The sequence below is a fragment of the Chroicocephalus ridibundus genome, chromosome 19 (genome assembly GCF_963924245.1).
Source record: "Chroicocephalus ridibundus chromosome 19, bChrRid1.1, whole genome shotgun sequence".
Classification (NCBI taxonomy): domain Eukaryota; kingdom Metazoa; phylum Chordata; class Aves; order Charadriiformes; family Laridae; genus Chroicocephalus; species Chroicocephalus ridibundus.
Window position 1 is genome coordinate 1576465 of NC_086302.1, and position 574872 is coordinate 2151336.

The following is a 574872-nucleotide window of genomic DNA, read 5'->3' on the forward strand; positions in this document are numbered from 1 at the left end:
CATCCCAGGCTGCCAAGCATGGAGCATCCCACGAGTGAGCATCCCAAAGCATGGGGAGTGGAGTGTCCCGGGAGCAAGCCGCCCAAACCACACGGTATCAAGCATCTCTGGAGGGAGCATCTCCAGAGCGAGTGTCCCTGGCCACCGCACATGGAGTATCCCAGGCACGAGCTTCCCAAGCCAGCCAGCATCAGCCCTCCCAGAGAGCACCCCAGGCCGGGGCATCCCCCTTCCTCTCCTTTCCTCTAGGTCCAGGAATTGCTGGAGGCACCGAGGTTTAGAGGGACACCAAATACCTACAGAGACTTCACGTTTCTTGGGAAGGGCAGGGCACATCCTCGTCCTCCAGTTCCCGGGCCAGAAGCCCAGTGGAGCCCATTCCCCCCGGGGTCCCTGCTGCAGGCACAGCCTGCCCCCACCCATTCCTCTCCATCCTCTACAAATCCGCTTTGAGAGGGGCTCCAAGTGTGTTTCCCAGCCAACACCCACAGCTTATTCCCACTGACAGATGAGGAAACTGAGGCACGCTGCTGGGAATCCCCTTTCTGAGCAGGTGGGGGGTCAGGGGTGCCCCGTCCCACACTTTCCGCACCTCTGCAGAAGCCGGGTCCCCCCCACCCCCCGCGGGTGCCTGGGGCCTGTGCTCCTGGGGAGGAAAACAAGTCAAAGGCTTTGCTCAGTGAATTATTTAACGTGGCGGTTGGAGATCCTGGCACCGGCGCAGGCCCTTGTGAGCACTGCGGTATGTGGTAGGTCTCGGGAAACACACTCAATAAATAGACAATTTTATTTACTCAGGCACGGGGGAAATGGTGCTGGTGAAACCCACCCCAGGAGCCAGACTGTAACCCCTCCTCCGAAAACGCGTCTCCATCCTGCCGCCACGCAAACTCCACGGCAGCGAGATGGGGACGAGAGCCACGTCCGTGGAGGCTGAAATCCCATAAATCCCAACCAAATTCTCCCCTGGGGGTGGGTGGCGTCTCCTCCGCGCTCCTCTCCGGCCCTGCCCCCTGCCGCCCCCTCCGAAGGTGGGCCAGAGCCCCTGGGCGCGGGGTGCCCCCAGCTCGTCTCGCCCCCCCGGCAGACACTCCCCGCAGCCGAGCCGCCGCGGCGGGAGCACCCTGACCTTCATCCCACCGTTTGGTTCAGCGTATTCCCCTCGGCCGCGAGGTTTAGGTTTCACCTGGAGATTGATTAAAGCCTCCGGGCTGGGGCCGGCGGGGGGGGCAGCGTTAAGGTGACCTGGAAAGGACTTGGGCCATGGTAGGCGCTCGCTGGAGAGGAGTCGGGGGAGTTGGGAGTTGTTTTATTCCTGCTGCTGGGTGGGGAATATCCAGGCTGATGTCCCGGGCTCGCCAGGGAAGCCTGGGCAGAGCTGTGTTTGTAAGTGAAGAAGAACTGCTGATTTTTTTTTTAAACAAAGACGTCACTTCTCTAAATTGTTTGCTGGAGTCGGCAAGCCGCTAATAAATTAGGGGAGAAAGTGAACTGCCACCACCCACCAGCCGCCTTCTCCGTTACTGTCACTTTCTGGCCTCCGGCACTTTTACTTTTGCTTTCCAGCCCCCGAGCAGCCCCCGGCAGCCGAGGGAACTCCGCAGGGCTGCGGGGCCCGCCACGCCGCTGGCTGCCGGCGGGGCTGAGCCCGGGGGGGGTAACAGGGACACAGAGCTGGGGCTGGGCTGGGGCGGTGGGTCCCATCCGCACCCTGTCACTGCCCGGACCCCGGGAACCTCCATCGATCCTGGGGCTGGGAGGTTTTGGGAAGGAGCCAGGGACTCTGGATCAACACGGTACTGACCCATCCATGGGAACCGGCGGAGGTTTTGGGAAGCCGTCCTGGGTCCTGCCGGCTTTGCCCCCCTCCTGCCCGGCCGTGGGGGTCCCCCAGAGCCGTTCGTGTCCCCCGGCCCAGATGGAAGTTTAAAGCGGATTTCCGAGGCCGGGAGATGGCGAGCGGGGAGGCCTGCGTGCTCGGAGCTTGATGCCCTCTTGGGATTGCAGCTCGAGTTCCTGGCACGGCCGGGAGGCCGGGATTTGCATCTACAGGATTTCCAGTAAGTTTTGCAGCCCTGGTATGCAGCGGCGCGGCTGGGGCTGGGCAGGGAGGCCGGCGGAACCGGGGGGGAGCCGGGATTCCTCACCCGGGCACGGGGACCGGAGCGATGTCCCAGCCTGGCTCCCTGGATGGGGGGATGCTGGGGAGCCCCGGGCAGAGCTGGGGGTGGGGGGAGAAGCAACGAGCCCCCTCTGTGCGAGGGAGCCCGGTTTGGTGCTCAGTGGCCGGGACAGGCAGAGCCGGGGGCAGGTGGGCTCAGGGGACCCGGGGCTGGCGTTGCCCCGGGAGCTGGGCGAGCACCGGGGACAGCCAGCAGCGGTGCCGGGGGGAGCGGGGAGGGCTGCGGAGCACCTGCATCTGCAGAAGGCTTGGCCTCGGCCCAGGGCAATTAGCTCCTGGCGTGGGTGCGAGCACACGCTCTGACAAACGAGCGGCTGGGACGCCCCGGCATCGCCTCGGGGGGTTCCCTCCCTCCCTCCCGCCGCCGGTGTGGGACGGGGAACCCCCCGGGGCGGGGGCCGCGGGGCCGCTCTGCGGGGTCCCGGCGCTGCTGCGGGGCCGTGTCAGCGCTCGCCCACCCCGACCCCAAGCTCGGAGCAACGCCAGCACCGCTGGGAGCTGCGGCGGGTCCCACGGGAGGAGCAGGGATGCTTCCACCCCGCTCTGCCGCGATGCCACTGCACAGGGAGTGGGATGGGGCAGGGACTCGGCTCCTTTTCCCAGCTCCGACGGCAAGGAAGGAAGAACGGACAAGGACTTCAAGCGAGCTTTGCACCCCCAGGCGCCCTGGCGTTGGCTCGGCAGACGCTTCACAACCAAATCCCTCCAGAGGCGTTGGGTCCCTGCGAAGGTGGAGGGGAGTCCCGCAGCGACGGCAGCGAAGAGCCAGCACCGCTCCCCGGGGAAAGACGATTTGCCAGCACTGGCTGCAGGGGGTGAACCCAGAGCCCGCCCCGCACAGCTTCACCCCAGTCCTTTTCCCTCCATGCCCGGTGGCTCCCGCACCCCGTGGTCCTCATCCCCACGGTGGCCGCGTGACCTTCATCACGGCGAGTTTTTCCTTGGAAGAGGGTGGCTGGATGCGGCCGCCCCAGGGAAGGGCAGCCGTCAGCAGCAAAACCCACAGTAAACCGAGCGCCCCGGTTCCCAACCGCCACCGGCCAGCGCTCGCCCGCGCGGGGGTTGTGCTTCGCTCATCACCCCGGGGAGAGGTGGAAATTAAAACCTCTCCTTGGGGGAAAAACGCTGCTTCCTAATCAGCTTTCGTCCCCCGGGTTCTGGGAGGTGCGATTAGCTCTGCCGCCTTCACACAGCGTCACCCGCCGCACTTGCTGAGCCACCGACAGAGGGTCCGGCGTCCCTGCCCGCGGGTGCCGTGACTCCCCCCGTCCCTGTCCTCGGGTGCCACGACTCCCCCAGTCCCTGTCCTCGGGTGCCACGACTCCCCCAGCCTCTTGGGGATGGCGCCTTCCCTTCTGCATCACCCCAGGCCGCTCGATTTGTCACCAGGCTGCCTCGGGAGAGCGAATGAAGGCGCGCGCCCTGGTATGGAAGCTTTGGCTCGTGATAATGCCTGAGGTTTACAGTACCTGTGGCAGACAAACGATGTCAGCTCTCTTCAAAATGCCTTTCCTGTTGGAGTCAGCCAGGGCACTCCTCTGGGAGCGCAGACCAAGTCTTATCTCCATGATTAGCTAAATATGAACACCATCAGCTTCAGTATCGACATCGGTTAAGTCCCCACACTCCTGGATGAGAGCAGATTTTTGGTGACCATTGGGATGACACTGAGCATCTCAAAACCAGCATCCCCTCCAACCAGAGGCAGAGGCTTTCGCTGGAAACTACCCTTCTTTCCATTCCCATACTTCATTCCCATTTTCTGTCCTTTAGGCAATTTATTCCCATTCAAATTTAAACTATTTCAAGCAAACCGAAGTGCTTTGGGTAAAGAGCTTTCCTTCGGAAGAGCCTCGCTCGCTCCCTCTGCCAGCGGCTGATAAGGCATCGCGCTGCCTGCTCCGGCTGCCCCTTCCCGGAGCCGCACGTCTCGCTCCGGCTTTACAAGCCGATTCCCTGGCGCGAGCCAAAAGGACGCTCTGCCAACCCATCGCTTCTCGCCTTGCTGCCGAGGGCCGGTGAGGAGCACCACTCTGGCCACAGCACCGTTGCTGCGGTGGCATCAGGCTGCCGGGGCCCAAGGGCAGCTTGGACCGGAGGACCAGGCTACTGGGGACCAGAGCCACTGGCCACCCGCTGGTCCCTGGCTCCAGGGCACCCCCGAGCCAGCCCCGCTCCCCCAGCCCTTCCCAGGCAGCAGCCACCCACGGGTGACCTCTCGTGGCCGGTCCCCACACACGGAGCTTTCATACAAGGTCTTTTTTCCCCCCAAATTCTTCTTCTCCGTGCTCCTCCAGGGCAGATCCCTGGCTCTGCCCGCACAAGGCTGCGGTACCGGAGGGCTGATGCTCAGGAAGGTGCCGGGGCTTCGTGGCTCCGGTGCTGCTGCTGCAGTGCGCCGCTGGCTCCCAGGCATCACAGAATTGGAAAAAATTTAAAAAAAAAAAAATAAAAATAAGAAAATTGACATTTAGAAAGCCCAGGAGGTGCAGGTAATGCAGCAAGCTCCCTGGCCCGACTGGAACAACCTGGCCCAGATTCCGTAGTTTGCACCAGCCAAATGCTGAGGTGGAGTTTTCCTCCCCGGCAGCAGCTGCCCCCCGCGGTTCCCACGCCGGCAGGGCAAGGCAGGCGCCCGCACCGTGCCAGGGGGGCTCCTCATCCTGCACCGCCGGGCTGGGCACCGCTGGGAAAAGCGCTGGCAGGGGCTACAACAGCCCACACCTGGGCTACGCGCCACGTGTGGGAGCAGCCAGACTCTCCTCAGTGCGAAATCGCGGCAAACTGGGTGCTTCTGGTAGTGAAAAAGAAGTGGCAGCGGGGGCACCGTCCCCAGAGCTGTCCCCCGGCTCTGCCAAGTGCTGCCCAAAGCCACGGAGCCTCTCCTGGAAAAAGCGCCAACTGTGCCCGGCTGCTCGACGGTGGACGCGCAAAGGTCCTCCGTTACAAACCCGCACCCCTCTTCCAGCTCAGACCTAAACTCTGCCAAACGCCCCCGGGATCCCTGCGGCACGTTCAATCAAACCTGCCCCAAACTCCTCCCTGCGGCTCCGGCTGGGTCCTGGGCTCAGGAGCTGCAGGGAGAGGTGGCACAGCCTTGGTACCCGCGGCTGAAGGAGTCCCCGTAGGACGCCCTGGGGTGGCAGGCACCCCCAGCCCCCCGTGTCGCCACTCCGGTCACTCACGCCCTCGTCCCACCCCTTCTCCAGGCCACCCTTAAACCCTGGCGCTGGTTTCACTAGCTGGGCTGTAACGGTTTTCAGGGATTCAGGATGCTCTTCGCTCGGCAGGTCGAGACTGGGCATCGGATCTCAAAGAAAGCACACACATTATCTTACAAAGGAAATTTATTTCATTTTTATGAAGCTTATATTACATGCATCGACTGAAGCTAGTACAACAGTTAACAGCAGGGCTGGGGTTTGTCCAGATTTCCATTAGTGTTTCTGGAATAAGCCAGGCCAAATTAAAGAATCTTTTGCCCTTAGAAAATACAGTCATCATACAAGGAATGGGGTTTTTCTTTTGTTTTGTTTTCACTTTAATTACTCCTCCCCTACTCCCTACCCTCGAGCGCATATAGCCAATGCTCCGGCTCACCAAAAAAGGAGGCAGGAGAGGAAAATCTAACACACACACACGCACTCCCCCCACCCCATACACCCCAACAAACCACTGAGATGGGAGGACCGAATCTAGCTCTATTCAGAGAAAAACTACCAACAGAATACCAGGAATAAAGCTCTTAAGCAAACCAGATGCAGTACCCTTTAATAATTTCACTAGATAAAAACGTTTTACACGTTGTTCAATGAGATGCTACAAATTCCTGTTGATTAGTTCTCTTTTGGTTTCATGGGTCTGAACAAGGGGCTGAATACACCGAAATATTGAATTCTAAAAATAAAAATATTGCGTTCTTGTCAGTGTCTGCTGGATATTCTCTCATACCCACCAGAGGAAGGTGTACAGTGCACCGGAGATTGCGGCCTACTATAGGCTTCCTATCAAGTACAGATACACAGAAGCAGATGCGTTCGTCAGGCCGGGCCGGTCTGGCACAGGTCGTGCTGGTACGCGTTTGTTCCCGCGCAGAGAGAAGACTGGCTGCAACGGCCCCCTTCAGTCCCCTGTCACCTGCGTGGCTTGGCCGTCCGAGGTTTGGTTGGTGGACTGAATGAACATGGGCTGGGTGATGTCCTGGCCCGCCGGCATGGTCACTTGCTGGATCTGATAAAGTTGCTGGCAGAGACGGAAGCGGGGGAAAGAAAGGACCGTCAGTTCTCACCCCACCCCGCACCAGCTCCCTCCGGGCACAACGCTGGGTGTTAACCCCACAAGGTCAGCGGTGGTGGTAACAGCAGCTCTCAGGTCCAAGTAAAATCTGTTCCCCCCGCCCCCCCCCAAAAAAAACAGACCACAAATTGCCGCTAGACATTTGCTGCTAAATCATAACAAAGTAATTCCGTGAATTTCTGATGCCCAGACTGAGTCCGGGCGACTTATGGAACGGACAATAGCTAGAGTCTAGGACCTTTATTCCTAAACTGGCTAGGATTAAAATGGATCCCACCCAGAGTGCAAGGGACTGCGTTAATTGGGAGCAAAGGCAGCAGAACATGAAGAATCCACCTGAATTAAGACCGGCACCACATCCGCTTATCCTGCTCCCGGTTAGGGCTCGCTAGCAGCAGCAGCGTCTTCGTCGGGAGGAGCGGATGCAGGCTGCAGGACGGTCTCTCTAGCCCTTGACTTCAAAGGGACGTAGCACCAACCGAGTCCCAGGTCTTACCTGTCCGTCTGTGAACTGGCTGAACTGCTGCTGTCCTTGCTGGACTTCTGTCTGCGTTATCTGCAAGGGTAAGGGAAGGACGATCACTGACAGCGCTTCGGAGAGGGTCAGAACCCCGCTAACAATACTCTGCTGCTGCCTTTCAAGAGCTTTTAGACTCTTTCCAACTTCATTACCCCACCACGTGGTAAGACAGGGCTTACGCCGCCGGCCCGCAGTCATGCTGGTGCTAACCACAAGTCAAGAACAAAGGACATGGGATTCAGCTGTTCCAAACCAAACACAAGCATGTCCTCCCTGACTTCCATGAGGAGAACGCTGCCTCCAGGACGACAGAAAAGCAGCAGCCTTCCTATCCTCTGAAGGCAGAGAAGAATCCCTTAGCGACCGGTCTCAACAAGAACATGAGACAACCTGCCGGCAGCAACGCTGGTCCTGATGGTCCACCTCTGCAACAGCTTCCCTGCGAGGCTGCACGGCTGCTCCTCCCTCACCCAGCCAGAAGGAGCAGAAGTAAAGAGAAGGCTGATGAACCGAGGTTTTACCTGCAGTCAGCTCAGAAGCAGCAGGAGCTTTATACAGCGAGACACAGACACACACACACATGCATGCACCTTTCCCGTCCAGGTAAAGGAGGCTTCCGCTATGCTCCTTGCTTTATTATTCTGATGAAAGTAACAGGAAGAAAAGAAAGGCAGGAATCCTAGCCCAAGAGTTGGTAATTTCGACTGGAATTTGCAGTTTCAGGAGCTAGGGAACAACACTTTACCAGTTAAAGCCCTGCTGTTAGAGTGCCTACCTGCTGTGCATTGGTTGCAAGCGTCTGGATCTGCCCCTGGACTACCTGGGTGCCTGACACGGGTTGGGCTAAGCGGATATACTGCAGCTGGCCAGCATTCAACTGAACCTGGAGACAAGCGGAGGGGGCAGGGAAAGAAAATTAAACAGATAACTGTGTAACCTGAAACACACAAACTTGCCGTCTTGTTTCCACAACAGAAGCCTGAGTAACAGAGGACACCGGGAAGCTTCAGTTGATTAACGGTTTAGATGAGTAACTACCACAGACCCTGCCGAAGCAAGAACGAAGTCCACAGAACTCCTGCAGGTTCTCGAAGTAAAACCCTGAGGAAGCACAACGTTACTACTTCCTCCAGAACGGGAGTGGGCAGTTAGTAGCTAAAGCGTATTAATTGCTAAATTTCAGAGCGCTTTGAGAACGCTTGTTTTTCTTTTGGGTCAGGAGAATCGAGTTACTACTTCGACGTATCATTTCGCACGAAGAAGATTGTTATGAGCTGGCTGCACACAATGGCGCTCCTATTATACCCTGCCAAAAAAATATAAGGGAACGTATGGGAAATTTTCACATAAAGACAGCCAAGATGGCAAACCCCAGGAATACCGCAAGGTAACACGTGGAAGCTTTTAACGCAACTCTGCAGCGCCGACACCCACCTGGCAAAGGCCAATACCTTCCGTGTCAACACTTGGTGTGCTACATTCAAACGCAAATTTATTTCCTACAGTCCCTGATCTTGCAGGGTTAGATGCTGGGGGGGTGCGGGATATGAAATCAGTCTCATCATGGTAACCCCAAGTCTCATCTTGCATTTTGCGCGATAGAAACAGCTAATACTACTAAACACACATCCGAGAAGCAATAAAAAGGTCACAGTATGATTAATACTACTGCTGGATTTTTCATTTAATGTTACTTAATTTTAGAACATTTAGATTCACAGTCTTAAGGTTAATTAAATACAAAATATGTTTTCAGTTTTTTTTTTTTTCTTTTTAAAAAGGGGAAAGAAGGACATACGAAATACCTGAGAACTGCTCAGCGACAAAGGCTCAAGTGCCTAGAACATGGTCTTGGCATCTACATAAACGCCGCTGACTTCACCAGCTGTGTCTAAAAGCTCCAATATTATTTCAAGAGCAAAAAAACTCCACGTGAGCATAAATGTTTCAATAGAGAATTTGTTTCTGCACCAAGGCCTGCCCGCAGATCATGTTTTCCACACTGGGGGCTCCTGCATAGATTTTAGCCACGCTATTAACTGAATGGGTGGAAGCGATGTAAAAACAGCGCTCTTCCAGAAATGAGGGTAAACGCCAAAGAACCCGCCCAAGAGGTCCAGCTAAGATATAGATTATATTTAATACAAGATTAATGCAGACAAACAAATGGTTACTGTTTAATTGACGTGTACACTTCCAGGTTTTTCTCAGGTTTTAAAAAATACAAGCCACCTTTCCTCAGGCAACCCATGGTCCTAAACGGTAAGCGGCAGTAGGGAAGCGCAGAGGAGCGGGAGCAGGTGGAAAAGCAGCAGACAACATCAGAAAGGTTCTCTCAACGCTCCTGCAATGGCCAGAGGCAGCGCCAGTTTTACGAGCGCGTTTTAAAGTGTCACGTTTGTGTTCTGAAAGATTCTTTGCTGAACCCGAGCAGATCCCAGAGCGAAAGGGAACTATCAGAAGAGAGCGCTAACTACATCAAAAGAGAAAGGAAACTCAATGGAAAAATAATAAAAGCACAGCGGAAAGGGCAGAACAGACATCAGCGCTGAAGAGACGAAGGGCTGTAATTCTGTGAAACCAAAGACAAACTGCTTCCCAGGGTAGGGCACTAAGGAGCTCTCGCAGCGAGTGCGGCTCCGTGTTCTCTTTCACTTCGCGTGCTGGAAGCGAGCAAGGGGAGAGATGCTTCCTTCAGCACGAACCGTGGCTCTTCAACACGCCGTGGTTAAGCAGAATCCTCTTAATTACAGTCAAAACAGTACCTCTGCTAGATACAGAGGTGCGAATTGTGACTATTTCATCAAAGCACTGCTCCTAAGTTGCTCTGTTTTGCAGTCTTGAAATTGCCATAGACCCAAGTGCTCCCAAAGACAAAGACTCTGGCACTTCCAGTTTCCGTCTCACATCTGCACCATAAGAAGCTTCCGAGGAGCAGTCACAGCTTCCTCGTCTTAGGTGCTCCCGGACAAGAGGAAGGTAGAACCATATGCCTGGCCAAAACCAGACACTAGTGAAAAAGCCTGCTAAAACCCAGGGCCACTTACAACAGGATCCAGCTATGTGGAGAACAGGACTTTCTGCAGAAGGTTATGGCCCCCTCACAGCTACTTTATACAGAATTCTTTCTCCTAGCAGGTCTCCCAGCTCCCTTCTGGTAGGGAGTTACAGCATTCACTGGAAACAACTGGTAAAAAAAAGTATGAGCCATTTTTTATTGCTGAACCAGAGGAGGCTGCTGCAGCGTTCGGTACCGTTGTAACGGATTCACTGAGGCTGGCGGTGGAGATCTCCTTCCCAAATGCTTTGAAGAACAAGTATCTTGGAGAGACTTTCATAAGGAAAGCAAGGGGAAAAACGAAAACAAAAAAAGAATGTAAAAGAGAAGTAGTAGAGAACACAGAGAAGAAAAAAGGTTGTCTGTAGTAAACCACTGTATTTGGCAAGCGATTCAGTTCCTTTCTGTTCCTTTCTGACCAACACCTGAAGCCAAGCGGTAGGAATCGGCTGAAGACTTAAGAGATGAAAAGAATTTGGAAGTGAACTGGAAGAATCTGGCCACCCCCACAATCTAAACCTTTTTCAAGATGTTATGGCAAAGCACGAGCACCTGCCAGATGTACGGAGGGAAGCTTAGCAAATCTCGAAAAGCAAAACTTGTGTGAAAGATCAGTTTTGCCACAGCTGTGGGTACACTTCTTAGTAACAGAAATGAAAGATGAAGTGAAGTGCTTGTCCTGGTCACTTGCTCTGACCTTTGGGCTGCTGGTTAAGTACACAGAACTGGACAGATTTTTTTTATTTTCTGTAAGAGGTGTGAAATTTTCCAGATGGGAACCAACAGACCCGGCTTTGTTGTGATTACAAGTTACAGAGACGGGGGGGAAAATGTGACTTTTTTTTGACCCACGTGTTTACCTAGGACACAGGCCAGAATGTCACTGCTGGGTACTCAAAACCCCATTCTTAAGGCCACAGCAGGTCTGATGTGAAAAGTGAGGAGATATCTTCTGGTTCTGCAAAGCCATTCCTCCAACCAGCTCAAAGTCCTTTGTAGAAATATTTCTTATAACATAAAAGTTTATTAATAACTCACAGATGGCACCTTTCCCGCTCAGTCTGCCAGGTCGTGACTTCAGATTGCAGAGGCAGAGCCAAGTAAAGGCAAAAGAAGTTAATTATGCTTGATTGAAACCACGCTGTAGTAAAGAACTAAGGTTTATCCAGGAAATATTTTAGTTATTGCTTCCTAATCGTAACTATTTCACTCGGGGGATAAGCGTGGGGCTGGGCACTGAGTCTACACTAGATGGGTTAGATTTATCTCCCCCTTCATGTCACACCTGGTTATTTTTCCTGTCTAAGTGCAGGAAACACACCACTCCATCCGAACTTCCTCTTGCAGTTAAAAAAGCGTACATATACAGTCTCATGCCAGAACACCAGCGGACAGTTTGCTCACTGTTACACGCTTCCGCTGGCCAAGTCTTACCGGGATTTGCTGGATTTCTCCTGTATTGGTGATGATCTGCTGCATGACTTGCATGGTCTGCCCAGTTCCGCTCTGAGCCTGCTGGGTCTGTCCTTGCGGCTGGGCCTGCACTATCTGTACCTGCTGGCCTTCTCCAACCTGCATCGTCACGGGGGTGGTCTGCATTCAGAACGGGGATAAGGACCAAGCAAGGACTGAACACAGGTGAAACGGCCACAAGATACAAAGACTGCAAGTGACAGACTGCTTCCTAGACCCGCTGTTCCTTGTTGATGCTTAAATAGCAGGAAGGGAACCCAGAACCTAGATGACCCTTGTTATTCAGATATTTGAACAGCTGGTCGTGACCAGAAAACACATTTCTATCTCGGTATTGACTGTTCTGAGCAGCGAGAACAGGATACTGCAACACATTGCACTTACACACGGGCAAGCCAAGGGTTTCGCGGGCTCCACTGCCTGCGAAGCCCCTGGCCGCTGCTCGTGGCTCACCTGCCCTTGCTGAGGCTGGGCGATGATGATCTGTCCCGGCTGGATGGTGGTCGTGGACGTGGTGGTCTGCTGTCCTTGCTGCTGTCCCTGAACCTGCACCGCAGCAGGCTGCTGAGCAAGCGTGAAATAATACTGTACGGGCTCAGCCGGGGTCACAGCCTGACGCACCTCCTCCTGCGGCACAGCGGAACGACAGGTAAATGGCAGGGAACGGATCAACACCCAAACACCCCGACCATGGCTGAAGCATCCCCCCCATAAGCATGCTCCATGGGAAAGTATCTTTAGTACCTCCCTCGTAACAGTTGAACTAAGTAAATCTGAAATGATATATCGAAACGGGTTTCCTCATTTATTCAGCTATATGGAAATCAAAAACATTTCCAATACCCTGCGTATAATAACGTGGTCACAATTTCATTATGAGAAGCAAATGAGTAAAATTACCATAGTTGAAAACCACAAAAGTCTTCAGTAAGTTCCATCATCGCCTGTTATCTTAACACAGAATGAATTGCAAATGCACCAGGAAGACTTACAGAGCCTCATCTGTCAACAAAACCCTCTTCTTAGCCTACATGTCCAACACAAATCTCAATCTAGCTCCGATGTTAGACGCCTGGGAATAAAAGTCACTGACTTGATGTATACTGTCGTGCCTTTATTTATTTATTTAAATCCAGCTTTTCCAGAATTGTAACAACTTCTTGTACCGTGGCTTAACAGCCTGATTCTGCTGGTCGCAGGAACATCTCAGCAGCGTGGAGAAACAAAAGGCTCTGCTCTAACTCACTTTCAGAAGGAACAAGCTGTCTTGTTTTAGCTGAGCATGTCTTTAGGAGAGAAAAGCCCCGTACGATTAACAACGTTTTAGGCAAAGAAGTAGATTTTCAGAGATTACGTTAAGTGGCAAGCCGTTAACACTCGAGAATCAATATTTCTAAGCTCCCCAGAGGAGCAGGTGGATGTTACACCTTACGGAAGATGCAGCTCGCCAGATGTTCACTCCATGGCAGAAGGCGTAAACAATCCTCTCCCAGCCACCTCGAGTTCACAGCTGAGAGTGTAGGATGTTTACACGCGCTACAACATGGTGAATTCCCCCTCACACAGGTCTGCGTGATTCCCCCACGTTAAACGAGGGTTGCTCATGGGTTACCTTCAGTGTATCCGACTGGACAGGAAAAGAAAGGTTCACATTAAACCAGATGGGCACCAGGCCTGAGTAAGAGAGCCCTTTTGCTCAGATGCTAGTCTCTCAGAGGGACGGCAACTAAAGAGCAGACTTACTATTGGGAGGTTTCTCAAAAGCCTACCAGGAAATTACCCCCAAAGATTAAGCTGTTCACGGCTGGCTGTAATCAAGGAGTGACTTCTACGCCTGGCTCTCAGGGCAAACACTGGCACTATCCCACGCTACTGCAAACCACTGCAATCAAACACTTGCAATACTGCCTACACATGCTAATTTGCTGATTATTCCTACTGGCTTCATCAAATCCTTTGGGGGAGGGATTAATAACAAATTTAAAATACATATATACTCAACAGGACAGGTCTCCGCTTAACCATAAAAGCACACACACAGAAGACCTGCAGCTGTTTCTGTGAAGCCCGGTCCTTAGCCGTGTTGTTTCTAGAGCACTCCAATCTAGCTGAATCCTGAAACAACTACGGCAACCGAGTACTTCTGTACGTATCCATTCCAGGCTAAGCTGCTTTTGCTACAGGCAAAAATGGCTTTAAATTTAAATCTGCTTGAACTACGTTATATCGCACCGTTTGCCATCTTTTATTTTCAAGCCACAGCTTTAGTTACCAGAGCAACACAACAGTCGCGGTTTCACTCCCAGCTCTTCCACGTAACCAACACTAACCTGTCAAACAGTCCTTTCCGTGGTAGAGATAAAATACAGATTGCACCCCCAGCCAGAAAGTGCAGGCTGTCAGCCTATAGGCAGCTGCTTTTCGACGCTGTTGAATCAAAGGAGTATTTTCCACTGCAAAGTCCTAACCCACATTGTTATTGGGCAGCTATTTCTCCATTAATCTTCCCGCGCCACAAGCAGTACTTCTGGTGACTCAGCAGTGTTCGCAGGCAGTGGATGTATCAGCGAGAGACAGATCTCTAAAGCCTGTTTCAGTCCAAAACCCGACAGGGTTTCACTGCTGATGCTGTGCGACCCAAAAGACACAGCTCTGGGGTGATGTATCATCAAGACACACCACCCCAGCAACCTATATGCATCTAACACCCTACTAAAATACCGCAGACACTCATTTGATTATAGAACTGGAATGTTCTGTAATCAGAACATTCTGATGCCAATCAAAAAGCTCCAGCAAGGAAAAGATACGGGCAACGTTCTCCCTCCCAAACATGGAATACTTCTAAAAATAGTGCTACGAAGTAGAATAACTGAATGAGGCACCTAGAAGAACGGAATTTGCAATGCCAGAATTAACCTGGGTTACTTCAGGCTGCAGCCAACTCGTTTCGGCTTATCAGGCTGAACCAACTGAAACGCGGGCTTTCTTCCCCCCAGCTGGGCAAAGCACCGAGAGCGGCTGCGCAACCTCCTCCTTTGTCTTTTTATTTAATATTGAACTAGTGATCTTTGGACAAATCATCTCTGCTGCACTGCTGCGGGGATAAAGCAGGGAGCTCAGGGAAGGGATGGAAGGAGCCGTGCCGCGCTCCCAGGTGTGATGCTCACCGTGCGTACAGGATACAGAGTTCCCAGCACACCTGTAAGGAAGCCTTGGGATGCTGCTAATTTTAACCGTAGCAGACTGCAGCAGTAGGAATGGACTCTCCGGCACATACTGTGACACTTAAAGGTATTTTCCTCATTGACTAGAAAGTTATGCTGCTTCTGGAAATCAGGATGAGAGGTTAAACTGAACACAGGACATCTGAAAGGACGAAGCCTGTATTTCCTCCCTTTGGCTATCGCTTCCGTAGCACCACGAGGGCTTTGCATGTTTTCCAGACTTATATTGAAATATGAAAAAAACCACCCCAACATGTCAAAGAAAAACTTCCAAGTAAAACACTTGCCAGAAAGATGTTTTAAAGTATGCCAGCCTCTCCAGTTGCACTCACCAGAGAAGCTATTTTAATGCTTAATCCATGTTGGATTTTTTCAAAGGCTAACCCACTGCAAACCCTCAAAAGTATCGGGAAAAAAAAAACCAAACCAGCTGAAGGAATTGTTGTAAATCATTATAAACTACTGAAAAAATTTACTGTTCAAGAGAACAAATTGGTCCAGCTGAGTCCTGGGCAATGATTCCAGGAGTTGCTGAAGAAGGTGCAGCAGTGTCCAAGCGGAGTTGTTCCCTAGAAGAAGCCTATTGATGGTAGCTCAGCCACGTTATCTACTTGTAACGAAGAGAGATAAGCAATTACCGAACCGGTGAAAAGCAAAGACCAAAGCTTTGGACAGCAAAACATCGAGCTTTTACGTGGAAGAGAGAAATTAGTCTACCAGGAGCTGGATCTGTTTCTTCGTGCGTTTGAAGCGGCAAGACTGAGCTTCAGCCACACCTCATGGCGTCTTCAGCCCCGTTTCACACACGGAGGGAAACAAGCGGTTTGTAAAACACAAGCAGCCTGTTAAGTTTGAAAGATGTTGTGCTCAGAGGACCGCAGCAGCCTGCTGCTGTAAACATCCGACTGAAAGCTCCGTCTAACACCTTACAGCTTCCAGTCAAGGATGTTTACAGTAGCAATGACTGCCCCAAAGGACGCAGGAGGTGGTACAAGCAAAGAAGGCGGTTTCTCCCGTCACAAGTCAAAGGATGCAGACGCAGCACATTTTTTAAAGTTAAATTTTTAGCATTGGCCGCTTTTGGTATCAGAGCTATTTAGCAATGTCTTTATCACTGAAGTAAATCCGCAAGTCAGACTGCTGTAAATCTCCCCTCAAGCCCCATTTCCATTAAAAAAATAAATTTAAGAACCTGAAAATCACTGTAAATAAACATGCAAAAGAGAGAGGCACAAATCTCATGTGTAAGTCTGATTCTGTATTGCTTCAATCAACTTTATTTTAATTAGGGACCGAAATCACACCAAGGAAAGGACAGACGATAAGGCAATCATTTTTATGTCTTACCTGCCGCTTCGGAGGCTTCAGTTCATCCCTTGGAACAATATCGATGAGAAAGTCAAATTGATCAAACTTTGTAATTGCCATGGCAATGTCATTCCTCTACAACAACAAAAAGAGAAAACCGTTCTTCAGCTTTAGAAGTCTGTTTTGCCACTGGATAAATAAAGTTCGAGCTTTTCAACTGAGTCAAGCAAGGATGTCTTTTCCAGATCCCAAGTGCTCAAGCCGGGTGCCAACCCCACTGCCTCGTGCCGTGTGAGGCCTCCAAGACGCGTGATAAGGTGCGTGATAAGGTGCGTGATAAGGTGCTTATCAAACTCAGGCTTCTACGGTCACCTGCGCACCCACCCGGCCTCATCAGCCTTTCCACAACGGTACCGCTGTAACACGCCGCAGAGGGCTCATGACGATCACCATAGGCTTTTAGCACATTTAAAAAAATGAAATTCTTCTAAAAAAACAACAACAAAAAAATAAAAATCCCAAAGCTATCTGAAAACAAGCTTTGCAGAAAGGTGAGGATCCTCCGTGTATTAGTAGCAACGTATGCAGAATCTATGAGTTGGGGATGGGATAAAAAAAAAAAAAAAAAGAAAAAAAAAGTATCACAGGATCTTATTCAGGGCAGGGGAATCCCAAGAGATCCTGAGAGAACAAGCTTCAGCATGTGGAAGGGCAAAACAATTAAAAGAAAGCACAAAGATTAAAACATATACTCAGCAAACTGGCCAAACATGTAACAGAAAATGGATGTGCAAGAGCCAACGAGCTTCTAAGAAAAACTGGCAAGGTATCCGCTCAAAATGGCTTATAACTTTACTTTTATACCTTGCCTGAAAAAGAAATCCAAAGAACAGCATTACGTCAAAGCAGTAAAAACCTGAATAAAGAGTTACCCAGCAGTAAGTCATCACTGAAATGTATTTGCTTAAGATCCGAAACAAGATAAAAAAGCTGAATTTCTTTAAAAAAAAAGAAAAAAAAAAAAAGTACTCTCTAATTTTAGAATCCTTGCAAGCCATCTTAAAGAGCAGGGCTAATTCAAGAAGTTATTCAAAGCCTCATTCTCATTAGCTGAAGATAAATTTGTAAAGCATATATATGAACAAGATTTGCGACAAAGATGCCTACGCTGCCGAATGAGTAGGTAAAATCTACCAGACCATCAGTCCTCTCATTTCAGGCTAGTTGACGCTTCTAAACCTTACACCGTCTTGGCATTTAATTGCCCAACAAGGATCACGTAGAAAGCACGAGGGAGACAATTAGCAGGCTGAATACGTTATAAAAGTATCTTCACCGGGAAGAAAACTTTTACTGGACAGAGGTATCTGGTATTTCATTCTCTCTGCTGAGGACTGGGTTCAATCCATTCTCCTCAGGAATGGACTTCCATAACTCAACCCTCTCCACTGGAAATTTCCCCCCCGAATACTCGCTGAGCCGAGCCTGCGTTTCTGCAGCTGCTCCGGGACGGCAGCTGCCGGGGAAGGCACGGCACTCAGAAATAAAACCCAAGTCAATTCAAGGTCTTATACGTTAGGATCAGGATTTAAGTGGGATTCTGAAATAAACGGACCCATCCGAGCTTGAAAACTGTTACCAGGACATGCCCGAGTCAGCACTTGTGCTTATGAAGCGTCTTATTCATGGAATTTATAGCAAATACATCCTTCTCCCAGTAACTGCATTAAAACCTGGGTGAAGCGAGTAGCATCACGCAATTCAGCGGGGACCGAGTGGCTGGGTGCCCACCCAATTTAGCAGCTTTGGCGTGCAGTCAGACGGGTCTCCCTGCCCCTACAGCAATCTCTGCGCCCGCGTACAGGAGAGCGGACATCACGGTCCTTACCGCCACAGTCTCCCACCTCTGATCTGAGCGCCTGAACTGACGGTCATCATCATTTCAAGTAGTTCTGGTCAACACATGAGACTAGAAGTCAGTGCCATTTTTTTCCCCCCCCATAAAAAGACCCTGAAGAGTTACAGCTTGCTCTTGAATCGCTGAGCGACTACAATCGAGGGCCTCTCAACCCAGAAGAAACAGTAATCTGTTCTGGAGGAGGGTATTTTCGTTTTCATCTCTACACATTTATCGACACAAACTGCCACCTACAAGCTTACATTAGAACTACGACTCAGAACCAAATCAGCTGGAAGTTGAACAGCTACAGCTATCCTGAGTGCTCCAGCAGGTGACAATTAGCCGACAGCTGCAGCTTTGGGGTTTTATTTGTTTTTTTTTTTTTTTTTTTTTTTTTGGGGTGGGGGGGTGGGTTGTGTTTTGTTTTTTTGAAAACAAATGAAGAAAAAAAAAAGCATTTCAGTCGCCCAGTTCCACTGCGCGTTGTGCTTTGTACACAGGTTTGTAGAGATAAACACAGGTACTAAAGTTACTGTCTACAAAACATGCCTTATATTATGGAAACAGAGTTGGAAACAGTTTCTGAAGCAGCTGAAGGCCAGGTAGGAGCAGCTCCGTTACCTGCAGAGTCCTGCGCTTGTTGTCTTCTGTGTGTATCCAGGCTCGCAAAGTCAATTCTGTTATGAATATCTGAGCTGCCTTGGCGAACAACACGGGAGCTTCTGCACTGATCATCTGCAATCAGATTTACGATTTATTTTTTTTTTTAAGTTTTACCATTAGTATTCTAATACTGCAAAGCTGTAGTCAGAGCAACTTTATCACGTTAGTCGAATCTGAGTGGCTGCATTGTTTAACAGTGAAGTTGAGGGAATTTCCACATCATCCCTGGGTGTGACAGTCCAAAGAGCTACCAGCCTCAAGTTAAACACAGCGTTACGAGTATTGCGCATCTAAAACCTGTCTCGAAAGTCTGTTGCCTCCACGACTAGTCAGGTGTCAACTCCATGCTCCATGGATTATGGCGGGCCAGTAAACGGCACCAGGGCACATCCATCTCCAGGGTGTCAACCAGCAGCTTCTCCCGGCAGCGCCCTGGCACGCGCAGAAACCATTTGGAAACTGAAGGGGACAGGGTGAGGGCTCGTTTTAAAAACCTGGCGCTTACTTTATCGTTGTAACATTTATATAATTTGAAATGAATGCTGAAATTGCAAAGGAGGTTTGGAGGCCTGAGAAAGACTCTGCCTCACCAAATTCCTTTTCCTTAAAAAGTATCTAGCTCAAGTTTTACTCAAATTAAGCAGTTTGACTATTAGCCGGCTTGGCATTAATGCTTACTAGTACAGCCTTCTCCTTGTTAAATAACGTTCCAGGAAGGCCAGAGACTTCCCTCCCGCCCTTAAATCTCACCTTCCCCTTCATCAGCAAAAAAAAAAAAAAAAATCGGCACTCACTCGGTTCAGCCACTGAACCGGGAGCCCAGAGGGCTGGGGTCGCTCCCCTGCCAGGCTGGATGAACCGCTGCCTTGTGTGGGAAGACAACACACACCTTTTTCAGGATCTCATTTAGCTGTGAAAAGTTGTCCTAACAGAAAGACGGTGTCACATTGAGAAAAAGAAGAAAGTGCAAGCCCTTCTCTTTCCTCTTAGGGGTTAAGTGTCTGACAGTTTTCCGCCTTAAAAAAGCAGGAGGACTGGAGCAGCGCAGGAGTCAAACCTGACAGGTGATTCCCTTCTCTTTCCTCTTATGTCACTAAGTTTTCATCAGCCAACTCATGTATTACCATCATCATCAAGGGGTCAGCTCAAACACCGCCATCAAACCCACGTTTATCTACCTCAATTATTACTTATTTCTTCCATAAAACTCAAAATAACGTAGCACCCTTTGAAGTGACATCGCTCTTCATACTCAACACTCTAGAGATTTGTGAAAGGCAGAGCAGAGAGAAACAAGGAGGGAACACGAGAAAAGGCAATTAAGCCCTAGAAAAAACCCCCAGGAAATACAGAATTAGAGAGTACACTGGTATTTACCAGAAGGCAGCAAAACTGCAAAAGTCTTCAGCAAAGATCCCAAATGATTTTGCTTTCCCAGCTCAGTTTAATTATACAAGGCCAGCTAATATTGCATTCAAGGCAACTGTTGAAACGTGCTTTAAAAATAAACAATGATAATAATAAGTAATGAATTGCAAGGAATTATAACTACAATATCCACCAAAAGGATCATCAACACTTAAGAAAACCCCCGTGAGCGTACCTTCACGTCTTCATCTAGTTTCATTATCTTCTTAATACGAGCCAGAGGGAGTTCTTGAACTCTGAAGTCTTTCTGCAGAGAGATTCAATTTGAGAGAGTCTTTACTGATACTTAACTGCAAACAAAGGTAAGACAAGAAACGTTAGAAGTCACTATTGTCTGGAACTAAACTGGCTAAAATTCCATTTAGAAAAATAACTTATTTTCTTTGAGGTATGGCAGCTTCTCCTCAGGCCCGAGAATTCCAGTGGGCTTTTCTGTATTTTATTCCGGTAGAATTCTACTTGAATCTTCCATCAGACACTTGTATCTACTACTTCACCTCAAAGTGGAAGGCATTCTGCAGAACAGAACGTTTCTGACGGTACACATTTCTGCATCTATTTATATTTGCAGGGACTAATTCAATTAGCTGTTTTGGGATCCAGAAACCATTGGAATTTACAAAAAGTCACAAGAGAAAATGAAGGCAAACGAGCCATGGGGGGCCACAGGATGAAACCTTCTTTGCTTTATTTGTACTTCCCTGTTGCCCGATACCGATTTTGGTGTTAGAAACCTCGCGAGAATCTCGTTCAAAAAAAAATAATCTCTTCTATGATGGATTTCACTATTTTCCAGCAAAGAGAACTGATGACTCAAAATGATGAAATGATGGTTTAGGGGAGAGCGAGCGAGCGCTGTCACCCGGCCTGAGCAGAGCCTCACCACCACCAGCGGTCTCCCTTCTCCGAGGGTAGAAAGAGGAATAAAAAAAAAATATAAATCCAAAATGTGTTGCTACCAGGAGCCTCTTAAAAAGGGAAAAAAGCTGAGGCTACGTCCCATTGCATTAGGAATGCAGAATCCCTACCCACAAAGGGCTGCTAAAAAAAAAAAAGTCTTCCCTTCTTCACAAAAATGTCATAAAAAAAAAAATAAAATCAAAGGAACCTCATTTCTCTAGGGATGAAGGCGCTGCAAGACATTTTAGTGAAACAAAAGGGGGGAAAAAAAGCTGAAAATGCTATTTTCTGTTGAAGGAAAATACGGAAGTTGTGCCTGGTCCAGCCAGCGCTCCAGCAGGGGGCATTTTATTTAATTCGTATATAAAAATTTTATGTCTATTTATATACATTATTTTATATGCGCATATACTTTAAAGCGCTCCATGCCCTCATTCTGTAGAGAAACATGAATGAGGTGCTCCTGGTGCTCCTAGTAATGTGCTGCAGAGGAGAGCGGATCTGGAGGAGCGCCGAGGGCTGCCGCGTCCCGCTGCAGAAGGAAGGGTCAGTTTGGAAGGGTTTGGGCAGTGGGAGAAGGGGGCAGGCAGGGCTGGGACCCGGGCCTGAACACACGATGAGCTCAGGGTGACATTTCCAACCAGTAACTGCCACACAAACAAGTTACAGGGTTGCTAGGGCATGAAAAAATATCCCAAAGGTGTTTTTTGAGTTTGTTTTTATTTGAGGGTTTGTTGTTTTTTTTTTTTTTTTTTTTTTTTAAAAAGCTCATTCCTTTTTAAAGAGCCTCCTGAGCTTTGAGTAAGGCTCAAAGGAAGTTGAGGACAAAATTTCTAATTTGTGAAACCCCTAACAGTCTTAAGTATCTTAACTGCTATGAACAGCAGAACTGCAAGTAGACACGCATAGGTACAGCTATTAAAATCTTTAGAGAAGAGACAGTGGGAGAAATTACCAAAAATTAAAGCTCCTTTATTCCTTTAAGGCAGACAGGCAAACGTCACATAAATCAAAATTAATACGCAAGAAGCATGGTGAAGGGAAGCATGACCACTACTGGCTACTACCCAGCAGAACAAACTTTAGACACCAATTCTTCATCTTTTCTTTTTTCCAAATTAGGTCTCAATGTTTTCACAGGCCTCTTCTCGCTCCGTGTGGAGCTCAAACGCGAGTTCCAGCCTAGTCCTGCTCCCTGTTCCTCCCAGAAAGGGAGACCTTTCTGTTATCCAGGGCAGAGTGCGAGGAGCTCTGCTTCGTTCTTCTAAAGCAGCTCCCTTGGTGTTTTCACCCTGAATTTTAGCTACTGGTGGCATGTGGCAAACCCACCAGAGCAGGCAGAGCGCGCCCTGGAAAGTGGGCAACCAAAGCAGGCTTTCCACCAAACAGCGGCTCTGGCCTCCGCTATGGATACTTACGTCCGCATCCACGGGAGCGCTTCCAGTAAGATGCACAATTCAGTTTCAGGATTTGATTACGCAGGAGACAACCGCACGGGAATGTTTTGCGGGTATCCCTATCCCTTTCCCTTTCCAACCCCCTTCACTGTCCTCAGTTAAATTTTCAATGACTTACTAGCTTGCAATGCAATAAATAGATTCATACGAAGTTAAAAATTAAGCTGCCCATACTTGATAAGCCGCAGAATAAACCCCTTTCATGTGGAGATGAAGACAAACTACAGCTCTTGAACACAAGAATTCACTGCGCTGAAAGAGGAAAGTAATTAGTTCTGGTTATGCATACAAATTTCTACATCTGTTTCTTTAATCAACTATCTGCACGCAGGCTGAAAAAGCAGCTTATCTTCATGCTACTGGGTTGGGGTTTTCACTTTGAACAGCCCGTCTTTGACTGGAGCTCCTTTGTTTTCGGGTACATTAAAAGCACAGGAGTGTGCTTTCAGGACCACTGTATCACAGTCATCCATCAATCTCTCTTGAAAAGCCATTTTTATTATATGCCCTTGTTCTCAGGCACATCTCTTTTGGGGATGGAAAAAAATAGAAGCTACTTAGTCCAATTCTTATTCTCAGCCTATACAGGATTTTTTTAATCAAATGCCTTTAAATTAATAAAGCATGTGATAATGATGCACTTGGCATTCAAGTGATTTTCAAAACTTCAGGCTTGTCGAAGGAGACGGTTCTGAAAGAGGGCATAATAGTCCTATACAGAAGACTAAAGCCAAAAATTCATTCACAAAATTGTAACTGTTTGCCAATAGCCAGGTGTTGGAACGATGAAGGGGGAAGAGACTAAGTCCCGTTTTGAACAGTGACATCTCCCAGGGTGTACTGATGTGGCTTGTCCTTTGGTGCGGGTAAGGGTTTCCTCACACGCTGCTCACACATTTTGTATTTCAGAATTGGAACAGCAGTTAAACAGCCCACATAGTACAACGTGAGGTATATTCTCAAATCCCTCAATCTTCTGTTAACTAAAAGAGCTTGTGGCAGCTACACTTATACCTGTAGCTATTTTAAAATCGCATCCCTTTCCCCCCCAAACAGAAGACAGTTCCTCTGCCATTCTCTAGAAAGCAGCCACGGTCATCATTTCACCTGTTAAAAGAACCTTTGAGTCAACTTTGTCCTCTTGTTTAGTCCAGAAAGAGCTGAAGGTGTGACTATTATATCTCACTGTGCTATGAATCAGCCGCGTTCAATTTATATCTCAAGTTTTGGCAGTTGTAGCCAACAGTCCAAAGCCTGGCTGAATGATTATTTATCAGCTCTTAAGGCCACCTTGCAGGCTGTAAACAGCCGACTCTACTGGATCTCATAAGCAGCAGGAATTTGTTCAAGCTGAGGTTTATCTTGCCAGCAGACGTTACCAGGCACTTTCCACTGTCAGTTCTTCAGAAATAACACAGCCCACGAGGACACTCACCACCGTGAGATTGCGTATCTCCTCCATGACTCGCGGCCAGAAGGACTGGAGGCTTTGCTGGGCATCGCTGTTGCTAGCTGTGCCGAAGCCACCATCCGTGGACATTCTGGTAGCTGGGAGAAACAAGAAGCGTTAGCAACGAGGGAGGCAGGAGTCAGAGGCCCCCAGTGGTTCCAAGTCCCAGGGCTACAGGAAGGGGCCAGCCTGGCTAATCGCTCTAGGAGACTGCCAAAGTAAGATATGCCAGCCCAGGTCTCACTGCAACACCGTACGGATACTCACAGCCTCTGGAATAGTTATTTAAAGTTTTATTTATTTTTCCAAAGATTGAAAAAGAACATTAAAACAAAATAGTCTCGTTATTCCCCTATTAGGGCCCTGCCTTTACACCAGGAGTTAGAGTGAAACCGATGCTCGGTCACAGCTCACACTCCAGTGCGCGCCTATTATAAAAATCATTTTTTCTCTTGCTTTTCACAGCCAACAACAGCACAGGATACGGCAAGCAAACCCTCCTCAAGTTGAAACCAGAATGTCAATGTAAGTCCGATATTATTTCTAAAAAGTGTTCTGAAACAGTTGCTTCTGTGCCTGTGAGAGGTGTCAGCTTTTGTGGCTCTACACTATTTTTAAAATACCTCTTCTCCTTGGGTATAATCAACAGGAGAAATTAACAGCCTGGATAATGCAGAACGTCAAATGCAGAAAGTAACATTTAAAATTCAAATCTTTTAATTGAAACAATTTTTTAAAAAGCCCCATGCCTGCCATTTAGTATTCTGCAACTGCAGGATGTTAAGCAAGTCTGGCTATTATTAAATTTATACTGGATGTTGCCTGTGCTTTCATTAAGAGTTGTATCTTTGCAAACGGCTTTATTTCCAGTATGCACCAGTAGTTAGTCATCAGCAACTTTATGGGGAAGACGAAAGGACAGTAACTGGTTCAGACCTTCCCCTGGGAGCACGCTGCGCTGCAGTGAGGATGGGGAAGAGGTCAGGACACACGGCCTGGGTCAACCTCGTCCCCGGGTGACCGGGACGGTGCCAGCCCGCGTGGCACTGCCCAGGCACATTTCAAGTTCCAGCTGACACAATTCTGTTCCCCCCCATAAACTCCTGGATCAAGTCCTGCCTTTTTGCCAGGGAACTCTTAGGACAGCTCCAGTTAATATTAAAACGAACTCAGATGCGCAACTTGGGAATCCCTTGGAACGCCACGACCAGCCTTGCTGGCTTCCCCTGTGCGACCGGAGCGCGTGGCTCCGGCAGGATTCCCAGCAGGATGGCAGCCTGGAAGGACGGGGGAGACGTGCCAAAAACCCACGCACACGTAGGACCTGCCAAGACGCGGACTGAGCAGGACAGGACACGGTGCTTCCCAGGTACCAAAAACACCTCGGCAAGTTCCCGAAGAGTCACCGCGCACTTCTCAAGCGAGCGGAGCAGAGGAAGCCAGCGAGTTACTGACGTTAAATGCTCTCGGGGTCACCCAGGGCAGCTTTGAAGTTTCCATGAGTGATACACACACACCGCGTCCAAACAATCACTCCCCGTGTCTCTCCTAACTTACAGCAAGAAAGAAAGAAAGGGTGCTCCATTTTCTATAGGGAGAGATCTCAAGATACTCTCAGATCCTTGTGTGTCGCCATGTCATGGAAAAAGACACAAGAGTAGATTTAGCTCTGACATAAACAGCCACAATCCCCGTCCGCTTTTGATCCGCCACGCAAAGGTCTATGTCAGTCCTTCCTCAAGCCGAAGGGAAGCACAGTACCGCTGTACAACACACCAGAACACCCATGGGAGGCAGCTGCCAACTGCCAGCAATTTCAAAACCTACTATTCCGAAGCAATGATGATACATAAAATCTTATTAATAGATCAAAGAGATGAACGTCAGACAATTAGTTCGTTACCTCCTGCAGCCTACACTTTCCACGGCAGACTCTGTGAACAGTTGTATTTTCCTTTCGTCAACCCGAGCAGGGGACACGGGAGGCGTGGGAAGAGCCGAGGGGGATTCTGACAGGGGGTGACAAAGAGGAGGGCAGAAGATCGTACTTTCAGTCTCAACGCAAATGTTCAAGACAGGAAGAATTCCTGGTAAGGAACCTGTGGAAATAGGTGACTGGCAACTTGATGACTCTTCAACAACTATTTGCACTATAATACCATCTGCCTACCAACTAAGATATTTCAAGTATTTATAAGAAAATACAGAGAGATAAATATTCTAATGAGAGTGTTAAATTGGCAATTGATTCTCCCCCGCTTGATGTGCATTGTCAAACGTAGACAAAAAAATAGTTTAGGCGCATAAATGAAAGCTCATCCTTGAGATCTGCTGTGTGCTGGCAATATTTCAACACCAACACCAGGCAGGGTCTCTTCTGCAACCGGAGATGCAATTCATCCGGAAGACAAGCCAAATCACTTCTCAAGGCTTTATTTTAAAACACAAATTACTTGCACTCAAGCGACTTAAGTGCTGTACTGGAATATAATGCTCTACATAACCCTAAGAAAACAACAGGTTAAAAAAAAAAAAAAAGTAAAAAGCTAATGGAGCGAAGAGGAAGAAAATTCCTCCACCACCACCGCCGCCGCTTTACCCCCTGCCGCACGCAAAAGCGAATTTCTTGCATTAAATATATGCCTCTGGTATTCATCCAGATTTCAGGAAGAGCTAGAAATGGTTTACTCCAGTTATCTATAATTTAAAAAGTCCTGTCGATGAATACAAAAAAACTCCTCTCTTCAAGGTAAACGCAGGACTGATTTCAGAATGCAAAATGAAGAGCCTGACGCTCGACCCAAGGGACAATTGCTACTTTAAGTGACTGTTTGGGATAATGGTTAGGAAATTGAGTTAGAGTAGAAACAAGAGCCACCAATAGGCTAATTTTTGGAAAAACTCACGGAATGAAATCACTATAAACTCCAAAATAAAAGCCTGAGCAGGTTAAAAGTGCTCAGAACATTACTACAGTAATTTCTTCCCCTTCCAGCGGGGATACAGAAGCGGGGCTGAAGGTGCCTGCAAGCATCAGAGGAGGGCGGTAAGGAAAAGAGAAAGACCCACACCGGCACGCAAACCCACAGCGTTGGCTCTGCGAGACAAACGTCACTAATGAAACCATTCCTGCGCAATTAGGTGAGTTCCTTCACCCAAGGGGAACCTGTGTCCTCTTCTCTTAAGAACGCCTCCTCTCAGGACTAGCGCCAAGCCAGAAACATACCAAAGCACACAACAGAAGATAAGCCCACCAAAGCCAACGGGGAGGCGGCTCCTCTGATTTCACGGTATCAGCGTCTCAACCTGTTTGTCTTTTTTGATAGGCAGGTTGCAGGGAAATTTTTAGACCTTCATTATACTTCACCTTTCCTCCTCTAAAGATTTCCTCCAGAAGCTCGTGCAGAAGGGGAGAGGTGCCCTGAGGATCCCCACGCTCCTCGCATGGCGGGGTACGGTCTCTCCAAAGTTTTAAGAGTAAACTGGTGGCTCCAACGCCATCTTGCTGCTGAATAACAGAAGTTAAAGTTCATCTCCCGTATCACCTGGTTGCCACAAAGCGTAACCGCAGCCAGAGAGAACTCGCTGATTCCAGCCACGCTGCGTCTCCGCACAGAAGCTGGGCAAGCACCTTGCAAGCTTGACACGCTTTTGCTCTGGCACAATACTTAATTTAATGAAAGGCGGCATCTCCCCAGCGCGCCTGAAGCAAACGGGACACTGCGACGACCTCGGACGAGCGAAACCACCAGCGTGAGTCCCAGGAGCCTGCAGCCTGAAAACCAGGCTAGCGGAGATGCTCTCGCAGAAGAATCTAGATGAGGAGGGTCAGGCACACAAAGCACACTAAGTCACAATGCGAACGCATTACTGAATTAGATATAAGCAAGGAAACAACCACTCCCCCCCCAAAAAAAAAACCCACAGCAAGAAATAAGGGTGTAAGAAGAGGAGAGACTGCGATACACCTGCTTCACAACAGCCAGCCCAGTCCACGCAGCCTGGAAGACGCTCCATGAAGGCAAACGTTTTGTTTCCAGACTAAGGGAAAAAGAAACCTCAGCCAAAAAGCTGAGGTCTGCGCATAAAATGCCTGGAGGTGATTACGGAGCAGATTAGCAAGCACATCCCGAGAGCTACGACATCAACACTTTGCAATTAGAGCTTTTCTGCTCACCGGAGCAGAACACCTTTTACAAACATTACAACTTACAAAATCCTGTGGCAGCTGACAGATACTTAAGAGCTTCACTTCAGAGGAGCACGAAGCAAGCACAAAGACACCTCCAGTGTCTGTCCTTCAGTTTTTTTGTTGCTGTTGCTTGTTTGTTTTTAAGTTTAGTTTGTTTGTTTTTTAACCAGATGCTAGTTTGTGCTCTGTCTTGAACGCGGAGGGACGGGGAAGCAGGCAAACGGAGCTGTCAGCCTGGATGCCTACAATCTGCACGCTTGAGCAAGAGCCTGCTATTGAAAACACGAGCTACAGTATAACCACAAATAAAACCAAGATCTCTGATCTTGCAATTCCACCTGGAGCAGGAACCCAGAGCTTTTCAGCTGGAAAACCAACCGCCAGGAACATCCCACCAGACTCAGGGCGTTCCTGGGCATCACCGGTGCCGCTGCCCAAGTCAGCTTGGGAAGGGGAAGCGGAGGACAACGTCCCCGGCCGGCGAGGGTCACCTCACAGCTTCCGACGTGCGCGCTTTTAAGCTACTCCCAAGCTGGCCTTGACTAAGAATTCAACCAAACAAAGGCAGCTGGGTGGAGAGCAGATCTAAATGAAGTTTATCCAAATATCCGCAGGAATATGCAAAGGGCGAATGCCAGAGGGAAGTGCTGAAAAGCCTCGAGGCCCTTGATGAAGGTGGTTTTAACCCGGCAATATCAGCAGGTACCGCAGCCCCTGGTGACAGCACGCGGCAGGCTCTTTGCATGCGGCACACTCGGATTCCCACGACTCGCGTTATGGGAAAGAGCCGGTTTTACACAGCGTCGTATTACAGGGCGATAGAAGCATGTTCCATCCAAACGTCTTAAAAAGACGGCTAAATCTGAAGTAAGATGAAGGCTAAAAAGAAATTAGACAGAAGCGGAGGCAAATGTTTTGCCTCAACCTCCTTAGTGTCTAGCTACAGATGAGGATAACACACAAATATTTCTGAAAACTGACACTGCAAAAACAAATTCCCCTTGCCAGACCCACCACCACCCAAAGACAGATTTAACACCTCCACGTCGACAGTGGTTAGAAGACACCCCACCACCCCCCAAAAACCCCCTCCTCACACAACTCCTCTTATGATGCTGTTGGTTTTACAACATCCACTATGGCACAAAACTCCCAAGTTAATTACTAGGAAGTATTGTTACAGAAAAGGAGTAAACAAGCAATGCAGGGGGTTGTTGGGGTTTTCTTTTGGTTTTGTTTTTTGGGTTTTTTGTTTGTTTGTTTTTAAATGAAACATCCCCTTTACTACCAAAGAACAAAACCCAATGCCAGAGACCTAGCAAAAACTCTGGAAGTCTGAAGAATTAAAAATAGATCCATACAGCTGAAAAGTGAGTATTTGGAATAAATACCAATCCCGGCATTCTGTGATGCTTCCAGTCTGACGCCCTAACTCTCAGAACTGTGGCGTTCTGTTTTGGGAGCCCGTCCTGTGATTTGAAAGTGAAATGTGCAGCGCCACACTTGCCTATCTAAAGAACGAGCTCTGCGCAGCAATAAGCGCCAGACACCTGATCCTGCCAGAATCAGAAGGAACAATCTAGCAACCAAGAACTCGTTTCACAAGAAGAATAAATACGGTTTTATGTGAATTTAGTAACGCATTTCTTTAAACGCGAGCAAAGGAGGAGTCACCGAGGCAGGAGAGCAAGCCACGTACCAGCAGCCTTCGCGAGCCGCTGCTCTCCCTGCTTCCGTAGGAGCAGTTTGCGGTGCTGTCTGGAGGGAGCGGCAGAATATCAAATGCAGAACATACACCGAGTTTGAAACGCACGACGACAACAATCTCTGGCCTCAGCAGCAATCGCAATGGTTGAATCTGTCTGCGCTGCAGCCCAGCAGCACGTGTTTTGCATGACATTATGCCCTAAGCTACCCTATTTTAAAACAAACCTTTGTGAAGTTATGGTCATGGTCCAAAATTGCTTCTACAGAGGTATCATACCTTGATTCACTGTGCTTTTTCTCTGCTTCAAGACCTACTCAAGTCAACAGATCTTTTCAGCTGAGTCTCCTCTCATGAAATAAGATCAAATTTATTTCCATTACAGTTCCAAACTGCGTGTTGACTAGACGGAGGCCAAGCAGCACAAGAGCACCAGCACAGCTGGAAACACCAAGGTGTGGGAACCACAGCCAAAAATTACTTCTACTTGCTTTTGGGGGTGGCAGTGGTGGTGTAAAGATAGTTCTTAATTGTGTTTGAGATCAATGGTTTCTTCTTCTACCTTAACATTCAGGCCTTGTCTGCTCAATTATGTAAATTTCTTACACCAAGCATGCAATTCCAAAACTTGAGTCATGTCGGCAGTTACGTTGGCACTGCAAACGGACAGCTATTTCTTCCAAACCGGTGCCATGGATTTTGTGTTGTGTCCGCTTTCCGCACCTCCTGTCCATCCCAGCTCTCGCTCTGATGAGGGAAGTGGTAAGAGCTATTCAGAATGGCCGAGGGAACTCACCCGACTCCTGACACACCACCGAGAGAGCACGTGAGGGTGGTCTCCACATGGCCACCGGGAATACAGCCTCAGACAGGCACATGACGAGTGTACCATCCTCTACCGAAGGTTTCCCAGCTACGGAACAAGGCACCCCAGTTACAAGTCCCATCAAAACCATACACAAACCCCACCTCCACGGCACACTTCTGACCTGATGATGAATCGGCAGCTGCCACCAGTGGCAAGAGCTGAACAAACCAAGTCTGAAATCATGCTACAGAAGTCTAAAAAAATAAGACGTTGCCACAGCATGGCACAAAGCACTGTGGCAGACAGACGAACCACCAAAAAGATTTGTGCCTGGCCCTGCCGAAGCAAGAGGAAAGACACAAGCTGTAGCACGCAAGGCTCCGGTGTTACGACACAGGAGCCTTTGGCCCCTGATGTTTTGAACGATTCCATGAGAAAAACCAGTGAACGTGCGCCCTGGGAACAGGGCTTGGAGAGAGCCAGGCTGGCACGTGCTCCCATCGCCAGACGTGCCAAACGCCTTCCGAGAGGAGGAGTCACTTCAACGTACGCATCCCAGTGAGACCCACTCCCAGTTCTGGTATGTCAACGGGAGAGCGCAGAAAAGGCTTTGCCTGTAAAACGTTACCTGACCAAGCACCAGGGGAGGAGGGGGAACACCACCTTTAAAGAGATTTATAGAATGCTTTTTTGGACACAAGACCAGCTTTGAACAAAACCCAATACTCCACATCATAACAAAAAGGAAGCAGGAACACTATAAAGATGAAACCTAACTGCCTATATAATCTATAGCATTACATATACAGCACAATAATTTCAGCACATCACAGCAGTAAGGATGCTGTTATTATTAAAGCATAAAAACTTCTATGATCACACACAGGCAACAAATTGTGAATAAAGTTACAGCTAAAGCATGGGCCAAAACCAGAAGTCTTAGTCTAAAGTTTAACACTAGATTTATTTATCGAAAAGATATGGGAACTCTCTTCCATTTCCATAAAATAGTGCTATAAAATCTAAGGCAATCTTTCAGGTAGTGGAAAAAAGGTGAAGATCACAAACTTAGGAAAGTCTGAAATTCTGCTTTTGATGAAAACATAACCTTTCAACTTCTTCAAAGTAATTTCAAGAGGCTTTCAGTAAAGCCAACATAATTCAAAACACAAGCGCTTCCTTCCAATGTGCTATTATAAGAAACTTTTGCAATTTCTCAGTTTTATTTTTATCCGTCCCCCCTTGCGGTATTACATACACACAATCCTCCAAGCGTATAGCTGGCAACAGAAGTGGTTGAGTCCAGCTGATGGGAGAATCATTCGAGGCTGCTGGATACGGTGCGTATTTGCAGATTTCTCTTGTTCGATAAAACTAAAATTGCACATCATGGTCAGGCTAGTTAAATGCTGCACTAAATTACCTGCGGAGGATACTGAGTACTTATTGCTAAAGGGTTTTAAGACAAGGTTACAAAATGGTGTTTAAGTTGAGTTGATCTTGCCTTAGGGCAGAAAAAATAAACAAGATGACCTCTTCAGGTGCCTTCTAGCCTTCTTTCTATAAATATTTAGCAGCACATTATTCGATCTTCAAAGCACTGTTTGAACATTAGCTCCCTAATAGCTCTAATGCATTACTTCTGTTTTCATTCACACGAGGTACTGCATTTGATTTAAGCCCAAGTCAGCTGCAAAGTCGGAGAGAGGGATCCGGATTACTGCTTCCAACAGCGGACAACTCGATAAACCAGCAAACTTTGGTTTCAGCAGCCAGCAGGGCCAAATCTGCCTTGCACGCCTCCCGTCACTGATCCGCTGCTAAGAGCATTGCGGCCCATGTTCTGCTGGCTCACACGCACAGCCGTGCCTCCTGCTCTCCCTCTCTCCACCCCAGTACCTACGGCAGGAATTCTGCTCCTCCCTTCTCCCACGCCGCACAGGGTGGCTCGGTTTGGGCACGCTGGGTTAGAGCTGCCTCTCCAGTACCCACTCAAGAGGCAGAGAGCAAGCAGCAGCGCTGATCCCGGCTCCTCAGGAGGGGAGGCAGCAGGGCCAGAGTAACCACCCCGACTCCATTCATGCAAAGCAGAAATTGGCCAGATAACCTTCCCGATACCGACTTTGGTATGAAGTTACAGCCCCGATGTTGCAGAGGGCGGCATCAAACTGCGAGCAAACCAGTACCTTTCACTGGGCGCTGAGTGGCAATGGCCTCGCAGGGAGGCGCGTACTGGGAAGCTCAGCAGGAACGAGAACCCGAGTCTCCAAAGCTGCTTCAGCTGCCCAGGGGATGAGAATATCCTGTAGCACAGACAACGTGCAGCAAAGGCATTTTACTGAACACACACACGAGCACACAGAGAAACCATGCTGAGTTTCGTACCTGAATACAGAAGACAGAGTGACCTAGCAGCGAAAGGCAATTGCTAGCGCAGACAATGGTACGCTGCAGTCTCAGGCAGGCCACTGTCAGCTGGCTTTACTCCTTCAGGAGAAAAAAACACCAGGAATAACGCCTACTTTTACAGAAGCATTGAGTTTCTATTCGCTACATACCTACCAGCGCTGCTGAAAAGTCCTCTGCCCAGCAGCAATCCACATCAGTTTGTGCCGAGAAAGACCGAGGACACGCACAGACTGTGCCTAACGCTGGGCAGGGGTTTGGGAGCGCCCAGAAGTACCCCGGAGGCTGGTATCGGAAACCCCCCAGGAGCACGGCGTGGCACCAGAGACCGCGCTACAGAATCCAGAAGCGACCTCCCCACGGTGCAGCACCAAGTCAAAAATGAGGCTGCAAATATTAGAGCACCACAAGAAAACAGCACAGGAACAGCTTGGGGTTTTTTTCTTAAAAAGGTAAAGCAAACAAACTAATCTGAGTTGCCGTTTGTACTGGTTATTTTACTCTCTTTTCTTCTTTAAATGAAAGAGCACAAGGGTCACACTTGATATTTGGTGTTTCAACAGTTAAACATTATTAAATAGTGGCTCTTTGCAGTGCAATTTTGGCAGGCAAGCACTCAGGGTAAGTAGAGGAAGAAAATTCCCAGACAAACAACAACAAGTGTCTAAGATGAATGGTGCTGCCTCTCCAGCTCCTACATTAAACACCCGGCAGATATGGAAAAGCTCTTTCAAGTAAAGTGGGTTCAAGTTAGTCAAGTCTACTTCACACGATAAAACAGTTGGCACATACCAAAACAATACTGCATATTGTGTATTTCACCATATAAACTTTAATCTCAACCGATTTAGCATAAAATTGATGTTATGTATTGCAGCTTTATAGATTTAAAAGAAATTACAAGCTACACACCTCACAATGCATTTCCCAGTCCTGGTATATGTGTGTTTTACTCACTTTCCTTAAACAGCAGCCTCAATGAGGATAACAAGGGGAAAAAAAAAAAAAAAAGTGATACCAAACTCACCTTCACAAAATTACCTGGTCTCATTCTTGGAGAGCTGTGTGCTTGCGCTTTTATAGAAAAATCAATCTCATGAGAAACATTAATGCAGTGCCTTGCTCTCAGAGGCAGGAGGCGTCTCACCCAGACTTGTACCATATGGGAACGAAATTTCACAACTGGAGAGACATCAGCTACTCACAAAACAAAAGCACTTGTCACATACCCTGAACGTATACAATACACACAGCATATGGGATATTAATAAGCCAAGCTTGAAAGCTGACAAAAATATTTTCAGGCCCATAGGCACTATTTTGGCATCAACAAGCGGCAGTGTTAACCAAGTGACTGGCTTCATTTATTCAGAAAGTGCTTCAAATATTTCAAAACCCAACGACGGTTTCCAGCTTTGGTGGTATCTATTTGGGATTTGTCAACACCCAGGCACCCGTGGCAGGGACCACCTCGGGCTGCTGTCCCCAACAGCTCACACAAGCACGAGGGGTTTGCCAGAGGGGGCTGAGCGGCACTTGGGGCAGTTTGCCCATTTCTTGTATTTTGTATGTTAGGCAGCAGCAGGTCTCATCACGCAACACACACGCTCGCTGCTCCGGAGCACAAGCAAAATGCCTGTTAAGACAGTACGGATTAAACACACACTCAGCTTGGGGCATTATTACTATTTTTTTAAATGTTAGTCCTTAATATTTTAAATTATTGATAAATAATTCTGCATTAAATCAAGAGTTTCTATATACAAAGTCCTACGTGTGCCCACACATTTTCTCATCCTTCTGATAGCCACACGACTTAACTGGCTGAAAAAGCTAAATTGGGTGCTCGCTATCACCCTCCTGGTGCGAGCGGGACCCAGGCAGCAGCTGGCGCAGACAGCCCTCATATGATCCTGCGCTACCACCCAGACGCTGCAGCACATTTAGGGCAAAGTTAGGTTTTAATTTTAATGCAGCCTGAAGTGTTGCGTGTTCTTTTGCTCTTCTGCTGCATTTTTAGGCTCAACCACCACCGTGCTGCTCGAGAGGGAGGAGAGGAAGGCAGAAAGAGCGGTTCAAACCACAGCAGGACAGCAGCAGACACAACCTAGAAAACCGTGAATGATAAATACGAGTTACTCACAAGAACTTGTGATGGTTTTAAAGCAGAGTGAAAGGCTGTACCAGACTACAGCTGGGCATGTCTTCGTCAAACTTTGGTTTTCTGGGTAAAAAAGTAGAATAAATGTATTCCTTTTAGGGGCCTGCAGGGTTATTTTTCTATAGGGATTATTCTAATATTCAACGTTCCTATTATTTTCTTTTCTAAGTTAAATTATCAAATGGCATCTTGCAAAAGTTAAAAATAATTATTTTCATAGAAACAACCACAAACCCTTTGCCTCTTGAGATCGGCAGATCTTAAATGAAGCACAACCTGCACTGCTCAACAGGCTGACAGGATGGTCCCATCAGGCCTCTCCCTTTTTAAATTTTTTTTTAATTATTTTTTAAAAATGATCCTATATTATAGACATGCAAATCTTGACCTTCTGGGTCACCTTCATTGAATGAAAAAAGACAACTGAAAGTGACCCAATAGCAGAGCAAGTTTTAAACAGACAATGGAAAAAAAATCCCCCCAGTAAGATCGCAGCATGTAGAAAATCTTATGTTTTTGAGAACAAATCAAAAACCCAACTTCCTGTAACTCCTGGGAAGCTTTGGCAGGTATCCTGAAGTTTGATCTTGCTGTCAGTGCCCCTTGTAACAGCTGCTACTTTTTTTGACCCTCTGAAACATAAGGTAAGCTGCCATCTTTATCAAAACGTATTAGTTTAAGAGTTTAAGTTAGCAACCATACAAATTTAATTTGGCTGGCAGACCGCTAAGCCCTGAAATTAAGAAACCGCTTCATGTGCCCACACTATTAAAATACAGATGTCACGCTACATTATATAAATGCAAGATACTAGTCCGATTAAAAAAATAAAAAAAAAACCAAAAAAACCAAAAACCCACAACCGAACTCAAATACAAACACTGGCTTGAAAGGTGACCTCCTGCGGGCATCCACCACCATCACACGCATCCTCCTCGCCACTGAGCTGCTCAGCCCAGGGACAGCAATTTCCCACAAAAAACTTGTCCTTTACACCTTCACTACGTGCGCTGCCAGTTAAGTTAGTATAAAAAACAAGGATGGAAAAGTCCCTTAAACAAAAAGATGAGCCTGCTTTCTGAGCCCGCATCTCCAGCGGGTAAAACCACTAGGAAAGCCCAGGGGACCTTTGGGGCACAGAGACACGACAAACTTCACTGAACGGCATAAAATGGGACCCAAGGACCTTCCTTTCCCTTATGGTGCTGCAAGAAAAAGTCAGGAACCGGTGACATTTATTAATAAATCCCTTTACAGTGCTACCAAAAGCTTTAGGTTTTTCCTGCTGCTCTTGACCTAGAAAGATCAAGCAGCACCTATGCGCACACAGCTACAACCTCCTGCAAGCTTCAGCAATGAAATATGACAAACATTGGGCGTAACGAAGCCCTCTGCAGCACTTCTTATTTCATCTTAGGTAGCTGCACATTCCCTCACCTTCTGCCACCCCACAAAAGCAGGGAGCGGCTGAATATATCCTAATTTCAAGGCAAAAAAAAAATAAAATCTTAAAACGTCTCCTTTTTGCTTAAAGATGCTAACAATGACCTTCACGCTCACAGTAAATCCCCCGACTCTGGCCAACAGCCTGCTACAGAAGTTACTGCTATTCCACTAACATAGCGGAGCAGCCACCATTATTGATAGATGACTTACGGTGACGTTTCTCATTCTGCCCCTTTCTCGGATCGAAACTAGTATGACACGCCAGATGCCGCAGAAAGTTGAATAAGCTTTCCCTGAGACAAGGTGATGCTATTCACCAGTCTGAATTTAAATTAAAATACCCAAAGTAACACTTGAAGGCTGTAACAATTCAAAGACCGTTCAGGTTGAAGTTCAACCCAAGACGCAGTCCTTTGTTAGCAGCTGACACCGAGGAGCAGATCAGGTTCCTGTGTCAGGGCCCGCTTTTCTAGCATCCCTACAAAAAATAAGTTGCACAATGTAATTACCTCTGATTTTCAAAACAGTACTTTTAAGGTCAACAATTAGCAATCGGCCGGGGGGAAAAAAAAAAAAAAAAAGATAAGAGCAGGACTGAGAACACTCGAGCCGTGTCACCCAGTTCACCCCCGAGAAGGCAAGGCCGGTAGCGGGAACATTTAGCATCTCTCTCGGTAGGAGTGGAGGAGAAGGAATGTCTGCAATGTGATTTGACTCCTCGCTGAAAACTAACTTTAATTCCAACCGACAAACTATTCTCCGTGTCCTCGCTGCCCTCAGCCATCGGGGGCAGCTTCATTTCTCAACTTTGATTCTTTTTTTTTTGCCGTCCAAAGTGCTGTAAACAAACTTTGTCCTTCATTCTAGAAACTCGGGGCCGTGGTATTTCAAGGTCACCGGTGGTAGCAAAGGAAGGCCTAGCTCCAGCAACTTTAGCTGCTGCACCGCTCTGCCGGCGGGAGCCGTGCCGGAGCCCAGCCTGGCCCGAGTTGGGGTGACACCGGCATGGCCGGGAAAGCCCTTTACGCTGGAAAACTTCTAAGCCAAGACGCACTCTCACCCCGTTCCTCCGCCTGTCACCGCCGGGCTGCAGGGCTCCCGTGACCTTCAGTGCTTATTTGCGAATAAAAAAGGAAAACAAAGGGCTGCTTATGCTCCTCAGGAGTTCGGCTGGCGGTTCGGGGGTGACGGGGGCTCCGTGGCCCCCACCCCCGCCCCCCAGGAACCGTGTTTTCCATGGGTGCCCGCGGGCCAGCTCCCGGCCAGCCGGGCAGCCCCCCTCAAGGGCAGCCGGGGCAGCCCCCCCCCGGCGCTCGGCGGCTGCCCGGGGACGGGGAGCGGGGCAGACGCGCTGCCATTTTGCGTGTGGCCCCTCCGGTTACCGGGCCCGGGGAGGCCCCCCGCCCCAGGGCGCGGCCCCGCGGTGCCCCCAGCCCTCCCCGCCGCCCCAGGGAGCTCAGCCCAGGGCCCCAACCGTTCCCCCCCCCCCCCCCGCGGTGTTCCCTCCCCGCCGCACAAGGCCGGGACACCCCGAGGCCGGGTGGGCAGCCCCCCGCCACCGAGGCCTGTTCCCCCATCATCGAACCGGGCCGCGGCCGCTTCACCGCCATCAACTTACCGGGCCGCGGCAGGCCCTGCCCCGCCGGTCGGGGGAACGGCGGCGGCCCCCGGGCCTCCCCGCCATCCCTTTGTCTTTGAGCTGACCCCTGTCTGCCGGGACTCCGCGTCCCCGCCGGACCGGGCCGCCGGCCCCTTTAACAGCGGACGCTCAACCTACCCTGCTGCGCCCGGCGGGGCAGCGCCTATTGGCTGTACGCCGCCGGGGGGGCGGGGCGAGCCCCCGCGCGCCCATTGGCTGCCGGTAGGTAGCCAATGGGCGCGCGGGGGCTCGCCCCGCCCCCGGCGGCGCAACCTAACGGTCTACTTCCGGTTTTAAAGTTACCTTGAGAGGATTTCCAGTTACGTTCCAAAATACAAATTACTGCTAGAAAATAACGATTTTAGAGAGAGCGGCAGAGGGAAAAAACAGAACAAAACCAAACCATACTACAAAGCACTAGTCCGGCAGATTAAATTAGTTTGGGTCAGAGAGCGAGGAGAGATTGATTTCAAAATGGATCTTCCTAGTGATTTATTAAATATAGTGGGTTAAAACGCGTCTTAAAAATAATAGTATTTAGAAATGCTTTATTCTCTCCCTGTGTCATTCCTCAGATAAAAGCAAGGGCCTCCGAGCTCAGCTGAGGACAAGCACAGGTCAGCTGGAGCGGCCTAGTCCAAAACCATCCCCTAATTTACAGATTTATGGAAAAAGCCTCGTGACGTCGCCAGGGGCGACCGCAGCAAACAAGGGGTGGTGACCCAGGAGCTCTGTTTTATGTAGGACGAGAGGGGAAGTCAACCCCACGCTCACAGGCTGTTTGCTCGGCATTGCAAGTTGAGGCTTTCCTTCACTTGCCTGCACTCAGACAGCTATCCAAACAAGGAGTATTTATTCCTAAGTACGTGGAGAATACTTTCCTCAACGAGTGTCTCAAAAGGCGACATGAAGAGTCACATTCCAGAACAAGTAGCCAGCATTATTGTTTCTTCTTCTGTGAGCAAAAGCCTGCCAGAGCTCCGGGCTCTGGACCCGGGCATGGCTCAGGCAACACGGAGCGTGAGCTGGCCCTGCCACCACCCCTCAGCCCTCACCCCCCAACACCCAACGCTGCGGCCATAGAACGAACTGACCCCACTAAAATCCAGCCCAGCCAAAAAGAATTCGCTTTTGCCTATACTGCTTTTAACATACAGCGCTTCACCGCTCACTGCGAGGCATTTTTTCCACTTTCTCGGCTCAGCCCAGGCAGACCACGTTTATGTGCAGGTATTTCCACAGCTCTCAGCGCCCCCGGGTTTCCAGCACAGATTAAACAGCCCCTCGGGGGATTTACCGGAGACCCACAACTCATCTCCCACCGCTTCACCTCGCGTTCCGCCCCGCTTCCCCCGGGTGCGGGGGCAGCCCTAGAGCAGCCCCCTTAAGGCTTGTGGAGCAAAAAACCCTCGAGATCGGTAAAATACGGCACCACCAGCATGTGAAACCCGACTCTCCCGTAGCAAATCCCCTTGTCGGGGCCCGGCAGACAGGGCCTGCCGCCGCCGGGGCCTGCCTGGGAAGGCCCCGGGAAGGCCCCCGCGCCCTGCCCTGCCCTGTTCACCGGCGGACTGGCGGCGCCTGCCCCGGGCGCTGCCCTCGGGTCCCGGCGCCCCGCCGGCCCTGGGCCCGCACAGGCCTCGCTCCGTCCCGCCGGGGCCCGGCCGCCGCCCCTCCCCCACCCCCGCGGCCGCGCGGGGAAGCGGTTCGGTTTCCTGTCCTCTCCCCGGTCCGCTCCCCCGGCAGCCAACCAGCGCGCAGCTCCCTTCGCCCGCCTCCTCCGGCGAGGGCCAATCAGCGAGCGCGGTGCGTCTCAGCCAATGGGAGCAAAGCTGGAGAACGGAGGGGGGGACCCCTCGGGCCGCCCCCGCCCCGCGCCCCCTCACGGGCCGCCCAACGGCCCCCCGCCACGGCCTGCCGCCCGCCCCCCGCGCACTCACCGGGCCGGCCGGCGCCGCGACCTCCGCCTCCTCCTCCCGGCGCCCGCGCTGCCTCCGGCCCGACCGGCGGGAGGCGGGAAGGAGGGGGAGGGAAGGGGGGGGCGACCGGAGCAGAGCGAGCGCCCAGCGGCCGAGAAACAAGATGGCGGCAGATCCGTGAGGCGGTGGTGCGGAGGCCCCGCCCCTTTCCCCCCGAGGCCCGCGGCACTGCGCAGGCGCATGACCCGGGGCTGTTCTCGCGAGAGCTGCGCTGGGGAGAGGCGGGCAGGGATGCGCCATGAGCCCGGGCTGGGGGGGATCCACCGGGCCGCGGGGCTCCAAAACCGCGACACCCGGGCCTCGGTGTGAGGGATTCCGGGTCCCAACCGTCTCTCGAGGGGGAGCCAAGCCCCTGGGTGCACCAGGGCCTGGCCCAGGCTGGCTCCGGCTTAGGCCCGCCCAGGACTGGGTTCCAGCAGGGCCTAGGCCTTAGGCTGATGTGGGCTGGCGGGGGCCCGGGCCTCTGCGTGAGGGGCCCCCGCTGCCGGCCGTGCTTCGAAGGGGAGCCAAGCTCCTGGGTGCAGCAGGTCGTCCCCAGCCCGGGCCTTCCCGGGCTTGCCTAGGCATTAGGCTGAGGTGGGGTGGTCCCCTGGGCACAGAGCCTCCTGCTCCACTGGTGCCCTCTTGCCTGAGGCTTTGGATGAAGCCGTCGCTGAGTGTCTTCCCAGGTCCTGGCTCTCCCCTGCCTGGCAGCAGGGGAATTGTAGCCCGAGGGTCCTCCAAGCACCCTGCTGCTGGGGCTGGCAGCTAGAGCTCTGTGTCCCTCAGCCAGCCAAACCACGGTGGAGGAGTTCTTCCTGTGTTACCTTCTTATCTCGCCCAGGGAGGTTTCCAGCCCTGCCTGTCACGGCACTGAGAGCTGTCCAAGTTAAACCTCAGTGTGCTGTCTGACACTCCTCACACAGGCCCCTGATCTATCATCGCAGGGTAACGTTCTGCTACTATCCTGCCCGAGCTGGAGCCAATTCAAGCAAAAGTCTGTGCGCCAGTTCAGCCAGCTATCTCATTTCCCAGGGACTGTTTTTCTGGCTCGGGGACATGTTATACTGAAGCGTGACTCATGCTGCTTCAGTATTTTTCCCATGAAAAAGTGCATCCTGAAAAGTAACTCCCATCTTTGCTTCCTTACTGTCTTTCTGGTGCCCAAATTGTTTGCATCCAATTTACAACTAGAGAGGGGATTTGCCTGTCTGGTGCTTTAAATGTCATTTGAGATGGGAAAGGAAAGTCAGGTCCTGCGTGGCTGCTGCCCTTCCCCTCACCCTTTCCATGGAGTTCACAAAATTGGTGACGTCTACTGGTGAAGCTTCTTGTGCGGCATTTCGCTGCATGGTCTCTGCGCCCTGCACAGGAGAGGAGAATGTCCCTCCTGCAAACACAGAGGGTTCGGATCTGTGGTTTCTGTTGTGTGACATTTACCCAAATGCAGGAAACGGGACAAATTTCTGCATACGCTGCGGTTTCAGAGCTCGGCTGCCCTGAGCGCTACATGTTGGCACTGAAGTGGAAGAGATCTTGCCGCAAATTCCTGCAGTTTTATTGAAAGTCTCGCAACTTCATGATCTCAGAGCACTTGCAAGGCAGCCAAGAGAAATAAAAGTCATGCTAGTTGTTTCTTTTTTAAAATTAATTCTCACAGTTTCTAAGCTAGCCTCCTTTTGTTGTAACGTTTGAGGGTGATGATATGCAATGCTATAGGGCTCCTCTTCAAAACGACACATTTATAAATCAATTAGCCGGCACTGCTGCTGACTTTGCTGTCGGGCACAGCTGTCAAACCAACCAGCTGTTTTTCCTGCTGGGGACCAGGCCCCACTCGAGGGGTTTCTGCATAATACCCTGCTCCTCCTCCTGCCGAATCCTTTTGTGTGGCGTTGCGCTGCGCCCGTGATGCTCCGTTTCCTCCCCACCTGCTCTCCCGGCGGCAATGGATGCATTGTCTGGAGCCGCTCAGCTTCCCCAAGAAGGATCGCAGCCATCTGCAAACACAGAGGTCTCTGTGTCAGCCTGCCCGAAACGTGGAGCAGCCAAGAAAAACAAGGAAAAAAAAAAAAAAAAAAAAGAAGAAAAAGCAAGCGCTTTTCCACTCTCTGCTTTATTTGTGCTTGCATAAATTTGTTTGTGGTTTGTTGAGTTCGCACTTAACCAGCATCTGCTCCCTGCTCGGCAGATTCCCTCCCGCGCCAGCAGTGGGACCCCGAGGAGCTGTGCTGCACTGACGGCACCCTGGGGGCAGGTTGGGGAAGGGCTGAATTTGTTTGACGCTTAAGAAAATGGGTTATTTGAGCAGAGGTGACATGCCTGGCCCTTCTCAGCTCGGTCCCCTCCCATCCCCCGGGACTCCCATTACAGCACTGAGTCCTCTGGACTCATCCCACATAAGCTGTTGCTTTGGGGCAATTATCCCCAAGCAAAGCAAAGTATAGAAAAGCAAAACCTGGGCATAAGTTATATATGGACACGGACACGCTGCCTTGTAGATTTGGGGGAAAACAAAAGGCTATTTTAAGGCCAGATTTTGGGGCCCGTTAGCCCTGCAGGCTGTGTCACATCTCCGTTCACACCTGATACCAGGCTCCAAACCTGGCTCTTGCCCAGCTTGCAAGTGCCACGTCCCACCTGGGACATCTCCCAGTTGGGAACCATCTATATGATATTTAAGTATATTTAATATGGGTATTTAACATATATCAATATGCCTGTACGCATACACACGTTTCTGGAGGCCCCGTAGAAAGCTTGTCTTCTGCCTTCAAAGACAAACCCAGAAGGATAATGTGAGACAGGAGAGATGATGGTTTGGGTGTTGCCAAAGGATCCCTTGGGAGACCAAAAGGCCGAAGGACAATCTCGTGGCAGCCCTGGTGCTGTGGGTCACCGGCAGCGTTTGTTCTGGGGTAGTTTGAGGTCTGAACCGGGCTCCCAGAACGGCACGGTGCTTTTACCTTCTCCGCCACAGACAGGAGCCCCCAACCAACCATCGTGTTCTCCCCAGTTCTCCCAGTCCTCCATCCCCAGGACAGAGACAACAGAAGTCATTAAAACCCCCCAGAATTATGGAATCTAGAAACCTTAAGAGCTGCAGAAGAGCCACTTGGAGCTGACACTGAGCCCAGCTCTAACCGGGAGACCCCATTTGCAGCTCCCAGCTCAGCGCTGGGATTCGGTCCAGCGTGTTTGGTCCCGCTGCAGGACAGCGGGTTTCCCAGTGCCTGCAGCATCCCGAGGAGAAGCAGATGGTGTGCTAGTGCCTCTTTGCCTGGCTGGTGCCCAGCACAGATCAACCACACTGGCTTTCCCAGTAGGATACTGGTGAGCCCACGTGACCCGGTTGCTCCCTGCAGAACGGCAAAAGGAGGTTTTACAGCATCTCCGCGTAGCTCCTTCTCCTGCGAGAAGTGGGACACGGCGCAGGAGCGGGAGCACAGGCTGCAGAGCTGACGCAGCACCGACAGTCTCCCCGAGCACCGGCAGCAACCTGCTCCCCCCCGGGGGCGAGGGCTCCAGCGGTGCCAAGGGGACAAACCCCTCTGCCCACCCGGGGCCCTCCCCACAGCCCAGCGCTCTGGAGGGGGCCTGGGGCAGCATTGGTCTGGAAAACACTGCAAAACACGCTGGGTTTACCCAGTCCCAGCATAAACCATCCTCTCCCCATAACCCTTCACGAGGAGCAGCTCTCCCTCCCCGACGCCCAGCCCCAGCGCAGCCCCCTGGAATTTCTGCCCCTTCTTTGTGTTTCCTGTTGCCCTCTACATCCACCTCTTGCCAGGACAAGCAGCGGCCGCGCCAGGGGCGGATCTCTGCCCTGCAGAGGCAGGGTAAAGGCAGCATGTGGCACTCGGAATCCCGGGGGTCGATCCATGCAGGGCCACCACGTTTTGGGCTGCCTACGATGGCAGGGCTCGCAAAGCCTCTTCCGCGCTTCCCGTTAACTCACAGCCAGCACACTCGTCCCCCTGTGCCACACGCTGCCGATGGCCCCTGCAATACCACAAAGCCGAGCCCCGCGAATCCTCTTACCTGGGTTTTACCGGAGTAATCGCATTAAACCACCCCCTTTTTGCCGGCACAAAACCAAAACGTAAAGGAGAAGGTGGTGAGGAGCCAACAAACCGGAGAGCTGAGCTCCTTAACGAATTAAGAGACATTAAAAGATGGGAGAGCCCCGATGGGATCCCAGCGCAAGACCAAGTCTGGGGCTTTTGTCCATCCCGCTCCGGAGAAGCGCTTCCCAGGGCTGCGGGGGCTGTCGGTGCCGCACACCCCTGGCCCTGAGTGCGTCTCTCCCGGAGGGAGGTCGCCAAGGGATCCCGGAGCAACCCGCACGGGGAAGCAGAAAACCAGAGTCAGTCAGAAACTTTCCTGCCAATGGAACTGAAAATGTTGTCATTATTATTTTATTATTGCCGTGAAACTTCATGTTTTATCATTAAAATATGGACGTTGAAAAAAACCCAAAATGTTGGGAGGAGAGGCTTTTCACCACCGAGTCACGTGTTACCACTATCTCTCCCTCCGAAACAATATGTTCCCAGGACTGACGCTTTCCCCACAAAGCTGGAAGTTTTCTTTGATGAAATAGCCTTCCTTACCGAGATATTTTCAGCCAGTTTTTCTAAATATTACTCATAAAGGCCCCCTCCAGACAACCTCTCTCCCTCCCTGAGTTTGTTTATATGCTTTGAATTCTGTTAGGAAACCATCTCCCTACTTCAGCGATGTTTTATCCAAGTTTCCATATTTAGTTCTTTCAGCTATTCCTGCTCCTTAACTAGCTTTCCCGTGCACGACACCAGGACCCGATCGCATCCTGGCTCTCCCGAGCGTCCCCTTCCCCTCCAGCAGCCACCCCATCCTCCCTGCTCCGACCCACCCGGGGGCTGCGGTCCCAAATCACCCCCCAGGCCCTCACACCAATCCGGAGGCTTTGCCCACGAGGGCCGGGTGGTTCCCCACAGCCCAGGGAGCCTGTGGCAGCCCCGGGACCCCCGGCATGGCGAGGATGGAGAGCCCACCCTCTGGAAAAGTCAAACCCGGCGTAATTTTAGGGAGGGACAGAGTTAAAGTTGGCGAAGGAGGGTTTCCTCCTGGCACGTGGCTCCATGTCAGCCGCGGTGTGCAGCCTGCAGAGGAAACGCAGGGAAAGCACTGGAGGAATTTACCACGAGTAAAAAGAGACACTGCTTAGAGAGAAATTAGCGTCGGTATTCAGGGAGCCAAGGTGAGTCCAAGGGCAGCACGGGAACCGGGGCTGCTTCTCCGCTCAAACTTTCTCCTTTGGAAGGAAGTAGGGCACAAGAAGTGCCCCCTCGGTCCCCGTCCCCCCAGGAGGGCCACGCTCGCTCTCTGGCAGCAGCCGAAAGGCTGGGAGCACGAGGAGACAGCGGGGATCGGAGCCGGGAGGTTTATGTGTTCCCGAAGGAGCAGGCACCGCGGCCACCCAGGAGGAGCAGGGACCGGCTGGCAGCACTTCAGGTCTGGCTGGAGGCTCCCGTGGGCAACACTGGGGGGCTGGCTGATGGGCGTGGGGTCTGGCTGGTGACTCTTGGGGCCTGGGTGGCAACTCTTGGGGTCTGGGTGGCAACTCTTGGGGTCTGGCTGGTGGGACAAGGGTCAGGTTGGCAGCTCTTGGGGTCCAGTTGATGGGTATAGGGTCTGGCTGGTGACTCTCGGGGTTTGGCTGGCAGGTGTAGAGTCCTGCTGGTGGATTTTGGGGTCCAGTCGATGGGTGTAGAGTCTGCCTGGTGACTCTCGGGGTCTGGCTGGCAGGCGTTGTGCCTGGTTGATGGGTGTAGGATCCAGCTGGAGGCTCTTGGGGTCCAGCTGGCATGGGCAGAGTCCTGCTGGTGGATTCTGGGGTCCAACTGATGGGTGTAGGGTCCAACTGGTAACTCTTGGGGTTTGACTGGCATGTGTAGGGTCCTGCTTGAGGCTCTTGGGGTCTGGTTGGTGGGTGTAGAGTCTGGCTGGTGACTCTTGGGGTCTGGCTGGCAGGTGTAGTGTGTGGTTGATGGGCGTAGGGTCCAGCTGGAGGCTCTCGGGGTCCGGCTGGCAGGAGGAGGGTGCAGCCAGCAGCCCTTAGGATCCGACTGATGGGCGCAGGGTCCAGCCGGTGGCTTTTGGGGCGCAGCCGGCAGCTCCCGGCACGCTGCTGCGGGGAGCAGGACGCAGCTGGCAGCTTTCGGGGGGCGCCGTGCAGCCCCGGGTCGGACCCTCGGGGGGGACGCCGGCCCCCCTCGGCGGCAGCCCGGTCCGTCGGGGCCGGGCGCGGGGCTCCCCCGCCCGCCGCTCCCAGCAGCCCGCCGGGGCCGAGGGGAGGAGCGGGCACGGGCGGCGGCGGCGGCGGCGGCAGCGGCGGTGAGTGCCCGCGGCGGCGGCGCGGGGTGGGGCGCTGCCGGGCGAGCGGGACGGCCACCGCCTCGGTCCCCGCGGCCACCGGCGGGGAGCGGGGCCGCACCTGCCTCGGAGCATCCCCCGCCGGCGGCCGGGGTTGGGGAGGGGCGGTGATTTTGGGGGATGCCCGTCGCGGATGCGGTGCCGGGGAGGAGCGGGACGGGCGCTGCGGCAGCCCCGGGAGGGTAGAGGGGAGAAGGGGGGTCCCGACCCGCGGTGGGACAGCCCCGGTGCTCCTCCCGCACCCCACGGCTGCCAACGAGGTGTGCCTGGCACCCCTAAAACATGCTCCAGGCTCCGTGCGGAGACGTCGTACCCCAAAAACATCGCTGCACCGAAAGCGTGGGGGCTGTGGCCGCGCTCTCCCCGTGCCCGAGGGCTCCCCGGCTGGGCGCCGCTGGGGCCGGTTTACCGGAGCCCTCCCCGGCTCAGGGCGGCGGGCAGCGTTTCCCAGCTAGCGGCTCGGGAACAGGAGCGCTTTTCCGTGCCATCCATCATCCCCGCTGAAAGCCCGTTGACGTCAACCCCATCCCGTGCACGACGGTCCCGCCACCGGGGAAATGGGGGTTAGGGACTGGGGAAAGCAGTGGGTCCTGCCTGGGGAGGGCTTTGCCTCGGGGCCTCACCCTCCCACCGAGCAGCCCGCGTAACGCCAGCACTCACCTCTTCCCGGCGTCTCCAGCCTGCGCTTCGTACATTGATTTGACTCTGCTCGGTCCGGAGAGCTTGTTCTGCCCTCCATGGCGTTTTGGGCAGGTGCTGTGGCTGGTTCTGTAGGGAAATCCATTAAAGAACTGGTGAGGAGGAGTGAAACGATGGCCCGGGACGGGCAGAGGCCCCTGCGTTGCCCCTGCTAACTCTATACCGGGGTTTCAGTAAGTGGGGAGAAGTCCGAGGGCAGTGCGGGCATCGCTTACCCCCCGCCGCAGGGAAGCACCTGAATGGGCATGGGCCTGCCTGGCCACCGCATCCGCTGTGCTGCTGCGGAGCGATGGCTGCTCTGCACCTCCAAATGGGCCCCCCCAGAGCCAGGGCCACCGCCTGGGTGCTCATACTGAGCTGCAGAGTTGTCCCGGCAGGAGGTGGTGGCCATGCCAGGCTCTGTGGTGGCCGGTGCCCACTCCGAGGGGTCTGGGAAGTGTCAGCAGGGGTCTTTCGAGGCTGAGCAAAACAATTAGCCCTGGGCTGAATTGCACCACTTGGCGCGCAGGGAGCATCCCGTGGGGCTGGGCTGCTGATTTCATTAGTGCGCTGAGAGCAAGAGCCTGCGATCCCCTCGGGCCGGCAGCGCAGCACAGACCCGTCGGCTTCGCTGCCAGGCACCACAGCCTGCGGACGTCCCTCGCCACCGGACAAGGGGCCGCCTGCCCGAGCCAGCCCTGGCACGGCCGGCTGCGTGGCACGGCCCCTTCCCCGAGCAGTGGAGCGGCTGCTCCCGCTCCTCTCCCCTCCAGCCCCAATTTAGACGCGTGCTGGTTTCTTTCTACATCAACACCTCTCAAAAGCCAGCCCTTCTGCTGCGCTCACGCGGCTCTCTCGAGGAGCCACGCACCTTCTCCAACATCCCTTTGCCAGGGCAAACTCTTGCCGCCTCCCACGTCCCAGCGCTCCTGGGCTCTCGCTTTGTCCCCATTTCAGCCCCGTCATCGCGGCACCGGTCGCAGTAGCCTTTGTGGGACACGGACACCGATGAGATGGCGGTGTCTTCGTCTGCCCCTTGCACATCAAACTGGGAGGCAAATCCCCACCGGCTTCCCCCGACACCCCAGGTCCATCCTCCCACAGCTTCTGCTGCCCCTCAAGCTCAGCCCCTGCGGATCGGGCCCGTGGTGGGCTCACGCCTGCTCTCGCTGCGCTGCAGCCCCCTGGGAAGCATCAGCACATTGAGGCGAGATGCAGTCTAAGGTTATGAAAACGCCTAATTCTCCTGCTTATTAAAACCCAAGCCGTGCGGCACCATCTCCTTGCATCCATTTCAATGCACTTAAAATGTTTTGTCACAGCATCTCAAATAGCAGGGAAACAGGCTCATTTAGTAATTATTTTAAAGCGATTTAGTGTGGGATTGACAGCCCTGCTGACACGCCGCGCTCGCTGCCTGCCGGGTTCAGGGGCTCCCCTGAATGTGATGCTGTGTCCGACTGTGGAGGGATCACGGTGGGACCCTCCCTGGGGTCCTCATCCTCCCCACAGACGAAGCGGCTCCCGGAGCTGGAGGTCTCTCAGCCTGAAAATAACGAATTGCGCCTATTTTAGTTGCTGGGCGGTGGAGTGATGCGGGAGCATTTGCCCTTCGCCCCAGGCACACTTGTGTGTTGCCGTCTCCCCAGCCGAGGCACCCGTGCTCCAGAGAGCAGCGTCTCACCGACGGCAGCACCTCGCCGGGAGCAGCCGCTCCAGCGCCTCGTCGGCCCGTCCTCCCGCTCTGCCGGGGCCGCGGGTGCCGGTGCCGGCCCAGGAGAGCTGCCCTGGCTCCTCTTGCCAGGTCGGGCACCGACCACGATGGGCATTTGCCGCAGGCAGTGCCAGGCTCCCACCATCTCCTGGCATCGCTCCGGCTCACAGAAGCCTTCCTACGGCAAGCAAGATTTGTGCTGATCCCATAAGAAGCTTTGCTGTAATAGTGCAGCCTTAGCATTTAAAAAGCAACTTTTTCTGCAAACAGGCTGCCTCACCCCCCGGCTCCCGCTGAGCCAGCTGGGACCTGCGGGCTGGACGTGGCCGGGCAGGGTGGATTGGACCCAGTCAAACAGGGTCTGGGCTGCTGGCACCGGGCTGTCACGGGGCCATGCTCACCGATCTGCTGCTGGACACGGAGCTGGGGGGGCCGCAGGGAGCGTGGGTCGGTTTGGTCACCCGTCCTGGAGCTGCAGAGCTGGTGGCTTGGTGCCGGGGAGCCCAACACGGGGCCGCGGCGTTGGGCATCTCTGCGGTGAGCAGGGGAGCGACCGGGGCAGAAGATGGTGAGATTTGAGCCCGAGGGCACTTCACAGCTCTTGCCCCGCGTGGGATACAGAGCCCTGGAAAGACAAAGCGATATTTGTAAGGCAGAAGGAGGAGGGAAAGAGGGGGCTGTTGGGTGCTGGCCACCAGTGGAAGGAAATCGGACGTTCTCTGCCAGAAGAGGAGCGCTGGTAGGAGCAGCAGAAAGCCAGAGCTGATAGCAGTCCTTCCCCTGGAGGAAGCAGCTCCATGAAATATTGATGGGATTCACACACACAGGCGAGCGGTGTGAGCTGCATTGCAGAGCTCGGAGCCATGCAGCCGGGAAGGCAGCGGCTGCTGGGTAACGGGAAAAGCTCCTTCCCACAGCCCCTCCGTGCCGGTGGAGGTTAGTACTGGCCCCAGCGCCGTCGTGGCGGTACAAGCCCTCTGCCCAAGCACCGGCAAGGGGCTGTTGGGGTCTGGGTGCCGGTGACCCCATCCCCGATCCATCCTGGGGCCACCAAAGGGCCTGGGCTGCTTTCTTCTGTCCCTGCTGCCTCCCCATGGACGTGGCCCAGTTGTCAGGGCCGCCTGGCTGCAGCATCACGCTACTCAAGGCGGCTGCCGGCAGCGGCCACATGCCCGCTCCTGTGTCCCCAGCGAGGTCTGGCTCCGTCTTGAGCTGCCCATCATGGCCAAAACCAGCCCCGGGGTGCAGCCAACACAGGGACCATGAGATTTGCCCTGCCTGGTCCAGGCAGCACGTCTGCGGGATGCGAGCCGTCAGGGATGCCCCGGTGCTTGCCGCAGTGCCGTGAGCCCTCGCCACCAGACAGCTAGCCCAGCAGGCCGGGCGCAGCGGGAGCCGGCCGTCCCCCAGCCACAGCCCTGCCGGGTGGCATTTGCTCCTCTGATTCTTTTATGTTGCCTAGGAAACGGCGGGATTCAGCAAAGATCTGATTTAACCGAGTGGCAGACGTCACGCAGGGACACGGGGGAAAGGGACAGCGTGGTCAGGGCACTGGCCCTGGGCTCCCGGCTTCTCGGAGGGGGTTTAGCCCGAGATCAGGCCACCAGACAGGGGAAGACATGGGCTCCCACGTCCTTCCCCCCCACCCAGTGAAGGATGGCAGCGAGGTGGGTGCAGGAAGATGCCGTGTTCCTGCCTGTCCCTCCTGGAGATACTCGGTTCCCGGTCCTGGTGCTCCCAGACGGATCCCGTCTGCCAGGAGCACTGATTCCGCTGGAGCTGCGGCCCCCAGCCTGGCTGGAGATGGACACGTGCTCCCTGAGTGGGGATGGCAAGGAGCTCACCATGGCCGAGGCGTGTGTGGGAACAGCCGGGACCAGGGAAGGTTCACCCTCCGGCACAGGACAGCGGGTTCTTGTGTGTCAGTGCTGCGCTGGAGACGCCACGCAGGGCTGTGGCTCCCGTTACCTCTCGCTCGGGCTCCCAGCGGAGTCTGTCCCCACGCACAGGACACGGAGGAGAGCGCCTGGAGCAGGAAGGCTGTTCAGACCCGATCCACCCCCGGCCTTCAGGAATACCATCCCACCGCTCATCCCAAAAGAGATGCGATGCATTGCGTGGGTCGCTGGAAGAGCTGCTCTCCATGAAACCACCTCTCAGCCCTTGGGGACGTCCCCAGGCTGCAGCATTGGCCGCTGCCACCACCATCCCATCGGCAGGTCCGTGCAGGGACCGAGCTCTTCCCCCACACCACGACCATCGGCACTTCCCATCCTGGTGGAAAGCCTCCTGGTGCCACAGACAGACCAGGCTGCGCGGTCGCCTTCTCAGCAAAGCCCCGTGTGCCGGCACTGCCAACGCAAGCGGCTCCTGATGCTGCTCTCCCATCCCATCCCATCCCTCCCGGAGGCAGCGCCAGCACCCGACAGCAGCTCTGGTAGTTTCCCCTCCTGCTCCCACCCAAGCACAGGGTGAGATTTTGGAGAATCATCCGTCCTGGAGCGACCCAGCCAGAGCATGCCACAGAGTTTGCCCCATGGCTCTCCTCCTCTCCTTCTTCCTGCCAGGCACAGGGTTGCCAAACCTTCCTCGGACAACAGCCAGGCCTTTTCCAGGTGCCCGGGCTGGAGCACCCTCGGGTGGGAGCTGCTCCGGGGGGGATCCCTGAGCACAGCCCTGGCACGGCCCCATCCCAACTTCTCCCCTCTAAACTCCATGTCTCCCACAAACGGAGCACATTCGGACCCATCCTTTAATTTCAATGTTCCTGTTTCCCATGGAGATTGCGCGGGAGGATTAATGCCGTGCCTGCCGCACGCTTCAGCCGGAATATAACCTGGATAACCTGCCTGGGCAATGGGACGCGCAGCTCCAGGAGCCGGAGTTACTTGCAAGTTCTCAGCTCATGTGCACTGAGTTGTGCCTCTTGCTGGGCAATTGAATTTGTATGAGCAACTGTCTATCAAACCTGAAGCAATTAATTAGAATTAAGTACTTTTAGGGGAAATAAGCCCTTGCCTTACTTCCCAACAGAAGGAGGAGCAGGTGCTCGTGCGCTGCGCTGCCGCGGCTCACCCTGAGCGTGGCGTGCCCTGCTCAGGACTGGCGGCAGCAGCTCTTTACGAGCTTTGGGTTTGGTTTTATTTTTCCCCCCAAAGTGCAGATTTTAGGGCCTACCTGCTCCAGGTGTCGGCAGCATTTCAGTGTTCTCCCTGCGGGCGGGGGGCTGCAGGGGCAGCTGGGGGCAGGAGGACCCGCCGCCCTGTTGCTGGGGCTTTCCAACCCCGTCTCTCCCTGGGGACGGTCACCCTGGGGGCTTTGAGGGAGCAGAAACCCCCCAAAATCCCTCTGCCAGCTTCCCTGCTGAGGCAGCATCCCAGCCAGCCCCGCTTACTGCTGGGTGCTCATTTATCACCTCCCTCCTCCTCCTCCTCCTCTCCCCGCCCGCCCCCAGGGACCCTTCCCCACCTGTGTGGGGACACCACGGGCTCCTCCCTCCTTCCCCACGGCCTTTGCCAAAGCACCCAACTTCCCCCATCGATGCTTTGCCCCCCGTTTCTATCTCAGTGGGGTGTTTGGGGCCAGGGCTCCCTCTCAGCCCCGTTCCTCGCCCCTCGCAGCCCCTGACACCGTGTGGGCAGTGGGATGTGCCGGCAGCGGGGCCGTACAGCTCTGATGGCCCCCCGGGGTCACCTGTGAGCCCCCAACCTTGCTCCCCACTTTTCCCAGCTCCGTCACCCCCCCGCCAGGTCCGTGACACCCGGCTGGGGGGGGGACCCAGCGGGGTGACCGGGCACCCGGAGCCTGGCCCAGGGGTGCCCCCAACCCCACCGAGGCGCATCCCGCTCCGCTGGACCGCTCTGCCCCTGCTCGGGGCTGGGAGGAGAACTGGGTCAGCCTTGTAACCATGGAGATGCTGAAGGAGATGCTGAAGCAGCGCCGGCACAGCCCCGCTCTCCAGAACCCTTTAAAGATTAACCAGCCCCGTCACCCTCCGTCTCCAGCCGGGGATGGGGCTGGGGGGCTGAGCCTCCTCGGCAGGGGGAGCGGGGCGGCTGCTGCCCAGTCCTCCTCCACCTGCGCAGGGCGGTAAGATGCCTCCGTCTCCTCTTTAACTTGGGGGTGCCGGTGCGGGGAGGGCTCGGCCCCGGCAGCCTCGCCGCAGCGGCGATGGGAATGCAACAGGGAGCCCGTTTTCCTGCCGGTCGTGCTCGTCTGCGCCTTGTGCATCGGTGCCGGGCGCTGGCTGCGTGTCCGCCCCGCAGCGGAGCAGCCGGGGGGATGCTACAGCCATGACACCTCTCCCGGCTGCTCAGCCGGTGCCCGGTGGCTCCCTGCATCCCACAGCCATCCCGGTCCGTGGGGGAACGGGGCCTGGCTCACTGGAGAAGGACGGTGCGTGGCGGCGGTAAGGGCTGGCGGGGGCTGCGGGAGCTGCCCCCCACTCCGGCGGCTCGGGGATGTGCTTCCATGGCAGGGAAGCAGGGGGCTTGCGTGCGATCCAGCCGCTGCTGGAGCATCGCGGTGGTTTGTTCTGAGAATGCCGGTGTTTTGCCAATATAGAGGACAAATAAAATCTGGAGCGGGGGTGAAGGGAAGCGTGGTGCCGATCTCTGCGTCCCCCCACCCGCTGCTGGGGACGGGGAGCTGGGGGAGAGGCAGCATCAGGGCTGCCTGTGCCGGCTGGGCATGCTGTGGCGGTGGCCGGGCATGCTGTGGCGGTGGCCAGGGATGCTGTGGTGGTGGCCGGGCATGCTGTGGCGGTGGCCGAGGATGCCGTGGTGGTGGCCAGGGATGCTGTGGCGGTGGCCAAGGGTGGCTCGGCGATGACACCCACAGGCTCTGGAGCTCTTGGTGCTCGGGCTCCGGCTGGGCTCCACTCAGCAGCGAGCACTGGGCACCCCGTGATCCCCCTGTCTGTCACCCGCTCCCCGCAGAGGCCAGAGGCAGATTGGGAAAAGAGATAGGGGGTAAAATTATGGGCAGGATAAAGAAAATCCTTCCCTTGGGCTGAGGAGCCTGCGCTCCCCGTCCTTTGCAGTGGATTATCCCCGTGTGTGTTGCATTGGGAATGATCCCATTAGCGCTGTGCTCTCCTGATCTAATTTGCCTCCACCAGAGCCTGGTGCTCTCCTGGCGGCTGAAGCGCCGAGCGGGGAAAACAGCAGCGGGAGCCTGTTGTGTGTTCCTGGCGGGGGAAATTACGGGGCTGGGTTGTGCCAGAGCCCTTCTCGCCCGTGAAGCCGCCGGGAGAGGCCTGAGCCGGGCGCTGCAGCCGGCTGAGCCCCTGCAGAGGGACGGCACTTGTTTTGGCACGGTCTCGCGGCAGGTTTGCAGGTGGGGAAACTGAGGCATGGGGTCGGGAAGCTGAGGACGCACTGAGGCTGCGGTTGGGATCCATTCCTTGCGGCATGCTGAGAAACCCCAGCCCTTGTGAGCGGCCACAGCGGGTTTAGAGCCTGGAGAGTGGCGGGCGGCGTTGGAAAACGCTCATCCCAAAGGTCCCGGGGGTAGCGGCTCAGCCCCGACTCCTCCTCGAGGAGACGCTGAGCGTAGGGCAAGCGCTGCTGGCTGCTCTCGCCCATCTCGGCTTGGCGCGATGGCCGGCTCCGGAGCTGGTGCTCACCCCACACCGACGGCTTTATCCAAGGGCTCGAACCCTCCTGTGGGGGGCTCGGCAGCAAAGGCAGGACCCTCCATGGGATGTACACAAGGGGAAGCATGTGCTGCGGTCGTGGTGCACCCCCAAATCTTGCCGAACGCAAGCGGCTGTGCCGAGGTCCCGCTCGGGAACGAGCAGGGCTGGGGTGAAAGCGGTGGGACACGGCTACGCACTCACCCGGGCAGAGCAGGGGCGGGGGGAAACACCAGCCAGACGGGAAACGGGGGGCGGCTGCTGCTCTCTGGGGCTCATTAATGATATTAATGACTAATCGCCCACTTGCCCCTGTTCACATCCCTTCTGCAATTGATAAATCAGCGGTGCTGGAGCCCAGCCTGCGGCTCCCATCGGGTCTCAGCCCAGCCCTGCCCTGCGAAGCTCCTTCCCCCGAGGGCAGTGGGCAGCAGAAGCCCCCGCCGTGCCCCACTGCCCGTCCCCAGCCAGAACTCGTCCTCGACGCTTGCAGCCGTCACTCTCTCTCTCGAAAGAGAAATATTTTTCCAGGCGTTGCCTCCATCCATTATCATAAAGTGGCTTCACTTGGCCTGGAGTTAATAATTCACCTTTCCTTGGAAGATGGATGCTCCCATCCCGCTGGAGTTTAAATATTCATGGGGAAGGGAAGGGAGCCACCGCTGCGCCGCGTGGGAGGTCTGGCAGCCGCGTCGCAGCCTCTGCCGCCGGCGAACGCCCCACACCCTGGCACCCCCAGAACCCTCAGTGGGGTCCCTCCAGGCTCCGGCGGCTGCCGGGGCTCCACGGTGGAGCCGGGTGGCAGGTGGCCATGTCAGGGCACAGCGGGGGTGCTGCAGCCGCCGTGAGGAGGAGGAGGAGACGCGTGGGAGGAACTTTGCTGGTTGCAATGTTGGATACCTTCAGCGGAGGTGGACGGGGCTGTCCCCAAGCCTCAGCGTCACCTCCTGCTCCTGAGCCTGGGGGTTGGTGACGCACCGAGCCCTCTGCCCACCGGTGGCTCCCTCCCGGCCACCATGGGCTGTCCGGGTCCCATGGGACAAGGCTGGTGGGTCCGCCCCATGCAGGGGGGTCCTGCACCCCTTCCCTCGCCAGCCCCGGGTGGGTAACGTTGGCGCTGGTGGGTTGTGCCACCTGAATGCCATGGCTTTGGGGGATCATCCATCCCCGTGTGGCTGCTCCGGGTGGGAGCATGGTGACGTGGCCAGTGCCACCGCCCAGCGTTGCTGGCCTTGACGCATCCCCTGGCTTTTCCACCCCCCTTCCCCCGCCAGCTGATCCCACCCAGCAGAGCCGGGGCCGGCGAGCAGGCGAGCGAGCGGCTGACCATGTTCAACGGGGATGCCAGCTCCTCGGCGGCCAGGAGCGTCGTCCGCAGCTCCAGCATCAGCGGCGAGATGTACAACATCGAGAGGAGCGCGCGGGGCAGTGCCGACTCCGTCACCATCACCGCCAGCAAGAAGCGACGCTCCAGCCTGGGCGCCAAGATGGTGGCCATCGTGGGGCTGTCCCAGTGGAGCAAGAGCACGCTGCAGCTCAACCAGACCGGTGAGACCCCCCCCCCCCCGCATCCCCACATCCCCCCCGGCACCCCCAGAGCCCTCCCTTTGCTTTTAGGAGAGGGGCAGGCTCCCGGCTGCCCACAGCGGTGCTCGAGCCGCATGTGTTTGATGGAAACACCTAAAAAAGCCCAACACAACCCCACCCAGCACTTCTCCAGGTGTCAAATCCATCGGCAAACCTGAGGTGGGGACGTTGCTGGAGCTCTGCTAGTGCGGGGGGGGGATGGATCTGGGCTCCGTGTCCCCCCCCCCAGTAATGGCCAGTCCCGGCTGCGGGCAGGGAGGGAGCTCGGAGAAAGGACTTGTCAAACGCTCCGGCTCTGGGAAATATTTAAATGCTTAAAATAGCTTTTTAAAGGGTGGGGGAAGCAAAAAAGCTCATTTTAGTGCAGACTTTCTCTCTAGTTATCGCTTTTTTATTCTGGTTCTTGTTGGCATTTCATGATTCGGGAGATGTTCTATAAAGGGAGGAGTTAATTGGGAGCCCCGCACATCCCAGGTGTTTCTGAAGGGCTATAATTATCCCCAGGAGCCAGGTGAGAGGTGCCGGAGCAGGGCAGAGCCACACCTGGGGACGGCGGGACCGGGACCCTTGGGGCTACGGGTGCCCAGGGGAGCAGCGCCTGCGCCGGGGGGGCTGCCAGGGCCAGGCAAATGCTTCCATGGGGGGGGCCCAGAGTGAGCAGGACAAACCTGGCTCCCCCAGGAGCAGCCGCGGCGCTGTGCTGACACATGCATGGTCACGCAGCGGGTGCGGGGCTGCCGGCAATGCCAGGGATGCCGGCAATGCCAGGGATGCCGGCAATGCCAGGGCTGCCGGCGGTGCCAGGGATGGATGCTGGGTCCACGCTCCTCCTTCTGCCATCTGCCGCCACTGGGGACATGTGGCAGCAGGGACGGTGTGACCGCGTGGAGAAAGGGAGACTTTGCTCATCAGCCCGTGTTGGGGCTGTTACTGTTTGCGGCACCCGGGGGGGGCCGTGGGACACCCGTCCCCTGCGGCACGGGGACGTCGTCACGTGTCGACGGGGCTCTGGGGATTTTGGAGGCCGGGAGGTGGCTCTGCAGCAGTTGCTGGGATGGTGTCAGCACACGTGAGCTGAGTCTGGCAGGTCTCAGCACACGGGGGAGGTGACTGCGGTGCGGGGGGGCTCTCAGCCACGCAAAGGCACGATGGCGAGGGCTGTGGGGAGAGATGGGGCTGGGACACAGGGGGTGCGGGCAGCCCGTGGCTCTCCAGCAGGGTGTGAGTGGCACCGGGACACGTGCCTGCGCGGCATCCTGCAGGGTTTCATCCCCAGGGATGAAATCCGAATCACTAAATCACGCTGAGTAACGTACCAAAAGTGGGGAGCAGCACGTGGGGAGGCTCCGGCCGTGCCCGGCATCCCGGTTTGTCCGTCTGGTTTGACGCCCATCCCGCAGGAGGGTGCGGGGGCAGCCAGCACTTCCCGGGCTCACCCCCTGTCTCGGCTTCCAGAGGGTGGCCCCAAAAAGCTGCGCAGCAACATCCGGAGGAGCACGGAGACCGGCATCGCGGTGGAGATGAGGACCAGGGTCACCCGACAAGGCAGCCGGGAGTCCACCGACGGCAGCACCAACAGCAACAGCTCCGACGGCACGTAAGGCACCGCGCGGGGGGGCCGGGAGCTGGGGCTGGGCATCCCCCCCGTGCTGCCGGGGGCTCTCACTTCAGCCCGATGCTCCACAGAAGCCCTTTGCCCTCCCCGGCGCAGGTTCATCTTCCCCACGACCCGGCTGGGCGCCGAGAGCCAGTTCAGCGATTTCCTCGACGGGCTGGGGCCGGGCCAGCTGGTGGGACGGCAAACGCTGGCCACCCCGCCGATGGGTGAGTGCCGGCCGCGGGGGGGTCCCTGCCCGGGCAGGGGGTGCCGGTGCCATCTCCCGCCCCGCGGAGCGAGGGTTGGGGTTGCGTTTTGGCTGGTGCGGGGCTGGGCAGGGCAGAAGAATGCTCCAGCGAGAGGGAAGGGGCTGCCCGGGGGGGAAGCGGCCGTGTGCTGCTCCATGGGGCACTGGCTCCGGGGGCCAGGCTTGATCCCGGCAGCATCCCATGCCAAGCACATGCCGGGGGGGTGCATGGCTTGCAGGAGCCCTGGCCTTCCCCGCTGCTCCCGCTGCCGGCTCCGCACCGGGAGGGAACATCACGCAGGGCTCTGGGCAGGACACCCCCCGGGGGAAGCAGCAGCTCTGCCTTTTCCCGAGGCCTCTCCTCTGCAGCAGCTCCTCCGAGCATCCCGCCGCAGAGGGGACCCAACTAAACCGCCTTTTGTTCCGTTTTTCCCTTTTAAATCCAAAATGGCTACGGAAAGTCCCCCCATGAATTTGAATTTCCAGACAGCAGCAGCGTGTCCCTGGCTGCTCCCAGGACACACCGAGGTGTCTGCCCCGTGTTCTGCTGCGGGGCCGGAGCTGCCGGCAATGGGGAGAGCTGCCCCGGGGGGGACACACCAGGGTCCCGTGTCCTGCCCCCTCCGTCCCCACGGCACAGGGACCTGGTCCTGCTGGCCCCGCATAAACCCCCGGGAGGGTGGGAGGGAAGGGAAGGGGGGCAGTTGGACCCCTCTGGGTTTGCCCACCTCCCCCATGAGGGGACACGTCCGGCTTCCCTTGGGACAAGGTCCCACAGTGCCGAATCCCTACAGCATCAGCCGGTTCCTGGCGCAGCCCCCGGTGCTGTCCCCTGACTTGCTGTTGAAATGCCGAGTGTGTTTTGAGACCATCCAGGTTCATCACGCTCCTATTAAACCCCGCTGGGACGTCAGCTCACCCCTTCCCCGTCCCCATTGTCCCCCCGCCCCGGGGCCACAAGGCAGCGAGCGACGGGGACCCGCCAGCCAAGGGACGTACGTACGTACGGGCAGGACAGCGTAAGTGGGAGAACAACTTCACCCCGAGATCCAGAGGTGCCCGGCCACGTTTCCTCCCGCAGACGCCCCTCCGCAGGGAGCGGGGAAGGACCCCAGTGAAGCACCGGGGAGATGGGGGCTGGTGGGTGCTGGCCCCCGGGGGGTGCTCGGCCACCGACCCCTCCTGGTCTCGCCTCCCCCCCCCGGCTGAGGGCATCGCCCGGCCAAGGCACCTCCCCGGTTAATCCCAGACCCTTTTCCCATCACGAGGGAAAAAACGCCGCCAACGAGGTTGCCGAGGGATGGAGCCGGTGGGGAGGGTGGGGAGTGGGGGGCTCTCACCTCTCTCTTTGCTGCTCACATCTAAGCGTCTTCACATCAGCTCGGCTTTGTCCTTCCTCTAAATTCAGGATAAGTCACGCTCCGGCGGCGGGATGCTCGGGGCGCTTGAGCGCTGGGTGCTGAGGAGGGGGCGCAGGCGGTGGCAGGGGGGGAAGGGGCTGCCGGGCCCCAGAGACGACAGCTCCCGCCGGCTTTTCGGCAGCACCAAACGGGAGAGCTGGGGGGGACGCGGGGCTGCGGCTGTCCCCGGTGGGAGGTGGCCATCGGGAAGGTGCTGAGCGCGTCTCGTCCCCCCGCCCCAGGCGATGTCCACGTCGGCATGGCTGACCGGAACGGGCAGCTGGAGGTGGAGGTGATCCAGGCCAGGGGGCTCATCCCGAAGATGGGCTCCAAGTCCATCCCTGGTAGGTGGCTGGGGAGGGAGGGGGTCGGAGGGGGAGTGCTGGGGACGGGCGCTGTGCTGGGACCGTCGCAGGAGCCAGCTCCGAGTCAGCGTTTCTCACCCGTTTTCCAACGCAGCCACCTACGTGAAGGTTTACCTGTTGGAGAACGGCGTCTGCCTGGCCAAGAAGAAGACCAAGGTGGTGAAGAAAACCTGTGACCCGTCCTACCAGCAGCCTCTGCTCTTCGAGGAGAGTCCCCAGGGCAAAGTCCTGCAGGTGACGCGCGCCCCGCACAGATTCTGGGGGACAGGGCGGGATCAGGGGAGCGAGGACAGGGCATAGAAACGCAGTGTCCTCACTGCTGTCCTTCAGACTGTAGCCTCCCTGTCCTCATCACGGCCAGCCACGCTGAATTTGCCGAGTTTCCCCCCAAAACTCCCACCTGGCGAGCGGGGCAGCTCCTCCAACGCCTTCTCTGCCCCGCAGGTGATCGTCTGGGGAGATTACGGGCGCATGGACCACAAGTGCTTCATGGGGATGGCCCAGATCGTCTTGGAGGAGCTGGATCTCTCCAGCGTGGTCGCGGGCTGGTACAAACTCTTCCCCACCTCCTCCCTGGCCGACTCCAGCATCGGGCCCCTGACGCGCCGCCTCTCCCAGTCCTCCCTGGAGAGCTCCACCAGCCCCTCCTGCCCGTAGGCACAGCTCGGTGGGAGAGGCCGGGAGGCGAAAGGAGACGTCCTGACCTACCAAAACTGTTAGTGGAGAGCTGTAAATATCCCGTCTTTTTTTTTTTTCTTCCTTTTTTTCCTTTTTTTTTTTTTTTTTAAATCTCCTTCCCGAAACAAACCCGCTCCCCCCCGAGCACGTGTCCCGGCACGCAGAGGGGGATGCTGCAGAGGGAGCGAGGACCGTGTGTTTTGAGGCAGGGGAAGGAGAAGCAAACCCCCCCCACACACCCCGGAGGGCTGCGACGCCGACCGCCCCCGAGACTGTTACCGCACCTCGTCCCGCCGGGAAGGAATGGAAGCGACACGTTTCTCTCCCGACCACCCGGCGAGAGCATCTCGGTCCGATTCATTCAGCGCCGCTGCCGAGCAGCGCCTCGACGAGGTTTCTGTTCCTCCGATTCCATTTCCTTGCCTCCGAGGAAAAGGTAGCTTTGCAAAGGAAAAAAAAAAAACAAAACTCAGAAAAAAAATCCAACTCAGCACTATTATTTTTTTTCCCCCCCAAGGAATGTAGCATCTTCTATTATGTAGCTTTGCCACGTGCTAACAACACACTCACTCTCTGCAATATCTAAGAGACTCCGGATGGACCGGAAACATCTGCCAGTCACTTCCCGTTTGTTCGTTTTCCAACACAAATCCCGCCACACTGAGCAAGCACTTCTGGTGGCCATTTTTCTTTTTTATTTAACTTTTTTTTTTTTTCGGTAGCATGTAGCCTGTGACCAGTGACATTGCCAAAGCGCGAGAGGACAGAAAAAGGTGCACTCGCCTCCCCTGAGCACGCGCTGGTCTCAGCCTCCTGTGTCACCACTGGCCCTGGGCTTGCGCAGCCAAAGCAAGACCCGGAATATAAACTCTGTGATGCCTCACGTGGAAGTTGGAGTCAGGAGAAGGTGACACGACCCAGCAGGAAAACCGCGATGCTGGTGGATCGTCTGGCTCCCGGCCCCTTCCTCCCGCGAGGGCCAGCTCGGGGTCCGGGATGCTCTCCGTGGATCAGGGATGTTCTCCTCGGATCCGGGATGCTCTCCTGGGGCCCGGGATGTTCTCCTCGGCTCCAGGCTGCTCCCCTCAATACTTGAATTCCAAGTAGGAGCCGAGGGTTGGCCGGCCCCGCGGCAGGACACACCTTTCTCCAACTCTCGACTTGTTGGTACGCTACAGGGGAACATCTCAACAGCATCTTCTGCTGATCTGGAATTGGGGTGACTGAGAGGTTACGAACAAAGGACTAAATGCTTTGACTTTATTATCAGGATGAGTGTTTTGGGTTTTTTGTTTGTATGTTTTGTTTGTTTTTAAAGCAGCATTTTGGTTCCCCCCCGAGGGACCAGTTCTTGTAGCAAAACCAAGAATTATGGAAGCTTTTTTTGAAGGTGCCTAATGAAATTTGCTGAAAATACTCAGGGGAGACACCACTAGAAACTCTGGTTTCTTCATAAAATATACTTAACACAATGACTGTCCTGAAGGATCAGTTTCCAAAAGAGAGAAAAAAAACAAACAACCAACACACCAAAAGATGAGCAGTCGTGAGACTGGAAGAGGATGAGAGGTGAATGGGGAATTGTCACCGAGCAGACAGCTCTGACCTTCAGTCTCTAACACAGATCAACCCACAGCACAGTTGGGATTTTTTACAGTTATTTCTTGGCAAAGCAGAGAATTCCACAATGCACAGAGCACAACAAACCAACCTGTGGTTCTCCTGGTGACGCCGGGAACGATGAACCAGCTCGAAGCTGTTGCCAGAACGGAACAAGAGCAAACCCGCAGGAACAGCCCGTTGCAGTGAAGCTCTTCCCTCCACAACCCCCAAAACGGGGGTCAGCGAAACTCCGCTGCTCGGCGGCTGGTTTACCCGACACCGCGAGGATTTTAGTGACATCGTGTCAAGGAATTTCAGCTGCTATGGTGGATTTTGGAACTTCACAAGTCAAAAAAAATCACTGTAGACCTCTGAGAAGAGAGCGAGCTGGATGCTGCTGACCCAGGGATGGAGAGGGGTCTGCCCAAGACCCCGGTACCTGCCTCCTCAAGGATTAAATCCTCGTTTCCCAGAGCGGGAAGCGCTCGTTCGAGCGACACGCGCTGGTTTCTGAGCTCGTGCTGAATGTCAGTGTGCAGGACGGCGGGACGCACGGACAGCCGCAGGCGGTTTGGGGAAGCAAACGCGGTGCCCTGACTGCCGGGACGGGGATAAACAACGGGCTGAACACGACGTTCCTTCCCAGCACGGAGCAGTTAGATGAGGCCAGCGACGCCTGCATGAGGCTAAACTTTCTCTGCCCTGGCGTGCTGGAATTTTGAATACACGTGAGGGAAGGCATCTTAAGAGGAAAAGCTTTCTGCTCCTTCAAGCTAACATTATTTGCTTTTGCTTTACAAACTCTATTTCAACGGGAAAAGGAAAAATCTGCCTGTGGCAGGACAATAAACCATGTCCACGGGGAACGGAACAGCAGCGTGGGCAGAGCTCTGCGGGTGTTTTCTGCACACTGGTGCGGAGACAGCATCCCACCCCCTTCCAGCACGGAGCCGGCTGGCTGTGCGGCTCTCCAGGGAGGCGCAGAGCTTTCCCAGTCCCTCTCTCCACGCGCAACACAAGGCTTTTCTGGAGCTGGAGAACCGATGCGGACGCCGAGCAGCAGCAGCCCCGGGGCAGCCGGACCCACAGCAGCAGATGCCTCAGGTCCAGCAAAAGGCTCGCTGGTTCCGCACCCCGTGAAAACCTGCCCTTGCCGGCCCATGGAAAATCCAGGGAAAAGACCCGCCACAGCTGGAAGGCACACCTGGGTACTCCAGGGAACACGGAAAACCCAAGTACTTTGGCTTATTTATCATCATCGATAGACTGAGGGTGCATCGGAGGAGAACAGCGCAGCTCACGCCAGAACAAACTGCACCCCAGTTCTTTCCCAGTGGGGTACTCTCGTCTGCTGGGTGCGGGGGGAACGATTCCTCCTGCTCAATGAGAGACCGGCAAGGTGGAGCCACCGCGCCAGTGACTGCCAGTGACCGTCACTCACTAGACAAACCGAGATCCATCAAAACCTTAACGTCTTCACTGTCAGCAACACGCGTCCTGTCCCCCCGGGGGGCTGGGACTCACTTCTCCAGGGAAGCATCTGGGTCAGGACCCACCTTACGCCAGTGTGGAAAAACCAAAATGGGAGGAGAGATGGAAACGTGCCACGTTCACATCGCGGCATCAGCTCCTTCGCGTCTCTGAGCGCCGGGGACCACGTGCCAGATGCTTTCCCTCCTCCAACAACAAGAACAAAGAGGCCAAGACACCCAGTTGCTTTCTACACCCAGAAAAACCACAAGCTTCTGGACTCCAGGTTTTTGTCTGGGGGAATGTTATATTGCAAAGGGCATTTCTTTTTTTTTTTAACATACTATATGATTTGCCAAAGGTGGCTGCGCCGCCTAGGTATTATGCACTGTTATTTCCTCCCTTTCTTCCACCTTCCATCAGGAAATTCAAACCATTTGAATTTCCAGATATTTTCCCCTAGAAAGAATAATTAAGTCTTAAATGGAATTAAACTTGCAGCCCGTTTCCTACCCAGCAGCAAGTGAGCACCCAGTAGCACCCACCTGAGACACAGAAGACCTTACCATAGCCCGGCCAACAGTAGATGCTGGTGTCGGAATCAAGGCACCCTACTTGAGTAACAAGGGTGGATTTTGCCAAAATAGCCTGGAAGTTATACTTAAACATCCCCTAAACTCTAGTAAAAAAATAAAAGTCTTGGCCCCGCAGCAAAGCACAGAAAGCACTAGATGATTTCGTGCCCAGGCCTAAGTTATCCCTGGGTTTTTGACAAGCCTGGAATGGGCTTTATTTGCCAAAGTTGAGTGACTGAAAATTTTCTAGGCTGCCAGAAGATGGGCCAGGCCTCTGGGCTCAATCAGAAATTAGCTCCTGTTTCATCTACGTCATAGAACGGGAGAGGATGCTTAGACAGAGTTTTCCGGAGCTCAGGTGAGACACAGAACCAGTCACCTGGCCAGCAGTCACAAAACTAAACCTATCAAGTGGCTTTGGAAAATGGCACAGAACCACTGAGACGGTGGGAAATATTCCCTCCACGACCACCTTTTCCAGCTCCTAAAACCTTTTCTCCAGAAGCGGTTACAGATGTAGCTCTCAATAGCAAATACGAGACCAGGGACTGGCAGAGGAGCGGGATGGGGGTTCCCTTTGCTGGGAATCCCGTCTGTTCACCATCTCACGCGCCCGCTCCAGCAGCGACGAGACGTGAACCACCAAGCCTGTATTTGTAGGTGTTTGCCCACGTCGGTGCACGTGAGGAGTTAACGCATTTGAATACCCGTGCTCGTTTAAGTGAGCTTGCAAATACTCAGCAGCAGCGAGTACAATACAAGGGTCTTTACTGATATAAGGCCATTTATAAACACATCAGCGGTGATGTTTTTCCAGGCGTAAAGAGTCTACCTTCTGTTTTCTTCCAGTTGACTCAGACACTTCTTCCCAGATTGATGTGAAACACTTGGACAACGCACATCTGTAAACTTCCTTAGGGGTGTGCGTTTGGTTACTGATTTGGAAAATAACTGCATTTTAAAGGTCAAGGAACAGTGTTCAGGCACCGTTCTTCTTGATGGCTGAACTCAAAGTCTAAATGTGTTTTGCATCACAGATGGAAAAAGATATGAAGAGCTCTCTCCCTTTTCCTTTGGGTTTTCATGCCTCCGGACAGATCCGTAGAATTACCTTCAGGAAGGGCAAGGTTGGCAGCCCGCGATGTGCCGAAGGCGTGACGGCCCGCCCTGGTGTTTCTCTAGCAAAGCTGTTTCAACTGGAAGTCTTCCTTCTACTCCGCGGCCGCAGGCACAGAGAACACCCCAACCCTTGGCTGGTTGTTAGAGGTGCAGGAGTTACGTGTAGGAGCTAAAAAGAAGGTTGAAAGGCTGCAGAAAAGATTTCCTATGGAAAAAAAGCCAGCCTCTGCAGCAAGCAGGGTTGGAATGGGCGGGGTACAGACGTGCTACGCGTAACGCAGCTGAAGTCCCACAAAACAGACTCAGTGACCCGATGTGACAGTCACACTCACCTTAACCGAGCTGGTCCGTATTTGGGGAAGATGTAGGTTTTAAAAGTAGACTTAGAAAAAATGTACAGTAAAGGGCCTAAGTGTTTGTCTTGCTGTCCGAATAACCGCCGCACTGTTTGACCCCCATCATCTGCCTCGGGCACAGACACCAGGACGGCGCACGGGAGCACCCAGGGATCCCGGAGAAAGCAGCTCGGTTGGCAGCTGCCCCCGGGACCCAGGAGCTGGAGTGTGACCACTGGGCCTGTCTGAGCTCCGATTATCGGTATACCTCATTTATTATTTTTTTTTTTCCCCTTCTTTTTCTCTCTCTTTTTTCTTTTTTTTTTTTTTTTTTTTTAAGAACCAGAGCTTAGCGCGCTCTATCACATTCAGGTTATTTTTCCGTTGTACCTGTGCAATGAAGAGCAATGCCACGGGGTGTGCATTGACCACCTGCTGCCAGCCCCACCTCTGCTTCGTTTAGCACTTGCACTATTGATCGCCGAGCGAAAGGGCACGGGAAGCAAGAGGCCAGTGCGCTTCCCTGCAGGGAGGGATGGTTCGGCTGGACAGTAGGTACTGCCCTGGTAAAAAGGGTGTAGATAAAAGCGGTCCAAAGGCTGCCCCTTAGCCCGGCACAGGCGGGTTTTTGCAGTCCTGCTCCCCTAAAAAGTCCTCCCCTCCCACCGAGGAGGCGAGCATCGCGGGTGCGATGGGCCGAGGACGGTGCTGCTGCTCTCGGAGGGGCACTAAGCCCTCGCTAAAGCTTTTGTCTGTCCCGCGGCTGGAGCGAGGGAGCCTCGGCAGCGGACAGAAAGGGCGTCCCTCCAGCGGGACGACGGGCATTGAATATCAATCCCATTTCCAAACAGGATCGCTGTCCGTATATATTCACTAGATCCCCGTACTCGCTAAGAAAAGGGACCTTTGCCCTAACGCTTGCAGTGAAGCGACACTTGATGCCAGAGAGCCTCCGGACGGAGCAGCACCCCCGCCTTGTCCCCAGCTGGCCAGGGACCCTGGCAGCGGATGCCTCTTGAATGTTAGCACTTTGAAGTTGGTGGCCTTGTTTTCTTAAAAGGGCTTGATCTTTTCATGCAGTTAAAAGTAAATAATCGTCCCCATCATGTTGTCCTACTCCCCACCTCAAAATTAAGCGATGAACAAGCACCTGGACCGTTTAAGACATTGTCCAGGACTCAAGAATCTGTCATTAATCTCAGAAGTTTATACCTCAAATATAAAAACATATACATCCGTCTTAGTGACAACACTTGGTAAAGTAGCAGCTCCAAGTCTGAACTGAACTGTGTCCTTGAATTTGCTTACTAATGGCACCAGGAGAAAAAACCAAACCCACGTACGCACACAGAGAAAAGCACCAACTCATTTTTCGGAAGCAACCAAACTGAAGCATTCATCCTATCAAAAAATTCAGAATTTATATTCCCAAAGATGACACATGAGGAATTTTACCTATACCTTACAAGTCTTTAAATACAGCCCATGCCTTTTAAACTGCGTTAGTCCCCCCAGAAGTACGAGGGGCCAGAATACGAGCACACACTGGCACAGAAAATGCACATAAAGGGTCCAAGGCTATTAAAGGTATGAGGCAGTGAGAGATGCACCCAGAACAGCCCAGCCAGCCGTTTCTAACCATCGCCTTTTCCTCCCGGTAGCTGCTTTGGAAGGCTCAGATGAGCATCTTGACGGGTGCATCATACAAAAGCGATACGGCCACGCAAGGACACAGAAGTCTAGGCTACTTCCCATTTTCCATCCTTAAGTCCCCAACAAGTTGCATTGGGAAGAATTTCCTAAAGCAAGGGTCCCATTAGTCTGGGAAATCGTCAGAACTCCATTAGCCACAAGTTAATTGCTACTCTGAGCTTAGCCTCCAATCCCTAGTGAAGGAAGGCAGCAGACATCTCGCCCTTTGGGTGGCACTCACCAACCCCACGTCTTTCCCTGGGCACCCGTTACCTATGGAATTGGGTGCAGAACTCATCCAGGACTGACGTGCTCCCCCGGGGTAGCTCTGTACTTTTGGAAGCCGGGACGTAATCGCAGTAGTGAACAGATTCGGCTGCCTTCACTAGCCCACTCGTATTTTGTGATAAACTTTGCTTTGATGACAGATTCGTAAGCGTAACAACTCCCCCTTAAAATAAATGCCGCAGAGGGGGGAACTAGGGGGTCCTCTGAGCCCCAGTTCCATGTTCAAGACAAGGGGATGGGCTTGTGATGGATACTTGAGAATGGTGATAGATTTAAAAAAAAGCAAATGGCAGTTTTATACCTGTGTTATGTAACGTTTTATATGTGCGTGTGGTCTTTCTTAATGTAAAACTCTTGTATTTTTGTGGTTTATATGCAGCAGGACTGATGGCTGTGAGGGTGCACGCTATTTTGTAAAATACTCTTAGCCAGTTTTCCCAAGGAGGAAAAAACTGAAGTCTTCACACTTTCATTGGCTCGTACCTGCATGTACAGTATCGGGGCAGCAAGTGAAGATGATTAAAGCCAGCTTGAAAACTTTTTTCTGTGCTTGGAGTTGAGCTTCTCAAAGCATCCATCCCAAACCCACGTGTGTAGCTGAAAAAAAAGCCAGCTCCCTCCCCCAGCTGATACGCTGGGGTGGAGGGGAAGAGGAAGAAACCCTCTTTTTTTCCTGAAAAGAGCAGGTTTTGACTTGAGGAAAGAAATACCATAATTAATATGCAAGCAGAGTACCATCAAGTCAAGGCACACACAATTAGCTGAGCTCTCCCCCCTGCAGCTGCACATGGCCAGCCACAAGCCCAAGGGAGACCGGCCTTCATCTCTCTTCTTTAGGCGACTCCCAAACCCCCCCAGCCTCCCATAGTCTCGCTGTTTCCACTTTTAAAAAGCTTAAAATTTACCTTTTGAACAGGCCGTGGCCAGGTTTTGTTGAACATTGGTGTAAAGCTGCAGTCCTGATAATTCGAGTTCTCCCTGCAGCCACCGCTGCAGGAATGCTGCGTTCACCCCCACCCCCAAGCTGTGAGTCTCTCTTGTATATAAAAGTGTCAACTGACCTGATTCTGCCTCTGCTGAGCCTGGTTCTTTGCACGCTGACGGTCCTTAGCTTTCAGGCAAACACTGTTCTCGCCTGACACTTGCTACAAAGCAGATGGAGTCGGTCCGATTTGGATGAAAGGCTCCAAATCCCCACACACCTGAAGTGAACAACTCGCGCCAGTTAAACAGCGTTCAACACAATCTGTTACGCTCTTTAAAAACAAGATAAGTCAGTTGAGGTTTCACTGCAATATTTTATTTGGGAATTTACATATACACAGGATAAAGCAGACCACAGAAGTCTGACTTCTTGCTCACGCTGATGAGTTCAAGCAGTTGTGTTCTATTGAAGATGAGAAAAGAAATCTGACCCACCCACTTTCTACGCCTAGATTAAAATGTCAAAAGCTAGCCGGGAAAGGGTACCAGGATTACACAGGAACAACAACAAAAAAATATATGAAAAAAGTATAAATTAGGATGTCGTAGTAATTTTAAAAGTGTAAGAAAACTTGCAGTGGGCTCTCAGCCCTTGATAAGTTAACTCTCAGTTAGATTGTTAAAAGTTAAATACATCAATACCACGTATTAGACAGAAAAGCCACTCTGAAGTGCAAGTTTCACATTCCAAACAGCTTGCCCCCACACTGCGCGAGAATCCTGCTTGCTCACGGGGGGAGGGAGAGGGGTCTTCAAAATGACTTTGGTTCCAATGAGGGTTGGCGAGCCAAGCACAGCAAGGCCTCAGCTCCGGAGAACTCCACTCAAGGGAAGAGGTAGCAAGGCTTGCTTGCCCCTGGGCGTGGGTTAAAATCCAGTTCCTCAGCACCAAACAACATTTCCACCCCTCTGGTAACCAAAACCCCTACTAATACTAGATTTTAAGTGGTTCTTAAAAGGGCGGACATTACAGGCCTGTGTTAAGTACAGATTTCCCAAGTTCCTCAGTCCCACCTCTGCTCAGATGCCCAGCAGGGCGTTAAGTGCTACCCAGACGCATCGGTGGGGGTTTGTGCAAGGAGGGGATCCACCCCAGAAGTGTGTGCATTGACTGTGCTAAATACAGGGGAGCTCATGTTCTGGTCACTGAGGTTTCACCGTGTCTGACAGTGAAAAGGCAGAGATGGGTCTCAGTTATGGAAAGAGGCTCAGGCTGGGCAGCCAGCCGGAAAGAAAAAACCCTGAATGTCTCATGGAGCAGTTTTGAAGAACAGAACAGAAGGCAAGAATGGTCACAACGCAAGGGATCATTTCCACATCTGAGTGCTGAGGGACTGATTGCTTCCCTGGGCACCTCCGCCACCCATTGACTGTCCATAGCCCATCATGCCATTAGCTCCATAGAAGTTCATCCCAGCCATCTGCTGGGTCATCTGCAAAGGGGAGAGGAGAGAAGTCAAGGCTATGTCAAGGAGACTGCCAGCCCACAGCAGTCAAAGGTAAAACTCTTGCTCCCCAACACATTACAGGCTTAAGCCAGTTCTTTTAAAGAGTTATGGTGAACAGAAGTCACCGGCTTCTCGGGCGTGTGCCCACCTAGCAAGCTGAGGAATTTTTCATTTTAGCTGCTGTCGCCCTGATGTTTGTTCTCCACCAAGCACTGAGGCCTCTGAACAAGTTACTCCTTTGTGATCCCTCAGTTTGCCTGAGGTGTCAGCAGACCTCACCCAACCCCAGGCGCCAGGCCATAAAAGCACTGAAGTTTTCAGGTACGGGGCTAGATTTAATTGTGTGTGCTTCCCCTGCCCTCCATCCACCTTTGGGTCAGCAGAAGATCACGCCTCACCTGAGCAATGTTCCACTGAAGCTGCTGCGCTGGCTGCACGCCATAGACGGGCTGGGGAACCGCTGCCATGCCAGCTACGTAGCCAGCCTGCTGCGCAGCCATCATCCCGTTGGGGACACCAATGACAGCTGCCTGCACATTACCCACATATCCAGCTGGTATGGCCATGGGAGTCACCATCCCCGCAGCTCCAGGCTGGGCCATCATTCCCACTGATGGGGCCATCATGCCTCCCATCATGCTGCTGGAGGGGGCTACTCCCGGGAAGCTTGTATATGCTGCTGCAGGATACGCCATCTGAGCCGGGGCCATGAACATTGCTCCTGGAAAACGGCAGAGAAGCCATGAAGAGAAGAACTGCTGCACTCGTTGTCAGGGAATGAAACGCTGACCTTCAGATCAGAGACTATCACAACATGCACTTGGCCATGACATCCAGACTAAGCTGCTCATCATGCTACTCACCAGTTCTCCAGAAGGACCACCTGCATTCCCACATCTTTGCTTGTCAGCTGTCAGGACACCCCACCCACTCCGGATTAGCGTACTGCTGTTCCACAGCTCTATTCTGAGATCCATTACCTTGCGCGGGCAGCTGAGGTGTTTGAGAGCCGTACAAGGAGAGGATGGAGTCTTTAGAGAGCTGCTTCTTCCCCACTTCCTCCCCTTTTCCTCCTGGCTCAGGGAAGAGATTCAGGTTTTCGGGAACAGAACCAGCGCTTCCAGATGTCGGCATAGAGCCAGTGACCTGAGACAGAGACAGCACAAGTGCACCAGCTGCATCCAGCACTGGGGGAAGACACATCTCATTCAAGCATCTAACTGGGCTTTGCCAAGCACCGACGTTCCCGACTTACCTTCCTGCAGTCGGAGTTTGATCCCACTGATGCAAAAAGATCGAGATCCTTCTCCAAGCTGCTAGGCCTGCCGTTTGTAACGGTGGCTGTCACAGGAGCATCTGGGGGAGACAAAGCTGCGTGAACACCCACCGCAGGTGGCCGCAGGCTGGGGGGCAGCCTCCTTGCCAATTGAGCAGGTTGCCCATATGCCGCTCAACCCAGTGACCTGACCTGTAACCTACTTCAGCCAGCGCACATTGCCAGCTCTTCGCTCGTCCTTCTGGTGCCAAGAAGGAATTGGCTCAGGACCGAGGAAGCGCACTGCGCCATGTCTGTCCTGTTAACCTGGGACCAGCCAGGAGCCACATGGTGTCTGGAGACCACTAGAGCCGCTCCTGGAACACTACCGGCACAACCGCTGCACCCCCACAAAGGGAAACATAAGGAAAACTGCCTCTGCTGCAGCACTGAGCACTGTGCTTGAGTTGCACTGGAGTAGTTTAAGCAAAACACTCCAGTATTCCTACCAGTTGTTGTTCACCGACATGGAAAATAAGTACTAAAAGCTCGTCAGATTCCCAAGACCAAAGATGGTGCACAGGGTCACTGTAACAAGCGCAGTAAGGCTGGAAAGGCTCTCACCAAGTCCTAGCAAGTCCATCACTGGTTCAGTAGATTTAGGAGAACTTTTTCTAGACTGCTGTGTTTCTTCTTTCTTTTGAGGCTAGGGAAAAAGAACACCAAAAGTCCTGTTCAAATTTTGGGTTTACTCTGATACATTAGAGGCTTTAATGAGACATTAACCCTTAAAATCCCTTTTTCCAGTGGGCATAAGTGCTCCCAAAGCAAAGGGAATTTCAGAGCGAGTATTACATAGTTGTTTTATTGTCCCATTACTTTGGGACCCACTGCTAAATTTAAGCATACTCTAAACTAGGAAACAAGTAGCCGCTCAAGCTGGAAAGCTAAGCGGGGAGTAGCTGGATTCCAATCTGCTCTGCATTGCGAGGCAGAACACGTCTGCTTAGTATCTAGATGAGCAGTAAAAACAAGCCACTACCATTAGCGTGACTCAGTGCACCCACTGCTATGACTGAGGCCAGAAAAAATGCCTCCACATCAAGCTGGACTGCTCTGTTCTGCTTGAGAGAAGTGTTTGCAACTGATCCATGACCATGCCTTTCGGTCTTACCATTTTCACCTTCTCAAAGATGATAGGTTCCAGTTTTCTTTCTGATACTGGCTCATTACTCCTTTTCCATTTGTCATCCTTTTCTTTCTGTAAGGAAAAAAATACAGACATGAGGGTCAAAACTCATGCCATCATACCAAGAGAGAGTTCATACAGAGCTTTAAGTAAAGCTGCTACTAATCTAAAAAGCCTCAAAGAAACAGCTAAAGACTATATTTGAAGCTAGTCCTGCCAAATTTGTGGAAGGGGTTGGACAAGATGGCCTTCAAAGCTCCCCTCCAACTTAAATTCTTTCTACAGAATGACTGAGCGCAATCAGCCTTGGAGAGAGATCAGTCACTAATACAGGAAACATTTAAAGTGCCTGTTTTCATGGAGCCACTGCTTACTCATGAGACAGGCATACACTTATATCTTAACGTGCACTCAAGCTCCTGTAGAAGTGATTAGAAACTAACCCTAAACGCGTTGATGTCAATACTTCGGTCCATGTATTTCTTCTTTTCGTATTTATCCCGAATGAAGCTCTCCACGGCTCTGCAAGCAGCTTGTTAAAGACAAACGATTCAAGAATAGAAGACTTACGTAGTATTATTTGACACGTGGATACAAGGTACAGGCTGTAACTAAACTAATGACTGTTTAAAGAGTATTTCCAGCAGGAACTTTCTTAAAATAATTTACTGTTGGATCCAACTACTTTACCTGCTCAATTTTAGCCCTGGGGTTATTCCAAGCATGATGGTGCTATAAAAGGTATATTAAATCAGGGCTTAAATTCCCAGCGTATTTTCTTCACTGACGTATATTTACTCCAACCATCACTTAAGAGCATACACGTCATTAGCACAAATCACACGGAGGTCAGAGAAATGGATCCTGCACATTCAGAAGCATCTCAGCCACCAGCTTAAGACAGAATTGATGGCAGAGGTGCTCCTGCCTGTCTTTAGGTTTACATCACTATACTCCTGTTGCACTCTGCATCCAGAAACCCTCCCGTACGATTCCAGTTACAGCTTAATTTTTCAGAAGTGTTAAACCTTTTTATCTGTCTCCACTGAGACTTCTAAACGCTCAGTGCTTTTGAAAGTGACCCCTCCTATTTGCCCCAGACTCTAACACGCATCTCATGCAATAGCTTCAGGTCGTAACATTCGTGTTCCGGTTCTCCACCCTCAGAGCTCAGAAGGGATCTTTTTAGCTCTCTTCCGCTTCCTTCCGTAAGCGAGCAGCCCGCGGGTGAAGCAATGCTCAGGGGGTGCCTAGCTAGGAACTCATTCTCACAGCTGACGCCCAGGCACACGAAGTTAAGCCTCCTATGCAAGGAGTGCAGCTACAAAGCGACAAGATGAAAAGGCTCCATGTTTCCCCAGCAGCAAAGGAAGAAAGGATGCTGATCTGTCTGAGGTCGCCTGAAGTTCTCTGGCAGGTAGGCTTCATAAAGACGATTTGCTTTTCCGTTTCCCATCTCTTGCATGCACTGCAATTCAAAAGAATCCTTGAACCCTTTGTTTCACAGGCATTAAAGCTCTTATACATACTAGCATGACTGACTACAAGCAAAAGCCTCTCTGTGTGGACCAGAAGGCACGTGTAGACTTTTGAAGTCTGTTCTGTACCTGGAAGCCACTCCTCAGGCTTTTGGTGCAAGCCTACTAGCTGGGAATCCCTGATGCAGTTGCTATGATCCCCCCTCGCACAATTAGCCAACCCTAAGCACCACAGCACAATATGTATTCAAAGACAAGAAAAATATCACATTAGCAGCCTAAAGTCACTCTGGAAGTTGAGAATTTGTCTTCTGGGAACCTCAAGGAGAGGAGGTGGGCAGCAGCTCCAGACACCAGCAGCCTTTGGCAGTTTACAGAAGCTTGCAGCGTTTGTCTTCACCCTCTGATGTTTGCTGAGCCTGAAATCATGACATTTTCCCTCCCAATCTAATCTCACTTGGTATCTTCTTCCTGCTTCACTTCCCACGTCTTTGGCCTATTCAGACTTTGTTTATCGCCCAGCTTACCCATCCCCGCCAACAGAACGCCACTGTTCGTGTTTCACTCATTACCTGTATCTGTTCTTGTGTCCACTGGTCGAGATTGACAGATTTTACCCTGGATATATGAACTCCCAGGTTCCTGTGGATCCCAGCACAACGAATACAGATGAATACACCGATATTCCAGGACGCCCATCGTGGCCCTGCAAAGAGACACAAGTGTTTCACACCAGCACGTCAAGCTGTAGTTGCCTTTAGCAACTGAGAAACTGTACCAAGTGAACTGGGACCGAGGCGTTTACATTTTCATCCAGATTAGAAACTGCGTTAGACATCAGCAGGACATTTGAAGATTGTCTCCCAATGCTTATACTCAGAGCTAGTATTTTACTGACTCCCTCTTCCGTTTTGAGGGCTCTACACAACTCTAAGGGGAGGAGGGAAGAAAACAGGCATTCAGACCACCCAAGGCACTACAAAACCCCAATTTCTTCTTGCTTAAACTGATGCAACAGTCATGTCAGTGTAAGTCTGTGTTCCTGCTTTAGCAATGGAGAACTTTTCTCAGGTAACCCTACTGCAGTGGGATCAGCTCCAGAATATTCACTACTGCTCTCGGAAAGGCAGTATAAAATAGCCAGCGTCTGACAGACAGACTGTATCATCAAGTCTTCTGAGAGGCTCATGCAGGGAGCTACGGCTGAGGCAGGAGAGCAGGACAAAGCCCAGTACGCTGGCCACCAAAAAGCCACAGAGCCAGGGGCAGGACCCCGGGTTGCAATCCTGGCAGGAGGCTGATGATCAGTTCACTCCGCAGTTTCTACAGCTCTCATCAGATTCGTGGTTTGCATGCGGCTTTCAGACAGGCAGGAGAGCTCCAAGGGGCAGAAGGGAGATCATGCCAGGGGAAAAAAAACCACAAGGGAAAGATTGACAAGCTTAGTTTTACTCACTGCAAACAGTTCTCTGAAGGAAACCCAGCAATGCATCACCCGGGGGAGGGCAGAGGACCACAGGCACTCCCACCCCTCCCAGCCAGGGCCAGCAGACCCTGGCCATCGAAACCCTCAGTCCCGCCGAAGGAATACCAGCTTCGGAAGTAGTTCTCTGCAGTGCAAGACAAGCAGGTTTTCAAACTAAATCATCTGGCTGGAGCTGCCAGCCAGCCACACAGTCACTGCGGCCAGCTTCCATCCTGGGCTGGATGTCACCATCCACAGGTAACCGGCCAAACAGCCACAGCAAAGCCACATCCTGAATGAGGGACCCAATAAACTGTACCAGCACTTTTTATAGGGATTGCAGGCATTATTGCAGATGAAGAGTTATTCTGCCTTTTCTTGCCATAGTTAAAATAGCAAGCATCAAAGCTAATGAGACTGAGGTGGGAGGGGGAAGAGGGGGAAAGTGTAATTTCAGAGCCCTAAAAAAGCAGCACTGTATTTGACTCTCCTGGATGTGCTAGATGGCTGTTAACAGTTTAATTCCTATTTAGCGGAAAAGCCTAGAGTATCCTGAGGGATTTGGTGCTGCTGAGTGCAATCAACGGCTCATGGTCCCTTCCAGGGCAAAGGCGTGCAACCTCTAACTCACCCCCAGTACCTATTCCAGCTAACTCAGGTTATGATTAAAAAAAATAATCTCTTAAGGCTTCTGGCCTGGCCTGCCATTGCTTTCTGCTTTTTCAGAGAATCATACCCAATTAATGAAGCTGATGAAAGTCACTTCCCAGCAGCTTAGGCACAGCTCTCGGCGAAGACCTGAGCAGAAGCACACTCCTGCCTATACCTCAGTTCCTTTGTTGTACTTACCAAAACAGGACCGAATGCAGCAAAGCGGGGGCCCATACTTTTAGCAGCACCTAAGTATGCCAGGCACAAAATAAGGCATGGAAATAAAAGGCTTCTTCAATGTTACACCTGTAGCACGCCAAGGTGAAGCCAGGAACCCTGATGCTTCATTTGATTTATTTGTGGAGCTCTCTCCCAGATACACACTGAAAGCTATAACGTGAGACCGCCGTCAGGATTAAGCATGAGATTCAAGGTTAGATTTAAACTCTAGATATATTTAGCCTTTATAGGACTAAAAGGATTAATAGTCAGCTAGATACTACATCAGGGCTGTAGTAATCAGCTCACCGGTTTGTCACATGTGCTCGCTCGAGCCACTGCATCCTCCTACCCCGCGATGCCACACGAGAGGATGATTCAGTGGTACAGCCTGTTATGCCCACCCTGCCTTCGCCCTACTTCATTTGTGATGCAGGATCTGAAATAGCAAGGGCTGAGTACAGGAATAACAGCTGACGGTTGCTGCAACTTGTAGGTCCCAGCTCTGGAAGACCCTAGTACTGGAAGAGCTTCATTGTGCCAGTGACTGTCTTAAAGAAATAAATATGTAGGCTTTCAGAAATCCTCCTAGCAGCTAGCATTTGGCTTGGTGATAAACACCTATTATACAACCAGGGGTAGTTCTCTTTACTGATGCTTATTTCAGCCAGGGTTTAGGCCTACCTGCAGTGCCAATAAATGCCATAAGGCTTTAGGTGTACCGACTAGAGGAAATACCAGAAGTACGGGGCTGTGAGGTCATTTTTGCCTGAAGCCAGGAGGAAGAGGGTGAACCCAGAAGTTCAGCAGTCTGCTCTGACACGGCGGTGACTCCAGAGCCACAGGAGCAGGATGTTTGGGTGGTTCTCTGGAAATGCTGCCCAAAGTCTGCAGCCAGCTCTGTGGTTCTGCACGGCGTGTCAACTTGAACTCTAGATCCGAGGGCCCCAGGCTTTTGGAGATAACCAGCAATTTCTTTAGCCTAGTTACACAGCCCTGTATTCTAGCAACACTGTGATTTAAAAAAAAAAAAAAGAGAGGAACAAGGTAACAGCTACATCCCTCGAGAGTGGAAAAGTTACTTTAAGATAAGCAGCTGCGGAAGAGACCCCCTTGCCTCAACGGCAGCTGAGCCCTCAAAGGCTGACACGGGAGGGCTCGGAAAACGGGGAAAGAAGAGCCAGGGCCGAGCGGAGCAGCAGCCTGTTGGCAGCACTGTCAGGGAAGTGAAGTGTGTCCCGCTGAATCAAACTCCAAATAACTCCATGCTCATTAAAATTATCATTTTTACCATTTCACTTCTTATAAAGCACTTAGTTCTGTGGGCAAGGGGGGGATGGGGTTTGATGGAAATGTAAACAAGCTCCCCACTTCCCTCTTTTCAGGCCACGGTGACGGAGCTTGCGCTAGAAATCACACGGGGGAAGTGCCCATAAATATCTGGCTGGGGAGAACATTGTACAGTCATTTCCCCTCAATTTCACATGCCATTTTCAAGGTGACTGACTTGCAGAAAGCTCCAGGTGGTATTTACAGACACAAGTTTGGTCACATGCTGCAGCATCTAACTTCCCAAAAACTAAACCGAGCTGAAGACTGCACAGAAGCTCCAGCGACGGAGCATTGGCAGAAGTGGTAAAACACCTTAGTAGAAGTTAGGGCACAATTTTTTCAGAGAAAAAATGTTTTTATGTCGGAAAGTCACTTTAGAGAACAACACAGCAGCGTTTATCGGCATTGCCAGCGCCGCCATGGAGCGCTATCATCCCTCGCAGCCTCTGCGCACACCCCGACACTCACCACTAATTGCTCGCGCGAGGGCAGGGCACGCCACGGGGAGCACTTCACCCGCCGGGTTCAGTCAATCCCGGACACTTAAGATGCCAAAGGTTTTAGGACAAGGCTAAGAGAAACACTTAGCTTGTTAAACCACTAGAAAGAAACATGAAAGAAATTGGTCCTCGCATGAATACTCCCGCTAATGCTATAAAAATAGTTCCCCCGAGGCTGGCATCCTCGCAGCCACCAGATGGCTTCAGAGCTTACGGCCCAAATGAAAACTCGTTCCCATATGCAGCGCTGGGAGTTTGCTGCAATGACAACCAGTATCAGACACGCAAGCCTGATGCTGCAGTCACTTTTGTTTCAGCATTACGGCTCATTCTAACAGCTATGGGAAGCAAGTTACTTGGCACCAACTCGGGCTGGGCATTGCTCGTTCCGTTCTGATTAAGCCTGCCATGCCCCTGTACATCACCTCATACGTGCACAAATCCTTCCTGGAGAAGGCCAACCATCTGCAGGTGAACACGAGATTAAAAAAAAAAGTCAGTTTTGAGTAAGAGTCAAAGCTTATTTAAGAGCCCAGCTATACGCTCAGTTCTGGCACAATATTAAGGCCAGCTCAGACCACCTCGGGACATACTCCTCGCCTGGCAGTGGTTGCAGGAAGATCTCAAGCTTAAAAGCATCTCCTGCTCAGTCAGTTTTCATTTTAGAAAGCTGCACTGAATACTCGAGTGCATTGCTAAGCGAGGATGCGTCCCCACCTAGGAGACTAGAGAGCTACGTGCGAGCAACTCGGGTGCCTGGCCGGTGCTTCCGTGAGACAGTATCACCACCTGTTTTCTACCCCAGCCTGTCCAAATAAACCCCGCATCCCAAGCTGGTCATACCAGCTTAAGTTAGAATCATTAATGCCTACAAGGACTGCCTGAATGATCCGCCCTTACTGAAGAGGTTCTCGGTTCCCTCTAAAATCCCAGCGCAGCCTGGCTAGTCCCCATCATGTCTTAGTCACTTGCTGAAAGCTCACACCCTTGAGTGGTTTTAATCAAGGAATCCCAAGGGGATTCACTCCTCACCCTTTATTCAGGCATTAGATTTTGGCTCAAGCTACCCATGCAGGTTTCTTTGGTAATAACCCTCCAGAAGGCGTTTAAAAATAAAACAGAAGTTGGCTGCAAAGCCATCGCTCTTTTGAGAAGGGGGGGGGGGGGGTCAGGAAAAAAATAGATGCTTTCATAGGCAGGAAGGAGAGAACATCGCTATTCAAAGCCTAATGAAATATTCTTAGTGCAAACAATCATTCGACTCGCGGGCTCCCTGCCTGCAAGCGCTCCAGCAAAAGCCCAGCTGTAGCAGGGAGAAGCGCCTGCCCAGCCCATTGATCCCAGTTAACACTGCTGCGTGTGTTGGGCTACGGCGGCGTACAACCAGCCCCTCTCAGCGCTCCCAGGGGAGGTGGATGTGGGAAATTCGCCTGGGAGTGGGATAATCCCTGCGAGATGACAGTCACATCCTCTCGGACAAGCCTTCACCAGTACTTGGAAATTTCTCATCGAGACAAAGTTGAAAAGCCCTACTTTTTTGCAGAGCCAAATGAGGAAACAGCCAAGTATCCAAGAGCTTCCTCTGACTTGTGGTTTCGTTATTCTGGAAAGGGATTGCTTAATGACTTACTGAAATTCATTCCGCTCATAGAAAAGCTATGACAAAGGCTGTCTTACAAAACAACTTCCTCTGCTCTTTACTGTAGATGTCTGTTCTACAGTCAAGTGTTCAGATTAGTTTGGGGAAACAAGGTAAACTCCGCAAGTGGGTAAAAAGCACGGTTAAACTTGACTTCAAGATCTCTAAATTACGCTATTTAATTATTAACACAGCCTAGTTAGTTACTGGCCTGAGCGTGCATCCTGATGCAGGGTTCATGGACCTATCTGAGATTTGTGAAGGCTGACACCTGCCGTACCTCCAGGTTTCGTACCAGATAAGCTATTTGTGTAGTTTTTGGGAAGCCATTGGAACCCAGTGAAACAGGGATGCTAAAGCCAAAAACTCTGTACCAAGGGAGGTTGGTAGGGATATATATCTACTCAAGCAGTTTAGTAGTTCAAAAATTCAACTTTATGCCATCATTTTAAAGAGGAAAGGGCTGTTTTCAGGGTTTTTCTTCATCTTGTTTTTTTTTTTTCCAGTAGAAGATTGCTGCAGTAGTTATAGGCTTTAACCACTCTTTGCAGGAAAAAGGAAGAGCCAGAGGCATCTAAGGAGGCTGAGAATATTGCTTCCAACAACAGCTTGGAGTTTGCCTTAAAAATCTTCTTGGTTGTATTAGCAGCAACCAGTATACTCGCTCCTTCCCCAAACCATGGTGTTGGCTACAGGTACCTTACTGGCCAAGTCAGATCAAACTGACTGGTGCCGGCTCTGTTTCCTCTCAGGAACAGGCTTTGAATCTTCTACAGTTTACCAGAAACACATAATATTTGAGTGCCCGGTGGCCTTGAACGCAGCCACACAGCAGCACTTGATCTAGCTTTGCGTAGCAGTGAGCTTGCAGAAGCAGCCTTCAGTGCTCATCTTATCATCGTTACCATCTTGTTCTTTGAACACGTGCTGTGATGATACAAATGCAGATGGAGCAAGGTGGAGGAAATTAAAATCGATGCTGTGAACAGCAGGGCAGGTCCTTCCTGTTGTTCAAGAAAGTGATGTTTATTACTTCAGTAAATAAACACGAAAGCAACAATTTCAAGCAGGTGCTATAATAAGAATCCATGCAAGAGGACTGGTTAACATTACCAATACTGATGACCACAATGCCTAAAAATAGATAAATTCGGCCAAGTTCCATGATGCATGTATTCCTGCATAGCAAGAGTCCCAGCAGCTAGATGCTCAATATCAGAGATCAGGATTTCATAGTGTTCCAGCGACGAGATAACAGATGTCCAAGCACTAGATTTTAGCCAAAACTACACATGAGTCAGTCCTAGAAGTTGCTAGGGTAAAGGCAACAGATTTCAAGGAGGCCTGAATTTCCATGAAATGCAAAAAAACTAGGTAAACACCATCCCTATGCCCAACCCGCACATAGAGCAGCAGGATGGAAACTCACACTATCACTACCATTTCACCCCACCAAAATTCAACTTAGAATTTCTCCACCAAACTCCTTACAAGACATCTGCTCACCCAGCTTTAATTCCTCACTGCATTTTGGAAATATTTAGACCCTATCTTCCAATCTCAATTGAGTTGTGGAGAGAAGTAGAAGTCACTAAGTCCTTAAAATAGCTCCTAACAGAGGAGGGGTCTGAGCTCCTGGGCCACTTTCTGCTTGGTTGACAATCCCTTCGATATCTAGAGCTAGACATGAACTACTTTTCACTGTCAAAGTTACCAAAAAGGACTTGACATTCATAAGGAAAGGGCATAACCTGGCCAGTAAGGAATGGCATGTTTTGCCAAAAATAGAGGTAAGCAGTTTAACGAGGCACTGAAGGTCCAATGATAGCACAGGTAACCAGCTTTGCAGTCAGAGGAAGCTTTGCTCTAAGAGAGTTTCTCTTAAAAACTCAAACTTTTCCTGTCCTAGATTTCCCAGGACACACAAAGTAATCACTATTCTGGATCAACCTGGAGGAGACCAAAGCTATTCTTGATTCTCTAGTTGGTTTTGATAACCTACTTGCATTTTGCAAGATGAATTACCTTTAAACGGCAGAGGCATTTTCTGAAGAGGCTGGCACACAAGTTCCTGAGCATGTTTGAAACCTTATGTAATTCATCTGGCAGTTACTATAGGAACAAACTTTTACTAGAAGTTACAGCTATGCTCTGAGAATCACACGGCATTTTTTGGACCCTTGATGTACACCCTCTGCTATACAGCCACTCACCACGCAGGCTCTCCGTGTCCCAGGTGGGTCTGTACAGCTGGTAGAGAAGAACAAGGCTGTTCGAGCTGACATGGTTTGCCGAGATGCCCTCCGCTTGGAGGATTATCTTTGTTATCTATTTCTGGCAGATGTAGAGACACGTACATCCCTGTATGACTCAGAGCTCTGCGCATCTTTTCTTAAAGGGTATCTTCCTACAACTCTCCTAAGCACAAACCAATTCCAGAGCAAGTCCCCACTGGAAAGGCTGATGCTTTTTTTCCTTGCTTGGTGGCTGGAATGGGAAGTTAAAACTTCCTTCGAGCAGGTGTACGTAGGGCCAGGCTCACAGCTGGACAGAGCTGCGCTCCTCCCAGCCAGTCGTACACCATGGCGGTGCTGCTCAGACAAAGATCACTGTGGGATAAAGCCAGTCTCACAAAGTTAATTTCTGAACACTTATTTGCACTCGCTTGAAATTAATGCCACCTTGTGCACAAGGCTATTCCTTCCAGAGCTGACTTTAGAAGAGAAGGACAGTTAGAAGCAGAAGAGAAAACGTAGTGCTCATTAAGATAACTGCAGATATTGTGACTGCAGCTCAGAATCAAAGTGAGTACACAAGCACATACGCACCCCCTCCGGTAAGCTTCCATTACATAAGACTGAGCTTTCTCCTAATACAAGATTTTCTAAGGCATGCTGAGAAGCTTTAGTGCTACCACTTTGGTTTTTGAAGCCCACTGCAGGCAAACAGTACGCACCACTACCCACTGCTCAGCTTTCCCATAATGATCATTTCTTCATCTCATGCAGTTGTTCCAGGCAGCTATTTAAAAAGTTACTCTTCATATTGCTTTTACTGAAAAGGAAATTCAGCTGCGATTCAATAGTCTGCTGATGGAGGAGTTGAGTCACAACGGATTTTCATTGAATATTAGCAACATGTTTTATATTAATACTAGTTTGGCTGGACTGAACCAGCTGTAATAAGCCAACTCCCCCATTCCACTGGAAGTCATCGTTCCTTAACTGCACCTACTCTAACCCCAAGCTTTTTATCCTGCTCTTCCTGCTTCCCACCCAGTATTTAACCACCTCTTAACAGGTATTTTCAAAGTTCTACCCCTCTTTCAGAAAAGACTGCTGGACGAATTAGATCTGGGCTTGTGTTGGGGATCAAGTAGTTTCCCATCTAAGCACTAAAGTTACAAGAAGGGGTTGATTTCGGCATGGAACCCACAGTTCTCACGAGACAAAGGACGAAGGGAAGAATCAGACAAACCAGGAGGAGCACAGGGCAACCTTAACTGATGGACAGAGCAGTCCTCGCTGGTGCTCCCTGTGGAGGAACCTGCCGTTCCGACGTCAACGAAACTGGATCCAAGGAGCCTGTTGGATAGATAGGACTGGAAGAGCAGAGGGGAAGAGTTTGGGAGGAGGAGAGAATCAAATAGAATTAGCTGTATGTTACACAAGTTGAGTACAGAGCTTCAGAGTCAGAAATGCAGAGAACCCCGTCAATGCAAGTGTTACTCAACACAAGGCATCTTCCATTTATTGGAAGGCATCTGAACCCTTAGGTCAAGCCCAGCTTGCACAGATTACACCACATCCCTCCTTCATCTACGTTGCAATTGCAGCCTCCAGACTCATTCTGATGCTCAGCAGCGTATCTTCTGACAGACACTCAATACGGTCAGGCTGCTCCACAGTCGTGTTATCTTACACACACACAAAACCACGACAGCAACACAGCTGCCCTCAGAAGGCCCTCTGCCATGAAGAATGCACTGGTAGAAGAGATCCCGATCTCACTCATCAACAGCTGCTCTTTTAAGGCGTTTTGTTCAAGTGATTCATACAGCAACGGCCTTCAAAAAGAGGATTATGATAATTCACCACTCCAGCTTTTAGCCAAGACAGCCGCGACCACCTCAGCTACACTGGGCAGTCCCGAGGGGAGAGCTGCATGGCTGCAGGTGGAGCAGTGCTGCGAGGACTCCACACCGGAGTGTTGCTTTTGATCATTGATATTAGTATCGTGACAGCATTCAGAGCTGCACGTGAAAACCACTGAGTAACCTTCGATAGCACTTGCAAGCGGAAATCCGCTGTTCTGTTTGTGCCTGACACTGCTAGATTATGTCCTGAAAGGCTGCCACTGAGCTGCCGAGTCCTGTTCTGATCAGGTAGTGAAGAGACCCCTCTCACACACACGTGAGTTTTCACTCCTAAGCCCCACTGCCAGAAAGCCACGCTCTGCTTTGGCGCAGGAGGTACTACTCACTGCCTGTCCACCCGCCTTTGCTCAGATCACCCCGTTTACCCATGGTTACTTTGGACAGAAAGTTTGCAATGCAAAGAGGAAGAAGAAGGCGCGAGATCTCGCCCAGCTTCCTCCAAAACAAGAGCCTCTAACCACAGCAGTGTTTATTGTTGCAGAAGCAAAAACCACCCTGAGCTCTCTTTCCTGGTTTCCTTGTCTTTTTTTCCCCCCTCCAACCCCTTATACCCAGGACATTAATGGCTTGCCTAGGCAAGCCATCAGACTCATGCTTCTGCATTTTTCCTTTCAGGCTCATCTGTGTAGCTCTTACAGAAAAGTTATGCAGAGAAACCACGTGAAGCCATCGTTGTCTTCAACAGCTTGTTGGAAGAAAAGCCTTGGGAAGGGTGATGGGCCCTGCTGAAGTCACTTGAATCCCAGACATAGGGGGGGAAGGAGAGTATATGGGAGAAACTAGTTTCCCCTCCTTATCACACTTAAAGACGCAAGTTGGACTAGGAACCACTTGTATGCACTGCCTGATGGAAAGCAAGTAATAAGAACATCACAGAAGATGATCTTCTCTCTAAGCAATCACTTTGATGAGGGCACAAGAGATGGAAGATGCCCAACTGTTCACCAGCACGGCACAGCAAACAGTGTGCTTGCTATACTGGTCCCAGAGCACCGGGCCCAACCAGTAGCCAGCATCAGAGAGCTGATGTTGCTGAAAACCAGACTTTTACCCCAAGGCTGTGAGTTTCGGCAGAGCACAAAACCAAGTGGGCACATACTAGCACTGCAGCTCACACTAACAGGTACTGAGATCTCGTTTAGTTCTGTGTATAGAAGTGGAAAAAATACAGTAATGAAACCCGGCAAGTAGTTAGGTCATTGGGAACAGGCATAATGGAAGTGTGGGTGGCAACTGAACAGTCTCTGCCTATGTGTCATGGTAGCTTTGAAACGCTCCGATCAAGCAGCAAACCACTACAAAATTCAGTAACTTCAGCATAAAAACAGATGGTCAAAAGCCAGTGTTTTATTGTAAAAGTATTTTGCTAGGTGCTGTATGAGCCGCTAGGCTCTCACTCTGCCCTCAGTTTTGTTGAAACTCATGCAAAAATCCTTATGATCTTGAACATGAGCTGCCAAAGGAGGGAGCTGGCGTAAGGAACATCACCTGCCACCACCAATCAGTGGTTGGTGACCAGATTTCAGCTGTGACCTTGGCACAGCTGAATAAGAACAATATACTTGTGTATATTTTATTATTCTTAATGTATCTCAACTAGTGTAGCTAGACTAGCCGTTGGGTAAAACCAGAGCAAGTCAGCTGTACAGCAAAGCGGCTTTTCTTTCAGGTAGCACTGGAAATGCTGAGGGAAGCCATCTGGAGGTAGCAAATACCACGTGGCCGCTCATTAGCACACACTTGCACAGAGTTTTAGTTATTAAGAAGCCATATATCAAATGAAATGTGCTCTTTACTCTGCACTAGTGCACCTGGGGTTCACATCCATACGCAAAGCAGAACATTGCAGTTACTTTCAGCAGCGGTAAGGACATCGGGCCTGCCTTGCCATCGCTGCAAACCAGCACCAGTGCCATGCTGGGAGAACACCACATCAAGCGCCAATAACCGAAACGCAGCCCAATACAATGCTTTGACTTGCACCAACTCCCAGTCAGACACCTGGCTGGAGAACTCACTGCATCTACACCTCCTGTGGCCACGATCTCCATATGTTGCCCTCAGGAATGAGATTTCACATGTCCATGAATCTCATTAGTATAGTGGATAATTATTTTGCCAGATAACTCTGTACAAGAGACACCTAACTCTTCATGACTGATGCAACCTACCTGTCTGCCCAGACACAAGCAGCTTCCAGCTTTAGTGACTGAACTGTACGCTTTGATTTTTATACATAATTAACTGGAATACTGCATTCCCAGGATGTACTATGAAGGAGAAGCTAGTCACATCAAACCAAGTAACCTGGAACTGTTATGAGAATTTGCTTCTGTGTTGTGTACACTACTGTCTCATGCCTCAAAACACAAGATAAGACAGCTATTTTTGCCCTTGGCGCTGGCACTAGGTGCCAAGAGATAAGGGATTTGCAAGCGAGAGGAACATTCTGCTCTCTGCCAACACCACCATGTTCAACCTACATGGTCAACCAAAGCCAGGTGTGAAACACATCTCAAAACACACCATCTCCAAGATAAGACAGGTTGTTACAACGCGGTTATGAGGCTTTAGGGGTCCTCTCAGAGCAGCACTGAAAACAAACCTTAATAGCAAGATTTTTTTATGTTGTTCAGCGGTGCTCTCTGCAGTTTTTAGAGGTCATACTGAGGTCACTACGTCTCCCACTTACAGATGGACATAGAAAGACAGCCCCTACTTCCTTTGCTGCAACAATTGGCAAACAAGCCTCAAGTTCAGATCTCCAAATCATTACAACAGCTCATTAAAATAGGATTTTAGGTAGGCATGGGCATAACCTCAACCCTTTTGCTACAGGAAAGCGAAGCATTTCACAGTAGCTAACTACAGAAAGGCACCTGCATCACCACTGAACAAGTAACAGTTGCTTTAGTCATTTGTCTTCTAGAATTCAGACATTTACATCCGGCTTCCTCTCTACCCCATTCCACTCCTTTCTAAGAAAAATAAGGAACACAACATGCCTTGAAATCAATATTAAGTGGAAAAGGAAGCACAGGACTAAATATGAAATTCCTTCAGTGGTATTTGGCTCCAGGGCTAGGTTACAATTCCTTCCTTTTCCTTACACGCTGCACTTCGAGTACTGCTCCTATCTGATGCCTAAGGATGATCTGCTGCTCACGTTACAGCTCTGATTTACAGGATATTACTCCTCAGCTGGAATGCCCTCCAAAATTACGCAACACCAGCTTTCCAGGCTCCTCCTAGTGCAAGACTTCTCCAGAAGAGCAGTTCCCACAGGCGATTAAGTGTTTTCACACTGACATTTGAGGTCAAGCCCCAGCGTACTCCAAGAGCCGATGAGTTTCCATAAGCCGATCTCCGGGGGTTTCCTACTCAAGAGCTGCAGAAGCTGGGTTACAGAGGCTGCAGGAGGAGGTCTTCTGACAGGAGCACCGCCAGCCCAGACTGCCACCACCACCAAGGAATTAAATTCTGCTGAAGCCAAATTTTGTGGGATTTTTTCCCATTTTTTTCAAGCACCAACTAAACCAACAGGGAAACCACCTACAAACCCTCAAACCGCCCCCGCCCGGCAGCGGCACCGCTAGCCCTGCCCGCGGCCGGAGCTCTCCCTGCCCGCTCACGGGGGACGCTGGAGCGCAGAGCTGCGCCCCCCACTCCCGTCCCGGGCCCAGCCGGGCCTGTCCTCCCGGAGGAGTCGTCCCTCCTCCCACCGCTGCGGCGGCCCCCGGGGAGAGGGGACATCGTAGGACCCCCGAGAGCCCACTGTCAGCAAGCGGCGGGGGGGCAGCGCCCCGCCACACGCCGGCACCGAGAGGGGGACAACCGCGCCGGCCCGCTCCCCCCAAGGCCCCGCCGCCCCCTCAACCGGCGCGGCCCGCGGGGAGGCCGCCGGTACCTTTGGCTTGGCAGTCGGCGCAGTACTTGTTCTCCTCCTCCACCAGCAGGCTGGCCAGCACCGCCTGGTACCGGTCCACGTCGCGGACCGACTTGCCCGTCATGGCGCGGCCGGCGCAGCCCGCCCGCGGGTCACGGCGCCGCCGTCCCGGGCACCCGCCGCTTCCTGCTTCCGGCCGGCGGCGGGGGCGGGGCCACCAGGGGGAGGAGCCAATAGGTGGCCGTGCGCGGGCTTTAAGGCCTTCCCCCGGCCGCTCCCCCTAAGCCGTTGATTCGCTGCGGCGCGGCCAGCGCCCGCGGGAGCCAATCGGAGGAGGCGGGGCGGTGGCGGGGGAGGCATGAATGGGCAGGGTCACGTGACGGGCTGGGCCGGGGGCGTGGGGCCGCGGGGGGGGGCTGCGAGGGGGCGGGGCTGGACGGGGCTGCGGGGACTGAGGGGTTTGGGGGGCTGGCTGGGGGTTTTGAGGGGGCTGCGGGGCTTGGAGGGGCTGGGTGGGGGTCTTGGGGAGGCTGAGCGGCTTGGGGGGGCCTGCGTGGGGGATTGGGGGGGGCTGGCTTGGGGTTTGGGGCGGCTGCGGGGCTTGGAGGGGCTGGATGGAGGGTTTGGGGGGGCTTGGGGGGGATGGGGGCTTTGGGGCGGCCTAGATGGGGGGCGTCTGGGGGGCTTGGAGGAGCTGATTGGGTGATTTGGGGGCCTGGCCGGGGGTTTGAGGGGCTGGGGGGCTTAGCAGGGCTGGCTGGGTGATTTGGGGGGCTGGCTGGGGGTGGGGGGATGCTGGCTGGGGGGCTGGCTATGGGATAGAGGTGGGGCAGTGGGGTGTGAGGTGCTGGCTGGGCGTTTGGGGGGACTGGGGTGTCTGGAGTGGCTGGATGGGGGCTTTGGGGGATGTGGCGGGGGGTGCAGGGGTGCTGGCTGGCGGGCTTAGGGGGGCTAGCTGTGGGATGGAGGGAGGGCTGTGGGGTGCAGGGGGCTGGTGGGGGGTTTGGGGATCAGCAGTGGGGAGGAGGGGGAGGTCAGCGCCTCCGTCCCTGCCCAGGCCAGGCTCTGCCCCAGGTCTCTGCCCCACAGAGGCATGCGTGGATTGGGGCTGCCCCACAGCTCTCCTGTAGCAGCCCATGGGGCCCTGTGGGTCCCAGCTCCTCCTAACCCTGTTTCTGACGCTGTCACGGCGGTTTGGGACACGGTTGTGCCCGGTGCCGGGTCACTGTGGGCCCGATCCTCCCACAGCTCCTCAGGGAGGGGGACGCCAAGGGCAGTGGGGCAGACCCTGCAAGCACATACCCCCAGGTGCATGGGGGGACTGCTGGTCAAAACCACATGCTCCAGTTGTATCCCACAGTAAAATCAGTGGGGGAGAAAAAGACCGAGTCTTTTAAAGAAGATGGAGATCGTAAACCAAACCCCGGTATTCCCATACCGAGATACTGGGGGGAGGATTTGAGAAACGGCATTATGTGAAAAGCTGCAATCATCAAATGAGCAACGGCATCAAAAGGAGAAAAAAAATATGTCGCTATGTAGTAACCTGAGAGATACTTGAAATTACATAATTCTCCCAAAAGTGACACTGGCGTCCCAGAAAGGTGCTGGGCTTGGTGGCGGCGCGGGGGCACGTCTGCCTGGGGCACAAGCAGAAATATCCCAGCGGCTCCGTGAATGGTGAGGATCCAAATTTAGATGCTCTGAAAACAAGGTGCTCTCAGCCTCAGCCTGGAGCCAAAAGGATTTTTGCCTCAAAACACCAAGGTTTTGGTGGAAGTGTTTCCCCGCTGCTGCTGAGGCTCGGAGGAGCCGGGGCGGGGGGCAGGACCCTGTTGGTATTCCCAACGCTGGGCTGGGATGTGGGGAGAAAGAACCGGAGAGGAGACAGGAGCCCTGATGGGGCACCACCAGTCCAGACTGGTCCATTTGCTGGGACAGCCCTGTGCCCGCTAGCACGGATGGAAATCCGTGATCCCTGACCTGCGCTGAGCGCAGGCAGCAGCTCCTGGGGGGCTGCTGAGCCCCCCCGCTATGGATGAATCAGCCTGCAGCGGCTCGCTGCGGAGCCTTCGAGCCCTCCGTGAGGAGGAGGAAGAAATCACCAAGATGAATCATCCCCATGTTCCCTGGGAGCCGGGGGGTGGCGAGTTTAGGGGGCGGCTGCCAGCGAAGGCAGGAGCTGGGCCTGGGGGGGTGATGAGTGGGGTGTCCGTCCCCCCACGGAGGTGGACCTCATGCCTTGCCAGGGCCATGGGGAGCTGCTGGTGCCCCCCCGGCACGGCCCCCCTTCCCCTCCCAGTTTCACGCTGGGGCCACGGGGGTATTCACAGGGGTGCGCTGGGACCCGCAGCGGGTGGCTGCCCTGCCTGGGGCTGTCTGGGGCCTCACGGGGCAGGAATTGGGTCAGACATGTCAGAAATCCCCCAGCACCCTCCCCGGGGTGGCAGGAACCGGCTCCCTGTGCTGCCCCATCACAGGGGCAGCCCCGGCTGGCACGATGCCCGATGGCGCTGGCACCGGGATGGGGACGTGCCAGGGGACACCCCGGCAGAGCCCCACTCCCGAGGGTGTCCGCGCAGATGTCCTGGCCGGGGTCTCACCGTGCAGCTCCAGCAGCTCCCCCCCCCGCCACCTCCAGCGCATCCCCCTCCTCTCCCAGCCCCTTGCCTGCACTAAGGCCCCTCTGTGCCACTCCTGTCGAATCCTCTGCCACCCTTGTCCTGTCAAATCCTCCATCACCCTGCAGCCCAAAATAGCCACGGGCTCACCTGAGTGGGGGGGCGGGGGGCCAGGGCTGCCCGCCTGCCTTCCTCCCGCTGCTCCATATTAATGAGCCCCCTCCTCCTCCTCCTCCTCCTCCTCCGGTGTCCGGCTGTGCAGTCTGGGCTCCTGCCGTACCTGAGCGCAGCGAGACGAGGCCCTCGCCATGGCCGGCTGCTCCCCCAGCCCCCAGCTCTGGCTCTTGCTCCACGTCGCCTGCCTCTGCCTGGCCCAGATCGTAAGTCCTCGGCTTGGTCCCCCTCGGCTCGGTCCCCCTCGGCTCCGGGCTGGGATGGGGGACGGAGAGGGGACGGAGAGGGGACAGTATCCATCTCCCCCATTGCAGACGCTTGCTCGCGGTGCTGAGCGCCCCTGGGACTTGCTGCTTATTTTTCCATCACCTTTTCCTCGCTTTTCCCAGGAATGCTCCACTGGGGGTGGTGGGAGCAGCCCCCAGCAGGGACCCACAGCCCTGACCCACCGGGAACCTCTTCGTGCCGAAAGCTGCCTCCAGCCGCCCAGAACGGGGACAGGGCTGGGCTGCACGCCCGGGCGTTTGGGACTTGTTAGCTAAAGTGTAGTTTTATTTTCCCCTTGGGGCAGCAATGGGGGCTCTCTGCCGTTTCCCTCCCCAGCAACTGCCAGATCTTCTGCCTCCTGTCATCTGGGAAGACAATTATTTGCTTCTGCTCTGCTGGGAGGTGCTGCGGAGCTGGGCTGAGGAGGGCTGAGGGGGGCTCGGACCACCCCAGGGCTGCCCCGGGGGGGTCTTGCCGAGGGGCAGTAGGGAGGGACAGCAGCGGTGGAGGTGCTGGGGGCCGGGGGTCCCGGGGGGCTTGCTGGACTCACCCCGGGGCAGGAGAAAACGCGTGGGAGAGAAGTGAAGGGAAGGTGTCCCTCTGCTCCGCGGGGCGAGCAGGGCAGGCAGTGCTCCTCCTGTGATCCCACCCGGAAAGAGAGAAAACTCTCCCTGCCCTGCAACCACAAAAATCAGATTTTTATAACAGATTTGGGAAAAATCTTCCCTTGTGGCTCCTGAGCTGCCTGCCGGCACAGAAAGCCTAAATGCGGAGAGCTGGGGGGGCAGCTGCCTTCCGAAACCAGCCCCCCCCGGGCTGCCCGTGGGCTTGTGGTGGCAGGGTCCGGGCAGGGGAGCGGGCTCCGGCCGGAGCGAGGGGGATGTGGGAGCTCCTGGAACAAGGAACCATTTGGAAATGGTTCGGGCAGGACAAAGGTGCCATTCACGGATGCTCCCAGGGACGGGTGCTCCCACCCCGACTGTGGGATTTGCTTCCAAGGCGAAGCCGGAGTTCTCCTGACCAGCAACACCTCTCATCCTTATATATTTCACTTTAAAATAAACAAGCCTGGCAGGACGGAGGAGCCGCAGGCGTGCAGCCTGTCTGGTTTTCATTTCCAGGAACACCGGGGCTTCGGTCTCGGGGCCCGGAGTCTCTTCCCCCCCGACACTCCATTGGGATAACGGAGATTTCTTTGCAAAGTTGCTCCTGTGGAGCACTGCGCAAACCCCCGCGCGGGGCCAGGCGGCTCGGGAGCCCCCCTGCTGCCGCTCAATGGGGCTTTTGTGCGGTGCCGCGGCAGGCAGCCAGCCCCGCGCGGGGACGGTGGCTCTCAGGGGGGCTGGGGGGTCCCCATTTCACACTGAGCCTTCGGGCACCTAAATCCTGCCGGCGCACTCAGAAATCCCAGTGCTGGGCTTGCACCCCGAGCCGCCAGGGGCCTTTGCAAGCGCTGCCGTCACCCCACGGAGACCCGGCTCCTTCGGGGCAGGACTCCGCGGGCACTGGGGCAGGAGGGGAGCGCGATGGGATAGAAACCAGGCGGGACATGGGGAGCTGGTTGTGCCGCTGTGGGGGAAAATTCCAGGATTTCTCCATCCATGCCCTTGCCAGGGGGCACAGGCCAGGCAGCAGGGAACCCGTAGGGAGGGACAGAGCCGTGGGGCGCTCGCTCCATCCCAGCTCTCTGGCGACGGGTCCCCAGCACATGCCGGTGGCGAGCGCTGCACCCTGGGCTCCCTCTGACCCCCAGCATCTCCTGGGGTCCGGTTGCTCCTTCCTGATGTGGGTCCCATCCCTTTCTCCCCTTAGCGAGGGCCGCCGGGAGAGCCCGGCCCGCGAGGTCCCCCCGGTCCCCCAGGAGTGCCGGGAGCGGATGGCATTGACGTGAGTACGGCACAGCCGGGAACCTGCACAGGCTGGAGGGAGGGAGGGAGGGAGGGAGGGGACCTGCAGCACAAAGAGGGACTTTGTTTAGGGGCAGAGGCTCGGTGGAGGGCAGGGGGGTGCTGATTCCGAGCGATTCCCGCACTGCTCTGCTCTTGGGCTGGGGAGAAGGAGGGCCACAGCTCCTGCACCGTGGCTGCATCCACCTCCCCAGGACAGCAGCCCGTGGCCTCCTGACCTTCCTGGGAAACGGGGCCTGAAATGCTTTTTTGGGGACCAGAGCGGCAGGGAGGTTTCGGTGCTGGGTGCTCGGGGCATCCCCGTCCAGGCAGCGGAGGATGCTCAGGGGGTCGAGTGCAGGGATCATCCCGGGATGCCCAGGGAGGAGGGGGACTCGGGGGGGCCGGCGGGGAGCAGGACACCCAGGTCGGGTGCCCGCAGAATGGCAACGTGGCCGAGGGCTGTGGCAAGCAGCCGAGGGCTCCCTGAACAGAGGGGAGATCTGTGAGCCAGCAGAAAGCACCCTTTCTCCCAGCCTTGCCCCCGCTCCCCCCTGCCCCAGGCTGTTATTTTAGTGCTATTTATACCCGGAACAGCCGCAGCCCTCCCACAGCCCCAGCACAGCCCTCTCACCTCAGCCCCGGCCCCATCCTGACCCGGCCGCTGTGCTGGGGGATCCAGCATCTCACTCCGGCTGGGGGAGGTCAATGGGAGACACCGGTCCTGAGCCCCCTGCGCTGCTGGACCTGGCTCCGTGGGGTGACAGACCCCTTTTTATAACTTTCTTCTCTTTCCCCAGGGTGACAAAGGCTCTGCCGGAGCCCCTGGGTCCCCGGTGAGTACAGCTGCCTGCCCCCAGCTCACCAACAGTCTCACCCCTTCCAGAGGAGCTCCTTTCAATCTGCCCCCATGCTGCTTCTCTTTTGAAGGGTGCCAAGGGCGAGCCCGGAGCTCCCGGTCCGGACGGACCCCCAGGGAAGGCGGGCATCGATGTGAGTACCGACCCCTTGCCGTCCCTCCCCACAGCATCCCTGGCCACAGCCCCCGGGTCACAGCAGGGTCTCAGCAAACTCCTCTCCCCCCCCGGTGCAGAAAGTGCCCAAATCCCTCCCTGCGGGAGCTGAAAGCACCGTTTAAGTCCCATCAGAAAACGCAGGCAGAGGTTGGGCAGAGCTGCTGCCACCCCCCTCCCCCTGCACTGGCCCCAGCAGCGCATCCCTGCTCTACACAGCGTGGGAGTCGGGCCGGGAGAGCCAGGGCACAGCACCGACATCCCGCGACGTGAAAAGGCTTTTCCTTGTCCTTTTCCTCAGCTGCTGCCCCGAGCCCTGGTTCAGCTCTCGTTTCCTCCAGCATAAATCTGGAGCAATCCCTTGCCCCCCCCGGCACCACCCCCTTGGCACCCACATGAGTGGCAGCGGTGACTTTCCCCACTGTCCCCTCGCCGGCAGAAGCACAGCCAGGGCAGAGGTGGAAGCCAGAGCTACCTCCTTGTCCTGCCGTGATGCCGCGATGAATGAATGGAATAACTGTCGTTACAAGCACGCATTGCGCATCCAGGCGAATCTGCCTGCAAAAGAGTTTGGCTCCTTTGAACACGGACGCCGCGGGCATGAGGTGCTCCCCTCCTGTGGCGTCCAGATCAGCCCGTGGGTGAAGCACAAGCCATCAGCTGTGGGGATCCAAACCCCGGCACAAGGACTTGGGGACGGGGGAGCCAGGGAGCGACTCTGAGTTGATATAACCGGGATCATGGATGGTCCAAGCTCCCCACGTGCCTGTGCCGGGGCAGCCATGCTGGATATGCCCTGTGGGCGAGGGTCCCTGCCGAGCCCCGCCGTGGGGTCTCGGAGCTCACGGGGGCCGTGGAGCATCGCCGTGAGGCTCCCCGTGCCATCGGGGCTTGGCTGCAGGGACCAGCTGCATCTCCAGGTTTGCTGCGTGACGTGCACAGGGGTGACAAGCACAAATTCCCCAGTGATCACCCTCGACCCCTCATGGTGGAAAAAGCCCCAGCAAAAACGCCTGGCTGGAGAGCAGAAGCGCTGGCAATAACCTCCCACCATCTCTCCTCTTGCAGGGCTCGACGGGAGCGAAAGGGGAGCCGGGGCCCATTGGCGGGCCAGGAATTAAAGTGAGTGAGGGGCTGCTCACTGCGGGCTCCCACCTTCCCTCCCTGGAGCCAGTGGGGTGGCCAGGCTGGAACCAGCCCCATCGCCCCGGGGGGATGCACGGATGCAGGAACTGGGTGATGGAGTATTTGGCAACAAGGGGGCACTGAGGCTGGGTCCAGGGAGGGGCGAATTCTAGGCTTGGTGGGGCCAGACTCTCCCATTTTGGCTCCTGACTTTCCCCTTCTCCCGGCAGGGCCAGCCCGGACTCCCAGGGCCGCCAGGGCTCCCCGTGAGTATCTGCCTCTCCCATGGGCACTGGTGATGCACGTGCTCCCGACTCCGGCACCCACTCCCTGAGCACCCACGAGTGGGGTGGGAGCAGAGCAGCCCCCCCCAGCTGCATCCTTGGTGGTGGCGTGGGCATTGCCCCGCTCGGGGCAGGGATGCTGGTGGTTTCAGGGGGGTATCGGAGAATTCGGACCAATTTTTTCTTTCTTTTTGTTGCAGGGCCCTTCCCTGCCAGGACCACCCGTAAGTGCTGGGCTCGTGGGGCTGTGGGCAGCCAAGGACCCTGCTCGGGGTTGTGTTTGAAGAGCTGAAATCCCAGCACCCCCAAAGAGGGGGTCTCAGGGCTTGACCTCTCTCACTCCGTGAATGTCTCTCTTCTCCTTAAGGGGCTTCCAGGCCAGGTTGGGCTTCCCGGAGAGATTGGAGCGCTGGGACCCAAGGTGAGGGGTCGGGGGGGATGTGGGAAAACCTTCCCTCCTTACCCCAGCATCTGCTTCTCCGCACTTTCGGGGCCCCTGGGGTAAACACGGATGACCCTGTAATATGGGCGAGCGGGGTCCTACGGCAGGGACGGAGAGGTGACAGACTCCGTGCCTGCAGCCAAGTCCCCCAGCACCATCCGTCCCCTCCCAGCTCGTGGCTGGGGGATGCCCGAGTTCCCGCTGTGACCGTCTGGGTCTCTGATGCCTCGTCACCCCTCTCCATCCCGGGTGGAGGGTGGTACCTGCCACCTCCCCACCCCTGAATCTCCTTTCCTGGGGTTGTTCTTTCCTAGGGCGACCCTGGACCCGACGGCCCGCGGGGTCCCCCAGGCCCTCCAGGGAAACCCGTGAGTATCCCCCCAGTTATTGGCATTTTCTGCAGGCAGGAAAAAGCCCCCCAGCCCAGGGTTTGGGGCCGGGACTCGGGCTCTGGCACAGACCTCCCAGCCCGTGCCTTGCCTCCCTCCCTCCCAGGCGTGACATTCACCCCTCCCGTAAAAGAGTGCTGATATTAAACAGTGCATGCTGATGGTCTCCTTCCCCCCAGGGCCCCCCAGGACACATCCAAGGAGTGGAAGGCAGCGCCGATTTCTTGGTGAGAGCTGCCATTGCCTTGTCCCTTCAGCCGGCCTTTGCAGGGCAGCGGCAGCTGGAAGAGCGAGTGCTGCCCTGGCCTGAAATACAGGCACCAGCGTAATCTGGTACCCGGGGGCTGGCAGAGCGGGGAGGAGCAGGGTCCCCAGCCAAAACCATGCTGTCAGCGGTGGCTCCCCTGCGTCACCGCACAGCCCTGCGTGGCGCGGGAACCCATCCTTCCCAGCACGGCTTCTCCGCAGCCGCTGGGTCCTTTCTCAACTCAACCTGTGCTGCTTCTTCCCCACCAGTGCCCCACCAGCTGCCCGCCAGGTCCCAAGGGCCCCCAGGGACTGCAGGGACTGAAGGTAAGGGAGCCCTGGAGCTGCCAGGGAGCGAGCAGGGACTGTCACCTTCATCACGCTTTGCCTGGGCGAAGGAGCCTGGACAGGTTTGGAGCGATGTGGAGCTCCGGAGCTGCCCTCTTCCCCTGGGAGCACAGGGCCATGCACACTCAGAGAGCCCTGGGGGCAAAGGCGCTGTGGGAGAGGCCCCCCATGGCTCCTCCTGCCAGCCCCTTGCTGGGGGGTGAGACCCCATGTCGAAGCCCCAGCCCCAGCCATGGCTCCCCAGCTCCTCCGCTGCAAAGCCCAGAGGGTTACAACCAGCATCCCCACCGCACGCCCTCGGGGCTGCGGGATGCTGAGCCCACCGTGTCACCAGTGGGATGCTGAGCCCACCATGTCACCAGTGAGCACCCCAGGGTGGGACATTGCGGGCAGGGTGACTGTTGGTGACGTGGCCATCAGGACGCTGCCTTGACCCCGCTGCTCTGCCCAGGGATGCTCACCATCTTCCTCTTCACCCGTAGGGACACAGAGGCCGCCCTGGCGCCCTCGGGGAGCCTGGCAGGCAGGGCAGGCAGGTGAGTGACCCCCCCCAGCAGCTTCCCAGCGGGAGCCAGGCTCCCCAGCCCCCTGCCTCGGGGGAACTGGGGCTGGACTGAGGGCAGGGGGCTCTGGGGAGAGAAAGGGGTAAGGAAGGGAAGAGGTTGGAGAGGGAGGAGGGAGACCCAGGGCTGGGAGGTGGAGGGTGGGCAGGGTGGTCTTCCCATGGTGGCTCTCTGGGGGACAATGACCTGTCCCCATCCCCTGCTGGGTCCCCGCTGAGGGGGTCTCATGTCCCCAGGGCAGTTTGTGTCCCCACTCCACCCCAGCACTCACCTCTCTCCTCTCCATCCCTCCCCAGGGACCCAAGGGTGACGTTGGTGCCTCCGGAGAACAAGGTGTCCCGGGCCCTCCGGTAACGTATTCACTTCTCTTTGCTGCTCTGCGCCCGGGTGCCCCAGGGGCTGGGGGTGGCCGGTTTGTGCTTGGCCCCAGACAACGCGGATGGGACACCAGTGTGTCCCTGCTCCCGGGGACCCACCACTGGGACCGGGGTGAAGCCTTCGTCCCATCATCTCCCTCCTCCCAGCCCCAGAGCTGCCACCAGGAAGGTGGCAAAGCCGTATCCCTATGGAGACCTCCACGGTCAGCGCTGGCCTGGGCACCTCAGTCGTTAGCGCACGTTAATGAGGCTAACTCACTGGCTGAGGACAAATGGCTCATGTACACTGACACCCCCCCCTTACCCCACCTGAACGGGGGTGCGGTGCCCAGCTCGCTGTGGGGATGCGGGGATTAAAGCTGTTTGAGCTCGCCGAGCACTTTGAAGATGAAAAGCAATTAAGGGGCTGAACCCTTCAGTCCGGGAAAGGGCAAAACTGCTTTGAAGCCAAGAGCTTTGGCGGGGGAGCAGCACCAGTTTGGGCCCGTTGCTGTTATTGAACCGACAACTGGAAAGGCGCCCGGTGGGGGGGCTGCAGAATTAGGAGCCAGTGGTGGGACTGAAACACCTCGCGTTTGGCAAAACTGGCTGATTTCCAGTACTGGTTTTTGCTTTAATTGCGGCTTCCCCCTGGGCTGCTCCTGGGGCCGTTTCCAGCTAAATGGGCTGTTGTTTCCTTCCCCGCAGGGACCGCAGGGCCTGAGGGGTTACCCTGGGATGGCGGGACCCAAGGGCGAGACGGTAAGTGCCGGTGAGATGCGGGGGGGGGGGCTGTGCCTGGCTCCAGGGTCAGGGGGACCAGCTCCCATGGCGACGCTTCCCGGGCTGGAGGCTGCATCCCAGGAGCATCGCTAACGCGGCTGTTTGGCATCTCGGGGAGCTGGAGACTGCCTCTTCCTAATGGGGTCAGACCTGGCTGTGGGCTGAGGTTGGGATGGGAGGAATTGACCCCCCCCATGCTCTCTTTACAGGGTCCTACTGGTTACAAGGGGATGGTTGGGACCATCGGAGCGGCCGGGCAGCCGGTGAGTGCCCTCCCTCATCCCTGGGGGCTGCGGGGCAGGCGGGGTACCCCGCACTTCACTGCTCAGCCCCCCGTCTTTCTCCCCTCCAGGGCAGGGAAGGCCCCAAGGGACCACCTGGGGGCCCCGGTGAGAAGGGAGATGTGGTAGGTAACGCACCCCGGCGGCAAGGGCAGCGCCGTGCCCTGCGCGATGCCAATGCCCCCTTTCCCCAGGTCCCCTGCACCGAGAGGGCGGCTGAAATAACCTTTTCTCTCCCCTGCTCCAGGGTGGCCGTGGCATCAGGGGCCCCCAAGGAGACATCGGTCCCAAGGGGGAGAATGTAAGTACAGCCAGCAGCACCCGTGCCCACATCCAGGGCTGAGCCCCTTGCAAGGAGTAGGCATCTCTGTCCCTCTCTGCCCTTTCGGGGCCACCCTGCATCCTTGCACCCTGGCTCAGCGCAGGGCTGGAGCTTTCCTTTCCCTTCCCAGCTCTTTTTTGCCCCCACCACGAGCCTTTCAGACCCTCTCTGAGGTGTCAGACCAAGTGACTCTCCTTTTGCAGGGTCTCCCAGGCATCGATGGCAAGGATGGCACCCCGGGTATCCCAGGCGTGAAGGTGAGCTGCTGCGGGGGGGGCGCCGCCAGGGGCACGGGCACACGCTGTTCCTTGCACCAGTGCTTGCTGGAAATAACGGGGATGGCAAGTGGCATAAGGTCCCGGCCCCTTACATGGCATCTCTTGACTAGTGGAGTGTGGCTGTCCCCATGGGGTCAAGGCCAGTGGCCCCCTTTGGCCGGGCGTCCCTTGTCCCACCCCATTTCTGCACCTTTCTCCCCCATGCAGTAGCATCCTCTCTGTCCCCTGCAGGGTGCTGTGGGACAGGCTGGCCACCCAGGAACGCCAGGACACCGGGGACAAGCTGTGAGTACAGGCTTGGGACCCCTCCGGCTGTGGGGAACCCCATTACCCGTGGGGTGGCACCGCCACGCGCGAGCTGTGCAGGACCAGCGCCCAGCAGGGATGCTGCCTCCGGGCATGGGGCACGGGGCAGGCTCGCTGCCTCTGGTGCTACGCGTGCGTTTTGATCCCGGCTTTGTTTCCGCAGGGCTTGCCGGGCCAGCCGGGAAGCAAAGGTGGTCCAGGAGACAAGGTGGGTCTGGGGCTGCCGGGGCCGGGGTCACCCCTCTGAGCACCCACCCCCCGGCCCCGCTCACCCCGCACAGTGCCGCAGCAGCCTCCACGCTCCGTCCCTGAGCCTGCAGCCTTGTCCCCATCCTGTCCCCTCCTCCGTCCTTGCTGTCCTGAACTGTTTCTCTCTTCCTCCATTTGCAGGGCGAAGTGGGGGCTCGGGGCCACCCCGGTGTCACTGGTGCCCCAGGGCAGATCGTAAGTACAGAGACGTCACCATGTTCCTCCCGGGCACAGCCTGGGGGTTTCTCTCTCTCTCTCTCTGTTTTTTTCCTATTTGCTGGCAAACAGAAAGCAGAGTTGGACACTTCACCCCCCCAACCCTCCTCTTCCCGCTGCCCCCCAGCAGCTTCCTCATGGGGAAGCTCCTGTGGCCACTTCTCCAGCCCTCACCCAGCACCTCCTTGGCCACCTGGTTCAGTGGCAGCCCTTCGCGGGGCTGCAGGGGACAAGGACAGGGCCACGCATCCCTCGGGGAAGGTTGAAAGGCAGATGATGGCACGTGAATGCAACACAGGCAGGTTTTTTCCCCCCCTTTTAGGGTGAGCCTGGACCTCGGGGTGAGCAGGGACCGCAGGGTGTCCCTGGGATGAAGGTGAGTCGGGGGCACCGTGGGGTTGGTGGCGGTGCCAGGAGCTGCCCCTGACTCTGTTCCCTTCCCGCATCTCCGCAGGGCGACCGGGGCGAGCGCGGCCTCGTGGGCCCCCCCGGTGAGCAGGGGAAAGCGGTGAGTCGCAGCCATAGCCCGGCTGGGAAACGGGCATCGCCTCGGGGATGCTCAGCCCGGGGGGCTCGGGAGGGATGGGGACAGCAGGGCACGGCTGGCACCGCTGCACGGACCCCTCGGCTTTGATCACGGCCCGGGGGGGGGGTCACACACCCTGTCCCGCTGTGCCTGGCTGCCGGGGTGAGGGATTAGCCGAAGGGGCAAATAGCGCAGGGATTAGCAGGCCTGGGGCCACGCTGGTTTTGCAGCCCCAGCCGGGAGAGGAATTTCCTCCCCTCTTGGAGGCTTTCCCAGGATGGAAAACGGCCAAAAAATTACCCTTTTCCCTCTGGCTTCCTGGGGGACAGGACCCTGTCCCTGGCGAAGCTCCCCTCTGCATGGCTGTTGGGGGTTGGACCAGATGACCTTTAAGGGTCCCTTCCAGCCCAAACTGTTCTACGATTCTGTGATCCTTTTCTGCCCCGTGCCCGCCCAGAGGCTGCCTGGGATGCTGTGGGGCAGCCTGAGCCGCCGGAGGGGACGGGGAGCTGCCCGTGCATCTTGTTGCCTTGGGGAGGACGCTCCAATGCGAGGGGAGGGTTTTCTCACCGCCGCTTCTCACTCATTTTTCTCTTTTTCCCATGTTACCTTGATTTCCAGGGGCCGAAGGGCGAGCAGGGTCCGCCGGGGATCCCAGGACCCCAGGGCTTGCCGGGAGTCAAAGGAGACAAGGTGACCGCTCCGGCTGCAGGGGCCGGGCTGCTCCGGGGTCTGGCTTAGGGATGCTGGGCTGAGCTGGGCTGACCCCCCCTCTCCTTTCTCCAGGGCTCCCCAGGGAAAACCGGCCCCAAAGGCAGTATTGTGAGTACATCGCCCTCTCGCCCGGGCTGGGGGACCGGAGGGGAACCGCTGACACCCATGTTTAACAGGGCTGGCACCCACCCGCACCAGGCGCTTTCTCTGTTAAAGCCCCCGGCATCGCGGTCGAGCCAGGGGGGGAAAGTGCCTGCGGAGGAGGTGGGTGCTGGCTGCGAAGGGCCACCTTTCTCATTGCCTTTCCTCTAGGGAGACCCGGGCGTCCACGGCCTCGCGGGGCTGAAGGGAGAGAAGGTGGGTCCCCTCTGACGGGTTCTGGGGTGGGATGGGGGGGGACAGGGGCTGGATGTGGGTCCCTGCCCGTGCTGGCGTCTCCTATGCTGCACAGCCCTGGGCACTGCGGCATTGCAGCCCAGCACAGCCGCGGTACGCCCTGGGGGGGTACAATGCCTCCCGCCAGCTCCATCTCTAAATTCCCACTGTCCCCCCATTGCATTTCTTGTGTCCTCTGTCCCCAGGGTGAATCGGGTGAGCCGGGGCCAAAGGGACAGGTGAGTGACCGGGGGTTTGGGAGCGAGGGGTCCCCTCACCTTCTCACTGGGTGCCTCTGTGGGACCCTCACGGAGGCGACCGCCCTGACGAAGGCAGTGGTGCTCCACGGAGCTGGTGCGTGCTGCGTGTGGCCTGAAACGGTGTCTTCACTGGAGATGGGCTTCAGCCACCACATTCAGCCCTGGGTTCGGGTTCAGCCCTGGGTTTGGGTTTGAGCCCTGGCTGCAGTGGCCGGTACTGGAGGTCCTGGAGGTCTCGGGGTGCAGCCCCTGTGCTCAGGATGGGGCCGAGCCCCCCCGCTCCTCACGCTGCTCTCCATCCCCACCACAGCAAGGCATCCAGGGTGAGCTCGGCTTCCCCGGGCCCTCGGGGGACGCAGGCGCACCCGGCGTGCGGGGCTACCCGGGACCCCCCGGCCCACGAGGACTCGTCGGGGAGCGCGGCGTGCCGGGGATGCCCGGCCAGCGGGGCGTAGCGGTGAGTACCCCCCCCAGTGCCCCACATCCCCCTCTCACCTCCTGCACCCCCCAGGTGGTGCCATGGGGGCTGTTGCCTTCAGCTTGTTCAGATCCGCGGGTCGCTGTCTCCGACCTTTTCTCACCGAGCAGTTTTTGGAAACGGGTGCTGTTCGGCCCCGGAGCTGCCGGTGCTCGCCCACGAGCTCTCCAGGAGGGCTGAGCTGGGATCCCACCTTTCTAGAAAAGAGGAATTCTATATTTCTCCCTGTTCTAGCAACAGCAGCAGGTTTAGCTCCAGCCCGTACCTTTACAGCCTGCCCAGGGGCAGAATTTTTCCATATAAGCCTCATTTTATCCTTGCAAAATGGAGGTGCAGAAAGTCACTGCAGTGAGCAGGCTGCACGGCGTGAGCTGAGGCGGGGGCACTTGTACTGGGACCGAAGGGAAAGCGCAGAGGGCTGGGAAGGCAGCATCAGGTGCAGGGAGGTGCCTCTGGACCGGGGGGTCGGGATGGGACCGGTGCTGCGGGTGCAGATGGGGATGGAAGGAACGATCTCTACAGCTTGTCCCTCTTCTCACCGCTGGCAGGGCCGGGACGCTGGGGACCAGCACATCGTCGACGTGGTCCTGAAGATGCTGCAAGGTGAGGGGACGAGCGGGGCACCACCGGCCGGGTGGCTGCCGCCGCATCCCGTCCCACACCGGCCCCTCTCTGCCCTACAGAGCAGCTGGCGGAGGTAGCGGTCAGTGCCAAGAGAGCAGCCCTGGGTGGAGTCGGTGCCATGGGACCCCCAGGACCCCCCGGTCCCCCAGGGCCGCCCGGTGAGCAGGGTCCGCACGGACCCATGGGACCTCGAGGTGTCCCTGGCATCCTGGGTGCTGCCGGGCAGATCGGCAACATAGGACCTAAAGGTAGGTGGTGGGTGGCCATACCCACACCGTGAGGGCAGAAATCCTCCTCGGGGCTGGCCCTGCCTCCTCCTGCCACACGTGTCCCCAGCCTGGGTCCCTGAGCAGGGGCAGCCCCCTCCCCTCCCCTGCAGGTCCCTCTTTCTGGCTGTGGCTCCAGCGTGTCCTTCCCCCCCCGTTTCTTTCCCCGCAGGGAAGCGAGGGGAGAAGGGCGAGCGGGGAGAAGCTGGCCGTGGCCACCCTGGCATGCCGGGCCCCCCGGGGATCCCAGGTAAGCCCCTCTCCCCCGGCACGGACAGGGCAGGCAGCAGTGGGTCCCCGCAGCCCCCACGCCCCCTTGGCAAGCCCAGCAGTGGCTTGAGACCCCCTGGCCCATCCCCACAAACCTGCACGGGTTCATCCCGTGAACCTCCAACCTGTAGCACCCTTTGCTGCCTCCTGAGCCTGCAGCTCTGCCGGCCGCTCTCCCGGCCCCTCGCTGCTGCTCGCTTGCCACATTACTCTGCACGAACGTCCCCATCCTCACCAGCAGCGCTTCCCATACCCCGGCCCCTGCTCTGCTCCGGCAGAGGCTGGGCTCGGCACCTGCAAATGCAGCTGATGGCCACGTTCCCGTTGCAGGTCTCCCCGGCATCCCCGGCCACGCGCTCGATGGCAAAGCCGGGGAGCGGGGCCTGCCGGGCTCCCCGGGAGAGGCTGGCCGGCCGGGATTGCCGGGTCCCGCTGGCCTGCCGGGATTTTGCGAGCCGGCCGCCTGCCTGGGAGCCTCGGCATATGCCGCCGCACGCCTGACCGAGCCGGGAGCCGTCAAGGGACCCGTCTACTGAGGTGGCACCGGCACCGTGGCAGAGCCACCGGCAAATCCACGCCGGGGCTGGCAGCAAAGAGACCAGAAAACTGCAAATCCGCAGGGAGCGACCTCTGCCCGTCCCGGCGGCGGGAGGGCGCTGGGCTCGGGCAGCTGCCGGAGGGGAAACGCAGCCTCGGGAATTTAATTTGGTGTCGGTGCCACCCGCCTCCCACAGCCCAGGGGATGGTGAAGGATAAAGAGAGGTCGCCCCAGGTCCTGTCCTCGTTACTGGGGTTCGTTACCTGCCCCCTTCTGCCCTTCCTCCGCTCCCTGTGCCCCTTCCCAAAGAAATAAATTGTCTTTTATACAAACCCGCTCTGTTATGTCCTGCTTGGTGCTCAATTGGCTCATTGCCAATTTCTTTTTTGTCCTTTTTTTTTTTTTTGTAAAACAAAAAACAAACAAAAATTGTGGTTTGATTATTTAAGAGACTTGACAGATCCAGCCTTTTTCACTGCTGGGCACTCACAGAGCTGTAAATCTTTGTAAAATAGGATTATTTTATAACTATGAATAGTAAAACACCAATTTTTTTTTTTAAAATGGACAATAAAAATGAGACGGATTGTTAACGAACTGAAACAATGTGTTGATTTCTTTGAATCAAACAAGACTATATCTGGTGGGGGGTGTTATTTGAAGGCTGAAGTTAGTTTTTCTGTTGTATTTCGAGGTTTTTTTAGCGGGTATCTCAATTGCTCATTCCTGACCTTGTGGAAAATTCCAGCCTCTCAATAAGTTTTTTAGGCAAGAGCTCCTGCTTTTTTCCCCTCTTGCACCACTACAAACACACAGAGGAATTTGCCGCCCTGAGCCCCTCATGCCGGAGACCGAAGAAATTTGCCAGAACCACATCGGGCACCTTCAACTAAGGCCGAGTCCCCCCGCGTCCCCTCGCGATCAAATGGGCTGGAAAACTATTAGCAGCACCGCCAAGGGTATTGATCTCTTAATAGTTAAAAAGGCGGCCTGAGGCTCTAACGGCATCCGCAGGTGTCTCTCATTATTGCCATCGACAGCAGAAAGGATTAAAGCTGTGCAGTGGGAGCAATGGGGCTTCGCTTTGTAAGATAAATAAAAATCAATTTTTGTTTATTAGCAAAGCATGTTCGGCTTGGCAGGGTAACAAATCCCAGGGAGAGGGGATGAGAAAGGCTGGCCGGGTCTCTCCTGCGGCACAGAGCATCGCTGCCCCCGGCCGAGGGGACCATGGCAAACGGCAGCCACAACGGGGCTGTGACGGGACGGGGCTTCCGCTGGAGGGACTAATTCCAGCAACGACCAGACCCAAGCCCCGGCAAACCCAGCACCGCGTGCTCTTCCCTCCCCAGCCACACTCCCCGTGTAGCACAGCGTTTTCCCATGCGGATCCTTATCTCCCCCCGCATCCCCAGACTCTTCAAAAGCGCCCTGTGCTCCTTCTCCATTTCAATTACCTTCTCTGTGCCCTTTGCAACCGGCTGCCTCCTCACTTACCGCGCAATCAGCTAACTTTAAGGGGATTGTCTTTTATTTAAAAAAAAAAAAAAAAAAGGAAGTGAATTGCAAATGTTTTATTTGCAAGTTGGAATTTAATCAAGGAATTAAGAAGGCTGCATATTAATTAGGGGCCAGACTCTAGTTGTTTCCAATGAGCGGCAAACGCGCTCCAAATCTGCCTCTTCATCAGAGGCCTCATAAATATTCATCCAATAAATAGCAGATTGGATGCCATTACAGAGACAAGAGAGATTGAAACCCAAGTATCTGTGGAAATGAAACGGCTGGAAAGCGTCCAATCTCTGCCCCAAATAATAACAGATCATTACTAGGAGGAGGTGGAGAAATAGCCTCCTTGAGCACTCGTCTCCATTCCCGGACAAATGGGGAGATTCATCCCGATTCGGGGGCGGAATTCAGGTTACCGACCCCCTTCGGGGACAGCCCGGGGCTGGGCTTGCCCCGGGCTCCAGCTGTGCAGCACATCTGGGGCCGCCTCCCGGCTCCGCGGCGCAGATAATCCGCTTTCCCCTTGTGCCCACGAGAGGGCGCTCCCCGCCCGCCGAATCCCCTGCTCCCGGGAGCCCGCGCTCGGGCGGCGCATCCGGCCCGTGTCCGCGGCTGGGGCTCGCCGCTGGGCTCCCCCCCTCCAGGCACGGGGCTGAGCTCTCCCTTCGCTTTGGCGGGGGGGGGGGGGGGGAAGGGTGAACCCCTCCCCGCTCAGCCCCTTCCCGGCGCCGGGACGCAGGCAGCAGAGCTGGGACGCGCTGGGAGAAGGGAAGGGGGATCACCCACAGCATGGTGCGGGTCGGAAGGGACCTTAAAGGTCATCCCGTTCCACCCCCTGCCCTGGGCAGGGACACCTCCCACCAGCCCAGGCTGCTCCAAGCCCCGTCCAACCTGGCCTTGAACCCCTCCAGGGATGGGGCATTGACAACTTCCCTGGGCAACCTGGGCCAGTGGCCCACCACCCTCACCGTGAAGGATTTCTCCCTGATATCCAACCTGAATCCAAACCTTTCAGTTTGAGGCCATTACCCCGTGTCCTGTCATTACACTCCCTGATAAAGAGTCCCTCCCCATCCTTCCCGTAGGCCCCCTTTAGGGATGCAGACGTTTGCTGCAGGGGCCTCGGTACGAGGAGGACCAGAGGGATGGGGGCTGAGCTGTGGTCCTGGGGCAGGGAGAGGCCTCGTCCGAGCGGGACAAAGGGCTGCCGGAGGCAGGAAAGCTGCCGCTGGGTCTGCGGAAGGTGCTGGGCTGCCTGGGAGGATGCAGGGTCCTTTCCAAGGCCAGCAGCTCCTCACACCCACGCACGTCCCCCGGCAGGGCTGGCCGGGATGGGATGGAGCAACACTGGTCTCGCTGACCCTGCTGCTGTTCGGAGCCACACACAGCCTCCCGAAAGCTGCTAATTGCGGCGGCGGCTGAGCTCTCCCTTAGCAAGAGGCAGCTTTGACCTTCAGCGGGCAACTGTGCTCGCCAGCCGCATCCCAGGAGATGCCGCAGGGCAGGCACGGCTGCAGCCGGCGCCTGGCAGCCTCACGGGTCGGAGGCTGGCAAGGCCAGTGTCGGAGAAGATTAGGAAGATCAGGTTTTTAATTAAAGTGCCAAGGAAGCAGCTGTCTGGAGCTCTTGCTCTTCTCTCTCCCACCTGCTGATGCCGGAATTTGACATCATGGAATCTCCATGGGGAGCCAGCCCAGGTCCTTGTCACCTCTCCTGTCCCACCAGTCACAGGCAAAGGGGCTTGGGGCTTTCGGGCTGTGCCACTCCTGTCACACACAGCGGCCCAGAGCAGCCCCATCTAACCACCGGCCCCAGTACAAACAGCAGGGGCTGGGCCATGGCCAGTCATGACTTCTTTTCAAAGCAAAAATATGTGGAATCTTTAAAAATTATTTCCAAGGGTTTAAGAACCTGCTCCCAAGCTTGTCCCTGCAGCTACAAAACCTCCAGAAACATGACGGTGTGGAGTCAGGCACCAGCACATGGCTTTCGTGTGATGCGGAAGGCAAAAGGGAAGAAATGAAAAGAAAAATCAAGGCAGATCCCTTCGGGGTCACACCGATTGTCCCGCTGGGCCTGCAGAGACCTCCTGCAAGAATCACAGCTTTCCTTCTCCTCGCCTCTCCTTTGAAAGCCGTGGGGAAGGAGGAAAAAAAAAAAAAAAAAAAAAGGAAGTCCAATTTCTGTAGCCTGGAGTAATTAGGGGGCCTCTGATTACTGCCATTCAAGGCTGATGAGGCCGGCGGCGCTGGCTGCAGTTTGCATTTGGACAAGCACCGCTTGTTCCACGCCGGGGCCATGTGTGCCGTTGTTGCAGCCGAACGTGCTCCGAGCGATCAGTGCTGCAGAACGGCCGCGGCTCCCCGCCATCCGGAGGGGACAAACCCACCCGCACAGCCCGGGGCGGCCTGAGAGACCCAGCAGCGGCTGGGAGAGGGGGCAGCCAGCAGAGAGAGGGTGGGATCCACCATCTCACGGCCCACCCTTCCGCAGGAAGCGCTCTGCATCCCTGGCACATCCCTACGGAGCGGCGCCAAGAGAAGGCATTGCCTCCTGCGCGGTTGTCCGTGGGCACCCGTCAGCATCACCCTCTCGTCCCACCCCGGTGAGGGGCGCAGGGCCCCGCTGCGTGTGCCCGCGGCAAGGGGCAGCGCTGCCGCATGAATAATTCAGGGCAAGGAGAGAAAAGTTTCCTTGAGCAAGCTAAGGCATTGATTAGACCAAATTGCCTCCCTCACCTCGAGGAGGTAAAAACGAGCTAATCACCGTTTGTTCTCTCTTGATAGATGATTAACCACAAATTAGAATATTAAACAGAGGACTTCGGGTACGTAAATTAACAGCTGAGAACTAAGTTAATTATTGGAGGAGCCATAAAACTGCTTATTTTTATTCTTGGATTATTGTTTGATGTTTTTGCCTCTTAAAAGGCGGGAGTTATTTTTAAAATGGCTTGTTCTGCTGCTTGTGGGCAGAAGTGCCGTACGGAGCTGGGCCGGCCGGGACGCGCAGGGTAAATGAATCTCATGCTCCATCAGCAACATACAGGGGAAATTATTCTCCCCTCAACCGCCAAGAATGGTGCTGCCGGCCCCGTCCGTGCCCCACGGACAGGACGCCCCGAGCCAGGCCAGGTAGGGTGCCCAAGGGGCACACGGGCAGCCAGAAGAGCTGATCTCGCTTTCCCGAGGAAAAGGTCAAACTTGGATACTGCCTCTACCCAAAAAAGTGACAAGACTCTTCCAGAGCGGGGACACAGCAGTACCGTGTTGCAGGGAATTAACTTTGTTAATAGCCCGTTCATTTAAATGTAAATAGTGAGCCTGGCTGGTATAATGAGGCTGGGAAATCTTATTAGAGACCAAATTAAAGGTTCGTGGGTGAGTGAGTGCAGGCAGGAGTGGGCCTGAATGCGAGATGGGGCTTCCAGGAGAAGCGTGCCCGGGGCAGGGGTTCCTACCCGGGCAGAAAGCAGATGTGCTCAGCGGGGAAGCGCAGGAGGGAGGGCTGGATTTGGGGTTAGACCCGTGCCGGAGGCAGGACATGGGGGGTTAATCCCTGCCCTCACCGCTGCCTTGCTCTGTGCCTGTCCCATGGACGGTGCCCGCAGCGGTCCCCGAGCGGATGGGGAAGGACGGGGGACGTGCCATTGACCCCTTGGGGCAGAGCAACAGCCCCGCACATAACGGGGACCAGCCCTCGGGCAGAGCAGGGCAGCGTCCCCTGCCCTGGGAAGGGCTGCGTGTCCCCAAGCCCTCGCTGGGGGGTTTGGGGGCCGGTAATAGCCCCGAGACAGATGTGCTGCAGCCAGCTCCTGGCAAGCAGCTCCGTTCCTCTCCAATTTCAATTAGCGGTGCCGACTGCGGGCCACCAGCACGGCAAGTGCTCCCGGGGGTGCCCGCTCCTCCTTTGGTGGGGTCCTGCCACCCGCTCCCGCACCCGGCAAAGGGGGAAGGAGGGTGCTGACAAAAGGCTGATTTAATTACTAGAATTGTTCTGATTACAGCCTGCAAACACTGTTATCTTGTAATTATTGCCAAGAACATGCCATTAGTACATGATTAAACACAACGTCTTGTGGGCTGCTAGCTGATTGTCTGATGCCTTATGAACTTAATTACTTCACGCTGATAGAAAGCGACTGGAAGGATGGAGCAGGGCAATGGCTCCGGAGGGGAGCTGGGGCTCTGCTGGGCACCCCGTGATGAAGGGGCCCTCAGCTCCCTCCCGAGATGCTCAGCCCGTGTCTGCAGGTGTCCTCGCAATCCCAGCCCCCCGAAAGTCCCAGCCAAGACGCAAGCAGGGTCAGGATTAGCGCCTCGGTGCTTTTCTTGCTCTGTTAAATGCCACCTGCCCTGCGTTTAAACTCATCCTGCTGAATCAGCCAACAAACACAGGGCACCAGCTTTCTCCCTGGATCTCCTGAAGTTCCAGAGTCTCCATTCAGCAGAGATAAAAACAAGGATTTGTTTGGTGCATACCAGGAGCAAGGCGGCACTGGAGGTATCTGGGAGGCACTGGGGGTTGCAGAGCGGCCCGAGGCACTGGCTGTGTGCGGAGTGGGGTGGGCTGAGGGATGGATGTGGGATGCTGACCTTAGCCCAGGCATTTCTGCCCTGGGACACTGGGTCCAAGCAGGCAAAGCAAGAGGAGATCCTGCTACTGATGGGCGAAGGTCCTGGTGCAGCCCTCGGCTCCCCACGGCCCTCATGGTGGGCTCAGCAGCGCCTCGCAGCCCTCCGCAGCACCGGCTGCGAGCAGCTTGGTTTCCTTCCAGGAAAAAATCAAGTATCGACCTGCCTCGGGGACCCTTCAGCACCTCTCACACGCTGTCACCCTGCCCTGGTGACAAGGGCATACAAACTAATCCTGACATCTCATTAGCAGGATTAATTCTCAACCTCGTTCTCCTCTGGGCTGAGAAATCGGCACTTCCACTCGCTGCTGCCCCGGGCCCCGCTCCCCCGGCCGGGGCTGCCCCCGAGCCAGCGGGCCGCCCCGCTCGCACTGAGCAAACACCACGGAGCAGGAAAACACCCTTCTCTCCTGCTCCCTCCTGCCCTGGCACCCACAGCTCAGGTGGCCTCTGGCCGGTCACCCACATCCCCCTCCGTGCCCCGTTACCTGCTCACAGAGGAGCCTCCACCTCCCCACGGGAACCGCATCCCCTCGGCAGCCGGGACACCCCGGACTCGGACTTTCCAGGCACAAAACTCATGCAGCTTTTAAATAAAGAAGGTGTGGGTCCTCAGCGCAGGCTCCGCTGGCCGTGGGACAGACCCACAGCCTCCCAAGGGGTGGGGGTACCCGGGTGGGGGCATTTATAGCAGAGCAGTGTGTGCAGCTGGGACGGGGCGGCCGCAGGAGCAGGTGCCACAGGGAAACCCGTCAGCCCCGGTAATTGCTTTCAGGCCGATCATCTGCTCGACTTCTTCATGCTTGCTTTCTGAACCGGGAGAGCATCCTCCCGGGAAAGGGAAAGTCAAGGAGAAAAACCAAAGTCCTTCTTCTCTGGAAGAGGTTTTCTCCGTGTTTCCTCATCCTCTGCCTGCAGCATCGGAGTTACATGGATGTACCATGCTCTGCAAGTTGTGCGGAGCGAGAAAAACTCCACGTGTGAGCGACAAACCGGCCCCATGAGAGGCAAAGGAAAAGGGGGAAACATATTGGAAGCGGGTCTATTAGCCCAGCCTGAGCTCAATAAAGGATCTATGAATAAAATATGACAGCACGAATTTATAATGGATCATAAACATTTAATCTCCTTACATATATTTTTATATCCAGACGTATGGGCTGCAGAGCCCTCTATTTATGGAAGCACAGTCTGGGTAAACAGCCTGCTGCTGGGCCAGTGCAGATCACTGGCTACGGGCCCACTCAGCCCCTTCCCGCGTCCCGTCCCCCGCAGCGACGAGGATGCCCACGTGTCCCCGCGCCCCTGCCTGCTCCGCCGGGATGCTGCCGGGATGCGGGCTTGCACAGCACCGGGAAAAACCCTTGGAGACGCACCTGGCTCTCACCTCGCTGCAATGGGGCGAACTGTGTCTGTTCAGGTCTTCATCGTCTGTGACATGGAGCGGGGTCCCCCCCCGCCGCCCTCCCACCCCCCGGGCAGAGCCCCCGTGTCGCTGCCGAGCCGAGGGATGATGCCGGAGCTGCTGCCGCTGCCTTCCCCGGCTCCCGCTGGATTTACCCCAGTGTAACTCAGGGCAGAACCCGCCTTCCCGCACTCAGGAGTACGATAAAGGTGATAAATGGAGAAAAGCAGAGGAAAAAGTGGAACTGCCCTGGTTGGGCTGGGGTGCCGGCTGGCGGGAGCCCCGGGGCGGCGCTGGCTGACCCCGCGTACGGCTCTGGAGAAACGTTTGCATTTCTCTTAAAAGACGATTTCCATCGCAATAACTTTGCTCCCGTCAGAAGGCAGCCCGGTGTCAGATACGTATTTATGGCTGGCTGAAAATGCCTTTTCTGTGCCGGCTCCTTCCCGTCCTTTCTCTTTTTGCCCTTTATTTCCTGTCTTGCAGGAAAAGGAGAGAAAATCCCCAGCAGATTTGCCGTTTATAGAGTCGTGTTCAACACGAGCAAATCAATACAACAAACTGTACGGCGTGATTCTGGGCCTTGAATAAACAAGGTCCCAGGCAATTCCGCCAGGTGCCTGTCACGTCCAGGAACCCTCCGCATCGCAGCCTGGAATGAAACCAAAATGTCTCTTTGCAGGAGTTAATTACAGCTCGGAATTTCTCGTCTCCCTTCACCAGCGCTATATTGTGTGGCTCCAGGTCACAGGCAATTTCATCCGGGCTGGAGGAGGCATCTCGTAGCTCGTATTCCCAGGCAGGGAATTCTGGTGAGGGGAGTGGGGAAATAGAGGCAGGACTGAGCCTGGCTGGGCTTGGGAGACACTTTGCGGGGGGGCACTGAGCTGCTTTATCCTCTGTGCCCAAATTTCTCACCGTCGTGTTGGTGAGCGAAGGTTCTCCGTGCTCCTGGAGCACTGTGAGACGGGGGGCGGCTGAAGCCGGGGTGGGATTTGGGTTGGGGTTGCTGCCATCCCTCACATGTAAAGATGGTTGGACCGGAGCTTTTGATCCAGGCACTTGGCAGAATCAGGTTTTGCTCCTTCTGGTCGGTCCCCACCAAAAGCTCCCGTGAGACGTCATCGGCGGTGTCACACTCGCAGGGGACTGGAGGCCCCGCGCTGGCTTTGCTCCAGCCACACAGGCCAGCAACCAGCGCCACGGGCACGACTGGGAATTACACCAGCGAAGGGGGATTTTCATTAAATGGGAACAATTCTTACCAGTCACCAGCTCGTAACGGGCAAAACCAGCTTTTAACTGCCTCTTGGCCTGGTCTCCGGCGGGAGCGGTGCTCGTGGGAGCAGATCCATGGTTTCGGTCCTTCCCCTTCCACCAACGTCCTCAAGGGTCCTCATCACTGCAAGCGCCCGTTTGTCCACGTTTCCAAAGCGCTTTGAGATCCCCAGCTGAAGGGTGCTGTGGAGAGGCAAAGGGTTATTAAACCCATAGACAAGCCATCAATCATCGGGCCTGACTGTTGCAATATCATATTTCTTATTGACGGAATTAGCAAAGCCGAGCTCCCAGCACGATCAATAGCCTTAATAATTCCATCAAGGTCATGTCAGCTTTCATTTCCCTCAGTGCGTTTTCCAAAAGAAACTCTTTTCTAAAACCGAGAAATACAGGCGCTGCCTACACCTCCCACCGCCTGGGCTCCGAGGTGGGGCGCGGGGCGGTAGCGGGCGGCGGGACCCACAGCGGCCCCACTGTGCTCTGTGGTAAACGAGGAGGCATTGCCCGTTGGGCGCAGAGACCCGGCTGAGCGCGGGTGGCCACGGCTGGGCATCCTGTGCTACCTGCGTGCTGGAGCAGCGTTTAGGTCCCCCGGTGAGGACCGTTTTAGGAAAAGCTCTGATGGACACAGAGCTGACGACTGCACAGTGAATACAACACACTCCTCATGTCACAGAATCCCAGACTGGCCGGGGTGGGAAGGGCCCTCTGGAGATCATCCCGTCCCACCCCCGGCCAGAGCAGGGTCACCCAGAGCAGGTGGCACAGGAACGCCTCCAGGCGGGGTTGGGATGTCTCCAGAGACGGAGACTCCCCCACCTCTCTGGGCAGCCTGTGCCAGGGCTCTGTTGCCCTCAGAGTAAAGAAGTTCCTCCTCGTGTGTAGATGGAACTTCCTACGTTCAAGTTTGGCCACTCTCTGTTGTCCTTCAGAATGTATTTCCACCCAAAACGCACCCAGATTTCCAGATTTTCCTTACTAGCAAATCTTGCTCTTGCTTCTCACGCTGCCCTCCCGGTGGGGAAGGATGAGCCGTTCTCCAGTCCTGGCCCTCTGCATCCCACTTTCTGCAGCCTCCAGCTGTGCTGGGCCTCGGGGCCAGTGCCCGCGCCGTGCTGGCCAGTGCCATGCTGGCCACCACCACGGCTGGGACGGCGACTTTTCTCCAGGGAAGGGGACACCGCCAGTTGGGAGCAGCTATGGGCAGCGCGAGGGTGTTGTGGAAAGGCAGGGCTATCAGATGAAACGGTCATTACGTCTCAAAGCGACAAACAGCAGCTCAAGCAGCTCAAGCCTCAGAGGGCCGATGCCTCAAAGGATCCCTGTACTTACCAGTCATGCTTCAAATTGCTGCCTGAACCAAAGGATTTGATTGCGGTTTAAAAAGGGCATTACTGTCTGTTAAGGGTGTGTTGGGAAGTTATTAGAGACCTGTTTACTGGGGTTTTGGAAACATCTTCCACTAAAATCTGTCTGCGGGAGCTTGGCAGGCAATGGGCACGGTGACGGGCACGGTTTTAGTGCAGGCGCAATAGCAGGTGGGCAGTAATAGGAATGCAATAATAATAATAGGAGTGCAATAATAATAATAATAGGGGTGCAATAATAATAATAGAGGTGCAATAATAATAGGGAGAGCCCCTTCCTTGCGGCTCACAGGCAGCGTCCTCGGGCTGGCAGCTCTGGGAGGAAAAACGGCCGGGTGCTGGGTACCGAGACACATCCCAACAGAGACGCAGCCTCCCCCGGCTCCCTGCAAAAGGCAAACTGCTGCCCCCAGGTTTTGCTGCACAATGGTGGGATTAGGGAGGAGAATGAGCAGCTCGGTCCGTAGGCAGCGGCTTTGCCTCTCGTGCTCCTGGAAGGACTCGGGGCGGCGGGCGTCCTCTTAAAGGCTGCTCCGTGCTCTGCTGACAACCCTAATCCTCCCTCGTATCGGGGCCCCGCCATTGTCTGGGCTTTACGAGGCCCTGAATCTGCGCTCAAATCTGCTCGCCTGTATTATTAATCCTGTGTCTCCATTCCTGTGGAGATGGATTTAATGAGGGTAATTATGATTTGCAAGAGAAAAACCGCTCAAGCTGCAAATAGTGCCAGCAATTCCCCTTTTTCTCTCTCTGCAGCAGTAACTCTGAAAGCACCGAGAAACGCGGTGTTCCTGGCTTACGTGGAAAACAAGGTCCTGCAGCTCTACTGCTGCAAGGAGGCCCCTCTTGGTGGCTCAGATCCTGCTGCCCTAGTCGCTGATGCTGGGAGACGCTCCCCATCACGCTGTTAGAGCAAACTGCCATGGCAGCGCCTGGTGGTGGGGTGGGAGCAGCTCCCTGGAGCCAGCACCCTGCTGTGGGTACCCGGGGACGTGCTGCAGTCCACGGAGACCCTGAGTCCACCCTGGAAACATCCTTGGAAGCAATAAATTCCCAAGCTGGAGCCCTCCTGCCCCAGCCCGATGCTTGCCCGCATCCCACTGGCTGCTGAGGACAGGAAGGACCGGGGCACTTAAGGATGGTTCCTCTCCTGCAGCGTCCCGGGGTTGGTCCTGCTCACGGCCTTTGGCTGCTCCCGAGTTCAGGGGCTGTTGGAAGATCCCGTAGATTCTCCCATTAAAGAAGGATGCTTTAGCCCTGCTTTTTCCGGTGGGTTAGTTCCGCATGAACAGCCTAGATTCTCCCAGGGATTTCAATCACATCTGATTTTCTCCTTTCTTCCGTCTCTCTGCCTCTGTGCCCCGGGGGGCACTTTGAAACCCGGGTCTCTGCTGGAGGCTGTGCTGGGAGAGCAGGTTGGGATGTGTGTGCTGGTGGAGGGAGCAACGAGTACCCACGGACGTGGCAAAAAGTTTGATTTCAGTGGTCAAGACTATAAGCAGAAAATATTAGGTAAGTCCAAACTTACAGACACCTTTCCTCATTTATTCTTCTCTGTCCGCTGGTGGCGACTCATGGCTCCATCAGCCCATTTCTCCATCACGGCTGGGCTGCCCAGTGCATTCCTGCAGGTTGTTGAACCTCTACCTCAAAGGGAGCATCTTCAAAGCCACCACGTCACCTCTGTCCACTGTTCGGCCAGCTTTTCTTCCAAGCCCAGCTCTGTATCTCTCTTGCTTATTTCAAGTCAGTATTTTTCCCTTTGTATCTTGAGAAACGTTTTGTATTAACTCCCATTCCCTCGGCCTTATTTATTTCTTTACCGCCTGCATTGCATTAAATCTTGGACGTGTCAGACGCCAAGCCCATATTTCAGACACACAATGGCCAAAGGTGCTTGGGGGGACTCTAGGATGTGTAAGGGTAATTTTTTTCTAAGGATTTGGCTCAAGATGGAGATGGATTTTTCATGGCTTGCTTAGACGTGAAGGGATTTATTTGCATGTACATAAATACTGGTGCGGACGCAGCGCTTGTAATGCCTGTGTCTGCACGGCTGCAGACGGTTGGTGTGGGTAAGGCAAGTCAAAATCGAAACAAACTGTGTCAACAGCATTGTAAGAAAGGAGAAATACAATACTTTCCATAAAAATCCATCTTTCCATATAGATGGATTGAAAGGTGCTCTGCTCCTCCTGGGATAAACTCACTCCCTATCTCTAGAGAGCAGGCACAGGGTTTCATGGCACTGTAAATCCAGCTTCAGGGCTTCTAGCACCAGATAAAAAGCCTCTGTGGCTATATGACATAACACACTGATCCAGTATAAATTCACTCTGCCAGTTCAAATTTGCTCAGGCGGTTTTGATAGGCTATGTCTGCGTGACAGGTTTATGCGCGATCAGGTATCATCCGTCCTCCTGCAAGCTGCAGAAAACTGGACTAAATTTCTTATTGTCTGCTCAGGGTAGCTCAGCAGTGAGTTTGTGCCGCGCCGAGCTGGCTCCCGGCCACCCAGTGCTGCACAGACCCAGTACCGGGGACTGTGTAACTGGTGCAGGAAACTCATCTGCCGGCTTCCTTCCAGGGCTGGCTAGGGATGTGAGGAAGATGAGGGCTATGAAGATGCTCAGGGGACTGGAGCATCTCTGGGCTGAGGAAAGGCCGAGAGCCCTGGGGCTGTTCACTGGAGAAGAGCAGGCTGAGAGGGGAGCTCAGCAATGCTCAGCAAGAGCTAACGGGCAGGGGGCAAGAGGATGGGGCCAGGCTCTTCTCAGTGGTGCCCGGGGACAGGACAGCGGGCAACGGGCACAAACTGGAATGCAAGAAGTTCCGTCTGAACATGGGAAAAAACTTCTTTACTTTCAGGGTGCCAGAGCACTGGAAGAGGCTGCCCAGAGAGGTGGTGGAGTCTCCTCTGGAGATATTCATTCCAAACCCGCCTGGACGTGTTCTGGGTGACCTGCTCTGGGTGACCCTGCTCCGGCAGGGGGTTGGACCAGTTGATCTCCAGAGGTCCCTTCCCACCCCTGATGTTCTGTGATGCTGTCACAGGTTTGGGAGGGGAAGAAGAGGAGAAACAGGATATTTCCAGTTCGCAAGAATTTTCTAGCTTGCTTTTCCTCCTCCCCCAGCTTTAAACCTTGCCCACACGGATTAACCCCCCCCGCCGCCTCCTCTTCCCGGTGCCCGGGCGATGGAGGGAAGGACGGGCTGACCCCGGGAGCATCCTCGCAGCCCGCCCGGCCCCAGCGCACCCCGGGACCAGTTTTCCCGGCCGGGGAAGGGCGGACACCCCTGGTTCCCCCCCGGCCCAACACTAGGGGGGGGCCGAGCCCCGCGGATGGGCCGCGGCGCCGTGCGCGGAGCGGCCACGCGTGGGAGCTGCGCCCGCCGCGCTTCGGCTCCATCGGGCTGCCGGCGGGTCGGCGGGACGGCCGCGTTCCTCCGCAGGGCCGGGCCCTGTCTCTCCTCACCTCCTCTCGCTCCCACCCGAAACCCAGCTGAATCCCCCGCCCTTAAAATCACGCGGTTTTTTTTTTTTCCTAGCTGCATCGTCTCGTTCGCTGCTGTGTAGACGAGCCCCGAGACGCCGTCTGGGCACCCGGGGAAGTCTTCAGAGCAGCTTCGCTCTTCAGAAGGTTTTTCTTACTACCCTCCCTGACATACCTGCATTGGGATTTCTCCCCTGCGTGGCACAGGATGGGGTTCAGCAGCTCCCTCGGATCCTTGCAGCCACCCTTTGGGTCTCCTGCCTCCCCTCTTTGAGCTAAGTATCCCTCGTACCCCCCAGGTTTCCTTGGATGCACGCGGAAACACCACAGTTGGTTTATAGGGGGGTTCACGAGCTCAGCAAACCAGGGCTGCACGCTGCCTTGGAGCTGGGTTCAGGCAGGGGTTGGGCGATGATGATGATGATGCTGGCAAAGAACGGCGATATTAGTGAACACGGGGCAGCCTTGTTTGAAAAGGCATCACATAGCAACAGCTTGGCATCACCGGCATCAGGCGGCGCAGGGCTGACGCAGGTACGTGTGTCCACGGGGCTGCAGGGACGGTAATCCCTTCCCAAATTAACGCTGCTCCGGGGAGCGGGGTCTGTGCCTCCTGGTGAGGAAAACGGAAAACAGAGCTTTCCCCACAAACATTGCAACTCTACTCAGCCCCCAAAGCTATGTGTGCACATTAATGCTAAGCATATCTGAAAATAAATGCATCCGCGGCATGTATCTCTGCACGTACTTCACACTCCCACGTCTGCCGCGATCCAGGACCCAGGTCTGCTCAGCCATGAAGAGCTGTGAGGTGTTTTAAACTATTTCCTTCTCTTTACAAATCCTCCTCCTATTTTCTAATACACTGAACTATGAAATTAGGAGCCTGCGTGGCAGGCGCGGGAGCCCTTGTCGTTGGGATCTTTCCCAAGCAACGGGAGGTGCTCGGCAAAATTAGGAACCGTAAGAACACCCACAACTGCGTTTTTAACTTATTAAACAAAGATTGTCAGCTGCTTCCTGAAATTGCTGTATTTTCCCGTTCGCTTTCAAACCCAGCTGTGTATCCGTGTGCTAGTGGCTGGGCCAGTGACTTGTCCTCCCGCAGCATCCCCAGCGCTGCCCACGCTCTCGCCAGGCCGGGTTTTACTCCCCGTCATAACACGAGGCACAAGGACATCAAACTGAGCTGATGGGGCTTATAATGGCAAGTTAGGGAATAAGGGAACGCGTTAATATGCGCCTCCCTCTAAGACCAAAACAGTAAGATCCCCAAATTTACATCTCTTCTGCTTCAGGGACTTTAATGAGGTAGGGATGGGGCTTGAACCTCGGGCTCTTCAGAGCTCAAGCCGTGAGCTCCTGTTGTTTGCCCAAAGGGGAAACGGCATCGCCTGGCTCCCGGGAAGGGAAAATCAGCAATTAGAGGGCAAATGTTGGCTGCTGGGACCACGGCCAGGAGGTTGGGGTGAAAACCTCTGTGTTTGCACCCCAGGGTCTGTCTCGGTGCTTCTTTCAGCCCTGGTTCATGCACCGCAGTTGAAATAGCGTTCCCTGAGCCCCAGGAGCGCGGTCCAGGGCAGTCTGTGCTCCCCCCGCGCTCCCAGCATCTCTCTCCGCTCTGCTCTCGCGACTGCCCTGCTTCAGCTTGCTGCTTTTGACAGAAACTGGCTCAGAACGGACGAAAGGATGCCTCTGAAACTCTTAATAGGAGCCAAAATAAATGAATCTATAAATACCCTTGTCCCTAACTGTTCATCTCACTGCTGCAGATGTTCTTTAGCCTTAGAAATCCCCTTGGCCCTTTTCAGCTTGTACGTATTTAATGGGAAATTAGGTCTGAAATCCTCCGTCCCCTTGGCCTCTCGGAGGTTGGGCAAAGGTTTGGCCCCAGGCCGAGGGCAGGACCAGGACTCAGCGTTTCTGTGGCGAATCCGAGTCTCGGCACCTTCTTTCGGGAATCCCATCTCTGTTTTTCACCCTCCCTCGCCATAACCAGAGGCCATCCAGAGCCAGACTGGGTACCCGGGCGGGGAGGACGGGGCATTACCTGCTCCATTCACCCCCGTTGTTCAGCAGCCCTACCTATCTGCCAGAACGGTATAATTTTGTAATTATTTCCCTTTCATTAGCACCAGCCGCAGCTCATCAGGAGGATCCCCAGCCACGGGCACAGGCTGCCACTCGGCTTTTCCCCATTTTCCTCCTTTTTTCCAGCTTTGAGACGCAGAGAACAGCTGCCCACTTGGATTCATGTACTCACTCAGAGCCATGCAGCAGCCGAGGAGAACCGGAGCCAGCAGAAGCGTTTTAGTGGAGCTAATTACGGCAGCACCATCAACAGCCAGCCCAGGTTTGTACCTACGGCAGAGGCACTTTCTCTCCATCCTGTGCAAATAACAATTAACTGTGAGGCACCTGGAACAGCAATTAAACTGCGACCTAGACTGGAGGCAAGGCGTGAGCCGTGGGGAATTAAGGTGCCTGTGGAGAATCAGCTCCTTGAGCAGATTTTGCGATGGTTTTGGTGAGGCAGGTAAGGTCTCAGCTGACGTCCCCAGTACGGCCCAGAGGGTCTCTGGGAGGTCCCCCAAAGCGACCAGGTCACCCAAACGACCCCCTCCCCAGCACTGCCCCCATCAAGCTGCCCCCGAGGAGGGATATTGCGTTGATCACAGGCCAGCTTTCCCAGCCGCGGGGCTCACAGGGCCCGGAATCAACCCGTGATTTATGGAGCCGAGTGGGAAAGGGAGGGTTTTTCCAGCTTGCTTTTTTTTTGGCTCAGTTCAGAGAATTCTACAGCAAGTCCAGCCCCTAAATTGGGGAATAAACCAGGCCCCACTGTGCCCCCACCTGCTTTGTCCCCTCGCCAATCCGTGCTGGGGTGGGGTGGGCTCAGCGCAGGAGGAGGCTGGAGCATCCCTAAGGTGGCCCTTCTCCCACCTCCGGAGGAAAAAGCCACAGGCCCACCTCCCCCCCAAGTGAAAACTGTAAACTATTTTCCTTTTAAAGCATCACTAACGAGCACAGATTGGGCTCAGCTCCCTCCTGCCCGCCCAGATTGAGCAGCTGGGCCCCCTGCTCCGCTGCTGAGGTGCGGGAGGACCTTCCCCTCCTCCGGACCCCGGCGTTTACGTCGGGATGCTGCAAACGGCTAAGGAAGAAAGAAGCATCTTAAGAAGGAAGAAGTACTTAAAAAGAATTAAAAAAAGAGAGAAGCATTTAAAATGAATGTAAAAAGTATTTCAATCACGTAAATAAAAAAAGAAGTATTTCAATCATGTAAAGAAAAAAGTGCTTCAATCCAGTAGAGAAAAAAGAAGTATTTCAATTGAGTAAAGAAAAAGGAACTGTTTCAATCGACTAAAGAGAAAAAGAAGTATTTCAAATGAGTAAAGAAAAAGTATTTAAAGAGAATAAAGAACAAAAGAAGTATTTAAAAATAATAAAGGTATTTAAAAATCAAGGCTTGTGCCATGGTAAGGGACGGGGGCAGCTCGTTTCCGTCTCTCCCACTCGCTCCGCTGCGTGGGAGGCAGGTGACCACCAGCACTGCAAAATTTCGTGTCTCCTGCGGGCAAATAACTGCGCAGGGAGACCTGCCCCGGTTCCCGTTCAGCGTGCAGAGGTGTCGCAAAACCCCGAGCTCACAGGGAGCTGTTTTGCAACCGGTTTGTCCCCATCGTGTCCCCACCACGCGTCCCAGCTGCGGGTATCCCCAGCGCAGGGCAGTTACTCAGGACGTGCCACCGCACCCCGGGGTCGGGGCAGTTGTAAGGCTGGTTATTTGCTGCAAATTCCCGGCAGTAAATAGCATCGAGGAACGGATTGATTCTGTGCAATCTCCTCGCTGGGTGCAATTATATCTCATGATCTGGTAAAAGCCAGGATTTATCTCCTGCTTTGGTAGGCAGCCCTTCCCTTCCTCCAGAGTTTTAGCCCTAAATCTCTCCCCCTCTCATTATACTTCATCACCGTGCAAACAGTTTGGGGAGAAGGATATTTTAAACACCGAATTAACATACAAACGTAAAAAAATAATAACAACCGAAAACCATGCCCTGCAAGAGCGGCATAAATATGGAGAAAAATAATTGTGCATTAATGCTAATTGAAACAGTGAGGGCCCCACTTACACCATTTTGAATATGCATCGATTGAACAAAGAATTAATGGAACTTAAAAAAAAAAATCCCAACAAAAGAGACCCCATTTCTTTTTCACCATTAATATCGTTAAAATGTTTTACATTCTGGGGATAATTGTCTGTTTGTGAGTGGGAATTAACCCGTGACTCATCAGATCATTGCATATTATTATCTTTAACAGTTGTTATTATGATTTTCACATTTCCCAGAATGGTGTCAAACACACCACAAAACCAAATGAGACCCAGCGCTCGGGGGGGCTTTAGAGAACAATATCCCCGCCGCGACCGGGCGTCCTGTGTTAAGCTGCTTTAAGCCGCTTCCTTGCCTCAGTTTCCCCAGGAGCTGAGGCCGCTCCTGGTATTGTTCCATTTCCATATGCGACCCCGAGGTTTGAGAATTCAATTAAAATCACTGTATAAATTACTGCATATGTTAATGGCGATGGAAGAAGTTCAGTGTAATACCAAAGCCTCTGAAGGCGTCGATGGCAGAGTTCAAACAGTCGCGCTACAAGGAACGAAACCCAGCCAGGACCCGGAGTTCAGGTGATAATTAAGATTTAAAGGAGAGCACCTTTGGAGGGGGGGAAAAGCGGAGGGATTTCAAAAATAATGAGCGATGCATGAATAAACTATGAGCGACGGGGAAAAAAGTTGGCTATGACTTTGTAAAGAGCCCTAATTTAATTAAGGTGTGCAGAGGCTCGCGCGCAGGGCTCTGCCGAAGCCAGCCCCGGGATGCCGACCACCCCCCTCTCCCCCCCCCACAAGTCTTTCCCCTCCCCATCCCTAATTTCATCATTCTACAAATTATTTTTGCGGTTCATTTTTTTTTCTTGGCAGACGTTCAAACAAAACGCCCCAGCCCTCCCTGGTGTTTCCCATCGCGGGCATGGTGAGACCCCCGGCATGCCCACTGCCCCCCACGGAGCAGGCGGCTCTCGGAGCCCACCCTGTGCCCCCCCCCGGGGCTCCGTACGCTGCTGCCACCCCGGGAGCTCGCAGGCTGCCTTTTGCCGTCACTACACCTTCGATACCTCCAGGCCAGAACACATTTATGGGAGCGTAACTAGGTTAGAGGAGAGAGTGAAAAACCAGAGGAGATCCTGGCACGTGAATGCAAGCAAAGGAGACCGCAAACTTTAATCTTCTCCAGGGTGATGAATGGGAAAGAGGTGGAAAATTTTGTCCTGTCTGATATTCCCTATGTATATATAATTTTTATTTTCTTTTTCCCAAAAAGTCCCTTTGTGAAGCTGGGAGAATACTTCAAGGGGGACGTAGAAATGAACGTTCTCAGGCTGGGCAGTGATGCCAAAGCCTTTCAGCTGCGCCTGAGCAGCCCCTGCGATGCCAACCATGAAGGAGCAGCCCGTGCCCAGCGCGGCCCGGCACCCCGGACCCAGTGCCGGCATCTCCAGGGGCTGATGGGCTCCCAGCTCCCTCCTTCCCATCCGCCCGTTCCTTCTTTCTCTCCTTTATCCAGCTGGTTTCTCACCATGGCAGCATCCATCCCCACTGCTGAGCTGCCCCGGGGATGGCGGGGGCAGGATTTTAAGGGCATCACCCACACCACGAGCTCCCCCGAGCAAGTGCCGCAACCTGCGCGAGGTGCTGGGCCCCGCTCCGAGGGCACAGATGGTGTTTATCTGTTAGGAATAACCCCAGCTCCATACTGAATGTTAATCGCCGCACCGGCAAGCTGCCCAGTTTCCCCGGGCGGGATCCAAACTCCGTCTTGCCGGTTCCTGGAACGCAGCCGCGGTGCTGGCGGTGCCCGTGGCTCCCAGCCCGGGGAGGGGAATGGTGGGTGCACGGCCCCGGGCAGCGCTGTGCCACGGCCAGGCTCTGCATCAGGCTGGTCCCGGCTCTCACCACATCCCTCGGGCCCGCGGTGCCTCGTGCCGAGCCTCCCGGCTGCGGGTGCCCCCGCAGAGCTGCTGGCTCCCAGACGGCTCCGGCATGGCAGAGCGGGACCGAGCTCCCAGCCTGGAAGGAAGGTCCAGGAGCCTGTTTTATGCAGCTCATTGCAAGGCTGGAATAGTCTTCAGGTGCCTTGAACAGGACCAGCCACTGAGGGCGGTGGGTATAAAGTGTGTGATGAAGCCAATTTCTCTCTGCTGTAAGCATGGGGTACGGAAAGCCAGGCACTGAGGAGGCTGGTGAAGCTTCCAGCTGAGCTGCAATGTGACAACAATCAATTCCCTTCCTTTTAGGAGGCAAAATGCCACCCTTCAGACACCTCCTCTGCACGTCTCACCTTCCCTGTCATCTGGGAGGTGCTGGCTTTCCAGAGGAGGATGTCTGAGCCACCCGAGCCTGCTCCAGCTGGCGCCTGGTCGCCAGGTTTCCATCCAGGCAGCCCCACGGATGCTCAGAGCGCCGTGCCTCCAGCCGGCTCCGTCCTCCCGGCGGGGTCAGTGCAGGGCAAAGCACCGCAGGAGAGATTTCCGTCTCCATGGGCAGCAGACCCCAAACTAAGGCAAAATCAGCCGTGATGGCAAGGCGCGCGAAGAAAACCTGGATCTCTGCCCTCTTGGGCCATCCGTAATGTGCCCTGGAAAGCGATGGCAGGCTTATTCCCCACGTCCTTTCTGCTTGGCAGGCAGCAGCAGCGCGCGGGCTGGTGAGCTGCAGGAGCCGATGAGGTCTGCGACAGCTCTGAGACGTAGGACAAATTGCGGGTGACAGTGATGGATGGCTCGCTGCAGCTCGGGCCGCGCCTCTGCTGCTGCTCTCTCGGCTGCGCAGGGTCCGTGGAAGTTAACTCCGGGACAGCCTCCGTGCAGGGTCAGTCACTTCTCCTCTGGCCCAGCTGCAAAATTCATTATCCATCTTCCCCGGGAAGCCAGTGCCCTCACCCTGGATAATTCGTACCCAAAGGGTCTCTGCAAACCTCTCCATGGAGATGTTTCCAAGGGCCAGGAACAGCCACCTTGAAAATGTCCTCTGCTTCGTAACCCTGCTTGGAGGACACAGAGCTGGTGATGGTTTAAGGCTCCTCTCTGGCTTTGTAACAAGGTGAACGCGAGGAGAGAAAAGCCGTCTGAGCTTCCCCCATGAGGTCCCTGCAGGTCCCTGCGAACCAGCCGTGCTGGGGGGAGCATCTGCTTTGTCTTCCAGGCAGCTCTGCCCCATCCTTCCCCTGTCTGACACCAGCCCAAATTCCCACCTCGGCCCCTGGATCCCTGCAGACCCTCACGCTGACCTTCCCAGCCCTCCTGCCGCTGGTCCCCGACGGCCCAGCTCTCCTTGTGCATCCCACGGGTGCCAGGTGGGGACATCTTGAGCCAAAATGGGAACATTCTGGGAGGCACTTGACAGGTACGAGCGTCACCCAGCCCCACAACGCCTGCGGTGGTGCAGACCCCCCTCCCCAGGCAGCCTTGCAGGGAGGGGTTAATGCATTTTAAAATTAGCCCTGTATGCAAAGAAGGGGACAGCTGTTTCCTGTTTATAAATGAAATAATGGTGATGGGGCCTCCTAAGGCCGGCTTGCTGTAGAGCTAATTAGCTACCAGACGCTGAGCCTCAGCAGATGCTGGAAGGGGTCTGATCCTGGTGAAGGTGGCTGTCGTGCCAACGACGGGGGACAGAGGAAGGTCTGGGATGCCGTGAGACAGCCCAACACTGGAGGGGGCCCAAGAAATCCCCTTCCCAGGTTGCAGGATTTCTGGGACTTACTCCATTGTCACTTATCCTCCGTCAACTTCAAGTCCTGGCAGGTGTGTCTCTTGCTGCAGTCATCTCTCTGGGCTGGAGACAAAATTTGCATGCGTTCTGTGCTGCCAACATAATTTTGCTCCCATCTGTTTACCGGGGGGGTTCCAAAGGAGGTCACCACAGCCCAGCTCCGGCTTGGCAGCCCCATCCCGCTCCAACAGCCTCTCTCCCCATTAGCGCGGTGCAGCATCGTTAGGTGCTGCGCTCGTTGGGCATCCCGCGCCAAACGCCCAGGGTGGGCAGAGCTCGCAGCTCCGCTAGGAGGAATGCTGCAGGAGGGAGCTGGTGTTTTGGGACATTCCCGTTCCCGGCTTTCCTTCCAGTGGTCCCTGGTCGAGACATCCCAACTCCCCGGCGTGCCAGGGCTGGCGCGGTACGAGATGCCGGTGGAGGGAACAGCAGCACCGGCCAAGCTGCCGTGGTGCTGCACGTGCCACCACCGGGGAGCACGTAGGAAGAGACGATGAAATGCAGCAGAGAGATTTTCGAAGCCGATACCTTCCGGGGTTTCGGCGCCAGCAGGCAAGGGCTGCTCCCCGGCGGGAGCGGGCAGTTCGGAGCCGAGATGAAGGTGCACCGTTTTGCCCGTCGGAGCACTCCAGCTCCTGGCAGATGTGACGCTGCATTTAACTCGCGCATTTGTGCCCTCTTGCCGTGGGCCTTGGCACATTTTGCATTGCCCAGGTGGCTCCTGGAGCATGTTCCCGAGCGGCTCCCACGGGAGAGCTGACCCTGGCAGCTCACGAAGCCCCCCTGCACCCGGGCCCAGAGCACTCCAGGTCACGGCAAGCTCCTGTCTGTCTGCATCACATCTCCATTCCTTCCTGGCCGTACAGACGTGACCCCGGGGATTATCCCCCCGACCCCCCGGGCTGGCTGGGTTTGTCTACCTCCTGTTTAAAAACCGTGGGGAAGGGGATGCTTCCCCGCTCCTGGCCTGTACAGCATCAACCAGAGCGGAGGCCTGCGCCTGGCTAGTGGGCTCTTCTGTGCTGTCTGTACACAGATTTTAAATAGTTTCTTTCAATTTTTTGAAAAAATTTGCTGGTAGGACAAGGAGGCTGCACGCAGGTAAACTGTCTTCTGAGCTCCCGCAATTACAAGGCTGCCCCAAAGTGACTATCATTTGCTACAGCAATGTTTTCTAGGCAGCCGAATAGCGGAAGAAGTAGGAAAAAATCAATAGCTACAATCCCATTGGCTTGATTGTACCGATGAGCCGTGCTTTCCGCTGCAAAAGCTTCTCTAACCGAAAATTACTTTATGCAGCAGAAGGTTTTCAGTTGGCCAGAAACAATTCGGCGTGTGCGCGGGGAGAGGTTCAAAGTCAAAAAGCCCCACTGAACTTCTGAGGCTTAAAAAGCAAATCCGGTCAGAACAATCTGATTAAATGTGTAGGGCTGCAGCCGCCGGCTGCTTAAGCCTGCTCCAGCGCCGGGCCGGAGTAATCAGGAGGGAGATTATGGGCAGCGGGAGCAGGAGATTTGCCAGCTCAAGGGGAAAGTTTGGGGTGTAAATCTCCAGCAGAGCTGCCGCGGGCGATGCCTCGCTCCTCGGGGAAGGGGAGTCCCTTCTGCTCGTCACCCCCTCCTGCCCCGCGCCCGGGGGCAAAGGCAGAGAGCAGGGCAGGAAGATTCCCCGTGGGTCCCGCTGGCTCCTGGCTTTGGATGCTAAATTAGCACTGCTGCTGGTTTAGGTTAGCCTTCCCATAGCTCTGTGCCTCAGTTTCCCTTCTTGCTTGGCCTTGCCTGTTTAAAATGTGAATTCTCTGGAGAAGGGCAATCCCTGGCTGGGTGTATGAGCCGTGTCGCCATCGCAGCATCCAAAACTCTTCTCTAGTAATAACCGCGTCACCTAGGAACTACGGGCTATCACTGGGCACGGACACACAGCAGAAGGGGACGGGTGGGTTTGACATCGCAGAGGGGCAAGGAGGCAGGGCGCCTCCTCTGCAGAGCCTCCGTTAGTCATTAAGTCTCTTCAAGGTCTGAACTAGAGAGTTATTCTCTGGCAGGCTGGACTTTGAGGTCCTCAATCATTTCTACGCTGCGGTGCCCAGACACCGGGCCAAGGAAGCAGCCCCAGCTCCTCCAAGGAGGCTCATCAATAACGCACCAGCGATCCAGCCTTCAGCCAGCCCAGAGGCTCCAGTCGCCCAGCCCTCAGGGGGACCCGTTCCTCCCCCAAAGCACGTGCTCACCGGGATCCTGGGCTTGGCTGTTCCTGATGGGTTGCGAGCAAACTTTTGGGGTACCTCTGACAAGCTGCTCCTCGCATGCAGCCTCCCTCCTTCTGCCTCCCTGCCTTCCTCTTCCTCACTGAGCCGGCGTGTTTCCCACGTGCTGGCTGCGCCCTCGGCATCACCAGGGCTCAGGCTGGCGGGTGGCCGGGACGAGGTGATGGAGCTGCTGTCTGGAGAGCCCTGTGTCCGTCCATGTGCGTGCCTCCGGGCTCAGCAGAGCCCAAAGGTTGGGGGCACCGGGGCAGGACGAGCTCAGGAGCTCGTGGTCTTCAGCTCCCGGGGACGGGGAAGGGCCCGAATACGTCTTGGTTCTTCTGGGGTGAAACCACTGCTCTGGGCTTCCCATCTTGCAGGCTACCTAAGCAGTACACGTCACTGGTGGAGAAATGATGGACCTGGTGGTGCTGACGGCTGTAAATCCCGAGGATTTTTGTAAAGGTGGGCTGGCACCGCTCCCTCCCCCCTCGCCAAGGAGGCACAGGAGGCTGGAAGCGAGCCCGTGTCAGGGCTTCGGCGGAGGAACTGGGGCATGGCTGAGACAGCAGGGAGAGGAGACAGGGACGGCTTTTATGGAGAATAAATCACTGTCACAAGATGTAAATGAAGATCACGCAGCGCAGGTGGCTTCTCCCAGGCAGTGTAGACAATGTTATGGGATCAAGACCCAGACATTTAAAAATCAAAGGGATCTGACTCTTCTTTTAGTACCTGTCAAACGCGGTGTGCTGGGAAGGCTGCCTCTGCTCGGCTGAGCCCAGCCAACGCCTCCCGCGACGGCCGCAGCTGCGTGGGGAATGGATTGCATCGCTCTCCTTCTCCCTCCCCACAAAATCTATTCCCAATACACCGTTGGCTAATTTCCTGCCTGTTTCTTCTCTGCAGCTGGAAAATGGCTGAGAATGACCTAGGAAGGCTGGCTCGCCTTTCAGACGGAGACCTTGACTAGCCAAACAGACGTCCTGGGGAGAAACCTATTTAGAGCCACTCAGTGCCATCAGGTTCGCAGCGGTGGGTAGAAATTGCTGGTCAGGGGAAGCAGAGGCCGAAAGAGAGTTGGTACGTGCATTCGTCACGGTCGCAGTGTGAGTCCCAGGGAGCGGAGGGGCGTCTCCGCTCCCCTGTGCGGCAGGCACCGCAGGAATGCTGGCAGCCCCCGTCCCTCCCCGCGGTTCAGGCGCTCCTGGGGTGGCCACACCAGCACAACAGGCAGGGCAAGAGACGGGCCGGAAACTGGTGCCATAAACCCTGTCTGACCTCGCGCTTCGGGGCGTACTCGGTATACGTTAGGAAGTTATTAGTGACACTGACATCGGGCTTGGGGTCACTGGAATTATCTTCCTAAGTTTGTGAAAAGGTATTCACAGCATCACAGCATTAGACCTTCTTTGTGGTATGGAAATAAACCGCTCCTACCCTGTGGAAGAATTAGCCCGACTAATGCTGCAAAGCTGCTTAATGGCAGATTCCCCTCCCGGGGCAGCCCTGCAGCGTCAGGAAAACCCAGCTTGCCTCAAACACCAGCCCCACAGGCTGCCATGCCAGGGCTTGGGCAAGTCCGCAAGTCGGCGTCCTCTCCCTGAGAGCCCCCAGCACAGCCCAGCTCCTTGCCTTCCGTTTTCTTACAGGACAGACTGGTTTCATTCCAGTATGGACAACCCCTCCGGCCCTTCGGGCTGGTTCCCCGCAGCACGGGGTGCCCGAGCCGGGCAGCTATGTATAGTAAGGTGATCTGCACTGTTTAAAATTTTCATGAGGATATTACAGGAATCGAGCAGAGCCCATCCATCACCGAAATTACATTTCTTACTATGACGGTGCCATGCACGTTGGGAGCTGAGGCAGCCGGCGAGGGCAGGGGATGGAAATATTACAATCCGTTTTTGTCACCATTCCTATTTCAAGAAAAAGCCGCAGCGACGAGGCAGCCGCGGGGAAAACATCAGGTTCCCTGGACACGCTGGGGTGAGACGGCGGGACTCCCCAGCCCATGGGAGAGAGGGGATACAGGAGATCTTGGGGGACCCACGAAGCGGCAGATGATGCTCCTTGAGCTGTCCCATGGAAGGGACGGCTGCCTCGGGGTTTGCCTGGAGCACGGGGCTCCCCCCCGGTGCCCTCTCGCTGCCTCTGCCACTTAACCTCCCGCTAACCTTATTTCTCCCTGAAAGGTGCCAGCACGCCCCTCCAATTTTTGAGGCTTAATCTAATAACCCCGCTGATGTGCACTGAAATCCTTTAATGGGAGCGAGAGGCCAAGGATTGCTGCATAGGTGAAGGATTTCTAAGAAGCCACAGCGCTGCGTTCAGTAATAAGCTGAAATGGCTGTTTAAAAGGGCAAATGGAGCAATATTTCCTGAGAGCAATTCTCGGACGCAGCATCCCCCTGCCTGTACACACCCTTATCTCTCCATCTTTAGGCTGAAGGGCTAACGTATGGTTATATTAACTTTGTAAGAAGAGTAATAGTAAATCACAGCTGGGAGAAAACGGGCCTTTGCCTTCCTGCTTGTACTTTACTGTACACACAGTCATTACTCAGGGAGTTTTCCACGGCTTGTTTGCGCTCTAGCTCGCGTTATTTTAGGATGGCAGATGGTTGTTTTCTGAATAAGTTTTAGCTTTTGGGGATTTATTTTAAAGGACTAAAATTCTAATTGAGAACGTCTCATGAATTTTTGGAACAAGCCAGCCATTGCCAGCAGGGCTTGGGTCTCCGCAGCCCCCCGTTACCGCAGGCAGCAAAAGCAGCTGGGGCATCACCGCTGCCATGAGCTGGGGGTCCCTGCGATGCTCACGGTGAAGTCCTCAGATGTCCTTCAGCTGCTTCCCAGGGCCCTTAACCCCACAGCTCCGACTCAGGAGTGTCTGCAGAGCTTTTGCGTGGCGGTGGGGGCTTTCCCAGAGCTCCCGCTGTGCACGAGCAGCCCCCAGCATCGATGGGGACGTGGAGCGGTGACGCCTGGAGCCACCAAGCAGGAGATAAACCTGCCGAGCTCTTGTCGACATCCTCATCTGCTTCGCCCAGTGCCGATGTCTGCCCTCCCCACGGCCGCGGCTCTGCCCTGGTCTCTGCGGGGCTGCCGGGGCAGGCAGAGCGGGTCGCGTTGGGCTGCACCCCCCATTATCGTAAGGAGCCCGGCGAGCGTCAGGGCCACATGGCACGTGCATTTTAAATTACCCTAAAAATGACTTGGCTACAGACTTAATGAAGTGTTAATATATGAAAATCTCTCATTAAAAAGCCGAACTGCAGAGGCTTGTGATGACTGGCTGGCCGGACTCTGAACTGAGACCAATTAGATATGCAAAGTTTTTCCGGAGACCTTTGCTTCCGCGCCTGCCAGTTTGCTCTCCCAGCTGCCGAGCTGCTTCTCTCCTCGCCTTTTTTTTTTTATTTATTTTTAATTTTTTTATTTTTCCAGAAGATGCTGGATTGAAGCTCCAGCTCCCCACACAGAGCAAGGGCTGGGCTTTGCGCGGTGCTTTGCTCCCAGACAAGTCAAAGGGGTTTGGGCTGCGCTGTGTCGGCTTCAGCTCTGGGAAGGAGACGGTGGGAACCTCTGTCCCGTGGGTGACCGACGGAGGGAAAACCAGCAGCTGCTTCTTGGTGGTGGGCAGGGGCAGCACAGAGGGATGCTTTCTGCCTGCTCCTTCTGTGCCGCTGTGGTTTTATCAAACGGCTTCAGGCAGGGATGGAGTAGCGGAGAGGGGAGATGCTGCTGGGGGGCTGTGCTGGCCGAGAGACGACCCAAAGGGACGGGGCACAACCCGCCACGCCGGGGGGCACCGCGTGTCCTGTCCTCTTCTGCCATCGTCCGTTCACGCTTCACGTCACCACGGTCCCTGCGGTGCCCGGCTCCTTATCATCATGAGCCTGTTGAATAATTCATTCCCACTGCCCCCACAGAAGATGGAAATGGAAAGCGCTCTTATTCAGCTCATTTTTTATGTTCTGTTTCCCAGGGAGGGAAACGGCACATTTACTTTTAGTAGCCGCCATAAAACACGCTCTGAAGTCCTCCCTCGTCGCTGCTGGAGGAGGGCAGGTGGGACCACGGCCATGGGCACGGGTGGCCGGGGTCCCCGCACAGGGCACCGGAGATGCTTTTGCTCACAGCCCGAGACGGCCTCCCCCGCTGTTTTCTCTGCTGTCGTCTCCTCCTCCTCTTCTCAGCCCCGCCGTGGGTGTGCAGGGACTCCCCAGCCGGGGCAGCGGCAGTAACAGCGCAGCAGGAGCCGTGAGTGCAGCAGGTGATGTAAATGTAAATGAAAGAATTTGGGAACAGAAAACGGGATGGATGTTAGGATGGAAAATGACCCAGTGAGGTTTCTCCAGAGGATGCCATTCACCCGGCGCCCCCGAAATGTTCCTGGCCGGGGGATCATTGGTTCTGGAGAGCGCGGTGCTGGGCCGCGGGCGCTGACAGACCCCGCCGTGTGGGGCTGTCGCAGGCAAGGCGAGACCCCGCCGCAGAGAGTAAGAGCTCTGAGGGGACAAACCCTCCTGCTGGAGGAGGGACGCCAAGGGACAGGGAGCTTATGGGCAGGATTTCTAAGGCTGTGTAGGTCTAGGGTAAGCATGCGGGGTGCTGGGCTTGCAGCGGGCAGGAATGCTCATGGGTGACCCGGAACCGCCACCAACCGCTCCTGGGAAGAATCTCAAACGATGCTGCAGAGCCAAGGGCTCCTGCGGGAAGCAAAGCCGCCTCTGCACTTTTGCCAAAGGCCGTCTTCATGTTCTTCCCTGCCGGCAAGCCAGTCCAGGCTCCTGCTCTCAGCGCCCGTCGCCGGGTGACTCTCAGCTGGGTACAGGGTCTCCCGGATTTCAGAAGAACGTGTGAAACTGTGGCAGAGGAAGGAGCTGCAGGAGCTGCAGAGCCAACACAGGGGGCTTGAAACCGCCCCTACGAACACCAAGGTGGAGACACACTTTGATGAAGAAAACAAATCCTAAACGTCGTGGCTGAGAAAGCAAATCGGATGCCCCGTGGGTCGTCTCAGTTTCTCTCTGCTCACCTGTGCCCAAGGAGCAGGACTCCCTCGGGGCTGGAGGATGCCCGTGGGGCACACGGGTTGTCTGCCCTGCCCCATCCTCGCGTGGTCCCCCACTGTTGGGGTCACCAGCCAGGGCCACTGTCCCCGTGGGGACTTGACCGAGGCACGCTGGCACGGAGCGGCTCCCCTGGTGCTGCGGGCCATGGCAGGAGGTCCCTTTGCTGTGGCGGCTGGCGAGGACGGTAACCAAGATTTATGAGGGCTCCAGTGTTCTCATGTGTTGGTCCTGCCAGGAGCGGGGTGACGAGAGAAAGCACCACTGATCACGATTACAGACGGAGGCAGATGGATGCGACAGGCCCTGGGAGGGGCTGGGGGGGCAATGGGGAGTTCCCTGGGTCCCTCTACACCAGGAGCAAACCCCGTGCCACCACGGTGGCCGCAGCGCCGGAGGTTTGTGCTGCGTGCCCAGGCGCCGAGCTGCTGGCCCCCGGACCAGCTCTCCCGGGCATCACGGAACCATGGAATTTCGGAGTTGGAAGGGACCTCTAGAGATCATCCAGTCCAACTTCTTGCTAAAGCAGGATTGCCCAGAGAGCATCACTCAGGGCTGCATCCAGGCGGGTCTTGGCAGTCTCCAGAGAAGGGGACTCCACACCCTCCCTGGGCAGCCTGTCCCAGGGCTCTGTCACCCTCACCGTAAAGAAGTTTTGCCTCATATTTGATTGGAACTTCTTATGTTCCAGCTTGTGCCCGTTTCCCCTCATCCTCTTACTGGGAACCACTGAAAAGAGTCTGGCTCCATCCTCCTTAAACCCACCCTTTAGATACTTGTCAACATTACTAAGGGCTCCCCTCAGCCTTCTCCTCTCCAGGCTAGAGAGTCCCAGCTCTCTCAGCCTCAGCCCCCCCAGAGCCACGTTACAGGCTCCCGAGCAAGGAGGGTGAAATGAAGAAGCATTATCGAGACATGAAACTTATGCAAAGCCTGATTCAATTAACTCGCCTATGTCCCTACTAGCTAAGGGTGGAAAAACCTCCGGTCCCCTGGGATTAACAGAGGAAGGGGGGCTGAGCCGCTGCACTGGGGCTATGAGGAGAAGCACTGCCGGGACGTTCCCAGGGGGAAAAGGGGAATCGGGGCTCGGGAACCGCTCGCAGGCATGGCAGGGAGCTGCCAGCAGACACCAGCACAGCCTGGCCGTGTCTCAGCAAGCGCTTCCCGGGGTGCTCAGGGTGCTCTTTGGGTGCCAGCCGGGGGCGAGGGGCTCCCCAGCCGGGCAGGGGTGGCACACGGGTGCCGCGCTCCCTGCAGAACCAGCCGTCTTCTTTTCCCTCCTCCCAGTCCGTTTTCCTGTGCGCACATGAATTATTTATGCAAATGTCTTTGCTATTTATAAGTATTCAACAGATAGCTTGCACAAACAGCCTGCAGCTATATAACCGCAATGCCCACTTCTTATCTAGCACTTGCTGTTGGCAGGCGACAGAGGAGCCCAGGCTTTGGTAACAGGACAGCAGAAGCTGTCAAATTGCTGATTTCTGCCCTGTAGACCTCCTACCCTTTACCATATATGAATTACTTTTATAAAGTGCATGAACTATAGCTAAGAAAAGAAAGACTGTTGCTGGTGAGCTCACATTTACTGCCCAAGAGCCTGCATCCCCATTAAAATGAATAAAGGCTGAATATCACGCGCGTGGAAACCCTTGGCTATATAGATACTACATTGTCTGGCTATGCAGTATGTGAATCTTATGGATTTATTTTCTGATTTCCTGAATTAAACTTTTAAACCAGATATACAACAAATAACGGGCGAATCTGCTGCAAGGGTGAAGAACTGCATGAACTATGGCTCGCTCGCAGGGTGCAGGATCCCGGCTGAATAGCAAGCGACAGGGCAGAGGGGCTCCCACGGCGTCCCTGGGCTGCGCCCGCTGCTGCTGCAGCTCTCGGGGCAGGGCTGGAGCGCTGAGCACCACCCAGCACCCTCGTCCGTCACCCCGCTCTTCCAGGCTTCCTTCTTTCATTTGCTTAAATTGAAGAAGGAAAAAAAAAAGAAAAAAGATGCAGGCAATTAAAACAGCCTCTTTTCAAATGACTTGTCCCTTCCCCTGTTCTTAATTACTCAGGCGGGTCTTTGTCTTGGTGGCAAATGTATTTGCATAATGCCCGTTTTGTTGGAATTGCTTTGGTTTGGAAAGAATTACCCCAAATAAGAGCTGGCACGTCGCGGTGTCCAGAGCCTCGTCCCTCCCTGGTGCTGCCCGTTCCGAGCGCTGCGGTTGAGAGCATCGGCAAGAGTTGGCCTTTGTGAAGAGTTTGGAGGAAAATTGTTTTGGGGGAGGTAACTACAGACATCACCTGCTGCTCAGCGGGCTCCGAGTCCCCGGGCAATCCAGGGAAACGTTGCTTATATAAACTGAGCGGTGATTTTGTCTTCAAATCATTTCTGTGCAGTCACCTGCTGCTTTATCACTTGGGATCGTCGAGCTTTGTGTAAATATAAATTAATCCTGACGATGCTCTTGTGAGGCAGCTGGTGTTACGCTGAGATGAAGCACCCGGAGACCGCTGGCCTCGCGCTCAGGGGCGGTGGGTGTCTCGCACCCCCGCACATCCAGCCTCCATCCCCAGCAAGCGCAGGGATGCTGTGCAGAATGGCCGTCCCGACACAGCTGGTGGGTGGGGGGGACATTTTTTTTACACGTAAGTGATTAAACTTCTTCCTCATTCAGGAGCCGACCTTGCAGTAATGCTGCTTTGCCCCTCTTCCTGCCAGCAGAAGAAAGAAATGCGGCAAAGCCCGTGGCTTTAATTTCCCCCTGTACACGCAGAGACAGGCTGGGGCGGGCGGCGCTCGGTGCCCCCGCAGTCCCGGCACCAACACTCCTTCACGGCCGCGCAGAGGAGACCAACGCGCAGGCAGCCGGCGCTGGACGCACCCCGGCTCTGCCACCACTAACACATGGTGCAGCGAGAGAAATGGAATCCTGCCGGAGAAGAGAGACGCTATTCAGATCACCCTGCGGAGAAAATCGAGCCCATCAGTGCGAAATCGATTCCCCTGTCCCCTCCGAGAGGGTTTCCCCAGACCGGTATCACCAGTGCTGCCAGCGGGACCCCTGGGAGCAGCGAGGGCAGGGGTTGTACCCACAAGTCAGAGCAAAGCGGCTCCATTATTTCTAGATCGGTGCCCGCTTTCCAGCGCCGATGCCCAACGCTTTAAAGGCACTTCAGAGCATTTGGTGTGTGCAGCTGAGCCATGGGGACACGGTCGTGGGGCTCACCCAGAAATGGAGGGCCAGGGAGGGATCCCTACCCCACCAGGGCAGCCTTTCCCCAGGGAACGGAGCCCCAGAGCAGTAAAAGGCAGGTAGAAGATGACCAGATCTCCAGAAGGCTGGAGAGGGACCTTTTACAAGGACATGTAGAGGTAGGATGATGGGTAATGGCTTCAAACTGGAAGAGCGGAGATTGAGATGAGATCTCAGGAAGAAATTTTTCACGCTGAGCGTGGTGAGCCCCTGGCCCAGGTTGCCCAGAGAAGCTGTGGCTGCCCCATCCCTGGAGGGGTTCAAGGCCAGGTTGGACGGGGCTTGGAGCAACCTGGGCTGGTGGGAGGTGTCCCTGCCCAGGGCAGGGGGGTGGAAGGAGACGGCCTTTAAGGTCCCTTCCAACCCAAACCACTCCATGGTTCTATGATGACCTGGGCTTCCACTTGCAGCCAATGCTCCAAAGTCCCAAACCCCAGGGAGCCGCAAAGCACCGAGGTGATTTCAAAGGCCCACATGGCCTTTATTGGCCATTTCCCACCGTGAGTGGGACCGTAGATTTATATCCTTCCAGAAATCCCAAGGGTTTTGCTTTCCAGACAGCCGAGGGGTTGAGGGAGCCCTGGGCGCTGCTTGCCTGGAGCAGAGCGGGCTGAAGGGAGACCCGGGGACCGTCACAGCTGGGAGCTGGGAAGAGAAAGGGAATTAATTCACCGTTCTCCGTGGCCGTTTCAGGCAAGACGAGCAGTCACCAGGTTAAACTGCAGCAAGGGAGACTTAGGGTAGATACGAGGGAAGATTTCTACCTCCAAGTAGCCCAGGCAAGCTCTTTAAGTCCCTTCTTCTGTGTTTCAGTGTTTCAATAAATCATAACATTTATCTTGTGAAGATCTTTAAGCACCTAAACTCCCCGGAGGTTTCCTAGCGCGCTCTCCGGCAGTGCCTAATGCCCCGTGACAGCAATTAGCACCAGGCTCGGCGCTGCCAGATCCCTGCCTGCGCTGCGGGCGCTCAGCACGGAACGCCGCTGAGATGTTTTGACATCAGTCCCTTCTGAAAAGGGAAAATTCCCCCTCTGGCTTGTGGTCCTAATTTCGAAAAGAAATTTAGCCTGTGCTGTGCTCCCCTAAATTGCTCGTGTAACCGAAGGAGCCTCCTTGGTACCCGAGTCCCGGCCCTCCGGGGCTGCCCCGTAACGATGCTGGTTGGCTGCCATTGCCCACATTTGAAAAAAAATTTAAATAAATCCAAAAACCAAGAGCAGAAACCCACCAAACAAATCCAATGAAAAGAGGTAATTCCTCGCTGTTTCTTCTCCGCCAAGAAAAGTTTCTAGAGGAAAATTCTCATGATGGACATGTGGCTGTACCACTGTTGACAAGAAAACATTTCAATGGGTGTATTAAAACTGGCATCCTGTCAAACTTTCAATTTCTGAATGATTGTGCTTTCCTTAGAGGATGCACGGAAGCACTGCACTTGAAAATTACTGTTCTCCTCCACCGGAGAGCCAACAGGTCTAATTATCACCCAGATCTGCTGAGGCCGGGTGGCTTGTCAGCGTAATGCTACGGGATAATTAAAGTCCCAGCTTTCTCTAGCAGAAAGAAGCAGCTTCTCATTAAAACCGGATTTTTTCAGATTTTTTGATGCCCCCTTCAGATGTAGCAGCGAAAAACCTACCAGGTGTTGCTGCTGGCAGGGCTGGCCTGGGTGCTAAAACCAAATTAAACTGAATATGCACCAAAAAGAAAAGCCCTGTTTGCAACGGGAGGTTTCGCAGGACCGAGACCCCCTGCGCCACCCCCCGCTCCTCGTATCGAGACGAACCTAAGGGAACCCCCGGCAAAGCTGCTCGCTCTTCATCGTTTCTCACGAGATCTACCCAGCAGGGAGGGTCTGACCCCGCTCTGTCCTGCCAACGGGAGAGCAATGGCACGACGCGCACCGACACCACCGCCCGCCCCAAATAACATCAGCAAAACGCGTCCCCAGCGGGGAAATCTCTGCTGAAAAACAACTCTCTCATCGCGGGCAGCCAGCCTCCCGCTGTACCCAGCCACTTTCTTCAGCCGCGGACCGTAGCGGCAGACACTTCATAGCAGATGTCGGCGCGGCACCCGAAGGCGGCCGCCTCTGCTGGGCGCTGATAAGGCGCCGGTGACGCTGCTGCGCCGGGAGGACGCGGAGCTGCTGGAGCCAGTCCCGGGCAGCAGCACCCGCCGGCACCGCGGACCAGCCCCGGCAACACAAGGGATGTGCTTTGATATAGGCACACTAAAGTATAAAATTATATCGTATATATATATATTAAAAATATATATATACAAAAATATATATAAATATATATATGAAATAAAATCAGCCGAGCCAGACCTGCATCAGCCCCATGCACTCGCACTGAGCCTCAGACGGACTCGCTCGCAAAGACACCGTGAAAATGGGATTTTAAACCGGGACGGATGGTGCCGCCGCTCTTGTTGGTGCTGGAAGGTTCTCTTGGGTCGTGGCCAAAGTCTAATTGGGGTAATTATATTCTGCTGCAAGTTTAAAAAGCCTGTACACATTCATAGGGAGAGATAGATATCTATATAGCCTGCGTACGTACAGATAACAGTACAAACAATAATTACGTTAGCGTTAGCTATACAGAAGTGTTTAAACCTTCTTGTTACATATTCAAGCCAGCAATGCGTTACTAACCGCCTTTCCCTCAGCGCTGGAACATGCCTGCCTCCTATTACAACAGTAAATTTGCTTTGGCTTTGGCACTCGGGGGGCTGTAATCGCTCGTCCTCTCCCTGGCCCAGGCCCTGCATCCATCTGATAAGGCTGGAAACGGGGCGGCCAAACCGCCCGGCAGCGCGGGGCTGTAATCAGATGACACAGTCCCGTATTGCTGGAGATTACCATGCCGGCACTGGTAATTAGTGGGTTTTCAGCAGTCGTACTTGGCAGGCGCCGGTGCCCGCGTTTATCAGCGGGAAACGTGTGTTACCAACCGGGCTAGGTGAATAATTGATTTTTTTTTTCGGTGCTCTCAAATCTGGAAATATTTTTCAGAAAGTGAGGAATAAAAAAAAAAAAGCTTAAAAAATCAGAGGCATCGTAGAGAGCTGGTGACAATAAATGGAACATTTTTTTCAACCTCAAATTAATTGTTTTGCTTTGGGTGAAAGTGTTTTTCTAAAAGAACCGTGGCGTACCAAAGAACATTTGTAAGTGAAAAAAAACACAAATCAAACTGAAAACTACAGTCAAACTTCAAAAATCGGAATGAAAATGTTTTGACACATTCAAAATCTGTGTTTTGATTTGCTTTCTTCTGACGCAGACATTTTAGCAAGACGAGAGGCGTTTGCAACTGAGCCCAAACCGGGCACCGCCGGCGCGACGGGGAGAGAGACCCTCCCCGGGTCCTCCGTCCGCAGCCAAGCCTCCACAAACAGCTGCAGCCGCCAAATAAATCAGGGCCTTCCCCTTCAGGTTTGTAAATAAGAGGAAACCGTTATTTATATGAAATATGCGCGCTGGTCTATGCGCCCGTGGAAAAGGCTCAGCCATTATTACCGATGATCTGATATACAGTTGTGGGTTTCCATAATAACAATCGATAGGGCGGGCAGGCAGCGTGCGCAGGGGGAACGTATCACCAGGGATCTAATTAGCTTTTATTACTGTAATAACTCAACGAGTGGACCTGATGCTATTAAAAATAATGAAAGCTTTATCTCCACGATAATTATTTTTCCTTTGAAAGCATGTATGGGTGCGTGCCCACACACACCTATGAACCGGAGATAAGAGGATGAGCTCAAGTGATTAACTCGCTGAGCGTCAAATCGGGATTTATTTTGGAATTTTGCTTTTAAGCCCAGAACTCAACAGCGTTGGGTGGGTGTCACGGTGCGCGTGGAGCAGGAACGGGACCCTCTGCACCACTCGCCCTGTTGAATTCCCTGGGGCTCCGTCCTTCCAGTCCGCACCGGGAAGAGGTGACCCCGCAGAAAGGAAAGCCGCGTGCCCCGAGGCCGGGGTGATGGTCGCTCCTGCCACCGGATGGTGTCACCCGGCACATTGTGTCAAGCATCTCTTCCCCATGAGCTGGGATGGGTCATTTCACAACTCTTTCCTCTCCCGCTGTTTTTCCCCCAGCCACACTCCACGACAGGGCAGGGACCGTCTCCCCCCGCCTTGCCCAGCGCCGCGCAGCCACGCTCTGGGCTGGGAGCGCTGCGACCAACCCAATAAGGAATCGTAATCACTACCAAGTCCTTTGGCAGATATGAAAGCAGAACGCATTTGTCCTAATTACACTGCTGTGAAAGAGATGGGTTCAGGCATTTCTGGGATGCTCGGGGAATGTAACGAGCATTAACACGCGCAGTGGCGGGAGAGGAAATTGCTGGGCGACGACGGCAGACAGAGCACTAACGCGTTCAGCTGCCTCGTTAGCCCCGCTCACAGACGCAGCTCTGGCACTCGTTGTGACAGCACCCGCCTATCGCTGGGTCGGGGACCGTGGCGGTGACAGTCCCACCTCCGTCACCGCTTCGCTGAGCGGCTCAGAGGCCTGGCGGGGAGGTGTGTGCCTGGGGAGGGCACCGGGAGAGGACGGGTGTCCAGAGGGAGCAGCTCCTGCCTGGGTGGGAGCAGCCCCAGGGCTGCCATTCCCCTGCTCTGCCCCAGCTCCAGCTGGTTTCTCTCCTCTCCCGGTGGCAGGAGCAGACATGGCCAAGAGGAACTTTGCGCGGCTCCAAGCTGCCTCCCGTGTCCCGGTGACACAGGGCACGTGGGGTGGCTGCTCCAGTGGTGAGGAATCGCTGGTGCAAAAGGGCCGTGGGTGCCATCAATAACCACTGACACCTCCTGACCGGAATATGGATGGGGTCACCAAAAGCAGCATCAAACCCATCTTGGCTGGGCTGACGTCGGCCAGCAGAGACCCCACGAGGTGGCCAGCCACCTGTGGGGACCTGATGTCATGCATCTGAGGGTGCTCTGGGCAAGAGGAGAAAAGGGAGAAAGCAGAAGGATTAATTTTCAGCTCCCCTGACCCCCACTGGGCTCCGGTCCCCATCACAGCAGTTATTAATGAAAGGTTGTTGCTGGCAGACTGCACAACTTGGGGACAGTGACACAACGCTGCCAGCCGCACTGCTGCTGCAAAGCCAGCCCAGGTCACCACTTGTAAGAATAAAAAGAAATAAAGGGAAAAAAGGGCTCCATCAGCATCACGCCACAGCACATGGCAGGGAGCGTGGGAACCGGGGCCGGCTCACGGGAGGGACCACAACAGCTCTCCGGTTTGGAGAACACGCTCTGCTTTTCGTCACGGTTTGCTTTCACATACAGAAAATATAAATAAATTCAACACCCCTTCTCTTAAAGGCAGCCGGGTTTTTCTATTACGTTTTACTTTTGAGTTCCCTGGGAATTTATGCCTTTTAACAGCTCTGTCTACCAGCTCCTTCGCAAAAGCCAGCTCTGGATGTTCCTTTTCTTCCCCAAGACGCTTCTCAGATGGACTTGGCTGCAGCCCCTTGGTGCCAATTAAAGAGTCAGACACCCCCCCCCCGCGCTCCCAGCCCCGCTCCGTCACAGGGGTCGGAGCTCGGGGCCGGCCCGTGCCCCACCTCAGCATCCCTCACCCGGGAGCGGGGACCCGAGGAGGAGAGATCTGCTGGGTGCTCCAGCACAGCCACTGCGCTGGAGCGAGGGCTGGGTCCGGCGCTGGCGAGATGGAGGGACAGCAGCTGTGTGCCCTTCTCACCTACAAATCTCTCTAAATCTACGCGTTTCTGCAAACTGCAGCTTCTCAGCCTTCAGGCTGCGAACGCCCCAGAGCCCCTCATCCCTGCGGGCTCTGCCCCCGCAGCCTGGCCCAGCATCTTCTAAGGGGAGCCAGAAACAGGATTTGGCCCAAAATATAAAGTTGCACAACTTAACGTGCACATTAAATTGTGATCACTTAATACAGTGGTGATTCCCATCTAATTCGGATGAAGTCAAGGGTGAAATTCCCATTAAATTACCTGAGCAGAAGTAGGTGTTCTCATTTGCAAGAAGCTTCTATTTCTTTATTTCATTTTGCACATTAACACGCCCATTGCCTTACCTTTACCCTGCGCAGCCATTCCTCCATCCTTTTCGTTAATTTTTAATAGAAGCCTACAGCAACCTGCTCTGGGGAAGGCAGGCAGCACGGGGGTTGTTGGCTTTGCCCGATTTATTACGTTATGCCCTGCCCAGCTTCAGATCCTCTGTATATCACGGCGTGATCCATAAATCTGCCAGCAATTGCGGTTATTTGGCATGTCAGGCTTCTGCTCTCGCTTTTCTTGCGAGCTTTCAGGAGTTAGCGCACGCGGGGTGGTGTTATTCCTCCAGCCCTCCTTCTCAGCATTGCTGTGGGAGTTATTTATTGCTCTCAGCTCAGGGTAATTGCCAGAAAATGAAGTTCTGTTTGTTGTTGCCAAAAGGAAAAAAGAACAAGGGATTTAGCAGAAAGCCCTGTTTGCTGCACGGTGCGACAGCTGACTCCTCCAAAAGTCCTGATCACAGAGCCCCCCACGTAAAATAGTGTCTGCTCCCCTCCTAATGAAGCCTCTGCGTATTCCTAGTCAGAGCGGTCGCTCGTTCACAATTTGATTTAAAAGAAACCCCAAATTATTCTGGATTTCAGGCGATCGTGAATTTCCATCTCGCTCAGACGCGCAGCCCGGGTTAGTTAATGGGTTTCGCAAGAACGAGCTTTGCTGCGAGCTCCCTCGTGCTCAGGACCCGGCTGAGCCCCACCTCCAGCAGCCAGGGCCAGATCCTGCTCCCCTCTCCCCAGCCACAGCACCCGGGGCTGACTGTTCCACCCTGCCCTTCGCCCCCACTGAAACCGCTTCCCTCTCACCTCCGCTTTGAAAACGACGACGTACCCACGGCAGAAACTCTCGAAGGTGCTCAGACTCTCCCCACGGCTTTGCACAAGACCCTGGCTATTGCCATCCGTCACCATCCCTCCCTGCAACCCCCAGCGACGCGGCTGCTGAACCAGCTCCCTAAAATCCGCCCCGCGGCCCTCAGGAGGAGCAGGGCTGCAGAACACCAGCGCTCGGGTGCTGCCCACCCCGTCCCCAGCGCCGCCAATGCCCCCCCGCACTAAGGGGCCTGACCCATGGCTGTGGGGCGCTGGGGGTCGGGAGCCTGGGGCTTCGCTCCCTCCCGCTCCCAAGGGAGCAGCAAGGCGGGAGGAGGCTGGACGTGGAAGCAGGATCCTTAGTCCCTCGCTGATGTGTATCTTCCCTCCGGGTAATGTTTTTCTGACGAAGCGGCGTTGTCGCAGATGTATGTGTTTCTATTCAGAGAGCTCGGGAGGGGGTAGATGTGTTTTGCATGAAGTTTTTCCCCCTCGGAAGTGTGGGGGCTAGAATTCTTTATTCTTAAGCACCGAGAATAAGTTAATAGGAAAAAAAAAAAAAAAGAAACAAGGAAGAAAATAAATTGCAGAAGCCCTTTCCTATGGCACAAGCAGGACTGGAGGAACCCAGGGACGGAGGGTGGATGCGGTGGGTCACAAACGGGATGCCACGGAAAGGGCTGGGGGAAACCTGTCCCTCTGCAGCCGCTCCCGGGCATCGCCCAGGCACGCGGTGCCCGATGAGGAGCTGGAGGTTGTTTGTGCCCAGTCCTCCCCCCTGCCCCGGCACCCCCAGCACTCAGCCCGGCCACTCCATTTCAGCCCTAATTCCTCTGAAAAAAGACTGTCTCCTGAAAGCCTGTCCCTCCCGGTTCCGGGCCAGGCCCCACCAAGGGGACTGCTCTCAGCATCCCCCTCGCAGCTGCTTTTCTGCCTCACTCCTGCAGGGGGATAATGGCTTTCCTCTGCTAACAACAAATTAGATTTTCTTGTCAAGAGCTAAATTGCAGGACTTTTTCACCAGTAGATCAAAGGGCTTGTGTTATTCCCTATTTTGAAGTGCTCTGTACAGCTGGATGACAGCAGAAGGAACTCAGCGCTCCCTGCACAGTGCCTATTCACCCTCCAAGGGGCTTTTATGCTGATGCCTCTGATCAGAAATGAACTTTTCCCAGGGGGGCTATTGAAGAGACACTAAGATGCTATTAGAACATCACCTTCCCTGTCCTTTAATTTGCAGAGAGAACTAACAGAGGGGAAAAATCAGCTGGTGCAGTGGAAAAGACCCCAAACTTAGCTGCCAATGGCTGCAAATATAAGATGCTGCTGCAGGAAGTCTCCCAGTATTAAGCACAAGTCCCTGAAATGTGCTACCGCTTGGCAGTTTTCAGATTATTTATGGCCTTTTATGCAGAACAAACCTGCCTGCCTCCACAGGCTTCCCCGTCAGCTGGCTGGCAAACAAGCTGACATGAAAAGCTTTATGAATAACACATGGAAACAGAAAATAAGATAGATAATACAAGGTAGAAGGGAAGAGAGAGCCGCCATTTAAATAATTCTGCTGTATTGCCATCTGTCATAAATTATGGAGAGAGGCAGGCAGGCCAAGGTGAAGCTGGGGCACAGCCCGGGGGATGGCTCGCTCGCTGGTAGCGATCCGCAGCCTCCAAACCACCCGGGATCGCTCCGGCGATTTGCCTTGGCTGATTTGAATTAGTCTTTGGGTCTAGTCATAGGTAAAGACTTATCTGCCTCTGGGGGCAGGAGGTCTGCTCTGCGGTGCGGCTGGAAAAGGGCAGCGTCTCCCCTATCTCCAACCCTTCCAGCATCTCCAGCCGCTCCAGCACCCCCTTGCACGTGCTTCTCCCACCTCGTGCTGGGACTTGGAGCGCAGCAGGGAGCTGCACAGAGCCAAGCCTCTCCCTTCTCTTCCCAGCACCCTCTTTCTTTCTCTTCTTTTATCCACAGCCTCCAAAAAAACCCTGGCACCCCTTCATCGCTAAAGCCAGGGAAATAACCAGCCTCCCGGGAGCTAATTCCCCAAAGCCGGCAGTTGAACAAAGCCACCCTGAGAACAGCCCCTGACGTCAGATTTCTCTATGTGCAATATGAAAAGGGATGTTAGCACGGGAGCGGTGTAAATCTGGGGTGAAATGAGCCGTGGGGGTGTTCGCCACCCCCCCCCGCCCAAGGAAAGCCGACGGAGCTGTTTGTCCCAGGCCCTGTTTGCTCGGTGACGGCAAGCGCAGCTCAAAGCGGGAGCATCCACCCTGTTCTCCTGTCCCCGCCGCAGAGCCGGGCTGGCAGCGGGGCACCCCACGGCCACCTCCCGCCACCCTGAAATCACCCCAGACTTGCTTTTTAGGATGACATGGGAAAATATCCCCTCCAGCTTGTTCTTCCCTGCCCTAATTCTCCCCTTCTGAGTGGGAGCATGGCACTGTATTTTTCTCTCCCCGGGCTGAAGGCATCAGCTGGGCTGGATTCAGAAAGGCAAAGAGCCTTTTCCTGTCATCCTGCGCTGTATTTGTCACCCTGCTGCACTTCGCTGCTGTTCCTGAGCTGCTCAGCAGAGCCATGGCAGAACTCAGAGCAGCATTTGGTTATGAAACGGGGAAAGAGGCGGCATTTCAGCATGGAGAAAACCTGTGAGGTCCTCCTGAAAACAGTTTTTCTTGAAAGCCCATGAAAGAGTCAGTGGGCAGATAAGGCTCTGTACGCGATTCAGGTCAGGAGCCCAACATCCTTCGGAAATGCCTCTCCCCAGCCTCTTCTTGCCCCACAGGCTGCTTCATCTGTGGGTCCTGGCTGCCCTAAGGAATACAGGGAGAAGCTGCCCACACACTTAAACATCGACATATGCAGAAAGAAGCAGCTGTAGGGGACTTAAAAGCTCCCTGCGATGCCTGCGTAACATCACCCAGCCAAGAGCATCTCTGCAGTGACGTCCCCTGCGGTCACACGCGCTGTTAAAACCCACATCCCTGCCTGAGACAAGGACATAGGGCAGCAGCACAGTGAAGGGGGGTTTTGCTCCTCGCAGCCCCCAGCTGATCTTGGCCAGCATCCTAAAAAATCGTTAAGCTAATGGGGCGAGCTGAGGCAGCGGGCGGCTCGTCCCCCAGCGCGGAGCAGGGCTGAGCCCGCCTGGTCCCAAAGCCCAGCCCTGAGCTCCAACCAACACACAGCACCAACCCGTTTGTCCAAAGCACGCGCTATCCTCGTCACCACCGCAGGGAGAATTATTATGCCTATTACCAAAAAAAGCATCGTTTAATTTTGTAAGCGATAATGTGATAGCTATAAATGTTGTCTTTCAGCAGAAACTGCCACAGAACACAGTTATGGGCTGGCTACCGCCAACAATGCCCGCGCTGCGATTCGTTAACGTTGTTGATTTTTCCCCCCCAAGCATATGCTGCAATTTGATTACATCCAAGTAAATCTGTTTGTCAAACATTAATAGCCTCCTTCCATTCTATTACTCTTTTTCTACCAGAACAGCTATCGCATATAAATATTTCAAGTCATCTCACTCAATAAAGCCAGTCCAAGGGCATCACGACCTGGTGATTTCAGATTGTTATTGACATATTTATCGGAGGCCGCTGTGTTGGCAGGGTGTGGGCTGGCGCAGGAATACGGATGCAGTTAGCGAGCAGAGGGAGGGGAGCCAAGCACAACAGCCCAGGGAAAAGGCGTCGTGCTCTGTTGGTCCAGCACTTGTAATCGGGGATATACACCTCGGGGTGCACTAATGATGGGAACATGAAAAAATCCTGTCCTAGGGAATAACACCCTCTTCCTCCTTCCTGCCCCCGTCAGCAATTAACGTCCCAGAACCTCTTGGACCAGCCTGCGAGAGTAAGTGGGTGTTTTTAAGGAGAGATGGAGTCAGACCTGGGATGTAACTGGGGGCTGCCATCCCTCACGATGCAGGATGCCCTGTCAGGAGCTGGGCACGGGCCTGGCCGGGATTCCTCTGTCCCAGGGGCTCAGCCAGAATACCCTCGTTATTTTGCGATGCATAATTTTGACTCTCAAGTACCAAAGCTTCCTATATCTCAGCTGCAATATTTCCCTTGCAAGATTTTTCATTCTCAGTAACAGGGTGTAACTGGTGCTACTTAACATGAAATGCAATAAGCAAAAACTCCGTTAGTCCCCCCGCTGCTTTACCTCCTCAGCTAAGGCTCGTTGCTGGCTGTGGCTGCTTAGTCTGCGCTGACCGAGGCCATAGAGAAAGAATGGGCTTCTGCTCCTCCGCTTGGCTGGAGGGTGCTGGATGTCCCAGGGGTGGACACGAGAGACCCGCAAGAGAAAACGCCTGCACGCGCCCCAGAGAGCTGGAGAGGTACCTGGTTGCTGTGGTGAAGATGGTGACTGGTCCCAGCATGACGCGTCCCGAAGCTGGATGGAGCAGAGTTGGTATCACCCTTCGTGCCTGAGCCAGCAGGGCTGGATTCGTCCCCATGGCTACGGTGGCACTGCTGTGCATGGTGTGGATTGCGGACTGCGTGGTGGCAAGGGGACTCCTTGCTGACCTTGTCCCCAGCCAGGTGACAACCCTGAGGCCACACCAGAAGAGCTGGGTCCCTCCTGGGAACAGCAACGCATTTTGACTCCAAGCTGCTGGCAACCACCACTTGACCTATGGAGACACTCACCTGTGGTACCAAAGAGCACAAATTGTGACCGAGCACAAATTCCTTCTCAAAGCTTCAGGATGGCCCATAAACACCAGAGCTTCATCTTGGGCTTTCCTGGTTACTGGTGCTGGTGCACCAAACTGCCAAGGGAGCTGAGCTGGGAGCCCTGTGGGTGCGGGTGAGGACTTCCTCCTTCTCATCAGAAAGCAAAAGGATTATGAAATAGTTAAAGGGATTAACGAACAAGTAAAATACGGCCCCTGTCTGGCAGAGGACAGGAGCCGACGTGCAGGGCCACGGCTGCTCCGGGGTCCTGAGCCCCAGCTCCAGCCACAGCCGGGACGAGCTGCTTCGGGCGCAGGTAACAACAGAAAATCCCTGCGGGGGTTAGTCACAGGCTGGAACTCGGGGGCAGGAAGGAATGTCTTCCAGGTCGGATGGGACTAGAGGGGACGGGACTCTCTAAAGCAGAGTTTCCTGCTTCTCTAGAGAGGCTGCAAAATAGGGAAGCACTAAACTGTCCTCCAGCTTGTTGTAAATAGGAAAAAAGAGGTCTCCCTCTGTTTTCCTAAGAACAGAAGTCATGCATGTCGTTTCTTCCCCCCTGCCTCACCTGGGGAGCCGGCAGCAGTCGCAGCCGCGCGGGCAGACGGAGGGGAACCGCTCGCAGCCGGCTGGTTGCAGCCACAGAGCGTCACATCAGTTTGGACGAACGTGGGGCTTGAAACGGATTTTACCCTGTGCGAAGGCCATTTCTCACTGTTTATACACGTCTGTAGGCTCGCTCTGGGATGAAAGCCACCATCCGTGTCCGACTACCTGTTCCTTCCTGGATCCACACTCTTGAGAAGTGGCCCCAGACCCGGGCCAGGAGCCAGGACCTGGCACTCTGCTCCCGCAGCCGCCGGCCCCGTCTGCAGGCTGGGCTGCGATCGGGGATCTGTGTGTGCCCGAAGGTCCGTCCGTGGATCAAAGCCACCGTTCGCTTCTCTGGGGCCGCTGCCTGGAGGCCGGTGCTGGGAGCAGACATCTGCCCGGCTCTGCCCGGAGGGACCTGCATCGGAGCCTGCAATGGGAGAAATACCTGGCCACATCCCTCGCCACCGCTCGCTCGTTTTCCCGTTGTCTTTGATCAGATGTGCTGCTGGCACATCACTAATTTCAGCCGCATCTCCGGGAGCCTGGTTTGTCCCTGGTTTCTACCGCAGCTTCCAGGAGCTGAGCCTGGAGGGATGCTCGGAGAAGGGCTCTGCTGCCTGCAGAGAGGGTGGAGGCTGGAAGTCCCTGCTGTACACGGTAGCCCCCAAAAACCACTTCACTAGTCCACAACCATCCCCATCCTTCCTGCCCGGCGCCATCCAGAGCCCAGTGTGGTTCTGGCCATAAGGAAATCTGCCCCCACTGCAAACTGCCTTCAAACTGCGCTTCCCAGCGCCCCAGCCCGGGCTCCTCGCGCTTCATTAATTCACACAGACTTTTTAACTTCTTTCTTCCCCGCTTCCAAAAGCTGCTGGAGCTTATCAAGAGATGAAAGATTGAAGGACATGCATAATTAATGGCCTGGCTTTATTTAAATAATTTAATTTTGCCATCACATCTGCATTCTTCAGGTACGGCTTTAATTCTTTAATTACAGAAGAGCGTGCGACAGTGCTTTGCCTGATTAACAGCTGAAAATCAGGCTAGATTGGAGTGGGGGAGCAGGATGTGTCAATACAGCAATACGAATATAAAGCAGCTTGATAAACGAGGGAAAAGTAAAGAGTGTCTTTGTCTCAGCAAATTTATCTACTTCAATAGTCCTGTATCCCAGGGCGTTTCCAGGAGGATTTTCCCTGCCCCTCAAGACAGCTCAGCTCCCAGGGAACGAAGAAAGGACCTTTGTAGGTTGGAATTCCCCCCGCGGCCTGATGCCCACCCTCTCCTCTCCCCAGTACCAGGGCAGCAGAAGCCCAACGGGTCTGGGCAAACCCTGAGGCATCCCAAAAAGAAAGGCTGACTTTTTACAGAAACTTGCAGAGATCTTGCTATTAATGCTGAATTTAGGGAGCAGACCTGAGGCTCTGGGACCAACGGAAGCCGAATTCTCTCACGACGACCTGGTATTTTTGACTTCTAGAAAGGAAGAAAAAAAATAAAAATCCTCTGGTCAATCCAAGCAAGTGCATTTGCCAGCAATTATCCAAGGACCAATACTGATGCCAGCTGCAAAGGACAGCTCTTCCCCTTGGCTCCGTTCCCAGCCCAGCACTGAGCAGAGGTACATCAAACCGGGATGGCAGCAGAGAAATAATAAGTAGTAAAAAAAACTAGAGGAGAAAAAAAATAAAAAAGCATCTGAAAGAACCAAGCGTTGGAGCTGCACTTTTCTGCATGGCACGAGGATGGCCAAGACCGGCCGCTGATGCCCCGTCCTGGCTGAGCACAGTCGGGGCCGCGGCTCCTCCTGCTCGGGGGCTGGCGCTGCCCCGGCTCCCTCTTCTCTAAGCTTACTTTTATTTTTCTTTAAAGGTTGGGAGAAGCTTTGGGAACAACCTGGGACGTTATTGTCTGTGTTTTCCTTGGGACCAGCCGCCCCCAGCATAGAGGGGAAAGGATTTGCTTGCGGTTGTGGTGCTCCCAGGACCTGTTTGCAGCTCCCCTGGGACGCCCGGACCTGTCGGCGAGGGGACCCACGGGTGCACCGGGAGCGGGCAGCGACCCCCCGCAATTAACTGCTGGCCCCAGTGGGGAACAGAGGGGCTGGCGGAGGCGGCAGCTCCATCAGCGCCGAGGAAAGCCGCTGCTGTGGAAGGCTGGCTCATAAAGGCTACGGTCCCTACCCAGGGTACGCACAAAGAATGTTAACGGAATGTTAAATGGTAAGATGATAATGATTAATTATCTCACCTGTCTACAAGGGGAATGATTTTTCTCTTTACCGGAATAACTAAAACAGCTTCTTTTACGCGCTTATAGCACTTTATCGTAAATCCAAGCACTTCACGCCTATTTGGCTAAGAGGACACGGCGCTGCCAGGCCGGCTGAAGGATTGCCCCGGGACGGCTCTGCCCGCCGCCGAAGCGCAGCCTTTCGCCAGGCAGCAGGTGAAGCCAGTCCCGCTCTGAGCCCCCATTTTCACCCCCCAACATCCCCCAGGATTTTCATGTGCCGAATATTCACAGCCCCAGGCAAACCCCAGCCTCCCGCCCGCTCCGACACCTGCAGGCCATGCCGAGTTCCAGCTCTGCCCGGCTCCCCGGCAGGGACACCCTCCTGCACCCTCATCCCAGCCGGGCGGCACGGGGGGGGCTCCGCTGTAACTCACCCTGCAAGTACAAACGAAATGCCACTTCTTTTTTTTTTTTTCCACTTCTTTTTCCCCTCTTTTTGGTCTTCCAAAGTCTGGAAAAAGAATTATGCATTTCCCCCCCTAGCGCTGAACTATAAATTCTCCTTTTAGTGCTTGGAATGTTTCTGGAGAAAAGAGGCACCCCGGCTGCTGTGCCCCTCCTCCCTCCGAGATGCAAAATCTCACTTAAATAACCCCAAAATATGTCATACTTGGGTTTTTCATCTAGGTGCTGATTTACTGTGGTTGCCGCTCATCTAACAGCCCTCCGTGATGGATTTTATATCACTCATCTCTTCAGATGAGGATGGGAGGAATTTGTACCATCTCAGCATCTTCCCAGGAGATAAAGCCAAGCGCGTCCATCCCGAGGCCGCAGCGTAGCACAAGGAGACGCAGCACAATCCACCACAGCTGACGTCCCGGGAACCGCTTCTGACGCTGCCACCGGCTCTCTGCAGCCCTTCGCCAGGTCCCCCCCGCTCCACGCTCTCCCAGCCTCCCAAGTAACTCCAGTAATTTTAATAAGGGGCTTTAATTGTCCCCAGACCCCCAAGCCACGGCTCTGAAGGCTCTTTACAGTCAGTTTTTCCATACCAACCTCGTCTAAGGTTTTCAAATCCCCCAGCCAAGGGCACCTGAAAGCCCAGGTACAAAACCCTGGGCAGCTGCAGAACTTTAGGAAGCTCTTGAGCATCTGAAAACCCCGCTCTGTTTCCCTCGTCTGGCCAGGCCCAGTCGTAAACAAGAGACTCGATGTCCGGGGAGCTGAACCCCGCAGCTCCCAGCATCCCCGGAAGAGCTGAAATGCTCGGCTGAGCTCTGGACCTTACGGTGGAGCAGCATCATCTGGATTTTATGCACCTTTGACAGCCGAGGTCACCCCACTGCCCTGCCAGGGACGACGGGAGGAGGAGAAAAGCTGAAAAAACCCAAGCTCCCACGTCTCCTATGTGATCTCCGGCTCTATTGTTACAGCCCCAGCAGACGGAGGATTATTCCCCATCTCAGAAAACGCTTTAATCTTAGTAGTGTTATTATTATTTCATCACTCTCACTGTGCCAGAGAAGCCGACTGTTTCCAACCTTTAGGAGACAAGGCAAAGAGGGCAGCTGAGCAGCTTTCCGTAGGGCGTCCAGCTGTGATAATGCAACGTGGAGGCTGAGCTCCGAGACCCAGCAGTGCAGCCCTCCGGCGGGCTTGTCTCGTTGGAATCAACACGTTGGGGCAGAACCACCTCACTTGTGTAAGGACACGGCGGCGGGCAGAGCCCGTGACTGGATGCTAAAGCTGGCGAGGGGAGAGAGGGGTGTCTCGGGAACCGGCCCGTCAGCAGAGACACCAGCGCTTCACCCACGGCACCCGTCAGCCTGACGGGAACGGAGCCAGCCCGAGCCCAGAGCCAGCACTTGTGCCTGCGGTGCCGGCCGACGGCGAGGTGAAGCCCACCCAGAGCTGCGGGTGCTTCAATCCCGGGGGTGGAAAAACTTGTATTTCAACCAGGAAACTCAATGTGCCGGGCTCAACGCTCGGCAGGGGGTCAAGCATCAAACCCCATCACTGTTTCGCTACACATAATAATTTATGACCCTGGTCTTGACGTGCATTTGCAGAAACAGCCATTTGAATTAGGAAGAAAACAGACATTAGCTCACTTTGACTATTAGGAAGAACCAAGATAGATTTACTGAGTCTTTTCCAAAGCTGGTGCATCAAGGGTACTCACAGTGGGGGCAGTTTCGCTGCAGCTCAGTAAGGGCATGGAAACAGCACCCAGTGAACACGCCTCGGACAAGGCAAAGCATGTGTTCCATGACCACAGCCCGACTGCCAGCACCTCCTGCATCCTCGGCTGCAGGCACCCACCCTCCCGCGCCTGCGTCCCTCATCCTCTGCCTCAAACACTCCGGCGCTTCCCGTCAGCAAACACCCAAACATGTTAGCTCTGTGCAAGGATTGCTGCTGGGTCTTTTTGGTGGTTTTTGGGGTTTTTTTGGGTTTGTTTTTTTTTTTTTGGAGGAACAGGTTTAAATTTCTCATTTGTGGGAGATAAAGAGAGCGAGCGAGCTCGGAGAGAGCAACGTACAAAATGGGATCCTTATAACGGAATTTAAAAATTGATGAGGAAAACTGCACAACAACCCGAAGTTAATGTTACCTGAGTAATTAGGCAACATCGGGGCTGCAGTTTATCTCACGTGTAAGTGATCCTTAGACAGACAGGACCCACAAAACCTTTTGCATCTCCCTGTGTCTTACACAGACTGATCAAGCCCAGAGCCGGAGCGGTGCACAGGCCCAGGGCAAGGGACAGATGTCAGCTGCAGGGTCCAATTAAAATCTCATTAAAATCAATTAAAAGCTTTCCCTGGACTTTAAATTGTGTTGGGGACTCCGCAGCAGTGTGAAGGAATTTATTTCAGATCCCCATGGGAGGAAGCAAACTGCCCCGTGGGGCAGGGAAGGGCGGCCGGGGGCTGCCGCAGCTCAGTCATGGGCACAGCGATGCTCGTGGGCTACTCGCTGCTGGCTTGGGCTGGTGTTGGGAAATCCCACCCCAGCCCCCACCTCTGGGGTCCCTGAACTCATTAACGTAAGCTCAGGGGTTTCCCTTCCTCACACACCATTTTTTCCCCTCTGTCCAAGAAGCAGCAGATCTCCCTGGATAAGCTGGTAAATCCATCAGGAGCTCCGGCACCAAACTGTTTGACCCCAAACCTACACGTGTTGTGAAACCACGCGTCAGCGGAGATGGGGACGCGCTGGTCCAGACTGTGAGAGTCTGGTCTCGTGGATGGTAGCCAGGATGGAGGCGAGGAGAAAGCACATGGGGCAAGAGGCAGAGCCACAGCCTCGGCCAGCGAGAGCTGCTGCTCCAGCCGCCGGCACGGCCTGGCCACGGGTGGCCTCCGTCACATCAAAATACTAATTTCCCGGCCGGCCTCAGCCCTGACATCTGGCACACGGAGCCCGTCCCCAGCCCTGCAGCGCCCGCTCCTCGTTGCCGGCTGATTTACCTCTGCAGTTAATTATTCCAGCATTTCATTGCTCACCTCACTTGCTATCTTCCCTTCTCTGGTCACAAATGCATTTCCAGGTGCTCTGTCGAGTGCTGTGGAGTGAAACCAGTGCAGCCATGGCCGTAATTCGCTCCGACAGCGGAGGCTCCCTGCCTCCTGCCATCACATCGGCCGTGGAGAAAGAGCCTGCCCTGCCCCGCATCTTGCCCTGGTACCCGGGCAGCGGGATGCTGCGGGGATGCAGGCACTCAACGGCACATCTATGGACCCCGGAGCCAGCAGCATCTACCAATAACGTACAGAAATACCACCACAGCCCCCTCGCACGGAGCAAGGCCGGAGGCAGAACGAGACAGGGCGGCTGCTTTATCTAATTGAAACAATTAGTATAATATTTTCTTTCTTCAGGCTAAGTTCTCCCAAAAAGCGAAGGGAGCCGGAGCTGCGGGTGGATTGTATGTATGGGACGCCCTGAAGAGTTAATCACTCATTTACAAAACATTGATATAAATTGCTGTTAATTAGCTCTGTAAATGCTTATTGTGCTGGCTAAATGAGTACCTGCTGGCGGGGGTTAGATGTGCCCCGTGGCTTAAATGCTGTTAATTTCTCAGGGGAGCGTCCGCAGAGGGTGTGGGAGCCCTTCACAGCCCCCTCCCCCTGGGACCTTTGCTTTTCCGGGCACCTTCCTCCTCTGTTGTTTCCTTCATGACCAGCTGGTTTAGGAGAGGTGGAGATGGCCCTGGGGTATGACCCGTGAAGGCAGCGACCGCAGACCGGCCACACATTCATACCGAGCCCAGTGCTGTGGTTCGCAGCCCCACGGTCCGTGTTTGCACGCTGAGGACGCCAGCAAGAACCCAAGAGGATGTACTTTACGACACTAAATCCCTTTGCAGAAGACTCCAGTGCCAAAACCCAGTGTCGATACCATGCCTGGAAACTGAAGAATTATCAACTGAACCCCCAAAAGTCACGAGCTGAGCCTGACCGTCTTTCCTCCATCAGTGTCCTCCTAAATCCAACGGGAACGCTACTGCTGCCCCAAAATCCAAAGCAAAACACATCTCAGGCTCATCATGCCCTGAACTGGTCGTCCCAAACTCCCGCGCAGCCCGACACGTGGCACAGTCTGCTGAAACCTCCCGAAAACACTCAGCTCCGTCCGACCGCCTCCCTGCCAACCTTAGTTCAGGTAAAGCAGCCGAAGCCAGACAAGAAGGGAATGAAACCAAAGGGATAAAGCATTTGTGATCTGGAAGAGACAAATAAAAGGCAACGTGAAAGCCGCAGAGAGAGCATCACACGCGCACCAGTGAAGCTGGCGTGGGCAGAGCAGCAGCAGGACATCAAAGACCGTGCAACGCCCTTTTTTTAACACAAATTTTCTCAATCAGTGCCGAGACACAAGCTAACACAAGCTAATTGCAGCCAGTCGTCAGCAAGGGGGAGAGGGGAGGCATTCACCAGAGAAAGCAACCTAATTAAAGCAAATTGGGGCATCCTGGAGCAGAAGCGCTCGAGCGCAGGGCTGGGAGGGAGCGTGAGAAGACAGGGGACCCCGCTGTCCCACCGCACCGAGCTCCACGTCAAGCCCCTCTGCCGCCCTTGGCAGAGCTGGCAAGGCCTGATAAAAACCTGCTGGAAAAGCAAAATGATCAGTTCTGCACCTAGAGGGGAACCAGCTCAGCGCTCCAGGAGGGGGCAGAGACAGCCATTATTTCTGTGGAGTTGGGCTCGAGAGGAGAGGCAGCTCCTGGCCCTGCTCGGGGCTGGGGGGGACCCACCGCCCGCGCGGAGGAGCAACACCTCACCCAGGACCTGCAGGAACTCACCCAGCAGCCATTTACCGCCGTCCCGGGGACTGAGGAGCTGCACCCATTTGGCGGGGGCTCGGAGCCCCGTCTCCCGGGCTGACTGCAGCAGCAATTAACCGACTAATTTGCTGCCTGGCCGTGCCTTTCTCTAGGGCTTGAGGAGATTAAAGTTTTGCCCTCTTGCAGATGCCTCATTTTACAGCCTCGGCTTTTAAGCTCGGAAATATCTAATTTGGAGTCTCAGCCAGAGGAGGGAAGGCGGCTCTGGAGGGGGACGGGGGTTGTTCCCCCATGGTGCCACACTCGAAGCAGCATCATTCCCACCTTCCTGACCTCAGGCGTGGAGGAGCACCGGGCCACCGACAGCTCCCGGACCCACCCGCTGTGGCTCCTTCGGGCGCTGACGACCATGGGACGCTTTAGGCTCCCTTCTGACCATTGCCAGAAGCTGGTGCTCCCCTCTGGGATGCAGCGAGGGGACGTCTGCTCTGCTCGGTGGAAGGTGTCGGACTTGAGCCAATGTTGCAGTAGGAAACGCACTGGTGCGGGAACCCCTCCGGTAAGGCTGAATACAGGTCAGAGCAAAACCATGCCTACAAACTCCACCGAGGAAACCAGAAATGAAAATGCACCTATTTATCACTGAAAAACCCAGCAATCTCAGATACTCTGAGAAAGTGTGACAGGAGACACATAGCAACGTATCCCACGTCCCTTTCCAACTAGAAAATTCTCTGCCAGGTGAATCTCCAACTTAAAAAGCAACGTGAATTCAGCCCCAGACCTGGATCAAGAGAGACATGACCAGCAGTTGGTCTCGCTTTGGCAGGTTGTGCTCTTTTTTTTGTAGCGATGTTGAGAAATAAATCACAATTTCGAAAGGTTTGCTTGTTTCTTTGAGTTTCTCGTTTAAGTACCTGTTTTCCAAGGGGCTCCGCTGACCTGCCGTGCCAGAGCATCCGCGAGCTCCCCGGCAGAGCAGGCGTTGGTTCCTCGCTGGCGGGGTGGGACCGCAGCTGGAATAACATCACATCCCATTAGCACGGAGCAAGGGAGAAGGGCAGCGGGGGGGACGGCAGACAGATGCCAGCTGGGTTTAGCTCCCCGCGGATGAGCCTGCTGCCGGCCACGCAGCGCAGTCCGCATCCCATCGGGGCTGTCCTCCCCAGGCACCGCAGCCGGGGATCCCCGGGGTGCAGGGGACGAGCCTGGCGATGGGGAGAGGGGTCGGGCTTGCCTGAGTCGTCCGCCGCTCACCGCCGCTGGGCCTCCACAGGAGCCGGGACCCGCTTCCGAGCAGCCGGGGCTCGAGCCTCCAGCCCGGGGACACAGCCATGTCCCTGCCGTCGTCCCGCACACGCCTGTGCCTACGCGTGCAGGTCGGCATCCAGAGCATCCTAGGAGAAACCTCGGGCAGGTCATGAAAAAGGCACCAGAAAAAATGTAAGAAAAGCAATGCAAAAATTTATATTTTATTTTAATTCAAAAATTTAAAATAGCTTTCAAATTCAGTAAAGTATGCCTGGACACAATGGAAAGCCTCATATACAGAGACAGATAAATTAAATTGTATATACTGCAGACAAGCCAAGTGTATGTATAGATTACATATTTACACTTTTATGTAAACCATATTTATACATTTTATTACATTTACAAAAAAAAGCTGATCTTCCACTACTGTTTACTACAATAATGAAAAAACATTTACATTGTGTTTTTTAACTGTACAAACTTTTGATTCATAAAAATATATCTCTGTACAAAAGAGGGATTTTTTTTTTCATTTTTTCATTTTTTTTCTTTTTTTTTTTTCATAGTTTTTTTTTCCTTTTTTTTTTTTTTTTTACTTTTTTTAAACATAATGCAAGTCCTCTGGGCACAAGAATGGAGAATGTCACGTATCGGGTCCCAGCCAGCTTGCAAAAAAATGGACCACCACCCCCTCCAGTGCCTGTGTTAACGCGGGCAACAGCAGGAAATGGTACTTAATGGCTGAAAGCAGCAAGTTTTGGTTAAGAGGAACCTCCCTTCTCCCTGCCCTGGTGCTACAGTGTCTCGGGTTGGTTTTACGCACCTTGACACAAGCTTCTCCTGGCTATCCCGGGGGCTGAGCGGGGCTCAGAAGGGTCCGCGAGCCGCCGTGGGCTCTGTCGGAGCGTGTGTGTGCATCCCCACGCCCCGCTCACAGCGGCCGCCTCGGTACGTGCCGGGGCTCCGCTCCCCTTGCGCCTGCGAGAGGGTTTTTCTTGAGCCTGGGAGGATCCGAGCGCTGCTGCTGCAGTGGGACGCCGCGAGGTGTTGGAGTTTTGGGTACAGAAAGAGGAGCCGGGACGTTGCGCTCCTTGGCACGGGCGCAGCGAACCGCGCTGGCCTGGGGATGTGCTGCGCGAGGAGCCCTGGGCAGTGCCATGGGGCTGGAGAAAGGGCAGCAGAATGGGCTGTGGGCTTGGCCAAGGCCACGAATCACAGAATAATTGAGGTTGGAAGGGACTTTGGGGTCAAATATGGTCCAGAGAGCAGACCGGGAGTCAGGAACCAGCTATGGGCCTGCAGATGCAAGAAAGGAACCGGGGGAACGTCCTGCCCTCCTTATACCAGCTCCTGCCTTCGCCGCAGCCGCTCAGCTGAGGAACTGGAGCGGAGACGTGCCTTGGCTCCAGACCCGAGTGCCACCGCAGCCCGGTTGGGGTCCCCTCTTCTCCCTTCCCCTTCAGCTTGCTCTGGGGGCCGTGTCCTGCAAGCTGGAGGTAGCCGGAGAGGGGCCGGCACCGCTGCCAGCCCAGCCTGGCCACCCCGGGGAATGGCGTCCCGCAACCAGCTGAAGATTAAACCATCTCGGCCTGTCTGTCGGTTTGGCATGAGCTGGGGGCACACCTCGCCGCGGGGCACGGCCCGTAACGGTCCGGCACTGGCCCTGAAGAAACCTTGCACCCACCTCTCAGCAACACATCAGAGCACCTTTGCGTGCTTTGGGGAGCAGAAATGGCATTTTTTGGCAGGCTGGCTGTTCAGCAGTTAGGCTGTAGAATGCTGCTTACTCTAAGAGCGCTGAATAAGAGACAGAAGTAAAAAAAATAATATATATTTGTATATACACACACACGCGCACACAGAGTGAAAGAATAAACAAACCGGAAAAAAACTACCCTGTGGTTTTCATTAGCCAAAACCTCAGCTGACATTAGGTAGGGGCAAGGCAGCCTTTAAATGCAAGCGTGGATGTAAACACGGCCCCGTTCGTTTGAATTCTGTTCTCCCTTCAAGTCTGCTGTAAGAAGCAGCTGCTTCATTGACACATTCTGCTCCCCGTCACCTGCACTTCGCTGGGCTCACAGTCGGTAAGACGGCACCGTTGTGTTCCTTGGCTCCAGCCTGGCCTCAGAAACGGGGACTCAAACCAAGGAGACTAAAACCCCGAATCAACAAGAGCAGCTCTCCTCTTTATTAGAGGAGGACAGCGTCGTCACAAAAGCATCATTCTCTTCTAAGGAAGGAAAAATGTCAAGCCGCCTTATCCGCTCTCACGGAAGCCAGGGCAACCTTTCTGCCCCTGGGAAATAAAGGGAAGAGCTTTGGACAGAAATTAAAACTCTTATTGCGTTGCCATTTGGAGGATCAATATGGAAAGGGCAAAGGCTTTTGAATGCTATTGGGGGAAATCAGTATTTGTTAGTTCTTTTTCAAGAGGTTTTTGTCCTTTTGTGTCTGTCAGCAATTTTCTGATTAGGGTGTGTGGACACAGCGCAAATCGGCAGCTGCTGGGAGAGGGCCAGAGATGGGGGATGTTTCCTTACCACCCCCGAGAGCTGCCTGAAAGGAACACGGGGCAGAAGAAACCCAGAAAGAATGCCCAAAGGAAAATCAAATACGGGGAAGAGGAGAAAAGCTTGCAAAGTTTTGTGTTTCTCATTGAAAAGGTCCCATTGGGTTAGAAAAAAACAACAAAGAAATAGCCCAGAAACCCAAATAAAGACAAAGCAAGTACTCGTCCTGTCCCATACCGGTATTTGCCATTAACCCCAATCAGCACCTCCTGCAGCGCAACGTGCTTTTGCCTCTCTGCTGTCCAAGCTCTTCCCAAAGCGGGGGGCAGCTGCTGGGGCCCCACATACCCCCCTGCTCCCTCCAGCAACGCGTAACCAAGAGCAGGCTGCAGAAGGCTTGCCATCACCTCGCCTCCCAGGTCCTCCACTTCCCCAGGGCTTGGCATCGGGCTGAGACCCACCGGCAAGGTGGGAGAGAGGAGCTGTGCCGGAGCAGACCTTTGGTTGGCTTCGTTATCCACGGCAGGATGGAGAGGGTGGGTGAGGATGACAGAAGACGACCCAACAGTCTCTCAGGAGTTAACACAAAGTCCAACGAGGTGTAGCAGCTTCTCCACAGCCTCAGCAAGGTTGGGAGGAGGGAGATGGGGAGGGAATGGATGGAGACTAGTGAGGTGAAACACAATCATCCACTAGACACCGACCCCGGAGGAATCTGGGACAATGGGAAAGGAAGGGACAGAGAGAAGGTAACGGTTTGTTATTACACACAGAAATGCTGGGAAAGCCTGCAATGGCTTCATTGTCTCAAACTGAGGACGTTTCAGTCTAGAAGTGCTCTTTAGGTCCACAGGGTTCTTCTGCTTACACCGTTGTGTTACTCCTCTGTGCCCGTGCAGTAAAACTTTTGAACCCCTTGCTTTACCCTCCTCTGATCGCTCTGCAAAACGCCCTTGTCTGGAGTCACACAGCGAAGGAACGACCTCTCTTAGAGACTCATTTGTTCCTTCGCCTGGTGCCTGTTCTCACCACGGGGCTACCTGGGTTTGCTTCGCCACTGGGTCCCCAAGAGGTGCTGCCCCAACCGGCAGCGAGCACCTGAGACCCAGAGATGGGGACGCTGGTTCGGCTCTTGCCGAGATCTCCTGGGCAATCTGAACCGCTCTGGGTGCTCCTTTGAACCCCTGCTTCCACCCAGCGTTTTACACAAGTGACAGGCACGAGGGGAGCGGTGGCAGCGTCCCACTCTCCTGCTCACCTCCTGCCCACTCACCGCAGAGGGGACGGTGCTATACAGCCGTGCACACCGTGCTGACTGTGAACTCCGTCTCGTTGGCCATGATGTCCGTGGGCTGCAGGTTCCGGTCATACATAGGATTTTCAAACGTTGCTCGGACGTTGGTGTTTTCGTGGCCCGCGTAGCCATTGAAGGGGACTTTTGGTCTTCTCCTGCAGGATGTCGGAGAGAAAATCCAGAGAGGTCACAGCTGCTCCTGCTGCAGCCAGCTGAACAGCCCTGACAAGAACTCAGCGGAAAGGAAAGATGTGCTTTTGAAGAGGGCAGACACCTGGGGATAAGGCAGAAGGGCTCTACAGAAGAATCTTTGTAGATGTGTAGCACAGAGCTCCCGGGCTCTGCTCCGGCCCGCAGTGCGCTCCCTCTGCAGAGCCTGCACGACGCTTTGCAGCGCGGCAAGGCTCCCACAGCAATGCACTGATCAGGAGAACTAACTAATTTACAACATATGCAAAGCCGGCTTCAACGCTGAGGTATGAAATTTACTTTGCCTTATCCTACTTCATGTTGCCACAAATCTTATTAATGGTCATAAAAGCCCTCCCCACTCTCCCCTCCTCACACCCTCGCCCCTCCACGCGTGCTCGCTCCATTAGTTTTTTTCACCTTCTGAATTAAATGAGAAACCAGGTCTAGGGGGAGCGCTTTTAAGTCAAGCTCACAACTATTTCTGTCAGCCCCGGTTCTGTTTCACCTACTGGCGTCGCTCCTGAAACCCACCTGTGTTTGTAGAGATAAAGCACAAACCCTGCAATAATCAGGGCTATGAAAGGCACAAGAATGGCAGCTGCCACGGAACTGCTGTTTGATGCAAAATGGTGTCCTATTGATTCTGGATCATTTTCCAGCATGCTGATGTCTGAAACACAGCACAAGTAAACACATCTCAAAACACCGCCGTGGGAAATGGGGTTTGCTCGAGTTACAGGTTACACCATCAACACCGGAATGGTTAGAAGTGTTGCTGTAAAAGGTCATCAAAAGCTTCCGAGCTGCACGAAGAAAGGTTTGGAGATCTAGCCTAGCTTAGACATCATCATTTATTTAGAACTGCAATTAAAGAGAGATGTAAATAGATTTATCTTATCAAAATGCTCAAACTTGGATGCTTAAAGTTAGGCTTTAAGGGAGACTCTCAAAGGCTGCAATAATGAGCATCTAATTCTCCATAAAGGCGACAAGACTCCAGGGTCAGATTGCAAAAATCCTAAGAGACTGGAGAGCTCAAGCCACATTTTACGAGGTATTTAGGAGCTTAGGCCGTGGGTCGTCTGAGCTCTCAAGTGCCTCTGTGATTTCTGAAAGTGAGATGGAGACACGTTTTGTGGTAGCAATGGGACTTGGGCTTTTAGGTCAGGCATCTGGCAACAGGCAGAAGAAACGCGTCCAGGTGCTATTTGTGGCTCTGAACTCTTTCTGTCTTTGGGCAGAAACCTGTTTATTTAAATGCCTCACTTTGTTCCCAAATTAAAAAGTTTGTTCTAGTGTTGTTCGTCTCCCATAAACCTTACCGTGGGGGAGGGTTTAGCCACCCTTGACAGAATATCCAAGCTGTTTCAGACACCACCATCTCCCACCCCCCGGGTACAGAGATCTGAGGGCACCCGACTTCTCTGCCCCCGCGTCTGGTTTGGGTTTTGTGAGCTCTCTCATAAGAAGAGCTGGAAAGGGTTAGGTTAAACCTGACGGTTCAAAAACACTTATAAAACATCTGGTCCAGCAGGATTGAAAATTAAAGCCAGGGACAGGAGAAATGTTCCCAGTTTGAAAAACTCCGCTACCCCCGAAATCTAGCTGGTAGCAATCGAGGGAAAAAGTAGTAATCAGAGGGACTTTACCAAGTCTCTGAAGGCCAAACTGCCCGAAGCCTTTGCCACGCACGAAGCCCTGGTACACAAACGTGCCGCTTGAGGACTCTGATGAGACCTGCAGCGACAGGAGAGCAGAGATCGACACGTTTGTTCAACACTTCCCCGGGATTTTAGCACCCATCTTGTCACAGCCTCTTTCAAGCTCACGCATAGCATTAATTTGATTCAATTCTCCAGAAAAGCATGGAATTTTTTACAAGTCTGACTGCCCAACAACTTGTTAAGACTCTCATGTCTCAAAGGAAGGAAAAAAAAAATCTTGTTTGCAGTAAACTACAGAACTCGTTGCTAATTCAAGAGGGATAGCGAAAGCTCTGGGCTACAGCTGGCCACGGGTCAATCAGATGCACGTTTCTTCTAAGCTCCAGCGCATCTCTTAAGGGCATGGGAAATTACCAGACACGCAAATTGGGGTGAGAAGCTGACTCCGTAAGGGAAGATTAGCTCTTCTAGCTTGATGTTTAACAGACACAAAATGTTAAAATGGAATTAATCGTGTTGGTTTCTCCTTTAGTGTTATCTGGAAGCCTCGCAGATTTAAAACCACAGGGCAATAAAAAAACCATAGAGCTGCAAGGGAGCATGGAAGAGCCGACTGTCACGTCATGCTCTCTCGTGTGCTGGAAGAACGCCCTCTGTCCCCTTCAAGAAAGCAGGTCACTGGGGGGTGGCAGCCCTGTCCTGCCACCAGCTAAGGCACCATTCCCTCAGCTTCAGCGAGAGAAAAGCTGGGGTTGTGATAGCAGCGGGAGGAGCCGTGTGGGTGGACTTTGTGTATGAGGTGCCCGTGCACTTACGTGTCCATCTAGAGCCCATTTATCATTTTTGAACTTGTTGACAAAGATCTCCACTGGCCCCGTTATCTGGTAAACCTGGAGAAGCAGGTGCACATCTTCTTTCTTGTAAACACCTGAAAAATAAGTGGCTTTTAATCACTAGATCACAATGACTCTATTCAAGTTTGAAGTAATTAACTTCCTATTTGAGAGAGTAGAGAAATCACCTCATCATCTTCGCGTGGACAACAACTCGCACTGGGAAACACACCTCAAACACACAATCCCACATCCCCCCCAGGGCACTAAAGACATTTTGCACATGGGAGGAGATGCCACTGGGAACGTTCAGGTTATGCTGCTGGATCAGTAACAGCCTAGCGCTCCGCGGAGGGGGGGGACTAGGGGCGCACACGTCATTTCATCTTGTTTGTCTTGGACTACGATCCACCATTCCCACACAAAGGGAACGGACGACGGACGGGGCGGAGCTGCCTTTCAGGCAGAGTCAAAGCAAACTCAGGTACGTGATTTGGTTTGTCTCGGTCCCATCAAAGACTGGAGACGTCAAACCTGGGTGGTGTGTAAAGCTCCGTCAGAGCACCACCACCACTCACGCAGCAGGGCACGCGGCCCCTCGCGCTGCGAGGCCACTTCTGACAAGGGTAAATCCCTGCCAACGGCCACGGCGCTCCCTTACCAGACACCTGCAGCTCCACGCCGCTGTGGTCTATCAAAGTGGCATTGACTTTACTGGTGGCAGGGTCGAAGCTGGTGACAGACAGCATTGCAGGCTGCTTTTTCCCCATGTATTCGTAGGAGCCTTTCCAAAGGGAATTCCTCGCAAACACATCAGCGGGCACTAGAAACCACAGCAATTGGGAATGTAGAAGAACAAGCGCCTTGCCATTTATTTCAATTTTTTCAGAAATCAAAATAGAGCAAATTTATTTCTTTCTTTGAATTCACAAACACGTATTTAAATATCTCAAATCCCACCCACTCTCTGTGTTATCATCACCAAGTACAAAGCCAAAGAGAGGAGAACAAACAAGCTGATGACTTTAATTTTGTTGTTTTGACAAAAAATGCCGCAGAAGTTTTAAATAACAACCCAGCCCCAAATTAATTTCTTAGGAAAAGCTAACAAAACCCGTTTTTCCGAAAAAAACCCCAAACAAATAACTCTGATGTAAATCATCCTGGAGGGCTCGAATCTCTGGAGTGCCCTGGGGAGGGCAGCGGATGTTGGTGCCCGACTCCCTTTGGGCTCCTGTCCGTTCTCCAGTGACGCATGAACAGCTTTCACCAGCCCAGCACTCTCAAGCCCTGCCAGAATAGTGGGGTTTCTGACTGCCCTGGGGAGGGGATGGGCCTGCTGAGGGCCAGGTCTACTATCAACACATCCCACGGAAGACCGAGCCCCACCACGGTACCTGACACCTTGGCGAGCGGTGGGTCCCGCGCGGTGCCAACGGGCCTTCCGCTGGGGCGGACGTCAGCTGAAAGAGAGGGGCAAACCACCGCCGGTGAGTATCGCGGCACCCGACACTGCTGGGACGCTGCTTCTTGGTACCAACAAAGGACAGCCTGCGGCTGGCATCGCCCACACACGTAACGCGGCTGCACGTCCCCATCTACAAGGGCTTTGGAACGGGGTCCTGCCCAGCCCACCGAAACAGCTTTCATTTACTGTCCTCCCCTGCCACCTGCCCCAAACCAGCGTCCAGAGAGAGCTGCCGTGCTCCGCGAGAGCCACACAGCTCTATTTCAAGACCACAACGTTCCTGACCTAAGACTCTGAGGTAGGTAAAAGGTGGGTGAAGTCAAGAACAACTCCGTCTCGTGCAGATGCTTCTAGATCCAACCCATCAGGCAGAAAATCCCCTCGCTGCCTCTCCCCGGGACCCGCGCCAATCCCTGTGAGAGCTGCGGTCTCGACAGCTCAACCACACACACACTCACACACGCTTGTGTAGCTCTAAAAAAATAGCTGTTTTCTCTTGGGCTGCAACGCTCCCCTCCGCAGGCACGCGCGAAACCGGGGTCGTGCTGCTCACAGCTTTTACCGAGGCAAATGGGTGGTTTTCCTGTCCAGCTGCCATCTGCTTTGCAGGTTCGATGCTCGGACCCTCCGGTGAGATAGTACCCGCTCTGGCAGGAATAGATCAAAGTGTAGCCCAGAGACGGCAAATCCAGGGCTCCCACGTTGGCGTGGGAAGGGGTCTCCGGCTGCTTACAGTGGTGAGCTGACAAACAGAAGGGAAACAGAGATGAGAGACATCATCCAGCGGTACACAGAAAGGCAGAAGAGTGACACCACGATGTCAGCAGGGACAGAAATCTCTTAGAAGAGCTTTTTTCAGGAAAAGCTTTCTCTGCTCACTGAGGGAAGCAGTGCCATGCCTGCATTCTTCCCAGCCAGGTGAATTAATGAGACGGCTTCCCGTGCTTCGCTGGCCGGATTGCTCGCTCTGGGTAAAGCTCCCGGGGGATCCTTCACTCCTTTCCGGCTTCCATGAACTGCAACTCAGGCTCCGCTATTCCCTGCCTTTTAAGGGGAAAAATCTCAAAACCAAACGATGTTAAAGGCACCTTTCTCCTTCCTTTATCTCTGACTCCAGCACTGTGTGCCAGGGTCTATCTGCAGACCAGAAACTGCCTTTACAGGGCATCAAGACCTGCTAAGTTAAGCCAGTGATTCCGGTAAATGCATTACAGATCTGGTTTTGTACAACCTTGCCTCATGGGACCAGTATCCTGCTAATAGTTTGCCCCTACCTGTCCACAGGATCAGACAGTAAGTCCTCAGAAGTGTGCAATAGTCATAAATTACTACGATTGCTCAATAACTTTCAGGATTTGGCCACAGAAATCCAAGCTGAGCTTGTCCAGCTCCCTGCCACTGGAGCGAGCGTGTGCCCACGCTGCTCTATCAGGTCCCGTTGTAAACGTGTCACCACTTTCCTTGAGAAGTTACGACACAAAACGAATAAATCACAGAGCCGGGAAGCTCCCTCTCACCCACACTGTAAATTTGCCCTTTCTGTAGCTCTCAAACTGCTCGTGAACGAAAACAAATCCTCGGCAGCCTTCGTGAGGTATCATCTTCATCCTTGTTTTACAGGAGATGAAGTATAAGACCCAGAAAGCTGAAAGACTAACCCGAACTCGCCTGGTCCGGGAGCGCCGGCCGCCAGCCCGGCTCGGGGGCAGCGCTTCGGCTCTCATTAGCAGCAACCACATCCCCCTCGGCACGGCGGACGGAGAAGGCTTAACCCAAAACCTAAAGGCAACAGCTCAGCAGGCCTTGCTGGCACTGGGGAAGCCAAAACCATCCTCTGCCTCGAGACACCCAGCACCAGGAGCAAAACCCCCCGTACAGCCACAGCCGCTGCTGCATCCCCGCGGCCTTCGATTCAGCCGGGAGAAGAATGTGGGGACACGCTCCCACCGCCCAGGGAGCAGTGGGAAGGGCAGCTCCTTCCCGAGCATCCTCTCCTCTCTCCTCTGATGCTACCTGTACGAGTTTTTAAAGGCAGGCGCCGCCGTTGCGCTGCTCGCAGAACGAGCACCTACAGGGTTTGTTAGCGGAAAAATGTCTCGTCAATAAACCACCTCACAAGGGAGAGGAAAAAGCTTTTTAACACTTATGATGCAGAGGCCATGATGGATATTACCACTTAAACACATTAAATTAAACTCCCTTCTGGTGTAGCAGGGAAAAGATGACGGACAGCTTAAAAGAAAGAGCAACACGTTATTAAAGCTGAGGAGAAACACTGCTCTGCCGGAGAGCCCTTCTGGCGAAATGTTAACCTGGGTCCCTGGAGCGTGAGCTCGTGTCTCTGCCATCAAATGCCGTTTCAGAAGCACAAAGCAAAGTCTCACCTGAAACTACGTCTCTGAGGAAGGGACAAGTAAAATATCTCATCTGAAATCAGAAGTGGCTGCTGGTGTAGTCATGTCAGGAGAGAAGTGACTGTGTGGTCTCCCTTTTCTTCAAAAATATGTTTTCACGGAGCTGCCCCCAAAATTACCAGCTCTTCAGAGCCAACAATTTGCACGGTGAAGCACAGCACCGAAACAAGGCAACAGCGCGGTCAGAGGCCCCCGTTTCCCTTGAGAAAGCCTCTCCCCAGACTTACGGACGCAGTCCGGCTGCACGCCGCTCCACGTCAGGTTGGGGAGGCAGGTCCTGGTGGTGGAGCCCTGCAGCAGGTATCCCTTCTGGCACTTGAAAAAGATGATGCTTCCCACCTGTTTCCACAGGAAATAAAACAATGTGATTCACCCATGCTTAAAGCACAAAAGCACTTCTAGAATTTCCCATCTTCTATACGCTGGAGAGGGTCTGCTTTCTGCCCGCACCGCCCTCTGCGGCTCTCAGCTCCTACAAAAGTCAGGCTTAGGGTGTCTCAGTATTAATTAAAAACTAGAATTAATTCATTAAACCCCAGGATTAAGATAACTAATTAGCAGCAAAACTGAACGATCTGCTCTGGCAGGAGCGGCCGCATGGAATCGGCGATCCCGGCCCCGGCACAGCCGGGAAGTGGCAGCAGGGATGGCGGCGGAGATGGAGCATCCCGGGGAATTGCTTTGGGTTTCTCTCTCCTTCGATTTCACACTGTATGGGAGCTGAGATTAAGAAAACCACCTACAGAATTTGGTCTGAAAATGAATGGAAATTACGTCTCCGATGTGAATACTAATTATACTAATAACTATTAATTAGCACTGTAATTAACACCATAAACAACGCGCTGCTAGTTATCCCGTGCAAATGCGCTCTGAGGTCTAACGGAGCACGCCGGGATGTCCTGCTCGCGGGAGGACACGTTCATCCACGTAAGGACTCAGACAGGGACTAACCCCCGAGCCTCGGGGCGCGGGACCCCGCCGGCACCATACCTGGTAGCCCTGGGAGCTGTTCTGCGTGCCAAAGAGGGGGACGCCGGGGTCCGCGCAGGTGGTGAGGCTGGGGTCTGGGGGAGCAGAGCAGAGGCAGCGCGTTAGAGCGGCGGCTGCGGAAGCACGGCAGAGCTCTGCCTTCCCCTCCACGCAGAGGCCGTGCTCGCCTTTGCAACAAGACAAACACATTCCGCTACAGAAGGAATACATAGCAACACGGAAAAATACACGGATCTTTTTGTTTCTTAAATCCCTGACTGCTGCAACACAAACTAACCAGAGGCGCTCCGTCACCCAGGAGAAAATGTAAGAACAGAAATCTTGTGTCGGGGACAACTCTCTTCCCTTCCCCTGTTCTACAGACGATGAGCAAAACACCCGGCTCACCAGGGCTGTGCCCTCCGCTGCCACTGGCCACCCCCGGCACCGAGGTGACCCCGTCCTCCCCTTGCCCTGGGCCACCACCTTCATCCTCCGGGCTGAGCCGGGCCCTCGCTCGCACCTCGCTGTTTCCTAGTGATAGATGGGGGCTGGAAATTTTAACGCATCTCAGATACATAATCTCTCTTTACGCCTCGTTCGTTCTCCATCTATCAGGAGATGAACACGCACAATTCAGCAGCAATACCTGCTGCTACTCTTCTGCCATCTATCACTGTTTTTTTCCCCCAGCACGTCAACAGGAGCAGGGCGTCAGTGGGACTAAGGCAGAGACGCATCACGGTAATATCAGCATCCCAAACCCAGCAAAGGAAACCGAAGTTTCTGTCGGAAAGGCAGCTCAGCGACAGCAGGTTCCCTGCTCTTCAGGGCTATAGGATGAGCTAAGCTGCAACGCTGGCCACAGGGATGCTCTGGTACCCGGCCGGGGGAGCTCCGTCAGCGGGGAGCTGGAGCATCGCGGGATCTCAGTGCGATCAGATGAGTCTGCTCCGGACTCCCAGCCTTCTTTCTTCAGCGTGCTCAGCATCGCTACGAGACGGACCATACACCCCACAGCAAATCCCTCTCTGCACTTACTCAAAATACTCCAATTTGCAGGATTGTGGAAGAAATACATTAAGCCAAGTCTCCACCAGGCAGCACGGTGGGATAGCAGCAGCCTGTCGCTACAGCCTGCAGCCACAGGACAATGGAGCACACCTTCTGTACCTAACGGCATGTCGGTTTACTTTTCTGCCTTTATTCCTTACGATCTGCCTAATCGGCCTCTTCACACTGAAACATTACGTGCTTGTTGGTGCCGTCCTCAGGTCCTCGGAGCTGCGGCAAGTAACCGAACGAGGGATACGAAACACGGCCGATCTGGGGCTGTGGCACACAAACTAATTCATCTTCCGTCATTCGGCTCTGCTGAGCTTTTGTCATTTATCACTGACACAGTTTCCATGGAAGTCCCCAGATAAATCAGCGTGTCTAAAATAAATAAATAAGGAGCCCCATGGCTGGATGAGGCAGCGGGTGATGGATGGCGGAGGGCGCAGGGCAGCGCCCCGGTGTCCCGGCTGCACCTGGGGGGTCTGCAGAGCTGGCAATGTGACGCCTCTCAAAAACGGGTGAGATCTGAATAAATCCGGCACTTCGGGTTCAGCTGCCTGTGTCAGACACTGACGTTGCGGGTCAGGGTTTTGCAGACACACATGTCTTCTCCCTTCCCATGGTTTGTTTTGGGGAGACAAATTCTAAGTCCGTTTCATCAGCAGCATGAGCAGCCGGGTACCTGTTGGGTTCAATCACAGGCAGCTCTGGAGGGATGGGTACCACGTATGTATGATAGGATCCCGGACCAGGATTTGCAAGGAAGCGAGGAAGCATTTAAAGCCAGTATTTACAGCAGTAGGCGGGTGCTCCCAGCTCTTTGTACCTGAGAAAACTCCTGGTGAAGTCAATAGGAAGCTTGGAGGTTCAGGCCACAAGTATTTTTACGTTACTGTAATTGGTGATGCATTTAAGATGCAGCTAGGAGGACTGAAAACCGCAGAGAACAGCCTGAGATGTGTTTCTGCCCCAGCCGCCCACATGAGGTGATGATGGTGGTGTTCAGGCAGATGGTTAAGGTAGCAGCACGCAGCCCCTGCGCTTTATCGCCACAGGAGCCCTGGGCTTCAAGAATGTAGCCAGAGTCTTAAATAGGCGAAGAATGCTGCAATTAATTATGATTATCCACCTCCCAGAGGTTTCAAAGGGTTCTGGAAGCCCCAGAAAATGGGCACCTGAAGAACGTGTGGAAATTTCAGCCTGAATCCCAACACCGTAGCTAGGCGAAGCAATTCGTAGGATTTTGGTCTCTGTATACAGCACCTTCATGCCTCAAGAGCTGCCATTCTGGATATAATTCAAAGGCAGCCAAGACCTAAGAGTTCTCACGTGTGGCCTTTGGGCAGACCGCGGGGTTGCCGCAGCTCCTGTGAGCAGCAGAGCTGCCTCCGCAGCAGCCCAGGGCTGCTCCCTGCGGTCAAACCATTTCCAGCCCCATCACCGGCAGCGACACCGTCGTCTCCACAGGGCAGCGCGCGGGGCTGGAGGTCCCTGAGCAAGCCTGGGAGCAGCACGGAGCCCACCACTGCAGAAAGACAACAGGTTTGATGTTGTCCGGGCCGCAGCAGCGTTAGCGCAGCACAACATGGCACTGGTGCGCTGTCACCGTCCCCAGCCACAGAGGGAACTCGGGCAGCACCAGCCTTTGGGACCTCTGCGTAGCGCTGCCCTCCGCAGGCTCTCACACTGCCCTCAAACCTTATGGCCCAGGTTTCAAACATCAACCTGGAAGTCCTGCAAAGGTCTCCCCCCTGGCCAGCGGCAGCCCAGCCCAGCGCTGAGGAGCAGGAACAAGGAGGAGACCATCTTCCTCGGACGCACCGTGTACTGACCACCATCAGGGGCAGGAATGATGGGGACAGGCGCTGAACCTAAGCAGCGAGCCCCCGGAGAAGGAGACGGGTTGTCTTCCACGAGCTAGTATGCACAAACCAAAGGCATCACCCCTATACATTCCGATTTTCAGGGGAACAAAGCGTTAATTTCTGCGAACCCAGATAAGAAAACAACTTTGCTACAAACGGAAAAGCAAGGTGACAACTCAAAGCTCTCTGCCTGTAGATGCAGGGCAGAGGAGCCTCCCCTCACCTATGCAGCTGGGCTGGGTCCCGCTCCACGTCCCGTCGGACTGGCAGAACCTCCGGGCGGATCCCACCAGCACGAGTGGGGCCAAGCAGGAGAAGGAGACGGAAGAGCGGTACGTGAAGCCTCTGTCCTCCCTCCGGCCTTGCGCGGGTATCCCCGGATCTCCGCAGAACACGGCTGCAACGGGCAAAGAGACAACTGGATCGTGACGAGCCTCCTCAAGAGCAAACAATGTTAGTAAGTTAAAGATGGGTCTATTAAAGGCTCAAACCTTACCGCTCCCTGCCATCAGACTCTGTGATTGACTAGGGAATTAGTCGTGGTAGAAGGCGTTGCTGGCTACTTTTCCTTGTAACTCTCTCTTTTTGTCAATTGCCGTTAATTAACTTCCACCTTCACTCCCATCTTTTCTGGTTTTTTTCCCCTCCTTTTTTTTTTTTTCTTCCTAACAGCATGCTTAGCTTTAAAATGTATCTCTAATTGCACGATGTCAAATTGCTATACGGTTCCATGTCACACAGAAAGCCCACTAATTATACAAGATCCAGGGAAAGGTGCAAGGAACACAGCGAGGGCTTTGTATGGTTTAATATGAAAATGGCTATTGTGCAGCTGCCAGCCATTCAGCCCAGAAAAGAAACTCAAATCTGCCTTTATCATTATGAGACATTTAACTAATTTTTTTGCATTAGCTATTGTATCAAGCACACAGGTTTCCACTCAGCCAAAGTTCTGCCTTCACAAAACATTCCTAACTTTTGCTGCAACAACACAGCGCCCTTTGCCAAAAGCTTTTTTTCCTACGGTCTTTGGCAGCTTCAAGAGCCCTGACTGCAGCAGACTCAGTCACTGGGGAGACACACGGACAAACGGCCAGTTTTAAAGTTGCCTCGTGGACAGGAACATGCCAGGTCTTCAGTCTTGTCGCAAACGTGACCTCGGTTACAAGAGGTGGCGTGACCAACCGTGTCCCCATGGCCACTGCTGCCTCCCCGTTACAGAGATGGCAAACCAAGACTCCCAACACATTTGGCTGCTGTCGGAGGCAGGGGGCACATCCAGACTTTTGGCTACAGGCACTCTAAGCAGCGTCGTTTTCTCCTGCCATGCAAACTCCCCCCAGCTTCAGTTAATGCAAGACTTCCCTTGGGTTTAGGTGTCTTGCATTGACACGTAGGAACCACGATATTTAACTTTGCACATACTGACAACGGTCAATCCATGGCCTCTATGGTAAGGCAGAGCTGACACGGAAACCAGCCACATGGAGACCAGAGATGCTGGAGAGAGCGAGCACCAACCAGCTGGGTTTCCATCCCAGTTCTCCGCCCAGGTGATGCGTGAACGCCTGGATGCTGCCTACTCACGGAAGCACTGGGGAATCTCGCCGCTCCAGGTGCCGTTGCCCTCGCAGGTCAGCACAGCGGGCAGGGAGAGCTGATACCCCTCCAGGCAGGCGTAGCTCACGCTGGAGCCCCAGCTGAAGTCCGAGCCCACCACCTTCCCGTTGGGGACGGCTTGGGGGGATTTACAGATGATAGCTGAACGAAAAACAAAAGCACACTCAGCTCTCTTGACTTCTCGGCGTAGTTATTTCCATTAACAAGCAAATTCATGTAGGATCAAAGTTACATTCTCCTTGCAAAGAGCACCTCCTGGGACTGCCCGAGCAGGGGCCGTACAAACTTTTCCAGCTGTGTGTGCAGTCATAAACCCCAGGATTTTACTTTGAAGTTTGGAGTTATCGAAATCCCAAATCTCCAAGTCAGATTTCTGAGTCAGTGTTCATTTCCCACCAAAGGTAAGAATCCAGCCTGACTTAGTGCGAAAACTCATCTAAGATTCCCTGAAAGATTCATACATTTTGGACAACCTGGCTGAGTTTCAGATTAGCAGTTGAATCAACAACTAGTCTGTATTTCATCTGCTCTAGGGTATTTTAATATGACATTTTTGCAGTGCTTTGCTTTTCAGCTCAGGGGAGCACCAGGAGAGATGCTAAGCTCATGCAAAGCAGCCTGGCCTCCAGATGAGACTCTGGCCACACTCTGCATTATTCCTGCAACATTAGCTCAGTGGAGAGGATGAAAGAGCAGGGTAGGAATTGCTCTTTACAGCCTCTAAAGGAACTAGAGTATATTTGGAAGTCTTTATGTGGTCTGCATTTATACCAGATTCCTGACAGGTGAGTTTTCCAGATTGCTAAAGAAGTACACAGATGCCGCCTCGAGCCTTATCTACACATGGTGGGCGAGTAAAACACTTGCAGAAGAGATCCAGCCTGTCCTGCAACTGCTCTATTATTTCCCTTTCCTATCTCTGAACGACAGAGGCAATCTCAGAACTGAGAAATAATGAAAGGAGTTGGAAGAAACATTTTTCAGATTCTAGATGATGCCAAAAAGCACGTGCTTGGAAAACACACTATTTCATTCGAGTTTGATCTGAGTATTTTTTGTGAAGAGTAAGTCATTTTGTTCTCTGTGCTTCACTTTCCCTTCTCTGCTACGAGGATAACAGCAATTGCCTCCCGCCCAGGCATATTGTGACGACCGATAGACCTACAGATAGCAAGGTGTTCGTGCTATGGTGATAAAATTGTGTAAGTGCCATAAACTTAGGGGGGACAGATTGAACGATAGGACCAAGAAACTCTCAGGTGGGTTCCAGGCACCGGGTAGTAGTTGCTGCCTGTTACCTCGTCACAAGTTACAAGAAGTTCCTGGCCTGTAAAACTTGTGTCCTCCAGTATTTACGGCAACCAGTCTTACCCTTGCAGGCAGGTTTGGTGCCATTCCAGGTTCGGTCCTTCGTGCAGGTTAGAGAAGATGCCCTGTCTGACTCCATCATATACCCAGGCGTGCACTGGAACACCACCGTTTTATTGTAGGTAAAATCACTGCCCAGTCGAATGCCGTTGGCTGGCACACCGGGGTCACCGCAGTTGATCACTGCCAAAGGAACAGAAAGAAGCATTTCTGGCTGACCATCCCTTGTCTCACACTTCTGGAGCTGCAGTTAACTAGAAACCTGAAGGTCCTGAGCACTTTTCCATGCAGGGTGTCATCCCCTATAATCACGGAGAGGGGAGTGTTTGCAGCACAGAGGATCTGGCGCAGTGCTAGCTACGGAGCAGGCTGGGCTGCAGTACGTGGAGAAAACTTTGCGTCTCCTCAGTGGAGCGCGCAGTGAACTTAATGGCACATTAAGACCTTGCAAGAAGTATTAACGCACATTAAACATTAAAGAGAACCTGGGTCAAATCTGGGCCAGGTGGAAGACAGTTTGCTCATGGCAGCCCCTCCTCTCTTTACCCTAGCTACTGGCTCTTTATGTAAGACCGCGTTTGCCGTCATCCAGGCTCCTGCCGTGGGCACCGCAGGTGGGAGCCGTGGGGAAACCCAACGCGTTCACCGAGGGTTTTGGAGCAGGGATTTTGCCCACGCACGTCCTGGTGCCTGGTGCACACCGTCAGGCAGGAACGCTCACGTTCAGAAGCAACCCTGGAGAACCCTTCCCGGTCGGCTGACATCTACTCATGAAAGTTATTACAGAGCTCCCTTCATCCAACTGGAAAAAAACAACCCCAAAGCAAGAGTTTTCCATTAGGTACTTGCAGGGACTGCAGGCTGAGCGACTGCTGCTGCCACCAGACAGTTTAGCCGAGCTTCTCAGCACGACATGTGTGTGCACGTCCACAGCGAGCATCCAACACGCCCTGACAACCCGTCCCCAGAGCCTGGCAGCATCGCTCATCTCATCTTCCAGGAATCCATCCCAGCGCTCACCTGTACACTCCGGACTGGTCCCAGTCCACGTCCCATTCACGGTGCAGTGCCTGCTCAGCACTCCCGTGGAGTAATAGCCTTCCCGGCACTGATATATAATGGAACTGGAGAAAATCAAGCCGTCGTTAAATATAACCCTCGCATTGCTGGGGGTTCCTGGGTTTCCACAGGATATAACTAGAAAGCAAAATGGCAAAGTTAAAAAAAAAAAACCCACACCAAAACACAAACAACCCACCCAACCCCCCCAAAAAGGCTTTCATCCAGCAATTGACTGTTCTCAATAAAAGTAAGATTAGCTGCAAAGCCCCTGGATCAGCTCAGACAGAACAGGCTATTCCGTGGAAAATCAGCGACATCAACCCAACAGGACGCCAACCATCACTCCCCAGCTCGGAGCAAGGGCTGCTCCGTGCCAGGCAGCACGTCCCACGGCTGCGTGCAGCATCCCTGGCTGGGGACTGAAAAAAAGCCCGTCCCTGCAGCCAGTCGGTCCCCAAAACACCAGCCCCGCTCCTGGGGGGCCCCTGCAATTCACCACCACGGCCAAGCCTGGGAGCCACCTCCTGCTGCCTCCTCCGGCCCCACGGAAGAACTCGTCTTGGGCTCTCAACCTCACATCTGGTCCTAGTGCTTAACTAAGCAGGTGATCCCAGCCTGCAGCCCCTCCGTCTTCCAGGAGTTTGGGAGCCTGGACCCAAACATTCCGCTTTGCCTCCAGCCCCTTCGGGAAGCTGACAACTTCGCAGGCTTCAAAGGAATGAAAGCAGCGCGGAAGCCCGCAGCTCTCCCACCCCAGCACTGCTCGCTGCCCATCCTGCTTTCAGAGGAGGGAGAATATTGTGGGAATACAATTATAGGTTTGTCAGTGCCCAAGTTTTATGTCTAAAGTACCTCAGCACCATGGCAATAAAGGGCATCAGAGTGAATGGTGGTGCACAAAACCCTCTCACGACCAAATAAGCACCTGCAGTAATTGCATCCAGCCCTCATTTACTCTGAAACTACAGGACGTAAAAGAAAATCACATGAATCAAGGAAAGGCTTAAACCGCATGCTCCCAGCTCTTTGACAAGGAAATTCCTGGCTCCCATTCCTCCCCAGCAAAGTGCCCCCATCCCAGCAAGAGCATCCGTCCGTGCCTACAGGAGGTGACCTGTCCCTGCCCTGGGACTGTCCCCAGCACACACCGCCAGCCATTCCCCACGGCGAAATGCAACTTCGGGCCCCAGCAGGAAAGCAACGAGCGCAGGCCACCAACGCGCGGAGAAAAGTCTTCCTCTGCCTTGTTGCTTAGTTTGCTGACAGCCCGTTAACAGATGAGCTTGTTGGAGGCATATCTGTTTGACAGGAGGGAACTAATAACCATTCCGGACTGTGTGCGCAGAAACTCTGCATGGCACCGAAATCATCCGAGGTGCGCTCTCGTTACAGATTTCTCATGCAGCCAACGTCTCTGTGATACACGGTGTCACTTCCAAGAGATGCTGGGATAAAAGTCAGATTCTATCAGCTCGGAAAAAGCCCTAAATTACTGTTTCGCTGTCTGCCCATACATCAGCTGTTCTCTCCCGCCCAGCCTCCTCCACCCATGCATGCGGCCGAACACACACCGATGACCCAAAAATATCACTTCTGTGACTACGAGGAGACTCAGGGAAATGGTTTAATCGTGGCGTGCATCAGCTGTGACCTGTATGGGCTAGATATAAAAGGAGCCATAAATGTACCGATGAAAGGTTTGAGCTTTTAAAACCGTAATTTAAATATAAATAGGAGCTAATCATGCAAGTGAGCAGTAAGCGGGTAAAGAATTCCCTTTGGCTTCAGTGGGAGATGTAAAGTAAGTTAGGCCCCAAAAGAGAACTGGGGTTGGCTCTGGCTTTGGAACAGGGTATAAATCCTAAAGACCCTGGAAGTCCCCTAGCCGTACCCACTCACGTCTCCTTAAGAATCTCAAACCCCAAAGCCTTCAGACGGAGCGAGCTGCCCCCTGGGTACCACCGCTGGCCGAAGCAGCATCGTCTGGAGCGGGGCAAGGGGCGAGTGCCGTTAGCTACCACACGCTTTAATTTCCCCCAGCCTTGCACAGCAAATACCTCCCTGAACCCCGCGAGAGGGGCTCGTTTGGGGGCCTTTCCTTCAGCCGGTGCCAAGAAAAGGCCCATTTCTGCAAGGAGCAGCAAGCCCCGCTCTCCAGAAAGCGCAGCAAGGAAAAGCTGAGGGCTGCTGAGGGTGCACGCCTGACCACGCTCGAGGCGGGGTGTGAGTACAGCATCCTTTGCGCGTTCCCCCTCCTCTGACCTACTCTTTACAACCGACGGTCCTTCTTTTGGGCTCTGCTGCCGTCTGACCGCCCGGCTGAAACACGCTCCTAATGGTGCCTGACACATCAGGCAAAACCTCCTGCTGGAATAAGACACAGCTGAGAGCCTTCGGAGTCCCAAAGCTTTTACTTCAGGGCTGGTAATTTCCATGCTGTTTAATTTAACCGGCAACCCATAACCCACCTAACCATGTGGAGAGAGAAAGAAAAAACCAGGCGAGACCCAAATCCCAGCCCTGCCACCTCCCATGTCCTCAGCAGTCAAATGGGCATGAGACATAACTCAATTTCTTGCCCCAGTGTTATCACTTAAAATAAACACATTTCTGCCTAGTGAAACTACCAGGGAGCAGCCAGAAGCCCATCGCATTTTGGATGCAGTTTTAATTCACATGGAGAAACAAAAAACATTATAAAAATAAATATTCTGTTCAACTTTTAAGCAGAGGAGGAGGAGGGAGGGTACAGCACAGCACAACTGATGAGCCCCCTCCTGCACCACTCCTTGGCGAACACAGACGGGGCATCAGGATGGAGGAAGAAGGAAAAAAGCATCTAAAATTTCATTTACGCTTTAAAAATTTGCTGGAAATTAAAGCTAAATGAGGCCCGAAATCTGCAATTTTTAGAAAGCCAAGGAAGCCACCCTTCCTGGGGACAGCAAAACCAGAGCTACGTAAACCAGACTGAAGCAGGAGTCTCAGAAGGAGACCCCGCAATTCATTTAATTCCAAACCATTCGTACGTTTTATAAAATCAGCTGTGACTTCTTCCTGCCTCCCTAATCCTGGGGCTTTCTTAAAAAAACGTTGTAGTGGGTGAAAGGCATGAGGATGAAGAGCCAGTGAGATTCCAGGTGACCCTCTGCAGAGCCCGGTGCCCCCACGGGCCACCCACCTCCCCTCTGTGGAGCAGAGCCGTCCCCAGCCCGGCGCAGAGACACCCACGGTCAAACATCAGCCCCTGGACTCCAAAGTCACGCAGATGCTTTGTAACTGAACCTATTATGGCAGCTTGCTCTCTCTGAGATGGAGGTAACGGCTCCTCTCCCCTCCTGTTTATGCCGCGGGCTGCGCGCAGTGTGTCCTCCGCGTTGCTCTGCAGCGGGGCCTCACCTCCCGCTGGAGGGACCGAGACCCCCGCGCTCATCCAGCACCTCGTCTGCAGAGCAATTTGCATCAAATTCCCCGGGCAGGCAAGTGCCGGTGACCTGCGAAGCCCCACCAGGCTTGATTTTTGCTCAATTTTGGTGGCTGAGAGCAGTGAACAAGCGGGTGAGTCAGAGGTAATGCAGCGCGGAGGGGCCGAGCGGCCACGCTGGAGCTTCTCCACAGCAGCAGCGATGCCCGTTCCACCGGGCACCGCCTGGGCGCTCAGCCCTCAGCCTCGCTTGCCCGGAATTCAGTCCCTAAATTAATCTCTCCCCTCCCTCCCCTGTTCCAGAAAGTTGAATACACCACTCAAAGTGCCGTCAGAAGAACACCTTGTAGCGCTTGCAACGCGCCGTGAATACAAATGACAGAGACACAGGGCTCATCACTGTAAATTACTTTCCTATATTGGCCAGTCAGCACTTAACGTTAAACGACTACATTATAGGGATAATGTTATTATTATTCATAAAGTAAGAAAAAAAATCTGCCAGGGATCCGTATTTTGGTGCCTCTGGAACCTGATGGGTTATTTATCCTGAGATTAATGAACAGAGCCTTTCCAGCCAAAGAAAAAATAGAGAATGAAAAAAAGCCCCGAGACCTGAGTGTATTAATAACATGATTCAGTGTCTTTTCAATCAAGAGCTCCATCAATTTGGAATAAATTTCCAATTCATTTACAAACTCTGAGCTTTTTGGCTTTCAAATCAGCTGGAGAGAAGCACTTGCCCAGGTCTCCTTGCATTTGGTATCCTGCCTTGCTTTGGCTTTTGTTCCTTCCCCAATTGATTTTTAAACACTTTTATAAAACAGTAACAGTGAGCAGCACAGCTCAGAGAATCCGGCTGTGGGTTTATTAGATTGGATTATAGGGTCTTACTCCATTCCTTCAAATGGAAAAATAAGGGGTTTGGGGTTTTCAAATACGAAAATATGCTTACTGGATTATAATCAGCATTTTGCGTTTCTGCTTAATGTAAATGACTCTTGCCTGTGCCAGTTCCAGCTTTGACGGAGGTTTGAAGCTATCGACATTTCTCATTCTGCTGAATTTCCTCAACAAAGCAACCATGAATTAGTCAGTGGTACCGGACCCGCAGATCTTACACAAACGGGGCATCGGATCACGTGCTTGGGTGCGATGCCCGAGGGAGATTCACCCCCGGGACTCCCGCAGCGAGCCTGCGAGCGACACTCTTGGGGCATGACTGAAGGCAGGACCCGCTCCCCAAGGCTCTTCCTACTCCGTACCTCCGTCTGGACGTTGGCGTGAGTCTGAACAACCTGCAGCCCTTTATACCCCCACCCCGGTGCACCCAGCACAGCCGAGCAGAGCTGGGCACGCAAAAAGGCGCTACTCGCCCTCTAGCCCTGGAACGCCCTGCCATGAGATGTGACCTGCAGGTGTTTGGGAAGGGGAGAAGGCTCCTTGACATCCAGTATTTGGAGGAAATACTGAACAAGAGCAGCGTTTCTCGCAGCACCGGACTGTCCCTGGCAACTAAAGCAGAGGGGATGGGCTGGCTGGGCGGCCGTCCCTGCTGCGGTCGTTCTGGGGACACCCACGGCAGGCTCGGCGTGATGCGGGAGAGGATGCAGGGTGGGAAAAGTACCTTCACACTCCGGCTGTGTGCCGCTCCAGGAGCCGTTGGCTTGGCAGGTCCTCTCAGATGAACCCCGGAGCAGGTAACCGGGCTCGCAGCTGAACCGGACCACGCTGCCTACATCGAAGTCATCTCCCAGGCCAATGCCATGAGAGGGGATCCCCGGGTCACCACACACGCCCTGGCTGCCTCCTGTTAAGAAGAGAGCACAGTATCAGCAGAGAGAGCAAGCCGTGGGGTTTGGCCCTCCTTCCCTCTCGACTGCAGGCGTTCAGAGGGCCAGCGTGCAGATTTGAAGCGCACGGATGACTCGGTTCAACGCTGAGTGGCTCTCAGCAGAGCGGGAAAATTCCAGATGAAACGTCCCCTGACTCCGGGACCCCACTGGTTTTAAGCTGGTTGCAAAATAAGGCCCATAAGTCCCGAATCTCAAGATGGAGCCCTCAGCAGCTGCAGCTGCTTTCCGCGGCAGCTGCTCCAGCAGACAGCAGCGCGGTTGCCAGCATCAGTCATGTGGATGGTTTCCCTCCAAGCAGAAATTACAACATGCTCCAAGCCACCTCAGCACGCCCTATTGTATTTGCAGAACAAGAAGCTGTTGGGTTTGGAGGGATCCAGCTGAGAAACATCCGCTCGTACAAGTTGCGAACACTTGGAGCTGCCGGCTGTAAGTCCGGGGGACGGGAGGGAAGGGAGCAGCTGGAGCCGATGCCTCGCAGGGGTTCTCTGGAGCAGGCTGGAGAAATGCCCACCTCCTTCCTGCCCGACACCGGCTCACACCGTGTTTGCCTGTTCTTGGCTTTCTCCGCTAATGATCTGTGTAAACACATCCAGCCCCAAGCCAGGAAAGACCATTTCACTCCTGCAGCTAGCAATGAAATTCCTGGGCCTTCCGCGCTTTGCTGCAGGTACAGCCTTTGCAGGGCTACACGTAATATAAAACATAACGAGCACATTCATCATCTGGGGAACGTACTTCCTTGTAAAGAGAAGGGGGAGAACGCTCCAGGTTCAGCGTTTTCTTTCACATAATGACTTACATCAAAGTCTTTTGTTTCATCTTGCGAAAAAGCGTTGTCACACCGTAGGGATCTTCTGCACACCGTGGCGAGCCTTTGGCAGGAGATGATCTGAGCTGTGACCTGCCCCTGGGAAAGGGGCCTTGGAGAACCGCCCCTGGGCAAGAGCCAGAGAAGACATGGAGCTCTGCTGGTTCCTGCCCCAGATCCCAGCGTACTCCCACATACTGGGGAGGCACTGGGGCAACGAGGCTCTGGGCTGGATCTTTGTGCTCAGAGGAATGTGATTAAAGGCTTCGCTCTTCAATGCTTGCACAACTACCCCACCCGAGTCTGGTGTAAAAGAGGAGCCTTTCCCCAAGCCCTCATGTGGAAATCGCGGTTCTGAGGTACTGGGCATTCACCTGGCCCCAAATCAGAGCGGGTCTGTCAAATGCCATCAGCCCTAAAGCTGCCTCCATGAAGTCACTCAGAAAAACCACACGCACCAGATGTCAGCAGGAGCCAGTGAGAGTAACACTGAACGTTTCCAAAAATCCACCCTCAAGGATGACAGGAGAGACAGTGAAAACCACATGGGGAAAAGGCACGAATTAGAGCAGAAAACCCTTCCGAGCCGCTACAGATCAAGAACTCTGCAGATACGGCTTCTGAGTAAGAGGATGACTCTGCCTGATTTCTTTTTCCTTTCTGAAGCAGAGGTTAAACTTGGTCAAGTGGAGCTGCTAAATCTAAGTGGCATAATTAAAAATTAACACTTGTCCCAAATGCTTTGCTCCAACTAAGTTCTTATTTTGTCTGCCTCCATGCTCTCCAAGGAACAAGCGACGCGATGGCGTCGGGAGGGCTTTGCCCAGCATCCCGCCAGCTATTCACCACCCTTCCCTCCACTGGAGCCATCAGCTGAGATCCCAGCACCCCGACTTCAGGAAGGTTTGGCAAGCACATCTCATGGCATCCCTCAGGATTTTAACCCAAGCCCATCTCACTGGGGACTTTTTTGCTTATCGGGATGTTTTCAGTGCAAGACCTTTCCCACTCTGGCACGGGAGTGGGGATGGACTTCTGTTGCCAAACTGCTCTCGGTGGAGACGCTGATGATGTGGAAACCCATTGCACCAGCTTCCACTTGCCTTGTGCAGACCCGGGACTGCTGTGCTGCCGTAACAGCAGATGTCAGGCCCTGGAAAGGGGCCATGTGGGCTTCTTTATTGGAATGCATGAGAAACGTGGGGTCAGATGCTGTGGAGAGGATGCAAGGACCTGATTTTGCCTAAGACACGTTCATCCCGTACAGACTCCGCATGGAGAACACTGTAAAGCAGCAGGCTGCAGCACACCTCCTACCACAAACATTTGCTGCAGTGATTTATTTCTCGTCTTGCAAGCTGAGCGCTTTGCTCTCTGCCAGCGCTTCTCATCCAAGTTGCAGGAGACTGGAGAGCCGCGAGGGCAGTGATTTTCAGAGCCTTCCACAACCTCCCTCTGTAGCACGTGCATTTCTCCAGCTCAGCAAAGCACATCGGGCTGCCCCCTCGCAGGGTAAAAAAGGGGTAGTGGAGGACGGCACTGCCCCATCCCCTCCTTCCCGAAGCCCCCCTCACCTGAGCAGTGGGGCAGGGACCCGCTCCAGCGCCCGTCCAGCTGGCACATGCGAGTGGAGTTGCCGATCAGAGTCCGCTTCCCCAGGCAGCTGTACCGGACCACGGAGCCGACGGTGTACTTGTCCCCCGAGATGTGTGCGTGGGGCGGGGAGCCGGGGTGGCCACAAGAGACCACTGTAAGAGACAGATGCAACGGCTTCAGCCACGAGGGAGCTGCCCCTGACGCTCGTTCACCGGCAGACGCAGCAGGTACACAGCAGAGTACGGTGTGTTTGAGGTCGCTGCGTGGGACCTCGTCAGCTTAAACCTACTTGTCTGCCCCAGAGGCCACCAAATGCCCGGTGGCTCATGCCACGGTGCAGGTGTGGCACAGCAGGCCTTCCCGCACTCTCCTTCCAGGGAACGTGAGCTGGTTCTATAAGAACTGCCAGGGGTTTGTGCACAAACGCCTTGTCCTGACACTGACAGGCATTTTGCAGGTTGCTTGGCAAACTCCTCCCTTCTTCAACATGAATATTTCCAGGCAGAGCCTCACCCCCCCCCCCCCCCCCACCTCCCGTGGCGCCAGGTCCTGCGACACCGAGCTGCAATCGATGCCGTGTCACACCTGAGCAAATCACCCCGGCAGATTCTGAGCACTGCTCACTCGACCATTGCCAGTAAAAAACCACCGCTAACAATAATTAATAGGTTTACTTTAGCTTAGGAATCAGAGTGGGGACAGGGAGGCTGCTGACAAATACCCTGACAGATCCAGGGGCTATCAGACAGCTCCGGATGAGGATGCCCAGCGTAAAGACCACGCACCGCTCGCTTTCTGAAGGAAAGCGTCCGTAACTGATATCTTCTCTCCCTCCGCTCGAGTCTAAAAATACCAATGCTGGCATTAGGTGGAAAACATGATGTACGTTTCAATAAAAAGGACAGCACGCGTATGTCTGGGCACGTGGGCGTTGAAATATACTGGTGCAGAGCTGTGACTAAAACCAAGGACGCTTTGCAAGGAAATGGGTTTGATAGCTAATCCTTGAACTCACACTGTAACTAACAATTTAATAACAGATACTCCAGCAGACTCAGCTAAGCTCAAAACCTGTGGCGGTATCGAGGTTTTTAAAGGATTTATGTACACCGTGTGAAGACTGTTTCTTCTGATGCACTAGGCTCTGCTCCTCAGTACTTCACTTATCGGAGTCACTCTCCCACCCCTGAAAGGGGATCAGCTCGGTTTCACCCTCTCCTCAGAAACAGGCATGAGACAACCCAAGCCTGTCTGGCATCAACCTTCTTAATTTATGGTTTAGAAAACACCTAGGGACTTTAGGTACCCAGTTATAAACACTTTAAAGGGGTATGGGTTTCAGCACTGAGCACACCTTAAGTTCCACACGCAGAAAACTAAGGCATGCAAAAATCTCTGCCTTTTTTCCTTTGAACTATGAAGGCCATGAATCCAGATAACCAGTCGTAAAACCGACCTGAGTTTCCAAAGTTTTGAGAATGCCCACAAATCCTCCAAGCCAAGGGATGCCCAACACTTTAAAGAAGGAGATCCCTTTTACTTAGCTGTAAAGCTGTGGACCAGGAGCCTGAGATATTAGGCTCCCGGGTTTTAAAAGATAACTACCCTCCGGAGCCCCTGTGGCCGCAGTAACACGCAGTTGTCACTTGTCAATTCCCCATGGCCTGTGCAGGGTGCTGCAAAGGCGAGAAGGTGGCATGCTGCTAACAAAAGGAAAGGAAAATGTGCCGAAAACTACTTTTCATGACTAGGTGTCAAAGGATAATACAAAAAAAAGAAGAAACAATCATGGCTTTGGAACAGCTCAGCCGATTTGAACTTAAGGAGCTCCATTTCTGACTGCTTTGGCGACTCATTAGGCCAGGTGACAGGAGATGACAGCTGCCAAAAGGACACACCGCCTGTGCTGGGGTTGGCCTGCCCCTGCCTCTGCCCCCAGCCCAGCGGGCAGCCCTGCGTCAGCTCCAAATACACCTGGATCTTGGTTTCCCCAGTGTCGGACAGGGACCCCACCGCTGACACCCTTCGTACAACGCACGGACGGCGATCTCCTGGACTAGGTACTGCTGGACTGCTACACTGCTGGACCCACTCCTTCAGCCAAACCATCACCCGGAACCCCCCAATTCCCTCCGCAAACTGCAGTGGCAGAAAGGGCCAGAATACTCTAAGAAAGGGGGAAAAACTTAAGAGTAAGGGCCAGGAAGCAAATCCTCTTTAGCACCTGCGTTGAGCAGAATAAAGGCTGCATTTATTTCACCGCCGCACTGTTGCTTCCCCCGCCCAGAGCCGCGGGGACGAGTGGGTGTATGAAAACTCAGCCACGCCTGAGCGGTGCTAAATGTGCTCTGTCCTCACTCAGGCTAATTGCACGCTCCTTCCTCAGAAGATCTGGATTGCAGAAGTTCTGCCGCCCTCCTCCACCTGCAATACTTCTGCTGGAGCTGCACGGAACCAGTAAACTCAGCGGGAGCTGCCCTCCCCTGCAGAGGGAAACCCTCCCTGTCTTACAGGATTTCTCTCCTCAGACCACTTATTTTCCACCTGTGGGCAGGATCCAGAGGCCAGTGAAGCTGATGGAATGATTCCCATGGATTACAAAGGGCTTTGGATCCAGAGTTTTTACATGACCATTCAGCTGAGAACTACATGGGATGGAAACCTGGGGTGGATGGGTATTATATTCTGAAGAACTTACAAAGACACTGTGGGAGGGCACGGTCCCAAGTGCCATCCCCCTGACAGGTAAGGACATGTGTACCCAATAAGTAATATCCATGGCTGCACTGATATGAGACAGTTGTTCCAAAGCTGAATCTGTGAGGACCACTTGGCTGCACTTGACGGATGCTGTTTTCCAGGTGCCCGGGGTCAGTACAGTTTACGACTGCAAACAAACAACAAAAACAAATACAAAACAAAGAGTGTAACGAAGAACACAGGATTCTCCAAAGATGAGCAGAAAAAGGGGAAAAAATAGCAAATCACACATTCCACAATTTAAGGGGTTTTTGATTTCTTTTTTAAAGACTCTTTGGGGCAGAAAGAGGAAAAAAATCCTTATGAAAAGGAAAAATAGAGAGAGCAGAGGTGATCCCGCAGGCTGTCGCGCTGCCACGCGAGGCTGGGCAGCAGAATCTCGCTCTCTGGCCCCAAAACGGCACTTACATTGGCCAGTTGAGAAGAACCGATGTCTTGAGCCACACAGCAACAGTATGGACAGAGATAGTGGACTAAGGGAGTACAGAGGGAGGGAGTGTGGGGCGGGGGGGGAATCTGATAAGTGAACTCAAGCGCTAATGCCCATGGAAGCAGGGCAGCCCAGAAGAAAGGGCTCTGCACAAAGACTGCAGCATTTGCTTCGAGTAAACTGGCCAGGGCTACCAGGACAACCTCTACTAAGGGTCTGGACTGACATTTTCTTGTGTCCTCCCCACCTACAACACACACTTCAATGCCTTGGAGGATTCAGGGCTGGGCAGGGACCACTAACAGCTTCGAGTGAAGCCAAAGGGAAAATCAGGTTTGTTGCATGAGATTTACCCAGCCCTTGGCCTTCAAACGTCGCTTGTACCTTCCTGAGGAACCGCTCAGAGATTTGGTTTACATGAATTTAATCCAGCCTCAAGCTGGATTTTAGGAACCCGCAGTACCCAAGGAGGAAGATGCAGCCAAGTCTGCTTTGCCCGGAGGGGGCGGAGGCGGGGGACTCACCGCGGCAGGCGGGCAGGGTGCTGCTCCACTGGCCGTTGGCCAAGCACTGGGACTGCGATGCTCCTTCCAGGCGGTACCCAGTGTTGCACACAAACTTGGCCACGTCGTTCAGATTGAACTGACTCCCTTGGGTCAAGCCATTGGCAGGGTTGCCAGGGTGGCCGCAAGTGATGGCTGCAATTAGAAATCAGAGGGGTTACTTTTTTTGCCTGGGAGAGAGGGGATTATCCATTGGAAGAAGTTCCCAAGGAAGGAGACTATAAAAAAAAACCCAAATCAACCCTCAAACCAGCCCTAACTTCAAAGATTTGTGGCCAGCTCTGTTGAAATACTCAATCAAATTGAGAGCATGGTACCTTTGTTCATTTTACTGGCATAAGAAATTCTCTGAACCGCTCTCCAAGCAGCTGAGTGCCAGCATCCTCCTGACTTATACCATAAATCCCTAGAGCTCCTCTTCAAAAATCCCATCTACTGCTATTAATCTATTGCCTTACATTACCCTGGGCATCACGCGCTCAGTCATGAAACCTGATGTTTCCCTCCCTCTCCCAGGTGCAAGTCAGACGTACGCTCGCTGCAGTATAAAGTAACACCTGCAGGGATAGTTAAAAGAGAGGAAACATATGAGAAAAATCAGGTTTCTAGCATATGGCCTAGAAAGCTTAAATCTTCCTGCTTTAAGTTGGGAAAAACTTCAGGGGGAAACCTTTCTTTCTAAATCCCTGAAATGAGGGGTTTTGTGTAGTTCTTGTTCCTGTGGCTGCTGTTAGCTCAGGCCAGCGGCGAGGCGAAGGGCTGAAGGGTCGCAGCCTGAGGCGAAGGCTGGAGCAGCAGTGAGCACACACAACCCTCAGATTCAAAGTGCTTTTTCCCGTGCCGCTCCGCTGGCGCCGGGGCAGGGGGGGTGACGCGGGGAGGACGCAGCCCCTGCTGCGAGGGAAGCCTGCAGACCTTTGCTTTGAGAACAGCAGCGAGTTCCGCTGCGCGAAAGAAACGTCAGGATCCGCCATACAGCGACTTCTGGCTGCCTAAGGAACGTGACATCTTCCGACAGCTGAGGACAAAGCAATATTGATCATCGTCACGCTGAAACAGGGTAATGGTCCACCAGTGGAAGTCCAGCGGTTTAGCTGTACAGCCGCCAAAGCCAGAAGCTAAAGGGGAAGATGAAATTCCCACAGAAGATCCATAACGGGTTTGACTGCCAGGGCTGGACTCTACCACAGGGACGGGAGTTCATTCCTTATGCAAGCTGGTGACAGGTACAGGTCTAAAACGTATGAAGCCAGAGAGCCTTCCAGTGCTGCAGGAAGCAGATGTCGGGCTCTCTGAGGTACTTCTGGATATGATTATCCATGTTTTGAAACAGGTGATGGATTCTGTCCCAGAAAAAAAAAGGCTGCCCACAGTTGGCATGGATCAAAGACCCGTTCACACAGAGGAAGCACCTGCTGCAGGTTTAAAGAGAGAATATCAGGACAATAGGAAATTATAATGTGCTAACGCACACGGTGCCCTGAGCTGCTTCAGGAGCAATAAAGCCTCAATGCATCTATTTTCAGCGCCCAACTGTGCTCTGCTTTAACGACATTAAATTTATGTTATCCCTAAGGCCTAACGCAGTGCAATAACTTCAAGGCCAATTTCTGCACGTGAGACGCCTCTACAGGTCTCTGCACAAAAGCCTGGTGGGCTTCCAGGCGCCCGAGCCCGAAGCCGGCACAAAGGGCACGGCACAGGAACCGGCGCTGTACTGGCTCCGCGGGCAGACGCGTACAGATGAGCAACGCTCAGCTGCTTTGTTCTAGCGGGTTTGGTCCCTCCCAAAAGAAACGAGATGAGCCACAAAAACGGATGTTTAGAAGAAAACCCTGCGTTTCCATTAATCTGCCTGACAGCAAGAGGACGTCTATCAATATGATTTCCTGATCCACGGTTAGTACGTACACACTCGGCAGGTAACAGTGAATCAAAACTTTCTCCTCAGGTATGAAGGTAATTCAAACCTACCTACAGACCCACGGACAGCCTTTCCAATAATTCCTTTCCTAGAAAGCTCATGCAGAATCCCAGACATCCTCTGAATTTTGGAGTCTCTGCTAACCTCGACAGCTTAAGTCTGTTTCTTATTTTCAGGCTGGAATCTGCATATTCTTTGATTTATAGGTCATTCTTTACTTCCTACCTTGCCGTTATTATTGTGCCTCAGCACAGAAAGCTCTAAACCAGACAGGAGGGACTGGAAGCAAACAACTGGAGAATCACGATATGAAACACACTGTCCATTGACAAGAAGATGCTTAAACTTATTAACACCTTAGAGCTCTACAGACTTACTTAATTAGCTTATTTACTGGAAAGATAAATGCGCAGGTTGCACAAGGTGATTGTGAAGGTGGATCAGAGGAGAAGGACTGTCTGGGTCAGTCTCAAAGATGGTGACAACTGTGGTGTGTTGGCAGGGCTATGTCTGCCTTTGAGCTCCCCGCACCCCCATGAAGGCCGGTCTCCTCAGAAACCGCACCTCGACTGCGCTCATCCGTTAGAAATCCATAGAATCATCCATTGGTTAGAGTTGGAAGGGACCTTAAAGACCACCTAGTTCCAACTCCCCTGCCATGGGCAGAGACACCTTCTGCTAAACCAGGTTGCTCAAAACTCAGCATATGAAAAGCACCACAGAAAAGTGGAATTTAACGAAGCAGAGGGAAGAAGCGAAGCAGCCAAAATTGCGGCGCTGCCGCTCCTGCCAGACCTCAGCTCTCTCCCGCGTGAACCCCGGGGACGCTCGTGCACCACACGCACCCTGTGGGTGTGACGCCACCGTACGCGGCCCAGGTGTGCGAACGGAACAAGGGTCTTTACACGTGCTCCTGTCCTCTGGCCGTCACCAGGGCTAACGGAATCCGACCACATACTTACGCACACAGACAGGCGTCTTCCCAGACCAGCGGTGATCCTGCTGGCAGATCCGCACGGACATCCCGATGAGGCGGAACCCGGGGTTGCACTGGTACACCACGCTGCCGCGGTAGTTGTAGTTCTCCCCGTTGATCTGCCCGTTGACGATGGGGCTGGGAACGCCGCAGTGCCCCGCTGCAGGAGGGGGACAAGGGGAATCACCCAGAGCTCGCGCCTGCCCCTCCTGAGGGCACCGCACGCCACCCCCACTCCCTGGTGGGCCTGACTTCGGGTCTCGGCGGCCATAAATAAAACCAGAGCAGCAGTAGAAACAACTTATCTATGTTAAAGCTCTCCTCTCCAGTCTCAAAAACACCTCACACATCCACTGAGCAGTCAGGAATCAAAGCCTGCTTCCTTTTTATATCTACTTAAACCCCTACCGCTTCAGTCGCACCGAGTCCTCGCTCGGGTTCCCTCTTGAATCAGTAGCTAAAATTCCGTTTCCCTCCTGAAACGCAATCAGGAGTCCTTCCCTGCCACATCGCGGGTGCTCCACACCTACCCAGACACCTGACTTCTGCTCCGCTCCAGAGGCCGTTGGCCATGCACTCCCGCACGCGGGACCCCACCAGGGTGTAGCCAGTGTTGCAGGAGAAGATGGCGGTGGCCCCGTAGCTGGTCAGCGTGCCGATCTTGTTCCCGTTCGGCGGAGTCGGCAGGTCCCCGCACGAGATAACTGCAAGAGATCCCCAAGGACAGTATGCGAGAACAGGCAGGGAGATGCCTTTTTTAAAGAAATACGCTCCGTGAGGCTTACCGCCACAAGCTGTTCTTGGAGTCAGAAATGAGGAGGAAAGATTATTAAATGGCCAATAACAACAATTCAGAGCTGTGTTACATGAGGTGACAAATACAAGTGCTATTAATATTTGTGCTTCAGGACACGAGGGAAATACTAAAGATAAGACTGGCTAGGAAGAAACTACAGAAGTTTTTCACACTTCCTGTGATTTCCTGGTTTTAACGCAGGAATATTTCTATTATTAACGCATTGCTAGGTACAGCTGGCAAGCCTGACTTCCAGAAAAGCCACAAAATGGCCCCAAATTTCCAACTAGAAAGTGACACCCAGCTGCTTCCGACACCGTGACTTGCAGGACAGAGCTGAGGTGGGGTCAGAGCCACGGAGGACACCCAGCCGAGAGCCCTTCGCAGGGCACCGCGGGAGCCCGGCCAGGAGCCCCCGCAAACGCAGCTCCCAGCCACAAGCTCCAGCGCTTTATTCTATCTACCGTAAAGATCCGCAAAGCCGCCGGAGCTTTCGCACTCAGCAAGAAAGCAAGAGCCTCACGCTGGGTGCTGCTGACCTTAGTGCATTGCCAAGATCCTGTCATTTGAATTTAGGTGGCAATAACGCCGAAGAAATAAAACGAGGTCAGGCTCACGCTCCCAGATCTGGCTGAAGAACTAGCAGGGGTAAAACTACATCTGTCACCGAAGTCGGCAGGTGCATCTCTAGAAACAAAGGGAGGCAGGAGGGAAGTGAAAGCTGCCATTCTGTAGGACAAATTTTTCTGGCTCTATCTGCACTTAGAGAGAAAAAAACCTCCACCTTTGACAAAAGAAAAGATCCGAAGCACAGCAATCATGTCAGAATGACTGAGCGAGCTGCTGCTTTGCCAAGAGCGTTTTTTGATTTACAGGTGACACCGTTACCCTCGTAAACGTGGCGTTTGCATAAAATTGGAAGAGGTTAGGTTTTAAATCAGAATTTTTTATTTTCTTTCTTAAAAGCAAACTTCAGAGCTTCTGGCCCCGGTGACAGCCGAGCTGCTGGGACCCGACAGCAACAGATGAGCTCACGTGCTCCAGCTCCTGCAGAACTGTTTAGATTAAACCCAGAATCGGAGCAGGAGATGACCTCTCCCCGCACCCAAACTCTCTTGTATCAGAGCCGTTTGCCCCAGCCCCGCTCCCGACCTCCGCTGCTCTTACTTTTACAGGTGGGCATCGGTTCGCCGATGCTCCATGTCCCGTTGGCTTGGCACCTGATGACCCGCTGGCCAGTGTAGTAGTACCCGGGGTCGCAGATGAGCATGAGCTGGGCGTTGTAGTGGTACTGGATCTCGTAGGTCAGCCGCCACCGACCGTGCTCAACCGCAATGCTGTTGATATCGGGACAGGTGACAGCTAAAAACCAGACGTGGTGAGTTGGGGAAAAGAAACGAGACAGAGAGACGTTAATAGGTGTTTAACTCCACTTCAGGGCGTTTCAGCAAGTGTGCAGTCTCTGTAACGAGGGGCCAGCGCTAGCACCTCTGTTTTACAGGCGGGAAAGTGAGACACCGTGGGAGGGGACACCGGACCCAGGTTATGCAGGATTAGAAACCCGGTGTCCCAAATACCGCACCTGTGAGGGAGAGCTGGCCATGCTAGAGCTGGAAGACATCACCCAAGGGACTTCCAAAATCCCCCGTGGGCTGGAAACACTCACCCAGGCACTGCGGGGGCTGGTTGCCGTTACTCCACTGCCCAGCCTGCAGGCACTCGGCGCTGGGCTCCTCCCCGGGCGGCAGCTGGAAGCCCTGGTTGCAGTGGTACACGGCTTTGGTTCCCACCGTGTACTCCTTGCCAAAGACAACGCCGTTCTTCGGGGCTCTGGGAACTCCGCAGGAGAGAGCTGGGAAGGAGGAGGGGGGCAAAAAAACACATCAGAGAAATAAGTCAGCTTACAATTTTATCACGGCTTTGCGGTAAGTGAGCTGAAAGCCCAGATCCCAAGCCCTCCTATTTGCTAAAAGCTCCAGCACCCTGTTGAACCCCAGGAGCTGCAGTGAACGCCCGCTTTCAGAGAGGATCAGATTTTCAACTCCTGTCTATCAGCGGTAACAGCAAAGCCAATGCTGAATACCAATTTCTACTGGAAGAGACTCTGGCTCGTACTTCCTACAATATCTGTAACACAAAATGCAAAGTTTTCACACAGAGACAAAGGATTAGGTAGCAATAACGTTTTGTATTTACATCCCACAGCAGCAACAACCTGAAACCCCTTTCCAGCAGCACTTCTGGATTGCATAAGGCAGCAAATTGTGTAATTACGTTGTGGAAGAAGGAAGGCTAAATTTAGCATTACAGCTGAGGAGGTAAGAGGGGGAAATCAGGGGAAAAACTGATAAGCAGGCACAATGCCAAGTAGCTGCTCAAGATGGCAGCTCCTCGGAGAAGATGCTCTGCACCATTCCCGCCGAGATCCTCCCTTCTGCTGCCAAACAGGGCAGAAAGGGGACAGGCAGGTCACAGAAACACGAGCAACAGCCAAATACAGACAGACCGGCACCACGTTCATTTATGCTGCGAGAGGTTCGGAAGACCCTGTTTGATTCCTGTTCCACTCTTCCCTGCTGCTGGGAAAACCAGCGCTGGGAGTCTGTCACTCCAAGCCGTGTTTTTCTCCATCAGTTTTGGGAAGAGCTGGGAAACCAAACCCAGACCTGCCTCCAAACCCAGCGCGCGGGTTCCCATCCCTCTCCTGAGTCCTGGCTCTGGGGGAAGCCCACCCATCTGTGCAGGCACGGGATGACAAGGGGGAAGAGCAGCCTGGGACCTGCAAAGCTGCTGCGAGGCCACCACCCAGCGTGGCGGCCAACAGCCTCTGCGGAGCACCGAGACGAGCAGAGCCTGCTAGCAAGCACTGATTCGGAGGCAAAACCTAATTGTCCGCATTTTGAAAACGCTCTAAAGCAAATCCATTCCGTCCTGGAGTAGCTCGAGCTGCTCCCAGTCAGCTAATGCATGAACTGGAGACTGAGCTGATGTCTCCTGAGCCACATGCTGATACTTCAATAGCTTTCACCTTCCTGTTATTCCCTGTGCACGCAAACAAGGGTTAGAAAATCAGCAACCTTAGAACAGTCACCTTCTGGTGACACGAACCCCACTGAGCACTAAAAAGGAGAGACCAAACTTGTTGTGCACAGCATCAGCACAACCACTGGAACCTTCTACCACTCAAGGTCCAAGAGACTTTCATCCCACTTCTGCTACATGCGTCGGCCGGAGCCCCAGCCTGGAGCACAATTACTCAGCACCTTGCAGATGCTGGTATTGCTAATAGGTGTGAGTAATTCAGCAGGCTCGTATTAGCACGATCAGGCATATCCCTGGTTGAAATGATAATCACACGTATGTCACTTCATCGAGCTAAGGAGCTTGGCGAATCTCTCTACAAGGCTGTGTGTCTAGACAAGCAGCCACGCTGAATACCAATTTCCTTCTGAGGCAAAAGAAGAGGGGAACCTGGAAAGCCCTACCCTTTCCCTTCCACCTGGCGGTTCTCTCATCATTACTTTCTGATGTTGCATCCAACCAAAGAGGCTGGTGAGAAAGCTGACCCTCTTCCCTTGCCCTGCCCCCAGCAAAGCCTCCTCCTTTCTCTCTCCAGTTCTCTCCGGCAGCCTGATGCTTCGCCAAAACCCACCACCTCTATTTGCCACCAGGAAACGGAGGCAGAGGGACCGCTGGGGAGGGACAGCAGGAGTGAGGAGAGACCAGGGCCAGCCCCGCTCCAGGTCGGCGAGGCTGAGCTGCCACTTGCCTTCGTTTCCCTGCGCAAGGGAAGGATGACCTGCCGCTGCCTCCTCCTGCCTCCCAGCGAGCTCCCTTCTTCTGCCTCTCTGATCGTTTAGAGTCTTTCCATTGCATGAGCCTTGCCCTGATACCACAGTTAGCAATAACACTTCTGGGACAGATGCAGGTAACTAAAAAGCTCATTGAGCCACCAAAAATAACACAAAAATGTAACCCTCTTCACCTGCAGATGGTCGGGCTACAGCATGAAGAAGAATCAGAGCGGGAGAGCCACCTGGGGCTCGATCTCTGCTGCCCTGCACCCGTGGCAGCATCATTTCTTCCCTGCGAATCCGGCGTCCTTGAGCAGAATGTGGTATTAGTAAGGTTTTATTCTCCCCATGAAGCAGAGAAGGTTGATTTTCGGGGTGGCAATAAACTTGCCATCTGCTCCAAAGAGCATTTCTGAGGCTCAAATTGTGGGCACTGCAACGCACCAGAAGCAGAGGAGATGAAAGACAGGGGATGTTGCAGGGGAAAGCGACCCAGCATTCGGCCAGGAGAGCCCTGGGGAGAGTGTGGTCCAGGGAAAGAGGAGAAGGAGCACTTAACGGGGGTTCAGAGGTACAGAAACTCAGTCTGCAGGGAGATGATGTGCTAGGAAAAGGGACAGAGGCTATGAAAGCAAATCTGCAGCTGGGATTCCAAAAACAAAGCAGCTTAAAAATAGGCAGCAGAGACCGAAAAGGCGTATTAGATCATCTTGTGTTCTCCCCCACTGTGCCAACGCAAGACTGTTCCCTGCAGAATATTCTCTGCTGTTTCCATAAATGTCACCTAGGACAGAGCACGTAGTAAAGATTATTCAGAGGGGATGGGGAAGGGGAAGAGGATTATGCGCTGGCAGAAGGGAGCTGTGGGAAATGTCATTTGTTAACTAGACCATGTGTTTACGGGCACCCCAGTTCCCCTCCTCCGAAGGCAGCTGATTGTGTGAGCGATTTATGCAGTGTTACGGATTGAGTTCCCAAACCTCTGCCATGTGGTCCTGGCCACCAGAAAGGATGAGAAATTGAGTACAGCCCAAAACAAGAGGTTGCCAGTTGGCTTGGAGAGCGATGTAAAAGGGGAAAAAAAAAGGATGCTGGATTTTCTGTAGCTGAAGCGGGCAAGAAGAGCGGAGCCAGCCCTGGCTATCGGCTGCTGGAGGCCAGGGGGGGGAGCTGCTCCGCCATGAATCGCTGCCGCTCACTCACCTCCCGCAGCCATCTCAGGGCACTTGATCGCCATGGGCCAGTATTAGGATTCCTGATGTCAATACGGGGAGAAACAGAGAGAGGAGGTGACTTTCCCAAAGGGGCTATTTCAGCCTCAGGATCTAACGTCACCAGGAAGCTCTCCTCCTCACGGGACAGAGACAGGCTCTTCCAGAGGGACATCCAGCACCAGGATCCTGATCTGTGCGGTCAGCGGGGACACAGGCACCTCTCCAAAGGGGAAATCGGAACAGGAGCCTACCTGAAACGCTATGAATTGGCCTCCCAGTTCTTTCTCTGTTGGTGACTGCCATGGAGTGGCACCACAGGTTGTGCCTACCAAGCTCTGGACACGTCACACGTGGGGTGGGAGCTTGTCCAGACTCCCCCAGGAGATGGGGTTAGTGCTTCCCGCCTGGCTCCCATGGGAATTCCTGCTCCCGCAGACCTGGGGCGCTCAGCAACATTGCAGGACCCCCTGTTCCTAGGCCAGGTAGTGACAAGTCATGGCTCTGACTCCCTCCCTGGTGGCCTGGGCACCAGCGCTCAGGGACTGGTTTCTGCTTTGAATCACTGCTGTCGGGGGAGTCCTCATCCGAGTACATCCCCCCCCAGCCTCCCCACACATCCTCTCTCTACCTCCTCCCCACCTCCCTGTTTAAAATCCACTCCCCACACACCATTACACCTCTTGGAAGTAAACACAGATTTTGGAGCTGAACACGCGGCTCAGGTGCCATTCCAGCACACCAGGGCAGGAAAGACTTAGCAGCATTTCTACCTACTCTTCATGACACGATTTTCCTCAAAAAAGATGCAGTGCATCAGAGAAATTCCTTACGCTGGGCTTAGGATTCAGGAGGCACAGTTGCCATGACAGCCCCTCGCGCCTGCCGGTCTTGCTGCGCGGTTCATCTGCTGGTTCCAGCGCTCGGCGTTTGCCCCCATCCGCGTTACCGCAGACGCTAAATCACTATCGGAGCTCGGGCTCCGTCTCCCCGCGCCACCTTGCCAATGCCACTGCGTCGCTGGGGTTGCTTTACTGCTTTCCACTCACCCTTAAATAAATACAGCCTTGCGAGGGCTCCCCATGGACGTAAGCACCCGCAGCACAAACCCTCCCTGTAGAGGCAGCGCTGTTTGCACCCCTGGGCGATTTCCAAAGGGACTAAGTGATATAGGAGCACAGAAGAGATTTTTTTTTCAAGGCTCTTTGACACTTCCCACACTAAATAATCCTGCTTTTCCTTACGGCTTGGACTGGACAACAAATGCAGACGCCGCAATGAGATTTTGCCTACGCTGTCTCTGTTCTCTGGATAGTTTCCAGGGAAGTCAATGCAATATTAATCCCCAGTGCTCGGTCCCCTTGGAACACGGATGAATGTTCAAAGACACTGAAAGGCTTCATCAGAATAAAGATGGGCATTTTATCAACACAAAGGAACAGGGATGATTGGCGGAGCGAGAAAAAGGTGCAATCAGAAAGTGAACAGGGGGAGGGAGACAAACCGGCGCAGAAGCGCAGCCCCCCCGGGGCACACTGCCCTGTCCTCCCCGCCGCCCCCCGCCTGGAAGGAGCCATGTGCTAAGTATGATCTGTCACAAAGATTACGGTTAATTAGGAGGAAATGTGGAAAGAACAACTACATGCCTAAATCTTATATGAAGCCAAGAGAAACCGGGCACCATCTGAATCCTAAAAAAATTCCTCGTCCCCCACTGACACGCGCAGACCTAAGACAGCACTTCCAGAAATACCAAAGGAAATTCTAGTTACCCAAACCCAGTGGGACCCGTGCTACTGACAGCTTTTCCAGATTTTTCCAGGCAACAGCTTCTCCCAGACTTAACCGAGGCTTGGCCATGCCTTTACTGAGAGTTCAAACATTGCTACAGCAGCAGCCTTTGCACAGGCGCTTTTTTTTCTCCCCCACCCAAACGCTCCCAAACAGCTACTCCCTTCCCTCCTCGCTCATCTGTTCCCAAAGACGTGGATACAAGAGGAGCACCCTCACTGCCCACCTGCAGCCCAAAGCCCGTTCTCAGTAGGGAATTGGGGGAATTGCAACAGGATTTTATTTTTCCCGTGTTTTCCTCCGTCTTTCCCAGGACCCCCAGGTCCTCGCAAGGATACGTTTGCCCGCTCTCACCTTGGCAGAGGGGGATGGCTTCGTTCCAGTGGAAGTAGCCCTGAGGGTGCTGGGCGCAGGTGGTGGTGCTGTGGCCAACCAGACGGTAGCCCGTGTCGCAGCCAAAGCGGACCGTGCTGCCGGGGTGCAGACCCGTCTGGCTGAGGATCAGCCCGTGGGCCGGCGGCTGCGGGAGGCTACAGTAAGGAGCTGGAGAGAAGGGTGGGAGGCAATAAATCAGTCACTGGGAGGGCAGTACCAGGACAAATCCCCTTCCCGTTCTCAGGAATTACACCGTGCTTGCCACAACCTAAGGCTGTACAAAAAATAGAGAACAACTGATGGAGAAATACGAAGTTAAAAGGGGGAAAGTGCAGGGCTACTATCCAAGTTTCACTCGGCTCTAGAAATAAAGACTAATTTCTGATAATTAATTATTACTTAATTCATTTACTGAGTAAAGGCATTATTTATTTATGACACACTGGCAAGTTCTCAGCCCAGTGTTATAACTTCCGCTAATTAAGATTTGCTAAGTTCCAAAACACCGTAATTCGTTTTAAGGAATCCTCAGCAAACATCCAGTACCCAGCAGCGTTTTTGTGCTGAACGAGCAACTGAGACTCCGCGGTCCTGCTCCTGCAAGAGCAGCGGCAGGACGCCTGCGCAGGAGCACAAGGTGTTCCCGACCATCCACAGCAAACGCTGTAGCGCCATCGGTCTCACCGAAGTTGTGCCTCACGCACCGAGCAGCTCCTAACACAAGTTCTTAACGTTTTGTCATGTTAATCTTCAAACATCTCAAAGTGGCCTCATCGCAAGGACACAATAATTTAGTAACGCAGCGATACTGACTGTGAATTGCATGGGATGGGTTTCATTCATCCAGAGCCACGATGTCTGTGGTTATATATTCTGGTTCTGATTCTTAAGGGTGCTTGCAGCCAAAAGCTTCAAGGTTTCTGCTGGAAATAATCCTGCCTCCCCCAGCCCCACCAGCTCGGAACGAGCCCAGCTTTGAGCGCGTTTCCCAGGCCTTGGCAGCGTCTGCCGACACAGATGGCCTCTGCCCCTCCGCAGCAATTTCGTGGAGATCCTTAGCTGAAGGGATGGCCACGTTCCTGGCAGAGGCACCTCGTCTCCGCTGTGTGCTTACCGGAGTAGCGGATTTTGAAGCCTTTTCTGTTGTAGGCATGATCAGAGGACCAGCGGAGATAGACTTTGTTGCCGCTGCTGGTGACGGTCAGCGGCGCAGAGTAGTTCCCACTCAGCGACAGGAGCAGCGGGCTGTGGCCAGAGGGACCTGTAAGGACAAAGGGAAGGAGGAAAAGTCAGGGCTGGCACACACAAACCCTTGCTCCTGGGCTTTATGTGCCAGGGCGTGTTTCTGCAGAAGGAACGGGCACGTCGTGGAACTCCACACAGCTCGTGCTCAGGGGGTTTCATGAACACCAGTCCCAGAGCAGACACCTGGCTCCTGGGAAACCAACTGCCAACAAAGCCCAGTTGATTGCAGTAACACCGGGATTTTGCTCCAGGCTCAAGTCCCAGTGGGAAACCACGGGAGCATCAGCACAGCGCTCGTGTTCTCCGTTTGGTTCCAAAGCTGCATCATTGTGAATACTGACAGTTCCCTTCTCAGTTCATGACAACTCATGGGCCTAGAAAATCCGGTCTGCACGGGCTTCGGGGATGAGGAATCCCACCTTCCCAACTCATCCCTTCCCAGCAACCTCCGCTACAATTTCTCTCATCTCAGGAGCTTGCTGACTCCTGTCCCTTGGGAAAATTGGGCGTCACCCAAAAATCAAATCACTGATATTTTCTTATCCAGAGAATCAGTGAGTCTTAGGAGGAGCTTTCTTTAAGTCCAGCAGAAGGTTACAGGCGGAGCGGTGTAAAGCTCTCCCCAGAGTGCTCTGGGAACGGAGATTAACAAAACTCTGCCATTTCTCTCCTTTCCCCTCAGTTGCTATGCAAGTCAAAGCGGCAAATCTCTTACCGTCAAAGATTTCAAACTCATCATATTGCTTCTCGCTCAGGAAGTACTCGATGGTGAGGGAGATGTTATACCCAGGCTCTACCTTCACCACCCAGGAACAGGTCTGAAAGTGGGGGTAACTTCCCAGGAAGCTCTGGCTGAGGATGACACCAGTGGAGTCCGTCATCACCTCGTTCATTGGACAATGCACTGCCGGGAACGTGAAGGAGAGACAATAGCAAATGAATTTTCCTATTTCGCAGAGGAAGGAAGGAAACACAAGGTACTATGGCCAAGGTCATCAGTCTTGAGGAGCTAGGTCAAGACAGAGCACGACTCCCACCCGCGTACATCCACCGCACCCTTGGGGCTCACGGAGAATCCCCAGACCCTGACATAGGTTCCAAACGAAGCATGCCGCGCCTCCACAAATCCCAACCGTTTTTGCATCGTTTCACATCTCTTTCAAAATGAACGGCACTGCAACCAAGCAGCTACTTTCCAGTTACAAAACACACCCTGGGAATCCCTGGAAACTTTATTACCTGCGTTGGAACAAGGTGTGGAACTACAGGCTTATCCCAGGTCACCCATGGAGTTGTTAACTAGGACGTAAGAACCCCAATTCCTTTCTCTAATCACTATGCCCCATTCTGAAAATATTAAATCTGGCTGAATACGCTACGTAAAAACGCCAGCAAAAACACCCCAGAAAAGGAGGCAAACACACAAAGTGAGCAAAAAGCATAAAAAGAAAGGGATCGTTGTTTATCCATAATTGTCACTAAAGCCCAGTGCAAATGCTGTACTTGTATTAATAGAAAACAGCCAGAACTATCCAGAAAGAACAGTGTATTCTTTCCAAATCCTTAATCCCATCAGTGATTTTTTGACCTCTATAAATTGGTGGCCAGATGTAATTTAAGCAGTCCCTTTACCCCCAGGCTAACAACCATCAGTAAATAATTGAATGACCTCCCTTCCTCTCCTTCAGTTCATGCTATTTCAGAGAGAATAAAGCTATAGAAAAATATCCCATTATATGGTAAAAATGTTCAGATAGGAGGGAATGAAGGAGATGAAATAATCACGGCTGGAGTGAGCAAAAGTACCAGCAGGAATCCAGAGGATAAATAAGGTAACACGGTAGCACGGAAACATCTTTGGGATCCCTCCTGCGCAGCAGCAAGGTGTACAACGCAGCCTGCTCGGGGCTTTCATTTTTCTCCCACGTCATACATTCTGTGGCACTAATAGCGAAGCCGTTCCCGGCAGGACGGCCTCGCCGGAGGAGCTCACGCGCTGCAGCCTGCGCTTCCTTTGGCTGATCATGGATCACTGGCAAACCCTCGGCTCACAATTCCTCCCCCCTCCCAGGGTAAGGACGTCTGGGTGACTGTTCTAATGACCTCCCGAATGCCGTCAGACACACGGTGTGTCAGACCTCTGCTCGCTCCCTCTGCAGGGAAGTCCAAGCTTAAAGCGCCTTCCTGAACTGGGGGCTGGGGTATAATCCAGGGGTACCTGACATGTTCCCAGACAATGCGGAGTCACCATAAAATCCCCGGAGCCAGCAAAGGGCAGAGGAACTTTCCCTATCATTTATCAGAGAGTGGCTGCAGTAAGTCACCCAGCAAATCTCTCACCGTTATTTGCTGGTTGTCGCTTGAGCCCGGCCAAGGCGTGTGACCCAAGGTGGGTCTGGAGAACAGCCCTTCCCTGCACAGGGCGGTCTCGCTGCCCTCCTCACAAGGTCCTGACGGGCGGTTTTGCATGACTGGGACCCTGGAGATGTGCGAATTGGCCCCAGAGATGCAGTATGTGCAAGGAAACCTCCCCCAGCTGCCATCCAGCTCACTTCACCAGCCTCCACACTTCACGGCACCCTCTGTAGGAAGCTTTGGCTGCCACCCTGGGCACCCCCAGGCTTTACCTTCACACGTGGGCGGAGGTCCTTCAAACTGGAGGTGAGTGCCTAGTTTGCAGGTCAGGATTTCATTTCCAATCAGGGTAAAGCCAGGAAGGCACCTGTACCTCACTATGTCGCCTACGGACAGAAACAGAAAATATCTTGACTCAAGAGAAGGATCAATTCGTTAAGGCTGAACTGTGCCCTGGGAAGAGGGTACCACGGAGGGAGCAGAGACCTCTCGTCCCCCTCGACCTTGCCTCTGCCATCGAGCTCTGGCATGACCGTGCGGAAATAAAAGGTGTAGAAAGGCATGCTGGAGTCTCAGCTGGGATAAACTGCTGTCGTGCCACTGAGACTATTCTCATTTGTGCAAGCTATTTCAGGTGGAGACTTCCCTCAAAGAGAGCAGACGGCGAGAAAAAGATGCTTTAAAAAAAATCACGGCTAATTCACTGGTTGCAGGCACACTTACAACGTGGATGTAACCATGAGCAACAGCTAAAAATACAAAAAGCACAGCCAATATGGGTGGGAGGTTCTCAAAAAAAGAGTGACGGCCTCTAAGCTTTCACACAACATTTTGTTTGAAACACCTGAAAACTATTATTGTGGCAAACATTTGTGAATGCTCCTGACCAAGCTCGGGGCTTTCACAAAAGCCCAACCACTTCTTCTGTACTAACAAGAGAGGAAAAGCCTCGGGACAGTCGGATCAATTTGACTCCGTGTGAACGTCAGGTGTTGGGCAGGGTCCCACACACCTCCCCACGCCACACACAATCCCACGCGTGAAGGGGTGTCCTGAAACCCCAGATACGGGGTGACAACACTCGTGTGTCTTCCCATGGCATTCCCGGCAGCTGGCGAGGGGGAAGGAGGGCTCAGAGGACCGGGAGAGGATACCTATGTTAAATTCTTCGTTCTCGGTGATGATTTCTGCGTTGGGAACGATGGTCGGCAGCTGACATCTGAAGAGCTGGTAGGCTGGAAGAGAGCAAAGGAAGAGCGGCAGACGTTAAGCTGGGGGTGAAGGCAGCCGCGGCATCTCGGAGCTAAGCACAGCAGGCGTCGGAGCACATCCTCCCTCCCCACACGTAGAAGGAACTGGCAAAAGCACAACCAGCCCTTTCCCCCTCCAAACCCTACGGAGATGGCTCCAGGTACTTGTGCCCCAAAGCAGCTCTCTCCAGGTTCTGACACTTAATCAGAAACAGATTTTTGTCAGTCTGTGGCGAGGCCGGCACCCTGCCGCGTTAATCCACTGGGACGAACACTGAGCAATGACCGACGGGTGCCGACGTGAGGCAACACGACCAGCACCTCTTGGGATACTAAGGGAGAAGATCTGGGTGACCTCAGTGGAATTAGGTCAGTCGCAGCAGAGAGAGAGTCTCAGACTGCTCCAGCACCGAGTAAACGACAATAATTATTCAGAGAATTTCATCCTTACCGCCTATCCTTGAACAGAGATCGCAAAACTCAGCGGTTTATTTTTAACTTGGAATTTTATGCATTAATTTCTTCTGCAAATAATTCCAGGAGTGCTACTGTTTTCAACTGCAAATCCTATACGCAGCTTGCAGTTCTCAAAGCAACCTATGCCAGGGTGATGTCAGTGCCTCACGGCAGGCAAAACAGGGCAGACCTTGTACTTTTTGCCCAATTAGGCGTTTCTTCAGGGGCGCCACGTGGCTGAATGGGAAGAAGGCACCCAGTTGAGGAGCAGAAACAACTCCTTATGGCTCATGCACCTGACCAAATACATTGCAAACAGCAAATTTTCCACCAAAAATTGAAGGTCAGCTAACACTGAGCAAAACAAAGGCCCTGCTCACAAGCATGCGGGTGCATAAGGCCCGAGCACTGTGCTGCTTACGAAAATAAACATACAAGAGCTGTGAGCACGGCTAAATTGAAAAGATGGTAGTGGGAACCAAATGAATATTAATGAAAGACATTTTCTGCTATTTGCTCAGCACTTCTCTGCATCTTTGCTCTCCCCGCACCTGACCCTGGACAAGCGTAACTTCCTCTGAAATTTATATCAGCCCTTTAATTTAAGATACTGGAGCTCAAGCTGCCACTGAATATTAATTCTTACTGACCCCACGTTGTCGAACCCTTCACACCACGGCAAGGCTGGCAGTCCCGGCAGCAACTTTAATGAGGCTTATGGTGATGATTAAATACACATGTGCAGAAGTAGATGCCCCACCGTCTCACCTCAACTTCCCTACGCTCTAACCTGGGGTAGGATAATACCTTCCCCAAAAGACACCTGGAAAAATGTGATGTTTGGAGGTTTGGGGGAACAGAGCCGCTTCTGGTTATCTGGTTCTGGTATCCCACGAGGGATGGGCTGACGTATCTCATGTGTGCAAGGTGGAGGGAAAGACAAACACATGCTACTGCAGCGGGCTGAACTCAACCTCGGGAGGCCAAAGAGAAGTGCCAGCTCTGCAATTCGGACGCTCAGCCCCTCCTTTGCAACCCAGCACGGGAGCACAGAGAAGGGATGAGCTGGGGGAGCCCGCAGGCGGGATGGGAGAGGGCAGGCAGCGGGGAGAACCCTTCTGCTACCCAGCAAAGAGCCATCCCAGGAGGGAACACACTTACGTGCAACCTTTTAAGCAGATGTTTGACACTGGGGGAAAGAAGGAAAGGAAACCGTAACAAAAATTTAAATTAAATGCTATTCTAAAAGTGCTTGACAGCATCTATTGAAGTGGAAAGATAACCCAGCATTTACGGCATTAATCTCCACTCCTTAACGGGCCATATTTCAATACAGAGGTGTGATTAAGATGGCTTCAGCATATGGGTGATACAGCACCGGCAAAGCTCCTTTCAACAGCACATCCATTCATTCTCAGCAGGACAAAACAGAGTCCCGTCCTTGAAACCACACTGGGACCCCCTTGAGTTACTGTGCCATAAAACCCTCTCCCATCGCGCTCACACATCACTTCGCGCTGGCACCCGAACTAACCCGTTTAATAATAGGTGCAACATCATCATTTTTCAAGGGATGCTATTGAATCTTTAAGCTCTGCGAATCATTCTTTTGTTTCCCTTCCTCCACCCTACAGAAACCTTCCTTTGCAGGCATTTAAAAGGGCAACGGTTCTCCGACACGGTGCTGATCGTCACTGGACGGGAAAAGACAATTTAAAGCTGAAGGAGGACGTCTCCTATGTCCTAGATCTGCCAGCATGCACACGCAGAAATGAAAATATACATTGCTGTAGATCCTGAGGAAATTGCATTTCCTGCAGATACACCCCAAGGGCGATACCAAAGATTTAGCTGACTGTGCTGCCTGAGCCCGGTGTGAAAATTCCCCCCCTTCCTCCTGCCCCTCTCTCGGTGCGTGTGGCACCAGGCGCAGACCCAGAGCCGGGGAAAGAGAAGAATCCCACCCCGGAGGCAACTGCCTCAATCACTTAAATCTTTGGGGTTAGGCTTTATACGAAAGTCCCACGTACACAGGGAGCAATAAGCCAGTAAGTGACACTTTAACAAAAGGCTGAGCAGTTGCGGGAGTGCCCAGCTGGTTATCAGCTTACAAATCACTGCTGGGCTCCGCCGATCCGTACCAGCACCGACCCCAGACCTCTCATCGTGCCTGCGACTGGCTTTAGACCCCACGTAAACCATAAGCTAAAGAAACCTCAGCATAAAGTGCCATCAAGATTAGAGAATGGCAACATATGCTGACGGGCTCCACCACAGCAATGATAGTGTCTAATTCATATTACAAAAGGAAGCATTTGCTGAACTGCAGCAGTGTTTACACATTGCTCATTTCTGAGCCAAACTGCCTAAACCATAATTTTTTGCATAACCGTTATATAAGCGCCATTGTCTAGTAATATAAATCTTACAGTGTTTTGCAGCAGTAAACCAATTCCCTCCGAAGCCTAGCAAACATTCTTTAAATTCAGCCTGTCCGTATAACACTTGCCTTTCAGAACCGAACAGAAGCTAAGACATTCTGCACAGATTCATCGTGGAATTCATGTAAGACTTTGTTGACATCGTTGCCAGCAAATTACCGAAGCGAGGGGAGGTCTCCATTCGCGCTTTCCAAAATCCCAGCACTGCCGTAGGAACTTGTTAGCTAATCCAATTTAAAGTTGGGCTCTTGTTTAGTGGTGGAAAGCAAATGCTCTCATTTCAATGTAATACCCAACATCTCTCTAGCGTGAGCTGCACTCACACCAAAGAATCCCCAAGTAATTCAGGGATTTGCAGAACTCGTTTCCTCCCCAGAGAAACAAAGTCACAGAATCACAGAATGGTGGGGGTGGGAAGGGCCCTCTGGAGATCATCCCGTCCAGCCCCCTGCCAGAGCAGGGTCACCCAGAGCAGGTGGCACAGGAACGCCTCCAGGCGGGGTTGGGATGTCTCCAGAGACGGAGACTCCCCCACCTCTCTGGGCAGCCTGTGCCAGGGCTCTGCCACCCTCAAAGTAAAGAAGTTCCTCCTCGTGTTGAGGTGGAACTTCCCATGTTCCAGTTTGTGCCCGTTACCCCTTGTCCTGTCCCCGGGCCCCACTGAGAAGAGCCTGGCCCCATCCTCCTGACACCCACCCTTTCAGTATTTAGAAGCGTTGATAAGATCCCCCCTCAGTCATCTTTTTTCCAGACTGAAGAGACTCAAATCCCTCAGCCTTTCTTCATCAGAGAGATGTTCCAGTCCCCTCAGCATCTTGGCAGCCCTTTGCTGTCCCCTCTCCAGCAGTTCCTTGTCCTTCTTGACCCGGGGAGCCCAGCACTGGACCCAGCACTCCAGATGTGGCCTCCCCAGGGCAGAGCAGAGGGGGAGGGTGACCTCCCTCCACCTGCTGGCCACGCTCTTCTTGATGCCCCCCAGGATGCCATTGGACTTCTTGGCCACAACGGCGCATTGCTGGCTCATGGGCATCCCGTTGTCCCCCAGGACTCCCAGGTCTCTTTCCACCGAGCTGCTCTCCAGCAGGTCACCCCAACCTGTCCTGGTGCAGGGGGTTATTCCTCCCCAGGGGCAGCACCCTGCGCTTGCCCTTGTTGAATTTCATACGTTTCCTCTCAGCTGGAACACAGCTGCCATTTAGAACAGGCCACCAAGTTGACCCAACTGGTTTAGCATAGCACTGGAAAGACAATTCTGCATCCAGCCGACACTGCAGGGAAGGAGAGTTTTGGCGAACAAAGGAGAGCCACCCATAACAGGATCTGCCACGGAGAGGACGATATTTACAGGCATCACCTTGAGAGAGGCGCGGGGTTGGCGTGGCTCTTGGTTCACAGGCACTTGATCTGTGCTTGAATTGTCACGGCGTTACGGATGGATTTCCACATCCGCACAGACTCCGTGACCACTTGCCAGTGCTCGACTGCATAAGGGACCTTCCATCTCAAACCTGTGAAAACTGGGCCCTTTGTGGAAGATTTCAGGCAAAAGTGTGGGGCTTTTTTCCCACATCTTCCCTTCCCCAGAACTAGTCCTCCCCACAACAAACCACAACCGATCCATGCCCCGACACACCCCGTAGGCAGGTATAAGGCACGAGCTGCTCAGTAAGCAATACAGACCGTAGAAATAAATGGCAAAAATCCCTCCGTTGGCTGCATCACTGTGGAATTTCATCAGGACCTGATTAGAAGAGCTTTGGGCTGATTTCTTAGCAGAGTTGCCAGTGAACACACCGAGCTGTGGGGCCGTTTGCTGTGGACCATCCCTAAAATCGTATGTCAGAAACAAAAGAAAAGAGCATTATTACAGGTCTTTAATCCCAGACAATGACCAACCTCCTACACTGCACGCACAGAAACTCCTCCATGCTCTTCTTTCCTCGTCCTCCCTTTTCTACATCTGTGTTACAGTCTCAGCAGCTCCCTGGGCAGCTGACCCGGACCCCCAGTCCCCCTCCCCACTCCACTATACCCAGAATAATCTCCTCTGGCAGGGCAGTGCTCACCCGCTAGACAATTACAAGCATGAACTTCACTTTTAACCTCAGAACTTGAAGAATTAGGGCCAGTTTTCCAATGGAGCTTCACTCCCTGGTTGCACAGCAGACGCTGAGCTATTCTGAAAGTCAGGCACTGATTGAGTGCTACAAGCTCGAGAATTTGGCCACAAGCTCTTCAGCCAGCGCAGCTGCGTGTGCTCCCTGCGCTGACTGAGGTTGATAATATGCCATTTCTCTTCCTTTCTCCAAATAGGAAAGGAAGATCCCAGCCTGTGAGGCTCCCGGGGTGAAGAAATCAGTGCCACCTCATTAACCGCAGCAGAGTTGTGCCCATTTTACATCAAAGGTCACAGTTCCCAGTTGCTGCTATTTAAAAGGCAGCTGGGGGTCACAGCCGGTTCCTAACGCCATCCCAGCATTGCCTTTGCCGTCTGGGAGGTCAGCCTGGACTGCGGGGCTGCGCAGCCCTGATCGGGAAGGAAAAACCAAAAGAGGACATTGGTAAACAGTTTACCAGCGTTTTTTTTCTTCATTCAGCCTCTATCCATAGGCAGGTAGCCATAGATAAAGTACAAAAGGAATAAAAAAGAGCCCCAGAAAATGTCTATCAGAGAAATCAGAAGCGAAAGGCAATTCCTATTATGCGAGTCCGAACAAGATTCATTTCAACTAAATTTAGCTTGAGATAAAGACCCTGTTTACCATTCATAAAGTCTCCTCTGTAAAGCCCCTCAGGCTTCCCAGGAGATGTTTCCTCATTCCTTTCCGCAGAGTATTTCGGGATGAAGGGATGGGCTGATGAAAGCATCCAGCAGGATGAGGGGGCCGTGCCGCCGAACGCCCTCCCGCCGCAGCTGGGGACCCGCTGGCTGCCCCCCGGCAGCTCAACCCCGACTCGTGGCAACCGCGGCAAAGCAGCGGGACCGTGCCTGCTCAGCCCAGGCACCGCGGGGGCTGACGTGCTTCATTTCTAACTGCCCAGGATCGCAGCAATTAAGGGCAAAAAAGACCTCTAAGGTTTAACAGGTGCTGCTGTACGGCCACGGGCGGGACTGCTCCTTGTGAGCTGCACAACACCGAGGCAAAGGCACCAGGAAAGCCAAGCGTTCCTGTACAGACTCCCCGCTAGCCCCAAAGGACGACATTTCCCTCACGTGGCACGAGCAGCCCCGTCACCCAGTGAGCGTCCCCTTCACGGCCCCTGCCGTCCTTGCCTCCGTCTGTCAACATTAACTGTGTTTGGAGACAGTCACCTCGTCCATTTTGCTAGCCCCTTGCAGCACGTGGTCGTTAATCTAAAGGCACCCGGAGTGAAAAAAATTCCAAATCCTCATCCCCGTGTCCCCAGAGGATACTTCCTCACGCCCTCAGACACAGCACTACCCACGCCCCCGGGCAATGGGCGCTCTATTTATCAGCAGAGCATCTTTCTGAAACGGAGCCTTAGGAGCGACTCCAGTCGCTCCCCACACCTTTGCTGTACCCACCAAACGGTGATGAAATCGTTGTAGGGCTCCGTTTGCAGCAGAGTGAAGTTGAGATGGATTCCATATCCCACCGGCACTGTCAGAAGCCAAGTGCAGTCCTGGGAATTGGGGTACTGGTTGGGGAAGCCGGGAGAGTAAACCGTACCATTTTGGGTGGTGACGTTCCCCCCACAAGGCACTGCAGGCAATCAGACAGAAACACAAACCTAATGCAGAGATATCCCCCAAAACAGTAACTCTTAAAGATCCCCTATTTCCCATTTTTCTTTCCTTTTTTTTTTTTTTTTTTTTTTTTTTGATAAAAGGATAGCAATTCTGGAGGATCCAGCCCCGAACCTTGAATAATTCCTATCTGTCACAACTACATCTAATATTTTCAACTTAATTCCATTACAATAAATGTAAGTGCTTTGGAGCTGAAAGGAGACTGCCAGGGTGTTTTGTACAGATGTGATAGCCAGGTGTGCAAATAAACTCTATCTTATGCCCTCGTAGGAGTCTTTGGGCTCCACCAGCTGTCTGCACCCATGCATGGAAAATACAGCTCCTGCCGAGATCCCACCAGTGGGCAAATCTCTCCACTTGTTCCTCCAGCGTGGCCTGGACCAGAACCACCGAGCAGCTGGCTTTTCACAGAGCACATCTGAGCAGGGGGGAAACGATGATTTGTGTGACAGCACCATCCAATTCATTAATCAAGCCGACAGCTCTATCGCACCAGGTATCTTCCAGCTCCAAAGGAACTGGCAAACTGAAGAGAGACACTCAGAAACAGCCCGGGCAGCAGAGGAGAGGGGGAGGAAGATGACGCCCTGCTGAAGGCACCACGGGAGGGCCACAGCGGGTCCCTAGGTCTGACAGTCCCATGTACCAGCGTCAGCTTCTGCACCTCCCCGGCAACAAACCAAACCACAGCAACATCTGCAGCGTGATCCTGGCAACCCGCCACAGCCGAAGGCACGGGGGTAGGTGCAGACAGCGTCACCCGCCTGAGCCAGCTCCGCTCCAGCAGCCACGCAGCTGCGTTAACCCAGCCCTTGGCGTTGGCTAACGCGTTCTCCCTCCCGACACACCTTAGGAATTCGGGCTCAGTGCTGCACACTCACTCTTCTTCGTAGCTCCACAGACTTCTACCACCCCGGCCCTGACTTGGTGCTCCAGATGTGAGGTTAGAGCCAGGCTCCATATTATTCCCTGCCTGGTTCTGCTCCGCTTATTCACGGGGTCTGTCACGCTGAGAAAAAGCATGTGTATTTCTGTAACTCCATACACTCATTTTCTGAAACAAACACCCAAGGAACCTTGGGGGCCAAGTTCCTTTCTGCCCTGCAAAGCAGCAGGCAGCCTGCTGATCACCAGAAGATCTCCCTGGAGTGGTGCTGGAAACCTCGGTTTCTGTGCATTTATTTTAGAATTACAGCTTCTCTTTTAATTAAAAGGGCTTTCAGCTGTGACCTGTGCGGGAAAGGTGAGGTGGTTAGCCTAAGGCAGAGTCCTCACTGCTTGCTGCTATGCAAAAATGGACCATTTACGGAAACAGCTAGAAAAGGAAAGTTCTGCATTGACTGTAAGAGCACTAACAGCCCACCAGATGCGCACACAGAGAAAAAAAGCAAATGGTCCAAAACATACCTAAGCCCTCGTCCCTCTGTGCTATCAGAAGTGCTGAAGAGCAAGAAAGCTACTTAAAAAACACCGTAAGGAAGGAAGAATTGGACGGCTGTAGCTGGCAGAGCTGACGCCGGAGGCAGGTAAGGGCGTGATCCCGCTGCCCCCAGCCCCTCACCCCGCGAGCAGCACCCAGCGAGCGCGGGACGGTGTCTCAGCTAACACACGTCCCTGGTGCATTGCTGGGGCCAGGGGAAGAGCAGCTGAGGATTCGGTTCTGTGTATTTTGTGTTCTCTGGGGTTCAAGGACTTAAAAGAGGAAAAATACCACCTCTCCCTCTCTCTGCCCAGCGCGCGGCTCTTGCAGACCAAGTACTGCAAAGAGGCTGGGATAAAGGTCAGCACTCCTGGGAAATGTGGTGGGAAAGCTTCAATAAGCTCCTCTGAACTTCTTAGGGGTTCGTATGAAAGCCTTCTAAAGTAAACCACACACAACTCAGTCCACTGGCGCACAGGATGAAAGGCTGCAACTGCCCTGTTGGGGGCTGAAAAGCAAATTTGGGCATTTGAGCTTCGATGCCTAGAACACAGATCCACTCCTTCAGCCTGCAGGGCCCTCCCAGCATACATGGTCTTCAGAAGGGAGACCACGGTCAAGGTCACTGAAGAGCTCCCATCCGGATCATTTTGCAGATGCCGTCATTGCCACACTAAGGAGACTAGACCGGGAGACATCTTCCCACACTAAGAGCCTCCAGAGCTGCAGGGGTCTTTTACCAGGGACTGTTTTTATTTGCCAATGCTAAATCAACGGAAGCTGAACATTGCTGAAGAAATAAAGCAGACAAGAACGCGCACTGCAATCACCCTGGAGTGCTTCCTTCTGAAAGCGCAGCTCCCGCCGGCACCAGCGGCGAGACTGACAGCTAGAGACTGTCCTCGCCCACAGCACGAGACTCAAACACACCATCTCAAAAGATGCACCTTGGTTTTGAACTGTTCAAGATGTTCGCTTTGACTAGGCTGAAATATGTTCAACATCAACTCATGGAGAACACGCTTCCGCCTCCAGTGACGCTTTCGTTTCCAGAGAAACTTTCACCCCAATTACAAAACAATGATGCAAGAGGAGGCCAAGAACAGAGAGCCGAAGCCGTTTCTCTCCCCAGAAATGCCCATCCGGGTGCTCTCAGGGCAACCCCAAAGCCATACCTTCACACCTGGGCAACGGGTGGTCCCAGTTCCTGTTGGTGCCGTGCTGGCAGGTCAGGACGGGGTGGCCGATCAGCTGGTAGCCAGGCAGGCACTCAAAGGAGATGGACTGGCCAACGTTGTAACCAGCTCCTCTTACAACACCATTAGCAAAAGGTTCAGGGTCAGGGCATTCCTGCAGCTCGTAGGCTGAAAAAAAGATAAAAAAAATAAGGAGGAATGTTTCATAGTTCATATTTTCTCACAAAAGCAGGAACAGTACACTGTCCGTGCTGCTTGGCTACTTCCTCCTCATACAATGACTTAATTGAAGGAGATAAACTTTAATGAACCCTGCACACATCTGCATAGAGCGGAGGGAACGTCCCGCTTTCAGCCGTGAGCCCCGGGGTCTGCCCTGCTCCGCCGGAGCCGGGATTCACAGACTCACCCCGCACTTCACTTCCAATTGGGAAATCTGCCTTGTTTTTCGACAAAACGTGGACAACCCTGATGACGAATGCAAGTCAATTGGTTAACATGTTCCACCTGGCATTATAAATTATTGGTCAGCCTTGCTAGAGCTAATTTGCATAGCAATTTCCATGAGATTACCCAGAGTGCCTCAGAGAGCACATTCCTTCCTAAATTGTGCAGTAGCGCATGAATTATATGGTGCATGAACAGGACAGCCAAGACAAAATTAATGTTTTCAATTAAGTATGAGTAGCGGCTTTTATTGCTATTTCTGGGAGTCAGCCCTTTGTCAGTCCTTGGCTGTATCACACGGCTGGAGACACATGCTCCATCTCTCCCACTCCTCACGGCTCTCTCCCAGGCAGTAGCTGGACCCCTCGGCTCCCCGCTGCTGCGCAGCAAACCCCATCACAACTGTATTCCCTCTGAAGTACACGACCTGCCCTGGGCATCCTTTGCCCCCTCCTATTCCCATGTGCCAAGGACAGGTGGACAAAGAAGACCAAAAGGTTTTGCAAAAGCACCCATCGAGGTGGAGCTGTGGATTGAGCAGAGCTAGAAGTTCATGGTCTCTTCCAACAGGGCAAAGGCAGCCCCAGCCCAGCACCCTAAAAGAGCAGCATGACCCCTAAGAGCAGGAGCATTTCCAGAGACGGGGACGGCTGCTGCCCAGAGAACATCACATCCCCAACTGGGGAGCTGCCGGAGGACTCAAGCTGGGCAAGACGGCAGGCACCTCCATTCCCCTGTCATCTTTGTGCCCCAGCACAAGGCCAGGCTGCAGCTGAGGATGCGTTTGGACTTCAGCTGAGAACGAAAAGCACTGCAAAATTCCCGAGCATGTCCTCATGGCTGCTGAGGACTCTCCTCTGCACATGAAAGTCGACAGAGCCAAGATCTAAGTGAATCCAGCTGGAATTAATTCTAAGGCATTTCACTGTCACAGAGCACTCTAGGAACATTTATTTGCCGTAGGCGTAAGTCCGGGTGAACAGATCCCAGTTATTAGGATTAAGCATGGCCTTCATGTAACACCTTTCCACTCATTTGGATTAAGCCCTCATGAAATTAATTCAACAGAAAAGCAACAACCATGCCGTCTACCCTCCCTCCTCCGCCCTCGCCATTAGCACCCGGGGACAGGACTGTCCCACTGCCGCTCGCTCGGTGGCCTCCTTACCTTGGTATTCCAGCTTGAAGCCTGGCTTGTTCTGCGAGTGGTCGCTGTGGAAGTACACGGTGGTTTCATGGGATGTCGACAGGAGGGAGCCCGGGATTTCGGTGCCGCTGAACCGCCCAATGACGTTACTGGTGTCGTACGGCCCATTGCGGATTTCCACAAAGTCGTGGTTTGGCTCAGTGGAGAAGTTCAGGAACTGGATGTGAGCACCTGGAGAGGAGGAATGAACAGTCTGACCCTAAAACTATGCCCAAGCCTTAGCACATCAGCACCGCTCTCCCAGTGATGCCCAGTATGGCCCGGTCAATCAGCAGGAGTACATTTACCGTGTCGGAGGCAGGGGGTGCCTGTAGGTATCTAGTTTCAGACAAGCTCAGGCTATCAATGCCCGTATTTTTGGGCACTCCTCTCCCTCCGCCTGGCACCAGAGACATCAGGAAAGCAAACCCAGAGCTCCCCAGAGCTCCCCTCGCTCGCCTGAGCAGAGCCGGCAGGACACAGAGCCGGCAGGACACAGAGCCGGCAGGACACAGAGCCGGCAGGACACAGAGCCGGCAGGACACAGAGCCGGCAGGACACAGAGCCGGCAGTGGCTCACGGCAGCCACACTGTGCCGGGGGAGAGGTAATTCAGGAAACCCGGAGAGTCAGTGCTTCCTCCAGGCGGGAGATACTTCCTCCTCCAGGCAATGGGGCGCCTGCTGGGCTGGCCTGGGGAAGAGCTGGGCTGGAGGCGGGCAAATCCCTCTCTTCCTAAGGGCTGGCGAAATCCTGATTTTGAATGTGCTGATGCCTGCATGAACTCTAGCCGAGGCAGCACATGACCCAACACAAGCTCTGGTCGCTCGTTACAACAGGTGATGCAACTGGAGATGTTTTAAGGCTATTCCAGACGCGAGTAGTTAAGATGGGGAAGTACAGACACTCTACGGGAGGATGTTACAGCTCATTCACAGGGGTCCCCACAAACTCCTATCAGCCTGATACACTCCACGGTGACCTTTTGAAAAAGTATTTATCATTTCATAGCACCATATAAATGCATCTTTAATGGAAAGTGTAATCGGGAGGTCAAACAACAGAGTTTCTGTAACTCATCCTGGCAAGCGATGCGTCCAGCACTGCCTGAACAGGGACGGTATCTTCCTATCCTCTCTTTTGTGACAGCACCAAACCAAAACTGGCCGTCTCACCAAAGCCCACTGGCAGCAATATCCTCCATGTGCAGTCCAGGTTGCTTGGATAATTCCCTGGGAACCCTGGACTCAGGAGCACTCCTTCCATCTCTTCTGCTGTTCCTCCACACTGGGCTGCAAAATCAAGAGTGTCAATGGTCAGGGTGACTTATGGGTCTCTCTGGATGATGGCGATGGCCAACCAGCTGTGTGGGAAATAACGAAATTAAAAACAAAGAAGAGAAGAAGGAAAGCCTGCTACGGAACCAGCCCAAAGTTTGCCAGGCACTGCGTGGCCACATTACTAATGCATGTGCCTTTCTCCTGCCCTCTGGAGATAAAAGCCTGGGCCCAGAGATGCAGTTTTGCCTATCACAGTGGGGGAGACAGATCTGAGCCGCCAGAGGAGAGACAGGCGCTGTGCTCCGTCCTTGGACATTGCAACAGCGCACATCGCGCACGCAGAACTTGTTTGAATTTTTAACCACCCAAAAAAAAAAAAAAAATCACTGTGAAGAAACAAACTGATCTCATTTTGACTCCAGTTACCACTGCTTCTTTTTCTGGTTAACTGATCTACCTGGACTGCTATACTTGTCAATCTCTGGGCAATTACTGATAAATATAGAACAGAGTGTTTGCACGCTGAGTGAAGCAAATTCCCTACCAAGAAGCGATCCACAGATGACAGCACAAAATATGTTTACAAAAGACAGCACATGAAATTTAACGACAGAGAGCATCTTCTCATGCTTATCTGGGTGACCTCTACCTCGTTACAGTAATGCCACCCAGCCGCACACCCAGGTGTACTCCTAACACGTTCTGACAGTGAAGGTACAGATCCCCTTTGTCCAGCAGCTCATTACGTGTGCACTTGCTACTAACAAGGTTTCTCCCAGAAGATTTCTCTTTCTTTTTCCTCTTAATGGCTCTTTAATAGAAATACTTCTAAATTATTTAGAAGTCAAGCATCTGGGTGAAGTGGGCCAAAAGAAAATCAGCACGCTTCGCCAGGGAAGCAAGCTGTTCTCTCAGCAGGGGAACGACCCGCGCCTGGGCTCCGTGCGGCCGAGGTGCCCTGGACAGGGTTTGGACACGTCAGTGCGCGACTGGCACAGGACAACGAGCCACAGGACCGTCACCACGGGGCGCTACGGCAGCCCCGCAAAAGACAAAGGTCACTCGTGATGATCTGCGCTTGGCTGCAGAGACGTGTTTACGCCTCTCGAGTTGGGTGACCTTTTTCAGTCAAGTGTGACGCGAGCTGAGGAACACGAACAGACAGGCAATGGGGGTTTGTACCACTGCACTTGGTCGTGACTGTCCAAAACCAGACAATCTGAATTAAATTGCGTGGTGTTCGCACCGGGACAGTGCCTAGCCCACACAGCCCAACCAGGCACAATCCTACCCAACCGGCTGATCGATGCCGATTAAAAGAAGGAAACCCGAAACTTGTAGTTTCTCATCTGGTCTCCAGCCAGATACTGGGATCCTCCTCCAGGCTGGGATCCCCCAACTCTAATGCTGAGCTGAAGGGCTTCTGATTTCTCCCAGAGCAAGTCCCATGGGTACGCGTCCTTTAGCTCAGTCATTCTGCTGTAAATGTCTCTGCATTTACTCCTGGCCTGCAGATCATCGGATAAAAGAACTGTTAGCTCTTATAATTACTTTAAAGCAAAATGATGTAAGCTAGAACAGCAGGAGCCTGAAATAACTGTTAACTAAAGCTATTAAATGCATAAATGTCTCTCTCAAAGCTGTAAAATGTGCAATATGAATATTAAACATCTAGATTTGCTAAAAGCAAAGTATTGAAAATAATTCAAGAACTCCAGCAAATTCCCTTCACCTCCGTGCCTCTTCTCCGAGGGCTCACTTCTTTCAGGGTGGAAACCGCCTGCCCGGTTCTTTTCTCCGAAGGGCTGGAAGACGGAGCAGGCTCAGCCCAGCTCCTCAGGGGGTGCCACGGGCAGCCAGCTGCCTCCCACCCGTTCCAGACAGAGCACTCTGGGCCGCCCACAGGGACTTTTTTGTTGACATTTCCCCCGCGACAAATGAAGGTTCTTCCATACAGTATCTCACTTCCAACAAACCTGCATTTCTCTAACTCATACCTTTTCCTTTTTTTTTCAGAAAAGCGTTATAAATATCTGCTAGGTACGAAAGAACAAGAGTCCTACCGATGCAAAGCGGCGGTGGGTAATTCCAGCGGCGGACGGTGCCGGGCATGCAGGAGATGTGAGAGTGGCCCTGGAGGAGGGGAAAACAAGACAGAGGGTTTGGAGGGTCTCCCTGTATCCCAGGCATTCGTTCTCATCCTTTTTGTTGGAAAATGCTCGGTACCTGAAGCGCGTAGCCCGGCTCGCACTGGAAGGAGACGACGTCGTTCACTAAATAGCGCTCGCCAATCTTCAGGCCGTTCCCGGGCACGGGGGGCTCCGGGCAGCTGGACAGACCGACAGCTGTGAAGGCAAGAGCGAGATGAGAGCGCGGGGACGGGGTCTGCGCTGGAGGCAACAGGAGTGGAAATGCTCTCCTTCATTTTACCCCAGCCCCCTGTTTAGCAACAACCTCCACCACAGGCACGGGGGAAGTCCCATGGCCTTTGGATTCCCCACAAAGACACCCCTGACCACGCTGCATTCCCCTGCGTTACGGGGTACGTCCAGGATCCAGAGGTTTTCACGTCTACTGCCTTCACCTCACCTGGAACACGCTTTTGTTGATGTACAAAGGTATCACAAATCACTCTGTGATTCGTGGCCCAAACTGTTTTTGACTGAACCCTAATGACTTGATGGAAGAGCTGCAGCTGCCACAGCGTGTCCACTGTGAAGCAAAAACCGGCTCCTTCTCAACGGTTCACAAACCCAACCACCCGCCCCGACCCCGACCCCTCCCCATCCCTGTTCCCGTTACGCGTTTGCTCCTTCACCGGCCAGGCAGCACCTCTAGAGAGCGGAGAGGATGCAAGAGGGAACTATCTGCTGTCCCTCGCTGGCAGTGCGAAGGGCGTGCAGTATGCACTGTACGCGATCTGTCCCTTTCTGGGCAGGAGCAGCATGGTTTCACCCTCCGATAACCTGTTCTGCCTGCTTTCAATTCCAGATTGACTCTACACGAGACACACGCAGCAGTGAGCGCGGCTGGTACTGCAGAACAGCCTACGACAATTTCACTCAATCCCACTTCCATCTGAGCTACATTCACAGCTGGGAATATCCTGCTGCAAACCCAATTAACAAGCCCCGGAGTCGCGTGGGGGGCGATGCGCTCTCCTTTACACACAAGCTCCCCCCTCTTCCTCCTGCAACGCCGAAGGAGATAACGCGGGCGCCGGCGTCTGCACCCACCGCGGCTCCGCCGCCTGCCAGCACCTCCCTCGCCCTCGGCGCTGGCAGCTGCCACTAAAAGATAACCTTCTGCATCACTGCAAGGGCTAACGCTCGGCTTAAACCCCCCAGTCTGCAGGCTGAGCCGAAAGGCGATGAGAAAAAAAAAAAGAAACGGGAGAGGAGATGCTGACTCTCCTCCTGAAACCCGACTCACGCTGCCCAGCAAGAACATACGTAGTCCCTCCCCACACACGGCCGTATCGCTTGACCTTCAGAGAGACAAGAGAGAAAATAGCTTTAAATAACTTCCCGTTCAGATCAGTGGGCACAGTTTCACTCAGTCCCAACGTGTTCCTGCTCTGCTTTGGGCTTTCAAGCACGTAGAGATAAGAGCTTTGCTTGAGGAACCCAGCGCGGGAGAAAGGGGAGGAAACAATCTCTGGTGTTTTAGCTCATCTCTCAAAACTTCCTTGCAGCACCTCTAACCAACGACAAAACCCGGGGCTCAGAGCCGTGAGATTCCAATTGTACGAGCAGAGCGAAAAATGTATTATTTCCAGCTGCCCTGAAAATCAACACCTATTAATTGTCTCAGCAAAGAAACCAAAGAAACCCGATAATCCCAAGCCTCATGAAAAACCGCAACATGACTGTTGCAACGGGTGATACGATCCTCAAAGAACTTATTGATTGAAACAGAAATGGAGAAGAAAGAGTCGCAGCAGAAGAATTTCTAAAACAACATCCATTTCGGCAGCTCCCAGAGGGCCACCTGGGGCACGCGCCCCCTCCCCAGTCTCGTCGGTTGCTGCAACCTTGCTGGATCCATTAACATGCAAGGTTTTAATCTGCAAACCCAGTAAAACCTGGAAAGCTTAGCACTAGTTGGCCCCCTAAAAGCGCACAGCCTGCAACCAAACCATTTCCGTGGACGTTTTACAAAACGAAACACACTTTCAAACCTATTCGCTGCTTTGGAAAAAAATAAAACAGAACGTTGGTTGGCTTCAGAGACAAACGCGAGATTTGCCATCAGAACCAATTGTCAGACACGGTGTCCAGCAAGAAAACAATTCCGTTTGCATTGCCCCGGGGAAGACTGCGTGAACAGAGACAGCGGTCCCAGCATGTCCCTCATCATCTCACCACCGCCACTGCCAGCACCGGAGCAGGGCCAGACCGTCACCACGCATTAACCGGTCCCCCGGGAGCCGCACTGAGACCAGACTGGCTCCTGGCCCTGTCGCACCCGTATCTTTAGCACACCGCAAACGCAGAAGCCCGCTTGCTTCCCTCCCTGCCAGTGAAACATTCCCTTTAGATGCGCTGAATGGAGCTGGGAGCTGCCGTTCCGCGCCTGCACCCCGCCTGTAAGGCTGCCTGCGCTGCTGCGGGACTGCACGTGAGTAATCCAAGCCCTCGGTACGGTACCACCGGCGAGACAACAGCCACCATCCCCATGACCCACCGCAGCCTGGCTGGCGCACGCCTCTCCTGAACGGACATCTGCTCCGACAGCAGGAATCAAAACACGGGCGTGGGGCAGAACAAATTTTTGGCATCCTCACTCAAAACTGAAAGCCCTTGCCCGAGAGATGCTTTTCCCTGACGTGTCTTCCAGTTTTGTGCAGGTTTGTTCTCTCAGAATCATCAAATTGCCTGGGCTGGAAGGGACCTTTCAGAGCAGCTAGTCCAACCATCAGCCTGGCTCTGACAAGAACCACATCTCCACGCGCTGTGTCTGCCCGGCTTTTAAATACCTCCGGGGATGGTGCCTCAGCCACTGCCCTGGGCAGCCTGTTCCAATGCTTAATAACACTTTCAGTGCACAAATTTTTCCTAACGCCCAGTTTAAACCTCCCCTGGCACAACTTGAGGCTGTTTCCTCTTGTCCTGTCACCTGTTCCTTGGGAGAAGAGACCGGCCCCCCCTGGCCACCCCCTCCTCTCAGGCAGTTGTAGAGGGCGATGAGAACCACCGAGCATTTCTTTTTTAAAATATAGTCTCTGTATATCATCACATATAATGATGTTTCCAGGGCTGTATACCCAAAACCTGAGTGCAGCCTTGCACAAGACCTGCTGGAAGCGAAGCGCTGCCATTCCGCTGGGATGCTGGAATAATCCCTAACGGATGGACCCACTGAGCCCCCCAACACAATAGAGGCGGGGAAAGGAGCGGGTGCCCGCACTCCAGGCGCTGCTGCCTTTGGAACATCATCTCAAACCTTCCCGTTTAGCTCAGGCCAACGTGCCTCCCTGAGCTGGAGACTGCAAAAGGAGGGTGGCCACGCATTCAGTAACAACCCCGAGGGAAATTACACTGTCCAGTGTCTGGACACGGCCCCTCCAAACCCAAAGCGGAGACACACCACGCCAGCAGGAGAGGTGAGCAGGAGCCAGCCGTCTCCCCTGGCACCAAAGGCAGGTGACAGTGCCCTGGGCTGTCGGGACAGGAGCACAGCCAGCAGACGGAGAGGTGATTACCCCCCTCTACTCAACACCCACTAGACACCACCTGAAATATCGTATGCAGTTTTGCGCCCTACGGCATAAGAAAAAAATCGATGAAGTGGAGCGAGTTGGGCAGAGGAGCAGCAGGACGGGCTGGGGCTGCAGCACTCATACGCGATGAAAGGCTGCCCAGAGCGTTTGTGCAGTCTCCATCCCTGGGTTTTTCAAGCACAGACTGCATAAATATGGGTAAAGTGAGTAATCTAAGTTTTATCTCCTACCTGACCCTGCTTTCAGCAGGAGGTTCGATGAGGTGACCTCTGAGGTCCCTTCCAGCCGGAATTATCCTATGAAGACCTGTCTAGCCCTGCGTGCTCTTTCCAGCAACGACCAATACTGAATGCCCAGGAAAGACTGCAAGGAGCAGGCCGTCCCTCCCAGCCCCTGGCGAGCATCATTTGAGGCACTTCCCGAGCCAAGATTACAGCACTGTGTTGAACAGGCCAACTCTCCATGAATTTTTAATACTTTGGCCTCCAGAACTCCTCCTGCACTACAGCACAGAAACCAAACAGGTGCTACAAAGCGCATCGGCAGCAAGAGGAGGGTCACCCCGTGACCCCCACACCTCCTCTGCTGCATCTGTTCTCCGTCTAATGCTGACTCCCGCCCTGCAGCCTGAGAGCAGGGACCCAGGCACGCACGGCCCTTCAAGCTCACTGCCCCTTCCCCACCCAGCAGCTTCCACTTCTAGAAGGCGGCGGCTCCGTAACCATTTCCCCATCGCTCAGAAGAACTGCAAGATCAAGGCTGAATTGCTCTTACTTTTGTATTCCAGGTGAAACCCGGCAGCAGAGACGCTGATATCCGAATAGAAATGCAGATAGAGCTGGTTTGAAGTGCTGTTCAGCAGCGCAGGCACTGTAGTTCCTGGGAAAACAAGAGGTGCACAAAGATACTGAAGAGGATCCTTTTTTCCTCCTCCGTGTCCTCGGAGACTTGCTGCAGAAGAGGCTGAGAACAGAAAGTCCTTTAACTTAACAAGCTCTGTTGGTTTTGATCAGGTTCTAATGAGGCCAATTGAGAAATACCCAAGGCCTCTCCGCAATGGCCTTTCCAGTCTACTGATGAATTTCATCATGTGAAGTTTTACCACTTACGGGCCAGGCAGACTGGAAGCACGGAGAAGGGAATCGGTGATGAGAAACAGCGTGGGTGGAGCGCGGGTCCCCGCGGGTCCCGGATCCCTTCTCCCGCCGCGTTCCCTGCAAGCTGCTGCAGCAGCAGATGAAGGCAGCTCCATCCCAGGCGCAGCGCTGGGAGCAGAGCTTGCTGGTCTTTACGCATGACCCTTCTCCTTACCAACCTCAGAGCACTTTGAACACGTTTGTTCATTAAATAAGCAAGAATCGGGGCTGTCGGTTTGTGAGTGGCTCTGATATTTGAAAGCTTTACAATGCCCTTGGGCTCTGGCTGCTCCCAGCTCTGTGAAAAGCCACGGTCCCCAGTGCTGAGCAAAAGAAAGGTTGTTTTTGTTCATCCATTTTGGTGGAAATCGGCCAGGTTCGGTTAACCTGACCAGTGCAGGGTCTGAGTTAACCCCACGCGACCCAGCGGTGCTGCGGCAGCCCCCGCCGGCAGGCTGTGGAAGCGCTCATTTTTGCAAAAAACCCAAACCTAACCCACTGGGTTTGTGTTCAAGGCTCTCCATCAACATTTGCTGCAGGAAGACTGTAGTCAAATTCCCAGTTCAGCAAAGCCTAGGATTCCCTTTAAGCACGCGCTTAAATCTATTCCAAGTTTTTGAAGCACTTAAGCACATGCTTAATTTTATGTACGTGCTGAAGTCCAGCTGAGGCGAACGGGAATTAAGCACGCGCTGATGGGCTGCACTGAACAGGATGCTGAACACGTACCAGAGAAACTCCCCAGCATGGTGGCTGTGTTATCTCCTCCATCGAACACTTCCAGGGAATCCCAGTTCTGCTCAGTAACAAAACTGATCACCTGGATCTGAAGAGACAAAAGAAAAAAGTAAGAGTACAACCCCCGCAATCCTGCTAACACACCAAAATAATATCAGTGAAAGGGCTGTTAACGAGGTCAGGAACGCGCTCCAGGGCTTTAAGTCAGCACTGCTGTTTATCTGTGCTAATGCACGGGCAAAAATTGGAGACCTATTGCCTCTGACTACCACCATTTGGGTTGTATTGCTATTTTCCAGCAAACTCCACGCTCCAAACTTCCGTAGCAGGGATGCTGACTTCTGCTGCTACAAAGGGAGAGCTCCTGTAGTTTCACAGCAGCGGAGAATCTGAGCCTTTTTTTTCTGCTTTGAGAAATCCCTGAAGACTTTCGCAACACTTTTCATACGAAAGCAACCACTAGCAGGCCAAGAGCTAAAACAAAACCAAAGAAACCTGCATTAAACCACACGATTTTTTAATCCAATTAAGTTTCTGCAACCGCCTTGTTTCTCAGCTTTTAGTCAAATCATGTAAGTTGCATTTTCAAATTCCCCACCTTTCTCTGCCATGCTGCATGAGGTCTGGAGGCTTCATGGAGTCACTCGACTCCATTAGTCAGAACATCAATGCAATCCTCAAATGAGTAAAGTCTTGAGATCTGATAAATCTGCATTTACACTGAAAAGCAGCTCTTATACTTCAGCAAAGATCTACGTGTAATTGCACAGATTTGTTTTCCTTGATTCCCGTTCAAATGGATTCTGCCTTTATTCCTCAATACTGGCAGTTCAAAGTGTTCACTGTCCCGTTAACAAAAAATAAGCTGTGCTGGAGATCAAGCTTGTGAGCTGCCTGGGAGAGTCACGCAGCAAACCTGAGCGAAAGTCGGCGCTATTTGGGAAAACACAGCTGTAATTTCTAAGCTCTAGATGAAATTTTCAAACACCGGGTACCTCAAATTAAACTTCTAGGCCAACAACCCAAAAAAGGACCCTTAGAGACGAATCAGGAGAGTAAACGACTCGTACACCGTGGCCCCAACCAAGAGGCATCACTTCTTGGCACGGGGCAGAAGCGGCAGCTGTTGAGCAGTGCTGCCGGAGGGTTTGGGGAGAACGCCGGAACTTTGGTAATTCCCTTTACTTCCAGCTGCCCACATCTGCTCACTGCAAAGTCCTGATTCTTCGAGGTCCCTTTGGATGAAGATTTCCTGCTAAGCCCAACGCTTCTGATCCATCGTCCGCTGGAGCTCAACAGAATTCCTCCCTGAAGCACAGAGCCCGGCAGGACACGTCACCCGGAGCGAACACCGTGAAGAGACGTCAATGCCCTGCGAATCTTGACTGCACACGCGCGCGCGCACACACACACACGTACACACACGTGTACACACACACACTCTTCCCTCTGGCAACTCTCTGAACCCCCCCCTCCCCGTTTTCCTGCCGTGTTCTTCTCCTGTATTTACTCATCCACTCCAAACATCTCGCTTGCCTTTGCCCTGCCGAACATAAAACACACGCACTCTTAAAAAAATAATAAAAAAATCAAATCCCATTATTTCTGCCATTTTAACCTTTTTCCTCCTTGAATTTTTCTGAATAAAGCAGGCGATAAAGTTCCTGCAAAGTTGTTTTTGCTTTTTTTTTCCAAAAAATAAGTGGAGTTCCTGTAGCAGAAATTGCAGTGACCCCTGCAGAGCCATTACTGATCACACTGACCAAGCCAATACCTTCCAGCCCGCATAATTACACCCTGATTGTGATTTACATTATTGAAAGAGAACGTGGCTTGAGAACGTGCATTCTGTTTGCTCTTACATTTTCTAAATTATTTATTCTCCTCCCCCCCCCAACTTAACGGAATAAACATTTTTAAGGTCCTAATTCTAGTCTGACATGTGGATTCACGAGGGATCTGCATCTATTTACTGCCATGTATATAAATTAATTCACTCGGGAAGGTTTGCTACAGGAATGAATAATTCATGGCAGCAGTGCTAGCTCGTACACTGATTACATAAAAATCCTGCTGGTGACTCGCCGCGACCAAGAAAGCTTTAATTTCACCTCCTCCTCTGATTTACAGTTGTTTAACCTTTAATTGTTTTACAAAATGAGGGTAAACTGATGCTTAAATTAGTATCTAATAACCACGAACACCTTGCACACACAAGGGGGTGGCGGGGCAGCGGGGCAGGTTACGCAGCGGCTGCAGGGGAGCGCGGCGCGTCCCGCTCCATGCCCATCACCCTGCCTCGGGGCTGCCCCGCAGCCGGCAGCCCCCGCACGGGACTTCACGGGGACTGTTCTACTCCCCGGGGGGGCAACACCTTTCACCAGGCCTTTCCCCTCCCCCTAGAAGACCTGTAGTGGAAGCCCCAGTGTCACAAGCCGACGGGACCTGGTTTGATGCCGAGGGAAGGTGCCATCCCACCCCCAGCCCGGGGCACCCCAAGGCACCGCGTCCCCCACACAGCCCGGCACGGCTGGAAGCGGGGACCCCCGCACCGCTGCGGCTCCGCACGGGCCCTCCCCGAGCGCCAGAGGAAGGACCTGCTGAAGGTCTTTCCTTGTGAAGGACGGACCACGGTCCTGCCCTTCGCCAAAACCTTCCCACTCCAGAGCCAGAACTGAACTTACGGCTCCGGCAGTGGTAAAGCTCAGCCACGGGATACACTTTTTGTTTGCACGCATTTATGTTAGACTCAAAAATATCTACTTGCCTTGCAAGAGACCACATACAGCACGATGGACAAAAAAACCCCAAACAAACAAACAAAAAACCCCTTTAAAACACTTTGGCGTTACATTTTCCAGTTATACATGACAGCTGAATTTGCACAACCAAAGAGGTGAGAAAAAATTACTTATGAATAAAGGCACGCTTTTAACCGCGCGCTGTGACACCCGCTTTCCTCTCAGCGCCGCGGAGACGTGCAAAACCAGCCCCGCGGGCTGGGAAGTGGCAGCGAGGGTTTGCATTCAGGACACGGCCCCGCAGAGCACAGACACCTATTTACATCGCTTTAAAAATTAAGTGAATTATCACCTCCCGGTCCCGGGAGCCCCGAGCAACTTGCAAACTGCCTCAACCGTTGAGACGTTTGGCTGAGGGAAATGGATGCTGCTGTCATTGGGGGGCGTCGAGAAGGGCTAAAGTTCCAGATGAACAGGAAAGCACCGGCAGTGAGCTCTCAGGCTTCTGAAAACACTATTTTAAACGGCTTCAGAACGGAAGAGGGGAGGGGAGTTTGCTGGACTGGGCACAGCAAAAACCTGGCAGAGGGCACAAAATACTACTCCAGGCTCGTGCTGCTTTGCTGTGAAGCCCCCAGGGCTGCTCCCACCGGCTCTGCCGCCCCAGACTTCGGGGTGGGTCTGAGTTACGAGGGTGGCACCAGGTACGGAGCCCCGCCTGGGGGTGCAGAACCGGAACCCAGCAAGGCAGGGATGATGTTTCAGTGGAACTCTTGAGAGAGAAAGACAACTGCTGCGTGCCAACAGCCGGCAGCGCCGCGGAGAGGGAGGAACCCACCGACAAGTCTATTAGCAAATACACGACAGGGAAATAAAAGCACTTAATGAACAAAACCCTCACAGACAAAGTGGCGCAAAGAAGAAGAAGAAAGAAACCCTCTGATAATGAGGGCTGTGGAATGAACGAACACGTTAAAGAATCCATCTCCTGCGTGTCAACCGATGTCAGCGCAGCGCACGGCGAGACGCTTCCGGCGCCGACGAGGCACACGCGTGCTGAACGGGAACTTTATCTAAGGGTCGGTCTCTGATGTTGGGCTTAATTCTCAACATCGTCTAGCCTGCAGGACTATTTCTGCAGAGGAATGATAAGGACCACAGAAAGACCTGAAGAGAGAGCTCATTTACCTGGAGACAATGAACAGCAAAGCTGTAATTGTATAATCACACTGCTGCAACTCTGCTGGCATAACAAATCCACGCAGGCACGCCGAGCAAGCAACTCTTCCTCGGTGTAGCTTACATTGCTTTCAAACGTTGCATAATTAAGCAGTATAAAGATATATGCCCAAAATACCACAATTATTTTGTTACACCAGAACAGCCACACGGCTCCAGTTGATTGCCCATGGAGAGTGCCTCCAGGAGGCAAAAAAATCCTTTGAAGTATTGCCCACTTTTGGCAGTCGTAGTGTAAACGAGTCTCTGATTCCAGAGTATCACACGTTCAACCGGTCTCTCTGCTGCGAGGAGCAGCAGCTTCACAACACGTGGCCTCTCTAAGTGCCGCGGATAGGGCGCGTTCCCCTCTCCAGCCCTCGCGGCAGTGCGGACACGGTACCTGTATCCCTGCTCCTTCGGGGACCGTTATCTTCCAGACGCAGTTGAGGCTGTTCAGGTACGGCTCAGGGAAGCCGGGGGACAGGATGGTTCCTTTGCGCTCCGTCAAATTTCCACCGCACGGCACTGAAATAAGCAAAGTAACGCTTGAAGATGGAAGGACTTGGCTTTATGCTAAAACATTCTCTTTAAAACATCTGTCCATGGACAAAAAAGCAAGCAGAACTGGCTCACGATTCAAGGATGAGATTTGTAGGAATAATCCTCTTTTCAGTAAATCGCTCATATAACTTGTAAGACAAGCAGCGCACAAGCCCTTAGGCGTGGGGAGCACGGGGTACATCAACCCACCAGACTGGGGGTTCTCCTCCAAAGAAGGCGAAAGCAGCTTCAGTCGGATCTAATTCCTACCAGACGCTGCCCCAGGCCCCACAGCCGAGTACTGGATCAAAAGCTCCCTTCCCTGACATTTGGGGTTGAATGCCTTCTTCATAATCCGGCCGTACGAGGTACGAAAAGGGCATTTTTTTTTTTGTTGTTTTGTTGGGGTTTTGGTTTTTTGTTGTCGGCTGGTGGAGTGGTTTTTTTTAACCATCCCAAAGGATGTAATTTATTTTTCTACCACAACCTGCCCAACCTGTCTCATCCTTTCTTCCCCCAACCCCAGCGATACCTACCCACGCAGGTGGGTACCGAGACGTTCCACTGGGCCAGCGCCCCGGGCATGGTGAGGCACTGGATGCTGCGGGAGCCCTGGAGCGCGTAGCCAGCGCCGCACTCGAACCGCACCACCGCCCCCACCGCGAAGTCGCTGCCCAGCCGCCGGCCGTAGCGCGGCTCCGGCACCGAGCTGCACTGGGTGGCACTGGTCCGAGGGACCGCTTGCATTGCGGACAGGAGAAACCAGCAGATTCCCAAGGAAAAAAAAAAAAAAAGAAAAAAGAAAAAAATGGTTAGAACAAACATTTTGGAAATATGAGTGCCATAATAAGTGCCAAATTAAAGATCCATTAAAAGTAACACAGGAATCTGATTATACCTAAACCCCAAAGAGTGGCTGAATCCAAACATGACCAGTAGTAAAAAAAACCCAAACATTTATTTCAAGCTTCTGTCAATTCAGGTGATACTTGAAATAAAAGCAGACCGACGCGTGCTTTCTATGATGAGACTGCCTTCAGAAAACTTATCATCACACCAGAAAGGTCATTTCTAAGTAGGGAAACGAAGGCATTCAGCAACGACTTTCCAAAAATTTGCTTTGCCACATAACGTTAGAGCCTCGGCAGAAAAACCCTTTAGTGTTTCTCAGCTCCCTCGGCCTCATTGCTGTAAAGGACAGCAATTTTAAACAATCTTCTTCAGGATGGGCAGGGTAAGCGACAGAAAAGGGGAGCTCAAGCTGCGATGCTGCATCGCCAGCTGCTGAAATTGCCTGTGTTCCTGTTCGATCCTGCAAACAACAGCCAGAGAAAGAAATGGAGAGTCTGGCAGACAAGCGAGGGGAAAAACGAGACAAAGAAACGTCTATTGCTGAGGAAGAAATCAATTCGTATTTTTCTCCGAGTTGCTTTACAATTTATTAGCGTTTAATGCCTGAGCTGCTGGGAAGGAAAAAATGTGAAGATGATGAGCACATTAGCTACGTCGTTTGATTTTAATTTGATTCAGAGAGATGGATGTCAAACCCACTGTCAAAGGCATCACGCGAGATGATCAGCGAGAAGCTGAAGCGTGTCGGTGGTCGGGGAGGGGAACGGGGAGGCGCGTGTGTCCCGCCATGGGGGAGGCTTTGGGAGAGAGAACTCCTCCTTTGGGTAAAAACCGAGAGGAAACGCCAGTAGATCCTGGCCAGGCAGATCAAAACCAGGGCTGTCTGTTCCTCTTACTCTTGCTTTCCAGGCAGTAATTGCCGAGGAGCGTGCAGCTCATAATTAGCACGCAGGAGGGAGGAGGTAATCTTTACTGATTTCATCAAAACCTTTGCTTTGCTGAAATCTTGGAAGATGACTATCAGAACTGCAGTTGTTGTACAATAATTAGCAGAAATTCCAGAGAACGGATACTATAAAATCCAAACCATCTTCACTTCGCCCCCGGAGAAGGCACGGGCTGCCCCTGCTGTCTGTCCCCACCTCACAGGGACGCGTGTGTAAAAGCCTGAACCACCAGAACGACACAAAGCGCGTGGGCGAGAAAGCCCTTCTGTTTTCCCACTATTCTGTGCATCACTTTCTATTTACTACTTTAAAATCTCTAAGCGGGACTCGCCCAACACGATGCAAGCTGTTACCGAAAGGATCAAGGGGCAAGAGTTTGACAGCAGGAGACCTAAGCCTCTGCCGCGCGGAGAGGAAGGATTTCACGGAGCTGCTAGACAAGCGTTCGTCTGCTTACACCCAGAAATGTGCTAAAATGCCAGTGGGAAAAATTGCTTGGGTATAAATCTCCAGAACTCGCTGTGCGCTCAGGGCATGATCCAGTGAGATACTTCTGATGCTAATCCTGGGGCGCGCGAGGGCTGAGGCTGAGTGAAGATGGAAGGTCTGAATACGACGCGCCTACAGGAGCCAGACAGCCCTGCGAGCCCCCTGCTGCCCAAATAAACCTCATCTCTGGTGTTTCCTGTTCAGATGCAAAGCGTACAATGACCCACCGGCACCAAAAGCAGTTCAGGACACTTCAAGACATCGCTATATTTTTGACCATTATCTCGTGACTGACCTGAGGACACCTTCAGAACACAACTGCACTCACCTTGGTAGACAAAATGAAAACCTTTGGCTGTAGATTGACCCTTGGAACTAAATTTGAGGAGGATCTGGTTGGTGGTAGCTAACGGCAACGATTCACCTGGATGAGGAGAAAGAGAGAACGCAGGAGAGACCAAGGTGACAGCATTAGCAACACAAATGGGAGGCACCGAGCGAGATACACGGCCGGCTGTGGTTTTAGCCTGCTTTTCCCAGCAGCAACCCGGAGACGTTCCCTACCTGTATGAGAGCCCGAGAGGGAGCTGAGGAGCCGGGAGTGCTGGTTGGGGCCATCGTGGACTTCGATGACGTCGTTGAGCGCGGTCTGGAAGAAGGCGAACTGCCCGAAGACCACTGTGAAGAGAGGGAGCGCGGTGGGGGCCGGCAGTGGGAGCAGCCGCACCGCCATCCCCGCACAGCCAGGGCTGCGGCCCCGGCATTTCAGCGGCTTTGATTTCAGGAGCTTGGCAGAGATAAAAAGGGCCTGACTGACAGCCCTGGAAGATGGGAGCCCTTTATTTATCCACAAAGTAGGCATAACAGAAGCAGCAACCAGCCTCCCCCGTGCTCGCTTGCCAGTACGCTTTAACACTGATTCATAGGCCAAAAGGGATTCTTTTATGAATCATCCCATTTGCCTGCCTACATAACGCAAGGTATATAATTTCACCAACCGATAATTATTATTTATTATTTGTATTGAACCTCTGTCATGAAGCAGGCTCCCGTTGGGTTAGGCATTGTGCAAAACCTGAACAAAATAACAATCCCTGTCCCGAAGAACTTAGTTTCCAGATTGAACCTCTCCGGTCAGGGAGGACGACTGCCAGGGAGAGAGGACACGCACTATTTTATTAACAGTCAGTCCTAAACCTGTCTACAGAGACTGCTAACGAGGGAGTCTGGCTCCCACTGCATACGCTGTAAACGCACTAGGAGCAGGCAGAGCTTATAAAAGGGAGAAAATAACAATGAGAGGATGATCAGAGCATTTTTTTAGCTAGAGCAAAGAGATTAGTTATTTATCTTTATTTTCCCAATTATAACAACAGGCTTTTTAATCCCAAATCTGTACTTAGAAGATTTTTTTTTTCTCCGCTTTGTCTCCTCTCCTAGCTTTACATTTTCAAGTTGCACGTGCCCAGTTGCAGATTCACAAGCTGAGAGGTCTCTCGCCGTGAAATTCCCCATCCACCAAGGTACCACATTTGTCTCCTGCACCGTTCAGGTTTCCAGCACAGCTTTGATGCTGGGAGCACTGAAAAAGCGACGACAGCGCAGCCCGATGCCTGCCGTACACAGAACCGGCAAGCGAAGGAGACGGTAGACGCACACCACCACTACTAATGGCTTTGCTGCTTGTTTTAATGAAGCTCTTGAAAGGTAGCAGGTGGGGAAGAGAAACTAATTTAGCTGTCATCCTACCGTAGGCAAAAGTCAGACTTGCAGATCACGACTGTCTAGCCCTCTAGCTCCTGTGTTTCTTAACACAATATCAAGATCAGCTACAGCAAAACCAGGTTAAGAGGCATAAGAGAGCAGTGCAGTATTTCATCCGTTAGATCCTGGAACTCGGCCGTACCCTGCCCGCACACAGGCAAAAAGGGCAATTCGAGTGAAAGGAGCTTATAACTGACATCCGAACAGGGCATTCCTTATTCCACACCTCCCTATCCCAGGGAAGGAGATCACAAACAACTGAAAGGACCCCAGGGACCGACTAGATCAACACAACGCGCTGAGAAGCACCATCAAATAACAGAATTGAGAGACCTTCGCCTGCCACAACTGTCAGTGCAAGCGCTCCTCAAGAACTTTAAATTCCCTTCAAACAAGAAAATACGTTAACCAATACTAATATCCAGATAGCTGCCTCAAAGGTTTCTAGAAAATCAGTCGTCGTTCTCAAGGTCTGACCAAAATGGACTGGACTCTAAAAAGAGCGACCGTCTATGTAAATGGACCTGGCCTTTGTTTGGATCTAGTTTTAAAATTTAATTCACGTGTTATTTAAAAATAAAAATTAGTCCTAAGTACCATAGTTGCACATCCACAGAACTACACATTTATTGCTTCTCTGCGCAGGCAGATTATTTAGCACCGCACTTCGCGTGTGTTTATGGTAAATACATTTTGTACTCTCGGAGGTCCTCCGAGTCTGCTGCTGGCATTAATCACCATGAATTATTTTATGCTGATTTTTCAACTCTGTATGACTGGATATAGCGCAGGAACTGGAAGGGGAATCACAAGATGGTGTTTTTTGTTAGGTTTTTTTTATCCCCTCATTTTGGATAGATTTTGAAATTCAGAAAATTCCCATCATCCTTCCTGACTACAACAAAGTATAAATAGCATCCAACAGTACCACTTACTATTTCCCACCCTCCCTTATCACCATATAAATATATATATGAATATATATGAATTTAGTCTGCTTTGTTCGAACAAAAAAACCCAAACAGGAGATAGTAGGAGAGATTTTCAAAACCTGCCCCCAAACGGTACCATAGTCCTTGGGCACGACGATGAAGTACAAGCAGACTTGTCCGCTGGTGTAGTTCTGGGGGTAGTTCGGAGAGAGGACGACGCCGTCCGAGCCCGTGTACTGCCCACCACAGGGCGCTGCAAGAGAAAGTCAGGAAGAGCTCACCGAGTGCACCTTCCCAAAGCCTCGAACCATCAGCCTTTTTCCTGCTGTTCTGGGATCCCCGAGCCGGAACGCTGAGCAATTCCAGCTGCCCCCAGCCACCATCGGCTCTCCGCTCCAGGCAGCGCAGCTCTCGCTGCAAGTTCTCCTGGAGAAAAACAAGGCTGATCCTAACCCGAGTTCAAGCCTGCTTCACATTTAATCATCAAGACCACGCCAAGGCCACGGGATGCCGTGTACGGTGCTGTAGCCTAAGGCGTGATTTGCACCGTTCTTCACCCGACCTTAAAGCTCAGGACCCGTCAGAACGAGCTCCGACTCCTTCGGCAGCGGAGGAGCCTGGCTCCAGCAGGAACGGCATCCTCCCCCAGCCACAGATTTCCCTCTGCCGGTCACTGCGGACCGACCTCTTCACGCGCTCCCCAGGTTGAGGAGGTCTGACTGCAAACCCGTCATTTAAACCACTTTCTCATTAAGCCAGAAAACAAAAGAAAAAAAAAAAAACAAAATCACAGAACCCCTCAGAAAAAAATGCCTTCTGTTTTCTCAATAAACTCTGACCCCACTCAGGAAAGCACCCCCTTAAGGGCTTTGATTAGCGGGGATCGGGTTAAGCAAGTGTTTAAGTGGCTCCTGAATCCCACCCTGCACGGGGGACACAGGGTCTGTCACGCGGATCATCTGTTGTGTCCAGTTTTCTGTCCCGCTCAAAAGAAGGTACAAGAAACCTCAACACAGCTCAGCTCTTCCTGACCTCCGGCTGTTAAAAAAATTGAAAAATTATGAAACACTGAGAAAAACCCCTCTCTGTCCCCCTGCAAGCAGCTCTGTGCAAAAGTGACATCACGCATTTCATTAGGATAAACCGCTGAAGTATTCAGCAACAGGCAGATCGTGCTCTGCTCACCCCGTCCCCTTGGGCCTCACCTGTACAGGTGGGTCGAGGTTTGTTCCACGTGGGTTTTCCATCCCCTCCCATTACACACGTCAGCGTGGAGCCCCCTTCGATGTCGTACCCTCCGTCGCAGTAGTAGGTAACGGTAGATCCCAGCTTCAGATCCGTCCCCACGCGGGTGCCGTTCTTAATCGACCCCGGATCGAAGCACGACTCCCGGGGATTTTCTGCAAGAGAGAATTGCCAAGATCGTTACTGGTCTGACACAGATACTCCCCAGTTTTGGTCAATGGCACGGTTTTTGGTTTTTCTCATCTGGGAGTCTCACTTAAGCGTATCACAAAGACTCGTACTATTTGCAGCGTTTAGACTTCAAGCATTCCATCGTGCTGCTGAATCTGGGGAATGATACGGGTCAGATTCTGGTCCTGACCATTCCCAGATGCTCAGCTCCAGCACAAGCCTACTGGAAGACGGCAGGCTTCGGTTCATGCACACATTTACTGGTACCCGATCCAACCAACGAGGCAAAGCTTTGATTTAACTCTCTCCGCTCGCCCTCCTGTCTCGCACAGGGGACAGGCCGCGAAGAACTTTGCAGACCGGGGCATATAAACACAGATTGAACACGAAACACGTTTCAGATGTGGTACCTGTGTCACGTTATCTCCCTGGCACCTATCGTTCCCCTACCTCAGAGCTGTCTGCTCTCGCCACGGAAACACGCAGTGCCATGTGCGAGCTGGTTGACTCTCCAGATGTGCAGCATGGCTGCAATTATGGCAAAATGATTACAAGCAGTTAGACAAAATGAAGACATTTTTCTCCCTGTTCACTATGCCCTGCAGAGTTAAAAACCCCATTTACATATGAAAATTCCAGTAAAGACTACAGAGCTGTCAGGACTTCGATATTTCTTTCCTTCTTCTTCTGAGGGTTTTTTCTTTTTTTTTTTTTTTTTTCCCCTTCCTTTTTTTTCTGCATGAAATATAATTAGAGGCTTTGATTAAGCCTGCTCTTTTGTCATCTGGAAATTGCTCATTAAAGATGAGGGCTTTTCTGAGAGCAGTGGGTCTGTGAACAATTATAATGTGTTTAAGCATTAAATCATGGGCTTTTAGTATTTGGGGAAGGGGTGGGGGGAGACGCAGAAAACAGCAAAGCCCCCAGATCTTGCTTTTGTTTCTTTGTTTGCAGTGAAAAGAGGATTAGCTCTGTGGCTTCCTTTACACAACAGCTGTACCACGAGCTAGTGATCCAGGAAAGAGGGGACAAGAGGACGTGACATGGTTCCACCAGGACGAGCTGCCCTGAACCGCAGACGCGAGCCCACCCGGTTCTCCCTAGAACACGAGTGCCCAACTGCGGGAGTCACGGACTCGCCAACCCTCCGGGCTCCCCACCGACCATCGGATGCTCCTATCGCCCAACGTTAAAGCCTGAAGTCCTGGGTTCTCCTCTGTGTTACTGCCGTCACCGCACAAACTTTGGACGAGCCCCTTTTCCCTTGAGCAACCCTGTTCCCCAGCCGAATAACGAGGTGCTCCAGTTCATCTGACCCTGGGAAGGGACACACAAGCGCCTGGAAGCATCATTACTGCAGCATTCGAAAGGGAGCTTTGATGCTCGGAACACGATGGAGAAGATTTGGGTTCTAAGACAAAGGAAGTCAACAAATATTTTTATCCCGTTATTTCCCGTGTGTGATCTGATGGTCCTGCTGAGAGACCAGCCAGGCACGATAGAGAAATCTGCATTACGATGAGTAAGATATCAGGACCAAAAAGCTTGTTTGAGTCACAGCAGTGAAGAGCAAAGCCCTGGGCACTCTGGGCAGCTCAGATGAACGCGTTCCCTCCTCGTTTATCCTTACGCTTGTGAGAACTCAGCTGTAGTTGGGGAAGCAAGCAGGCAGCCTTCGCCACTACTGCAAGTCAACGAATATTCCTGTTCGGACTGGTCACAGCCCACGGAAGCGACTAATCGCTTCTGGGCAACCGAGGATGAGCAGCGCATGGCCCAGAGTCCGCTGCAGCACACCAGCCATCTGCAAGGGTAAATTCTTCATCTACTTTTCCAAAATACTTTTTCACTCCGCGAGCTTTTGTTTCTCTCACTTGCTAATATTCACTTTTAGCCCTTGTCATACAAAAGCTGCACCCAACGGCTTCCTTCTGACCACTTTCTGCCTCTCTTGTTATTTTGCACGGTCTCGCTGCCTTTCATCTTAACAAGCTGATGTGGCTTCAGCCTGTCAGTCAGGCTCCCGCCCGGCTGCCAGATGTCTGAGCCGTGTGCTTGATCTCAGCCTCTGCTCTCGCTTTGAAAAATCATGACGTTCAGTGCTCAAGTCACCCTGAAAAAAGGCCGGTGGCTGATGGCTGAGCAGCAGCCCCACCGCTTTTGTTGTGTTCTCCTCATCCTTGACTGTTTCTCTGTTCCCTTGAGGGTCTGTGCCTCCGGGGACACCGCGCACCTTCGAGGACGACGCATCCTGACACACCAGTCCTACGCACACCTCCAGCTGAACACTCCCCTGCAGACGAGCTGCCCCGATGCTCCTCAGCAGTCGGCTGCAAAGGGAGGCAGAAGCTCAACTTTAAGAAGGAATTTGGTTGCGTGGCGGTGCCAAAAGGCTCGTAGAGCGATGTGGGAAAACCACAGCTTTCCCAGCCTTTGATTTACAAGGCTGTGAAGTGAGCACAGCACGGCTTGCCCACTCGGAATTAACATTTTATTTTCACTCAGACACTTCCGAAACCCAGGACTTTGCCCAGATGTCCCAATTCACATAGATTCGGGCTGCCAAATGCTTAGAAAAGAGTCAAGACAAAAATGCCATGAGAACTGGCCCGTTAGAAAGCAGAAATTTTCTGTGCTTCCCCTCTCCTTTCCCAAGGAAAACCCAAAGCCCACATGAACTCCTAGCCCGGGAGATGAGGCTTTCAGCTGCACGCTCAAGGATCCAGAGAGTGGGTGTTCGCCCAGCGCATCTGGGAACTTGTGCAAGCCTTTAGTAACAGCTCAGCCTTAAAGCAACCCCAGGAGAAACTGTCTAGAAGACAGGTTTGGTTTTTTTTTTCCACAACAGTCATCATATACTGAAGACAAGACAAATTATTTCAGGATTTTGAAGACCAGGCGCAGCCTTGGCATCCCGAGCTGCTTGGCTGCTGCCGCACCAGCTCGCCAGGAGCCCAGCATCCTCCGACTCAGCCCAGCTAAAGGCACTACCTTTTCCGAAGGAAAGACCTGTTTTTCAAACGCAAGTTGCTTTAGGGTCAAGCGCCATCTCCCAGTTCCTGCCTGGTTTGACAGCAAGCAGTGCTGGATGGTTTTAAACAGCTTGCTTTGAAACGGATTTTACAGAACAGTGTTTCTGTGGGGAATCTCCACCTTAAATAACCCGTAAGTAATGCTGAATATATGTTTATAGGCTCGGGATGGGAAAAATAGCTTTGGCAAAATAATAGCAGATTTGAAATAAGGCTTGGGGTTTGGGTTTGTGGTTTTTTTTCATTCCTTTGGAAGGTGGAAAAGTAATCAGTTTTGCTTCATTTGCTTTCAATTTCATGCCTCTTCACTTCTGGCCCGCAACTGAAAAGGAAGCACTACAACGCGTGAGAAACCCTCCTGCTTTGGAGCATCCAACCTGGAAACTCCCTCCTGCCCTCCGCCCCAGGCGCAGGAGCCAACCCCCCCCCGGGCCGTGGGTCCCGCTCGCGCCAGCCCAGCGGGGCGAGGTGCTGGGTGGGGGCGGTGGGTGATGGAGTTTGACCCACTCCTGTGCCCACGGCAACAGGTCCCCAGCAGTCACAAAATAAGGGGGGGAAACAATTTGGGAAAAACTCTCCAGACGACAAGCCTGTCCTTTACACGACCAGCTAAGTGTGATCTCAATTTAAGAATATCAGCGTATGAACGCATAAAATGTATCTTAATAAAATCTGTGGTTTGCAAGATGCCGCAACGCAAATGGATTATTGGCCTTCAGTTGATTTCCCAATGAGAAAAGATAATCTTTACTTTAGAGATTCATCCCCAGTAAAATTTAAGAGAGTCTCTGGTAGGATCTTCTGGCAATGACAGCTTAATGGAAGCCCCTTACACCAAGGTGTCTTTTAAATTGATTGGAAACAGTTTTTGAAACTTTTCCAGTGCTGCTCTGTACCCGGGATGCCTGAGCAGAGCAGGTCTCTCTTTTCATGAACCAGCCCGGACCCAAAATCACTCACAGAATAAATTCCTCCCCAGTGGAAATCCCAAACTACTGCACTTAAGCTTCACCTGACCCTCTGAACCAAGCCAAGACTTTATGCAGACAGTAAACCAAACCTCTGCAAATTCAGGCGCGCGTGGGCAAAGCACAGGTAGGGTTTCTTTGCCGGTAACCTTAGTTTGATTTCTCATTCCGCTGCACAGCTGACAGTGCAGCACGGGTGCAAAGCAAGAGATACGTGTTCATCTATCATCCGTCCTGCTGGTGTATTATATCAGTGCAGCTAAACTGGGAAATTGCCTGGCTGAAGATCTGCCCTCAAACACCTTTCTACGGCATTGCTGCATTCCCACTCCGCTCTCGCCGCCGTGCTCTATGCAAAAACTGGCATAACAAAAGCCAAATTCATTCTTGTCTCTCTGTTTTCTCCATTCCTCCTGGCCCCAGAGGACAGCTTTCTCTTGAAGAGCCATTGCCCCTGAAACAATTTCAAATGAAGTGCTGAGGCTGTTTGAAATTCACCCGACGCACGTAGCTGCAGGCGAGCGCACGGTCCCAGTCCCAGAGAAGATGCAGGATTTCAAGCAAGGACTGACAGATGGCCGCTTCGCTTTCTTTCCCCCCCAACATTACCAGAAGAGGACTACAAAGGCCCTGGTAATTAACAGCATTTCGCAGAGAGCTGACAGAGGTGACGTATGGCATTCAGGGAGCCATCGGGGCAGCAGCCGACGTGGGCTGCGGCACTGACCGAGCGCAAGGAGCTGGCTCGGAGAAGACGGTGCCTTTGAACTGTACTTGGGATTCCACGCTGGCGCGGAGCCGAGCTTGGGATTTGATTTCCTTTCACACACGCTCCCCCCTGCATTTCTTTTCTTCTTCCTTCGATTCCCCAAAGTTCTATTTTCTGCCGCTTCTCAGACTTGAATCCCAGGTTCCTTTTAAAGTGTGGGGAAATTAATGAGCAACCTTAAAGCCTCATTCTTTTCTCCCAGCAGTTTGGCTTTGTGGGAAGTGTGTAGGTGCGATTAACACTGTAGGAGTGGTTGGGAGAAAAACGCATCGCACAACCACTCTAATTTAATGAGATTTTGTTCGTTAACTACTTTCTGGCTGCCCAAAAAGGAACTGAAAGAGAAGAAAACCTAAGACTTATTTTTTAGTAAAATTAATTTTAATGAGAGCAGAAAACTTTTAATCTCTTGAAACTTAAAGCAGTGCTAATGGTCTCTATCTTATTATTTTGTAACTTTACTTGAGGTATATTCATCTGTTCAGCATAATCAAGAGGAACTGCCATTTCGCTATCACTTAACCCCCGGTCAGGTAAATGCGAAAGCAGGAACCGCGGACGGGGACAGGGCAGAGGAAGGGAGAACTGCCCGAGCACGCGGGGGAAGCAGCAGCAGCAGCACTGCCAAGGCAGCAGCAGCCCATCAGCTCTCCGGCGTGAGCCGTTCCGGCGCCCCCAGCACCGTGGGGCCAACAAGACTCAAGGGCCCGTGCCCCAGCGCGCCCCACGCGGGCAAAGCCCTGGCTCGCGGTGGCACGCATCCAGCGCCTCTGAAGCCATCGATGCTTTTCTCCCCATACTGCGCAGTAGTCCACATAGGCCAGAGCAGGCTTGGAGAATCGTTTCTTTCTAGCCCAGTTCCCCGCCGCCCCCAGTTTTTAATCCTTTTCTGCATAATCCCAGTTCATCAGATCAATACGCTTTCAGAGTGTATTTTTTTTACTACAGTTGGTAACAACTCCATTCTTCCACCTACCCTATGCACAAACAAGGAACATACGCTGCCAAAGCCTTGCTTTTTTCCCCCGTCTCTCAGAAGAGCAGTGCCAGGTCTGTCACTTCTCAGCTGCCTCCATCGACAGCGCCCTAAAAGCACCCAGGGAAAACTCTAACCACTGCCCCGTCTCTCACCAGTAGAGCTGAAGCCACCAAAATGCTCTACTTCCTCCTCAAGCAAGCAAGAAAAAAAAGCCGCTGCTCTAATAACACTGACACCTGACTATTCTGTTCATTCTATGAATTATTAGTGAATTTGTAAGTAGATGCTTTAGAATCCTTAAGTGAAGCAGAATGCACAGGTTTTTTTTCAGGCGAGCTCCACTGACTCCAAGAGAGTTGAGCATCCACCTCCGTGATCCTGCCCCGAGGTACAGCCACCCAATCCATCGGTTCACTCTTGAAGGACAGTATCAAGAATCCAGACCAAGATCCCGTATTGGATATGTGTGTCTGCACCTCCCTTTCCCGGACAAAGCCACTTCTGCCACTAAGAATAAACCTTAACAATCCACGGCAATGTGGAGCATTCCTAATAACAAGTTAGCAGTTGAACACTCTGGTACCCTGAAAGCTCAAATCTGCAATGAAGCAGCATGTTCTGCTCATGAAGGAGAAGGCAGAACTATTTAAATTCAGTGTGGAGCAAGAAGGATTACACAGAATACAGCCTGTACAGAAATATATATTTTCTGGGAATCGCTCTCCCATTTTCTTTAAAGAAAAAAAAAAAGATGTAAAAATTTTCTTCTTTGTTAATGAAAGCCCCACACAGAAGCAGCCACCTGTGACTGATCCTCAACCACACAACGGTCCTTTTAAGCTGCTCCTCTCTGCCTTCTGCACCTGGCTCCTCTGCAAGGCTACAGGGCCCCCTCTCTCCCGCTCCCAGCTTTCTGTCCCACGCCTCTTCATCAGCTTTGGCGCTGGCAAAACAGAGCGCAGGATTACTGCCCGAAAGGAGGTTTCCGCAGTCTCTAGAGCTTCTCCCCTTTGGTTCTGCCAGGCGGTTTCACCCGAGAACAAGCACAGGTGGAGTCCCAGGCGTTTGCTGGGTGGCGGGGGCCAGGCGGGCGCCCGGACGGCTCTTACCGGTGTAGTCGATGACGAACCCGGTGTTGCTGACGGATGCGTCGCTTCGGAAGGCGAGGAAGAGGCTGTTACTGCTGCTCTCGATCCTCTCCGGTATCTGGGAGCCGTAAAAGCTTCCGATCAGGGGGCTGAGTGAATCGGGTCCATCGTAGATATGAAGGAAATCATAGCCAGGCTCCAGGCTGAAGCTGCAAAGCCAAAGGAGGAGTGTTTGAAGCGTGAGCACGCCACAGCAGCCCCGAGAACAGAGACTGCGGTCTCGATGGTACAACCACGTAGCTGAGAGACTGCTTCTGCCCCAAAACAGCTCCTCGGGTAAGTAGAGGACGTTTCTGTCTCTGTTCCACACATAAGGAGGACTGGGGATACAGTCAAGAGCACAGAAGCGTAAGGCAGTGCTGCTACGGGAGCTTCCTCTGCTGCGCCACTTACACGGCCACGTTCTGCAAAACCACGGGTACACCAAAGAGGAGCTGCAGTTGTAGTACGTGGAACTTCTCCCAGAATTAAGGTGGTGTCTGAGAACAGATCACTCAGGACTAGGGGACAGCCCTGCCAGGTTTGGTTTGGTTCCTTCAGACCCCCGGGCAGACCCAGTTCCCCCAGGCAGTGCCCACCACCGGTACCCGCTCCCCGTCCCCACGGGAGTGGGAGCAAAGAGCTCTCAGTACGTACGTGTTAAACACCAGGGCAATGACATAATCGGGAGAGACGGTCAGCTGCCAGTCGCACTCCTTCCCCGGCGGGTAGGGCTCGGGGTACTGCGGGGACAAGATCACTCCCGCCGGTCCCGTCAAGATACCTCCACAGGGAGCTGAGGGCAACCAAGCAAAGGATGAGGCTTTGTCCCAGAGAAACTTAAAAAATTGTAGATGAGATACAGGAGGGGAGAAAGAGAGAGAGGTGGGTGGATAAGGGGACAGAGAGGCAGTTTGCACGGTTGTCTGATATTAGGATACATAATACAAGAGCTTGTAGTGGCCTAGCAGAGATGAGGGCTCTGTTACTCCAGACGGGGTCCACACAAACACACGCAGAGCTGTGGATGCTGCCACAATCTTCCCAAGAGACGTATGTGAGTGGCCAGAAGGAGAGAGAGATGCTTTATGCTTTTCTGTTGCATTTATTTGGGCAACTCCTGGTCAAAGTCTGGATGGATGCTAAATAAGTGAAAACATGCTGCCTGGGACTAATGGCTTGTTTGCGTTTGTTACAGTCACCAACGCGTTAAATGCCAAACTAATTGAAAAATCAATTATTACTTTTTAAGGCTAAAAATGCCTGCGTATATTTCCACTGTGGGAAATACTCAGGACTGATTTACCACTGCCAGCCTTTCTCCAGTCTCCTCATGAGGGGCGACGCTCCAAGATTCCCCCCGTTGCCCAGATCGACCCTCCCAGGTTTGGGACGGGGCGAGAGGGAGGGGACCACAGTCTGGGTTCAAGTCGGGTGTCTGACACCAACCAGCCTCCAGCAACGCAAACACCCAGCGGGACGCGAGCTAGCATGGGATAGAGATAAGAGAACAGATCTCGGAAGGGTCTTCCGTGAAGCAGAGAGCGTGAGTGTTTATCTTGTGAGCTTTTATAAAGCCCAGCAAATACACGAGGATCTCCAGATATAAGGTAACACATAGTGGGGCTGTTCTATGAAGATCACGGCAGAGATTTAACTGGAGACCCTTCTCCAAGGCCCAGAAGCAACTTGTTCAGCCAAGTCCAGTTGCAGGCTCCTGCAGGCACTGGGAACTGTTAGCCCTCTCGAACAGACACGGAAATCACAGCACAGACAGTGAAGTTTAGCTGAAGGTCATGAACAAATAACTTGGAAGAACCACAAGCATCTGTTCCGTGTCCATTTACCTTAACCTTTAGGGTGCGTTCCTCTTCCAGACTGTAAAGTCAGGGGAAAATTCACAAGAAACTGAAGTACACAGACTCGTTTTTGAAAAGCCTAAGGGAGGTGACTGTTTAACACCCTCTGATTTCTTTGAAAATCCTACCCATAGTCTCCGAAGGATTTAAACTAGACACTGGCCCAAGCCATAGCTGTTTGGAGTTGGTTGTTGGGATGCAGACTTCAAATGCACCAAACCTCTGGGGGCTGTTTCAGCTGAGGTTCCAGTTCAGCCCACATTGTTTAGGGACTGCAGAAGTTGTACAATAAAGATGTGAAAATACGTTTGAAATGCTAAATACAAACAAAAAATCCAAGCCCTAAATTAAACCCCGTTATCCAACTCAGCTCTAACTAGGCAGCCTGCTAAACAGTTACTATAAAACTGAAATTATTTGGCCAATGATTATTCCTCCAAATCCTTTGTCACTCAACAGAGGGAAGGAGCAAGACGTTGCTTTCAGCTTTTTCATGGACCTTATGGCTCCTAAAACAAGATTGCCAGGCTTGTGTTCAAAAAGGACCCAACACAGCATCTCCAAGTCAAACTGGAGACGACCCATGGGAATTCATCTCACACCAAATTAAGGCACCGGCTACATTTCTCTGAAAAGGACTGAGAGCCCAGCTTCTGGTGGGAAAGAAAACGCAAAGAATGACGAGATGGGCCTGACATGCAACAGTATGATTTAGTTATAGCTCCGGGAAGACTAAAAGGACCGTCTCTATCAGGCTGAAAGGGTGCCACACTAGATCATCAAGATAGTCATTCAGAACCAAGTCATCCTGCAGGGAGCATAAATCCCGTGCGTGCTGTAGAAGTTTCCCAGCTGGCATTAAATTCGATGTTAGAAACAGAAATAACTGATTTTTCTTGCTTGGGATAACAGTGCATAAACAGGAATGAAGGTTACAAGTAAGTAATTTGTGGCTAGCATTTAATTGGCTAGCAAATTTGATGTTTATTGCTCTAAAAATAGCATGCCTATTTTTATGTGTTCTGGACATGTTACAAAGAATCACTTTTATGAGCTTCTTTTATTACTTTATGAGCTCAAAGAAAATGTCAGATAGTTCTTTCTCATGACAGAATTTGCAGTGTCCTCATGCAGAAATTATTCACCCATGACCCCAATCCTCTCCACCAACCCGAGTTTTAAAGCAGCCTTTGCTTGTGACTTGTCAGGTTAACGACCGTCACTCACGCTGCAGTACGGCCCACGAGCTTCCAGCACGAACTCGATTCTCAACGTCCCACTGTCCCACTCTGGGGATAAACCTAAAAAGTCGTTCTATGAGACAGCGACCCGAGACACGGATGCCTTCTCATACACCTCTTCTAACCAGGTGGGACTCATCCCCTTCAGAGACACACGTCCTGCAATGAAAGGGGGCAGGGAAGCCAGCGCGAGGGGAGGATGGCTGCGTGTTCGTACCTGTGCAGGAGGGAGGGTCTGGCTGCCAGAAAAACCTGTTCTCGATCTGCACGCAAGTGATTTTGGCCTCGCCTTGCAGAGCGTATCCGGGGTTGCACTGGAAGATGATGGAGTCACCTGCCTCTTTGCTGTCACCGCTCCGGCTCCCGTTCTGGGGGATTCCTGGGTCATTGCAGGAAGTGGCAGTGGAAACTGAAAAGTATTAAAAATATGTATTTTTTTATATATATATTTAATACAGGCTTACAGCACCGGCTGCACTTAGACTCTGTCCTTAAACAGATATCCAACCAACGACTAAATTCTCCATCTCTGCTCCTTTAGCATCCCTTGAAGTTGCCACACACACAAAAACTGGCTTTTAGGTTGCATTGAGCATCTGCCACTCCAGCTGGTAAAGGCTCTGGGGAACGACAAGTTCAAGTGCACTACACAGAGTGCAAGTTTGATGTATAATTGTGCACATGCATGTTTACTTAATAAGTCCAGACATCCGCTGATCTTACATGGCATTTTTATAGAATTCTGTGTCAGACACATGCTGCAAAATAAACTAATCCGCTAGCACTTTTCACTTCCCCTGTGCGGCAGAGCGATTTAGCCTTTAGCCCCGTGAAGCATCAAGCCTGACCTTTTAGAAATGCCCGTGTTTCCCTCCCAGTCTCGCTGCTGCGTCCCTTTGAGGGATGCGATGACCCCTCAGCTCCTCCTGAGCTGGGGGCAGGCGGCACAGCTTCTCCGCTGGCTGACCTCGAGGTCTGTCCACCCTACAACTACTTAACAGTACGCAAAGTCCTGGAGTAACAGAAGTTTCGCAAGCTTATATAGATCATTAAAGTTCACAAGATCCAAAACTGTATACTTCTGAGCTTAGGTCTGACTACTTAGTCACACCTGGTGAACAAAGGCTTTGAGCAGCACCATTCAATAAAGACCAGCCCCGTATCAGGCAGCGGAGCAGAGCTTATTTCCTGCCACCTTGACGAGAGTCTATTACACCAGCCAGTTTAGAGAAAGCTCTTCTTAAAAGAGCCAGAGGAAATCCCTCTCTCTCTTTCCGTGCAACTGAAGATAGGCAAGTTAGCAGCCCGGTCCGGCCCTTCCTGGCAGGCTGAGACACAAGGCTGGCAAAGAAAGAGGACGGGAGAGCTGTGCTGGGGACACAAAGCTCTCCCTCTGTCTTGGTCACCCCTGAAGGTCTTGTACCCAGCACAAACTCCCCCCAAAATGAGCTGGTCCGCTCTCCCGGCCACGAACAGAAAGCTACGAGCAGAAGCCTGGGAGAGACAGAATGAGCTCTGACGCTTGGGTACGTCTGAGTCGCAGAAAGGTCCCGTCACCATTCACCCAACAGCCCCATTTGCTACAGCTCCAAAAGAGGCATCTGCTGGTTGGTTACTGGACACATCAGAGAAGGTCTGCATCCTGGAAACCTCCATGTGAGTGTTGAAACATATTACCCTAATATAATTGAAATTAATGCGTTTGTAAGGCTGCGTCTTAGGTAATGGCTGCCAGGACTTAGGCAATGACAGATTGCAGTTGCATTACACGTAGTGCTGCTGCCAGCAATGACATCCCTACAGCCCATAGAGCTTTTTGTGATCTGCATCTCAGGGGAGCCAATTTGAGGGATTTTAAATAGACCTGGTTTTCAGAGAACACTGACCAACTGCTCCCGGAGCGCCTGGGGGAAGTTGCCTGCATACTGGTGTCTCTAAGGGACCTGTTGGGAATGTGGTGGAAAATATCTGTAATTTCTTCTTGTGTATTCCGCAATGTACTCTCTACATCTTGCTGCCAGCTTCACCACTGTGAAGGTGACTGTAGCAGAGGGGAGCACAGAATTCACCTGCATCGCAAGGACAAAATACACAAGTTTTCTCTATTTGCAGAGGCACGGTAGAGCACAAATGGCTGGAAGATCCCACAGTTCCTGCTATCGTGCTCAATACAATGTCATTTGCTCACCATCAGTAGCTTGTAGACAGACCTGAAATCATTTATCAGCAAAGCCAGGTTTAGAAAATGTTGAGGAAACAATACAAAGCCTACCTGAAAACTGAACAGCAAAGCCCTGCTTGCTCGTGAAGAAGTCAGTGTTGAACTGAAGGATGACAGAGTTGAAAGTACTGTGGACATCGCCGGGCAAGACGGACCCGCTCATCTCCTTGAGCAGGATGCCGTTCTCCACCGGACCGTCCCAGATCCTCAACACATCGTGGAACTCCTCGGTGTGGAAAACCATGAAATGGAGCCTGTGTGGGAAAATGAATGGGAAGTCGGACCACAAACTGAGCTCTGCTTTTTTTCCCCGAAAGGATTAGGTTGGTGGTACCAACCTACGGTAGCTTGGCCCACAAGGACCGTGTTCTCTCCTGTTAAATGCAACTCAGCTTGGACAAAGTGCTTTAGCCCTCTACCAAACTTTGTCTGTCTATAAAACCCAACCTCTCTTAGTCGCATACCTCCCTAACAAAACACATCCATAAACAAAAACCGAGGCACGGACGCTAACGTTTTCTGAAAAGTTGGGTCCTTTCTGGTGTTCTCTCCTGAGTGACCAAAATGACTAATCTCTCCTAAAAATTCTGGGGAACAAGGTGGAGGTCCAAAAGCCCATCGTGGGCAGTGAATACAACCCTCGCCAGAATATCACAGTCGGTTTTACACTGAAGGTGCTCAGACATTGCAATGAGTAGCTGAGACAAAAGGCTCAGTCGGGGACACGCAGGAAACCTGCCGCAGGGAGGGACGGGGGCTGGGAGGGAGAGCGTGGGGGTCTGTCCGGAGTTTCACGGAGCTCTGTAACAGATAAACACAGCAGTATTGAGAAGCTTAGAATTAGCAGAAAATGTGCTGGGGTCCCTCCAGACAACGTATGTATATTCATCCAATTCACACATTGTCCCTATGCTGCACACAGCAACAACCTTGGCTGTCCTTCTGATGATGCTGGTGTCCTGCAAGGGACAGCTTATTGTCAAGAGCCAGCATCTACTGATAAAATGCATTGATTTTTGTTACCTGCACTCAGATCAAAGAATTTGCCCCTGGCACCAGGCTGATCTTGTGTATCGGGGTGGAAAAAAAGGAAAGCAAACAACCAACACCACTCTTAATTAAAACAGCATCATGCTGGAAAAGAACCCTTTACCAGCGTGTTAACTGCCCTGGAGGTTAACAAAAAGGGGCAGAAAAGGGTGTGCGGGAGGGCGGTAAACAGGCTGGTGCAAATTCTGAATGCCGGATTGCAGCACCTCCGAGGATTTTACATGTTTTACAAAGTTCTGGACATTGCAAAACTGTATGTAGATCAGCTAACAGAATAACTTCAGCAAGAAATAAAGAAAAAGTGAGGCAGCACAAGCCAGCTCTCCAAAACCCACAATCAGAAGGGAAGGGAGAGAAAACAGAAATCAGGAAACTAGTGGCTGGCACTATTTACACACACACATTTGTGTTACACAGATTACACCGTGCTCCCAACGAGGTATTTGTTACGGTGTCCTGAATGCAGATCTCATTTCCTTACTCTGTGTACTTTACAGTTCCGCCTGCCCTGGGGAGAGGGCTGCAAGGTCTTCAGCGTACGCAGCAGACGCTCCTCAGCCCCGCAGCGGTGCTCCTCAGAGCTCCTCTTCGGTTTTTAAATGAAACCAGGGCTATGCCCATTTGGCACTGCCACAGAAAATTCCCCAGGGAAAGCCCAAGAGGTTGGCAGGAGCCATGGTGAGGAAATTCACCCCAGAGCCTGGACCAACGATGGACCTAAGGGCATGGGAGAAGGCCAGGAGGTCCCTCCATGGGGCCTGGTGGCACTCGGGGACAGGACACGCTCCGTCCCGCCATCAGCCCCTGGGGGATGCTCCTCTCTTCCCCCCCTGGGCTGGGGGTATCACACTGCACTTCTCCCACCACACCGACCTCCGCTGTGGAAGGACGTGAAGCGGATGAATCCCGGCTTTGCAAAGAGCTTTGGGATCGTCCAAAATCAGAAGTACCATCTCAGCACAAGACACTGTCATTATTATTGTTAGACCCAAGGGAGTTATCAACTAAAGGCTGCCATACATCAGGGCTCAGTCCTTTCACTCCGGCACTTAAAATGCCAGCTGAAGAGAAGGCATTTAATTGCCTCTGTTTTTCATTGCCACATTATCACTGGGGGAAATACCATCTGACACGGTGAAATCAGGCTAACACGGGGCAACTCGGGGCACACCAGTTTGAAACGGGGACGGAAATCCATAAACTGTACTGAGAAAAATCTGCAAAAAATAAAACAATCGGGTACTGCGCTTAAAACCCTGACAGCCCGCAGAGGAAAACAAGGAAGCAAAGGAAGCATTTGCTTGGCCGCTTTCCCATTTATCCGGGGCAAACATAAATAAATCAGGTAGAACCATAAAAGGGGGAAAAAAACCACCCCACTGCAATGTACTCAGCAACAAAATGATGTCCACAGAATCCGACAGAAACCGAAAGAGCTGAATCATAAATCTACCTAGCAGAGACCTTGAGCAAAGAGGAAAAAATGCTAGACTCCAGGAAAATGAGAATGGATCACAGCAGAGTTCTTCTCCACAGGTGCGTTGGCCTGATTACGTTTGCTCGCAGCCTAACTGGTTCTCCTTCGCCAAAACTGCCCCAGAAAGCTCGCTGCGGAGGACCTCGGGAACAGGGAGACGCTGGCAGAGGCTGACCTGGGGCTGGGGGGGACAGGACACCCTGGAAGTGCCACCGCCCGGGAGAGCCCACCACCGGCTCCCTGTGGGACCAGGGCCGCCTGCAGCAGCTCCCTCCCCTCGTGTGTTTTAAGCAGCACCTTGCGGGCAGGTTTCACCCCGAGGAGAACACCTGAGCCTGGTGGGCAGGGGACACGGTGGCGAGGTGCAGGCTGTCCAATGCCAGTTGGTTCGGGAGTCCGTTGGGATACCTGATTTTATTAACAGATCTGCTGTGCTCTGGAGCAACTCAACCTATTCGATAGGCACATCTGTAACCAAACAGCATCATTTTTTTTAATCAGCCTGATTCTGCTCCCAGCTTCGTTTAACAACACTGGGTTGGCAGACAACCGAGAGGAAGAGAGTTTTATTCTTGCACTCTTGACAATCCCAATTGCATGCATGAAAATGCATCAAGAAGCAAGTTAGGAATTGTGGCTATATATATATATAAATAAATACGGATATATGTGACAGAGGGAAAGTTCTCCCAGCTTAGCAAGAAGCAGAGAGGAAAGCCCAGCTCTGTGCTGATGATCTGCACAGTATTTGGTGAGCCAGGACAGAGAAGTGCTGAGAGGGGACAGCAAAGGGCTGCCAAGATGCTGAGGGGACTGGAACACCTCTCTGATGAGGAAAGGCTGAGGGATTTGGGTCTCGTCAGTCTGGAAAAAAGACGACTGAGGGGGGATCTCATCAACGCTTCTAAATACTGAAAGGGGGGGTGTCAGGAGGATGGGGCCAGGCTCTTCTCAGTGGGGCCCAGCGACAGGACAAGGCGTAACAGGCACAAACTTGACCATGGGAAGTTCCACCTCAACACAAGGAGGAACTTCTTTACTTTGAGGGTGGCAGAGCCCTGGTGCAGGCTGCCCAGAGAGGTGGGGGAGTCTCCGTCTCTGGAGACATCCCAACCCCGCCTGGAGGCGTTCCTGTGCCACCTGCTGTGGGTGACCCTGCTCTGGCAGGGGGTGGGACGGGATGATCTCCAGAGGGCCCTTCCAGCCCCTGCCAGTCTGGGATTCTGTGATGTAGCCCCAGCTCTTCACCCCACGTCGTGGCTGGCCAACCTGAGGCTCCTTCTGCTGGCGTTTCCCCACCCGAGCCCTGGCTGCCCAACCCGGCGCCATCCATTGAACCAGGATTAGCGATATCGATACACTCTCCTATGACGCTGCTATGCAATAAACCGCCCCTTCTAACTCCGTAGCCACTGCTCTCGGCTACGCAAGCAGTACTCAAAGGCAAATTTCCTTCCTTTTCCAGTACGCACTCTCACTTCCCTGTCTTCTTTCTCTCTCCAGACTCTCACAGGTAAGCCGAGTCATTTCAGTTGTAATTTTGTGTGCGTGTGTGTGTTTGCACATGCACAAAATCAATCCTCTCTTAAAGTGCAACCCTTCAACTTTCATGGCAATGATGTACAGACTAATTTTTCTGTCTTTCCTTCCCCTCATTCTGTGCAGATACAGCTTTATTCAAAAAGCTTTGGTGATTAATTTTAATGTAAGTTATAAATGAGAGCTTTATACAATTGTATCATGCGTGAAGAGGATTATTTTTCCAATGGATTACCATAAAAATGAAGTTGCTGAAAATGTGCTCCCTCAACTACCCAGAGATCATCTGTTCCGTTTGAGCTGCCAAATAAAGGAGCAGAAGAAGGGAGCTTTCATCTCTGATGAAAGGAAGGGTCACAAGGTGTACCACCGTACTTCTGCCTGCCGTCATTTCATTTCAGTCTCGGCCCCTTCCAGGCCTCTGGCTGATCCTGCACACACAAGCCCAAAGCTCCGCCGGCCTGAGTCTCTCCCAGAGCAGAGGGATTACGGCTGTGAGCCGAGGTCACTTGCTGAAGCAGCCTCTGGATGAGGAGGTCCCGTACACTTGGCGGGGTGGGAAGAGAAGAGGGGGTCTTGTGTCTACTTTGTCCTATCAAAATCTTCAGATTCTTCAGAGTCTTTTACAGGAGAATGAAAAAAAAGAGGAGACTTCAGCTGGAAGTTGCCCGTGCAGGAATTAAGCTGCATTTTCTATACTCTTTCTCCTGTGTTCGCACCAGAAACCATCCATTATTGAACCGTACTGAAGAGCAGAGCTAACGGAGGGAATTTCTGCATTAAGTAAAAATGAAAATACTGGACCAAATCTATCTCCAGCACAAATCCATCGACTAAAAGCACCATAGAGCTGAACATGATTAACAGTCTCGGCTGCAGAGATGATGAGTGCTGATGCAGCAAGGAAGCTACGGTGAAGGTACACGGGCACCGACAATGAAGGAGTGCAGGAGTGGAACAGCAACAGGTCTCAGGTCAGCCCAGAAATGGGGCGGACACACCGCTAACAAGCACTAGAAATTATGATGGGAGATCATGGCAGAGACGACTGTTGCTGAACAGACATTATAATCTGTGTTTCTCCCCTTCAAGTCCTATCGCTTAGTGAAAACCTGACCTGCCGATACACTTCAGCTTTCTGTGGAAGACGCCTCTGCTGGGCTGAGCTATGCAGGTACACCCGGGGCAGGGCTGACATGGCCCGGCTTGGGCAAAGCTCCGCGTGGGAGCCGTGGGGAAGCAGCAGGGACCACAGGTGAAGCATCACAGAGCAGAAAACGGCCTGGATTCTGCTGGTGACCGCACTAACTTTATGAGCCAAATGTCTCAATACCGTGCTTACCTAGCTGCCAAATTCACACTACTTACAAACAAATTGCATTTCAAACTGCCGTTTTCCAACAGGAAAGCGGCAACAGAACAACAAGAGAAGTCAGAGGAGCAGGAGGAGAAACAGCCTTGGGTCTCTGTACAGAGCAGGTGTTTAGAAACCACCTTGAGTCTTTCCTCCGGGAGGATAATTACGTTGTACGTGTTCTATTTATTATTAAAACAATAAAACAGTGCAATCAGAAGATGAAGGCTAAGCGCTGTGGTCTCAGTTTTCCAGCTGTCCACTCACACCCGGGGACCCTCACACCTGACCGTTCATTCTCACAAACGTAACGTGACAGAGCTCGTCCCTTTCAGCGGTAATTTACTCGGGCAGCAGAAATGGGAGATAAACCAGACCCATAATTGCCTTCCATTTATCCTTTCCTGGGATGCGATCTTCCAAGGAACTTTACAGATACGTCCTCATTTTAGGATTGGACACATGTTAAATATTTAAGACCTGGACACACATTAAATATTGTTGGAAATTCAACACTAAGCTGGTGGAAAAGGTTTGTTTCTGAATGCATCCCATTAAGGAAAGTGGTGAAAAGCATTTACACTGCCCAGAAAAGCTCCTGGATGTTATTTTGATACAGTAATACCACAGGCAGCAAATAATCTGGCGCCACCGCAATAGCTGCTACTGGCCCAGGCCACACAGGGCTAAAATACTTATGAGAAAGGAGACGCGATGCTGCTTCTGTCCAACCTGGCAAGGAGATAAACCAGCGTTTGTTCCTTCATTTGGGACTCTGAAAGTGACAGGGCATTCTCTCTACTTGCCTTCTGTAATTATTGATCCACTTCTGGAAGAATAAGCTGCACATGGAAAAGAAAGCAGGGCTACAATGACCTGCCCCAACTCACCCTATCGTGCAACCAGCTTCTGCCTCTATCGTCCAAATACAATTCAGATTATGATCGTAGGGCGTCGGGTAGCCGGGAGACAGTATCCGTCCTGACGACTCCCCTCTGATAGTACCCCCACACTCCGCTGAAAGAAACATACGGGTTAGTGAGAAGATTCATGACATATTATGGTTCTCGCTTGGCAACAATGCAAATCTCATCCTATGAATACAACAGGGAGTGCTTCTCGCCATTTAAAGAGATTCTCAAAGCCTACAAAACAAAGATAAAGAGAGTCATTTAACTCAGCTAAAAGACTGAGTTATCTGAATAACTCTGCACTTCCGTGCACATTCCTAACACCTGACATGCTGTCAAACTTCTTGACTCTGAGTGAGTAAAGGCACAGCCTGGCAGCATCCTGCCTTCCCCGAGTCACACGCGTGGGGTGAAAGAGCTCAATTCCTCTGCTTGTATCTGCAAAACATCTTAACCATTCAGCAGCGTGATAAAATGGAGAAGCCAATATACATATGTATCTGCTAAATGAACCTCAAAAGAGCGTGAGGATTTTGAATACATTTTCATAAGGTATCCATTAAATTTTTTTAGGTTTCCACACGTTCACACAGACACAGCCATTCATATGTAATATACGTAGAGCAAACAGGGTAAAGCTTAAGATGATGGATAAATCACAGAAATTTGCCTTTCTACCGCAATGATCAAGGCTAAAATTCAGCAGAGAGGTACTGCGTAAAGAAAGGTCCTAACTCATGGGAGGATACCGAATGCCAAGGTCTGAGCACGTCACTTCTAACCAGGAAAGCAGCCTGCCGGTTGCTGACGTCTCCCAGAGGAGTTAGTCTGTAAGAACTTCACCATGTCCTGGAAACACCAGCTAATTAGGAGGCTGTCAAGTGACAGACCAACGGCACTTCATTTAGGTACACAAAACTTAATAGCAGAGTTTTGCAAGCAAGAAGATGTCCTTTGGGAGGGTTACAGGTAAAAGGGAACTCAGGACTTAGCGAAGAGAAGATTAACTGAGGGAATTAAAACGCCTGAGAATCTGGGATTAGATGTCACGTAGCTCTCAGATAAACATGACTTTGAACTGTCAAACACCTGGACGCACGTTGATGTCTGCCATTATCAAAAAGCACCACTCCTTTTAACGCGTTCCAGTGAAAGGACAAGGCCTGGAAAAGCAGCAGTCTCCTTGCAGTGAAGCACGAAACCTTGTCAGATCTGTGCTCACAGCCCCCAGCAGAGTGCTCCACGTTAAAGCTGCTTCTCCAAGTTCTGCAGAGGTCAGTGCTCTCCATCTGAAGATGCCTTACGCAGCATCCTTGTCGTGGTCTTTACTAACGTAGACGGGTGCACTCAATCTCAGAGTAACATCATATGTATTAGACAGGAGGAAGGAAGGGCGTTCAGCGCGATGCCCACAAGCCAAGAACTTGTTAGAGGACATTTTAAAAGCACGAGTTGTCTCACCTACACAGGTTGGCAGGGGCTGATCCCAAGCTCTCCGCTCCCCCGTCAGGCAGACCAGCGCCCTGCTGCCTCGCAGGGTGTAGCCAGGGTCACAGCTAAAGGACACCGAGCTGCCAGCAAAGTGTCCCTCATCATGCACCTTGTAGCCGAACTGCGGGACGCCAGGGTCCTCGCATTTAATGAGCTCAAAACCTGGAGCGGGAGAAACAGCACCCGTTTTCATCAGATACTCAACAGCCAGGAAATATTAACACAAGACCATATTAGTATTTTCTTCTTAGAATTTTGCTAGAGAGAAGAAACACCATATTGAAAATGAATATTTTTTTTAATTAACATTCGACCAAGATCCCAGAAATCTGGTATCTCAGCTTCGATCCAAAGTTTCTGTATCACCGCTGCCCCATTCACCCCAGAGAAGGTTTGCCGGCATAATCACCTCCCCCACTCCAATTCCACTTTAGACTACGAGATCTTTATGGAAGCAACTGTTTCCTCGGGTCATACAACTGTAACACAAAAATAGACTATTCCACCCCGGATTCCTGCCTCACAAGCACATGGACCTAAGACTTACTAGAAAACTGCAGCTCAAAGCCTTTGCTCGTGTTCTCGCTGTTGGTGATAAACTCCAGCCACATGCTGCTGGAAGTGCTGTTTATGCTGGTGCCGAGCATTTCGGAGCGGCTAAAGGAGCCCAGCAGGCGAGCAGAGCTATTGCTGCCATCGTAGACCTGGGAGGAACAAGAAAAACATACTGGAAACTTATTTTATTTGCTACTTCAGGGACCAAATCACCCCTGAGTGCAATCAGGGACAGTTCCTTTCAAGGCAGTGAAATTATCCCAACCCAGAGTCTGACCTGACGAGACTTCACGATGCTGCTCTTCTGAGGAGCAGGATTCCCACCCGGGAGGATCCGCATCCTCCTCCTTACAGCTTATCCTGCACTGGGGGCTGGGGTTTCTGCACTAACTCTCTTCCCAAAGGTGCCGCACAGCTACTGGGGAAAACATATTCTCCCCACAGTGACTCATAGATGTGCCTTGACCCTGCAATTATTTAAGAAAAACCCAATTTCTTTTTTTTCTTTCTTTTAGATAGCATGTTTCTCTATGAGGATAAAGAGCATCTTCTCACTAGTGGAGATTGATAGTAACTTTCCTCAGGAGCAGATGAGAAGCTGATGACAAACCTGTTGAGAGAACATCATTTCTTTCACACCGAGTATATTCTTCGCATTAGCTGGAAATCTCTCTTTCCAGTCATTTGTGAGCTGAAAATACATGGATTACACCTATCTCGCAGTGCAGAAGTATGGCACTTAAGGAAGGACAGAGGCGTTCTCTGGGAAGATGGCTTAGCACAGCAGCACACATCTTGTAATATTAATGCCTCCTCCAAAACCATTTCTTTGTGGTTAATAGAAACGCAGCCTGGATTTGTCTCCTCCTATATAGAGTCCTGAAACTTGTAAATGCAGATTAATCTGAGTATGCGAATGCTGAAAGAGCTTGAGTCTGGAGTTCTGCATTTAAATAAACCCCTTTTTGGGACAAATCAGCCTTGATCCTTAAAAACACAAAAATAATGCTGAGAACTTCACACTTCCTCATGTGTTAACAGTTTTCCCGGTACAACCATGCAGAAAAGAACCAAAGTTTAGCTACAAAGGAAGAACCCCTGGCATCCCAACAGATCTCTAAATCTCAGGGAAGACTTCACAGCAGAAGGTGCAGTGATACGGTAAAGATATCTACATTTTTAATGGACACAGAATTTGCGACGGCATCCATCTGCAGACTGAAGCCTCCAATAACCAGGCTGAAGTGCCAAGGACATTCCCTGCTGCCCTACTGCTGCTGCCGGGGACTGCTAAGAGCTGGCGAAGTTCGGAGGTGCTGATTCCCTAAAATTACACGTGTTTTTAAGCACAGCGGGGACACACGCTGATCAGACAGTGTCCCTGGGCCAGAAGATATTGTTTCCCAGATGTATCGCGTCTCGTGTCTCACTCTAACCTCACAGGGGATACGGGCAGACAATATTCTAGCCCGGCTGTCCTGCCTGAAGTTCAGTCTGGTCCAGGGGAACTTTGCTGCTGTCTTCAAAACGGCCGTGCTGGTCACGTAACAACCCAGCAGTGACCACGGGTCGCTACCAGTCCCAGGACGAGTCTCTTCCAGGGGCTACCGCTGCACTGTCAGGGCCTGGGTGGCATTTTCCAGAGGTTAGTCTCAGCCAACGCCATTAAAATTTTAGGACATCCCTTTCGGCTCTCGCTCTCTTTAGCAGCACGGTAGCGCTTCATTGCTAGGGACAGAGGAATTACCTTGAGGACATCTCCTGCCTCCAGTTCAAAAGTCCTGGCTTTCAGCTGGATCCCCTTTCCTGGCTGGGTCTGGATGGAGTAGATGCACTCGTGGTTGTTGTTATAGTTTATCGGATAGTTGGGGGACAGCAGAACACCTTGGGTTCCCGTTACAGATGAACCACATTCAGCTATATAAAGACACAAAACCACGTTTTAATAACCACATGTATATTCCAGCCATACAACACATGCAGGTGATTCCTCCAAACGGCCTCAGAGGCTCATTCCTCCCTATACCCATCTGCTAACGCATCCATGGGCGCTATTTCCAAGTGCAGTCAGTAAACAAACCAGTACTTAACAGCACTCCTATCATCATTAAACCTCAGGTACCTTACAAGAGAGATTAATACCCTCTCCGTATATGGGTGGGGAAACTGAGTCACAAAAGCTGGCGTGCTCAACTGCTATCTCGGGACCCGATTCAGAAAAACATTCCAAAATCCCTGGAAAGCCACCACCTGCTCGAAACAGTGCCTGTGTTTATGTTCCTTCCTGATTCATGAACCAGAATAAAAAAATATTATTAGATTGAAGTATTTAAAGTCTTTTCCATATTTATACAAAGCTCATCCTATATATAGGATATAAAAATCATGGTATTTATTCAACAGTCAATACAGCACGCCACTGACTGCTGGTACCAATGTGTTGCAAGTGCCAGAGCTCCTTGTGCAGAAAAATACGCTTAGTAAAATGTAATTCCAAATAATTACAAATGATAAAGCTAAGTCTGAATTTCAAAATCTTCCCCAAATAATTTCCTAAAAGCTAAGAGGGCAAAATTTGACCTTATTTGTTGTTAATGCTGCCCTCAGCTCTCTAGTTCAGCAGCTGACAGTATTTGAAAGGACCTCTTGTCCCTTGCTCCCTGCATTTTTTGTTTCCCAGCTTTAGAGTCAACAATTACGTCCATTCCCATTAGAAAAAGAGCAGAAACCAGAGATCCTTTTGCCTCCCTGTTTTGGAAACTAACTCAAATTTACATGTCTTTGTTTCCTCCCAAAATGCCACTCAAAGGCGCACAGTGGGCTCAGATCTTTCTGTGGCACAGACAAAAGTGACCTTTCTTGGTCGAAAGAGACGGGGCTGGGGACAGAGGGGACGCTGATGCGGGCACCCCGCAGACCTCTGGCTCAGGGAACTGGAAGGGAAGGCGTAGATAATGTCGCTGAAAATGTTTCTCCCTTCCCTCGGACGTGTTTACATCCTATGATGGGTTATAAACTGCCATGATTTAAGAAAGGAGGAAATAGGGAAGGAAGGAAAGGAAGAAAGAGTCCTTTCCCTGTTCCTCACCACGACCTGCAGGCCGGCCCTGTTCCATTACATTCTTCTAGTGCGGCTCCTCTGCTCCTTCACCAGATCTGCTGCCTTTTCTACTCTGCATAGTGTGAACACTGCTAGATTTTGAGCCAGATTTGAAGACAGAAGATTTGGGTGACTCAAAGAAATCATTGGCAGAATGATGTTCTGTAGAGAAGGAAGAGGACGGCAGCTTTGGAGGTTTGACCTATCTTGGATGTCAGCAGATGCGGGTTTAATGCTTCCAGAAAATAGCAACAACCATCCTTCACCTCTGTATTTTAATTGCAAGCTTTTAAGGATACAATCTCTCTCTCTCAGACAAACACGGGCTGCTACGGGCACGTCTTCCCTATGTGAAGTGGAGAACAGACGTCGGAGCGCAGGACGCAGCACTGCTGCGATAGCGCCGCGCTCCGCGAGAGCTCGCGGGATGGTGCGAAAATGAGCTTTTACCTGCTGTGATCACAGCGAGGAAGCAAAAGTCTGCAAGGCTCCCATACAGCTTGAGGGCTTACTTGCAGAATGGCATCCAAAGGATGTGCTCCTCAGGGGCCGGCTGCCGCCAGCAGCCGCAGTCTGTCTGAGCGCCTGGTTTCAGCTAGGGCTACGGCAGCCTCTGCTACACACACACACGATCCCCCAACACGCGTAAATCTGCCGTGCAACCATCACGCGTTTAGGATTTTTCGTCACTCCCTGATTAGTTCCCACATGAGCAAACGACGAGTCGTTGTTTTCTCGGCCTATTTACCCTGGAAGATTTTCAGCTGTAGAACACCGGCTCCCGGCTCCTTTGAGCCTGGCGTTTTGCATGCACGGCTGGGGAGAGTCACTCCGGCTCCCCCCGCAAACAGCGCTTCTGATGAGCAAGCTCTGCCTCAGCTCCTCAGACCCCTCACAGCGTACGAAGCTGCTGGAGCTGAGGGAACCATCACGGTGCACGTGCAGCTTCCGGCACTGACGCCGCCACCTCTCCTGGTCCTGGGCCATGAGGGTTAAGAAAGGCGGCAGCAGCAGAGACACGGAGAGGAGGTACTGTGGAGGTGACTTTCTCCTCCCCTCTTGCCCTGTATGCAAAGCAGGACATTCGCTTTAGCACCCATAAGCCAGGGACGATGCTGGAGACATCGCCACTCGGGGTCTGGTTGGAAGGAGCCATCGGTGGGGACCGTTCCCACCCCGGAGAGAGGGGTTGGCCAAAGGAACAAACCCCTCTCATCTCTCTCCAGACCCCCCTCTAGAACAGGGAAGGAATACGAAGCGTCTGGGTTGTCTGGCTAAAACAATTACATCTCCTGTGATCTTAACAGGTAAGTCCCCAATATCCACCTGCATCCGGGGCGAGCACGCAGATCTGAGAGTGCGGCGCGGACGCTGGGGACAAAGCTGTCACCCTGCCACCAGAGCTCTGCGCAATTGACCCATTATTATAAAACCAAGATGCTAATTCAAAGCCAGCTGCAGTAGGGAACCGGCAAACGGGAGCCAGTGTGTCCACTCAGTGACGATGTCTGAGGATCGAGTTTAACGCTTTGTTGTGATTCTTTTTGATTTTTATTCCCCTGATTAGCTTTCTCGGCAACCTGATTATTATTCACGCCCTGAAGAGGCTGCTTGTCACAGCGGGACGACGCAGCCCCGTGACCTAAGCGTTAAGCAGTGCTGGGAAATGCATTCAGCGTGACACAACTCGACAGCCTGGGAAAGCGGACAGGCTCTTGCTGGGATGCTCTCTTTGCAACGGCCCTCAAAGGCCACTAGCACAGAGCAGGAAAATCCACCCAGCAGGCTTTGCCAGAGTGACAACAGGTAGGAGCTCTGCTTTGAATGAATCCTCCACGGCTGTGGGTGAGCCACGCAGCAGCAGAGCGCGCAATAGTTTCCTCCTTACTAAACTGTACAACAAAAAGATATGTTAAATCTTTCTGTAAAAGCCTGAAGCATCCCTCTCCCTCCCTCTGTGCTTTCTTGCTGCAGCACATCACGGCTTTTGTTCTTCTGCACCACCCGTTAGCTGGGAGGGTACCGCGCGCCGGGGGGGATGCTCTGCAGCCCCGGCCAGGCAAGAGCCTCTGGAGCCCAACTGCATCAGGGACGACAGCCAGGAACCAGCTCAGAGCTGCAGATGAATTCTTCCTCTCCTCTATCCTTAGGTTTATTTATTAGTGTAAATAATGGCTGGAGGGGTTGCAAAACGGACTGGCAATGGCTAGGAGGAGAGGAAGGGAAAGGGGTAAGGTGCAAGAAACCTCTGGAGGATAAGGGAAAGGTAAAAAGCCAGGAGGGCTTCCCCAAGACGTCCATGCTGGCGTGGAATTTGCACTGCTTAAGATCACCCACCCAGAAGCAGCTTTCACGTCTGGGCTATTAAGCTTTACAGCACTCTGATTCAAAGGGAGGATGGCCTTAAACCCATGCTGTTTTACAGAAGCCATCCCAAAAGGGATGATAGCTCTCCCATGGCTCACCATTAATTCACTTGTACAATCACTGGGGCTCGACTGCGGCACCACGGACGGGCTGCAGAGACACGGGGCTTCTGCTGACGTGTGCCACCCAATCTGCCATGCCCTTGCCGTGCTCCCACTTGGGAGAGGAGTGCAGCCCCTCTGCCTGTCCCCCTGCCCCCACGCACAGCTGCAGGGCTGAAAAAGCTCATTCCAGCTCCCTCTCCCCCATCCCTGCACCAACCACCCTGCGAGCTGAAAGATGCCGTCCCAGGGGATGCCGCCCATCCCTGCCCACCGAAACCATCCAGCACAGTGTAACCAACCAAGCAAAATGAAAGCACATGACCACCTACCAACACACCTTGGCAGAGGCGAACTCCACACACGCCGTCTCCCCCCGAGGCAGGTGATGCGGGATGCGCCCTCCAGCCGGTAGCCGGGGAAGCAGGAAAAGGTGAGGACGTCCCCCACGCCGAACTGCAGACCCTTTCGGATGCTGTAGGCTGGGACCTCCGGCTCGTCACAGGGCTCCAAATCGTACTCTACAGGGGGCAAAGGGACATTTATGGAATGGCAGGGTGACACCTTGTACTCTATTCTCCCCACTGAGGGTACCCCAGTCCCCGAACATTAGAATGAGGAAGGAGCTCCCAGTTTTGATCCAGCTGCAGTGAAGCTCTGCAAAGGAATCACAGGATGGTTTGGGTTGGAAGGGACCTTTAAAGGTCACCTAGTCCAACCCTCTGCCATGAGCAGGGACATCTTCAACTAGATCAGGTTGCTCAGAGCCCCGTCCAACCTGACCTGGAATGTTTCCAGGGATGTGGGGCATCAACCACCTCTCTGGGCAACGTGGGCCAGGGTTTCACCACTCATTGTAAAAAATTTCTTCCTTAGATCTGGTCTAAATCTCCCCTCTTTTCTTTTGAAGCCATTCCCCCTTGTCCTGTGGCTCCCCTCCCTGCTCCAGAGTCCCTCCCCAGCTTTCCTGGAGCCCCTTTAGGGACTGGAAGGGGCTGGAAGGTCTCCCCGGAGCCTTCTCTTCTCCAGGCTGAACCCCCCCAGCTCTCTCAGCCTGTCCCCACAGCAGAGGGGCTCCAGCCCTCCCAGCATCTCCGGGGCCTCCTCTGGCCCCGCTCCGACAGCTCCGTGTCCTTCTGCTGTTGGTGCCCCAGCGCTGGAGGCAGCACTGCAGGGGGGTCTCCCCAAGCGGAGCAGAGGAGCAGAACCCCCCCCTCCTCGCCCTGCTGCCCACGCTGCTGGGGATGCAGCCCAGGCTGCGGGGTTTTCTGGGCTGCCAGCTCACGTTGCCGGCCCATGGCCACCTTTTCATCCCCCAGCACCCACAAGCCCTTCTGGGCAGGGCTGCTCTCCATCCCTTCATCCCCACCAGACGTGTGTCCTGTCTGAGCCATGACGACCAGCCTGGGTTTCACACTCAGTATTCAACCCCCAGGGTGTCACCAGGATCTCGATTTAAACCACTCAAAATACAACAGGTCTCATTTTCTGTCAGTCTTGTCAGACAAACAAGAAAGTGACATCAGTGGCGACAAAACACAACGGAAATTTGTCATTCTCCCTCTGGTTTAGTCAGATGAAGATGAATTGATCCGGATGGGATTTCTGCTGCCTCTACATTACTAAACCTGAAAATGAATGAACACGGCATCTTGCTTGGGGAATGTGAGAGAACATTTAAGCTGCTGCTAAACGAAAGGTCACATAGCGTTATGGCTAATAGCCAACCCAGTATCTTGGACCACAGAACGTTTCGAAGGAAACCTGCTTTGAGGGGTATTTTTGGAAAAATAACAGACCTGCCAAGTACAAAGTACGTTCACATACATCTAAAGGAAACTAAAAATATAACTGACTCCCATTTTCCTTTTCCAAGAAAGGAAAGGAGTCCCCCAAAACATTAAAAATAAGTTATAATTAGATAATTTCAGGCAATTTTTTTTTAAGGCAAAAAGCCATTTTTCCCCCATCAAAATGAAAAGTTAATTGGAAACTTTCCGACTAGTTTCCATGGAGTATCATAGGCAAATCCCTGACTTCAGAGGCCAGAACAAAGGTATCGGAAACCAGTTCTCTCAGTGCAGCAGGTTTTATCTGCACCTATGGCAACAGCTCTGTCGGTGGGGACGGGGAGCGCATCGGCACCGAGCTGCACAATGAAGACGGTCGTTTCTCCCCCACGCCAGCAGGCTGGCTCTGCAGCCGCGGCCCGCGGGACTCAAAGGTACGTGGAGATACAGAAAAGAACAGCAGCAGCGTGATAAGCTTTTGTCCGTTAGCCGACCGCTTTACAGAACGGCCTGTCGGGGCACTCAGACAGTAAGTATTACCTTTTCTGAAATGCGTGCCCAGGCAAACACTTTGGCAGTCATTTGTAGGACTTTGGGTTAAAGGAGACAGTTTAACACCTTGCGCACTTCAACCAGAGATCACCCACCCAAAGCGGTGCATTCCAAGTGCGAGGAGCTGCTCTGCACAGGCAAACGTGCCTTTGTTTGAGCCTCTCCCCAAGAGCACCCTGCACGTGCTGCCCTTCATTGACGGCTCCTGAAAATCCAGAATTTCATTTGAAGAAACCCGCATCTTGTATAATGGCAAACAGAAGTTTGTGCAGAGAAGTGGCTCGGTTCGGTAAGCGCAGGCAGCGCCTACTGGAAATGCTCAGGGCAGAACCTGTCCCAACACAGCAGGAGCCAGGAGGGTTCCCGCAGTCAGCAGAGTCCTTCATCTCCTGATGCCCTGCTGCGTCCCCCATGAGCTCTGCCTTCATCGGCTCTTACAGCAGGTCACTTAGAGAAGCCCAGCAAGAGAAAATACCGTCTCCAGTTCCCCAGCAATGCCCATGGGCTCCTGGAAACCTGGCCTGGGCTGCACATGGTGTGTGTTACATCCAGGACAGGCTGAAGCCAGCGGCAGAGGCTGGGTCACGGGATGAGCATCCAAGGGGAGCAATGAACCAAAGGAAAAAAAAAAAAAGAGACCAGACGGACAATGGGAGTGACCAGCTCTGCCTCGTTCCTCATCCAAGAAGTCCAGATTGCTCAACGCTGCCTTCCAAAAGATCCCATCTGTCCCAGCTTCCCATGTTGGAAATGGAAATGTTATAACTACTGCAGTGATTTTCCACTGATAAGCAGAGAAGGCAGGCATCTGGAGGAAGGAGGGACGGCATACCCCAAGAAAACGCAAGCTGAAACTCTGTCCATAAACAGAGCAGAAAAGACGATCGGATGAGGAGGGAGAGGGCAGCAAACACGCCTGTACTGGCATTTATTTCCAGTGGGCGTCAATCTAGTCACCTACTGGGGCCGAAGGCAGACAAAATTGCTACATATGGCGATAAAGGGACTGCAAGAAGAGTATTTCTTGGGATGTACTGCCGTTTAATGCTAGAATAATTTACTGGGGTAACAACAGGAGTGACGGTCAGTGACCCAAATCGCGTGCACTGCATCAACTCATTCCCAAGATCTGCGGAAAAGAGGGAAGGAAAGGGAAAGAATGAAGTCTTTGTCCACCCCTTGTTCTTACCTGAGAAGGTGATGTTGAAACCTTCATAGGACATGGAGAAGTCTGAGATGAAGCGAATTTGAGCAGAGAAGTTTCCGAAGAGCCCTGCGCTCAGCGGGGCAGGGAGCCGAGAGCCCGTCAGTTGCTTCAGTGGCTGAGCAAAGCTGGTATTTTCGGTGATGAGGAGGTAGTCGTGGCCGTTCTCCAAGTGAAAGGTATGAAAGGTGAAGAACACACCTGCAGGCGAGGAAAAACCGAGATGGCTTCAGCCAGCAGTGTTGGTCTGGCACCCCTCGGACCCAGAGCCAAATCTCCTCTCCCTGAGACGACACCAGTATTGATCCCCTGTTTCCCAGTAACAGCACCCCAACCGAGAAGGAAAAGCACGCTGAAGGGCATGGGCATGTTTACGTTAGAAATGAAATAGATGAAAAAAAGTAAAGTCAGGGTATGGCGGTACAAGGCCCAGAACTGAGAACGGCAGTTGAGATCTTCGATTGCTGTGCCTTTGTAACACAGGAACAGAGACAACAGGCTCGCTCGGGGGACGAGCGGCAGCAGAAAGGACCGAGCCTGGCAGCTTAGAGGAGTATTTTATTTTAGAAGTGTTGACCTTTAGATGTCTAGCAAGAACAGCAAAAGCTGTAGCTGTAAGGACTTGAAAACAACAAAACCAAGTTACGTTCTGAAAGGAATTCACACTTAGAAAAACAGGACTTAAGCCAAGCATCAAGGTCAGAGAGGCTTTTTCAGAACAAAAAGTCTGCTGGCAGTGGGGCTGCAGGGACTTCCTACTCCTGCCTGGGACGGGACTGAGCGCTGGGCCCCAGGGGCCGGAGGACAACGGGAGCGATGACGCGTGGACAGACCCGGGTTTCCTCAGCCCCATGGGGCTCATCAGCCCTTCGTGGGCATCTCCCCGCAGGGTATGTCCTGCGGCCACGCTCCCTCCCTGCAGCGCCCCAGCACCGTGCCCCGGGGCCGGCACAGCCCCGTCCTGCTGCTGTCCCTTCCCTGCTTGTCACCCGCTCCCGGGACCTGCCGTCACCTCCCAGGAACGCGGTGGGAAGAGCACGTGTGGCTGTTGCGGGTTTTGGCAGGGCACACGGAGTCGCGGGGGTTAGCCCAGGTATTACCAGCTGTAACAGAGCTTGGAAGCGAAGAGAATCCCACGCTTTGATCCACGTTACACTGACAAAAATAAAACCCACAACAGATGCAGCTACAGGAAGAACAGACAAACACAGGAAAACTATTTCGTCTCTTCTTCCAAATTCAATTTCAACAATTTGAAACATTTCGGTGAGAAGGCTGTGACCTTGCCGCATTTGTAAATGAACAAGAAAGGAGTAATGGGTTACCTAAAGTATCCTTCACACCTACAGACGCAAAATAGTAAGCACTTCAGGCTTTTGCAAAAGCCTCCAGCTAGGTGATTTTTCACGCTGGAATTCAAACGCAATTAGAAACACTTATTCTCTGGAAAATAGTCCCATCTTTGAAAAACAAAAAATGGCAGCGGCAGCTTTCAGAGAGAGCAAAGCAAGGCAGGATGCTCTATCAGAAACCCTGTCGCATTACCGTCACCCGGCGCTAGCAAGCTGAAGCCATGCCTAGGATAGAAAAAGCCTCTTTGCATTTGTATGGCTTCTTTCATCCAAAGACCTTCGCAGCAGCGAGGGGGAGGCTCCCGAGCCCCCGCGCAGGCTGCACCGGGCTTGGCGCTCCCCATAACCCCGTGGAACTCGAGAGGGCCATTTGCAGAGCAACAGAGCCCCCCACGCCAACGCCAGTGCTGTCTTCATCTGGTCTCCATTAGTCCCGGTGAGACCCCTACCTCCTCGCACGCGTCAGGAGCGCCCCGTGGCACGACCACGTTATTGCATTTAAGGCCATGATTAATAACAGGAGAGCGCCAGCCTGGGGAGACCCAGGGGCTGTCTCGCTCTGCATCCCGTCTCCGCATCCCATCTCCGCCAAAGCGCAGCATCAGCTGCTTCCAAAGCAAGCACGGGAAGTCTATAAATAAGGATCAGAGGAATAATATCTTACTCCCCATTCCCCAGTAATTTCTGGATATCAGGATGAGACCAACCTAGAGACTGATTAAAGCTCTGGAGCATGACATTTAATATCCATCCCAACGGGTTTTTGTCAGCATCACATTGTAACTCTGAATATTCCATTTATTCCTATGTCTATGCGATTTCTTTTTGAAGGTTTACTGGTCACATGCAAGCGGTTTCCTTCCAAGAAATGAAGGATAGAGAGGGTGGTAACCAGTACAGGGCCTTTCCCATGGAAATGGTTGCATCGGGAAGGAGCAGGGCTCACAGGAGACCTCAACTGCCCTGTTCCCTCCCCGTCCTGGTCCCTGCCACGCCATGCCTTGCCCCTTGCTAACCTCCAGTGGCCGAGGCAGTGTGTGACCCACTGCTTAGTGATGACCAAAAGGCGTCTCCACTGACAATTCCTTTCTTATATCCAGGTAAATATTAGACGGAGCCTGGCAGAAAATTTTTAGTTCCACTGTTGCCCCCCCCAGAACTCCACGAAGGTAAGAAGCATCTAACAGCTTCCAAGTGTTTATTATTCTTACCAGCAGCATAGTCAATTGAAAATAGATACGACCTGCTTTGGCCTGAAAACTTGGTGAGATGCAGTGAATACAAAATGTCTTAAGTTTTCCCTCTTCATCAACTGACAGTAAATTTATACCTTCGCCTTTACAAAACCCAATCTGAGAAACAGAAATAACATCACTCCATCAAAATCAACACACCACCAGAGCAACACAAGCATAATTCGGTCCCCAGAACTGGGAGGACAGCCCCTGATTCCACCTCTTTTGCCATAACAACCCCAATCACGGGGCACAAGCCTCCCCTGCAGCAGAGCCAGGGAAGGGCTGGGTAACTGTAGCCACAAGGGCTAATTACAAACTCATTTTAAAGGATTTGTGACTCTGATTAAACCTTTGCTCTGGTCTGAAATTTACTGTGGCACAAAATGTCTCTGCAAATGCAGGTTTTTTCCTTCCATTCTCTGTAAAAGAAACAACAAAACAAATTATAGGGAAAAGAAATCACTTTGAAGTTCTCAGATTAAAAATAATAGTCTCTCTTTAAACGTTTAAATACCTTTAAAATTAAGCTGCTTTTAAACCCAAATTGTACAGCTCATGAGTCCATAAAGTAAATCAGTGTCTGCGGTCGCATAAAAATAACTACTGTAACAACCAACTTGTTTCAATTAGGGGACTCGTGTCCTGGCCACGTGTGAGATGTTCATAAAGATCTGGGAGTGAATAACTTGAGACCGGCTTTTATGATGCAGATCGTCCCCGCTCGGGCGCTGCCTTGGCAGGGAAGAGTTTTGTGGAGAGGGAGGCACAAGCCCTGAACTCTATTCTGTTTTATTTTATGGGAACTGAAAGACTTCGCAGGCCTGGGGCAGCGGCCGTGCTGCAAGCCCAAGCAGCGAGGTGTTAGTGGAAGTGGATGCAGGAAACTTAGAGAAAGAAAAATGAGGTATACAGCCAACATTTAAGTCATGTAATTAGATCCCCTGCTTGTTAATCCTGCTCGTGGCAGAACTGCTAAAGCTTCTGGGTTTAACAAGCACCAGGTTTACCCAGCGACCACTGATTCACCCCGTGGCCTCCAAGGACAGGGAGCTGAAAGACAAGGACAAAGCACAGCGAGGAGACTCTGCGCTGCGCGCGCTGCCAAAGGACTCAGCCGAGAACGGGGTTTGGTTACACCTTTTTTTAAAGACTGTTCTGTTCTCCAAGGACTAAATTCATTCCGTTTCAGCGGCTACTGCTCTGACTCAGGATCACTCTGTTCCACTGCTCTTTACTGAAGAACGAGAAGAAACGTTGTGGGAATGCTGAAGAGAGCTGGGAGAAGGCTGTTGCAATGCGTTACACCGCAGTTTAACACAGCGACAGCCGGGAAAGTAGATCACCAAGGAAGACAGAATATTGTTGCAAGAGAAGGGATGTGTACGTACGTGTGTGTTTGCGTACGCACGCTCCCGCCAACGCAGCCCAGCACCTAAACACATTTCAACATCTTCCAGAGAACATCGGAGAAGAGGAGATCTTTCCTTGTTTGTCTCCTCTTTCATTGCACTGGTAAACGAACAACCGGCCTGACCTGCAGGGACAAGGCAGGAGAGGTTTCCCTGACACATAACATGGCTACACGCCAGCTTGTCATAGCCGGACAACGTCCTCCATCCATCCTCTCCTCTCGCCCTGACCTCTAACTGCATTTGGAGATTTCCTGCACCCAAGTAGCCGCCTGGATGAACCTCTCCTAGCCCAGAAAGCTCCACAAACACAAGAAGGGTGACTCTGCCTGGAGACAAGGCACTGCCCCCGGCAGCCGCTGCCCTGCAGAAGGGCACCAGATCCCACCATCTCCTGCAGTTCATCTCTAAGGAGCTCCTGGAGAACAACCTCGAAGGAAGGATGCCAGCAGTGGGTAAGGGGAGAAAATAAAATATCAAACGGAACACAATATGAACGCGCTCCTTTTCAATGAAGCAGGAGATTCCAACACCAAACACTCAACTTCTCAGAACCTTACCTTCACCTTTCCAGCACAACCTGACAGGTAAGGAGAGCTGGAGCTCTGTCAGAGGCCTGTGAATTTTCACCACAACTTGCTGCATTTACAGAACAGCTCGCCATTTGATTCTCTAATATTCATTACCTGCAGCTAAGGCCAGAATTTCTGAAAAAGCCGACGGGGTTCAGAGCACTAAAGCCAGGACCAGCTTTTCAGAGAGTTCAACATCCAGCTTCTCTTTAGTGTGACAAACACAGTCTGGTTCAAGGTGGTCACATCCAGGGCTGAATTCTTTGGATGATCCAGAACTGCATCACCCTGAACCGCTGTAAGGGAAGTGCTGGTTCCCGCACTAATGAATTGGCCACAGCAGGATCTTTTACGGGACAGGGGACAAAAAGCCCTCAGCTGCGCGTAGCTATGGCATACCTCCACTAGCTGAAAACGCACCCTGTTTTTTCGAGCCTCGCTTAGCTTGCTCAGAAGGCTTTCTTCTGATAAAAGCACACAGGCCATCAGAGCTGCACTTTCTCATATAAAAGAGTGTCAGTTTGCTGCATTGTGCTTAGCTTAGCTACAGGATAACGCAGCGTCTCATCGGAGAGCTGAAGCCAAGGCAGAGTGGATTAATGAAGAGTGGATTGCTGCTACTCAACAGAATACTTTTCACAGCGTGTGATGGTTCCCTTAATGCACTGTGCTGTTCATTGACAAGTTTATTTGCTGTAATACAAATGGTATTTGCAAAATTGGCTGATGATAGCTCCCGTCGTGCTGGTATCCGGTACGATGAGACAGTAATATAGGAGTGCATAAAGTTACATAAAGGGTTTATACCCTTTGTGCTTACCCCAGGCAGATACTGACTGGATCAGGAGAAATTACCTCCTGCCCTTGTACATAAAACTTGCTCTCTAATCGTCAATGATACATTTTCTTGAAATTTCCCTTCAAGACAAAAGATTAGCCTGCGCTGCACAGGAGATTGGTCTAAATAGATCTGCACTTTGCCTCTATGCTGGCAATATTCCTCGCTAGTGGGGAAATGAGAGCTGCAAAACTAGGACAGAGCTGGGAACTGAGAGCCTGAGCTCTGCCCCATGTCTGGAAAGGATTTACTACAGGCTTCCATTTCTCCATCTGTAAAATGTTATATAGATAGCGATCCAGCACTGCAATGGAAAATAAGGCTGAAAGTACTAACGAGTGCTGTCAGCGTAGTGGTGTCGGCGGCAGCTCGCCCTTCCTCCATGGGGCATTACTACCAATACCAGGGATCCAAATACCAGCTAATGCGCCAGAGGATGCTGCCACAAAGCTCTGAAACCAAAGATAACACCCGGCACAGGCTGTCAGATCTGTGGGCTTGATATGGGACCATATTTCCCTCTTAATCCTCTCCACCTCCTTTCCTCCAGAAACCTCTGCATCTTGTCCAGAGACAACATCTGGGCGGTGGCAAGAACGGCAACTGGCCATGGGTAGCCATCACCACCAACAGCACTTGTCTCCCACTGACCACCGTCCTCCAGTCCATCTCTAAAACCTAAGCCAAAGGCTTCTCACCTTTTCCATGTGATGTTTCTATTGTCCACGTGCAATTCAAGTTATTGGGATAAAAATCAGGGAAGCCTGGGGATAAGATGGTACCACTGGAACCACGAATGTAACCTCCACATAGTGCTGCAAAAAAAAAAAAAAGGGAAAAAGAGAGAATTAAAGGATTCAAAACCCGTCATCAGCTGGAAGAACAGCAGTTCTTCTGAATGTCAAAACAAAGCCCACCCCATTAAAATCAAACAAAATACACAGATCAAATGTCACTGTGAACCTCACAATTGCTGCTTCGCTTTTGCAGTAGACGTGCCCATGAAGTGGTTGCCATCTCCTGCAGATGGTACCTCCTGCACTCCTTACCCTCGCAGCTGGGCAGTGGCCGGCTCCACTGGAAGTTGGGCTCACACTCCAGGGCTTCGCTGTCACTCAGGGTGTAGCCTGAATCGCAGCTGAACGTCACCAGTGCTCCCACGTAGAAATCATTCCCATGGCGCTGGCCATTCACTGGGATTCCCGGATCCAAGCAGTGGTCAGACTGGAGCTTCACAGCTGTGGCAAACAAACCCACTCGTGTCAGAGCCCTCAGTGGCTACAGAGCTCCTGCAAGGGGCAGTGATTAGCCTGAGGGAAAGTCCAACTCCTCCTCTGAGCTCAAAGTCCTACTGATTATCCCCAAAGCAAGAGGATGAAATGGACAGAGGAACTCAACTCTGCCTCCTAAAATCAGTAATATTCTGTAGATGATGAAATAAAAAAACCTCTCAACACCCAAGACGGCTGAAAAGCAGAAACCGCTACTTCCCTTGCAGTAGCTCCGCATTCTCCAATCACCGTAATAGTGCTCACTGCCTGGCGCGGGGAGAACGAGTCCAATGGGCCTCTGATTGAGTCCATTGTGCTGCTGGAGAGCGCGTAATTACATGAATAACTTGTACTTACTTTCATATCGGATCTGAAAGCCTATGTCAGAGTGGCTTTTGTCAGTGGTGAAGAGGAGGTAGAGGTAGTTGCTGGTGCTGATGAGGAACTGGGGCACCTGGGTCCCATCATAGACACCTATCAATGGGGAGGAATAGGACCGGCCATCTCGCACTTCCAGGGTGTCATAATTCACCTCCGTCTTAAATCTGAAAGGCACACAAGAATACATCTGTGGAAAAACAGCACGGCTGATTTTTCTTTCTTGCAGTCCTGAATGTGCTGTAACGCCCAGGAGGCCGCGCAGGCCACGGCCAATACGTGGGGCGGTTCCTACTGCCCGACCTTCGGCGGGCTGAGCATCTCACTGAGAACACGTCATTCCCCTCCCACGCATTTTGGTTTCTTTCTGATCCATCGCCTGTGGACACTCAGCACTCTTAGCAGCAACAAGCATCTTACGCTACACGAACAACCCCCTCGCAGACATACGGACCCTCCATAGCCCTCCTCAAACATGGACATCCAGGGCAAGCCAGGAGACCTGGCACTCCCGACTTGGCCAGATCCTCATGGCTGCTTCTCCCCGGCAGGCTGAGCACAGGGGAGCTCAGCCTCCAAAACCGCGTCCTACCTGTATCTAAAACAGCACTGCCAATTAGCCGGAGTTAGTCAAAAGAAGAAGGGAAAAATCACCATTTTCCACCTTTTCTTCCTTGAACGTTAAGTGAATTTTAATGTCTTGCCAGGAGTTAATAAAAAAAATAAAGAGACCTCGCTGCCAAACACAACGCTGAGCAGCTCGTTCCCTGTTCCTCTGGGGGTGGCTGCAGCTGAACACTGCTGGAACCACCAAAAAAAAACCCCCCCAAAAGGCAAATAGGAAACATTTGGGAAGCCCATGGTGAGCACCTGTCAAAGGTGATCTTGATGGGGTAGCCCGGCTGGGCCTCGATGACCCACGCGCAGCTCAGGGAGTCCTTGTAGAAGCCGGGCCAGCCGGGGGACAGGATGGTTCCGCTGGGCGATGTCAGGTGGCCCCCGCATGGCGCTGGGGACAGGGAGAATGACACAATTCAGGTGAAGAGCATCACAGAAGCTGTGGCAGGATCAGACATACCCCTCCCCGCCAGGCAGTATTGCTCTGCACTGCAATAGCTTTCATGCATTATTGTTTCTCACGCGTTAAAAATAATCAGAACCAAGTTAAATAACACTAGCCGGTAAGAAACCGCCCTTTTAGCTTAACCTGAAGATGCAGCAGCTGCTACTGTACCTGCAGGAGCCCACAGCCTGACCTTGTGCACAGGCTCTAAGGGGACAGGGTATAATAATAATTATTAGCTATAAAACCAGAGAAAACTGCAAGGTCAGTTTGCATTTCAGTAGCTGCAGGTGCCAGAAAATCTTTCATATCTGTGGTAATTGACTCATGTCTTTTCTTCCACGAGGGACATCACAAGACTATGGCATTTATTCCACGTTGTGGTCCCTTGTGCCACCATCAGCAGCAGCCGAAGGCATATCACTATCTTTTCTGGAAAAAGGACACTGGATCTGAAGGAGCAGAGGTAGAAAATCCTATAGCCCGAAATAACCGCAACGTATTGTCCTCTAAAAAATCAAATGGGATGGAAAAGTGTGTCTGCTCCTGTGCGTCTGTGCTCCCCCTGCCCTGCACTTCGCAGGATCCATCACCCACATGTTTCTTCAGTCAAGTCACTGGTGCTGGTCACGCGTGTCTTGCGTGGCAGCCTCTGGGAGCTGCCGTGGGCTGACCAAGCCCCTCATCCCATGGGACCCGCAGGCCGAGGGGACCCTGATCCCCCAGAGCAGCCCCCAAGGCCGGGCGCGCGTCGCACCAGGGCCACCAAGCGTTATGCTGATACCACCTTAAACACGCTGTAAGCCTGGGCCCAAACCCACCGCTGCCGGTCTGAAGGAGGCCAGAGGAAAGTCCATTCATCTCAACCGGATCCAAACCAATTATTTTTGAACAAGAGGCTCCTTTCTGCCCCAAAGCTACATATTTTCCTGTCAGGACTTCTATCCAACTTTCAACTCCTTTTTTTATGTCTCTTTCTTTCCCATTAATTTTTTCAAGCCCTGAACAGTACTTTAGATCTATATACTTCCTCCTTGTTTAAAAAGGCTAATTAAAATGTACACTTAACTGAGTGCATACTGAAGGGTGAGTGAAAGAAATCACCACTGTGATCACAGAGAAAAAAGGACAAGTTAATGGCAGAAGGTTATCAAAGCTTCCAAAGATAGAAGTTGATTAAAAGTGTACTATTTAATGTATAATTCTCTTTTACACTTACAGACATATAAACTTAACGGTTCACGCCTGTGAAAGTAATGGAAACCCTGAATCAAACCTACATTTTATCGTCAGTTGCTTGCAAAAGAGAAATTACACAACAATATAAAGAAGTCCAGCTTCTTATTACTTAGAAGTTACTCAACACAATGGATCCCTTCCTTCTTTCAATCTGAAAGACAATGGACTAGATTGTGTGGTTTCCACTGCTCATCCACTTGAGCAATGCAAGACCAATTACTGAAATTATTTCTCAGTATTAGAGTACTATTTCCCAAAAGCACCGTAGCTGTGACTCAGCGTGCTGTAAGTACCGGCGCAGGGCATCACCTCCCTCAGAGCAGAGGGCACAGGAAGACTCTTCTCCTCTAAGGAGCTCTTTCTTCACTTCTCTTTTCCACAGCTGAAGCTTTAAAGGACTACATAAAAGCTTTGAAATCTGTATTAAAGCCTTTAATTCAACCCTTGTCCCTCACTTCTAGGCTGGCTACCATAGCTGTTGTGGCAGAGAGACGTAACCCCAAAATTTCTCTCTCTCAACTGCCAGAGTCCATGTGACGGGAATGATGCTCCGCTCTGACAGAGACACGCCAAAGGGGGTGTGTGTGTACAAATGTTTGCAGCAATGAGTTCACCTTTCACAGTAAAGACCTGTACTTTTTGCTTCTTTCATTATATAAATATTATACATTTCACACGCGTCAAAAATACGGACAGAAAAAGTGTTACCACGTATCTTCCATTCTCTGCTCTTTAATTCCCCTCGTGACAAGAGTAGCAGGGAAGCTTTTAGTCATCAGCAAATCAAAGCCTTTTATTATTGTTATTTGAAAACCACCTGTTGTAACTAGAACTGAGCTCAGAAAAATAATCCCTATCATTCATTTCACAAAAAAATTAGAAACCAGCGTTTGGTGCTCAGTGATTGTCGGACTGGGACTCCCTCCTCCGCAACCCTCCTGCGCAGACACCACCTTCCAGAGCTGGGAAACGTCCCGGCCGTAACCGAGAGCTGAGGGTTAGAACTGAAATCCAGCAGTCCTTCAGCTCTCAACGACGAACTCCTCTGCCCATATGATGGCAAAACGCCTCCCTCAAAGCCAGCACTGTCTCCTTTCGCCATGGCTTATCTGACCGGGACCTTGATAGACAAAATTATTCTTCTTCTCCCCCAAAAGACCAGGGGATCACTCCCCCTCCAGGGAGCACGTTCAGACTAGTAGGAAAGACGATAAAATTTACCTTCACATCTGAGCACTGCGTTGTTCCAGACCACGTTTCCTTCCTTCAAGATGCAGGTGATGGTTTCTGCGCCGTGGGTCCTAATGAAGCCCTCATCGCAGAGGAAGGACACGGAGCTGCCGAGCTGGAGGCTGTCACCAAATCGCTTTCCGTTCACGGGCACGCCGGGGTCAGGGCACTCGTTATGCCTGAACGCTAAGAGGGAAAGATAAGAGAACAGTGAGTGACGTGTTACTCCCACCTCTTGAAAATAAGTGTGTTAGAGCACAAACTTAGGAATTAAACGATGATTTTATGTCTTTCCTATGGAGACAATAGCACTTGATCTTGCCCCTGGACAGGGGACCATCCTCACAGCGAAGACCAAACAGCACGGACTTGGATTTGGCCCACTGCGATCCCAGCAAGGCGACCGTGTTCTGCACGGACGAGTCAGCCTGCGGCAGGAACCACGTCACCCCCTCTTCTCTAAACTGCTGAGACACCCAAGTACGTGCTCCCACCGTCCAAGTTTTCATCTAGGTGAAATCACTTAAATTTTTCTGTTCCCCGTCTCTACTGCAAGTGTTCATTTGCAGACTCAGAGAGGACGAACGAGATTAAAACCATTTGCGTCCAAGCAGTGCTGAGGCACAGGGGCCCAAAAAGAGCCCGTAGAACCAAATGATCTTAGCAATCTTTCACACATGAAACTGCACAAATGCTCAAAATAGAGAAAGATTTTTTAAATCTCTACTGCAGTGCCTGCGTCTGCACAGAAGGGACGTAAATTAACCGTTAATGAGAAAAACTGAAAGCTTTAAGGCCCTGTGGTTAAAAGTAAGGGTCCTCTCAGCATGTGCTGTGATTGACTGCCACGCCGTCCCCGACCTTGCCTGTCATCATTACTAGGATAAAACAAAGGACACACAGCAATTACCTTCCCAGGTGTTGCAAAGTTGCGTACGGAATTGCACAGACACACAGCTCCGTCTAAAGGCCTGCCCTTTTCCAGCAGTTAAAAACTAGGCCAGCCAACCAATCAGAGAGTAAGTCCTAATGCCTTAATTCCCCATTAAGTGCATAATTATGTACTATGTCTTCATATGCTGGGAGGTGGTCTTCAGAGATGAGCAGCGTATGAAAGATTAAAGCCTCCAGATTAATTACACACACATGCTTTCAGTATCTTTAACGCGCTGGGCCAAATTCAGATGAGTTCTGGATTTCCTACAGAGCATCGTTACTCCTATAATATCTCGTTATATACACTGCTACAGGGGAAAACACGGGCTGCATCTGCTCCTTGTGCTCTTGTACCTGTCCCTTGCAGCAACACGCTGTCTCCTCTCTGACACCTGAGCGGAAGGAACGGATGGCAAGGTGTCGGAGAAAGCCTCGGGAGCTCCCTTTTGCTGGTTCAAGCAGTCAGGACAGATTAATTCATGCGTAGTTAAGAGTCATTTACAACAATAAAAAATGCGGCTTAAAAATGTCCTCATAGAGGGGACAGCCCCAGCTCCCAACATGGGTATGTCAGGTGTCGGAGATGCACCTGGAGGGCACCACCAGTGCTTCTGGGTGGGATGTCTCCCTGCTTGCAGGATCCAGGACTCGATCCCGGGTATGTGACACCACCACACATGGGCTACTTCATCTGACGAGCCTTCAGCCTGCTGTAGCATGGCAAATGATTTCTTAAGACCCCTGATTATTTATTTTTTTTTTAAATAGAGGATTTGCAATCATAGCTAGGAACGCTATTAATTTAGCTGTGCCACTAAAGGCTATTATAACAAAGTCATTTATCAGTTCTGCTGAATAGGTTTAATAACGCTCTTTAGAAAATTATAGGACAATATGAGGATAAAATTACCATAGCATTCACTTGAGATTTGAAGACTGGACTTAAGTGAAGCCAAATACATCTGTGGAAGTTTCAACGCTTTATCGTGTAAGACTTTGCTATGTGTTTCCCTTTATCTTCAGTGTCTTGCACGCTTTTAGGTGTCAGCCCCCGATGATAGCATTGACTGATGAAGGCAACCATCCCAGACCTAAGAGCTCTTCCTGATCTGCATCGAGCTGCCCACAAAGCCCTGTCTCACCTCACCGAGCAGAAGGGGGACACGGAGGGACGCAGAAAGCCTGTACCACGGGGCAAGCTGCGGGCTGGTGGGAGAACAGGAACTCTGGCTGCTCCAGGGACAAACTGTTTCGTTCACCACTGACAACACTTAAACTTCGCAGCCAGAAAGACCTTGTGCCATCGGCTCTAAGCTTGAAACCAATCCTCAATTATCCAACTGCAAATCTCAAGTAATCCCCCATTTTCAGACCTACCCTGGATTTGCGATGGTTTTAGTGAGATCAAACTCTTGCCTGTTAGTCTCCAAAAATAATTTAGAGCTTGAAACGACAACCAGAAGGCAGGATCGGGCACTTACTGGTGAAGGTTATGTTGAAGCCTCTCTTCTCCATGGAGTGGTCGGTCTGGAACTCCAGCCTGGCTACGTGACCGCTGCTGGTCAGAGAGGAGGGGATCTGGTTTCCTGAGAAGGTCCCCAGCACCGGCGATTCGGCCGTCCCCCCATCCTTCACGGCTAGGAAATCAAACTGGGGCTCCACATCAAAATCATTGAAAGCCAAATGAATCCGGCTCTCGGGTTTAGCTATAATTAACCAAACACAGTGCAAGCTGCTTCCATATTCTTCAGGGTAATTTGGTGACAGCACAATCCCAGATGGGGTGGTGAAGTTGAAAAAGCAGGAAACTGCAATGAGAAATCACCATCAATCATGCAGCACCGTGCTCCTACAAGCTGCTCTGTCGCGTTCCCCCCCCTTTTATCCCTCAAGCCGGGCGACTCCTGCGAATTCCCACTTGCTTTCCTTCTCAGAGACCATTAAAGAAAGGGAGGGCTCAGTGCTCCATTCACTGCTACGTGTCAGTGATTTATTTGCACGGGGAAGAAGTGGCTTCAGAGAAGTCTCCAGTCCCGCCTGGGTTTGTTTCCAGTTTCCCAGCCCAGCCCTGCCCCCGTTTTCGCCAGCGCGCTCCGTACGCGTGTGCCACGCACAGGGCAGCGCCCGTTTCTTTCCCTGCACAAAGAAGATGTCACTCAGCCAGGCGGGGATTTGGTATTTGGCAGGTGAATTCTCCTGCACATCCCCGAGAGGAAGCCCACACAAGAATCAAATGCGTGACCGCAGCTAGTGCTAAATAAAACCAGCATCAACCAAGCCAGCCTTAACAGCAATAACGTCTCCTGTAGCGGCCACAACTCGGCACAACCTACAAAACCCGAGGTGAGGCATTAACTCCGTTGTTCCCCCACGCAGAGCTCCAGGCTCCTCTGCTGCTATCCGTACCCAAGCTTTTCGGTCTAAACTGCAGATGCACTCCAGTGCGCATTTTTCAGGAGTTGCTTAAAAATCTGCACTTTTAGTTTACCCTTCTGTTTGCTAAATGCAATTTTCGCCCGTGCTCCTCACCGGACGTAACTGCGCTGACTGTAACAGTCCCGCTGCACCTAGACGAGCCCCTCACACCCAGGCCATCCCCAGCCTAATTAAATATCCATACGACACGGCCATAAATTGTCAACTCCTCAGAGAAGGAGCTGCATGTCAATTTGCCTTTGTCCCTCTCCTCGGGCAGCTCTTCACACCTGTGCCAAACGAGCACCGAAAAACAAAGGCTGCCGTTTGGTTTTGGTGGTGACTTTGCTGCACTGGGCAAGGAACAGCTCAGGAACCGTCCCGAGGTGTCCCCGAGCGCCAGGGGCTTGGGACAACTTGGAGGGCCCACGCGAAGGGCAGCTCCCCTTCCCACGACAAATAAATCACTGACTTCTGCTGGGCCAGCACGGGACCGAAGGGAGGCAAACCAGACTGCCATTTCCCACGAAAATAATTAAAACAAGTCTTAAAAAGAAGTTGAGGGGAAGAGTGCATATGAAAACAATCTTCATCTCTCAAGAGTTTCAATATATACTGTATTTCAGCTGACAAGGTCCATTAATTTGAAAAAGCAAGGCCACTTTTTAAGCGGTACCTCCCCAATGTTTTTGATATTTGAGGTATGTATACTTTACTCATCTTTTTCCCCACCATCACCCTTGGTAAAACCCATTACTTGGAACATACATCTCACTAATTCCTGGCAAAAGGACATCGCACAGAGGATGAGACTGGTTTTAGTTTGGCATTTATACAATTATTTGGTTCAATGCTCAACCTCCCTCTGTTGTTTTCCCTCTGTCTTCCTTCAACGCTTAATGGTTTCAGATCAAATAAGATGGACGTTACCATGACGTTATCAAGGCTAAGAGCTACACAATCTATTTCCTGCTCTCAGCAACAAAGAGAACAGATTAAAGAGAAAATAAACTGCAAAATATCCTCAGGATTTTGGCTCTTTACTAGATGCTGAAGTATCAAGGGATGCTGTCAAATAATTCCGTCAGCAAAAGCTTGGTATAATCTGCCTAGGAATAGTTATTGAAAATGAATGCATTCAGACGCACAGAAACATCTCGGCAGTAGGAACCCCTCCCAGGAGCTGGGTATCTCCTATAAATTTTTAAACCCAAGTGGTAAATCAGCATTCATAGAGGACCTACAGTACCACTCAGCCAGCACGAGAGGGGTACAGGTGCCCGCGCAGCTATTCCGGCGCAGCGCTGGTGGCTCGTTTCAGGCAACGACAACAACAAAGAACTTGCTGACAAACGAAGGAAAAGCAGAGCGAGGGAAGAATATAAAATTAACCTTTGCTAGATAAGACAAAATGACAGGTTAAAATGTATCAGATAAAAAAAAAAAAACAAAAAACACCCAAAAGTCTCCACTGCAGGGAAGTAAATGACGATTTTGACTTTCCATAAAATAACAAGTGTAGGAGACAGGCCAGCTGCAGGCTGTGGGACAAAGGCCACTGTCCCACGCACCCATGGCCATGGCCACCACCAAGGTGCCATCTCCCCTCGGAGCAGCGTGAGCCTGGTTTCGCCTCCCAGAGGGACTCCTCCAGCCCAGAAGGCGACAACCGATCCAGAAAGGTCATTAACAAGATCACGGTGTCTGTGACATGAAGACTTTTCTTTATCTTTTTAAGCAGAAGAGGTTCTTCTTCAGCGTGAAAGGGGGGATTTTGGTCCCGGGCTGCACTGGACCCAGGAGAGCCGCTCTGCTGTCTCACACCTGCGTTGCTGGACACGCAGATAAAACCAGCAGCTGTTTAACGGTATGTCACAGAGCGGAATGTGCCATCAGGGTGAAGATGATGGTACCAAGAAACGTGGAAGAGAGCTGAGCGCTACCCATCTCCCGCTGCTTTGTGCCTCCGAGGCAGTCAGGAGCAAAGTGCCCCCGCGGAGGGAGCAGCCATCGGAACACGACGGACGGAGCGAGGTCAGCCCTGCGGCCTCCAGCATCACCCGTGGCTCTGAGGCCTTGAGCTGAGATTGAAATTAATATTTATTATCGCTGTTCTTAAGTGTTAAGAGAGGACATTTCATTGTGTGCATAGCACAGGGTCAAATTTATAAGCCTATGCTGACCTTTGTCAATAATTATAATTACCAATCAAGTACTGCCAAAAGCAGTAAGAAAAATCCCTTTATTAAATACAGCAGAATGAAACAGCATAACTCAGGAGAAACAGAGCACCTATTAAGCCAGTGAGACCCGCGTTATTAACGAATGAGTACAACGTATTTATTCAAGCCATCACAAACATTATCAGAAATCCGCCTTCATTTAGGAAGAAACAGCTCATTCCTTCTTGCCTTAGAAAGCCGCGTGGGACGCACGGCTGTGGCAGGAGGGCAGCGCCCCATGGTCCCCACAGGTGACGCTCGGGGCTGAGCCGAACCCGGAGGCTTCCGACAGCTCTTCAGCTGCAGAGCTACGGCCACGGCTCTCGGCCGGCTCCAACTCCTGCGTTTGCCTGGTCAGTCCAAGCACAACTCGCTTCTCTTTTCTTCCACCTTCAAAAGATCCTGCCTCCTCACAGACAGCTCATTTCTCTTCCGAGGTGTTCCTGGTGGCCCCTGACGCTCCATCTCTGCTTGCCCTGCACGGGAGAACCTGGGACTGATCCCAGGCAGAGGACACACCGCCCGTGCAAGGGAATGGGAAAGGCACCGGGTTCAGGGGCTGAAAACCAAGCAGGGAACCGCTGTAATAACGTCAGTCTCCATGGAAACAATAAAAAAAAAATCCTGACTTGTCTCTCAGCTCTTAGATGTCATTCCCCCAGACTCTGACCACTTGGGAGAGAGCTTGAAGACAGTAAGGGATTTTCTGCCTTACCTTTCCTTTTTAAGAAGATCCCTCCTCTAGGCATAGCTTGCTGATGGACTGGAAAAATAGGACCTCAGCAGGAGCCTGGCTAATAACCGGCATGCCTCACGCGGGGAAGCAGCCGTCCCGAATAGCTCACAGTGCTGGAAGCTCAGGGCACTGCTCAAGCTGCGCAGCAAAGTGCTTTACATTTTCTATTTTCCTCTCTCTGTATCTGCTGTTTCAATAAACACATCTGCATCACAATGCATTTTCCTTCTTAAAACCCTGAGGCCCCAGCAGGGCAAGCGGGAGGTGAGGGAAAGGAGTCTAGAGCAAATATTAACTGGGAGAACTTTTTTGTATTTCAGAGCAACAAACTCTTCAGCTTACCCTGATGGAGTAGCTGTCACTGCCAGCGTGCGGCTGACCGGGGGTGGGAGAGGAGGTATGTTAAGAAGAATGAAAAATAGGCAGGTTTTGGGTACCAGATCTTGAGGAAAACATCATCAGTGAACTTAAAATAGACTGTACAGGAGCCTCTGTGCACACAGAAGAGAGCTACAACACCAAAGCAGGTTTCATTTCTACCCACTCAAAAGAGGAACAGTGACTGGGTTACTGGGAAGAAGATAAGTTTCTTAAACTTACTGGAAGATGCCGATCCCCACTAGGTCAGCGTTGGGCTGCTTGTCTGCCAGGGTTTCTGCAGCCATCTGTTATTCAGGAGGTGCTCCAAGGCAAGATCCTTTCCCGTGCGCCCCTCTCTATTTTAAGGGAACTCTCCCCCTCCCTGCAGTCTCTCTCGGGAATTGTTGGCGGTGTCCACAAGATGACAGAAGTTTAATTGTCACTTCTTGGCAAAAGCTCTAAACCAGTCTAGTGGTCTTGTTCGGTACCTTCCCCGTTCTGCTCCCCCGTGGTTGAGCAGAGCATCCGTCCTCTGCTGCAGCGCTCGCAGCCGCCTGCCAGCGGCTGTAACACATCCTTCTCCTGCAGGCCGGGAGCTGCAACGGGCGGGGACGGGACTTGTGTCCCCACACAGTGCCGGCACAGCGGGTGCATGAGGGACGGCTGCTCTAACACCAAAAGGACAAGGCACCCCCTCGGTGTAACTGCAACCGGGGCGACGGCAGCCGCGCAGCGGTGATTAAGCGCAGCAGAGGGTGCGCAGGCAGGTTCGGTCACGCGTGACGTTCTGCTCGTGGGGAGCAGCGGAAAGAGCCTTAAAAGATAAACTTGCACACATCGACTCCACCTGCAGACTGGAAATGCCCCACTGCAGCTTTCTCAAACACCAACCCCACGTGTAAAGCGTTAAATAAGACAGGCATAAGGGAACTTCTCTGCAGACCAGATCGAGGTGGCAACACCACGCACACCGCGTTCCCGTTTTCTGGATATAGAAATAGGGGAAGGGGACAGAGACGACCTCTCCTGGCCTGATAAAACCAGTAAGTGTCATTTCAGATTCAGACTCATGCAAAGAGAAGCAACCCATCATGCTGAGCAATCGCTGTCAGAAATACGGACAGATGCCTTGGCACGGGACAGCTCATTTATAGCAGCGTGAAACCCTATCAGAGTAACAGTTCAACTGATTCAATCAGTGAACGAACAAGCATGGAGACAACCCAGAGAACTGCATCCTCCTGATGAGCGCTGAGAGCGCAGTGGGAGCACCTCTGGTGAGCTGCAGGCACTGCGGCACGGCCCGACACCACCGCGGAGTCCTCCCACTCCAGCTCGCACACCTGCAGGCCGAGCGGCCCTGCCCAGGAGGCGAGAGCTGCCCACACCTGCTGGATCACCACCGCAGCCTCATCTGGCACCTTGCCCCCGCGACCTTCCTGCTGGACCAGCCCGACTGCACAAGCACCCCAGCCCCCAACAATTTGGTAGAAACCAAGAGACATACGGAACAGCAGCTCGCAGCAGACACAGGTCCTGCTGGCTCTGCAACTGCTAGACTGAACTCGCTGACACAGTAACACCGAGGAGCAAACAGGCTCCGGAGTGACCCAGGAGGACGTCAGCGTTCCTTAGGCATCGACACCAAGGGAAACTTCGCAGCTGCATGGACAAGTGGGATGCCTGGAGACGCGCAGCTTATTTGAGGCAACTCTCAAGGAAGAGCAGCCCTGGTTAAGCAGCCCTCTTAGAAAGTCACAGAAAGGGAAACAGGAAGTTTTCCTATAGGTTACACCAAAACCATGCCTGGGTAGTTCATGGGGGACGATTACAACCCAATTCCTTGTCATTAAGAAGGTGCGTACGGGCGTTCCTGCCCAGCACCGCACTTGAGCACGTACGTCTGCTTAAGCAAACATTCAAATCTCCGTGCTCTGATAAACGAGGGCTGCAGTGCAGAACAAGGGCTTTCAGCGAAAGGGCCCTGCTTAAAAGTAAGACGGGAATGGTCTTACATGGCTGCAACCGTGAAACAAGGTTGTTAACAAAAGCTACAAATCCCACATGTATATAGAGCTCATGGTAATCCTGCCTTCATTTAATTTGCTTCCCTTACTGCAGAGAACGACTGGATCTCAGCGGCTCAGGGGAACTAGCTGAAGATAAGGAGCATTTCGCCACCGATTCGCGGCTCTGAACCCAACTCAGATCAAGGGCAAGCAGAAGGTGTTAATGGGTCCTGAAGGACACGCATCTGCTACACAAACGCAGAAGCCATCTAAGCCCGGGAAGTGGCCTCAGCAGGGAACGAGCCCGTTTCTTGGCAGGGTTTCAGCTGCACAAACCCAGGATGTGACCGGCTGCGTGGCAGAGGTGGGAGCTGACGCGCGGCAGTAAGTTAAGGTTAGCTACCAGTTCCCTTCCCAGCTCATCTGGCAGAGATAATTAGAGCGTGTCTCTGACATTTAATCGGCAAGATCGTTATCAGGGTGCTCCATAAAAACACCAATCAAAAAAATAAAAAAACCCCACATGGCAAAACAGCTTGGAAATAAAAATTAATAGAATCCCTACACTTCTTCCAAAATCCACTAAAAGCAGATAAACAAGACCAACTCTGGCTAGAAAAAGAAAACCTGTTTACAGCAAAAGGGAGAAACATCTTGCGAATTTAACATAAACTGTTCCATCAGTGCTGCAAAAAGTAAAAGGAATTAAGATAAAGAATATGAAGAGCACCCAATAGATCAGGTTTCACTGGAAGAATGAGAGCCTACACTGCAGGTCAGAAGTCTAAAAAACTCCCTTATAATGAAAAAAAAATATCTCAATTCCTTTAAAAGAAGATTTTCTGGAATTACTGATTAAAGAATTATTGGACAATAAAGGATCATTAATAAACCTCCTTAATACAGACAGTGAAACAATTCCTGCTTCCTACAGACCTCCAGAAAGGAGTATCCAACGTCAATTTCTAAATGTTCAGGTTTGCAGAACCCATCACTGCCTTCAGTCACTCCAAGGGTTAACCACTCTGTTAAAAAGCTATTCTTTTTAAAAAGGCAAACTATGCTTCTGTCACTGCTAACTTAAGAGACACACTTCTCTCCAAATTACTCTTCATAGGGAAGGCTCCGTAGGTTGCTGTGAACAGTGGTCAGGAAAAGAGAAGAAAGAAAGAGAAAGAAAATAATGACCAACTGACAATTTAATTTAGAGCTAAATGAAAAACTTGTCAAGTGACAGGAAATTACATGGTTCTGTTCAGTACATTGCTGCGAAAACATCTATTGCACTTTGCATTTCCAGCTACTACTAATCCTGAGTGTTTGTCCCAGAGAGTGCACACAACAGGTTGGCCACTCAGCTCTAAACTGAAATTCGCACTTTTTGCAAGGAGGAGCAAAGATTATTCCGCAGGTATAATAGGCCAATGTGGGATTAACAAAAAAAAAAAAACAACCAAGAAAAAACCCCACGAAAAAAGAAAAGGAGTAATTACCACTGAGGAGAAGAGAGATTTTATACTGCTGTTAAGGAAAATCGGGTGTTCAAAAGACTGGAAAAATGCACAAAATCATAACGGCTTAGAAGAGGACGCCTGTGTCAGTGCCATGTGGATGGGGGGGGAGCCCTGGGCTGTGCCGACCTCCTGCTGGAGCCAACTCAAAGGCAACTCTCAACAGCGCAAAGGATTTCGTTGGCGCTCAGCTCGGTCCAGGAGAGTCATCGCACCATTCCCAACGCGGCAGCGCAGACCTGCCGCCTCCCGCGATCCGGCGTGTCCCAGCTCCCACCAGCACGTGGGTGAGGAGGGACGGGCTGCGGCTGAGGGCTTCAACTGAACAAGGAGGGAAGAAAGCATAACATCTGCTCCAAAGCCAGAGAAGAAAACACACGATTTAACATAATTTCAATTAGAAATACTTTGGGAAATGCCTTCTGCTCTGTTTAGAGGAGTATTACGCACGACCGCTGCTGGAAGCAGGTCTATAATACAAAGAGTTTATGAAAACACAACAGAAAAAGTCACTGGAAACTAATGACAATCCTAAAGCAAGACCAAGCAAACACCAAGACCCCTGTAATGCCTATCGGATCAACGGACGTGAAGCGTCAGGAGGAATCCAGAAGTACCCAAATAGCACAACTCAAGCCACAGCCCTTCAACTTAAACATACACACGCATTTATTCACACACACACACGTGCGCACATGCTTGTCCCCAGCCTTTGTGCAGCTGAAACCAAGCGACGCCAAACACAAACCCCTCAGTTCAGTGCAGGAACCTCCACCCACAGGTTTGCTCCGTGCCCGGCAATCAGAATGTACATACTGCTTTATTTCACTGGTTTATTTGCCTTTAGAACATGTGACGGGTCCAGAAAAGTCGGAGTTTGCACATCTGAGATCAATGAGCTGAACTTGTGTCAGAAAATAACTTGTTTTCGGAAATGACTCTCCCAACACCAATGGCAGAGGATAGTTAAAACAAGGCAAAAACTTTGCCTTTATGCAGTGACGGTTTATGCCATAATCTATCACGGAAAGTGACGGCACTGCTTGGCGCAAGTCAACCATTGAGCTAAAGGTGCAGGACTGAAAATTCGGGAGCTGTAGGTCACAGGCGCAGAGGGGCAGGGCTGCGGGGGAAGGAGGAGGAGGAGTGAAGGGAAGGGGAGCTGCTGGAGAGGAAGAGGGAAGAACCTTGTAAGACTTCCCGAGCTGCTGCAGAAGCCCTCCAAGAGCACTATTGCCCAGCAAAGGGGATGCTTCTGTTCCTTAGCAAGGAAACATAAACCTTGTGAAACAAATTTTGGTCATAGAAAATGTTTTGCAGGGCCTTCCACTGCAACAGTTCACATAAAATTCAGATAATGAGTTTTTCCCTACTATACAAGAGTATGTTTAAACAGTAATTCCAACCCTGTATTTGAAAGTTATGGCACCACTGAAACGCCCTGCTCCCCGACTGCGGCTATCCGGGCTTCCATCATCATTCTCAGCGCAGTAACCAAACAACTCACCGGATTTCTGTTATAGCCATAATTATGGGCTGGTTCCCCATTTATAAGCTTAATAATCTCCTCAGCCACAGGTAACTGCAGACTTCAGTTTGAATATTATATCCCTTATGAGTCCCTACCATCACAGCACAAACCTCATCTAAGTAGCACAATGGTTCTCCTTAGGTAACATTTATCCGCATGACATCTCCTACGCCCGTTTTGCTGTCCTTCAAGAAAACGGAACATCGCTCCGTAGGGAAGCAATGGCTCAGGGTTATCCCGGGTTGCGAGGGCTGCCTTGGCCTTTGGCAGATACCACAGTTCCGTAACCTTGAAAATACAAGTGTCAGAGTGAAGAACAGTAACTACAAAGCTGATTTGAGAACTACGAGGTGCTGCAGAAGAGGGAGGAAGAGATGTTGAGTATCCAGCCATCACTGATGCCCAGACACCCCCATGGCACAGAAGCGCACACCAAGCTCAGAGCCGGGGGATGACAGCGCTGCCCCAGCCACTACAGCACTACGGGGTCCCAGGGTCCAGTGGAGCCGTTTCAAGTATCTCAGATCAGGAGGGACAATCTGAACACCCACAGCAAGGCCAGGGACACCTTGGCTTAGTAAGGGGTTTGCAGAAGACATGCACTAAGAAGTCTTGCAAAGTTTCTCAAGTGCCCCATGTGCTCTCCCGGCACAGTTGAGGGATGCAACGACAGCAAAGAGGATGAAGACGGAAGGTCCGTTATCACGAAGGCACAGACAGTCACAAATTAAGAACCCCTTGCAATAAGCAGGTGCATTACTGATATGGTTTGTGTTGCTTTGTCATCGAAGCCCCAGGAAATGAGTTCTCCACAATAAATTCTGTCCGCTCCTAAATCATTTGCTCAGGACAGCGGGATGCACCATAGTGTGCTGTTTAATCTCCGTCTGCATTTGTCACGCATTTGCAGCCAGGATCAGAAGCGCTGAATTGTTTGCATATTCCAACTAGTAGCACATAAATCAGGTTACCTCATCTTCCCACCTCACACCCAGTACATTTAATGGTCTCCCAACGTTTACAGAGAGTTGTCACTAATCCCGCTACAGATTTCATGCCAGGTTACACATTTTGTCATCTCACCTCTTCCGATTCACGCACGCTAATATGATGCTGTCTGGAATAAAGGCAGGAGAGTAAAGGTGCAGAGAGGGCTGTGAAATACGTTTTTCACTATCTACATGGTGATTCATAAATATCCACAGCTGGTGGGCCACAGAGAACAGATTACAATGGAATTATTTCAACTAAAAGATTCATGCTTGTGCTATGCTTCGCGTGGACTGCTGATTTGGGCTCCATTTGATGCCCCTGTTCAATATCTGTCTAAAAAAAAAATAATCCTACTTCACTGGAAGTCTCCTTTCTGTACTGCTACGATCCAGCCCCCTCAGACGGGGCACAAACTACGGGTTTAGTCTCACCGTGAACTGTCAGCAGGAACCTCAACCAAACCATCTGCTGTTCAAATTCATCTGAACTTCTGGGAAACAAAAAAACCCAAACCTTCTGACACGAAGCACAGAAATGGTCTAACACTTCCCACGTCAAAGATAACCAGGGAAACTCCGTTTTCCTCATCAGCAGCTTTAGCTGATTTGGTTATCGAGAAAACCAAGTAGGCAGGGAGTCCTGGCATCTGGGAAAGGCAAAACTCACAAAGGAACTGCTTCCTTTCCCCAGACAGACAGTCTGAAACGCTCAGAGCTTAAATCAGTGTTTGAAAAGAAAGGCACTCACTTGCAAACTGGTTTCCCACGTTCTCCCATAAATTGCCAGGGTAGGGCCGCGAACACCCCCACCGCTCCCACAGCTCCCGAGGAACCCAGACCAGGGTTTGCCCCCTGGGCTGTGGAATCTCCCTGGTACGGATCAGGTCCTGCCACACTACGAACGAGCCTTTCGTACTGAAGTATCTAACACCGGCGTGTCTACGTATCTGCATAGTGAATACACGCTTCTAAAAATTAACACCTTTGTTTTCCCCCCATCCATTTTCCCCACATTTTTGTCCTCTGTCTGTTGCTCAACTGAATTTTCCTTTCCTATTTTTTTTGTTCGGTTCTCTCACCCTCCTAGATCACAGTATCTGTTCAAAGGCACAGACTTTAACATTTCCAACTAAGTAGAGACGAGTCAAAATAAAGAGTTTGCTTGTCACCAGTTGGGGAAAATATAGATACTTTTGTGAGTTTTGGTAATATCCAAATACAACACTGTTTCTGACTGAAGGTTCTGTCAGTGCAACAAAGCAGATTGCCCAATGTGTCTTCAAAGGACAGCGAGACCATTAAAACTCAATGGGGACTGTGCACGTAACTCCCATTTATATCTGAAAACTTTATCCTTGGTCCCTAGTGAGAGCATAATGTCTTACTTCTGCTGAGAACTCACGCGACAAATTAAAAATTGAGGTCCAGCAGCAAGGAGCCTGAATATTGTCAGATAATGAAGGAAAATTAAGTGGCCAGAACCAGAACTGAGTTTTAAATTATTATTTTTTTCTTGTGCCCGTGCCTCCTGTCTCGGCCAGGGGAGCCCTGCTGCCTCTGCCGCGGGGTGTGGGGCGCCGGAGGGCAGAGAGCACACACAAGCCCGACTCCACGCGGACACTGCTCCCCGCTGCACACCCCGACTCTGAGAGGAGCCGAACCAAACTCCCCCCGTGGCCGCAGCTTGGTGCCACCTCTGCCACCAGGAGAAGCGGCCCCATCCCGGCTACCAAGCACAGGGCACAAACATCCTCTTTACGTGACCACCTCACCACACCATGAAGACGTTTTAGAGCCGTCTCCTCACTGACTTACAAACACAAACTGGTTTCTGAGCAGACCACTGGCTACTCTTTTGGCAGGTAATTGTTTTCTGTCCCTTCAACTCAAAGGCCGGCTGGCACTCAAACTTCAAACTGTCCCCGTGGCGAAACGTGGATCCTTCTCTCCTGCCGTAGGCTGGGATCCCGGGGTCACCGCAGCTCCCTTGGTCGATCTCTGAAAGAGAGAAAACAGAAGTTGCACAGGGGGAAGGCTCCAATGCCGGGCTGGAGCGGTGCCCGCCGTGCTGCGTGCCAGCACCCCGGCAAAGGCACGGCATCCCGAGGGAGCGCCGGTCCCTCTGCACGGGACGGGGGCCAGCAGCAGTGCTGAACGCTGCCGAGATCCGTCTTCAACACACCAACTTTACCAGTGTCTCGGAAAGGCCCTAACAACCTCTGCTAACGGCTTCCTCGTCCTTCCTCACAACTGGACGGGGCTTGGAGCAGCCTGCTCCAGCGGGAGGTGTCCCTGCCCAGGGCAGGGGGTGGAACCAGGTGGTCTTTAAGGTCCCTCCCAACCCAAACCATTCTGTGATTCTATGAACTAAATGAAAAATCCAGCGATACCCGAGGAGATGCTGCCCTGCACCTGCTTCAAGGACTTCTTTTGAAGCAGAGAGACAACAAGTCATTCAGTGGGCCCAGACCTTCGCCTCCTGTGGCCAGGAGGATACAGAGCCGGGGTGTTTGCTGGACTGCCACGTCTGCCGGCTCTCCTCATTCCCACCCCCACTTCCATCCCTCCGTGTGGTCCCGAAGCAGACAGCTGACACCTTATTGCATAGATACATACAGTTCACCTCTCGTTCCACATGTATTTTGATTTCAAGCAAATCACGGACACAATTTTCTGTTATCTTCTGCTCTGTACAATTTCATTTCAAAAGGGCCCCTGCTCTGTATCACTACTAGCTACAAAACTTCGTTCCTTTACAGGCTCCTTAGTGCTCCCACATGATTTCTCTGCTTCACATTCATCTCATCTTCCACGTTCTCTAGTTTTCATCCCCATCATCTATGATCAGCCTCGCTGTCTTTTCTCCCTGTTTTCAATTTCTTACACCAAATTGGAAACTTCTTTTATGACATTTTCTTTACAGAGGAAAATCGCATAATCCGAGATTTGCATTACTCCATCTAATATTCCAATTTGCTTTGAATAACAACAAGCACCTCATTATTATTCTGACTTCAGGCAACTTAGATACAGGTGTATTTTGAATAGAAGCCACGACAAGGCACCTAGCTTCTGCTACTGCTCTGCGCATCTTGAACTAAGAAGTCACTGCCAGGCAATGAAGCATCCCAAAAATAATTTAGCATAAATTAATATTAATATTAAAGTTTTCACGAAATAGGTTTCTTTTTTTGCCTGCCAGTGAAAAGAGTTTGCCAGGATTTACGTATCTTCCCACAGACTTTAAAAATCCAAATGTTCAAGACTTGTACTTGCATATAATGGACAAAAAATAAAACAGTTCAGGTATTAAAGTAGCACCGAACCGCACACTACTCTCCAGAAAAAAAAAAAAAAAAAAAGAAAAAGAAAAAGAGGAGACAAATAGTGCAAATCACGAAAAGAAAATCCAGCTCTAAAACTGAAGAAAGAGTAACAAGATCAAAGGGAAGCACGCATATTTTAAACGTGTATCATCGTGTCCTGACAGAGACACGGGACACCGGTAACGCTTTCTGCGACAAGTCAACAGCCTTTAAAAATTAATTTTTGCTGTTCCTTTCCTTCTCACACCTTGAAGTCTTGAAATACAGCATTAGCAAACCCCCCTGACACCAAGCTGTCCCCGGGGCGCCCCTCACCCAGCGCCGCCAGTTCCCGCTGTCACCGAAGCCTGTGACGTGCCCCGGGGATGGAAACCCCTGGGGATGGAAACCTTTCCACGGAGCGTGCGGGTGCCACGCTGCTGGTACCTCCGATGAGACGGACGCTGACTCGGGTCGCTCCAGCCATCTCTCACAACAACCCACGCCGTGGGAAGGGCTGGGCGGGCGACGGGGTCACCTCCCAGAGCCCACTCTGTCGCCGGCACCGCCAGGGCCGTGAGGAGCGGAACCACAGCACTTCTCAGGCTGCTCCTCCACATTCCACTCCTCTTCCACTGAGGAGCAACAAAACTCTTTAACACGCAGACATGCAACATATTCCTGCCCACGCCTGACTGCAGCGAGGGAGCCCCCTCCTCCTAAAGCCCAGGGGAGCTTTGCCGTTAGGTTCATCACCGACCCGAAGGGCTTCTCTCTGCAGGTGGCCATGGCGGGACGGTGGCCACAGAACTCCACCAAGGGGCTGCAGACAGATGCTGAGCAGCTCCAGCTACCGCCGAAGCCAAAGGCAGCTACAAGCGTTCGGCATATTCACTGCTTTTGTAAAATGAGGACACGCTCAGGCTACCAGATGCTCAGAAAAACATGCCGCCAAGCAGAGAAAAATAACTCCCTTCGACCCTCTGCTGAGAAAGAATAAAGGTAACACGGATGCTCTGGAGGCCCTGAGCGAATGGTCTCCTCCCTCCCGCTCCCCTCTCGCCTGTGGAGTCCTGTTCTGTCACACTGCCTGAACCCCGCTGGAACACCTCCACGGACAGAGCGAAACCGCAGCCTTAAGAACGGGAGAGAAATGAAGAACCGGACTCGCGTTCTCCACCATGCACACAATCTCCTCGTTTGCAGCAGGCAAACGAAGCTAGCACATTTTATTACGTTAGAGAGGTCAGAAAACGGAATTTCTGTCCTGAGAAAATCCCCTGTTTCCTACGTTTCTTTTCATATGTAGTAAAATCCATGAAATATTTAGCAGGGCAGAAATTCCAAAAACGAGTGATTCGGAAATATCAAAACATGTTACTTCAATAAGATTGAAACACTTCTCCTGATGAATGTTTAAGTAAAATCACTTCCACGTTAGAATAATAAAAGTCAAAACTAAACAAGAACATCTAAATCAAGTGTTTTGACGTTATTTGAATGAAACAAGCTGAAATGAATCTTTCAAAACTTCTCCATCAAATATTATATCATGCAGAGAAGATTTTGACAAAACAGCGTTTTCTAACAGAAAACGTTTCACCAGACATCCTTCCCCGGCTATTTGTGCTATTTGTCTGCTGGCGGTGGGTGGGGAAGCCGGGTCCCGTCGCTGAGCGCGGAGGCAGCAGCCCACGCTCCCCCGGCGAGGAACGCCAGCCAGAACCGCAGCCCGCGGGGGCACGGCGCGGGTTTGGGCAGCACCAGCGCTCCCCCCTCCTGCTCCCTTTTCCCCTCTAATTCAGGAACGCCGCAGGCGCCCAGAATTTAGGCCACTCTTTTCCTGGGGTTCTGTGGGAATCTCTGCCCCTGCCCGACTCGGCTCTGGAAGAAAATGCGGATCTCGGAGCTGCAAGCAAGCACTGCACGAGCAAAACTTCAGTTTCTGGAAAAAATACCCACAAGAGGTGGGATCTAGAGGCCATACCTGAGGAAATCACACTAATGTTATTCCTAGTCAGGAAAGACCCTCAAGAAGAGAAGACTTAACCTCGCACACGTTATTTCGTACATACGTTAACTTTGCTTAACTAAGGAAAGCTGCCAGCGTCAGGCAGGCATCTGAAGGAACCAGCACCAGGGAGTCTCTATCGCCTAGTTCTTCTGTTGATTCCAACGATGAGGAAACAATGATCTAAAGAGGAAACAAGAAAGCCCTTTCTTTCTGCATGTCTTTGCCACGTCCCTCCCATCTAAACCACCGTGGCAGGGCAAATGCAGAAACTGAATCGTCAGGCTCATTAAAACCCTGTGGCGTGACATCAAATCACTCCCACTAAGGTTTATACGAGACTTAAATACAAGTAACGTGACCCTGAGAGCAGCTCAGGTCAACACATCATAAGCTAAAAGCCTTCACGTCTGTTGGTTCAGCAGTATTTCAGCACTAGTGTTTTATGACACGAGTCAATACATTTAATGGAAAAGCAGAGTAGGAAAGATATAAACGCTGAGTTTTCTGACAGATTTCCACCATCAACAATATTGCGGCATTAGGTAATGTAGACTCTAAATAAATAAATAAAAATACATGTAATCAATGAAAACTATCTGCATGTTACCTGGGCTTCTCGGGGAAACCCGAGAGTATTTCGCTAGACAGAAGTCGAAGACAGCGCTCCGCGGCAGGGAGCACAACCTCAGCGCCCCAGGCTGGCTCTGAACCACAGCGCCATCAGAACCGGTTTCACATAGGTGGGTTTTTTCCCCAAGTCTCCTAGAATCAGGCAACTTAAGACACTATTATTTGTTCTCAATTTGATATACGTGTGTATGAACACCTTTACATGCAGGCATCTATGCACAGAGTTCTGTATTTATACAAACCGTATGTAAAACCAGCTGTGGAAACCCAGCGAGCGTTCCCACCAAACACCCGGGGCAGCACCAATTTGATTAAAAGCAGAAAGGTCAATACAGGAAATCTTCAGGCTCCAGCTTTACAGAGCTCCTAAGCCTCTTAGCACCATGGGGCTACATTTCGGCTGGAAAGCTAAGCTCTCCAGAGCCAAACACTTAGTCAGCATTTCAACACCAATAAATATTGTTTAATCATCCCCTGCCTGCAGCCTGCTGGTCGTTCCGAACATAGACCTTACTCAGCTCTACCCAAACGAACCCAATTCCAAGAGAAATCCCAACTAGATTACTGTGCCTATAAATCTAGTTTTAATTTTAAATTATTACTTTATATTAAAAAAACTATATAAATAGAAGCATAAGACTAAATTAAAATCTGGCTTTTCTATTTCTTCATGTTTTAATATTTCTGTCTCTTACCACAGAATTTTGCGCTATTGATTTACTTTTATCCTGTTGCTTGTAATAACCTCAAGCTCCTCAGTAACAGGAACACGTTTTTCCCCTCATCTCCACCGTGAGGGGGCTCAAGCATCTTCAGTCCACCGACGCGGAACATAACTGCAGCAGGATTGTGGATGAGATACGGGGAGTCTGAATCCTCTTCAATGAACCCAAAATTTCTCAAGGACTTTTGAAAATGTTACCTCAAGGAATTATTTATTGCCAACCATTACGAGGGGTTGACCTGGGAACTTTCAAAGAACCATTTTGATGGCCATGAAGGTACCAGGCTGCTCTAAGGGGAAGGTACTCTCGGAAGAAGTCACCTGAGATGAAAGGGAAGAAGGGGGAAGGTAAGAGCCCGGACCCCAGGAGGCTGCGAGTCCTCTCCCAGTCAAGCACTAAATTGCAGTACTCATCAGCTCGCTGTAGTTGCGAGAAAGAAAAGACTTTTCCAGCAAAGTAGAGCTTAATACAAATTTCCTCTGACAAGCGCTGGAAGTCCAAAACCATTGTTCACCATTATGAGAGAATGTCTGTTTAAAAGGATAAAAGTGTCTGCGGTTGAGGCATTGGAGACTTAGCAGTAATCTTCATGAACATTAATGAGCCAGATCCTCAGCTGGTAAAGACTGACACAGCTTAATTGAAAATCAATGCTGTCGCACTGATTTACACCCGCTGTGCGTTTGTTCCAAACGCATCCAATCTGGCAGTGCGGATCTGGAAAAAACCTGGGTCCAGGTACCCTGTGGTTTGCACACTCTTCCGGGTGCAAATCCGCTCTCTCTTTACTCAGAAGTGAAGCAGAAGGACCTGGTTGGCCCCTCCCTTCTCAGGACCCCCATATTGAAACTTCGATGGCGCGCTGCCCTCCTCAGCACGTTCCTTCCAACAGGTCCTTCCGTCTCTGCATCGATAAATCTCTTGGGCGTAACTGTTTCAGCGCTGGCAACAGGCTTTATGACTGCATTACACTTAAAACGTACACTAAAACTTGCAAATTTTAGGATAGATGGCTATTTAAACATACTCTATAAGCAATATTCTGCCCTTCTATTAGGCAGATTTTTTGGGTTTGACTTTATATAGCTCCATTAGCTGTAATTTTCCCCTCGCAATTAGGAAGAACCGCGGCCATAAAACTGATACTGAAACTTGTTAGTAAGTTGCATATAATTTCATAATGTATTTGGCAAGTGCTAATTGCCTCTTACTTAAACGTCTCTTGCTTTGTAACTCAAAGCATTTGCACAAACTAAGAGAGTTTTATGGCCCTGGCTGATCGGAGGTTAGCTCAACCTCAGGGCAGCGCCAGCACGGACCTCAGGCTGGGAGCGTCTGTCTTTGCTCACGCGCAAACCCATTTTCCAAGGTCAAGAAGCTGCTGTACAAAAACTGCAAAGATGCCTAGAAAAACAATGTGAATGACAGGCAGAGAGCAGCGTCCGCTTCTAGTAGAGGCAAAGGACAGACACTCCCCAGGGAAGGGTCCCTCCTCTAACGCTCATCAGGGGACAGCAGAGCCAGAACTCTCCCTTTCTTTTCCTCTCGAGGAGGTTATGGACATAGAAGAGCAAAGAAGAGCAAACCAGGCAGCTGCTGTGCGGGTCACGCTGATGAGCAGGGCCGGGAGAAGCACGTTTGACATTGGAAGCTCCATCCAACAGGACTCCAAAGCATGAATGATAACGGTGATCTGCAACCCACCGGGGAGGTCACAGGGAGCAAGAGCAGCTCAGCCTTCCTATAGATCAAGCTACCAATAACATCCAAGTGAGTCAGAGGAGGAAAAAGTCAAGCTCCTTATAGATCCAAAGTTCACAGAAGATGAACAACAGTGTAAGGAAGTCCCTATATCATGGGCTTTGCAGCTTTATGTGCTATGCTATAGGGTAAATGTAAGATTTATCAAGAGCCTGAAAGAATACGTCCACATTGCCCTTTGGACGAGATTACCAAACCCGACAGGCTCTCACAGCAGAGCTGGGGAGTGCTTTCGCCCACCCCCAGGGGGCAGGTAGGGCTGCAGCAGCTCTGCCAGCCTGACAAGAGTCAACCACGGGCAAACGCGGCAGGGGATGGACATCACGGCTACTGCAGAGCCAGCCTTCAGGCTGGGGCAGTCACACCAGTAAGAGTGCAACAGTACCCTTTCCTGTACCCGTACTGCATTGAGATGCTCCCTAGGCAACCAGGCTGGATTTGCCTTTTCCTTCTTTCAATTCCCTTATCTCTTATCTATGTCTCTCTATGACTCTTCTGCTGGCCAGGGCCTGCAATCCTGTAAATGCTCCATCGCCACGACCCAGTGCCCCCTTCAAGGTACCGCTCAGCTGGCCTGGACATGCCGGCGTTTAGTCCAACCAGGGTTTCTGGTAGGTCAGGTCCCTTCAGCCTCCTGCCTGCTCTTACTTCAGCTTCAGGCAGCAGCACCGCCGCGGGCAGGTCCCGGCCTGAACACAATATGACACTTCCCTGAAACATGACAAGTCCCAGGGAAACGCTTTTAAAAACAAATGAACTCTAACGTGTATTTAGGGCCCTTGAAAGAAACAGATTTAAATGTTCCTGCTGACGCCAGTGGAAGCTGCTGGTACCCAAGACGTTTCAGGAGCAGCCCCCATGGCGAGGTGAAGATTTACGTGCCTGCTTTTAGACACCAGGGTCAGACGCGTAAGCCATCCCTGGTATCAGCAGGTCAGAGAGAAAACCGACAGGCATTCAAGTGCCTTGAAAAGAGATTCAAGATGACGACACTCCCAAAAAGCAGCTGACATCGAAGTGGAAGTGTTCCCGTGTGCCTGCGCCGGCGGCACAGGTGGAGGAAGGCTCCCCCGCCGCAGGCACGGGGCGGAGGAAGGAGCCCGCGTTCCTCAGAGCAGCGCTGGCAGGGGAAGGCAGGGACCCTGGGCGCTCACACCAAGCGAGGAGACATGAGATGGAGATTTCTGGAAAAATCTAAAAACAACTCAAACCAGGTATCTAAGAAAAGCTTCAGCTAGAATCACGAGTCACTTACATGAGTTAGAAGGAACGCTTTTCCATCACACTTACTTTAACTTTGCAAATCACCTACGACAACAGTAAACACAGAAGCTTATGGCAGAGTTCAGCAGTCACATCCTAATGCACTTCATTAGTTTCTTTTGAAAAATCCCAGCATTAGCTTTTATTTCATTTATAATACTCCAGATCAGTCGAAGTTTAAAGCAATTGATACCACTAATCTACTGGAACCACTGATTACTTGATCTCATTTTCTCCTGCAGACACAGTCTGTTGCCATCAGCTGAAACGCACCAACCCTTTTCCAACAAAGCAGACGACACGGCAATGAAACGCTACCCACCCAGTCTGCTTTCCTGGAACAGAACCCATGAAAGCTGTTCTTACTGGAGCAAAGCTTCAGTTTTAAGAAAAATCCGCAGAGCTTCAATATATTTAGAGAAGCTTCTTTCTTTTCTCCCAAACAACCGTACCCATCTCTTCCCTGATCCTTTTAAAACAGGTAAATTCTGAGCAAGACGCCTGGATTACCTTCATACGTTGCTTTGAATCCCAGCAAGTTGCTGACACTGTCGGTCTGAAAGAGGAGCCACATCTGGTGGTGTGTGCTAACGATGAGGTCTGGGACTGTGGTGCCAGTCAAGCTGCAAGAATAAGTAAGAACAAGTAAATAGCCTGTATGTCTCCTCAAACTTATTTTCCCACCACAGTAAAGGCCACATATACCTTTAGAGGAGCAGAAAATAATGAGAGCGATGCCAACACAATTAAGAACAGCTCCAAAACAAAACACTCTCCAAAAGCCTGACAGATTTGCAAGACCAATGAACCTCTCAGTACGTTCCTGCATACAACCTGAACAGTCTTCTACTACAGTTGAGGGCCTGCAAGTTACCATTATCACCACTAAAATAATTCTAATTCAGTACCATTATTACAATATATTATCCAGCACCAACAGTAATCATTTCCTTCCTCATTGAAGCAAAACATAAGCAAACAAACAAGATTCAGAGAACCCATACTGGTGACCGAAACCTCTTCACTGTCTTTAGAGTGATTTTCTAGAATTACAAAGATTTACTTCCAATATGTTCTCTGCTACATTTCTATCCCAACAGAGACGCTTCCACGAGGATCTCAAAGCCCCTTGGAAGACAAGGCACGAGCCTCCAATCTGCCGAATGTCCTGTGAGCCCTATAAAAGCGCTCCTAACCCAGGCAGTATGGGACAATCGGGCATCGCCGACCCTTCAAGGATACTCCCAGGAGAGCTGACGAGATTTAGAAAAACGTCACCAATATATCCGCATTAATGAGCCGTGTGCGCTCATTCAGCCTTTGGGATTAATCACCCCGTTGTGGTTTAACACAGCTTCAGAGCTTTATCCCCCGCCCACACGAGCGCCAGAGCGGCCCTTGGGCAGGCAGAGACGCCCGCTTTGAGCACGGCGCCTTCCCTTCCCTCCGCTGCGCAACGCCGAGCAACAGCGCGTGGGAAGGGATCAGTACCCCAGGAGCACGAGCGTTATGTTGCCTGTCTTAGTGGCAGTGTTTAGTGTTGTTGTTATACTATTTCTGCTAAGGTATCATCTGTGATAAATTTATAAATTACCTTAAGTGCAACTACTGCAAGCAGACAGGCATTTTTGTTTTTCCTGTAGTGTTTGCTTCAGTCTAAACACATCCATATGTATAGGTACGGCTTCTGCCTGGCACCGCTCTCAAGCACAGGAGCAGCACCTGAAAGACTTGGTGATACAATTGATCCCCGGGCTCTCGAGGCAGAATGACGGCAAACCGATCCTGCGAGGGAGCGAGCCCAGCAGCTGTGTGCCGACAGCATCCTGTGAATAAATGTAACTTGCAACCTCCAGGCACAATTGTCGCAATTCCCAGTTTCCTGGGTAATCGGAGAGAGCATGGCTGATCTGCCAATTACTGTTTGCCCAGAGTGAAGCCAAATGACTGCCTGAAGGGTCATTCTACTGCCTTGACATTCTCAACACGGGCTTCCCGCCGAGTGCCAGATTGTCTCCAGCAGCCTTACGGGTATCCGACACGAATGGGACCATCGTTGCCATACCCATCCCTGTCCTCCCCATCCCAGAGAGCTCACCGGTCCCATACGCACCAGGGGCTGCTCTAAGACCTGACACCACTCACTGCTCAAGTGTTGGCCCTGGAAGCTGAAGTGTTTTTCCCGGAAATCACATTTATGTCTCCCAAGCCCATTAAAGCTCCCCCAGTTCCGCCCTCACCTTTGCTCTGTTATTGCTTTGACCTGCATCAGAAATTTTATTGATCCCAGGGTGCTGGTAAATTAAGAAGTAATCTTGCTTTAATGACCGTTTTGTGTCCAGAGGGTTTGATGGGGAGTGCAGAAGAAGTGCTACTGTTGATTCTTCTCAAGTTATTTAAGCAGCAGACAGGCAGGAACAAGGAACACACCAAGAGAAAAGTCTCCAGAACAAGGCGTTTCAAAGGTTTTTGCATGCTTTCCCACTCCACTTTAACAAGCTGAATGATTGATTTGGGTGCTTGTTACTTTAGGGAATAAAATCCTCTCTGCAAGTGAGAAAGCTCAGCCTAACAACCTGTTATGTTCTCCGAGATGCATTTTACAGGGATGAGAGTGAGACTGGAAACAAATGGTCCCCCATATCTCAGCTTGGCTGGCGTCTGCTGCTGTGCAACTCGACGCAGACGTATTTCTTGCCTTGAAAGGCTGCAGGACTGAATTCCTCTTGAATAGCCGAGAATAAATGAAGAGTGAGAAGACTGGAACTCATATGTTTGACAGGGTTGGGTTTCTGCACGTTGATCCCTCCAAAAACACTACAGCTTGTATCCAGTGGATATCCAGCCTGACTCCGGAATTCAGCTGTCGGCAGCTGTGAGGGCACCGACTGCTGAGGAAAGTTGTCCATGGACTTTCAACCACATTCATTACAAATGGAGTACTTCTGCGATCTTCACACCTCTTTCACGTTTCCTTAGTTTTCAACTTATCCTCCCTCAGATTAAAAATTAAACAAATAATTTTCCCTGTTAGGATTAGCATCAGCAATTTAATGGCAAGTTCTCCTGCCCTGGGAGAAGACGCCTTGTGCGGATGGTCTCAGACATTCCGAATTTGCATTAGCAAGGCGTTGGGTAGCTAATACAGAGTGAGAAAATGTGGAATGATTAAAATCAAATGTAGGAAAATCTTCATGGGCTTTTGGCAAACAAAAAGGGACGGAATGAGAAATCATTTCAGCAAGTTATTACAAACTACTCCCCTGGCAGTAATTTGCACACTTTGACCAATCAGCTGTGAAACACTCTGTGACACTTTAATTACAAACACTTTTGCAATAATCAGATTTACGTTTATATACGTTGCATGTTAGAGTTTCTGACCCAAATATTACTAGTGTTCATGTTCCAAAATAAAACCTATAGTAAAATGAACCTCAGAGAAACAGACATTTCGTAAAGACAAGCAAACATGTAAGATAAGTGAAAATGGAGTGGGAGGCTGATTCATGTGGAAAAACAAGCGAAGAGGAGGAATTAAAAAACACAATACGAAATACTCTCTACCAGTTGGAAAGAGTACAACAGCTTCGCCAGAGTAGCTTTTGGAGAGGTGTTTGCTCTTACACATTTTTGATCGGGTAGAAAAGAAGGGAGTCTCTCGAGTTAAGACCCTAAAGCTGGATGCTGGTGGCCCTGGTTCCAACTGAAAGTTTGGAAGGTTTCCTTCTGAAAGTAACGGTGTTTTTTCCCTGCCCCTGCTCCAGGACCTGGCCTGGCAAGTGCCCTCAAGACATTTGAGACTTCGACAAACACCACTGCCTCACATCTTCACTCGCAAGCCTGAAGCCAGGCCATGTGCACGCGGAGTGCCACCCTCCACCAAAACCCTGAGGTCCCAGCACACGCTTCCCTCGGAGCGGCCAAGAGCTCTCGCCAACCTCAAAACTAGAAAATAGCCTAGAAAATAGCAGACACCAGAAATGGATGCTTAAGTGCCGTTAAACACATGGGTCAGGGAAAACCCTTGCCTTTGATCTACTAACCCTCGTGTTCCTTTGTATCGTTCCGATCGACACGCTCCTTCCAACTGAAACCAAAACCCCCTCCAGTTATTAAGCACAGAGTAGGAGATGGCAAACACCAGTAGAGCCCCTTCCCCTTTTATTCCCTTTATTAGCTCCACTAGTACGTAAAGCACTTCGTCTTCAAATCTTCTAAAAACAACAGACTGACAGCACAGCAGTTCTTTAATCTAAAACTGGCAGCATCAGAGATTTCATCTCTTCCTTCAGCATGGCTGGGCCGGCCCTGCACTCGTCCAATGTCTTTTCTTCATAATTAAAATGGGAAAAAACCCAAAAAACCTGCAAAACCAAAAAAATAACCCTAAACAACCAAGACCTCCCCAAAAAACATATTTAGATGGGAAACACTGATATATAGGAAGGCCTGGAAGAAAAGTAAGACTACCTACAATGTTTCCTCTACTGAAGGAACCTCTGCAGAATATCGTATCTGCAAACTAAAGGGCATAAATTGAGGGGGACCAATCCTCCGCCTTGAAGCAGCACGTCTCATCGCCTACACAAACGCACACAGAGGGTAAAACGCTCAGGATGTAACTCAAAGACAATGGATTTACAGCCACTTTGCACTACTAAAAACGACTGCACAAAGAGGACAGCAGAGGAGAGAGAGTCAAACAGTTCTCAATTTCTGCCCGATTTGCATTTGCTCTTGTATCCAAACTTTAATCGTGTTCACTCCGCTCCCTGGACAGCTTCAGCCCCTAAGGGCTTCGCTTCTAAGGAGTGAAGCAAAAAAGTAAGAGCCTTTCTGTCGGCTGGAGCCTCAGCGATGGTGCTGAGGGAAGCACACACCAGGAACAGTCAGCTCCACCAGAAAGGCCCAGCAGCACGGAGACCCCCCAGCGGGGCGCAGCAACCAGCCCGGGACTCCGGACACATCACCTACGTCTCATCAGGCAAAACTTAGGTGCGGATTTCTCGCGGGGACAAAGGACATGCTACTTACACGTAAAGCACAGTTTTCTGGTCTCCGACTTGTCCTCCATCACCCACTGTCAGAGTGTCATATCCTCTTTCTAGTTCAAATTCTTCAAAGGTGAGTTTGATAACCTGGCAAAGATACTGCACGTTAATATGAATCCACTGCCAAGGCAGCCAGCAGATCCCCTTGTCTTGTTTATTTATCTGTTTGTCTATCAAGGAGCAATTTATAAGAGCATTAATATCTTCGGGACATCACCAAAGGTGACCGTCCTCGCTTTTTATAGCACTGTAGCACTTCTTTCCAGACAGATTGAGCTCTTACTGAAATTACCTCTCAGATTTTTCTGCTTTATCTATTGATTTCCTAGATGACTTTATTGATAAAGATATGCGCGTTGAGATTTCAGCGTGCTTTTTTTTCACCAGGTACTGCTACTATTTCTTTCATAAACCTGAGAATACGGTGACGGATGTGAACGTGCACACAAGCAGCATGTGCGTGACGCACGGTGCAAGCGGAGAGTCTTTCTTTTGCTCTGTGTTGCTCAAAGTTCCCCCGCTTCTCCAAAGCTTCTGTCAGACCAAGACTTGGTCTTTACAACTGACGTGAATTACCGCTGGGGCAGCTCAAGGAAATTGTCTCAAGCCGTCTGCAAACACAATCACCAGAATATCTGTCCACTACTGTGTGTTTCCTGCGTTTTCTCTCCTGCTCTACCTTAACCCCCCACCCCCACTGGATTTACGGAGCCTCTGCCTATCCTTTAGGAGCAGAGGTCCCACAAAGTCAAGGGGTTTGTGTTCAAAGGCTCTTGGCTGCTCCTGAAATCTATTACTCTCAAATAGTTGAAAATTACAATGCGATTCAGGGGACAAAGGTCTTAATCCAGCCTGAGAGAGCGCAAACAAACAGAAGAGGAAGAGCGCTTAATTTACAGAAGGGCTTTACATCCGCAACACCAGAAGAAATCAATGGGAACTGGGCTTCTTGGAGCTTTTTAACTGACTGGATTCGGGGAAGCACGTAAACACTCGAATGCATCCAGACCTTTGTACGTGTGCCTGTAAATATATTAAGTTTCCTAACTTTTAACAGACTAAATTACTAAATTTAGTTTCACGCTACTTTTTGCTGTCTCACACCACACAGAAGTTATCAAAAGCAATTAACGAGAAGGACCTACGCGTGTGCCAAGGACCAGCCACGTGATGCCACCCTACGCCTCTGGGCTTGGGCCAAGGGAGCAAGGCGCAGGAAAACCAAAATCTTTGTCTCGGAATTCCTCGCCTGTTAGAGAAGCAGCCTCTCCTGCAAACACCTGAGCACGCGTGCAATCGCAGGGGGGCCAAAGTCCCAAACCTAAAACCAGAGGCAATAATGAACTGCGTTACGTTAAACGTGAGCGCGGCTCTACGGCCTCCTCAAGGCTTGCACACACCCTCTAGGAAGCTCACAACATCCTTCTGTCAAAAGCCACTCAACTTCAACCTTTTACGAAAACATTGTTTAGACGTTGAACGGCTTGGGTGTTCTTTAAAAAATAAGGGGTATATATCGTTCAACTGAACTGTCATGTGCTACCGTCTTCTGCATATAAATGCAATTAATACTTTTCAAATGCATAGAAAAGCAAATTAGATATGTTAGCCGTGACATTCCAAAAATGGGGCATTACCCAAAACCCCCAGGATCGTCAAGCAGGAGCCTGTGTGATACTTCATAGAAGTTTGGAACCATTAATTTTAGTAGTAGTACCAAAATATTAACCTGTGCAGATTATTATTAAACCATGTAATGATGGAATAATGTAATTAATACAAAGAACACAGTGCTGTAAAACGGCACACATCATTAGTTAAATCAGTCATTCAAGTAAACTGCATTCTAAGGAGTCTTACCCTAATTAAATAACTAATTACATTCCAGTATACTGAAGACTGTAACCTTGTGGCACAGGAACGGGCTGCTGAATACAATATTTATTTATCCATTTTCCTATTTTCTTTTTGGTCTGAAAGCTGAAAATTATTTAGTGATTCATTAAATAACAAGAGACCTACCAGCGCACACAAATACACGGATGACATAAAACCTCAACTTGAAGCTACCGAAGCGACAGGAAGCAATTAGCAAAGTCAAGAAAATAGGCTGGGATATGACACCCGACTCTAACGCTTCCTTCTGCGAAGTGATCTGAAGTGCAGTCACATTCACAGGACAAACCCACAGTCATTCTCTCCATGGAGAGCGGCACCTCTTGCAGTTATATTCAAATGCTTTACACGCACATATTACTCATTTCCCCCCGCTTCTCCCAAGCTCCAGCATCTATCTTCATTTGGGATGAATCATCCCCTGGAGGGGGCCATCTCTCTCCACCGGTGACACGAGAAGCTTGGACAGAGCTTTATTTGGCTACTAGGCTCCAGGTGAGGATAACCCCGGGAGAAATATCAACCAGAAACATCCATTATGTCATGAAGGTTCAGAAATAGTTTTGATGCAAATTCACCAATTATCATATGCATTTCTCAGTCCCCGAGTGATTTATTTTTCCACTGTGGTTGAAATTAATTCCCACGGCACTGGGGACCAGCAAAAAACCTCGATACCCTGAATATCCCCCATATAGGTTTGACATCGCCCTCTGTATAGGAAATAATTCCAAGTTGTCAACTGCACAGCGCTTTGTCCTTAATACTGTTTATGTAGGTTTCTGAGCAAACTTCGAGGGGATTATGGAGCTCAGTGAATCTGGCTCACAGTTCTTCTCCAAATATAGAACAGATGACTTGCAAATGAGTTCTAAATTCAGCTCGGTGGTTTTCCCATCGCTCATATTAAAAGCTTCATATAACAGAACCTGATCCAAAGACCACTCAAGTCAATAAAAAGATTACCACTGACTTCAGCAGGCTTCGGCTCAGGCCCATAATGCTTTTTATCTTCGAAGTATTTTAATTAATTCATCTTCAATCCTTGCCTCAGCCATGCTGCGGAACGTGCAGAGACAGGACCATCCCCTCCCCACGCGGAGCCACCGAGTCAGGGAGGGGAATTCGCCAGTTTGGCAACCTGGTTCTATCCTGGGCCCTGCTTTAAGTAAGGGAAGGTTTCATGGGTATTCTTCAGAGGCAGCGCTTTGAGACTTGTTAGGTAGGAACACCAGTGACCGAACTGGCGTTAAAACTTGTGCACCAGCAGCTCCCAGTGCCGTACTGGTCTGTGCACGGTGTGCGGCTGCATCAGCCTGGGCAGCCGCCCCGGCAGCTGTTTGCTGGGCAACAGAAACCGCCCGTCCCAGTGAATCCACTTGCCTTTTTGTACTTTCAGCCATCAGATACGGTCCTGAGTGCACAGCTTTAGTTTCCAGAGCCTTAATGAATTCTTTAAACAGCAGAAAACAGTAAGGGCAATTGATTTGTTTCCATTGTTTCCATCATCCCGAGGAGTAAGGAAGCCCACACCCGGCCTGGGCCCTGGGACCACGGAGATGAACACAAGCAGGAGAAGGCTCGGGGCGAGGGACCCGCAGGAGAAGCAGCAGCTTTCCCAAAACAATTAATGCATTCCTCAACCCTCCCTGCTTCAAAGAGATGAAGAGGTTTTCCCTACCTGTAAATTATGCTTCCAGGATGAAACATCCAAAATGCAGAACCCCTTTATAAACTGCTATTACTAATTAACTATTTATCACTTCAAAGAAAAAGAGAATGGCAGTCTCTTTACACAGCTAATACAAGCTGCTGATTTGGCCAATCTATCCTTATTTCAGTTACGCTGTGCCTCTTCGCAGTGTGCGATGTTGCAGCCCACGGAGCACGAACTACAGTTTCTTGTGCTATTGAATCTTGGCTCCAAGATGGTTAAGTGTTGAAATTAATGTATTTTACCAATTTCAATCCCCTTTATGATTTATGAAAGGTGAGCATCAGGACTTGCATATTCTGTTTTCTAACCAACAGTTTATTATTACACAGGTTTAAAAGCTGAGGAAGAAAGTAACCAGGGGAAGAGGAGAAACTTTCCGTAAGTAGAAATTCCCAAAGACCGTAGGTTTTTGAAAAATGAGACAGTCCGCCCAGGAAGCTTACAAAAGGAGAAGCTCGTCCTATCCCACTGCTGAGGGAAAAGCAGAAGTCTGTGCACGAGGCTGGGAGAAGAGCAAATGGGCAGAGCTGAAGATTAGACTCAATATTCAACAGGAAAGTGACGTCACAAAGGGTCAACAGAAGCGTGGGCAGGGCCCATTCGCATCTCTTGACAACTGGTTGCCATCTCCTCCTTCGTAATTTGTACCGGAAAACCCAAGTGGAAGCGTTTTGCCTATATAACACCCAGGGCACGTCTACGTCTAGCTCACTACAACTTCTTTCCAAAGACAGAGGACTATTTTATATACACAAAACCTGGATTTTGCTGATCTTTGAAAGACAAAGATGCACAAAAATAAAGCTATGTATAATACACATACCACAGCCTGAGATGCTGATGTATTCAATAACCCGCCCGCGCACAGGCAATGTATACCCAAGGGGCTGTGGGCCACAGGCTGAAGAACACAGCTGACACTCGAGCAGTAATAGCTGCTGTTACATGTGGCCTGTTCTCCACTTGCACATTATCCTGATGAAGGAGAACCTCCTGGGTCTGATTAACCAGTAAATCGCTCCTAATAAGTCAGCACTGAAAAATATCCTGATTCCACACTCCAGTTTCCCAGAATTTGGGTCATTACTACGCTCCTCTGCAGCCAAACCAAGACATCCGCTGGATGAAATGACCAGCTAATGACAGCCCTTTAAATACAAACTCATTCTGAAATCGGAACATAGGAATACCGCTCGTTAAAATCATAATCTACTAGTGATCTGCACTTATTAAAGGCTTGAAGTGAGGTCAGTGGGGGGAGAGAAGCAGAACCCAGGGGGCTCTTCAGCCAGCCCCAGCTCCCGCTGCCCGGGCTCCGGAGGGAGGAGAAGGGCTGGAGGTGCGAGCACAAGACGCCATCCCATCGGCGAGCAGGCTACACCTGCCGACGGCTGCCAGCGTTTCTACAGACCGCAACAATTTCTAGCAAAAGATGAGATCCTGGGATGCTCACATGTTTGTGAAACGCCTGCCTTGGACCAGCGGCAGAAGGCAGAGTGCCAAACGCAGGACTGTCTGGAGGCAAGGACCAAGGCACCATCGACAGAATAAGCATATGAGCTCAGCGACTTGGCACGCGAGATTTGCTCATGAGCTAATAGGGAGGACTTTAGTAGGAACCCAGATACTAAGAAGTTGTCTTCTGAGAGCAGAAGATGGTGAATAACAGCTCAGAAAGTGTATTTTGAGCTACACAGTGAAGTAATTTTTGTTCTTATGTTCCCATACAGATCTGGAGAAGAGTTTGCGGGGCTGGAAAAAGCTGCGAGGCACTGAACGTTGCCCTCCCTGTGCCAGTGGAAAATGGAAAGGACTTGATCTTACAAAGGCCAAGGCGGCAGAGCCTTGTTCTCTACATGATCAGTGACAACAGACTTCAATCACACATGCAGACCAGCGGGGACAAAAAATCCCCACCAACCTCCTCTCTTCCAAACCTCAGCGAGCACAGAAAGGACTTGTTTATAGATTTACAGTACTGCATAAATAGCAGCAGATAGAACCGTACCTCTGTCCTCACTCGCCCTCTGCCCTTCGGGGGCTGAAATCCCCGTTGGTTAGGGGCCAGCCACCAGCCAAAAGAAGGGAAAAATCAGCATTCCTGGCACAGCCTTCCTGCCCCAGCTGAGAGCTGGCTTAATGAGATGCTTTGCTAAGCTGTTTGGCGTTTCACCACCATTCACGCCAAGGTATCAAAGAGGTTTCGATTAAAAATAATTACATTCACTTTTAATTACAACCTTTAACAAAATGAATTTTCAGCAAGAGAGGGAATGTGATGTGTTGCGGTCTTTAAAGACAGTTGAGAAACATGTGGAAAGAAAGTCTGTAGGAAGAAAGGATGGTTCGACATCACAAACAGACACCTGAATGGCAAAATACGAGAGCTGTCGTCTCTGAAGAAGCACAGCTATACAACATCTCAACTAAGGCACTGAAGTAAGGACATGGAGACGCATCTCCGAGACCTACCTTGGCCGGATTGAGCGCAGTGATGACCCACACGCAGTAGGCATTGTTATCGTATTGGACAGGGTAGTTGGGAGAAGTTATCACACCACTGGGACCACGGAGGTACATGTCACACATCCTAGCTGTGAGGAGGAAAACAAGACAGACGGGGGAGTGAGGTCTCGTGGCTTTGGGATGTGCTCGGTGTTCTTTGCTTAGGGAGCAGAGAGAAGGAGGGATACATACAGTATGGACGTGGGGGAGAATGAAAAATTGCTGCTCTGTGTTGTTTTCATTAGCCAAAAGATTCATTTTTTCCCATGTAAACATCAGAGATGAAGGACTTATCTGTGATGAATAGATGAGTGGGGTGTTTCCAGGGGCTACCAAACAGATGGGCCACCAGACCAACCACCAAGGACCCATCCTCCAGCACTCAGACTGATTTTATTTACTATATTAAAGCCCTCACATAACATACTTTCATGTCCAGGACAATGAAAGCACCTACACGGAAGATGCCAGGTTAAGACGCAGCTTCTTTTTACTGTCCCCAGAAAGTCTTATTTCCTTTCTTTTTCGCAGGACAAAAAAAAATACTGCACAGCAAGTATTTATTAGGTGAAGGCTGACTTCATTCTGGTCTGACTGCGGACTCAGAACCAAGGTGGGAACTCAACTTCGAATCTTAAAAACATCTTAGGGAAAGTAGAAGCTGAGAAGTGCTCAGGCAGGGACAATTTTCCCTGTGGTATTCCTTTGATGTAGTATTTAACCAGAAAATGTGAAGAACAGCATCCTGGTTTTGTAACAGCCTCTGCTCTTGTGTAACGGAGCCTCAAAATTAATCTCTCTGCAATCTCAAAGGAGCCATATTTGCACATGTGGCATCTACACGGCATTTTTGCCCCCCAAACAGCAGTAAAGCACAGAAAATGATCTCCTGGCCAAACTGTTTGACTACAGGGGAAGACGAGGAACGCCAAGGAGCAGCTCAGGAAGGAGCTGGGGGCATCTGTCCGTGATGCTTAAACCACGTTCCTCCTGCCCCCCCCTATTTGTCCCCATCCTGGAGTCCGTTACACATCCCATCCTACCTCACAAAAAAAAAAAAAAAAAAAAAAAAAAAGGTAAATCACATTATTCTCATTTTAAAAGCCGGCAACAGGAGCACAAAGGGATTAAGTGGGTCTCCCCAGGACCCAGAGGGAATCGGCTGTAGATGGGGAAGCTGAAGAACAGTCTCCCAACAGCAGCAGGAGGTTGGATCACTGGCTATTAGAAACCGGCAGAGTCCAGGGCGTTAAAAGCTGGCTCACGGGCACCCCGATTTCTGCAGTTCGAGAGAAACTCAATACCCAATAACAAAACGGAACAAATAGGAAAAAAAAGTGGTAGAAAGCTGAAATAAAAGCAAATGGAAAACTTTTTTTAAAATAAAAAATCTCCCAGAAGTTAGCAGTTAAAAAAAATTAAGTTGATTCATAGAATCATAATAATGCAGGCAAATCCTTTCTTATCTCTTGCAAGAGGACACCATAAATTTCCTTTATAGTGTCACATATTTATGCCAAATATCCTCTTACACTGATTCAATTTATTCTGGGCTTGTTTCAAGAATTAGATGGGATTCCAAAGCCTTGAAAAAATCTGCAGATGAAATTAAAGAAAAAAGAACTGAAAAAATACCAATTTATGACTTTAAGAGCTTTAGAGGGATTTAATTAAAAATATTACAAGTTGTTCATTATTAGCATTACAAATATCACAATTATGCATGCCACTTTTTAGAGACAGAGCGGGAATGAAAACAAAATGGCCAAGGGCAAAATGGGCATTCGGTTGAAAGAAAACTCCATTTGCTGACGGCTCACGGCTGGGCCACAGGATAATCAGGATCATGCTAGTTTGGAGCCACCGTCCAAGCAATCCCACATCGCTGCCTACTAGCAGCAAGTTCCATTTAACAGATTCTCCCTCCACCCCAGCTTTCCCAAATTTTGTTTCAGGCTTTCATCTTCTCTCCCCTCTCCTCCTTATCCCATAGAAAGAGCTGCCTGGAACAGAGAGGACGGAAGGGGAGAGAACGCACTGTGTGCACAGGTATGAAGGACACAAACGTAATGAAGCTCCACAGTTAATGGAAATAGCTTTATTAGTTCAGGAGGTGCAACAGGAACAGGCGTTTTTCTTAAAAACTGAATTTCTGGAGTAAAGAATGAGAATCAAGCAAAGGTTTCTTTCTCAGGCTTGTGGTGAAAAGAATCTGAACCCATATTACTCACTCAGCCAGAAAACAACAATCCCCATTAGAAAAGAATAAAGATCCTGTTGACTTCTGACCATGAAGCTGATGAGACCAAGCTCCCATCTCCAAGAGCACAAACGCAGGGGCAGCGCTGAACACGGAGAGGTCGAGCTGAATCTCCCCAAGGGGTTGTGAGCACGGAGGGGCTCCCCTTGCTGTGCCTGAGGCAGGGATTTGGGAACAGGTCTGTGCCCTGGGCCACACGGCAGGCTGAGCTTCAGAACCCACTGAGGGATCCCAACCAGGTGATGACAAACTTGAGGACAGAATGGGTGACGCATGAAGGAGACGGGTTGTCTCATTAGTCCTAATAACTCTGTAAAATTTGTCGTCTCACCTCTGCACACCGGCCTGTGGTCGCTCCATGCAACAATTATGTCGCTCACTCTCTTACAGGTGATGCTTTTGGACCCTTGTAGATCATAGCCCTCGTTACAGGTGAACTGGATGCTGGAGCCTAACCTAGCAGACAGAACAAAGGGTGACGTTAGCAACCCAGACGCTTCTGCAGCAACAGGTTTGTCACTTGCTTTTTACCACCCCGGTGACTCTCCAAATTGCGAGCAGAGAGCGCTCGCTGGCCCTGCAGGCAACAGCAGGGACGAAGGAGGGGACGCTGCTGCCTCACGCCGTGGCTTGTGCCGGGCGTCGTTTGCCCGAGGTGGTGACAGTCCAAGAACAGATTTGAGTCTTTCAATGCAACTTCAGTGGGAATTTTACGCAGTGCGGGAGCACAGACTCAGCCCCGAGAGATGACATGCTCAGCATTCTTATAAAGAAAAAAAAAATTATCTTGATCTACTACTGAAAGATTTGCTCTTTATTCTATCACTTTGGATTCAGATCCGTTGCTGGTTTAACCAATGCTGCCTTCCCCACTGAAGCGACACACCACCGGTTTACAGCAGCTGAGAATTTATCCTATGGCATTTAGGGACTATTGGGAATTCCCTTTCCTCCACCCTCACCCCTCTGATCCATTTTCTGGATTTCAGGAGAATTTGATAGACTCAGGTTAAATGGAAAGACACTTTTAGTGAGCAAAACAGCCATCGACAGCAAAATAAGATTAAATATTGATTCACCATTGCTAACAGCAGGGTGATTCATTCCTGCACACTTGAAATGAACGCTACCAACTACAAGGGAATAACAGCATTGTTTTAAACTTTATAAGAAAACAATTATCTAGCACCGCTACACGTATTGACACAGAATTGTACCAGCACTTTGGGAAGTCACCTCAAATTCACTAGGGGCAGGGCCACGCTGTGACTTGAGGCAATTTGAAAAGTCATTTTTTTGCTGTTTAAGACAGTTCTTTCTGCATTTAACCAGAGGGGGGAACGACAACACACACGGATTACACAGGCCTGGCTAAACGCCCGCATTGTGAAGAGAGAGAAATGTTCTGAGACATCGTTCCAGATCCTCATCTGGGACACGGTCTCCCAAACACACGCGTGCACATTTATACACATTGTTCTTCTGCATCACTCGCCTCAGCCAGCTTTTCAGACATAATGCGTTTGGAGGTGTGCAGATGGTCTCTAAGAACAGACTAGGTAATGCCAAGGAGCGGACACAATGGTTACGGACAGAAGCTTTGCAGCATGCGTAGACACACACGTAAAAGGTTCTTACCTAAAGTCGTTGCCTATTCTTTTGCCTCTCTCTGGAATCCCAGGGTCTGGACACATATTATGTCCCTGGGACACACCAACCTGAGTTACTACAAAGCAAAAACAGCACATACAGAGACAGAATAGCAAAAGAAACATTCTTTCATCAATTGTCTTGGTGGATGTGGAGAGAAAAATGGCAACTGGTAGCTTGAAAACCTGAACGTGTTCCATTTTGTTTAGAGAAAAACAGCTTTGGAAACAAATGTGACTGGAATCGTTTCAGCTCAGTTTATACACCAAAGTGTTTTCTAGGAAATGCCAGCTAGGGACGCAGTTTTCCCTCTGTTCCACTACTGAAGTACCTCTGAAAAGAGTTTTTTTTTCATTCTGCAAAATTACACCAATTAAACAGCCCATTTCCGACGCCTGTGATTAAAATGGCCACCTGTGACACACCAAGGTGACGTCCTGCCGCCCCTCCAAACCCGTCCGAGTGGTGCCAGGGAGAGAAAACAACTCGATGAAAAGGTGTATGATACCGGGGGAAAACCGAGCACAGAACGAAAGGGAGAAAGGAGAGGGAGATGCAAGTCTAGCATTTTAAAGCAAGTAATTTAGTTTGAATATGAAAAATTTTATGGAGCAACCTTAATGTAGCTGCCAACAAACGTGCAATCTATGAAGTGGTGATCAGCACTGAATAAACACCTTCACGCTTCATCCTCCATCCCCCCGTTTCCCCCTTCCCCCTCCAGCCTGTCAAATGGCGCAAACGAGCATTCGAGCATTGACCTGGGGCGGGCAGAACCCGGGTGGCTCCTGACAGGGGTGGGATGAGAGCTGGCAACGTACCGGTTTCAACTCCGAATTCCAGCAACTACCAAACCGTGCGATAATATGGGACAAAGGGGTGATTTTGTCACAGAGCTGTAGAAGTTTATGTGACTCAGTTTTCTTGTCTTACTAAGGGAAGGACACAAAGAAAATGCAACACTTCTTGGCAATGACGCTGAAGCAACAAAGCATGAGTCTTAAGCAAGCATGGTTCCATTCTATGGCTAGATTAAAGGGAAAAAATCACAATCACACTTCAGAAGATACTGTGTTAGCACAGTGCCCCGAAGACCACTGCCGAATGGATGACGGTGCGGCGGTAGAGCATGTTTCTCACATCAGACATGTTGGCTCAGCAATTTGAGATCTGCATGGCACCAAACACGGTGAAAGATATGGAGGTGCAGGCACGTAAATATTGCCATGGGAAGATGAGCACGTGGAGCGTCTACACAAACACAGACTGCACAGCATCAACGCACAAAACGGCAAGACCATCAAACACGGTAATTATTCATTGGGCAATCGCACCTTGCGTGGTCAGGCACTACACCTGGAAGATGTAAAACTTCCTAAACGACAGAAGGATCACTCTGCTCCCGCTGGTACGGGGCCTTCATCCCAGCATCTACACCTAACTGTGGCTACCTACACTGAAAACATCACCGCTTCCAACCTCCTCCTCAGCTCTAGGCACCAACAGCTCATCCCATTCCCTTGAGTTTGCAAGGGCCTTTGTCTCCGCTGGCTTCCCCTTCCACCCCACCCTGGGGGCCACCCCCACACCGTGCCACCGCACCCCGAGGGACGGGGCAGGGGCTGGCCCTGCCGTCCTCCTCTGGCACAGCCGCCGCACAGGGCTCGGCGTTTGGGCACAACGCCTCAGTGCTCCACAGTCTCCTCATGTGTTTGAGGGCAAAAGAGGAAGCTAGACACAGCTCTATAGGGAACCAGACTCCCGAGAGATTGCTTTCCCTCTTTTGCATGCTCATAACCTCGCGTTAAGCTCCGGCACGTGGACAAGCAGAGACACCAGCGAGAGACAGAAGCATGAAAGCAGCACACGGTTTCTTTTGATGGCAGCGTTTTGTAGATACAAAGCTTTGCTCCCACCTTTAACAGATTCTGATTGTACGCCACAGTGGGAAGGGAGGGAGCCCCTGCCCCGAGCAGGGATTCATCTCTGGTATTTTCAGCAACTGGGCCCTGATAACGGGAGCAGCCATGGCAACCCCCGCTCCAGGAGTGGGTATCGCCAGCAGGTCTGGGATGCGAGATAATTTGGTGATTCTTCTGCAAATGAAGTCACCTGCTTCCAAGAGCCCTTCTGCCGGTGCTTGAAATGCCACGCTGCTGCCGAGACGTAAAGGGTCGGTTGCGCAAAGTACACCGTGACTCCGTCTTCCTTAGGGTTTCTTAAACCCCTGCCTACCTCCGCCAACACGCTGACTGCGCACACGGGTATCTCCAAACAAAGTAAAATTAACGCGTCGGATAGAGTGTACAAACTAGGGTTGTATGTCACAAGTCCATGCGGTATTTAAGGAAAAGCACTAAAATTTCTCATCTTACTTCTATACCTTCTCCCAAGTAAACCCACGCTAAACGAGATGTGCCTATAGCGTACAGACGCGCAAACACAGCTTCTACAGATACGTCTGCAGTCAAACACCTCAATGCTCTGCCTCGCAGAGCGGATTCCCAGACTGCCTTTGCACATCAAAGCCTTTCTCCCATGGCCGAAAGACTACCCAGACCGCATCTTTACGCCCATGTTAGCTCCTCTGCACTGGTATCGCATCCATTTATCACGTCCCATATCAGATGGCAGCGAACCTCAAAGCCTCCAATTCAAAGCTTCGGGAGGAAGCAGGGCTACAGATGACCAGCAAAACCCACAGGCACCGGCGGGCAGCTTGGCAGTTATCCACCACACTTCCGAAGACTAAACCAGTTCTTCTCTTCTTAACTAGCATTTTATTAACATCTATATAACACATGTAGATAAACCAGAGAACAGGTAAGATAAAAGAGAGCAAGGGGGAAAGGAAAGACACCTCCATATCATAATAGTTGGGACATTTTACTTGTAAAGGAGAGCAAAAGAAAAGGAGAGGATGGATTAGATGACCGCTTACAGAAACTTCTGTTCTTCTATCTTTTGTTTTAAACACGCACACGAACATAACTAAACCAAAGGTTATAAACCATATTTGTTATGCTGAGAACTCGCTGTCAGTACTGTGTTCATCTTCCTGGAGGTTTGACTGATCTATGCCTGGGCTGTAGCACTCCAAAATGATTTTTTCAAGGTTACTAAGAAAACAATAGCTCTTAAAAACTGTGATGAACTGTTCCATTTCTACATTAGAGGCTGAAGGATTCTCTCCCCCAAACCATGGAACTAGTTTTCCACCCCTTCATTCCCCTCCTGATTTTTTCAATACTTCCTTCTCGTTGAGTTCCATAACAGCCCCTTGTGATTGCTTTACTTGCCACAGTAATTTACTCCATCTGTTAAAAGAACCGAGAACCTTCTTTAATTCTCTGTATCTCCCCATGTTAATAACGTAAGTTCACTGATAGATTCCCAAGGGACAATTTTTTATTGAATTTAGGAACGTAAAATATGAACTACAAAATAAAGCAGCATCTAAAAAGGTTTTACAAAGACTCAACATTTCTCAGCATGAGAAATACAGCGCAAGTGAGCTCTTCTACTGCCACGGGGGGCGAGGGGGAAGGACTGTAGCAGAAATTAGTTGTTTTAAAAAGGTTGATCTTTACAATCACGCTAAGGCTTGCTGTTACTCTCCATGCGACCATCTGCTCAAGTTAACGGGTTACAAAATTCAGTCCCAAAAGCAGGAGCGCTGACCTACGGATGGCGTGCTCACCCCGCTGACGCGTTCGGCGCCCAGCAACCAAACGTTAAACATTTCCAGAACCCCAGTGACGGTGATGCAGAGGTTGAACGCTCACGTGTCTAGCAACAGGCGCGTGGGAAAAGGGTACAGACTTGGGCTGGGAGGCCCTGCCACTGGAGAAAACCACTTCCAGCTGGAAGTTCATTACATGGGGAGCTCTGCACCCGTATTTCATAGCTTGTTGCTATCTCAGAACAGGTCAGAAGTACGCGTGTTCAAAAACATTTACAGACTTTCCAATTTTAAAGACCATCTACAAAGACCACGTTTGCAACGTGCCCTACTTAAACCAAGCACAGCTTCCTTCAGAGCTGTGCCAGAGCCCCCCGCCTGCTCCTCGGCCCCCCATCCTGGCTCCCGAGGACCGCAGGGACCACGCATACACGGTCGCGCCTCACCATCGGATGCAGAAAGCAGGCTGGCTGCAACCCTGAACACCTAGAAGCTGCCATACGCTCGGCTGAGACCTAAAAACCGGTCGAGACTTCCAACACGACTTTGTACTTGTACATTTAAAATAGATTTTGACAAATCTGAACATACACAGAACTTGCACTACTTCACACAGCCCCTTCCAATAATATCCAGCAGTGCATTTCAGGTATCCCTCATTCAAAGGCCAGAAAAGCAACTTTGATGCTGTTTTGTAGAAGCAAAGTACCGTGTTTTTCCCACTGTGTGACCTGGAACGTACACATTTACATACTGCATGCAGTAACAGAAATAATCTCCTTAATGCAATCTAAAATTTAAAACTATTTCTTACAACTTATTCTCCAGAGCTGTATTATTTTTCCACTAAAAACTGATTAAAGCAAGTTGTCCAAATAATTTTAGGGATGGTGAACAGCACGAGGCACTTCATTTCCATTTCAAACACACACGTTTGACTGCAACCCAACACAATCAGCACCTCCCCCCAAAATTCCGTATTTTTTATATATTCTTTTTCTGAAATAGTACCAACAGCTGTCCTGTGACTACACGTCGCCTCCATTCAGACACATGAAATGTGCAGGCTTTAATCCGGCGAGGTGGGATCTGGCAGCTGAGCAGTATCCCCCCGGCAAAGCAGAGATCCCCGGGAAGACCTGCAGGGAACCAGCACGTGGCTGCAAAATGCCTTCCGTGGCCACCGGCTCTTCAAGGGAGAATTTTAGGACAGGTACAAAGAGGACTAGGAAACACTGCTGGTAAGGAAGTCTTTGAAAATAGAGCATGGCATAGCTCCAGCTATTACCAAGAGACACAGAAATTTCTAAATTTCTGATATTTGAGCCAGATGAAGTTAGAGCAACACTACCAAACTTCTCAGATCTTTAATCAGCCTGTCCCACCTGTGTAATTATCTCCAATGCATATGCAGACTCACAAGGTCACAAAATTTTGAGAGAAGGGGCACAGCTAGCCACGCGCATCAAAAAAGCAAGGGGAGAAAAAGAAGATAACATTTTGGGCTTCATTTTCTGGAAGTGAACCATTTTCTGGAGACATCTTCTCCTGAATCAGCATTTCTGAAGTTGAAAATTTCCCGTAAGAGAAGTGTGACAGCAGAAGGCTGTGCAAGATAGAGGTTAATCTGGGTTTACAATCCAGACCTCCCTGAGAGCGGTGCACATGGAAGGAGCTGAAGGCACAAGGGTTGTGGCACGCACCACGCTGGTAACGGAAAGGAATTTGGGCCACAGCACTATCATCATCTATATTATTATGGCTTAATAGCTTTCAAGCTAAGCTGCCTTCCTAGGCTCTGTTTTGCCTTATCAAATATGACAAGATTAGCGCTACAGAAGATGCTGAATTGACAGCTTTGAAGACTGGAGCCTGCTCTCCGTTGGGTGAGGACAGACTGGGCAGAGGCAACAAGAACTTCCTACACTTTTATCCTCAAAAGTGGAGCACGGCTGGGACAGAGCAGGATGCGCTGGAAAGGAAAGTTCAGTTGCTGTCTCTTACTCAGCCTCGGGCGCCTTTCCCTGGAGCCCCGGCAGGACAGTGCTGACGGCGGTCATTAGCAACGTTCGTTAACAACAGGTACAACAGCTACGGGGAAGCGGCCTCGCACTCCCAGGAAGGAGAAATGGGAATCCTGTATATTCTCAGTACCAGAGTATTTCTACATGGTAAACTGATGACTCCAAACCAGGCTAGCATTTATCACTCGGTGGAGACTCCCTTCCCCGCATCCCCCAATATCCAAGACAGCAGATAGCCCACCCAAACACAAGTCGCACGCAAAGAGAGAAAGAGAGCGACTGCTATTGCCTCCAGAGATTTTCTAATAGGCCTTTTTTGGCGTGGTTCCTTACATTAATTCCGTTCTCAAAATGGTTTAGTTTGACACTTTCCAGGCCAGAAGCAGTGAACCCCAGCTGCCACCGAGCAGGAGGCATACAGTATATATCAAACGCACACGCACCGATCCCCTCCACTCCCACTGCAACGAGTTAGTATATGCTTGTGAATAGAGCACTGGAAGGAAGTGATGCAGTAATGCAGAGGGAAGAGAGGGAAAAGCATTAAAACTTTTAAGAGGGACGAAGCTTTAGAGATTACTGGAAAGTCAAATGAAATGTTCAAGGAGATCATTATACAAGGAGCATGTAAGGAGCAGCCAAAAAACTTACACACTGATGTCTTCTGGTTGTTGTCCTTGCTGGGCATGAGCTTCACCCCTCTGGACTTCAGTTCGATTTGCTTTTTGACTACAGAGAGAGATTTAAAACAAAGCAAAGACAAGGAAAAGATTCAGCTAAGCATTAGGGCTTATTCGAAAAGAAAACGAAGCAACAGGTTGTACGTCACCCCCACGGCAGGATACCCTGCATCTTTCCCTTACAGCTCCGACAACCCAGCCCCACGCCTCAAAACCACCAGGGCCCCCCCTTCTCATTCACCGCGTTGGCTCCGGACTAGTGGTTTGGGGGACCCGCGCCAAGCTGACCCACTGCAACATAAAAACCAGGCACACAGCCCCCATCCACCTGGAACCAGGCCATTTTGCTTAACACACTAAAAATGGGAACCAGACAAAAGGGAAGCTCTAAGAAACTTCAAGGATCCCAAGAGTAAAACGCTGAGTTAGCTTCACCCAGTTTTCCTGATGCAGTTATTCCATGAATACGCGATCCAACAAAGCCATTCTCTGCTCCTAAGGGAACGCAGCACTCAAATGAACACCCCACAACCTACAAATTGTACACGATCTGCATAAACAGTAGACTCAAAAAGCAGTAAAATAGTGGAAAAACAGGGCCATATTAAAACCACATTATTGGCAAAGAGAATTACAAATGTACAGACCCACGGGCACACCAATTCTAAAAGCTGCGTGGGGAGCAGCAGAGCTGCTGTTGTCTCCATTCACCTCCTCGCCCCGAACCTCACCCAGAAGGTGAGAAAAGAAACGAGGGTGGCAGCAAGATTTCTATCCATCCGTCCATCACCAAGAGAGCCCCATCCTTCTTCGCAATATGGAAATTCCCTACGTAACTCAGCAGCAATTTGCTTTTATTCTCTGGACTTGGCTGTTACCGAGTTTCTCTCTGCACAAGAGGGTTTTGCACAAAGCCTGCGCCGTCAAACCCATCTGGATTCCGGCAGAGAGACAACGGCTTCCTGCAGCACACACACAGGTGTGTTGCACTAACACACAGCAGAATTTCTACTGGCATATTTTAAGTTAATGTGTTTAAATAACAACTTTATATCAGGAAGCACGATGTCCAAATCACTTTATAGGATCCTTTTTCTGATGAGCCAGTCCTTATCTATGGAGAAAAACAGTCTATCTTCCACTTCAAACTGTTCTTTTCTTGTTCTTTATCTTGTCATACTTTCATCCCTAAATTAGCACATTTCTAAGACAAAGTTGTCAAGAAAAATTACCAATATAGCTAACAAGTTTGGGTTTTTTTAATCATGATTTTCTGGCTTAAGAAAAAAAAAATAAATCTGTTATAACATCTGTTTGCAGGAGCTTCAGAGAGGGAGATGTCAAGCATTATTCCTTGAAGCTTACCTACGGTAGGCGCTAGCTTGGAGCTTTTTGTGCATCGTTTGGTTACAGCTTTTTCCTTTCTCTTTAAATAAAGCCGTTATAACTTCAAACTGAGGTCCACATTAGCTTAAAAAAATATTCATGAAGAAAAGCTTATGTTGTTCATGTCTTTGTTACCAGTAGTAGTATCTTTAATCTGTTGGGGTTTTTTTTTGCCTTATATTTTTGAGAGCAGAAAAATAATTAACCGTATGACACTTTCAAAGCAAATCTAATACACAACTCTTTATTTTTTACTGTAATCCACCTGCAGACGCGGAAGGAGAAAAGCAGCACGTCTCGGAATGCCCACATTCCTCCAGGTCCCAGTATGAGAATTCAGGGATATTCGTCATCTGACCTCAAGGGTTTTAACAAACACGCTGTATCAAGGGACCAAAGAAAGGATATGGGGCTACAGAAACTTAAAATTTCTGAGCATGTCTGGAACCTATTTCTGCCTCAACTGGACCAGTGACAGCTTTAGGGCACAGACGGGAAATGGGATGGGGTAACGGGGTGTCTCCCACACCCCCCTGCCTGTGCAGCCACCACTCCATGGCGAGCGGGAGGAGGTTACAGGGTCCCTCTTACAGACCTTTTTCCAGTCTGACAGAGGGGTCACGGCTACGACAACGTTCTGCGTAAAGCCCCTGGCACCCTCTCGCTCAGCGCTGTGGGAGCAGTATCAGCCCTGCGCCCACCAAAGGGCTCTTTCCAGGGGGAAGAGCGGAATTCCCGCTGCCTGGGGAGGCTGCCCCGCTCTCGCAGCCACCCTGTCCCCTCCTGCCCTGTCCCCTCCCGCACGGCGCTCGGCAGGCCCTGCTAGTGCTCCCCGGAGGCTCCATGCCCAGGGACGGCGCTGGGGCTGGGGGGGCTCCGGCTGCGGTGCAGCACTCACACCATCACCGGGGCGAAGCACCAAGGAGTCCCGTGCTGCTCACCCTCCATAACGCTGCAGCTAATGAGCCTCTGGCACTTTCCAAGCAAGAACAGGGATAACCTCACAGTCGCAGCCAGTTTTTCCTCCCAGTCAATACGACACAGTCAAGCCCAACTCTCTCCGGCTAAATCTGAGCTATTGCAGGGTGTACGAGGGCTCATGACTTTGCAGGATCTAATTCATCGCTCTGTAAAGTGCTTTGGGGCACCACCGGTAAGAGCGCAGCTTTATAAAAATAATTTCCATTTTTATATTCTCCGCAACTCCCCTTGCAAGTTACTTTACACAATTACCAGGGAATGTTTCTCCTAGGCACACAGAGAAAAGCCCAGGTCTGTTGATCCCTGCATGAGAAAGTACGCCTGCAGCCATAAAGGAGGAGCAAAGCTCTCCAGTCGCCGGCGGACGCCCTGCCCTCGGTATCGACGCCGGCCCCGCGCAGGGGACCCCACGTCCCTGGCAGGGTCCGCGCGGCTCGTCAGGGCCGGCTGCCCGACCGCAGCAGCCCCCAGCGGTTTCCCAGGGCTGCTCAGCACCCCACAGCCCAGCGAAATTCAATAGGGACCGAGAGCTCACGGCTCCAACGCACCCGGGCCTCGCACGCCGCTGCACGTCTGTAGAAGGACACAATAACAAAGGTCCCCCCACGTGCATTCCTGCCTTCCAGAACCCGGCCAACAGACAGAGCCCTGCTCCACGTTTGTGACTAATCCTAACGGAAAGCCGAACTCCAAAACACCCAACAGTAATGAAAACAGGCAGCAGAAACCAGACATTCATTACGAAGCACCAATCCTAAAATACAGAGACTAAACTGCATTACTCATGAAGTACACGCTCCCCTAATTGCATCGTGTCTCTTTCAACAATAATTGATAAAGAGAGATCACTACATACTCTCTTCTTAGTCCTTCATTTTGTTTGTGACATGGAGGCAAAATGATGGAAGTCAAGCTTTACAAATCACTTAATTTAGATTAGAACAAGTCAGAGTACAATATCACTTGCTTTTTTAAAAAATAAAGAACAACTCCCCTACTCCATGCCCTCAAAAATCTGGTATATAAAAACCTATTTTGCTTATAAATTTGAATGTGGAACAGTACCGCAAAGGACTGTGTCAGGATAATTGGATGAACAGAAAATTCCTCTGTTTTCTGGAGGGTTTTGCTGCTCACACGTATCTCATAGATCTAATGGAATACTCGGTGTCCTGTCAAATTTGAAAGATGACATTACAAAGCTTTTCCAGCAAGCAGCCAGGCTGGGGTGTTTCTTTAAACCGTCTCATGTTGCTCTAAACGAGAATTTAAAGAGACATTTATTTATTTTTAATTTGGAAAACAGCGTATCAGCAAAAATCTATTCCATGAACCTCTGTTCCCCTTGCTGGGGGAAGGCCATTAAGCACAGACTCGCCTGAATCCCTTTTCCTCCCGCTGGGGCATTTCAGCATCATCTGAGACGCTACGGCAGGTTACTTACAGGGATTCTTACTCGAATTGGAGGTGAAAAGGAAGAGCCTCCCTCAAACACAACCATTTTGAAGCTCCTATATGGGTGCCCAGCACGCAGCGAAAGGAGGCCCTTGCCTCGTTCATGCCTTTGGAGCTCCTTAGGAACCAGCGCGGCCGCAAGCACCAGACTCGCCCCATCCCTGCCCCTGGCCCGGGAGACTCGCCAGCCTGCAGCCCAAAGCTGCGATTCCAGGCGGAGACTGGCAGATCCGTCAAAAATGAAGCATATGTACTTCTAGGTATATACATATCCTTAAAAGCCATTTCGTGGTGCAGTACGTGCCGTAGATAGCTCACTGGCCCGTTATTAAGGGCGCCAGGTCTGCCGGCGTCCCGCACCGCGCTACGGGCTGAAACTCGCCATGGAAACTTGCCCATGTTTCTCCCTCTATGTGAGGGTGGAGGGAGAGAAGGGGACGGGAATGGGGCAGGGAGATCAACAAAAGAGGTGATTATGTGTGGGTAACAACCAGCTGAAAAGCAATTTGAGATCCAACCTATGCAATAAAATCTGTGGAGATGGATCTCACCAGCCAGAGCATTATTCAAATCTGTTCAGCTTCGTGCTAAGTTCAGCAGCTTTTCCATCACCTCGTTCGCAGACCTCACCACGACGCCGACAGAGGGGATGGCAGGGGATACCCGGCTTCTGGCCCCGGCGCTGTCACCTCTCCTAACACTCTTCTACCTTATTTTCTTACCACCTGCAGGTACATGGCATCTTTTTGGGAAACAAGGCAGAAGGAGTGGGAGGAAGATAAAGAGATTGATGCACCGATTTCTCTTCAGTCCCTGCTATTTGATTTTACAGGGTGTGGGGAAAAAGGTATTTGCAAGAATGCAAGATTCACCTTACATAAAAGGGAAAAGAAAAGGGAAAAATATTTAAACTCTCCCTGGAAGGGAACGAGTTTACTGTAATTGACATACAGAAAACTTGTATATGGGCTGATTATATCTAACCTTGCTTTTACATTCATGAAGAGATTTTCAAACTAGGGCACGGGTTAGAAAGAGCTGAAATGGAACGTAGAAAGAAGGTGTCCTCCTAAAACTCAGTATCAATGTCAAATAAGCTGCAAGGGAGATCACTTTCTTGTAGATCATCAGCAAAGCCAGATACTGCCTCGGAGAACACAGAGCGTTGATCAATGATGTATGTCCATGTCTTCAGAAAACGGGCAACAAGTTAGAGTCAACCTCTCCCTCTCTTGGCCACCCCTGGGTCTGCTCACAGCTCTGCTGCTGAAACACACGGCTTACCTGCTCTGCTTTGGAGGGCACGACAGGGACCGTTTTGTATGTATTTATTTATCCTCATCACAGTACTTATGTTCAAACAAGGTTATCTTCCTCTGGAAAGGGTTCCGCTGAGTTTTTTGACATTGGATTGGCATCTATAATGTTCTACATACAGATTCCATTGGCTGCAAAAATCTTGCCTTTATCCCTGGGGTTTTTTTTGCTTTGTTTCTTGTTTTAAGTATTGAAATCTTTCCTAACAGATGGGAAGAACCTGACAAACGCCACAAAACCCACCAAGTGTGTGAGGAATGAGTGTCAGGTTCCCGTTGCCAGCCGGACGGAGGCCCTGCCCAGTGCCATTTCAAGAGCACAGTTTTAAGTTCATCTTTTAAACCCTCAATACACAAAAGCACTGTTCATTATATCGAACAAAACAGCTTCTAAGGCGTGCACTAGATTAGAACCCCCTGACATTGACATTTATCTAATCAGAGGAAATTATAACATTAATCTTTACTTTTCTATTTAAGAAAAAAGGATGATTCAGACAGGTGTTTTAATAGAAAGCAGCAATCATGACTGCAAGGCAAATGTCATATCAGAAGCCATCAGCTGCATGCAGTCGTTTGTGTTATACAGGAAAAACAAAGGCTTTATTCTTATCATTTAAAGTAATTTATATGGTAAAGGAAAGCAATGAAAGTTAAATAACAATGGTGATTTATAAAGCAAAGCCCATGCTGAGGCCATGACAACGTTGGTCAGGCTCAATAAACGAAGAACAAACAAACAAACAGGGCAAGTTTGCAGATTTATCAAAGGAAACTCCTCTCCCCTTCACTTTGTTCCTCTCAGCCTAGGGCTACGGGACTTTTTCCTCCAAGTCCTGCTTCTTCCTCCTGAGGAAAGCTGCCGGACTGCACTGACACAAACCTCTGGAGGGTGGGCGAGGAACTGGACGTCATTCCTGCTCCTTCCCCGCTTCGTTCTCTCTCTCCCTGGCCCTGCCTCCAGAGCCGGCCGCCTGAGGCAACGCTACACCACGGCACCCAAAGTCCTTCCAAGTCCTCAGAGAGGACAGTGCAAACAGCTCCAAGGAATCCACCCAACCCCACCCCTTTTGGCGACCGTCTGGTCCCAAGCAGGACTGCAGTCGGCCACAGTTGCCTACAAGCCTTAGGCCACGACAGGGTCTCTCCTCTGCTTGACTCCTGTGCCAAAGCATCTGCCTCGACAGCATCTGAAGATCCCAATCCTGGAGTCCATCCTTCTGGGGATGGCCGCTAAACACGGGACAGTTTACGCCTTGTTGGAAACGGCTCAGTGTAAAGACAGACGCAGTCCCTGTGGGTCTGCCCTTCGCCTGCTGGGTCCCTGTCTGTCTCGCCACATCCCACACAGCGCGTTCCGCAGAACTGCGGGTGAAGGAACATCTGCTCCCACCAACACAGCACACGCTGCAGACGGGTCTCCCGGCAGCTCACAAGGGTCTGTACTCCCAACAATAGCCCACAGTAGCTCTCCACACGGCAACGCCTGCATACCCAGCTGGAAAGTTAACATTAACAGGATCAAGAAGGATCACGCAGGAAGTTAACTGTGTATTCCTAGAAAAAAGAAGTTTGGCTAAACACGCTCTGTGAGTGGTGAGACCGGGCAGTAAGCATTTACCTTGATACTGGGCGCTGAACCCCTTCTGCCTGTGGTTGCCATCTGACGTGAAGTGAAGCCGCAGCCAGTTTTTACTGCTGATAACCGGGGCAGGCAAATTCATTCCAGTAAACCTGCAAGAAACCAACCAGTAACAGCCAAATGTTATTATGACTGTGAATTACACCCCAAATCCTTGTTCTTCCGGGCGATCCTCCTCCCACATGAATATAGGAAATCCTGAACGAGTACCGCATGCTCGAAGAAAGCGCCCCATAGGCCCCATGGGTGTTTCCATGCATGCCCTCCTTCGCTTGTCTTACACATTTTTAATTCCAGGGGGTTCCATTCCTTCCTGCCAAGGACACGTAGGGATGAGCTGGGAACTCAGTGTCTGTGGTACCAGCCAAAGGACCAGCCCGGAGGCTCCAGGCTCCTGCACCACGAGAGCAAGGGGAAGGGACTTGCCCGCAGTAACGGAGCCTCCCAGCTCTGTCGCCTTCAGTGTCTTACTGCTGTCACACAGAAAGGACATAAAACCACCTCAGGGGACAGGCTACACCTAAGGTATGGCGAGATGAGCCTGACTCTTAAGCTCACCCAGTTCCTTTCTTCAGATTTGGTTAACCCTGCTGAAAAAAAAAAAACAAACCCAAACAGTATGTTTATTTTAACTGAGGAAGAGAGAAAGGATTGCAAGAATGATTCTCTTTTACTGGAAACAGCCAGCAAGCAGCAGTGATTTATGATCTGTCCCAACCTGGAGAAGATTACAGCCATCAAACATGAGGTGGAAAGCTCCACAGCCTATTAGTAGTCCTTCAGCAACTCTTCTCTTCATACCTCTTTATACTTTTATTTTATTTTTTTTTTAAAGTATTATGCTGTTTGCTTTATTAAACTCCAGATCATCATTCTTGGCTGAGCTGTCACATGCCAAGTCTTAGTCCGGAACAGTGTTTACCTAAGTCACAGCACCCTTGAACAGAGGTAACATTAGCCATGGCAAGGAGAACAATGCGACCGGGACGAAAGCTATTCTGGAAGCCTATTATTGTTAATGAAAGCCCATTTAATTTTTTAATTGCAGACTGTCACTTAAAAATTACTGGCATTCCAATACCTATGCTTTTTTAGATGAAGGTAAGAGAATCCTGGAAATCTACTCCATTCAAAAGGACACTTCAGATTTTATTACTACACATTTCCACCAGCAGAACCGATAGCCTAGAAAATATTTCAAAAGTCCTTTACTCAACTAACACCTCCAAAGGTGAACTTTCCTTTCTCTAAGGCAAACAGGATGATACTTGGCAGCATATTTATTAATGGTAGATGCTCTGCAATGTAATCCTGCTCCACTTGTTAATGAAATAGCGGGGATGATTATGCTGCATAACTAATGCATCTCTGCCACCTACAGTACAGACCTTAAGCCTTGTACTATCTCGCGGCTGAATTCCGCCTGATTATGAAGCATGACTGAAAACATTCTTTACACTATAGAATTGTTTAAGATTGTTCTTGATCATTGATTATTTTCATCTCAATTTTGCAGATCCTTTTGAAATACAGGGTGCTATAAAAGAAGCATTCTATATGGCATTCCGCCATCCTGGGATAACTCAAAGACAGCTGAACCGATTTAATTTGAAACTTTTTCAAATAACTAAGTTCAAACAAACATATTTGGGGCTGAGATCAAAGATGGGATGCCTAAAACCAATTCTGAGAAAGTTACTGTGGCTGGTTGTTATGACAACATGTTTAAACTTAATACTCTTACCCCCAAAGGCTATTTTATTATTCATTCTGAATCAATAGTCAAGCTTCTCATAAGTAATCTTATGGTATGCAGAGACAAATTTTACTTTCATAACTGTGGAGAGCCAAGTAATTCAATTGCCTGATATAAGAACTAGAGAACAATAAAATTAACCTGCCTGAATGAGGCAGAATTTCACTCTCCTGTCCCCCCATCCCTTCCCCCCCAACACGTATATCCTTCTGGAAAGCGGATTCAGCAGCCTGCAGACGAGTTATCTACTTACACATACGCTTTGCTTTAGGTACGTGAGTAGTCCACTATTAACTTCCAAGGATCCCACATACAGAATTCTACCAGCTGAGTGAATTAACGCTTTCAAAATCAATTAGAAGAATTAATGGGTTGCACTTCTTGCTACCTTTGCAATAGCATAAATAATTACTGAAGGCAAAAGCAGGAGTAAAGAAAAATAATCAATCATAACTGCAGTGCTTTGCACCCACTTTGCACTGACATAAAGAAATACAGAAGATTTAGGGTGAAGGAAAACGGTTCCCTGAATTTCCTGCGTGGGAATTTTCAACTGCAGCACGTGTCGTTTGCTTAAGACATTGACAGCTTTTTGAAAGGACTAAATCAGCCAAGAAATCACTATCAGGTCCTCATTTCCATAGACACCACTGCTCAAACTCTCAGCACGCAAAAAGACTGTATTCTCTAGGGCTCTAGTCTAACAGACTCCCTTTTTTTCCCTTTTATCTTCCTATCCCTTTTATTTCTGAAGTTAAGCAGCTCATTGTTAGTGTCAGGTTGTGGTATTTGGAACTATTTTAGATTCCAGGTCCTGCTGCTCATCAGCATCCAACTTGGGTTCTGCCCTGAAGCAACAGCTGAGACGCACCAACGATGGCGAAGAGGAAGATGCTGCTTTCCTTTTTCACGCCCCCCAGGCTAAACCAAAGCGCCCCAGCAGCAGAGCACCTCTGCTGAGCGTCAGCAATCCCAACGGAACCACCGGGACAAGCACATGGAAACACACCACGCAACGTGTGGAGGCGTGCTTTGGGGGTTTTGGGGTTTGAATCCAGTTAAATGGGAATTAGTTCATGACGATAAAGCAGCAGGCCACCCTGCGCTACCAGAAGAAGAGTGTCCCGGTCCTCCAGTCCCACCACCCAGTCTGCAGGTGGACAACCGCAGGATGAAGAGTTCATTCCCACTGAAACGCAGCATATTGCCCAGCACCAGACTGGATGGGTCGGGGGGCAGAAACGTTCTGATGGATAAGAAAAAAACCCATGGCTAGAGCTACGCATTTAATGGAAAACATCATGCCCACCTGCAGTTAACTACTAGCTTTTCACCATAAGGCTCCCACAGGTTTAAAATAATCATTAGGAAGCATTAATGGTTAATTGATAATGGAATATTTAATTACAGCTAAACACAGTTGAACTGAAGCAGCTGCATGGTCTTTGAATGCAGGCGCCCTGGCTGCTGTTGATGAATCTCAAATGAAATGGGAAGGATGCTCAGCAGGCAGGAGTCAACAGCAATCAGGAACAGCAGAGAAACACCCCAAGTCTCCTGCAGGAGCTACCACCGACTCGTCCGCGCACGGGGCGAGCGCCAGGCAGCCCCAATTAGCACTGCCAAACCTGCCGCGGAGTGACAGCAGCCTCAGACAAAGTGGCAGACGATAAAGGCTGCGACAAGCTCTGGGAGAGGATGCTGACTGCGCTGTGACACACGGTACACAATGTTTGTACCGCCAGCTTCTCAAGGTCGCGTTATTTTTCTTTGTAAGCCCAATGCTGCCTTGCTGTCTTCAAGAAAAAGGAGGAGCTACATTAGAGAGACTTAGAAACGCACAGAGCTAATTAAAAGAAGCCGAAACTCCTTTCCACGTTCCCCAGCATACTTTTGTACTACATTATGTGCTCTGAATTTTCAACACCTACTATTAGCCCAGTAAATGACTGCATTTCTAATAGTCCAGTGAGTCATGTAAATAAAAGCCCTTCTCTTTTGGACCTTTGCCACTGTATTTTTCAATATTCCAGGCTTTTTTTTTTTTTTTAAATAAGCCTATTAGCAATTTGTAAAACTTTTTAAACCTCTATATGTCCATTTCCCTCATCCTCCCCTTTCTCGCCACCAGCACCAGGAGATATGAATCACTCGATTAAATATTCAGCTTCCTGAGTATGGCAACTTTTAAACTGAAATCTAAGGCTTTGGAATGACTAAGTAGCAACGTAAGAACTGTTTTTAAAGTAAAATCAATGATCATTACTCACTGATGGGAATTCGGTACCCACTTTATGTTAAGCATCTTTTTAATCCTGGAGCCACTCGGAGAAAGGGATGAAGTGAGCTTCCACCCAAAACTTTCATTTCCACAGCTCTGCGCGTTAGAGCCTGGAGGTGACCCGAGAGGACGCTGTGGCCGGGAAGGCTGGGCTAGAAACAGGCTCTTCCCTGGGTCTCCCTGGCCCGGTGAGCCAGAGGTGCGGGAACAGCCTTTCTCTGAGAGTCATTTCACCCACGGCTTCAAGTTGAGTCCCACAGGGACCACAGTTTTGGACACTTTGGCTTGTGCTCTACTCATGAGACATCCTTGAAAGCAGAAGTTACCATTTCAACCACACCGAACCCTCTGCATGAGAAAGAACCTGTTAGATGATGCCTAACAGTTCAGGCCCTGTAAGATCCTGAATAAATCTGATCAAGTTTCAAGCGTCTTCAAGACCAATGTCAAGCAACCAACACTCAGAAAATACAGGAACTCTCGTAATTGCTTGAAGAGCATTTAACAGCCTCAGAAAAACTTGATGATAGCGAGGATTTAAAAATTTTTTTTTTTTCTTGATGTCTAAGCCTGACTTATCTTCTGCAATTTAAGCTCACGCACAGTGGACAGAGAAGAGATTTGAGGTTTTCACATCGTGGCCCTTTGCGATCCAGAGACACCAAATCTCCATCTCCAGCCCCAGCACGGGGAGCTTTGAGGGCAGCAGGCTCCTGGCTCCCCAGGGCCACCTCCACAGGTCAATAACTCCACGAGCAGAACAGCCTGTGGAAAACGCACCTCTTCAGCAACTGACTGCATCCCAAATGCTTTCCAATATTGTTTTTAACCAGAGCATTAAGGCATTTTTTTAAGTGAAATTGAAGGCTCCACATTGAACTCAGCTCCTCCAATTCCTTTATTGCATTATACAGAAAGGTTAATGGTATCAAAACTCCTCTTTTGAGCAAAAGCAGTGAAGTGTGGTTTTCTCAACTAAACTATTTTCTTTATTTCTTTTCTTGCTCTTGTATTTCACATTGGATTGAGGCATTAAATATTTATACCATTCACTCAGCCTTTCCTCCCTTGGCACAATTAGTATTACTGTACATGGATGGCACTGATTAATCTGCATTCATGCACCATTATCTATTTACAATCCCAATTCCTGCTTTAATTTGGTTCCACGTGGAGAGAAAGAGAGGAGAAAAAAAATAAAATCAATAAAATGTCAGAAAGCGAGCTAGAAGCACTAGAATAGTGGAAGGAGATATCTGCAGACAGAAGATCCAATTTTAACCACCCTGAAATTTGATTAGCATGAATTTGACCACAGTACTTCTTAAAGAACCCAGATACAATGAGCAATTCATCGTGCGGATGTTATACAAACCGACTGCAGGAGAGCATGGAGTCAAAGGTCACAACTAAAGGTAAGAACTCCTCCAGAAATTGCATTATGTCAAGTGCGTTACTTGGAGATAATGGATTTAAGCATGAACCTGAGGGTACGCGTGTGCCCTGGTGCTGGCCCGGATCAGGATGCAGTCAGACACCAGCTTCAGTGAGCCCACACAGACAAAAGACAAAGGAACAACATTGTGGCTGCTTTTTTTTTTATTTTTTTTTAAGACTATTCTTGTTTTAGTTTATCTTTTAATGCAGAGCAAGCTGAGCCACTGAGAGAGGAGGCTGCACTTCCAAGGTGACACCAACACCAGCTCAGGACAGGAACTTGCGCTTTAAGCTTTTAAGATTCAGAAAAAAATAACTTTTCCAAGAGGCTATTTAATAACTGGCACCTCTGAGACCTTCCTGGGACTCTGACTCAGCAATGGCTTGTGGCAGACAGGAGCAACACGCCACGGGTGGAGGGCTGAATTCAGTCTGACAGTCTCCATGTCCCCCCTCTCAAAAGTACGGGCAATCCCAAACCTCTGCATTCCACAGATCACTGGAATTAATGCCTCCGACTTTGAGATCCCGTCCAGGCAGGGCTGAGACACCCCCCGAGGAAGGGCAGCCGTCAGAGAAGGGACCCTGGGAGCTGCCAGCCTGCGTGCGGCAAACACCGCAAACCCTCCAGCGTACGTACGCTCAGCGCAGACACACAGCCCTCGCCCTCGGCTGACCGCAAATTCAGCAGCAACTCTGCAGCGCTTCCCCTTGCACAAGGGCTACCTTGAATTTCAACGCGTTGCATTTTCCAACAGCCTCGTAAATTTAGAATAAAGACTTTAACAGACTTTTACAGCAACTCGTCTTGGTTAGCGTCTGCCAGGGGACCACGAATCCCCGATCTGTACGGGCACGTCCAGGCACGAGCACTCGCAGGAAAGCGGCAGCATTGCCGCGCTCTTTGCCTTCACCCAAAGGCCCTGCAGGATCAGCCTTTCGCTCTGTGCTCCTACAACCCCGTGCACCGGCTGTCGCAGCTCCCAGCAGCAGAGTACAAGGCCACTCTTCCTTTCGTCTCTCTTTTCACATCCCCGTGGCACACGAATGCCTGACTACGAACCTGCCCATAATCAATAGATCAGCCACGCTGCGACAGACACTGCGTCCTCCTCGAGTCTCTAACAGTAACATTTAGGGTGACCCTCTCTGATATTCACCTTCTCAGAGCACACCTTCACCTTTCCCTGCAGTGGCTGTAGTTAAGACTAACCCAAAAAGGGCAGAGGGAGCACGTCAGCTGATGTGGCCGTCTGCAAGGAGGCGGCGGGGAGGTTTCAGCAGCGTTTCCACAGCAGGATGAAGCAGTCACAGAAAACTTCACGCTATCTGACTGTCACGGTCAACAGGAGATCGAAGAAGAAGGGCGTGCACTCCTGGAGCCTTTGGAGAACAAGACCAAAACGTACACAAACTGCTTCAACTTGGGGCTGTAGATGCTTGGCGTAACCAAGATGGTCCCGGGCACAGAACTGCCCCCAGCCCGGGCCGCGGCACCCCCAGCGCCGCTGTCAGCTCTGCCACATCAGCCTTGACAGAGACTTCCATTTCCTCGCAGTCTTTATTACGCTGAAACATCCTGACTATTCAGAGATTAATTTTCCTTTCAGTACAACTAGGGGACATATTGCAGAAGCTCTTCATATCTCTGTGTATTATTATTCACTTCACCTGTATTTTTAACTTTTCATCCAAACCTCTATTGAAATTATCATGAGAGCTGTACCATTAATTCCGAACATCTTATTTCGGCGTGTCTGCTCTCTTAAACAAAGTATACTTAAGCACCTCTAGACCTCATTTTTTGGTCGCAAGAGACATCCCATCACAATGGACTTTTACAAGGAAAATGAATAATTAGATCAAGTTATTGTTCCTCGCTCAGCGCTGTGGGGATGGGAAGAACACACAGTCTGTTGCAGAAGCACAGTTACAAAAACCCAAAAGATGTTCAGAAAATGCCATCGGAGATCAGCTTCCGCGGCACCCCAGTCCTTCGCAAGTGTGGGGCTGTTGGCACGTACATCCCCAGGGACTCCTGAGTACGGAGCACCCTGTAAAAACCCCAAAACAGTCTGTAAACAATGAAAATGAACCGCTTGGACCAGTCAGGCTCGTGTCTTGTCATTAAATGAAGTACTTATCACCTTCAAGGCTTCAAAGTCCGTTCTACTACCAGCACGTTTTTCAGACCCATGTGGGGCTAATGGCCACCTTAACCCCAGGGGCACATTTAAACCAGTTGTTTTCTGCAAGAGAGGCAAAACGCTCCTCCAGGGGTGGGTCACCGTCAAAAGCTCTTGAGGAAAAGGGCTCCTCCTCCTGCACGATACACATGTCCGTGACCAGAACGGTTCTGCCTACAGGTGGATCTGGTGGGCTTCTTGCGAATGGGAAGAGAAAAACCCAACTGTGATGGTGGGTACTGAAAGAGGAGACCACTCTGCTGAAACGCGTGTGTTTTATTACATGGAAGTACTTACCATAATACTTTTACCATGGAAATAGCATTTGTCTCCAGTCATACCCAAGAAAAAAGGTAACAAACACGATTATATTTATTCTATTCAGGAGAAAACAAACACTAATTCAACACAACAGAAGACTAGCTAATGCAATTGAAGCTTACTAATGCTGCATTGCAAATCCCCCAAAGAAATCTGCTACAGCTTTATTACAATTTCCTCCAAACCCTTTCTGCCTTACTATCAGTGCTACAGAGATGGCTTGTTCTCAGCGCAGGCAGAGCTAGATGTGCTGATAACAAGAGACGGTATTTATTACTAGATAAATAACAACCATTTCCATCACTGCATGCACAGATATACTCACGTCTTTCTCAGCCTAACTATGCACTTAAGTTCCATTAAACTCGGACTCTTTATTGGCAGATAGGCTGGAAAGCCAGGGCGCACGATTTCACAACATTCAGCCCCAAGAACTCCGCAGGCTGAGACCAAGAAGTTGAAAGACGATTTGAATCTCAGCCTCCCGCTTTGCCAGCGGCGCACCAGCCGCAGAAGTTGCGTCCTTTGGGAACCGATGCACGACCAGGTCACCTCACCTTTCTCCTGAAGTACACAAAACCCACTGAACTGATACTTCGACCGCCTAACTTTACAATGTCACATTAATAATGGAAGACACTAAGCTTAAGTGACAGCTGGAGTTTAGACTGAAGCTCAACCACACGCGGACCAGACACAGAAGTTCGTGACCGTCCTATTTTCTCCTATGGGCTCTGCCTTTACAGCCTGGCACTGCTTACGGCATGTTTTCCTCGCAGGTACGCTTCCGTTAAGTATTAGTGAGGCATTCGAGAAGGAAAAAGGGACATACCCAAGCCTGGCCCGATAACCTTTCAAGCTCTTGAAGAAACAATGTCTTTAGAGAAGAGGTGGAATGGAGGCCGTCACAGGCAAAGCACAGTGCCCTCTCTCTGAAGTCCCAAAGGATGCTTACAGGGTTTATCACTATATCCAGGATTTTAGCCACAAGACACCTGTAAGACACTACAGTGAGTCAGGTGTCATTGGCTGTCACCAAACCAGCCCATGTGCCATCTCTAAAGACTACTTTCCTGTCTTCTTTTTTTTCATTTTTGTAGTTTCTACAGTGTAGCAAAAAGTCACACAAACTAGGAAAAAACCAAGATTTGGAAACTGAAGCTTGGATTACTGACAGTTCCATGAAGGCATGCTAAAATTACAGCAGTCATGGCTGTAGAAATTACAACAAAATGCAAAGCAGCCTCAGGAGGAAGAAAGTAACTGGAAGTTGCAAATTCTCTTAGGCAAAGGCTTATTTTCTATCTTCACATTTAGCACAGCGGTACATGAATGTGACCAGAGTTTCTACTTAAGACCACAGCTTAACACTGGTAAGAAGTAACGGCACACAAAAGCACCAAATGCCGAAGTGCATCCTTACAGGCACAGTACCTCTCTTTTAAAGATGAGGGGAACCGATGGGCTGTGTAACAGGGTGAGGGGGTACAGCCCCCCGAGGAAGGTGTAAGCCAGGTCTAATGGCTGCTGCCTGCAGGCAAAGTCTGAACTCATCAAGTGATGGATGGTCCCTGGGAGCCCACGCGTCCGCAGCAGCTCCGTCCCCGATCGTTTCCACCAGCTCCTCCACACTGGGACACTGACGGATGACAGCAGCCCCGTACAGCTTAGGGAACCCTATGTCCTGTTCCCCCTCCTCATCAGCTCAGGAGAGGCTGAAGGTTTTATTTATTTTTATTTCATTTTGATCATTTTGAAGTGTACATGAACCTGGAACGATGGCAGCACCCCTCCTTGCCAGAAGTTACAGCCTACGTAGATGGCTGACACGGTGCTCAGCTCTCACTGCATGGTGCGTTCTTGGCCATTGCTTCAACCAGGAAAAAGTGCTGCCTTGTCACAGAATGCATATATGGAACTGGATCCACCACTTCTTAGATAAAACAACTACATTTCCCATCTTTTTAGCAGACAGAACAATTTTGAAGCATCACGGTCAAGACCGTTTTACTTTTTAACTTCCAACTGCAGTGGGCTGACAGCAAGACTAGAATTTCTGTTGGAAAGGGCTTAATGGAGCCATCTGCTTATTTACTCTAGATATTAATTTAGCATGAAGGCCAAAATTGAAGAAAAGCTTTAAGCCAAATTCAGAGAAGCCACTTTGTCCCTAAACTCCAGCCTCAAACCTGCTCTACATTCTTGAAGCAAGGGCCTCCTTGTGTCCTCTCCACGGAGAGCCCCAAGCGCAGCCGCATCCCGAAACACGGCACAGCTCAGCCTTTTCAAGGGTTCAGCGTCGCCACCCACCACCGGCCAAGTGTCCGCAAGTCACGAGCTAATGCCACACCATGGATTCTTGCTCAAAGTCCAACCTCACCACCTCTTTTGTGGTAACACCTTGAGCTGGGAAGTAATTTGAACAAACGATACATTTAAAGGCAGTATTTCCATCAGCTTGAGCAGGGTTTTGACCAGACTGTACATTTATGTCGCAAGCGTGTTTTACAAGAGACAAAAATGAGGCTTTATCACAGCTCACGCAGAGCTGGCCAAGAACACGCCGGACTCTGCTCCATCATGTACATCAGCTGCATCTCCTGGTTTTGAATAGCAGACCAAAACCTGTCCCTCGTCGGCACCAGAGGATCACCCACCAAGGCTAGAAAGTAGGGACAGCATCCTCAGCCTCCTTCAAAGGCACACACAACCCTTTTCTCTCTTGAACGTCTCTTTGACAGTGATGCACCATGGTCATTTAGCAGCATTCCTCCATTGCTTAAAAATTACCATGACAGGTATGGAATAGTTTAACGTTCTAACCTTCAGCTACTACCAAGAGAAAGTAGTTTCCCTTCCTTCTTGGCATAGCCACGCATGTTTATATAGCGACTGTGTCTGCCTTCATCATCTTTTACATTCATCTCCATGGCAATTTTCTTTTCCAGACCTTGTTAGCTGCCTTTCTGGGAATTTATTTCCATTCTTGTATGTATTCAAAACTGGCATTCCCCTCCACATGCGACAGCTGCTGGAAAATTATATATATCCCATTAGCAAACAATACAACAATGTCTGAAAAAATCTGTCCGTAAAGCTTGAAGAGATTTGCTGGAAATCAGGAATTTTTTTTTCTTTTTTTTTATATTAAACTCTCCAATTTCTGAATACAGGTAGATTCCATGTATAAAGGCAAAAGGTTGGTCTGAAAATTTTTCTTTGTAAAGGGTACTTTGGGAGAGGGACGAGGTAGGCTCCAGGACATCTGCAAAGACGCTGCTCCATTTTGTCATATTGCCGCATCCCTCCTCCCAAACCCTGGCACGTTTGCTCAACCTTTCACTCAGAAAGGGCAATCAGAACTCTTTCCATTAAGGAAAAAAGCTGCTTCCACTCCCTCTTTCCTAAGCATGCTCTTGTGCCAGAAGTATCGGGGCAAGAGAGGAAGAAATTCCCCCCGGGAATCCCCTCCAGCACCATCCGACAGCCGCTGGGGTCGGTCAGGACCCAACGACCACCGCAGCACTCGCAACCCGAACTCCACGTCTCCTTTCTAATAGCGGCACTGAAGGGTTGTCCTTAGACATTAGCTCCTGGAATAGCTTAGTCAATCACAAAAATTGCTTCTGTGCTAAACTTAAGCTGCCAAAACTTAAGCTTTAGAAATAATTAACTCTGTAACTGACACTTGCAAGCGCCCGTGCTCAGATAGGAAATTACACAAAAATACCTTCCTCTGAATACTAGCATGACAAAAACTCAGAATAACGACGACCTTGAAACTAGGCAGTACAAGGAGGCCAAACGACAGCAGGTCCATCAGCAGTAACCAATATTTCAGAGCTCAATCTTACACCTTCAACACAAAGTGCATGGCAGGCGTGTTACAAGATGGTGCTGTTCTGGCACCCCAGCTAACAGACGTACAAGAGCAACTCTGCTGTACAAGACGGAATGGAGATGCGCTTGTTTTGCTGCATACTTAAGGCAGGAAGAGAACATCCAGAGAGGACTGTGTGGTGTGATGATTTTGTGACCTTTCCTGTCTTAAGTCTGGAATGGATAAAGATATTCCGCACTGCGGCCAAATTTAAACCATTGGAGCTGGAAAAGATGTCAGTATCTTCATCTTCCTCCCACTGAGCTCACTGCACCTTCCTCAGGACACCAGCGCGGGCACTCGACTCTGCCATTCCCCCATCTCCCACCCCCATCATGGTGAAACTCCGGTATCGGGAGATGGACAGAGCTGACCAAGGACACACCTGGACTGTCCCAAGTCCCCCACACAAACCATTTATTTGTCTTCAAATCAAGGGCTTATCTGTTTAGTCTTTAACAGAAATAAAAACTTAACTCAGCCAAGCACCGTATCATGAGCCGTCACTGACCACAAGAACGACAGGTTGCCCTCTCCGGGGTCAGATCTCTGCGTTTCACGCTCCGCTCCGTACGGTCCCCGGGACCGGAGAGAAGGCGCTGTCACAGCTAGGCAGGGCTCTGGCTTACAGGGCCAGGGCTCACTCAGCTTGTCAGCCACAAGCTCCCTGCAAAAACATGGCCAGTCACTTAATTTGAAAACTTAACGGAAAAACACCTCGGCAGCAGCGTATCGTTGTCAGGAGAAGTACACGCGATGCTTTATCTACACAACTGCGAGAAGAGCACACACAGCGATGGCAAGAGCCACGGTCAAGGTGTGTGAACGCAGCTACATCTACGTGTAGGCGCGGACACGGCATCAGTATCGTCCCCACGCTGAAGGCAGCACATTCCAACAAGTCCCCTTTGTCTTATGGGAACGCCTTTTGCACCCTCCTATTAAGAGCGAAAACGCCTCTGTCTCCAGTATAAACCATTAATATTTTATGCCTGCAAGGCGGCTGCAGGGGGGCAGCGGGAGAAAAAAAAAATAAAATTACATTACTCTCCAAGGTCATTCAAGCAGACTCAGTAAATGAGGCCTCCCCGAAGATTCATAAAACTGAAATACCCATGTCCTGTATATTAAAACTTCAGAAAAAGAGAAAGAGATCAAATATTATTAAAGCTCTGAGTGAGAGCTATAAAAGGCAGGAAATCCAATGTTAAGTCAAACACTGGATCAAATTCAAAAGGAGCGGAATGGAGGAGAAAAAAAGATACAGATAAGGATTGTTTCCAACTGCAAACATGTTTACCTTATTAATTTCTGATACTCCTATCCTCTGATCAAGGTGCCTGGGACTGGGCAAAAATTAAACAAAAGCTAGGCACGGTTCCCAGAAAAAACAGCCTGGGAGCACTATATCTTCCACAGACAGCCCATCAGTAAATCTCTCTATTTTACACAGAAGGGGTCAGTGTATAATTATCTACGGTACCGAGAGGGGAAGCGGCCAAGGTGACACAAGAGGCCGATGGCCCAGAGCCCAGGTCCCCAAGCCCTGATCTGCTGCTCTTTTCCCACGCACAATCTGCTTAAAAGTCTAGACGTGCCTGGGGTGAGACCTTGCTCTGGAAAAGTCATGTATACACACACCCATGTATTTGTTCTCGTGTTTCCTGGATTTTATATAGTATATAAAAGATTTCTGTCCCAAATTTCTTCTAGGTCCAGAACTGTATTTACCCAGAGACCAGGGGCTGGAGAATAGACCAATTCAGCACATTAATTCCCCACGTTTCAGCAGCTCCTCACAATTTACAAACGCCATCAACCACATCAGCCCTTTCCAGGCACCTGTGACCCATCTCAACCCCAGCCAGCATCAGGCACGAAGGTGTCCCTCAGCCCAGCTCCCCTTGGCTTCCTCCTCCCTTCTCCAAAGTACGTCAGTCCCATCCTCACAAAAAGCAAGCCCTCCCCAGCCCTCTTCCTCCTCTTCAGAAGGGCAGCACTGTTGTTGCTTGGTCATGCTAATAAATAAAAGACGGGCAACAAAAAAGATTATCTGTGGAACCACGGAGAGGAATTGTTAGGAGGGAGCACAGGTTCAGTAACGATGATGTTGAAGGAGCAGTCGTTTGTGCAGAGTGGGCCCCCTGGTAATTTCGACAGTGACTCCAGTAGTATAATATACAGAGTTATTGCCGGGAAACCTCTCATAATGAAGCAGATCCTTAACTTGGTTTGACATTGTCATTTTACACCACACTATTTAACGCGAGACCTGCGAAGTAATAAATACTTATTTTGCCAGGATATCAAAGCCCTGTGAGAGGTGCCAGCGACCAGCTAAAGCAACGCTTTGTTAAGTCAGATTGTCATTTTTGCACTGAATTCCACACTGTCCTCATTGACTCTTCAGAAAGAAGAGGAGTTACCCGCTTAAACCTTACCGGAAGGTTGGAGATTGCGTTCACTGATAAACTAATGCTTGAGCTTTATTGTAATCCAGCAGCAGAGACGAGAAAGCCCCTTCAGCAACATTCAGTCAATGAAGCTATGGAAGAAAAAAGACTTGTTTTCCCCCTTTGCTCACTAGCGCTTTCCTTCAAGTCAACATTAATGACTTCAGCTCCTCCTGTCAGGAGAGACATTTTGAAAAGGTGCTTGCAATATCATGTATATTTACTTAGCAAGCAACTGAATAATTGGAGCAGAAGAGCATAAAACAAGCCTGTCCCTATCCTTTTTGGTGAATTATTAAAAAAAAAATAAATCCATTTTCAAGGGGCTAGTGTAACAAAATAGTTTGTTGTTGAGAGAATTCCTAGCATTTGATTCAAGTCAATAAATTATTGTTTCTGAGGATCAAGTGGCACGTTCTCATCAGCACAGCGAGGGCTCCTGTGCCTATCTTAACACGCCGGCACATCCCATAACTCAGTAGCAACTACTGCAGAGATTCCCTTGCTGAAAGCTTTCAAAAAAGGCAAACAAACTCATTTTAGAGTCCACCTGCCACTGTACTCCCACCTTCAGTCGGGAGGATATTTACCGTTCGGTTAATCAAGTTATCAGCGATGCTCGCTGCCTCCTTAGACAGGAGCCCACACCTCCCCGGCTGACGCGCTCCAGCCGCAGCAAGGAAGGACCGAATGAGCCATGGAACCGATTTGTCCTTCAGAAACCCCCACACAGGGGTCTCTGTCTCCAGTGGGCACCTGCCGACTTTACTTTGTCTTCACCAGCGCTACTGATGAACCGGGGCTTTTGTACTCAGGACTTGCCAACCTACAGTCTTCACATGCAACACTTTCATCTTAAGAAAGATCAAAGCTTTTCTACTGCATCGTTCCTGCCAAAGGCATAATGGAATTAGCTTAATCAAGAGGAAGAAAGGTCTGGATGTTATTGTTGCAGTATTAATCACCCCCAAGTACTCAAAACCATGAGCAGGTTTTGAAGAAAAAAGGTCTTGATGGACTTGGGAGAACACCCACGACCAGACTGCTGCTGGTATTATTTTATCATGCAAACCATAGCACTGTAAACCAATCTCAGCCCTTGAAAATTTAATGTTTGCAGAAGTCATTTTACTTGTTGAATCAGCTGCACTTAAGAAAACATTGCAAAATTATCATAACAATCTCCATTATGGGAACAATTCCTATTACAAGCTAGGCAGTCCATCAGGACGGACCCCAGGGCTACCGGCAGCAGCAATCCCAGCGACAAACCTGCCATGTCCCCAAAGAACTTACATCTTCCACAGCCAAAACAAGAAGAGTAGGAAGAGAATTAGCCAAGGTCACGCAAACGCATTACGGCAAGCTGTGTAGCAGGAGTAAGGCCAATACATTTTCCAAGCCACGTAATGTACAGAATACAGAGTACAGCTATGCAACAGACCTGCGAAAAGCATCTGATGTTTAGAAAATACTTTGCTCAGTCAGAAGTTTGGAGGGAGAAGGATTTGTTCATTTAGGCTGTTTCATGCTGTCTGCCTAATATCAATGGATTTTGCTTATGTCTGTTCTAGAGTTGGACAGAGAAAGTAACAGAGATTTAATTGGCATGAATCCCACGGCAGCCTCTGCCAGGAACAGCTGCTCTCTGTCTGGGAGAAAAGCCATTCTTTTTCCCAGAGTCCTACAGTATCAGGACATAAAAGACTCAAAAAACTGTGCGGTGCATTTCTTACCTTACAGACCGTCTCAGGACTTAGGGTTAATGCAACACAATATACAAGAATTTCACTAGGCACCTAGACATCACCGCGACAGACGAAAACATCAAAGATTGACAGGTTTGGTTTTGCTCCAAGTGATAATTTCTGTTCTTTTTCTAAAAGCAAGAATCCTAGATATTCTTCCAGCACCCAAAGATTTCATTCACCTGAACTCCTGAAACCAGCTGATGAGAAGACCAGTGCCCCAGCCACAAAAGTATGTTCCCTTTATGGAAAGCCCAGCTCTGCCCTAGAAATCCCCTGGAAGAAATCCACCCTTCACCTCCGAGATTTTTCCCTTCTCCTCTCTAGACATTATGCCAGTTCCAAACCCTATCTACTCCAGCTCTTTCTCCTCTAGTCAGTTTTGCTTTTGTTAAAACAAAAATGGTACAATTTTATGGAGCCCTGGACAACCGTAGGTGAAAGAACTCCAGAGAAGGCAGTTGTCAGATTAAATCCTGTTCGTGTTGGGAGGGAAGGAATTAATGTAAGAGAGCAACTGGGGAAAAAACTGTTGTCACAATTGTTCATAAAATGTACAGTTTGAGCAAGTTCCTCTACCTGTTGGTGTATATATATGTCTACCTTCATTATGATGACTCTATTAAAGTACAGTTGAGTCATTTAATATTTACTGTGTCGTAGTTAGATTATCAACAAGTACAACCGGGAATGGATTTTTTACAGCCACAAGATTAAATTACACAGCCTGACTTCACTCCCGGAGCGGACTCTCTCTCCTGAGAGGGAACTCTCTGCTGACAACAAATAACAGGTGCATTAAAACAGAAATCAAGGCAGGGACGGCAGCAGCATTTTGTCTGTTCTGCTGACAAACATTACCAAAGCACAAAATCCAAACCACAGCGGGCAGGAGCGGGAGGTGATCTCACTATCAAGGAAAAACAGGCAGCGTGTTCAATCCAAACACAACCGCTATCAAGAAATATTCCTGCGATCAGTACTCCTTGAACCTTTATCTTACCCACCAGCATCTTATCTGGGGATTCACAGCACTTCAGCCCTGCAGCATTTACATACAGCATTTAAAGTGATTCCTCTAAAATAAACTGCTTATCAGTCCGCGATGTCCCTTCCCCTCACAAGGTGGCTTTGCAGGCTGCCCGTTCTTTCCCCCGACGCGCAACACAGCAGGGCTGTTCTTCACCTGCGGAGAACCTGGTCCAGGTTAAACAAGCAAAACGCTCCTGACAAAGCGGTGTGAGCCCAGGGCGACCCGCCGGGCAGCCACGAAATCAAGATGATAAAGTAAGTCATCAGCTTCACATCTAAGCGCATTGCCTCTCAAAATGGTTTTATGTGAGCAACCCGGAGAGAAAACAGGGGACAGATAATCTGGCACGACGATGTCCTTGGTGATGCCATCAAGAGAATGCAGTAAAACGAGTATCTTCCCATGAATTAACCCAGGGTAAAAAAAAAAAAAAAAAAAAAGGAGAAAGAGCTTCATAATACCTTCATCTGGGTATCAGCCAAATACACTTATCTGGGGGAGATGAACTGGAGCATTGCAGATGTTTAATTCTCATCGAAGCAAACAATGCACAGCCCAGTCCCTCAGGTGAAGCCAGTCCTGCCTTCGAGCCTTGGTCAGAGCACAGATGCAGAGGTCAAAAAATAAAAAAATCAGGAGAGCTCTTTGCTACCTTCTCCCCAGCACCCTGGGGTGGGCAATAACAATAAAATGTGTCTACAGAGCTTTCAGCCTAAAACCCAATTCTCTAGGCGGTATCATGCAGTTACTCTTTAATAGCATTTTTTTTATGGCATGGAAGAAAGAACTTAATATTGCAATTACTTCATTTAATACCATGTAATGGCTGAACAAGCTTGTCAGCTACCTGGAATAGAGAAAAGGCAAAGTATAGTATAATTGCATTAAAGTGGAAAACATGAGTAACTACTCATATTAGAAAGGATCCGAAATAAAAAGGCAACACAGTGTGAATTATAGAGAAAATAAATAGTTTATGACACGCAGCTGGAAGATCTGGCATCTTTTAGCAGCATTCTGAAAGCCAATTCAGCAGATGAGAGACCATTCTCCTCCCAGCCACCTCTGCTTGCCACGGTCAGGACAAGGAGGAGGGGGAAGAAGGGGGGGTCGAGAGCATCCACGTCACAGGGCACACAAAGGGCAGAAACGGGGCTCACGGACAGAGTCAGCAGGTCAAGGAGAAGGCACCTCGAGATGACTTCCACGCGACGCAGCCAGAGATGGGGCATTGCAGCATCAGCTGCAAGGGTAACACCGGTGCTTCGCGTCCTGACGGTCTGGCTGAGCGCTGTTAAACCACCGGCACCCCCGGCTCAACAGCCCGGGGGCAACCAGAGCGTACCCATCTCTCAAGTTCTATGGCAGGAAAAAGGAGATCAAAAGAAAAAACAGAACAAAGGCTGTCCTTTGGAAAAACATCTGTGCTGACCCTCACCCCACTGAAGGCAGGCGAATGCCAGCACACGGTTTCATGCGTTCCTGAGGGTAAGTACTCCAGCTTGCCAAAGCCAAAACTCAAGTCTCCCAGACTCTGGAATTTGAGCACAACGATGGCCGACTGACACTTAACGACCGCAGTGAAAGCGCTCCACCTTCACAAGAGAAGAAAACGGCAACGGTGGCAAGAACATGTGTCGCTTCTGCTTTGCTGACTTCCGTACACCAGGAAAAGCGGGAATATTTGCCACCACAGCAATAGCTTATGCACCAATATTTTGCTAAAAGGCCCCATGTGCTAAAAGGCCCCTATCACAGCTAAAAAGGGAGCTATTTGGATTAAAATTAAGTCTTTGACCTTAGCGTTATGCAACTGAGAATACCTGTATCTCTAATAAATGCAAAACATTCACAAAAATATCATCAGATTTGAAAGGTAATATAGTACCTTCTATTTACCTTCTGACTTTTAAGGTAATATTACCGTGTTGAGACCTTTTTCTGCAATCACAAACCAGACTGTCTGAGAAAGACTCCAAGAGATGAAACTTTTAGAAGTATCTCTAGATTCACGCTGTATAATTATGAGAACCAACAAAGAACGGCAGCGCTGAACCTTTTACTTTCTTCTGCTCTTACATAAACGGTAAGCTTTCAGACATTACACAACTTTTCTTCTCTCTACATACTTTACATAGATCCTCTACACCGTAGCGCGTGTCTGATCTTTTCAGCTGAACTCTCAAATGTCAACATTCATTTACCTTATAATTAACATCATTATGAGCAGTGACATTTTTCTCATCTTCCTGCTTTTTTTGTGTCTTGATAGTTTCTGTCAAGGGGCTGTTTCCACTTTCGGCTTTTTAAAGAAATAGCAAAAAAAAAAAAAAAAAAAAAAGAGTTATTTCAAATGAACAGCTAATGCATATTGCAAAGCCGACTCGTGAAGAGGCAGTAACTCTGAGCTCTGCTGGAAGCGCTCCGGCGATAGGTTTACCCTCACATTAATTGCAATTCATGTACAGTCTTCTACTTTTGTTCATTTTCCTGTGTTGCCTTTTGTGTTATTCCTTCCGGCATGAAATTTTTCACCTACCATGGCAAATTGGAACCAATTTCATACCTTAATCAACACTCATTAACTAATAGGCAGAGAGGTAAGGTCTTAGCTGAGTGAGCCATTTCAGTGGCCAAAGCCTGGGAGGTTTTTTGCTTTGTTTTGTTTTTAATAAGTGTCAAATACTAGAGAAACATTATTATGTATTACACACAAGCTTTATAGATTCTGTTTTTCACTGGAAATCCGAACCAGTCCACAACAAAGATTTTCTTCTGCCAGGACTGATGGCAAAATCTCTTCTTCATAATTAGGTGTCTGCAGTCTCGGGATGCGTTTCTGACTACTGCACTGGCCAGATAACGCCACCGAGCGCGAACCTCGCAACAGCCAGAGGCCTTGCTCAGGTTCAGTGAGGAAGAGGGACAAAAATCCACTTTAACGTACAATTTCAGGATGCCTGTATGTATATTCATATGACAAAACAGATGTCACCACCCCAAGCACACATGTACAGTTCCCTGACTGATCTAAAAATCACTGTTTTACACGAGGAGACATATCAGACACTCAGCACCAACATGAATGGGTTTATTCCCACCTCTTCCATAACTTCTCGGAGAAACCCATGCACAGGCACATAGGGCCACCTTGGAGATGCTGGTGAGAAGGAGCAAGGCAGCTTCCACCGGAGAGGGCCTGAGCAGCCCAGCGGAGGGAGGGCAGCTCGGAGCAGGGCGACGGAAAGGGGGTTGAGGCGCAAGGATCTCCTTTCACGTGCCAGCTCGGCTCACGCGCTCAACGCACACGCTAAAAAAACAGGCTGAGGAAATGAAGACTGAATTATTCCTTTCTGACGAGCAGAGTGAGCTAACAGAGCACCTAAACGTCACTACAAGCACGATGACTGGACTTTGAAGGTAAGGAATACAACACTATTTTAAAGGCTCAAAAATCCCACCTACTTTGCCGGAATATGCTTTAAACCAGCAGTAGCTGCATTTACAACTTCAGTGAACTTCAGAACTCCGAAGGAGCTCTTCCTGCAGGAACGGCGCTGCCTGGCATCCCAACCAAGCACCCTTAAGAAACACCAAAAATATTAAATCAGCGTCTCATCTAGAGATGATAAATGAGAACAAACAACTCAACATCTCACCTAGGATGACATTATCTCTTGTTTGAAAATGCGCTAATTGAGTCTTCTGCTTTTTTCAAGCTACACCACCCTCCTTAGGTGCCCCTTCACATCCATGCATCCCCCATTTCCCCCCAATCCCTTCAATCCCTCAGCCCACAGGTGCTCCCCAGCACAACCTGTGGATGCTAAATGCAAGGAGGAAGGCAAGAACTGCCCACCGGGAATGTAACGGCAAGGATGCTTCCACGTCCCAGGGCCAAGTTCATCCTGAAATAAAAAGTCAGGCTGCAAAGAGAGATAGAGCAGAGCTTTCAGGTAAAGGCTGTCAAGTGAAACAAAGACTGGAAGCTTATTGAGGCACAGAGTATCTTTCCTGTCCGGCCCTTGAGTTTCCCTCAGCAAAACACACAGCAAACTCAAGGTACCTTGCTCCGTTATCAGGAAGGGACAGTCATTTTTAAGTTATAGCTCCTTCTAAACTCCTATCAGATAACTCTTTTTCTGCTTTATTGTGATGTTCCTGACTTACCATACATGACAGCAGTGGAAGGGGGGGTAGCAACAGCCTTGCCACCGTTCCGAGCTGTACTCGGCTCCAGAAGCACTAAGACAAGCATAAAATGTTTTCCTTGGCTGAGGAAAACAGCCGAGCTGTGGCCAGCGGGACACAGCACACGCAGGAACATCGAGCTGTCACCGCCAACACGTAAACCGCTTGCAGGAGACTGAAGGATGCTGAACCTGCCCACTACTAGCAGCACATACCACATTTGTCTGCCCCACAGATTATATTTTTTAATCTGTATTTCAAATGTGATACATTAAACACATTAGCAGTTTTCAATTAACACGTTTTACACACATGAACTCTCTACACAGGCTGTGGGTCTGTTTCAGGCACTTCTTACATGCTTGTGCTCCTCAGGTAACACTTCTATTGCTTGGCTGGATAATTCCAACCACTGACATTTGTATAAAATAATATTTTAAACAAATTGTATTAAATATGATCTTCAGGCTTAGAATTCATTGTCCACACAACTGCACAGCCAAAAGCCCGCTTGTGTAAATACCCAGGTGCAGCAGGATAGCGCAGGGTTGGAAACCCTCTGATGGCCGAGTTTCTCAGTGCTCAGCAATCTCATTTAACCAACGCAAGGTGGAGCACAGGGAAGACATTCCTTGATTTCCCAGGGGAATGTTCCTCCAGATGGGAGGGATGAGCTGTGAACGCGCTGGCTCTGCAGGCAGAAGCGGGAGGAGAGCCCGTGATGGAGAGCTGAAGAAGAGACCTGGTGGGGCATCACTGCCTCCTCCAGGCTCGGCAGGTACACAGCCTTGAGTCCCAGGCTCTGCTCTGAAGGGCGACACTAGCCACGTTTAGCCAACACCAAGAACTTTGGTCTTTAATTAGACTTAGCCAATAACACAAACTGCTCAGCCTGAGTCAGGATGGAGCACAACCTTCGACATTGGCCTTCTTAGGAAGCTGGGACTGTGCGAGGACCAAAGAGCTCCCAGCTCCACGGACGAACCCCAGCCCCGTTTCCCAGAGGCTGGGGGGGCTCTAAGTCATTAAGCTCCTGTAAGTTTCTAAGAAAACCAGGCTGTGCAGCAGAGGGCAGATCCTCAATATGCCACAGAGGAAAAGGTTTCGCCTTTAGACCCTGGAGATGATGAGCGGCCACCGCCCCAGGAAAAGCTTTGCACAGACACTGTCTTAGACACAAGCGCACCCGAAGTTGGGCTTTGCTGGGCTCAGCTGTCCGCAAATGATTTGTTCCTAACAATTATTGCTCTACCTGAAAAACCTCTAGTATGGAGGAAGTTACAGTAATAAAGTGACTTTATTGCAGTGTATCTGCCCCCAAAGGCCCCACGGAAGCAGCAGCGCATGAAGCCCCACCAGAGCTCCCAGCGCTGGGGAGGAGAGGGACAGGGTTGACGGTGGCGTCCCCGCACCGGCACTGACCTGTGGTTATTCCAGCACCCCAGTCCCAGGGTTTGTCAGAAGAGAGCTGGCCTATTTTGATGAATTATGTAGGTAATTCAGGGACATGAGCAAACATTCGACTGAGTTCAGATTAATGGCCTCAATTCACAGTGAATTTTATAAATGACCTAAACCAAGTGGGACACACACTGTCTCATGTGCATTTTAACACAATGCTCTCCCTTAAGGCAATTTTACTGAATATCATCAATTCCACATTTAAATGAAATTCCTGGGGAAGATCTGGAAAGAACACAGATAAATGAGGCTAAACAAACCAAACCAGGGAAAGAGCAAAAGAGTTTTATTTGTAGCTCCTGAACTCTGGGAATTGGGGACTCTGAAAAGTCTCTTAGGCTGAATTATTGAGATAATAAAGCACCTGCTGAAGAGACCTCCAAATGCTGTAATGAAATTATTTCATTGCCCCAGAATAATCACAAATGCAGGTTCTCTTTTGAGAGCAAAAGAAACAACGGAAGGGAAAGTGGGATAGATAAATGGAATGCAAATCACCCTTCTCTGCTCATACCGAAAGCAAAAAAGAGCCGTGACATGAAAGGAGCAAGCCTCGTGCTACCACAAACAGGCTGAGCTTCTTCAATTTTATTTACTATTGTGGGGTCACTTGAAAACAACCGAGCGTAAAACACAGAAGGGGAAGAGACAAGCACAAAAGCACCATCACAGTGAAGTACTTTGTCTGGGCTTGATTTTGCCACAAGCTCCTGCACAGCCTGACAAGTCACCTCCCCCCAGCTCTGACAGAAGGAGACAGCCCAGCAATTCCAGAAGTCCTGCTACTTGCCGCGGAATTTTGCAATAAAAAGCGTTATCTGTGTGTAATACAGGGATGGCTCCCTACTTCCAGCCTTCTGCCCCCCCAGCTTTACCTTTCAGAACGACAAGTTCTGCAGAAGTAGGGTCTGTTTCATAATTTAATACTTATGCAATCTACTACATATGAATATTTAACACTACTGGGAACTTCAATAAGTCATCTTGTACTTACAATGAACGGTCAAAATCTCAATTTGTTTTACTCATACTCCTGTTCTTAGGCACAAGAATTCTGAAGGGGGCAGAAAAGCGAGCTATTTCCTGGGAACAACTGATTTAACCTTTTAAAAACAAGTAAACAATACATGGGAAATTTCTTTCTTTTATTCCCACACAAACCTGCAGAACCCTAGTACGTTTTCATTTACTAAAATGTAATTAATGAAGGCTTTTAAGCCCTCAGAACCTTTCAAATTAATGAAAAGTCCACCCAAATAAATTAGACATGGAGTCCAAGAGCTGCAGATTTAAATTACAGTAGTTATCCTGACAGGAACCAAGAAACAGCTGTCACATACAATTATTTTTAGGGCTGCTACTAAACCATTTTCACATTATGAGCTGCCACCTCTCAGCAGCTAACAGCAGCTTCACATTTTATCATGACAAAAAATTAGAGGCATCCAGTTATCTCCTTGGGTATCACACATTTGTAACATACCAAGCATTAAATGGAGCTAAAGCCCAGTGCCAGGGGAGGAACGCAATCCTAGGCCAGCAAAGAGCTGTGACATCACCACAGCTATGACTTCATCCAACCCTTTAGCCAACAGAATTACAGGAAGCAGATCTGGCCTGAAGCGATTGGCTGGGGGAACTCTGTGTCATAACTGCCACAACGAAGCCATTCCCCACCGTACACCCCAGTGCGCTGCGGCAGCCACCCTGCCGGCCGGCAGAGCCTCCTCCTCCTCCTCACCACCATCATGCCCAAGGAGTAGCTCCATCCCAAGGAGGGGCAAGAACAGCCCAGCTCCCCCCGGCCATGCCTCAGCTCGCTCGCGAGCTCCTCGGGGGGAAGCGCAGCGCTCATCTGCTGGTCTACATCTCCATCAAGAAGGTCAAGGCCAACCAAAAACCCACAACTAGAAGAGCGATTTCAAAGAAACACTCAAAAAGAGGCAAAGCCACAGCCAGGAAGAGGAGAATGAAGCACGAAGAGCCGACGAAGCACCACAAGGCAAAGCGCCCAAAGAAGAGACAATCGAGTCCTCCAAGGGGGGTGAGGAGAAGGCAGAGAAGGCAGCAGAGGAAAAGAGTTCACTTCACTATGGCGAAGCGGGCGCTTCCTGCTTTCTTTCTCTTCATGGCCAAGCATCGTCCAGAGCTTCAGAAATCAAATCCGCACTGGACAGCGGTAGAAACTGCCAAAAAGTTAGGGAAAATATGGCACAGCCAGCCTGAAAAAGATAAAGAAATGTACAAAGAGCAGGCTGCACGCCTGAGGAGGAAAAAACAAAAGAGAAAAACATAGGTCAGGGCATGAGCCAGAAACAGCCAGAAAAGGAGCTCGCAGCAGAAAAAATCCAAGCAGAAAGGAGGAAATGAAGACTTTGATGGTCTGCTTTGCTGATAAGACTGTGACCCTCTGCAATTTCATCTCATCACTTGTGCCACTGCAGCTCCTTGTGAAGTTTCAGTACGGTTCATAAGCCTTAGTGAAATAACTGCAAACACTAGATAACCACGACTTTTTAGGCAGGGCAGTAATTCAGAATTAATATAGTTGGCTCCATATTGATGGCGACAGGAAGGCTTGTGCAGCCCAGAGATGGATGTTTCCTCCTTATCCACAAAGAAAAGAGCAGTGAGTCTCCTCTCTCCTCCAAACCATGAGTTAAAACACGCTCCTTCTGCAAAAGGGGAAATCTGGTCCTCTCACTCAGCAGGTCCTGGAGCCTGAGACACCACAGCTGCTGCAGATTCGCCTCAGGGGAAACACAAGGCGCTCCATCACTGCCAGGGCTCTTTAGCTGGTGACCTGCTTGGCCTGTGGGTCCCGTCCACACTCCATATGTGCCTCGGAGGCGACACGGTTGGTAGGACAGAGCATGCTGCTGACCTACATCCCTCTCCTGCCCCACACCAGTGAGCAGCTCGAGCTTTGAAACCTCTGATCCGCTCCAGCCAAGAGGAGGGAGGGGGAACCAGAGCGTCCTGCTCCCAGCTTGCGTAGGCAGCCGTACGCAAAGACCTGCCAGATGGCGCCGTGTCTACACAGCCTCTGGTTAGCACGGGCCACCTCCACGGCCGGCATTTGGTCCCCAGCCCCGGCAAGGTTTGCAAACGAAGAGGAGCAGCCACCAATTGCCTCTAGTGAATGTATTTGCCTTCCAGTGAGATCCCCCGGCAGTTCCTGGCACTGGGCGAACCAACGCGCCAAAGGACAACTGCACAGAGGACAGGCTGGACGGCTAGGGGTTTGGCCTCAGTATACTAATATAGTACATTAACATATATAGCAATGTGTAACTTCAAAACACAGGGGTCCTCCTGATCTAAATAATGAAATGGAAATAAGCTTGTTTGTTTCATTTTTTGTTTTCAAACTTTCAACCTTTTGAACAGCAGCGTAACTTGGAAGGGATGGCACTTTCCGATCTGAGGCCAGGATAATTAACTCTCTGCAGGCCAGAGAGGAGAGAAAAGCCTTGGGAAAGCGCACAAGCTGAGACCCCGAACCAGCACAGGTACCTGAACCCACCGAAGGTCTGGGAGGCAGAGACCTACATCCGAGAGACTTCTCCTGACCCCGGGTTCCTGCGGGAAGAGCCACAGCCCATTTCCACACATGGCTCAGCGCCTGTTCCCTTTCTTTAAGCAACTCTGTCCCAAGTTCCTTCCTTTGGCTCAACCAAAGGGAAGCCTAAATTTGATCCAGGAGGCAAGATCTGTCACAGAAAGGCTGGTGGCCTATTTAGCAGCTCAAATGACAGAACCAGCAAGCGCTGCTTGGGCAAGAGGCGATCTGGCTCCTAACGACCCCTCTGCACAGCCTGCGCTTCGGAGAGCGGGACAGTTCTTCCTAGGCTCTCTGAAGCCTTTGCTCCCTGCAGCTCACGTAAGCTCAAGGCGCCTCCAGCTTGTCTGGTCCATGAGTGCAGCCTCTGTCACTCTGCTCCCTGCTCAACCACCTTTTTTTTTTTTTTTAAAAAAAAGGGAAGGATTAGCAGAGGAGAACAGGGAAAGTGTTCATTCTTAAATGCCGCCTTACGTACGAAGCTGCTGCCGTCTTTTCCCACATCCCTCTGCCCCAGCTTTACCAGCCAGTTTTTTCTGAAGTTACAATTTCCCTCCAGGCTGAGGTTTAACGAGTTACCTCTCAACTCGAGGTCTGAGAATCAGTTCCTCTGCCTAACATACTGCACCCACACAAAATTAAACAGCAACGGACTCGATGAAAGTCAAACGCTCCCAAACAATTGCACATTGGCCAGGATGGAGCCTGGCCTCAGCGTAACACGTCAGCGTACCATAGCCAAGTGCCACCTTCTTTCCTTTGATGTGCACCAGAAACACTGCAGCTCCAAAAGTCACACGCAAACAGCTCCAAAGATGTGTTTGTCCCTTATTCCACACACTGGGTTTTCTTAGGGTCTTAGCACCATCTACTGTAACACCTGGAGACAGAGTCAGTGGTCAGCAGCTCTCACTGCCAAGAAACTTAAAAATCCAGGACGTGGCCCCAGTAAGCTGTCAGTACAAATGCTGGCAATATTAAGTAAAAATTAATACTCTGCTATGACTTGGTAGCAGAGTGTGTAAGCAAGCAGGGACAAGAAATATCACTTTAAAGGTTCTCTTGACTGCATGGCCACTAACGGCTTGACAGTATCCATCAATTAAAATCTACTCCCAGCTGCACTAGTGATGGCCACAGCAGACCGTACAGCTATTTTTGGCACATTACAAATACGAAGTGGTTAAAAAAGATGCATCAAAAAGGCCCAAGATATTACCCATCCAATTATATTTTTAAGGGAGTCTTCGTGTCTTCCATTCCTCAACTTGCACACTTCATAAACAACTGGCGTTCAGACAAAATCCTGCTCTGTGGAGTTGGCACACAGGTTCCACTCAATTTAGCACATCACAGTCTGTTCGTGAGTAATGTCTTCAAATACCTGCAGCGCTGCCTCAAAACATACACTTCTCTGCAAACACACACTCCAGTTAACTCCCAGTACAGCCATTTCTACCAGCCTCTTCAGCTGAAACGCAATCCGAGAGGCTGAAGGACAACTCTGACGGCCAGCTCAGAACATACAATAAAATACCAGTTATCTGCGGCGGAAATCTTCTACCGAGAGGCACCAGGAGGGCCTGGGAAACAGCACGCTTGAACTTGGTAGAGTTTTTCACCTCTCTGTGTTTTCACGCTAATGGCATATAGCCTATAGACGAAAATAATTGTTAGAGCTAAGCATTAACAATGAAAAATAACACTTTTTGAGATGCCTTACAGTAGCAGCAAGGAAGCTATGGTCTTTAAAGAGCCTGTGGGCAACTGATGGAGAAAGGGGGGTAAATACGGCTTTTATGGGGGCAACATATCTTGGAGGCCAGTGGTAGGTTCCCTCGTCTGCTTTCCACGCCAAAGTGAAAGCATTCAACAAAACTAACTGAAGCCTTTGGTTTCTTTCAGTATTGGAACAGTCATTTTTATCGTAATGCTGCCTGTGTTGTTCCTGCTAAGGGAGAGATGAGTAAAGAATACCTTGTAAATTCTGAGAAATTAGCTGGACTGTGTTCCCTTCAAGTCAGCTAAATGGATCCACCTGGAGAGAGGCAGGGTTTGCTTTGCCCGGCATCTCGATGTGGGGGCTTCAAAGGGGCTGAGTTTCAGAGTGGAAGAGAAAACCCAGAAGCGCCCGATCTTTATCCAAAGCCTTCAGAAATCCACTTCCCTGGGCACTGACCAGCTGCACAGACACAAACCTGTCACCACCGCCCTAGCAGCACTTGCACACCCTGGATCAAATACACGACACACTTGGGTCAGACTTCAAAGTCTGGATAAACAAGCAAATCCCAAAGCCAAAGTTCCATGTACTCCCCCCACCATCCTAAAAAAAAAAAAATTTAATCTGAGCACAAAAGCATGAAAAATCAGTAAGGATGCGTAGATGCTACACTCGTACTCCTACTGACACCCAGAGAAGCACCTTTCTGTAGATATTGCCTCTCGTCCCTGTTCAATGGAACAACAGCAGTTGATCCCACCTCCCTCATTAAGCCTCCGCTCTCCTTATGCTGGCAATTTTCTTCTGTCTGTTTAGAAGATACGGTCCAAAAGCTCTCCTATCGCAGCAATCGTAGTGGAAGCAGCGGAGTATTTCTGGATAGCAGATTTCTTTAATAGATGTTCTCTGCAGTGACGCCTCGACACCGCTGCCTTACCTGCTGCGTACCACAGCCACGAGCAGTCACGTTCAGAGAAGCTCAGATACACTGGGTCTGTCACGCAGGTGGGGACTAAAAGCAAAACAAAACCCCAAACCAAACACCGCAACTCCTTCTAGATGTTGCGGTGAGGAGTCAAGCCTTTGAACGCACTCGTCTGGGAGTTGTGGCTTGGTTTTTAAATATAGCAGACGCACCACTAAAAGCATTAGGCACCCCTTACGTATATTTAGTAAGTTATTAGCCTTAGTCGCATTTCAGAGGTTAAAGGAAATATTAAAAGAACATAAGATTAAGTGATTGCAGCAACACCCCACACCAACTACCCTGCAGTTTAGTCAGCCATTGGTTGCATTTACATCCCCAGAGGGCGACACAGGAGTTGCCCCAGGAGACCCCCCGCAGCCCAACGGCAAGCGGCAGCCCCGCTCTGGGCACCTCCATCAGCGGGAGGCCCTTTCCCTCGCCCTCTCCCGGCTCCCAGCAGCTCACAGCCACTCAAAAGGTTTTCCGAGAACAACCCTTGGCAGCCTGAGTCAGACAAGCCCGGCAGAGACCTCCCCCAGACCTCTGCTCAGTCAGGAACAGATTAATTCTTTATGACTTTGAGATTTTGTGGGAAGGGCCCTGTCATGAGTTAATTGAGATGTTACAACTTAAACACTTAAAAATCAGAAACTGGAGGTGTTCTCCACTCATTAACTGGCTGGCAAAGAATCTTTTTGTTTCAAAGAATCAATAACCCACTTTTGTTCTCAGCTTGATGTTAACGTGACCAAAAAGACACCAAGTTGCTCAGAAGCTAAAAAGCTACCAGGACTGCGGTGAAGAGAGCAGCAGCTTGCTGCTAAGTCCATCGCGCAACAAAAGACAGATGGAGCATGCCAGAGCACGCACCCGTGGGTACAGATGGGGAGAGGCAGTGCATCCTGCCACCCTTGTTAACTTTGATTTAGATCACAAATCGCTGCAATAACACACTCATCCCCCGCGTACCGGCGCGTCGCACAGCGGAGCCCTGCTTGGGGGCTGCTCCCGCCACCCTTTCGGGAGCTCCCCGTCCCCCTCCGTCCAACAAGGACACGGATCAAGCACAGACGGTGCCTGCTGACCTTGCGGCGCTCAAGGAGAGGGCATCTTGCTCCAAAATCAGACGGAAGATAATGAAACAGGTCTTCACGTGTGCCACTCCCACCGAACTGCAAACCCATCTGCCGCTTTCATTTGATAATCGTTACCAAAAAAAGCAGGCGCTAAGTTATTAGAAGTGCAATTACAGCAGCAGTTTGACAGACCCAATTTTGTCTTTCCCAGAATTCATCATTTAGATTGACAAAATAAATATTTGCTTGTGCTCTTCCTCACCTCACATAAAACCACAGCAGGTATGTTCCATCGGGCAGACAGATGGGACCCGCAGGCGATGGTATGCGTAAAACACCACTGAATAGGAACAGGAGCAATATGGTTGAAATATTAATTGCTTTTCTACGTGAAAAATAAAAATTTCATCAGACTACTATTTAAGAGACCGCAACCACCAGTTAAGATAATATTAAATATGCTTAATAAGTGACTTGCTTTCCTAAAGTATATTTTCCATCCCTTTCATTGCCAGAAGTTTTACGCTTCCAAGAACATCAAGTGACAAAAAAAGTATTCACTGAAGTTTAAATAAATTAAATATATAAGTACCTACTTGTGAATCTACAGAAGACATTATTCAACAGGAACCAGAAGTTGAGCATGAGCTGCAGAGTCCCAGCAGCTGCCTGTAAAGCTGGACTTGGCTGGGACAGGGAGGGTAAAGCCGTCATTCGTCTCACAACCGCCTGTTACTGGAGTAACGCATCGGGATGATCCGCTACATTGGCTGGATCATGAGGGTGGAGACATTAATTCCTCTTCTGGACATGTGGACATGAAAACCACGAGTATCAGAGGATGCTACTTCATGCGCACAAGGAAAAGAACCCACTTTGTTTCAGCAAGGATGTGATTTTAAGGAGGGGGGATTCACAGGGTGACCCCATTCCTCGAGAAATCAAGAGTTCACCGCTTGAGTCAATCCTGCTGCTGACTGAAAGGCAGCCTGGCACCCAACGGGGCTAAGACAAAACACCCACACCAGTCCTTCCTCGCTGCGTTTGGGAGCAGCTTTCTCAGAGGGCAGCAGCTCCGCGGGGCTCGGCACGGGCTGGGAGCAGAAGCCCGGAGCGACCCCCAGGTTTGCTGCGGGCCCTCGGGCCGGTCTCCTCCCTCCAGCACCCGGCACAGGGAGCATCATTGCTCAGCAAGCCTTCTCTGGAAGATTAGGAAGCCTGTAACACCTGAGCGAAGTTGCCAAGACAGCAGAATAAGAACTGTACAAGGGCAAAACCTCCCTTTTAAGCAGCCTGTGTGGATGACCTTAACACAACCTGAAGTTTTCCAACTACAAAAACTGTTGACTACTTGAAAGCACTGACAGTATGTCAAAAGTGGGGTTTACTTTATTATTTTTTAGTTTTTTAAACCTGCCTTCCGTGTGCTTTTTGCTGCTGTAACAGTTCCTCTTCCAGATTCTCAGAGGAGATCAATCTGCGTCTCTTCTGCTCAGTCTCCTCGACTGATGTGAGTGGTGTCACCGGAGCCGGTTGCTCCACACTTGCCTATTGCTCTGTATTGCCAAGTGTTAGATCAGATAAGAAATCCTGAAACACATGATTCAGTCCGAAATTAAACAGGCTATGACAACCTTCAGAGAAAGGCAGCAGACTCAAGAGTTTTTCTGTTGGGGAAAAAAAAATAAGAAAATCCACCTTTACACAATCAATAATGTGGGGCCGATATGGTTTGATACCTTCATTAACGACCTGGATGATGGGACAGCACACGATCAGCAAGTCTGCAGGCAGCGGCTGAGGTACCAGATGGGTGCGCTGCCATCCAGAGGGACCTCGGGAGGCTGGAGGAACAGGCAGAGAGAAGTACCGTGAAGTCCAAAGGGAAAGTCCCGGGCAGGAGTAACTCCAGGCACCAGCCCAGGCTGGGGCTCGCGGCCCAGGAGCAGCCTGGCAGAGACAGACCTGGGGGTCCCGGTGGACAAGCCGAGGACGGGCCAGCAATGTCACCTTGCAGCAAGAGGGAAAACAGCATCCTGGGCTGCAGCCAGGCCAGAATCTCATGAAATCCCACCTGCTTTAGAAGGACACGAACGTGGCCCTTGCAGGAGTTCAATGCTACACTTGAGCCGAGGCATCTGAAGGACTGAGACATCAAGTGGCCTCACAAAGAAACCTTCCAGCTTAACATGCACTGCTGCTTTCAGTAGTAAACGAGTTTATTAGCATTGCTACTTATAAGTCAAAGCTTGGTGCAGCAATTATAGCTACACAGCAGTCAAATTTGCAAGGAAATGACCAGAATTATCCACAGTTTAGATGAACTTTCTACCCTTTCGATCAATAACGTGCCATTAACAACCTATTCCAAGCTCTACACTGTTTATAGCATAAGAGGCTTGGTGCAGCCACGGTAGAGCCTGCAGCCTCTTAAAGACATTCTCGCTCGATTGTATTTAAATTTCGTTCAATACGACTTCACTGGGAAGAGTCTTATAAACCCCTAACTCTGCAAACCCTGGCATCTCCTAACCTGCAAGCCAAAGGCAGTTTCGAAGCTCTGCCGAGGTCAGGTTCTGGTCTCAGATTTGTTATGGCAGCCACATACTTGGAAATATTTTCTATTACTTGTATTGCTACCTATAAGCTGCTTAAGGAAAAGATCCCAGGAAAAGTATTTAAGGAGAGGAAGAAGCACGAAATTCGCAATTCCAAGCATTTCAGACTGGTTTATGTTTCAGTTAAAGGAAACCTCAGAGCTTCAGGGTTAACGTCGGGACACAGCCTCCGGTCCATCCCAGGCTCTTACTCCCCCAGAGCAGCTGCCAAGTTGCATAAACAGAATGTTAAGACCTCCTTCACAAAAGGAAAACAAAAAAAATTTCCAATTTGAAATCTCCTGAACAGCAAACACCCTGGAGTCACTGGAGGTGAGCAAGCATCAAGTCTTCACCAAAGATTTGTTGCAGTCTTTCAGAGATTTACAAAGATGGATTCTTCATAATTTAGCATGAAAAGCAAAATAGTTACTTTTTTGGCAACTTATTAAAATCAGAACTTGCACAAAGAAAGAGGAAAAGTGCCAAAAGCAAAGCGAGCACTGGCATTCACAGCAAATGCAGAATCTATTATTTTGTCCCTTTGGACTTAATTAGTTCACATTTACAAAGAATGGCACCCATAAAGATGTTAAACATTAACAAAACTTCTGTTAACTTGCTTCAAAATGAATTTTAATTGCAAGCTTTGTTCTATACATATTCCAGGGTTGCAAAATTTAATGAGCGTTTTATTCTTCCCACAAAAATTCCAATATATTAATTTCACACTAAAAAAGTCTATAGTTCCTTAAGAGGTATAAGAAGAAAAAAACCAAGGACAACACGCTGTGAACAAGAGTCACCTGAGGTCTCCCTAATTTTGAGGGTTTCTCGTTGGGGGCAGTGGGCAGGCCAGACAGATATTGAGCAGCAATATACAGACCCTCCTGCGTAAGCATTTTCTGCTCTAAAACTAAACTGTTTTTATTTTTAGAGAGAATGTGTCAATACAGAAGATGCCTATGAGCTTTTTCTTGTCTGAAACTGGAGATGAGGCTCCGATCAGAGCCTGCGTTACCTGAGTTTAAAAAGACCAGAAGATTTTTACTGCCAGCTTTCCTCTGCCCGCAGCGACTGCGCGCGCCCCCAGCAAAGCGGGCAGAGCTGCCCCAGCTTTTCTTTCTGGGTCTTCTTACCGTCAGGAACCGCTTCCCACCGTGTGCCTAACACCGCCCATCACCTACAACAAGGAACCAGTCAGCCCTTTTCAAATGCCTGTGTTTGGGCTGGAATTAGAGGCCCCGGCGCCGCTGGCCCCGTGTAAAAGCAGTGAAGATGCAAAACCCAGGGATGCCCCGTCGGGCGTCTTAGAGCCCCAGCGCCTGGGTTTGCCGTGGGCCACTGGCTCCTCGGCCACTCCACGAAGCAGGTTGTCAGTACCCAGGCACGCAGCCGCCCACCACAGCACAGGCTGGCTTTGGAACTTCTTTCAAGATTTTCCTTTAAGTTTTCCCTTCCCTTTGACTTTTTCTTCCAGGCTCCAGAAATTCCAGTGTGGCTTTAAAAACCAAAGGATACGCGTTCAAAGTCACACAAAGCATCTGTGACTGAGCAAAAAGAAAAAAAAATATCTTCTCGGAGCACTCCCCTGCCCCAGCCGGCTGCTCCGAGCACAGGGCACCGCTCCAGGATCGATGGCGTTAATTTATTCTGTTACATTACAGAGCGAACAGCCTTATTTCACGATTCCTTCATGCCAGCTTCCAGCCTGAAGCACTTTTATTTTTTCCCTTTTAAGAACAGCTGACTTATCAAAAACAGGGTTTCCTAACAGAAAACCACAAGCTAAGCCACATTATTTTAATTGAAGCAATTAATTACTTTTATGCCTTTCTTTTTAAGGGAGACCTTTAATGCAGGTAATTCTGACTAAAAGAGCTCATTTGAACTGCTCCATCATTTAAAAGACGATTATAAAAATTAATTTAGAAAGCGGAGAATGAAAACAAAGGGATAAAGGGAAGCACGCAGAGATGGGTATTTCCCCCGTGCTCCAGCTGGGCAGTATCAGACCCACACGCCTATTTTAAAAAGGCTGGTCGCATTTTCAGGCCACTGGCAAAAAAGCAGCTCTGACAGTTCCGCCAGGTACGAATCTGGGGGTCACGAACGTGGCAGGGAAGCAGCTACTCACGTTTTGCCTTTTTGGACTTCTACAAGGCAGAAATCGCCCTTTACACAGAACCATCTCAGTGGTTTTCCTCCAGTTTTCCAGAATCTTGCAAAATTCCAGCTTACTGCAGCCAGGAATACAGTCATTAGCTATTGACAAGGTTTTTGTGCATTACTAATGCTCTGCTATTTACCGCTGCCCTGGCAGCTTCCTGACCTCCACTGTAAATCCAGCCACGAGAAGGGTCCCTGAGAAGAACCACCAAAACATCCCTACTGTAGAACAGCCAAGACCATCAAAACCAGCACGAGCTAAAGAGATCACGACCTGCCAGGACAAAACAGCGCGTAGCCAAGAAGCAGCAGCAAACTGTAATAGCCACGTGAATCCGAACCCATGATTTCCTTCCCCTGTCTGGGCTTTGGGAAGGCTGGTTAGATCTCCGTGTAGAAGATATCAGAGACGTTAAGAGGCAAGATATTTAGGTAAGTGTCTACATTTAGTGAGTGATATTACTAGATTTGCAGTTCACGCTTGAGTCAAGCGGTGAGACAGAAAATGCATCCGTGCCAAGACCCCCCAGCGGCAGCACCTCTCAGCCCAGAAAGAAAAACGCTGGATTTTGAAGCACAGAGAAACACAGCTACAAAGGCACAAGAGAACTTGCGGAATTCGTTATTTTCGCCCATTTCTCACAACAGAAGTCATTCATGTTTCCTGTCCGTCAGCCCGTTCATGTTCCCTGGGCTCAGAACCAGGTTTTGGACTAACTCCTTAAGGAAGCGTCAAGGCTTTGAATGAACATCCCACCCTGAGGCACAGTCCAGGTTTCCACTGCCTACGATCCCAGACGGTGCTTCCCTAGGTGATACCGCATTAACCAATTCTGAACTGCTGTTAGGCCTTTCACTTTAACGCTTTGCTTGCAACTCCCTCTCCATTTTTGAAGTCAGGATCTGCCCTGCACATAACTCACTTCCAAAAGCATCTCACGGATCTGGAACGGAAAACAGCCTTTGCACTCCCCTGCTTATCCCGTCCATTATCGATCCTTGCCAGGGCATCTTTATCTATTTTTTAAAGCAGCAGCAGCTCAGGCCTGTAGTAAGCAAACAACAGGAACAGAAGTCAGTTTTTTCCCTTCAGCTGAAAGGCTGTTACTCGAGGACAAAAGGCCTCCTGAAGTGTCCTACAGCTATCACACTGCAGAAGTTTGCCTATCTAAAGATGTATATATTTATATGGTTTTGTACTCCATCGTATTTGTCAAGACACATGTCACAAATACATAGATATGTCAAGATACATCTTAACAAATACAGTGGGCTAGCTCTGAAAACACACTTCTCATTCTTAACCTGAAGAGTTCTTCCACTTCCATGGCTGCAGTGACGGCTGGGGGAACACCTTATTTAATCTGTCCTATTGAGAGGAACTGTGTTTCTCTGATCTTTGAGACACTGACATTTTCCTCCGCTGTCTTCACGTCTCCTCTCCACCTCACAGCCTCCGTCTCTAGGAATATGTGGGGAGGGGTGGTGGAGCTCTTCACGTGTGAACATCAGACCAGAAGCTTCTACTAAAATAAAGCTCCTTGCTGTGTCTGTGTCCAAAATGAGAGCCCACCTGCACAGAGTGAAGGAATGCAGCTGTATCAGCCTCAGAAGCACATCAAAACCTGTACCAACCAACAGTAACATGTTTAAGTTTTGGGCTATCCAAATATTCTATCATCCTAGATGAAAGAGGGAACGGGTTCTTTACATAAACCAAGGGAAGCAAGATGCCGGTGAGTCAGCTCTAGTGGAACAGACTGAGATCTCCAACTTCAGTAGCTTACCTTAGAAACAAAAAAGAACAAGAGAAGGGAACACAAGTAAAATAATCTTCTGACAAGCTCACGACAGGTCATTGCCAAGTTCAGTCCTCCTGAGTCATGATCTGCTGTGTTATCTCATAAACCCGTGAGTCTGGTGATATCACCGGTTCACGACCCCAAATCTCCGCTGCAATCGAAACAGGGAGAGGTTGGACTGAAGGGCTCGAATGCTCTGAAGAGACCAAGGTGCGGTGATAAGCAGCTTGCCCACCGTGACAGTAAATGGAAATAAATCCAATGCACCAGAACATCCCTCCTCCCCATCTAGAATTCCATTTGCTGCCAGCTCCCTACTTAGCAAGATATTGATCCAACTCCGCTTTACACAGGAGGAAGCGACTGCAGAGAGCCTGTCCCCAGGAGCGTTCAGGCGCCTCTTACACACTACTGCTGCGATGTTTCATGACTGGAAGGTGCTGATGTGACACCTCTGTCTTGCTAGAGGGCTACACTTTGTATAAAGAGCAGAAAATCACCCACACCCTTCACCACATTACCCTCAGCAGCCAACAAACGGCTCCTAAAGTAGGCTCTCAACAGATATTTCTTCCCTGTCTTTCATGCACTTAAGTATTTCTAGAGACAAGTGGAAAGGTCAGGTTGGAGAGATGCATATGACCTGAGAATTGTCAAAAAATAAATAACACTTCTCTGCAGCTTGAGCTTATGCAAACCATGCTAAATGCAGTTCTTCCCCAACTTTAATGGATTAGCATATAATGCAAATTAGAGGGGAGCTGTAGTTTAATCGCAACACATGAGATACATTAGCATCAGACATCCAAAAAAAAAAATCAATTTAAGCGAGAGAGATGAATTCGGCACCAAGCTGAATCTATCAGGTGTGATTTCCACCTGCAGCGCAGGAGAAGGAGCTGCGGGAACCCAACGCAGGCGAAGCAGCACATGCTTCCGGATGAGAAGCAGCTGCAGAGAACCTAGGGAAGAAAACCCAGCAGGCAAACGCCATTTAAAATATATTTTGTGAAGCAGGTGACATCTGAAAACAAAGTACTTACATTCTTTAACACAACTTGTAAATATAAGAAAGCATCCATGAAAGGGTCCACAGAGAAACCCTAGAAGAAAGAGGCCTTTGAAAGCACGGAAGCAGCTGCAGAGGTGTCTCCGCTCTTTCACTTTGAAGTTGTAGATAAGGGTGAGCAGTGTAAAACATGACTATTATCAGCTCTGGCAGACAGATTTTGACGCGCAAATCCAATTCCTTCAACACAGTGAATTCCTCTGCAAAGGAGACCCCTCTGCATATGCACAGCCCCAGCCAGCGCAAACGGCGGCGGCGCCTCGCACAGAAAGGGACATGAATTGGTTCTGAACAAGACAAAAAGGCAACAGGAAGGCAGAGCCTGCTCCTGGAAGCACCTGTGAGCAGAGTCAGTGAACTCTCCCACAACATCTGTCCAAAGCCCTGCTTAAACTGGGACAGCCCAGAGAACCGCCGTAACAGCGGAGGAAGACACGTGGTGCTGTAAAGAGGACCCAAATGTCCAACATTTTACAACCTGTGACATCATTTGCACTTATGTAAAGTCTCCTTTCCCTGCCAAATAAAGCTATTATTCGCCGTTTTATAATCTATATTTCGGGTCACACACAGAAAGCACTCTTGAGATAACCAGTATTTCTCCCAGCTTTCAGCCAGTTGCATTACGCTAATTTGCACAAGGTCTGTCTTTCAAAAAAACCTCTTTAGGTTGCAGAGATTGGGTGTTCTTGCAAACAAGGCTGTCTTTTTCTTCCAACGTGTTTGCAACCAGGACAGAAATAGCTAAATATTAATTTCTCCGTGGTTAGTAACCTTCAGGGATTTTTCCCTCACGCTACCGGCCTTCCAGCATCTCATCCCTGGAGGTGGAAGTCCACACAACGGCAGCCTTCGCAGAGGGTTCTCTCTCTGCCTCGGAGGTGACCAAACACCCAAAGAAGGACAAATTGGGATAAAAAAGGACAATTAAAACATGATCAGGGTAATTTTCAGCCTAAAAGCATCTTCTTCCTTGGCTTAGAAAGCTAGCCTGAATATTCATGAAATGCTCTCTACTATCTAGCAAACAGAATTAATCATATTAACGCATGGAAAAGTAAGATTAGCCAGAAAGCGGTATACGGAATCTCATCATGTTTTATTGAATGAAACATGAGTGGGAGAGGTCACAAGGCCCCTTCGTTGTGATTTGTCACAGAAGTCTCTCTCCGTGCCGCGCTCCCGGCAGACGAGCCGGCCGGGCTCTGGGACGCCCTGAGCGCAGGGCGGGAGACAGCGGCGAGGAAAAGCCAGTTCTGCCTCCGCATTCGGTCACACTGTGACTCCGGGAGGGAGTCACACGTACTGTCAGCTCAGTCCTTCACTGAGGAGAACTAACATAGTCTGTATATTATTTTTCTCAGCTGGGGTGCAGTTTACATCATCCTTTCCCTACCAGAAACATGTGCTAAACTATGGAACGTCTTTAAATACTACATTCCCCTGCTCAGCCCTTTCTTCCAGCATTTCCCAGTTATTTCCGCAGTGCAACAGGCCAAGGAGCTCTAGGACAATGTGCAATACTACTCTACAAAAACTACTTTATACAAAGCATTATCAATCCTTTAACTTCAAAACAGCGATCAAGGTGCTCACGAATGGTTTGCGTGCACTGGGGCAGCGACCGGCTCCACCTCGCAGCCACCCCAGGAGCCGAGGGCTCCCGGTCCTGTGCCGGCTGTCTCCCGTTGGGCAGAGATCCCCTCCCTGCCCTACAAAGTCCTGGTCTTCCTACTGCAGATCCGTATTAAAATCAGGCCTGAAGTGCAGCAGAGCAGGCTACAAAGCCTGGCACATCCCAGAAGTGACCCCCCCACGGCCCTGCCGCGAGGAGCTGCAGGAACAGGGATGCTTCGCCTTCCGCCAAACCTCCCCAGAACAGTACCTCCAGAGAACACACCTGCCAAGAGAAAAGGGAGTTCTGCAAGAAGACTATTTCCCACTAAAGCAATGGTTTACAGTTTGAAGCCTTTGTAGAATTTTTTTCCCCATATAAGCACTACAGACGCTTTAGAAAAAAAAAAATTAAACTGTACCAGTCAAATAAGAAAGTTTGTTTTCCAGATCCCAGCAAAGATGTAACTGACATTTAAATAGGGATTTCAAAAGCCACTTCATATGTATTTTTTTTTGTTCATTCCCAGTCCTATGGAAAACGTTACCATGGAAGAAAAACATCTGAATATTACAGATAAAGTATCCATTAGCTAACTAGCACTTACAATAAGGAAGCTTAATTCATTGCCCAGGAAAAGAAAACTTTCACACTTGCATTATCTAGGCCTCAACTACTGAGGAAATAACTTATTTCAAGACATACAATAATCTTCAAGTCTTCAGCCTCATGCATGCACCAGGGCTTGATAATGCTCGTCAACTTTCAAATAAAAGCAATTACTGACTGGAAAAAAAAAAAAAATCAAAAAAGGAAGTGGCAAGTGTGAAATGAAAATCGTTTTAAAGCAGTCATCAGGCAATCTGTTTTACAGAATCCCTGCACAGAACGGCAGCTGCTGGGGGCAGAGGAGAGGACCCGTCCTCGGCTCCCACGCGTGTTGGGCCGTTCTTTATCGTAACGCAGAGCCTGCAAGGCTCCTGCCAGCACCCTCCTCCCGACCCGGTCAGGTAGCAGCAGCACCAGTGGAACCAGCAGCAGACGCAGAGCCCGGGCTACCCAGCTGCAAGGGGGTGGCAAGAGGAACGTGCTTTAGCACGTGAGGATACAGCAAAGCCTGATTCACCGGCCCTTTGGAGCCAAAGTCTTCCCATTGACTTCAGTAGACATGGGCTGAGGTCTGAGATGAAAATACTTGCTGAAAGCTCCGAGACTGCTTTCTAAGGATCAGAAGCTGCTTTGATATAAAGAGAATAGGTTGGTTCATTAGAGGCACACGCAGAGAACAGTTTTTCACCAACCAACATTATCATCATCTGAAACAGTGACCTTCAAGAACACAGGTGCCCTAATCTCTTACGGGTAGAGCACAAGATGTGCAACCAGGCTGGCCTGGCCAGTGGCACGAAATAACTGGCATCAAGAGGGAAGCACAAAGCAGATCTCGCATAGGAGAGCTTTAATGAGTATCAGAAACCATTTAACGGATAGACAAGGGTGGTGGGGAGGGAAGGGTCAACTGCAGATAATGACAAGGAAAGAAATAAAGTCCGCAACAGTTAAGAGGAGCTGCTGAAACAGGCGATTCCTCCAACCATGCTTCCCCCTAACTCAACTCCACAGAAACACGGCAACAAGAGAGAACTTCTGAAATGCTGTTCCCAAAGGGGCTGATGTCTGGAAGGGCTCTCCTGGGCTCCGCTCCAAAAAGGAAGACGTTACAGAATTAACCGGAGGAACCTGAAATTCAGAGGTCCGCAGTTCTCCTGCCAGAGTCGCCCCAGCACAGGGTCCCTTTGGGGTTCAGCCGTTGCTCAGCACCTGCCGCACAGCACTCCCGAGGCGCAGCGAGACGCCTGCGCCGCCTGCACGGCTCTGCCAGAGAAGTAATGCAAAACTACGCAGACGCACGTGTTAAGGCATGCTGCCCCGCGGCTTGGAAATGGAGACACAAAGTTAAAACCCAGTTCTACCCAAATTAAGTGTAAAAATAGACTTGAAGAGAAGGAAAGCATTTGCGCAATCGAGATGAGCAAAAAATGGCTCCAAGGCTGAAAAGGCAAAATGAAGATGAGACACTGAAGAGGAGGAATCGGATTCAGACAGGAATAAACTCCATTGATTCAGCAGTTACTCACTTGCAGCCCTGCTTCTCCCACGGCACACACTTAGCAGGGGATTATTAACAGAAAATAAAGGAAAAAAAAAGTTTCCCAGGGGGAATGGCAAGGGAAGGCTCAAAGAGTGGGACAGCAGCAGAGGGGCAACGTGACAGATGACGCAACCCCCATGAAAATTAGATTTGTGTTCCATAAAGTAGAATAAATAAGTCAAGAGGAGGATCACAGGGAAGAAAGATACCACAGACCAAGACTCTGCATTAATGTGAATTTACTCTATGCTCGCGTCCTCCTGGAACAAAACACACAAGTGATGCAACTGAGGAGAAAGCAGTTCTTAAAGCACCATGAAACAGACTAAAGAAATAGAAGGGAGCGGGTGGCATCTGGAAATGGTCGGCTTCATTTCTTTCTTCAGAGACAAGCATTTGGATTTTCCGAAGTGTAGCCACATTCAGTAAAAGCTGCAATACGAAATAAAGAAACATACTGAAGTTCAAGCGGAAATGCCCCGCAGTGGACTGTAATTCAGAAGAGTGGGCAGAGGCCGGACTGCTCGGAGGAAAAGGATCCGCAACCGCAGCAGCCTCCACTCCCAAGCTGCGCTGGGGTTTCTGTAGGCTGGGCTAAGCAGGCTCAACGTTTGGACAGAAAAACAGGAACCTAGAGACAAATGAAGTAATTCAAAAGGAAATCATATTCCCAGGTCAACGTGCAACTTCGTGCGTGGTACTACGAAGGTAACGTTCTGTTCCAGCTGAGCTCAAGCAAAGAGATTACGCGAAATAAGGTTTCGGGGGTCAAGGGGGAAGCGGGTTAATTGCTGCACTAGAACCTAATACAAGGCTAAAGAGCAACCCAAAAAGGTTCAGACCCTTCACATACTGTAGAACTTTTTGATCTGAAAAACACCACACTACGATAGAGCAGCAACAGAAGCACCTTTCCTCGCTAAAATCCCCGTCCCTCCTACCAATGTGGATTCTCATGATCTACCATATACAGTTGCAAAATACAACATAGCTATAAAAGGCTTGAAAAGCCTCATTATTAAAGAAGCCATCTACATCTCAAAGTAAATTTCCCTTCTGAAAATTAGAAACATCTAATGAACCTTCAAAACACGCCAGACAGTCTGTCATAGTCAGACAAATGAGATACTTGTTAGTTTTATCTCATGGAACTAATTCATTTGGCAGGAGCAGAGGCTTCGAAATAGTTTCACTGGTGGAACAAATAGCCGTGGAGCACCAAACATCCTTCTGGGCAGAACGGCTACCACTAGCCGCTCACCTGTTCAGCGGACGGGCTGAAGCTGACAGTGTCTCCCCTCCACTTTCTCCTATTTTCCAACAGCATAAAAGAAACTTCCTATGGCAAACATCAGATTGCCTTCCTAGACCTCCACAACTTCGAAAATGCCTGTAGTAGAGGAACTCTGTTGCATGTGGCTCTGCACAGCCCGAGAACAAGGCTTCTATCATTTACCTACCTTGCCTGCTTCAGCTCTATTGGAATGACTGCAAAAACCTTCTTTGCTAAATATTTGCATTATACCCAGAAAAACGTACACTTGATCTTAGTCAATTCCTGTAAACACACATACACAAATTGGATTATTAGTCATTTCCTGCACCACCACCTTCTCCGGCAATAGCAGCATAATGCTTTAATAATCATAATACGAGTCATTATGTCTAATATTAGATACAGGTCCCAGACCAGCTAGATGGGATCTAAACACATGACAGAAAGAAGCGCAAGAGACAGACAACCACATCTTCATCATTTGCATTACTTAAAACTGCACCAAATGTGCACAAACAGAGGAAATCCAGACCCCCTCCATCACAGGCAACGCAAAAACTTACCCTCTATTAAAGCGTGCTCAGAGGGCAGCCAGACAAGGGCTGCACAGCACATTCCTGCCTTCAGGGGACACCTCCATGCCGGAGGTGTGACAAAAGGGTATGGCCACCAGCACTGAGCTGCCGTACCTCAGCTCCCACCACCCCTGCAGGAGCTCCCATCCCATCACCTCCGACATCCCCCGAGCCCTAAGGACTCACTCACAGAAAAACCTGCAGGAGATCAGAGACAGCATTGTCAACAGTCAAAGCTCCCCGAAGCTTCAGAGCAAACGCTGAGCCACCACAGAGAAGAACGGGCTGGGACACATCTGCCACAGGGCAGGGTCAGGGCCATCCAGGACCAGCCTGGAGACCTCCTCATCACCAGACACGGTCTCGGGATGCGTTAGGTGCTCAGCTGGAAACGCTTTGGTATTTTCAGCGGAGCTGAGCACCCACAGGGACGCTTGCCACCGAAGAAAGCTTTAAACCAAGTACCATGAAAGAGCCGTAATCAGCAGATATTCCTGAGAAGCGTGAGCCGAGGGATTTATTCAGCTCGGAGCAGATACTGACACAAAGCACATGATCAACGGAGCTCAGTCCCCTTAAGGGCTGGAGCCCAAGCTGCTTTGAGGGATTTTCTTCTTTTACATGTATTTATGGGGAAGAATTTCATTAATCCTTTCAGGTCCCTCCGCTACTACAAAATGAGGGGGAAGAGAACCTCAAGTCTCGAAGACAAGAAAAAGTCGGGGAATAATGACGTAAGAGAACATAAACACTACATACCCCTCTCCGTGCCCAGAGCATCCTTGCCCTGGCAGAGGAGGGCTGGGACTGGGATGGCCACTCCAGATAACCTCGAAGGAGAGCAGGGCAGCTACTGCCATCCTTCCAATTTTGCTTTACAGCCTGGAGACCCCCACATCGTCCTTTCTGATCCGACACGCTCTTTTTCACACTGCGACTTTTTTTCCCCTCCTGTTCTCTGCTCAGTAGAATTTTATTTCTCACCTGTCAAGGAAATCTAGACCCAAGGTCCCATGACAGAAACTGCGATAGCAGTTAAAAGAGCTGTAAGTGTGTTATTTTATTAATACATCTCAAATAGCTACTCAACCTCTATTGCTCTGCTTGACATAGGGATGCTCAGACCTGCAATGCCCTTTCCCTTTCAAGGCTTATTGCGGGATTCGCATCCGACAGGTCGGGGACCAAATGAAACCCGTCCCGGGATTCCCCAGGGAGCAGTTGCGTGCGCCGAGACCAACGTGCAGCGCAGAGAGCTGTGCCGGCCGCCAAAGGCAGGAGAGGTGAGGGAATCTGGCTCGTAAAAAAAAAAAAAAACCAACAAAGCACCTGTTTCCAAAGCCGGGAGGGGAATGACAACGCAGGAGATTTTTAGCAAGTGCAGGTCAAGTCAAGCTTAATGTGCTGAGTTAGTGCTCTCACAAATACTGCCATTACAGAACGTCCCATAGCTCAAAAATACGTATGAATTATACTCCAGATGAAATTTAATTTTGTTTATTTGTGTACATCTCTGGACCAGATTAAAGCTATTTATAAGGCTTAGGAAATGAAATATTTAGCTGCAAGATACTTCAATAGAATGGTTTATTTGGCCGCAAGTCTATCTGCCATATTACCAATAATTAAAACTAGGTTTTCATAGACAGAGGGGAAAAAAGGTTTTTAGCTATATTTTCAAGCTGAATCATATCAACATGTTTAAAGAGGAGATATGAGCTCCATTTTTTTTCCCTACAGGCAAAAATTATTAAAAAATGGGAAAAATGAGTCATCTGAATTTAATTATCAGGCTCTGAGTTGTGAAGGCTAGCTCTGAAAAATGAAATTCAAAATAAGACTCTTTGTAATTCCGCTTATGGGACTGAAAAGTTTGCTTCTCAAGAATACTAAATGAGATCCCTTTGAATTGACTGGTGTGTTTATCTTGCCCGTGTGTATTTCACGGCACTATAAAAACGCAGGACAAACCTCAAAAAGCAGGAATAGCTTTTTCTACGAGCCCTGGATGAAATTCCTGTTTGTGTGACCTGTTTCGCTCATTAACAGAGCGCATCTCGCCTGGGCTCTCCCCCGGCAGACTCAAACGAGAGCCCACTGCTGCTGCAGCCACGGAGTTCATCCAGCTCCCAGGGAAACTCCACTTGGAGGAAAGGCATCATTAAAGATGCAGCACGCGGGCACTTGGGGGGGGGGAAGGGGAAGAAACAAAGTAAATACATCCTTATTCCCTCTGACAAGGCCCCAAAACTGATGTCTGTAAAACATACTACCTTTAAAATAGTTTCTAAATCTCATTTTTTAAATACTGTGTGTGCACATGCATGTACTACTGAAAGTCAAAGGGATTAATTTTCTAAGATGCATTTGCCATTTTTAAAGTTCTACCATGCTGTATTTATGGGTAGTTTATTAAATTTTTTTCCAGCAGGTTCAGTCTGACAGGCATTGTTTTATTTTTGATATGACAAGACACAGTGCTGCACTGGCAACACCTCCAGGCTGAATAATGTTTCTTAACTAGCTACATCCATCTTTACCACACACCACAGATGACTGATCCTCGCTGCGGTACATAATGGCTAAAAACCAACAGTGCCCTAAAATATTAATGCATGCTAATAAAACCGGGGTTTTTTTTTTTTCATGAAACAGCAACATCTAATTTTCAAAAGGGTCCTGGGAACAGTAAACAATTGGTACATGCTAAATGGCAAGTTCTCTCACATCAATACACCCTAAACATTCAAATCCTATTCCCCCATAATTGCCAGGCAAGTATAAATTACTTAATGTTATTTGTGGCTGCTACAGAATCCTCATAAATAATCGTAATTTAACTTCCTGCTGATAATCCCAGGCAACACCTAATTATTTCAAATGCTTAATTCTTCCCTTCCAGAGGGATGTCGAGTTTAAGACCATTCCCTTCCATTTGCTGCTAGTTTGGACTTTGTCTGCTGAGCGCGATGCGGGTGCAGGAGATCACAGCACAGAGCGCACCAGAGGCAGAGCTTCCTCCGCTGTAAGAGGAACACGTCAGATTCCTTCTGCAATCCCTCACCTCAGGCTTCACAGCACTGATCATCTGGGTAGCTCTTGTACATTGGGGGGGACGGGGGGGGAAATCAGTGTGGTATTTATTATACGTAAAAGCAATATTTCTGAAAGCATCGCTCAAATAAACAATGGGATGAGAGGGGTATTGAAATTCTACACACAGCCTCCCGTCTAAAGGACAAACTGATCCGTAGAAAAAATTGCCAGAAGTTCATTAACAGCAAAGTCAACTTGTCAGCAACATATTTAGCAATAATCAGAAAACAGTTTATCAAAAACAAGGTCTGAGCATGACGACGTTTGAGCAGGGTTTCTTGGGTTTTGAAGCGTTGGGTTGTTTTGCTTTTTTAAACTCTTTATTTCTTCTAAGCAGCTACACTGAAACCTGACTGCAGAGAACATCGTCTAAAGCAGGCAATAGCCACAGCTTACTGAGCAAATAAAAAGCATCCCAAGGAGTTCCATTAGAAGGCAGCAGCTACAACTTGTAGAATAGCTGGGATTAACCGGGAACTACCTTCATTCAGGCACAAACTCTGTTTGCCCTGAACATCCCATGAAATTTCTATCCGCGCAGCCAGAACATCAGCGGGCACCACGCGACTGGACAGACACAATCAACTATGGCCGGTAGGAACCTACCAGAGCGAAGATCCCTCTGTTCCAGCAACTTCTAGGACATCGTATCCATCTTCCAGCTGAAAATCCATGAAAACCAGAGCAATAGTGTCTCCAGGCTCAGCGAGAATAGTCCACGTGCAGTCTGCGTTATTGCCATACTCCAAAGGAAAGTGAGGGCTGGAGATAATTCCGCTCTGTCCCCGCAAAGTCCCTCCGCAAGCATCATCCGCTGGAAACAGAACGCAAGTGTTCAGATATTGCTGCAACGCACAAAGCAGGACATCAAAAAAGAATAAGCCCAAATGCAAAGCAGAGCTTTAAAAGCCCCAGTGCTTTTGTCAGGGTGTGTTTTACGACACACTATTAACAAAGAAGTTGCGGGATGCAAAATCCTATTAGGTCAGCTAGTGTCCCCTGGCAAGCGCCAGCGTATTCCCCACCGCACACTGATAGTGATTTGTTTAGTCTAATTTTGAACACCCCAAGCAACAGAGCTTCTGCCACGTCCCTGGGGAGGCGGTTCTCACATAACGCATCTCCCTGTCAGGACACTGTTTCCTCACGTGTGGTTGCCCAAGTTTTCTGTTCCATCCCTTATTCCTGGTTAGGATCGTCTGAGGTGGTTTTTGCTGCAGTTTTCCTCCTGTCGGCACACCCAGCCAAGCAGGAGGGGAACCGCCGGGGCTCAGTGACCAGGAGGGTTCCCTGGACGTGCGGATCCTCTCCTCTCACAGCACGGGGAGAGGCTGGTTTCCAGCTCTCATAGATCTCGGCACCTTCAGCAGCAGAAACACCCCCAAGGGCTGGGACAACAGGACTTACACAGCACAAGCGCTGTATTTAATAGAAATCTCATAGAACAGGTATCCCACACACCCGCCTTCCATGTCTTTGTTTGCTCCGATTTCTTAAGGAAATGTATGTTGTTACCAAAATCACAGTGGTAAAAACTTAACTGCTTGTTCAGAAATCCAGCAGTGACATTTCCCAGTCATATAGTGATCTCCTGTTGGCTACAGGTTCTTTCATTTTCACAACCTGAATTTTATCAGCAGGAGCTATTAGAGCTATTAAAGGAGGAGGATCTAAAGCAAACACGGGCAGGAAGACAAAGGAGACCAGGAATGAATGTGACCAGGAGCAGGGCAGCTCACTGCTCCCGTACACGCAGCATCAGCTCAGCGTTTGTTTGGAACGCTGCTAAGAAAAGCCTGTTAACTTTACAAGGTGTATTACTGAGCAGCATTTCAGAAGCTTTAGTCAAGGAGCTTGGGGCCATACAGTATAAACACTTACTTTCATTACAAACTACTTAAAAAAAAAAACAACCCCAAACCCTTCCAAACTGAAATTTAACACAGGTGAGAACGTTTGTTAAGCGCAATGGGTCATGGGCGCCTAAGGAGGGCAGGACAATCCCGCAGGGCTGCTCTGGAGGGTCCTTCTGCTTTTAGACCTTTTCAGAATCAGCATCTTCTGCTACCAGCAGGTTTTAGCAGCAGAGTCGAGACCTCCGGCCTCTAACTCATGAAACTTGAAAGATAAAGTATGACAAACGTATACGCCAATTTTTCTTTCTCGTGGCCATCTGCTCTCCCAGCTCAGCCACACACCCCAGCAAGCAGGAGACACAGCGACCGGGGGCCAGTGACTGCGTCAGGACTCCCCGGGCTGTAACACGTTGTTTGTGTTGCTCCGACACCCTCCGTGGGTTCACCGGCACCTCTAAGGCCCAGTGGAGATCACGGACTGGGATGGCACATCGCCAATTACTGCACAAGCAGGAAAGGCAGAAAAAACCAGGATGAAACCAGACACGTAGGCAAACGTGCAACTACTGCTGGGCCATTCCAGCAGCCGAGACTTGGACTGAAAAAGGCCACTGAAATCCCAACGTGATGCTCTACTCCGTGGTATTCTATCACAACAGTCAGAAGTTATTTACAGACACAGAAGTGCAGTTTGAATCATCGATAAATGTAGCCTGAAAGATCTCTGTATGAAAAATCCTTCAAACTTCAGCACATCATACAGAAGATTCACAGTGGGACCTCCAAAGAAGGTCCATGTGAAAAGTGAAAGGGCCACTTCCAAACCCTTCCCTCTGACAGAATGAAAATGCTTTTTCGAGGATGAATGGATTCCAGCCAAAGAGGATAGGCACAACTCACCAGTTTACAGGTATGTTCAAATTTGATTTCTCATGAATAAGTGCCCCTGCAGATGCTAGAAAGAAAGAGATGCAAAAACGATTCTTATCCAGCGAACTCTCAGACCACATGCCCGGCAGCAAGACAGAGCAGAGCAAGGTTATGAGCTGCTTCAGCAAAACACAGGGATCCGAAAAGGCAATTTATTCTTGAGATAGCTCCCCTCTGGAGGTAAGTGTTATCTCCAGCATAACACATGAAACACTATTGTCGCCTGGCTGCTATTGGCCCTGGGCAACCATTCAAACACCTTTGCAAACAAGGTCCTGCACCTCTACCATGAGCCATCTGCAAGGATCCAGGCTCTGCGTGCGAACGCGGGCATCGGTGCTCATGGCCACGCACTGGCGTCTCCCCGCCATCGTGCGTCCCTGCAGCGCCGGGCAACACACAGCCCTTCCGCACACGCAGCAAGGATCTGGAAGAAGCAATTCCCACCGGCAAGTTCCCAGTCATGTTTACTGTTGGGGTCTGGGATGTCTGAGACTGGATCTGGTACATTAAAGTTGGTTTGTACGAGAGGATGGAGAGGTACAGGAGGGGATGGAGAAATATGCTAAAGAATTTTGACTCAATGCTACATTAGAACTCTTAAACAAAGGGACTTTTTTTTTTTTTTTTTTTTTTTTTTTTAACAGGACTAAGCTGATTCACAGTAGCTGAAGATCTAGCCAAGGGTATCGTGGGTTTGGCTGCTCTTTTTTTTTTTTTTTTTAATAAAAGGGGAGGTTTTAATTTAAAATCCTTGGAATTTTTTCATTACAAAAGGTATTTAATGGGAAATATATTCCCTTCCCATCTACCTCTAAATACACACTTCCATACTTTGTAGAGGTTGTTACTGTTTAAACATATTCTACAGTCTTCTAAAATCTCCTTGAACCTCCCTTCAATTACTTTGGGCACAGTGCAGTCTAAGCAGCTGTCTGAGTAAGTAAGACAGTAAGACAGACCACTTTTAATGAGATTATGCATATTTGATACGCTTAAAATGTAGCTTCACAAGTGTTCTCAACTTTTCAGCTGGCTTACTGAATTTTTACTCAACCGCCTACCAGAATCATAAACCTATCAGTTCTACCTAAATTCAGCAAGCAAACCGGGCAAAACTTCTCTCCCCACGCACGAAAGCGTTTTACAAGAGATTCTGATGTTTCCGGATATTCTTTGGGTGCCCCAAATGCACCGTTCTGCCTTTTTTGAGATTAACTGACCCAGGTGAGGTTGTTCCTTCCGTGGCTACAGCAGAACGGAAGACGGCATTCCACATCTGCTGGGGTTTTGCCTCCAGCGTACCAACTGTCAGGATGAAAGAACAGCTAGACTTGTAGGACTCAGCTCAAGGCCCCCTTTTGATTAAGTACAAGGCCTCCTTTTATTCTGTGACTGCAGAACAATTGTGCAGAAAGCGTGTAAAACCACACAAGATGCAACGAGGAAACCATTCCAGGTATTTCTGACACACGTCATATAGATGGGCAAGCGTCAGCTTAGTCTGGAATTTACAGTCTGACCCAGACTGGCTGAGGACTTTCAGTCCTTGAGGCAAGTTTCCGCGTTCCCCGTGGCCTGCCGGGCACAGCCCAGCTGCTTCTGGGCAGCCCCGGCTGCCGCCCAGCTCCCCCCGCGCTCCCTCGCGGCTCAGCACGGAGACGGCACTCGCTGCTGCTCTGGTGCTCCCTGAATGAGATCACCCCGGTTTTAATCCTTCCTGCCACGTAAGCAAGAAACATAACTCACCAGAGCAGAGTCTGTGCAGACTGAATTTATAGTCTCTCTTAGCTCAGAGTCCAAGAATCAATTTTGATATAACTGTGCTTTCAAAACCGCTGGCGAGCTGCAGCACTAGCTGCTCTCGCTGCCTCTGCAAAGACTCATTTCACCAGGCCATTCTTTCTCTGTGTGGAATTCCTTCTTACTTTCCTTTCTCATTGAGATTACACTTGTCCTTTTTGAAAAAAAAAAAAAAAGAAAAAAGTAATATGTACTTCTAAACTGAGGGTTGGGTAAAGGGAGCGCAGACAACTGCTAAGGAGAAAAAGCAGCTGAGCCACAGAACCCCTTCACGGTGGTGCTGTCCTGGCACATCCTCCCAAGCATCTTTGTTTCTTATTCTTTTCTACCATGCGTTTCTTTGCATCTTTGGTTATTTCAATACACGAAGACTGGAATAGAGACAAGGCTACCAAGATATAGAAAAGGATGTTATGAAGTGGAAGACAAGCACAAAGAAAAGAGCATAAAGAAACCAGAAGAGGACCTCAATCAGCATGGCAGAAACAGCCACTGGTTTCGACACTGCTCTCATACCTCTGCCGTGACACCGGAGAGAAGGGGAAGAAGGAAAGGGCAGAGTCCCCAGACCAAACACCGTCCCTTGCAGCGACATTAGACAAGTCTATTCCCAAGATAGCAGCTCCCGAGATTTCAACACCTGCTCAGCCAGAGGGCACCTTTCATCTCGATGGGATCTGACCCAGCAGCGTGACCCATCTCCAACTTATATTAGAAAACAAAAGAATATGTACAAATACATTTAACAAACTTCCAGCTGACAACTGCCAGCAAGCCACTATTAACAGAATTAATTACAAGCTACACAGACCACAAAGATCTTTTGTGTCTCAAGGAAATATATATATATTCATCTTCAGGGAACAGTTTTGCAAACACTGTTTTCCCTGCAGCAGGTGGCATAAACCCGCTGGGCAGTGTGCAATCTTTCTGCCCCTTGCAACAACCGCGCTCTGTGTCCCCAGCGTATCAGCCCAGCACGAGCGTCCGACTGCTGACAGCGGAAGGAATGCAGCTGGTTCCTCTTTGCTGCTTTCCTGGAACAAGAGTGAAATGTTACATGAGAAGATTTCTGGTTCCTGCCTCCAAAAAAATTCTTTGGAAGTTTAACTTGAGGTAAAGTCTTGAAGGATCAGGACCAAAACAATTAAAAAGGAGCGGCTCCCTCCAGGAACCTGCAGGCACATCGCTACACAAGTGCGCCTGAAGGAGCACACGTTCTGCGGCCATCAGAGCAATTCACACAGCACTGATGCCAGTGCCACAGAATTGAGTATTTCTCCATCCTGAAGCGTATCAGAGGCCACCACCATCACCGCAGGATTCAAGACTGAAACGGTGGTGTGAAAATTAAAAGTGAGTTTGGCAGTTCAAGACAAAAATGCAAAAATAGTCTTTTACTCCATCTGCAGCAGGGATCACAAAAATGACACTGGTGCCAACCCTCGACTTCAGCACCTGTTGGGGTCAGGAGTTAATCCCTCCCTCGCTGGGGTCTACTGCACAAATGTCTGAAGAAGAGCAGGGCAAGGAGAAGATCCTGCCTTTCTCCAAAGGAAGGCTGCTGTCAGAGAAATGCTGTCGGACCGGAGGAAACGCTGGTCCATCGATGCAGATAATTTCCTTCTCTTCTCTAAAGCGTATTGCTTTGCATACCCTCAAGGTTGAATTTCAGTGAATGTTTATCCTGCACACACCTCCAGTGAAATTAGGAGAAAAAAAAAAAAGAAATGTTCCAACTGGAGACCTAATTCAAAGGAAAATCAAAGAATCATAACTGATCATACTAAAACGGCAACCATAGCTGTCCCTCTCCAGTGTCACTTTGGCTGTGTGCCTGCTCCTTCGGTGGTATAATGCCCTTGGCCCCAAACCTGTAGGTAAGCGTACAAGAAATACACTAAGCAGCACACACTACTGCTGCGTAACTCATTCAAGGAAGCATTAAAAACACACCAAGCAAACAATATTTGCTCACTTTAAATTCAAGATTTACGCTACAGCTTAGAACCGCTGATTGATTGCACAAGCAGAGTCAATAAAAAGAATCAATATAAGATGCTCTGCTGAAGTGCACAAGGAATCGAGGGGAAAAGACTTCAAAGCGGCAGCAACTGTTTTGGTATAACAACGCCGACACTTGTATATTTACAGACTCTCTAGTCCCTTGTGGCCCCGGAGAATTAGCAAGCAGCTCTCTACACTGAGAGAGGAATCTAAGTTTCCCTACCCTTGCGGGGAAGCTGCCCAGCCTTTTCAACCAAAGGCCGGATTTTTCCTCCCAAATAGCATCCCCCGTGGCAGGCTGTGGCCCCGCTGCCAGCGCCCCCAGCCCAGCAGCGCTCCGCACACACTCGCGTTTCTCTACGGACAAAGCACCACAGTCACCGTGGAACGTGCCACGAGGGAAGCCAGCCTGACGTGGCAGAAAGCAGAAAATCCAGTCTCGTTTTCTAGTGTTTCATCTAGAAAACCTGCGTGGTGTTGGGTGGGCACCCTATCTTATGGATAATACTCCTGGCTTTTCCTCCCCCCACGCTTTAGACAAAGAAATTGAAGTTAAAGTAGCTGTGCGGCATTTTGAATACTTTGAGCACTTCATAACCTTCCTATTATTCACCCAAACGCTGGCAGCTTTAAGGAAACCAATAAAAAGGAACCTCAATATTAGCTACATCATGTTTAGTTTTCAAGTATTTTAAAATCAAGCTTACAGTCCATGAAGTTTTCCCCAACCCCAAACCGCCCATTAAATCCTGTTTCGTTGTGGCTGTTCCAGACGAGGAGAGGGCACTTTACCTCTGCAGAAGGGGAGAGGAAAATCCCAGGAGGCACTGTTTTCCGAACTGGCGTGGCACGTGAGCAACGCGTGTCCTTCCAAAAAGAAGCCTGGATTACAGCTGTATCTCACTTTGTCCCCGATGCTGAACGTCGTCCCTTGCTGAATCCCATTCTGCAGCCTTCCCGGGTTTCCACACGTGTGACTTGGTAAAACTGCCAAAGAAAGTTGCTTCTGGTTAGGGACAGTGCATTGAAACAGAGCTGTCAGGTGAAGAATCCAGAGGGAAGGCTCGTCTCAAATGCATCACATAAAATGGAAAGAGCAAATAACCACCAAACTTACCCTACCGGATTGCAGAGCCCGTTACAGTTAACACTTAAGCACCGTTTCTAACGAGACGGATATATACACGCACAAAGACGCAAAATCATTCCCCAAGCAGCTGAGTCAGAAACAAGATCCACTCCTTCCTGACCAGTTTTACCCATTTGCAAACCAAAGCATCCCTCGTTCCAACGCCCACCTGCAGTTCTGTCTAACACGATTGCAGTTGATTAGAATCCAGAGATTACATGCCCGTTGGAAAATAACATTTTTCAACAGACCTTCGCTGGGCACCTCAAAGGCCCTGCGATGTCAGCAGAGTCGTGTTGCACCTCAGAACCACAGAGAAGGCAGCAAATCCCGTAACTATCACCCGGACAAAAAGAGCATCATTTCAGCCCACCAGGATTTATGCTTCATTGCGCTGTGTGTTTAACCCAGATTTCTCACATATGCATCAAATAGACTCCGAACAATGCAGCTGGACCCAGCTCCACTGAAGGCAAAATATAATCCAACAAAAGTTTGCATCAGAAAGAAAATGGGATACCTGAACAGAAGATGGAGGAGTCGCAGCTAAAATTCTAGTAAATCCTCTACCAATGCCTCTGTATGGCAGTTTTAGAGAATTTAAATAAAACTCTACAGGTTCCCATAAGCCACTCCAAAAAGATCCACTCAAATCATGGTTTTAGAGCCCAATATAAAACCCAACGAAGACAACCAAGACTACGCGAATGACTTAATCAAATTTGTATCAGGCCCTTGTGCAGCATCTGTATTATAGTTCTTTTTCATTAAAGCCGAAGCATCAGAGGAAGGAAGACATGGTCATTCAAAACTGAGTGATGGTTTATCATTGGAAACAATTTTGTCAGGGGCATGAACAAAACCAGATGAATTTCTACGAGCAAAGGGAGGTTTAGTCTGCAGCTCTGCCAAGGCAAAGAGGAAGATTAAAAGGAAAATGATAGGCTAGCGTACGCGGCATGCAGCAGGATAAAATACAACCAAAACTGCACGTAAGCATGTGAAATGAAACACAAATCCTGACCACTAACTGAGGCAGAGACGCTTCCGTTCTCTCCTGCCGCGGGACAGCACTTCAGGGTTGGGATTTGGAACCCACCCCGGCTCTGGCACGGGTTGTCCCCCCCCGACTCCCCCTGGAGCAGAGCTCAGGCACCCCACGAGGGCTCCCGACAGCAGATACGCAGACAGGATCCCTCACAGCCAGGGAAACCAGAGACTAATCCGTAATGAATATAGGATTAGGCTTCCTGCATCCAGACAGACCACCTGGTTTCTAGTTAACCCACTTCCAGATTAAATGCAACCTTACCACCTTAAACCTGATTAATTTTAACGGCACGTGCATCTCGACTCCTGCCTTACTTTGGTTTCTAGTTTTTTCCCTGCTGCGACTGCAAGCTCTCGCCACACACCTGCCTGCGGGGGCGCAGCCTGTCCCCCAGCCCCAGAAGAGCTCAGCAGCACCTGGGGACCCCCCCCCAGCCCTACATCCCACAGCAACGCACCAGCTCCCACAGACGAGATTTCCTCCCCTTTCTCCGTCCCCCAAAATACTGGTTACGTCCTTCCACAAAGCACCTGGAGCCGGGAAGTTCATCAGCAACTTTCACATAGAAATATTAATGACCCTGCAGGTTTGGTAAGCGGGGGGATGCTATCGAGTATGTCAGATGGGTTGAAAAGCAGTGTAGAACTAATGTTTCATTTTCTGTAATGATACTCAAACCCCCAATTTAATTAAATTACCAATGTCACTTTTTTAAAAAAAATGAACCCATTCCTGCTTTTATGCTTCCTTCCTTTAAAATTAATGACTAGAACTTTGCTATAAATAAAAATCTATCATTTTTAAAAGTCAATCTCTAATACTAGCTGCTCTCTACTTAATGAACTGTGAAGAATCAGACAACCCTGACCCGCATCTTATCTTAAAAATCATACTTGAAAAACAGGATCTCATTTAAAAATTCTGCTTCATTTGGCTGCCTTAACTAATATCTTTTTACAGGACGGACAATGCACGCATGCTTTTTGGGGAGGCAACATTAACCCCTTGATTGCTTCGGATTCAGTGGGGTTGCTGTAGGAATCGGTGAGCCTTGATTTTTTTTTTTTTTTTTTTTTTTTAAAGAACCACCAATGCGCATCTGCCGAAGACAAACACTTCTTCGAATTGCTGCCTCACGGACCAAAAGACCTGCTCCCAAAGAGGCTGGTGCTGCGTGTGCTGATGAACTGCACCTTCCCCTAAGAGCAGGAGGCAGAGGAGTCAAAGGACACATCGTCTGCGCTCCCCGAGAGTGCGGGGCTTCCCCCAGCCCTGCGGCCCGTGCCCAGGCGGGGTCCCAGAGCCTGGAGACGTCCCCAAAACCCCCGACCGCTTCACTCGGCGTGGGAAGCCCGTGCCTGTTCCACTGCTGAGGGGGACTCCCTGAGCTGGTGCTCTCACAGCCATGGATTTGTGATTCTACTCCGACATTCCTGAGAAGAGATAATATTATTGCTCATACTTGGCTGCCTCTAACAGCCAGACTCTCTGATTGCTTGAGAGATTAATAGAACTGTATTATTTACATCAGATGTCGCACAGAATAATATTATTAAAGCTTTGTCTTACCCATTTACCAATTCCACTGTAGATTAGTAGCATGGATTTTTTCCTCCCCATAAAAGCTTTGTTCCCCGCAATCAACATAATATTTTCCAGTGATTGTATGGAAATGAATGCAGCCACAGACCAGATTTGTACAGATGAATAGAAGGTCCCGTTAGTCATTTTGTAGCTAAGTCTGTTTCTTTCCATGATGAATTTAGAGCAGTTTATTGTATTTGTCTTGATTTGAACAGCTGCCAAACCGTTATCTTATTTTATGACAGAGGAAAGGAAATAGGATTATTCTATTGCAGTCGCACCTGGAGAGCTCCTCAACGTCCCTCAAACACCACTGTCCCAAACTCTACTGCCCTGGAGACCTCACGCCCTACGATGACACAGTCGAGGAACCATAATCATGGTGTTAATTGCCAGCACAGACACAAACAGGACCAGACCAGAACCTCTGGAGAGGAGGTTAGGTGAGAACTACAACCATCTTAAGAGGTAACAGGAGACAGGACGATCTGAGAGCAAGGCAGAAATGGCACCTTTTCGGCAAGAAACTACAAAGTGTCAGGACATGGAAAACATCAGCCAGGAATAAGCCCACCAAAACTTAGAACTCTCCCACTTCTGCAGTTCTCAATCTATCCTTCAAATCCATTTATTCGTCAAAAAGAAACGGGGAGGGCACAAGAGAAACCTCTGCCCAACTTCACTCCATTCTGCCCCAAACTCTCCCTGCTGTTGTGTTTTCTCTTGCCTTTCAGTCTGGGCTCCTTTTGTCCCATCCTTTGGAGCCGCACATGCTTCACTGATTTACCTCTCCCTTCACGTTACCCTGGGAGCATCATTCAAGATCTTGTGTGCTACGTGGCTCTTATAAAGCAACGAAGCTGCGTTTCCCTCATGGAGCTACTCTTTGTAAACTTTATATCCAGATCTCTTAATACAAGACCAGAGGTGTCTCGCGGATTTCACAGTGTTGCTTGAAAGTGAACTGAACAAACTGGAAACGGAGACAACGCGTTTGAGACGTTTCCACCATCCACTCCTGTGAGCTGCTGAAGAGCAACTAAGGAGCTACCAGAATTGCTGATCCGCATCAGAAGCTTCATTCCACTCACTGACTTTAATTTTTACCCCCATTTCTTTCTGCCCTTTTCAACAGGCTCACCAGGCTTCTCCCAACTTTTCTCAGCCCCTCGCCCAGGATCACTACGCTGGAAGTTTTCAAAATCAGCAACTTTCAAAACCTAGTACTTGTCAAGCCATGTCTCCTTGTTCCAGTTCATTCGAAATTAATTAGCAGTCTTTAAGTCATTAGATGTGACTCAACGCATCCTTGGACAGCATCCCACCATCAAAACGCATTCAGCCTAATTACATCAGCCTTTCCTAAAACCCCATAGCTCTTTTTGTCAGGAGGGGGGGGCAGGGAAAAAAAGAAAAAAAAAAAAAGAAAAAAGGCAGAGAGATGTTTCTCTTCTTGCTCATCACATTGAGACATTGGCCTTACCTTACCCGTTCAGGTGCTTTCAGGCAAAGCAAATTCAAATGCATCCCTAGCTTGCTCACCACTCCAAAGAGAAATCTTCCCTGTTTCCTATTCAAATTAATCTTCAGCTCCATTTTCTCTGTTTATATTGTTTGAATATAAAATAACCCCAACATTTAATACATCTAGATACTGCATTCCAGTCTATTACCCTATTTACATAGCTAAAAGAGGCGGTTTTATTGCTTGAATTATCTATGGTAGTTTACGACAGATATTTCAATGCTATCATTGTTCTAACCTTGAAATCTTATCAAGGAGTGCAACTTTTATGATATGAGGCCATACATTATCTCCTCATTCCCAACTAATTTTCATTCCTAATAAAAAAGAAAAGCAAGCAAGCCATGCCAGAGCAGGCACTTACAGCTCCTGAATACAGCTATTACAGCAAGAATAATTTATAAATCCCAATGAAAGGACGCTACATAGACCAAGCAAAATAACAAAACCATTGACCTACACTACTTGGCTCAGTCATCACTGCACACTCATTTCCAAACTAATCTCCAATATGCTTTTTTAACCCTTCTTTCCTTTTTCCTGCGCTTCCGGGATCTAGTCGGGGCTGGACGTCAAGACACCCAAGGGCACCAAGAGAAAGGTCCCCTCTGCCCCAGACGCAGGCTGGGCTGCGCAGCACCGTGTTTCACCCAGAGGACAATCTGCACTGCATTTGTTACCCTCCTAGAAATTTGAGGGGGGAAACAGATATCTTTTTTTTTTTTTTAATAGGAGAACATCTCGAAGGTTTCCATGACAGCTTCAAGAATTAACTGAAAAACCTCTGCGCCACATGGACACCTTTGGCCAGCACAAACATGAACTCCGCCGGGAGAGGGAGATCCACACAGACCAATTTCCTCTCCCTCTTCAGCCGTAACTTCTGGGCCAAGTACCACAGGGATACTCCATGACTCTCTAACACCCTTCACCAGTCTTTTAGTGCAATCTGGTTCAGTTCAGAAGAGTTTTAACCTTCAGAATAAGTGTCCAGTGTGTGCTACAGAAAAGGAAATATATGGTATCTTTTTCATTTCATTTTATCCTTTTTTATGTCATGATTCACTTCCAGTACAGCCAACAGAGATAAAACTAAATGGAAACTATTTTTTCCCCCTCTAATATTTCTTTGTTCAACTGAAAAACAGCCAGATAGTTACTTTTGGATAATAACAGACCAGAATGGTTCATCATCCATCTTCTTTGTGGTAGTCGTTCTAGGGCTTTTTTGGAAATTCATTTTCAGTTTTCTATTTACCTTCCTGGAATGTGCTACAGCAACTTCAGTGCAACTTCCGAGAGCACCAGCCAAGCTGAGAGAGGATTACTTTAGATTTGATTTAGTCATCCCGCTACAGAAATAGCAGAAGACTCAAGATGTGAAGGCAGCGGGATCACGGGAGATACAGCAACAATCCCGTGTACTTCAGAGATGCGGTGAGCAGGGATCCTTAACATTTGGGACTTTATGCTGCTCACCATTTATACTTTCAAACAAATGTCGTTACTCACTGCGCACAGCAGAGGAAGCCTGGCTAGCATGAAGATACAGCCACTGGGGCCTGGCTACAGAAAGCTTTTGCTGGGCCCTGAAGGACCCCGTCATGCCGGCAGCTGCTTAGATGTCAGCGGTGCTGAGTTTCCAGAGCCAGTGGTCCTCACACACCATCCCAACCCGGGATGCTCTCCCGCATCGGGAGCCTAATCAGCACGGCACTCAAGAACGTGCTTATCTTTCTGAACATGCTCTAGTCCTGCTGCTTTTCGGTGCAACGACACTTGAACACAAGCTTAATTTAAAGTATGTGGTTAAGTGTTTTGCTTAGCAGGAATGGATTTAAGTGTATGTTTAAAGGCTTCATTGAACTGGCATTTAACAGCTGCAGAGTAACCTGAAAAAACTCCCCTAGGGAGGAGGGTGGTTCTACATTTGTTTTCTCTCTTCCTCCCTGAACCAAGGTTAACCATTCCAAGGGAAACAAAGACCTGCATCTTTTTGTAACATAAAAGACAAGCCAAGAAAAGCAATACCGCAGTGGTTATCAGGACAAGACCACAACTGCAGGCACCAAGCGAAAGCAGAATTAGAACTGCAGCCCCAGAGAGTTCAGCTGCCGTATCAGATTAAGCACCTCGCTCCGCTGCGCACATCGAGACTGAAAGCCAAGGCGTCGGTGTGAAGAAAGGGTGTCAGATTGGGAAACCCAGATTTGAACTGATTCTATCTAGACACTGGGTGCCAGTGTTGATCCGCTCTGCGTTTCGCTGGAGAGTGTCCCTGGGCAGGGAACGCTCTTTGTTCTGTTAAAAAAAGCCACTTCCAACTTTAGAGACCACATTGTTTATCTGCTTATTGATCTTCTCTAGCTATTGGCTCATTACCCAGAAACAGAAATTGTAGCCAACTACATCTGTTTTAATAAATATTTCACAGCAGAGGAAGGGCATTCACCACAACACGCCATCCCGAGTTTTTTCAGCCACTCCTGGGGAAGCAGCGGGTGCCGAAGCGCAGGGCAGCGCCGGGGTCTCACCTGCAGCACTGTGCGACACACGCAGACCTGCCGTGTCTTCATGCCGGAGCACCGGCAGCTCAAGCTTCGTTCTTCCAGTAGCTTCCACACATCTTTCCTACCCCTCATTCCTGGCTTTTGGAAGCCTTTGGAGGGGCAGCTGGAGATCATGCCCCACGCTCCTGCTCCGCGCAGCAGCCCACCCGTCCTCCCCAGCCAGACCAGGCGAGTTCCCTCACAGCCATCCTGAGGTTCAACCAAAAATAACCCATTTCATCAGAAGTGGGGCCAGAAACTCCCGTAATTCACAACTCCCAGTTGCTTCAGCTTCCACACACACTACATAAGGTCTGCCTCACCCCCACAAATAAGCACGGAAAAAACTGGTTTGTTTTAATTTTTCAACTGCCTTCATAATTTATTCCCTCTGACGGTTATCTTTTCTGTACCTTCTTTAGGAAGCGTGGCTACTCAATAGCACACAACGGCCAGCACCGTAGACACAACTAACTGGGACATCAACCTCACCGAGCGGTACATTAACTCATCAGCGACACCGCGCAGTTTGTGGGGAAATGCTGTTGAGAACAGGGGAGGTGAAATATTATACCGTTGAGTAGAACGGTCAATAGCAAAAGCAAGCAGGAACGCTGAGCTCGCGGTGCGGACACCTCCTATCAATAACCAGAAGCAAACACGTCTCGAGGGTGGTGCTGCAATAGAGCCCACTGAGCTGCCCTAGCAATGAGGTAGTCTTCCACTTCCAGCACTAGAGATTCATTATTAATTTGTGGTCATAACTGATTAAAAAAAACCCCAAACCTAGAAGGTAATTTTATCCGCCTCACCAAAAACAAAGCTAAAGTGATCTAATTATGTCATAAAACCATGCCTAGGGCTCAGTCCTGTTTCCTAAATTCACAGGTGCCTATCTTGCAAAATTTGCCACAAGCATGATTTTGCAAGCTACGCAATAGCACGCACTCATCTCAGAGAACAAGTTTTTTAGCCCCCCATGGGATCTCCCCAATGCCTGAATATATTCAGAAACAAGAGCTTATTCTGATTTCAAGGACCTTACCTTATTCACTCTTCTCTCCCCAGACAAGATACTGTGAAGCTTTACTCAAAGGTTAGACCCGTATCTATCCAGAAATGTTCATTTAAGTTCTATCTAGAGTAGTATGATGGTCCAAATACTTCAAGGAGACCTCGAATATACCGGGAATTGACACAAAGAGATGTTACAAATGAAAAATCCATATATACACGCTACAAGAAAGGCATCTATTGTATAAACATTGTCATGGAAACAGGATACAGATTTGCTTTAAAGGGCACTCAAAGCCCGTTAATGGGAAGAGAAAGGACTGGGACTGAGCCTAGGAAAGACGGCACCTCAAGATCTCAGAACCCGCCTGAATCTGGTTCCACTACATGGCACAAACCTACTTGTTGCTTAAATTTCCCATCACTGATATTATTAAAGCTGGATGTTTTGACTCTGATGATACAGTTCTACACCGAGAAAGATCATACTGAAAGAGCTCACATATAACCACCAAAATGCTATGTTAGGTTCCCAGATGCAAATAAAAAGGAGGAAAAAAGGCACACTTCACTGAACATTCCACACAAAACAGCTCAAAGATAATTTCTTCCACTTCCATTGTTCCCTGCCACTTTAGTTACGCTGTTTACATGCAATACAAGCCTACCCTCTCTAAGGGCAAAGAGGCAAACCCTACTTAAACCTGGGGGGATGGTGTAGGGGGAGCAGACGCTCACCCACTCAACCCCACATTCCCTACTGCAGGCGCTACCGCAGCTGAGAGGATGGCGAAGGAACAAAATCTGCTTATTGCAGACAGTTCCCCGAACCTGCCTACCCCAGAAGAGGGTAATGCCCAGCTTCTGGGACTATCAATTTATGCCTTGAACGTTTTCTATTAAGAAAACACTAAATGGTAATCTGAACAGTCTTCAGCTCTTGAACCCTTCAAACAGCCAAAGCTCATCCAGGCAAAGCATGGACGTTCAACCCCTCCAAACGCTCACATTGGGAAGAAGAATTTACACAGCACCTATTTGACATGAAATTCAATCTAAAAAAGTAAAACCTCTTTTCTCTGGAGCTATGCATCAGGCACTCAGAGGGGAAACGCCAGGAAGTCAAAGCAACGCTTGAGTGGAAAAAAATAGGGCTCATTGTAAAAGATAAACTCGAGAAGGCGACACATAAGCCTCATACTCGGCAATAGCTCACAAAAGCCTGTAACAGATTCACGGAGCAGACTCTTCTGTGACTGCCGTCACACTCTTCACTGTACTAGCTGAGCCGAAACAGATATTTTTAGACTAAAACCCTTATATGAGCTGTTCATCTTATTACTGCTTCATTCCATTCATTATGGTTTTAATCATGTCCAAACAACTGAGCTATTAAATAAATTCCAAAGCAGCACAGCAGGCTGTGGCTTACAAAAGCTAAAGATCAGAGCAGCAGGAGAGAAAGGCTACTTTGGTCGCAGATTAAACCTTCCCACTCTCATAAAGCAACTGCTGGACTCAACTGTTGCATATTCAGGATTATGGCCATTTCTCAGTCCCTCCCGTCTCCTGCTGACATCGTAAAAGACATTCAGGACATGATGTACTTTATAGAAGTTACAGGCAGCCCACAAAGGAGGGAGGAAGTTGTAGAAGCATCTTTTCAGTAATGAACTCCCCGCTGCAAGCGCCTTTGTTAACCTCCACTAGAGCACCTGTGAAGTGCACGTTTGTACACTGCGACACCTGAAGCCTTCCAGACAGCTTCAGCATCTCGTAAACTGTCTTGAAATGAGGAACTCCACACCACCGCGACCACACAAGAGACACTGCGCTGCACACCTTCCACCGCTTACAGCAGAGTCATTGGAAAACTTCGAGCGATGTTTAAAGACATCCACCCACCTGCTTCTTCTGTAAACGCTGAAAGGTTTTACTGAAATCAGGGAAGCTGTTGTGCCACAAGTCAGAAGGAAACCAACATCCCACTTCGAAGATGAGAAAGAAACTGCTACTGTCCTACAGTTCCCACAGAGGCAAAAAACGCGTCTCCCTACCTCTGCATCCCAGTGTTCGGGACAGGCAGGCCCTGGAGCAAGAAAGTTTACAGCCGGTGATAGTACCAAGACATCGTAAGTCTTGTCGTTACATGTCGTATTTCTGACAGAGCCCTATATTAAACAACTAAAGAATATAGGGAAAAAGTATATTTCCTAAGCAAGGATTACACCTGCCATTCATCCTCGGCCCACCTCAATTCCTCGTCTTTCAAAGGCAAGGAAATGAACGCTCTTAGTTCTTCAGAGCTTTCGTTCCCCAGCCCAGCCATGCACTTTCCCACAACAGCCCCCACCCTCCTTCCCAAACCACCGCACCCAAATTCTTCCACAAAGGATCATTTCAACCAGACAAATTATGTTCTACTAGATCTCTGCCTCCAATCAGAAAATCTATTCTCTTGATCAAATGCTTCAAACCTCACTTAACTCACAATTTTTCCTCGGCTCCTTTCACCCCCCCCAACTCCTCTGCTGAGACAGCAGGTTCCAGTGGTCCCACTGAGGAGCTCTCAGGAGACCCGGCAGGAGAACAAGGAGCCTGAGCCCGAGGGCCCTGGAGGTGAGTGGCGGAACAGCCAGGTCTGCTCCAGCCAGCATTACCGACTCCTGTCCGGTGGAATTTCAGCTGTGACAGTTTACCAGCGCTGGAAAGCTACCCGAGGCTTGAGTAAAATTGGATAGATTTCACAGTGCAGAGACATAACAGAAAGCTTAACAACATGTGGCATTTATATTATATTTTATATGTTCAAAGCATCATTTAGGCATTACCTGCAGCTCAAGGGACTGGTCACCCAGGCTGGAACTCTATTTAGCATTAGTTCTCATGGGATTTCCGATAATGGATTCTTCACTTGTGCCAGAAATGCCATAAAAATAGATCTGTTCAGGGGGTAGCGTAGCTTCTATGCTTTTATTGCAGACTGCAGTCTCTAAAGAAGAGGATACGCTTTTTCAAGCTCTAAATGAAGTTTTCCTTTTAATTTGGTTTCTAAGCAAAAGATTGCAATAGTCCTCCTTTTATCCAAGACATCCGTCTCCTTTCAGCACTACAGCCTGAAACAAAGAGTCCCAAGGAGAATTAATGGTATCACTTCTGTGCACACAAGTTGCACCAGGCTTTGTTGTCCTTCCAAACCCCCCTGGGTTCCTGCGTGACCTGCTCTGGGTGACCCTGCTCTGGCGGGGGGTTGGACCAGATGCTCTCCAGAGGTCCCTTGCAACCCTACCATTCTGTGTACTTTGGTCCAATGCACTGTCAGCAACACAGATTTTTCCGTAAAATATAGAAATTACAGCTATTTTGCCCATTGAGAATCTGCTCACACATAATTACGTGTTTGGAACGAGAAACCTGACTTCCACTAAGTTTTTGTTTTCACTGACTTTCTTGCCTACCAGCTGCCTGAGGTCACCCGCTCAGGGGGACACCAACCTGCACACGCATCGTGAACACAGCAACAGAGGAAGATGCTGAAGATGGTTCAGGATAAACGCATCAAGAAAACGCACGCGGACAACTTGGTCATGTGTTCACAGAGCACAACTGTAATGAGATTACTACACGAAATATGCTAGCACAAACTCATTTTCCTCCCACTGTATGTTCCTGCAAGGCTAGCCTAATTTTATAGGATGAGAGGTTGTGTGGGAGGAACAGGATAAAAGTGAGATCAATGTTTGTAAGAAATTTTAATTAGCATAAAGGTTCCTCTGTGATAGTTTACAGAATTAAAAAAAAAAAAACCATAACAGAATGTCTGGAAGATTAATTTCAGGAGAGTCTGCGACCTGGATCTCTGTCCAGGACACGCTGAAAAACGTACATACAACAATTTGTGACACAGCACGGAGAACAAACGGCTCTCTTCTCAGACACCTACAGGGTAATTTTGCCATCACCTTTATGTCACTTCCATTAGGACTACGGAGACTCTTCTGCTTCAAATACCGTCTGTCTTCTTACCAGGGAGTAGGACTTACGTAATTTTTTAATATAAAATAAGAATTTGCTCAACACCAAACTACAGCATCTATTCTATTAGAATACAGGATCATTCCAAATGCCCAGTCGCAGACGTTTCTGAGCTCTAGCCCATGTACAAAGCATGAGCACTAAAGTGATTAGTCCGCAGGAGGTGAAATTTCACGGAATTTAATGACACAGCATTGAAAAGAAAGCTCCAGCAGCGAGTGCTCAGGCTGAGCAAAAACACCTAGTGGTCTAAAACGGATAGAAGGGTCAGGAGAAGGCTGAACCGTGAGATGTTCCCATGTTCAGAAGATAAACGCACAGACCTTTGCATCTTCCACTACAGATGGTCTGCAACTGAACGCCCAGCCATGTAAAAACCTACCACCTTCACCTACGGAGTGGGGAACTAAGTACAAATGGAAAGGAAAGCAAGAGTAAAAAAAAAATAAATATATATATTCCTGCATATTTTCTTCCTCTGTAAGACCAAAGAAAAACAATCACGTAATTAATGTGTTCTTCAGCAAACAATTAGGAGACATTATTTTCATATATGCACCTCAAACAGGGCACAGAGGAAAGTTATGAAGCCTGGAAAGGGAGAAGTATACCAGTTATATTTCAGATGTTACATGGCACGTAAACAAGCATTTGAAAGACTAATCTTCTTAAAAGCTGTCAGACAGAAATAACAAGGGAAAAAATGCTCAGAAACTAGCCACTTCTTGCAGCAAATGAGCTCTAATGGATTAGCTGGAACCCATGTTTTTATGCTTTTTATACCCACCCTCTTTTTCTTCAGCTTTTGTGCTAAGCTGAAAATATCCAGCCATCCCACCCCTACTGTTTATGGAAGTAAGGACAGGACTGCCAAATTCCCCACCCTCCATTCTCAATTGCTTATTATCAAGAAATGGAGGCCACAATATTGAAGAAGCAACGTGTATTTATATCTCTTTGGCAGAATGATCTCTTTTGAATAAATGAGCTCGTATTTTTCCCAGTCCGAAATATACTAATGGCATGTGATTTGTCAGCTGGATTCAGTATTTCTCAACGCAGAAATACCTGGATATGAAAACCTGGCCCATCAGTGGAGAAATACACGGATTTACACCAATGCTATAAAACACTTCTCAGAGCCAAAATTGTAAATTCCATTATAAATCTTAGCACAAGCTGTGCATGAAACTGTTTTGGCCTTGAAACCAGTGGAAAGATTAGGAAGAAATAGCTAGAACCTCTGGGAAAAATTAAGACCCAGCCCTGCAAAGGAACAGAAACGGGGCTCGGCGCGTCTCCCGGGGGGGGCTCGGCGCTGCCTCCCCACCCAACGGGGCACAGACCAGTCTGATCATCTCCCCGCTGCAACCAGCTCCGCAGCCGCGAGACAGCTCCTCGCTAGAAAAAACTAAGAGTCAAATCAGCACAACTGTACCCAAAGCGTACGAAAACAGTACGCGTTAACCCTTTGAGTGAAAGGCATTTCAGCAGACCTGCTCCGTCAGCCAGCCGTGGCCCAGGTGGAGGGACGACTGTGGGGAGAGAAGCAAAGAGGGGTGAGACCAACTGCTCAGTTACATCCCTACAGATGAGATCTCTCGCCGTGAAATCTCCGAGATAAAGCACAGCACGGCACTCCCCCCGGGCCCGAAGGCAGTCACCGTGACTTTATCAAGTAACTAGTTATAATTTTCATGCAAATAACGAGAATAATCAAATGACTATCACAGCTGTGTCAGCCTGAAGAAAATAACATCTATGAGCTGATCAAAGCAAGCAAATGACCTCACAGAAAGCACGTTCAAGATGTTATCTGTCCCTTTGCTTTGGTGTGAGCTAAATACTAAAAAATAAAAATAAAAAATACCCGTCAGTGTTTATAACTGCACAGGTGAGGCTGCCACAGACTCTGCACACCAACAGCCTTCCCTGGGCGCACGTTATATTTACGGTCAATATTCGAGGGGTCACGCGCATAATGTGTCTGTGTGTTAAGGAATGGATGAAGCTGCTGAACGACAAGAAAAAGATAAAACGATCAGAAAGAGCTTTTCAGTGGGTTTTGGTGTCTGGTTGGGGTTTTTTGTTTGAGGTTTTGGGGGGTTTTTTGTTCGTTTGTTTTTCTTCCAAAGCAGAGGTGGTTTCTTATCTCCTCTGACTGTCGAACCCCAGGATAACATCACATGAAGTTGAGCTTTCCGGCACTGGCAGGTCTATTTCACTGGTGTTTTAGTTAGAAAAGCTTCATCTTTCCAAACTGGTCTTGGCTGTGGTGGTTTTGTTGTGTGCATTGCTGTTTTTAATGTAAAACTCACAGGACATGAATTATCATTTACACCACTTAATCCCTATTAAATTTAGTTGAAATACTGGATTAAAAAATTACTACTAGTCTACACACGGAGGGCATAATTGCATTCCTCATGTCTTTCAGAAACCAATCTAAGAACAACATGATGAATTTTATGACCGGGATACTCACACACAGCTAATAAAAATTTACACTTAAGGAAATAAATGCCATAAGTAACACATTTTGCTTTCCATCTACTGCATAAATTAAAGGGCATACACTTAACTCTTACAAACTAAATGATTTCTCTTATAATGAAGTTTATACAGCGTGTTACAGCACTGGCCTGGGCCTGTGATGGTGCAAATCAGGAACTTCAACTGACGTTATCCATTTTGACCACCTACAGTTGGCACAATTATGTTCAGTGCTCAGGAAAAAAAAAAAAAAAATTAGTGTTTTCTAAAAGCATCCTCTTTCCTGAGAGCTAACTGGATAGCAGGGATTTGATGGGAAAAGGTTGAGGCTGCACAGAGACGTGCCTGTGAGTTCACACTGGGCACTTCCCAGAAAAACATGCACAAAATTTTATATTAGAACCCGATCTAATTCTCTTTTAAGAGAGGTTCAGTTTCATTCCTTTCAAGTGGGCATTGGTCATATCAGACCAACATATCTAATAACTAAACACCATTAAGTAATTAAAGTTTTTGCAATCAAAATGTGGAATTACTAGATAATCATTAGGGATTAAATACTCCCAGTACAAAAGGGAACGTGTAAAAGCCCATTTTCAGGAAGAAAGTGGAACTTGTTGCAGTTCCGCATATAAAATCGGGGAGGGCAGACTGCTTACACCAAATGTTACTATTTTCTGCGAGTTTATCACTTTTCCACTAAAAGTATTTCTCAGTGACCAGAGTTATCTAGCAAATGAAACAGGCTGAAGAATTTTCTCTAAATATTTTAATCTGTAGTATGGTTTAGATCAGCTTTTCCATTGTATTTTATTTTCGGTTGTTGGATTACCCGTTATTTTATACCAGGCTTTCCTATCACCTAGAGAGAGCAGCACTTTCCACGGCTCGGTACAGCACAGCTACCCAGACAGACGGGTCAGATCTATTAGTACTTCCACAAGGTGAAAGAAAGCCAGGTTTTGCTCTACCTTTCAAGGATTACTGATTGACAGGCCCTACCCTTATGAATAATAATAATATCACCGAGCCTGTCTGTGCTTGAATAATCATTGTTTTTGCTCTCTAATAACACGGCAGGGTTTATATGGAAGGCTGGAGAGCGTAAAGCCACAGTGACCTTCCCCGCTTGAGAAGAAGCTGCTGAAAGTGACGGCGGATTAAAAACCGGAGCAATTGAGATCATGCTCCGGCCCCTTCATCTCCAGACACACCAGCCCATAATAAGCAGAACGATAACAACAAACTGGGATTGATGACACTCCCTTCCTCCCCCCCACTCTCCCCCGTCTTCAAACAGCATTTCACCTCGCCATTTCTAATGCCTGGGGAAAGAGCCAATTCGCGCTTTCTGCGCTGGTTACGCGCTCCCAGCCTCCCCGAGCACAGCCCCAAACGCCCCGAACACTGAAATCATCTCGGATCCGGATGGCAAGGCAGATACCCACGTAAAAGTACATTTTCATCTAGATATTGACAGTGTTACAGGCGTTGTTTCCCGACATCACCCTGAAATTGTCGTTAATACTCTCCTCACACAGCGGCAGCTCCTGCTCGGAGTGAAGCATCGCCGCTGTCGCTCAGCCTCACATATCTCTACGTGGCACTTTCCAGACACACGAGCTGCAGGCTCAAGTAAATAAATGCCTTTTCCCCAGTTTTTAGATATGGTAACAAATAGCAAAAATTATAAAGGCAGTTGATACTTAAGACACAAGGAAAATATGAAATCAGGAGAAAAATCTTCTTACACATGCACTCTTTCTATTTATATACAGGAAGCTGAACCATTACCAACCCAGCTCATATCTGCATGAACAGCTTTTGTACAGTGCAACACGAAACACCCTGTTTTGAGTGAAGAACAGAAAAATGAGTGCCTCGACTGAAGTAACCAATGTGTTCAAGCAAAGAGCAGCACGTACCCCTCCAGCTGCACGCAGCTGTACGCAGTCCCGTGCTCTTCGGTATTAAAATTACAAATTTCAGTTGAACATAGCCTGCATGAAGGGATGTGTTTTGGTGGAAGAGAAGGAAAAGGGGCTTTTTTGGTTTTTTACATCTTAAATGGCTGACAGCTAATCATACTGCTCTCTTCATCAAAATATTATTCAAGGTGAGAATGCATGGTAATCAGAGAGACACAGATCACACGTAGCATGTGCTTCTGGAAGCAGAGATAAAGTTAATTAAATCCTCATTTAATTTGAATTAAGATGGATTCACTCTACTTGAGCTGATCAAAACCCTAAACCGAAAGGTATACCGCACAGAGTTGTAGCCTTTTGTTATTTAAGCTTTCCTGAGGATACGTTAATTGCGTAGACTAATATATACGTACAGGCCTTTTTCATATCATCTGCTTTAGCTCTCAGCTTCTCTGCTTTCCAAGGAGTAACATGGGTGACTGGGCAATAGGGGGGTCCTGTCCTGCTCCTTCCGGGGACAGGACGATCGCTGGAAGAGCTCTCCCGATGCACCAGAGATGCCTGTGTGACACCCCCTGGGTCACAAGTGCTGTGCACGCAGGAGTGATGAAAAGACCAAAGAAAAGGGATGTAGCGAAGGAGGAGGAGATAAGAGGTCAAAGCAGAGAATTACAAGGCCAAGAGCCACCCCCATTCCTACTCAGCGTCAGGGCAAGAGTGGAACTGCTGGAGACCTGAACACTGAGCTTCTCCTGTTCAGTCAGTCCCTCATCCAAAACATGATGCTTTCTGCTTAGCACAGCCCAGCCCTATGGAAAAGCAGAGAGAGAGGACGCTTCTGTCCTCCACCACCGTGAAATCCCTCCTGCTGGCCTGTGTCCTGGTCACCTGAAGAGGGGCTGGGGGTCCTTCCACTTTGTTCCTGCAAGAAACCACCAGGAGTCACCAGCACGTCAAAGCTTAAGCTACAGCTAGAGCAGGGCTCTTCCAGGGAGGTGAGCCCCGGCAAACCGCGTGGAAGTTATTTACTTATTTATAGTCAGGTTCTACTTGGACAGATGACATTTTAATCTCAAAATTGGAAAGAAATACCGCCAGGTAAAGAAAAGGGGAAGGAATTACCATCCAGGCTAGGTGGATTTGAAGGGATTGAGAGGAGATGTCTCACAGGAGCTTAGATCCAATCAGCACATGTCAGAGGATTTTGTGGGATAGGTTTTCTGTTCCTCGGTCAAGCAGGTTTCCTTTCGGTGCCTCTGCAAACTGCGCTCTATTTCCCTGCCACCACTGCTATGAACGGCATTCAGCTCTTAGCAAGCCACCAAAGCAATGCTGGCCAGCCAAACCACTGCCGCTCTTCCTGCGGGAATTGTTTGCCTACATAATCAGAAGTCCACTAGGCTTCTACTAATGGAGAAACTGGAGCTTAAAGCTAATTCTTCCTATCTAAATTGCTATATATAGACAACTGTAGTCAGTATTTTCAGCAATACACACACCCAACTTCCTCTAAAGTATATCTGATCTGTGTATCAGATGGAAGATTTATTTATGTGCCTAAATCAAGGTGTAGTCTCAAATAAATATCCCACTAAAGAAAAAAAAAGTATGGGCCACTGAAAGCCATTTAAGACAATGAGGATTCTTGCAGAAGCCCCAGCTGGTACAAGACAGCCACAAGCCAATCTCTCCAGCTGAGGACCAGCCCCAGTGTTCCTTTCTTCATGCACAGAAACAAACCAATAAATTTTATAACCATTAGAACAGTGATCTCTAAAATTACATTTGTGAATCCTATGGAGCAAGAAACATTTTCCAGGCTGGTGGATTTCTGCAGGCAGCTCCAGGACTGAACTAGTATTCAAACCTCTGGTCACATCAGAAGGCCAAAATAATAAAGCCTGCAGTTATAGAGAACTCCGAGATGCTATTTCAGCACCTCACCTTCCTTTTTATAGCTACCGTGGTTGTACCTGCTCGAGCACCCTGTGTGTGTGTAAGGATCCAATGGTAATGAAGGACGGACGAGCCTTTTAACCAAATTGGCTTGGCAGCAAGTCTGAAATTTTCGCACAGCTCATTAGTAGTGACTTTTTATGGAAATGTATGCTGAAACAAAACCAAACGCATCTAACAACTACATGTTCTGCAAATAGATTCCTTGATTGAAAAGAAATAGCTCTCTATTATATGCGGGGAAAAAAAAAGGAGCAAGAAGGGAAGAAAATGAAGGATTTAGGAAAGCGCCACAATGAGAGTCTTTCATGAAGTACCCTCCCGCTGCGGGGCTCAGCCTTCCAGGCACTGATTCTCAGCATCTTCCACCTGTCCAGTCCCGTAGAGCATCCCACAGGTCAGGCAGGTACATCTCAAGCACAAATGACCCTCCATTTCCAAATGCCACGAAAGGAGAAGCAACATCAAAGTCTCACAAATTCTTTAGTATTTTCTGCACTACTTCCATGTGCTCTTCCCCCAAAGGGGCTGACGACGGAGCAGCGGTTCCGCGAGGGCAGCAGCACAGTGTCCCCGCATCAAGGCTGAGCAAGTGTCACTTGACGTTTGTTTAAATGCTTAATACTGGATCTTATTTGCAAAGCATTAGCATGCCTGCTCTCCTGCGTCTGCACTGATTGGTCTCATTTGCATATGCAAATCAAATGCCAGTATGAGACACTTAATATTCCCTCAACTTCATTTAGCGCTGCAGCAACATGGGTCAATATCTCACTCCATCCCCCAGTATGTGGGGAGGGCTCTAGCTGAGTCAGCAAATGCTAATAAGCTTTGCTGCTTTCAAGTCTTAAAATCAATTAGTAGTATATTAAGGCAGACTTGCTGGGAGCTCATTTAAGTAATAAAAATCTTTTGTATAGCTAAAAAGGAAGAGAATAGGAAGGTTGACTCTTCCTTCCCCAGGGAGGTGTTTTAATCGGAAGCCACAACGGAAAGCGATGCGTCTGCCACAACCTTGGCAGGAGGAGGGAGCGGCTCCGCCGTTGGCGCTGGCTGGAGAGGGAGAGCAGTAAGGGTATCTGGAAAACACAGTCTTTAGCACAGGTTTTTCCCCTGCCCTTGCTTGAACAGAATTAACATACCCAGACAGCAAGAGGAATTCAGAGCGGCAGATCCACAGCCACCACCTCTCTGCCCTTGTGCTCACGCCATTAATCCTGTGCTGCAATGGCACTTCGCTCGCATTGACGTGTACAGAGCAGTGACACCAGGCTGTCACAGCACACAGCATCCTACCCAGGAGCACAGCCATCCGGCACTAACGCCACGAGCTGCTGGGAACACGCACTGCCATGAGAAGCTGCACGCTCGGCTTCGGCCAACGAATGGTCCACCACCACCCTGGCCTCACCCACTGAATTCCCCCCAAACCCACGTGCTCCGGGTTCCCTTCCCCACCCCAATGGGTGCTCAGCACCAGCAAAGCTCTGGAATTAAGTGACTGCACCAAGAAGATCCACAGCAATTAGAGCAAACCCAACTGACAGGTTGGACGGAGCAGCCTGGGCTGGTGGGAGGTGTCCCTGCCCAGGGCAGGGGGTTGGAACCAGATGAGCTTTAAGGTCCCTTCCAACCCAAACCATTCTGTGATTCTACGACACCAGGTGTCAGTCGCAGGCTTGCACCCCTCTGACAGCAGACGGAGCACAGACAGCTGATTTTAAGGTATTTCCCCTCTCTGTGATGCAGCTTCTGCGCCTCACAGGGCCCAGCGCCTGCTGCTGTGTTACGATGCCACAGACGGCACCAGCCCCACCAGTACTTGACCTTGCAGCACCCACGAGAGGCTCACATCAAAGCCAAACTGCACCTCAGCTGGCGACTGAGCTAATTTCAGCTTTATTTGCATCTGAACATTCCCCCCACATAAAGAAAAGAAGTGCCTGTTCATAACCAAGTGCAAGTGTGTCCCTAACCACACTTCCCTGGGAAATACAGCGGCCAGCACAGCTAGTTACATTTATTTCTTCATCTTCTAATCGAGATTTTTGTTTTATGAGTGCCGGGCTACCTGGTGTAGCACCAAGCTCATAAACACTGCAAGGGGCAAACACCTGGCTTATTTGCTTGATTCTACTTCAGCAAATTTATTGGACATCATCTGCCATCATCAGCCTGAGCAGCACTTACACCGGTTCCTGCCAAGGCTGTGAAAAATAATTGAGTCACCACTGTCATGCCAATTTGCCATTCATTTCCTTTCAAGGCTGAAATGCCACTGATGACTGGAATATGCTTCTGACCATGAGAACAGTTTCCTCCATGGAACAAAAAGGAGTAAACAGATAAAGATAACTGGAAATAAATGGCAAAACAGGCTTTACAAGCCAACATCAGATTTCTCAGGTGGCTTTTTGCCCTTTAAAAGTTATTCATAAAACAACTGCTCTTTGTCTAAACCACTGTCAAACTCTGAAGCAGTCTTTTTTTTTTTTTTTAACATGACATCTAAGACTTCAAAGGTACGTACTCACTGTCAGGCCAACACCAGCTCTTCCAGTGCTAGCACAGGCCAGTACAAAGGGGAGCGAGAAGCCCTGGCAGGAACCCAGGCTAACGTGGGCTATCAAGACCAGTTGACTGACTTCGACCAACCAGATACTTTACTATTTCTCTCTGCAAGTTTGCATCCACCACTCCAACCACGTGGCTGACCAGAAGAGTTGACTGTGCGAAATGACTGTTTCCAATCTGCATATGGTACATTAAATGAAACAGTAGTTGCACATTGCGAACAGCTGATGACAAACAGGGACACGGCTACAGAGCTGAGATATTGTGGAAAAATTCCAAAGAGCAGCTGTAAAAAAAACATCTGAAACCATATGACAGACAAACCTATTGCCAACCAAATTTTTTACATTAGGTAGAAAACACTTAATTGGAGACAGAATCAATCCACCGCTATGCTTTAAATCTAATTATAAACGCACTTCTCTTCCAGACGCTACACCATGTAAAACAATCCTGTCACTCAATATTATTGACAATGCTGCGCTGCCTTACTGCTGATGTGGTATCTTGGTTTCTCACGTAGCCCAAATACTAATACCTTGCAAACACGCAGCAAATCAAAGCGCCCTGTGCCGACGGCGGGGCTGCAGGGTTTGGCACAGCTCTGAGAGCCCCCCTGCACCCCTGGGATCCCCGGAGCGAGGGGTGAAGCCAGCGGTGCAAAGCCCCCTCCTCCTGCTCCTCCCCACCGCCAACCTGTGCCAGATGTTGCGGCACAGAGGAGCGGGAGGCCCAGCTGCCTGGGGTCCGTTACCCTTTAGCTGTCCATCCTTCGACAGTGTCACCGCACCGCTGCCGCCCTCCCCGGCGAGGCTGGAGCTTTCTGCTTTTTCTTGCCGCTCAACAGGCAGCAGCGACAGCAGACGGGTAACACCGACTTTTTGTTCCTATCCTTTCTTTCAGGCGTGATGCTCATTATGATCAACCATGCTTTTTTTAACCCCCCTGCAGTCAAATGGATTGGGGCATTGCAGACGTAGGAATATCAACACTCAAACACGACCCGTTCAGTTCTTGCTCTGTTTCTAGAACAATCAGTTCTTTTACAGCCATTTGGAAACGGCAATGTGACTCATAAGAAGTCAACTCATCCACAAACCTGATAAGATACAAACATTAACAATAAGATAGATTAAAAATGTGTATTATTAATAAGTGCATGATGCCAGCCCAGCCAATTTACGATCTCAGCTGCTGATCTCTTTGGCTGGTTTGAATGCTCTAAGCAAGTTACTGCAGGAAAATAAACTAATATAACAATTTCTGGTAGGTAGAATTAGATGAGAACTCCAGGGTCGTCTGCTACTGTCCTCTGCTATTTCATTGCTTCTCCATATGGTGGGCCTACATTCAAAATACGGGCAACTTCTCTTTACAGCATTCCATATAATTTGCAACTATCAGGATTTAAACTCTTCGGAAAGGTTTTCAGGTTCTGCCGTTCCACAATACAACAGATGGGAAGTTTTCTAAAATTTAAATTAATTACAAATTTGAACAAATTAACTATTAAAATAATAATATGTATTGAGCACAAAAACCTTCACTTTAGTATTTTTATCACCGATTCAATACAACTAATTCTATCAGCACATTTTCAAATGGGCAACAGTATTTTGTACCCACGTGACGGAAGACGCGGGAGCTGGGGCTGCTCCGGGACAGCAGCGTGAAGCGGAGCTGGAGGTCCCTGTTTGCAAACAAACTAGCGGCAGATGAAAGATGCTGAAAGGAACAACCCAATGGTGTATCTCTGCTGCAATCATCTGCTGCGATTTACAAACAGTGACGAACACCTCAAAGTTACAGTGTTAAAGCCTCTTAGAGACGAAAGGGCATTTTGAACCCCCTGTTTCAGAGTGTTGGCACATTCACGGAAACATCATTTTATGGCATCCCACGCTGTTCGTCCCCATAGCTGTATCACTACAAATTGTGAGGGCTACAAACTTTTCTTTTTTCTAATTGAAACTTTAGTTCTTGAGAACAGCTCTTTAATAACGAAACTTAATAGGGTGGATTCAGCATGGAGTTCTGGCCATTTATATATTTAGGAATCATTTTAGCAGTTACAACCACCACTGCAGTAAAACACCAAACAGTCCAGTAATACTGCTCCAGCCCAGAACAAGCAGAGCACTCTTCACCTGAAACTCAGAAGAAATTTTAAAGCAATAAATATTGTGTAAATGGGAAGACAACATCAGTATGCTAGACTAATTTTGTATTTAGTGCCCTATTAACACTCATAAATTTGGTACACACCCTTTAATATTCCCAGTCACGAAGCCACTCGGATTGTGTGCCTGAAGCTAAAGAAAGCACCTGCAGAAGCAAACCAGCAATGATGGCAGTCACATTCACCATCCCAATAGGAATTTTCTTTTTTCCTTTTAAAGGAAACACGCGAGGCCATTAGACTCACTACTCTGCACTCTCTGCCGACTCACCAGACCTACCTCCCGGCGGCATCACGGCTTTCCCGGGGAGTTCTCCCTGCCAAGCACCAGCTCCACCACGACCCTGACTCAGCCCGAGACACCCAGGGAGGGGAGCAGGGAGGGATCAGCCCGAGGGAAACACAGCTACGTCTTTCCCAAGTCACAACCGATACTAAAATTAGGAGGCACAGTAAACAAAAAGCCACTAAGACAAGGTACATTAAACCCAACAGATAAGGATGAAATGGTCAAAATCGCAGGAGCAGTTCACTGAATGAGAGGTAAAGAGCTACGTCTATTAAAACAAAACAGCCTTAAGAGGTATTGCACAGTCCTCGAAAGCTTTATGCCACACACTGCACACGCCCAGTACTAAGCAGACCAAAATAAAAGCGTAGCTGTTGAAGAGTCAATACGCTCCGGCATCCAGATCCACATGCTCAACTGCAGGGTTACTTAGTTTTTGAACACGCTAAACCATCCCTCGCAGAGATTCAATCACACAAATAAAGCGACGTCAAACTCGCAGACAAAAGGAGCAGCAGAGCAAGACTCGGAGCTTTCATCCTTCCCACTGCCACCAGAACAAGGGTTAATCTGGACTTTGCTGCAACTTGGGATACAGATTCATTTGTCTTGGTCTGAAAAAGGAGAAAAGCATGAAGCCAGTGAATTTACCAAGAATCCTGTATGCTTCAAATTATGATTTAGGTACTGAGAGAACTGGGCCCCAGCTGGACCTTTAAATGAGCCCAATATGGTGTTCGCTCAGAAGATAAATTGGCATAAAAAGTATATTTAGTTATGGCTTAAAAAAAAAATGTTAGCCTGTTCTGTACTAGCCGGGCAGTTCTGAAATTTATTTACGCAGCTGGAGAATATGCTTTGAGCAGCCACCGGGCAAGCATGAGTCACCATATAACCACCGGGCAGCCCCCAGGGACGGCGTGGCCACCCCTCATCTCTGGTGGGCTGCTCCCACCGGTTTAGCATCCTTTCCTTCAAGGGGCTCTTCAAGCCTCAGAGACTCTCCAGTCCCCACAGCAGCATCAGCCCCAAGGACTGAAATCTAAACTGCTCCTGAAGAACTTTCTCGCAGCCCAGTGAACCTGATCCGAGCCTTCAGAGCCCAAGTCGTACTCCCAGCACAAGCAAATCAGAGCCAGTTTTTCAGAAACTCTTCCCAGAGTTTTACACAGAAGAGTCATTTTCAAAAGACAAAGAGAATTTGTGGGTCCAAATTCCTCCACTCTGGTCTTTGAAAAAAAGGGATCACTATCTCCCAATTTATCAAAGGACTTACAAAAAAAAGAGTGCACCTTCCCAGAGGCCTTACGGAATCCCCGGCGGGGGGCCGTGGGGTTCCCCCTCCCAAGGACAGCATCGGTCTTTACCATTATCAGAAGCTGTTTTGAACAGTTATGTGTTTTTACAAGATTCTTGAATACCCCCATTTCCAAAGACATAGAGAAATCAAAATAATCAGTTTGTCTTCCATTAATGGGGCAACTGTTACTATAAAGTTAAATTACAGACGGGAAAATGAGAAATGAAGCCGTTTCCGAGCTTGTGCACAGCAGCAATACAGCCACAGCGCCGGGAAATCTCCTTCAGGTTTAGCAAAAGGAATGGTCAAAGAGGGACAGGAACCAGTTTTTAATTGTATTTTCTAAATATGTATGCACAACTCCACAAACAACCCTCTGAAGAATGAGATATTTGCACTTGAGAAAGAGGAGGGTATTTATTATGAAGGAAAACAGCACCATTTACTTGGGGCTTTTTCCCTCTGTATTTAAACACTTCTAATTTCTTAAAATAAGCAGTGTTCTTCTAGGCATAATTGTTTCTTTTCAATCAAGCACTTAGTGTTTGCAGCTATCAAATTTGTTGCAGCTGTAATCAAACACGATGCCTTGGGAAGGAAAATCTTCACCTACTGTTAAATCTTGCTGCATCACACAGCAACGGAGTCCAGAGTCCAACACGCCCTGGTTCCAACTGAACTTTGCTTTTGAAAATAAAAAAGTGAACATTAAAACTCAAAAGGTTACACAGATGAGGATTCCTTAAAAGTATTCAACATCATCGCATTCCTCTTCTTTCAAAAAGCACTTTCGCTGTTAGAACACAAATGCCATGACTGAAAATCCAATCCCATCTGAGAGAGAGAGAAAGAAACTGAGGCACGGTGCAAAACTGTGACTTGAGAACATCCATATGGCAGGACAGGGACAAAGGTAAAGTGAGAATCTAATTCCTTCCTGGTCCTACCAGGAATCCACTGGACAACACCATCCAAGCCACAGCAGGACAGGTCTCAGGTGAGATCCCTGTGCCTTCTACAGCTTCCTGCACCGTTTGAAGACCACTCCTGGTCAGCAGCCTAAGGAAAGATCCGCTCTCCCCCTCGGGATACAGAGATGCCGTTTTTGGTCTGCAGGGTGCCATGAACTCAGTCAGCCACTGGTCTTCTCTGTGTCCCGGCTTCTCATCACAGCACTATCTGTCCTCTTGCCTCCTCCTCTGCTTCCTTTGTCCCCGTCCACCGGAGCGCAAGGTTCAGAGGCTGGGCTCCAAGGTCGGAGCAGCTGGCACTGCTCCGCAGCCCCAACGCCTGGCCTGTCCCTGCCAGCCACCAACACACCCCCAGCCTCGGCAGGGCTTGTGACACACCGTGTCAGAGCAGAAGGAAGCTCCACGCAAGATACCCGGGCCCTGACTGCTCGCGTGGTGTTTGACAAACGCTGGCAGAGGCTCAGAAAGAAGGACCCGTGCAGCCTTGAAAAGCATAAAGTTTCATTAAGCTCACGAGCCCCCGCGGTTTGTAGCATCGCTCCCCAGCCAGGCATGATAAAGAGCAGGTTCCGGTATCTCTCCTTAAATCCCTTTCTATTTTTCATACCCTCAAGACTAACAAGGCAGCCAAGAGGTAATGGTTTACAAATAATAATATGTCACTTTATTTTACATCTACATTAGTAAACTAAGAAAACCACCTGCTATTCATCATGAACTGTTATTAGCATTATTGAGGAAATGGTGTGGAATTTATATCAATTTTCCTCTTATTGTAAGAGACTTGCCCAATTTATTTTAAATGTCAAGTTACTATGTATTCATCAGGTGTGCGGCAGCAGTGATTGTAATTAATTTCACATTGTAGTCCAGGTGTGTGCCTTTAACATTAGCTTCACACATCTTGCAGGGGAAGCAATAAATGGAAGCATTGGTCATTTTTGGTCATTAAATCTTCAGGAATATTTTTCACAAGATGAGAGTGGCAAGATTCACGTCCTAGTAAAATTCTAACTTAGATTATTTATAGCCGTCTCTACTTTGAAATTCTCCCGCAGTTGAAATTAAATGCAAGACTCTGCAACAGCTGGTTAGGATTTTTGAGAAGAATCATTTAGTCATAAAGAAAAGGAAAAAAATCCCATAGTCTAAGGGTGAACAAGGCTAATTGTGAAAACATGTTGGATTCAAGGGACAGTTTAACAGGGGAAAAAACAAATTTAAGGATGCTAAAAGCATGAAAGTGCTTAATTTAAATATTTTCTAAATCGTATGTTCTGAAATGGAGCTTCCTAAGAACTGCTTCCATTTAATAAAAGAATCTCTTAAGTAAGAAAGTTACCTTCAAAGTATTATATTTAAATGAAAATGAAATTTTCTCTGTTCTTTCAATTCAGCAAGAAAAAGCTGACAATTTCTCATTCCCAGTCATCCTGTAATGGTTGCCCCTGTTTCTTTTTCCAGATGATCCACTTAATGACAGTTATTTGTGCCGATCTCGTCACGTCTCCGCTCTCCAACTGCGATTTGCTGCGGGTTTGCCCACTCTCGCAACACCACACAGCAGCTCCTGAACGCTCTGTGTGCTCTCACGAACGCTAATTCTTAATGGCATGTACAAGGAGCCATTCTGACCTTGTTTTGCAACTCAGAAACTGGGAACCCAAACTCCACAACCAACGTGGGATTGTGGAGAGCCCAGGTGGGAGGAGAAAGCCAGGTCTCAGGAGCCGGGAGCCTTGCACCCGGAGATGCTGCACCCTCAGCAGCATCATCCTGTCGCAACCATTTCCACTCCTTGAGAGGCGGCTGGGCTGAGGAAGGAGGACATCAGCCTCTGTTTGCTCTCAACACCGTCTTCCACAGCAGAAGAACGACTATACAAACCTACTGTTTGCTGAGCTTTGAAACAATATTTGGCATCTAGAGAAAAATCACAACAAACAGCAAGAGAGCGGAGAACAGGAAGAGTGAGACAATGAAAGCAGACAGAAACAAGCTGGCAACACACACCAAACTAAATGAAGAGAGATGAGGAAGTCACCCAACGAGGAAGAGAGGATTAAGGAAGACCTAGCAGCAAGGACAATAACATAGAATGAAGTCAGAAAAGTGTGAGCTCAAGAAGGGAGCAGCACAGCACAGCAGCCCCGGAGCTGGCTGTTCCCCAGATCCCAGTGCCATCGCTGGCACCTGCCTTTCCTGGGGCTCGAAAACAACCTCTGCAGACTTTCAGAAACTCACTCTGCCTGTCTGTTCTTAAAGCATCTCTAAACTTCTCACAGCAGAAACGTTACTTAATAGATCCCACCCCCACTGCCCGCAAGCTATCTTTTTCAGCAGTGAAACGTACAGCTGAACCCTGTGTCCTGAACCAACCAGAAATGAAGGCACAAATATATATGGTATATACAGGTATGCACAGATGTCTGTTGTTTTCACAAAACTGCTTGTAAGAGATCTTATCGTGCAGGCATCATACTAACTAGATAAGCAAGGAAGATGTTAACTCAGATAAAGCCAACCTCAATTTATTTATTTCCCAGAGGGTCGGGGTAGACAGACATCAGCATAAGCACAATGTTTTTGTGTCACTTCGATGCCTTCAACTATGTACTTTCTTCCTGTCTTCCTTTAAAAAAAGTTCCTGAGATCTTTAGTTCCAATTTCAAAATTCTGTTTCTTTTGGTGCATTTCCCAGTGACTGCTTAAAGGGAGGAGGAGAATAATGAACACGCTTTGATAGCGGATCATAAAGGAGCCATTTACTGCAAGGACTCTGATGCATTGTTCTATCTTTAAACATGAATTATCGAATCACAAACTATTCACTGAGTCGTAGATTACCAATGTACTGAAATCACATTACATCAGCAGCATGTCCCTTTGATCAAAAACACACTTATCTCCTCTTTTCGTCTCAGTTAACAACAATCCAAATCGCAAGCAAGTCGCTTGTTTTGAGGCCGGCTGGAGCGGCGGGTTCGCCAGCCTCACCCTCTCCCTCAAAATGACGCTTTCGTTGACACCAATGCTCTGCGTGGCTCAGGGTACATTTTAAGAACATTTCTTTTTTCCCCCCCTAGAGATGCACTCAGTTGCCTGCCTTAAAGCCTCTTAACCACCAGTCAAATAAACTTCAGGTAACTAAAAATATACGTGACTAAAGGGCAGCCCTGGAACAAGCCTTTGTACAAGATCACCTGCTGCATCGAGGCAATATAAAACCACAAAAGAAGCGTACAAGTAACTGCATGTAACTAAATGCCAAAAAATGAACTCTAAATGTCAAGAAAGTACAGAGACAGCTACGTGTCCTCTGTCACACAGTTGGGAGCCACGTACTGTCACGCCTGCTAGACGCAGTGGCTGCCACGCATCCTGGCCGAGGCTCCGCAAACAGCCGCGGGACCTGCCTTCGCTCACCTGGCCGCGGCGCTGCCTGTCCCGCGGGCCCCCGCGCACCTCCAGCGTCCCCCGAAGGCACCTGCTCTGGCAACAAACAGAGCACGGTCTCCCACCGAGGAGAACCTGCCACACCGAGCACCTCCTAACACACCGATCGCTTCCAGAATAATAAAAACGTCTCAGCGCCACTGCCGCCTCGAGGCAGAGCAAAGGTTTTAATCAGAAATTAAAGGGTATTTAAACAGATTTCCCCTGAACAATTGTCAAGTGCAGAAAATGCTGAGAGACTACAATATCAACTAAATGAAGGCATCTGCTTGGTTTAATGTATTGGGTAATTGTCCGGTAGGACTCATTACCAAAAATTATCATTAAGGCTGAGAACTTCTAAGGACTCCAAAGAAAAACATTTACAGAGATAGAAACAACATTCTAGGCTCAATAATCAATGCAAGTGTAACTCAAATTTTAAAATAGTTGATCTGTCATTTACCCAGCAGCACCAGCTCGTATTACAAACACCCACCTCCTGCTATTACCGTCTGTCACAGCTCTGATGACTTCCAGTGTTAGAGAGCCAACGTTTTCTGAAGCTACCAAGCCTTCACATACAATCCTTTACCCCCACAACCACCAAACACTGGACATTTTTATGACAAGATACACAGGAATTTAAATACTTGGGGAGGAAGGTGCAGGGAAAAGAAAGGTGATATGTACGTGAAGGGAATGCGAAGGCAGAACGCAGTGATGTCCCAGCACTGGTCGCGCTGCCCTGCGTTCCCACTGCCGCGGCTGTGGCTAAGAGCGGCTGCACGGGGCACTGCGCTTGCTAGAACCTTGGAGATTCCACTGTCAAACCCCACGTTACCCTTCCTTCTCAGTCATTCTAGCTTTGCCGTTAGAGTAAGCTTCTGAAAATGTTTTGAGTGCAGATGTTGAGGGGGAAAAAATACATTACGCTTGAAAGGAATCAGCAATTTGAATTCTGAAAAAAAAGGATAAAATTACTTAAGAACCAGACACTTCTGTCTTGGATTAAGTGTCTGCATATGTACATTTCCTGGTATGAACTCTGCATCTCAGTTTCACATCCTACCATAAACCAAATGCGGATACAATTCAAGACAATTACTGCACTGGGCAGACTTACCTTCATAGTTTGCCTGGAAGCCTTGAGCACTGACCGCATAATCACTCACAAGCCACAAGGACAGCACAACCCCTGTACTCACAATAGGAGCAGGCAGCTGGAAACCCGTTAACCTGGAAGAAATCAAGAGGAAGGTTACACTCACCATTTCTGCCTTTGACCTGGGAGCAAACGGGAGAGCGGCAGATAGCCACCGCCTGGAGCGGGGGCTGAGAGCTGCAGACAGCCTGGGACTGCTTCAGACCCACAGCTCTTCCACAAGCACCCGGCAAACCCGTCCTGGGCTTTTAACACCTTCTGGCTTACCAGAACAACTATGAATGTATTTCTTCCTTGACTGTCTTTTAAACCACTCTATCCGCTTCACACCATGTTCACTACCAACATCTGCAGCGCGCTGTTAACCCCGGCTCTGAAATCTCAGAGCAGTCACTGAGCCCTTCGGAACAACCTTCCCCATCCGTGGAACGGGAACAACGTTTAAGGTTGCTGAATGAGCCCGACACATTATTCAATAATGCTTATAACACATTTTGACAACTTTGGAGTAAAAATATTATATAAGGGTCTGAAGTACTATATTAGCTACATTAAATTGAATACAAACTAAAATAGCATAAGAGAACAAGCAAAAAACTGATGTTACCAATTAAAGCCCATCAGGGTGGCTCTCTTCAAAATATTTGTTGTGTACTTTTTAATGGATAAGGTTTGAGGTTTCTAGGAATCCTCCCCAACCCTCTCCTGACTGTTCCTACAAGAACAATCCCAAGGACAGCACTTCTCACCCTCCATCCTAATATCTAATATGCGCCATAGTGAAGATTGTGATGGTTAACGTCTCTCTACTCCCTGAGGAAACCAGGGCCCACAGACACAAGTCAGAGAGAAAGAACCATATAAAAAGGTGACCAGTCCAGTGAATAGACCACAGACCCATAGCCCAGGCATCTTTCCCTCCCACCCGCTTTTCTCGCAGACTTAGAACTAAATGACAACTGTTAATTTTATCAAAAAAGTCTGTTTGGTAATGATTTTAAACTGGCATTACCAGATCCCAAACACTAAATCCCTGACACTGTACTGACACAGCCCAAGAACAGCTAACGTACATTTCTCACAAGCAATTACAGGTTTATAACTTATAAGCTTTCTCCTTACGCTTCGCTAAGGTGATTTACATAACTCATTTACAAAAGGAACGTTTGTTTTCAGGCGATCTCCTATTAGATTCCTGCCTGCCATTATCAAGGACAGACATTCGGGTGCCATCCCCGTTGCCTGACGACTCTCCTAAAACCAGACTTTCACAGAACCGCAGCAGCGGTGAGTGAAGGAATTGCCGCCACACGGTATCAGTCGGGATCAAGAGTACTCAAGCTGGGTCACAAGGACACAAGTAGCACGAGATAAACAGTCTGCGGTAAAAAAGAAAGTTAAAAGCTTCTTACACACATACTCAGAGTTTTATCCCACATCTTTTCATAGAGCAGCTTGTCTTAGAGGACAAAAGATCACGCATGATACAAAGCACTTTGACCCCTTAAGAAATACCTGTAAGTATATATTTGATCTCCCTCTCCTGATATATTACACAGAATACAAAAAAAAAAAGAAAGCACACATAGAACAAAACCAGCTCCTTCATTTTGGGGGCCACCATCCTCTGACCATGGGCTCAGGTACCAGTACACTCAATTCCCAGCCCAAGCAATTTCTCCCTAAAGCTGCCACCAGCCCCCTGGTAACTTCCAGAGAGCGGCTGAACTTTCCCACTGTTCTTGCTCTGGCCCTAATTTAGTAAACCTAAATATTATTTCGAACAGATTGAACACTAATGAAAGCTGACACACTCTGCCCGAGAACCTTATTAAAGCAAAATTTCCAGTTATTGGCAAAGTTCACGCAGTCGCCAGCCAATGATGGCACTCAAGTTTTAATGTCAGCAAAGAAGTACTTGCCTGCTCTCCGCATAAAATCCACTGTCTGTACAAGCTGGAAGAACAATTGCTCCTGTTTATTAAAAATAAAAGCTTCTGGAATTTTTAATGATTCAAGGTAGTTTTACCATACAGAGAACTGAGGAAGACTGCCATAGTTTTTATTAATTTGTTTTGCAGTTTAATTAAAATGGCTTATTAAAACCTTCATGCACTTAAAAAATCCAGGAAATGCATGGACCAGTTTTAATAAAACCAGAGAATGGATGGCAGAACCTGTCAATTTTTCTTCCTGTAATCACCACACAGTGATTTTTATCATTATCTAGGAATGAGTTAATGGCAGTCTGTGCTTTTTACATCCAAAGTAGATGCATTGTCTCTGAACTAAACATTTTGCATCATGGATGTGACACCCATCCACAAGAAGGGCCGGAAGGAGGATCCGGGGAACTACAGGCCAGTCAGTCTGACCTCGGTGCCTGGGAAGGTCATGGAACAGATCCTCCTCAGTGCCATTACACGGCACATGCAGGAGAACAGGGTGATCAGGCCCAGTCAGCATGGGTTTGTGAAGGGCAGGTCATGCCTATCAAACCTAATATCCTTCTATGATAAGGTGACCCACTTAGTGGATGAGGGAAAAGCTGTGGATGTTATCTACTTGGATTTTTGCAAAGCTTTTGACACTGTTTCCCACAGCATTCTCCTGGAGAAACTGGCTGCTCATGGTCTGGACAGGTGTACTCTGCGCTGGGTAAAAAACTGGCTGGATGGCCGTGCCCAGAGAGTGGTGGTAAATGGAGTTCAATCCAGTTGGTGTCCAGTCACAAGTGGTGTCCCCCAGGGTTCGGTGCTGGGGCCGGTTCTCTTTAATATCTTTATCAATGATCTGGATGAAGGGATTGAATGCACCCTCAGTAAGTTCGCAGGTGACACTAAACTAGGCGGGCGTGTTGATCTGCTTGAGGGTAGGTTAGCTCTGCAGAGGGATCTGGACAGGCTGGACCGATGGGCTGTGACCAATGGTATGAGGTTCAACAAGGCCAAGTGCCGGGTCCTGCACTTGGGTCACAACAACCCCATGCAGTGCTACAGGATTGGGGCAGAATGGCTTGAAAGCAGCTCGACAGAAAAGGACTTGGGAGTGTTGGTTGACAGCCGGCTGAATATGAGCCAGCAGTGTGCCCAGGTGGCCAAGAAGGCCAACAGCATCCTAGCCTGTATCAGGAATAGTGTGGTGAGCCGGACTAGGGAAGTGATCATCCCCCTGTACTCGGCACTGGTGAGGCCCCACCTCGAGTACTGCGTTCAGTTTTGGGCCCCTCGCTACAGGAGGGACATTGAGGTGTTGGAGCGTGTCCAGAGAAGGGCTACAAAGCTGGTGAGGGGCCTGGAGGACAAACCTTATGAGGAACGACTGAGGGAGCTGGGGTTGTTTAGCCTGGAGAAGAGGAGGCTGAGGGGAGACCTTATCACCCTCTACAACTACCTGAAAGGAGGTTGTAGAGAGATGGGGGCTGACCTCTTCTCCCTGGTGACAAGTGATAGGACGAGGGGAAACGGGTTCAAGTTACGTCAGGGGAGGTTTAGATTAGATATTAGGAGACATTTTTACACTGAAAGGGTTATTAAACATTGGAATAGGCTGCCCAGGGAGGTGGTGGATTCACCATCTCTGGAGGTGTTTAAAAAAAGGGTAGATGGGGCACTGAGGGACATGGTTTAGAAGTGGCTCTTGTCAGGGTAGGCTAAAGGTTGGACTCGATGATCTTAAAGGTCCCTTCCAACCTCAACAATTCTATGATTCTATGATTCTATGGATTCTGTTCGCAATCTATGTACTAGGAGGACCCCACTTTGCAGAGGTTGCTTTTAATTCAGGGCAAGATCTCCGTGTCTGCTTACCTGTACGGAAGAGCACGTGTCCCACAGGAGTCAACAGGAATTAAGTGCTACCTGAAACAACACTGCCCTTAAGCATGTATTCCTATTTTCTAGTTACAGGGCCTTAAAAGAAAAGGATGGCCTGTGCATAAGGGCATGAAATTGTAACTGAGAGTTTGTTCTCAGCCTTTCTACAGATTCTACATTGACTGAAGAGACAATTTTCATGGGAACCTCTGGGCTCCCTGAATCTCTAAAAATTAATAAACCCAACCATCTCCCCAGGCCCTTAACTTCACGTGGTCATTTGTGTCTGTCCAGTGTCCCTGGAGCAAGCAGAACAAAATGGGCTGCCTGACAGCTCAAAAGGTGACCAAACTCTGCCTTCCCCGTCAGATCAAACAGCCTTTCTGCCCGCAAAAGATGAAAAGTGTCCCCATTAGTGCTAGAACTAAACTCACTCGGAAGGAAGCAGGAAACACTGCTTCAGCAAGAAAAATACCCATACAGCAACTCCTACCCTCTATGCCACTAATTTGCTTATCACCTCCTGCAGTGAAAACCTGCACTAGAAATGAGATGAAATTCCTCGATTCCTCACTGGGAAGCGGCTGCAGTCAAAATAAAAGTTATCCCTCCTCTTAAGCCTTCAACCAACGCACACAATTGAAAATTTTTGCTTCTTCTGATGTCCTCATCTCCTCCAAGCAAGAGCACAGGCAATATCCTCTTGAAGAAACAATGATTTAACAAGGCTCATGCTCAAATCCCTCCTGTAAAACCTCATTGCTCCCGTTCCAAAGACCCAGAAACAGCCAAGCTTGGCAGGACACCCTGCCTTGTTTTGACCTGGCTGCTGAACTGTCCTCGTGCCTTCCTCCCTAAATCTGCAGCCCAGGCAAATTTAATGCATGGGGATCAACATGATGGCAGACAGAATATGAAATCATTCCCCAATGGCCTCACGCCTGAAACAGTAATCCTGACATCACTGTTATTTAGTGTAGCAATAAAAAATATATATACGCTAATGAGAAAGAAAAGCAGCAAACTCTGTTCCTTGTTTTTATTAAGGGCCATAACAAGAAGGTGAGGGCGGTAATAACAGCATGAATAATCATCTTCCATTTCTTCTGTACCTCTGGCCAAATGGATTATTGAGTGATTATCCCCTTAAGTTGCTTGGAGCCAACACTGATTGTATGAGATTTTCAATGTGTTTTTCATTGGCTTAATTCTGCTCCTACTGTGAGGAACCAAACTAAACCAGTGCCAGAAATACCACTTCATAAGCCTGCCCTTGCTTCACAGTACAGCAAAAATCAATATACCAAAACAAATCAACACAGAAATCCTCTACTCTATTTGCATCCTTCTTCATTCTTTGCCCTCGGGTTTGCCACCAACATCGCAAATGTTTCTGGCGCATGACTCCCCATTTGCAGCAGAACAGCAAGGTCTGCTCCACAGGAGAACCGATGTCAGTAAGACCTCATTGCGGTTGTAACCACCACCCCCATACAGGCTCCCCTGTAGCGCCACATGCACCAACCCCTCTGCACACCAGCGCCTGCCGTACACTGGGCTCTGGGTGCGAGCTCCCCGCTCCTCGGGGAGCCCACTGCCTTGCCTCTGTGATGGACCACCATCTTCCCTAGAGCCACAAAGTCCTTCCTGCGTGGAAGACTGTCCCATGCGCCTGTGAAAGGAGTCAAGCACCAGACAAAGACCCACTGACTGCTCTGCTCAGCAGGTTCAACCCACAAGTGAACGTTTCTTTTGCCCTCGGAAAAGAACGGTCAGCCAGGACAGTCCACATCTCAGCCCCTTTGCAAGCGCTCTCACCTCCATCTGTTGCATATTACACTCTTCCCCTGTATCAAGTACAACTGTATCATATACTGTGACGCAGGCTCCCGTTTTGGAGTGCAGGTGCCATAATTAAAACAGAGCACATTATTTTTCTGGTAGGATGCCCACCATCAGCTCAGGCTGCAATCAAAATAGTTATTGCAGCTGGCAATCCAACAGCCTTTAAAGCATAAATGCTGGAGAAGTGTCTCAGAACATCTAATGAAAACGCATTGGATTGCATCGTTTAACCCAGCATTAAATTACACTACACCATACTTCAGTGATTTTTTCCTGCATGTAATTTAAAGGCACCTATTAAAGAAAATTTCCCACCAAATGAACCACTCTCTTCACTATCTAGAGTTTAAATGACACGGCTCCGTAGGTGCCACTCTGACACCCCCGCGCTATCCCAGGACAATACTCAAGCTAACTCAGGTGTAAGGGACTGTGCTGCGGAAGCAGCTCCGAGTGGGAGCTGCCCTTTGGGGTGCCTTTGGAAAACAGCCTGGAAGGAGCAGGGGAGTCCCCCTTCACACTGTGTGCCCAGCTAAGAGGGCAGCAGTCAACCATTTCTGAAAGGTGTGTTCATGAAGTATTCAACTAAGCCATTATCAACAGGGGCCAAGAGGAAGAGCCCAATAACTTCCAATTGACTTTGAATTAAGTTTTACGTGGCTTATTCAGCTAGACAGCTGGCTTATGTGCACACAGAAGCGAGGAAGCTCACTAGCTTCATTGAGAGGCTAAATAAATGTTTAATCTTTTCTCAGAAAAATGGATATGAGTGATATTAATTAACATTTGCAACTTTCTCAATCTTGATGGAAAGGATATGAAAGCATTGTACTCCAGCTGCTGCAGGGAGAACGCCAGAAATCCACATGTCTGTTTAAAAATTCAAGTCTTAGTGGAAACTGGAGACGCAGCCACATGCAAAAATCAGTGGTCACTCACAGATGTCCTCCTCAGGGCTGCTTTGTGGAACGTATGCCAAGAATAAGAGAGTAAACGCAAGAGATCAGGGAATTTATCCACAGCAATCCATCCCACCTCAGATCTCACTACAGGTAGCAGATTTTTTTTCTTTAAAGATACAGTTGCCGGTGGGTGTAGGGTAAAGCAGCCTATGGGGGAAAAAAAACCCATCTTGTCGTTCCTATTAATATCTTAGTTTTAGAAATCATCTTTCATCCTGAAGGAGTTTATTGTCTCCTCCAAATCATGGACCAAAGCCCAAGAGAATCACCGTGCATTTCAGATGCTACTTTACAAAGCCGGCGAAAGCGCGACACGTAGATGCCCAAGGCACAAGGACTTCAATACGTGCAGTAAAACTGAACCTGACAGGTCTGTGTTTCTCACCTATCATTGTCTGCAGGGTCCAGTGCCAGCCCTGTCTCCAGGTGGGCTTTCCATGGAGGCCCCCCGAGGAGGGCCACCGCTCTGCTGTCCCCAGTAACCTGCTCCAGTATCCTTTGGGCTCCCACAGCCACCTCCTCCCAGTCCTACTTTCAGCCCGAAGAACTGCGCGCATCTTTTCCCCCATTTTCAGTGAGCGTGGATGAAGGACACGCACTGAGGAGAGCTGACTGCGAGCACTTCCTCAGCCTTGTCTGGTTCAGAGTTTTTTCCCCAGTGGTTGTTAGTGTTCCTCCCTCTCTGTATTGCTTTAATAAAGAAACAAGCAGTTACAATGAGATGTTAGCTTGATTTAAAAACAAACAAAAACAAACAAAAAACAAACCCAACCCAACACTGACAGAGTAACTGCTACCATAAAGCGTTCTCATTAATCATCAATAAAACAAGCAGAGCATAATCTGAGAACACTTCCAGCTCTTGGCGTGCTGCAGACATGTAAAAGTCACTTCTGGCTGCAAGGCAGAACTTACTGGTGTTACTTAGACAGTTGTCCTTTAATTTTGATCCCTGCAAGGCTGAAATGATGCTCTGGACCAAAAAAAAAAAAATCTCAGGCAGTTTAAAGGGATACTGTAATGACAGTGGGAAGACAGCTCACGTGTAGATTTACTCAACTTGTTGGAATGATTTATGCTCAAAACCAAGCTGCTTTTATTTTTGAGTCAAGCTACAAACAGATCATGAACAAATATCTTCAGAGGCAGTTGCAAGCAGCGCTAACTCCTTGTACAGTCTCTCTTCATATTTCACCACGCAACTCCAAGCTACTTTGCTGCCGGCCAACACCACATGTCCCATTTTATTCCATACTACTTTCCAGCCATCCCCTCTGCCCCGTTGCTTGATAATTAAAAGTTGCTTTTAAAATAACATAATTCCTTGGCTCTGACCTACTTTACTATATATTTTTCTTACCAAGACAGTAACAAACGTTAGGGAAAAAAAGCTTTCTCTATCCCTTAAACTCGCTCACAATGACATATACTACACCTACATTTTTTTCCAAAAAAGTTAATCTAGCACTTTGCAAACATTTCTCGATCTAACATCAGACATTCCGAGCCCATGAGCCAGGTGACTTCGGAATCAGCTCCGCTTTCTTCCCTCCTCCAAGCCAAGTACAATTCATCAAGCCCCAGGAGCCCTTTGCCTACCTCTGACACTAACGAAGGCTTCATTAACTAACACGGCCTCCTCCAGGGACAGTCCCAGGGCTCGTATTCCATCTTGGATGGATTTCTTTGCTTGTTTAAAATGGTGTTTGGGTCAATTCCCACTAGAAAAGTGTCATTTATAGAGCCTAAAGCCTGCACAGCCATCTCGAATAGATAAGGCCTTCATGGCTCCAGCTGGGAAAAGGTACTAAGCATCAAATTTGAAAAAATTTAATTTTCCATCCAACACAATAGAGTAGGAAGACCATGGACTCGGATTTATTTTATTATGTCCCTTCCATGCTCATTTTTCATGTGCTTTCTCAGGTAGCAGTGAGATGCAAGTAGACCTCTGACAAACTTTGGCATCTATATTTTCCGTCTTTTTATTACAAACAGAAAAAAAACCACAAATTCACAGAAAGGTTCACCAAATTTTAGTAACCTCTTGGCAAATCTGTGCTGATATTCTGGGTAAACAAAGACAAGTTTGGATATAAACCAAGTAAGGCTCAGCAGTGTCAATTCAAAACTTGGCAGTTTTAGGTTATTTCCAGCTTTCTTAAAAAAAAAAAAAAAAGTTATCAGGAGTGTGAAATCTAGTAAATGGGAAAAATAAGTTTTCGGAACCCCCTGCAAATTACACAAGGCTTATTGCTAACCACAATGCAGCTGGTGAACAACAAGGCAGCGTTACCATAGTGGAGGTGTTGCGACTACCCCAATATCCACACCAGCCCTTCAGTCACCCCAACTCTTCTGCTGCACGCAGCGCAAAACCAGCACCCTCCAGCCTTAAAGAACTTCACATTTAAACAGATATGAACGTTCAAACCAGCTACAGTGCAAGAAAGGCAGAGTAAACACCCAAGTTCTCAGGTCAGCAGCATTCTGAACAGCCATACCATTCCTAACTCGTTGGAGCTCGTTCAGCTGAGAAGCAGCTTTTTGAAACCGCACTGCTGGAAGTCTCGACTCCATGGCTACGCTCTCAGGTGTGCCACTGATCTGCAGTCTGAACCTCCCGTTCCTCCCGCACCCCAGTCCCCGCCGTACCCAATGCTGACCGCCCACAAGCTTGCACGGATGCTTAGAAGCCTCGGTGAGAACTTAGGGAGATTCCCAGGTGAAAAGCACCGAGCACTAGATTTGTGGCAAACAGGTACTGTGGGACTATAAACGACCATTAGTTTCAAATGCTGTTGCAGGTGACACAGTCAAGCAAAAACTTTAATTATGGCTTTGTTAATATATGTGCTTACTACATATATATCCCCGTTCCTCCTGTTTTCTCCATCTGAATCTCAAGAAGCTAAAGCCACACAACTGTAAAGAGCCAAAGCTGACACGCAGAGTGAATCCAGGTCTCATGTGCCAAGTCTGTGCATCCCTTTCACTCTTTATGCATAAAAATCCCTCAGGATTTGAACTAGTCATGATCATTGAAAGAATCTTTACTTCCCCCAAGTAACTATTAAGCCACAGCATCAGGCAAGCACTGTTCTGCCCACACCATCCCGGGACAGCCAGCTTCAATCCACCCGGGGCATTTCCACATCAACTGCAGTCTCACTTCCCACCTCATACAGGTATGCCTACACTGATTGCTTAAGATTAATTTACAGTAACACATAATAAAACAAAATCTGTTGACAACAGATGAGAAGGAACACTGGAAGTTTACTTTCTATAAAGCTAAGAGTTAAAAAGAAGCACACAAATAGAACAAATAAACAATGCAAGTCGTCCTTTGTAGCCAATGCACTCAAAGTAGGTTATTAAGAAATTTGATTTTTAGAAGATACGTTGCATGATGAAAAACCTGAAACCAATCTCATTGTTCCTGCCGATGAAGATTTATCCAAAAAGGCTGTAATATTGATTCATGTCATATCTAACTCTATTCACTTGCACCTCGTGTGAATGCTGAATATTGTGAGAAACAGGATGGAAGTGTTGCTAACTGCTGACGTTTAGCAGGAGAGCCCCGTAACTCCAGGTGAAAAGCCCTGGGTTCAAATCCAACAGCATCAGAGCTACTGCTTGCCCCGGTGCTAGTCACTTCTTTCTGTTCCCATACTCCTCCCTCTGCCACACACACACAAACTGGGATCAACTGGAGTGAGAGAGGATGTCTCGCCACGCACCTGGACAACTAAAGGTCCCAACTTCAACAGCTAAGAAAATATTCTATAAAAATGCTAGAACAGCAGCATTTCACACTTCAATTTGCACACCGATCAGTGACAACATGAGCTACAGCACAGTTAAGATGAAAATATTTATCTCCTTCCTAAACCTTTTATTCCACTGTAGCAGCTCTAATCGGCTGCAAGCCTAAATATTATAAAAATTGCTAAAGATGTAAGGACAATTATTGCATCTTTGGACAGCAGAGGCCTTTATGTTTTCCAAACAGCTACGAAATCACAAACAGACAATTACAGTCTTTATTAAGAAAAAGGACCAGATGTCAGCAGTTGCTCTTGCAGCACACAAAAATCCAATTCAGAATAGTCTAAAAGGAGCTGGGCCACCCTCTGCCACCCAACAGGGACATAATGAATTGGAGTCAATGGGCACTGAAGACTTGTCAATGTTCTATTTGAGCCTGCAAGTAATAGCACTCCACAATCCCGTTGCATCTTCAACGATCTAGCAAGACTGTATCATCTCCTGTAGACTTTCATTAGTTTTGATAAAAGGGAAATCTACGCTGTCAAAAGAGGTGCTGTGCCTGAGACACTCTCAAGGTCAGACCTTATAGAATCCAGACCTTCTTGACCTAAATATTCACTGCATTCAAAAGAACATGGAGTGCCTGCATTTTCACTCCCTTCAGGAAATGGGATTAAAAGGCCTGGCTGTGAACTTCACCTGGTCTGTACTTGGATTCTCTCTCCCCACCCTAGAATACAGACCCTCCAGATGGGGGCTTTTAACCATTTTACAAGTTTAACTTGCAAAAATTAAACAGGTTGTCACTCTACGGATGGGAAAACTGAGATAAGGAACTTATCTAACGCCTCCGAGCAGAGCAGCGGCGGGGCTCAGAACAGGACTAAGACGTACACCTGACCTCTGCTCCTGAGGGACACCAGCCCCCCCTCAGTGCTCCACCAGCACTGCTTCCACCGCCACCCCCAAGCACCCATCACTGCCCACAGCGTCCTCTCCTTGGGAGACCCACACTAATTATCGGTGAAGAAAGTGCCCATCTTGCTGCTAACTGATGTCAATATTTATTGACTGAAAGTGACATTATTTTTGAAGACCTGATTCTGTACTAATAATGTCAAGAGACTTTTTGTACAGGTTCTTACGCAAGCAGGAGTGGAGTAGTCACCCTCTCATCGTACAGTTCTGCAGGAACACAGCAACTGGGCAACGCGCGTTCAATAACTAATAGCTAAGAGCTAATAACTCACTGTGCTGCCTGAGGCAACTCACTAAACTTCCCCGGGCTGCTTTCTCCCTTCCTCTGTGACAGTACAGTAGACCTGTTCCTTCACAAAGCGCTCTGTAATCTAAAAATGAGAAGCACCATGCAAGGGCTACGGGTTAATTCAATTTCTCTCCCTCCACTGCTAAAAAAAAATCTAATCTCACTTGCTCTAACCCCAAAAGCTCACCCACTGGTTTTGGAAATTGCCCGCTCCTGCTAAAAGAACAAAAGAAGCTCTGTCTAAAAGAAACGACAAGATTGACTAAAAATATCTGTGACTATCATTTTAAACACCACATACATACAGGCATAAAAAGATGATAAACTTGCTCTGCGCATAACAGCTATTGTCTTTACCATTAGCCATCTCTGGTAAGGAAAGGAGCAACCCCACGAAAGCCGTCAGAGCTCCAATCACGCAGACATAGTTTACCGGGAAAACCGTAGACATGGGCACTGCAGGGTCTACAGTGACCACACATCAGATCACCTTCAGACTTCACAGTGCTCTACTGCTGCCTAAAAGCCTTGCAGTCACTGCATTAAAAGTCCACCTGAAGTATAACCAAACACCAGCGAGAGGAGTCTAGAGAAGAACGTAAGATCCTGGGCTTCAGCAATTACTTGGCATTATCAACAGCAAAGCCCTGCGCTGTCAGACAATGCAGATGACCTGCAAGAGGAAAAGCTGAGGAAGTGTAACACATTCTGCAACAAGAGGTTAACGGCAGAGTCCAATAAAAACCCCATCTGCTGTCTCGGTGTCCGGCATGTTAGACTTCACCGGCCAAAGCCATCAGCAGTGTCCTACAGCAGGGCACTCCACCGGCATTTCCCCCCCTCCGTCCATCACTCAACACCAGAGGAACAGGGGGCTTTCAAGAGTTGCCTCAACCTGGGCATGGAAGACTAAGGACACCATGATCCTCCCTAGAATTTCCACATACTACTCAAATTCACCCGTTTAAAACTTACGTTAATGACTAATCGTATTCAGTGCTCACAGATCTATCAAAAGCAGACTGTTCCACTGCAGAGTCTTAATTAAAATCTATTAGATGCTGTCCAATTACAGAAAATCTTTCTACATTTAATACACTTGCATACCTCAATATGAAGCAAGACGCATTGTCAAGGTTTGCTAGTAGATTTTACCTGTGAACTTGGTTAATCAGCAGTTTAGAGGGAAAACAAAAACGATTTTAAAAACTAAATATTATTTCAGTAACAGCAACACCTTAAGGGCCAAACACAACCAACCGCTTGTGCTAACCACAGCAGGGAGAGCCACACCTGGAAGAAATTCTGTAGTCCAACAGACAAAATACAGAACTACAGCCAGCCAGGAAACGACTTCCTCAATTAGTATTTTATTCAGTGGCCACGAATAAAAGCTTCCAACTGTCAACAAGATCCTATTTTACCAGATACGGTACAGGCCACGCCACAGCGGCAGCCCTTGCTGCAGACAAGTTGTGTTCCTACAAGACGAGCAATGTCTTGAGAGCAGCTCCTTTACCCAGGACCAGAATTACTCCATCCCCTCACCTCCCCATCCATTAACGGGCCAAATCAGAGCCTCCGCCCAAGCCTGTTCCATTCAGCATGGCGGCAGAGAAAGAGCTCCCACCCCAATTTAATCATCAGCTTTCATCACTCATCCTGATGCACACACTCCTAATAAATACGGGAAAGTGAACAGAGTATCTCAAAACTGAACAGCCCTAGATGCAGTTGCATTAACTCCATTAAGTTTCCTGGACTTCCAGATCTCGTTCCATCAGTTATCTCACAGACGAAGTTGAAATATTCAGCACTTCCCCAGAACAATCTGACGAGGCCACTGGCAAAAGGCTGTAATGCTGCTGGAGCAGCTCAAGCAAGTATCTTCTCAGGAAAAAAAAAAAAAAAAAAAAGTGTATTTTATTCTGCAAAGCAGAGAAATTTAACTGGGGTTTTTTTGTTGGTTTGTTTCCCCCCCCCCCCCATGGAGTTAATGCGAAGTGACAAAAGACTCTGCTAAGGCAAAAAGGAGGTAGGATTCTGAACTTCACTAAAGATGACAAAAGGATTTAGCTGGCCCTCCATTTTATTTATCTTTATCCTTAGTAAAAAGAACTGTAGTCACCTTGGAGACACGAGGTAGCTACACGGAATATATCACAGGACCAAAGGTGACTCAACACAAAATCCTAATGTAAGTTCTGTGTATTACCAAGTGGCAAACACTATTTCTCCAGGAATTCCTTTAACAGTACTGAACGCCAGCAAATCCAGAACCCAGTACCTGTGAAGCCAGAACCCCACTGTTATTTTAACCCGGGTTTGCATCTCTGCAAGCGAGAGCATATGGCACGTGGGGGGAATTCTCTCCTTCACTATTCCCTGTGTCTCCTCCTCCCTTCCATTGTTTTTAAGATCAAAAGCTTTGTTCTCCTGATTAGTAATTAAGTACCAGTCACTCAGTCCAATTTTCAAAGAGTAATTAAAAGGTTATCAAGGAGAAACAGGCAAGATACAGGTATTTCTGTTGTATCTGTAAATAGGTCACCCCAGTAGATAATTCAACTCTTATCACTAGTATCACAGAATTTTAAGTTCAAACAAAATACTTAATCTTTCAGTCAATTAAATATGGCCAGAGAGATCATATGGATTCCAGCTGCATACACAGCACATCGACGGCAATGCTCTCCTAACTCTCTGGCCATTTGTCAGGAAGGAGGACAAGTATCTCTAACAACTTTAGCAGAAGACACCATGCTTATTTTTCTAGATACACTGGCTCGAACAAACACTTTCTTAGCCAAATAAATTCAGTACCATTGAAACCTTTCCTTTGAACAGGGAAAGCAGACCAGAAGACGAGGGAGGCACCTACCCGTGTCACAGGGGAAGGAAAGCCCGTGGGCTGTAAGATCAGAAGAGGTTCCCCAGCATTGTTCAGCACGTATGCAAGTGAGCAGTCTCAGGTAAAAAAGATGGCATATTCTGCCCCTTGGGCTTTCCAAAGTAGTTTTAAACATCGTTGGAAGGAAAAAAGTAAATCTGATTTTCTAAATTGACAAGTCCTGGTTTGAGTGTAAATTCAGTGGCTCCCTTCAGGAAAACAGAATTAGGTATCTGAAATTACTGACTTATCAGATATATTGTAAATATATTTCCCCTGGATCTGACCGCAAGCCTCAAACTTCAAATAAGGAAATTAGCAACTAATTTAAGATCCTCACATTAAAAGCATCCTGCAAGTTATCAGCAGCAGATGAAAAAGCTTGAAGATATCATGTGGCTTCCATTCTTAGCTACATTTTTTTCTTGCTAACTACTGTCTGGTTATGTCACATAACAACAGTCTGACATGAAAAGGTGCAAAGAGTCTCCCAACTCCCGTAGCAATCTGCGATCCATAAATAACTCCAAATATTCAAATTTTAGTCAGGTCTCTGCTGAGCTTCGAAGCCCAGCATGGCAGGAAAGCAATCAGGGAACTAACCTGATTGGAGCCTCCTCCTAACAATGACACAATCAGCAAAGCACAATGGGAATTTGCAAGAAAGACTATTCGTGAGTAACTGCAGCTTTCAGATCAGGTCTCCACATGCATCCCTCTGATCCCACTGGCAGTTCAGAGTAGTTAGGAACTTGAAGGATGGGCATCTGGGAGAGTTTGGTCTGGTGTAACGAGCACAAACACTGCTCAAGAGAAGGGAAGCCACGTACAGGCACCAAGGGGAAGTTACAAACCTCATCTGAACTGCGGAAAACACACAGCTCTCCTACTCAAGTCAAGGGAGAGAAAAATCTGCAGGCGTTGTCGTTCTCAGATTTCAAAGCAGATCCTGTTACAGTGGTCCCTGCTGAAAGCCAGTGTACGGTGTCGGGAAAAAGCAAATTACTGGAGAGAAGCTAAAGGAGCAAGGACTCGGAAACAAGCTCTGGTTTTAGCAAACAAAGCTAAGTCATGGACTGAAAAATGACAACAGCCCTGGATGTCTAAATTAAGACACTGAAACACATTTAATATTCACATACTCATCACAAACGCACAATGCAAATTCCCTAATATACAGTAAAGCAGTTTATTAGGAAATGTCTCATCGGATTAAGCCTGCTCTTATTCTATTAGGGAACTTTCACACCACATTAAATTGCAAGACAACAGGGTGTTTGCCAGTACACGGCGAATGCAATTATTAACCCCTTCTCAGAAACGCACACAGACATGACACTGTGACACATCAGGCCAGGGAAGCTCTTAGGAATAGATGGCTTAAATGGAACAGCAGGGTTTTGAGAAGACTAACCCTTCTCCATCCCTCAGTGTAAGAAAGTGTCATCAACAGGTTAAGGCACTCAATGGACACCAAGATCGTTCTCTTCCCCCAGCAAAACAGGCATGACCTCCTGAAATAAATCAGTGATGCTCAACAATGTAAGCGCAAGAGTGGAAGAAGCAGAGATGCAGTTCCCTGTTTATTGTTGATCAGCCTTCAACACACTGAACAGTTACCTTCCTCTCTAGAGAAGAGTGCTTCCCCCCTCCTTCTTCTTTTACCCTTGCTTACAGCTTATTTTGGCCCGCCTCCTGGTAGCATGAGCTTTGATGAATGACGCATGGTCATCCATCTTCGACTGGTGCACTTCTATGATGAATTGAGTACATTTGGAAAGCAGCCCAAGAAAAAAACAAAATTGATGGCCACAGGAAAAAAAGAAAAAAGGGAGAGAAGAAAAAAGAAAAAAGACCAGCGTTGAGCAACAGCTACAGAGCTTAATGAGGTGAGATTGATGTACACACACATAGAAAAATATGAGCTGAACAAAGAAGTGAGGCGCCAAACAGCACAGAGGAGCAAGTTCCAGGTTTTGAAGTCACTAATCTAGAAACATCCAGAGGAAGAATGCAAGCATCCATCACGCAAGAGCCCATATCTCATTTATTGGTGCGAGTCCTCTGTAAGTGCTTTCAGATCTCTAGAAATCCTCCGCAATACCTTCCCCCTCACCCCCATTTATTTCACTTTGTACTAAAACATCCCATTTCCTGAACAGCTCATCTCATTGGAGATTAAGTGTTCTCCCAGTGCTTTGCGATCCTGGTTTCATCCCACAACTAATCTACCCAAGCTGTGCATGAAGCTCACCAGTGATGCACAGGGAGGGCCTTGTTTGTCTCCTCACTTTCCCCCCAAAATGCAGGGCTATAAGTTATCAGGACAGGACTATAAATTATCCAAGCTGTATCTCAGAGTTTTGCGGTCAACTGTAGGAAGATGCCCTTTGCCGTTACCTCTACCTATAATCGTTATCGTGCTCACGAGTAGCTCAGAGCAATACCTGGATGCAACTTGTCTACAGCATCTTACTAATTTACTCCACCATGACCCTACTTCTGAATTCATTCTTGGATTTTGCTTCTTCAGCAGAACCTCCCCTTGACATCTAGAGGGCAAAAGGAAGCATCTGGCACAGCTGATGAGCAGAGCCATTTGCCAGGGGCAACTCAGGGCAAGAGCAGCATTGACTACCCACCATACAAAGTTTCCTGAGCAGAATTTTATACCAGGCATAGGCATCCTTTACATAATACCCAAAGCACTATGCTACCTTCTGATTAAGTGATGAGGTCCCATAATTAAGATGATTCTCAAGCACAGTTGCAAGATGAAGATACGATTTATTTGCATAACTGAAATCATCTACATAAAGAGCTGATTTGCACCAGTGATTCTTTAACTCAGATGTTCCAGTTGGGTTAGACAAGACACTGAGGTCAAAGGATCTGTCCTGAACTAAAGTGGTTTGAAGTAAAATTAATTTCCAGGATGTCCATGACTATTGCATTCTTACTAGGACTGCTAACACTGGCTACTGCCACTGTTTCTATTACTTTTTGAATATATTACTGTCAGACTTCAGCTGCAATCAGACACCCCATCAGACACCAACAATCATGTCACGAGTCACCCAGCTGATTTCATCTCTGCCTCAGATCTGAGGGTCTGAGATCATGACTCCTTCAAATGCAGAAGTCTGACATTTCATATAACATTTGCTACCGGAGCAATACATTTTTTATTTTTTTTTTCCCCAAAATCAGCCTCTCATTTAACTTTATATTAATACCAGGATGGTACCTGAAAGTCTCAGAGATGAAAACCCATGGAGAGTCTTCATACTAAACTATATTACTCATTAACTCCTTACCCTAAAGATCCAACAGTCAGTTGGATGTGAGAGAACATCACCCCTGTCCAGCTGGTGAACAGACTGCAAGTTAGAGAATTACCCAAATGCACCCAACAAAGCATTTGGCAGAGCTATAAACTGAAACCCATTATCCATCCTCCCACACAGAGAATCTCTTTTGGATTGAGGGAAGCTCCTCTGCACATTAGCTCTGCTTTCCTCTTGCTCCATTTTCTAATTAACTTCTCTGGATGTCTAGAATGACTCTTGATAAATCATTACTGTCAGGCATTCAGAGAAACATTTCAAACCTTATCAGAGATAAGAAATCAAAACAACTATAAGAACGGCTCATGAAGAAGCACTCCCAGTTTATTGCAGCATAAACCTCCAACCCAGATTTAATCCCAGTGGCAGAAATGGGAACATGTTTATAAACATCACTGTTATGAACAATGTACCTTGTTCTCAGGTTCCCCTGCTGAGGCAGTCCATCGTAGATAGATAACACATCAAAATCTTCCTCTAACGCAAAGGACTGGAAAACAAGCTGTATCCTGTTCTGCTCCTCAGCAGTGATTGTCCACGTGCAGTTTGCATAATTTGGATATCCGTACGGAAAGCCTGGACTCTGTATTGTCCCATTTGGGCCCTGCAAAACGTGACTGCAGTTCTGGGCTGGCAAGAGAAAAGACAAAAGTACAAGTCAAATGGTGTAGGATACACGTTTAATATCGTCACCATCAAAACAGATCATACAGGATTCTTTCCACTGAATTTCTTCTCAGTTCATGGTCCCAGGGAACAGATAAAGGTAAAATCTGAAGATTCATCTTTGTCCTCCCTGCAGGAACTTGGACCCCAGATACCCATCTCTTGGGCACCGCTCCCTCTAGCTCTAAACGTAATGGGCTAATAACAGCTGGATGACAGCAGCTGCTGACTGTCACTGGGAAATAGATGCTTATTCAAACGTCCTTTCACAGCCCACGACAAAGTCCAACTCTTCATTATACACCGTGCGTTTAGGGATTTAACATGTTTCAGGAGTGCCTGGCCACGCTGGGTGCCTCAAGCATGAGGGTTCAGAGGCCAGAACAGCAGAATAATGACGCCAAAGCCCATCGTCCCTTTTACCCTCAGTTCCGCTTGACTAAGGGACAGAAGATCAGGGCTCAACTGAGCAGACAAAGAGAGACAGACCACCCCTCACCTTGAAAGGCCAAAAACTGTAATGGACATAATACATAATGAGGAACTGAGTCACCAAATGAGTAGTCTGTCTGGACAAGATTCCATAAAAACTGAATGGCAAAAGATCAGAAATTAAAGTTGTCTGGACTCCAGAAAGATCAGGACACAATTCTAAGGCTTTAATGAACCAACCATTCTCGAATAGTTATTTGAAACAAACAAAAACCCAAACCCCCCAAATCTTTGCAGCTTCTCAGAATAGCAGTTCTTTTTCCTCCCATCCACATTCTTTCAGGTAACCACTGCTCACCATTGAAACCACCTCCCAGCAGGGAGAAGAGCCCGTGGTCTTTATCCAGGGCCTTTCCACGCAGATTGCCATAAGGGAAAAGCATGTGCCCACTTGGTCTCTGGTCTGCCTACCCCAAACTGGAAACTGTACCTCTGCAAACCAATATGGACTGTGGCCCAGAGCTGCCATCACCAGTAACGCTACATCCCCCTGTTAGGCCTGACAGGGAGCATCAGGAAAAAAAGTTGCTGGCCAGACCCAGCCTTCTCAGGCTGCTCTGTTTTCTCTCACCCAGCTCTGAAAGGTTTCAGCTCCTCGTGCAGGCTCACCACATAGCAAATGTCTTCCCATCAGTATTCCTAAGGAGCTGCTGTAGAGCTGCATCTGCTGAGAAGAAAAGCACAGTCCTGTACCCACCAGCTAAATACTCAACACCTTCCTCAAATCCATTTTTCCTTCCCCAAAGCAGTACTGTGAACACTCCGTCCCAAAGATAAAGATTAACTGCCTTGATGTACAATTTCTGGATATATGAGATTTTCTTCTCTCTGGGGAAACAGGTACGTAAACGTGTGTTGCGAAGAGCCTACATGACAAATGCTCCTTAGTGTTTTCCTCTCTTTACTGATACTTTACACAAATGTCTTTGAGGGACAAAGAAAAATTCACCCCAAACAAACTGGTGTGACTCCTGCCGGCTTTAATGGAGTGACTCCTCCACACCAAAGCTAAATTCCAGACAGCGTGCAAGGCAACTGTTTTGAAACCAAAAGCAGAATTTCGCCTTTATCCATGCTGTGGCCAGCACCAGAGCTGCTGATCGCTGCTGCCTGCGGTGGCGCTGGCTTTTCTTACTGATGCCGGATTGTTTACCCCTGCTCATGTAGATAACCCAGGCTTTCAAGTTGAAATGAATTAGATTAAAAATTACTTCTTTGATTTCTCGTTGCTTTTTTCAAAGGCAGGAATGGCATTTGCACTTCTGAGTGCCAACCAGCTACAGGTACAAGAACTGCAGAATAGTGCTCATTAAAACCAATTATAATTAGATTGACCTACTTTGGTGCAAAAATGCTTAGTGGAACTTCTCTCTACAAGACAAAGTTCACGCCTTTATGAATCTAAAATGGTCCATCATATTTACTACCCAGGGAATCTTTTTATATCTGGTTTATTATATCAGTGAGAGTTAGGACGGCCCCATAATCCAGCAGGGACCAAAACTGAGCTAGGCACGTCACTCACTAACAAGGGCGGGCTAAAGTACTTTGCATTTCTGTGGCACCTGGCATCTGCCTCTCTCAGGGCATTCTGTCAATACGTAATACAGACAAGAGTGAAATCTACCTCCCTCCTCCACTTCAGTCCCATTTAGTCAGAGTTCACTAAAAGGATGCATTAACTTGGTGCCAGAAAGCTGCACAGGACTGGGAATATTACCGTTATCAGAGTGGGAAAATTAGGCCTGGTTTGGTTTAATAACTTGGAGACTGCCAGAAAGCCATAAGCTTCACTTCTCTGAAATTCAATCACATCCTCCTTTCTTCAACCAGACTGGCACTCAATAGGCAATGTGGGGATATTGAATCTCTCTCTATCGCACATTTTTTATTTTAATCATAAGTAAATGTCATCAGAACAATTTAAGGAAATTGGGAAATTAAAGAGGCTGTATCTTTCCATTTCCTGATGGTATAAAAGCTACTGATGTTGCATGAAGTTCAGAAAACAAATTCAAGGTCACATGAAAGGCAAGAACCTTTAAGATCAATATAAATTTATGCTGGCCTCGCATAATCAGCAGTTAAAACAAAGAACAGAGGCCAGAAATATGTACATAATCTTAAACCTAGCTGAAGAAAAACAAATACCCGATAGAAAAATAGGACACAGTTTTATGACATATCAAATCAATCTACTGAAGTATTTTGTGTGTTCATGACTCTGACCAAGATGTGCTTTGGACACAGCTAAAACAAAATTGTTTACTGCAAACAAAAATTAGTTTTCCAAAAGCTGACAATCTGGAAAGCAATATATCCTTCATCAACTGTAATAGCAGGGAACTTCTTTTATATTGGACATCGCTGGAAAAAGTCAGCAGGCACAGGAAAGAGATCCAGGGAGCCCATGAGAATTTATGCATACGATGTAATTTGCTTTCAGGTTGGAGTTAGTTCAGCTCAGGCTTGACTGACAAAACCTTATCTAAAGTATATGACAAGGAAACAGTTTCTCCTCTGAAGACTTGCAAAAACAATTCTCTTTATCCCTTTGGCCCAGGAGCATGAATAAGTAGAAAGGTATGAAAGGACAATGCCAGTATCTGTGCTATAAAGTTCCAGGTGAATATTTGACAAAGGACAACATTCTTCCCCGATTTCTGGAGCGCTCCCTCCAACCCAGGAGTCTGACATGAGGCACCTCCACACACCTCACTGGAGTCACAGGAACGCCGCGGCTTCCCCATGGACCAGCCCAACTCCTGCCCTGCACCTCAGCTCTGACGGGGCTACGCCAGGTGGCCACAAGAAACAGTGACAGGACAAGCTGCACCCAGGGACCACATTCTGTACACCCTCTGGAGATGAACCGTCAGCCCTGGTATCAGAGCAGTCACAGCCCTTCCGGAATGGGGGCATTTCCCCCCTCTCAATTTGCCACTCTATTCAAAAGCTACAGCAAAGGAGAAAGGCTAAGGGATCAGATGTCATCTAAGGGGATCTAAGGGACAAAGCTGAGGAACCAGATGTCATCTGCCAGAAGACTCAGTGTGGCACTGTGAATATCGATGCAGATATTCCAGCTAATATTATTATTTATGGACTCGTACTTTCTGACAGTGTAACACCAACATGAAACTCATCAGTGGATATGCGTTTGTGGGCACATGTCCTGTTTTGTGATGGAGATGACCAGTCTGAGAACGGAGCTAATTCTAACTTGTGTTCTGCCAATGCAACCTGCTATTTTCAATTCTGGAAAGTGGTTTATTATGAGAGTATATCTTTTTAATGAATGCATCAGTGTAATTTTATTGCAGTAGCACTTAAAGTTTCCAGACAAGGACAAAGGCATTAACGTACTTGGCACTGTTTGGTGGACAGAGCCTTTCTCCAAAGGGATCACAACCAAAGGGGGAGGAAAAAAAACACAACCCAAGGAAACCAACACTCGGGGAGGGCTTGGGGCTTTGCAGAAAAACATCTTCATCCGGGGCACAACCATTTTCTCAATGATAGAACTTAGAAGGCAGCTTTACCAGCCTCCACCTACAATACTTGGTTTGTGCAATATACATCGCTTGAACAATGTAAACAGATTGATCAGCTTCACTTCAGGCTCATATACACAAGGCAAATGATGAAATACTTACTTTGCAATATGCTTAGAGAAGAACTGCATTTCTAACAGAAACATGGGCTGCCTGCGGCATTTTACAATATATGGTTAACCCACATGCCACAAAACTTAACAGGACTGGACACTTAACCAGAAATTAACTATCAGCTGAATACAGCTCCGGCTGCCCCCTGCTTGAGCAGAAAAACTGTGACCCCTCAAGCTTCAGCCTCTCGCCATGAGGAAGGTTGGAAGAATGTCCCCAAGACTTCTTCTGACGGCACAGGCGACATGACTGGAGACAGAAGCTAGTGGGAGGTTTATTTACACTGTTTATCTGAAGTTGTTTAGACACGTGAGCGTGGGACGGTTCTCCTGTCAGTCCCTCCTGCTTTAGAGAGGCCTCTGTCTAATGCAACACGGCTCCTCGAGTTCTGGAGCTGAACCACTTCACCCCCCAGCGACTACAGTGTGGGTAGCATTGACTGTTCTCGTGTCCTCGGCGTCTTGTGACTGGCAGTCATGACGGCCACTGTCCAGTGACCACAACAAACCAGTTCGCAAAAGAGGAGACTCAATCATTCAAGCACATTCATAGCAACAGAATTTTGTTATTTCCTTCAAATACATACCGGAGTGAGCTGCCCTGGCTGCTGTACCCTGCTGTACCCTGCCAGTGTCCTGCCTGGCACTGGGTTTCATCACTTGACATAGAATTTCAGCAGCTCGACAGACTCAGATAAACTTGTACATTCAAATTCTGTCACTACAAACCTTCACCAAGTTGTCAGAAGCTCAATAATAAACAAAGGCATTGTCTGACATTACAAACGCAAAGGAAATGGGTACAAAACATCATCTTCTACCTACTTCCAATTCCTTAAACTAACCAGGCCAGATCCACGGTGGTGTAAATCAAGGAAGTGCTTTAACTCTGTTGATTTACACCATATTAATATCTAAGGAAGTAATACTTCAGAGGGGAACAGAATTGCTTTCTGAAATGCTTCCTAAAATCTAAGTTGATGCTCTTTGTTTCTCAGCAGAAATCTAATTTAGCAAACACTGATGTATCGTCACTGCACAATTCAAAAGGAACAAATATCAAGTCATATACACTGTCTTACCCTCAGCAGTATCATCTAGTGGTGATACATGGCTGTCTGCTTAATGCAGTAGTTTCTGGTATTGTCATTTTCTTTAGTTATTGTTACTTAGGCACAAATGTTTCTATTTTGTGTTGTTCTAGTCCATTCAATGAAACAGACGAAAATAAAAACCTCTCTCCCAGAAAACTGAAATCCATATCCTGCAGACACACAAACACATTCTGTCCAGGCCTAAAATACCAAGGCCAAATCCTACTCATACATCAGTAACTTCTCAATTTTTTCTATTTACATTACTGTCCAGAGTCATTCACCTTCATTGCATAGAAGTTCTCCACGCTGAGACATTAGACCCAACTCACAGAGAGCACTCCAACGCTAACACAGGTTTCAGCATCCCCTGCGAGCGCATTCGGAGGCTGCGATGGGTAGGGTAGAGCTCAAGGATGGAGACACAGTTAAAGCCGCCCAGCTCGGCACAGAAGTGCCCTGGCTTTCTTTGTGGGATGAGACGTGTGAAACCACACTCAAGTCCTTCAGCTTCTCAGCCGACTGGGTACATGCCCCAGCACAGGATCAACACCTCAGGTCTGAGAGGCCTCAGAACAGGGGTGTCAGGAGTGGAGTGTCCCCCAGCCAGCTCCTTCACACGGGTCTTCTCACAACTGTACCCCCAAACAGAACATACTAGAAGCTCACCCCCTGTATTGAACAGTTCATTTTCAAGAATTCACATTTTTTTTCCAACACTGTTTGATCTGCCATCTAAATAGGAAAAAGGTTCTTCATTTTTCCCAGTGTTTACTGTTTTGAATCATTTATCAGCAGCTAATTACGCTTCTTTACATAGTAATCTTATAAATCATTACAGACAACCACAAATAGTAAGCAGTTTACCTATAGCCTAGCTTTGACTCTCGTTCACACAATTTAAGCGAACAAACAGGGAAAGTACCTTCACACTTCATAAATTTAAGTCTTGTTTCCCTAAGTATTCACCTTTTCATAGTTTTAACTTAACCTACAGTCTTATATCAAAGCCTTCTGGGTAATAAATAATGCAGAGACATTCCATTAACTATAACTTTTAATCAAAAGCCAGTGGATCCAAGCACATCATCAAGGGGATGATTTACATCTCAGACAGCCAGTGCCTTTTTCTCTCTGAGCACGTGGAGCGATAAACTGAAGAATACGAGGGCAAAGAACAGGCATTTTCTCTGAATCCAGCTCACGCCACTACTGCCAACTCCAGAAAGAATTATAACATCCACCTCAAATCAAAAGCAGTATGTGAGTTTTCAGCAGGATGGCACAATACTGCGATACCGCAAATCAAACATACCATTCCTGAAACCAACTCAGTCACCTCCAGTTCTCTGGGGAGAGACGTTACTTCGCTTCCATTCCAACAGTCTTTCACTCCCACTCTGTCATCACTTTCTGTCCCTCTTAGTGCTGCCCAGGCATTTACACTGTTATTGCCGAGATCTGTTACTCTTAGGCATTGTTCCAACGTTAGCATAACAATTCCATTTTAAGGGCTTCCCAAGTAGAGAAGAGGAACAGAAATGATGATGGTGGAGTGAAGATGCTGTAATAACATATTTAGGTTTTCCCACATGTACCGTCCCTTGCTCTCCCAACCAAAAAAAAAAAATCTGTCTTGGAAGGTTATGTAAACTTCCTATGCATGTTTGGGATTTTTAGTCACGTTGCTGAGCTTGGAGTTCCCCAGCACAAGCTCCAACCAAACCACCTTACAGCTGGAAACTGCAAATTCTTGCCCTGCTGGAACTTCCAGCTGTCACTGCATTATCCTCACGCACTGCCACGCCGCTCTGTGCTCATGTAATGTTTCCAACATATCTTAAAAATGACACTTACATATTTCAGATTAGGGAAAACCTGCACAAAAGCATTGTACCTCTCCATTTCCTTGATGTCTGCCCCAGGTTCACCCGGTTATTACTTTAGACCATGGCATTTTCTCCTACCTACACTGGACTCAAGGAAGTTTATTCTCCCCAGCCATCTCCTTCTGAGAAAAGTGATTTTTCAACCTGCAGCTCAATGCCCGTGGGCATCTGTGAAAGGCAAGAAAGGAAAATAGCCTCATGTCTAGTCTTTTAAATTCTCTAGAAATGCAATAAGCACCAACATAGAAATAAAGGCACTTAACACTGCAACTGTTGAAGTCAACAGATCCAAAAATGTTGGAAAGCACTATTACAGACTAAACGAACCCAACCTGTTCGTTTCCTTGTTCAATGATGTTTCTGAACCCCGGTGAGGTTCTGGACTCTCCCCAGCTGTTCCATACCTGTGCTGAAGTGTCAAGACAAACACTGGATAGAGTGCTAGACCTAAGCCCAAGCAAGTTCAACAGTCCCTCGCTCATGGGGTTGGGAAGCCAACTGTCACCCTCCACCGGCACATTCCCCCTTCTACACCAAGCTACCCTTCTCCTTTGAAAAAAGTCTTCTCTGCTTTATTATCCTGTGTTTTCATATTTCATGATTGAACCTTGAAAAGGCATATACTTCCAACAGCAAGGTCAAAGGAGTTCTGACATGCTGTTGAGGAAAAAAGGAAAGCATCCAATTTCAGGTAACATCAAAAGCCACAGTAGGAGAAAACTTGAAATCACAAGAACATGACACTGCACATATGTCCTGTCTTACAGCTGCACTGCAGTCCCCTGACATGCGGAGAGGCCAGAGACTGCAGCTGCTGAAAAGCAATGCCTCATTTGGTTAAGCTAGAAATTGCCTAAGTGAGCACACGCTGGTCGTAACGGCAGCTGCCAGATCTTCCCTTGAGGCTGAAGTCTTCTGCTCCTACCAGAGGCAGAGGGGAGGGCAGCGTGGCACGTTGACCGACACAGGCCATCCCCTGCCAGCTTGCTTCACCCCTGCCCTGGAATGACCTGGAAACAGAAGGGATGGATTTGAGTCTTCAAGACGCTCATCAGCTTTTTTAATTGTTAAAAAAACCCCACACAACAAAAATAAAAAACAAACCCAACCCAACAGATTGCTATCAAAGGAGGGAACCCAAAAATCGCACTGCTCGTTGTGTAGCTGTAAGAACTTGAGCTGCTCTGTAGGAAATATCACAACACACACTCCCGTTGGGTTATCAAAGAGACATTACAGTGTCACGCTGGCTTTCCCCAGGTGCATGCTATATCTTTCTCAATCACCCCTGCAGATTTATATACCACTTTACCATCTGAAAAGCTTACAATCGAAACAGAATCAAAGCCAGCTAGAAAACAGGACAAGCACTTAGGAGTGAAGACTTGTACAGAGCGAGGGGAAGAGATGTATTCCCTCCTATTTTACTGTTAGAAGGGGAGGAAGGAGGGCTTAAGGATTAATAATAGAAGATATTATAAAATTACTTTGGAATTATTTTAATAAGCATTTAGAAAATCCCTGCTAACGCATGCTTTTTAATCTAAGCAGTACCAAGAAAGACAGAGAAGTCTGTGTTCATCAAGACACATCATCTTCCTGACCATTTACATCATTCATCTTAAAAAATATTGCATTTTATATGCACTAACTCAGGTTAGCTAGTTGGAGAGACACAGGCAGACATACTGCTTCAGACACCACCTGATCCAACATCCAGCGGACAGCAACGGACACAACGCTAGAAAACATTTCAAACGCGTAACAGAAAACTTTGCTTGGCCAACAGTGATGAGGAATTCAAACTACTAAATTACTCATCACTCCACAACACAGAATGCCTCAGTATCTTTCCACCAAATCTCAGTTTTCAACATCTTCCTCGAACATGTGGTGGCAAAGACCACATCCATTGCTCCATCTCGTGCATCCAACAAAGTGAAATGGGCTCTGCCTGTTCGGACTGTACGGCAAGGGAAGAGACTGTCTCTACGCTGTACTGATCATGTCTAGCCAAGCAAGCAGAGTTTGTTGATGCAAGGAGCGTACACAGAAAGAATATCCTGAACCTTTTAACAATGAGCAAAGCATAGGAATCTTGTCGGCAAGGCTAAATATACTACAGCTCACCCTGCTTTACGCTGAGTTGAGCTTTATCAGCATAGTTACTAGTGAAGATTTGCCACACCGGCGTCTCTTTGTACTTGTGAAACCGGAGTAAGGGACTCAAGAATAAGATCCTTCATGTAAACTGAAGATCTGTTTCTTCACCCTCTCTCTCATACACAATAAACATCATGTAAATCCAAAGGCTGGGGTACGGCTACACAAAGCACCCGCAGTTAGTGCTGAACACAGAACCAGGAGCATCTCACACCCCCCACAGCCCCAGGCCGGGCTTTCTCTGCAAAAGGACGAGGACGGTGCCCTCCACTCCTGTGGGGAAATAGCATATATTTTTCACTGCCTCAAATCTGAGAGAGCACCACCTGGAAAAGGAACACGCCTGCTGACTGCAAATCCATGCCAGAAACAAGCCTGGTTACAGAAGGTCCTCACCCTTTTGTCCTTCCCATCTTTAGCATGAAGTGACCACCCTATCTCAGACGAGCATAAAGAACCTGGTGACTTGCTTCACAGGTGACACGAGGGGAAAAAACACCTTGTGAGGCAGTAGGCAGGAGTCTTGCACTAGCGATGCACTTCAAGCCATCAGTGAGGGACAGACTCTTTCATCTGTCCAGTACGTTTATATATATTTATATATATACACACACACTCCAGAGGTGTTCAAGATTCACACGTCTGCTCCAGAGCCCAACACCCGCTGCTGTACGCCTTCACCAGAGAGGGCAAACCAGCCAATTCACCTTGTGCTGCTCCAGTTCCCCGCTGTACCCTGTTCTAACCACACGCGTGCACTTCTGTCCTATGACAAATGCGAAGAGCAGTACTTCATTTCACATCCTTTGTTTGCATTAGAATGGAGGACATTCACCCTTCCACTGCACGAGTGACTGTGAGCTCATCTAAACGGAGCTTTGAAGAACCTTGGCTGAAACACATTCATGCATTAAGATTTCAAAAACCCCAAAGAAACAAAAAACAGCCAAGCGGATCTAGGAAGAAACAAGACCTTTAGACACTTTAAAAAAAACAGCCACAGCTGGCTCTGCTTTAAGCATACTCCCCAGCTTCTCCCCTGGAGTGGCTCCTGAGAGAAGCAGGTCCATTTCCTAGAGCAGATGCTCCACATGTTAAGCGTTGCCCGCTGTTACCGCAGACGGGTGTCACCCAGGGCAGCTTCAGCCTCAGCTGAAGCCGTGGTGCACTGGCTGCGTCACAGGAATTCCTCACACACACGTAGCCTACCCCACCCCAAGTGCCAGGCAATGGGACTCGGCTGAAAGACTAACGGAAAGGGTTTCAGAGCCCCGCACACCACCTAAAGGTTTGGCTACCAGGCGACTCTCAGCTCCTCTGATTTTTGCCGGGCAGTGGCAGAAAGCTGTCTGTAGGTATTCAAGGAAGCCTGAAGGTCATGAAATTAAGAACAAGGCTCTGCAAGCCTCATGACAAGAGGCTCCAGTATCTTTCATCACAAATTACCATTCTAACCAGCTCCCCAGCAGCCAGCGGCTCCGTCCCCATCGGCGGCGGCTGCGATGCCGTGACGTTGCCAGGCACAGTTGCTAGGCAAAGGCACACATGCAACAGCTCGACTGCGGCTTCGTTACAAGGCAGCCTTAACAAAGAAGCAAGGGGAGGGAAAAAAAAACACCCCACCCTTGATTTTATATACACACGGAAATTTCCCTGAACGCTAAACAACCAGTTAATGGAGTTTGGCAATATTGCAGACAAACCAGCTTTCTACTGCGTGGCTTCACTAAGTCACAATTCATTTCCTTCCTCTCCTTCACAACGTTCACGCCTTCTGTATTCAGCAAGACCCATTGTTTGGGGTTTTCTGCTGAATTCTGGGCATCGTGGGAAGCCAAGGAAAGTGGTCGGGAAAAGGCAGCAGGAGACAAGGAAAGGGAAGTGGCATCCCCGGACCAAAGCAAGCAGGTGTGACTATTCTTTGCGATTAGCCCTACACACACTATTTTGGACCTGAATTTTGGCCTAGGGCCTCTTAGCAACAGGGCTCTGAGATGATGAGCTCTACAGTAATGTTTTAAGCAAAGCCAGAGGCTGCAGGTGTTTTCATGTATCTCCAGGACACGGGATGTGGCCTCTTCTCTCTGGCACCAGACACAGGAACAGAGATGCTCCCATCCAGCTGCTCGGAATCAAGCATTTTATCCAGATGACATAGTATTAGCTACCTCCAGGACCACAAGTATGAGATGCTTCTTAAACAGCAGTATTTGAAGCCTCAGAGTAAAGGTTAGAGCCACAGTGAGTCATTAATACAAAGAGCAGATAAATGAACAAGCATTTGTAGAAATAATCAGCTAGTAATGGAGTCTGTCCCTCTGCCTGACAGGCTGTTAGCCACCTACCTGCAACAGATCTTAACCAGAATATTCCAGAGTACGTTATCCAGATCCACTTGGAAATACAGTTTATCCTTGTAACACCTGCTGGAATGAGAAGCAAGATCTGCTCTTCCTCTGTACCCGACAGATTTACTGAGTGCATTAAGTACCTGTTTTAATACTGATGTTCTTTGGCAGAAACTTAAAGCAGGGCCTATTGTGATCACTAATATCAGTGTTCAAAGTTTAAAATTTTTCACACCAAATGGGACTTCACTAAATAGAGGGTGTGCGAAAATCGTAGGAAGAAAGATGGTCTCACTCTGCTTTCAGCCTGAGAGAACACACAGGAGACTTCGACGAGCATTACAGCGAGACAGGTTCAGACAGGCTGGACAAGACGCAAAAACAGCAACTGAAGGCAAATGTTCACGAGTCTAATTTTTGAGTTTGCTGAGCCTTGAACGCACTGATGGACAGCTGGGCCTGGGCTCAGTCCCCAGCAAATAAAATTTTGAGTGTTCTTTGCCAGTTTAAGCCTCAGTTAGAAAAATGCAGAGATACAGCAAGTGACTACAAATTGGACTATAAAGCACATACATGGATGCGTGTTCACGTGCACAGATATGTATACACACACCTAGAGAGATAAAAAGTTAAAGCTAAAGAAATAAAAAGCTCTCCTGGTTATTACGTACTGTCTCCTTCCAGGCTCAGCAACCACACCAAACAATCCCATTTGTAAACACCTAAGCTTTTCCGTCCTGTACTTCCCACTGGAAGATTTGCATTACAGCCTTACTGCTTGGATAATTATAAACATTACTCTAATTTCCAACCTAAAATTAATTCATGACTAGTTTAAGCTCATTTGTTTTCATATCAACATTTTGTTAGCTTTAACAGTCCTCCCTGTTTTGTTTTTACCTGGCCTTGATGTATTTATAGAGAATAATTAGATCCCCTTGCAACCCTGTTTGCCAGGCTAAATAAGAACTCTGCGCTTTCTCTCTTCTAAGATACACCCCTCCATTCCCCAACCATCCTCCTCCCAACTTCAGCTCATTTCAGCTTGAATTCCTTGGGTGCAAAGGGCATCAAGACCACCTCAAAATCCTCAGGTTCCTCAATGCTTCATAAAAATCACGTCAACTCTTTCTTGTATCTGCTGCAAGACCCATTGGAGCTGCCTACACATATACTAAACCTTTCACAATTTGTAATCCGGAAACTCCAGGGTTTTCTGATTGCTCTTAGGGGAACTAGATTTCACAAGTTAGGTTTCAAACTAAACACTACGTGACCTTCACGCCCCAAACAAGCCTAAACAACTGGGCTCCCAAATGCTTGCAACAATTCCACCCCTCACAAGCAGCCACTCATTGACAACCTAAAGAACAGTAATTACCTGCAAAAGTTCACAGCTGCATAATTCCTGATGAAACTGGGAATCTTGTGCAGACCATCCACTACTTGAAATCATTTGCTCAGCTCAGAGAAGTAACACACTTATCCCAATATTCAGCCAGAATGGCCTCTTCTCAAGGGATGTAATTTTCTCCCTTCAAAACTTTCCCTTTCAAAATTGTCTCTTAATCAATTTTGACGGCTCCCTTAGCACCACGACTCTTCTACACAGCCATTGTCAGCATAATAATAATACCAAGCACTTATATGGCTATTTCCATCTTCAAAGCACTTCACAAGCATTAACCAATTAATGCATATTCTTCCCATGCTGTCTCTAGTGTGAATAACAACGGCCTCACTGGGTTCTCCCGCGACTTGCCTTCATGCCTGTTCGGTTGCCCCAACACCCTTTAACAGAAGCCCACTGTCAGTCTCTTTTGCAGAGTCTGTGCATCCCATTTCAGAGTGAGCCAGAGAAGGGCTGCATCCTGCTCTGGGAACAGGAGAATGGCTTGGCAACACACCACGCAAGCTTGGGCCCTTCTCAACTGAACGCCAGAGCTAGCCCGAGCACATACGGCGTAACACACTGTTTAGGCACTAAGCTGGAACCTGGGAGGCCTTGACTTGTCCCTGGACTCATGGCAAGGTGTCAGAGAGATCAGGCAACTCCTTTGGGCAAGATTTCACGAAACCAAACCAAATTCAAAGGACCACAAGTCCCTTTTCAAAAGGAACTTAAGTGCACCAGATTTACAAACACTTTTTTTATAACCCAAGAACAGCAGACAGATGCCTTGTAGCCTTTACGATTGCACTGAGTTTTGCAGCTAACATATCCTCTTACAAAACCCCGCTGGGCAACTATACACGTATTTAGGCACCTAAACATCCTTGCAAATCTTGCCCCAGGAGTCCAAGACTCAATGAAACTGCTCAGAATGATTCAAAAGCTTCTTAAAAATTTTACTTTTATTTTCTGTCTGCATCTCTGAAGTGAACACAGTGAAGATTTAACTTCTCCCCACCTTCAGTCCAGACATCTATAAAAACGACAGAGGGCAGACACGGTTTGCTGCTGTCTGCGGTTCCTGGCATGCAGATCTGCTGAACCTCAGATTTTATCCGGCTCCCAGAAGTTTGGTGTTTCACCCAGCAGTTCATCTCAACACACAACTGAAATGAAAACTCAGAAAAAGAAAACTAATTTGATTAAAACATTTGTACAAACCTCTGCAAACGGACTCCACTCATAAGCAGCATTTTTACTCTGTCTCATTTATAAGGTGCTAATTATTATCTCCAAAACAAATTTTTCAATTTGTATTTCAATTATTTTCCAGTAAAAGAATATTTGCATTTAAATGGCTTATCCGTTGTGCTCAAACACAAACTCATTTTCATCTCAGGTGTGAGGACTCCTTTATCTCAAAAAAAAAAGTAAGAAAGGTGAAATAAGGTTCAAGGTGAAATCCATCTCACAAATCACAAGGAAGGTCTAATTTAAGGATTTGCTCATGATAAATTTTCATTATTAGTTTCTATTTCCCACCCGTTACCAAATCCATGTCATCATGAAAAGACTTAAAAGTAGCCGCAATTTCATGTGCCATTATTAGTTATGAAGCCGTGTGTCCATCTATAAAGTTCAACACTCCCTCAAGGCCAGTGAGAATGGAACGCGTCCCGAGAGACCTTTGACTTAGCTACAAATCTCATCTCACTAATAATTTAGAAGACCTCAGTCCTTGAAATTCTCACAATATTAACAATTTCATTATTACACTGATGGAGAACTGACAGTTTAAAGAGAATAATGCAGTGGATATAGATTCTTCTTTAAAAAGAAATCTGCCCTAAGCTCAGAGGGAGTTGCAAGCGTTTTTCCCCTTCCCCACCGCGTTTCAGCTTTTAGCTTGTATCTTTAAAATCAGTAATCTGGTTATATTTTCAGACATTTATAACTACATGGAAAGCAGAGAAGTTACACAAACCTACTATACACTTTTGGTAGTCGCAGGGAGGCCACCATCCCTTTTTAGCACCTAGGGCGTGGAACAGAAAGGAGACACAGAAGTTCTGTAGAAAACACAGAAGAACTAACTTCAAATATTCAGCTAATGCCATAACCAGCAAACGAGCTGCCACCACAGTGACCGCAATCTTATACTTTCAGATATATTTAAAAAAAAATCCTGAGTAAGCAGAGACTCCACTTATTAAAAGCTCTTCACTTCTACCACAATTCTCATTTCCCCACGCTCTCTGGAGAAGCGTGCTGTGTGTTTATGGGTGCTTTGAGATCTTCCAACGAAACACTCTGCCAGGCATTTGTATTATAACAGCTTGCACTTGCATTATCATATTTGAATTACAAAAAGAGGCAAACAGAAGGCAATTTCTCTGGGGAATTTTTGTTGGGATATAAATCCAATTTTTACTTGATTCCGTTAACAGCACTTTCACATTCACTTCCTTCAAGTATTGCTGCACTTGATATTTATTACCTAATGCCTACTTGTCACCTTGAGCAATCAATGAAAGTCACCAGAAGTTGACGGTACACAGAAAAGTTAACAATACACTTCACCCAATGGGAGGAAAAAAAGAAAAAAAAAAGACAGCCACATGCCCTAAACAATAAATAGCTACAAAAGGTTTCTGCAAGATTTTCTGTAGAAGTAGTGAAACATTTCAATTATGTTGAAATTTTCAGTCCCTTTACACGTGAATGTCATGTATACAACAGCAAAAACTAAATTCTTCACTGAAAACTATTAGCTCTGTTCTAACAAGAAGTGTCCCTTTGTCCAAACAGAACGTTGACAACTGGTGGATTCTCTGAATCGACAAAACCAGACTTATTTTTATCCTGTTCTGATCCAATTTAGAAAAATTCTCATTCTAGGTGCCAATCTGTCATGACTTGCACACAAATATTCCCACTAGCTCAGTGGATCAATCGAATCGTATGCAAAGTCCAAGTCATTTCCGTACAGTTTCTGTATCCTGTGACCTCCACCTGTGTATAACCAAAGAAACTCAGAACTTATTTCCATTACCATTAACATTATATTGCACTATTTTATTTTTCTTTCACCTCCTCCATTCGTTTAAAACCTCATTTTCACCCTTAGACATATTCTATTTAATCTTAGTTTTCAATCCCAAAAGCAGATCAATACCTTTCTTCTTCAATCTACATGGCCCTCAATCAAAGAGTTAACAAGGGGTGAATTGAATCGACTTGTAGGTTCAAATTGGGTATTTTTTTTTTTGTGAAAAGCCTCATTTGCTAACTGCACTCATGGAAAAGAAGGGAAAAAACTCCCCATAATAGCCCTCAGTATTAGATTCCTAGGCAAAAAAAGGTCCTAATTTGTTCTCTAACATAGGACTGTCGCAGCCTGTAGCAGGAACAAACGACAGACCCTCCCATAAAACATTATTTTCTGCAGCACTTTAGTGAAATGAACTTGCTTTTCCTAAGACGGTCTCTTCCAGTTTGAACCCACCCAGCTGTTTATGAAGAGGTAACAACAGCACGGGGCTTGCAGGGTTGTCTCCACTATCTTCAGTCTTGCCAAGGTAAAGAAACCAGCACTGTATGTGCTAGTGAAAGAAGACACCTTGGTCTATGAGACACCCTTGTCCAGGTACGTGATGATCTGTCTTCATGAATAAGATCCAAGAACTTCACTCAAAAAGCCACAATGGTTTCACTCTGCTTTAGTTCTAAGCCTTAGGCAAGACACTATCTGCAGCGTGGGGACCATTCCACACACTGGAACATCTAACAAGGTTTGTTTTGTTTTTTAAAATGCAGTTTCATTAACACATCCTACCAAAGTACAGCTGTTCTGCCACCACGTGATTTGCACAAGACCACAGCAGAGCGTGTAGAAAGGGAACTGGACCTTCAGAAAAGGGAGTAAGGTGCAGAGGGGTCAGCACACGAGTGACAGATCGTCCCTCTCTGGTCATTCCAGGACCCAACATTAGAAATAAAAACCCAACACTATCAGGGACAGACTCCCTATCCTTCAAACGCTTATTATTTCAGCAGGTGGACATTATTTTAATATTTACGGACTGAGTCCTTCTCCAAAGTGCTTGACTTTAATGAAAACATCCCAGGATGGCTGCTGACAGATGTCCAGTGTCCACAATCAGTGCCTAACCTTTCCCTAATGGAGACAAAACAACAACAGAGAGATATAAACAATATGCTGCATGATACAAGTAGCATCTTTAAAAACGGCATTGGCTTTGGAAAAGCACCAGGCTTCATTATCCTTCTGAAGGAGATTTCCTTTCTGGGAGGAAATATATTTTTCTTGACATTATTATTCGGTGTATCAAATGGGAAAGGAACAGTGAACTGTGCCTTTGTTACAGAAAAAATGAGCTTCCATTTTCTGTACCTCCAACTTGGCTTTAAGTGCTCACCAGCGTCAGATCAAGAATCTGGCTAACAAAGGACCAGATCCCGCTCTGCCCCGCAGCAACGGGGAGCAGGAGGAACCCTGCTGACGGTAACGAAGTTACAGAAAGGTGAAGGAGACAGGACTGGGGAACAGAATGAGACCCAGGCCATCCTCACAATCCTTAAATGATCAGCTAGCATTGCTCATTTTGGCTGGGGGAACAGTGACATAGAGTCCTCCTTACAGGGCGTCAGATCTCAGGAGTTCGGGAACACACAACCTGGTACCAGCAGCAGAGCCAGGGCAGAGGGGTAACAATGTGTAAGCAATTACACAACGGCACATCATTCCCCCTGTAAAGTTCTTCAGCAAACCTTCTAGGAATAAAAAGCCATCACCAGCCTTAAGGAACTCCCCTCCTCCTGCTCTTTCAGGTAATAAGCTCCACCCCAGGCCCTCTGGCTCCAAAAGCAACAAGAGAGATGCCATAAAATGTATTTCAAACGTTGCTTTCTCTAGTTTAACTGGTTAAAAAAAAAAGTGCTAAACTGCTGATAAGTAACAGATACCATAACTGGGAAACAAGTCTCTGTTTGCTCTCTGCCATCCTTGAGACATTCATCTTCATAATACATTAGAGAGTACTATTTTTCCACTCCACAGACAAGATGCTGAAGCTTACACAATTTAAGCAACTGCTTCAAAGCCAGAAGGTCTGTGGCAGGTTCAAATCTGAAAGTCCAGACCATCCTTTCTGCCAACTCTGCTTCTGCTAAAGACCAGTATCCAGTTCCCCAAGGCTTCTGGCAAGTTCTTTGCCTGCTACAAGTCTCCCACCTTCCCATCTATTTGGGAATACACTATGCTTTTAAAGCTGCGCTGCGGCTTTTCAATAAAAGGCACAAATGTGGATATAAACATACAAAAACCGTACAAGTGATACGGTGCGAATTACAGGAGGAGCTGAGCAACCTGTGCAAATCCTTGCTGGAACACAATCTGCATTTGAGGATATTTCTGACTTTTTTTGCCATGAATACTTTACTACTTAAAGTTCAGCAGCAGACAGACAACTTTCACCTCAGGATGTCATTCACAATTAATCCCAAATTGTACATGAAATGGTTGAATTCGCTCCATGCAATCAAGGGAGAGAACCAAGAGCATAAAACGTGTAGCTAATCAACCTAGTGCAATTTGTATCTGCTGAAAGCTTTTCACAAACATCCTAGGATCTCTCTGCAGAATAAATCTGTAAATCATTTTAGGATTTTGCAAATTCTACTTCTCCCCATTTTACAGATGGGGAAGTGAAACAGAATGACTAAGGCTCACACCCTCAAGGATTTCTAACTGCCAAGAGCCATGGGAAACAGCAAGAACTGGGCTTTAATGACTTCTGCAAGTCCAGAGAGTGTGCAAATAACAGGAGAGCACTGAACCGGAAAATCCCCAGTTGTGGTTAATTCTCCGGCTGTGATTAACTCATCTTTCCTGTCTATTTCAGCACTTCTTGCACCTTCTAATAAAACCAGCTCTGAGCATTGACAGGTCAGGAATGCCGGCCCGTGGCCGTGGTTTGGTGAAACAGCCTGTGGGTCCACATCCCACCCAGCTGACAACTACGAAGCAGCGAAGTTCTTTACACTGAAAGAACTGGGGGTGGCACCAAGGCAGGAGGATGAAACCCAGATAAAGCCATTTCATTAGGACAGAACAGACTTAACATTCCAGGGAGATAATGCAAGCCAGAGGCCAAAAGAGCCAATCTTCTCTTTCTTTTGTTTTAAAATGTTCTGGATAAAGACACCTTTATTTGATATTCATTGTTGTTTTATCTGCCTTGAAATGGGAACTGCAGACATTTTGATAAATGGATTGAGAAATTGTTCTGTTTCAGTGTAACTACTGTAAAATGCCTTCACATCCACTAGCACAGATACAGCTCAGAGACCTCATCTGCACAGAGAAACATCTCAAAAACATCTCTCTCAAGCAACAGCCTGGCCTTTCTGTGCTGCTCTTTAGCATTTAATAACACCCAGGAGTGAGGAGACCTCCAGCCTGTTCCTGGCTCTGCCGGCAACCTGCTGCCTGACCTTGGGCAAGCCCTTCTGCATCCTGCACTGCCTCCCCTGCTCTTACAGCGAAACCTCCGTGGGCACCGAGTGCTTCTGTCCAGTCCTCCTCTTACAGCCCCGATAATGAAGCAGGAGCAGCAATGCCTCCTGGTTCCCATGGAGGGAACCAAAAAAAAAATTTGCCAGCAGGATATAGGATGCTGCTAATTTCCTTCTGGTTACAGACAGAGAGAAGGAGCTGCCTGCTGAGGTCACCAGGAGTTTCTAAGGAGGATGCACAAGTGCCAGTGAGGGTTAAGGTGCTTTTGTGAGAACCTGGCTGCAGCTCCAGCTTACTAGTCTGCAGAGCAGCACTCTTATCGGGGCCAGTCTGATGTACGTACAAGTATAAAGCTGTTCTCTGGTGACACTGGCTGCCTTTACCATGTATTGTCCTTAGACAAGCCTGGCTTTAGAAGCAAGCTTCCAGCGGTGCGGGCAGAGAGCCCCTGTGTTGTGGTCTTCACCTATCTTCACAACCCTCCAGCACTCAAGAATTATATCCAATACTTGTTGGTGGCTGAGACTGTACGCTCTTCCAGGCAAGGGCTGCCTCCAACTCTATGTTTACACCACACTAAACACATAAGGACCACTGCTCATGAGGCTGCTGAGCCTACCATACTATAAATACACTAATACCACATTGCACAGATGTTTCTTCACGTCATGTCTCCCTTCCTTCAATTAAATGCCTTACCAAGGCGTCCAAACCTAGCCCATCAGTTCATTTTCAAGTAGATTTTTGCAGCCAATAATGGGGAAGGATTTTTAAATTATTATTTTTTTTTTTAATTACTCCCCTGCCACACTTCTCCCTGGCAACCGCTCCAAGCCTCACAGTTGCAAGACCCTTCTCCTCTTCCAGTGAAAGTCAGAGATCATCGCATCTCCCTAATCCACGATCATTTTGACCTCTCAGAAATTACCAGCACTAGGGGGACTCTGACACTGTCCCCAGTTCTCTTTCCACCCAGCAGACAATGGTGGCGTGCACACAAAACCCAGACAGTTAGTCCATTACTACAGTGGGGATGCCTGTACCTCTTAAGGATAGAAAATTACTGCAAGGGACTGAATCAGGGAACACACCTGACACTGGGAAGAAAGAACGACCAACATACTGTTCACTGTGAAGTGACATTAAAAGAGGGGGAAAAAAAACCCACCCCAAACCCCCCTCTTTTCCACTTTCATGCAAGGGAGGCATAAAAAATTTACATACAAGCTCCCTGCAGCATACTGTCTCCATTCTGGCTGGCTGTGTCCATGGCAGCAGCAAAGAGACTGAAACAGAGTTAATTTGATCTCTTTAATCAATGGGATTTTCCCAATTACACATTAAGCACTATCAGATCAGTCTGCCACTGCATAGCATGGCAGAAGCACATATATTTTGCAGATTACTGCACTGCATCATGTTTATTGCAAGCAAAGTACATTGATTTCCATAATTGCACTGTACTTCACTCCTCCAGAAACATTGTGTAAACACAGAAACTGTGGGTGCTACTATCACTTTTTTTAATCTCTGTATCTTGATTTCTTTGAAAGCAATGCAAGTGCCTACGTTGAGAAGCAGGCACTCACACACCGCAGGAGGCCTCAGAAATAACCTTATAGTTGCACTGAAAGCACCTCACAACAAGTATTGTTATGCTCTTTCGCAGTGAATTAAGAAACAAAACAGGAAAAGCGACCTGTTGTTTAAGGCTGAGACTGACACATCTGCCACGAATTCCCCAAATGACCCTGTGCAAGTCACTCGCGGAAGCAAGGCGCTGCTTTCCACTTAAGAGCAGCTCCTCGGGCCGCCCCGAGGGTGGGCAATGCTGCCAAAGGCAGAGGTTCCCCCCATGTCCCCACCTTGGGCAGGGAGGACCAAGAGGCAGCCCGCGGAGACACCACTCCCGCAAAGCGCCTCGGCAGAAGAGGACTCGGACATGGGTTCTGTGGCCTGGCACTTGCAGAAAACACCGGGCAGGCAACAGCTCCCAGTACTGTGGATTTACCACAGATCCAGGTTACGAGTGCTTTATTAGGAAAGGCCTTTCTTTAATCCTATGTTTGCCTCTACTCTGAAAGAGGCTATTGGATGGTATCGTATGAGTCTCGTCAGCTGGACTTACACACTGAAATATGTAGGTGGCAAGTATTAAGTGCGCATACTGCAGTTCAGTAAAAATATTTTTAAGGGAAACGTTTCAATAAGCAGCAATATACAGACTTCATTAAAGTACTGAGCTAGACTATAAAACCCCAGTTAACGCGCAGGATTGATGAGGTCATCTCTGAGCCTGTGCCCAGTCTTTCTGGGTGGAGCGAAAAACCTACCTGGTTTTACATCCCTTCTGTTAACGTTCCCATCAGTCATCTGCACCCGCAGAGGCTGTACTGGGATATTAGAGCCAACAGATGCGGTTACGCCACCTCTGACACTTTTGGCTGCTGTATACATCAAATAGACAACTCAATGCTGGACTTAGCAATTCAAGCAGTACAGAGTCTTTGTTAGTCAACTTAATCATTTCTTTTTTGTGGCCCTTAAAGTCTCATCTTTCCCCTTCCATTTGAATTTGCTATGATTTCTGTTGGGCAAAAGGCTAATTCAAATCTAGGCCTATTCATAGTATTTCTGAACCTCCCAATGCCTAGAAACGTGGAACGTAGTAAAGAAGTATCACTTAAAATCCGCTCAGCTAAACATAGCTTTGTTATAATTCCACTAAAGCCTATGAAAAATTACTCCAGTCCTATGTCTCAGGATACTTCAGATAAAAACGGAGTAAGATTTCTCTTGCAATACCATGGGCACAAAGACATCTATTGCAGCTTTCTCCCCAAAATCTTTATACCACCTACATCTACGCAATATGCCTCTTAAGTTCATGTAAAGGTCAAAAGGTTAGCTGCACAGTCCTAACAAAAAACTCAAGTTCAAACCCAGTACTGGTCAGAGAACTATGCATATTTTCCATGTCTTCAGAGGGTCTCACTAGTAGAAAACTAGGTCAGGGCTTGGCTGCACCTGATGAAAGCAGAGTAGAGATGGGACTCACCCTTCAGCCCGCTCTCCATGCCTGGAGAGCCGTATTGCTATGGCTGGATGTTATACCATCAGCGTTACGGAGGTTAGGCTGCCTGACCTTCCCCCAAGCCTGTCTAACCCTCAACATTATGATAATTTCCTCTGGTCAAGATCCATGCCAAATTTAAGTAAGAGCTGGGGGGGGCATCAGCAGGTACATAAGCACCACTGTGGAATTTGGCATTTCACAAACAACTGGCCTCTCAGGCACCAGCACAAGGCAGCACGCACCAGGCAGTAATTCAGCAGTTGCTAATCCTTGGAGCCACTGGTGGAAGTGGTTAACAGCAAACGGGGGGGGGGGAGCAGAAATTATTCTTCACTTGTCCCTGGAGGTAGATTAATACGGCACTCACATCTGCATAGGAAAATATATTCTCTATAGCAGGGACACTACAAATGATCACCTGATCAACAGCTCAGCTACGCCGAGCCCTAAACCACCTTGTCAAAAAGCAGATCCACTGGGATCTGCGGCAGATTGCCTGGATCACATTCCCTTCACCCGTTTTGACATGCGCCTTCTTTTGACAGAAACTCCTAGACAACTGGAAGGCAGCCACCGAGGCTCAGCTGAAGAGAAATCCACCTCTGTACCACTGCGGGCTGGTTCAGCTGGGAACCAGCAACCAGCCGAATACAAGATTTCCCTAGGAGGTATCTGACCTGACAGAGACTGAGCTCAGTAGCAAGGAAAGGTTGAGCTTAGATGTTCTTCAGCAGCACTAAGAGGCGATGACAACAACAACAAAAAAAAAGAGCGACAGGCAACAAACAATTGTACAGCAAAGCCTCCAGTACCCCAAATGATGAACTCCTTAATCACTACAAAGAACAAGAAGATAAGTAAAATTGCTTGCCTACGGTGCCACAGCATGAATTGCGACCCAAACATCCCATAGAGTAGGTCACATACCCTGTCTCCCAGCCACAAAGGCAAGGTACAGCAACACAATGCCTTCTGTGTTCCCAACCTCTTTAAGGACCAAGAAGCCAGCCTGACCCCAAGCAGAAGAGCTGTACCCTCTAAACATCTGCACCCTCTGTTTTCCATAAATTACTCCTTTCGAGTAACAAAGGCAATAGCAAGACATCAATGAGTACATGGGAATCATTCATTCCATTTAGCACTGATATCCCCTCTGCTTCGGCAATAGTAGGACTCAGGTCAAACCAATATGCTCAGCTATTGCCATAGAATACTGTAGTTCCATCATGTACCACAATCAAATGTAATCAGGCTGGTGACTATTCATGTCCCTCCCTCCTACAAAAAAAAAAAAAACCCAAACATATATCCACCACTTCAGAGAGTTAATATCTTACACCCTTACTCCTTTAAAAAAAAAAATACACTCAAATCACTATTTCACACTGAAGTTCCTTCCCTGGCAGAGTAAGTGCCCCCGAATCACTCTTCATCCTGTGGAGATTTAAGACCACAGAATAAAATAAAAGAATGATTTACAATGTAAACACATACATCAAAATTCATAAACACTCTTCAGAGGAAGAGTCTGCCAAAAAATATTTTCCATCAAGAAAAAAAAGCAAGTGACAATGGGTTTAAAGTGATTAGACCACATTTCAAGCCAGTGCATCTTTCTGTAACCCAGTACAAACCGGGATGCTGACTAGTAAAGCACAGTGTGTAACTAACGGTATCGAGACCCTCTTTATCATAGACCTTCAAAAGAAATCACATATGTGTTTATGCATACACACCCCAAATGCACCTTCTAGTGCCGATGCGTAGCTAATTACCCTGAAGGTAACAGAAAGGAATACTATTCCTGTTCCCACCTGTTTTGACAATCAAGGAATACAATTTCAGAATCATCATACAGCCTGTATTCCTGAGAGGCCGTGTACAGATCATAATCCACTCACAGCCAAAGACAAATTCAGTGCCCTCCACAACCCTTAAGGTACTGTCAAATCATTACTGCACCCTTAAAACTAAAAAAGGAAACCATACGAAGCACTTCCTCTCCGCTAACCCCACACATACACAATAAACTTCAGCGTATCTCAGAACACCACCTTCCCTGCGGCTCGGGCAGTTCTTTGCAGGAACAGAGGCTGCATTATCTTGCCTTCAGCCCCAGCAGCATCTGAAGAAAGCACACGCTTTGTGCCATTTTTTAAGAAGGACATTACTGGGCAACAGGACTACCAACGTAGCACAGCTGATGCGATGCGAGTAGGATTTCTTTCCCTTTTTATTTTTAAGCCGGTCAGAACTACTAACTGATAGTTTTACATATACAGCTCTACTGCCACACTATGGGTACTCTTGGTTATTGCTACCTGCACAAACCCTAGGAAAGGCGAGGTTAGAACTGAAGCCTCTTAGGAACTTTTTTCTACAGAGGTTCATGATTTGCTCAGCGAAGGTACTAGAAGTTCCAGCCCAGACTAAACTTACTTTCTGGGATCGGACCCTGAAACCACCATGGACTCTGCAAAGGGCGGGTGCATTCACTCCGTACACGCTCACTGTGTTCTGGAGAGCCAGCGGTAAGCGCTGATGTCAAAGTTGGTATCTTGCTTTAACAAAAAGATCATTACTAGGATTTCAGAATTTGTTAAAAAAGACGAGCTAAGAAAGAGGAGCTATTGACCAATGCCTCTAACTCTGATGCAAATAAACACATGAGGTCCACAAAGCTTTTGCAGATGATCTGCTCACAAAGAAAAACAACATAGAGCACCAAGCTCTGGGTGAAGGATCCAGAACAGACAGCAGCCTAAATGCAGAGAGAAGGGAGATAGGGGCCTGAGAAGAAAGGATTATACACTGAACAAGCAGGTACAGAGAGAAGCCTGGAAGATCTACTATGAATAAGCTACAGATAGCTTAGAAGAAGAAAAAAAGCTGTAAACGCCTGACACATTAGATCATATATTTAGGTACCTCTACATTGGTCTACTCTTATCAGAAAAGCACGACAGAAGCTGCTAGAATGGTTCTCTTGTGTGCAGGCTAAATGCTTCTGCTAAAGAAAGGAAAAAATATTGCCCAAATTAAATATTCATCCTTAATTAGGACTCGTAGGTTTTTTGGGTGGTTTTATACCCTTTCCTAATAGATAGTTCCAATTAGCAAAACTCTTCAGGTCCACTGCAAGAGTACTCAGGAGGAGCAGTTAATACTTACTCTGGATCTCCTTAGAGAAGATCTGCCTTACATAATAAAATCAGTGTTGCATTCAGGTAAAGGTTTTGGAAAACCCAGAGAGGATTCACGCACATCAACACACAAACACGCATTCCTCTAGCCCAAGATACAGGGACAAGACAAACGTTACTTAGAAACTCTTGGAAATCGGGGCACTGCACAGCGTTGAAAGAAGACACTGCCAAACACTCAGCTCTCCCACTCTTCCCCCTCCTACACACACATAAGAACAGTCCCTAAATATTTGCTGTTTACACCAGAAATAAACTTCAGTCCTTAGATATGCTTTTGCTACAAGGGCAGTTGTGGAAACTAGGGAGCAGACATAAGCAAATCCCCCCCAAATTCTTTTTTTTTTTTTTTTGCTATCTTTCAAGTCAATAAACACGTATTTCACCAAAAAAAAAAAAAAACCATGATGTTGAGGCCAAAGAGCTCATATATAAGAGAGACTCAACTTGAAAGGAAAGAGGAATAAGAGCAGAGTGCTTCCATCTTCATGCAAGGCATCAGAAATCTATTTTATCAGCTATGGGCAAACACTAGGGTAGTGAAATAGTGAATTAAGATGCAAGGGAACGACAGAGGGGGAAACCGTGATGGCATTTTTCACGGTCATCTTGCATATCATACAGCAACTGTGCACAAATGATTTGACCCACCAGAGAAGGGGAATGAGATCAAGTAAAGCCACCTTTTATTACCCCATTGCTTATAATTGTTGCTCCCAAAGGATACAGAGGGAAACTATCTTGTACAAAGCTACAAAGGTCTGAATAAAATATACTCCTTATTGAACATTACAGGGAAGCATGTGCTGACACACAAGTGTGTGCACACACGGTGTCATCCCCCCCATACCCCCCCAGGAGGATTAACAGCGGTCCTTTGATCTAAGGAGCAGGATGAAAAACGCTCCTAAAGTTGCCAGCTTTCTCCATTACACTTACCAGTCACCGAGACGGCCAGCAGCCCCACGGAGAGCAGCAGCACCCGGCTCCAGGAGCTCACTTCCACCGTCATGAGAGCAAAGATCCCCAATTTTCCCCAGTTCCTTCCAAAGCCACAGCTGCATCCCGGCTTGTCCCATCCCAAGGAAGGTTGCATGTCAAAGGGCAGCAGGAATGGGGCGTGCTGGGTGTTGGTGGTTGTTGTTGGGTTTTCCCCCTTTTTCTTCCCCTTCGCGATTGGGATAGTCCTCGGCTCGGATGGATGAGGAGGAGAAAGGAAAGAGGGGGGGGAAAAAAAGCAGGTCAGGCTTGTGATTTTTTTTTTATTTTTTCAGCCCAGAAAAAAAAAATCCCACCGCATGGAAGGCTCTGAGCTTCTGCAGCTGGAATGAACCAAGTGTGGCAGCAGCTCGGGGAGAGGAGAGGCAAGGAAAGGAGAGGAGGGCTGGCTCGTCCCTCCCGGTGGCTGTCTCAGAGCCAGCTCCTCGGCATTAGCAGCACACAGTCCCCAGGGATTTATACTTTTTTATTATCCAGTTGATTAATTGTTCCCATATCTTTGTTCTTCACTAAATGCTGGGGAGGGGAGAGGGCAGGGGTGTTGTGGCGAGGGGCTGCTGTGCAGCCACCGAATCGATCTGCCTCAGTTTTGCTTCCCCCAACCCAGCACAGTCCTCCCACCAGCACCTGCCCCACCAGCGCCAAACCACGATTATGCTTTAGCACTGTATTTGTTTTTTAAATGCCCACTACAGGTTTCTTGTACAGGAGTAAGTCCCACAGCCCCCCATTTTGCATGGAGCAAAGCATCGGATGCATATGCACGCACACACGCAGCATCGCGGCTATGAAGACATCTGCCAGAGCAATGCAGCCTCCCCGAGCCCCCCCTCCCTGCCTCTGTAAACAACTTGATGATATTGACACAAATTTTGTGATGAAGTAGATTTTGTTACAAACACAAGAGAGATCAGACGAGAGCCACCCCCTCCCCAGCCTGCATCTTGCCCTCGCAGCATGGATCCCAGCAACAGCAGCACCCCGGCACCGGCAGGACTGGTTCAGGAGGCGGCGGCATGCTGGAGGTGGGGAAGGCTGTGCTCACCCCCCCAGCCTACAGGCGTGCCGGGCTGGAGTGCTGCTGCCCCTTCATGGGGCTGCCGAGAGGGGGATTTCTCCTTTTTTCTCTTTTTTTTTTTTTTTTTTTTTTTGAAACATTTATCAGTACATTTGTCCCTGTAACTGCATGCAAGATGGGGAAAAAATGCAGTCCGTTAAAACCATATTCAGGAACTTAATTATCTTGGTAACGATGCTCAGACCTACGGACAAGAAAAATAACTCCAACGTGACACCACAGCTTAAAGAACAGGCATCCTCAGACAGCCCCCCTCGCCTCCCGGCAGGAACCTCCTTCGATGCTTCTCTCCTGGTTTGGCAGCCCGGGAGCAGCCCCTCTCCCAGAAGAGGGACCAGACCCAGCCGCCCCCTCCGGCCCTACTCCCCCTCGCTCCCCCCGGGGCCGCGGAGCCGGGCGGCGGCGGGGCCCCAGCGCCCGCGGCCGGGACCGACCCCCGCCGCCCCCGGCTCGCCCAGCCCGGGCGGGCGGCTCAACTCGCCACCCATCCCCCTGCCTCAGCGCTTTGCATTTGCTGCAGTTTCTTGCTGCAAAACCCCCTTCTCCAGTCTTGTTCCGGTTGCCTTGAATGAGCTTATTTGACAGCTAAAAAACAAATTATATCGAGGGCTTGCAAATCTGTCCCTCCACCCTCAAATCAATCCTCTTTCTCACTCACTTTCCCTGTGTCCCCTCTGCATTTCAATCCTTCCACTGCCTACACTGTGAGCCGATGCCAAGAGCCAAGGCAACCAGGGCTGTTACATGAAAGAGTTGCTTTATGTCTGTTTAAACTGCAGTGTCCTATTCAAATAGACCTTATTGTTCAAAGGCACGGATCCAAATAGAAAAGGATCAGAGAACAGGGTACCACGCTTCACAGCTCCATACATTGGATTTCCCTTATACAGCTATTCACCTCAAAGAATCCCCCCCCACCCCAAAAATCACATTCAGCTGAAGATGTGACTTGGTTGCTGCACGCCAGCAGGGTACGGGCTGAGCCAAAGGCAGCGAGCCCTGCACCAGAACAATCCACAGGCATAATACACTCATTGAGGAGATACAATCCCACTCTATTCCTGGTTAATAAAATCATATCTATTGCAGATCAGGGGCTTCCCCCCAAAGAAGTTTCCTTCTCAAAATCACTAAGGCTTAGGGTCTAACCCTGTTAAAAAAAATACTGCATTTATTTGCTAAATGGACAAGACTGCATACAGACGAAAACATCCCTGCAGTCACCAACTTCTTTGATTCCAGCCCATCTCGAGGAAGGAGGCGTTTGCAGGTTCTGGTGAACAGCCCATTCCTAACCCCTAGCACTCACTTTGCTCCTCACCTTGCAAAATCCCCTCTCTACTCAGAGAAATCCTGTCTTCACTGCCAGCACCCACCGGAGGGGAAATTCTGCTCTGCACTGCCACCCGCAGTCCCAGCCCGGCCCGAAATCGCTCTGCTGCCTTCAGACTTCTCTGCCTTCCACCTTCTCTGCAGGTATTTAGCCGACTTTTTTATATGCCATTTATCACACAGTACCTCGCCCTCCCTGCCAAAAGTCTGATCTGTTTTGTGATTCCCCCAGATAAAATAAATGGCAACGGCAACATCCCTGAGTTCCAGTTTAATCCATGGAGCCGAGAGCAATTCACAGGACTGAACCAAGTCCTCACAATAGCTTCCTGCAGGAAGAGAAGCAGACTCTGATAAAAATCAAGGACTTATTAAACAAAGTGAGTGCCAAAACCTGTTCTTCCCTCTAGTTTTGACACAAAGCCACATCCATAGGGCTTGTCTCTTCCTCTCTCCCTCCCTCTCCTACATGCATCGTGCTCCAAGGATGCAGACAGCACCCTGGCTCATAAACACAACCGCTCTGGTGCGGGAAGAACTGTAGAAGGCATTCACACTGAGAACATGATCACATTCCCTAAAATTTTAAGTACCACAATTAATAATTTGGTAGAGGGGAAAATAACCCAAAGCATTTTACTAAATGCCACATAATTATTTCATTTTTTCCTCTTTTAACCACATAGTATCACTACTGGGGGGAAAGAGCCTTTATCTGGTCATAACCAGACATAACTATGAATAATATCTCTATTGGCAAGAAACTGTAGTCACTATTTAACTTACACGCCAGCAAAGTCCAGTTCTGGATTACCCGAAAGGAGATAAATACAGAGCCAAGATCGGAGTGTACAGGGTAATGACTTTGGTAGCAAAGAATTCAATACACAGCTGTTGCCTCTGAAGGTGCGCACATATCTTTCATATTTAAAAAAATACTTTGCCTTGTATTTTTGTATCCCAGCACCCAAAATGCTACAGAGGGTGTTGAAAAGGAACAGTACCCAAAGCAAAATTCTGTAGCCCTGATGCTGAAACATATGCAAGCTCCAAAACTGAGGAAAGTTCTTTTTTCATGGCAGTGGAAGGGCTTACAAGGTGGCTGAAGACATCCTCCCTCTCCATCACAGAGGGGCAGAAGTGCCACTGTGCTTCTGAAAATGTGGAAAAGTTACAGAAGCTCATGACTACAAATCCCGCAGTAGCATCAGCCCTGTGGGCCTGACTAACCCGGGTGGCACGGGCTCAAAGATGTTCACAGCATGAACAGAAGGCAACCAAGTAGGAGAAAGGTTCAGCTATTGAGAGATGTACGTCAAAATTAGTCCCTCCTCCTGTTATCTCCCCATAGAGCAGACTTCTGTGCAACTTGCTGTGGAGGGTGGATCTGGAGTGGGCTGTGAAGAGCTTCAGGGACACAAACTGCTCGGGCAGGGGTGAAATGTGTTACTAGACGGGTCTCAGCCAGGGATGCTGCTGCTGCTCCTCCTCTTCGGGCTACAGCAAAATAAGAGTAACTGCTAAAGCAGGAGCACCCCTTCAGTCTGCACTGCTTCCCTCGCCCAGGGCCTCCGCTTTTCATCTCATGTCAGTGGAAACACGAAGGACTGAGGGCACGAGAAGGGAAAAGGACCAGAGGGACAGTCCTCTGTGCAGTCCATGGGGCTTAGCCACCTGCAGGCACACAAGAAGCTCAGGTACAGGGAGGCAGAAGACTAGAGTCTATTTAGAGGTTTATGCTGGAGAACGCTCTCAGCTGCATGAAAGGACACAACAGGGCCATTTCCACTCCTGCTGTTGGAAGCCCAGTGGACATTTCCAGCTGTTGCCCTTCCCGCTGGCTGCCAGGGCCTCGGGTTCCGCAGTTGCCACGATTCTTCGTTACCAACACAAACCACCTCTTCAAAAAAAGACCGTTTGCAAATGCAAAGAGGCTGAAAGATGTTGGCTGGCAGGAACAGGTTTTCACCTCCAATAGTAACATCTGAAGGTCCGTTCCCCCTGGGACCTTTCCCTCGGCACATCTGGATCCACAGCAACACTCCCCAGGACAGCCTGGACAAGACCTGCCACGAGATCTGGAAACGCGTTCAACGCCTCTCTGGAGAGCTGCAGCCCTTCTCGCTGGTGCCACCGCTGCAGCACGGGCCCTGCCCAGAGCCACCGGGGACCCTGTGGAGGGACAGCCGCAGCTCCTGCAGCACGTGAGTGATCCCTAAGCATCACCCAAGCTCTAGTGACAACGGCTGCTGCTTTCCTTTTCACACCTTTCCAAACTAAACTTTCATAACCCGTCGAAATGAAAGCCTGGGGCACAGGGTACATTGACTGCTGTCTGACAGCCTCCTAATGAGGCAAATTATTCCCACTTTTTCCACTATAACCAATTTTCTTTGGAAAAAAAAGTGTGTCCCATGAAATCTGACTACTTCAAATTCTGAAGCACCATAAGCAGCTGCTTCATTCGCATCCCCACAACATTTAAAGAAAAACAACCACACGCATCAAAATATTTACAGGAAGAAGTGAAAGCAGCATTCAAAGAAGCAAAATCGAAAATTAAAGTGTTATAAGGAAGCTACTGTAAACAGCTGATCTTTACAAAGAAAAGCTGAATTTAGCACAGAAAAATTTATGCCAAATCATGTTTCACGGGACAAATAATGGTAAGAGGGAAGTACGCTCTTCAGATTAATACGATAATATTTACTGTATGCTCCTGAAAACAGAGAAAGTGAAATTTATAAATACAGCTAGAAATCAGCAAGCATTAGCACACGTCCAGTTCTTAAAGTCCAAACAAAACATGCAAACCTGGACTAGCTTGCTTGGTGCATGGAAGAGTATAAGTCATTATTTCATCTTTAAAAAACAATAACTTCACAGATGAGGAAATAGATAATTTTACAGATGAAGATGTGGAGGCACAAAAGGGGAAGTACCTAACGCTGCATCAGGTAGAAACCTAGGAATTACATCTTGGAGTCATGCATCCTTTTCTTTCTCCTCCATATCCTAAATAAGCCAAAAATCTTAGGAGTCTCCAAAATAAACGCAGGAAGAGGGAAACCAAGTAAATTAAGAATAACCAGCGAAGCCCATAGACTTGCCTATAGTGGTAGGTTAAATTATACAGCTGAAATATCTTTACAATTAGCACACGCTCAGTTAGCCACATATTTTAGCCCTGCCAGTTGCTAAGAAGTCTTAGGAAAGAACCAGTGAAGAACTATGAACTACTAACAATCTTAATTATACTCTTTAATAACACATTTTACTCTTAAAGGAATACAGATCTGGTCTTTAGCAGTAAGTCCACTGCAGCCCCGCCAGCCTAACCACCACGACTTCCAGCCCACACAACCTCCTTGAAGCCACTGCAGCTGGGCAGAGACAGCAGATCCAAATAGTTCTCGTTTCGCTGCTTTACTTGGGCAACTCATCCGGCCATTTCTCCCAGCAACGTTCTCCTCTAATTAACTAGCAGGCTCTTCAGGATAGAAATACCCTCTGCACAGGCACTCCTACAGCAGAGTACCTTGATCATCAGTTGTTCAAAGACCCCAGAGTCCTTGAACCTTCTAACAACAGCCAAACCGAAGTGCTAAAACCAAATTACTGTTCAGAGCTCAATAAGCTGCTTTAAAATGGAAGCGATTTAAGTGAGACAGCCCCAGGTCAGGCTTCCACCTTTGAGGTAGAAGCTTCCGTACCCTGCTTGGCTACCTCTATTACTCCTGAAAGACTTGGAGAAAGACAGATTAAGAAAAATCTTTCGGTATATACCAACTGTCAATAAAGGTGTTACCCAATTCATCACCTGCAATAGCATCCGCGGCCAAAGATTATACCGCGTGACCTTGCTCAGTTTAGCAATCCTTAATTATTTTAAAATATTGACTTATGCAAATTGCTAGTATGCTCATTTTAAAATGTATCTGGAATCTTTTGAACAAACAACAACAAGTTTCACCTTCCTGGTTTTGTTCTGGAGCATTTGGATACAGAGGAGCAAGTTATGAGAACACCCAGAGCAGGGGATGACAGGAGGAACCTCTTTTGTTGAGGATGTCACTATTTACCAACATAAGGGAGTTTATGATCTCCCATGAGAAGATGGCAAAGCTTCACAGGCAAGCATCAGGGCTAGGAACATGGCATGCTGCATTCACATCTTCAAACTCATTCGAACACAGGACTCCCATAACCTAATGCTAAGTCCAAGAGGGACAAGAAGCACAGTTGCCACCTCAACTCCAAGTCTTTCCAACTACAGTTTGGGCACAAATGCCAGCAGGTTGTGCAAAGTAGTAAGAGGTGACCCAAAGAATACAAGATTTGAGTAAGAAGTACAAAGTTTGAGTAAGAACTTGCAGAATCAGGGCTGCAGCCTGTGAAGCCAGCAGAGAGCGGAGTCCTATGGAAAGATGGGGTGAAAAGATGTATGAAGTGAGCTGTACTCTGAAATAGCCTAACAATTTTCTATTTTCATCTCCACAGTATATATCCGTTGAGGCTTTTGTTAAAGAGACTATGTTCTTTAAAAACAAGGGGGAAGCTGCATCCTACTAATTATAGTGATCCTATGATTAGAGATAATTAGATACATTTACAATTTAGAATTTTGTAATTTTAGCTGTTTATGAAGCATACATGTATCTATATTGCACGTGCACACAGAGCATCAGTCTTCCCCTCAAGCTAAGAGGAGTAAATTGATAATACGTTAAATTATTGAACATACTTGGATGTGAAAGAGCAAACTGGAATTTAAATCAGTGTTTAAAGTCGGTAACCACTATAGGCACTAATTGGTATTTTGAGCAGGTAACCATTACAGGCACTTAGGTGTGCCTTAAGAGAACATGGAATTGTTCAGTTTTGACAGCAGCCCCACTGTAAGGCCCCAGAGGACTTTGGGGGATCTGGAGGTGCTTTGTGATGCACCCTGCAGACTAAACCATCTGCGAGTCTTCTCTCCCCTACATGAAAGGTGGGTAGTGAGCTACAAATACTACAACACCCAGCCCTGCTAAAGCCTCACAGGTGATAACTAAATTGCGATGACAGGTAAGTCCAAGGAAATTCAGGCCCTCACCCTGCAAAGATTTAAGGATCTGCTAAGCCCTTAAGGTTGAAGCCATGTCAAAGCTGGAGCCTGGAGAAAAAACAAGGTTCCTTGCAGTAGGGACACTGGGGTACAAGGCACACAATCCAGAAAACTTTTCACATCCAGAATCGTGGGGTTAAATTTACGATCTTTGACAGATGACATGAGAAGCACCCCAGGGCTTAGCTGTGTGACTGAAGTAAGGCTTCTCCACCAACTGCTGTGAGGGTAACTTCAGTAACGATTACCGATGGCTCTAACACTATGGCACAGGGAGCCACTTAGCTCTTCCTCGTGGCAAGTGTAACCCAGCTCAAAGCATGCTTAACTCACTCACACCCGCTGCCAGCAAAGAATCATCTTGTTTGACACAAAACATAGATTTTGGCTACAACCAAAATCTATTTTGACCCACAAATATTTTTAAGCATATATTCTATAATGATTCTTTGCACGCCTATAATGCTGTCAGTTATTCTCTGGTAGAGGTGCTAACTAAGACTTGCCCCCCCACCCCCCCTTTTATGTCATTCTTTGGAAGAGAATAGCGTCAAAGATGAAATTTTATTCTTGGTAAGAAGGAATACTTGAGTCTTACATAGAACACTAATGAGATAGAAATTCAAGGTCTAGGAGGAGTCAAGAAAAGTAGCTCAATTTTAAGTCAAACCTCCTTTGACAGCAGCCATATTCCACTTTCTTACAGCAACTCCTTGCTAGATGAACCAGTGGGACTCGAAAGTATATACAGAACAATGATTGGAAACAGAGAAAGGGAGATGAAATTAAGAGCCCTCTGTGACGCTCAGCTTTCTGCTAAATCTGTTGTCACCAGCCTTCTGTGTTCAGCAAAATCCCCCAAGAATTCCACAGGGCCAGAGGATGGCAGCGTGACAGGCGCTCACAGCACAGAGGGCAGCAAGGCAGAGGTGCCTTTTCTACCAAAACACCCAGACACTGCCAAAGGTGCAGGCAATCAGGTAACAGCTGAGGAAACAAAAGCTGTGAAGGAGCTCGTACAGAACAGCACTTTCAGCTCTGCCAAGAGTAGCACAGCTGGGTCATCAACAGCAGCAAGTCAAGCCACAGAAGAGAAGCAGCAGCTCCCATCATTTGCCGAGATTTCCTCCAAAATGGATTCCAATGCAATGACAAAGAATCCAGGTATGAATGTGGGCACAGTCCTTGAACACCAGCTGGGAGCCACGGAAAAACTAAGATGTAAACCAGAAGCTGTTGAAAAGCAGCTGGTCAGGCATCACTGCGTCATTTCCTCTATGGTGATGTCCTTTCCAAGCCTCATGCAAGAGGCTGAAAAACTCCTGAACTAACCTCTTACATTCAAGAATTCTCATTTTCTACTAGGATGCTGGTATCTCTCTCCCCTCTAACTAGCACCAATGCAATGTCCTTCTCACATGTTGAAAGAGAGTAGGTATAGGGAGGTCATGACCATGGAGATTTATCTATTTGGTCAGTATTTTCCACAAGCTAATTTTTTGGGTTTGGGGTGGAGTTTTTGCGTGTTTTGGTTTGTGGGGAGGTTTTGAGGGTTCTTTTGTAATGTCATGATTTTTGGGTTCCCATTGTGAAACACCTAAGAGATCCTGATTTCCACTGAGTATCAATAACTACATTCCTTGAAGCATGTTGGAATAGACAAAAACAACGGTGTACATCCAGATCTACTGTTTAAGTTTCTGGACTAGATTTATCAGTCTGGAGACTTAAGACACAATCAACTTATTCTCTGTTGTAATATCCTTATCTCAGAGAGTTTTGAACTTTGGGCAAAGGTTCTTGTTCTATTCTTACAATTTCATTCGTTCTTATGGCTCAGGCAATTAGCTTTATTCCAGGTCCCGGGGGTCAGAGTTTAACGGCCCTACAAGTGAATTTGAACTGCTAATTGCTGAGTTTGGGTCACTGTGTTGCACAACTACAGCCTGCAAAAGTAACAGATATCTTAAACAGATTTTGCTTCCAGGCAAAGCACATCCTCTTAATGACAAGTGTTCCACAGATTAATGAAGAGAATGAATGTTTATTAATATCTTTAACCTTGTTTTGTTTTACAGTAACTACTGCAACACCTGATAAAAAAAATGTTAAATACCACGCGTGTACTTCAGGCTTTTCTACTATTTCCATGACCACAGCATTAAATCATCCAGTGTGGCAGAGCTTCCCTCCATTTTCCATCTTTCCCAACCACTCAAACTTTCCACACTTTCAGGTAATATAATGGACCCACATTTTACAAGAGAACACCACCCCCAGGCCTGTACTGACAGACTCAGGGCACTACCTGCTGCTATTTTGACAGCTGCTTTCTGATTTGTAGGGAAGAGCAAGAAATCCAATTGCGATCCCACGACAATAAGTTACATGAGGTGGCTGGGGGTCACAAAGCTTTAACAGCACATGTAACACAGGCCTCTGAGATGGCTGGTGTGTCACGGGATGATGTATTATTGACACAGATGCTGAGCATTGACCTCTCTCAGCCTTCATTAGTTTCCATTTTTATCTCATATTTACAGAAATTTTGACTTTTTTCCACTGAATCAATGAGTAGTCAGTATAACAGATACCTACTTAGCGTAAGATGAGGCACAGTCCATCCACCTCTCAGCAGTCAACAGGGAACCGAATTTTTCCCCAGGCAGAGCTTCAGAGTGGAAAGCAGACTCCTATCCTGGAGGTCTCAGACTTAGGGAGACAAAGAGCAGACTTTTCCCAAAGCTAAGAAATACGCTTGTCTCAACCTGTTTCCTTTGAGTGTAACACTCCCCTAAAAAGCTTACACAAAACTAATTAATGGGCCAACTCAAGACTGTTTCATGCCTTACCTGTGCCTAACAGGGTCTATACCATCAGAGAGCAAGGATGCCGTATCAACAAGCTCCGCACCCTTCCTTTGGATGCTATTTAAGACAGGTGCGTTTAAATGCTTATGAATAAGCTTTAATTCGTGGAACACAGACACTAAGCACAATAGATTAGTCAGAGCAGTTTGTCATGTGCCAAGACTGACACTGGTGCCATCACAAAAATAGATTTGGGGACACGATGCTGAACTGGTGAATGTTAATACAGTTTGCTGGAGCACTATGTGCTCCAAATAGCTCAAGAGGTGGCCTTGAGCCTCTAACTGAAAACATTTACTGCTTGTGCTCTAGTTTTGTATAGAATTGGGAGAGACCACTGTGTGTGTCTGGAAAAAAAAAATACACACAAACATTTTCGACAACTCCAGTGTCCATTTACAGGGTTAATGCCTTGTCAGTATTCCCGTCCCACCTTCCCCCCCCCCTTTTCTTTTTTTTTTTCTAAATATATACTATTTCTTTTTCCTCCCCAGGTAGCTCCATACAGCCCACAGCAGATTTTCCAGCCACCTTACCCTCCGCTGTTGAACTACATCCCTCTGGTCCAGGCCGGGTATCCATGCCAGCAGAGGACCCCCCCTACACTATCCAGCAACATCCAGGATCTGCCCCCAGTAGCAGGCAATGGGATCCAGTATCCATTTTCTCCTTCCTACAGGTATGGCCATGCAGATTCGCTATTTTTTCAGTACTTTAGGGAGAGTTTGTTAGTTGCTGTAAATCTGCACAGAGCTAAAGGCTTAACTGGCAATTGGTTTCCCAGTTACATTCTGACCAAATTCCAAATCTGAACAAAAGACAAGATTTACTATAAGGTCTAAATTCTAAAATAATTTTGATACCAAACCAGAGTAATTAGTCTTGGGAGAATGAAGCTGAAACACTGTGGTATAGGAGATGCCACCTACAACTTCCAATCAATATTATGGATAAAAAGCATAAACACTTTAAGTTAACAAAAAGGAAATGCTTCAACATGATGGAAACCAAAATACTTTGATACTGTCAGAATGAAACTAAAGGATTCATTTTCATACCCTTCTATAAAGGCTGTAGTTAAGAACAACATATTCCAAGGGTCTAGTAAAATAATCTCCAGAGATTTGAGTTCTATGTATAATCTTCCGTTAAACACTTATGGGATAGGCAGGAATAGAACATACTTTCTCCCCCAGATCACCTTCCCAGAAACCATATTACACATTAAAAGAAAAGCAGATAAATGCTTCTAAAAGCTCCATTATTAGGAAGAAAAAAAAAAAAAAGTAATTTGGAAGTTAGATGTAATCTCCTGAAGCCTCACTATATTTCATTTTCTGTTTTAGGTTTAATTCTACACCTGGAGGAGCTGTGACAATTAACCTCAACTACTTTTCCAGTGAGAACCATGTAAAATTTTAAGCAAACCCAGTTTTCCTGTCCTAGTATTCAGAGAAAAACATGCTATCTAAGTCCTAGGGTCCTATAAGGACTTCACGTTTTCCCCAAAGCGAACATTTCCATCTAGAATAATCCCCTATGACTTATATGGTAAGGAACAGCTGCATAACAATTCATCGGAAATATTTTTTTAAGACAACAATAAGGATCTTCTTTGTTTTGGAAGACAGAGACTAATAATAAAAATATTTTACTTATGACAAATGCCTGAGCTGCTTAGAATTGAGCGTTGGTGCAATAAGGATGGTTGATAGAATAGAGTTTTGACTGCAAGTTTCAGAGATAGTAGCTTTGGTTGTATATTCTAAGTGAGATTAACACAAATACATTCAATAGCTGGGTGGTGCAGCTCCATGCATGACATGTTCCTCAAACTTTAATGCTAATCCAGATGCTAATCTGACTTTTACTATTAAAGATGACCAAGCCATAAAGCTTGTATGGAGAATCCTTTTTAACTATATTCCCGTGGTTATTTAACTCAGGATTGGAGGCTCTAACTTTTGACAATAAACCTTAGCCCCTGCAAAATAGCTTCTGCTTCCTCTGGAGCCTGCGCCACCACTGCAGAGCCCGAGCAGCGAGGCTTCCCCTGGACGATGACTGTGGCCGTCCGTCTGCTGTATTTCAGCCACAGATCACTGGGGCAGAAGCAGAAGAGTGATTAAAATGGGATTCTACAGCCTGCATGATACACGTCAGAACAAATTACCGCAAAGGTCTCTCCCAGCCTTAAAACTAGTGAATAAAGTCTCAGTCACAAAGATCTGACAGTTTGCAATCATCCAGCCTATACCCAGTAGTATCCAAGTCAGTCTGCTCTCACATTCAAGAAGGTGTGTTTATATTTTGCTTAAGAAGGATAGTGCACCCATACAAGTCAAGATGTGAAATTAACTCTTTACACTGCTTAACAAAAGCCTGGGTATTTCACAAATAGTTACAAAACATAGAGCACCACTCATTCCTGGAGGAGCAGATGGGACCAAACATGCTTAAACTTGTAAGAGGACAGACTTCAACACATAATTCAAGCAAAAGATGGAGCATCCTTCCATTCAGTGAGCTTCAGACTTGGCCCCAAATACACAAACACCAGATTTTTTTTTTTTCTCTCCTCCCAGTAAATAAAACTGCTCACGTAACTTTAAAAAAGTTTAGCTCTTCCTTCCCTCTAATCCTCTTAAATAGTAGAACTTTGTTGTGCAGACATAGCTGAAGGTAGTAAAGAATTCACATAAAGTATGTTTACTCTTGTAAGGTTGATAAACAATCTTACAGTGATCCTTCAGGTGACATTTTGTCACATAACTAGTTTACTCCTCACTGTTCCTCTTTCCACACTGTATCTATTTTGAGTTACCCAGATGGCTGAGGTGATCTAGGACAATTCATAGTAAGAAATTCATACTTTGGCAAGATGTGCCCACCAGCCTTTTTTTCTCCACGTACCGCTGTAAGCTAAAATTTCAACTAAGATAAATTAGACGAGCGATTAGGAACCTCTAGCGTTTCCACAAAGCATCAACATTCTTCACTTTCCTTGCCTTGTGGGTAAGGTGAGAGGCTGATAACGTAACACAATCTTAAAGACTGTTAAAATATACCCAGGCAGCCAGGAGAAATTGAACCCAAAGCCCATGTATTGTTTACCAACTCCCACCAGCATCAGCAACAATCTTAAAGTTCCAATGCACTTCATCTCTGAAAAGAGTAGAAGAGGGGCGACACTAGTAAAGAGAATACCCATGTCATTTCGCCAACACTTGATTTGTTAGTGATAAGTAACCTGAACCAGATATATCCTTATTTTCCAAAATGCAGACTAGAAATCAGGCAACTGAAGATCAGCCAAGAGGCAGCGCGGAGCTCCCTCCAGGGTCCTGTGAGGAATGAGGCCAGAGGATCATTGAGGCACACGTAGTCCAAACCACAGCCGTATCCCTCAGTCAGTAACACCAGCACACTAAGGCAGGACTGCATGCATTTTCTACCCAAAATGCTTGCCATTATTTTCAGCACAGGATCAAAGATACCTATCAACAATGCAAAGATGCTTTTTGTTCATACTTGAAAACCCATAGTTCCAGCCTCTCACAACACACTTCTCCCAAAACTCTGTAATAGGTAGGAAAGGGAAATTATTCCCATTTTACAAATAAAAAGCTGAATTCTGGAACATAAGAGGGCAAAGATTTCATACACCCAGGTTAAGGGCACTAACTGCAGGCAGTTAAACAAATTCTCAGGAAAACAAACCAGTATCTAGAAGGCACAAAATTCACATACCCTTTTCCTCTCCTTTGACCCTTTTTGCAACTCCCTTCCAGTGCATCTCATTGTTACCTGATGTCACATGCAGCTCCCTGGCCAATCCTTATTTCTTTCATAAATTAGTCCTGAATTTGTCTGGGTTCCTCTTGCAACACACTATTATTGGAACACACTCCTCTACTATGTCTGTTACAAGCTTCCCTTCAAAAAGAATTTTACAGAACAAAATAATTTACTTATGTTTTTCAAAACCTAAACTTGGATCAGAATTTGCTTTGGCTAAAGTCAGATACACTCTGCCCCAGAAAATTCCTATTTTCTTTAAGTAGAATAGAAGCTTGGATTTTTCTGCTATTAAATCCACCGGCTGGTTTTCTCCAATATTCCTAATGCAATTAGCATAATAAGATAAAGGAATCATCAAGTCCTTTTCCATTTTTCTTCCTTTATAAAAGGACTGATGACAAACTGGGAATCAGAATCTGTATTGAATTACATTTGCCACAAAGAGTTCATTAAGTAATAGTACGTAATAAAAATCGTCTGTCAACTTGAAGGATAGACCAAATCCACTTAACAAAACAGCTGGTTATTTTCTAGAGCACTCTATAGCTCATAAACGGTCAATATGAGCAAGGAGAAAGACTGAGACAAAGGGAAGTAAGGAACAGTTCAGATATTAGCATGCTAAGCCACAGTTTGAAGACTCCTGTCTTCTGCACAGCCGTAGCATGACTATAGGTGAGCCTACGGCCCACAGACTTCCCCCTCATTATAGTGGCAGCAATCGCTCTTTGCACCAGGAAAAGGATTATGAGGCTAAGGGCCTGACAGACCGTGAGAAGCCTCAACGCCTGGAGCATCATCAGCGGACCTGAATTTCCATCCCACTCCAACATATCAAACGGTCCATGATGATGATGATGGGAGTGGGGTCGCATTTCCTGCCCCCGACGTCCACGCCCAAGGCTGAAGCTGCACCACCACGTCCTCACCAACCCCAGCCTCCCCAGCCAGGAAACTCAAATGGAAACTTGCTTCTGGCTTGCAAAGTTTGTGCTCTCGGTAGCAAATCTGGGAAGAGGAAGCAGAGGGATCAGGGCTAGTCCTTTGCTCTAACAAGCCACATTGGCTTCTGACAGAAAACGTGCCTCCCTTTCCGCATTCAGCTCACTCACTGAATAATCCACATCCAAGGAAACTGTCTGCACTGCTTTGGCTCAAGGGATTTGTTCCGAGATCCTTGAAGTCCCATAACATGCCACTCACAGCAAGAGTACTACAGGTACCATTCAGTGCCACAGAGACAGCTTGTTGGGAATAAAGGTCATCCGTGACGTGGCATCGCTATGAGCCTCCAGCGCCCTTCTTGCATGTATTTAACACAACAGCCTCGGAAGAGCAACCCTTCTTAAAAAGGGTCCGTTTCATTTTAATCTTGTTGACTCTTCACCATTTAGGGATTTATTACAAGACACACTCTCATTGGTCCCATCATTCCACATATCTACAAAAGTTTTAGACAGCAGATTTATTTGGTGCTTTATTAAAGTCTCAGAAGAAATGGATGTAGAAGTCCAATTGTGGCCTATACTCAACTGCACACTAGATCCTTCTCAGGCAATCAACCAACCAAAACTAAAACCAAAGCTAGTTATGAATGCTAAAAATAATCCGTTATGCTGCTCTGTTTTTGTGAGTCTCACACTGCATCACAGGATGGGAACTGCAAGCCCAGCATGGTGATGGACGTGGTGGAATCAGCCCAGCCGTACCTCTGATCCAGGCAGAACTTTAGAGCTTTACAAAATCTGAACGTACAACGAGCATGGGTAAGTGACCACCACACCAAACTCATAGCTGGGTTATTAGCAAGACAAAATGTTTTCAAATAGCCAAAGCTTACCTGACTTCCTTCAAAAACCAAGATTCTGTTCTTGTTCAAGTTCTATTGATCCCAATTACTTACAGATGGGGTAACAGTGAAAATGGAAACCTTGCACCAGGGGCTGTAAAAACTTCTTGTCTATCTCCTACTATTATTATACATAATAATTTCAAAACACAATTCACCTCTTTTGTCCTAGGTCGTCTTCTTTCACTGTAAAGGAGGAAGCAATCTGGTTTTGCAACTTACTTTACAAAAAAGTCTGTATCATGAAAGTATTCGTTTACACATACAATAACAGGCATTGATTTTTTGTACGCAAAGCCACATCAGCATTACCAGATTCTCTAAAACTGCTGTATTCATTACCTGCCAGAACGGGCCAAAAGCCATTGCCGTTACTGGCTTTAGACACAACAGTTTTTCCCCTTTCAAATATGCCCTTGTATTGCCCTGCTGATCAGATTTGCAGAACTCCTCACCGAATATTAAGTCCTGCTGAAGAACTCCGCTCTCCCGGGTAAAAATGCTACCCTTGCTGCTCCAGTAAAGGCAGAGTAAACTGGAGGACGCAACAAGCATTTGTAAGAGCTGCGGACACCTAGAGCTGCAGTACCACTTTGGAGACAGACCCACCTTCAGCTGCTGGCACGGAGCAGTTTCTCTCCCTTTTCCTCTAAAAGTCTCACACAGCTTGCATTGCGACCACTGGAGCTTTTCCAGTGCCCTTCAGTCCAGCTACCCAAAGCAAACTTTTACAAGATTAGCTTGCATAGTTCCCAAGTCCATTAAACTTAAGATAATGAGGGAAGGGGGGATTGATTGAATAGCTATTAATCAAAGGATGGGGTTTATTCTTGTGATGTCATAAACTGCAGAAATAGAGCTCAAGAAGTTTATTAAATTACAGGAATGCCAAGAAAAATAGATAGCTTTAATAATACATTTTTGCCTATCTGTTATATTTTATACGTAGCTTGCAGAAGAGAATTAAAGAGTTTTCTACCATATAAAATTGCCATTTAAAAGGCTGGGGGGGGAAAAACCAAAATAGATTCTGTCACTGATAGAGAATACAATTATTCTACGCTAAAAAGTTCATTCTTTTGCTAACGTGTGAGATTACTACAGTTCAGAGTCTATAGGAGGAGAGGGGACCGCTCCAAGATAAGAAACAGCCTCTGAGCTTAGAAGCACAAGAGCATTAGCTGAGAACAGCAGCAAACACAGAGATGTCTCCTACAGGCAGGCCCATCTTTGAGGGAGAAAGCTCTCTGGCTGGTGTAACCCTGCCAGTGCTCTACCATCAGCCTCACAGGCTGGACCCACCACAGTACCCAAGTCTAGAGGATGCTACCAGAGCAATGGAGAACTGGGCTGCCTACAGACTGCAGCAGCAAGCCACAGGTCAGCAGAGGTGTCCAAAGGAGGAGGGACTTCCAGGAACCTCTGCTCCTCACCAAGATCCAGCCCAGCCCAAGAACCAGGAGATGTGTTATTGGCATCTCCAAAGCCAGACAACTTTTGTAAAACTGTTTGCACGAAGAGCATTGCTGCCCACTACTCACAGCCACTCTTCATCAGGGACAGCCTTCCTCCTCTTAGCTGCTTCTTCAACTATTTCTACCTCTTAATTAACAGCTCAAGAAGCATCCCTGTATATAGTTCCAGGCCCACCAAAATCCAACACTACCTCATTTTTTAATCATTCTCCCACCATCCTACTTCCTCTCAGTCTCCAAGGCTTTTCTGTGATTCAGCATAAGCACACCCATCCCAGCTCTTGCAAGCTGAAGATTGAGTCACACTATCTGGATGGAAGGCTTCCAAAGAAAACACCCAAATAACACTGATGAACTGAATCTCTTTCCTGTGGGAACTGGACTCACAAGAACACTACCAGGGACGCTGTGCTGTGATTTCAGATGTGGTATGGCTGGCATAACAAGTAAACATGAAATTCTGAACCTTAATAATTGTGACACTTAAAAATGCTACAAGCAGTTAAGTCTTGCCGGTCTCAGATGGCTTATTTATGTCTATGAACCAGAAGCCCGTTTCCAGATCTTAAATTCTTTCAGTCTCTCAGCTGTGCTTTATATATTGCCCTCCGAACACTGTCTTGCAGAGACAGACGTGGGTAAGTATACTGTACTATCAGAATCTCTTAGTAGGGAGCAAGCTACATGAAGCCTATATTTATCAATCTAGATGCAATTGCATGAGGGAGGGTGTTTATATTATTTAACAGGTAAATCCATCTGACAGAGCACTATGGTTAGGGATAGCCCAAGGTTAGGAGAAACATACTTAGGAACGCATCCAACATGCTGGTATGTGAATTTAATCTCCTTTTCATATTCACCTTTCAACCATGCCCCTGTTAATCTTTCACAGACGCTTTTGCAAAAGCTGGGCTCATCAGAAATGAAGTGTCTTATTGAACACACGCTCCTCTCTCACCTCTGAGAGCAGATTTTGTCTGCTGGGATGAGGGAAGTATTCAGCTGTGGAAGTGAACAGCAGGAAGCACTCTATATACGTTTTAATGTTGCACACTGTGCCTTCCTCTTCCTTTTGGCATGATCTGTGGAGCACTCTGCTTCGGCACTCAGACATACACACAGAATATAAGGCTAGAAGGAAACTCAAATGTCACTTAGACCATCTCCTACCCTACGGCAGGATCAACATTACATGAAACATCTGCCCAGATGAGGTATATATACGGTTGACATAGGTAGAGCCGATCCTGCCTTGAGCAAAGAGATTGACTGGAGGGTTTATTGCACATATGTTATTCACGTTTACATGGCATGTCTTCTTAACAAAAAGGAGACCAACTGTTCACCAAAGCATCTCTTTCCAGACGTTCACTGCCAACACATCTTGTCCCTACACAGTGACTGTTAAAACCAACTTCTACCTTATCTGTGCAATCTCCCCCCACAGGCTCTGTAATCTGCCTATCTGTGGAACAGTTAGCTGAACTAGGCACACGTTCTCCCACACACATTTACCAAAGGCTGCAATTGACAGGGGAACACTGGTTTGGTTTTTGTTTGCTTGTTTGTTGATTTTTTTTTTTTTAATTAAAACAAGACTGGATAATTTTCTTAAAGACAAATCAGTTAGGGGTTAATAGTTCAGTGGTTTGTCCACCTACTTCCTATAGTATCTTCTCTAGTAGAAATAGTAGGTTTCTAATACAAGCCCTACTTTTCATGCAGAATTTGGTGCAACCAATGCAATTCTAATGTTCTTATTTTGTCTAGTTCATTTGTTCAAACGGAAGCAGATGAGTTTTAGTTGAAAGCTTATTACCAGCTTCACTTCCAAACTCCTGGCCCGTAAAGAAAGATTTTGATGCCAGCTTCTTGCATTAATGAGAAACTGTTAGAAGTTTGTTGCCACCAGTTATGAGGAATATGACATGGATTTAAAAAAAAAAAAAGGAAGAGGGAAAGGAGTCATTTTAATGCCATCACTTAAGCATCCCAGTTCTCTGCACAGCACATGCATAGGCAGATACACTGCAGTTTTCCTGAATTTGTTCTGGCAGAAACTGCTACATTACACTTCCCAGGCCAGGAAAAGTGCCTTTGTCACAAAGTCTTTTCCAAGACTTCAGCTGGTGCACACCACCAGCAAACACGCAAACCGATACAGGCTGCAGAGACCCTCGTGACCCCTTCTCTGCTCTTCAGGTTTCCTCCCAGAGCTCTTTAACAGAATTATCTCCTTCCTTGCTAACATTTCTCATCCACAGGTTTACTCCAGCAGCTGCCTGTAACACCCCTGGGTTCTAGCCCATTGCAAACAGACGGCAGCAGACCACATCCCACCCTCCACAGCAGCAGGAGGCTGACGGGCCGAGTGTCAGCCTCTCTCCCCCACTCATCCCACCGTAACGCCCAGTACAGGATCCACGACTGCTCTAAGGCTTCCCTACCAGGGCCTGGAACTGAAAAATTGAAAAATGTAGCCACGTGTGCTTTAGAAAGACTGACTCAGACTACTAATAATTCTTAATGTACGCAGCAACAATAAAATACCAATTTTACAGCAAAGCACATCTGGATAGGCACAAACCTCAGAGCAAAAAAGCTTCAGAAGACAGCGCAACATCACGCTAGGCAATGGCATGGTGAGCTCAGAAAAACAGATCAACTGGTCTTACCACATTAGCTCTGTGGGGGTTTTTGTGATTTTTTTTTTTTAAACATTCTTACAATTTGTTGCCCAGTCACTCTTTTCCAATGGGCTTGTTCTGCCTCTCATTTGTCTGCACTTAAAATTGGGATGCATGGGGTGGGTGCGTACAGTTACTTCCCTACCTTAATAAGATATCTTGCATATTACACAAGTCACTGATAAATGCCCGCTTGCTGCTGTGTCTGTGCTTCACCATTTGTACGCTACTGAATTAATCTTATTAGGAAGTATAATATTCAGAGCATTTATTCCTTACTTCCTTTCATTTGTATAAATATGTTGCTCTGCCATGTTCTCTAATTGCTTAACATCTGTTAGAAGGAAGAGAAAATAAACACATTATGGCAAGAACAAACTGTAATACCCTTTTAAAAAGTGCATATGTAGAAACGTTTTCTAGAATGGGCTGAGAAAACCAGGAATACTAAAGCCAAAAAAAAAAAAAAGGAAAATAATCCAGCCAGTTGAGTGAGAAGTCTTTGTGATCAAGATTCCCACACTAAGACCATTAAGAGTTCACTTGGTTCAATTTTAGCTTTTGATTAAAGTGTTAATTTACTAAAAGCAGTGTTTGGCCAAACCCTAGTAAATGTGAACATAGGAAAGTCAGAAGAAATATTTTCTACTCCGCCACTGCTAGCAGCATCCTGAGCACTCTCAGCATTCTGCATACAGGACCTCCTCAGGTCCCTGTGCCAGCACCCATTTATTGAGTTGGACATTCAAGGGAACGCTGCCAGTTTAGGGCCAATTGATGACATTGGCTTCATACACAGCCACTAAAGTCCCCTTCAATTCATGGTGACTGAGTAGCATTTACATCATTCCACAAAAACTAGGGACAAACAAGAGCTACAAACCCGTAAGTCTATCCTGTAGTGCAATTGCCACGAAGTGTTCGGCCACTTCTGAATTTCAGGTTTGAGCTAGCTGTGGCCTGCAGTTTACAGGCTGGCTGAAACAACTTATCAGTGTACACACCGAAAAGAGATACAGCTTATACCACTAAAAAGAAATCATGATAACCGGCTAGATCCTTCTGGCTAGAAGGAACAGAATAGCTGGAGAGAGTCCCAATTCATTTGGTTTTGCCTGCTCCAGAAATACTACAATCTTTCCTTTGCTCTAGCCTGTATTTTACCTCCTGTTTAAAAGAGGAAAACAAACCCTAATTTTATCTAAATATTGTTAAGTCCCAAGGTGTAATCTGAACCTGCTGTACATTACTTGTACATTTCAATGTCATTCTGACAGAGCTGACAATGCAGTTAGATTTTATTGCATGGATTTCATGAATGACTATTAACCACAGGCAGAGTCTCCTGTAAATAACATTTCATTTTTGTGAGCTTTTTTTTAAATTACTTCTCCACTGCTACCATTCTTTGTCTTGGAATTCTGTCTCTCAGAAGCACGCCAGTTATCAACTGGGGACTAAACTGCGTGCAAATGAAGAATTTACTGACTTTAGTATTTTCCCCTCGATATGTTGTAAGCTGAAGTCAAACCATTCACTGAGAAGTGTCTTGTAAAAAGAAGGGGGGAATATGTAACTTCCAAAAGATATTTCATCCAAAATACTATTCAAGGAGCTTGATAGTCCTAGCCAAAGGTAGGAGGGGAACAGGAAAAAAGTGCTTGTGGTAGAAGTCATCTCTTCTGACTTGCTATTTTCAAAGATGTCTTATTCTTAAATTACAAACCCAAGGGCTATGTTTATGGGAAAAGGTGGCAAGACCAACAGCACTGGATGAAGACAATCATATTTTTCTGCCATTGTTTTGCAAATAATTCAGCTGCAAATCCGCAGGAAACAAGATAAGTTATTACAGTGCAGTGAGCAACTGATTGCATCAGAGAGAATTGGCTTGGTGGTGATAAAGCCAAAGCGAAGCAAACTGTCATTCCTGATACGGTTATAATTGCCACGGGAAGAAGAAAGCCACAGCCCCCAAGCATTTACCAGCTATAAGCAGAGACAGGCCAAGTTCTGAGCGGCACCCCAGTGCCCCGTGCAGCGCGGAGGGGAAGGCACAGGAGCTGTCTAGCAGAAGGGCTATCACACAGGCAGCACCCACTGGGAGAACTCCTGCTTCGTGATCAAACTGGGACTATTCTGCGTGGACTCTGATGGGCAAGACCCACCTCACACGTCTGACCAAGCGCAGGCTCAGGTCCCTACTACATAAATCTCCGAAGCAGAGGTTTATTGGACTGAAAGAGTAACCACACAAAGTTCACGAAGTTAAGTATGATCTGCAGCACAAGCTGCACTAACAAGAGCTACTTCAGTTAAAAGAAAGGCCAGAACTGAAAGTTTAAGTCTTTACCCTGTTATATTTACACGAGTATATCTCACCCATTAATTATTGGAAGTAGGTCAATAAACTGCTGGAAATCATATGGCATACTTCCCCTCAGATTCTGTTCATAGACATTTTGCAAATAGATGAAACTGTTCTTCACTTGTTTGACCTTTGCTCGCAGTATACTCAAGTCACAAGCATCACTACAGCTTGGCTGATGGACAATTTCATTTCTCCACCCTCTCTAGAGAGATACCAAGATAACCAATACAACAACGAGGTGGGACTTCTCATGATCCAATTCATCATTTGTCTCCTGTGGCTATTTAAGCTTTCAGTCTGCTCTTTCCTGGTCAATTGCTCCAGTAATTTTCATGAAAAAGCAAGCTCAAGAGATACTTGCTGCTTGATGAAGACAAGACTATGGAAGAATGAAGTCTAGGTAAAAGCAGTCCTTTCTAGCTTCTGGCCAGTCTCCCCACGTTACAATGCACGCTCAAGATGATGGGACACTGTTCTGATACCAAGTAAAGGGCAGTGGCTACGATTGTGAAGACCTCACCTTTCACAGACCACAGAAACAAGTTTCCTTCCCTTTCCCTATAGCGGGGAGAAGCCATCTCACCCAGAGATTACTTGAAGTCACACAAGTTCTTTGCAGCAAAGCTGATAAACACAGATTTACTGCCACAGAGCAGAGTGCAGGGCGGCCAGTCACCAAGGACTGAGGAAAAAAAGCTTTTTGTCCCCTTCAGAGGAGTCTTTATTTCAAAGGCCCATCTGACTGGGACAGCTAATGGCAGCAAAATCTAATACAGACAAAACTATTTTATCCATAAATAAGGTTTCAAACCTCCAGAAACATGAGTAGATGTAGCATAGATGCCCAGCTAGGAGCATCCTTAATTTGCTGACTCTGGCAGGGAGAGAAAAAAAACCCCAAATGCACATTTGTTTTTTTCCAGTGGGTTAGCATTTTCTTTCTCTCTGTGCTGGACAGACCATCTGAGCAGAGGGAAGGCAGCACGGCTTTCAAATGTTTGTTTTTAATGAGCAAAAATTATTCTGCCTCTGCTTTGCAGGCACAGCTACAGGGTAAGACACAGTCTTGCCTGTCTGGTTAATGGCTTTTTGTCAGGACAAGTTAATACATTCCAAGAACACTGTGTTATCGCAGACACAGCGTCTATGAAGAGCGCATGCCTTGAGACTTCTGGATTCATGAGCAAGGGAGGGTACTTGGCTCTTTCTTGGTACACTGAAGAGTGGCACCTGGTGGGTAAAGCAGAACTGACCTGGGACCCACCCCCGCTCGGCCAGTACCGTCCTGCAGCACTGCCAAGCTGATGACTTACCGGCCCTTCTGGAAAACCACCCCAGGAGCTGGGATCCCTCTAACAGCCCTGACTGTCCATACGCTCCCCATACAAGCTGTAACTTGGCAGCACTGCGTAACTCTGGACGGTCTTTTTCTTGCCAAGGGACAAAGTAATTCACACATGGAGTTATGGATGCAATCATCTCCCTTCTAAAGCACATTTCTATCCTTAATTGTATGCTCACAAGGACCATCTATTCTCTTGAGCACATCATTATTATTAACAACTTATATATACACAAATAACTCTTTCCTTCCCTCTACAAAGACAGACTTTTTGCTTTTAGAGGCACTGTTCCAGCTCAACTTTTTAGAAAGTATTTCTTGAAACCCAGCTCGCTGTTTTCAGCTTACTTTCCTTCAAATAGATGTCTCAGGCAGGGGAAGAACAGAGGCTTCAACCTGAGTCTCTAAATCCATGATGAATGGAAAACACTCACTAGAATGTGTAAAAGGTGGAAACATTTTACACTTTAAAACCTGTCTGATTTGAAACCCTTCCCTAACATGAAAGCCCCTTTTTTAATAGTTAAATACAGATGATGATTCTATTATCCTACATGAAGTCAGCTGAAGAGTTGCATGGTGCCTCAGCAGCTATTACTGATACGAAAAAAAACCACAAATATTTACCAAAAAAATTTAGCAGATTTTCCAACACCACAAACCTCAGCCCTTCAGGAGACAGCTGTTGTGGTCTTGTGACAGTCCCTTCCTACACTGAAGCTCACACAGTGGCAGTTTTAGACTCTGCACTCCCTATACATTCTCAAACCATACACGCGACACTTGCGGGCTCATTGTCAGGGCTGAAATTAGCTGGGACAGTCACCTCCAGCTTCAGGACAGCTCACGTGCTCGTTCCCTCCCCTGATGACAGAGCAGGGACCGGCACAGTCGGTGACCAGGGGATGCCTCTCCAGGAACGTCCCTCCACTGACGCTGCCACTTGGGGACTCCTGTGCCAGGGCCCAGGGACACAGGGAAGCAGCTCCCCAAAATCTACTGCTGAATGCAGCCAGATGAGCTCAACTGCAAGAAGAGTCAGAATTTGATACTTAAAAGCAACTCAAACATTACAAGTGTATCAAACAAGGGAAAGAAGTTTTCAAATTATCCTCAATATTTGTCCTCTTTGCATGCCTGGGAGGAACACATTGTGCAATTCACCTTCAGTTTACAAATGGCCACACAACAGGGAAGAAAAACAAATAATGAAGCATGAAATACAAAACCTGCATTTGAACTGAACCATTAAACAGTAAAGGCAACACAGCTGGATCCAGTTAAGTGCTCTTATCCAGATTCAGAGTACACCAGCCCAACTTAGAAGCTAGGGCCAAAGCACAGCCCACCCCAAAAAACAACCCTTCAGAAAGGGAAAAGGATTTAGCGTAATAAAACACAAGGGCCAAATTCTCTGCTGGTTTTGGGTACAAATTGCTGCATTGAAGGCACAAGGTGGAAAGCAGTTGAACAGTAACAATTTGCACCAGATTAGAAGTTAACTTTTGGCAACAACAGAGGAGCAATTACAGGCAGGAATCTGGAGCCAGCTTTAGCTCTCATTTGTTCCTGTGGAAATACAGAGCAACTTCAGGGAAATTACTGGGCTAATGTTGAAGAAAAATGCTAACAGCAGCCTGCAGTTTTCTTCTGAGCCTAGGCACAGGGAAACGTATAGCCTAATTTTTCATTGCTGCTCTTTTAGACTCATTTACTAATTTGCACAGGCTCACAGGAAACCAATAAAATGGCTCTGTTGAAGATCCGCATTTTGGTTATCTTTTGTATACCTATGACAAACAGCAGTGAGTACATTTCCAATCACGCAAGCCAGGCAGCTAGCAGACAGCCTCTACTGCCTGTATTTTGTGTGCAAGCAGCAGAGCTTTACCGGTATGACGGACAGACGGACACCTCAACCCAGCTACTCTCGGCTGCTGCACAGAAGCTAGGAAAGGACCAGGAGTCTTGGGACAGCTTTGTTCTAGCCAGGAAGCATTACTGTGCAACCACAACTATAAGGAAGCCTTTTTGATATTAGCAACAAGCAATGCCTCTAGCTGGGCTGCGGACCAGGCCAATTCCAAAGCGTTAAAGCAAGCTCCCTGCCTCCAGCTCCAGAGAAGTAGAGGCTTTTTTCAGATGCTGTGGTCAAATGAGGGCCAAAAAGAGCAGGTGTTGCTTCAGAGTCATTTCTATTTCCTACAGCAGACTGATTCAGTACGAAGGGAGGCTGTGAGGCTGTTTGGATCCAACCTGGTGGGAAGGCAATTGGCTCTGCCACCTGGCACACTGGGAACAGGAGCAACCTCCGGCTAGCAGCCAAACTGTCAGCAGAACACAAGGGGGCTTCTGCTTGGGTTTTTTTATTGCTAGCATGCATGGGACCAGGTTGACAAATGGAGATAGAGAGGTTTACACAGGTACATAATCCACATGCTATGGACATCAGTAGTTTCCACGGATTTTGGATTTCACAGAGCTGAGCACTTCATCTGCGTTGCTCCCCCGTGCTTCAGGCACAGAAGCGACTTTTGCACCTGTGCTGGGAGTTGCAGGGTCTCTGGCATCCCTTAGAAAAAGCTCTCACTTGGGTTAGGATTCCTTCCATCTCTGACTGCTAGTTGGAAACACAGCACTTCTGGGCAACGTGGCTCTGCTGTCACTGTCCCCCATTCCTGTGGCGAGGAGCAGGTTTGGGCCAGGGCTGTTCCACTGGTACAAAGCAAGCCCAAGGTGAGACAATCCTGGACAGCCTCTGAGCCCAGAGGCATCTTGCAGGACTGCAGATGCATAAAATGGGATCTAATGATCTGAAGAACCAAGTGCATGCTTTTATAAAAGCATATTGCTCATCTGAATTGGATCCAAAACTCTTCAACCACTTTATATTTAAAAATGCAGCTTCCCATTCCTGTAGCAAATAGCATCGCCTGCCTTTCTGTACTGCCTGTTCTTGAAGGAGATCGGATATCAGCTATCAATTGCAGTAGCAAGCATCTAATTTGACTTTGGCAGCAAGATGACAGTGTCTTGAATGCTAAATTACATCTGCAAAAAGGTCAAACCCCATGGATACCTGAGCATTTACATAATTCAAACAGCTCATCATCAGTTGCCTCTTTTTTATTTATTTTTTTTACAGCTACTCTAAGGCAATGATTTCGACATGACTTTCGGGAAAGTGACTTTTAGTGGGTAATGTTCTTGGGTTTGACCTTGTTTCTACAGTGTTAATTACTGTCATTATCAACTGCTTGCATCTTCAGAAAAAAGGCAATTAGTTGTAGGAATCAGCCCTCCCCTACAATCATTGTAATAAACCAGAAACCCCTGCCCTGGAATGAATAGCGTTCTGTAGTCTACCATCACCTCCCAGACCCTCCTCCCGTCATAAAATAACCTAGAGCTATTCGATAGACCGTTAGATCAAGCCGGCCAGCTTCTCTGCTGGTGTAAACTGACACACAGCGCTGAAAGCCCTGATGGAGTACACTGCTGATCTGGCAGCAGACAGAGTCCAGTACACAGATTCATTTCTCAGCAATGCCACCGACTTGCTGCGCAACTTTTAAAAATTCTAATGCTGAAAACACTCAGTATAATGAAAAAGGATTTCTGCCCCTTGTTCACAGCAAGGAGCAGAGTCAGGTCTTTCAGGTCCCATTCCCATCCATCTGATTTTCTGGATAACAAGGACCAGTCACTGTCTCTCAGTGCCTCAGTTTCCTTCCTTCTCCCTGCGCCGGGAAGCTCAGTCTGTGCAGCAGCACGGGCTGAATTCCTTGGGTGCACAGTTCTAAGTGTACCTCACTGCTGCTAACCTAGTCAAGCTTTCCTCATGGTTTGTATTTTGCAGATGAATTACGGCTTTGTAATTAATCTTCCTCCTTATAACTCTGTATGTTAATTACCATGATTATTTCTGGTAATTCCATTTTATAAATGCTCCTAAAAGTGTGAAGAGCTGACTGCACTATCTGAAATGAAATCTCTGTTCAGGAAATGCAATGAGGGAACAGGGAGTGCAGGGCAGAGTCTTTAGAAAGCGAGATGAAATTGTATTGAGTGCCAAGCACTTGGTTCTTCACTGGACGACTCCTGCCCCATGGCTCCTTAGCCTAATTACCATCAGTCAGAGCAGGAGCATTTTGATCTTCCTTGCTCATAAGGCAGAGATCACTCACTAACAGACTACTCCCTCCCCCTTGTGCTCTGGCAAAAAAGATTTAAAAAAAAAAAAAGGAGAAAGCTAGGTCTGAGCAAATACATTCATTGCTTGTTCAGGAAGGAAAGTTAAATCACACCCCCAAATTCTAAACACGTTGAACACCTGTACCATCAACAACAGAAATGCATTACCCAGCTGCCTGCCTCCCTCCTCCTGCACTACTGCAGGTCATGTTACATCGCACTTGTTCCAGTGCCATCCAGGCAACTTCAGTGGTCTGCCTTATTAGCTACCTGGCTACTTCCCTCCCAGCTCGTTTCTCCACTTCCATTCTGCCTCCCTCTGAATTTCAAGGGATGATTTTTTTTTTCTTGTTTGAGACCTGAAAGCATGATGGAGAGACATGTTTAGGGTTAATAAGTATCTCTATCAATAGAATATTCAATCAGTATGAATAACCATCACATCTCTCCCCACCCTTCTGACTGATGATAGCTAAATTACTTCTAAATATAGCCCTTAAAATCTGCATTAATCCTGTCTGCTTCAAGCGTGTTGGGTTTATTGACAGCGTGAAGATATAAGCCAAGCACCTGCATGGAACGCAAGCTTATAAAATAGGAAATAAGAGCAATCCAGATGAAACGCAATTTCCATTAACCTTGTCTTTTTGGTTTCACTTCTCCGCTGAAAGCTAAGACTACCATCAAATAATCATTTCATTGTGGACTGCTCTGGACTTCAACTTAACTGGAGAATTGTACAACGGTACCACTTCCATTCATATTATATTGCTCTCCAGCTTGGAGAAAGATAATCAGAATGAGAGAATACTAAGAGGTTGAGAACAACAGTAATTTGATAGAACTTTCAGTGTCCATTTCCTATTAAAGAGCATGTTAGTAGTTCCAGTGTGTCCAATCACTACAGCCACCACAAGCAATTCACATCACAGCAGAAAACAATCCTATTTACAAGCTTTGAGGAGATCTTGGAGAGCTAGTGGGCAAAAGTAGCCAATTTTTAATGACCACATCTGTTTACATTTGACTTTACGCAAAGAGGGCAGCACCCTGATCAAGAGCACAGTCTCACAGTTCTCTCCAGGTGTATATAGTGAAGAACATACAACTATAGGCATTTCTTCTCTCTGCATCACTTAAGAGGCAGCAAAAACCAAGGGATCTTCCATGGTGAAGTGACTTGTTTGAAGTAAGCCTTTCAGAAAGATAACTGCAGGAGAAGGCAAGACTAGAGCTACTGGCCTTAGCACCATTTAGCTGATACACTGTGCTTTAAGAAGCCCACAATAAGCCTATAGATACACATCCGGAGTCAGTCCTGGTTTGCTCTGGTGTAAATTACAAATAACTCCATTAACTCCTGGAGTTACATCAAAGCAAGAGGTAAATAAGGCCCTGATCATGTTCCCTCTAAGGACAGCCTGCCCATCACGGTTTGGGTTAATGCACTTTGCTGCTAGTTCTGGGCTCTTCGCCATCAGTAGTAATTGGATTGCAAGAAAGGCAGATATCTGGTTCCAAATGACATTTTTATCAATATCTGTCTGTTTACAGGTGTCTGTCATAACCTTCAAATACACTTAAATAACTCATTCATCCAAGCATTGAACATATGCTGAGAAGAAGATTCATCAAGCAAATGCACAACTACTGTGCAAGTTTTTGCCTTCTCAAAAAATGTTCATGAAAGAACCTTTCCTTGCCTGAAATTGAGAGGCAGTGTGGAACGCATGGCCAAGTCTTCACAATGCAGTATTGGGGCTGGTGAAGCAAATATTCACCCCAAGAATAACTTTAATATCTTTTTTCCTTTATTTTCAGTAGGAATTGTTATTAAAGGTTTACAAAAGAAAAAAAATCCACTTTCCTGGAGAGCTCATTGTTTCTTTACAAAACGGTATTATTTTAGATTCACACCTGCTACTGCAGTACCCTGGGAACACTGTAGCTCAGTTCCACCACGTGCTCACTGCAACATAAGGCTAAATAATGACCTCTGTTAAATATAAAACCTCAGTATTTTATCTCTCCTGGATTCTGATATGGAAAGACAAACCTATCAGAATTCGGAGCCAAACCTTTTAGCCTCTCCTGAACCAGAGAGAATTAGACCTTCTGGTCCCCAGCCTGTTTAAAGATCTAGTGAACCTAGACACACCTGCAACTGAACTTCTGCTCCAGACTTCAAGTCTGTCAAAACAGCCTTCAGGCCAGCACAACCTATACAGCAAGGCCTTATTTTGTAAATTAAGCTCGAAGTGATTTGCTTGCAGCTCCTCAGTCCTTGTAACTGTGCTGACTGCAGAAACGATGCATCCTCCCTTAAAATACAGAGCAATATTTTTCCACCCTTTAGTTATTTTCAGCCTAATATACAAGTTGGGTAGAATGGTATGATTCAAATCTAGTAGTACTGGTCATTCACAGTATTAGCACCTGTACAACCAATACTTAGAGTGGTTTTATACAACAGTTGTGTTATACATGTAAGACAAGGGATAAACCATGTGCCTTCCAAAGACTGAACCATTTGATTAATACAAGTCACATTGCAGTACTCAAAAGGTTAATAATTGGAGTCTTCAATCCTCCATGCAACAGAAAAAGCACTATCACAGCCACTCTACAACGGTACACCAAACCGCACAGAACATGCTGTTTGTTCAAGACTAGAGGGAGTCATGGCATGGTGCTAGTTCCTTGACTTGCCCAATCTTCCTCCCTGCACTTCAAGCGCAGACAGCAATACTTCAAATTAACATGATGGTAGCCTTGTCTCTACAATTTTTTTTTAAGAGGCTCTCTGTGAAGAAGGCTCAAAGCTAGCACATAGTTAAATCCTTTCCTCAAGGCTCACCTAATACCCTGAAAAAATCTGTTGCATGACTCCACCTTGAAGGGGGCAGCTTACTCCTACATCACTAACAAAACCAGAGCAATTCTGACCTCCTAGGTTGTGCAATCCTTTCCTATTTCCGATAAGCCTCAGTGCCATTTTAAAGGGCTTTTCAGAGAGTTTATGACAGTGACCACATAGAAGGTGCCCTTCTCTTGCATACATCCTATGTCTACAGCTGACTGCGCTACTTCTGCTTTATTGGAAGCTTCAGTTCCTGTAATCAAATGATTACTGCTTCCATCAAGCAAAACAAGACAGACTAAATCCTCACAATTGCAGGCAAGAGATGCAAAGAGTTAAAGGGCTCAAAAAAACCACAAGTCAAATTCAAATGTACATTAAGAAAGTCTCATGCTGTTGGAAGGAGAACAGGGAATCCCAGCTCTTGGATTGGCATTGCAAACTCCCAGAGCACAAACAAGTGCAACTGCCACATTTGGCACAGCAATGTGCGATGCTGTTAAAATGCCAGGTTTAGACAACATAACACTGCCAAACCCACTCAGCGGAGCACGTGCTCACTTAAAAAACAAAGGATAGCCCCATCCTCAAAATGATGCTTCCTCAAACATTCTAGCCTCCACAAACTCATTTCTATTTATTTTGCCTTGCTAATGACCTAACAAATTAGAAAGAGGCTTACGTGTGTCAGATTAAAGCTCTATGATAATGTCTTTAATGTTTTACTTTAATATTAAATTTAATTAGGACAGCAAGGAGGTGGTGAGGGGGGAGGACTGAAACCTGGAAAGCGTCGCCAGCAGCTCCTTTTCAACATCTGAATTGGAATGGCTTTTAGCCAGATGAGCAATTACTCCGACAACAGACAGAGACAACCCATGCATGCGAGGCCCATATGCTCCTGCCTAGCCCCAGCGAGGAGCACGGGGAAGTTCTGTCACTTCCCGCTCCTCTCCAAGAGGCACCCTGCACTCACAGCACTAACCCCTCCGAGGACAGGGATCTCCGGAAGATGACAGCCACCCCCCAGTCTTTCTGTCCCTCTAGCTTTCAAAGTAGCTGCCAGCTGCCAAGTGTCACTTGCAGTAGGAGGCAGGGACAGAAAGCTTCAGGTCTGTGTGATCTCTCTGCTGGAGCTCAGTGGGAAGGACATGCTCAGAACTCAGCACGCAACCCCCACAGCCAGCTTCCTTCAAAGCCAGGCAGCACGGCAGCCAGCCTCAGCTGGGACAAACAGGCCACCACGCTGGGGTGAAGTGACATGACTTAATACCACCCAGTGAACAGAGAGAATAAAATGCTGCCCTTACCATGTGCAGTGCAAGAGCTCCTCGCAGCAGCACAGATGTTAACATTGGTGGCACTACAGAAGAGCTCCTCTCTAGAGAGGTGCCAGGCCCCTGCATTGTTTACAGCAGCACTGACAGACATGTCCTGGTGACCCAAGTCACCGTGCCTCTGCGCAGACAGGTACCTCCCCGGAGAGAAAGGCAGCTCCCCAGCCAGGTCAGCAGCAGCTCAAGACCTTCACACTTGCTGAACACAAGGTTATGCAGCCTTAAGTCTCCATTGCTGTTCTGAAGTAGAGCAAGGTCCTGTCCTGTATGGCACTTAAAGGGCTCCTATAACTCAAACCCTGTCATTGTCATCAGGGCAGCAGATGACAAAGCTGTATGCGGCCAATCATGGATGAGGTACTGCTGGATCAGCTGAAGTCCAACTTCGCACATGCTGCTGGCGTGTTGCACATGCACTACTGCACTAGTGAGCAGTAAAGCCGCTCTCTCACAGATTAAGCTAATAATCAGTTATAAACAAACTGATGCACATCAACCAACTGGCAGTTAACTGAGGGGCTGTGGTCCCTGCAGTTAACGTAACGGCTTAAGACAGCCACACACACTGACAGCTGTAGTAGCGTGATCACTCCCAAGCAGCAGGGTAAGATGCTGGGAAGCCCGTCTCACCCACACCCCCAGAGGCAGAGGGCTCCAAGTCTTCTGCCTTCACTGTGACCACATCATGGGCCAGGCTCCCAATCTCTCCTTTTTAAAAAAGTGTCACCTCAGTGATTCTCTTTTAAAAGCACCTCATGTCCCCAGTTCATATGAAACTACAACAGATTGCATTAATAGTAGCTGTTGCATATTACATTTACACAGAGCCCTTTGTCCAAGGATTACAGACTTTCCAAAACTTAATTAATTAAGCTGTAACCCCCTCGCCCTCCATAAGGTGCATTAAATTCTCTGTCAGCATTTTTAGACTAAAGCACTATTTTATAGCAGTTATTAATTGGCTGTAGGTTTCGAGTTCCTCACCCAGGGAAAGATTCAGTTCCTGCCTTTCAAGCACAAAGCTTAAAGTCAGGATTCTTGGGGCTTCTAGTTTTACGTTCTGCCATTGATTTGCTTTCCTGACATTAGACATGTAATTACTGCTTATCCAGCCAGCTGCTGGTGGCAGAGACGTACAATCCCTTGGGTGGCAGATACCCAAGGGATTCAAATGGGTACCCAAGCACAACTGGCAGTGTACCTGCTAGAGCTTCTCATGTCTGAGATGACTTGTTCAGGAGTAACTTTTCCTTTGGATGGTCTGACATCATGACGCAACTCCTTTCTTTATTGTGCTGGCAAACTTCGCCTTGTCCTTCTTGTCTTGGTTTGTCCGCAAGGCCAGCACAGAACTGGAATGTTATTTGTCCCAATGTTCAGAGCTAGAAGACACAGATACTACAAAGCCTCTTGGGTGACTCTGGTCGAGTCTAGTCCCCTGATGCTACTTGGTAAGTTCCCAGAGGTCAGGCTTGATTCTTGCTGTACAACACCTAGAACAGCAAGGGTCCAACTAAGATCAGGCTCTCCAAAGCCACTATCACAGCTGTGCTGAAGTTTCCTACTCTGACACCCACCTGTACTTTACAGTTCTTTTGCTCATTCCCACACCAAGACCCTTCATATTTCTAAATCTGAGCAGAAAGTCAAGTTAGTCCAAACAAACCAGACAAATCAACCGCCTCATTTCACAGTTCTCTGACCTCCCATCACAGAACACAGAAAAATCCAGATCATTAGAGCTGTGGCCGTTTCACAGCTACACACAAAATCCTTTATACTGGGCAGGGCTGTGTCTATGGCCTTACATCTCCAGATAAAGTCAAAGGCATTTACCCCAATTCCCCCCAGCCCCCCAAAATATATGGATTATGCTGACTAACCTTTCAAATATTGCCAGATTCTGAGATCTGACAGGATTGCATCTACATGACCTGTGTCACAGTAGTATTCTTTATCATCTGTAGAGAGCTGTGGGATTTTAGAGGGGATACTGTGGGAAAGAGACACCTCTATTTTTGTCTCCACTGAAAGAGAAGCAAGCAGATTGCTTAGTTTTCAGGCCTGTTAGGGAAGTCAAGTGAAATGGAATCCACAGACCTCATAAGGATCTGTCTATGCTAAAATGACTGCAAAAGAGAGCTGTGAACGCAGAGAGCGCATCTATTGGCGTCTGGACATAACGTGGACTGGGAAAAAAGACTACTGAACAGCTGGAAAAGGGACTGCCTAGAGAAAAAAAAAAACACACCAGTTGAGATAAAGGGTAACCTGAGCAGAACAAGCCTCCCTCACCCTTAATCTAACTTGTGTCACACTGGGCCCCACGGAGTAAATGGTTTCATGTCAGAGGGTTGCCACTGGGCTCAGCACAAAGGGAAACAGGCTGATGTGCAGAAGTGGAGCCCCTACTTCCTTCTGACCCAGCCAAACAGGACCCCGCTTACTACACAACCTTGCGCTCAGCTCTTAATAGCTCACTGCCATGATGAGGAGATGCTACGGCGCTGGGGAAAAAAAAAAAAAAAAGGGTTATGAGGACACGGTTTAAAAATAAATCAACTTCTGTGTTGTTTTGGAAGTAATCTATGAAAAAGATTTGGTTGTAAAAGGCATTGTATAAATGGAGGCACTATTATTGTTTGACAATAAAAAAACCAAACAGTTTTCCTATATTTGCTTGGAATAAAACCATTTTGCAGATGTCTTCAGACAGGCTTTTTAACTGCTTTCCGCATCTTAATTTTCCCTTTTAGGTTTTTATTACATTTAAATTAAAATTATGCCTGTTAGCAGTCAAGGGCAACTTTTAACAAGTCTATCATTGCTGAACTTTTCACTGCTCACATAACCTTTTCTCAGGAGCCTGTAAAGAAAGCTCACCCCTTTTCTGATGTTCCTCTTCCTCGTTGCTGCTTGAGCAAGAATGCTTCTTCTTCCCTTTGCACTTTCAAAGAAACCCCTTCCCATGGCATATTACTGCTCTAATTAATCATCACAACAAAAGAGCCAAAAGCCCTTCTGCATGTTTATCCAGAACAATGCTCTTTAGGAAACAAACTCTATCCCAAAGAGCTAGAATGCAAGGAATAACATGAAACAGAGAAATAAAGGTGCCTTTTTCACTGGACATTTTAGGTCACAGACATGGTCAGGAAGAGCAAAGACAAAAAAACCAACCCAACACCTCTTCTAGTTCAAAATTTTAGCTTAAATAAATCATCTTGGAACAGGAAAGGGCTTCTTAAAATACCTTAATAAAATAAGTGATCTGTGTTATTAGGTTTCAACAAGATTTTGACCAGCAGTTTTGGTTACTAACAGAAGAGAAGAGACTATCCTCCATCACCCTCTTTTTCCTGCAAGCACAACTGGTCCCTCACAGCAGAGCTGCAGTTTTCTACTGATTTTACACTTTCTGAAAACCAGAACCAGGGACTACAGTGTTGGACAATGTCCTCGTAAGAGTCAAGAAATGGGACTGCCCTGCAATACAGGTTATGGGTGGAGTGAGGTTTCCTAAGCTTAATTTGCTCAGATACACCATGATTTTTGTTCTATGTTGGGAGTATCACAGCAGTGCTGGCAGCTGCAGACACATGAGGAGACATTCAGCTGTAGACTGTGTTCACTGCCTGAACAGCCTCTCCCCTGCCTCCTCCGGGACATAAGAAGCTTTCTTTTCTGAGTATTGCTTTGAAGTAGCTTGAGTACAACTGCTTGGCAACCCCTTTAAAATGAAAACTGCATCTAAATCACCACAGCACACTAAGAAATACCAATGGGAAATACCTCCATAGAGATTGTCTTCTTGCTCTTGCACCTTTATATTTTCAAGGTTCTTCACTTCAGTGGGGGCAGCTGCAATTGCTGCAGGCCAAATTAATGTGGCATGTTAAAGAGGAGATCAGCACACCTGCTCTCTAATAAAGATTTTACTTCTGTTGCTATATTTATTCTTGTTTCACTCAATCTAAAGTAAATGCTATGCAGACTCAAAGCTGCTCTTTGCTTATGGGGAAACAGTGAGAGCCCCCAGGTACATCCAAAGCACAGAATTAGGTAAATAATTAAGTTACCTCATATACTCTGAGTTAATTCCCATGTCTGGATTTAGTTCATATTTTCTGGGTTGGATGTGTCTTGTTTCATTAGCTATAACTATTCCATTAAAGTAATCTTCAGACTGTTTGGGGGTTCTCTTGATTAATGAGGTTTCCTGGGATGGATTCTCCCAGGACCAACATGTACCAGGAAGAAGAGATGCTTCTGTGTATTTAGCACTTTTGTTTCCTACAGATGCAGACCTGCCAGGTCTGTGGAGCTACAAATATCTCAGTCACGAGGATAGCCTTCATCCAACAAAAGGTTCAAACAGCCCTCGTAAAGGAAGCCAGCCCATTTTGCTCGGCACAGCCTCATCACCTGAAAATTTAGGAGAGGTGCTTTGCAATGTATGCAAGCTGTCAAACATACTACAGTCTGAATTACAAACAGCGCTTCTCTGCCGTCAGAGGGAGGTGCATTGTGCATTTTTGGGCTCACTGCACAGCTAACCAAACCATTTCCCAGCTATTCTGAGAGAGCCCAGAGCTGGTTTCAAATACAGTCTAGAGTACCTTGCTTTGCAATACTCACAAGAATCTGTTTCCCTACTCAGACAAATCCTGACACAAGTAAAATGACAGCACAGAGCTAGCTCAAAGCTTATCAGTAGCTTAAGTAAAATTCAGTTTTCCTGTCCCAAAGACTAAGGGCCAGGCAAGGACAAGCTGCTCCTGCAAGGGACCGCTTCGCAGTCCAAGTCAGCTTTGTAACAGGGACCACTTCAGGACGAGAGCCTTGTCCCTCATCACTCACCTTAACCATACTGTCCTTATTTTAAGTACCTCTGAAACACGCATGAGTGCCTACACTTCCCCCAAGTCTGATGTCTGTTTGCAAATGAATTAAGTGTTCAAGCTTTCTTCAAAAATGCCATTATAATCTTTATTGGAACATATTTGTACATTACATCAGTTCTTTTGAAAATTTTCACATATACTTGTAAACCTACATCCTGCATACCACAAGCACTCCTGGAATAAAAACAGATGCACACCATCTATATACATAACAGAAAGATTTCAAAACATACTGAAGAAATAAAATGCTGGTAACCTATGATTTCAGCCATAAGAGGTAACTAGCAGATGTTAAGATGCAGCTTGTACAAAGCAAGATTCTCCATATGGCTTCAAAAACAATCTTATTTGCATGTTTCTATGCAAACTGAAATGCTCATCAGGGATACTTTCAGATGCTCACACCTTCCCCCCAAGTCTCCACAACCAGAGTAAGCCAAACTGCACTGCTAGCTTTATTTAAAGTGGAAGAACTTTCCTTCTCCTCCAGTTCTCCAGTCTAAACTGGAATTCAGACAAGCAACATCTTAATGCAGAAAATTGGGCAGTTGTTTCAAATCCAACCCCAATTTGAAGTTTATTACCCAATAATACCTGCATGTTCATTTCTGTCCTGTGCCCCTGCTTCACAACAGCTAAAAGGTTTGTTCTGTGCGTTGTGTTTGCTCAGCATTGATTTCGAGCCTGCATCAATACTCACACCTCTCACTAATTTTAACGGTGAATGATCGTGCTTCTCGTTCAGGGCTCAGAAAAGACGTCTTCAATAAAACTGTGGTGACCCCATTGTGCACACAGGGGATTTTTAGGCCTGTCTTTGTGCACCCCCCAATAGATACTGCAAACCTATTGCTCTCCCACAACAGCATTAACTCTTTGTGAGCTACAGCCACTTTACACCCCACCAACAGACAGCCATTTACCCTGTAGGGTAAGAAAAGACTCAGGAAAGGCTCACACTGTAAATAGAGATATGGCATTTGTCAAGTTAAACTAAGTAACAAATATCACTGGAATATTAGCTGTAAGTAATTAACAGCATCACTGGTTCATCAGTTAGATGGGGGGAAGAATATAAGCTGCAGTTAGCAGATTGTTTTGATAGCAAACGTTAACTCAGAAAGGTTTTGGTTATTAAGAGTCGCAGCAGCTCAGCGTGGAGGCTCGCGCTGTTTGCTTTGCTTATTAACACTTGGGGTGCATGTTTGGAGAGGGTGCCATGGCGCACACATACTAACAACCAGTAATCTGCTCCGGTGAGGCATCCCTGGACACCGTTCAAGAACTGCGGGGAAGAGAAGCGCCTCCGAGCAGAGCCGACAGAGCTGCCAGGGATCTGTGCCCGGTACAGAGGTACCTGCTCAGCAAACCCAGCAGCACAGGCGCTCCTCAGGCATCACCTGCGGCTCCGTATTCATCCCTGCACCACGAGCACACGCCAGGCTTAAAGATTTGACTGAGAAGCTCGAGGTGACAGGGACAGTTTTCATCATCAACTTACTGTTTTTCCAAGGAAAACACAGCACATACATAAATTACTGCAAGGCTCCCCACAACGTGCAGCAGCCTCAAGTGAGACGTGAGGGGCCTGGCTGCTGGCAGCAGAGACTGCGCTGGAACATGGCTCCTGTGAGCTACCAGCAGCTCGCACAGCAGATCAGCACCCCCCCCAGGGGGGAAAAAAAACCCTCCCAAACTAAAAACCGAGCATAAAACATACCTTTAGGCTTCAGAGGAGCTGCCAGAGACACCTCCTGCTGAGCTTTCAGTGTCACTTGATGCCAGCTCAGGACTGGGAATCTTCTGGAAAGCACCTCACAGCCCCCCCCAGCACACACGCGGCTCCTCCTCTTCCTTCTCCCCCTGCTTTTCTCCCCTTCTCCCTGTCAGTCAGCCACACCTGCAGCCACCCCAGTGCCACCCCAGTGCCGCCCGGGCACACCTGAGGTGTGTCAGCAGCGAGGGCCACTAACGACACACGCGCCTCAGGTGGGCCACGGCAGGGGGGGAAGGGGCTGTGAGGAGGGAGGCCTCCTGCTGTGCACCAGCTCCATTACAGCACGTCAATATTTATTTTGTTCTTTAAAGAAAAAAAAAATAAAGCTGTAATTCTGCTGTTCATTTATTTATTATCTGGTTTCTCTCGATCTGGTTTCTCCAACAAAAGGACTGCACTTCAATTCAAGAGAGATATGCCCTCTACTCAAATCTGTCCCTAATTACAAAAGGATTACACTTCAATCCCACCCAAATTTAATTTAGGCCACACCAGTCTGCTGTTACCTAGTTTGCACTAAAGCCTTTATTTATGGCCGTGGAGGGGGGGCGGAGGAAGGGGCAGGGTATTTCAGTGGCTCTGTGTTCTCACCCTTTTGTAGGTAGCAGTATCTGGAGTGGCTGGGCCTCCTGAAGAAGAAGCCAGGAGTCCCTTTGGGCAGGCACAGGGTAAGTTCATGTGCTCCTTTTTGTACTGTCTCCTGGTACTAGTCATGGTGCCTCTGTAGAAGCTTAGAGTGGGCCTTGTTGCACTTCCTTTAGGTTGCAAAAATATTCATTCATAAGCAGGCGGTTTTCAGCCCACAGATGGGAAGCTGTGAATCACGTATTAATTCTCTGCGCAGAGCTGAATGGAGAGCACACTCATGGTTTGGTTCCCTGCTTTTTTTCTTTTCTCTCTCTTTTTTTTTTTGGTGTGTGTAACATTCAGATGTTTCTAAATGCTTATTTAATTCATAGTTTTTGCTGGACATCACTGTCCAGGCCCTGGTAAGAGCAGGTTCCTGTTTTCATGCATCTAGCTGGCTGCTTTTGGTGTTCTTGGTGTACCTGGTGCCTTGTTGTACCTTGGTGGCCTACTGCTGGCTACTCACACAAAGTGACTGCTCCCCTAGAGAAGGTGGAGATGTCCTGGTGGGTCCACAGCACTTATTTCTTTCCGAGTGGAAAGACAGCAGAGGGGTCCTCTAAAAAATACAAATATTCTGTGGAGTTCCTGCCCTGTTCCTGATGGTGGTAGCGGTGAGGCACGGAGATGGGGCTTGTGGCCACCTCTGGGGTCTGGCCCATGGAGGAGCAGTTGTATCTTAACTGTGGAGCGAGGATGTCTCAGTCTTAGTTGTAGCTGCTTGTGACACTGTGAGCTGGGGGTGCAGGTTCAGATGGTGGCTAGTGTGCGAGAGCAGCTGAAGCAAATCAAAACTTAGGGAGTGTTGTCTAGGTGTGTGATAATGAATTATCAACCTCTGTATATAAGTGGAAGTAGTGACCTAGAGCAAAAATGTGATATAAGCAAGTTTCTAGCAATTCCCTGACCCTTCCACTGGCTATACCATTCTTGTTATGCTTCTAGGCTGATATCCTGCTTCCAGCTATCAGCCCCATTTCCACCTGCCCCTGTGAACCTGCTTCAGGGTTATAAACCAAGTGCCCTGACCCCATGTGGGACCTGCATCCCTGAGATTTTTCCCTTATATAGCATTTTTGTACCTTCTCTCCTGAGTTTGACATGAATGAAAACATGAACAATCTTGTGAATAGGAAATGTGATGCTGCATGGTACATTTTTAGCACTGTGCATCAGGGATTAGATGCACAACTCCTGTTGCCATAGCTTTCATCCCTCTGAGACTTAAACGTGTCACATAAGCTGAATGAGGTACACAACCAAAGCAGTGGGGAGAAAGAGGTGTGCAACAAAGGAGGGAGCCACAAGCAAAGCAGGAATCCTTTCTTTTAATTTCAGCCTCATGATTCAACATTTATGATGTCAATAATTTTCAGCCGTAAACAGCAAGCTAACAAAAGCCATGTGTGGGAGGGAGTTAAATCTGAGCTTAGGATGATTGGCATTCCTTGCGATCACTAGTCAAGCCTGCTTCAAAGACCTTGATGCTCATTATGGACTCTTATTAGCACTGTCAGCCTTCCCCAAGGAGATGCCAATACCAGAGCAGACCAACAGGCCCATTTAGTCTCTTGTGCAGCGGCCAGTGCCTGAGTCTGGGTAGCAAAGGTAGGAAATCGTTCCTGATTTCACGCAATTATTCACAGCAGTCCCCAGTGCACGCTGCTAGAGGAGGTGACAATAAATGGGAAGGTGTCTGCAGGAGCTGGTTCAGTTTGTTTAATTCCTCTGTGGAAGGTAAAGGGGGAAAAGTTACACTTCAGTCAAGGAGGCTTCCTTGGGAACTTTACAGATGAGTAAACAATTGTTCTCTTTGACAGTGTTTGTAAGAGGTGCCAATCCACACTTGGGCTGTTAAATAAGCAAGCTGCTCTTCAGTGCTGGTGTCCTGGGTGGCTTTGGTTTTGCTTGGAGTGAGAAGCCAGCCCCAGAAAAAAGGCAAAAACAAATGTGAGAGGGGTGCGGGAGGAGAACTTGAAGGAAGAATCCTAGTGACTCTGGATAGGTGGAATAGCTGTAACAAAAGGAAAGGGCAGAATTTATCTTTCATCTGACACTTGTGTCAGTCTTTTTGGTTTTTAAACTTAAAAAAAGCCAGAAGTCCTTTGGTTATCTTTTGGAGATTATTGCAAGGTGAAGCTCTTACAGTCCGTGGTTTCCCGGTAGCAGAGATGCTGGTCCATTCAGCATCCAGTGCGTTGGATGGGAAGCGAACAGCAGTCGAGGTGTGGGATTTGGCAAGGAAACAGCCATAAGGCAGCTGTGAGTGTGTAGCCAGCATGGGTAGACCAAGGCTGTGGGCTCAAGGGGCCCATGTATTGGGTCACAACACTGGGGGAAGGCAGGGGATGGAGGCTGGGGGCAGGTGGGAGAATGCTCCAAGTGTATCTCTGGAACCATGCATCACGGGTGCTGCCTTTCTAGCTGCCGTCCCCTCTGCCCTTTGCAGTTCTTTGGACCTTTCTTTCAGGTCTCTTTCTGTGATGAAAATGTGTCAGGGCCAGCAGGCAACCTGTCTAAGGGTCAAAGGAGTTAAAAATCTGAGATGTCTTTGGGGAAAAGATAATAATGAAAGTGGTGAGGCTCAATTGCCTTCAATCCATTTGCCTTTTAATTCCATGCTAATGGGCACCAATTAGCTTATGGAAACACTCATCTTTGAAATATTCACTGGGATACTATAAAATTGGTTTGAACTTGTCTCATCTTCGGAGGTGGGGGACAATCTAAGGAAAAGGCTGTGTTTTCTCTTTTAAATTCAAAGAAAAGGAGAGGTGGATATTATAGTGTCATGTTTCCACTGTTCCCAATATATTTCTCCCCAAATCAATGTCATCTGTTGTAGATATAGCTTCCCATCCTGAGCAGCTCGATCCCAAGGCAAAGTATCTCAGCTTTATTGGCAGTGTGGGTGTGGAGTTTAAACTGTGTTTTATTTATCTAATTTGATGTGGGGCTCTGTAATGCAGAGCTGAGGAGGAAAAGCAATTATTTACATGTCTTGAGAGACTGTGGTTTTGGACTTTTAAGTGAGCTACCTTTAGAAAGTGATGTCCAGTAGTTGCATTGGCTGGGTAGCAGAGAGCTTCTAGTTTTTTCTTTCCAAAATCTGCCTTGCAAATGACCTTGCCAAAGACTTTCTATGGAAAGATGGTCTCATGTGACCTGTCATGTTGCTGTTGCAGGCAAGTTGTACGTTATTCTAATTGAAGAGCAGTTTCCTGGATTCAGTTCTCAGCTCTTCTACACGGTCTCAGACAAACCTGCGAGGGTTCATCTGAGATGTTGGTGGTAGAAATCCAGGATTTGTTCTTCCCCTTCGGTAAAAGTCATGGCTGGCCATGATGACAACAGAAAATCTCACTGTGAGAGGGTCTTTCTCTGGTGAGGACAGATTGCCTCATTCCTTAATAATAGAGCGAGCTGTCCAGAGGACCAGCCAGCCAAGTTCCAGTGAACCTCACCTATGTGAATCTGTGATATATTTCACTTGTAGTTTTCAGGCAATTTCCTAATTTGGCTCCCTCTAGCCTTGGGCTGGTCTCACTATTACAGTATTTAATTGAAATAAAATATGTATAACACCTGTTACGTTTGGACTCTGAGCTCACCTGGGGTCTCTGCTGCAATATAAATAATAATAGTTTCAAATTATATTTTTGAATGATTTGCTTTACACTTCTGTAACACTGCATAATTGAGCAGGGCTGTATATAGGTTGTTTTTCTCGTACAAGAAATGGCAATTGCGCAGGGTAATTCAGTTTTTAATAAGCTGGAGGAAGACTGCATGAAGGAAATGTCAGAATGTTAACCCACATATTCAGACATTTGTATGTTTTAAGCAAATGGGCTCCTATTTGCTATGACTCAGAATCAGATTTTGAGCTGGGAGATCTGGAGGGAATGTCAAGACCCCTGTGCTGCCAATGTCTGTGCTGTGATTTCTTGTTGCCATCTCCTGACTGTAAGGTAACAGATGTTTGCGATGCAGCTACAGGCTGGATGCCCTTGCTTAGATGTTTTTCATGCTCCAAGCTCTGAGGATCAACATGTAGTAGTGCATCTCAGCCCTCCTTAGGAGTTACTACTCCTGAACAGATGTGCCCCTCTCACATCTATCTTCCCTTCTGCTCCTGCCTTTCGAAATGAAGCTCTGGCTGTCAAAAGAGGAGGCTGTGAACTAGGGAGGGGGAACGTGTACCTCGTTCCAGGCCTCCCCTCCCCAGACAGCACCCATGCTCAGGCCAGCAGAGTCACCATCCACTGCCCTAATTGAATATTTTGTTTTCCCTTCGTTGCAGCTTTGTTTTCAGATACCAGTGACAGACAAGAAACTGCAGCACATGCATGTTTACACCTTGTTCTCATTTCAGCTCCCCTCCTAGTGGCTCTTGTGCCCCAAGAAAATGCAGGAAAGGAAGGTGATAATAGAGCTACCGATTAACCAGCCCTGCGTGATTGACTGGGTACAAGCTGGGTGGAACAGCAATGCTGGTGAGAAGCTTCCCCCACCCCCCTCTTCCAAATCATATATTTTTCAAGTTCACATCAATTACTTGCGTTTCCAACTGGATAAACTTGAATGAGAAGGCTTTCTGTAATCTGCTGACAAGACAGTGAAGCACTTCTTGTTAGCTTCTCCTGATGCAATCTAAATTGGGTGTTTGCAGGAAAGAAATCTAGCGTGGAGCTAGAAAAGATTAAAAAACAGAAAGAAGGAAAAGAAAGAAAAGATATTAAGTTAGAGTCTGTGTTAAGGCTCTAGTTCTGGCTCTTGTGCAGGGAAAACATGCCATTTTGAGGATACAGCTGAATGAGGTATAAATATGCTTGTTAAACAAAAGGTGCCTGTGTGCTTGTATGGATACCTCTGGTGAAATTCCTTTGAAAATTAGAAGTACCAAAGAGAATCTTCTTGCTAATGGGGCCTCGGAAAGAGGAGTGGCAAAGAGAGCAGGCATCTGCATCCCCTGACGTGGCACTTGCCCTTTTGGGGGAATCCCAAGTGGGAGAGACACCTTGTGGACACCCCAGCCATGGGCAAAAGCCGCAGTCAGCCTTCGCAATCAGCTGTGAGATGTGGGTCCAGGCCCCACTGGTTCTCCTGCTCACAAGAATGTCTTGCTTTTTCCCAAGGGCTTGGGCCCAGCGGCTGCGAGGCTTATGTCAGTGCTACAGCCTGTTACTGCGTGCAGGGAACGTGTTGTGCTCTGATGTGTGTGCACACACAGATGTGATGCAAACTTGGTATATCCATAACAGGTGTGTGGGAGGCACTGGCGTTTTCTTCACGTAGAAGCTCTGGTTAAGATGGGTAGTTACCAGCTGTACAGCAAGATTCTGCTGGCCTTCACCACCTAAGTAGAACTTCACCATTCCTAAACAGAAACCTCTGGGAGGGAGACCTGCTTAAGTCCTCTGTTCATCTCTTGATAGCTTTAAGCAGCACTAAACATCTATACTGTCTGAATATGTTACATAGCTCCATAGCAAATAAAATTTCCTACCTTAAAGAGCTTAATATTAAGATGGATGGGAGTTTAATTAGGTTTTTGTAACTAGACAGCTCTGTTTCTAATTTCCCTGTGCTTTACATGGTGGGCTGCTCCCGTTGCCACTCCAGCAGTAGCAAACTTTGTGGGAGGTGTTTTCCACATAACCATTTTTGAGGTTTTTTTGTGTTTGGTATTGAACACGTTTGTGTCTGCTTTTGTGCTGGGGAATTTTGACTTGCAGACTGGTGTAGAATAAAGTCTGTCAGTAATGGGTAAATACTGTCTGGCTCACAGCTACAGTAGAGCTACTACTTCACTATATCATGTATGTGTACATTATATTATTATTACATTACACTGTATCATGTATGTGTACATTACATTATTATTACAACACACAAGAAAGCAATGACTGGTCTTTTGCCATACCTATGGTCTTAAACATGATTGCTTTAAAATATAAATAGAGAGGAGTGCATTGGAAGGCCAGAGATATTGCTGCTAAAGCACTAAGCAGGGCAGAACAGAACGAAGATTCAATTTTGAGATCTGCTAACGCTTTCCTGGGAAACGTTATTCTGCATTGCTTAATGTCCGTGCCCAGCTTTCTTCTCTCTAAAACAGGACTGAGACTTTGTACCTTCCACATGTGTTGAATATAGTGAATGACAGTCCATCTAGTTTCGTGGAAAATAGTTCTTGTCAGAATGACCTGGTTTAGTTGTTCGACGTTATAAATTTGGTTGACAGTGGTAACAGAGCTGTAAAAAGCTTAAACTATTTTAAGGTGTTTGGCTGCAAGCTGTATGATACTCTGATTAAAAGTTGGTTGAACACACAGTAAGTTGCTAAGAACTGTGGAATGGGGATTTTTTTTTTTCTGGTGTGATTTCACAGAAAAATGATAGCAAGGCTAAAGCTTTAGGAAGGACCATAGGATAGTTTTATGCTAGTTCAGTCTTCACTGGGCTCTTTACCTTCTCTGCCAAGGGGACTAAGCAGGGGTTTGTCATGCACTGTACAAGGCAAGGAGTTGGAACATCAGAAGTCAGATTGAAAACGCATACTGTGTTCAGAAAAATACTTATGTTAGGTGAATCTCATGCTTCTTGGACTTCTAGGTTTAGCGTGATTACATTTCCTAAACAGTTTCCAGTATTAGGACACTTGGCATTAGCTTCTTTCTTGGTCTAAAACCTCCTATAGTGTGAATTACTAGCAAAGCAGGATAGTATTACTCTGTTATCAGCAAGGTCGATAGCAAAAAAGTCTCTTTGACCTTGTGTTTACATTATTTATCTGCCTTTACTGTCATTCCCTGTTTGTAATTATCCCAAGGTGCTTGTGCTGAGATAAGATGCTGTGAGAAGCAAGACCAGGTCATAGTGTGAAAATCACCTGTTTCTTGTGAAAGTAACGAAGCAGCCTGTCTGTGGTTGAGAACTATGGAGTCATTCCTCTCCAAAAGAGGATGGAGACAGACTCCATAAGAAATTTGCCGCTCTTTTTAAGCGAGGACAGTTGTTGAAGTTAGAAGAGACAGGTATGTTGAAGGTTAAGGCAATGCTATCTGTTTTACCTTTGTAGATTGATGCTGAACTATACATTGCACAAGAAAAGCTGGGGGAGAATGGACTGAAATGGTGGAATTCTGAATTCTAATAAATGCTCTGCTATCTTATGGCTTTTATCAAGGTAAAGAAACAGAGATAGAAGGTATAGGAAAGTGGGTTTACAAGGAGCCCAAAAATACGGCCTTGTATGCGCACTTTTGACTGGGATTTTGGTTTTAATGCTGGATGTTTTTAACTCAGCAATGTAGTAATGTGTTTCTAGAAGCCATAAAACTAATGTCTTAAATCTGAACCTTTCACTGAGTGTAAGTCAGGAAATACTGCAGAGGAGCTACCTCTCAGATGTAAAAATAATGTGAGGGCAAGGTAGAACTGGCACTAAAGTGCCTGAAGTGATTGGAGAAGCCCAGGTTTGAATCTAAATTTAGATCTTTCTCGAGCCTTTTTAGAATAGGTCGTCATTTTAGCGTTACTACCTGGAAAGGACCTTGGTTTGTATGAATGGGTTACTTATTGTGTGGTAAGTGGAAAAACTTTGGAGAAAGGATTGTTGGAGCGCATGTTCAGCAATTGATGCGTCTCTCTTGACTTTCACTGGCTCCATCAACATGAGATGAGAGGGTATGTGCTGTGACAAGGTCACTTGTGCTGTTAAAACAGCAGTCTTGGCAGTAGCACTTCAGAATGTTAAGAATTGCTGTGGTTCTTGCAGTCCACGCAGCAGCCTTGGCTTTTAACATTACTCGGAGCTGTTAAACTCTATTGAAGCCCTGAAAAAGCTTTGAGCCTTGAAAATATTTGAGTGCTTCAGATTCATCAATGCTTGGTGCAATGTCTCTATAATACTCCAAGCTCAGTGCATGGGGACAAAGCAGGTGCACTAAAGGTAAGATGTTTCTAATGTCTTTTTTGCATGGTGAGATGAATAAAGTGGATGGGAAGGTGTGTAGCTTTGCCCTTTTAGCATGAGTAACTGGTACTAACTAGGCTTCACAGGAACACCCCCTCATCTGGATATGTTATGTTCCTAGGATATTTGTGTGGATTATTTAATTCATAGTGTCTTTGTGCCAACTGCTTTTAAGTGCCTGACCGCTGCCTATTATGGCACTGGTTTTGGGTACCAGAAACTGAATAATCATCATAAACACGGTACAGTCAAAATACACCTGTATTTAGGCAGGTGTCCGTGAAGAGTTTTCTTCTGAAACTAAATTCATAACAGATAAGAAAAAGAAAGCTTGATCAAAACTGATGGAGACTGCATCCTGCCTTTCTGCCAAGGAGAGATATGCCACACTTGGTCTGTGCCACAGGCGATGGGGTTTGTTTGGCAGTGGGTTTGCTTGCAACATGTTTTCAGTTCTTTTCAAAATAAGATGCAAAACTGTTTGCGGTGAATGCACACTTTGGAGGGAAGCAGGCTAGGTGTTCGAGGAGAACAGGAGAAGGAGGTTGGTGCATTAGCGGAGCTCTGCTGATAACCTTGGCAGAGGCTGCTTGTCTCTGACATCTCTCTAAGCAGCTCCATTATGGGAGATGGCAGGTCTGGGGGTAGGAGAATATAACACTTGTGAACTTAAAAGCTTGACAAACTGTTGCTGTAACAACTTACCTTTGCACAAGAGATTTGTCATAACAATAAACTTTAACAAGTGGGGTTTGGGGACTGGTGTGTTCCTAATAAACCCTCTCAGACTAGCGGTGTTGACTGCCAGGGTGTTGAGGAGTGTGAGTGATAACAGGTCTCCCTTGGTCTCATGTAGCTACTGAGAGACCACATTACTGAGGAGCAAACTTAAAAAGGCAGAATTCAGGCTGTCTGGAGCAGATGGAGAGTGCCTGCAGTCATTGCCACCACCCCAGCCCTGACTACTCCTGCAGTCAATGCCGGATAAAGTTAACACTTGGGACATGACTGCACAGTGCTTGCCATTGAAGCTCCTTTATGAAGCTCTTCATCAGGTTCCACTCTGCTTTTTCTTCATGCTGTCTCTTGTGGTCAGAGCTTTTAATATGATGAGAGCACATGCCCTCACCCCAACCCGGCCCTAGGTGCTGGGACCTGGCAAAAATTGTTCTGTGTGGGCCTCTGGGGTTTCTGAGCTGCTTCTGTGTGACTGGCAAACTGGGACAAGCCTGTTGAGTCACCCAGCTTGTGCACCTGAAAGATCTGAGTTGGGAAACAATATCTTGATGAGTATTAAACCAAGCTCTAGTGTTCCCATGTAAAACTGAAAAGCTTCTCAGTGGAACTAATTATGCTTGTTAGGCCTGACAAAGTCACTTTTACAGTGCTGAACAAACACCAGGGAGACTTTTAAGTTCCTCCCACAATTATTTGTTTATGGCACTAGAAAACTTAATCCAGGATTGTTTATACCCAAGGAGCTCAAGTATAGCAAGAACATTAGCAGTAATCAGAAAAACAGCAGCAGGTTTAGCTGAGAAAGTTTTACTCTGATAGCCTTCAGACTTTGTAGGGGCTGGATGCAACGCCCTGGGTAGATGATATTCAATAGGATTTTCCTATTCCTGTTTCCTCGAGGTTGTTCCCAGTGTCTTAGTTTACTGCAAATTCCTAGTTGCATTTGGAAACCCAAACTGATGACTTTATGGATTGACACTGATTCTGAAAGAAAAATTACTGAAGACTTTAGAACAGTTTTTTCTCTTCATTTGAAACTACCCAAGGCCTGCAAGCATATCTGTTGCCTGAAAGGAGGAGTGTTTTCTGTCATCTCAGTCTCAACAACCTCCTGCTGAGCTTCTTTTTTGCGATTTGCGAGCTGTAGTGAGCTGAAAAACTTTGCAGCGGTTGCATGCAAATCCATCCTCCGCTCTTCTCCCAGGGCTTATTGAAATAGCAGAGGAATTGTCACACATCCCAGAGTGGCAGAGATGATCATCAGCATTGATGTTCCGAGGGAGAAATGTGAAGTGGGAATTCAGGGAGCCCTTTAGAAAGTTTGGATGTCTGTTGGTTTTGTTTTTCTTTCGGTCTCCCCACACAGAACTTCCCACCTTTCTTGCATATTTAATTTGAAAATTGGCAATCTGTAGAAGAAGCAGTTGCCTCTGCAGAAGGAAGTTGACAGATGATTGTTAAAGGACTGATTCCACAGCTGGCACAGCTGAAATCAGTGTTCTCATGCTAACTTAAGCTACAGCTGTGCAATGAGTAAGGGTCAGAGAGGAAGATAAACTTGGGGGGATCAAAAAGAGTATCCATTCAGGGAAAGGAAAAATAGTGAGAAGCTGCAGACATCCCTGTTTTTCCTCAGGCTCTGTGTTGCGTGAGGCAGTTGTGCTGCTTTTGAGTGCAGAGGGCAATTCTGCTGGTATTCGCAGCCCAGCTAGCTCATTGCGCTGGCTCCATTTGCTTCCTCCTACGCTCGTTGTGCGGTACGGGTAGGATGCCCTGAGGAGGAAAACACAAGATGAAAAACACATGAAAAATTCAAGGAATTTTTTATTAATAATAATAAAAAAATCCCCATATGTTTACATTGTTATTAGAACTGAACAGTTGTATCAGCTCAAAGATGTGAAGGAAAGGTGGAAATGGAGTGTTTGTATGTTAGATATTAAATTGAAGTCCTTTTCCAAAGCAGTGCCTGCAGTGCGAGGGGAAGAGAAGGGAGTGATGGAATGTCTTAGAGGCTCGGCACTCCATCCGTTGGGTACGAGAGTCTCGTAGTGTGTGTGAAGTGCAGCACCTGGCACAGTGGCTCTGCCTTCTGCGAGCTCCAGTAATGCCCTTCTGCTCTGAAGTGACCCTTGAGGAGGTGAGACGTAAAGGAGTCTGTGTGCCCTTAGCAGACCTTTCCTCTTGATGTTGAGCCTGATTCTGTCTTGCTCTTCAGACATTTCAATGTTACAAAGGTTTGTAGCGCTTCCTTGTTATTGCTGGACCTGTTTGGACTCCAGTGCAGACGAGTCATCACCTGCTGCAGGCAGTGTCACCTGAACTTGCAGAGGCTGTAATAAGCCTGAGTGCCTCAAGCCTAACAGGCGTCTGGGATCCTGGAGTTGGCAGTGCCGTTGGGCCTATGCAATATGTGTTAGCTACAAAACAGTGGGTTTTTGTGTAGACTGGTCCTCTCCCACTTCTCATTTTTCCTCTCTGTAAAACAAACACAAGGCTGAGGCAAAGACAAGGAAACACCCTGTTCAAAATGTCACCGTTAGCTCTGCTGAGCACTTATGCCAAAAGCAAATCCATGGCTAGGGGCTGCTTGAAATAGTTTGCTAGCTAATATAAAGTGGAGTGATGTGTAACTTGGACTCCTGATGTGAAGGGCTGAGGAGATTACAAGGTGAGCAGAGCACCGTGAAGATGCTTAGGAGTCTGTCCTCACAGTGTTCAGTTGCTTTCTGTCCAGCTGTACAAAACAAACATTTGCTTCCCCTGAATGTGAGATGCCTTGTCCAGGGTGGAGGGAATTTCTGTGTTAAATTGTGCGAAATGTGGAAGGTCAGAGCGTCCGGACACTCGCCTCTGAAATGGAATGATGGGAGAAGGTTACCACAAAATCCACAGGAGTTCTTTTGCTTTGGTGTGGGAATCAATGTTCTGCAAGGAGCCAGATCCCCTGCTTGTAAATCAGTTCAGCTTGTAATATCTGTCAAGTGTTTGGGGACACCTGGGTATCTGATGCTGTATAAATGTCAGTTGTTATTACAGTTTCTTGCTTGGGTTATTGATTTCTCCCCTGCTGTTCTCACTGGGATGGAGTGATTTGAGGTCTTTGGTAGATCAGCTCTTCCTCCTCCAGCTTGTCTTGCTTACGCCCCAAACTGGAGGGTAGTTAGTGTGTCTCATAACCAGATACAGCTTTCCCTGCTGTAGCTTTTTGCATCCCTTCGTCCCAGTAGGTTAAACAATGCCCAGCTCCTGAGCACATACTCTCTGGGGCACAGAATATCCTCTGTGATCCTTGTAGTGAGGTTCTGTGGACTTTGTATTCTGCTTCTCCTCCAATGCACACATCCACATCCACTTACCCTTTATCCTATAAATTCTCCTCTTGTTTGAATGAAAATATGTTCAGCTCTGTTATTTTAGTCTGAAGGACAAAGTTATCATTCTATCTCCTAGCAAATGCACTGCCCTAACCTTTGAAAGATCAGCTGTGAAATATGAACCTTTGACAGGATCTGATCCCCCTGGAGTCCCTGCAGTGTTTTAGTTTAGCACTCAAAGCTGCTTCAGTTAAGGGGGGGGGAAAAAAAATAAAAATGATTCTTTTCTCCTTCCCTTCTCAGCTCCAGAAAGTCTTCCCTGCCCCTCCTTTTCCCTTCTGCCATTGTATCAAGAAACTTTCTTTGCTCCTCTAGAAAATGTTGAGCTTTTAAGGGCAAAAGGCCCCAGTTCTGATTATTTAGGTAGGATTTACCAAGAGCACTGATGTACAAGTTTTCTTGTTTTCCTAAGTCAGCTGCACCAAAGGCAGAAAGACACTGGACTTGTGGGTGGAGATGAATGTGCCTATGTTAGCAGGGCAGATGCTCTGCTGTCTTTCAGGGACACATGGTCTCTGAACTACTTTAGTGCTTCTAAAACCTTTCCTGACTTTCCCAAGTCACACAGGTGCTTCCAAGTGCCACTACTGTGCCACTAGCCCAAAGACTGCTCAGTCTATTCTCCACTAGCCATGTTAACAAAAGTTATTTAACTGGTGTGGTGAGCGCATGGGTTTTGGGGTTACCTGTGAGCAGGTCTGTCGGGTGTTAGAAGCGTCACTAGCCATAGTAAGGAATAGGTACTCGGCTGGTGTTCATTGACTGGATGGTAGTAGCAAGGAATGTTGATTTATAGAGCTGAAAGTCTGGCTTGCTCATCTTTTTAATTAGTATCAGCTATTTGCCTGGAAGCCCTCCTTGGATCAGCATGTCGTTATGCCAGGTGCTTTGGAAACAGCATAAGAGAGACTTCAGGTCCCAAAGAACTTGCAGTCTGCGGTACAATTAGAGGTGACTGCTGCTTGAATCTCATCTGCTAACAGTTGCTCTGCTAACATGGAGTGCAGCTTGGATAATTACCCGGAATATCACCCAGGTAAATCTTAGAACCAACACTTCCAAACACTAATCTGCTAGCTGTGCTCAAGCTAGCTAATTTAAAGCCTCTGTGGTACATCAACTCCAGCTGCAGTTGTGTCACTTAGTGCCATGTAGATCTGACCAGCTGTGCTTAGAACCGTAAATATAATTATGTGACTTGACCAGGACAAAGAGCAGGTTGGTGTCAGAGACTGGAGCAGAAATAACATTTCACAGCTCTTAGACTAGCATCCTGCCTGCTGCAGCTGTACTTCATCTGCACATCCTGGCAGACCATTACCAAAGCTAAAAGGTTCTAACAGAGCAGAAAGGGCATGTGGTTCCTCCGTGCTTGGCAGGGAACTCCATACAAATGTGGGGAGGAGAGGAAAGAGGAGTCATGTTCGCTTAAATGCGAATGAGAGACTTTTATGGGTTTCTTTCCCTTTTTTGTGTGCACTGGGAGCAAGGGGCAATAAATCAGAGGATTTTTATATCTTGCGCAAAAGCTGACGTTGCTAAAATATCACATTACCGCAAGATGCCATAAATGAGCTCTTCAAAGAGACACAGCTGGACTCTGTAAATATGGAAGCAAAGCGATTACCAGAAGCCATCAGCCAGTACTGGAAGAACTGTAGGAAAGTCAATAACTTGTTAGCCTTAGTTTCTGGATTATCTGGTTTCTTAAAGAGATTGTCTCCCCCACTGCTCAAATAAATGGTGGTGGTTGTTTTTTTATTATGCAAAGCCACAGATTAGGTCACTTTCACACTCCCTGCTCAAAGTTGTGATGCTTGAACAGAGTGAGAATAGGTCTAAGAAATGCCAAAGGTGATGGAGTCACAACTCAGGGTTTGTCTAAAAGTTGCTGCTCTTCTCCCTCTTTGTGCTTCTTGGGAATTGTATCTTGTTCCAAAGATATCAGTGAAGACCATTTCTCTGGTTATGACTCTTGCAGTGGGGAATGGGATACCTGAAATGTAGCAATACCCCTTCTTCATGCTATTCTGCTCTGAACAGGGCTTTGTTAGGTATTACCGTACCAATGGTAAAGGGCTTTTGGTGTTCTTCCAGAGGATTCTTTTACTTGTGCTGATGCTATTACTCTGATTTAAGAATGGTTGATGCTGACCACAGGAATGCCCACATGGGTAATCTGAGAGGAACCTAGGAGATGACAGAGGGCAAGGGAAAGTGCAGACCCACCTTCTTAGTCTTCATGTCATCTATGATTTAGACTGCAATCCACAGATGTTTTCTGGCTTGGGGTTGTTCGAGCACTTCTTCTGACAAAGCTGTTTGGTAAGGCTTCTTAGCATCCAAATGTATTTTGCAAGATGATAGTGAGAAATAGTTGAAGGAAGTGAACCATCTCCAAAATAAAGGTTGAAGACAGATAGAGATAATCCCTGTGTGTTTAGAGCACGAGGAGAAAGCATGTGTTCTGATGGTGAAGCAGAAGGGAGAAATGCAACATTCATTGTCGTCTTGGGGTGGAGAAGTCCCTGCATTTAATTACATTGGGATGGGTAGCAGGTATGCAAGGAAGAAAACCCATTTGACCATTCAAACTTGAGGGAAGAAAGATGCTGTCTCATCCTTCCCAGAGCCTTCTAAACACTTGGTGTACATGTTTTGGGTACTCTAGAAAACTCTTGGAAGCTCTATAAGGGTTGAAGATGAGTAAAGAGGAGCTTGGTGCTTGGATACTGAGTTTCACAAGGAGAATTCTCCTTTGCTTCTGTCCTCCTCCTCCGTATACACTAAATTAATTTACTTACTTGATGGACCATAGTATCTCTATCACCAGGAAAGCAGAATGTATACAGCTTTTTATATACATATTTCTTGCATCATTAAACTAGTCTCCCTATGAGAGAACCTATGAATAAGTTCCAAGAGGCAACCTGGAATGTTTTAGGACATAGCTTTCTGTAATAAATATCTATCTATATCTGCACTTGGCAACTGCTTAGTATGCAACCCAGTACAAAATGTAGACTCATAAATAACAGGGGTAATAAAGGAATGCCTATATCAAAGGCTCTTCCGTTGTCAGAGCCTTCCTTTGTGGTGGGATGGGTTCACATGTTGCTCAGAACCCTTTGGCCCTGGTTTGTGGGTCAGTATAACATGTGGAAATTAATGAGGCTTATGGGCTCATTATGACTGTGTAACAGAGGAGGTTTGTCCAAAGGCAGAGTGTGTTTGTAGGAGCAGCTCTGCTGCATTCCCAATTGCTTTGAAACCTGTGAATGATCGTGGCCAAACTTGACAAAGGGGCTCCAACGTTGGAGCCCTCACATTTTTACAGGTGTCTTGAAAATGAGCAATTCTCAGCTGGGCGTTCCATCTCCAAGCCCTGTGCTTCCCGCTTTGGAAGTTGTCTGTGCCCAGGCTGTCTCCCCTGCTGCTGGGGTGTGCTTCCAACAGTACCATCTTCCCTTCTCCTCCCAGCCGATGGAGAAAAGGGGGCAGGGGGCTGGAGAGAAGGAAAAGCTTGTTAACAAAAATTATTTAAACACTTAGCACCTCTGCTGCTGTTCTTCTGTACTGAGTACACATGACAGGGGGTAATTTATGTCCTGAAATTACAATTCATATGAATTAGCCTGGCACGAATACATCATTTCCTAATAATATAGACAAGATGCTTCAAGGAGTGATGATGAGAACAGCCCTTTCCTATATGTTCTGCTTTACTTGCTGAGTAATTATCTAACCATTTTCTTCTAATGATATAAAAGGATTCTTATCCCCCCCTTTCCCCCCAACTCCATTATGCAACAAATGTTGTCTGGAGACTGTGGGGTAAAACAACGTCCAGAAATAACAGTAGTAGAATGAGTCCTGTGCTGACACTGCTGTGCCCCCCAGGGAGAGTATCCTGCCCAAGGTCCCTGTGGGGAAATTGGGGGCATCAGCTGGTGTGGTGCGTGGTTTGGTAGGTAACTTCCTTCTCTGGTGTGATGCGTGGTTTGGGGTGGTAACTTCCTTCTCTTTCATTTCAGGAATGAGAAACTTCTCATTTATTGCAAGATGAGATCTTAAGTGTGAGTGGTTACTGTGGGACCACTAATGTTCAGCATGCTCACACATCTGGCTTTGGTTGTGGTAGCTTGTGCTACTTACCTGTACCTTAAATAAATTATTTTCAACTTCCTTGCTATGCGGTTTATTTGCAATCCAAATTCTTTATCAAAGCCACCTTCCTCCCATGTGTTCTGTACAGCACCAAGCCCAGGGGTGCACTGAAAGATTTGGGCTTCTAGGTTCTTCTGCAGTATTAATTGTTGAGTTGCTAATTAGTGGGGAAAAACCTGGGCTAGCTTCTTCTCTCTGTTGCCCTTCCCTGGCATAGTGACTTACCCGCTCAGTGACAGGAGATGTCTCTCTCTCACCCATGTGTAGGACCTCGCATAATCCTGTTTGACTGCCTGGTGTTACCATAGTAATAAGTAATGATTAAGAAACCTTCTTTGAATTCTGTTTAATAATGTGGAGTCCTTGCAGAGCTAATGATCAGAAGGGTCTGGGTGAGCGCACCAATACTTGGATCATTTTCTTTGCTTACAGCATGTCCGGTGCCAAAATCCGGCCAGAAACCTTGGAGGGGCTGTTGTTGTGAAGTGTCTGTGCTGCAGCTGTACCTACCATTTGCTTAGCTTGAGGTGTGCTGTTTATCAGCATTTTTAAAGTGCTTCAGAGATGCTCGGTGGGAGGGGACACATGGAGCCCCTTGTCCCAGGGATGGGACTCAGTCCAATGCCTTTGGAAGCAGCAGTTGTGTGTGGTTAAGGTGGTACTAAAATGTTTTGCGGTATTGGAGCCTCCTTGTGCTGTAATGCTAGTTAGAGATAAATTGCAGTATGATTTCACCTGAAGCCTGGTTTCTTTGCTTAGTGGCTGTTACACATAAATCTTCAGGAGCTTTCTTACACCACTTCTCCCTTCTTCATAGCTGTTGTATGACCGTCAGCTGTGGTCATGCTGATGCATCTTGTATTATGCTGCCAATTTATTACCTCCCCAAGACGTAATAAACATCATCCAAATGCTATCCAGCTTGTGGGCAGGGGAGGAAACAGAATTCACAAATGTATGAGGGTCTGGAAAGGAAAAGGGGAAAACAGCTCACAGAGGTTTTTCATCAATTCTTTAACCTTGTGGCCTCATAGCAACAGTGGAGTGAGAAATGACTTCTTTTCTCCCACACTCCATGGTGCAGTGACCTTGCTGGATAATTACCTTCAGGTCGTTGTCGCCGCCACCTCGAGTACAATCAGGGAGAAAAGAAAACCTCATGCATGTCAGGTGCTGCTTAGGTGGCAGGTGTCATTGTACACGAGCACTGAAATCGTGTCAGAATAACCTGTTGACACCATTAATAAAATCTCATAAATAAGCAGAACAAGATGATCAGTTTGCTCTGTCCTTACCCAGGCAGAACTCCCCTTTACTTTTAGTATCCGTAGTTTCTGCTGTTAAGAGCTTATTGGTGTCCTTGGATACGAGGGTCCTGTGTTCATGGCCCCCATGCACTGGCAGTCCCAGCCTTACACGCCAAGAAGCCCTTGTGGGTAAAGAGAAAACTGATCTCTGGAGGCACAAAGGGATTTTTCCAAAGTTACAGAGAAGGTGCAGAGCAGATCTGGGAACTTTAGGATAAGAACTTAAGGTGTGAGATTATGATGACGTGATTTCAAGTGAAATGAGCTTGTTCAGGCAGTAAATAATTCCCTGGTTTAGCCTACTCACTGCTGTTCTTGCTCAGGACTGGCTTGATTAATTCAATGTTTTCGTAATAGTTTTGCAGGGCTTGTTCCATCCAAAGTGGTGGTAAAGAAAAGTCTGTTGGAGAGGTGTTGCTGAACCAACAACTCTTTAACTTTATTTTATTTTTATAAAAGAAAAAGACCCTGGGCATCTCTGTGGGATTGAAATATAAAATCCATAACAATAAAAAGCAGTCAACCTATCAAGTAATGTGCATTAACTTAACCCGCTGCTATGAAGCCTTTCAATGACACAAAATTGATAAGAATAAAACATGTTGTCATGTGATGAGTTGCTCTTCATTGTGAGTCTAAGTACACTAACACATTTACAACCTGAGAATGAGTTGTGTTCCTAACTGAGATTTGAGCTCCTAGATACTATTAGCATGCAAATTAGGAATAGTAGGAATAATAATAAAAATGATCTTAACCTACTGAACTACAGTAACAATACTGTAGCCAGAAAGGGATGGTCGTGCAAGTAAGATTTAGCTTCTGGAGATGAGGATTAGTAGAGCATAGAAAAATACACTTGGCCCGCCTGGGTGCTTGTGGCTATGTAGTAAGGTATGTGAAGGCCTCCTGTTGCTCTACCCCACTGATAACCTGTAAATGCCTCAGCACTGAAACAGGTGGGGAAAAAAAAAACTTTGAATTGTGAGACTAATTTAACCCTAATTGTTCTGTCAGAAAGGTTAATTTTAATGACACTGCTGGTAAGTTGGGGCTCTCTGGGCTCTTTTCTAGTTCTATGATATTATTTACAGTTGTAATTAGAAGAGATGGACACTCCAGCTAATAATTTCACAGTGTATCAAAACCTCTTGTGCAACAGGGATGAATTATACTCCTCCGATAGTCATGAATTACTGGTGAAGTCATTTCAGTCTAACTTACTGAACTGAATGGTGGGGTCAGGCCTTCTGTTTGCTCCACTGATGCTCTGAGTGGAGAACTGTGTCTTTCTCAAACCTTCCTTCAAGAGTTGGATCCTTCCAGACTTCACTCCTGCTCATCTCCATGAGGGACGGAGGAAAACAACGCAAAAGATGCGCCATATCGCATGTTCAAGGGATGACAACTATTAAGGGCTTATTGTGTTTATCTGTTGCTTTCAAATGGGGCTGCCAGACTGAGCTGGCTCCAGCCAGGACCTTCCCATCAACCTTACACCATTATCTTGGCTTTCTAATGACATCATGTCCATTCCGTTGTTCATGATGGTCCACTTTAGCCAGGGAAGAGCATTATCGTTCTTATTTTATTACTGATGACAGCATGAGATTTTTCAACCACCTGAAAACACTGTTTGGCTGATCACTTTGTAAATTATTGGGTTATTGTGAATTATGGACTTCTTTCCTTTTGCTCCCAGCAGATAAAAATGCATTTCCTTGCAGCTAATCTCAATGTAAGGTCAAATCCTATCTCCATCTGTAACGTGTGATGTGGTCTAAGCACGGACTGACACAGAAGAGGCTTAATGACAGCAACAACCATGAATGCTTGGTTTTGGGTCTGATAAATATTTTTTTTGGGGGGGGTGGGGGGGGTGCGGGAGGGCCTGAACTGAACACAGTCAAAACTTGCCGGTGAATTTGATGGGCCCAGTTATAGAGACTTGTACAGAGGAGTTGAATTCCTGGAGTCACTTGTAGAATATCCTTTTGGTGACATCAATACCAGCTCTTTGAACAGAATGACAGCCCAATAGAGAGCCTCTACTCCACGCAAGTCCTTGTCCATAATCCTTTTTTGGAGGGCTGAGGTACAATTGCACATAATTATTTACAAGGGTATAAAACCCACCTGCAGTGCATATGGTGCTTAACGCCAATGTACTGTGAATTTCTCAAATACCTGTACAATCATCTCCTGCTTTGCTTTCTTATCGTCAGTATTTAATATTAGGACTGGCAAATAAGAAACTTGCTCTCTCCTCTTCCCCTTATTTGTTGCCACGCTTGGATTAAAGTGGGGTTTTTTAAATAAATAAAACTTAAATTGCATTTTATTTTCATACCAGCTGCTAACTCTCCGAGACAGATTGGGAGATCAATTATCACAGCAGTGAATGAATCTAATTTTTCAATATAATTTACGGTAATTCCATATTCTCTGCCCAAGAAGCAAATAGTGCTGGCTTTTTTCCAAAAAGTGAGCTTAGAAAGAACAACAGAAGAAGCCTCACAAAAGCAGCGACACCACAAATACAACAGCAAGGACTCCTGGTCTTCCAGTGGCCGTAATACTGTGCCAAAGGTAGGGAGTGCAGTGCTTGTTGGGTGTTCTCACAAGAAACTTCTCTGGTATATTCTGTACTTCGGGGAGGGAAATAACCGCAGCTGAATTCTGAATGTTTCTGTCTGGTTTTATGGAGGATTATGGCTTTTGGGACTATGTTGTCTGGGCTTTACCCAACTCCTATTCAGTGCAACAGGAATTCTTTGTTGGACTTCATTGAGCTCTGGACCATGGTCCGAATGTCAGATTCATCCTTATGTCTGTCACCACTTTTGCCTCCAAAAAGGGGGAAAGGGGGCACGTTCTGTGTCTCCAGTGCCACTGGGTGAGACTGCTCCGGGGGATGCTGATTTTAGCATGGGGCCTACGCTCTGGAACGTGGGAATTACATGAGGAAGGCTGGCCTCTAAGTATTAGCTCTGATTGAGAGGGAAGATGGCAAATCTGGCCGATGGTCTGGTTCCAGGATGCCAACACTTTCCTGGGTAGCACTTACTGGTTCCTGTGGAGGTCACTTAGCGTTTGTGTACAAAGCAATAGAGCCCAGTACAGCGTGGGAATGTCCCGTACCTGCGGGTGTAGAACAGGTCTCCATCTGCACCTTTCTGGCCAGATCCCATGGTGCTGCCTTCCAAGCAGGCCTGGTGTGGCTGTGCCGCAGGGGGCTGGCAGGGACTGTTGCCAGCTCTGCGGCACACACTTGGATCCGATGTCACGTAGTCGTTTGTAATCATGAGCTGTTTAGCGACTAACAGCGTAAGGAATTGAGGCAACCCAGTTTCATGTGGATGGCACTCTCAGCGTTCTTCTGCCCCAACCCCTTCTGTCACTGGGGAGAGCTCCTGGAAATCCATGGAAATAAAACTTAATATACCTGCTTAAATTGTATTTTACTAGTAGGGCTTCTTGGATTGCCGTCAGGACAGCGCCATTTGGCAGGGGATGCCAACACCGTAAGCAGTTTCTGAGCCCTTATGTCATTTATTGAGAAGTATGTTGTTTAGTGTGCACTTCAAATGTGTTTAAATAATTAAAATAAATGGCATGCATAAGTTAGACAGTGGGGGGACACACCAAAAGAGGCTGCAACACTTGTTCTCTTCACTTAAAAACGCAGTAACTAAATCTTGCTCCAGATCTACCAGGAATACAAATAGTGCAATTAATTGCCAGTAATTTAGAAGTCCACCATTTCAAAAGCCCCAGGACATACAGATTGGAAACAATGAATCTCTTAATGTCAGCAATGGTTCTGCATGTGGCCTAAGATGCAAACAAGTGGGGAAAAGATTTTGTTTACTTTTCACATGTTATTTATGGCTTGTCTTCACGCAGTGACAGCACATTATTGTATGTTGCATTAAAAATTCCTTCCAAAAGCTGATCAGATTGATTTCTCCCCTTTCCATTAATGCACAAAACAAGAAATGATTGTATTTTTTCAGTGCAAAGTGGACTGTGAATCTAGTAACTATTTAAGGTGTAGCACAAACACTTGAAGCTCTCAAAGAACACAATAGCATGAAAGAGGTCACTTGCCGGGTCACGGATTTTTTTTTTTTTGCTTGTTCACTGAATAACTGCAATTTCTCTGTCTTTTTTTCTTATGTTTGTACAATCACTATTGTCCTTTGCTGTGTCTATGATTTTCCATATTAGGCTCGAGACCTCTATTCTGCAAATGACAAGTTCAGATAAAGTGAATGCCACACCCTGCATTTTTCTGCAATTTTGGGGCTGTGCTGTTTCAATTCTGTGATAGATGGCAGGAGCAATACCTCTTGGCTCCACGGTATTTTCTGCAGAGGTAGAAAGTGCCTTTGAGCATGCATGGATTGCACAGTGTAATGCATAACAGGAGATACAGAACAATATTTCAGTAGCCAAAACTTCAGCAATAGATCTGGTAGTTGGTGTGTCATCAAATGTATTTACATGTGATAGTATGTGTGAAATAATGGGATTGAGACCCAAACCGGGTACAAGGCTATGTCACCTGCCTTGTCAGCAGAATGGAGCTGTGCCAGCCTTTTTGTAAGCCGGCTGGGACAGAGACGTGCCTGATACGTGCATGCAGTGCACAGTGGGGTCCTGGAATTGTTCATATCCTTTTGGAGCTGCTCTGTTATAAACAAGTGGTAGCTGAATAGGCCAAAAGGCCAGTGAGAGGCTATTGCTTTGATGTTTAGAGTGGGAGCTCGGTCTGTGCAAGATGCTTTCCTGGAGCCTATGAAAGTCAGTGTAGTTAATGTTCTTTCTTTTTGTTAGCCAAAGCAGGATCTGCCCATACTGTTGGGTGTTCAGGGATCTGCATAGACTCTTCCATGTTCTGTGACATTTGCAAAAGACTTGATTGTTTGCACCTCTGAGCATTTAGGCCTATAAATATTTATTAACCTTCTCTCAGACACCTATCAGAGCTAAGGCAGAAATGACTTTCCCTATGGCTATGACATGGGGAAGAGGGTAACCCCTTCATGAAATAGCTGTAAAGGCAAAAGATTCACACACCCCGATGCTTTAGCAACGTACTGTGGAGCAGAAGAGAGCCAGAGGAAACAGCAAGGGTTGGAAAGTGGGAGACGCGGGAGTGCTGAGAGCAGGAACAGTCTGAGCTCAGATGGCAGCACACCCAGGCTGAAACTCGCTTGCGGAGCTCTGCCACTTCAGGGCTGCGTGGGCTTTGAATTGCTTTCCAGTGCCTCTTCATTAAGGTAGATTGTCTTTGCAGGCTTTAGAGAATGGGAGAAATGCTATTCACTTCATCTTTATAAGAATTGTATTAGTTAGCTGCTGGTGCTAACTAACGGAGTTGTTTCTTTCAGTGTTAAAACTTCATAGCTGAAACTAAAGCTAAGCTTCCTGGATGGCTGCAAGGGATTATTTCCTTTGCCTGAAGTAAGTGGTTATTGGCATTAAAATGAAAAGTTGGCAGGTGTTGCTAGTCTTGGGACACATGGACTGTCAAGACAGGGGTTGTCCAGGCACTGTGTAAAGTATGGGCATGGGAAGGGGTGTCCTGGGCACTGGTGGCACTGAGGTGTGCAGGAGCGGGTGCCCAGCTGCACCAAGGAGCTGTGTTTAAACCTGACCTGAGGGGATCGAAGCGAGACAGTGGATTGACCAAGGAAGGTGGTGGACAGGGCAGAACTGTTCTTATTTGTAGAGAAAAGAGAAATTAACCCAGGTGTCTGGAGGGAAATGTTTAACTCTTCAGCATAGCAGTCAGCATCCTTCCATCTGGTACACCTGGAGTTAAAACATCAGGGTCGGGTGGGGGCACACTAGTTTATGTGCCAAATTAGACTAAAAGAAGTGCCCTCCTCTGCTTTAGGGTACCAAAGATCATGCAGAATGAGATATATGGAGGAAGCAGGAAGCCTTCTCACAAGGTAACTATTGATTATTTAATGAGCTGATAAATAACAGGCTACAGAATGATCGCACTTTCGAGCTGCTTTGGCCTGAGCCTGGCTGCTCTTTCTCAAATCAGGCACAGGGCTGCCGTCGGGGCTGTATGACCAGGCTGCGTGCAACCCCCCATCATGCAGCCTCAGAGCCTGCTCCCAGGAGAGGACCTTTGTATCAGTCACGCTGCATCAGAAGGTCACCTGTCCCAGGACAGGAAAATCAAAACCCTGTTGAGCTGTTGTCTTTAATAGGTTTCAGTAGAAATAGCTATTTCTCAACCCTCTGTTGAACTATGGGTCTGTTCTTGTTGACAGTATTTCTAGGGCTCTATAGTGACATGTTTATTCTCCTCTCCCTGTTCTAGCTGTTACCTGAACTGCACCCAGTGCTTCGCGGTTTCTGAGCACCAGTTTCAATAGTGCTAAATCACAGGGCCCCAGTTCTTTGTATCTTCAGAACAGCTCTCGTGTAACCTGCTGATGTGGTACATCAGCAGGAACTTGAGAATAATATTGCTTTGGAAACTGTAAATACATGAAGAAGAGAACATACCATGAGCTGAGGTTGTCCTCATTATTGCTATGACTAAGATTGCATTATCGGGGATGCATTCATATGTCTGTGACGTTCATATTCTGTCCCTTTCACCAGCGTGCTGCAGTTATAAGTGCTCAATATCAGTGATTTGTCCTCACATAAATTGTGGCTGTGAAGTTTGAAGTCTGACCTGAGACAGCAAGAGGAGGATCGTTTTGAACCTGGACCCATGAAAAGTGCATCTGTCTTTGACACTGAAGTGGTGGCCAGTAACTCTCATGTGTAATCCCGTATGAATTTGTGCTGCTTGGGACTACTTACTTGAACAGTTTTCCTGCTGTTGGTCATTTGAACCTTGGACTTTAATTGGGCGGTTGGAATTGTAACAGAATTGCAAAAAAAAAAAAGTAGGAGTCTTAAAGAGATATAGACAACACGTAGCTAATGGAGATTGCAGAAACATTTTGATGTTCATATGCTAATTGCATCCCACTTCCTTGCAAACTGCAATCACTTCATTGTTTTTGTGCTGTGTGTTTTTTTGAAAAGATTTCATTGAAGCTTCCTTAATGAGGCTGACATGGAGAATGAAAGAGGTATGTTATGGATGGAAATTTCTTCTGGATGCTCCATGTTAATTCTTCTTTCATTTCATCTTGGCAAACTTGTTCACTTTACAGGCAGAAACCAAAATTGGTTTAATTGAGAGACTAGCCAGTTCCAAACTGAATCATAGAATCATAGAATCTCCATGGTTGGAAAGGACCTTTGAGATCATAGAGTCCAACCATACACACACAAAAAAACCCCTACAATCTCTGCCACTAGAGCATGCCCTGAAGTGCCAAATCTACATGTTTCTTAAACACTTCTAGGGATGGTGACTCAACCCCCTCCCTGGGCAGGCTGTTCCAGTGCCTGACCACTCTTTCAGTAAAGTAATTCTTCCTAATATCTAATCTAAACCTACCCTGCTGCAGCTTCAGACCATTTCCTCTGGTCCTGTCATTATTCCCCTGGGAGAAGAGGCCAACACCCACCTCTCTACACCCTCCTTTCAGGGAGCTGTAGAGGGCAATGAGGTCTCCCCTCAGCCTCCTCTTCTCCAAGCTAAACATGCCCAGCTCCCTCAGCCTCTCCTCACATGCCCTGGTCTCCAGACCCCTCACCAGCCTGGTAGCTCTCCTCTGGACACGCTCCAGCACCTCAGTGTCCCTCTTGTACAGCGGGGCCCAGAACTGAACACAGCCCTCAAGGTGAGGCCTCGCCAGTGCCAAGTACAGAGGCACCATCACTTCCCTGCTCCTGCTGGCCGCGCTATTCCTGATACAAGCCAGAATGCTGTTGGCCTTCTTGGCCACCTGGGCACACTGCTGGCTCATGTTAAGCTGGCCGTCCACCAGCACCCCCAGGCCCTTTTCTGCTGGGCAGCTTTCCAGCCACTCTTCCCCAAGCCTGTAGCGTTGCCTGGGGTTGTTGTGACCGAAATGCAGGAACTGGCACTTGGCCTTATTAAATCTCATACAGTTGGCCTTGGCCCATGGATCGAGCCTGTCCAGGTCCCTCTGTAGAGCCTTCCTACCCTCAAGCAGATCAACACTCCCACCTAGTTTGGTGTCATCTGCGAACTTACTGACATCCGAGAAAAAAGCTGTGCTCCTTCTGTTGTGTGCCTGGTCTGAGCAATTGGTCAGGGAGCCTGTGTGGGTACCACTATGTTCCTGGGCTGTTGCCCTCCCTGGGATGCAGGGAGTTCTTGTTCTCCCTGAGAAGAGCTTAAGGGTGAACCCAAGACCTCTGGGAGGTGGTGTGTGTCCTGTAGCGAGTACTCCCTGGGGGCTGCTGCTGGATACTGCAGCTTTGCATCACCGCAGTGAAGAGCCCAAGTCAGGTTTATGGTTTACTGGTATAATCCTGATGGGCTTGAGTTTTGTGAGGGCTGCTGGAGCCCAGAGAGCTGCTGCAAGAATTGCTGAGACTACATGTATGCTAGGAGGAGTCCTCAGTGCCATTAATTACAGTGTCTGTAGGCTGTTTCTCTATTCTTTGCATATGCAGACAGTAACCCCATGGGCAGCAACATAAAAAGCCTTTTATTTTCCCTTCTAAATGTGGTGCTGCAATGAAAAAAAAGTTTCTAATAAATGAGAGAAGGAAATTAGGTTGTTGCCAGGGAAGGGTGCTCATCACTGAGGTGGTTTCTATTTTGTGTCTGTCACGGTTTTATTTATTTTGTTTTGTTGCTATTAGGGGACAGAATTCAAACAAACTGCGGAATGCACAAGTGTAGCTTGGTAAAGATGGTTTAGCTGGAATATGAGTATACCTAAATCTCTAGCAGGGGCATGACAAGAACCCCAGTACCTCTAAAACTGCAGCAGAGTTTGAGCTGCCTCCCTGCCATAGCTCTCACCATTCTGTATCATTTGTGACATCAGCTGCTAAAATTGAAAGGACAAGTCTGTATTTCTTGCCTGTACAGCAACAAAATGTGCGAGACATTTGGAATCTCCTAAGATTTCAGACCAAAATTTTTTAATAGTAAGTAACTACAGTATCTGAAAGTAGCCTGCCTTGAGGGTGAATTCGCATCAGAACACCTTTTTTCCTAATTTTAGCACATGCATCTTGGGAAGCGATGCCACGGAGTCTGTGGGAGTCTGATATTTTAGGGCCAGAATGAACTACAAGATCATCTCATCTGACAGTCAGCATAATGCAGCATTCAGCAATTACTGCATGAGGATGGTGTCTGGTGCCCCATCCAGCGCATCTTTCACTGATGGAGGCAGTGATTTAGAGACTCCGCATGAGGACAAGTCAGCTGTGTTCCTAGCTGAGTTGTTCCTAGTTGTTAATCACTCCTCACTCTTTTACAAAGCCTTTGGGATGCAGTTACCTGTTGGGAATGAATGTAGTCCTTTTTACTGTGTAAGGGACAGGTAGAAAAGTGACAAGAAGTCCAGAGGAAACTCTTATTACTTGAAGCAATAGCCATATATATATGATCAGTTTAGTCCAGTGAATCTCATCTTTTGTCCTGGTTGAAGAAAAAAAAACACCCTTGAAGCATTCTGTTGTTCCCATGTGAAAACAATGCATTTGAGTATGACAAATCACATCCCACTCAGCCAAGTCGAAGCCTTCGTACTCATTAGCTTTCTGCTTGTTTCCCTCCTTTTGATGCACCAGGCTTCCACCTCCACTCCTGCTAACACACTCTCTGTTTCTCTTGTCGAACCGTGTTTTTTTTGGAGTCATTGAAGACAGGCATTGCCATGTTTAAAGAACATAAACATTTAATTTGATGGCATTATGATTAGCTGAAGACAGGTTCCTTTTGTTCGTGTTTCTTTGCTTAAACACTTGCCAAGACAAAATGAAATGTAAAAATAGCTGTCCTTGTCTAAGCAATTATATTCAATAAAGCTCGAAGGGATGTGTTCTAGGAAACACAAGAGGGTGAGAACTGAAGGACTCCTGTCACTTTTGTCCCAGCTTTTACTGATTTGTCATTTGGCCCCGACTCTATGGCAGAACAAGAAATTCATCACTGGGCTGTGGTGTGTGAGCCCATCCAGGCAGTGGAGAAGACTTGGTCATCATTTGATCTCTTCTTAATGACCCTCGCAACATCTGAGCACATATCAAAGAGCGATGAACTATTAATATTGAAATAGGTGACTTATTAAGTAAAATGTAGGTTGCAGAGACAACAACTCTTAATTTTAACAGGCCTGATACAGCTGTGCTTGGATGAAACAAGAGGCAGTGGCAGGTCTGAACGCTTTGGTTCTCTAGCTGCTGAAGCTTGGTAACTGAAGTTCTCTTCATTTTCTTCCCATCTGTATATATACTCTCTCTCTCTACATATATATATATATACACACACACACAGTGTATATATATACTATATATATATATAAAAAACTCGTCCCCCCCTGAGGACAAGGGACTGTTGCTTGAAACCTGTAGGAAGCGCGATGGGACCCAATCTCAGTTGTAGCCTGTAGTCGATGCTGTAATGAGTGTGATGGGAGGGGGTCTGGAGCCATCTGATGGTGAACACTAGTGCACAGCCGTAAGGGACAGGTGGGTCGTGGCTGCAGCTTTAAGGGCCTCTTGGATAAATCATATCCTATGAAATAAATACAAGCACATGGCCTCATTCCTTAAGGTCCTGAGATTTCTCAGCAGTGTTTCAGATCAAGTCCCCAGGTACTTCAGAAGCTTCTCCAGCGCTTAACATTCTACAAAATTGTACGCGTGTTTCCTTAGGTGATATGAAGGAAGCGACTGCTGTTTGCTACTTGTGCAACCAAAAAAAAGCTATTGCCATTTCCACAGTTTAACAGCTCAACTGAAATAACAGCAGTGACTATATCAACAACAGGCGCACACAAACAGCACAGCCACTTCCACTGTGGGAACTGATCAATTGAAATTGATTCTGCCAGAACGATGGCAAATAAACCCCCACATTTTCTAGGCTCTCTGCACAAAGCTTATTGTAGTGTCATGTAAAATATTTATGCCAAATTCATTTGGAAGCTGTAACTTATATTATCCTCAAATGAGTTCAACAAAACCTTTTCAAAAAGCATTTTACTTTTGAGTGGAGAAGTGCTTTACTGTCTTCAGTGTTCTGGGGTTTGAATACACACCCCCTCCCTTATAATTCTATCTGTCCAGGAACAATTTGCATTTCAGGGAATGGTGTTTAAATTTTTTATTTCTTGTCTGTTTGGGGAGCCTGTGCTATTTTAGGTTTTTGTTTTCCATGTGTTTCTTCTGCCTGGTAGATATCTCTTTCTTTCCTTCTTTTAAAAGAGAGGCAATATAAATATTCTATTTAAAGTCTTGAATTGAGGAATCAGCCTTGAATTTCCAGCTCCTGTGCCATGGGCTCCCCCGGTTTCCTTGGGCAGACCTAGCTGCTTTTTGAAACTCAGCTGGACTTCATTATCAGCAGATGTGAACATCTTTTAGAGTTCATTTAAATTATACTCACTGTACCGCCTGTAGATGAAAACTATTGTTATCTTTATTTTATAGTTAGAGGAACCAAGAGGCTTAAGGGCCCACCTACACAAGGATATAGAAGAATCCATATAGCAAAGATGAGGATTCCTGCATTAGCTTCAGTCTTGCTGACACGGGTGATAAGGCTGTGCTGGGTGGTGTTTGGTCTAGAGTTATTGAATAAGAGGTTAGATTTTTCTACTGATGCCTAAATTACTAAATGTTGACTTTTCTGTCCTCTCTACGTGTTCTCTGCTGCTGAGTTTGAGCTGTTGTGGGATGACGCAGACCAGTGGTGTCCAGACGTGCAAGGCTGCTTTTCCAGGGGATTTCTTAAAGGAATAAGGCTTGCAGGGCTGTGCATTGTATTGTCCCATCGCTTCTCTCCTAGTACCTACTGAATGCCTCCCCCAGCCCAAGTTTCATGGAAATCAGTAACTGAATGTTGGAGACACAATGAAATTGCTCTCTACACTGACAAGAAAGAGAGCCCAATTGTTAAATGTTCCATTTCATGGCAACCAACTGTCTTCATACAGCTCTGGCCGAAGCAGGGCACTGGCTTTTGCTTGATTAGGTGTCATTAGGAATAAGCTGTGATGGCTGCGGTGGGAAGATCAAGGGAAAGAGGACAGCCCTGCAAGAAACCAGGTTGTGTTTTTCCTCTGCTTATGGGAGCAGTTTGGTTTGAGTGGAAGTCTCCTGCCAGCCCCAGATGTGCAGCTGAGTAATTTAGTTAGCACTAGCTGTCCTCTGCAATGCTTTCTCCTCGCCCAGACCATTTTCAGGGACGCAAGGTGATGACAGTAACTTCTATCCATGTTTGTTCCTTAGGGCTGCTGTTGCTTTCTGGAAAAGTCTCAGTTTTTTGTTGTTGCTAGCACGGGTCCTTTACTGCCCTGACTCACCCTTTAGGAAACCTTTTTAAATTGCACAAAATAATGAGCTGATTCACTGGTGGAATTTCTTTCCTTTCAGTGAAAGGACTCACCTCCATCAAAGAGGAAAATTAGGTTGCACCTAAAATGGCCCTTTGCTGCATCCCCAAAAACATCCTTGTGGTGAGAGGATGCTGCTGCAGTGATAAATATGCTACTTTCATTATTTTAATAATTAAAAATGCACTTTAAAAAATCCTTCTGCACACACTATAGAAAGGTCTATTGCATTTATTCTAGCCTCTCATGGATCCTTAAGGTTTTATGGGCACTTTAAAGCAGAAATAAAGATCCTTTTTATATTCAAAAAACAGATGTCTTTCAAACTGCCATCCTATTCCACACAACTGTAGCTATTTTCTCTTTAAGATGTTGCATCTGGACCACAGTCTTTTGCCTTTCCTGTTCTAGAGATGTGCAGGTTTAGGGCAGAAGAAACCTCCTGCTCTTTCCCCAGCCATTGTAAACACACTAGACACGCAGTCAGCACAACGTGTGGAACCCCAGAGGTGAGCGATGCCCTGTCACACAGGGATAAACGCTGTATCTAGGGCTGCGCCTGTATTCTTGTGGCTCCAGGGCGTTACAGATGGTGGTGGCTGGCCCCGTGTCCTTGTCGCTGTCACGTGCTGTGGGACTGTAGAAGGGCATCCTGAGTCTACAAGTAGTAGCTCAGACAGCTGGTCTCCCTGCCCCAAACGTTCAAATGGGCTAGCTCCATCTTTCTGTGTCTCCTGGTACTTAACTGCCTTCCCATACGTGCTGACCTGCTCTGAGGTACATAAAAGCATCCACGGGAATCTCTCTTGTAAAGATGGACTCGTAGCTTGAAGCAGAAGTCTTCAGAGAGGTCTGCTCCCGTCTTCCTCATGTCCAGCATAAAATGTGCTTAGCTGATGTGCTCTGGTCTAGCTCAGAAGCAGGTTAAATTCTAATATACTTACGAACTTACAATATGGCTGTGGCAAGTATCCCTTTGCTTCCATTTTCCATCTGTAAAATGAGGATAATACTGTTCTGTTCCCAAACGGCAGCTCCTAATGAAGCTCACAGGTCCTGCAGAGTATCCAGATCGGTGTGGTTTTGTTTCTGAAATTATCCTGGCACTGCAGGGAGAGGAGGTAACTAAGAGTATTGAAATAGCAGACATTATACATCTCTGTCTTCGCTTCATCGTACTGCAGAATATCAAAGGATAAGAAAATGCAATGAATTAAAAGGGAAGTTCTGTTCTGCAGAGTCATTATAGCAGAATAATGTAGATGCAGTTATTTATTTTTGAGATTCACCCAAGAAATCTCCCAGAGAAATGGAACTGATGCATCTGGGCTGCTTAGGATATATATTTTTTTTCATTATTACTTTTTGGCAGAAAATGTCTTCCAAAGCAAGTAAATATAGGAAGATATTAGATGGGAAGAATTGGTGATTCTTAGGATCTGCTTTCCTCCCACCTTGCTTTGTTGTATTTGTGTGCTATCTTGTTTTGCAAGCTGTTTCATTTATAATGAAGTTTCTTTAAGTTTGATTGGCAGCTGAGGACAGTTTGCAACATATCAGCTGCAGTATAAAGGCACTTTGATGAATGCTTTAGGAAAACACAAGGAAAGAAAAGCACCAATTTCACTAATGGGGTAGGTTTGTTGACAAAGAAGTCACTTTGTTTTTCATATGTTCCCTCTGCTATGAGCAGGTTTGGCACCAGGGGTTACCAGTGGTGCAGTCGACCAGCGTGTGTCACCGCTGTCGGTGTGAACCCCGGCTCTGCTGGTGGTACCGTGGCCATCGTGCAGCTCTGACCTGCAGCGCTCTTCTAACCTTCAGCTTCTTCAGCCCACCCTTCCACTCCCGTTCTCTTTCCATGCACGTTGACCTGATTTTCCAAGCACAGGGCGTGTATTTATGGGGCTCCCCATTAAACTGATTCCACCATTTGACTTCCAGAGTACAATGGAAACATCCCTACAGCCCAGTACAGTGGGAGTGCAGACAAGGGCGGTATACTGAATTGCTAGATGAATCTGATATAAATCAAAGCAGGTAGTTAAAATAGAGGAGAAATGAAAAGACACTTCTTTATTACTAGAAACTCTTAAGTTAGTTTTCAGCAACTGAATTGGGAGTAAGGAACGCAATGTGCTATACCATATTCCCTTAAGAAAAAGGATGTGAATGAAATCCCTCCTGAGCAAAATAATGAGGTTAATAAGGATAGCTGTGCCTTCCCAATTAGGGAACATGGGAGTCCAGCACACTACTGTCTTGGCAGGCGACACTATGATGTCCAGCTGGGGCTGATGGTTTTAAAAGTTATAATAAGCAAGGAGATCAAAATGCATCTGTAGTAAATAAAATACATGCCAATGTGTGTGGGGGGGATTTGCAGGCAAAGTGTTCTGTGCAAGATTACATGCTAAAGGAATCTATGCCTAAAAAAGGGCAAAACTCTACAATCTGCAGCTGTGTTTTTTGTGCTTCTCTGGAAACATTGGATGATCCTCCCAACATCTCTGGGTGGTGAGGGATATTTACCAAGGCAGTTTGATAGGCTGTGTAATTTGGTGGAATGTCATTATTTTGTTCTAAAAAAAAAAAAAAAAAAAGCTATGAGATTTGGGCTACAGCTGCACTGTGAGACAGTAGTGTGAGTGAGAAGCTTTGATTCAGGGTCTTTAAATCACACCAACGGTACACAGCTTTGACCAGCAGTGCAGTCATGCCTGGGCAAAAGCTGCTTTTCTTCCCCGCTCTGCCATATGGTGCAGTTGTACAGTACCCCCCGCCTCCGCTCCCTCCTGCTCACAACCAGGTCAGGTCCTGAACCTCAGGAAGAGCTCAGATGGGGGACCTTAAGCAAAGAGAGATGAAGTAGAGGATTTGGCTTGCGAAACTTGTGTTCCCTTGAACAAGACTTTGAAGTTGCTCTCCAACACTGCTGCCAGCCTCAGAGGGGCAAGAAGAGATCTTCTACTCTGGGTGTTTGTTCAGACTGTAGCCGTTGGAGCAGAGCCTTGCTCTATACTTCTGGATACAAAGGTGTTAACATACCGTGCTTAGGACATCTGAAGTAAAAGAGCATTTATGCTTGAGGGAAGAGTGAGCCATGCAAATGTCTTAAGTGATTAAAGAGAAGGGACAACAAACCAAGGGGAAGTGGTAGAGATGTAGGAAGGACAGAGGAAGCATCTTTACCACTCTTCATGACAAGAGCAATAGTCTATTCTTTCCTTCCTCAAATTAGATATATTTTTGTTTTAATATTTGCTAATATATGCTAAGCTAATACTGCTTTTCCGAAATTGAGAGTTATGTGCCACTGCTGCCTTCAGTCACTGTGGAGTGGGGGAAGGGTTTTCTATAACTTCCAGCAGGATATGATAGCGAGAGAGCTTTGTATTCATTTCACCTGAAGAGGAATTGCAGGATGATAAGGCATGACTTCATGAAGAGCTGAGCTGACCTGGCTTTCCCTGAAGTCCAAAATGGGGGTTCTGTTGTTATCACTGTACTGTCTACAGGATAGAAGGGGTCTTGCTGGGCTAATTACTTGCAGTTTCCATTAAGAAATTACTTCACTACTGAAAAGTCATTCCTATTCTGAAGATTTCAGAGAAACGTGTAAAAAGGCTTCAGTGAAAGCAGTTTATTATTCCTATCACCCTGCTGGAAGAGGACCCTTTGACAGTCGGGTTGCTGGTCAGGGAACTCTTCTTCTGGGGCCGCTCTTCAAAGCGGGTGACCCCAGCACGGCCCCATCCCCTGTACCCATGGCAGCCCCCCAGCCTGAGCCAACATTTGCCATCCTAATGCAGGAGAGCATCGCCGACCCTTGCCGAGCTTTAGAAACACTCCAGCCTCCATTCACGATGCACCTTAATGGTGATGGACCTATTAAAAAATACCACTGCAGCTTCCTCCAAATACAGGATTGATGTGTACATCCTCTGAATGTAAGCAGCTCTGTGCCTCAGTTCACTGCCACGATCTCTACACCAGATGCGTAGAAGAAAACAGCAATATAGCCAAAAGCTACAATCATTTTCTGCAGATATTTCGTCTTCTTTCTTGCACTTCTGGTATATCAGATTACCTTATCAGAGCCACTGGTTGAATTATAATATCATTTATTACAGCCTATCAATCAGATTCCAATTCCTATTACTGATAATGTGGCTTTCCTTCAGCAAATGAAGAGAGAGGGGAAAAATAGAAAGAGGGGAGAATTGCTGGGGGGGTGTAATCAACAGGTTTGTCCAAAAACTTAGCAAAACTTGGGCTCTCTGTGATGGAGGATGTCTTGTAACTTGTGGTACGTGAATTTCACTGCAGGCTCTTGTCAGCTCCTGGAGAATGTTTGTTTCTTGTCTCTCCCTCAGCCGTGTCCATGTCCTCAAATGAGCTGATGTTACAACAACAAAGACCCTCAGAGCTTTCACCCGGGAGGGCAGAAAACAGATTGCAGCAATGCTTATGCTGCCCGGTGCATGCTGTTGATAGCTTAATAAATTAGTTTTACTGGCCTGATCTGCACCTTTAAAAACAGCATGTAACTTTAATCTGCTTTAGATAGTTGGTTTAACATATTTACAGCATATCCCTTTCCTTAGCGCTCTTCTTCTTGAGCTGTTTAATGTCTGATTTCTTTAATGAAAGAGGATTCGATGTTTCATTTGTAATGAGTATGCTTAAAATAATCTCCTGAAGAAGACAGACAACTGTTCACGTCCTGAAAGTCACAGTACGTTGCATCCTAGACCAGCGCATCGGAGGAGGCAGAGGTAGGGGCCAGAAAAGTTTTATGCCAAAATTTAAAATGGAGTGAGCACCTTGATTCTGGGAGATCTCTGAGTTTCTTATTTTCAAAAACCTGCATGAGGAGATTGAATATTTCTTCCTTCAGCTTTACAGTAAAAACTAGAATTTTGCTGCTGGAATATTTTTAGCTGTCGGTGTTGCAGCGAATAGCCTGGTCTGATCTCAAGGTGTTTGGCAGGCATCTTCATTACCTTTGAAAAATCTGGGTAGGATGTGATCTTTGTTATGCTGGTATGAATCCAGGAGGTGCAGATCGAGGTTTTTCTCTTCGCAGTGAGACGCTTCCTTGCAGTGCAAGAAATGCAAATGCAATCATCCAGCTTTACCCTTCCCCTCCAAAACAAACAATAATCAAAGTGGCTCTTAGAGGCTGACATACAACAAAAAGCAAGAAAATAAATGAACCTGACCGAGGCAGGAACTAATCCAAATCACACGCAAAATAACCCCCAGCCCTCAGTTCCTCCCTCACCCCCCCAAAAAAACAACCCAAACAAAACCCAACCAAAATTGCATCCCCACCACCGCTGCCAACAAAAAGTTACATAATGAGGTAATTTCAGTTCAATTTAGGCTTTATGATTTTTGCATCTTGGTGTGAATCTCATCAGTGTTTTTAAAAATGGTCTCTTCTTGTGTTCCTTGTGACGTGATACAGAGAACCTTCAAAGCAGTTGTAAGGAAAAAGGAGTCATTATTTTTGATAAATTATGTACCATGGTCAGGGTAAGGAGTAGCTCAATCCGTCCTTCCTCTCTTAGGACGTAAACACAAAAGGAAAACGAGATTTCAAGCTTTTGAACATCTAATCAGTGACAGAGACAGTACACATACATTTCATCCTTAGAGAAAGGGTCATACTGACATGGCAATTATTGTGGGGTTTTTTTACTATTTTTTTTTTCCTAACCCAGAGGCGCGCTCTTCCTCTGTGTGTGTGTTGGTACATTCTTGTTCTAGTTTTCCCTTTTCCTTGTGCTTCAACCTGTCGCTATTTTTTTGCGTTAAGTCACATAATCATAGAATGACCAAAGGCGTGGGGAAGGTTTCAGGGTGCAGCCCTGGGGATGCTGCTTCCCAAAGTGCAGCCTGACCTGCAGCGCCTGGGGAACGGGGCTCTGGGCTCATCAGTAAAAGCATCCGCACAGTTGTGTAGACATGGCTAATCCCAGGAAGAGGTTTGTGATTCACTGTGCTCTGGGTCTTGGGGCTAGACTTAAAATCAGTAAATCTTCATTGATAATCGGCCAGAACAGAAGGGTTTGGCATCAAAGCTCCATGCAGGATGTGAAAGGCTGGAGTGACCGTGGGGACTGGAGAAAGGAGGGGCTGAGGCTGAGGAGGAGCAGCCAGGAAACACAGAGCACAATTAAGGTTGTAGATGAGCTTTGGGCAGAGAACTAGACTCCATGGCTGATGTTACGGAGCTCGCGGTGGGTGCACCGCCAACCCTTGCTGGTAAGCTGGATGCTAATGTGTGTGCAGGCATTAGTCGGGGGTCAGCTGTCGCAGAGAAGCGGGTCTCTGCCGGGGGTCTGGGCAGACCCCCCCATGCCAGCCCTGCCTTGGTGTGCTCCCCGCTGGGGCACAGCTTTTAGATAGGCTTCTACTTTGACAGTGCCAGTGTAGCACTTTATCTTCTCCTGCTGAGCCACCCAGTGTCTCTATTAGCTCGATAATTACTCACCAAAGTTCCTGTTTTCATAGCAGTGATAACAGTTGTTAATCACATGCTGCGCTAGGATTATACCTCCTATGCCAATCCCATGCATTATTCTGAAAACTTGACACGCACCAACCCGGGAAGTGTATTAATGCAACTACAGCAATTGTTAAGCTTTACTTACTGTGGGTGTTAAGTTTGTGAAGATGCAAGTCACGTTCAAAGATATCTAATGGAGAATCGCAACAGTCTTATGGACAGCAAGTTCATCCTGTTTTTCGTCTGGGGACGGGATCACAGCTGGAAGAGAAATGGGATGAAAGTGGCCGTAAAGAAGAGAGCAGCAGAGGAGCAGAAAGGCAAAACTGAGTTATTGGTAGATTCCTGAAACTGTGGGGACTACTAGCGTTGGGCCATGAGGAAAGGTATTAACGCTGTATAGACTGGACGGGGTTTTCTGAACTAGAGGACTAAACTGATATAACTAGTGAAACAACAAATGGCTGCAGAAACCAGTACTTATTAGAACATCCTCCAAAAATAGCTCTGTTTTTAAGTCAGATTGTGTCAAGCAAAGTAACGATAGAGTAAATCTTTGCAGTCTGCCCATCTATTACCAAGTGGGAAAACGAAGGAAGGCTACGCAAACAAATAGCTAGCATATCTTTTTATAGAAAAGAAAAAGTCATAGCAAGTCTTCATGTGTTTATATGTGAAGCATCTCTTTCAATTTCACCAGCATAAAACGGAGAACCAATTTCTGCCGAACTTAAATCTACCTTGGCATAAAACCAATTTAAAATATGTAACTGTCAGCAGAGTGATGGTGTTGTACGAGTATCTCATACTGCCCCTGAATATACCCGTGCCACGTGATGGTCAGTCATGAAACATTGAGTTTGAGGTGTTGCATTATTGCTCGGTATTGTTTTTTGCAAAGCACAATGTAGGGGAAGCAGGGCTGAAGGGTCTGTAAAGTTCAAATGATAAATGGGAAGAGAAACTTGTAAAAGAGTCTTGCAAAAAAGATGTCAACAAAATCTGAGGTATAGGGAAAAGATATTTCAGTTCTCACCTGCTTGATACTGGTGGTAGTTCTTGTTGACAGTCCTTTTAGTGTTTAGTCCGTGACAGCTTTGCCTGGCAGGAAGGGAAATACGAAGAAGGAAAATGCTAGCCAAAATTTAGCAAAGAGTCTAAAAAGTCTCCCATTGGGAGTGCAAAGCTAATATCACAGGTGGGATAGAGCTGCACTGGTCATGGACCTATTCTACACCTATCTATACCTCATCTAAATATAGATCTCTGTGATTCAGTTAATTCTGGTCCCCGCTATTTGGAGATACTGTGAATGATTTCTCATGCAGGCTGATGTTCTGTTCAGGTGGCTGGAATTGCGGTATGGTGGTGATAAAATCTCTTGCTAAGCATCCAGATTATGTGGATGTTTTGGAGATGCCACAGAAGAGCAGGTGATTTGGGTGAGTGTTTAAGCAATTGGGGAAAGCTGCTGAGGAAGACAGGGGGTTTCTTCCTCCTTTCTGAATCCCTGAAAGAATATCCCGAGGGGATCAGATCCTGCTCTGAAAAGACAACACGGACTGTTAGTTGAGTGGTTAAGTTGACTCTGCAGCAACGGGTATTGCCCTTCAGTTTCCCGAGTTCATTATCCTTTAAACAACAACAGCACAACAAACTCCCCAGTCCCACAGAGTGTCTTCCCCTGAAAACCAGGAGGGGAAGAAGACTTTTGTCCAGTGCCCAGCGGAGGAAGGCTTCATTCCCACTGGGTGGTCCCTGAGCTGCCCCAGCGAGCACTGATGTGTGAATGGGACGCTGCGCCGTGAGGGCTGCGCTGAAGGCTGCTGGCTGAACTTTCTCTTCGAAGTGTCTATCCAAAGCAAAATGGGGACGGGGGGGGGAGTGTCAGGGGAAGAGACAAACTGCTCAACAACAAAATGACTGCCACAGGGAAGGAAAAAGCAGCTTTTATTGAATGATGCTGGCACAAACAAAAACAATTTTCTTCCCCTTTTGACTTAATTTTTCTCTGCTTGTGTTTTGCATAATAAGGCTGTAGATCCATTGCTGTTTCGGGCCAAGCTATGGGGCAGTTTCTCCTTTTTTCTTCTCCTGCTTTTGTCTGTCCAAGAGGGTTATTCAAGCCAATTCAGATGGGCCTGGTTATGACATGGTGGACCCAGCCAGCACATCTTGGCTGCAGGAACTGATAGGCTTTGAATGTTATTTGGCAGCAGTTGTTATAGATAGCGTCTGGGGTTGGTTCTTTGGCTCTGCAACATACAAATACAGATTTGTTCACTACCTCTGGGTTAGAAAAATCTCTTTGAGGCTACTCTCCAAACAGAAGGGATCATTTTGCGAGACCTCTCTTTGCACTGTGTCTGCCCGCCTTGGATGAATGGAGATGCATCCTGCTTTATGTCTCTTCGTATGGCATGGATGGGATGAGGGAAGGGCTACTGGGAGTTCTTTGTGTCTTCAAGTGCAATATTGTCGGGACTCCTCTTGTTTTCCCCTTTATTTCTGTGTGTCGCAGTGTCTTTGGCTGACCAGCGGCTATCACCGGTCCGACCCCTGCCTCTCTCGGGCTGTGCTGCTCAGAGAATCATGAGGATGTTTACCTGCCTCTAATGTCCGTTGTCTCCCCAGGAAGTCTTCTATAGCCAGGTCTGAGGCTCTAACTTGAGGGGTGACTGTGATTCTTGATGAATAGGGCTTTCAAAATGTTTCAGTAAGTCACAACTGGAGATGGGAGATCTTTTTTTCACTGAGAAGATTCTTACATTTACTAAGTCCAACTGGAGATGCCTGTTCCCATGCCAGGGTCGGGAGGGGGCTGCTGGGAAAGCAGAACCTGAATGGCTTGATTTTTTTTTTTTTTCCTCCTATGCTCTGCGGCAACAGCAATCTGGAAAAAGAAGAGTAACCAGGTCAGGTGAAAAGAGGCAGTGAGTCCCCAGCTGCGCCCAGCCAGCTGAAAATCCTCGGGTTCTGAAAATGACACCTGGGAAAGCTGACTTGTGGGTCTGCGATCGCAGTGTCCGGTGTGGTGTTCTCGGCAGCCTCGCTGGGGGAGTCAGACCCCTCTGTCTTAGAGCTGCGGAGTAAAGAAATGAAGCGCAGAGTGACTTATCCAGAAGCAGGAGCAAGTCTCGTTACCAGAGGCAGTGCGATTGAGTCCTGTTCTGGTGCTGCGGTAACGTCTGTCACTCACTGCACAAGGGTGCCGCTCTCTTTAACCTTATTGCCCAGCATCTGCGAAGCAATGCTTGTTTGCCAAATCCCGGAGTTGGGGATAAACAAATCTGTTATGTAACTTTTCAATTGCCAGGAAATGTGATGATTTTTGACTCCTGCTGTCTGACTTGAGTAATGGATTCAGGATAGAGAAGGTGCCTACAGATATGAGTGGCTTTCGCTTATTTCAGGACACAGTTGACATTGTAAATAAACTCAGAAGGCCAAAATCTGCAGTTAGGGGTAAATAACTGACTCTCTGATCTGGCCTGTAACATTGCTAATGTTTATTTACCATTATAACTTAAATTGTTAGAGCCAACTGCTTAATAATTGCTATGCATAATGCCCTGAGCTAGCTAGCTGGGACAGACAGAAGCCACCATGCATTATTCACAAATGTCCTTTAGGACCTACCTGAGAAACCACCCTGACACATTCATTAGCAACAGATCATGGTTCTGGTGGCGTTTCTTCTTTCTTCTGCATCCTGTGGCTGAACTTCTACTTACAGACACCACGGACATAGAGCTTCTGTTCAGCCCATGCTGGGACCAGCTTTACTAAAGAGCCTCATCCAGGTTTTCAGATGTCCAGGTCTCCGTCTGGCTGCCCTGACCCCTGTGGGTGTCACGAAGTAGGAATGAAGAACTTAAAAGATTCTTTTCCTGACCAGCTGTGCTGCACTTGTCAGACAGTCCTAGTGCTTCAGTGCCTGGTGGTCATCAAAGGCTGTTCTTAATTTACTTTGCAATCAAAAGGAATATTATAGGAAGTTATTTGAGTTTATGAAGCACAGGGAGAGCAAGAAGATGCTATCTAGATGCAAAATTATTTTATTTTTAAAAGCTCTTTTTGTTTAAATTATGCCTCATCTCAGGGGTAGTTTAAAGTGCATAATAGTCCATAGAACAGTTGTGCAGACTTGATGCATTATGATATTTTTATGTACTGTTTGAAAAATTACAAATGGAAGGATTTACTTGCTTTAAAATACTTTCCATTTAAAAGGCATCAGCTACATCTGATACCAGATGACTTTGTTATGAATAATAGAAAACGATAAATGAATAGCACGATGTGACTTCTCCTTGCTGTTTTGAAGTTCTCCCATCCCAAAGCACTTATCAAAGCTATTTTATGAAGTATTTTGAATTAATGACTAAACTTATTGGGGATGCAGTGATTGTGTTAAGCACACACTCAGATGTTATGGGTCTGATCCTGGGCTGATTCATCCGTGTTGCTCTGTTGAAGTAAAGAGAGGGATGAGCTGAAATGCAGGTGCATTAGGAAATACCCCAGCACTGGTATAAAATCCACTGGGGAAGCCCTGGGAAGGCAGTTGGGGAGTGCAGCCGCGTGTGGCATTGCATGCCTGGGACAAAGGAAATCAGTCGAGCAGACGAAGGGAAGTTACCACGCTGCCTGACCAAGTCAAATGATGTTTTTCTGGGCTTATTCTGCAAGGTGCTGAATACCTTGGATTGCTGCCTGCGATTCACAGGAGCCAAGGGCAGACAATATCCCTGCAGGGTCAGACACCTGCAGGTTTTGTGGGCCATTCAAATAAAATTTGAAAGAATCTTTAGAACCAACTGCCTTAAAGTAAAACTCTGGCTATTAATTGTAATTTATATTGGGAAAGTTGAGCAGAATCTTTTGCTTTTCCAGAGTGTAATCAGTCATGTTTTGATATATACAAACAAAATAGCTTGGGGAAAATCAGAGGGAGAAACAATGACTAATGATCCTGTGCTCAGGCTGTGGATGCTGGTGTTCCAATTCATCCCCTGCCTACTCCAAGGTTACTTTCTCTTTCCTTTAAAGACCACTAAATCAGGAAGTTTATTTTCTGGGCAATGAGGAAATCTCAGAACTTAGCAATGGCGTGTTTCTCCTGTGATCTGAGTGTGAACTTGGGCAAAATGCAGTCTTAACTAAACTCTATCTTGAATTCTGCAAAACTTGGATCTCTCTTACTGTGCTTGGCGAGGTTCCCAAGAATTAAGATTAGAGTCAGTTGCTAGTTTAAGGCACATTAAGCTCAAGCCAGATGAGGACCTTAGGCCTTTGCTATCTGTAGTGTTACCAGCTCTTCCTTGGACTGGTGTAGCAGAGCCAGCCTTCAGCCTTTTGTCCAACTCATTAAAGGATAGAGAAATACGGAAAACATACGCCATGCTCAGAATACCTGCTCAAGCCATGAGAGACTGGACAGAAATCGATGGAAGTGCATTGTTCTCTTGGTGTAAATGTCACGTTGTTAAGGTCAGCATCAGAGTCTTGCAAAGAGCTGGGTGTGAGGTCAAAAAACCTGGAGCCCATTTTGTGAGGGGCTGGCAGGGTGGCCCGTGCAACAGCTCTCTGCTCTCAGGGGATGCTTCACTGTCGGCTTCAGGCCAGACCCTGAACTTCACCTTCTCCAGTGCAGAAGCTGTAGAAAATCCCATGCCAACAGGTGCACATTTAAACACCAGCATAGCTTGCCTCAGCAGCTTTCTGTCCTGATCTCCTCCGAATCTCCTTTTATGCATGTGGCTGTGCACGATCAGTACCGACTCGTGCCTCTGGCTCTGAAGGTCTCTCGCCTGTTCTTGCTGTTGATCACGATGGCAGCTGTCATGTGCTTGTTGCTTACACCACTACACCTATGTGGTTACACACATCCTCAGATCTTGACAAGCTCTTAGAACATCCACTCTGTGCTCTGTGGGCAAATGTTTGTACATGATGTGTACGTGCATGTTTGCACACGCGTGTCCTTGCTATAGGTGATTTGCAAAGAAAGATGCTAGGCAACACAGACAACTTTGAGCATCATCTGCTGAGGAGCCCTAAACAGCTTGCGTTTGTTTTGGAGTGAAAATCCTCCAACTGCTCTCATGTCAACCCTGTAACGTATCCCAAGATGCTGTGCTTCTGGAAAGTCAGGCTTGCAACTGAAATGTCTGAGCACAAGGCTAATGCGATTGCTGAGATAAAATGCCACATTCATAAAATCACCGTGTGCCGAATAACTGCTGAGTGGCCTGGGCCAGATGCTGATGTCAGCTCCTCCGGCGTTTTTCCCCTCCTTCCAATGGATTATTCTGGCTTTGCATTGGAGGCTGGCTTCTGGCCAAAGAGTTTTGCCTTTGGTCAGATAAGACAAGTTGATTCTCTAGGACAGACAAGACCTTGCAGAGTAGCTGGGGACTGCTGCAACCTGCTGTTTCCTTCACGGAGTGGGAAGGCAGTATGGTGCCTATGTAGGTAAATCTATGCCATAGGTAAATCTATGGGAAGAACAAGAGCGCTGCCCCACTGAGGAACTGATGCTTTATTTTCAGTTTAATGGAGACCTCTGGTTCTTCCCTGAGGTCTTTTTTTTCCTCAGGCAGTGTGTTGCATTAGTGTGACTTCTTAAAATGACAAGCACTTGTATTTGCATAAAGGTCTGTGCATGCAACTGTATGAATAAGCAATATTTTCATACCCTGTGCATCCTGGGAAGCTGAGCTTGCTCAGACCTCGGCTGAGGTCTCAGGACGGAATGGGATTTTCTTGCAAGATTTTTGAGGTGTGCACGCTATGATTGGCTCTGATGCTCTGGCCTATCGAGCTTAGCCTCTTTGGGAAGAGGGAGATGCTCTGTCTTAGAAGGCATAAAGTTCCTGCTGAGATCTCTTTGCTGTGTGGGTGTGACAGGAGACAAAGTGAGGTGTGATGTTATAAGTCTAAACAAGTACATGGTTGTTGCTTGTCATAGAGAGCTGGGTCACTCTGGCTGCACACCTGATGGCCCTCTGAGTCCTCAGCATTAACGAGGAGCAGAAGGGTTTCTCATCAAGGATGCAGTTCTGTTATCAGGCTGGAGAGGCAGGGATGCTACACAATACAGGAAAAAGACTGGGGACACTTGAAGAGCAAATGCAATTTGGGGGAGCTGTGTGGAGCCTGATAATAAAGCTGCGATTGTCTCTCTTCTCCCTTTATTTAGAACTACCTCGTAGCTGGGCTTAAAGTTTAAATAATAGTATTAAAGAAAGAAAACAGAAATCAAATGCCATACAAAGCAAAGTGCTTCAGTGCTTCCAATTTAACGGCTCGTGTGAGAACCTGAAAAGACTCATACTCAATAATGAGTCATTTCATCTCAGTGACTGTGATGAAGAGCTGCTGTTTGTCACTTCTGCTCTTGAGGGAGTCTTCAAAGCCAGAGCAGTCACCAGTTCCCGGGGAGGAAGGGCCAAATTCCTTCGAGGTCAGCACAAGAGCTACCTGTTGACTCCCAGGGACTTCAGATCAGACCTGGAGCACCTGATGTTCCACAGCGTGCTGCTGTGACGTGTCCTGAAGGGTATAGGGACCTGTGTCCAGCCCAGTCCTGCTTGGTCCCCAGGAGTTGTCTGGCCAGACCCATCATAAGGCACTCTGGCACTGCCTCGTGGAGCGCTTGTCTTCCAGGCTTCTTTCACTGGTTTCACTGGACCTGCAAGGTGTCACGTCTCAAGGTGACAAGCTCAGAGACAGCAATGACAGTAGCAGATCTTTTCGACCCTAATGGGTTCCTGTCACTTTTCCTGTCCTGCTGCCATTCTGGGCTGCTGGGAGAAGGCTGTGCCATGCAGCAGCGCTGAAACAGAGGAGAATGGAGAAGGTGAAAATAAGAGGGATCTGGGGAAGATTTCTCAGATGGCTGTGGCCAGTGTAAATTCTTGTGTTGGCAGAATGAAACCTTGCTTCAGAGGAGACCCTGTCAGTAAACTTTCTGTGTGGGTCGGACTTTGAGGTTATCTACTTGTAGGGGGACTTAAGAAGTATTTTGCTGTCCACAGTATGAGCAAGCATCAGGCAATCTAATCGCAAGGCTGAGCAGGAAGATGTTTGTACTTTCCAGCCAAATCTATGTAGAAGAGACCAAATAAATGATGCCCTGTGATATTTGTGCAGCCAAAGATGGTATTTGTCCATCCAAAGCCAGTTGTTACATACTCAGAGGACAGCAAATGTGTATAAACTTGCTCTTTAAAGGTAAGTTTTTAATTTTGGAGGTTCTTTGAAAATCTGGACTGTATTTTCTGCCCAGACTGCCTTCTAAATCTCCACTGGGCAACCATACGTTACAATTCATCCCTTCTGAGCTCTGTTTTGGAGAACTGAACAAGTTGAATATCTACCTTTTAATGCATGTTACTTACTGGGTAGGGTTTTCACAGCCAACCTTCTGGAAAATAGTAAATCTGAAAGGAAAATCCATTTTAAAATCATTAAAAGCATTAAAAATGACCTTTACCTGCTGCAAACGTAATCCGTTAATAATGTGCCTTGAACTGGACAGATAATGGGGATCTTCCACTCAGGGATTAAGGGATTGTGCGAACTCGGAGCTGCTGATTTACTGAGAAAACTTGTACTTTTTTAAAACCACAGGTGGAACCATATAGGTACTAACACCTGTACCAGGACACACTCCCGTCCTGTGCCTATCCCAGATTTTAAAATTTGCACAAATGTCTGTTAGAATATGTCTGCTGAGAGCTTGGCATCTCTGAACAAGGGATGCTGATACAACAACTTTTTGGTTATTATGAGTATTTGCATCAGAATATTATCTGGGGCCCTGAAACAAGGATTAGGCTCTTTGTGTTCTCGGGACATATTTAGGGTGGCTTAATTTCAGGTGGCTGATTTAATTTATCTTGTTCTTCTATGTTCTAAAGGAAGAAAATCCAACAAGAAATAAAGTCTATAAGCATTTCTAGCTGTAACTCATGGTGTTTGCAGCATGCAAAGCTTGGATAGCCTTTGTGTTCTGGTGTGATCCTCTTTGGAAATTCTCTGCTGTTTATCTTTATGCAGGACTTGGGAATGGTCACCTTGTAGCTCTTGTCCAAAGGTAGGAATAGAGAAGCTGTAGTTTAGTGGTCCGGATTTCTCTCCGGTGCCGGTCAGAGCGGTTTCGCTGCAGTCCTGTCTCACTGGGACCCTCGCCGGGTGTCCCCTGGGGGCACTGGGGTGGCTGTGCTCTGGGAATTGTAACTAGGACTTCAGAGTTAAAACACGCGTCTCACACTGGGTATGCTTCTGGTGTGATCCTGGAAGTGCTGTAATAGCACAGACAGGATGGATTTCCCAGCTTTCAGCGAATGGGCAGAAGGCGGGGGATGTTAGCGTTGTCGCCCTCATCAATCTCAGCTTGCTCAAGTCGCTATTGCAAATAGAAGTTAAATGTTGAGAATGTACCAAGCAGCGTAGACAAAACCTTGCACAACACTTCTTACAGCTGAGGAGGCTTCATGGCGGCTGGGATGTGTCAGGTTGATTTATCACACAGCTTGTGGAGAAAACAAACAATCCTGGTGGCAGAACAGAGCTTTCCTCATTGAAGAGCCATCAGATTTGCCAGGACAGTAATAGGCCTGGGAGATAGCCCTAGGGGGGCGGGTAGAGCCAGGACAGAGCGCTCCCAGGTGAAATAGCAGCAAATGCTGCCTCTCATGGAGAGCTTGCTACTGCAGCGAGCTCGGGAGAAAATGGATACGCTTGTTTTCCTCTGTTAGGGCTCCTCAGCGCTGCGGAACCCGGGTCTCCAAGCACTATTGCCTTTCTGATAGTGATAACAGTAAAAGTGTGTCCAGCTCTTCCGTTGAGCCTCACTAGGGAATCATCCTGATAATATTCATTAGACTTTTGAGATTAATCTCCCCCCTTTTATTTCCTGTTTCTTAACAAGACTTGTTCCAAACACGAGCCTTGTCATAATCCCCTCTCAAGGTGAAAGGAATTGCAAGCGCAGCTCTAAGAGGTGGAGGTGGTGGCAAGCTGCGGCCATACGCTTCACAGAGGAAGCTTTGTGTAATCAATTAACGCAGGGTTAACTCTCAAGCATGGCTGTATAATTATGTCTGCCTTTTCTCTTGATATTTTCCTGGATTAATTATGTCTGAGTGTGGCTGAATGGATTCCTCCTAATGCCAGACAAAGTGCATCCTCTTCACCCCGGGGAAAGATACCACACCGCGACAAGGGAGACCTTCACCCAGGCTGGGACGAGTAGAGCGTGGGACGGTGGGACAGCTGGCTTCCAGAATTGGTGAATATGAAACAGCCTTTTCGGGATTGGAGGAGAGTGTCCTAAAGGAGGATGTCAAATGATTTTAGGATGAGGGGAAGAATATAATCCTCCATACCAGCACCATGTAAATAGTGTCATGTTCATGTGTGTAATGTTTTGAATGTGCTGTTTTCACTGTGATCAAAGGAGCCTGGACTACAGGGAAGATGTCTGGTCTCTTGTGTTTCTGTCTGACTCTTGCATGATGTTCGGTGAATTGTATGTTCTTTTCTTCTTTTGCCTTTCATTTCTGCACAGACTGAGATCCTCGAAGCGAGGGCCAGTTTTTGCTGTGCACTTGGGTAGTGCCTAACACAAGAGGTGTGGGAAATGTTTCCAGGTGCAGAATGCTCATGTTGGTGCCTGTTGGGCTGCCTTAGTTGTGTCCACCGTTGACTGACTTCTTTCTACTTGCTGATGACTGTCTATGGTGCTCTCTGGGGCCTGGCTAAGCCGTAATTTCATCCAAGCTGTACTAATTCAGCTAAGGATTAGGCCTGTGTTTTCTTCCCTTGGAAACTAACAGTATTTAGGTTATCAGCTACTTAGAGATCGACAGTGATCTGCAGCCACCAATAATAGACAGTACTGGGCTGTAGAATTGTGCTTTCAGACCCTGGGCTGTTACCCTCATGGGAAAACTGGGTGAGAGTGGTGAAAATAGCTCACCCAGATCTCTGGCGAGCTGGCAACAGAGCAGAAGGTAAATCCAAGAGTTTCGGTGGGGACTCAGGAACTTTCTGTTGCACTCAACAAGTCAACAGGACCTTTGGATGCACCCAGACTGGGGTGGGAGAGAAAAGGGCGTTCAGCCAGAGCAGCCTGCTGCTTTTTCTGGTTTCCAACCATCCATGCCCCTGGGTACATCTGAAACCCATGGTGCATTTATTGTCAGTAGGGATCTCCTGAGCAGCTTAAGTACTTAAGTCTCATTAAAATCTAGCAGGAATTGGGCCTTGCCTATCTCATTTGTGTCTCTGAAAAAACCAAACCTGACATTCTTTCTACTTAAGGAGATTTTACTCCTCCTCCTCTGGGCGGCCTGTGCTGAGCAGGCTGCAGCACCCAGGACTCCATGTACTACTTGCCTCTGCAGTTTCAAAGCTGCTCACGAGGTACAGCTGGGCTCATAAGTGATGCTTTAGCCCATTATCTAGGAAGTACGGTGCATGGGCTGAGTCAGTTAAGTGATTATCCCAGGAATGTATGGGGCAATAAATGTCTCCCTTGCTCATAACCCAGCAGCTAATGCAAAGAGATACTGCCGGGCTGCTCTGTTTCTGCTGGGCTCTACTGCGTTTAGATTGCAATTAGGTTGTATATTTTAAAAAAGCACAGTTCAGCTGTGCTGTAATTCACTGAAGGTGAAATTCACCCCTGCTCAGCAGTGCAGACCAAGACCTGTGTATTGTTAAATTTTCACCCTATTTTTTTCTTGGTCTTTGCAATGCTAAAACTCTGCTTTAGTCCATTTGGCCTCTAGCTGTCTCAAGGCGAGCACCTCAGAAACACTAGGCTTTTACTTCGGAGGTTGCATTTCAGCCAGACCTCTTGTGTTTGAAGGCAATGGAGTTTTGTGTTCTTATTTATACTGCTGGAAGCATCGAGAAGAGCTGGAGGCCTTGTGTAGTTGCTGCGCAGATAGAGGGTATGCCTGTACTGCATGGTTACCCTTTGTATCCGAATGTCCTCAGCTGCAGTCCAGACTTGATATGAAGTTAGAAAGTTCCTTGAAACCCAAGGTCTTGGATGAATTTAAATTCAAGTCTTGTATGCAGTGTGCCTAGTCCCTAGATTTAAAGTTTGTCCCAGCCAGCCAACACCCTTGCTTTAAAACACAGGTCATCCTGCCTCCAAGTGACCTCTCCTCTTTTAACTATTGAATTTTGAACATTTACAGTAGAGTCCCATTTGCAAGACTTTCTTCAAAGGCCCAAGGATGGAAAGCAGAGGGGTTTTTTGTTCTTTTGAAGGCTGAGTTTTTCATAAAATAATTTAACGTCAGGAACTGGAAGCAAAAAAATTAATGTGTGTCATCAAACTTGGCATATTCTGTTAGATTGGAGAGTATTGTATTTGATTTTTACCTATAGCTGTGATTGCACTGCAGGGTCATTAGAATTACACACATCTGAGGGCTTTGCTCTACTTGACTTTGTGAGAGTAACGTATACTTGCAGGTTATTGTAAAAGGCAAAGGGAAAAAAAAAAACCCAAAACCCTCTTGCAGTCTTTAAACTTTTTTTTAACGAGTACTGTCTCAGGTGGACAGCAGAAGTATGTACCAAACTGCAGTGCGATGCTAACAGCTGTGTTAAGCACCCCTGGATGCTGGCCGTTAGCATAGCTGCAGGTACTCTGCCCTTGCTTTGGCATGTCAGTTCCCTCATCAGACCTGCCAAGCTCCTGGATGGATTCTTGCCCTGGAATCAAAAGGGAAATTTTAATTAATACCTGATCATTTGGAATTCATAACTATGAAATGATTGAACAATTATAGTGAGTCTGTGAAACCCACGAGCCATTAATGAGGCTGCCATAAAGCCATTACTGATCAGCTCTGATGAGGAGCTCTGATGCCTTTTCTTGTAGCATGCAGGAGGGTCATCGTCGGCAGCCCCAGTGCCGCCCGGTTGCGCACGCCGCTTACATGCCTGTGAACATAATTGGCTTAGGAAACTGAGCCCCTTCATCTGCGAGGTGGCTATTCATTAAGGAAAGGGAAGAAAAGGCCATGTGAAAGCTCATTGTCACCTGTAAATAGCCACTTTCTTCCGAAATTCCCATTCCAGCCTGGTGATTGATAGAGAAGTTCATAAATGCTTTAAATGCATATAGCTAATGACAGCCCAATGCTTTGCTGCTTTTCTTCTGGAAGAGGTTACTTCCCTGTTCGGCAGTGGCCATGGCTTTACTGGAGATGTGTCTGTGTGCACTTCACTGCCCCCCTTCAGCCTGGCAGGCTGGTCCTGTGGCTGGGGACTGGCCGAGGTATTTTTGCTTGAAAACTGTTTGTGAGTCCCTCCGGCAGCTTTTCACACGGCTAGCTTTCCTGGGCATGCTTGGGAGAGCACCAGCCAGAGGAAAAAGGTCACAGAGGAAAGAGGGGATGTAACAGAAAAGCAGAGTAAGTGAAGGAGAAAGGAAGAAATTTGGCTGTCTTGCACAGGGAAGAACATGTGTGAGCCGAGGTGGTGAAGGAGGAGCTTGAAACAGAAGCAGAGCGTTGTATGGGAGTAAAAGGGAGGGAGGAAGACTCGGACCACAAAAGATGAAGGAGTAAGAGGGTGTGTGAGAGAGAGAAAGGTGGAAGAGAATGGAGGTTTTCCATGGTTAGTTCTGTGCCGCTTCTGACTCAGCTGGAAGCCAAGGCTTTCCCGCCTTTAATGTCTCATCTCTCAGTTCATCCCTAGGATGGCACTGCCTTTCCTGCAAGGGGATGGGGGATTGGCTTTTCACATGGAGAGTGGGTCTCCATGAGGAAATCTGCATATGCCACAGGCTTTATTATCAAATCCGGTGTCACGGGAGAGCCCTTGTACCAGAGACATGGCATCCTTTCTTAGGGACGCTATATTTGTGGACTATTCTGTGGCTAGAAGCCAGCGTGGGCACAGGAGGCTCGTAGCCGCCTCTCCCAACGCCCCCAGTCAGCATCTTCTCTCTGTGGTGTGGACTGTACTGAAATGGTTATTGCAGGGTGGCTCCACGGGACCCTGGCACTTTCTCAGCCTTGCTCTCCCTCCAATAAAAACTGAAGCTCCGAGGGAGAGATCAAGCAGCTAAACCAGAGCACTTTAAACAGAAACGTTAAATAAAGTCTAATAACCCCATCCTACCCCCCTCCAGAATAGCCACTTTGGAGCAGCTGAGGGAGCAGAAGGGCTGGCGAGGGGTGCTGGGAATGAGCTGATAGGAATTAATAAAGCTTGTGATTACTTTCTGTCCTCTTTTAACCTGCCCTGAGCATAAGGACTCTGGTGCAAGTCGGAGGGTTTGCACCCCTGAGATCAGCGCGACTTACTCTCTTCTGCCTAGTGCAAAGTAGCGGTGATGACTTTTCAGATGAGCAGGGCCAGTCTTCCTCCTACTCGGTCATTGTATTCCCTAGTACCACCGCTTGGGCTGAGCTGCTTCTCACTGGGAAGGAGTTAAGATGAACTAAAATGAATTAAGGCCTCTTTAATTCTGAAGGGGAGGGTTTGTGTCATGGTCTAACACAGTTTAACTAATCTACTTTAAAATTAATTTGGTTTAATTTTCCTTAGGGCCCCCATGTGGATATACCCTTAAATACCTAGAATAAATAACAGGTAACTCGGTTGTAAATCACCAGAAGTAATTGTGTACCTACTTACCTATTGTAAATCAGCAGTAACTCCAGTGGGGCTGATTCTCTTCGTGTATACCTGGAATAAATGAAGAGTAACTTGCCGTAAGTCAATAAAGCTAATTTTCTTTCTACTTTCCTGGGATAAAACAAGAGCAAGTCCAGAGGTAAGGAGCTCAGCTGAGAGAAATTCAAACCAAGAAGGTACATATTTTTGCTTCTGAGGATAATTAACCACTAGAACAACTGACCAAGGACTGTAACGGATTCTATGTGAATGCAGACTTTTTCTATCAAGTTCAGGTAATTTTCTAAGAGACTGCTCTTGCTCAAGCAGGCATTAGTATGGAGTAAGGTCTCCGGTCTGTGACAGGCAGAGTATCATGCTAAATGAGCACATTTACTCCTTGCACCTCTTGGCATGGAAGACACTGGGAAGGTCAGAAGCACTACTCTGTTTTGGAAGTTCCAGACAAGGCTCGTTGTGGTGGCTGAGGAGGAGATAGTAAACTGGCCATGGAAGGCTGAGATGAGATTATCGCATCTCTCTTGGTTCCCATGATTGCTGTAGCCACGGTCTTGCTTAGAGCAGAAAGTTAGTGTGGCAAATTAAGGACTGAATTCATGCCTACCACTCCTGCAGATAACACTTCATGGGAGTAACTTCAGCGTGTTGCAGTCAGCTCCGAGCTGCTTTCAAAACTGCCCTTTCCAGGTTCTGCTAAAACTGGTGTCAAACCGACTCAGCGTGATGAGTGCTGAAAGTCTGCACAGGGAAAATAAGCGGGCGTTTGGGTTATTAGCTGGGGCTGTTGGAGCCACCAGTGCTACCGGCGTTTGGTTAGGAACCTTAGGCACCTACGCAATCTGTAGTGACTGTGTTTTGCTCGCACCCATGTGTGTGAGCTAACGGCAAGAAGAAGCAGCTGCAGTGGTGTGCTCACAAAGTATGGCCAGCTAAAAAGTCAAATTTACACCAAAAAAACTAGCGTGGGGGAAATACTGTAAAGCTTTTGTCAGTAAAATGTCAGCGTACACCATCCACAGAGGGTTGCTCATGGCTGTTTGATACAACAAATGTGTTTGTTGCTTTTTGCTGTTTGTCCATCTCTGTAAGCCCCAAATGGGATTTATGACTTATGACTATGAAAAAGAACTAATTATAGTAATGGTGGTATATCATACGTTATTTTTTCCTCCTTTTGACAATACAGCCTCTGGCAAATTTTCCACTCAAGTCTAAAAATTCTGCATTGCTTTCTGAAGCAGAGCTCTGTCCTACTGATGCAGTTTGCACCGATGTGAAATATGACATAAAGAGCAAACCAGCAGAGAACATAATTAGCAAAGCGGGTAGAAACCCCATCTGATGTTGTGGCATTTCACACCCTATTTACACAGGAATTAACACCTTCACTGTCATGCTTGGGACACTGCATTTCACTCTAGTAAGAAGGATTTGTCTTGACTAAAAAATGGATTTAAAATCCCATGGTCCTCCTTCCACTAGCATCTTGATGTGTCTGGGGGGTTCTGTTGTCCTCTCCCCTTGGGTCTTGCAGCACCTGTGCAGGAATAGTCACCAGCCCAAAAATTATTATTTTCTTAATAATTTAGTTCAGCCTTGCATTAAGTTGCCTAAATTCATGTCTGTGACTCAGAACTGAACTCCAGACTCTCTAGGGATTTTTCTTATTTGTGTGGATAAACCCAGAGCTGCTCTCATTTGCAAAACTACAGTGCCGGATGCTATCCAGGCTGCACCCTTCAGGAGAGGGGTTTGAATCCTTTCCCTTTATAGCACAGTGATGGGAAGGCCAAAAGCTAAATTGAAGAGTGAAAAAGGGCCGGTTACTTTATTGTGAAAGACTATTGATCAGAGCTTGGCTGGCCTCTGCTTGCACCATGTTCGTTATCTGGCCTTAAAGTTGTTAAACTGGAAAAAAAGAAGTGGAAGAAGGGGAAAGAGCTCGTTTCATAAGGACAAGTTGAGTGTTTTTCCTGCTGGGGATCTTTCACCTCCTTGATGAGTCATGGTGGAAGGTGGATAGAGGGGGATAGGAGTGACTTCATGTGCATGAATAGATCTCCCTTAGATTTATGCCTCATGTGTAAGGTGTAGTTATGGGTAGGAAAGACCCAGAGATGTAACGTACACGTGTTCTGTGTCCATCCCCATCACACACACCGGTACATGTACATGCAGAGAAAACAACTTGTGTGGAATGGAAGAAAGGCTGTGTGAATGTACGTGTGAGCAGGGGCTGTGTGCATGCCTCAGTGTGGGAAAACTCTCAATCTATGCTTTTATGCCAAATGGAAGGATATTGACTGTGCTTTTTGTTGTTCAGATACATGAGCCCCACAGGAAAGCTCACCCAAGCCCAGCAAGCACCATCACAAAGGTGTGAGTGAGGGCTGACTCAGGGGTCCAGATTTGTGTCTTTTGGGGTGTCATTAATTGTATCACAAGAAATGCTTTCGGTTCTTCAGTTAATTTTTCCTTGCAATTTATCTTCCCATAAGGCCAGGCTTTCCCTTCTTCTCTATCTGGATTGCTATTTCTTTCATATCTTTCTCCCCACTCTACTTGTCTCTGTCCTCTCGCTCCCCGCGGGTGCGTTTCTGTTCCTCGGAGGGATTTTGCAGTGTGCTCTGTGTCAGACACTGCAAATGAACAAGTTAAAAGCCCAACTAAACCTCCCATAGAAGAAATGTCTGGAGAGCTAAGGAAATGACGCTCAGCATGCTTAGGGCTGGCTGCAGCAATTCTCCTAAAATTCCCTGCCGAGCGCGCTCCCTTAGCTGGGAGCCCCCCTCGGCCCCAGCTCCCTTCCCTTCCTGGGGAGCAGGGGAGATTTGCTTTGACAGGCCTGATCCTCGGAGTTAAAAGTTTATTCCTCCATCAGCACGTTAATGAAAAGAGAAATGTAGCTTGGGGAGGAAGGCTTATGAAAAGAAAATCAAACTAAATCTATCAATTCCCTGTCCTGAATAAATGAATCTATTAGCTTGTATGTGGGGCTAGATGCCTGGCAGATAACAGGTTTTCCACATTTTTTTCCATCAGAAAAAAAACAAAACCAACCCAGACAGCCTTTCTCAAACCTGGCACCAAGTGCTGGGCGTGTGTGTCCCCTGTGTGCTGTTAGCTTTTCCAGCCGAGTCACAATTTTCTAGTTGCTGCCTGTAAAGAGAATGCTTCTGGTGCGTGGGTTAGCAGAAAGTTAATAGGAAGAAATGCCAATAGATGGCGCTTAGGAATGTCCGGAGGTGCGGGTCGGTGTGGTGGGAGTGATGGAGGCTGTTGTCTTTCTGCGCTGCAAATAGGTTCCTTGAGAGCTGCTGACGCCCGCTCAGAACAGAAGGCAGAGGGTGATGTGAACGCAGCTGCCGGTGTCCCGGCTGCCCTGCCTGCCGCCGCCAGCGCGCGCGGCATCGCCTCTTGTTCCCCAATTGGTCTCATTTTGATTTTAAACAAGACAAAATCTTTGGAGATGAGATAAGCGAGGCTGGTAAAGCCAGGTCGCCGAGGAGCTGGCCTGGGTATATTGTGGGTAAATCGCTATGCTACCTGCTGTGACAGGAGTAATTTATCTCAGGCTGAAAAAAGCTGCTTCTTCCCATCCTGAGCACTGAGGGTCATTCATCACTTTTTGTTATTTTTATAACAGAAGAGAGAGTGCTGGTTCCCTCCCCCCATCCCCTCCAGCCAGTCCCTGGGGACAAATTAGCTAGTCTGAAAATGGATGAGCTCAGGGGCTGTTTTCATTTATATTTTTAATAGCGTAACAGAAGCCCTCAGTCCTGCAGCGCTCCCTCCAGCAGGGGTAGATGGAGGAAGGCTTCGAAACCTCCTCTGGGGAAGGGACGTGGCCTTTATCTTCTGCTGCTGACATGGCCGGTGGCTGCTCTCGAAAGCCCCTTAGTGCCTCTGAATCCACCACAACGTACAGCGTGAGCCTGGGGGATCCTGCAGTGTGTACGGTCCGGGGTGAGAAAGCTGTGGAGGATGCTCAGACCTCACTGTTAGAAACAAGAGCTGTCTCTTCTGCTAGGGAGAGTCGGATCCTGTGCTGGATTCAACACTGTCCATCCCGTGTCGTAGGAATGCACAGCTCTGTCATCGCGATGCTGAGCTCTGCATAACCACGTATGCCGTGTGTATGCATATGCACAAACACGTACATGCTTTATCTCTGTTGGTTTAGATAGATGTATAAACATATGTTCAATAGATTATTTTTGGGAGAGATCTGCTGGACATATGTGTGTTTATATCGCACTGCAGCCCTGCCCGGCTCTGCCATGCTGGCAGAGCTACTTGCACTCCTGCTGTGTGGGGAGGCTTTAGGGTTTTGCTCTTCACTTGTCTTTGTATTTGGATTGTTTGGGCACTGAAGAGCCGTATCCAGACAGCAAGAGAGAGGAGATTGGATAGCCGAGACCTTCAGGATAATACAGATGCTACATGATCCCTTCATCACCGACGGGACACTGCTTCAATTATTCTGCCAATCACCTGTCTCTCAGCCTGCCCGTCAATTATCGTACAGTTGAGGGATTCACTTCACAGAGTAGCCGAAAGTGGCAGATATCTATATCTTGGAGAGGCCATTCTGCATAATTCTGTGCACAAGGGAACAGAGCTGGGAGGTTGGATCCAGAGCCCCATTTCCATGGAAAATTTCAAGCAAACAGGTGAGGCCTTTGATGTATGAGGTTACTGGGACATTGAAGATTGGGAAGATTTTATCTGTAACGGTTGAAATTGCTTTTGTGTCTCATGTGTCAGTCTAGTGAGTTTGTTCAGATAAAGGGCAATGAGTAGAAAGGGATGGTGATTTCTCCTGCTCCCCCCTTCCCTCTGCCTTCCCCCCACTTCAGAGGAAGCTTTTGGAGCTGCAGCGCATACTGTGATGGAGACGCAGCTGCAGCCAGATGTTGTGTTCTGGAATAAAAGTTGTTGCTGTCTGATGGTCCTGGTCCTTGCATGGTGAATACGGGAGGATGTAGGTTAGGGCAACTGGCCTTGCAATGTAGATTTGGATTCTGGGCTTTGGTCGTTTTTTTAAATCTCCTGTTGATTGCACAACATGAGGCAAATCATATAACCTTGGTTGCCTTGTCTGTGTTAGAGCAGTGATTACTTATTGTCATTTATAATGACTCGGGGACAACCAAAGGCCATGTACAGTCACTGAGGGCTTTTTTTTTTAAAAAAAACTCAGAAGGGGCTAGGTCTTCTGGGGAAGCAAACTGGCAGCGTTCCCTTAGCTTCAGGGAGCACCATTGCTTTGTACTCACTGTGGCTATGGTTCAGGGCTTCTCCGATAGCCTCAGTAATAGAGTCATTTGTCTCCCAAAATACTCATTGGTTTCACTGAAGATTTGTGGGTTCTCTTCATTATTAGTATCATTAATTCTTGTTTAGACAGAATTTATGATCCTGTCCAATGAAGTTTATCCGAAGTGGTAACTTGAAAATGCGCTTAGAGGCTTGTGGGGAAGGACTGCTCCAGACTGCCTGTGTGACCTGGGCCAAAGCTGGAGGTCCACGTTCAAATTCCTTTGGCAAAGGTGCTTGAGAAAACTCGGATCAGCTGACAGAAAACACATCATGAGCACGTGGGTGGTATTTAGACTGCCTGAATGTCACTCCAGTGGTACAAGGTTTTCTGAGTATCGGTTTCCTAATTGTCTTCTTCCTTTGAGGGTGTTGCAAGAAGAAATACCATCCAGAGAGTAGAGTGGTCAGATTCAATAGGGAAGGAACAATGTCACTGTCTTGGATGATTTTTGCCGTTTTAAACATGACTCTTTCTCTATAGAGATAAGTCACGTCGCAGTTCTCAGTTCGTGAGGGGATCTCTGCCTGCTGAGTCCAGCTGGGGCAGAGGCTGTGGGCAGTAGGGTTGAGGGCAGGCACCTGCACGTGCTCGTGATTCATCCTTCCGTTGCCAAAAATTGACCCTTCTGCCTTCTTGCGAAGCTGAGGGCGGCCAGAGGCAAGGGACTGGATGTAGCTCTTGTCTTTGCACCCTGGAGGATGAGGACACCAAACCCAGTGCCAGTTTTGTTGATTTTTTTTTTTTTTTTTTTTTTTTAAATTCACTCTTCCACTTAGACTCTTCATTATCACTGCTACTTGCTGGGACCGACAGCTGCTAACAAACACCAAGGGAATCCAGACAGCTTTGCAGACTGTCTTTGAGTGCCTTAGGCAACGCCTGAAATGCATACAACATGAAAATAACCTGTTCTCTTCACTCACCGACTCACACCCTTCTTCCTCCCTGGGGTGGGCAGTGATAGGTGAAGCTCAGATCAGGCAGGTAGAGCTGGCCATATCTTGCAAGGTACTGGGATTCAATTATGGGGCTTTTATTCCTGCTGTGGTTATTCGCTAGGGAATCTTGTAGGCCCTGATTTGGGATAATGACCTACCGCACAAAGCATGGTTCAGTCTGTTCGCGTCCTCACGGTTTTAGCTTGGCCTCAAAAGGAAGCAAAGGTGATGTGATCCTGCTCTCTGCGTGTGTCCCTCTCACTGGTGAACCATCACATACGATGAACAGATTAGGTATTAAAAGTCTTGGGGAATATAGCAGCCTCGCGCTGTCGGGCAGCTCTGTCAGAGGAGGGAGACCCTGAATGACGGCATTTCTTTTGGCACAGCTGCTCGGGCAGCTCTGTGTGCACAGTATTGAAGCCAAGGTTCCCCGTTTCTTCTTGGGCCTCCCAGGGATGCAGGAAGGCAGGTCATCTCTGTCTCTTCCTGCTGCATCCTCAGCTTGGCACCAGGGAACCCCGGGTTTGATGGTACAGTACTTGCCTGGAGCTCACAAAGATTCCTCATACGGGTTTATGGCTCTGAGATTGTTAAAACCTGCTGGTCAGGTTTATCCTTGCTAATCCCGAGTTATTCAAATGGGCTGCTCTGTCTTTCATGTTAAACAAACAAACAGAAAGCCTTAGGAAGCAAAGTCCTGATTTGCTGATTAGACCCAGCGCTGCTGGAATCTCATCCTAAAATCCATCTGAGTGCATCTGGTAGGCTCCCCCGGAGAACTGCATTATTTTGAGAGTTGAAGGGCTGACTTCAAAAACATTTGCATTCAAGTACAGATCAGAATGATCTGCAAAAAACAAGCCCAGGTCAGCCGTCTGAGGCATGAGTTTGCTCTCTTAGGTGTTAAGAGGTTGGAAAAGAGACTGTCAAGAGTATTAGTGGAGGGAAGAGCATATATGCTAGAATATATTTTCTGATTTCTCTTTATTAGTAGCTAAAACACTGATGCATTCCTGACACTTTTCATATTTAGTTAGGAATAGAAAAAAAGTGATATGACCTGAAGGAAAAAAAAAAAAACAACACGAAGTTCAGGAAAAAAAATATTTTTTTCTTCCACACATAATCTGGAGAATATGGAAAAGATGGCAGCATTTAGATAGACGTTCCTTTCTGACTGGCCTTTTCTGCAAGTGCGTCTGCATTGGGAGAGGATGCAATGTAAAACTTGGACACGAACTCCTGAACTCTTTTGCGTACTTTGCTGTCTACTCTTGTTATAATGTGAAAGAAAGTGTGTCTCACTTTCTATTAATTTAACTGAATAGCTCCTAGTGCCTTCTCCAAGCCCTAGGTTGTGAAAAGAAGTTCTCCTTTGACCTTGTGGTGAGGTTCTTCCCTCTGGAGCAGGAGCTGGAGAATTCAGGTAAGTTCTTCCATGTGCTTGCTCCTTCTCTGCCTCTGGGGCTTTTGGAGTAAGATGAGGCAAAGGCCGTTTCCTGGTCCTCTACCCTAGCTCCGTTAACACATGGTGTGTTTATCGTCTTCTATTTCCAAGCCTGGTTAAAGCTCTTCCATTCCAGGCTGTTGTTTCATGATGGGTTTGCCTCTCACTCCTAGCAGCCAGGTGCACTGCACGCACATTTTTAGTTGTATAAACAAGAAGGTCTTATTTCTTTCAGTTTTCTCTCCTCTCTCTTCAGTGGAAGATATGTCCCAATATTAGGTCCCGTAAGAGATTAATAAGAGCTGCTACACCCGTGGGGGATTGTTCGCTTACTGCTGCTGTGCCCTGTCCGGTTTAAAATGATCCCTTTCCTGTTTCTCATCAGGCACCACCTAATGCGTGTGCATCCCTGCTAGGAGGTTTTGCCTGATGCTCAGCTTAATATATTCTGTGCACAGTTTTGTCCCATTATTCCTAGTTAAACTCTCTTGGATCACCCAGAACATGAGGAATGTGCAGCAGCTTCCCACAGCACAGCATAATTAGCTACTTCAAAAACTACCTGCAAAGAGTGATGCCCTCATTATGCCGAGCAGAAGAGAATTTGGTGGGGCGAGATGTCTCCAGGAAGAAGATGCATTTCACTTCTGAGAAAGAACAAGAGGCAGCCATTGCCCTCCTGTGGTTAGCTTTATCACTGGTTGCCCTGGGAGCTGGAAGGCACACGGCAGCGCCCCATGATGAAAGCAAACACCTTCAAACATCTATTAGTTTATGGTGATTAAAATAAAGCCTTGTGGTTCATAGGCTGCACCATTCCTGGGAAGTAACCACAAATGTTGTTTAAAAGTGCTTTCTTCGATGTTCCATGGAAGGTCAGGGTTTTGCTAGGAGTCCTCCAACACACGTGTAGGCACAAGTTTAATCAGCCTGGGTGTTAGAGCAGTACAAGTAACCCATCACATCAGCCCTGGCTGGCTGGAATCCTTCTCCCTCCCCCACCATGGTTAAAACAACTCAGTCATTCCTTCACTGATAAAACACAGAGACTCCAGAGAATCCAGCCTTGGAGTGAGAGCTGGCACTCAATTCTTCCCACTTTATTCCTGGAATCTAGAGCTGGCTAAGAAGTTTCTAGTGCATGCCCGTCTAATAACAGTAACACTCGATGTTTCTGCAGCATTTTTCATCTAGGATCTCTGAGTGCTTCGCAAACAAAAAATAAATAAGCTTACTGTCAAGCCTCTAGGGTAGGTATTATGATACTTACTTAGCAGATGTGTAAACAGAGGCACAGAGAGCTCAAGTTTTTCATGTTCAAAGCACTTCGCAAATATTGCCTAATTAATCCTCGTGCTGGCCTTGTGAGGTATGTATTGGTCCCCTTCAAGGGCAGAGCAAAGTCACTGGGAGGACTAAGGAGTCCTGCACGCCAGTCGTCTTGAGCTACCGCACTAATTAGCGGGGTATTCGTTGCACCTGCCTTCAGACAGCCCGTGTAGCTGGTGTCTCTGGGCTCCCTTTAAAGTCAAGGGCGAGAGAGTTCAGAACTAAGCTGGACTTGTGTTGAACTTGATTAGTTTAATTTTCTAAAGCCCGTTCGTAGCCCTGTCAGGCCCTTTCTTTGAAGTTTCTTAAAAGCCCAGACTTGGGGCCTGGAATAGTTTTCAACAAGAGTTGCAGTCAGGAAATGACCATGGCAGCTGTGATCCCTGAGCGATGGCACAGGCAGGAGCCTGGGCGGGCGCAGGGAATCAGACATCAGGATTAACCCAAGACGAGGGCTTGTATTGGTGCTGAGGGTGGTGGCCTGGTTCTCTTTGCTCATGATTCTTCTGTTAGTGTCACCTTCTCCAAATACAATCCCTGTGCGTTGCATCTCTGTAGCACATAAAAACATCCTCTCAGATGTTTTTATGCTAGTCTAGTACTTGAATAAGTGCTTCATATTGGATGTTAGTCATAGATGGTCTCTTTTTTTCTCTTCTGTTCTCCGATCTGAGGAAAACTGCTCAGCCCCTTTGATCTACATGGGATGATGTTGATTATTGGGACTTCGATTTTACTGCTGTTCAGGTATTATTTGTTGCAGCTGGTGATATTAGCTGGCATTACCAACTCTGCAAGTGTCATGGAGATAAGAAGATCCCTAGCACTTGAAAAGTTCACAGACAAATGGAGTATTTTTCTCCCCATCAGTTCTTGTAAGCTTTGGAAATCACGCTGCAGGCAGCTGTGAACATGGGTTCTGACTATTCAGTATCCAGCAATTACCGTCAGCGAGTTGCTACTTACTCATCTGGGGATTCAGTGCTCCGAGTCTCTCACTTGTTACGATGGCTATTTTTGGCCAACTTGAGTCACTTCTGGCAATTCCAGTTGTTAGCAAGTAAGTTTCATAACTTTAATATATGTATTTCCACAGTATGTTATAGTTCATAAGGTTTGCAAAAGACTATCTGGATGAAATCGTATTGGGAGAATAAAGGGCTGCGTATTGGTACAATATGCCTGTGTGTGCAGATCTGTGCACACACGCACACACGTACGGGCTCACAGGTAAAACGCGGTCAGGAAATATTACAGTGAGACTTGCTGAGGTGACAAACCAGCATCTCTGCTGAAGTCAGTGGAGATATGCAGATTTACATTAGTGGATGTTCTGATCCCATGGGGTTTTAAAACACAGATCCTGGAGAGCGCTGAAACATTTTATTAGTCTTTAGCAAGACAGAGTTATATGAAGTTTGTTCAGCATTAATTATACTTTCTGCAGTGTTCTACCTACACCATCAATTATTAATTAATCTCACTCCATATTTTTAGCTGTTACCTGTCCCTAATCACCTTGCTGCTGTAACTTTCTGGTCTTATGCCAAGATGTGTTGCCAGACCAGTTGAAGACATTAGTATGAATGTAATTACCTCTTTATTGCTTGTGTAATTTTGAATCCCCTATGTAGATTACATTAGACATCCTTCATGGAGAAGGAAAGGTAAATATATTTTTTCCCCTGCAAGTATTCCTGCTTTTTCCATGCCAACAGCTGTCCTTCCCGCTCGGAGACGGGAGCGTGGCCCTTGTGTCACACTGACATGAATCCTCCATGCGGAGAGCTGGATGCCGTGAACGAGCTCTAAACCAGCCATCGTGTAGCTGTGTTAGTGCCAGGCGAGGCTTTGTTGAATAAGCTCTTCTGAGGCAGGGTGCAGGAGCTCTTTATTGAATAAGCTCTTCTGAGGCAGGGCGCAGGAGCTCACCGGCATTGCTGCATCCTCTGGCTCGGAGCTGCTGGCGTCCGAAGGCAGGCACCCGCGGCTGCAGCTCCTCTGAGCTCTGGAGAGAACCTTTTGTCATTTCTGGCCTTTGACATTTGTCTCTTCAGCCTCCGGCTCTGATTAATCAATGATCCAGAGACACAGTGTTTTCATGGGGAAATTACGGCATGTGAGGGCCCTCTTTTGCCTGCCATTTTTGAAGCTGTCACGTAATGTGGACACGACAATGTCAAAATGAGAGAACGAGGGGGACAGCAGCTCCCTGGTCCCCGTATTAAGGGATTCAAGTTTATCCTGTTCCTATACTAAGTTCCTTTTGACTCTTTCATCACAATTATCGCATTGAGATGTTGCCACAAGCCTTCTCTCAGAGCTGCCCAGGAAAAAGAAAAATATAGCTCTTTATTCGTGCACATTAAATCTTCCCACCCAGCTGTGCTGCTTGCAGCTGGGGCCGCGTGTGCGTGCTCAGGCATGTCCAGGACTGCAGGTTTCCAGGCACGACACAAAACCCTGCCAGCCAGCAGACTTTTCGGCCAAGCCTTTCTTCTGCTTTCCAATGGCTGCTGCCCTACTGCTCGGCTACTTGTTGTTTGCGTAGATGAACAAATGTCCGCGCAGCTGGTGGCAGTGGTCACTGCGAGGAAGGAGACGGTGACAGAAGAGGCTGAGTTCCGTCCGTTCTGCAGCTGAGCCCAGCTGTGTCTGTCGGATGGTGTTTGTGTCCCTGCCTCGCGGCAGCTGGTGTGGCCGGGGCTGCAGAGCCAGCTCCTCAGCCTCGTCTGGCACAGGCCAGGGATGTCAACTCCGTCCTCTATTCCCTCCTGAGAAACATGAAGGGCTGTGGTTGAAGCTAATCAACTGATTGCTGTTTTGTGTCCATAAGTGTGTGTGGAGGGGAAGAGGCTGTGTTTCTCAGGGTATAACTGCAAAAGGAGACTATTTTGCTTGGAAAGGGAAAGTGAGAAGGAGTGCTGAGATAATTCAGACCGGTATCGTTAAAAAAACAGTAATACATCCATAGTCCAGGCCTGCGTTTTAACTCTGGAGTAATTGTGTTCCTCAGAGCTGGCCAAATATTTGGGGAACTCTTTTCTTCTTGGATGCCCATCCTTCGTTCGCCCAGCCAAGATAGTTGTACGAGCAAAACTGCTTATCAGTTAAAAAATTGAGTGCCTTGACACAAGTCCTTGAACTGCAGGCCTGGAAACATCCACTCCAATAAATTATAAACGTTACCAGTGCTTCGGATGAGTAGTCATGCAGCAGAAAGGAGGAAGAGCAAAGCCATTAATTGAGCATAACAGGAAATACTTTGGAGCGGATTACAAGAGGAACTGTACAGCCACACGGGACAGGGCTATCCCAGGGCTTAGGTCTCAATATGGAAGAGCAAACATGTGCTTCCTTCTTTCTGCAGCAACGGGTGGGCAGGGCAGGAAGGGCAGGGTAAGGCTGTGCTAGCGTACAGCGCTGTACTGGTGTACAGGGCTGTGCTGGTGGGGCTGGCAGGGTTTGCAGTCGACACAGACCAGCAAAAAGCTGTTATATGCTGGGAGTGCAGGTGGAATGCAGGGAAATCTCTGAAGCGTTGCCTCCTGAGACTAGCTGGCGGTTAGCAATGCATCCACAGCTATGGACACCATCTAGCCGACAGCAGTTAACTTTGGCTGAGTGAGCACATTAGAGAGCTTGGAGTCATGTCCAGCCTCTTCCATGGCAGCCGTGGAAGAGAAGAGCTTTGCGCGGAGGGAGCTCGGAGCACTCTTTGCCTTGCCAAGCACTCGGGTGGTGCCAGGGCGTCAGCATCCCAGCCTGCTGGGCAGCAGCTGCTTTATCCGCTTTGGAGTAAAAGGCCTTTCCTGGGGGTCTGGAGAGGGGCTCGCTGGCTGCTGCCCTGTGCTGCAGGTGGGGAAATAACCGCGGAGCTGTGGAGCGGGGCTGGAGGTTTCCATGCTCACTACAGGGGCGGAATAAAGCTGAGAAAAGAATTTGTTGTCCAGAAGGCTAAAATTTCAACTTGCTTGGCAGAAGTGGGACTGGTTTCCTGTAAAAAGACCATTCCCTCTGGGTAGAAGAGAACAAATTCTGAGTCGGGTGACTGCAAGTGTGACAGCTGCGGGTAAGCAAAGGACTCCATAAGTAACTACTTTACAAATTAAAATCCATCCAGAGCAAATGCAGGGTGTCAAACAGCTAGTCAGGGGGAAAACCTGCGAACATCCAGCCTAACAATTAGCCGCAATTAGCGTGGCCCATCAAATCCACTGCCAGGATGATCCAGGCGGGTTTGCCATGGGTCAGGCTGGCAGTTCTGAGTACCCGCTCCTCGCTGCTGGCGGTCAGGGGCTGGCAGGGGAGCTGGGGAGAGAAAGGCAAAATAAAATGCATAAAAATGCAAAATATAGGGAGCTAGATCTCAGCTGGTACAAATTGGTATAGCATTTTTTGACATCAGTAGAATTATACCTTTCACTGAATAAAATCTGGCCTGCTATTTTTGCAGTGGTTTTGATTGCTAATTTGACTTCAGAGTTTTAAGTGGTGCTGATATGTTCCGTTCATTATGGGAGCTGGATTCTAGACTGTGAATAGAGCTTAGCGGTAACTTTTCTACAAAGTGATGCTGCTCTGTTTTCCCTCAGAATTTGCCAATTTGTCAAATTTGTTTGCAGAAACAGTGTGATTTTGATTCTGGAGGAATCAAGGCAACTATTGCATGCAGTCGGCTTGGCAGTTTTATCCTACCTAGATCCGCTTCGGAGCTGGAGCGCCTGCCCAGCAACTCAACTTGCTAAAAGCCTGGAAGCGCGGGAGTTCTGGCTCCCAGCTCTGGTGTCCCATATGGTGCTCCTCAGGATGGCAGTGCCTGCTCCATTTCACACAGAAGTAAAAACATTTTCTCTGCTAAATGCAATAGTCGCTCTCCATCCAGCTCTAATGTGAATTCCTTCGAGCTGCGCAGGGTTCTTACTGCTGATGATTGTACAGCTCCAGCACAGCAGTGTTCAGTGCCGCTGAAGTATTTAGACGCTCAAGAGATGTGTTAGATCGTAACGTTGAACTAAGTGACCAGATCTGAGAAAGCTGTGGGAATGTAGGGATGCTCAACGTGGGTTTGAATTCCCCCAAGTTTACATCTCCATGTGCCGCGTATCCAAATATTTCTTCCAAAATCCTTTGGGTTTTTTTCTTTTTGCAAGTGTGAAATGTCTTGGAGCTGGGGACTTTACAGAGAAAGGACCTTCCCACCCATCTTCAACGCTTGTCGTGTTTACCATGGAACACCAAGTTCCCTGAAGTCCCAGCAGCTGCGCTGCTGTCTCTGGTTATTTTTTTTTTTTTTTTTCTCCTGTCAGGAGTTAAATTGGGAGGCCACAAAGCACTCCTGTAAATGTGAAATGGTACAGAAGGCTTGAAGAATAAAGGAGAATAAGGACAGGCTCTAATGTTCACTTTCCCCTGCTCAGAGCTTTAAATTGGCAAAGCCTGGCCACTCCCTGCCTGGTTCCTCATGCGAACAATTGCACTCTTGTTTCAGACAGATCCAAGGGAAACAAGTTAAAAGCAGCCAGAGGAAAAATACCTTTTACTGAAGCAGTAGCGGGCAGTATGGATGTGTTATCCTCTAAAGACATCCACACAAACTGGGATAATTTGGACAGATAGATTCTGTGCCTCTGATGCTTTCACTGGGTTTATCTGCTGAGTTTGATGGTAAATCCAGGTGACAATGCATATGCTAAAAACTATTAAGAAGTTGGTAAAGATTTACTGCCAGCCAGCACACAAAATGAAGAAGGAAGAGCATGGAAGTAATTGCACCGCGTGGCCTTGTGAGGTGGTGGTGATACGTAGCGATGTTGATGACTGCGGGCTGGAAAACGACAGCTGCGCACCTTGGGCTTCCTCTCCCTTTTGGCTGAAGTCGTTGTTAACAGTAAAGTGAGCTTGAAAGTAACCCTGCTGCCAGGGCTGTGAGGCTCCGTTCAAAGCCTGTAAGGAAAATGGGAAAATTGCATTTGAGGCTGCAAGTATTAAGAGGACAAGACAACCTTAAGTCCCCGAGAACAGAGCAGAAAGACTGAGAGATGCAGATTCTCAAACTCATCTCTAAATAACCTTTTCATTTCTTTAGTCAAGCTTACTTCTGGTCTGACCCTGTGACAGTTGTAAATCTCAGCGCTGATTCTGAAGAGATGGGAACAATGAGGATAATTGCCCTGTAATTCAGAGAGCCTTGGTGGGGATGGAGCTATAGCAGCGCAGGAGAGAAGAATGACTCCCTTTATTACAGTGGGAAGCAGAAGCCCTATTTGTTATTAAAGTTGAGTGACAGCCCTGTTTGAACTTCCTCATGCCTTTGCCAAAACTTCGATATATGAACCAATACATGATCCTTCAATTAAAAGTCATATTCTAATAAATAATAACGATGTGTGAAAATTCAGATGGTTCAGTTTCAGCCCTGGAGTTCTGGGTGGTTTCTTTCTTGTGCTAAAGCTTGGTAACCTAGCACGGATCCGCGGCTCGTAACAGTCAGCAGAACTTTTGACAGCAGTGGGGCCCATGGGAAAAACCACCCTGTTGTCAATAAACTCTGATTCTTTCCTCATATAACAATGCAAATGTAATAATTTCCTCTCTGCTCCAGTTGTTACTCAATCCCCGATTAATTCAGAAATGGGCCAGTAGTGAATATATAATTGCAACTGCTAGCAGAGTTTAATATGAAGTTTGGGTTATTGTCAGATTGCTATTAATAACATTTCTGATTAGGCACTGACTTTTCCCTGAGCTGTTCAAATGTCACTGCCGGAATCAGAGGGGTGAAAGGAATCTAATCTCTTTTCCCCAACCCTCAACCTCTGTATCACAGGAACTTTGAAATATGCAGTTTTTCCTATTGTTCTTCAGTCTATTGTAGAAGTGCTGCAGTGACTAATTCTTGCATAAATCATTGCCATGACAACACCTGTAATATACACTGTCAAATAGTGCCGAAGTGCTGAGATTCCTTCAACTCAGCCAAAAGGCTAAAGAGATACAAATGTGGGGGAAGCAAGTGCACAGACCTGTTTTGAGCAATGAAGAGTGGCGAGCCGTGGGACCTGGGGTTTGGAAAAGTCTCCCTCCCTGCTGGCCTTTCTCCCTCTGGGAGCTGATCAAGCCAGCTATCAATCTGTGTAGTGGTGATCGGGTACTGAAAGGTCGGGCTCCGCAACTGCCTTCTTTAATAGCCCTTGGTGTTTTCCTCCATCTCTGGTTCTTTATTGACTTTTTGTTGCAGCAGGCAAAACTCTGTGGCCCTGTGCCTCTGCTCTGTGCCCAGCACAGCAGGGTCTTGGGCTCAGATGGGCTTGTTAGATCCGCGGTAAGGCAGATAACAGGGCGACAACCCAGCATGGTCAGTTTACGGCAGCTGAGGACTGGGCTCTTTTCTTCTTGCTGGACGGCATTAATGATATAAAGTAGTGATTCTCATCTACTGGGAAACAGGCAAAGTTGAGTATTGTGTTTAATTAAGGACTTTAAAATAAGGACTTGTAAGGTGATCGATATTTATTAGGACAGGGTAATCTTGTTTTGGCTTTTAAACTTAGTGGATTTGATATACGTCATCAACAGGGCTGTAAATGCGTAGTAGTGAGATGTGCTTTTCACTGGGTAACATCTTTTATGATAACCCGAAGCCTAGCTCCAGTTTAATGGCAAAATATATCAACCCATTTTTCTCCTGTTCCTACTAGCTCTTCTTTATTCATTCTGAAAAGAAGGTCTGTGAAGGAAAAATTGAGCAGAGAGGTTACAGATTGCTATCTGCAGTCTTGTTGCAAAGGAAAATTTACTAACACAGGGTAACGTAGGAACAACACGCATTTAACGCATTTCATCCGAAGTACTATACAGGTAGGACTGGATGAAAAACGATGTGTGACTTGTAATGCCAATATAGAATCCATCTGTTTAGGTCCATCTACTTTTTTCTTGTATCTTATTCATCCCCATTGCAGGTGAAGTCTCCTGTGATAAGTGAAGATCTCAGTTTCACCTCAGATTAAAGGCAAGACTTCTCTTTGGGCAGTTTCCTACTGATGTACAAAGGAAGAAGGAATGGGTACCATGAATAGAGCGGTTGGTCCCTGCAGTGACAAGACACTAGGTTTTCTTTTCAAGTGTCCTCCTATGGAGTGACTTTATTTATCCAGAGTCCTGGCTCTTGACCTGATTTTCTACTCCATAGTATCTCCTGTGGTCACTGACATCTAAGTGTGTGAAAACGTTGCTGTTCTAGTTTCTCTGACTGAGTATAATGAATGCTGTGTGGAGTAGTGGAGAATGGAGGTTCAGAATTGGACCTTCAGCTAATGCGAACCCGTGAAGCTCCAGAGATCGTAGGTCATTTTGGATGGTTCCTCGTCTAACCTATTCGTAAAAATCTCCTATTGTGGAAAATGTAGGACCTCCTTATGTAAAAGTGAAATGGAAAATAAAATACGGGTGTGCTTGAAGAGAGAACAGGGTTCATGCTATACTGCCCAAGAGAGAAGCGCTAGACTTTGTTACCTGAATGATTCTCAACCTCTGGGCTGTCCCCTGCTGATCTGTTTCTGTGCTTGAGTATCCTGAGAGTTGCAGAGTTTTACCTCCAGTCTAACCGTAAATCTCCCGTCTGGAGAGGGTGATACTGTACACAGGTTCACCCTGTGGCGGCATTCAGGAGATGCACTGAAGTGTAAATTGAACTTTCTCTTCAGATTCAACGTCTGTATTCCGGATTTTTGTTTTGATTTATCCACTAAGAAGGACTGAGGGAAAAGAATACGTTTTTGTAGGATGCATTGGCTTAGCCACAGTCAGTAATCCTCAGGGAAGGAGAACAAGTGCAAACCTCCACGCTTAGCTGCAGACAGACCTCCTGATGCCTAACGAGCAATGACTAAAAATGTTTCCTTCCTCCTCTCTTTAGCTCCAAGAGAATTAATCCCAACTGAAAACCTTTGTTTTGCCTAGCAAGAGCCGGCAGGCTGAACTCGCGCTTGGAACGCGTGTTTCTCAGTGTCACCAGCAGACCTGGGTAATTTGTGTAACAAAGAGTTTACTCACCGAGAAATGCAGTTTCTGAGTGGGAGGAGGCAAAGCTGTTTGTGAATTTGGGTCAGATTCAGCAAACAGTTTCTGCCAAAAAGAAAAAACAAATCTCTCCCTTTATTGCTTTTCCAGATAATCAAAATATTTCATTTTCTACTTCCCAAGCAACAGAAAGGTAAAAATACAGTTCGGAATTAACATTTTCTTTTCACTTGGGAGTATCCCACACTGAAAAATACAGACGAGCAGTGACATCTGCCCATGCAAAATGTCTTATTTAACAAAACCCGTTGTTTTTCACAGGAAAATACCTGCGCGGTTCTGGTACAGGTGGGCACTCATCAGAGTGGGCTGGCTGGTGCAAAGGTGTCTTCTCTCTATCATTTGCTTGTTAACAGAAAAAAAGCCAGCAGATGGTGCTCGAGAATATCCACCCTGGCTTCTGGAGGTGCGGCCGGTGGGAGTGGGGTGGAGTGACGGGACCCACACGGCTGAGCTGGACCCGGGCGAGGGGACGGGAGGGGACCTGGGCACCCACAGGCCCGGCGCTGCCCGTGCAGGACACGGGGGGCTTGTCCCGCTCTGGCCGTGATGCTGCTGCGCTGCCTCTCCCTGCAGCATCTCTCCCTCCCCAGCTCCAGTTTCGGCTCCTCCAGTGTCGTCAGCCACTGGCGACAAATTTCTGGGAAAAATTTCTTCACTGAAAGGGTTGTCAAGCACTGGAACAGGCTGACCAGGGAAGTGGTGGAGTCGCCGTCCCTGGGGGGATTTAAAAGACAGGTAGACGTGGTGCTGAGGGACACGGGTTAGTGGTAACGTGGCAGCACTGGGTTAATGGTTGGACTTGATGACCATAAAGATCTCTTCCAACCAAAATGATTCTATGACTCCGTGACTGCACACCCGATAGGTTCCAGCTGTCAGCAAAGACCAGCGAGGTTGAACTGAGGGGACACCAGACTGGCTTTAACGCTTCTTTTCAGTTTTCAGTTAAGACTTTAGATTTTATATTATAATTTTTTTGTTTTCTGGGTTTTAAATGACTGAAGAAACAAAGACGTGATGGAGGAATATATCTCTAGCCCTTGTTTTCATCCACTGGGGCTGAGAAGGTTGATTTTGTTTGTAGCAAAAGTCAAAGCGCCCATAGACTCGCCTCACTCCCTAATCCCCAGGGGATGAAGGCAAAAACTCTGCAAAACCTGCCCTGCCAGTCAGTGGGGATTTGTGCTGAAATTGCGGGGGCTGGCCCTGCCCCGCACTGCTGTGGCTTCACAAGAGTCGCTGCAGGTTTACGATGGCAGATCAGAGAGCAAACTCCCCTTCTCCCCTGTGTCACGGCGTGGTAAAGGCAGCCTAGCACCTGGTGACATTTTCCCATCCTGACAGCTCATCTCTTTAAGAGCTGCGTCGCCAGACTGAGAAGTCTCTCTTTTTTTTTTTTTTTTTTGTTCTTCTCTCATTTCCAGCACAAGAAGGGAGATGTAAGCCTCCTCCATCCGCTCCCTTAATGTGTGAATTAAGCACAGAGGGAAAGGGAAGACGTACAAACATCTGTCCTGTTCCTCTGCCTTTGCTGCGGAGCTGCTCAGGCTGTGAGACGGCGTATTGATGCTGTCGCCTGCATTTGGGACACATGGGGCTGAAATTACGTGGCTGCAAATGAAGCTTCTGATGTCATATTTAAGGATGAAGCAACTACTCGCTTTCTTTTCTTCCCATGCTCACTCACTTTCCAGACTGTCAACATTCACAGTTTATGAGGGCTCTGTTTGAGAAAGCGAAGGAGAAAAAAAAAACAACTCCCCTCCTGGTGTGGCAGGCTGCCGCGGCGCCCTTGGCAGTGCTGGGTGGTGGCAGCGTGGTGTGACAACGTCTGACTTGTGCCATGAATTGTCATTGCTGTCAAAGAGGTAGAGGGCAAAAGGTGTGTGTCTGTTTGCGCCTCTGAGGCATATACATATGTGCATACGTACATATCCATATTAAAAAAAAATATATATAAGGTCTGCGGGTTTGAATATCAAGCTGTGCTCAGTGGGTGTACCAGGACTTTGAGGCTTTGCGTGTGCTCGTGAATGTTTACACGCAAAGGGAATTGTGATGGTGCGAATCTGTGTGATCACTTACCCTACAGGCAATGCTCCAGAAGAAGAGAGACGAGTCTTATCCTTTCTGAGACACGTTGTGGCACAAGAAGACTTGAGGGAGGGCTCAGAGAAGCTATTTCTGGTATTTTGTGCTTTGATTTGCTGCCTTTGTGGAGACGGAATCATTTAACTGTGATTGTCTACCAGGCAGCAACAGTTTTGTTTAGTCCTGCCATTTTGGTTCATATCCTTCTAAACTGTATCCTCCAAGGGGAAATGTTAACTTGTCTAGACCAAGGTACAGTATATTGGCTAGTTCATCCCCCAGGAAGGTTTGTACTTTCCGTAGGTGGTGCTCAGAGATGGACGTAGTGTGTGTGGATTTAGGGAGGCTGTTAAAATTCATCTACTTGGTTTCATGCAGTCGATGCCTTTAGCAATGAGCCGAAGAGGCACAGATTTGGAAATACCTGCTCCTACCAATTTCATCTCCTGTAGACAGTGTGATTACCCACACTGCATTTCCCATGAGTGCACTGAAATACATTTAAAGTTGCCTTCTGACACTCCGGATAGCTTATCTGCTAACTCTTGCAGGCTGAGTATATTCTACAAGCTGGCGGCTGCCTGCACCTCCTCGCTCTCCTGAAATGCTTTCTCCCTTTCCTCTTTATTTATGGCATTTGTGTCTCCCTCCATCCCTCCCCAGCCCAAGAGCTTGGTGTGGTCTCCTTCCTCTTGCTGGAGCACGGTTCTTCTGCACTGATAGAGCCTCTGTGGAGATATAAAATTACCAAATAACTTTACTTTGTAAGGGGGATGTGAGATGGGAAAGGAGAAACTTCTCATTGAAAAAGAGATCAGTATGCTTTGTGTTTCAGGCTCCCCCCCCGCCACCCCCCAAAAAAAGAAAATACCCATCAAAATCAAATTTATATCAATGTGTATCAGTTGGAGGGAAAACCACTTTCTCCACTGAAACAGATGCGTGCAACACTTCCAGTCAGTGGAGAAGCAACTTTGATGCCTGGGCTGAGGAAAGAGCAGCACTGGCTCGGCTGGGGCGAGTCGCCACCTGCCAGGCGGGCTCTGCGTCGGGAGGAGCGGGCTTCATGGGTATAAGAGGAGTAATGGGCTGGTGGGTCCCTGGATGCTCCCTGCTTCCCATATTGTGCATCCTCCTCTCCCAACAGTGGTTTATTTTGACCATTTCGCCCAATTTTTGGAACCGATCACACTGTTAAATCTCGTTGCCTGACATACGGCAGAGCAGTGCCCACCACGAGACAATGGCCTTGGCCATGGAACTAGCCGGCCTTTCTGTCTCCACTAGTATATTCTGCTGCAGCAAAGCCTCTTGTTGTTACTTTTATAGGAGGGTTTTAGTGCCCTAATTTGCTATTCATATACATCTGTTCCACTGGAGTCTGTCATTAATCTCCTGGTAGGTTTAAGTTTTCCCTCTTATATTTGCTGCATGGCCAGTCATCAAAGAGACAACTAAATGAATACCGATACAAAACAAATAGTAGGTTCCAGGGTTACCTGATAATTGTTTTCTTGCTAAAATATATATATGAGGCATCTTTCAGTTAAGGGAAATAATAGGTGGAGCATGTGGGTAGGTCCCTCCAGCCCCATCAGAGTGCACAGCTTGGAGACAAGCACAGTTACGGTCATCCTGCGTGTCACGAAGGGGGCGATGGGCCGTGCTTCTGGAGAACGGGCTGGTTTGGCTTTGCCCTGTACAGCCCCAGCTTCTCCCGCTCCGGTCGCAGCCTGACGGACTGTACTCATCTGCTAGAAATGGCACGGCTATTAGCCAGGGCTGCAAGCAAAGCTGTAAATGTTCTGCTGGGACTGCAGCATATGGGTAGAAAGGGGCATTTTTAAGGCTCTTCCTGAAGTAAGATGGAAATTAAAAAGATATTTTTGTCACGGGGCCAGACCCTGAGTAAGCGTAATTTGGCTCTGACGGCTTGAGAGGAACAGTGCCAGTTTATACAGCTGAAGACCCATCTATGATATTAAGAAAAAACAAACCTAATTTATTCTGTGTCCTTGTTGGCATCACAATCCAGCTATTAAAAAAATGAAAACATAACAGACCAGTCCTGCGATCACGAAGCCAGCATACATCAAGGCACTTAAAATGAACAGAAGAGATTCTTTGTTTTCTCTTTTCTTTTCGGCCTTGAGGGGTTCTGTTCCCATGTTTCCTTGGTAAACACAAGGCTGAGAGTGCCTTTCTACTGCAGGAGTCCAAAAGCAGGGTTTTCTTCTGAAAAAAACATCACATCATGAGATTGAGTACTGTTTTCAGAGGGAATAAGGCAGAAACAGAACTTCTCTGGCCGCCACTTCTCCCCCTTTCCCCTCAGTCTGTCGCGTCCTGATCACAAACTCGCACTCCGGTAGTTCTGTGTGTGTAGAACGGCTTACGCCAGGCAGGGGGATGTTTGCGAAGTCGCCCAGGGGTATTTTGACGTGCGATGTTAAGAGAAGTTGTGTCCGTGGGTCATTCACGACGGCTCTCTGGCAGTGACAGCTTGTCGCGGCTGTGCCTGGGCGCGCAGGGAGGATCGCAGGGTGGTTCAGAGTGCGCGGCTTTGCTCTTCCAGGGCACTGCATGGGGACGCAATGTGATGGCATGGCTAAGTCATGTAGAAACTGTGTGCGGTTTAATGTGACTGGTAGGATTGTATTTTCCCAGGCTGCTGCTTTCTCTGAGCGTTTTGTTCCTGCAGGACCTTCCATCTCGCTGATAATTGCCTCTGGGCTCCAACCCTCGGGCAGCTGGGAGATGGAAGCAATAATTCTCCCCCCTTTCACAAGAGGGTTTTGTCTTAGAATTAATTGTTATTTGTCAAGTGCTTTAATATTGTCGGATGAAACCTGCTAAAATGTTCTTCTCTATTTTTTCTTTCTCACCCACTTCAACATGAGGAGAGCGAGTGAGTCAAAGGCTTGTCAGACTCCAGGTGAGAGTACGGGGCTCAGCTGGACAGGCATTTAACCAAACACGGATAGAAAAGCCATAGACACGCACAAAAAACTTGCTTTTACCCCCTGTCTGCTCAGTAACAGTTAATTTACAGCTCAGTCCTAAATGGTGAATTTTAATACCGTTTTCTTTCAAAAGTGTTACATATAAATTTGCTGTACCCAGTGTAAAAGTGTCTGCAGGCACAGAAATCATTATTGCTGGGCTGACTGTTAAAGACTGATACATTTAGAGAGAAAATATATATTCTCTCCAAAGTGGAAACTCAGATTTTAAATTAAATTTGTCAATAAATATGGAAATGGTTTCCATGTCCCTCTTCTACCCTGCGCTGCTGAGATTGGCTGTTCCAGTGCCATGTCGCTGCTGTGGCAAGAGAAATTACCGGCTCCTGCCCCGTCTTTGGCTGACAGGCTCCCGGTGTCAAGAGATCTATTGTCACAGCTTCAGGTCACTGAGTTAATTGCACATTCATCAGTGATAGCAACAATAGAAATTCGTTAGGAACAGAGTCTGGAAGAAGGTAATTGGATTTAAGGAACTCAAAAAGACATTATGGACACGTTATCTTCCTAGAAACGTGCGAATGATGGAGTAGGCAACACACAAACATCAGGCTTTGGTCCACACAAGTAATCATACCACAGATGAGCCTCAGGTGAAATTTCATACTCTGGTGCCTAGTGAGAAAGTTGGATGTGATGAAGAAAGAATTGTAGTGCTTTTGGATTTTCCTGTCTGCATATAGGCATCTAAAGTGTTCATCTACCTCCTGGAGGCAGTTCCTTGCTTAGTCTAAACCAGCACAGGGACACTGGCGTCCATGGCTCTATCCTGTGGCTTTTCAGCTTCTGATTTTGGCCTTAAATGTCTCTTGGATGAAAGGCTTGCGTGTCAGTGTTTGCAAAGCAGTCTGTCCAGACGCTACCTGCTGGTGTTGGAAGTCGGATTTAAGAGAAAGCAACTTCTAGAGAAAGTCAGGAAGGCAACGCACTCTGAAGACATAAAACTGAGTAATAAGATATGCCTCAGACCCTCGGGTCCTCCTAGGGGGACCAAACTAACTCAAAACTATCAAAAATGTAATGAAAGCCCATCACTTTGATAAATGGAAAAAATCACCCCAGCATCAGAATAGAAATATAATTTCATTTTATCACACTGCGGTCATTAGCCCGGAGAGCAGAGATCTGAGCTTGGGATGCCATTTGCCCTGCCTGGGAACTCGCTGCAATCCCATCAATCCCGACAGGGGTGGCTTCATTTTCTGGTTTTAGTGGAGTTTGGGGGACTTTCATTTCTTGGTTCGTTAAAATCTCCCTGTGTGTACCTGGCACAGTTGTCCGCCTATTCAGTACAAGTCTGCGGGTTTTTTTCAGGTGCGTGGCGGGTCTGTTTCACAAGATTATGTGGTGTTTGCAGGGCCTTTCTGTAAGTGGAAGGGCTTCAGGAGGTTGGGCTCTTCTCTTCCTTCTCCGGGTGAGCTTGCGTTTTCTGGGGGCTCCAGCTCGTGCTGCCTTACCCACCCACCAGGTGGGAGGCAGGACCAGGGAGGGGTGGTGGCCGTGACACGGATGCTGTGTGCCGAGGATGGAGAGGGCTCGTTTGCTCTGAGCTGCCCATCTGTCAGTGGCGGGCTGGCTGGCAGTTGACATGGTGACAGCCACTGACACTTGTTTTGCTGTTGCTGCGCTCCTTTGCAGTGTTTCCGAGAGGTCGAGGAGCAGTGCTGAGACGCTTCAGCATCCTTTACCGCCTTTGGTTTTGTGGCTCTCGGCTCGTGCTGTCTCCCGCTCCACACAGCTCAGTGTCCCCGGGCTGTTCAGCGCTTGTGCAGGCTTTAGCAAACCACTTTTACAGCTGACCCCAATTACTTGCTGTTGAATCCTCCCCCACACCAGAAACCTTCTCTGCCTCCTGCCAGCAGCCCACTTTCTGCCTCACAGAACCAGCCCCTTTCTCTTTCCCACTTGTCTACAATTCGTTACCTCCTTCTCTTGGGCCAAGGAACATAGTTTTATTTAGGGCCGGAGCCAAACCCGTTTCAAGTCTCTGAAAGTTGCCTCCTGACATCAGAGAGGCCAAGTCAAATCTGATGTAACCTCGCAGGTTGGTGACAAATCTCTAGCCCTTGCAGGGCTTCACCAGGTGAATGCTTTGAGCTAGAAAGAAGCTACACCAAAAAAGAGAGCAGGTTCCTGGGGAAAACAAAATGAATTTCTTTTCCCCACTATACTGCTGCTACCAGCCAGCATTACAGGGTGTAAGCTGGCCTCCCTACCTACCTTCATGTCTACCTACTTGAAAAGTTTTGGGTTTTTTCTGTCCTTTGTGCTTTCAAATACACAGTTAAGTGTGAAGAGCTGTGTGCCAAAGTCCAGGCTTTGGCTGAGAGTTAAACGCCGAGAGTTAAACGCCAAGAGTTAAACCCAAGCCGTCGAGTTAGAGAAGGCTCTGCTTTATCAGAGAAGTGTCAGGCTTCCCCTGGCTGTGACTGCTATCAGTAATTAGCACACCCTACAGAGCCTGCTGCTGAACAGTCCACATGCTAAATGCTGCTTTGTCATCAAAGTACAGTAGCTTGTAACTAATTACATCCCAGCTTTATCTGGACCAGTTCTTCCTTTTAAATACACTTAATAACTCTGCCTTTGAAGGTTCTAGGCATAAAAATAACCACTTCAAATAATCTCCTGAAGACACGTGCCCCATTAGGTATGGAGCTGAAGTAGGTACCTTGGATTATCTGAGCAAAACAAGAGGCCTGGGCCCCTGCTGGGACAGGGATGGAGAGCTGCAGCTCTGCTGTGCTGCTCGCGTGCTGGAGAGGAAGGCTGGAGAGCCAAAGTTCGTGTTTTACAAGAGTCCTGTGCGTACATTGTCAAGGAAGGAAAAGTGGACTGTGCCAAAAAAGAGCGACGATTTGACTTGGCAGTGACTGACCCGAATGGAAAGACTAACAATGCAAGGGCTAAAACTCAGCATCGGTCCTGAGTCCTCCTCCATGACCTGCAGACCATCCATTTCTCTTCCTAAATCATGTTTAAACATTTCCAGTTGCACCGGATTCACGACTCCCTTTGTCATCCTCTCCTTGACCCTGTCAAAAGAAAGACCAAAGAAACCATTTTCTTTTCCTGATCTTGGAAGTTCCTGTGGGATGGGAAACACCGTTGCAGAGGGAAGGGCTGCTCCGTGAGGTGTGGGAACTGGGTTGCATGTTGGTGATGAGACCAGGATTCATGGACCCGGTGCCTGTAAGAGTAAGTCTCTGCTGGTTTGTTTAAAGACTATGTGCTGGTTTAATGATGCTGTGAAGTCTGGGTACCATAATTAGGCACTAAAATATCCCATAGGGCAGGATCGATTTTTGTTATAGCTGAGTATTCTTGGTGTGTATTTTTTATTATTACTTAACTTCCTGTTGTATAGAGAGACCATAAACTCCAGCGATGCTTGGGATAGATGGGAATATGCCAGTCTCCCGCAGCAGTTTCTGTGTCTTTGAGTTAGGGAAAAGGCAGAAAATTCAAAAGTGACCCGTGTAAGTACCTTGACAGGAGGCAGGATCGGAGCAGAAACGGGGCCTGCAGCTCCTCACCCGAAAGCGAGCCAAACAAAAGCAGCAGCCAGTGCAGTGAAAATGTCATGGCTGCAAAGTGCCGAGGAGCAAATCAACTTTAAGAGGCAGCAGAAGGGGAATAGATTATGGCACTTTTAAATTAAAGATGTTAAGGGGATTCCTGGAGGGAAGAGGCTGGGAGTTCGGTAGGAATTCATTATGGAGAGACTGACTGTGCTGGTGAATCACCTGTATCGTCTGGGTCCATTAAACCCGTGTCTTACAATGCCCTCAAAACGCAGACGGGATCACTGGGTGTCAGTGACAGCCTGTTTATCTAATCTCAAATGACCTTTAGCAAAGGAGGCTCTGGAGGCAAGATGAATATTTACAACTCCAGTTTTTCCACAGCCACCACCCCTCTAATTGCCGTTAAAGGTGGTCGTGTGGTCCTGGCTGCCGTCGGGGCTGATTGATGGGACGGAGGGGCGGGTGGGATTAACGGGGTTGTTGGTTGTCAGACTGACAGTGGTGGTTTCTTTCAGTTGAAACAAAACTGTGAAGGACGGGAGGGCCGTGTGCCTGCTGCGGAGAGATGGCGTCAAAGACTTCAATCTCCAGGGGCCTCTGTTCTGTTCGTTTGGGGTAAATTCAGGATCAGCCCCAGAACTGAAGCAAGTCTCCTCGTCTGTGGTGTGAACTGGGAGCAGCTTTAATAGAGCTGTTGTGGATTTATGTCTGGCCTAACCCCGAAAGAGTCACTCTGCATTTACATTTTAACTCAGCTCTGCCAGTCTGGACTATCTCCAAGAGGCTTCCGTGGCTTCGCTGTATAATATTTTTCAGCCATTTCAAGTGTGATTGTTAATGGATATCGATATTGAAAATGAAATGAGTTGATTCGATGCTCATGAAAAATCAGAAAGCCAACACGAGGAAGGACTGAGCGTGTATGAGGTTCCTCTCTCCTGGCTGCTGTTCCTGCTCTGCCAGGTTTGTGCCAGGCCACCAGTCCCGTCCCAAGGATACTTTGCTGGGGTCCTTGAAGCTTTCGAATCTGTGGCCATTCTGCCAGCTCCTTCCTGGCTGCGAGGGTGACAACGCTGCTGCTGCAGCCTCGTGCTAAGTGAGCAAGGCGGGGGTGGCCGTGTCTCATGGGCTTCCCACAACGGCTTCCTCTCAAATGCTTCTCTGATCGTGTGAATTCTCACCTACATCAAACCCTAAATTCTGCAAAGAGTGATTTTTTTTCTATTTTTTTTTCAGTGGCTTCAGACCCAGGCTATCATCAGCTCTGCTCCCCCACAATAATCCTGTACCTTGCAGATTTGTTGGCTTTATCACGAGAGCCGGAGAAGGCAGTAAAATGTGTCAGTTTTCAGCTTTAGACAGAGTTAACGATTTGCACCGTTTGCAACTTGCCACAAAAAAAAAGAAGATTGTTTTGTCAACACTCGCATATGGTGGCTCATTCGGCTATACCAGGACACAATTAATTATTTGAGTCTGCTGTCTATCTGTCAGAGCACTGTAAAGAAAAGTTTGGGGATGCATTGTTTGTTTAATCTATAGCGGCTTTTGTTTGCTTCTGAATGGTGGATAGATTTTCAATTTTTTTTCCTTTTTCTTATCTTACCCCTGTCTAAAGCTTTAATTCCTATAATCCAAATGGTCTCTTTTCTCTCGTTGCTGCTGATCGGTTATCCACCAGAGATTACATTATCTCAGATGGAAGGGCAGCAATAAATGCAGCCGTCAGCTGGGGCTGGAGGCAAAGTGTGTCGGCGCGGCCGCTTGAGATCTGGGCTCATCCCGGCTCTTCGTAGGCACTTAATTGAGACCATGCTCACAGGAAGCGAGCTGGACTCGCCTGAGTCACTGAATAAAGACCTCCCAGGTGTGATTCAGCCCTGAGTCACTGTCTGTCGCTCCGAAGGTGACTAAGCTCCGCAGCTGGATGCCCATGAGCAGGAATGGGCACCAGGGCCTCGGTGCCCCCCGGGCTGGGGTTCACAGTCCCGGCTCCCAGAGCGTAAGGGACAGACAGCAGGATCCAGGGGCACTGCTGGATAAACCTGTGGGAGCGGGGCCAGAGGACGCCACAGAGACACTGGGAGGGCTGGAGCCCCTCTGCTGGGAGGACAGGCTGAGAGAGCTGGGGGGGGTTCAGCCTGGAGAAGAGAAGGCTCCGGGGAGACCTTGGAGCCCCTTCCAGTCCCTAAAGGGGCTCCAGGAAAGCTGGGGAGGGACTCTGGATCAGGGAGGGGAGCCATAGGGTGAGGGGGAATGGTTTTAAACTGAAAGAGGGGAGATTTAGATTAGAGATTAGGAAGAAATTCTTGGCTGTGAGGGCGGTGAGCCCCTGGCCCAGGTTGCCCAGAGAAGCTGTGGCTGCCCCATCCCTGGAGGGGTTCAAGGCCAGGTTGGACGGGGCTTGGAGCAACCTGGGCTGGTGGGAGGTGATGATCTTTAAGGTCCCTTCCAACTCTAACCATTCCGTGATTCTATGAAGCTGTCTTGTGAGTTGCCACACAGATAGCAGAGCTTGGGAAGGCTGCCCACCATCATCCAGCCCTCGAGGTGGGACTCCCTGAGTCTGTGTGTCCCAGCAGCACGGCTGTCCTTCTCCTCAGCGGTGGAGGAAAGCTGCAGTGCAGGGGCTGGAGCACTTTCAGGCTCTTCCCAGATCTCTCCTCTTGCTCTCAGACCATAGGAGAACCATCCCCACCCCGCAGCGTGCCTTCCCCCTAAAGAAACATCTTTACATGCTGAGGCTCTGGGGCTGCTGTGTTTGGAAAGCTGTGGAAGTGCCAAATATCCTTATGGCTGCTATTAGAAACGCTGCAGTTTGCACAGACAGGGAGCATTTGGGTCAGGAGAGCTTTGGCTTTGGCTGTATTCTCCAGGTGGCAGCTGCTATAAGGGAAACAGATGTTTTGTTACAATTTCTAAGAACCTCTAATAGTTCTGTTAGATCTTGGGGAACAGAGGGCTAAGGTCAGCAGTGAGTTGCCATAGCCAGTGTTGCAGGACTGATTTTATCATGAGAAAAATGACTGTTTATTAGTGCAGGGGAGAGCTGGGAAAAATATTTCCGGGGGCAGGGGAAGTATTTGTGAGTGTTGGCTTGCTATGAAAGTCGTGCATGGACTTGGCTGGGTCCGTAGCTCCCTGTTATCAACTGCCCGAGAAGCCTGAGAGCAACAAATGTTGTTTCCAGAGGTTTCTTAGAAAGAGATGCACTTGGACTTGGTAGAACGGGGATGGTGGGACCGTGGCTGCTTTGGGTCGCTGGGGATTGTGTCCTGGTGCGTGTCACTGGGTGCCAGGCTCAGCGGGTGCAGTCCCTGCCTGCTGCAGGCACCGGGCTCTGTGAGCGCCATAGGAGCAAACGTGCACTGGGGCGTTTTCGCCTGCTCCATGAAGAGCAGGTCCCCCTCCTTTGCTTTTGGGGCTGACTCAAGGGCAGGTCACCCCTCAGTTAC

The 574872-nt window shown here is 49.1% G+C and overlaps 5 protein-coding genes across 21 annotated transcripts; 2 read left to right on the plus strand and 3 right to left on the minus strand.

Annotated features, from left to right (window-relative positions):
• Positions 1 to 5511: 5511 nt before the first annotated feature.
• Positions 5512 to 40335, minus strand: NFYC (nuclear transcription factor Y subunit gamma). 10 transcript variants are annotated; one of them, XM_063355972.1, is made up of 11 exons: positions 40160 to 40335; positions 35117 to 35197; positions 23848 to 23960; positions 20231 to 20302; positions 18586 to 18699; positions 16104 to 16199; positions 11983 to 12156; positions 11491 to 11649; positions 7774 to 7881; positions 6975 to 7034; positions 5512 to 6424 (listed from the first exon to the last, which is right to left on the minus strand). In XM_063355972.1, the coding sequence occupies exons 3-11, from the start codon at positions 23950 to 23952 to the stop codon at positions 6305 to 6307; spliced, it is 1008 nt and encodes a 335-aa protein (XP_063212042.1). In that variant the 5' UTR covers positions 23953 to 23960; positions 35117 to 35197; positions 40160 to 40335; the 3' UTR covers positions 5512 to 6304. The 10 variants fall into 10 exon arrangements, with proteins under 10 accessions (XP_063212042.1, XP_063212040.1, XP_063212041.1 ...); XM_063355970.1 differs by lacking the exon at positions 40160 to 40335 and adding an exon at positions 38199 to 38342; XM_063355971.1 differs by lacking the exons at positions 35117 to 35197; positions 40160 to 40335 and adding exons at positions 32953 to 33054; positions 34001 to 34025.
• Positions 40336 to 45242: 4907 nt separating this feature from the next.
• Positions 45243 to 68117, plus strand: RIMS3 (regulating synaptic membrane exocytosis 3). Of its 6 annotated transcripts, XM_063355962.1 has the most exons (7): positions 52722 to 53075; positions 55896 to 56169; positions 57664 to 57805; positions 57920 to 58032; positions 59695 to 59796; positions 59912 to 60051; positions 60262 to 68117. In XM_063355962.1, exons 2-7 carry the CDS (start codon positions 55950 to 55952, stop codon positions 60472 to 60474), a joined length of 930 nt encoding a protein of 309 aa, XP_063212032.1. In that variant the 5' UTR covers positions 52722 to 53075; positions 55896 to 55949; the 3' UTR covers positions 60475 to 68117. The 6 variants fall into 6 exon arrangements, with proteins under 6 accessions (XP_063212031.1, XP_063212030.1, XP_063212026.1 ...); XM_063355961.1 differs by lacking the exons at positions 52722 to 53075; positions 59695 to 59796; positions 59912 to 60051; positions 60262 to 68117 and adding an exon at positions 45243 to 45419 and having other exon boundaries at positions 57920 to 59239; XM_063355960.1 differs by lacking the exons at positions 52722 to 53075; positions 59695 to 59796; positions 59912 to 60051; positions 60262 to 68117 and adding an exon at positions 46515 to 46555 and having other exon boundaries at positions 57920 to 59239.
• A 737-nt stretch (positions 68118 to 68854) lies between these two features.
• Positions 68855 to 87990, minus strand: SMAP2 (small ArfGAP2). Its single transcript, XM_063355964.1, has 10 exons — positions 87800 to 87990; positions 74503 to 74636; positions 73835 to 73920; positions 72896 to 72974; positions 72438 to 72524; positions 71888 to 71969; positions 71264 to 71364; positions 70989 to 71154; positions 70407 to 70729; positions 68855 to 69993 (listed from the first exon to the last, which is right to left on the minus strand). Exons 1-10 carry the CDS (start codon positions 87900 to 87902, stop codon positions 69868 to 69870), a joined length of 1287 nt encoding a protein of 428 aa, XP_063212034.1. The 5' UTR covers positions 87903 to 87990; the 3' UTR covers positions 68855 to 69867.
• Positions 87991 to 90707: 2717 nt separating this feature from the next.
• On the plus strand, positions 90708 to 104002 carry COL9A2 (collagen type IX alpha 2 chain). The gene is made up of 32 exons (XM_063355955.1): positions 90708 to 90779; positions 92653 to 92727; positions 93527 to 93562; positions 93657 to 93719; positions 94808 to 94861; positions 95095 to 95130; positions 95349 to 95372; positions 95516 to 95569; positions 95905 to 95958; positions 96159 to 96206; positions 96496 to 96552; positions 97056 to 97109; positions 97433 to 97486; positions 98201 to 98254; positions 98485 to 98538; positions 98628 to 98681; positions 98804 to 98857; positions 99082 to 99135; positions 99388 to 99441; positions 99626 to 99670; positions 99853 to 99906; positions 100250 to 100303; positions 100382 to 100435; positions 101075 to 101146; positions 101240 to 101275; positions 101480 to 101524; positions 101749 to 101781; positions 102113 to 102259; positions 102829 to 102883; positions 102964 to 103152; positions 103343 to 103420; positions 103771 to 104002. The coding sequence occupies exons 1-32, from the start codon at positions 90708 to 90710 to the stop codon at positions 103974 to 103976; spliced, it is 2073 nt and encodes a 690-aa protein (XP_063212025.1). The 3' UTR covers positions 103977 to 104002.
• A 53297-nt stretch (positions 104003 to 157299) lies between these two features.
• CSMD2 (CUB and Sushi multiple domains 2) lies at positions 157300 to 454573 on the minus strand. 3 transcript variants are annotated; one of them, XM_063355709.1, is made up of 71 exons: positions 453728 to 454573; positions 426673 to 426889; positions 408318 to 408430; positions 377972 to 378166; positions 371190 to 371397; positions 324137 to 324249; positions 317349 to 317426; positions 310980 to 311067; positions 309673 to 309797; positions 307049 to 307170; positions 300947 to 301050; positions 296420 to 296532; positions 288027 to 288209; positions 275917 to 276243; positions 273491 to 273685; positions 270838 to 270976; positions 269947 to 270134; positions 269368 to 269556; positions 269017 to 269133; positions 262895 to 263110; positions 259696 to 259884; positions 255543 to 255712; positions 253788 to 253944; positions 253211 to 253402; positions 251729 to 251855; positions 245470 to 245672; positions 243415 to 243606; positions 240755 to 240893; positions 240080 to 240267; positions 233012 to 233206; positions 231943 to 232059; positions 229675 to 229788; positions 229439 to 229534; positions 227359 to 227562; positions 226683 to 226807; positions 222312 to 222408; positions 221221 to 221325; positions 216951 to 217069; positions 216788 to 216857; positions 214620 to 214736; positions 213428 to 213637; positions 211792 to 211980; positions 208972 to 209149; positions 207105 to 207250; positions 202432 to 202512; positions 201550 to 201663; positions 199638 to 199826; positions 198792 to 198938; positions 197657 to 197845; positions 192173 to 192358; positions 191674 to 191868; positions 190241 to 190414; positions 189697 to 189870; positions 186772 to 186945; positions 185756 to 185944; positions 183036 to 183209; positions 180422 to 180604; positions 175329 to 175505; positions 174312 to 174491; positions 172908 to 173081; positions 171544 to 171717; positions 168418 to 168491; positions 167652 to 167763; positions 165573 to 165752; positions 164940 to 165005; positions 164204 to 164365; positions 163525 to 163637; positions 162695 to 162782; positions 161577 to 161715; positions 160833 to 161008; positions 157300 to 160274 (listed from the first exon to the last, which is right to left on the minus strand). In XM_063355709.1, the coding sequence occupies exons 1-70, from the start codon at positions 453882 to 453884 to the stop codon at positions 160849 to 160851; spliced, it is 10794 nt and encodes a 3597-aa protein (XP_063211779.1). In that variant the 5' UTR covers positions 453885 to 454573; the 3' UTR covers positions 157300 to 160274; positions 160833 to 160848. The 3 variants fall into 3 exon arrangements, with proteins under 3 accessions (XP_063211779.1, XP_063211780.1, XP_063211781.1); XM_063355710.1 differs by lacking the exons at positions 240080 to 240267; positions 240755 to 240893; XM_063355711.1 differs by lacking the exons at positions 288027 to 288209; positions 296420 to 296532; positions 300947 to 301050; ... (1 more) ...; positions 309673 to 309797; positions 310980 to 311067 and having other exon boundaries at positions 453728 to 454572.
• Between the last annotated feature and the right edge of the window lie 120299 nt (positions 454574 to 574872).

Coding starts and splice junctions, on each gene's coding strand:
- NFYC (XM_063355965.1), bottom strand. CDS start 30,637: ATGTGCCTGTCTGAGGCTGTATTCCCGGTGGCCATGTGGAGACCACCC. Junction 18,700..20,230: donor AACTAGATGAAGACGTGAAG/GTACGCTCACGG, acceptor ATCTGATTGCAG/ATGATCAGTGCAGAAGCTCC. Junction 16,200..18,585: donor ACAAGCGCAGGACTCTGCAG/GTAACGGAGCTG, acceptor TTGTTGTTGTAG/AGGAATGACATTGCCATGGC.
- RIMS3 (XM_063355961.1), top strand. CDS start 55,950: ATGTTCAACGGGGATGCCAGCTCCTCGGCGGCCAGGAGCGTCGTCCGC. Junction 56,170..57,663: donor GCTGCAGCTCAACCAGACCG/GTGAGACCCCCC, acceptor CTCGGCTTCCAG/AGGGTGGCCCCAAAAAGCTG. Junction 57,806..57,919: donor AGCAACAGCTCCGACGGCAC/GTAAGGCACCGC, acceptor TCCCCGGCGCAG/GTTCATCTTCCCCACGACCC.
- SMAP2 (XM_063355964.1), bottom strand. CDS start 87,902: ATGACGGGCAAGTCGGTCCGCGACGTGGACCGGTACCAGGCGGTGCTG. Junction 73,921..74,502: donor GGACACAAGAACAGATACAG/GTAATGAGTGAA, acceptor TTTGAATTGCAG/TGCATGCAAGAGATGGGAAA. Junction 72,525..72,895: donor TTGACATCAACGCGTTTAGG/GTTAGTTTCTAA, acceptor TTTTCCTTACAG/AAAGAAAAGGATGACAAATG.
- COL9A2 (XM_063355955.1), top strand. CDS start 90,708: ATGGCCGGCTGCTCCCCCAGCCCCCAGCTCTGGCTCTTGCTCCACGTC. Junction 93,720..94,807: donor CAGGGAAGGCGGGCATCGAT/GTGAGTACCGAC, acceptor CTCCTCTTGCAG/GGCTCGACGGGAGCGAAAGG. Junction 98,255..98,484: donor CGGGACCCAAGGGCGAGACG/GTAAGTGCCGGT, acceptor CTCTCTTTACAG/GGTCCTACTGGTTACAAGGG.
- CSMD2 (XM_063355709.1), bottom strand. CDS start 453,884: ATGCAACCTTCCTTGGGATGGGACAAGCCGGGATGCAGCTGTGGCTTT. Junction 378,167..408,317: donor CTTCCAGGCAAACTATGAAG/GTAAGTCTGCCC, acceptor TTTCTTTGGCAG/TTTTACCAAGTCACACGTGT. Junction 174,492..175,328: donor GACCAGTCCGGAGTGTACAG/GTGAGCGCTGGG, acceptor TTCCTTTGGCAG/TGATCAACTGCGGTGACCCC.